The 576716-nt window shown below is 38.6% G+C and overlaps 14 protein-coding genes, 5 non-coding genes and 1 pseudogene across 28 annotated transcripts; 7 read left to right on the top strand and 13 right to left on the bottom strand.

Annotated features, from left to right (window-relative positions):
• Positions 1-37695: 37695 nt before the first annotated feature.
• On the top strand, positions 37696-45639 carry yif1b (Yip1 interacting factor homolog B (S. cerevisiae)). Of its 5 annotated transcripts, XR_005992374.1 has the most exons (9): positions 37698-37860; positions 39554-39656; positions 40296-40428; positions 40590-40694; positions 40887-41023; positions 41339-41494; positions 41598-41691; positions 42516-42688; positions 44383-44515. XR_005992374.1 is itself a non-coding variant. In XM_041796288.1 (8 exons), exons 1-8 carry the CDS (start codon positions 37815-37817, stop codon positions 44536-44538), a joined length of 918 nt encoding a protein of 305 aa, XP_041652222.1. In that variant the 5' UTR covers positions 37696-37814; the 3' UTR covers positions 44539-45639. The 5 variants fall into 5 exon arrangements, 4 of the variants coding, with proteins under 4 accessions (XP_041652222.1, XP_041652215.1, XP_041652207.1 ...); XM_041796288.1 differs by lacking the exon at positions 42516-42688 and having other exon boundaries at positions 37696-37851; positions 40299-40428; positions 44383-45639; XM_041796281.1 differs by lacking the exon at positions 42516-42688 and having other exon boundaries at positions 37696-37851; positions 44383-45639.
• Positions 45640-47936: 2297 nt separating this feature from the next.
• On the bottom strand, positions 47937-62874 carry LOC121525117 (probable E3 ubiquitin-protein ligase HERC6). Its single transcript, XM_041810930.1, has 23 exons — positions 62612-62874; positions 61544-61700; positions 61371-61447; positions 60809-61036; positions 57738-57829; positions 57389-57516; positions 56697-56851; positions 55784-55839; positions 55532-55623; positions 55367-55426; positions 55162-55258; positions 54826-55006; positions 53064-53215; positions 52625-52741; positions 52422-52520; positions 52094-52270; positions 50813-50953; positions 50395-50561; positions 50186-50252; positions 50037-50107; positions 49663-49846; positions 48992-49094; positions 47937-48896 (listed from the first exon to the last, which is right to left on the bottom strand). The coding sequence occupies exons 1-23, from the start codon at positions 62829-62831 to the stop codon at positions 48664-48666; spliced, it is 3054 nt and encodes a 1017-aa protein (XP_041666864.1). The 5' UTR covers positions 62832-62874; the 3' UTR covers positions 47937-48663.
• A 1907-nt stretch (positions 62875-64781) lies between these two features.
• LOC121516650 (NACHT and WD repeat domain-containing protein 2-like) lies at positions 64782-81410 on the bottom strand. The gene is made up of 10 exons (XM_041798036.1): positions 81350-81410; positions 81119-81207; positions 78747-78854; positions 75858-76055; positions 75382-75514; positions 75162-75301; positions 74045-74395; positions 73685-73786; positions 71017-71791; positions 64782-67989 (listed from the first exon to the last, which is right to left on the bottom strand). Exons 1-10 carry the CDS (start codon positions 81408-81410, stop codon positions 64886-64888), a joined length of 5061 nt encoding a protein of 1686 aa, XP_041653970.1. The 3' UTR covers positions 64782-64885.
• A 322-nt stretch (positions 81411-81732) lies between these two features.
• LOC121521537 (F-BAR and double SH3 domains protein 2-like) lies at positions 81733-188521 on the bottom strand. 2 transcript variants are annotated; one of them, XM_041805616.1, is made up of 21 exons: positions 188242-188521; positions 179050-179147; positions 160418-160463; positions 136904-136983; positions 136250-136394; positions 135975-136108; positions 134594-134648; positions 134243-134371; positions 127651-127773; positions 124351-124446; positions 113567-113683; positions 113380-113484; positions 101727-101816; positions 101407-101469; positions 94360-94494; positions 93990-94073; positions 93637-93814; positions 92742-92962; positions 89402-89594; positions 89185-89279; positions 81733-88628 (listed from the first exon to the last, which is right to left on the bottom strand). In XM_041805616.1, the coding sequence occupies exons 1-21, from the start codon at positions 188260-188262 to the stop codon at positions 88536-88538; spliced, it is 2301 nt and encodes a 766-aa protein (XP_041661550.1). In that variant the 5' UTR covers positions 188263-188521; the 3' UTR covers positions 81733-88535. The 2 variants fall into 2 exon arrangements, with proteins under 2 accessions (XP_041661550.1, XP_041661557.1); XM_041805623.1 differs by lacking the exon at positions 101407-101469.
• Positions 163165-163237, top strand: trnam-cau. The gene has a single exon. It is a non-coding gene; the product is annotated as a tRNA-Met (tRNA).
• trnat-agu lies at positions 163930-164003 on the bottom strand. The gene has a single exon. It is a non-coding gene; the product is annotated as a tRNA-Thr (tRNA).
• On the bottom strand, positions 165170-165243 carry trnat-agu. The gene has a single exon. It is a non-coding gene; the product is annotated as a tRNA-Thr (tRNA).
• Positions 188522-191640: 3119 nt separating the features above from the next.
• On the top strand, positions 191641-200841 carry p2ry2.1 (purinergic receptor P2Y2, tandem duplicate 1). 2 transcript variants are annotated; one of them, XM_041813153.1, is made up of 5 exons: positions 191641-191836; positions 197585-197938; positions 199789-199957; positions 200218-200563; positions 200647-200841. In XM_041813153.1, exons 2-5 carry the CDS (start codon positions 197602-197604, stop codon positions 200839-200841), a joined length of 1047 nt encoding a protein of 348 aa, XP_041669087.1. In that variant the 5' UTR covers positions 191641-191836; positions 197585-197601. The 2 variants fall into 2 exon arrangements, with proteins under 2 accessions (XP_041669087.1, XP_041669095.1); XM_041813161.1 differs by lacking the exon at positions 191641-191836 and adding an exon at positions 194691-194779.
• Positions 200842-206062: 5221 nt separating this feature from the next.
• relt (RELT TNF receptor) lies at positions 206063-239545 on the bottom strand. Its single transcript, XM_041813141.1, has 11 exons — positions 239410-239545; positions 219494-219568; positions 219249-219341; positions 218175-218359; positions 217816-217868; positions 216536-216790; positions 211246-211326; positions 210607-210685; positions 208188-208571; positions 206626-206751; positions 206063-206182 (listed from the first exon to the last, which is right to left on the bottom strand). The coding sequence occupies exons 2-11, from the start codon at positions 219533-219535 to the stop codon at positions 206179-206181; spliced, it is 1302 nt and encodes a 433-aa protein (XP_041669075.1). The 5' UTR covers positions 219536-219568; positions 239410-239545; the 3' UTR covers positions 206063-206178.
• Positions 227137-228863, bottom strand: LOC121516643 (annotated as a pseudogene).
• Positions 239546-247858: 8313 nt separating the features above from the next.
• LOC121523586 (rho guanine nucleotide exchange factor 17-like) lies at positions 247859-344675 on the bottom strand. The gene is made up of 24 exons (XM_041808524.1): positions 339036-344675; positions 272332-272409; positions 265745-265927; positions 262711-262827; positions 260617-260709; positions 260334-260510; positions 259955-260005; positions 259696-259805; positions 259413-259498; positions 259137-259255; positions 258818-259025; positions 258641-258714; positions 258413-258496; positions 258120-258223; positions 254884-255002; positions 254421-254540; positions 254071-254338; positions 253889-253975; positions 253645-253712; positions 253334-253482; positions 253062-253236; positions 252770-252865; positions 252157-252339; positions 247859-252047 (listed from the first exon to the last, which is right to left on the bottom strand). Exons 1-24 carry the CDS (start codon positions 344205-344207, stop codon positions 251839-251841), a joined length of 8130 nt encoding a protein of 2709 aa, XP_041664458.1. The 5' UTR covers positions 344208-344675; the 3' UTR covers positions 247859-251838.
• trnam-cau lies at positions 263915-263987 on the bottom strand. The gene has a single exon. It is a non-coding gene; the product is annotated as a tRNA-Met (tRNA).
• Positions 344676-346017: 1342 nt separating the features above from the next.
• LOC121515266 (P2Y purinoceptor 3) lies at positions 346018-365125 on the bottom strand. 2 transcript variants are annotated; one of them, XM_041795957.1, is made up of 3 exons: positions 355383-355505; positions 350194-350630; positions 346018-349244 (listed from the first exon to the last, which is right to left on the bottom strand). In XM_041795957.1, exons 2-3 carry the CDS (start codon positions 350619-350621, stop codon positions 348572-348574), a joined length of 1101 nt encoding a protein of 366 aa, XP_041651891.1. In that variant the 5' UTR covers positions 350622-350630; positions 355383-355505; the 3' UTR covers positions 346018-348571. The 2 variants fall into 2 exon arrangements, with proteins under 2 accessions (XP_041651891.1, XP_041651882.1); XM_041795948.1 differs by lacking the exon at positions 355383-355505 and adding an exon at positions 364867-365125 and having other exon boundaries at positions 346019-349244.
• On the bottom strand, positions 355775-355847 carry trnaa-agc. The gene has a single exon. It is a non-coding gene; the product is annotated as a tRNA-Ala (tRNA).
• Positions 365126-379457: 14332 nt separating the features above from the next.
• Positions 379458-418377, bottom strand: fam168a (family with sequence similarity 168 member A). Of its 2 annotated transcripts, XM_041805178.1 has the most exons (8): positions 418226-418377; positions 396483-396590; positions 395722-395813; positions 391369-391449; positions 385932-386077; positions 385051-385237; positions 384685-384811; positions 379458-384436 (listed from the first exon to the last, which is right to left on the bottom strand). In XM_041805178.1, the coding sequence occupies exons 2-7, from the start codon at positions 396542-396544 to the stop codon at positions 384699-384701; spliced, it is 681 nt and encodes a 226-aa protein (XP_041661112.1). In that variant the 5' UTR covers positions 396545-396590; positions 418226-418377; the 3' UTR covers positions 379458-384436; positions 384685-384698. The 2 variants fall into 2 exon arrangements, with proteins under 2 accessions (XP_041661112.1, XP_041661123.1); XM_041805189.1 differs by lacking the exon at positions 396483-396590.
• Positions 418378-420244: 1867 nt separating this feature from the next.
• On the top strand, positions 420245-425835 carry kbtbd3 (kelch repeat and BTB (POZ) domain containing 3). Its single transcript, XM_041809049.1, has 10 exons — positions 420245-420361; positions 420573-420858; positions 421045-421210; positions 421378-421560; positions 421850-422023; positions 422118-422408; positions 422532-422774; positions 422858-423148; positions 423253-423402; positions 424976-425835. The coding sequence occupies exons 2-10, from the start codon at positions 420584-420586 to the stop codon at positions 425108-425110; spliced, it is 1908 nt and encodes a 635-aa protein (XP_041664983.1). The 5' UTR covers positions 420245-420361; positions 420573-420583; the 3' UTR covers positions 425111-425835.
• A 130-nt stretch (positions 425836-425965) lies between these two features.
• Positions 425966-427399, bottom strand: LOC121523954 (sarcolipin). The gene is made up of 2 exons (XM_041809063.1): positions 427210-427399; positions 425966-426710 (listed from the first exon to the last, which is right to left on the bottom strand). Exon 2 carries the CDS (start codon positions 426577-426579, stop codon positions 426484-426486), a length of 96 nt encoding a protein of 31 aa, XP_041664997.1. The 5' UTR covers positions 426580-426710; positions 427210-427399; the 3' UTR covers positions 425966-426483.
• A 10001-nt stretch (positions 427400-437400) lies between these two features.
• On the top strand, positions 437401-456281 carry alkbh8 (alkB homolog 8, tRNA methyltransferase). Its single transcript, XM_041796326.1, has 12 exons — positions 437401-437549; positions 439695-439828; positions 439918-440018; positions 440184-440315; positions 440497-440592; positions 442451-442555; positions 443192-443262; positions 448487-448593; positions 448944-449104; positions 451171-451451; positions 454139-454288; positions 455535-456281. Exons 1-12 carry the CDS (start codon positions 437412-437414, stop codon positions 456174-456176), a joined length of 2118 nt encoding a protein of 705 aa, XP_041652260.1. The 5' UTR covers positions 437401-437411; the 3' UTR covers positions 456177-456281.
• Positions 456282-459572: 3291 nt separating this feature from the next.
• On the top strand, positions 459573-491104 carry cwf19l2 (CWF19 like cell cycle control factor 2). 2 transcript variants are annotated; one of them, XM_041811958.1, is made up of 19 exons: positions 459573-459695; positions 460623-460733; positions 461726-461851; positions 463201-463320; positions 464854-464973; positions 465336-465429; positions 469189-469304; positions 471361-471877; positions 472008-472245; positions 474068-474182; positions 476296-476397; positions 480829-480957; positions 481297-481434; positions 486482-486694; positions 489103-489219; positions 489349-489504; positions 489639-489719; positions 489957-490058; positions 490189-491104. In XM_041811958.1, exons 1-19 carry the CDS (start codon positions 459603-459605, stop codon positions 490327-490329), a joined length of 2829 nt encoding a protein of 942 aa, XP_041667892.1. In that variant the 5' UTR covers positions 459573-459602; the 3' UTR covers positions 490330-491104. The 2 variants fall into 2 exon arrangements, with proteins under 2 accessions (XP_041667892.1, XP_041667884.1); XM_041811950.1 differs by lacking the exons at positions 489957-490058; positions 490189-491104 and having other exon boundaries at positions 459588-459695; positions 489349-489508.
• A 15861-nt stretch (positions 491105-506965) lies between these two features.
• Positions 506966-565157, top strand: gucy1a2 (guanylate cyclase 1, soluble, alpha 2). Its single transcript, XM_041813172.1, has 9 exons — positions 506966-507576; positions 520093-520154; positions 521278-521402; positions 526607-527517; positions 543073-543285; positions 543735-544007; positions 547913-548056; positions 558025-558179; positions 559534-565157. Exons 1-9 carry the CDS (start codon positions 507265-507267, stop codon positions 559751-559753), a joined length of 2415 nt encoding a protein of 804 aa, XP_041669106.1. The 5' UTR covers positions 506966-507264; the 3' UTR covers positions 559754-565157.
• Positions 565158-576716: the final 11559 nt, after the last annotated feature.

Below are 576716 nucleotides of genomic sequence, written 5' to 3'. Positions count from 1 at the left end.
GTCAGTCATGCCAGTGTTTTCAGCATAATCCTTAAAGATCTGTCAAATATCAGATCCAAATATGAAGGTTGGGAATGATAAATCCTCTTGTGTGACACCCTATGGCCCTGATTTGACAAGACTGGCATGTCAGAATTGTTCTTGCATCTTCTCTTCAGTTTGACATCCTGACATAAAGTCACCATCATGTGTCCCGGTACGGGCCAGTAGGATAGCTTCTGCTCCTTAAACAGCAATGAAATAAATCATATCTTTGTATTTTCATTTACCAGAGTGATGTGATGCAATTCCTCAAATCTGATCTTTTTTCTTTCCAGGAGATCTTCTGTTAACATAAAGCAAAGCTATTGTGGCAAGCTAACTGGGCTACTTTTATTCACTTTAACCCATTTGTACCTCAAGATCTATTTGAGGGAGAGCCAGGCCGTATTGCCCTTTTTGTAAAACTTTACATAAGAAAAAGTTCACATTTGGTTTATTTTGTTGTTTTTTTTTTCATTCCAAAGTACCAGACAGCTAGCATCACACACAATACACACAACACTTCTGTTTTAGTCATGAATGACATTTCTTCCAAACTCACACACAGTCACAAAGACAGCAGATTAAGAACTGATGACAGCATACGATGACTGATGTGAATCACACTTGAAGTGTTGCCGGTCATGACTGTGGAACATGATGTTATGTGGTCTGACATGGTGCCATGGTAAGAGGAAAAAAGTGTAGTCTGATCTGGCTATTAGCCTTATTATTGTGAAAACAGATTCATTGTTTAACAGATGTTTAAAGAAACAGCAGAGTTTATTGTGAAACTGCTGTTTCAAGTGACATCACCAGCGCAGTGTCAATGCCTGTCACAGAGCTATTTTGTGGGGCTCTCAATCATGTTTTATATTTATGATTTAAGGTCTTGGAAACTACAACGGAGCAGTAAAACACTTGTGTCGCCACCACACACATGGGGATTTTTCAGACAAATATTTGTTTGCAATGATCCTCCACTCACTCTTGATAGAGTATATCAGCGTTGGATGCAAATCTTGCCTTAAATTGGGCTTAAAACTGTGTAGTGTGAGGCCAGCCATCGTCAAAAGACAAACAGCAGAGGACAGGTTCAACATGCTTCTTCTATAAAACAAAGTATTCAACACTGTTATACATTTAGAAATGCAGGAGCGCATGTACAAAATGACTCATTGGAGTCAAATGATTGTGTTTAATGTAACAGCGTTAACACTTCTAAGGAGTTTCAGTTTGGTTTCAGTTACCACATTAAGGATAATAATTAGGATGAAAGATCCTCTCAAGAAACAGCTGTAATGCTTACTATTGAATTTATACTCTCTTAAACCAAGAACACTTCCTGTTTAGATAAAAATCTGCTTTTATTTCAAAATAACAAAAAATTCTGGTGGATTCAAAAGTATCATCATCTTTTAAAAGTAAGTAAGGTAAACAAAAGGGAAAAGTAAAAGAGTGAAATGAAATAAACTTAATATACTCACAGGAAATTGAGAAAAAAAAACATAAATATGAATCTGGTTCACAATCAGATAGACTTTTAGCAAGAGGGCTACAGAAACAACAAGCTGATAACACAATATACAAAATAAGGGATCCTATCTCTAAAACCACACAATATAGGCAGAAAGAAGTACAAGACTTTCAAAAACTACTACAAGCTCTTATGCACAGAACCACAATTAGAAGATGAACGTCAAAAAAAAAAACTCTTTTATAATACCCTTAAACTTCCAACACTCTCAGAGGAGCAGAATAAATTATTAACAGACAAGGTGACAGACAGAGAACTAAACAGCACCATCTGAAGGCTTAAAGCAAACAAATCCCCTGGACCTGACGGTCTACCATCAGAGTGGTACAAAGCTTTAAGATGTGAGTTAATGCCAGTCCTGCTTAGAGCTCGTAACATCACTCTAGAAAAAGGTATAAAACCCTTGTCATGGAATGAGGCAGTGATCTTGATCATTCCGAAAGAAGGCAAAGACCTTTTAGAATGTGGATTATATCACCCAATTTCAGTGTTCAACACTAATTAAAAATTGTTTGTGGCAATTATTGCCAGAAGACTAGAAACTATTCTACCGGTACTCATACATAATGACCAAACAGGGTTTATTTAAAAAAAACAAACTCATGATAATATAAGACAGTCCCATAATAAATCATACACTACAAAACAACACTGAAGTTTTCCTCGTAAGCCTAGACACTGACAAAGCCTTTGATTCAGTGAGGTGGCCTTTCCTATATAATGTACTTAAAAAAATTTGATATGAATGACAAGTTTGTTACAATCATCCGTACATTGTATGGTGAGCCTCCAGTTCATGCAATGCTGGCTTATAAAAAGCTAGGAAGAGTTTTAGATACTGTGCAAAATCCCTTGATTAAAACCCAGTTTAAAATTTGGAGAATAATTAGAGAAGAGTATAAACTAGATGACAAAATACAAATAATTCAGTGATGTGCTTATGATCTGGGTTTTAAATGAAATGGATCATGGATTTAAGTCATGGATTACAAAAGGAAAAACTGCATTCCTATCTTTGACAGAAAAGGTCAATTTAGAGACTTTAAGTATTTAAAGAGAAAAACACGGTCTTGAAAAAGCTGATTTTTATAGATATCTTCACGTTAGGTCTGGCGATATATCGAGTATACTCGATGTATCCTGGCTTTTGCCACCCACAATGTATAAAATGACTATATCACAAATATCCGAGTAGAAAATTATGTTTAAGTTTTGAGCCATCAGCGTGCATTTCTCGCTGCCATTTCGCTTCTCCAATTGTCCCTGAATGCATCTTTCACAGCAGAGAGCTCACTCTCTCTCCTGCGCCCATCCAAAAAACTCCTCTGCACATGCGCATCAGTGGCGAGAAGCAAGGAAAGAGGAGGGTAAACAGAGCAGCGTGGCTAGTCAGCGGGGAGTTAGCTGACTTTTGAGAGAGCAAGAAACAACCCTGGATCTGTAGCGTTGAGCAGTCGTTCAACTTTGAAAAGGAGAAGGTCGAACTCACGCGTTATTCGTTAAAATACGCCACAAGATGTCTTCGAGACAACGGCGGCAGTAACACAACACGTCGCTAAAGACATGAGCCCAGTGTTGTTGAAAAGACACTTAACCCAGAATACGAGATTTGCCTGGGCGCGAGCATTTTGCTGAAAACTCCCTACCAGAGTCATACATTTTGGAGAGAAGATGGCCCAGCAGTGGAAAAATGTGATCCACATCTCCACAACTATGGAGAGTTATCTCAGCCTTACAGTTCAAAACACCGACAATGAGTAGTTAAAATGTTCCGGCCTCCAGATAAGCTTTTCCCCCCATGATCACACAGGAGAGTTTCTTGAATTAGGTCTAAAGACGCTATCATGTTGTGAACTTGCCAGAAACTGGTCCAGCGTTCATCAGCACAGATGACGGATTAATATGATCAAAGCTATGAGCCTGAATGGGGGACTAGACTGCAGGGTTTTGGCCATTTACTGCAAGCATGATTGGTGAGTTCTGTGTAGGTTTGCTTCACCCTTAATGAGGAAAATAATCATTTTATAGTCAGCAATAGTAAACATAGTAGAGAAAACATTTCAGGACTTTCCACACACTGTCAAAGTCCGAGTATTTCATGAGAGGCCATTTCAAAATATCGCAATATATATCGTGTATCGGGATATAGCAAAAATATATCAGGATCTCAATTTTAGGCAATATCGCCCAGCCCTGCTTCAGGTAAGAAATTATTTTGATCATAATATAAGAAATGAATCAGACTTTTAGGAACCAATACTAAAGTTATTTATTGGGGCTTACCAAAAATGTTCAAACAAGGGAATTATTTCTAAACACTACAAGATCCTTATAAAAAGAAATTACACACAACAGAATATGTCAAACAGAAATGGGAGAGGGAAGGCAGTCTTGATCTTTATCTTTCTTTAGATTGAATCACAATATGGCCTGCTTCAATCTACACATCGCAGAAGATGCAATATTTCTTTAAATGAAATGTGGCAAAATACCAGTTTAACAAATTAATTTTTCTTGCAGTGACAGAGATTTTTTGCATATTATGCAAACATTCAAGTGTCAATGTTTTTGTAATGGTTGACAAAAATCCTCCTTTTCATGTTTTATGATTTTTTTTCTTAATCAAAATGAGTGACATAAAAATGATAATGCCCTTAAACAAAGAAAATGACATCACATTTGTAATATGAACAAAAATAGTTAGCTGTGATCAGCTGGTAGCCAGCTTCATCTCCCCCACCCCAGCTGCCTCCCTTATACCTTAAAGCTTGTTGCACCCCCATATTCAGATTCATGCTACTATGAATTAATTGATTCTGAAATAATTTAATTGTTTTCAATACACTTTGTCTTATTTATGGAATTATTTATGCTTGAATTCATCAAAAACACAAAAGATTACCTAAGAATAATCATGTATTAAACTGCAATCGCAAAAATGGCGAAAAAAATTGCAATTCGATTATTTTGCAAATCGTACAACTCTATAGTGTATAAATCTAAAAAAATATGGATTATGTAAGCTCAATGCAAAAATCAAATAGAAAAAAATGTATTTTCACCTGTAAAGATTTTAGCACCTTAAAAGCGCAGAAAGAGAAGACAGAGATGTTATAGCGAATTTGACTGAGGCAGAGGCCAGATTTCTGAGTTTTACTGAGTTTGTTTTTCTTCAAGTGTTGCTCTGGGATGCTGCAAGCAGCAGGTTGGATCCAAAGTGCTTCTCTTGTGTCCTCACCGACCGTGTCTCATTCCAAGACTACAGATGTGACTTCATGGTAAATTGTTGCAGAGAAAAAAAAAGCGGAGGGAGTTAAAAGAGAGGCACTTTCATTTTTGTTGTCACTGGATGCTACAAGAGAAAGCCATTATAACACATCTAGTGCCAAAGCATCGTTAGCTTAAAAGGGCGGTGGAGTTATTTAACCTAAACCACTTTCCTACAGACTCGAGAAAGAGTCTAATTGAAAAAACATCATCTTTGGGTTCATTCAACTTTACTGAGCTATTTTGAGACAGGCTGACCAAGGAATTACTGGGGCTATGACATGAGGATATCTGACACCACTGATAAGATTCGGAGCGTAGGTCACTGGCACTCTTGTGTGGGCAAAATCAAAATATTTAACTATTGCAGTTTGCTTTTCAACATGAGTCTGGTTCTGCTCAAAGTTTCTTTCTGTGAAAGGAGGTTTTTCTTGCTACTGTTGCCAAATATTAATCATTGTGTATTAATGTTGGGTTTGATTAATACAACAAAGAGTAGAGTTGAAACTCCACATGGCAACTTCAAGGACCAGGGTTATAAAGGTTATGCATTTGTCCTGAGTAGACTACAAAGTATTTTGCTTTGAGTAACACCACTCATGCAAAACCATGTTGTCTCATTTTGTAGCCCACAACTATATAGCGTATACAGTGCCTATAACATGTATTCACCCCCTTAGATGAATCATCAAATCAATCATGGTTAATATAATTCGGCTTTATTGACAAAAACAAAATACAAAAAACCCTCTTTGAAAGGGAACGGGAAAACAGATTTCAAAATTTTATGCAAAATAAGTGACTGCATAAATATTCATCCCCTTTAAAGTGACCTAATCACTAGAGGTCAGCCAATTGGTGCTAGTAGCCTCACAATTAGTGAATGGAGATCACATTAGTGCAGTGAATGTGTCTCCTCATTCACTGTTGTAGTATGTAGTACACCTGTGTCTTGTAGGTCAGGTCACTAGTTAATCAGTATTCCTGGCTACCATTATGCCATTAAGACAAAAGAACACTTCAAGCAACTCAATGAAAGGGTTATTGGAAAGAATAAGTCAGATGGTGGATACAATGACAAAAATTCCAAAGCGAAAGGACTAGGCACATGTGTAAATCTGCCTAGATTAGGTCATCCTCACAGACTAAGTGACCATACAAGAGGGAGACAAGTGAGAGAGCCTACCAAGACATATGACTACTCTGAAGGAGCTACAGTTTCCGTAGTTGATGTGGGGGAGACTTTACATACATTAACTGTGCCTAAAAGGCATGTGGGAGACTCCAATTTTGATCTGATGAGATCAAATTGGTGCTTTTTGGCCATCTGACAAGATGCTATGTTTGGCAGAAATTAAACATTGCACATCACCACAAATGCACCATCCCCACTGTGAAGCACAGTGGTGGCAGCATCATGCTGTGGGGATGCTTCTCTTCAGCCAGCCCTAAAAGCCTTGTAAAGGCAGAGGGTAAAAAAAATGCTGCAATACATAGGAAATTCCTAGAGAACAATCTTATGCAGTCTGCAACAGAACTACAGTGTCAGAGAATATTTATTTTCTAGCAAGACAATGGCCTGCAGCATACAGCAAATGCTACACAGAAATTATTTAAAGAAAATAAGGCTGAGTCCCTCATGTTACCTAAAAAATGCAACTCAATTGACATTACTCTGCAGAAATCTGTTTTCACTTTAACATGAAGAGGTTTTTTTGTGAACAAAAAAAGTCAAAAAAGCCGAATTATATTGCATATGATTGATTTATAAAATCAATAAAAGGGAAATAATTCAAGGAGTGGATACTTTTTATAGGCTCTGTATGTGTGATTGTCTGTGCATGTGTTCACTCTTATTCGAAAGGGGAAAAGAGTCTAAAATACTGCAAGAGCTGATATATGGAGGCATAATTTATGAGAAAATGTTAAGAGCCTTCATATCAGCCTTTTATTACGGTATGTATAATTAATTCATACTACCTTCCAGGATGTCTCATGGGTGAATGAAATGTCAGGGGTACATTTTGCTGGTTATGTGTGGGTAAACGATTTTATTATTCCAAACATGTAAGACTATGAAATCACAGAAACAATACCAGCTTTAAAAATGGGACTTTAAATGTATTCACCTTCTAATTAAAAAGTCTGTGCCTTGAAGCTGTGTCTCACTCTGAGAGAGAAAAACACAGCACAGAGAGGTGAATTAGAAAGACAACATGTCCTTACACCTGCTGCCTGGAGGTAAAATCATACATCATTAAAAGTCAAAAAGCTTTACTCCTACTATTAAGTTAGGCAGCTAGTTGCTACATCTAAAAGCTGCACAAAGTTGGACTTTTCGGTTTATAAATGCAGTCTGGCAGGAGTGAGAACTAAGTCCATAAAAATAAATGATGCAAGTGGTCACAAAACAAGCTCAACAAACCAAATCTAATGGTCAGAACTGAGTATGTGGATATTTTGTATGTTTCACTGTCAGGTAACGGGGGCAGTAATCCCATTCTGTTACAGCAAAGTCTGACATTTGTGTCTAATGCAAACAAACATTAGCTATACAATTTAATTCCTGAGGCTCAGACACTGTGGTGTGCATACAGCACGCCGTCTGTGTGGATTTGGATGAGACAAAGAGGCAGGAGGAACAGCCCATATTTAACATCATGTAGAATCACTACAGCTATTGTGACCCTTGTGATACCTGTGAATAAGCTCATTTATGCTTCACACACTTGTAACAAACATTCCTGCATGGTGTGAATGTTTCATAATAAGGACTCAGCTGGACTCAACACAGAGAACCGGCTGCTAGAAACTAATGAGATTAGATCCTTTGCAAGTTTCAAAGATACTTTACAGAAGATATATATGAGTGATGGGGGTCAGGAATGCTCCCAGACATACAAATACACACATGGATACACACACATGCTTACAATCACCACACTAAGTATCAAGTTGTGTTGAAAAGCAGCAATCTGTTCATTCAGACTAAAGTTATGTAAGGTACTGACCCCTTTATGGATGCTTCTGTATAATGCTCTCTGTTATTTTTCTTAAGGTTTGTTGAGACTTGATTAAAATTGCTTAACATGATTATAGAGAATTTCAATCCCTTTGGGATCTTTAACATTGAAGCATGAGGTTGTGTAACATGGAAATCACATTTCAGTGGAGCAAAATTCCTGTAAGTCAAGACATAAAAAAGCTGTCCATAACAACTGGAATATCAAACCTGTTTTAAACTGGAATTTTCACTGTATTTTTTTCCATTTGAGTTGTTTAAATAACCAGGAAAACATGAGAAAAGATCACAATAATAAAAACTAATGCATGAAGTAAGGTGACACCTCACATCGGCGCTATTTTAACAAGATCCCAGACAGAGTTTCTGAAAACTGACACCCGCTGCAACAGCCCACATACAGGTGGTCAGTTCAGGACTGACATGGTCAAACTGATTTTTAAAAAGGAGAGCAAAAGCAGCACAGGCAAAGAAGCATAAATACAAACTACAGAGGTGGGTTCAAATGAGAGAAAAGTAAAGGGGAAATCTGATTAGTTTGGGGGAAAATTAAGATTTTTGCTTTCAAAATACAAGAAAAGTATGTACTAATGGTAATGGTAAACGTCAACATCATTGTAGTATTAATTCATAAATACATGTAAGCATTTTAAAGACAAGAAAGAATATATAGAGAGAATATCAGTTAAATTTGAGATATACTTTACTATAACTATAAATAGACTGTAACTTTTCTATAACTTTTTGCAACCACCTTTCCACGTTCAGGAATGTGTGGCCAAACATTGTGCAACTAACTTACAGTGAATCTAGGATAGTAACATAATGTTGTAAAATGTTGTATGCAATGCAAATGGTACCATTTTGCTTTTTTTTTTTTTCAAATAAAAGAAAGCTTGAAAAAGCGACATATCTCTCTCTATTTGAATCCCTTGCATCAAGAGCCGTATGGAAAAGCAACACAAACAAAGTTTAAGTAATTCAAACTTTCCAAATGAGATAATTCAATCAATGAAAGCAGAGCTGCTTTTAAAATGCCCATTAAATGCAGCTATGTCATTTTCATAACAGTTGTTCTTCTACCTATTTTCTTTATTTCTTCTTCTTTGATGGCTAGAAAAAGCTTCACCTAGCAGAAAGAGTGAGGCTTTAGTGAGTAAAATATGATATAAAAAGCATGGTTAAAAAAATATGTAGCAAGAAAAGAAAACCCAAGTAAAACTGAGAGTTGTACCTACTGCCAGCTGTATATGAAGAAGGAGATCAGCTGTGTTGGTCCTCTCTGTCTCGGTCTACGCTCTGAGAGCATCCACAGGGGAGAGAGGAGCAGTGCTGCCTGAGAGTGAGAGTCCATGTGGGAGAGAGATGCAGAGTGAGGGTGGGAGTGCTCCCTCAGAGAGAGAGAGAGAGAGAGAGAGATCCCTCCCAGTGAGCGAGAGTGAGCTGAGCGCACACTGTGAAAGTCTGTGTGTAAGACAGATTTAGACATCCTGCTGTGAGCACAAGTACATGTGTGTGCTAAGAGAAAGTGTGTGTGATACAGACAGAGGAAGACAGAACACACCATGGGCGTGTGTCTGTGCAGAAAAGGGGGATTTTCCAGGAGCTGCTATCATCTTTGAAAACTTGATGTTTTTAGCCTCACATAGACAGACTACAGTTCCCAAGTTGAGTATCACGCAAGACCCTCAGGAAAAAATGTTGTCAAAAATGCTAGAAACAAGTACGATACTGTTAAAGTAAAGGAAACACTTATGAGTTGGGCTGGGGTTGTTTTTGAGGAAGTGTGATTGTAGAACTCTAATGAGCAAGGGATGAACATCAATCCCACTGACCTTGATCCTAGAGTCGTGTTGGTTATTTGTATAAAGTTAGAAAAAACTGCCTTATAGCATTTTTTAGAGTTTGAAATCACAAGCAAGGGATAAAACTAAAGTTCAATGACCTTAAGTCATATGACAAAAAAATCGTAATAGTTCATCCTTAAATTTGGTTAATATTTGTGCAAAGTTTCTAGGAAATCCCTCAAGGCACTCTTCAGAAATTCTGATCACAAGAATGTCTGAAAAACAAAATGCCAGCCATCAAAAATGCCAGCTTTACAAAAAAAAAAGAGTCCATCAAGAAACTTGCAAGCTGTCAAGACCAGAGTGGGCAGAACAAAACCTGAAGATGACTTTTGAGGGTCACATGAGAGTAAAATCTAGATTGTTTTTACTGATTTGATGAAAAGATACAAAATATGACAGAAAACCTAAATCAGATTTGCATAAACAGCTCTATGAGCCTGCTGGGCTCCTTTGCATCTGAGAGTCTTTCAATGTTCAGGTAAACAGAGTCAAAAGAGAGGCTTCATATGTGTATTTGTGTTTTTCACATATATGCCTACATGTACATATGGCCTACACCTGCGCATCTGCATGTTTGTTGGGATCCTATGTGTACATGTTGGTGTGTTTGAGTGAGTGACTGTGTGCTTGTACATTTATTAATAGCATGAACCTGTATGGGTGACTGCACATGCACAGGTTAGACAGCTCTGCTTGTGTGCTGCTCTGCTTGTGATATTGCAGAGAACATCTGTCCCAGTATATCATTCTTAGACTATTTTATATCAAACCTGGAAATGATTTCCAGTACTCTCTATAAAAGACATGGAGCATTTTAGCTCAGCTATTTTTAGAGCATAAGAAACTGGGTTTGTTCTTGAAATCAGTGTGGGGGGAAAGCATCCTTTTTTATTTTGTTCTCTGTATGCAGTTACAAAATTAAAGGGTTTCTGCTGCTACTACTTACTGTTCAGATATATTTGACTCTTTTAATGGCAAATATGCATTTGGGGAAAAAAAGCTAAATGGAGAATAAAGAAAGGGGAAAAAGAGCAACATTGAAAATAACAAAATATTTTGTCCCCATTGAACAGAAGTCCTAAATAGTTCTTTTCTCAAGATGTTGACTTTTTATCTCATCATCTTAAGATGACATAATTTTTTGATGTTGATAAATGTATTTCTCAAGATCTCAGTTTAAAAAAATTTGAGGAAAAAAGGGTGAATATCTCAAAAACACAACCAAAAATGGCCCATCATAGAAAACTGAAGTAAAATTAAATGTATGGTTGCATGTCCTCTTTGGGCTTCCATACTTCTCCTGTGCATGCTCTAGTAAAAAAATTAAACAGATTGCCACCACCACCACTTACTGTATCTATAGTATAAGCTCATTCACAACAAGTATAAATTAAAAAAAGAAAGAATGAACATAGAAAATGATTAGTGAAAATGACTTATTCTCTTGTTCTTGAACAGTCATTTTGCCCTTCAATTCTGATATGAGGCCCCCGATGCCGCCCCCCTTTAACCCCTAAGTTCGACCACGTCAATTTATTCCAGCGCAGGAATTTTATGAAGTTTTGTCATAAATTCACAAAGTAAGCAGTGGCAGAAGGTGATGTTTGACAAGAGAGATTTCAGAATAATGAATGGCAGATGTGATGAGTTTCTGTGCTGCAAATATCAGGAGAGAAAGTGAGAGAGAGCAAGGCGGTACTGCGCACACTTAATTGATCACTGATGGCTCCAATCAAAAATAGATATCTTTAGGGCTTCTTTACTAATGTGTGACGACCAGGTAAAGTTTAAGTTTAGTCAACGTTGTATACCTGGATCATATTTATCATGCAAACACCAAACTGATGTGCAGAGTGAGAAAGACAAGAAAAAAACGCTCAAAGTGAGGCCCCTCTGGTGATGAGGCCCTGCGAACTATGCGTGGTCTCTGTACAGGCAGGGATGGGCCTGCTTTTACACACTTCTGGTATGCCTCTCACCTTTCCATGTTTCGACTTGTCTCTGCATTAAAAATCAGATGGAGACTCAGCCACCTGCCTGTCCTCTCTTTATGACATAACATCCAAACTTTCACCCATTCTGTGTCCCCATTTCTACAGAGCAAAAACTGGAGTGTTGATATATTTAAAAATTTTAAAGTTAATTCTGTTAAGCTCTAGCCTCTTTTATTAGGCTACTGCTCAAAATTACCGACCTATCTTTAAATAAGTGTAATTCTGTAACTACAAGAACTATTTGAATGATCTAGGTACAATAATGAAGAGGGCACTTGTGAAATATGTTCAGAAGTGTAAATATGTGTATACAGTATATGTTACTGGGTCAGAGTGAATAAACTTAGCACACACATTATAAATGAAAATTTTCAGTGTCGCCTAATTTTTTTTTGGCAATTTAAGCATAAATACAGTGCTTGACAAATTTATTAGACCACCTGTCATATTTGTCTCAGAGACCATCCAGCATCATGAAGTGCTTTAGTGCGGACTCTTTCATTTTCAGTGAGCTCTCCACGTTTTACCATTTGAGCCGGCTCACTGGGCTTCTCTGAGAAGTCAGAAATAAATCAAGCATAGCATTCAACCACTAAAACTCATATTTCTGTTCAGGAATGCAAGTAAATAACTATAATTTGGCACAATAATCAAGAAATAATAACATGCTTTACTATTTTTTCAGGTTTTTTTTTTTTTTTTTTGTAAATCAGTACATTTGAAAATTCATGGATAACAATAATAATTATATTTTAGCATTAAAAATATCATTTCAGTTAAAGAGCTTCTACATATTGGTGTATTAACCATTGCAGAAACATAAAAAATGATTTTGGTAATTACTACTGCTGTTAATTTAGGGCAGCTGTGGCATAACCTTACTTTGGGTGGTGGTCTAATAAATTTGTTAAGCACTGTATATCCCATAGAAATAATGCAGTTTAAGTCCGAAAATCTCCAGTAGGCCAAAGCACCACATTTTGACATTACCGGTTTCAACTTTTATGCCACTAGAAGGTTATCAGGATAAATTAGGAGAGATTTTAGTAAAAAAAAAAATATCCAGGTTAAATCCCCTTTTGTGCCATTTGGGCCCAATTTGGCCCAATTTGGCACTACCTACACCATTTGAAAATTCTCAGAAATCAAACTTTTTTTTGTACTCAAATGCCAGTATAGGTGGTCACTGCATCATGGAATTCTTTTTTTTTTTTTTTTTTTTTTTTTGCCCCCAAGTCAATCAGACCTCCATGTATTTCCCTTTCAAAGAAAGGGATACAAAGAGACCAAAGTTTGACACCAAGAGGAGCAGATTTATTTTCAATGGCACAAAAAACAACAAAAAATAAAGTGTAGAAAACTAAATGAAACTGTTGAAACAAATGGAAACTGCAAAAACACGAATCTTCAGCAGAGGCTGGGCTTTCAAATGAGACGATATTTGTGTCTGTAGTACCAGGCACCATCCAGTAGGGGGTGGAAGTGTCTGGCTACATGGTGCTACAGCTACTTTGATATGTGGTCTCTGATTTTAATCCTTTTTGAGTTGTTTGGGCTGTAGGTAAAAATGGTTTATTTGGGCTTGTAGCTAAGCTTCTTTTGTTTAATTTGATGTGTAACATGACTATTTTTGTGTGAAAGTAGAGTGCACAGAGAGCAAGGTTTTTCGGATCAATCAAGCTAGCAGAATCAAATTTGGTCCCACTAGGGCTTACGAGGACCAAAGTGTCATTGTAACGCCACTTTGAGTTAAAAGGTCTTCAGTGTTGGAGATATTTCACAGTGTTGATCTATTAGTGTACATCTAATTCTGTAGAAAGTCAATGATCTAAGCTCTTCCCACTGTGATTTAAAAACTGGGAGGATATGTGGGTGGTGTTTAACCATCATGCCCTTGGATAATGGCAGATAATTTAGATGTGGTGTTTAACTGGTGTGTTTAGATGTTGCCTGTTGTATAGTGATAACTGTTAGAATTCCTTTGCTCATGTTTCTGATGGATTGTTATTGTTGTTGATATTAGATTGTACCATGAGTAAAGTTGTCCACTGAGTTAGTGACTTCCTGCCTGTCAAGGTTAACGACTTACAAGAAGAGCATTACCTGGTTTTCAGTTTGTTCCTCTGCTTTGTTCATGCTAAAGGTTACCCCACATTGTCTCATGAGGAAGTTAGTTAAGTATGAGAACTCCATTGCAATGTGTTTGTATTAAATGCTGCAAATGCCGTAATTAGCATTTAAATCAACATAAAGTAAGACATTTTTGTTAGTAAAACTTAACACTATAATAAAGTTAAAAATGAAAACTTTCCCAAGTGTAATTTTAACTCTGAACCCGTGAGAATTATATAAACTGTCTTCTTCTTCTCATCTCTATCCATATTTACCCCCTTTGTTTTCACCTCTTCCCTTCTGCTTACCTTCATCATCTCTTTTCCCCTTTAGCTGTGACTGACCGCCCACAGGCGGGACATCCTGCTCTAGCGTGCGGTGCAAGAATCGAGGGATTAGGAGCCAACATACGACTTTTGTTTTCAATAAGTGTGCATATGAGTGTGCTTCCTGTGTCCATCTGTGAGCGTGTCCTGTGGGACTTAAAGAAGAACATGTATGTGTCGATGCATTGGTATTAATATGTTTATCTAGGTCTGTATGTGCAGGTGCATGCACTGTGTGTTAGCATGCAGTCTTTGTGTTGGGGTGTGCTTGCGTGTGCACCAGTTTATATGACTGTGTTCAGAAGAATAACACTCAAGTTATATAATGCTTACACTGAAATCACTTCACAAACTGTTTTTGGTATCACGGACACACATACACACAACAAACAAAAGTGACTGTGCACACATTTGCAGCAGGAGCACATGTTCATCAATCACTAGAGTGCAAAGCCACACGCACACACTGGAGGAGGCTGTGGGTTATTTAAACCCAGGGGAACTCTAGCGGAATAAGGAGATTTGGGCTGAAGTAAATTAGAGCTCTTCCATAATTAGCTCAGGAAGAGAAGGGGGCAAAAAAGACAGTCAAAACTCACTTTTCATTAATGAGGCATTTGTTCGCAAGCTATTTATTTCACAAGCTATTAGTGTATTCATGACGCTAACTTGCTTCTAGACATGGGGAGCATTTTAGCTCTGTGCACATTGTCTAAAATACACATCTTTACCCAGGGGAGGAAGATTATATTTGCACTGAATACAAAAGTCTACAATAAACATTTCCATGACTGGATAGTTGAGATTCCATCTGTGACCGATTTAACAGAAAAACAAGGATGTAATAAAAAGAGAGAGTGATAGAGAGGGAGGACAGAAGTGAAAGAAATTAAAGGGTGAATAAACAGCCTCACAGCAGCCAGCTGTTCCTTTTCTTTCTCAAACATCTGTCAGAGAAGGAGAGGGACAAAAAGGGATGAAGAAAGAGTCAAAAAGGGAAGGAAACTAAAGGAGGAGAAGAAGGTAAACAAAGAAGAGGGCAAAGAAAGGTTGAAAGCATAATGGTAGCACAAGACACAAAAAGATTCAATGATTCAAAAGGTACCATTTCTATTACAACGTAACCTGACACGCCACATGTCCATAGCTTTGTATTTATTTCACATCCATCTGGCCACCAGCCCATGCATGGTGTATGGGAAGGGCAGAACTTTTAAAAAAAATGTCAGTGGATGATTGGATGAAAATTCTGTGAGTCATAATAATTATAGACCAATCAGAGCAACAGAACATAAAACACTGTAGGCATGCACAGCCCTGAGGAATACAGTACACAACAGGAGCTTGACTGGCAGCCATAATCTTTGTTCACTATCAGTGGAGCCACGTGGGCTAGAAAAGCTTCCAGTGTGGTCTTTTGCTCGTCTTTTAATTTATCCAGTTCAGAATATTCTATCACTATAGCAACCGATTTCATCACCTCACCATCTGCTATTGTTTATCTGCTCACATTAAAGTAAACCCAACTCACAGCTTCCAACTTGTTCTACACAAATGACAGAAGGTTGATTGGTCTGTTTATTCTCTGACTGAGAACAAATATTTCAGCTTGAAGTTTTGCAAGATGAAGCTACCGGATGACAGAGATGGAATCAGCTTTGCAATGTTACAAAAATATGTTGAGTTTAACAGTGTCACCACATAATGGTGTTTGTGTAGCATGTCCACATCAGTAACATGTGTCCTCACTTTGCCACATTGGAATCAAGGCTACAGCTATGACAGGTGTTCTGGGACAGCATGAAGCATTCAAATGCTCTGAAATAAAGGTTCAAATCAGCATGTTAAAATGTCCCTAAAAAAGTCTTTTTCATGCTAACATATGCTGAATCACAAGTAACACTATGTACATGAGGGAGCCTTCAGTTTCTGAGATACTAATTACTGCACACAATGTTGACCATGGTAAAGGCATTATTTTTGAAGACAATGGTAACACATTGTTTTAGTGGGCCATAACTACGTAGTAATTTTATAGCACTATTTGTAATTATCTTGTAATTTCTTAAGAATAAGGAGGTAATTACCTAGTAATAAGTCATCATTTTACCAAGTAACAACTTTGTAATATTTAGGAAGTGTTTACCTAGCAATAATTTTGTTTTATTATGTATTAATTATCAGCAGCTCATAGTAATATTGTGGCAATTCTTCCCAACCCTAACCCTCCAAGCCTAACCCTAACCCTATAAATACTGTGACAATTCTCTGGTAATGAGGTGGTATTTCCCCAAGTAATTTTCAAGAAATAAGATGATAATTATCAACTTGAGTTGCTTAATAATTCCCACGTACTCTCTTCATTTTGGCTGACTAAATCAAAGTGAGTCCTTTCTGAATAATTTTCAAGTAGTTTTTAGGGATAGGCTTAGGGGGTGAGGGTAAGGGTCATGGTTAGTATCAGTGGTGTTGTGGTACGGGGATATACAGAGCACACTTATTCTGTTTTTTTGTCTCAGAATAGTAGCCTCTCTTTAAAATCAAGGGTATACCCACTTCTAAAGAGTATATAAAATACTGTAAGCGTATCCACTTTTGCACACACCACTGCACAACTGGTTAGGGGTTAGGGTTATGGTAAAATACCACCTAATTGCCAGAAAATTGCCACCATATCACAAGGAATTACTTGATATTTGATATTATATTGATAATACTAGGTTAATACTTCCAAGTACTTGTTAAAGGAGACTTATTACTAGGTAATTACAACCTTATTATTGAGAAATTACTAGATAATTAACACTTCTTGCTATAAAAGCACAAGGCAAATAGAGTCCACTACAATAAAGTGTCACCAAGACATCATTATTAAATAACTAATGGATCTCAAAAGATATTCAGACGAACAAAAGAGCTGACTGTCCATTGAGGCTCACACTTGCCAAAAACAGGTGCAAAATCTCATTAAAGTGCACAGTAAATGTCTTTCTCTTATGGGAATGTCCCTGATGTCTATAGTCAGTGGATTGTTAAGCACAATGTTATTTTGGATTAAATAAAAAGAAATACTCTGCACCCCATATGCATGGGAAAGTGGTTTTGACTTGAAATAATGGATAACAAGCAGGCATAATGAAAAAGAAGAAGCAGTCTAAAATAATTCCCTTAATTACCAAGTTATTGAACCGTGTGATGAGGAGAAATCCACCAGAATATGTCCACGGGGGACCAGAGCTGATTGAATTCAAGGCAACAATAGAGGAAGCAAAAATAATCAAGTGAAACAAAGAGAGAAAAACAAAGGTGGGGTGAGTTAGAGAAGGCCGAGGTGTCTGCTCTGAAGGTTTTTGGTGAGCAAGAGGAAGAGCTCGCTAAAGAGAAAGTAAGAGACAGAGAGGGAGGTAGGGAGGGAGAAAGGATTGTTCTCACGGTTGGTTAAATCTATGCGTAGTTTTGCTGGAGGCTTCAGAGGCTGACAGACGAGAAAAGAACAGCACTCACTGACATCATTAAGTGACCTTTCATAACACCCTTCATGCTTCAAACACACATGTATTTACATGCACATGTTCAAGGTACAAACACAGTATAATTACACTGCTATTTGCAAAAATGCCTGTTTTTTAAGTTTTTCTTATAATGACTCCCAAAAAAACATGACAGCAAAGCTCATCAGCATAAGCAGAAAGCATAAGTTTCATCAAAAGCCAGTAAAACACAGAACTGTTGAGGTAGTTTTAAATTTCAAGGACTCCTTATCTTTGGCATATCATCCCCACTTCTTCACATCTTTCCTCCCTACTAACTAGAGAAAAAAGACAAAATTGCTGAGCAACCATTCTTTAAAAGTACACCATGTTTTCTATAGAGTCAGATGCACATTCATATGAACACATGCTTCGCAGCCACTTTAAAAACTTGAATTATTAAAATGAGCCGTCTCTGAGGTCTGTGATGTAATGTAAGCTGAGCACAGTTCTAGTGATCATTACTCTGTTTTTAATGTCATGAGGCCTGCATACAATGCATTAAAAGTTTTATAATAAAGACTGTATAACTCCATCTTTGCCTGTGTGTGTCTCAGCCTCAAAGCTTTCTTTACCACTGTTGGTATGAATAATGTGTGTATCCTCTGGCTTCATCCGTTACTTTGTCAACTGCATCTTTAAAGTTTCTGAAATTGGGCTGTTTGCATGATGTTTTTCTGGAGGCAGGAAGTGACCATGTTTGGACATGTGGGTGGGGATTGAGGACTGTCAGGAGTTTCCAACTGATGAGAATTGCAGCATGACTTCCCACTCTCTATGATCATGCCTAGGTTATAATAGTTTGGGGTTTTTCATTAGTTTTTATTTTCATTTCGTTTTTACCTTTTTGTTTTACGTATCAGTTTAGTTTTAATAAGTTTTTCTTGCCGGTTTGTTAGTGTAGTTTAGTTTTTATTTTGCAAAAATGCTAAATATTGTTAGTTATAATTGCCAATGTTAGTTATAGTTTTTTTTTTGTTTTTTTTTTTGCAATATTGGAAACCTGTCAGGGGTGACACCCAAAAGGGCTCATTACTTTGCATTTCCTTTATTAAATTTTGATGTTTGTATACAACTTAAGACCAAAAATTACCATTGTAAGAATTCTTCTCCTATCAAATCAGGAGATTTTACCCTCTCCAGGCTTGGGCATACATGTCAGTCATTATGCTGCTATCTGAAACTATGGAGATTTTATTTGTAATTTTATTTTATTTTAGTTAGTTTTCTAAGTGCAGAATTTAGTTTTAGTTTTTTATTTTTTCTGAGAGCTTAGTTTTTATTTAGTTTCAGTTAACTCAAATGATTTTTACATTTTAGTTTTGGTTATTTAGTTATTTTTAGTTAACTATAATAACCTTGGACCATGCCCCCACTGGGATGGGATAAAAAGCCCTGAGACTGAGTGACAGTAGACTGGAAACAGTGATAGCAACACAACTAAATGCCATTGAATTGCATTTTTTGCTTCAAATTAAAAAAAAAAAAACATGATTTATAATATGTTTTTTTTAATTCCTAAATAATGTGTTAAAGCAGAGTTCTGTTGCTTTGAGATGAAACTAGAGAGGAATTAAGTTTTCAAATGTGGTACTGGAGTGTTCCTGCTGACTCTAACTCAGTGACTGCTCTATGACAGTGGTTCTCAAACTAGGGTCTGGGGACCCCTGGGGGTCCACAAGCTACAGCTTGGGGGTCAGCAAAATTAAGATTAATAAAGTAATGCCATGTCATTAAAAAGCAAATAAATACATATAGGGACCACAGTGCCATAAAACAACCATAATAAACCAATGACTCCCACATAAGTCAGCTTTGGGCAAATAGAAACTCAGATATGATTGTGAGATATCACGTTAATCTATCACTCTTAACACATCAGTCACTTTGCTCAGGATGCATTTGGTGTGCAGGTAGCAACCGTGGACAAATATTTAAGCACATCCACTTCATCAAATGATGCTAGGCCCAAACCAGCTGAACTGAGAAAATATGATGCCAGCTATCTGGAGTTTGGTTTTATTGAGAATAGCAAACAAAGACCAAAATGTGTTGTGTGTCTTCATGTGTAGCCATGAAGCCTGCCAAGCTAAAGCGTCATCTGATAACAAAGCACGCAGAGTTTAAGGACAAAACAAAAGATTTTTGCTGACGAAAGGGTGAGGAATACATCTGCCAGAAAACACGAATGGTGAACCTGACCACAACCTCAGAGGAGCACAGAGGGCTTCTTATTTGGCTGCTCAAAGGATCGCAAAAAGTGAGAAGCCACACTCAATTGGACAAGAGCTTGTATTTAGGAGTTTAAAATGCATCATCTAGTATGTTAGTATGCATCTAGTATATGTTTAATCAGCATGGGGATTATGTGTGGGTCCTTGGAAAATTTCTGTCCTGTAAGGGGTCCCTAGCCCCGAAAAGTTTGAGAACCCCTGCTCTATGAGAAAGCAGGGACAGACAAGGATTTGCACATGCTGACACCAGACATGCCTCAGTATATATTGATTTATGAATTGGTTACATCATCTTTCTTTATTTTCTGAAACTTACCATGAATGAAAGCCCAGACTTTGTTCTGTAGGTGTTAACAAAAGGCCAGCTTTAATGAATGCACTTTGTGAAGTTCTCCTCTCAGTGCATGCGACAGTAATGGGGCTAATACGTCTGTTCAGCAAAGCACAGAGTTATTGAAATGGAGCTTAACAGAGCATGAACATGAAGCGTACAGTATGCTGAGAATGGGTGTGTGATGCTTTGTGTCTGTGTGCAGTCTCTGCACGCAGATCGGTTGTGTGAGTGTTTGCTCCCTAAGTTGCTTTTGTGCTTGGTTGCAGGTTTACTTGCCTTTTCACTAAACATTGAATTTCATTATATATTAATATGTTGCCTTTATACAAAATCGTTGACTAAAGTTATTTATGTAACTACTTCCCAGAAGTAGTTTTTGATGCTGTTACACAAGAGGGACTGAAGCAAACTTTGTTCTTAGAGCTTGTGTAGAAAAAACTATTTAAGTTTAGCAGTTTGAAATGTTGGCATGCCAGACTTTAGCAACAGATGGTTAATCTGTGATGGTAGAGGTGTTCAAGTTAGTCGTCGTTATTCTTCTCCAGTATAATGAAGAATGTTAACGTTTCGAGGCAGTCTTGGTGCCTCTTAATTTTCACACATTTTTTAATCACAAAATGTATTTTTATCTTGAATCATGTGTCTTTTATATCCTGTTGGATGTATGTTGTTGCACCAGTTTTATGTCAAAGATTAAAAAAAAAACTGCAGTTCCTTGAGTAGCCACTTGAGGCCGTCCCTAAAACACTCAATCCCTATTATGTCCCATATTGAAAGGTCCAACTTCATCACAAACATAAATGGCTGCTTTTAGCTGGCTGCAAAGTATTACCAGCACGACTGTCACTGAATTTATACCTCTTGAATTAGTTTGTGTTGTTGGTAACAATGTTTTTTCATACATACATTTAATGCATTTGTAAGCTCTTTTATTGTGTTTAATAAATCACGAATATTAGGGCTGGCTGGAAGGGTTAAAATCTGTAATAGTTGGCTTAATCATTGTTTTTAAAACAGTAATTTACAGTGCTGTCTCCTCATTTTCAGTCACCTTTTCTCTGAGTTGCTTGAGGTGTTCTTTTGTCTTTATGCTGTGATGGAAAGCCACTGTTGAAGAACGCTCATGTTAAATCTCGACTGGAGCTTGACAAAAGTCATGTGGGAGACTCCTTGGTCAAGTGGGAGAAAGTTCTTTGGTCTGATGAGACTTTTTTAGTGGGGATGCAAGTTGGCCCTGGAAGGCTTGTAAAGGTAGACGGTAAAATAAATGTGGCAAAATATAGGAACTGAACACTATGGGAGTTGAACTAACAGACATTTTTGCTGTGCACCATTGAAACAGAATATTGAGTGGTTGATCTGTTTCGTTGGTATGAACAGAAAAACCAACAGGCTAAAATGTTCTCTATGGTTTTCTCTCAAAAATTAGTAAAACTGGAAAAGTTTGTTTATTCCCTCTTCTTAAAATGTTAAAAACAAACAATGAAATCCTTATCATCTGTTGTGTTATCACTTCCCCCTATGACAAGATAAAATGCCATACATCTTCACTTCTCCAACAGTGTCAAACAAAAGAAGAGCACCCCCTTATTGCACTTGTTTAGCTGCTCTTTTTTTTTAATTATGTTTTTATTTATTCATGTTTCCTTTTCCCCACATGTTATACAATACATTCAGTTTTAAGTAACAACTATTTTTCAGGGCTGTTTCCACATTGTCATGCATTAACAGTAATGCTGTGTGAGAAGAAGATTATCCTGATCCTTAAATTAATACGAAAACATAAAAATGACAACAGAGATTACACAACACCGCCCGTATCACAGAAAAATCCTGCTGCATTTCAAATGTAAAACTTCAGCTACGTGACAAGGTAGAGAAGAAATAAGCTTCCACTCACACAATACACTTTTATGTAATCATTTAAGTGAATACAGATAAAACAGCACAACTGCAGTGCAGACCTAAACAGTCACCATAAAGTAAATACAAATCAAAACTTTTCATGTAATAAAAATGTCACTTTCATTCAAGTCACAAATACAGTTTCTTCTGAATGAACAGGAAACAGACTGAAAACCAGCCTATCAAAATAGCTGTACAGCTTTAAATGCACAGCTATAAATATAATATAAATGTTAATGCTGTATGCAGTTTTTCTCCAAACCTTTACATCAGGAACAGTCTAATCTCAGAGGTAAAGACTGTTGGAAACTGTTTCATTTATATAAGTAAGATCATGTCTACCCATAGATGTCTGATGTGTGCTTACATGTCTAATCTGTCATGCCATCCCCTCCTGAATGAATAAACCATCACATGGCTTCTACTATGCGTGCAGTGAGTGACTCATCTGCCTGTACGCTGGATTACTCACCAGGGGTTATCTCAACTTTTATTAAATAATAAAGGGACAGAAATGGCAAAGACCCCTCCACAGCTTTGAAAAAGTGACGCAGACCACCTGGGCTATGGCTTCAAGAGCTACAGCACTTGATCACTTCACAAAATGTGCACCCTCCCTACCTTACTGCTTTGTTTTTGGCATAAACTAAGTAGTCTTTAAAACTGATAAAGGTCCCTACATGGTCGATTTACATACCTGAATGAGGCAGGGTTTGCATTTTGGGTCTGATTCCCCCCTTTCAACCAAAGTCAGAAAAGTCAGGCCCATTTATCTAATGTCTCTGGAGAAATATTTTTGCACATCTTGCTGTGGTGTGAGGAGTGTTAAGAGTGGTTTCGTCCTCCTTGATCTTCTCAGAAGATCTCAATATCTAGTGGTGTGCTGTGTTGGTCACTTCATAGCACATCACACACTAAGACTTACACTGGTCATTATTTGTCAGTGTTTGAGGTCTAGCATTTTCAAAATCAGTTTAGATTTTTAAATATTTTAGTGACTATCAGGCTTAATGCTTTTTTCTTTAACATAGTGATGGATTGTCAGGATTGATCACATTAATCGATATAAGCTAATCCACAATTACTGCATCATTTTTTTTTACTGATTACTTAAACCATTTACTGTCCATTTTAGCACATTTTGGTTAAACCAAGTAAGCCTCTCCCTGTAGCTACACTGATATAAAATACATCCACCACTGCTCCTTAATGTTTCATTTCACTTAAAAAAAAAAAATATTCGGGAGCACAGATGGTTGAGTGGTTTATGGCGTTACCCATGTACGTGGGCAGCTAGGGTTCGGATCCGGCCTGTGGCCCGCTCCCCACTCTCTCTCCTGTTTCCGAGTCTATCCACTGTCCTTCCTCTATCAAAGAAAGGTATGAAAAGGCCCAAAAATAAGTCTTTAAAAAAAAATTGTTCCAAATTCCTTTTTCTGTGGTTAAGCAGATCTTCATCAAGCAGGAAGTCAATTTCCCTTAAGGCTGGCTCAGACTACATGATTTTTTGGTCGTTCACGCGACTCCACCATGCCAAACTAAGTGCTCCATGTGATTGTAACAGTCTTTTGCTCATAACAGGATAAAACAAAAAACAATTATGGATTGGATTATGGGTAGCAAATATGGATGTATCAAGAGGAGGACAATATGGACTGGCTATCCATCGGATAGCACTTCAGGTATGTATGTGAAAATATAAAGAAAATCAAACAAAATGTACACATTAGTTCCCCAGGAGGAGAAAAAGTAGAGATTCTTGTAAATAATGATGCAAAAATAAGGCGCAAATGCTCTCCTGTTGGTAAGTGTCAGGATTCACGTCACTGATGTCAGGTCAAGGTGTCAAACTTGATGATGATGTAGGAAAATTTCTGACATGCTAGTCTCAGGGCATTTCGGATGTATTGTTGATTATGTCACATTACAAGAGAGTTCAAAAATTTTGACAATGAGCTGCAACGTTTCAGTCAGGCCAAAATCTAGCCAAATTCATGTAGTCTGAGCCAGCCTTTAGTTTAAGTCAGCAGAAGAATGCAATATGACACAAGAACAGTTTTAAATGCAAAACAGCCGAACTTTAAAATGTGATTTAAAAAAGGGTGTGATTAACTGCAGTTAACCAGAGAAATCCAGAGATTAATTGCAATTACATTTTTGATATAATGACAGCCCTACTTAAAATTAATAAATATGACAGATGAGGAAATCTGTTGATGCCACATGCCTGGTGGCATCATCCCAACATGCTTTAGTCAAGAAATCAACTCAAATTCACAATTATCATTTATATAATCCTTTCATCAGTCCACCTTGGGTTCAAGTCTTGCAGATCTATTAAACCTGACCTCTCAAATAGTGACATTTGATGCATGATGTGATGGACCATGGTGCACGTCCAGATCTTGTCTTGTTTGTTCTTACACTTACAGCACGGTTTGTCATCAAGAATTCCCATCTTAAGGGTCAAATTGGTGACCAGTGGTATCTGGGAAATATGTCAAAGAAGTTGAGCTATTCTCCAGCTTCTCTGGTGTTTTACCTCACATTTAATATAGCCACTCATTTTCCTCAGTGTCAGGCGCAAGGCCCTTCTGCTGCTGTTTTTATTTATTCAGATTGTTGCAACAGTCGTGCTCCATAGTTTTCTATCATTCCTTTATAAAGTGAACCTCAATAAGCATTGGCACAGTTGATCAAAAACGTATCTTTTTTAACTTTAATCCATCTAATTTAGATAGCAGATAATCAGTTCCATTAATAAAGTTGACAATAAATGGTTTTTAAAGAAAAAATGTCAGATTTTTTATCTTTGAGAGGCCATTTGATTGAGAAAATTTTAAAAAACATTTATGTCTGTTTTGATCAGCTTTCAATCACAATTAGAGCAGGGCCAGTTCTCTAAATACAGGAGGTGGTCTTCTCTGGCTCATTTTAAGGGATCTATCTTACAATGTGCAGGGTTTTGATCCTTCTCCGTTTTTATGTGAAGAAATTAACTGTGGATAAACCAAATTCATGTTCTGTGATATCTCAGCTACAGCAATGCATGTCGGTGGCATGTGTGCACCACATAGTGGCAAGAAGTTGTATTAGCTGTCCCAGGCTTTCTTCCTCCCCTCTACATGGCCAACATTACACGACTCAAGTGAATCCAACTGATGGAAATGATATAAACAGATACCAAATCTAACAAAAGTTTTAAGATTTCAACTAGCATTTTTCGTCCTAGATTTAACACAAATAATTTTTGTTTTATCATATCACTTGTCTAACTAGACAAAAAAAGTTTCTTAAATCTCTTTTTTCTTTAATGGGCATGGTGTGATTTATCAGCTCTGTGCTGCGAGTAAAAGAGAAGCCCTCCTGAAGAGCCTGATAAACTCTGCAGCAGATGGTAATCTGACCTAACTTTCCATCACACACACTTTGATAGACACAACTTAATTAGTACCAATCCAACATTCAGGCCCAGGAACAGAAAAGGTGGGTTGGAATACAGGGAGAGGACCTCCAGTCAGCGAACCAAGGTCAGCTGCTGGTCCTCGCTTGCTCAAAGACACTACAGCAGAGGTTAAAAAAGAGAAATTATTTGGAATAAGACAATGATTGACATAACACATAAAAATGCAAAATTTCAAAATAACGACCCTATTAACTGGCTCTGTAAGGCTTCATGAAACAAAGCTTGATCATCAAGTTACCACAGGGAATTTCTAATGAACCAGAGGGAAAAAACCAAAACATATTCCTGTAGAATTTCTTGAGTAAACTTGGGGGATTTCATGATTTGTTTTGTTTTGTTTTTTAAGCCAAAGCGGTTTGTGGTTGACTGCAGCGGGCCCACAGACAGTTAGTGCGGTGTGATTAAAGACCACACATCAAGCCCACCTGATTAACTATCAGAGAACAGATGGCTATCAGATGAGGCTTTCCATCAAACTCATTCAGTTGGACAGAGTTCACGTCTGGAGCACGCACAGTGATAACGTTCAGCAATTTAAAGGGGAATACCAGTCAATCAAGAAACTACAAAACAGGACACTCAATCATCTCATTGTGAAGGAGTTTGAAATTTGACCCCATACATACAAGTAGCAATTCTGACTGATAGCTTTGGGATAACTCCATTTTTACCATAACCTCAAGTACTTTGCACGGCGGGAAAGCTGATTTAGTACTTTTGAGCAGATGGTTCTCAAAGGAGACTTTCTCATCAGAAGTGCACATGAGACAGGATATACTGAGAGAAACAGGTGACTGCACAACAAGACTGCCACATGTGCATGCTTGATGATAACTCTCTCTTGCTTATTTGTATGTTGGCTTCACTCCTCATACACACTATTGACATAAGTTAGAGATAGCTAAAGTCGCACAGATAAAACAGCACTGTGGCAAATGTCCTGGGGTCTCATTTATAAAAGTTGCATACGCACAAAATGAGACCTGAAGTTGGTGGAGGCAAAGTTGCGATTTATGAAAAACAGACTTGACGGTGAAATGAGTGCACCTGGTCCATGCCTATGAAAGTTTTGGAGGCAGAGGGAAAGTGGCGACACATACAATGAGGTGTTTAATGAAATCCAGTTTGCATGTTAATAAATTGGAAACAGTCCAAATATAAAACTAAAGTACACCATCTACATCACCATTAGCAGACATTTTTATTTTTATGTATGCCTAAAGAGCCACATTTTACTTCCAAATGTGAAATTTTGTTAATAATTATCTTTTAAAAACCTGCCATATGCTTCATCATTTTTATAGCTTACAGATGAAGTAGCAACTTAAGAAACTGGGTTGGAGATGAGAAACATCCTCAGTTGTTGGCAGCATGTGCATAGATATAACAGTTCACAGAGGTTATCTAAAGCTAAATTGTCATGATGATGGCAAAAAGGTACAGATACTGCATTTTAATGAGTCATGTACCTCCTGTTTTGCATTCTATATGGACTGTGTATGGCAAATACCTGCTGAAATGCGAATGGACAATTCTCTGTGTACAAGCTCTATAATAAAACTTCTTCAGATACCAAAACTATGGCTTGACTTAAGTAATCTGCATTTTGTAGTGCATTGTGTATCGGCCGGTTCTAAGTGACAATCCAATACTACTGTAAACTTTCTGGACTGACTGTTCTGTGGAAAACTGGCATGTTATTTTAGCCTGACAGTGAACTCAGAACATGGCTCAACAAATAGAATAGCAATGTAGAACCTCTCTGTGACACTCTGACTTATTTTTCCTGCTGATTATTCTGAGTTTTACTGTGCTGTTACTGTGCAATATAATGAACAGCCTGGCGCTGGTTGTAAGCCCTTCACAAAGCATTTTGGGAACTGCAATATGGCTGTTAGCATTTGAGCTAGCAGCAAGAATTAGGGAAAAAAATTGATACAAAGTTATTCAAAATCTGATTTACCAGTATGGATTTAATCTTTAAAGTCCCCAAGATGTCACCCGAGTTCCAGGCTCGCTAGAAAAGCTTCTGTAAGGGCTACGATGGCATGGATGGCACAAACGTTTGTTTCAAGAGGGGAATTAATACGAGGCTATGATTTATGATTGAAAAGTTATTTAACTTTTAATAATCTGTATCACTTCTTATCGTATATGACAACACCTGACCTGGATCTGTGCAGTGGTATTGGAATTAGAACTACACTAATTTTAATGAAGAATCTGTAAATAAATGTTTTCATCCAAGAAAACAAAACATTGTTTTTCTGTTTTTATGTGGCAATGACGCATTTCACACTGATGCAAAGGAACCATTTCTAAGTTTATGTGCTAAGATAAAGATTAGCCATTAAATTTTATCAAGAGTTAAAATGGAGCAAATTGATACATAATGAACAGTATTTCAGAAATAGTGTAGGAGATTTGTGTCCTTTATGATATGTAAATGAGACAGAAAATTCCCTGAAAAGCCTGCATATATCTTCTACATCAGGCCTTTTCAATTAGTGGCCCGGGGCTACATGCGGCCCAGAACTAACCCCCAAGTAGCCCAGCCTGTGGTCATGCCAGAGATGCAGAGGGCAACCCATTTCGTAAGTTTTCATAAATTCCATAGTATTTCAGACCATGAATGCAACGCTTCACATAGCCAAACAACAGTCTACCTACAATGCACTGTGTTGTTTTAAACATGTCCTTTTCAACTGTAGCTGCAGCTGTGAAAACTTTGTTTTTTATGCACTTTAAGATATGTCTGGGTAAGATGTGACAAAAATTAATTACAGAATTCTATTTTATTTTTTTATTCTATTTATTTTATTTGTTTTTAATAGAAAAGAACATTTCTACTACCTCAGGTAATGTCCAAATACTGCTCTGTTGTTGTGTTTTCATGCACCTATCATGTGCTTTTGTCATGTTGCCAAACTTAAAAGGGAGACTATGAATTAAAAGTGCATATTTTTCATCAAATTTATCTGTATTGGTTTGAAATTTGACATTACCAGCTGCTAACCGGGCATCAAACATGTTTGGCCCAGCTACATTTCTTGATTTTAAAATTTGGCCTAATTAAATGTGTAATTGAATAGCCCTGCTCTACATGCTAGTGTCACTTTGGTGTATGTTGTGTGAAAATGCAAATGGAATTTCATTTATTTAATTTTGGAAATGTAATAATCTTACTGTTCTAATCAAAAAAACACCGCTGTTATGAACCATTGTCCTCAAAAGATCATGCACCATTATTGTCATATTTAAAGGAGAAAACATCAGAACTTTTCCTTTTGCAAAGTGAGCAGTGAAGTAGCAGTTATTCCTCCAGTGAAAGTAGGCTTTTCATTGTGCGTGCACTTGAAAGCTACAGTTCAGTAATTGCTTTTAAAACATAGCCATAGGCTGCAAAGCCCACAAAGGGACCTGGATTGCAACATAAAGCTCTGCCTTTGGGCCAGTTAAAGCTCAACATCATAGGGCACAGGAGGCAGAGAAAACAAACGGGCAGAAAATGAAACAAGACTGCGTCACCACGACACAAAGACAGTGTAAGAGACTGATGCTGTGACCGACAAGGAAACAGACACAAAAGCACAATTATTAAAGCAGAAAGACATTTTAGACAATTGTATTTTCTTTTTCTTTTTTTTTTTTTATGAAAAATGCTTCATAAGCCTAAGACCTGAAATAAGCAGAGCAAATAAAGTAAAAATGAAAGCCTCTTTCCGAACCCACCATACAAAGTTTTAAATTATGCCTACTGGGGGATTTAAAGTTCAAACGTTTCACATATAGTTAAGATTTTTTGACACTTTGACTGCAGTTTTAACATATTCAACAACAAAATGTAAATAAATAAATTAATTAAATGGGTAAGTCTTTGGTACTTATTAAAGCTCCTGTGAGGGCTTTTTAGGAATAAAGAAACTGACTGAAATTTAAACTGATCGTTCCATATCACCTTCAAGAAAGAAAACTTGACTATTTGCAACAAGATTTATTGATTCTATAAGTTATTAACGATTACAAACACTGCAGGTAGGGAGGTGTCAAACAGATTGACAAAGCTTTGTCCACATTGTTTTCATGGTAAAGCTTTACAGTGACCAATCTATTTGGCTGTTGAAAGGTAAAAGTGTAAAATTTTGTGTAGAAAACACTGCTTAAACATGTAAAAACCAAGATGGAAAAATTGATGGTACTGCTTAGTCCAAATGGACTGACAAATTAATGCAAAAGGAGCTTTAAGTTAATTTTTTTTTAAATAGTTCTCAACCTTTAACAAAAAAAGTGCCTGTTAGAAGTATTCAACCCCTTGGAGGTTTTACTCTTCTATAGATTTTATAAATCAGCCATGGTCAATATAATTGGCTTTCTTTTTTTTTTTTTTACAAAGGAATGACAAAAGAATGACAAACATGTCAAAGTGAAAACAGTTTTCTACAAATGTCACTTAAATAAAAGTATGTAATGTAAAATATCCAATATTCATATTCATGCTTAAATATTCACCCCCTTCAAGTCAGTATTTAGATGCCCTTTAGCTGCAATCACAGCACTGAGTCTGTGTGGATAGGTCTCAGTTAGGCTTGATCATCTGGACACCATAATTATACTCCATTCTTCTTTGCAAAACTGCTCAAGCTCTTTCAGGTTGCACAGGGATTGGTTGTATAGCCTTTTTAAAATCCAGCCACAAATTCTCTGTTAGAGTGGGGTCCGGGCTTTGACTCAGAGCATTCCCCTTGTTGTCTTTAAACCATTCTGTGTCATTGTCCTGCTGGAAAGTAACTCTTTTACAAAGCTGTAGTTCTCTTGGAGACTGTAAAAGACTGTCGTTCGGGATTTTCCTAAATATTATAGCATCCATTTTACCCTCTACCTTTACTAGTCTCCCAGGTCTGGCTGCCAGGAGGCTTCCCCACAGTATTACGCTGCCACCACTGTGTTTCACAGTGAGGATTGTGTGTTTGTGATGATGTGCAGTGTTTGCCGACTGCCAAACATAGCATCTTGTCTGATGGAACTAAGGTACAATTTTGGTCTCATAGGACCAAAATTTGCTTTCTATTAAATTTTTTACATGCAGGTCATTTTCAACAAATTCTTGAGGAGGTCTGAGAAAATCAACACCTCAACTTCCCCCAAAATGGACAGGGATAGGGCTATAAAACCATAAAGAGAAAAAATTCAAGACAATAGCACACATTCAGATTTAACCTGAAAATAAAGTCGTTTTAAATGTTTTAACTGAAGTCTCCAAAAACACAGTCTACACATAATTTAGTTGTTTTTATAAAAACAGTCCTTGCCTGCACTTTTTTTCTTTTGGAGAGGCAGCCTCAAAGTTGTGAGTCATCCTTATTTGTGTGCACTGTCTGAACCTGTAAACCTTGAACACTTCAAACATTCCCATGACTCAGTATGGGCAGCTTTGTTTCAGTCTCAAGAAGTTTTCTTTGCATCCAGAGTCTGCACAGTGTCTTCTCCTTTAACAACTTCATCCAACGCAGAGAGATGTCTCTGACATGACAACACTAAGAAGACGCAAACACAGCTGCAAACTTTAAGGTTGTTTATCTCTGCCTGTCTCTCTATGTCTTATCCTACATCTCCCGCTCTCCCCTCACATCTATGATGAAACCCAGCAGACGGCCATTCAGCATGAACCTGCATCTGCTCGTTGCTTTAGAAAAAACAACTTTTAATTGAAGTCATTGCACTAAATGCATATAGAGTATAAAGCACAAGAATAGCAACAAATAATCTGCCTCTCCCAGAGTTTGTTTAAATTGTTGTGTACAATTAAAAATGTAATCTTTACTGGCCCAGACTGGCAGAGTCATGCAGTGCAAAGTTAAAATAAATAAATAACACAAAAAAAACAAATGGGCATGTATAAATGCTTCTATGTATTCTTACCTGTGCTGCCATCAGTGATAACTCCATAATTCCTGGGTCACTGGTTGCCAGTTTGAGTGTTTAAAAGAAGTCACGTTTCTGTGGGAGAGTTACGCTGATGGCAAAGCCTGAGATAAAGAAAAGAGCACAACAAGGGTCTTTAAAACTGCAGAGCTGTGCTTCCTAGGATAAGAGCGGCTGTAGATGTGCTACATAATGACACAATGAACGCTTTTCATGCTTCATGGAAGAGGTTATTCACTCGGCCAATCTCTCTCTCCCTCTCTCTCTCTCTCTGTACTGTATATATGTACATGTTAGGGTGGGGGGCAAGCCAAGCTAAACCTTACACTTGAGGCATGCCAAGCTAAACCTTGCAGAATAATTCATGCTGGTTTTTGCGTTTGAGTTGTTTTGACGTTGCTATCCTGTATATCTTTCTGCCTCCACTCTCTGCATCATGTACCCAATAATCCCTAAGGTACATGGTTAAATAATTCACCTGCATCAAAACATTTACATAAAAACTTTCTTTTTATATGGTTGTTGCTCCTTTCTTATCTCTTGCATTCACCTCTGGTTTATAAAGGTTTCATACATTGATGCACAATGAAGGACTTTATTATGATCAATAATTAATTTTCAAATGTTTTATAGATCAGATACAATGCATTATAACAATTACCTGGTTTGCAAGGATTTAAAAGTTTCTTTATCTGGTGTTTATTCCCTTTGAGAAAACGACGAGTGTTGTTTTGACTTTTCAGCTTGCTCTTTCATAAAGAAGACCTTTGATAGAGACAATTCCTTTCCCCTTTATACCTCCTGGAGAAGGGCAGTATTTATCCAGTACAAGTAAATTTATCACATATCTTTTAAAAACACATCTTCATTTGTATGCCTGATAGAATACTGAAACACCAATAATGTGTTTTTAGATCATTTAATCATTAATATTCCAGTTTATGCCATCAGAAGTGAAAGATTGATGGATAAACAGCTTCAGAAGGTTTGAATGCCCCGGCCTTTACCTTAAACTTCCTGTTTCAACAACGTCCAGGAGAGACTATCCAACACGTGCAAAGTTATCCCCGAATTTAAATGATTATCTCACCTCCCCTCTATGTGACAGCAGGTTTTACTCTCAAATGTGGCTAGTGGGGACAGCTACACTTTTGAATTCTGACTTAGTTGCACAACACGCAAACCTGTTCTATTTGAGCATAATTGGGTTAAGCCTTCTTAAATAAACAGAAATAAATATCGTGTAAACCCCTTCTATTACTTAAAAATGAAGTGCAGGTAAGAAAAAGGTGTCTTGGGGCCATTGCCTAAAATATGGAGAATGTAGGATGTCTAGTATGGTATTAGTACAAAGATAAATTTATTTATACTTACTAAATCTTTAAAATATAACACACATCAAATATAGCTTAGATTTGCTTAATACATTTTTAATGCTTTTCCATTGTCACAACCTTTTAAATGCCTTTCAGAGGTAGCAAAAGTACATGATCATTGTAGTCTAGTAAAAGTACAGTTACTCTGGTTAAAATGTACTTCGGTAGAAGTACTGGTCTATAAACCTACTTAAGTAAAAATTTTAAAAATCCAATTTAAAGTTTACTTTAAGTACTGAGTAACTACTTGGGAGTTGTACAGTAAAATTATATTTTACTGTACAAACTATCTCCCAAACAGCTGATCTCTGCTGGGGTTCTTTTGCTCATGATTCTGCTGGATTATTGTTTTTATGTGAGACACATTTGCACCACGAGTGACATTATCCACTGAGTTAGAGTTCACACCTGTGTACATTTTTCTAAAGAGCACAGTGAGTATTCTTCATCAGTATGAACTGCCTTGCTACGAGGTCAATGTGCTGCATTTGTTCTTGTCAGATATATGTCATGTATTTTCACTGCAAGTCTGTCATATTGGAAAATATTTTGAACATTGTGTGACTTTACCTGAAAAATCTGACCGGAGATCTATTCTTTTGTTGTTCTTGCCAATAAGGAAAGATCATAGTGCATCCACCTTAACAACAAATTTCTTTTATTTAAGAAATTCAAGATAAAATTGGCTTAAACACAAACAGGTGAATGTCAACTTCTCCATGGTGTTAAAGCAGTAGGAAGCCTGCCAAGAGGAGAGCCCAGACATCACATGAAAGCTGTAAAATGAAAAGGAAGGATCTAATTAAAGAGCTATGGGGAACACCAACTGCATTACCAAAGACTAAATGTGTTAAAACCACCCTTCTTCATGATGATGAGCCTTTCCAAGAAGACAGAACTTTATTCACTCGTGACTGTCAGATGATCTAAAAATGGCTAATTTAGTGATGGATGTGTGCCTTTTTGGCAATATCAGATGCATTATTTCAGTCAGAAACCACCAACAGCTATTCATCTGTTTTTAAGTTTGATGTTCATTTGCTGACTTCTTCAAATAGTTTGCGTGAAACTCAGGTGACTGTATGCAGTGTCAAGATGAGTTGCCACCTATTCAACAAAACATCTTCCTGCTACTTTGGAGGCGATGGGTAAAACACTAAAAGTCTGTAATTACACACATTAAGTCAGCTCACTTGATTTATGAGGCAGTCATCAGATGACTTTCAAAGCTTTGGGAACTTCCGTTCTTTAATACAGGCATTAATTATCTTTGTTATCAGTCCAGAAAATGAATTTGTATGCCATGACTGGGAGGATAGGTTGAGACATATCAGTGGATGATAGATCTAGGATCAAACACTGCTAGCCTTTAAATCCATCTTAACCTAAATGCATTGAACCACTAGTGGGTAACACAGATGGGGATTTTTTATAATGCAACTGCTTAAGCAGATATTATAAACTCTTCAAAATCAAAGCTACAGTATTTTATATCATTTCATAGAAAAAATAATCAAGGTTATCTTGTCGGTAACTATGCATCACAGTGCCTCTGTAAGGAGGCTGTTTGGGTTTGCTTGGCAGCATGCAAGCACAAACTCATATCACCCTGCTTCCTGCCACTGCCACAGATTTATGACTGAAACTTATCAATGATTTCTAATATGTCATAAACTTCAATTACTATTGCCTTCATCCCTCAGTGCATTACTATCAGTTTAAAAAAATCTTCTATTTTAGATGTACCTGTTACCTCCTTTGTTTTTTCCAGGCTAAATGGGCTGGGCGATGCTGCTGTCATCAGAGACTGGGTTGTATAATTGGATGGCTAGTTGTATCTCTAGGAATTTTGTGCATTAACCAGAACCAGCCTGACCAGCTACTGTTGTTTTGTAACTCTGCAGAATAGAAGTTTCAAGAGGGGCCTTTATGTGTGTGTGGGTGTGTGTGTGGGTGGGGGTGTGGGTGTGGGTGTGTGTGTGTGTGTTTTTGTGTATCACTTCACAATCAGGGATCCTGAGAGGTCTATAAAGTGCATTTTCCTGTTGGGAAAAACAAATGGCCCTTGAGGATTCGGGGTAAAAAAAAATCCCACAAATACACCACATTAAGACTCACACTAAAGGGCATGTTGCTCAGTTACAGCCTGGCAGAAATGCATGAGCAGGTCTCTGTGCGAAATGAGCTTGTCTGAGATGTTGAATGTAATTTATAAAGACATATTCACCCTAAGCCACTTCTGGAGCTCTAATGTGACAGCACACCAAGCTGTTAACTGTAGACCTCTATTGTACTCTGTGGCCTTTGGAACAATTACTGTCGCATGAGGAAACCCCTTAAAATAGTCCTTGTTCTTCTGTGTGTGCATGTGTGTGCATTACAAGGGGGAGAAAATGACTGTACATTAATGTACCCTACATGTACATATGCATGAGCATCTACACATGCGCATGTAAGGCAGGATGCTTTCATGCAGCATGTGGCTCTTTTATGAACAGCACAGGACATTTCAGGAGAGATGGTCATTTTCCCCGAGGACCTCTGAGTCCAGCTGTCAGCAGAGAGACAGTCATTTTGAACAAAAGGAGGAGGAAAAGGACAAATACGAACTGATAGAGAGGTAATTAGAAGACAAATCTTTTCCCTTTCATATTCTTAATAATTGCCACTCAGTAGTTTGAAGGTCAAAAAGTGCTGTCTGTAGTCTGGAGATTTCTTGTGACTTTGATTACTGGGAGTCCTTACACATCCACTACCCTTCAGACTAAAGCTGAACTTTGGCGTATAGATTATAAAACACTTTGGAGTCATTTTATCTACAAAGACACTTTCTTAAAAGCCCCAAAGGTTACATTCATATAAAGAAACACAAATACAAAGGACTTCACATTTTTCAAAAGCTTATCTTTGTATGAACAGATTTCTATGAAGTAATGTCAATAAAACTTAAGGTCAGGTAAGTGACCATATAAATACCCCTCCTCCCCTTGAAGTGGCTGACCTCATTTAACAGAGGTCCAGTCATTTGGTAGTAGTCTCACAGTTAGTGAAATGGGGATCAGCTGAGTTTAGTGAATGTGTCTAGAGTGATTGTAGTATAAATACACCAGTGTTTGGAAGGTCTAGTCAGGTAATCGGTGTCTGTTGCTTCCATTACATCATGAAGAAAAAGAACACTCTAAGCAACTCAGAGAAAAGGGTTAATAAAAAAGTTATGGTCAGGGCATGGATACAAACAATCCCAAGGCACTGAACATCCCCAGAGCTCAGTTAAATCCATCATAAAGAAATGGAAGGAATATGGCACCTGTGTAAATCTGCCTAGATCAGGCTGTCCTTACAAAGTGAGTGACTGTGCAAGAAGGAGACTAAAGAGACATCCAAGACACCTATGACTACTCTGTAGGAGTTACAAGCTTCAGCAGCTGATCTGGGAGAGACTCTGCATACAGCTGTTGCCCAAGTTCTTCACCAGTCAAATCTTTATGGGAGAGTAGCACGTTAAAGACGTCATATTAAATCTTGCCTAAAGTTCACCAAAAGGCATATGGGAGACTTCATGGACAAGTGGAAGAAGATTCTTTGGTCTGATGAGACCAAAACGGTGCTTTATGGCTATCTGACAGGACGCTGTGTTTTGTGGACACCAAACGCTGCACATCACCACAAACACAGTATCCCCACTGTGAAGCACAGTGGGGGCAGCATTATGCTGTGAGGATGCTTCCTGGGAGCCAGACCTGGAAGGCTTGTAAAAGTAGAGGTTAAAATTAATGCAGGAAAATATAGGAAAATCCTGGAGGACAAACTTATTCAGTCTGCCAGAGAATTATGGCTTGGGAGAAGATTTATCTTCCAACAGGACAATGACCTGAAGCATACATCTAAAGCTGGACAGAAATTGTTTAAAGACAAGATGAATGTTCGAGTGGCCGAGTCAAAACCCAGACTTCAAAACCCAAGACCTTGTAGCTGGACTTGAAAAAGGGCTGTTCCCACCCAACTTTGTGCAATCTGACAGAGCTTGAGCAGTTTTGCAAAGAAGAATGGAGTAAAATTGCAGTGCCTGGATTTGTAAGCCTGATTGAGACCTATCCACACAGACTCAGTGCTGATTTCAGCCAAGTTGCAACTACTGAATTGAAGACAGTGAATATTTATGCAGCCACTTATTTTACATTACAATTAATATTCAATTGGCATTACTTTGAGAAAAAATTGTTTTCACTTTGATATTAAGAAGTTCTTGTAAATGTTTTTTTTTTTTTTTTTCAAAAAAGCTTAGTTATATTGACTGTGATTGATTTATAAAATCAACAAAAGTGTTAAACACCCAAGGGGTCGAATACTTTTTCTAGGCATTGTACATCAAAACTTGATAAATGCAGCTGCCAAATTTAACTGAACACGAGCCACATTACTTCAGAACAGACCAATATCATAGTTAAATGAACACAAGCAATTAAATTTCTCCTTTGTTGCCATTTAATGATAATAAATTTAGAATAAGAATCAATTTAGTGCCACAAAAGAAAAGAAATGTTTTTCAGACTTTCATTTAAAATGTGAAAATATTTCCTTTCATGGTCACAGTATGATCAGACCACAGAAAATTATTTACATGCTCTGCTGGGACGTAAAAAGTCCAAGAACAAGAAAATCAAGATTGGTGTAGAAGAAAGCAAGAAAGGGGAAAAAGCACAGTAGGCCAATAACATTTTTATACAGTAGATGGCGGTATTCTCCCTCAACATTGTTGCAACGCCGTATTAGAAACCAAAGAAGGAGAACTGATTTACTTCCGAGTAATTTTATGAATGACTCCAACTTCCCCGTGGGGCTTGCTAACTCACCAGAAGAAACCACACCACAGTACAGTTAGTTTCTAACGGCTACTGGTACCTTGAAGTTAGTCGAAATGGATTACACTGCTACTCAGAGTGGGTTCAGACAGCGTAAGTTACGTACGTGATTTTGTCGATCAAGTCAGCCATTAATCACGCCGGCTGCATGTGTACAGTTTGTTCTTGCTAGCTTTCAGAGTTAAAGTGTCCACTGAGCTCACTGATGTTGCCCTATGGAAGCCGCTATTTTTAGCCGACTAAAACAACCGTTACACAACTTAACGAAACACGGGCAAACAAACCTTACACTAAGCTGGCTAAACCGGCGTCAAAATCCGCCCGTATGGGATATTTGCTGAATAATTTTAATGTGTAGTCGTTTCTAAGAAGCTATTACCAACGCCAGCTAATAATAGGTGCTAACTAGCTAATATGTCCGGCTAACGGTAGCCCCGTTGTACACACCCCTCTCTGTGGTGATTTCTGTGATAAACCTGCAAAATGTTACGATATTTCCAGGCTGTTGAACCATAAAAGTTATGCTGTGTTTTACCGTTACGTATATTTAACTTTTGTACGCTGGCGTCAGCTTAAATTTGGCATGTTGGATGACGATGTTACTTTGTTTACAAGCGTCAATCAGGATCAGACGTTGGAACTGAGCTTTGGGAAGTAGGCTTTATTTTAGTGTTTCATGACATATACCATTTGGTAAGACATGCTTAAATATTGTGGGTTCCTGGTTAAATGAAGTGTAAGCAGAGAAGCCAAAGACCAAGACCTCAAGTAAATGACAGACGTATGAAAATATCAATAATCGTATAATAATATCAATAATAGTTATCCGTCGGAGATAGCAGATATTCTCGTTTAATCTCGATCAGTTTCCCACCACCAGACTTGATACCTCTCTGACATGGGCCCACAACATTATTTCTAAAATATTACAGGGCATCGTTTGGCGCTCTGTTTCCCAGATTTTAAGTTTCTGCACCACTACGTGTAAACTGAGGACATTAAAAGTGACATTTATCCTGCTTATTTTTCCATGAGACAAAAAGAGCAGTGTTTAGCCCTTAAGGCTGAGGTCATCTGATCTTAGATAAGTGTGTCATGAAGAAAAGACTCCCTCAGGAAATAGTCAAATTGATCTTCTCCACACAGAGCATGCACAGTTGTGGAAACAATATGTAACTTGTGTGTAAATCAACTCTAATTACCTTTTATTTTAAGTTCTGCTAACAGTAGTTTTAATTTATAGATCACCATTGGAAATGGGGTCATCTAGTCCATAGTCCAGCAAGACTATCATTATACATCTAAAGAGGCCTGTTTTTCATTTTCAGTACTACTATATTTCATTGAGGATCATGTCCTTAGTATGCTATGAAACTCTAAACATTAATTCAGGAATGTCCATGAAAACTGAAACAGAAAAAGTGTCAATAAAGTGTAGCAAAGAAATATAGCTTTGACACATTTGTATGGCAAATCAGAACTAGCATTTAAAATAAATCAAAACAACTTTGACAATCATAGGTAAGTTTACAATTCAGCATGTGTTAGTGATTGACTGGTCGTTAATGACTACAAATCTGAGTATCTATCTAACAAATAAGCTTTGTAAAGTAGTTTTCTTCCTCTCCATGTATTCTGTTGCATGCTGGTTTCTCAAATCCCCTGTAACCATGGCTGCCTTGCGTTTGCTTGCATTACTAATCTTTGCCTTTTTAATAGTTTCAAATTGTGCTGAATCTGAAAAGACCAACTTACTGTCGTAACTCTTCTATTTACCACTTCCTCTTTCTCCCAGAGCCTAATATGCGTCTGAGGAACAGCTCTGCAGATGGCTCAGAAGGCAGCCAGCTGTTTGAGGATACAAGCAGTGCTGCACCTGGGTCGCAGCCAGGATACAGGTGGGATATATGCTATACATTTTTACTGTGGCCAGTCAATGTGAGGCACAGGTTACCTCCATGCAAATCAATAGTATTGTTGGATTTTATAGTCTGGCACATCTGCTAGAATAGATCATGACTTTGTTTTGAAGTTTGACTCTTTGAGGGGAAAAAAGCATTGAACTATTATTTTGGCATTCAAGGAGCTTTATGGTTATTCTGCAGCTTACAACATGAGGAGAACAAAATTAGCTCCTGGTTTAGAAATATAAAGAAAAAAATAGAAAAGAATAAAAAAAAAACTTACAGATGAAATAAAACACAATAAATAGAATTTAAAAAATGAACTGTTTAAAGCACTACATATAAAATTACCCAACCTGTACAAGCACAAATATACAAGAAAAAACAATGTCCTGGCTGTTGCAATGTAAACCAGGGGTATGTGTGAGAGTTAGAACAATGCACAGTTTGTAATATTGCACAAACGGTGCAAATTTCACTTTCACTCATACTACTGCAACAGTCAGGACATTGTTTTTCTTTTTATATTTTCACTTATATCAGTAAAAACTGTAATGATCAGCCCATATTTTCTGTAGTACCTATGACTAAATGTTTTTGATTCGATAGCTCATTTGTTATGTTGTGTTTTAGCAGGAACCAGCAGTCTGGACCTCAATCAGCGGGATTTTCTGGCCAGTCCATTCTTTCAGACCCCATGTCTAATCTAGCCATGGCATATGGCAGCTCACTGGCATCCCATGGTAGAGAAATGGTGGATAAAAATGTAAGAATTATTTTAGATATTTCTGTTGAAAGCATGTGAAAGGTTTCCCTCAAACAGTCTGGGGTCTAGTGCATAGAGTCACATTAAATTCTTTCCTTTATTGAAAGATAACCTGCTCCAGCAACAAATAATCTTTATGTCTGTGTGCTTGTTTGTTACAGCTGGACAGGTTTATCCCAATCTCAAAGCTCAAATACTACTTTGCTGTGGATACAGTGTACGTGGGGAAGAAGTTAGGCCTTTTAGTTTTCCCATATATGCACGAGGTAAGTCTTGCTTTCAGCTGTTAAATGTCGTCTTTTTTGCACCAGACTCTGACAAAACCCAAGTTTTTCTGAGCTTTTCTGAAAACATATACTACACTATGCAGTAAAAAATGTATATGTAACCAATGAAATGCAACATGCTTAAAGCCTAAAGTTTTATGTAGAAGTTGTGTGATCATGTTTGTGTTGTAGAACTGGGAGGTGAGCTACCAGCAGGACACCCCTGTGGCGCCACGATTTGATGTGAACGCTCCCGACCTCTACATTCCCTCCATGGGATTCATCACATATGTCCTGGTGGCTGGACTTGCCCTTGGCACACAGAACAAGTAAACATATATCTTTTTTTATATAAATGCAGGTTTTGAATAGACTTCATGCTAATTTAATATCATATTAGATTTGGTAGACAGCTGAATAGTGGGTATTTAGGTTTCTGTCTTCAACTCTATATGATGTGATTAGACTTTAAGCTTTTTAACTGTTCAACTGTGATACTCTTTTGCCAAAGCTATAAGATTACTGCATAAATCTGTTTACTTGACAGCTAAATGGTACCATACTTAAACTTTTAAATACATTATGCTGATAGAAATATAATCACAGTAAATAAAAACAGACCTTAATGCTTTTGCACCTTGCAGATTTTCCCCAGAGTTGCTGGGAGTTCAGGCCAGCTCAGCATTGGTGTGGCTCATAATGGAGGTCCTTGCAGTCCTCCTGTCACTTTATCTTGTGACTGTGAACACTGACCTTACCACCATAGACCTGCTCGCCTTCTCTGGCTACAAATATGTCGGGTACTGACAGCTTGTATCAATGTCAACAAGTCTCCAAATCACTCATTTCTGCTGTTTTAGCTGTTTTATTTATTTATGTTTTGTGTTTGTGTTTTTTCTTTAGGATGATCATAGGCGTGGTTGCAGGCCTCCTGTTTGGGAGGCTAGCATATTATCTCTCTCTGCTGTGGTGTTGTGCCGCCATTTTTGTTTTTATGGTAAGTGGGAGAATTTTGTTCATTGATTTTAACATAAAGGTTTCCTGGATTATACATTCAGTGACCAATGGTGTGGCTAACTATCAGCATAAACTACACTCACTTTGCTCACTACCACGAGTCAGTTTCCTATTCCTTTAGTTTGCCAGCAAAAATTTGCAAGATGCCAAATATCACATCCAAAAATGTACAATATTACAAGCCATATAAATGGGCATAATATTTACCTCTCTGTGCAAGAAGAATGCTGTTATCTAGGCATCCTGGGCATCCACTTTCCAAACCTCTCTGCAGTATGGGCTCAAATTTCTGGCCCTTGCATATGAACACATTTAAAATTCAGTGCAGGCTCATATACCAATACTTGATTTATTCATAAAAACCTTACACTTACTTTTATGGCAGCTTTTCATCCTTGTTTGTTTTATTTCTTCCCTGTCAGGTGACTCCTACTGTACTTTTGTTCTGGGTTCAGTATTTTCGTTCCTACCTTAGTGCAATAGAATCAGCAGATGGCAGTGGCAAGCTATGTCTGTACCTCCAGCTCTCTTAGCACAAAAACTGGTAGATTATTTCTTTGTGGTAACAATGCCTCTGGTTAATGAGTCTTATACTGTTGGAAATCCTTTTTATGCAGGAACACTCATTTGTGGGATGAGCAGCAGAGCTGAGTATGTGGGTTGCACCCAAGAAAGATTTGCCAAATCTTCTCTGCCAATGCCAAACAGCCTTTTCTGCTATTGCTATTAACTCTTGTTTTGAGCTTCTGGATACCCCCAGGTGTTTTCACTCAAGTGCCTGACTGACACCTGATTGTGTGATAGGGCTACTTCAAATGGATGCTCTGCACAACCAACTTGCAGCATTATTTGGAGTGAGTGAGCCCTAGTATGATCTCAAAACTGAAGGCCAAATTCTGTATGATGGGGGATGTCGGAGGCAGGCTGCAAAGTGGGACCAAGAAGAGGACACACCAAGAAGACAGTTTCCTCATTCTGTAAGCACTTAAGAACTATAAGCTGTCTTCTACAGATTTGCAGTCAAGATTTGCAGGATGATATGGCTGACAGCTGTCTGCCCGGACAATCCGGAACAGACTGCAAGCAGCCAATCTCTGGTCTCATAGGGCTGCCAGGAGGCCTGCCATGACTGCCCTTCTCTGTCAGGCTTATATGTGCTGGTGTCAGTAGCACTGAAACTTGATAACGTGGAGTAATGTTATGTTCAGTGATGAGTCTAGACATTATGCCGATTGCTGCACCGGTAGAGTAACATCTTATGGAGACAGTGTGATGGTGTGGGGTGGCACCCCCTCACTTGAAAAACAAGGCTTGTCATCCTTGGTGGCAATCTCAATGCAGTGGGATAATGATGGAATGGCCCGCAAGCAGTCCTGACCTCAAAACTATTTAACACTTGTTGGATCAGCTTGGGTGTGCTGTTCATGCCAAAGTAATTAACACAACCTCACTGGCTGACTGGTGACAAATGCTGGTTGAATAATGGGATGTCATCCCACAGCAGTGTGTTACCAGGCTGGTGACCAGTATGAGGAGGAGGTACCAGGCTGTTGTGGCTTTGTATGGTTCTTCCACACGCTACTGAGGCTCCTGATACAGTACAATACAATAACTTTAATATGTCTTGTTTCTTCAAACTTCAGTCATCAAAACCACCAAACAAGGGTCAATGGCAGAATAAGTTGTTTGACATTGGCAAAAAAGATTTGGTAAATTTTTCACGGGTGCAACCCCTGTACTCAGCTTTGCTGCTCATCCCACAGATGCATGCTCCATACAAATGTGGCACAATTTAAAAGGGTAATAAACAGGCTTTCCAACAGTATAAGATTTATTGACTAGAGACATTGTTACAACAAAGAAATAATCTACCAAACACAAATTTCCTTACTTTTTGTGCTAAGTTGATATATAGGTGCATCTCATTAATTGCAGTATCATCAAGAAGTTGATTTATTTCTGTAATTCAATTCAAAAAGTGAAACGCATGTTCTATACAGATATATTACACACCGACTGATATATTTCAAGTGTTTATTTCTTTTAATTTTGAGGATTATGGCTTATAGCTAATAAAAACCCAAAATTCAGTACCTCAGAAAAGTAGAATATTACAATCATTAGAAAAATAATTTGTAACACAGAAATGTTGGACTGCTGAAAAGAATAAACATGTACGGCACTTGATACGTGGTTGGGGCTCCTTTTGCATGAATTACTGCTGCAATGCGGCGTGGCTATTAGTCTGTGACACTGCTCAAGTGTTATGCAAGCCCAGGTTGCTCTGATAGTGGGCCTCACAGCTCTTCTGCATTGTTGAGTGTGGTGTCTTGCATCGTTGTCTTCACTAAACCCCATAGAACCTGTATGGATTAGTTCAAAATCATCCATAAGCCATAATCTTCAAAATTAAAAGAAATAGACACCTGTAATATATTGATCTGTGTGTAATGAATCTATGTAATATCAATTTCCCTTTTTGAGTTGAACTACTGAAATAAATAAACTTTTTGATGATATTCTAGTTTACCGAGATGCACCTGTATGTGCTGTAAAGCAAACTGAATCGCATCTTGCTCCCATACATCTCACTTCTACACAGAAAATAATTGGCTAATAATAGTTTGTGTAATGGTCTATAAAATAAAACCCTGTTTTGCTTCTTCCTTAGATCCGCACCCTGCGTCTGAAGCTGTTATCTGAGGCAGCGGCTGAGGGGCGGCTGGTGAGAGGAACCAGAAACCAGCTGAGGATGTACCTCACCATGTCTATAGCTGCAGCACAGCCTGTCTTCATGTACTGGCTCACCTACCACCTCATCAGATAAAACCTGGGACTAACACTTCTCTTGTCTAAGATGAACTTGACTGTCTAAACACTTTCTCACCCACCAAAAAATGCTCAAAGAAAACACACATTAACACATATCAGAGTTGAACTTGGATCCAACACGATGGCCGCAGTTGTCTGGATGACACCATCCTCTTTCCAGATATAAACACAGAAGTTTACATCCAGAAAGACTCCTTTAGTGTGTGAATGGTGCAAATCATCACATGCTTCAAGACATAAAGAGAAAAAATGAGGCAATGCTGCCTTTTCTCTCACAGCACAGTCCCATGTTTAGTATTGCCTTTATTTTTTTGTCTTTTTTTATGTGAAGTCTTCAAAAGTTTGTAGCAACAGCAAGTGGCTTTAAGGTTTTGTTTTCTACACCGTGTAATTATTTGTTAATTATGTTTTATAGGAATATTTAAGTATTTTTCTGTACAGCAAAAGTATTATTGATGTTACTCCTGTCTGGTATCAGGTGAGCAATGTTTCTGAGCCTCAAGAAAGCACACAAACTTCACACAGGCTGTCCATTTTAGGGAAAGAAAGGAAACATTTTCAGGTTGAACAATCACTGGACCTGAAATAAGGTATGTGTAAGTGTGGGTGCATTACCACCTCAGTTTTTATCTGTTAAACTTTTTCTATGTGCTTTGGAACATGTATGAACTCTGCTGCCTGACGACCTTGAATAGAAACTGTAAAAGTCATGGTAAGACAAACAGCTCTCTTGACTATTGATTTAGATATCCTTAAAAAAAAGCGAATTATTTAGTGCTTTTCATATTTAAAGCAAGAAGAGATGAGACGGTCAGGTTTGTGGAAATTTTTAGTCTTGACATACTTGAAATGTTTTAATGCTTTTTGTGCTTTGACGTGTCTGTAAATCACCAGTTATTACTATGAAACAAGCGACTCCTCTCTTTGAAAATGTAGCCAATGTAAACACAAAGCAGGGTAAGATTCACAAATGCTTAAATAATTCAGGAGAATTTAAAAATTCAGGAGCTTTGCAATTTCCTTAAATGAAATATATTATTAACAAGAATTACTGAAATGTGCAGTTAATTGACATGCCAATAAAAACTTGTCTGAATGTTGTGACAAAGTGTTCATGAAGCTTCGCCCAGTTCACGCAGCTAGACTGGTCCATTTTCATTCAGCATTTACCATCATCACTCATTCATCTGTCCCACTCCCTACGTTGTCCTGCCTTTGTTTATTAATGAGGATTACTCATTATAGTTCTAAACCAATCCTGTTCTTCCACTGCCACTCTTGACCAATATTGGCATGCTGTCAAATTTTAAAATCCTCTCCTCTGCAGTAAATCTGTGATTCAGCGTGATCGCTGAGAAGTTATGCAACCCCCCTATTAAAATTTCAGTTTTTCCCAAGTGTGTCCCAAGTGCTGTTGAACAGGGCAAGGAATTTTTAACTCTGCTTTTCCAAACATCCTAGTTTTATTTTGGATGCTTGCATTGTTTTACTCACAGAAACAAAATTATTTCACAAAAAAACAAAAATACCAGCGTCAAAATTATTAGCTCCTTTTAGAACTGACCTTTTTGATGAACCATAGCAAAAACCACCGTTGTGCAACCATGTGCTTAACTTTTTAAATCTCAAAGCTCGTTAAATAAAGTTATAACTGAGTGTTTTCAACCAATTTACACACAGCATAAAAACTTCAGTAAGGGTTTGAGCCATCACTTTGAAAAGGCAACATGGCTAAAACAAAAGAGATCAGACGCGAGTTATCACAGCTTTCCCATGAGTGAAGAACTGGAGTGAGAAGTATCATCAAGAGAGCCACACAGTACAGAACAAGCATGACAGAGATAGTAGGACGATTTCAAAGACTGTAAGAAAACTAGTGAGAGATTTGTCTAAAAACCCCAAACTGCCAAGCACTAGTGAAGGACTTCGCCAAGTAGGAATTGTAGTTCCATAGAAGACCATCACTAGAGGAGTGTAGCAGAAAAAATCCCACCTCTGCAGAAAAGACATCTTCAAGCCAGACTGAATTATGCTAAGGACAACCTGGAGAAGGATTATGAATACTGGAAGCATGTCCTTTGGTCAGACTATTGCTCTTTGGCCACAGAGATGTTGCTTACATTCGGAGAAAGAAGGGAGAGGTGTATAACCCAAAGAACACCGTCCCCACAGTGAAACACAGTAGTGGGAGTATCATGCTGTGGGAATGCCTTTAAAATCTGGAACTGGGAATCTCGTAAAGGTGGAAGGAATCATGACGAAAGAGGGATATGTGAAGATTTTCAAAGACAAACTTCAGTCAGCAGCAAAACTGGGTCTGGGTTGTCACTTTACTTCCAACATGACAACGACCCAAAACATACATCACTCCTGGTGAAGAACCACCTCCAGATGACCCAAGTGAACGTTACTGACTGGTCTGCTCTAAGTCCTGACATAAATCCCATTGAACGTCTCTGAGGAGAACTAAAGACCAAGGTCCATGCCAGAAGACCAGCAAATCTAAAAGAGCTTGAGAGATTAACCAAAGAAGAATGGGCTGGGATTCCTCAGGGAATGAATCTGAGACTTGTTGAAAACTACAACAGACTGCAGGCTGTTACCCAGCAAAAAGGAGACACAAATGACTATTAATATAAGGGGGGTGCAAAATAAAACAATGTAAACATCCAAAATAAAGCTAGAATATTAGGAAAAGCTGTGTTAAAATTCCAGCACTTGGGATGTACTTTGGAAAAAAATTGATATTTTCATAGAGCGGCTAATATAGGGGCTTTCATCCTCATCTGTACATCTTTCCATCACCAGTGTCCAGACTGCATTGGGAGTATCTTATCCTGTTGTCATCCTCACTACCCCTTTGAGGAAAACATCACGATGGAGTCTAACTGCTTAAGACATTTCACATTTCTCTTTCTCAAACTTTTAAAATAATTGTTTTTTTCACTCATGTTAAAGTCCATCTTAATTGAAATGGTAGTCTTGGAGTTGCAACATCTTATTCAAAATGACTAAGCACACAACCTTTGAAATAACACTGAACTCATTCAATGAGGTGTAAAAAGTAAACCGATAATGTTGCTGCTTCTATGAATTTTGTTCAATCTGCTGAAAAATCCTTAAATTCCTCTGTTAATTTTTGATCAATGAAACCAGCTCAGTTAAATTTACAGGACAGAAAAACACTCGTTATAGAACATTTGCAAAAAAAAAAAAAAAAGAGGAATCATTGAGCGCAAATTGCACTTTTTATCTTTCCTTCTACAAAAGCAACAATAGTTCTTCATTGTTATAAAGACTGCTGGGAGCTAAAAAATAAAGGATACTATAAATGATCATTTTAAAAGGTGGCCTGTAGTTAAGAAAGATCTCATTCAATAAAGAACCAACTTCAAATGAACAGAACTTTTATTTAGAAGGTTAAGGTACAAACAGTGCAAGGTATTTTATTTTCTAACATGTATTATTTTCCTTGTGGAACTATCAACATGTCTGCTTATATTTTAGGCTTGTTTAATACCAATAGAGAGAAGTCTTTATACCAAGTATGTCAAGATACAAATATAGGGAAAAACATATTTTTCTCTGCTTCAGAAACAACTGAAGCAGGGAAATAGTAGTGACTTTGACTGATGAAGGTAAGTTATGGTCCTTTATGCAACCCGCTTTATGTTTGTAACTGCATCCTGGCTCTTTCTGTGATGTGGCTTGAGCTTCTTTTTTTGCCTTTTTTCCCTTCTAAATCTTTCATATCTCCGTATTTTTGTAAGGGACAAACAAAAGTCATGAGAAGATATTAACATAACTATCAATAGATTAACATAACTTTGTTGCTTCATCAACCGTACAATAAACAGACTGTTATGAAAGATGTGATTTTAGCCTGTAATGTCCAAGAGATTATACAAGTTGAACTGACTTTATTGACATAGACACAAGATTACTACAGAACAGCCCACTGCAGCTGATCTACATCTCTAAAGTCTCTTTGTAATGTAATAAGTGAACTAAGATTTTTATAAAGCATTAGAAATAAAAATGTTTCCTTCAGCAGGCTGTAGAAAAAAAAGCCAAGAACTAACTGAAAAGGTGCAATCTTTACCAAGAACACTTCTTAACTTTACTCTGCATCGTTTTCTTTGCTGAAGCCTCTGTTGTGGTTGATAGCCTGAAGGAGGCGCGAGTGCATTGTCTCCTCCACAGGGTACCTCTGGTAGATGGGCAGCAGAAGCAGAGTGTGGCAGGTGAGAGACTCCGGACAATGGGTCTCATTGGAATCAGGAAGAACAGCAACTTTCATCCTGATGCTCTCCATGCCCAGGAAGGGGACACGGTCTGTGCCTGTCAGAAACACTGGAGGCAGAAATAGAGAGTCAGCACTGAAGGATCTGATCTTAAAACTATAATGATAATGATGATGATGTTACACTGTCAGGTTGAATAGTTACAGAGGAATTTCTTCTTCTCCTCAGCTGTCAGTTTCTCAAACACCTCCCAGAAGATAATGATATTTGAATGCTCAGGGTGGTAGTCTCCTTCATACACGGTGTTCTGTTTGGAAACAAATTTCGGCAGAAACTGAATAAAGGTTTTAAAGCATTTACAAAGTTAAGCCTGAGAAATACTCAGCCATGGGCAGTGACTAGGTTAACCTATCTACAGCAGTAAAGTTCAAATTTGATGTACTTCAATTAAACTGCAGTAAATTTATTCTTTATTTCAGTGATTCTCAACAGGACTCAGGACTCATCACTACCTCCTGAATTAGAAATCCCGACCCAAATTCCTTGCCATTTTTTACCACTTGAATTATTCAACAAAGAATATTGAGGTTTGAATCAGATGAGGCAAAACATGACTTAACTTTTAAGAATTATTTTGTAAAAGAGAAAAAAGCCAAATTATATTGACCGTGATTGATTTATAAAAACAATAAAAGGGTAAAACGTCCTGGGGGTTAAATACTTCTTATAGGCACTGTATACTGCTGTGATTTATGTTCCAGATTTCATATCATTTACATAGTGTAATTAGAGCATCTAGAGTGTGTTAAGGTCAATCTTAACATCTACATTTTTCAACTCCTTTGAAGAATTAAAAGTGCTAGTTTTCAACATACCTGCTTGAATACATCCCAGTCATAGTTTTCGTGGCCCACCATCACAGCCTGCAGCTCCTCTGGCTGGAAGAAGTCCATCACATCGTACTCACACACCTTGAGGAACCCACGTCTGAACTCTTCAAATATTACCTCCACTGACTTGTTGAAGGCATAGTCAACAAAGGTGTTCACAAACTCTTTTCTGGTCAGAAAAAAATAAATAACTTATACAATCAGATTTAACAAAGCGCTAACATTTTCATGAGATCCCCTGTAATGTAAATTTTGATAGCAGTACATTCTCTGTTTAAACAAATCATAAGTTAATAGCCATAAGTAAATCCTCCTTACATACTGAAATGTATTAAGACAGCAATTCTGTACAGACATACTTGTTTGATGCTGTGACACATTTTCCAGGTTCTTTTGGATCAAGCTCAACTTGCTCACCATCCCAAGGCACCTGTAAGGAAAGATGTTCATGGACTGGAGTGGAAAGTAAAATAAAACTCGCAGCCAGTGTGTGACATTTTAAACCTACAGTGAAAGTGCTTCCCAGCTTGTCCACCTCATCAGGAGTGTAGTCCTCCAGTATGCACCGCAAAGACCTGAACACACAAACAAAAACAGCTGTCCAATATGGCTTCAATCTTGGCAGTTTTGCAGCTTAACAACTCAAAATTGAAATCAGAACTGAATATATAACTACATAACAAATAATACAACTCTGTATTGTTCTAAGAATCTTACTCTCCCATCACGGGGTCAAACTCCTTCATGTCATCCAGCGAGGGCTTGAGGCCACGCAGCTTCTTAAAGAGCACCAGGGGGAAAGGCAGATGGATGATATTGTGGTTGTAGAGAGCCATTCCACACAAAACACCAAAGAGGAAGTACCTCCTCTTCTCCATTTTAGGCTGTTTGATGACAAAAAGAAGAAGTTTTCATAAATCGACTTTTCACATAATGAAAAAAAAAACAAAAGAGCACAATCTCGGCCTCCTCTTTAAATAATATAGAAAAAAATATAGCTGCTGATATCTGTTCATGTCACATTATTTGCAGATGACTGCTGTGTCAACAGGGTCAATATCTACAATGTTAAACTGATGCATCTGTGTATCCCTAAATTTAACTTGTGCTTTCCTCTTTGATGAACAGGTCTTACCTTAGAGGGGAACCAGAGCAGAGTCTTGCTCTCGTTGTACATGAACATTTCAGACTCTGGAGCAATCAGCTCATCAAACACGTTCAGGAAGAGGTCGTTTTTGTTGACATTCATCAGCTTCCTGTCATCCTTGAACTGCACCTAAGAAGGATAAAACATGTTTTTAAAACCATGCTAAATGTAACTTGAATGAAAATGGTTGTGTCAAATTTTCATGCAGATCTGAACTGATACTTATACTGTCTCCAAAAAATGTCTTTTTATTACAACCTTTGACAACTAATCCTCTCATCTGAAGTTTCTATAATGAACAGGGCAAATTTGAAACTAAATTAACAACTATTAAAACAATAGTAGTTGTTTTCCATTTGGGGCTTTATTTAAAATGTTAAGGGCTCACTGTTGGCCTCCTTGAGTGTAAAGCTCCCTAGGTAACCACTTAAACCTGATGGTACACTTGTACACTTTACCAATATATGACATATACTGATTATATGTATGGCAGATATTTCAGCTGTAAATGTTAGTAGGAGTTTTCACATCTGCTGAAACCTAACATCATCTGATATGAAAGCAGATGACCGCTAAAATCAGCTGAAACCAATATCATGCTGATAATACTGTGAATCTCTAATGTTTGAAGATTAAGAGGTAATGGAAATAAAAGTGTCACAAAACACTACAAATTCATGTAAGAAAACAAGAACAGTAAAGACACCAGACTCTCTTTGAATGTAATGCAATGTTAAGTACAAGAGAGACTTCTTTTTAATGGGGCCGAGCAGTAAGGCCGTGCCCCACGTGTGCTGGCGGCTCCTTTGCCATGTCTCTCCTCAAATCTCTCATCCCTATTACCAACTCAGTGTGTCATCTCCTCTCTAAATAAAAGCATACAAAGCCAAAAATATATCTTTAAAAAAGTCTTTTCAAATGGTGCTCTCATGTGATAAGCAAAGTCACATTTTTGATAAATGTATATTTAATATAAAATTTTCTTTTTTTTTTCCTTTTTGGGGAATTTTACTTAAATCTGATAAAAATCATGATGACACATGTGAAGAGGGGAAGTATGGGGCACTGTGATGATTCTCTATCTGTACTGTATCTTTACTAGGAGAATTTATGACCACTTTTGATCTTTTAAGTCCACCAACTTAACAGTAACAAGAAAGTGCAAGTTTAGTTTCTTTCTTACTACTACTTTGTCTTAATTAGAATAAAGGACAAGTACCTACAAAACCTCACTCCAAACCTTTGAAGAACTATTAATTGATTGTTTACCAGAAGCTCCCTCTGGAAGGCAGAGTGGTCAGCTGCAGCGAGGTGTCTGAAGGTGTCCTCCAGCAGGTGAGCACGTCTCAGAGTCAGCTGGAAGACTGGGGCTGAGGTTTCTAGGGGAACTTTACGCATCTGTTCAGGCATCCTCAAAGCCGCTTCATGCAGTAGTTGTTGTCCTTTCTGTAATTTCAAACCAAACTTATGAAAAAAATCTCTTAAATGCAGAAAGCTCTCAGAATTATTTCAACATTACATTAGTAAACTAGTATCATTTAATTGAAATTTTTAGTTAAGTGGTTAAAAAAATGCTTTTATTAAGAACACACTGTACCTTTAACATGGTGGCAGAGATGTTAAAGACTGCAACTTTGTGAGCCAGAGTGAACACGAATGGATAATGGCAGAAAATGGCTGGAATGTTTTCATCATGCTGTAATGAAAAATAATAAAGGTTTGCTTAGCCATTAGTAGAAAACAGGATCAAATCTAATGCTTTTCCACACAAGTATTATTCATTTACTGCAGTCTTTTTACCTCTATCATAGCATACTGGGCCCAAAGAGCGACATCATAAACTGGGTCTACATTACTGACTTCTTCTATGTAAAAGGTGCTCAGGGGAACTCTGTAGGACTTTCCAGCTTTGTTTGCCTACAAAAACAAGACATGCATGAAACAAAGTATTGCATTCATACATACAATGCATACATGAAAGCAAACCCTTAAAAGTCTACACTGAAGAGAATATTCTCTTAGTAATGTATGAAAATTGCAATGCAATCATTGAAGAACGGTAGCGATGCGGTTTGAAACATAATCTAAGCTTGCTTGCTTTGTTCTCATCGTGGTGATAAAATAAACTACTGGTTAATTTCTTTAAACAATCCAGGCATAAAAACACCCTTATTTTCATTATATGTTTAACTAAATTCATATGTCAGAATAACAGACACTATTGAAAGACAGCACTGACTCTGTAGAGCAGCTTGAGGGCCTCCAGCAGGAATCTGACTCCTGGGTTGTAAGTTTGGAAGAGGCCGTTCCTAAGCAGGAAGGCCACAGCATTTCTGAACACCAGGATCTGTCTGGTTAGTAAATCAGGAGTCAGAGAAGACCACAAGCCCTCTGCAAAACAACACAACACATACAGTCTATTTAATAGTAGAACACCATGTTAAGTTATCACGCTTTATAGTTATTCAGAAAAAAAAAGTACTCAACTACTCAATTCAATATATAGTGTGAATTATATTTTAAGGATGTTTTGTAATAACATGTAAGAAAAACTTCAGAAATTCTAAATCTTTTCTCCTGACAGAGCAAGGTTAATAACTAGTACACTATATTGCCAAAAGTATTTGCTTAGCTGCCTTGACTTGCATATTAACTTAAGTGACATCCCATCCCATCCCATGAATTTCCCTTCGGCAATGAATAAAGTTATTATTGTATTATTGTGTTGTATTATATTCTTAATCCATAGGGTTTAATATGACATTGGTCAACTCTTTGCACCTATAACAGCTTCAACTCTTCTGGGAAGGCTTTCCACAAGGTTTAGGAGTGTGTTTATTGGAATTTTTGACCATTCTTCCAGAAGCGCATTTGTGAGGTCACACAGTGATGTTGGACGAGAAAGCCTGGCTCTCAGTCTACGCTCTAATTCATCCCAAAGATGTTCGATCGGGTTGTGGTCAGGACACTGTGCAGGCCAGTCAAGTTCATCCACACTAAACTCTCTCATCCATGTCTTTATGGACCTTGCTTTGTGCACTGGAGCACAGTCAAGTTGGAACAGGAAGGGGCCATCCCCAAACTGTTCCCACAAAGTTGGGAGCATGGAATTGTCCAAAATCTTTTGGTATGCTGAAGCATTCAGAGTGCCTTTCACTGAAACTAAGGGGCCAAGCCCAGTTCCTGAAAAACAACCCCACACCATAATACCCCCGCCATCAAACTTTACACTTCGCACAATGCAGTCAGACAAGTACCATTCTCCTGGCAACCACCGTAAACCCTGACTCGTCCATCAGATTGCCAGATGGAGAAGCGCGGTTCGTCACTCCAGAGAATGCGTCTCCACTGCTCTAGGGTCCAGTGGTGGCATGCTTTACACCACTGCATCTGACACTTTGCATTGCACTTGGTGATGTATGGCCTGGATGCAGCTACTCGGCCATGGAAACCCATTCCATGAAGCTCTCTACACACTGTTCTTCAGCTAATCTGAAGGCCACATGAAGTTTGGAGGTCTGTAGCGATTGACTCTGCAGAAAGTTGGCGACCTCAGCGCATTATGCACCTAAGCATCCGCTGACCCCACTCCATCATTTTACGTGGCCTACCACTTCGTGGCTGAGTTGCTGCTGTTCCCAGTCGATTTCACTTTGTTATAATACCACTGACAGTTGACTGTGGAATATTTAGGAGTGACGAAATTTCACCACTAGACATGTTGCACAGGTGGCATCCTATCACAGTACCACGCTGGAATTCACTGAGCTCCTGAGAGCGACCCATTCTTTCACAAATGTTTGTAGTAACAGTCTGCATGCCTAGGTGCTTGATTTTATACACCTGTGGCCATGGCAGTGATTGGAACACCTGATTTCAATTATTTGGATGGGTGAGTGAATACTTTTGTCAATATAGTGTATGTAACGTGACATTTCCAAATACTTTATAGTAAGATCTTTATACATCTACCTAGTGCAAAAAAATGAAGTTGTACTTACTTAAAGTTTCACGATTCTTCTCACTTAGATCGGCGATGACAATAGCCAAAGGCACGACCGTATTAATGACTTGAGAGTCCTCCAGGAGAAGAGGACACAGCAGCAGAAGCAAGATGACCTCCAGTGACTTCATGTCATTTCTTGAAGCCACAAGTAAGTCAGCCAGGACCTTTAGATTTACCTGAAATTGAAGATACAAACCGCGTTATACAGCTTTAAATTGTTTGTTGAAGGATAGATCAGGAGCTGCTGTCCTTCCTTAAAAGAACTTTATCTCATGTCAATGAACATTTGATCTCAATGATGCATGGACATAAATGCATCTTTGTTCCTAACTGTTTGTTTGATCCATGGCACTGCCAGCAGCTGGTCAAAAACTCTGCTGGCTTCTTCAAGGTCCACGGTTAGAGCACCTGCCTTTCTTGCAGACCCACTGACAAAACGCAAAGCAAAAAAAACAAAGTTTCAAGCTTTCTTTCAAAATCTTAACTTAAGAACTGATACATCACAAACAGCTGCAACTGATGGAAAGTGAACTCACTTTTTCTTTGTGAAACTTGCAACAAGACTGGAACCGGTGAAAAACATTGCACATATTTCTCTGTTCAGCCAAGAAGGAAATTCAGAGGGGTACTGAAGTTAGTGCATGACATGAGACTAATGTTTCATATTTGCAGTTTAACAAACGATATGTAGTGATAAAGACCTCTTAGCCTCTGCGTTTTGGGGTCTCTCTGACAACAGTTTTTGCAGTTTTGCCTCATCAAGCCGTCCTATTATCTTTCCTCTGTCCAAGATCTGAATGAAATACAAAAATAATATTGTACAAGCATCATCTCATCATTTATCTGAACATTTTTTATACAAATAAATCAAAGAGAATTAGGTTTCACACAGCTGTACTTTCTCTGGCTATCTTTTAAATAAAAACAATTACTTTACAAATCCTTGAACATACCTGAGTGGGTGACAGGAAAGCAAAATTTGCATCCCAACCAGTTGATATTTTCAGGTCTGCAGGTTAAGATTAAAATAAGTGTCAACATGTAAATAATTAATCAGCGTTGTTTAATACAAGAAAGATTGACAGTGATTTTTTTGGATGTAATATTTTACTGACAGCTGGGGAAAATTTCTGAGAAACCCCCCAAGATAAAAAAAACCATGTTTTTATAACATGATCTTATAATCTTTGGCTGCCATGTCACCACAGAGAGAATGAGAATCTCAATTTTACCACAATTCTGTTTCATTTTCATTTTAATGCTAATTTTCAAGTAACTGAACAAAAAACAATCATACTTCTATGTTAGTTTTTAAATGCACAAATACAGGGTTTAATAGTAAAGTATATACTTTCTTCACCAGAGAACGTAGCTATATACAACTAGAATGAAAGTCTCTTGATTTCTCAGCTTTAGCAGATAGTTGATACATTTCTTCCCAATTTAAGACCGTTCTATCACACACCCCTAGATCAAACGCAGGTCAAGTACAAACCCCTGATAAAATACCTTATGATGCATACATACTGTAAAACCTCATATAAAAGACAACCCAATTAAAGGGAAAGTTATAAATTGTGTACCTATTTTAAGAGGGGTTCTTTGATGTATTGGTTAGGAGTTAGTATGTGCTTCAGGAGTTGAGTGACCAACTTGGTCATTATTAAGAAACCTGTTGGGAGTACCAACAAAAAAGAAAGGCTATACATTGCCTCAGACATTTTGCCTTTCTGTTTGTTTGTTTGTTTGTTTGTTTAAGACAAACTGACCTAAAAGGAATGTCAGTGTGAGTATGTTATACTGAGGAAATTATAACAAACTGAAGTATTAACCGAGTTTAATTTAAGTTTTATAGAACCTGAATACCTTTGGGTTTTTCTGCTTCACTGTCATTGGTCCATGGAAGTTGTATGTGAGTGGGGATCAGTCTGTCCCCTGTGCCTCCATCCCCAATCTGACCTTTAGCCCCATTGCCAAAAGCCCACAGCTGGCCAGAGGAGCCCAGCACCAGAGTGTGGCGTCTGGAAGATAGGAAAAAAGTTTCTGATTTATTTACAGACTTCTTACAAAGTAACATTATTTTTTTTATGATTAATGGAAGACTTCAAACACTTGAACATAATATTACAAGTCTCCACTTAGTGATGTTTAAAATTAGATATTACTCTAAAATGGATTGTATATTCATAGGGTTTTTTACTGTTTACAATGTACTGGAATCAGTGTATTACTTGATATCTACAGTACAGAGAATTGACTGCTTTTTTTAATTTATTTGTTTATTTTATTTTTTTTCTCTCTCTCTCTCAGTTGTATCCCTGGCATTGTTTGTCGTGTTTTCTTGTCCTGCTTGTATGAAACCACTTTATGCACACAGAGCCTGATTCTCACTCTACAGGGGTTAGTCTGGGAGAGGGCAGGGTCCTCTCGGTAATCAAGACCCATCTGTGCCAGGGAGACCACTTCATAAAATCAGGGAAGGATTGAAAGTTCTGAATCACAACTGTACCATGTTTCCTGCACTAAAACAGTTCCCTTTTTATACAGTCCTTCTTTACCTGCCACATGAAACCTGTGAGGCAGCTTCTTCCAGACCTTCTACCAATTTGGGTGCTGTTACATTGTCAGTGGAGTTGTGACCGAGCTGACCATGGCGTCCTTCTCCAAAAGTGAAAACTTTGCCATCCTAGAACATCACAGAATCAGAAAACTCCTTAAACTACAGAAGAGGGTTCGGGTCACTGAAAAAACCATAACGTTTTTGCAATGCTATCACCCCTCCTCCAATTCTATAAAGAAATGCACCAAATTTTCTAGTGGTCCTAATCCTCATCCATATTAATTAGTAATCTTTTAATATGAAAAAGTCATAATCAGTAATCACAGTGGACACACAAAATAAGGTACCTTTGTTAAAACAGCAGAGTGAGCCTCTCCACCACTTATGAAAGAGACATCCAGAGGTCTTAATGCAGGTACCACACAGATGTTAAATCGTCCTGGCAAAGATGATAGAAAATAAAATTATTTAGACAAACTGTTTAGAGTGAGTTTTGAACTCTTCTCTTGTCTAAAACTGTATTAATTTTCCTTTCCCTTATGTCCTTGATATTTAGTCCATACATGTTTTAGACCTTGTTGTATGTACAGTTGCTTCTTCTTTTACATGTTGGTGTATGTTTGAGCTGTGTAAAGTGTAAAAGTGTGAAAGTGCCCAAGACTAATTTCCCCTCAGGGACAATAATGTATATCTTATCAAGACATTACTGAATGTATCACTGTATGTTATCACACACATTAAGTGCATACCTGTCATTTACAAGAGAAAGAGTGCATGTTATTTTGGTGACATCAGTACAGACTGTAATTTAAACTTAGGATTTCTAGCACAGGCTGTATTCAAAACCACCTACTACACTAGCAGTATGCACTAATTGGGCCAATGTTTGCTTAGACTGTCCAAGGCAAGAAACCAGCTCAGCCCGGCACAGAATACCAAAACAAAAGACCTGATGGCAGTCAAACTACACACGTGGACAAAATTGTTGGTACCCCTCTGTTAATGAAAGAAAAACCCACAATGGTCACAGAAATAACTTGACTCTGACAAAAGTAATAATAAATAAAAATTCAATGAAAATTAACCAATGAAAATCAGACATTGCTTTTGAACTGTGGTTCAACAGAATTATTTTTAAAAACAAATTCATGAAACAGGCCTGGACAAAAATGATGGTACCCCTAGAAAAAATTGAAAATAATGTGACTATAGGGACATGTTCAACCAAGGTGTGTCCTCTAATTAGCATCACAGGTGTCTACAAACTTGTAATCAGTCAGTCGGCCTATTTAAAGGGTGACAAGTAGTCACTGTGCTGTTTGGTGACATGGTGTGTACCACACTAAACATGGACCAGAGGAAGCGGAGAGAGTTGTCTCAGGAGATTAGAAAGAAAGTTATAGACAAGCATGTTAAAGGTAAAGGCTATAAGACCATCTCCAAGCAGCTTGATGTTCCTGTGACAACAGTTGCACATATTATTCAGAAATTTAAGATCCACGGGACTGTAGCCAGCCGTCCTGGACGTGGCCGCAGGAGGAAAATTGATGACAAATCAAAGAGATGGATAATACGGATGGTAACAAAAGAGCCCAGGACAACCTCTAAAGACATTAAAGGTTAACTCCAAAGTCAAGGTACATCAGTGTCAGATCGCACCATCCGTCGTTGTTTGAGCCAAAGTGGACTTCATGGGGGTCGACCAAGGAGGACACCACTGTTGAAAACAAATCATAAAAAAGCACGACTGGAATTTGCCAAACTGCATGTTGACAAGCCACAAAGCTTCTGGGAGAATGTCCTATGGACAGACGAGACAAAACTGGAACTTTCTGGCAAGGCACATCAGCTCTATGTTCACAGATGCAAAAATGAAGCCTACCAAGGAAAGAACACTGTCCCTACTGTGAAACATGGAGGAGTCTCTGTTATGTTCTGGGGCTGCTTTGCTGCATCTGGCACAGGGTGTCTTGAATCTGTGCAGGGTACAATGAAATCTCAAGACTATCAAGGTATTCTAGAGAGAAATGTGCTGCCCAGTGTCAGAAAGCTTGGTCTCAGTCGCAGGTCATGGGTCTTGCAACAGGATAATGATCCAAAACACACAGCTAAAAACATCCAAGAATGGCTAGGAGCAAAACATTGGACTATTCTAAAGTGGCCTTCTATGAGCCCTGATCTAAATCCTATTGAACATCTGTGGAAGGAGCTGAAACATGCCGTCTGGAGAAGGCACCCTTCAAACCTGAGACAAGTGGAGCAGTTAGCTCATGAGGAGTGGGCCAAAATACCTGCTGAGAGGTGCAGAAGTCTCACTGAAAGATACAGAAATCGTTTGATTGCAGTGATTGCCTCAAAAGGTTGTGCAACAAAATATTAAGTTAAGGGTACCATCATTTTTGTCCAGACCTGTTTCATGAGTTTGGTTTTTAAAATAATTCTGTTGAACCACAATTCAAAAGTAATGTCTGATTTTCATTGGTTAATTTTCACTGAATTTTTATTTATTATTACTTTTGTCAGATTCAAGTAATTTCTGTGACCATTGTGGGTTTTTCTTTCATTAACAGAGGGGTACCAACAATTTTATCCACGTGTGTACATACTGCTGTTGAACATAAGCAGTATTCAGTACATACTGCAAACAACATTCAACACAGAAATAGTTCTGTTACTTGAATAAAACTGATGGATGAAAACCAAAAACTGGGAATGCTTACGGTTAATCTGATATTAGGTTATAATTTTTATATGACTTATTTCCCCAAATAAATCATAAAAAACAGTTATGAAACACATTAAGGTAATAGTATAAAGGTAATGCTGCAATATCAAACAATGGGAGATAGATATAAATGAAAAGAGAGTAAGTCAACCATGGGAAAATATGTGTGAAACTATCTTCAGTATTTCTTGTTCCATGTATTAGCATGAAATGGGTTCACTTTTTTAATACTTCTAAATTATAAAGTGTAGATCTGAGATTTGAAATGTTGAAAGGACTGTGGGTGTGATGAGGCAGATCATCTCCATATTTCCTGGAGATCCCCAAAGACACAACTGTTTTGGAAAAATATCTGGTCAGTAATGCAGCAGATTTTTGGAAAGCTGTTTCCTTGACATTTACATCACTTTAACTGGGTGATCTACCAGAGGAAATAGCAGGATGTGATGTATACCCACTGAAAGTATTAACAGGAGGAGCAAATATGGTGAAAAGAGCATGTTTAAATGTCTGGCATTGTTTCAGCTGCTTTCTCACTGTTGATGCTTTCTTGCTCAAAAATAGACAAAAATTAAAGTATAAAAAGGGCAAAACTGTGACTTCTGTTACATAAGTGCATCAGCCACACCTTTATGAATAATCTACCACCATCTAACTGTGAACAAGTGAGTTTGTGACTGATCTTTTTTTCACCTTTCTCATCCACCCTGTTTAGTCCCAGCTGGCCATATTTGTTGGCCCCACAGCAGTACACCAGGCCGGGCAGTGTGAGGAAGAAGGAATGGGTCGCTCCAGCTGAAATCTGGGTCACTGCCACACCGGTCAGGGCTGTCACCAAGACAGGTGTGTACTGAAGGGACACAGCTTTCCCCAGGCCCAGCTGACCATGTGTGTTATGACCCCAAGTGAAGACATCTCCCCCTGAGAAACAGTGGAAAAAATAATTACTACAAACAGAGAAGCTTTACACTGTGAGAGGATGATTTAATAAACAGGAGAACATATCTTGTTTTCTCTAGTTTCACCATATCTGTTCAAAATCAATGCATTTCTCCTCATTCAACACATATTGCTGTAAAACACAGGTAAAATTGTTGTAGTATTAAATAGGCAGGTTTAAGGAAAAATAGAAATTATCTGACAACTTTAAACCAGATCTGACCAGATTGGTGAAGATCAAATACCACAAACTGCTTAAATAGGGCTGACACTTATTAAACTCACAAAGATGTTACTAGAAATGTCCCTGTTTTACCTTTAGTCAGTGCCAGAGAGTGGACGTTTCCACAGGTGACTTGAACAATAGGTACTGGCATTGGTATGGGCACACGGCTGTATGATAAGATCATAATGAGTGAAAAAACATGTAAAAACTGATTATTTCCTGTGAATGTGTATATTTACATATTTAGTACACTGAAATCATACCTTGGTCTATGGCTGTTGCTCTGATGACGTGGTAACATGCCAAGTTGTCCGTCTTCTTTCGACCCCCAGGAAAACACATGTCCAGACACACACAGAGCTAGACAGTGATCCCTACCACATGCAATGGACACCACTTCACCCAGCCCCTCCACACGTCCTTATCCAGGAACACAAACAGACACACATATAGGTGACATCAACTGGCATGTAAAGAGAAGTAAACAAAATATTTTTAGAGCTTTAAATAATATTTATGTCTTATATTGACACTTTTTACAGCTTCATCACCTGAAACACTGGTTGCACCACCTGACATTTGAAGATTTGAGATACCAAAATATGTAATAAACTGTATTACTCAAATGATTTGGGAAAAGTATTTAAACAAAGTAGATTTCATGTCATTGACCCATATCCAAACATAACAGCCTAAATCCAATGTAATTCTTACCATCTCGAATTGTGTTAGCATAGTTAGGGCAATCAAGTGTTTGTACCGATCTTATGTGCTAAGGCTCAACAGGCTCTGTATCCAGCAGCAAATTCAAATCATCTTATATCAATTACTAATCAAAACATTGGACTCTTGAATATCCCACGTTTCCCTTTGGTACTTGAACTCAGCACAAGTGCAGTTTAGCTAACTTTCGTTGTCTGAGAAGAGGAGAGGGAAACGAAACTGAAACTTTGGGCACTTAATCATCCTGCGAAATGTTTGCGGTGATATTTTTAGACTGCAATGATGCACACAAACGACTTGTCTTGTCAGTTTATTAAAAACATAAAAAAAATGCTAATCCTCTAACAAAATTTCTCCACAGGACTCGTGAAAAAGAAGTCCAAACGCCAGTCTGATGACGTGTTTAACGCCCATAAAGACAAAAAAAAAAGACGTAGCCCGATCTTTTTCTTAATTTACGTCTCTTCTAAGTCCGTTTTTAATTCAGAGAATCTGTCTCTAAAGTTACCAATTTAGACCACAAAGAAATGTGGATTTTTTGATAATTTGACAATTGTTCTACCCTGTTTTTGAAAAATCAGCGCCATTTTTGTAATTTTTAACATTACCTGGCGTCTTCGCGTCTTTGCATTTCTTTCGTCCAAGTCTTCCCTGAGAGTTAAGGCCACATGACAAAACGCTTCCATCCTTGGAGAGGAATAAAGTGTGCTGCTCCCCGCAGCAGATTTCGGTGATGACCCCCGAAACAGTCCAAGAAATCGGACTTAAGGCCTTTTGAGCCCCGAACTGTCCACTGGAGCTGTCCCCCCAGCAGCACAGCCGCACCATGATGATATCTCCTCGACAGACCTGGACTGATGCGTTAATGAGCCCTGAGAGCTGGGCACTTATACCTGCTAATGCTGCCTTCACGTGTTGTAGGAAATATTAGTATCTACCGCAATTACACCACATATTGCAGAATTAATTCTAAATATTTAGTGTAAGACATTTATACTCTTAATATATTGAATGCAAAAAACTCGTCTTGCAAAATTTCTAAAATTATTCGTAGATTATGATGGCAGATAAAGATAATACTAGTAGACACAACTTTTTGAATACACACTTGTTCTTTTCTGTCATTATTGTGTGATTTTAAATATTGTGGTTCCTGTCTTTCCAATATTCAACACAGTAACAGAGAATACATATTTTTTTATTAAAAATATTTAAAATGTATATTTGTGGTATAAAAAAGTGCTTGCAACGCCTTCTTCACAGTTTGCAACAGGATCAGTCAGATTAGAAATTTAGTTTGTTTAGGTTACTCTAAGATGATATATACATATAACAATAATAATAATAATAACAACAACTTTATTTATAAAGCACTTTTAAAAACAGTTGTTTACAAAGTGCTTTACACACAGCAAGAGCAAAAGCTCAGGGAAAAATAAACATCAACAATCAGAGCAGAATAGGAGCTCTGTAAAATCAAACAAGAAGGGAAGAACACAATTTGAACACGGAGGAAAAATAAAAATGAAAATGACACAAGTAGATCTTGAATGGCAGTTACAGCAGAAGATTATATATATGGTCTGCTGCAATTTACAAGTCCAAGAAGTTGCAATATTTCTTTACCTTGAAATGTATGTGTCAAAATACCAATTTAAAACTTTTTTGCAGCAGACATTTTATGCACATTATGCAAACATTCAAGTGTCATTTCTTTTAAAGATAGTCAACAAAAATCCTCCTTTTCTATTTCTTTTATCTATGTTTTTCTCAATCAAAACAAGTGACATAAAAATGATAATCCCCTACAATAAACAATCGATAACAAATTTGCAATATGAGCAAATATAATTGGAATAATACATGTTCTCATTGTTCTGCCCTAGTTTATTCTATCTAATATTAAGTTTAGGATTAGTTCATGGTAGTCATGCCCCCAGGCACAATCAGCTGATACCAATTTTTGCCTCCCAGCTCCCACAGCCAATCACACCATCACTGTGGTCCATCTAAAAAAAAAAAGACATTTCTCTCTAATTCCTGCTTGAATCAATGCTGATACAGCACACTGCTGCTGTGAAGCTTCACCTCCCCCACCCCAGCCTCCTCCTTTATAGCATAAAGCTTATTGCACCCTTATATTCAGACTCATGCTACTATGGATTAATTACCTCTGAAATTATTTCATTGTTTTCAGTATACATTGTCATAAATGTGATATCCATACCGGGGTTTCTAGCTTTGCACATCCTGGAAAGTCAAGTCATGCTGCTTGCCAACTCAGGGGGCTTCTTGTGAGCAGAGCCTTCTCCGCCAAATAAAACTGCATATCCTTTTTGTGAATTAAATTGTTTTGATGTATGATGAGTGTTCTTGATTGTAGATAAATATTGGGGGAAAACTGCAATTAGATTGTTTTTGCAAATTGTTTAGCACTAACGATAGATAGATAGATAGATAGATAGATAGATAGATAGATAGATAGATAGATAGATAGATAGAAGGCAAATATTTAAAACTTTACATTTCTTTTTATCACAGAAACAGGGATATGAATAAGGTATTTATTTTACATTAATTTTTTAAGAGGATTTTTCATGTAACAGGTGGAGCACATAAACATAGTGGAAGTCTATTGGTTTTGTTTGTACAAAAAAGAAACTCAAATAGGTGCTGGTTGCTTTTGCCTCCAAGGAGGTGTAACTTCATAAAAAAAAAACTGAAACTGAAAGCTGCAGTTTCAAAGCAGGGTTATGGTCTGGGGGGGGGGGTCTGTTTTAAGTTTCACATGGTAATTCTATTTATGTAGAGATATTTACATTTTACATTTATGTGCTGTCACAGTGAATATCTGCACAGCCTAACAACACTGTATAACAACCCTATGGCCATTTGACATTAGGGGCTGCTAAGTGTAACCAGCTGAGTGGTTCTCTGTCGAAGGGGCACTGCTTCATCTGATCATTTTCTTTGAACCTGAACTCCTCGCCATTCATCTTGATATCAGCAATATAGTAAGCACCCACTGACCCATCCTCAAAACCCACAAACACAAACGGTTGCTTACACATGGCCAAAGTGGTTGGATTCTTACAAAAACGCACACTTCCTATTCTTTCCCCGTCTATTAGTCGAACAACCGTGAGGACAGGTCTCACATGCAGAGAACAGACACAGTCTTTCTCCTGAATGCTGGGGCGGGAAATGTAGGCAACATAGCACCCAGCTTTATCCAAACAGGCTCTGGTGACTGGATGGTCAGCCCTGAATGAACACAGTCTGACCTGGGATAGATCCAGGAGGTTTATAGTGTTGTTTTCAGTGGACAGTAGGGCATAGCTCCCATTAGAGGACATGTGGAAGTCTTGTGGCTGACAGCGGAACGTATGAGGCAGCTGGAAGTGCATGCATACCGTCTCCTCTGCTACTTTCCATGTGAACACTGCACCTGAGGTGGCCATTACCACCACAAAGTCTGGGTGCTCTGAAAGAGTTGAGAAAGCAACAATATGCTCCGAGCTCACCACACAAGAAAACCGCTTACTTATCGAGCCTGTCCACAAACTTGCTGCCAACAAGTCTCCACGACAAAGGCCAATAAGGAAGGTGCTCTCAGGCGACACCTGTGCATCAGATAGAAACTGGTTTATGCTGCACACAATGCTTCCTTGTGACAGCTTCCAAACACGAGACAAATATCGATCTGAAATACTCACACCAAACTGGCTATTTGGAGTGATCAGGATGTGTGTTGCTCTGCTGCCGTTGATACGCAGGATGTTCTGACCAGTTTCTATCTGCCAAATGTAAATTTCACCTCCTGAGAGTGTCACAAAGTGGACGCCATCAGGAGAAAGGCACAGTTTTTCCACAGGACCATCATGATGGAAGTAAGCATGAGGAAGTCCTGATTTTAACCTCCACTTCCACACCGTCTCTGACCCATCAGAGGTGTAGAACCACTCTCCTGTTCCTTCAACTACCACTTCTTGGACTTTGAGACCCATTTTTGGAGCAGTGCCTGCAGCTTCTATCATCTCAGAGTCCCACACTCTGAGGCTGCCGTCATTAACGATACAAAAAACATCTTGGGCTGTCTTGAGAAGAGTGTAAGGCTCTTGTTTTGTTTCTAAGGAGAGAACACACTGCCCTGAGCTGACCCTCCACACCAAGATAAGGGGACAGTCCTCTAACAGAGCCAGGAAAAGGTGGCTGCCCAGGGAGAGCAATGCCTGAGTGAAGGTCCTTCCCTGTGGAGCCAAGAACTGGTCCCACAGCTCCCAGTTACAAGTTTCCAACAGTGTAACCTGGTGAGAGTGGCACACCAGCAAAGTGTCATGTTTGTCTGAATAATCTGTGTTGAGGATGTTGGAAGATTCACCCCCAGTAGAGACTTCTTTGACACATCTTGGTGATTTAGACTGGGCAGCCAGTTCCCACAGGGTTACATTCCCCATCTTGTTAACACATGCCATTTGTAACTTCTCTTCACAAAGAATTATTGAGGCGACTGCACTGTTGTCAGCATTGGAACATGTGCTAATGAGGTTGCCCTTACTGGTGTCAAATATGGACACTGTGCCGTCCTCCTGCCCACAGTAAATGTGAAGGCCATCTGAGCAGCAAACCAAACAAGTCACCAAGCTCTGACACTGAACATGAATCAATGTCTCACTGAAGATGTCAAACACACTTAAAAAACTCTCCTTTTCCCACCACATGAGCACTTTGTTCTGACTTGCAACAAACCCCTTCAGTTTGTTCATATTTTCTTGACCTGACTCAAAATTGCCTTTGACCTGTAGGAACATTTGTGCACCTGATACATCCCACAAGAAAAGCTTGTTGCACTGTGAGGAAAGCAGAACCAACTGACCACTACTCTTCACTCCTGAAAATTTAAGATTCTCCTGCTCAGAATTCAGGGACAGTTTCACAGCATCACACCCAAAGCCTGTCCAAACCCAAGCCATGCCGTCCTCCATCACCTCCACTACAACTCCACACACTGTCCCTGCTGCCTCAGTTACAGAAACGTCTTTGGTTTTGGCACTTTGCTTTGAACTCTGGACAGAAGGAACCGAGGAGGGAGCTGGGCAAAGCACTACTCCTAATCCACTTCCTCTTTTCTTCCTCTCATCTCTAATCTCCCTGACATAACCTTTGAGTACAGGAAAGACCTCAAGATAAGGAAGGACGCTTGTCTTGATCAGTGTGGGCAGCTGCATCGGCGAGCTCTGCAGTAGGCAGGAACCAGACTTCAATATGTTTGCTAGGATTGCTTTAACCCTTGAGAAACACAAGTGGACTGACTCTTCTTCACGCTCCAGCATGGCCGCCAGATCTTTCAAGAGTCCTGCTTGCACCATAGCCTGGTGAAACCCAAAAGACATCAGCAACCCATGCTCCAAATCCTCCCATTGGTTGCTTTCTTTCAAGTGATGAGGCAGTTCTAAGACTTTCCTCAAGTTCACTCGACCAAGCTTGTTGGACAAAGTGGGGAAGATGAACGGCTGCTTCTCTACAGCAGTTTCCCCTTGGATGGCGTTATTGATAGTTTCAAATTTCTGCTTTCCACTGAAGTAGTCTGCCATCACTGAGTGAATTTTTCTCTTCAGTGCAGAAGTATCAAAATATTTCCTCGCTGCTATGAGTTTGAAATGTCTGCTAACCCAGCACAAAACTTCTGACCCTTGGACTGTCCTTCTTATAAGAAATGCCCTCAAATCCAAGAGAAGTCTCTCCACATCAATTTGCTTGAGTGAGGAAGGGTTTGAATAATGCTGGCTAAACTTAGATTGAACCATGTCATCAGTGAACAGCAGATCAGCAAGCTCAGCCTCAGTGAGTCCAGTACTAGAGAGGGTGAGGTAGGAGATGGCGCGGGCCACAATAGGGCGGCCATGTTTCTGCTCCAGATGATCCAGTAGTGCAGAAATAGAAGAATGGACGCCATCAGGGAGAGATGACTCCGTCACATCTGAATCTGATAATGACAGAACAAGAGGGAACAGAGAGACAGAAACATCACGTGATTATTTAAGAAACTCGTCATGTGATATCACAGGTCAACTGCACCTATGGTGCATTCATGAAAGTATTCAGACCCCTTATAATCTACACTCAGTACCCCATCATGACAAAGTTTAAAGAGAAATTTAGAAATGTTTGCACATCTATGAAAAAAGAGCTAAAATATCACATTTACATGAGTATTCAGACAGTGGCCTACATGATTTTAATTGGAGGAAGTTTGGCATGATCAGGACTCTTCCAAGAGCTGGTCACTGGCCCAAACTGAGAGAGAGTAGTAAGAGAGGTGTCCAACCGAAGGTCACTGTGGCTGAGCTACAGAGATCCTGAGTTGAGATGGGACAAAGTTCCAGGAGTACAACCATCACTGCAGCCCTCCTGATCTGAGCTTTTATGGCAGAGTGGGTAGAGGCCTCATGTCAGTGCAAAACAATTAAAAGCCCACTTGGAGTTTGCAAAAAAAAAAATCTGGAGTTCAGTTAGAGTGACCATTAGGTTCTTGGTCACCTCTCTTACTAAGGCCTTTCTCCCCTGACTGCACAGTTTGGCTGACCAGCCCTTGGAAGAGTCCTGGTTGTGCCAAACTTTTACAGTTGAGAATTATGGAGACCACTGTGCTCTTGTGAACCTTCAGTGCAGCTGAAATGAAATGAGATAACTTTTTCTCAGCTGTAACACCAGGCTCAGTGTTAATTTTGGCAGTTATTTTTAATTTTAGTATTAGTCTTTAGATGAAGTGTCTTTTAGTTTTAGTCAAATTTTAGCAATTTCTACCCTTTTTAGTTTTAGTCTAGTTTAGTCCATAAAAAGTCCTCACATTTTAGTATTTACTTCTAGTCCAAGCATTTATTTTCTTGCCTAAATCTGGTACCAAGTCAATGTAGTGTGTTCTACACACCCTGCTAAACCTGGGGTCCCTGCTTTCTACAGCTGAGAGGCAGAATAGATACAGATGCATTGTTTCTTGACAGATAAACCCACAGTGGAGAAATATCACAGATTTTGAATGTCTGACAAAACCTACATTACATTTTAGTCTAGTTTCAGTCATCTTGATAAAAACAAAATTTAATTATTTTCAGTTTTAGTCATCACAGATCTATTTTTGTTAGTCTTAGTCTAGTGTTAGTCATGGATAAAAAAGGCTGTCAACAAACATATTTAGTCATAGTTTTAGTCAATGAAATTAACACTAATCAGGCTGCAACATAACAACAGGCTGCCTTTGTATGGGACTGTTTTTAATCATGTTGGTACCATTCTTTTTATTCATTCTGATTTGTACTCTCAACATCATTGAAAGCTATTGCGGGTCATGCCTTTAATAATTCTTGAAGATTTAGATCAACCAAAACCGCAGATCTAGGTATATGGGTATTTAACAACACTGTTAAACAGTTTGGACCCAAGTTTCGACCTTTGACTTCAAAGTGTTTAACAGTGTTGGCTGAAACCTGGCAAGTGTAAATCTTTTATGCAAACTGACACTGTAAATCTTCTGTAGTGAAAAACAGCAATTCACTTAAGATCATTACTCTTAAAATAATGTCAAATGAAGGAATGAATGTCTTTCTTTTTCAATGAATCAAAGGAAAAACACAAACCAGGGCTGGAGTTCTAATCTGGCATGTGGGGCATTTTCCTGGGCTGATGCACTTTGGGGCGAGATCATCTCATTTTGTTTTTGTTATAATTGCCTAGTTTTATGTACTTCTACATACCAGTGGATATTGCATCCGTCATGTCTAGCAACATGACAGTCAGTAAAAACAGAGTAAATAAACATCATTGAATTTGTCTTTGCATTTACTTTTCAGCTTTGTAATTGTATGGGGTATTAATTTGGTAGTTAAAACTGTAAATAAGTCTTGCTCAACTAGGGGTAAAGAGCCAGCTCACACCAGAAATACAATCCTGTGCCAAACCAACAAAAAAATTAACATTTGGGCTTTCGGTTTAAGTATTATAAACATTGTGATTTTATTCAACATGGTTTACTGGCATTAGCGTCTTTGAAACATTTTGCAAAATATTGGGTTTTTAATTGATCTTGGATTTTGAAAATACACAAAAACAGAAACTAAAACTAAAGAAATAATAAAACAGAGTACATGGCTTTTCATGTGCCCTCTGAGAATAATCTGCTGATTTCTGCTGAGAATAATTCATTTTTCACAGACAAATTTCCTAAAGCTTTTAGTTTCTAATGTATTAGACAGTATAGTGATGTGTGTCATGCTTTCATTTGCAGCTAATGGAAGGGACAGGAGTTCTATCAGGCTGAAGTTTTGAAATGTCAAAAAATAGATGTAATTATTCTATTTTGAACAAATACTTGTTGGCCTGGACAGCCAATCAAAACAAGAATTCTATTCTCCATTTATCATCATGCAATGTTTTTTAAATGCAAGATAAAAACACACTTATTTAGTCTGGCTTTTATGTACTACTTTATAATTTTTGTGACTATACAGATTATCACAATCATTGTTTCCGTTTTATTCTATTTTTTATAGAGATCTTGATTTTAGGGTTTTTAGGATTTTATTTAACTTTAGTTATGATCATCAATGTTTTATTTTCCAGTTTTATAGGCTTTGGATTATTTGGGATGTTAAATCTTTTATCACTGTTTTATTTCAACCTTTACTGTTTTATGCAAATTTTAATGTTTCTTATTTCATAAATTCTTCCCTTTTCTGATTTGTCTTTTTTCTCTGTCTCTTTTCTTGTCTTTCATCTTTTTAATTGTTTTAGTAAACTACTTGTGTGTGCATTAGTCTCTAAACCTTTTTACCATTATACCTTTTTGTCAATCACTTTTGCACAGTCCTGGAAAGCACTTTGAGCTGCCATTAAATTTGTTTGAAAGGTGCTATATAAATAAAGTTTGATTGATTGATTGATTGAATGTCCAAAACCAGCTGTTTGCTTTTTGACAAACTGAATCCCAGTCAACATCATCAGACCATCATCGTACCGGAGAGCCAGAGTGAGGTGTGTTTGTGCAGGAGTCGAGCATAGAGAGGCAGATAACAAGTAGTCAGCGCCTGGTTCACCAGCACCTGTTGTCCTGATGTCACCCTCCTCCCTGAACTTCTCAGCAGTGATGCCAACATCCTCGAACACTGCTTCCTGTCCACCTGTCCAAGCTGCACACAGACATAAACTGACTCCCTCTCACCGCCTTCTAGCGTAGATAAAGATGGACATCTTTGTGCACTGAATGCCTGCAGGACTTGTGCACGGTTGGAGGAGACTGACAGGATGAGTTTGACTCCAGGAGGAAGAAGTAAGGGGAGACTTTTAATGATTTCAAGTCCAAAGTTTTTTTCCAAACGATCCAGGCCAGCAAGGATCAAAATTAGAGGCTGTTTAGTTGAGGGAAGGAGGGAGAGGATGGATGCGAAATGTTGCTGAAGATCAGACAGACAAATATCAGGTTTCCTGATGACACAAAGATCTGGGAAAGGTGTGTTGCTGAAGTCTTGGTTAGAAACATGCTCCTTGTTAGTTTGTTTATGATCAGGATTCATAGTAGTTGTTGGGGAGTTAGAGTTTTGGTCACTGAGGTTCGTTTTAGCACTTGCATCTTCTAGGTTGTTGATGTTCTGCTGTGAGGAAGATCTGCTTTTATAGCGAGCAACAATCTGATAACACAGCCGTGACAGCAGGTGCTCTGGAGATGTGTTGATTGAAAAATTGCAAAAATGAGTAATCACCACAGGATCACAGTCTGGTAACCAGGACTTTATCTGTGAAGAGAGACAAACACTAGTTAACGCCATATCAAGACCATGTTATGTAGATTTCTGTGGAACTATGTTATACACATTTGTGATGGTTCAATATTCAGAGAGAAATACAGTTTGCGTTTTGCATGCAGGCTTTGATTTCATCATTCCTCACAGATTTATGCAGAACTTGAGGGGTGATTATATGGTATCTTAAACCCCCAGTGGGAGCATACAAGTGGATGTACTGGTGGTGATGGGATTTTACGTACAGCGCTAGCACAAGACAGAACGCAATGACAGAGCAGAAGGAGAGACTGAAAATGCTGCAGCTTGGGTCACCAAATTGTGAGGATGTGTGTGGTAGGAGATTACAAAATGCCGTATGTAAGGTATGACTCTGTGAAGTTTGAGTAGTCTGCCTGAGGTAGCTTACAAGCTTGCATAAGGAATGTATGGAAGATTAATTTTGGTCAAAGTCACATAAAGTTTGTGTTTGTGACTATTTTCATGACATTTATTCAACTTTTATACAATGAAATGGCTTATACTGAAAAAACACAAGTTTCCCAGAACCCAACAGTACTTTTTTCTTTGCTAAAATACAAGTCAAAGTCAGAGTAATCAGAAATATGCACATTATCTAAGAGGCTAAAACTACTGAATTATGGGCAGGTCAACATCAACCCTGGTACACAGTCAAGCTTGGAACAGCCTTGAGAACCTGGTCTTTAAGAATATGTGTGCTGCAGTAATGCCACTTGAATTTTAATAAGTAATGGGACTGTAAAGACAAAAGAAAAAAACCTAAAAGGAATTAAGAATTTCATGTGTGGTACACAGTGAACAATAATGACTTTTTGCACACTTGTTCTCCCATCTCTTGTGGATCAAAACAGTGGAAAAAACATGCTGTGACAAAAAGTCTTTAAAATGTTCACATCATTACAAAAAAGTCTTTGTGCTCCTTTGTGTTAGCTTTATTTGAACCATTATTCGAAGCAGTTCCTGTCTGCAGAGACACGGAGGGCCACATTACAGACTCACTGTCTCTCTATCTCTCCATTATCTTAAGCCCTCTCCACCAGGATATACACACACAGTTTGACAAAGTATGATGACAGAACTGTCTGTTATTTGTTGTCACAGCCCAGTCACGGTGCATTGTGGGATACAAAACAGACAGTGTGGCAGATAGCGTTAGCTGCTAGCAGCAGCAATAATCAAAAAATTAATTAAAGATTTGATTAAAAAAAAGACCTTTAATACCAGAGTTACTGGCGTGAGTTTGATCTTTAAATGGCCCGGAAAGTCACCCAAGCCCTAGGCTTGCTAGAAAAGTCTGCGTAAGGGCTACTAAGGCATGAATAGCATCATGAGAACACTTTCCAAAGGGGGGAAAAGTAAGTGGCTACAATTTATGGTTTGAAAGTGATTTAACTTTCTGTAACCTGTTTCTCTTTCTGTCAAATATGACGTCATTTTCAGAAGGTCATGGTCTTGTGAGAAAAAAACATACATGAAGCTGCTTGTTACTTTGAGAATTTACTTTTAATTTAATTAACTTTAAAGGGCCTTATGTTTTATTTGTTTCTTTGCACACAAGATATACAGTTTGTTGTGACATTGTAACATCTCTCACAGGGAAAGATTAAAGTGAAGAATATGCTGGTGAGGTAGGAAACCAGATGGGCTTACAATTAAACCTAGAGCATAAATTATGATGAGACTTTGTAACATAGACTAGTATCAATAAGACACTGTGATTGAAAAAAAACATTCAGCTATCATGAAAAGAAGTAGTTGAGATTGTACTTGTAATCTAGACACAATGTTTACAGTTGCACTGGAATAATATGTCATAGGCTATATTAAGACCCCGTCTTAGTTTCAAAATGACTTCAGTTAATTTACCTTTAGAGCACAGTGTGCCAGCAGAACTGTCTTTCCTGTGCATGGACCTCCCATAACTACTAGAGGACACTGCTGTTCGCTCTGCTCCACATATGCTCTGATCTGCAACAGATGAAAACAATCCTGAGGTAAAAGTGGGAAAGACATTATTGGAATGAAGTTTTGTCAAGGTGTCACAGCACTGGAAAGTGGATCGAAAAACATTTATAATGTAATTTGAATCATAAAATACAGAACTGTGATATCAGTAAGTCCCTGCCACACAACGAACCTTGAACTCAGTTATTCATTGTCACACGGTCAAACTGAAGCTATCATATCTGCACAAAAAGCTATCATATCTAAACCCTCCATCCTGACCTGCTCCTCCTCCGTCCGGATGATGTCATAGAATCCTGACAGGATGTCACACAGCTCCTCCTGCTTGGACTGCTCTCTGGCCAAAGCATCGCCGAGCTGAGAGTGTTCGCTGATTTCTGATACATTCACGCTGTCGATCAACTCCAACAGGTTAGAGTACACGTGCTGGCACAAAGACTCAGCGTAGCCCTGCCTCCTCGCTGTCGTGAAACCATGGCGACGGTCATACTCAGTAGCAGTGGTGTAGACCGGTAGGCGAAAGGGAGTAATGAGACTGGGCAGGAAGTTGTCACAAAGCTCTGACAGTAATTCTTCATCAGAGGGAGTTGTTTCTTGCTTGAATGTGGCAGTCTGAAAATACAGGATGTGATAAAAGGAAAATAAAAATGAAGTTAGAGCCAAATATAGTGATGTTTTAGAATGCATGTTGGCCACAGTTAAATAATAATAATAATAATAATATCTTGAATTTATATAGCGCCTTTCAAGAAACCCAAGGACGCTTCACAGGAACACATATACATGGACAAACTATGTGAGGGGTAGGATGAGTGTAAGGGGTGGTTTAGTGAAGACTGTAGGCTGTGGTGAACAGGTGGTGCTTGAGATGTTTTTTGAAAATGTCCAGAGATGGAGCGCTACGAATGTCTGCAGAAAGAGTGTTCCAGAGGGTGGGAGCTGCAGCACTGAAGGCTCTGTCTCCATAGGTTCGGAGTTTGGTTTTGGGCATGGAAAGTAGGCGGGTGTCTGAAGATCAAAGGTTGCGGGACGGTGTGTATGGATGGAGGAGATCAGAAAGGTACTGGGGAGCCAGAGCATGGAGAGATTTGTATGTGAGGAGGAGGACTTTGTAGTTGATATGGGACTTGATAGGGAGCCAGTGGAGGTGGATGAGGGTCGGAGTGATGTGTTGCCAGGGTCTAGTGCGGGTGAGAACTCTAGCTGCAGAGTTCTGGACGTACTGAAGCCTGTCCAGGGTTTTGCTGGGAACTCCAGACAGGACTCCATTACAGTAGTCCAGGCGGGAGGTTATGAAAGCATGAATGAGTGTCATTTATCCTTACACTGTACTATTATGAACTATTAGAAGACCTTGATCACTATCAAGGTCTCTTACCCCCAACTCTGTCTGATTTTTGGACCTCCTCAGCCCCTGTCGTTCTGCATTAATGACCTTATTGATGTATACCAGGCAGCGTCCGATGATGTCACTGTGAGGACGGTTGCCCAGTGCAAATCGCAGATCTGCGTCAAAGGCTGGAGAGAAACAATAAAGGGCACATCAAACTTACTTTGACATCACAAACAGAAAACGCACAAACAGACATAATTCTCACCTGACCGGTAGTAGCTCTGGGCTCTCTCAGGAGTCATAAGACCTTTGTGGACACATTGACTGACAGCAGTCTGAAACACCTTCATCAGCTCTTCTTCTTTAGCCTTCACATCGATCTCCTCCTCGTCTTTCAACTCAAATTAAAAGTTTGTAGATGTTAAGATAATCTATTGTGTAGATAAAGACAAATCTAAAAAAACACAATATTTATATCATAAAAGTATGATGAAACAAAGGATGATTAAATATTACAAATGTAACTTATACCTAAATTCTTACAGGGTTTTAACAGTGAGAAAAAAAATGAAGAAACGTTTTCTAGTTTGGACATTTTTTCATTATATTTTGCACACAGCCAATGCCTGTTTTAGTGACAATTCTTATAGATTCTTAAAGAATATCCAAATTCTATTATTTTGAATGTAAAAAGCTAATTAAGAGATTAAGACTGTGTTTTCTGAGGTGAACAGTGATCACCTGGGAGCAGCAGGTGACGTTGTGTGCTGTTCTCAGGCAGTAGGAGGGAGGGATGCTGTTCTCATCCCTCTGGTACTCCCTCTCCAGCTCCTGGGTGCTGACCCCCGCCTGCTGGCTCTCCTGCAGCACCAGCTGGTACTCTGACACCTCCACCTGGGTGGGCAGACTAGCTGAGCCATATTGATGTCCTATTAAAGCCTGCATCACCACCATGTGGACACAAAAGAAACAGCAACATATTGGTGAACACATTTTTTCAAGTATTGGTTATTCTACATTTATTCACATTAGGGTTTGCATTACTGCTGTCATTTATTTAAAAAAATAATCTAACTAATTATAGGCTTTGTATTTATTAATTGCATATGTTGATAATTTAAGAAAGATTGCATCTTTGGTAGATTTTTAAACAGTGTCAAAAAATCAGACAGGTCATGTTTCTGAATGGTATCAGAAGTTTCTTCCAGTTTAAAACAGGAAAAGAGAACACCAATGGCACACTGTCCACTTACTAGTCAATCTAGGATGGTGTTATGCTGTAAAATATGGATTTTTTTTTTCCCAAAAATTTTTGATAGGAATTAAAAGGACAGAGAATTTTTATGTTCCAATCAAAGTCACAAAGTGCGTTGTGTTGTTGCCCCAATCTGCGGTTAACAACATACATTTTTAATAGCTTTTTTCACCCCTGTTATTAATCAGCTGAAATTAATCACAAATTTTGACGACACTAGTGTACATTCTTACCATAATCATGAGTGGAAAATTATTTTCTTCTTAATTGTAAATGATTATATTTTAGTATAACTACAACATGTGTGACTTTGCTTTATTTTATATGTCATTTTCAATTCACTATCAAGCTTTTTTATAATAATGATGAGGGTGAAATGTGTGCAGTATAAGGAAGACATTATGGTAGAGTAATTTAAACAGCAGAAAAATTTAGTCTTATAATTTCTTATTGTCCTACATCTCTTGTCTTAATAGGACAACAACTGTGAGGTTTTAAACACATGCTCAAGAAAACAGTATCAGCTTCTCTCTCTGGTAGGTCTTGTTGTAACTGATTATGTTCTGTATTCTCTGTGTTATGACTGATAAAATAGCAAAACTAATTTGAGTGTGAGACGATATTAAGATTTCTGCAGGAGTCGATTTGTTAAATGAAAGAGGACCAAGTTGGGCTGACATATTATTTTGTAATAGCCTACGTCCAGGCCTATGAGAAAAATCTTACATTTTTGTTCATTGAACTTTAGAAAACTTGTTACTATCCAGTTATTCATATGTGCAATGCACTGGTGAATTTGCTGGGCCCTTGAAAAACCCAGCGAATGGGCCCTCCCTGGTCGAAATCATTCAATAGTGCCAGTTTTTAAACACCTTTTCACCATGTTTTCAACCCATTTTTGCCACTATGAACCCTTTAAATTTCATTTGTTGCCATCTTTAACACCACCAGAAATTTTTTGAAGTTGACTTCTATGTGATAAAAGTTGAGTCGAGTCCAACTAGTCATTGATGAAATCATGAATTTCATCTTCAGCTTTCAATATTCTTCATGAATAGTTTAAAATATCCAACAATATATTTTGCCAATTATAATCCATATACTCCTGACAACAGGTACCTTATAAAAAATTTTTGGTGCAAATGCAAACAAGAAAAGGTTAATATGGTAATTAACATAGAATTTACAAAAAAAAACAAAAAAACTTGTTGCACTGTCACTAGATTTCAGGAGTGGTACAGTATATGCCTTGACTACCATCTTCTTGCTGTCCTTTTTTTTGTTGTTGTTGTTGTTTTTTTGGGGTGTTAATTCAGTCTATTCAACCCATTTAGACCTTAGGTCACCTATAAAACGCCCTCCAAAAACCTAAGTATTGCTCAGATCACTAAGCACAGATATTTAAAGTTTTGGGACTAGCTCAGTAGGTCAGCCTTGAGTGTAGTTAAAATTGATGGGATGTTCCCTGGCAACCTACCTGTATTTGAACTTATTGATCATGAGTTTGGTTTGATCCAAATTTAAGACCAAGTTAAGTTTCTGCAGACAAGACTGAAAAGAACTTAAAGCAGATTAAAAACTCAAAGGCCTGCAAAATTCATTAACAAAAAACTAATGGTGTCATCTGCTTAAAATAATATGAAGCATTTGACAAGTTATCACATAGATTGTTGACATACATGGAGAATGAATGAGATCATAATCCTGGGATGAGTGACAAGTGGACTTTAAGCAAAATGGGTCATCACACAGCAGTAAAGTTGACTCTGTTGTTGTTGCTTTGGTAGGGGTGTTTATGAGTATGGTAAAAACTAAAATATGGTTGTCACAACTTTACAATGGACCATGATTTAGCTAACCTTCATGGGCCCCTCATTTGGCAGGGCCCCAGAAGGCTGTCCCCTTTATCTGCCCTTATGAGCAGCCTTGGTAGAGGTTGTTTAATTGATATGTGCCTTTACTGCCAAAGTAGAGATATCTTTGTAATTAATACTGAAGTTTGTAAAATGAAAACAGTAAGGGTGGAAAAGCAGTTCCCTGTGGAATTCTGTGTGTAAATGTTACAGAAAATGATTTATAATTTCCTTTTCATGCAGAATGATCTCTTCCTGAAGTAAAACTAAAACCAACCAAAACAAAAGCTGAAATTCCCTCTCAGTTTTTAAGACATTTAAATAAAATAGGTTCAACAGAAGACCACACAAGAAGTTTACTTGTAGTAATTCTTTAAGTGTTTAAGTCCAATTGTCTACCCACAAAACAGTTCAAATACAAAAGCATTTAACAGTTTCATCTCTTAAACCACACCTGAAACCAGAAACCTAAGACTTAACACACATTGGTCATAGCATACTGAATCCTGGTGATTTATTTACCAGTAAAAAGGGTCCTGCAGAGCTCTCCCTGCATTCTTCAATCAGCTGTCGTCTGATGTTTTCATCTGGCCAACGACTCGGATCACTGGACTCAAACGGGTCGATCACCTGAAAACACAAACATCACCAGTCAGAACATTTATGGTTGAAATCATCTCATGGAGAGATGGTTGATTATTGTTCAACTAAAAGCACAAACTGAGGTGCCTGCTGGTGGCTCTCTGAAATGTGATATTCTTCCTTCTTTTTTAATTACGCTCGCTGCTGAAAAGAGATTATGGCACAACGCGAGGGCTGAACTGCCACACAAACACACTAACACACTGCCCACAGCGTCACGTTACAGCTGCTCATCCTTTTTATAGTCAAATTTAATTAAGTCAAGTTGAGGAGAATTGACTGCATGTTGGCAAGAATAGCCTGAGGGAGGTACTGTAGTGTGAAATATAAAAGACACAAACACATCTGGAAGCTACAGAACAGTATTGTTTTTGTATTCCACTGTTGGAAGTGAGCAAATTTAATCAGATTGAATAAGTGCTTAGATCAGTCAGTTATTCTGAAAGTCAATGTGCTAATCACAGATGACAACAAAAATGTTTTTGTGTTTTATAAACTGGATTTAGGATCTGTAATTGACTTTCAGTCAGACAAAACAGCAAATTTTAATCAGGACTCTTACCTTTGCAAGGATCTGTTACCACCATATTTACCATTTTTGATCAAATTACATGAATCAGTATTTGTAACACTTAAATATATCGATAATGATCCTATATTTTTGAATACAGTAAATAAAGTAATGGTATTAAATTTTAGTTACATAAATATATCAGTAATACGTTGGTAAGACAGATTTCATTGGTAATCAACCCTTTATAGGGCACTCCTTCAAATACTTGGGAATTCAAAATTCAACCCCTAGAATATTATTGGTTAACATCTCAAGACTTTTTTATAACTTTTGTCTCACACACACACACACACACACACACACACACACACACATATATATTTCGTTATTTTGGTGAAAATCAAGCTCAACGAAGTAACCATAGATGATTCCTTACCTGTTCATGATTTAAGAAATAAATCATGAAGTGCAAGCATATTAAGATGCTAGTAATAAAAAAAAAAACATACAGAGTCTAATGAGTATTACCTTTCACATTAAAGAGTTATTTAAATACAAAATATTCATTTCACAAGACATGGTTTTAGACATGACCAGCTTCTAAATATTGTAGAAATGGAGGTATCATCAGTTTTATCTTATAAGTCCAACAAGACACCAATGATAATCACAGATATTGAATAACTAAGTGAATTTAAGCCGTGATGGGACTCACAATAAAAATAAGAAATGAGTTACACCACAGTAAAACTGTTACACTGTTTTAAAATGGACTAACATCGCAGATATATAAAAGATATCACAAATATTTAATGTCTAAATAATTTAAGCAGAAATAAGACTGATAAAAACTACATATCCTCAATAAAATGCTATGAAGTTATAAAACTGACCAAAAATCATACCTATTTTACCACCTTGAAAATTCCTTTGAATTAGTAAAACTTACAACGGGATCACTCTTTAGTTTTTTATCTAATAAAGTACTTTTATTCTACATTATTATGAGTTCTTTGTCAATAAAATACCCTTGGTTTGGATTGCTAGATGAGTTGGCTATATGTCTTAGACAACATTTTACATACCTTAGTGAGTGTTAGTCCATGTATGGTTCCTCTATTTTTCCACACTAAAATGTAAGTGATCAGTAGAAGTCCTGTGCAAACAAAACCTATCATGACACTTAGCGTTACTATTCACCTTTATAATGTGATTTTTGACAACTTATCATGGTTAGTTATGATGTTAGGGCCATCTGTGTGGGACCAAAAGAGATGTAAAACAGCATTTTTCAAGTTCTGGAGGAAACAGGTAATTTGAGATGCTCTGGGCAGTTGCTGATTGGTTGGATGGTGTGGTGTCACTCTCTGTATTGACTGATCTCCACTGGTCAGCTATCACAGAGAGTTGGGGGGAGGCCACAAAGGAAGTCAACCAAAGTGACCATATATGGCTCTAAATCTCAACATTAGGAAACAAATAGTGTTGAGGGTGGTATGAAGGAGATTGGTAGGAAGATGCTTTTGAAAGTCAAGCAGATGTGAGCTGCATCATTGCATTTAAGAGTGTTCAAGTGCCACGCATACAATGAATGCCTGCATGACTGCCCAACCAACTTACGCATTTGATGTTAGAGGAAGCTTAACATGAAGGTGTGTCTGATATGAAACAAACCACACACAAATATTCAAGAATCATTATCTTTCATTTATACAGAATTTAGGAAAAGTGTAATCACCCTGAGGTCCAGTCCCAGTGTAAGTCTGCAGTGCTCTCGAAGTTTGGGAAACACGTTCTCTCTCAGAGCTCTACGCTCCACCACGCTATCTACACATAACAAACACAACAAGCACAGCTCTGTTCACAAATAACATAAAACGTGCAACTAAAGAACATGGTATACATAATTTGCATTATCAAATGTCAAGATATTAATCTGATAGTTCAGTTAGATGTATTATAAACTTACCTTCTGGGTTGGAGCACAGATAGAGTTTCACACAGGATGAGCTGCAGGTAGATCGATCCATTTCTTTCAACCAAACTGTGATTTAAAGCAACAGCTTCAGGGGAAAAAGTTGTATTTACATGTAGAAGACCCAAACAGTAAGTGAACATTTTCTGCCTCTTCTCTGCACCGTCTCCCTTCCCCTGCTCCACTCAGGAAACTCCAGTGTTTACAGAGTGTGTTATCATGATCACGCCCACCTTTAGTGACTGAGCTTCTGTTCAACATATGCATGCAAATATGAAGGACACACAATTGAATACAGGCTGGGACACACATAAGTACACATAAAAGGAGAATAAAAGCAAAGGCAGAATAACACAAAACAACTTGTCAATATTTTTTTATTAATTAACATTTGTACACAATAAATACAAACTTTGTTTTTTTGTACAGCCAGTAATAATATGCTGAAAGACTTTTGCACCTTTTCTCAATATTGTCAACATGGCAACAGTCTATGAAGAGAGAGAGAGAAGGCAAGTTGTTCCACCACATTGTTAAATGTAGCAGCAGGGCAGCTGCTACAAATCAAAGAAAGAAAAGCAAAATGCATAAAAGAGGCCAATACCAAATAATTTAATGGTACGACGGGCCAAGGGGACTACTTAAAAGTGAGAATATTCATGTTCAAAGTGGCAACAGGCCAAAAGATGTCATAAATCAGACATCTGAAGAATTGTTTATGTATTTGTGGGTGAAAGTTCTGAGTGATGCTGCTCTAAACCATAAACTCTGAAACAAGATTGTAAAACCACTAGATATAAGATCCCAGAGAGTTGAAGCTGCCACTCAGATAAACTCAATGACGCTTTTACAAGTTGATAACAAAAAGGGCAGAGATTTGGATCAGAACATGATGCTCATTCTAACATGATTGTTTTAGAATTTTACTTTACTTCACAAATAGGAAACCGAAGAATTAAAACCTAGATCCGAATTTTAAAGGATAGTCTGGTTGCAGACCATTTATCTCTGACAGCAACTCTCCCAGACCGTTCATATGAGACAACACATGTCTCAGAGCAGAAATGCATGCTAAAACCTTTAAATAACAAAAGATTAAACTTCTGTTTAGAGTTATGGGAAGGGTTAAGGTAACAGTTAGAATACCATAAGTTAAAATCAAAAACCTAACCTACAAAACCCAACAAGCATAGCTTATGTAGCTCCATAAGCTACCAAAGCTACAAAAAAGAGCTACATAGCTAAGCTATGTAGATCACATTGCTAAAGCTAACCTTTAAAAAACAGCAATGTAAGCTATGTATCAACATTATCTGTGGAGCTAAGTTAGCTCTAGCTACCTTTGCTAAAGCTAACTTAGCTATAGGAAATGGAGTATGTGGCAAACGTCGCTAAAGCTAAGCTTACAAAGTCGCTATGTATGCTATGTAGGTTTATTATCTACATAGCTATGTTAGCTTAATCTATATTTGCTAAAGTTGGCATTGCTAAAACTCACATTGCTAAAGCCCACGTTGCTAAAGCTATCTTAACTATAGATAATGAACCTACATAGCTACAGAGATAACGCAACTAAGTAACGAATGAAACTAAGGCTAAGCTCAGAAAGTAGCTATGTAAGCTGCATAGGTGTGCTATCTATATAGCTACATTAGCTTTAACTATTGTTTGCTTAAGCTTATGTTGCTAAAGCTATCTTTGCCACACTGGCTTATTTGGAAATGTTGATTATGTAGCTAGCATAACAACGTTAGCTTTAGCTATAGCTAACATAATTTAAGTGATCCACTGTTCATGTTACTACTTCTAAAACAGGTCTATACATAATTTGGTCTGGCTTAGACCTCTGGCCTTTTTTTCTCTGTTTGATCTATGAAATGTTTCTTAATTTGTAATGTTTCCAATGTGGTTATTTCATGAGTATAACTGCAAAACTTTGTTTATGAATAAAGCTGATTTTTTTTTTTTTTTTTTTTTTTTTAATCCTAAATTGGAGATATACAGTACCGGCAAACTACAGGACTATTTTATTGGATTTACGGTGTCTCAGATGAACGGTCTGTGAGAGTGGCAGTCAGAAATGTGCGGTCTGCACCCAGACCCCTCTTGAATTTTAAAGCAGTGGTTCTCAGCTGATTTTGCCTGACAACCTATCAACACTTCCTTAATGAGAAGCCTGAATTTTCAACGAATGAGATATATTTAATGGAGAAGAGTGGACCTTAGGTTAAACAGAACGCAAGACTCAACAAAAAGGCAGGACAAAACAAGGCCAATTACCACAGAAGTCCTAAGCAGACATGCATGCATACATTTTTTCCCTTGATAACAAGATTTTCTTTTCTAGAGATCTCAAGAAGAAAACACACAATCACAGGATAAAACAGCTTTGTTATTCTAAGATCTCAAAAAATTAGACTAGATCTCACTATCACTGCAAAACAATGTAAAATCAAATACATAGATGCATGTCCACTTAAGGCTTCTTAATATCAGAGTCTTTTCCACTAAACCTTTTTACAGGCATGCATTTGTGACCCACTTCTGGGCTTTGAACAACCAGTTGAGAACCACTGTGTTGAAGGGTTTCATTTCACTAAAACTATAACCCATCTCCTCAAAACACACCAGTACAATGACATATGTACCTCATCAATCCTTAGGCTCTTTTGCAGTTTTTAAGTTAGTGTGTAAGACGAAAACAATTTAAAGTTTTTTCCAGAGTTATACAGTTTAGACTTCATGTTTATGCTTTTCAGATTTTGTATTTGTTCCCACAAATGAGACTTCTATCATTAAGGAGCTCAGATTTTCTTGTATGCTGCATTTTCAGACTGTCTTCTGAGTTTATTTTGAAAGGTTTTTAGAGTAAACATTGAGAAATCTAGTTTAAGAAATATGTTGAAAGGAAATGGGGGCACACTTTTACAGCTTTAGTATCAAATACTAATCTATTTGAACCACCTAAACATAAAACTGCTTTCTCTCCAAGTCTTCATACAAAACATCCCTTACTATCAGCAAGGTGTCTTTTTTGTTCTTCTGTTTAAGTTAAAAAAACACCAAATTACACTGTCTTATTTCTCCGTCTCTTTGAAAGAGATAATAATAAAGAAAGTAATCAGTCACACAGAAATAAAAAGGATCCACCACAGAATCAAAATGAAAAGAATAACCCTGATTTCTCTGAAGTCAGATTGTTTTCTGTTCATTCTGATGCTATGTAAAGGTAGTGCTACTTTCCAGGGGAGGTACAAATAAATAAAAGTGCTACGCTGCCCTTTAGGCAAAGGAGTTTCAAAGGCTTTAAGGGTTTTTAAGGAGGGAGATTTAATTACTTTCAGTAAATAACACAAAAAGAATTGTACTTAGCTTCATTTGAATGTCATCTGCTAGTCCATAACATGTGACACATACCTCTCTTGTTTTGTTTCAACCACCATAAATCGAAGATGAAATGTAAGACATGAGGGTAACAAAAGGATCGTAAAAATTGGAGATTTGAAGTTTTTAGATGTTTCTCTCCTGTGTTGAAAACTCACATTGTTGGTTTTTAATATGGCAGAAAAGCAGTAACGTGATGGAGGTGCTTGGCAAACGAAACTAGAACACCTGCAGAAAGGATATACGTATGTTGTAGGTGAAGATAATCAGTGAGAGGAGATATACAGTTCACTCTGAGATTAATAAAACCTCTGTGTTGATATCATCTCAAATAAGTCTTTTCTTTGTCACCATGTAGTGAATACAAACACTTTCAGTGCCTTTAAAAGCACCAGCAGCCTCCTCTTCAATCAGAGATACAAGCATACAGAGGGTCACAGAATGAGAGAAGTTATAGCGATGTATGTGAAATATAATGTAGCTGTATGTGTGTATGATAGCCACCGATTCACACTGCCAACAGACAGAACAGACATCAGAGGAAAGAGGGAGACAAAGAAAAGAAGGATGGGAAGAGATACAGAGGAAAAAAGAGCAGAAGGGAGGATCCAGCCTCCATCTTCTCCCTTATTTGTTCATTCTCTCCCTTCCTCTCCTCTTTCATCTCTCCTTCATACTGTATTTACAATGCCCTTTCAGAATAAGATGAGGATAAAACTTCCACTACATATCAGACAGGGTTTTCCATTCAGCAGAGTTAAGTCTATATGAAACGCTGTGCATAACATTCCTATGACAACAGTAATGTACTGTACTAATACACATTTAATACGTATGATAATAAGAACTATATATGGTGAGGGTAGGGCTGGCCAGGGGTCTCTGCGTTCACACACAACCCAGTGTCTCTGTCCATTTAATAACCCCAGCTGCACTCTAAACATGACATGTTTGGCAAGTTTTGTCTTTTTCACTCTTAGTAAGCTTACTTTTATAGAGATCTGGCACTTAAACTAGAGCAAAGGTAGGTCAATGATAAAAGTTTTTAACCTTTCACAAGCCAATTGAATTTTCTTTCTTATGGGGCTGAAAAATACTTTGTCTCTCATCACTTTCCTGATGGTGCAACTTTTCGTGTTTCTTTCTTTAAGACCAAAGGCCTGTTAACTAGCTAGCCCTCTTACAAACATTACTGTTGCATAGAACTTAATGACTAAAAAAATGTATTCTGCAGCTTTGAAAACTGCATGATATTGCAGTTGTATTGTATAAACTCTTGTAACAGTAGCTTAAGCGTTTTAACCAGGAAGCTACTTGTTAAGCCAGTGCTTTCCAAAGTGTGGGCCAGTGCCCAGCGGTGGGCCCTAGAGTTACTGTCGGTGGGCCACAAAAGGTCATTTGGAATAACCGAAAATCATAGAAATTAAGAAAAAAAAAATCATGTTTAAGCCATAGGAATCCACGATAACACCGGCGTAACATCGTGTGCTATTTTGTTACATGATAGCAAGCGAAGAAAGCCACATTTTACATTGAAATTACTTTGAGTGGAAAGTGTGATTTCAAAATCTCTTTCAGTTTTTGTCTGATTTCAATAGGTTAATCAAAACAGGAAATATTATTGAATTTGATATAAAATTAATTTCATACATGGGCCACAGTGTCCCATACCATACAGGACTGGCACTGGTCAACCACAATTTCAGCGTTTTGTAATTTTTTTTGAAGGAGAAAAAAAAACAAACTTAAATTTACTTTCTGCAAATGAATTATACTGTAAAAAAATGCAGTCAGTGTAATTTGATTTTCCTTGTAATTATGTTGAAAAAATATTTTACAGTGGGACAGTTAAACACTGAAAAACTGTTATTTACATAATCTTATTTGTATGCATGTAGCTTGATTCTGGCTCACTTGTACATCTTTTCATGCTTAATTTGCAATGTTGGGGATCTTGGAATACAAAGATGCCATATTTTTCTCTGAACAATTAAGTAAAAAAATTATTTCAAACTCGGGCACGATAAGCGGTCAAAAAAACCTATTGATGCACATGTATTCTGTATAAAATACTAATTTTTAACTTGAAATGTAATTTTATTACTTTAATGTATTTTCTAAATGTCTAACTCTTGATATGACAATTTCATCATGTCAGATATTTTTTTTAAAAAACAATTTAAATGTGTGTGTTTTTGGAGGTCCTATATCTAATACAGTAAGCTAAAGCAAAAAGTAGTATTTATTTCACAAAGTTGTGGTTGTGTTGAAAAAATTATATCAAACATGAGAATGGTAAACATTTTCTGAGTGGTGTATATTGTCAAAAGAAAAGTATTTACATAATGGCAATAAAATAGCCAGTGGACTTCTAAGGGTTAAATGATCCTAAAATACTTGATCGCATGTTGCGATTTTAAGACTCATAAGTAACAAAACACAGCCAGAAGTTTTCACTCGTCACCTTTTTTATCATTATTTTGTCTGATGAATGCAGCCAGTGTCACAGTTTAACTGGCACTGGATTAACTGGTGACTACTGTGTTGCTCACTTTCAAAGTTTAAGAATTTATCAGTGTCTTCAGAGACATTACTGCAACTTGGAAAGATTATGCTGGGAACAGAGGGCATTTACAGGGATAAATACCTTTTAGGGACTTTGCAGGCATCTGGTTAAAACAAAAATAAATGGCAGTAACTTATTAATTGTACCTTGTGACCAGAAATGCTTTTTTAGTAATGTTGATGTATCTGACAGGAAAGCATTTTCATTGATATTCCTTGTTAAATTATGATAAATTAAAGGTAAACACTTGAGTCTCATGTTATGGTTGTATATTGGTTTTTAGCTCACTTTGTGAACTCACCAGCTAAAATTGTTCCGCTGCTGTTACAAGGGTTAAAACATTGGTGACATTTGAACAGATAAGCGATGCAATGCCACAGAAGTATGTAGTTCAGAATCCTTATAAATAAAAATGACTAGCACAGGTTTTATAGCCTGATGAACACATTTTACCTTTCCTTTAACTAGCTGAAAAAGCTGTTTTCTGTGTTTCATGATCATAACTTTTGGTTAAATAAGCTAACTATAAAAAACAAGTAAAATCATTCCTGCAAACTGATCTGCTTTGTAATTCTCAAATGTTAGCATACAAATGAAAAAATGGTCACCAAAAGGGAATTAATGTGCAGCTAAATAAGATAATTGATACCCCTTTAAAGTATAACAACTCCTTCAAAAATCCATGTTAGATTTCTTGAATGTCTAAACTTCATTTAGTCAGTTTAAGGTCTCCATAATTTGGCTCATGATTAACATTTGCTAATAAAATTATATTAGAGTAAGCTTAATATGATGAAAGAAACCTTGCCAAACACATCATTAATTTTCCTTCACAACCCCTCACAATAACATTCTTCCTCCTCTTGAGTGTGCTCGGGCTTGCTGCCCGATGAGGTGAAATTTTAAGGCAAGAATGGAAGGACAGGAGAGGGCAGGAAGGGATGCGGGGGCAGCTACTGCTGCACTTCATTAGGAAGCTAATACGGAGATTATTTAATCGGATACTCTTTTTATCCCGTGTCCCTGCTCTCTTCCTCAACTTGAGGTTGAGAGAAGATGTGTAGAGGCTGAGGGCGAAAGACGTGCTTCAGTTCAGTTCACTTCACATCACTTTATTTTGGCTGACTTCAGTTCAGAGCAGTTCAGTTCCCCAGCCTGTAGGATACGTGTGTCTGTCTTCTGTTAGGATTTTTTCATATCTCTATAACCGCTTGCTAGCTCGGCTGTCTGTCACACCAGTGTGATCTCCACCTCTTCTGTTTTGTCGCTCTTGTCCTGCTGTCGGCGGGAGTGTTGTTTAGGGGGAGGAGGAGCAGCTCGCACCTGCAGTGGTGGAGAAATAAATAAATCAATGAAAGTTCAAGCAGAAAAAAAGGGAAGTGAGGAAGACTGTTCTGCAGACAAAACAGGGATGGCCTACTTTTTCCTCTTGTGATAAAAACAGCCTAAATCATTCCTGCTGTGGGACGGAAATGTTACCACTGAATGCAGACATTTATTCACCACTTTTGGAGACTGTTATAAAATAAACAAACTGATATGACATTATAATTGGGGTCCTCAAGTAAAATGTAGCTTATGTGTAGTTTCTAAATATATAGGTAATTATGTAACATTGTAACACTGAGCTGCTACTTATTATATTTCTCTTATTTATGAAGCTGTTCGGTCCTTTAGATGGAAGACATACAGCCAGTGACTCATTGTGAAGAGAAAAGCAACAAAATGTTTTGAAGTTTAATCAAACGGCATGCTTTCATCAAAGAAACCTGTAAGCAAAATCAGTGATTCAGACTTTGTTATCATTAACTTTGGATTGCAGCATAAAGAACAATAAAGTCATGGCCACAAAACACGTCCTAACAACTTTTAAACTCACAGGTCGTAGTTTGCTGGGGCCTCCTTCAGGAGTGAATCTTAGAGGCTGAGTCTGAGCAAATCCAGGAGATACTGGACTCCTGCCAGAGCTTTGATCTACAGAGAAAAAGGGAGGAGGAAGAGGTTTCTAAACTCACAGTCAAAAGCCACACTGACTCAATTAAACACAAAACCTGTGTGTGTGTGTGTGTGTGTGTGTGTCTGTGTCTGTGTCTTACTGTGGGTGGATAGCGATCCCTTGTGTGAAGAGGCAGGAGGCGGGGGCTTGTGTTCCCCATTGAGTGCAGTTGAGGGTGAGCGTGGGAGAGGAGGCGGAGTGGAGGTCTCGGGGCTGGTGAAAGGGCTGATGGGAGGTTGGTCATAGAGCGGAAGAGGTGGCAGAGAAGATGGCAGCTTCAGAGATGGTGAAATCTAGAGAGTGGGACAAATGCAGAGAAAAATCAGGAAACCCACAATTATGATGTCAAAAGTGTAAAGCAAGCTTATATGCTGATGAAAAGATCCTTCAGCTTACATTAATGCTTTTCTGACCAACTAGGAAGCAACTAATAAGCTCTCATCATCTTTCTAAATTCATATGGGAAATGTTTGCAGAAAGAATTGCCTTTTAAAGCTCCAGTAGACAAAAAACAACACTATTATTCATGTGGAGCAGTGTATCTACACCTGATGATTTTAGTCCAGTATTTGGTCTCTTTTCGCTTTGTCTCTGGTCTTTACTGACTTTCTGAATTTTTCTGAGTATGACTCAAGTTGAAATATAGATATAACATATAAATATAGAATTTATACTGTATGTGTCACATCCACATAACTTCCCATTACGTCTCTGACATACTTCAACAATCATGCCACTTAAAGTAAGCTAATTTGATTGACTACCAGTAACAAAGACTGAAAGGTACACTTTTACCCAGAAAGGTTTCTTCCACAGAGATCAGTAAATCATCCTTGCGATGTTTAGTTGGTCCACACAAGTGGGACTTCTCTAGCTGATAAGGGTAACTCCACACATGGTGCAAAAGTATCTAATTATCAAAGGCATTCTGGTAAAATTCTTTAAATTAGGTGATGATTGTCAGATAATACAAGTAAAAAATGCTTAACCCTTATAACCCTAATGATCAGGTACTACTTAAAAACGATTTTTTTTCCATCAACTCAGAAATATATAGCTGAAATAGCTTTTTTGGATTTTAAAGTTAACACAATTCATCAGCCTTTTATTGCTTGGTCTTACAGTGTACAATGCCTGAAGGGCTCTCCCAAGTATATTGGCTGTCTACCTTTTTTATCTACTTAGAATCTACTTTACTTTAACTAGCTGCTGATCTCTCCTCACATAGGCTCTTTCGTGAGTATTGCCTAATTTTTTCAAATAACAAATATAAAATGAGCAACTTCCTCTGGCTCTCTCTTCTGTCAATATTTTGAATGCGCAGTCCCCCATGTTAAAAAAGGACTTTTGTATTAATGTAATTGCACAGCTACAGTGGACAAAGGTTCACCATCATTTTTGTGGTGAATGTTTCAGCTAGGAGTGGGTGAAAATATTGATTAATCGATGGATCGCAATATGTCCCCCTTCAATTCAATATCGATCCAGCAAATCCTCTGAATCGATTCACTTCCTGGCCAGTGGGGGTCACTGTGCATGTGATTCGCATTGTATGGACGGAGGCCGCGCTCGACCAAACAACAACCAACCATAACCATGTTATGTGAGGTTTATCACAGTTTCCAAGAGGAAAGAAATATTATTAAAGTTTACATGCTCTTTACTTTTTCATTGTTTATACAGAACTGGCATATTTTTTACTTTTGTACTCCTTATTCACAATTAAGTTATTATTGTGCAAATTTTTGTTTTCAGATGTTTTATTGCTAAAAAATGCGAGGTGGCCTACCATATATGTTCACATGGGCATGAAAATAATTATTAAACAGGTCAACAGGTCATTTGTGTATTTCTACTTCTTACTGAATCAACATCAAGGCATTTAAATCAATATCAAATCGATATTGAATTGAATTGCAACCTAAAGAATGGAAATCAAATTGAATCGTGAGGTTCTTAGCAATACCCAGCCCTAGTTTGAGCTGAAATGTATTTTAGCTGATACAGTAGATAAACTTGGCACAGAAAGTAAGGAGGTTTGTACTTGATTGATTATTTCTTTGTTGTAACATTATTTCTTGGCAATAAATCTTATACTGTTGGAAAACCTGTATTTTCTACCTTTTAAATCGTGTAAAGAAAATGCATTTGCGGGATGAGCAGCAGAGCTGAGTATGTGGGTAAAACCCATGAAAAACTCACCAAATCTTCTCAGCCAATGCTAAATAGCTTATTTTGCTGTTGACTCTTGCCTTGTGTTTTAAGCCTCTGGTACCCCTGGGTTCTGACAATCAGGTGCCTGACTGGCACCTGTTCTATTCAGCAATGAGATTCTGCCAACAGCAGTTGGATTATAGGGTCAAAGTGTGGAAAAGATGTGGAGAATGCCATTCTGATTGCTGCACCAATAGAGTAACATCTTGTGATGGTGTGGAGCAGCATCTCCTTCACTGAAAATGAGGGTTGTCATCATTGGAGGCAATGGAGTGACTATTCCATATCTCCACAGCCTGGGACCAAACTGGAGTGGAGAGGATGGAATGGCCTGCCAGCAGGCCTGACCTCAACCCCACCATACTGGCTGATCTGCAACAAAAGCTGGTTGAAGAGTGAAGATGCCATCCCACAGCAGTGTGTGACCAGGCTGGTGACCAGCATGAGTGGTGGGTGCCAGGCTTTTGTGGCTACATATTTTCAGTTTTATTTAAATATGCTTAATTAAATGAAAAAAAAAACATCCAAGACAACATAAGAAAAAATACATTCACTCTGTTGTCAATGATGATAAGAACTGTATTTATTTTCATAACAACACTTTAATCTCATTCCCTAAAAAAAAAAAAGAACGAATCATACATAAATCTTCCAAGAGCACCTCAAAAACAAATGTTGGTCTACTGGTTAAGGTGTGACCTGCCTTAGAAGAAAATTAGCAGCACCCAAAGAAAAACAGATTTCTTACCAAACTTCCCTAAATGGGCCTTTCTGCCATTAAGAGTTGTTGTGGTGTGTGTTATGTCTACAGGCATGTGGGAAGGGAGGGTCTGTATCCTTCCTGTTGCTGAACCTCTAATAGGGCAGCACTCTGTGCCAAAGATAAGACCTCTTTCTGCAATTGCAGTGTGGAGTTTTATCAGAGTGCTACAAGAACACAGCAAATCTGATCTGCTGTTTGTGAACTCTGCCCTGCTGATGGATCTACTGCACAACAGCCAAGAAAGGAGGTGGGAGTGGCACAGTAGACCAAAGCAACAGTCCATCCAGTATTTCTGTCCTAAGGAAAGACAGCTAAGTTTTCCAGTTCAAAAAAAGTGATGCTCTGAGCATCTGTGTCTCACTTTAGTAAGTTTTAAATCTGCTTTTTAGTCCTTCCTCCAAACTTATATGTGCCTTACATCATGTTTCATACCTATGACAAGTACCTTTCTGCACACACATACCTGTATGTCACCTGTCCCTCCACCACTGGTCTCCCCGTTCTCTGTGAGATCTTCTACCAGCACGGAGGGGAACACACCCACTCGTCCATTGAGCTCCCCCTCCCAGAAGCCATCGTCTGTCTGGGTGTCGCGATTCAGAAGGCGTATCACCGCTCCCTCTGCAAAGGAGAGCTCTTCATCCGCCTGGCCCTCGTAATCATAAAGTGCACGGACATACATGGCTGCAGAGCGAAGGAGGACAAAGAGAGAAAGCATTAAGAGATGCACAGAGGGAATAATTACTCTCAGGGAAATGTAGTTCCTGTCGGCCTGGCCCTCATTGTCATAAAGAGAATGATGTACTGTACACTTCTGGAAAGAGGGAGATATGGAGAAGACAGAAAGACAGCTATAATATTAATTGGGTGGCAGAGTTTCCTAGCGTGCCTAGTCAGAGAGTTCAGGTGGAGCAGAAACATCATTACTAAAACAGGTAGAGAGAGTAGAAGAAGAAAATAAAGACTGGCAGGTTAGGAAGGGTGAATAAATATAAACTACTGTAAAGATGACAATATAATCCTCCAGTAGTGTTGCAGAAATTACGGACTGGGGAATTAATTTAGATTCTGCTCACGCTACAGACCAGACGCCTGTATTTTGCCCTGAAGTTTGCATAGCAGAAAACCCACCGTTACTTAACAACATCCATCTATGCAAAATAAACACTGAGCAACACCAGTGGAGCAGCAAAGAGAAAAATCTTTTAATCAGAGCAACATAATAATCTCATCAAAGAGGGAAAAAACTCATTAACATGGTACATCTCGAAAGAGCTCGTTTTAACTTAATTTTCTACTATGTGGTTTAATTATTTCAAAGAATAATTTACCACTCGCCTGGTTTGTGGCTAACTCACCGTTAGTGTCTCCATTGACGCAATTGGAGTGCAGCTCCGGCTCTGTGGAATTGGATGAGGTGTGCGATCGAGCATCAAGTGTGGCCAGAGACTGGAGCATGCTCAGCAGACTGTTGGAAGTTGGGAACTGCAGGTATTTCTCTGGGACATAGCCCACTTGACCGGTCTTGTTGCGAGCCTGGAGAAGCATGATAAACATGCATTTACACAAAACAGAATTATTTCAAAAAGGCACACATGACAGGAAAAACATAAAGGTAAAGGATCAAAGATGGAAATTATTACATAATTCTTCTGGTACTTTAACTTTATGGATTATTAGTACACAAACGTGTGTAGGGGTTTACATTCACCTTGACCCAGTCCTCCATATCTCCATCTTCAATGACCTCCAACATCTCCTTCTCATCAATAGTTAACTCGTCTGGCTGAGAGGCCTATGGATGAAGAGAAACACCAGAATAGTAAGGGAGCAGGAAAAGAGAGAAGAAAAGAGATGAAGGGCCTCCTAAAAAATATATCTATCTATTTATTTGAATATATAAATACATAAACCTAAGTATGTTGTATTTGTTTGGTCTGATTTGGTTCTTTCTGTGGCAAAACCTTCAAACAGTAAGACAAAAAATATCACAACAGATTTACTTTAATTGTCTCATTCATTTGATACGTGCTGGTAGCTGCAGAGGCTGTCTGTGTGTAAATGTTTATGCGTGTTAATACCTTGTATGAGTACAGGACTTTGCAGGTGAGTGGGTAGTTTCGAAGGGTCCCTGAAGGACTAGAACTGCTATCGTCAAAAACCTCCATGTTCTCTTCACACTCCTCGCCTTCCTCACGCTCCAAGTCCACTGTGCCCTAAAAAACACAAAAATAAAACCATAAAGCAACGAAATAGTCACCCACTTTTCATTTCTTAAGCACAAAAATTAAGTGAGTACTCAAGTACTTTAGATGAGGAAACAAACAAATGTCCAAAAGGAAAAATGTCCTACAGATATGTACATTAAGTATTAAAAATATACCTTATGTCTACCTTGAAGTTTCCCAACACCAGTACATTCTCATGTGGTCTTCTTTTTTTCATGCACAACTAGACAGCATGTAATATGTCTATGTCTCTGCCTGTGCTGATAATCTTGCAGTTCATGACGTCTACCTTTAGCCCTCTTGCTGTGCCCCTATACACAACCTCTCTTTCCACCGCAGTCTGTGCTTCTTATCCAACATCTTAATGTTCCCTCTTTAGCTAGTCATAATTCACTGCATAGAAAACCTTACCGTTTCTTACTACCTCAGTGTCTCTGTCCTGCTCAGTGTGGGTGCTACAGTCGTTGAAGACAGGTGTTAAAGGACTAGTGTTCATACGATCCAGCCCCTCCCTCAATTGTTTCATGAGTATTTCACTGGCTTATATGAAGGTCATGTGACCAAGCTGGTTGAGAGATCCATCACACAGAGCAAGCTGATCTGGCCATAACAATAGTGTGTGTGTGAGTGCCGTGCGTGTTTATCCATTCCTCGGTCATTGTGTTTAGTCATCAGATTTCTGTTGACACAGTAAACTCTACACCAGCGCAGAACAAAACAGCTGTGTGTGTTTAGTGTATGGGATTAAATAACAAGCCCATTTCTTACCCATAAGCATCTATTCACATGGGAAAAAAGAAAAATAACCTCCAGGTGTGGCCCAAAGGTGTTATAGAGAGTAAAACATTCTTATTAAAGCTCTGCTCTGTAGGCTGATACTAAAGATCCTGCAACGTCATTACGCACACAAGTCTATGTTCATGAATCTTATGAATATATAAAATAAATTATGTTTATGCTACAGTAATATGCTTGCAGAGATGATGACAAAAGCTAATGTTAAGCAGGGGTAGTTCTAGTATGTTCACATCTTGGTCTAGCGTAACAGCATGCTAACATTTCTTAATTGGTATAAAATACAGTCTGGAAATACATCTCAACAAGTTATGTGTCCAGTGATAACACTTCCTGACAATTAAAACAGAAATTCTGTAGACTACAACCACCAGTGGGTTAACATGCATTTGTCCACACACTACTGTTTTCACAAAAAGATAACCAGACTGATGTAGCATGGCAGCTAACTGCAGCTAACACTAGCGGACTGACATTAATGAATGATCCGCTCAGCAGCTCACTGAGCATTTAGTAACCTGTAACAAAATTGGATGTTTATAATGTTAACTCATAAGCTAATTAGAGAGAACGACCGGTCAGCAAACTCCCTTTTAATCCTTTTCAGCAGGCTAAAAACCTTGGAGATATATTTGATTCAGAGCTGAGTTTTGAGCCTCATATTCAGGATATCACAAAAAAACATTTTTTTAATTAAATAACACCTCTTTTCATCCCAATGCAGAGACAGCAATTCATGCTTTTGATTCCGGTAGATTTGATTACTGTGTTAGAGGGATGGGTGGGGTGGGGTTAATGTCATGGGACCTTTTTGTTTGTTTGTAAAGCACTTTGTGCTATATTGCTTTGCATGAAAAGGGCTATGTATCTAAATTTTGAGGGCTTGATTGAATTAGTTTCATATTAAACTGTCTTACAGTGAGACAGCTGTATGAAACTGAATGCACACAGATACGACAACATGACATCACTGACTACCTTCTTTTATTTAGGATGGGACAGTTTATCAATTTATTAGTTGGTTCAGCAGGAAAGGTTGTTGAACCTCATAGAATTTTAACTGGTAACCCCTAGTCTTCAGCCAAGTCCATAGAGATTTTAGAGCGAAGTCAGGGAACAGCAAATTTTCCTGACACCATCTAACATGAATATCTGTGAGAAATTTGGCAGTGGTCAACCCCAATGTGGCTTGGGCAGAGGGCTGTCAAAATGATTCTGGTCCTGCTCGACATTTCTGCCCCTTAAAGAAAGGTTGTTCTTGCCACTGTAACAAAGATAAATACTGCCAGTGCTAAGCTCATGGTGATAAATGCTGGTTTTTATTGTATAAAGCCTCATCAGAGTGGTCTAGCCCTGCTCTCTCTGTAAGATGTCCTGAGATAACTTCAGTTACGAATTGCACTATACAGACAAATATGGATTGATTAATTGGCATGTCAGTGTTGTTGTTTTTTCCTCATCCAGAAAGTAGTGTATATGCTATGCATATTACTGTTTTATGCTATTGTGCAACATTTTTGGGGTAAGTTTAAGTTACAAAACCTAAAATATAAAGGATTACAGTGTTGGTCTGTCAGCAGAAGGTGTATCTAGATTTTGTGTTCATTAATTCTCACTAGATTTTCACAGTTTCCTCATTCTACCCTTGCAGTGACAGAATAAAAGTTGTAAACACAGAGTGATAAGACGCAGCAACAGAGGTAAATAAATGTCTTTGATATAGCATACCATGAGTTTTGAGGTTTGCTTTACTACGTCTCTCTGAACGGCTTCACTTCATTGATTTAAAGGAACGCTTCACTGCTTCCGGGCCAATTCCATTTTACCCATGAAGTAAAATAACCAGCATGTATTTCAGTAATAACCCAATAAAATATCAGCAAGAATACATCTAGAGTGTACAGACTGTGCAGACCAACGGCCAATTTTATTGGTCCTGGAGGTAATAACTGTGAAAGTGATATTGTAATGAAGGCAGTGGCTGCCTGACGGACTCCAGGGTTCTTGGCTTACAGTATTTCAAAGTCGTTATAATAAAGTTGAGAGGATTGAAGAAAGGGTCGAGGGAGCTGCCTGCTCCCTGTTCTCATTGTGTTTCTGTCCTCGCCTCAACAGATTATTATTCACAACCTGTCCTTCTATTCTTTCCTTTTTCTGTCTCTGACCATCAGTTGCTTCTTCCCCTCCTGCTAATCAACAAACTGCTGCTAAAAAATCCCTCCCACAACTCCTCTTTTCACTCCCTTCACTTTATTTTATTATAAGTCTTCTTTCTTTTTGTTGTCAGCATCTTAAGGCTTCGCTGGAGTCCAAATAAAATCCAAGGTTGTTGAGCTGCCGTCCCAAGCCTGATTACTCAATGTGCATCCTGGTTTGTCTAGTTTCCTGCTTATTTATCTTATAAATAAGGCATGAGAATAATAAAATAAAACTGTCAAAAAATTCCCAGAAGGTACTCCAATCAAGACCAAAAATCTTCTGAAATTTCCAATTTCTTGCAGGTATTAAACATCTGGAGAATTAAATGAGTTGAATGTTGAAAGGAATGTTCTGGAATCAAATACAATTACATTTATTTATTTCATTCTGTTGCCTGGTTTTGCTGCATCCTGTGTACCTACTATATGTCCTCTAGAGTTTTTCACAATATGCTACAGTATATCACCTCTGCATCCAATTTTACTTCGCCATTATCACATTATCTACTCCTACTTAGCATCCCCTCCACATCACACCACCTCTTCATTTTCTAAGCTGAGTCTCTCTCAATCTTTTCACTCTCATCCTTCAATATTCTCTCTTCACTCCCTCATCCCTCTGCACAGTTCTTTCAACACCTTTTCTGTGTTTATCTCTCTCAAGATGTCTTTCCCCTCAGTCTCCTGACTTTATGTCTCACCCTTTCTTTCTGGTGTTAGCAAACACACACACACATTTAGACTGTTGTTTAGTCAATATAAAGCTCATGTGCATTGGATGTTGTGATAGCTAATTCTTTTATTCTTTGGCAGCTATTTCTCCTCATTTCCTGATTTCTTTTTTGTTAAGCTAAGTTAACCTTCCCCAAGCTCTATTTACATCAAGACTAGACAGTCATTTATCAATCCTCTCTACTAAATCAAGGAAGTAGGCACATTTCTCTCCAAAAATGTCAGACTACATATTTTGTTATACACTGGGTTGTACAGGAAAAAATATGTTTTACTACAAGGGATGGGAATCAAAGGTAACTTAAGTTATGATCTGATATGAGATATAATATAATATCAAAGATTGACCAGACCAATTAAAAAATAGAGTCCTTTGCTGACACCGATGTAGAAAATTACAATTTAGCCAATGGCTGACACCAATGCCAAAGGTTTTTGTTAGCTTTTCTATTACCTTTTCTGGAAACAAAAAAAAAAAAAACACTCCCACAATGCTAACACCCTCTCATATTTGACCATGAAAATAGATCAGTTTGTGAAATCAGTCACATCTTCTGCCCAGTGATTCATCACTTCATCACATCAGCCATTAGGTGTGCTAAGTAGGGATACAATAAATCAATGACATCGACAAAATTTGATGACATATTTTGACAATGGATTTAATTGTTGATGATGCATTGAATGCTTTTTTCAATGCTGAACATGTTCATTGTACTGTTTCCCACTGCACAGATTGCAATCTTTGCTCAGAGTTGCATGCAAATCAGCGACTGTGACGCAACACTGTAACATAACATATCATTACAGACATCGTTGTGTCCCAAAATATATAAACTCATGAGTATTCACGCTCATCGTTGCTAATATAAATGTAAAACTTCTGCTGCAGAGTCCTGACGAAAGTCAGAAGCAAAGGGGAGATCGGTCTACTGCAGCACCAAAGTTAACTTCAGGGTTAACACCACTGTTTTAAATTGTTAGCAGCTTGCAAGAAGAAGACACGGGAGCCCAGCTTGAGTCTTGAGAAGTTTGAACATTTATGTTGCTCTCACAGCTGAAGCTGAACATTTAACCAGCTCATCCTTTCAGCTATCGATCACTTTCCTCCTCTCTCCCTCCCTCGCATGTGTTTATGTATTACTCAGCCAAAAAATAGCTGAGATATTTTGGTTTCTATATATAGATGCTAGTGTAGTTCATCCAACAGGCCACTGGTAAATATACAATGCCTACAAAAAATTAATTCACCCCCTTGGATGTTTTGCCCTTTTATTGATTTTATAAATCAATTATGGTCAATATTTGGCTATTTTTACCAACAAATTTGAAAAAAACTTCTTTAATGTCAAAGTGAAAACAGATTTCAACAAAGTAATGTAAATTTACCAAAATTGTAGAAGGTAAAATGAGTGACTACATAAAAATTCACCCCCTTCAAGTCAGTATGTTTCTTTGGGTGTAACCACATCTGTGAGTTGCAAATCTGGACACTACAAATTTACTCAATTTTTCTTTGCAAAACTGCTCGAGCTCTGCTAGGTTGTATGGGTGTTGGGCCTTAACAGCCCCTTTCAAGTCCAGAGACAAATTCTCTATTGGACTGAGGTCTGGACTTTGACTCAGCCACTCCAGAACATTTGTTATCACTAAACCACTTCTGTGTAGCTTTCGCTGTATGCTTTGGGTCATTGTCTTGCTGGAAAATAAACTTCTCTCAAGCCATAGCTCTCTGGCAGACTAAATAAGATTATCCTCCAGGATTTTTCCCTTTCCCTTTACAAGCCTTCCAGGGCTGGCTGCTGAGAAGCACCCCCACAGTATGATGCTGCCATCATTGTGCCTCAGAGTGGGGATGGTGTGTTTGTGGAGATGTGCAGTGTGTGGAACTGTAGTTGAGTGTTTTCTTCAACATTGGCTTTCTCTTTGTTCTCTCCCATAAAACTTTGACTGGTGAAAACCCTGTGCTACAGTTGTTGTAGGCAGAGTTTCTCCCAAGCTTGAAACTTCTTCAGAGTAGCTAGAGTGGCCTCTCGCACTAGTCTTCTTGCACGGTCACTCAGTTTGTGAGCATGGCCTGATATCGGCAGATTTATACACATGTAATTGTGTAATGGTAGCCAGGAATACTGATTAACCAGTGACTGGACCTTCCAGGCACAGGTATCTTTATACTACAATCATGTCTTAAGATCTACCATTGTGAGTCATGAAGAAGTGAATTGGCAGGAAGTTTACAGGACTGTATTTTTTCTATTTAAACACCAATACTTGATACATCTGATTCAATAACTGTATTAGATGAGTCAGGACAATAATATATTGCAACACCAATAATGTGTGCCATTACTTTTTGACTATTCTGCGGTCTATCTCTACCCCACCCATGAGCACTGTTATTGATAAAATGGGCTATTAGGTTTTATGTCTGTTCTCATTTTACTCTTTGCCTTTAAAGTTAAGGGTCATGAAATAAAAAACAGAAATTTCATAGAGTATATCAGTATTCCAGCGGGAAAGTAGGGCATTTTAAAATGCTTTAACCGGCGCGACACATGATTAGGCAGCAGGGCTGAGGTCAATTATCTCTCAATTTACATCACTCAGAAAGTGATTTTTCAGGAGAAGTGTGTTCGAGCTGGGTGGTTTTCACTTCTAATGATATCATAAGAAGGAAAAGTCTGTGATTATGAGTCAGTGCCTATGAGTTTGAATTATATTCTTCAATCTAGAGCAGTGTTGTAAAGGGCAAGAAGAAAAGCAATTATGAAGACACATGAGTGCATTGTAAACACATGACTAAGACACTGTGAAACAATTCACTGGTCTGGTGGTTTTCATCTCAAGTAGTAAAAAAGACCACCATGCATGCAAAACTAATCAGTTACCACTGTTGGGCAGTGAAAAGGAACTGCTTTGCCTCTTATTTCAAGTTAAAGATTTGCTTTTCCAGCCAAGCCATAACTGTTGCAACGTTCTGCACGAATTTAGGCAATTATGTTTCAGTATAGTTGTAGTTTCATTACAGATTATGTAATTTATGTGGAATTTTTCCATCTTTACTCCAAAGTTTTCAACTTTCTTTTATGAATGTTCTGTTTTTGTTCCAACAGAACAAGATCATATGGCTTGGCAAGAAAGCAGCAAGCACGCACAGTGAGGGGATGTGTCTCACCGACAGTGAGGGATCGTGGGATGTGTAGCTGGCCCAACGTTCATTCTCCAACTCCTCCATCACCTATAGCATGCACAGAGAGAGTGGCTGGGGTTTATACACATGTTGCAAACAGACACAGTATCACAAATACAGCACAACACAAGCTGGAATTCATGCGTGAAATTAATCTAATGCACACACACTTACAGGGCAGCATGTTTGAATGCACTCACAAACATTTACCAATCACACAAAGGGTGAGGCTTACACACACACACAAAATACAGAGGCAGCATAGTTGCGCATCTTCTCCAACACTCAGCAGTGTTGAAACACACCTGGTTCATAGCACTCTTCAGCCACGTGTCCACAGCAACCCCCACCTGCCGCAGAAGGTCCAGGCGAGCCTCGGCTTTTAGTTTTATTGTCTTTGGGAAGAGAGAGAGGAGGTTACAAGGTTAAGATACACATATGTAATTCATTGTTACATAGATCAGCTTTCAAAGAGCTGTTGGATGAGTTTTAAACAGTCTTGATTAGGGACACTGAGGCAAACCCTTGCCTGACAGAGTCACTATTGCAGAGAATGTAGTTTGAATTTAAATTGGAGCTGAAAGCACAAAAATGTCTCTTGTGGATTAGGGATACCAGAAAGCCCTTTACTCCAAAAAGATGAAAGCAGGTATTAACCAGCCTTACTACTAAGGTAACAGTGGTTGCATTAATTTGGTCTTGAGGCTGCAAAAGTTTCAGACTTGGTACTTTAGATTAAGGAAGAACTGACAAATTCTTCTCCAGTGATGGCCTCTTATATAAGATTTAATGGAGGGTATAAACATTTTTTATGTGTGATTCTGAACAAAACAAACTAAAGGATCGTATAAAATGTTAGCTAACAGCAAATATCACCATAAACAGTAAAACTGGGACTGTATGAGTAAGTATGAGAAAATATGCAATATTGGATTGAGTTGTTCATTACCGCAAAAAAAACAATGAGGTGAACTTTAGATACTCATGTTTAAGGGTATATATTAGCTTTTTCTCTAGGTTGCTAAGTCTACTTCCTATTCCTTATGTTGAACACACTGCCTGTGTTTGCAAAGTGTACTTCCTAAATACAAAACATTTGCATTTGCTGTGATAAACTCAGACTACTGAGATGTGTTTACTACTTATATTATAACAGTGAAATGGTGGTTTGATGTACAGTCCTTGTAAGCAACCTAATGGGAAACTTCTCTGTTACCTGAGAGGTTTTTGAAGTAAAGAAGGTAAAAAAAAAAAAAAAACTTTAGTCATCACACAGCTCCTTCAGTGCACATCCTGTTGATTTACACTGTCAGATGCACATTATATCCAACTTTAAATGTAAGTTTTAAAAAAAAAGCTGTTTCAATGATCACTTTTTGGCCTTTCAGCTGTTTTACAGCACAGCCCCTTTAGTCCAGATTCGTGGTTGATGCGTAATCTGCCTGACTGAATATTTGGGCTGATTTTCAGCCTCTGGTCTATTATCTGTATTAGCATTTTATTGAACGATTGACAATAAAATTAGTCAATTAAACAGTGTGCTACTATGGCCCTACTATGAGGTTTGTCTTCCACTCTGGGTCCATTTTCACAGTTCACAGTCTCAGTCTAAATCAATCAAAAAGAGCTCCATCTCCACTAGATTTAAGTGATGAACACAATAATGCATAGTTATAACCCAGTGGTATGATATGTTGTTCTCAAATTTAATTCTACTTTTGTGACATCCAGTCAGTGATTCCCATAGTGTGTCTACTGGCCCCTGAGGAGGGGGTAATGACTGGGTGCTCGGCAAGGCTAAACAAAAAATGTTTTGCACTTCTGGCAAAGCATTTTCTGTGAGATGACCTCCAGGTAAATATAAGGTTCACAATGACTCTACAGCAGACATCAAAACTATTAAAACAAAGAGAAGAAAATATGATGAGTCATATCTTGCCCTTTACCTCACCTGTACAACGATGGGTATTACAAAGAGAGCCACACTCTATTCTTTTATTCTTCCTACATGAGATAGTTTTTCAGAGTATACTTCTATGTATTTATTAGAGATGTAATGGTATTGTTAATACTGCAGTATCGTAGTGACAGCAGCACCTCGGTGGACATGTGATGGTTTCAAACAGTAGGACTTCAGGGCAAAAAATTGAAAACATTTCAGCTGCCTAAAAGGGGCCACGTGAAAAAAAAGTTTGGGATTCACTGCACTGAGCATATTTTTTTGGGTACTATTTTTACAACATGGAATTGCTACTTCTGCTAAAAAATATGGGGCACTTGTACTACCGGTTAATACATTCATGTGCAGAAAATTTAATAGTTTTCAGAGATAAATACTCACTTTTATTGCAGTGTTAATTCATCTTTGAAATCATTGATAAAGTAGCCTTCAGTTTTTCAATGACTTTGAATGACAAATACTCAGTATCAGCCCCGAATAACCGTTACAAGTCAGCCCCTTTCTTGAACTGTAAATGATTAAAACTCGACTTTCTCTAAAGTGCTGTGAATACTTGACATGCTGTGTTCTTCCCTAATGAGACCCTGGGATGATCAGGCTATATAACCACCAATGAGGGGAACCCTCGAGATTAACATTCAGTCTGTTTTGCCTCTTCAATTTTTGTTCATCTTAGATCCTTTCTCCTTTTGATGCTGTCTTTTACTGTTTTCATCAATTTCCTCTCTCATTAGCCTCTTCTTCTTTGTTCAGAGATGCTGACAATGCAGACTGATAGATTACAGCTCCATCCTGAAAACACAGACACACACTGTCAAGACAAACTTCCCAGATCTGATCAATAAAGTCTCCTTAAGTGCCTCCATTTTTATTCCTTTAAGGTGGAGGCTAAAAACAAATGTTGCTGTTTGAGCGTAAATTACACACAGTCACCCGTAGCTGCAGTACACACATTGGTTGAAGTAATTGAATAAGCAGCCAGTTGTGTGAAAACTGATTTTAAGTGTAGGGACTGAAGAACCTTAGACAGAGAGGCCGTCGGTCTGGCAGCTGTAATCAATAAAACTCACAGAAAGGCGAAAGTAAAGACAGACAGGTTGGGAGAAGCTGCAGGAAGAAAACCCTTGGACTTTCTTTTTTAAACTAAAACTCTTCTACAAGAGGACAAAACGTTGAGAAAATCAGGCACCATCGGGATTGTTTAACTCACAAGATAACAACAGTTGACCTTGAGGAGAAAAGTAAGGACATATAGAGTCAGTGAGGTCCATTTGAAATGACAAATGACAAAATTTACATACTGTGTAATGTACTACAATGCCAAACATTTACAATCATCATGTAGCTGTTTGTTTACCACTGTGGTTTTCACAGTTCATTCAAAATGCTCCAGCTGGACCAAAAGAAAAGACGCACAAGCACACAGAGCAAGTACTCTCTGTTTTAATGACCCAAACTATACTCCATATTTCCCCAAGATAAAAAATTTGCCAACGCAAAACAATTTTGTCTAAATTATGAGGCAATACCTTCATTAAGTCTCCCATTTTTCTTTATCAGTTCTGTTAGCTGGAAAGAGTCCTAGAACACAGTCTTATCTTTATGTTGCATCTCCTGTCTGCAGGATTTTGATGCTTTGTGTTAATGAGGCCAGTTTGTCTGAGGGAAGATCTGTCAACTGCTCATTAGTATGGAGACCACCTTCAGTGTTACCTCTCTCTCGTCCTCTGAGAACTTCTTAGAAAGAGGACAGCAGCAAAGAGGAGGCTGACAATCATCTCATAATAATATGGAGATGATGTGTAGATGGAATTTTTGCTGTCAAAGTGTGCTGAAGATATTGTATATAAAAGACAAGAGGGTTTTAAATATAAATAGTAAGATATAATGGACATTTGTTGCTTGTGTGAAAATCTGTTTTATTTCTAAGTAATTCTGGCCAGTTGATTATTTAATTTATTTTAATAAAACCTGTAAAAATATTTAAGAAATTCAGAGCAAATGCCATGTAAAATATGACCACCTCTTCATAAAAACTGCTCCATTAGCAAGTGCTAAAACTAATTACACAAAGAAAGAGGAGAAACTAATTATTTAGGTTGTTTGAATGTTTTTTATTCTTACAGGTAATTCAATGTGGAATTCAGATTCCCCTGCCTTTATCTTCAAAGCCTGTTGCTTCATGGATATCAAAGCTCCGATAGAGTGCACTATGCTAGCCTAAGGCATGCTGTCATTATATCTTATTTATAAGAATATGTCATGCATTGAGTTTTTTGTTAAAAGATTTCAAATTCAGTAAATCAAGCTTTATTTGTAGTTCAATAACACAGTCTGCTATCAAACACTTCAGAGGAGGCATTTATAGAAAATACCAAAACCCATTTAATTGTTCTTTAGTCTTTATAGATTCAGTTTAAACAGACAAGATCCCTTCAGAGATTTTACTGTTGAACATTTTAAAACAAACCCAAGGGCATAAAAATTGTGAAGCTATAGTCTAGGTGACTTTTTGTGTGGTTTTTTTCTTAGAACAAAGCAACACATTGGTAGATGGGACATCAGCTGAATTTTAGGATTGTGCTAATGATTAGGACTGTTTTCAACTTTTTTATGAGACATGAAATACCACCTTACTCTCCCCTATAACAGCATGTACAAATCCCAATTCCAAAAAAGGTGGGACATTGTGTAAAATATGAATAAAAATAGAATACAGTGATTTACAAACCATTTGACCTATATTCTATTGAATACAGTACAAAAACAATATATTTAGTGTTAAAAATGACAAATTTTAAAAAATATGCACAAATTCTGAAATTAATGAATGCAACATGTATAAAGTTGGGACAGGGGCAAGAAAAGACTGGAAAAGGAGTTGAAGAGTCAACAGTCATAATTAAGAAAACTATAATAATTATGACATTATATTACAACTAAGAGTGAAGAGTGTTTTTTTAAAACCTATTTGATTTATTCTTTATTCTTGTGTTGTTACTTTACGTTATTGTCCTGAGTTTTGGTTCTGTAAAGTTCATAATTGTATATATAATACATATGCTTGTGCAAAAAAGAAAATGAGACTTAACTGTAAAAAACAAATGTATTTGATATTGAATTGCTTGATAAAAAACACACCTGAAATGCCCAGTCATTCACAATCAATGATGTCGTGGGGTTTTTCCACTTTGTAAAACTGTGCAGGCAAATAGTCCATCAGTTTATGAAAAGCCTTTCTCAACATGCACTTGCAAGGAATTTTTAGATTCCATCATTGGCAGTCCAGAGAAAGTTGAGAAATCATTGAATGTAAAGAGTAAAGCCAAAAGCCAACAATAAATGCCCAGGACATTTGATCCCCCAGTGTGATGCATCAAAATCCAACATCCCTCTGTGGTGGATATCACAACCTGGGCTCAAGAAGACCTTATAAAACCACTGTCTGTTCACACAGTACATCACCGCATCTACAAATGTTAGTTTAAACTCATCCATGCAAAGTGGAAGAAAATACTGTATCAACAACATCCAAAAGAATTGCGCTGAGCACCCTACTGGGCTTGAGCTCATCATAATGAGCTTACCTAAAGTGGAAATGTGTACTTTTCTTTACTGTCCAATGTACACAGGTATGCTTGCAATGAAGGCAGTTCAAATATAAAAATATAGCTCAGTGGAAGGCAAATTTAAGACAAACAACTTTACATTTTACATGAATTATTCCTCAAATACATAAGAAGAGTGTAACTGTCTGATTTTGTGTTAAATACCAAAAAAACTTAACTGTGAAAAAGATCTGAATTAAACCATGAATTCATGGCTCCAACTATATTTTCAGTTCAGCATAAATCAAAAGGTCAGACTAGAACTACAAACTATGCTACTAAAACACCAGCTCCTCTTTTTGACCCACCTCCCTCACCATCTTGTGAAGACGCTGCCGTCTGGCCTTGTGCGTCTGCTTTGCCCTCTCCCACCAACCAGATTTTGCAGTGTTCCCTATACTCCATGAGCTTGCAACCTTTCATCTGCATCTGTAAGTTGATGTGAGTTCTTCTGTTTTGTAATCTGTTCTTTGTTGCTTTCCAAAGCTGGGAAAACTTCTTTTACCATCCTTTCCACCAACACTCCTCCCACCAGACAAAAGCATTTCCTTGAAGGGTCCACATCCTTCAGGGAGTCAATTACTAAGCTGCGCTCATTGAAAGCTTTGCAGCTTTAGAAGCCATACTTCGCTGCTCTAAACGCATCTTCTGAAATGTCGCCAAAACCTGCTCGGCTGAATAAAACCTTCAAAAAACTGTTTTACACTGGCACTGTTGCTGAATTTGCAACCTGTGCTGCTACTGTTGACCGCTATCTTGGAAGGGTGTGCATTGGTCTGACAAGTCCACATGTACATTTTCTTCATTTAGAAATAATGGCCACCAAGTCCTCTGTGGTAAAGAGGAAAGACTTGTCTCCCACTGAAAACGTATGGCACATTATGAAACACAAAACAACTATGGAAACCTTGAACTGTTGAGCAGCATAAGAGGTGCGTCAAGCAAGAAGAGGAAAAATCAAATTGCAAAAACTCAACAATAAGTGTCTTCAGTCCCCAGATGATTACAGAGTGTTGCTGAAGAAAAGATGATGTAGCAAAGTGGCAGACATGCTCCTGACCCAACTTTTCTGGAACACATGGCAGTCATCAAAATTCAGAAAGTGTGGATGTTTCCAAAAACTATGAAGTTTGTCAGTTTAAAAAATATGACTTACTTTGACTTTGTTCAGAATTTAATTGATTAAAAAAGGATTTCAAAATCACTGTGTTGTTTTTATTCACATTTTACAGAACATTCCAACTTTTTTGGAACGAGGTTTGTTGACAATCCAGTCCAAACTACTCCTGTGAAACACCTCACTGTTGTAAGATGTATAGTTAGTTGTTGTGTATCTTATGGGGAAGTCTATAAGCTCTTTGCCAATGACTGAGGGCATTGAGCCCATAAAATATCCAGGAGGGGAACTGTGGGAAAAGACATGAAACCTGCTGACTTCACTCTTCCTCCGTGTAAAATGAGAGGCTGGGGTGAATTTAAACCTCGCCTCAAATACATCTGTCACCTGAATCTTTCACACAGATTTGCGTGCAGTTAACCCTGGACGCAATTTTGGCACCGACAGCCCATCCACTTTAAATATCGATTCTGAGGCATAGTTGGTGCTCACAGCATTGAAGCTCAAAGATGTTGTCACAAGCAAATTAGGCAGTTTATGAGAAATCAGTGAATGAGGAGAGGCTCACAATGTTATCAATCTATCTTACTGGCTGTCAGTAACCCTTTGTGCTTCACCTCATTTATCAACATTTATATAAATATTGTCATTTAACCCACAAACTGAGTGTTCTTTCTTACTTTAAATCCTTCATTTGGAATTATCTTCCTTATTCTTGCTAACAAGGTGTTAAAGAGGCCAAAGCAAGCAGATGATTGGATACATTTGGGATTTAAAAAAATAAATAAATAAAGAGAATGTCACTATCACTATCCAGATAATGCTGCAGTCAAACATGGATAATGTCTTTTGTCCTCCTTTCACCCGCTTTCTAATTCTATGATAAGAGCTCTGTGATGAAGCCATTTGTTACAAATGAGCTCATAAAATATTCATCATCTTACTCAAAGGAAATGTTGGCCTGGAAGAGCAAAGGGCAGACAGACTGAAACAGACAGGAGGGGGACAGAGAGAGGGAGTAGGTGTGGAAGAAAACGGTGGTAAGGTCACATGTTTTACACTCTGCAATAACAAGATGTATTTTTGGACAAAGTGAGATCACAAACTGCTTAAAGTGTTGCTGAAATGTTCTTCCAGTGTAAAGTAGACTCACTGAAATAGCATCAAAACTACAGGTGTAAGCAGTTCACACATATTCACCCAAATAGTTGCAAAAACACCTGAGTTAAGGACAAAGAGACAATTTAGCAATCAGGGTAACACCAGAAAGGAAATGTCTTGTGAACAAACCTGACAGCAGAGGGTGCTAGATATGAAAGAGAATGAGAGAGATAAAGGGAGGGAGAGAGTACTGGGAGGAGAATGAGTTCAGCAAAGTTCTGGACAGGAATGAAAGCAAAAAGAAGTGATGAAAGTAAAAGTAGTCATAGGAAAGTGACTTTTGAGAGAGAAAAAGAAAAAAATAATCCGAGAGTAATGATGGATGATAAAGTAAATGTTTCAGTCTGTGATTGGTTGACTTTTCAGTTTGTAAGGATCAATATAAACATGCTATATATATCTCTTTGAGGAGGACAGGTTGGGAGGTGCAGACAGGAAAAATGAGATGATGAAGAGAAGATAATAAAGGGGAGGATGAGGAGGGAGGAAAGAGCTTGACATCGACAGGCTGATTCACAGTGCCCTTTCAAGGGAATATTTGTGTCTCTTCGACATTTCACCTACTATGAAGATCGCAGTTTTAAGGGGGGACAAGGTGATCCCTCCTCTGTGCTGACTTCAGAGTTTCCAACAGAGCCAGCAGAGGAGCGTAGCACTGCATGTGTGTGTGCATGTCTGATTGTGTGAGTCTGTGTGGAGCTCCCACTGGGTTGTACTCTCTCACGCTGCAGCAATGCCATAACGCGATGTGAATCAAGCAAATATCCAACAATAGTGGAGCGTTGTCATGGAAATTCAAAACACTCTAAAAAATGGGTGTACTTCTTTCTTCACTTGCAGTCAAAAGTGAGGAACTGTGACCGATACTTCTGAGGAGAATTCTTTCAACGGCTGAATCCTTAAAAGTCCACAGGATATTTTTTCCATTTTCTTACACAGAAAACATGTAAATTACAGGGACTTAATTTTTACAGAATGAATGATTAGCAAACAGTAAGAATATACAAAGGTTTTTTTTCTCTAATTAAAAGAAATGGCATAAAATGCTGAAATTATGAAAATGTTACTAGTGCCAGTCCTGTACAATAGGGAATCCTGTCCACTATGTGTAAAATGTATTTTTATATCAAATTCAAATGATTATATTTCCTCTTCTTATTGACTACTGACATCAAACAAAAGCTGAAAGAGAGCTTAAAAATCACGCTTTTCACATAAAGTGACTGCAATGTAAGAAGTGACATCACGCCTGCATGGTCGGGGTCTCCTAAGGTTTGAGCATAGGCGGAACAAGGGGGTTGCTTAGTCCCACATATTTTCTCAAAAGCCCTGAATCTTTTAGGTTTGTAAAAAGTTTGTTGCTGCTGAGTGTCACGATCATTAAATGCAAAAAAAAAATCACTTGTAATAAACGAGCAGACCTTGCTGATCACAACTTAGAAATATTATTCTTGTAGTGAAGTTAAAAAAGAATCAGACATTTTTTTATCTAATTTAAGAGGTTATATACACACAGCACTATAAATAATACTTAAAGCATACTGAATACACTAAAACTGTCTGCATTTTCATAAAAAAATATGTCTGGAACCCTTAATTTAGCTTTAATGTCCTTTTTCTCAGAGTATTGCAGCACATACATAGATACATACATACATACAAACAGATGCAAATGCCTGTATTTGTTGCTGAACACCCATTTTAGGAAGCGACAAGAGAAAACTATTGATGTTTAAAATGCTTATAGAATGACGATGATATTTGGAGAATAACAGTATTCAAAAACTTATGCTGCTAAAAAGGATACTTTTTTAAAGATGACACTATGTTATTTATGCCCAAATAATGTATTGATTTGCAGGCATATTCAATATAAATTTGTATCTAAAATCGCTTGAAAATATTGTGTTTTAATTGTCTTCAAAGCAAAACATTTCTTGGGAAACGTGTACCTGGAGTTTGGACCCTCCTATGTCTGGGCTTATCCCCGGATGTCTCACACTTCTAACTCCGTCTTTGGTTTTCAGCTATAACAAATGCAGCGCAGCTTCCCACAGTAAGGGGTAAGGGAGACATAGAGATTTGAAATAAACAAATAACCTGACTGATCTGACATCTCCTGTGTTCTAAAAGGTGTATCGATCCAGGTTTGTTAATTGCACCCTGCTGCCTCAGCAGACATGAGCAGACTGCATGCCAATGCTGCTGTTGGCCTTTTAAATATTTACCAAATAATTAGTCACCTAGCCCAAACATTGCTGGGAAGAGGAAACATGGGACGGGTTCAGAATTTGATGTTGTTGCTGATGCAGAGAGCGTTTGCTTAGCTAATGCTGAAGTGATTTTACAGCAGGAAAATACTTGAAGTAAAACTAAATATTTGCTGTTCACGACAAATGTACTTTTTCCTAGTTAATATGTTTCTGTTTGCAGCAACGAGTCACTCAACAGACTGCTCAGGTGGATAAATAATTATTTAGAAAATTTAAAGAAACTGATATGATTTAGTTTTTTTTTTAATAATCTAAATATTTTGGCAGAATAACATACTTAATGGTTGCGTTTTCAATCTAAGTAGGGAGACTTCACATTATCACAAATCATACAGAAAAAAATCCTCACTTCTACCAACAAAACCAAACCTTTATGAAAGACCTTCTGTTCAGAGTAGTTTCATTATTTAAGGGCACATTCTTAATAGAGCCAGTTTCCCAATACATAAGCACAACTGTTTTCCCGTTCCAGTCCCCCACTGGCCTGCACTCACACTGCTGTGAGTCCAAACAGGCCTGAGCACAGATGCACAATCACATTGTATGTTACATGCAGTTGTTAAGACGTGTGGCCAGAGTCAGTATGATGGAGAAATACACAGACGACATGATGGCAACTATACTCACTTTAGTAGCTTATTTTCAGTCATTTTGGACAGATACAGCCTTTTGACCCTCTGCCACTGTTTAAAATGATTGTTCAGAGGAACAGTCAATGTATGAAATGTATGTGCAAGTGCATAAGCAATCGCACAGTGCTGAAGCCCAACCTCCTCCGTCTGTGCCAGGGCTGAAGGGTTGATGAAGTGTACCGTGGTTTAGGGCCGTACGGAGCACTCCCAGTAGTCAAACAAACTGGACTTTGGAGGTCAAGCGTGCTTGGGCACAGAGTGGATTTCCTAGTGTGAGCGCACCCTAAATGTGCTGCAGGCTTGTTTGTTTATCACAGCCATAAGAAACTGGCAGGAAAAACATTTTCTCACAATTTGAGATTTCTGTTTTAGCTGATTCATCATATATCTGGACTGTAAGAGCATGCATTTGGACTCAGAATAAGCATTCAGACCAAATCTACAGTTCCTGGTGTTAACGGCAGATTTACAGCTTGGTATGAGAGATGTTTATCGCCTCATAGCTCGTTCCTTTCTTTTTTGTGGTAAAAACTATCTAATATTTTTACTAAATGAATCTATTTCTATTACATCAAGCCAAAGACTTGAGAATAAATCAACGTTGTTTTGGGCATGGTTGTGGCAAGTGGGTGCATTGCTGGATTGATGACCTGAAGTTTGTGTCATAGGATTGGACGTAATGTTGATACACTGATGAGATTTACCACTGGGAGTCAGTGCATTGTGTTGTATTTCAAAGCTGACATGATGCTTTTTAAGTTCTTGTTCCAGTTTAAATGATCTGCTCTACGTGGTCTGATGTCTTCTGACACTGGCCTCCAGTTAAAAACAGACTAAACACGTATCTCAAGCTTAGTGGAGTGGCACACTGATAAATGCACCAGAGACTAACTAAAACCCCCGCTGTGAAACTGCAAAGACTGACAAGAAAGAGAGTGTCTTTCTCCAGAGTGTGCTTCATATGTTGATTCCTGTACAGTGAAATTTGAGGGTAAACTGCTTCAAGATTTATCCTAAGTTTCTTTGTGATATTACTTCCAATATGTCTTCATTGTTAGACTTTGAAATTGCTTTTCAAAAACTGATGTGTGATGTCGTTAAGACTATGCTCACGTTTCATACGGTATATGCATTAAACCCTAAAGAGACATAACCTTCTTGTTATCGTCTGTTAAAAGCTTTGTGATAAAAATTGTTGTCAACCAACCTCAGCTTTCCGCATGCTTTCTTTTGTGTCTTCTATCTTCAGCTCTAGATCCAGTCTGCCCTGCTCTGTGGGGGGCAACCCATGGCTCTCACACTCTTCCAAACACTAAAATTAAAACACAGACACGCTTGATTAGAAAGAGTGTAAGGAGGTTGCCGTCAGTGACAAATATGTGTGTCCATCTTACTCTCTTGTAATGTATGATATTCTTGTGTTCTCGTGCTACTCTGGTCGCCCATTTTCTGGCCTCCTTGTTCAGGCTGTGCTCCTCTGTCGTCCCCGTCTCTGACTCCAGCTGACGACTCTAACAAACACAAAAACATACATACCAGACAGGCATGGAAAAACACACACAAACAAACACCACACAAACATCCAAAGGAGAAAATATTAGAGCGCTGTCAACAAAAATACAAGGTGTGTGATGTGCAAAAGGTGTTAATGAAGCTAGAGAAAGTGTGAGGAAGAGATTGTTTCTTTCTCACATAATTAATACAGCATGTGTCACAAAGCTCTATTGTTATCTTCTTGGAGAGAATCAGCTGCTATTAAAACCACATGTGAAAGAGCATGAGTGTGCAAATCAATGTGCAAGTGTGCTTCTTTGTTTAGTGATGGAGAAGGAGGTGCAGGGAACCTTTCTTATGTTTTATATTTAAGTTATGAAGTTATTACAAGCATGGGCAGTTTTGGTATTTAATCCACATTTTAGTTCAAGCTCCTACGTCACTAATCCATCAATAAAAAATAATAGCAGAGCATTTTGTAAACAAATTTAAAGACTCATAGAATCAAACGTTGTACAGTGTTGCTTGTCCACATTGGAGAAGACTGTATTTCTTTTATTTGTAGACTTTGTTACATTGCACTGGGCAGATTTCTGGGATAAAGGTGAAATCACAGACACCTGTGCAAGAGTAAGAAACACATGTTTGAATGACAAATTGATGGCAATAATAGCTTGATGGTCACTTTAACCAATGCTGAACAGTCCTAATGAAGCAAATGTAAGCTAAGAATTTAAGTGTCAAATTTAAAAGACTTTTCTTACCTTTGATAAGTTTTAAACTTTTTTTTCAACCAAAATGACAAAATGTCTCATGGTAACATACTTCCCAACAGCTAACTGCAGCTGAAAAAGATAACTAGTAGTGGCCATAGATGAGCATTTACAAGCGAAAGAGCTGAATCTTTACAATCAAATTCAACAAACATTAAAAAGAACTAATAGAAGTGTACAATGAAAATCGGACATCACATTTAAAACTTTGTAAGACCTTTTCCAAGACCCTCTCGATATATATTTTTAGACCCAGTTACATTGGCGACAAAGTTATGTGTATGTTTTGTGCTGACTGTAAGATAAAAATTTGCAAAAGTAGTCTAACATAAACAGACTGCACTAGTTTTACTTTAGACAAAGCTTCATTGCAAAGCTGGTTTGGATTTGCTATATCCTGAAGAATGCTAACAATCATCGGCCCCAGCCTCAGCTCAACCACCTACTCCTCCGACCACTTCTCAGAACACCTAAATTTACCTGTCATTTACATGCACATATCATTTGATCACTTAGTTAAGTTGCTAGCAGGGGTGGAAAGTAATCAATTACATTTACTCAAAGCACTCTAGTTGAGTAGTTCTTTGTTCCAGGGTATTTGTAATTTATTTTTAGTACGTTTGAAATCTCATTTTCTTTGACTTTGGTAAGTTCTAACCAGAGTAACTGTACATTTACCTGAGTGCTAAACTCTTGTACTTTTCTCACTTCTGTAGACCACATAGTAGCACATAGTAAGAGAATGATTTCATGTCACATCCCCAAAACAGCAAAAACTGGTGTTGATACCTCAGGTTAAACACTTCGGAGCTGATAACTAACTCAATGTGTAATTTTGTCTCTGTTCTGAGTGAAATGGTATTCAGTGTTGCAGTTATTTGACAGTGTTGATCCACCAGTGTTAGTTCAACTCTGGGGGTCAACTAATCAAAGCTCGGCCCACTGCAGTTTTGACTCTGGGGGATGTGTGGGCCGAGGTCCTCATCATGCCATTAGGCTGGGTGTTTTGTTGTAATTAGATGTTGCCTGGTATAAAGTGATCCCTGCTGGGATACTTTTACTCATCTTTCTGGTGGATTTTTTTTTTTTTCAATTCAAGACACATTTGCATAACGAGTGAAGTTATCCACCGACTTAGAAGTCCAGTCTGTGACTTTTACAGTGAAGCTTCAAGGGTGCACTAAAAGCTCAACGGGTCAGAATGCAGACAAGCATGCAAACTGAAGTCGGATCTGGTGGAGTACAATCAGGATCTCACTTGTGATTAAAAGTTAATGAGAAACGAAAGCAGAAACACAATTTAGGACCTTATGATTTTGTATTGAATACTTTTTAAACACTTTTAAATACTTCATTTTTGCTAAATTGATATATCAACTTTAAAACTTTCTAAGGCCCTGAATATACCCTGTAATACCGTCAAACTCTAGTTCAGTTGACTCTTCCTAAGGCTTTACACTGAACTGTTTTCTATGACACCAATTAAATCTTTATGATCGTACTTCCAATGTGTTTTAATTACCACTTGATAAGTGTGAACAAACGTCCCTGTCTCACTTTTATTGACAGTTTAAATGTTTATTTCTGTAAATTCGCTGATTTGTGTCTTCATTTTATGATACTTGTTTTTTAAGAATATCTTAAGCCTGTTTTACACTTAAATGTACTGCTTTGTTGAGAGTTATGACACTGGAATCAAAGGAAAAGCTGAATATCTGCTCCTTTGTAAAAATAACAGGCGTTTTGAGGCATTGGTTAATTCTTTAATTCATTAGTTGGACACTTTTTTAAAGTTAGCAGTATTCAAATTATGGCATTAATTCACTTTCACTGAAAGGCTTTAGTTTCCATATCATCATATAATAATAAAAGTGTGTTTCCCATGCTAACTTACACACTATTTTTAATTGTACGTTTCCATTCACATCATATCTATTAATTATGTGCTGCTTCAGTAACAGGAAGGTATAAATCTGGCTAAGTATAGGTGTGAAATGAAGAGTATTACATGGGAGATTTAAAGCTTAATTATGCTCAGGCGAGGGAGTTAAAGCAGGGAGGCAGAAAACGAGATTTGAACGGTGGCTCTAAACAGACATGTAGGGGAGGCTGCAAAGCTAATTTGAGCCAAGATAATTATTGGTATAAAAGAGTAAACACAGTAAATACGAGTTTATTACATGTGCTCTACAAGCATGAGCATATCAGGGGAAACATTAGGGCATGCATGACATACTTTATTCCTTATATTGCTCATAAAGTAGATTTAAGATTCCCTCTAAATGCTGGTTGGTCTAGAAAAGTCAGTTCAAAAGTTGTTTTTGTCAGTGTGCAGTACAGCTGCTAAGCTGGATAAGCGGACATTTAAAGGACAGTAAGTGATGGTGCTATAAAGGTCTAAATAATTCAATTTTATATTATCAATTATCATGATGTATTGAGGCCCTGAAGTGTATATGACCTCTGTTAAACTGATCCAAATGTGGTAATGTGCAAATGTTTAATATTTTTTAATGAAATCAGGGTCACAGTGACGGACCATAAGAAACTACTTTAAATGTAATGACAGGAGAAATTATGGTCGGTCAGACTGCCAGCTAAGAGAAATGTGAAGTCGAGCACAGTGATCAAGATTTACTTCGATAACAGCCTCTACTGTCATAATAACAGTCATTTTAAGCACTGCAGACACAAGTGTGTTATTCTGAAACCACAGGGATGACGAGGTGTGAATGAACACAGTAAAGATGTCTGCCTGAGTGAAAATACAGATACGCTGGTAGGACAGTGCAAGTTTGAACAACTTTTACACATTTCACTGTTTATGCATATATTATATTATCATTAATTCTTATCATTGTCTGAGCTACAGTAAGGAGCTAATACTGTCTGTTCCTGTTAGGACTGTCATTATTTCACACATGCAATAGGCTGCCATTGTGTGCTAAAAAAGGATCCCTCTGCACAGCTTGCAGAGACAAACTGCTGTCTTGTTTAATACAATTTATCACACTGAACAGCACCTGTATCACACTAAAGTCAAGGCAGCAATATTTTTATGTGAGCTTTATTAATGGAGTCTTTGAAAGCAGCAGGAGTCTGGTGGGGTGTTTGCACAACCTGCAGAAGAACAGACACTTTCTCACTGCAGAAATAAAACTTATGAAACTAGTTTTAGCTTTTGACTACATCCAATTTAACATTCAATTCATCTGCATTAGTTTTATGTGTTACAGCTCGCAAATGCAATCAACTTAAACCATAAACTTGCATAAGATTTCGACCTAATTTACCCACACAATATTACAACTTCATAGGGTTGATTTTCAGATTGATATTGATGTGGTGGCCGGAAAAGGCTCACCCACAATCTAACAAAGAAAATATACACATAAAACAACACTTATCTTTTAAAAAAAAGCATGTAAAACAGTAATTTTGTCCATAACAAATGTTAAAATTAAAAAAACACAAACAAAACATTTGACTCATCCCTCTAAAGAGGGTTGATGATATCGTAGTGATATTTCAACAGATGAGGTAAGATCATCTGATGAGTCATTTAGTGCTCAGGCAACATTTCTCACCAACACATTACAGTGTGACAGCAACAACAGTGCTTCTAAGCCACTGACAATACAACCGTATCCAGTAATCCATTTACTGCAGCTTTCTGTTTTTGTCATTGGAACAACCTGACAATGTAGGTACAGTGCTTAACAAATTTATTAGACCACCACCCAAAGTAAGGTTTATGCCACAGCTGCCCTAAATTAACAGCACTGGTAAAAATTGGTAAAACCAAAACCATTTTTTTATGTTTCTGCAATGGTTAATACACCAATATGTAGAAGCTCTTTAACCCAAATGATATTTTTAATGCTGAAATATAATTATTATTGTTATCCATGAATTTTCAAATTTACTGATTACAAAAAAAACGGAAAAAATATTAATTCTTGATTAATATGTCAAATTATAGTTATTTACTTGCATTCCTGAACAGAAAAATTTGTTTTAGTGGTTGAACATTATGCTTGATTCATTTCTGACTTCTCAGAGAAGCCCAGTGAGCCAGTTCAAATTTTGATTTAAAAAGGTGAATTCAGTTTGAAATTCCTCATTCCTGTTCAAAATGGTAAAACGTGGAGAGCTCACTGAAAATGAAAGAGTCCGCATTAAAGCACTTCATGATGCCGGATGGTCTCTGAGACTGGTGGTCTAATAAATTTGTTAAGCACTGTATATATAAGAGCTCTCAATTTATCGTTACCATAACACAGACAATTTGTAATTTTACTATCTAATTGGAGGGTTTCCAGTTAATATTCAAAAGAGCACACACAGTGGGCAACAGAAGACCACTGATTTAAGTCATGATAACAAAATTACATCAAAGGAATCTGAAAACAGAGCATTTTTGTTTGAAAAGTCCTGGTTAGCTTATATGGCACAAACATTTCAGTAAGAAATAGTACTAATGTTGCTAAATCCAGCAAAGTAATGTTAGCATTTAAGATAACAGTAAAGTTTGCTTGGAATTCTTGTTTGCTTGATCTGAATTCTGTGATTTAAGGGGAAAAAAACCTCCTCATGTTCACCCTCTCATAGGCTTTCAACCATTTTGGTTCGTTTTCTACCCCCTGCATGAGTGCAATTTTATCAACAGTGTCCCACCATAAACCACTACATGTAGCTATGGCTTCAATGGCAAAAAAAATACTTACGAACTTAGTTACAAATTATTGATTGCTTTAAAGGGGCTCTATGTAAGATTTTTGCTTTAAAACTTCCCACTTTTAAGTATATAATGGTGCACACTTTATCCCAATGAGAAGAATGAGGCTCTTTATGTCTTCCTTGTTTACCTGTATAAGCCTGTGGAGTCGTTTCTCTGTGAAGAACTTGGGCCGAATTTTCTGTGAAATCTCAACGGAAGTAACGTCGGGTACTACGCAACGCGCGCACCCCGTTGCTCTGTTTATACCTGACAATGGCGTGTTGAATGGAGAAGGCTGCTTCCACGAGTAAACGACCGGCTAGCTCAGCCCAAACAACCACACAAACTCCTCAAACATAAAAAACTAAGACAGTTTTATCTGCTGAAGCCTGTCAAGCTAAAAGAGAGTGTAACTGACGCAGGGGGAAATGGAGGATAAATATCGATGGATCATTTGAGAAATAGAGGGAGCTACGCTCAGCGCTTGGGATAAATACTGATTCAGAGATGGCCGTCTTTCTGTGGAAAAGGTAAAGCATCACTCTGGACCATGAAATACAATGTAGTGTTTTATGTTGTATAAACCATACACTACATCACGTTAGCTTGCTTACAAAGATGCTATCCAAACAACGAGAATGTCACGTTACTCATTTAGTGTTTTCCGGATAATATTTAATCTTTTTCTTGCTTCCTGGCACTGGACTTAACTTACTGAGTTTATGTTTTGATACTTAGCTTGTAAAATATCTTCAACACATAATGTCAGCTATCTGATATCCGTGGTCGAGGCACCATTATCAGAGCTAAGCAACGTTAGCCCTGTTGCTTCTGCTCTAAAACGCATCCCATTCAATACACATCACACATTACACACGTAAAAAGACAATTAAATTGGTCAGTGCTGCACTAAGTCGCTAAGTTGTTCATTCATATAAATGGTCAAGAAAATATCGTCCTCTTTTAATAGCCTTTGTGCCGTGTCTGCACTAGAGTTTCAAATATGATTTATTCATTTCCATTTTTAGTTGGTGGAACTTTTCAGTGTTACTTCACTTACCTCCCCTGTATACACGATGCCGGTAAATCACCTTCGTCTACCTTTGACGGTAGATCAAAGCAACTGAGATCAAAGCATTAAGTGGAGGCGCAGGGATGGAGGTAATCTAAGCTAAAAGTTCTAATATATTCAGTATTGGCACAAAATGCCCCCCAAAAAACTGACGGATCAAATGGCCAGTTTCACCAGCGGACGCAGGAGGAAACTTTAAACTTTTGCGTGAGAAATCGGTAATTCACTGAAACTGACAGCGAGTCCAGGTATCAGCGCGTTCATTCATCATTCATTCATCTGCCTCGGCCAGCCAAGAGGCTAAAGAATGCCGCCAGGTCTCCCCCGTGCTTCGGAGAAATAGGCATCTGTTTGCCAGCTTGATACATACAGCAACAACACTTCAGTGACAGACTTTTCCGACCCCGACTCTGAGGAACGGCTGCCGAGTGAGCGGAGCGGGTCTTGTTCTCCGTCCCAGAGTGATGGAGGTAAGTTAACGTTAGGAACCCACTGATTATTCAGCCAGATTGATCAAATGAAACCATCACTCGTGTTCATTCATGTAATTTCAGAAGTAGACTTGAGAGAAGAGCAAGCCCCATGCAGTTCTACAACACCGTCTGCTGGCAGAAAGAGAGGTAAGAACGAAAAAAATTCTACATTATAGATTATATATAATATATATAACATATCAAATATTATATTACTTCTATAATTTACAGGCAGTGCCAGGGGACACGCAAGTGGGAGAGGACGTGGGCGCATCTAGGGTCCCGTGGCGGCTGTCCAGTTGCATTGTGCCGTATTTTGTATTTATTTTTATTTTATTTACTTTACAATAAAATAACATTTGTAAAACAATTTTCAGATGTCTTTTATGTCATTGAAGGCAAAATTATAACATTTGAATCACTGTTTTGCTTGACAGACTCTCTTTCACAAAAATGCATTTTTCTCAGCTTTCTAGAAAACAAGTGGTCTTTTTGGTGAAACTAGCCTCTATTCAACTTCAGATAAGTCAAGAATAGAACAAGGTGCAAAAAAACTTTTTTCCATGATGAAATAGAGAGTTTCTTCTTTCATTTGAGCTATTCTGTGCTTTCAGAGTCATAGTACAAAATATTCTGTGGGTCTTGAAAGATCACTCCAAATGGCCAAAAACGCTGGCACAAGCCACTTTCCATTTTATAAAAGGGCTGGCACTCAATGAGTTAACATACACCCTCATCTGTGCGTCGTGTCCAACACTTTCAAAGCTCATATTGGAAAAAAAAAAACACAAAATGATAAAATAAGCTATTTCTCTAAATTACTGTAAAAAACAAACGTGTTATTAGCAGAAATATTTCTTATTAGTGTTTTAAATGTGGATGTACTTAAAGAGGATGAGAAATAGTTTGATTTTACTGATGCAGCTCTTTATATCTCAGTCTGTTGTAAATAGTTTTAAATTACTTTCAAAGTAATTTTTGAAATAATTTATTATTATTTTTACTATAAATGTAGCAATGAGTGCACAGTGCATAGTGTTTAAATGTACTGTTTGAGTCAGAGAGTTAGACAAGACAAACTGTGTGTAAGCATTGATAGCCTTTTCAGTACAAGAGGAGTTAGTTTAAACATTTCTGAATAGACCTGAATGCTTCATAATTATGACTTTCAGCCGTATAAAGGACATATTTTCCACTCATATTTTTTTTTTCCAAAATTTAAAAAAAAAAAAAAAAAAAAAAAAGTGCAAAATCTCATCTCGTCGCGTGGGCCCAAATCTTGTCTTGTGAGATAAGCGTCTCGTCACACCTCTACGAAACACTCTAGATATATTTGAGTGAGGTTGCTGTAAACATGCGAAAACACAGATCTATGTGTGGCAGAATTTTGGATTTACACTGTTAGATAGTTTTTCACCTCTTTTGTATCTAGAGTTAATTTGGGCAGGGCAAATATAGATTCCTGTGACGTCACGGGTTGCTTTGGGTCTTACTCTTATTTTCAACATCAGCAGTGGTCATGATATCATTGCTGTAGCACTGTGTGTGCAACAATCAACAATATTTCATAATGATAAACTGTGAGACAAAAGGTTTATAACACTCTCTCTCTGTGGTTATGGACCTGAACATCACTTGAAAATATTGACAAAGTTGTCCAGTATTAGCCTTTTTGAATGTTTTTGAGCACTACCTGCATATGATACACAGTACTAGTTTGACATGCTGTCAATGCTTAACTACTTTCTTTTAAAGGAGAGTGATGGTGCTATGCTTATTACAAGGAAAAATAGTCAGGATGTAAATTTATGTCCATTTGGCTTAATGTGTGAAGATTGCCAACAGTCAACCAGGGTTCAATCATGGAGGAAATTTTGTTCACATTTGCAATTATTACACTTTTTGTTATCATGAGCATGATGTAATAAATTATTTAGCTTCTTCTTTTAAATCTTTAATACCATTTTGAGCGGAATGCACATTAAAATAAAGCCTATTCTAATAAATGTATACGTAAATGACTGTAAGGATGTATAACTCCCTGAAAATCATTTACTACTCATAATTATTCAGCATTGTATGTTATAAACTCATTCCAGCCTGATTTTTCAGGATGTTTATGATATTGATCATACACCAATATATTTGCGTGCACATAAACAAACATAATAACTGTAGGGTAAACTGGAAGTACAGCTCAAACGAGAGTAAAATGCTCTGTGGTTTCCATACATAAACAGTGATTGACAGATTAAAAGTGTCATGCAAAACATAAAACATGGTACCAGTTATTAGAGGCTGAGCTGCATTATCAAAAGTTTTATCAAAGCTTTGTTAGACAAAGTGGTTTCTTATAGAACATGCAGAAGTCACAGTCACCAGGACAGACTTGAAAATAAAAATGGAGATGAATGAGGATGATCCATGGAGATGGGAATACTAACAATAGTTAAGACTACCTGTGCCAGGGTCATTCTCATGGCACTGACGGGCGACGGCTCAATGTCCACCAACTGCTGCACCGAGCTCAGAGTCTGGCATATAAATGCAGGCAAGCAACCACGCACCCACACACCCAAGAGTAACAGTGCAGGCACACAGACACACAAATACAAGCAGGGGTTAATGGAAAAAGCTTAGGGGAAAGTGTTAGCAGAGGTTAAACAGGATTAGGAAGACATGGGGAAGGAAAAGCACATTGTTGTTAAGTTTAAATACCAGTTTATATGTAAAGAAAGGGAAAGGATACAAGGAAGAATATTTGTCAGAGCACAGTGAGAGAGAGTTTGAGAGTAAAAGTACAAGAAGACAGGAAGAAACACAAGAGCACAAATGACTCAGACACAGGAGAAAAGGATAGATTAAGAGGAGGAAGGACCAATGTCCACTGGGGGAACTCTCTTTAAAGCCAGCAATACTTAACAAGACCCCAGAGGAGTGAGACAGCATGACTCCCTCTGCTCTCAATGATTTATGACAATCAGAAATATCTTTATCATTCAGTTGTGGCTTGATTTAAATGTAAAAAATAAGTAAAGCTTACATAAATGATAAAAAGTCACTTGGTCTACAAAGAAAAGTTCTGAGTAGACATATAGCAGTTGGCTTTGAAATGACTATTATCAAACACAGTGTCGATTCATGCTTCTATCATGCTGTCACCACACACTAGTAAAGAGGACAACTCCATCCTGAATTGTTAACATAAAGAAGCCTCTAAAGGCTGGAAACAAAAGAGCCAGAGATCTCTCAGGAGAATAAGAATGATCAGAGCTTTGGCTCTCTGATTTCCATCTTGGCAAGCCTCTCACCCCCTTATGAAACCACGGGATTCTCCCAAAAATCCCAATATTAAAAAGCAAATGAATTCTGCTCCTAGATTCAACAGATTGAGATGAATTGACTTGAGCACCAGATGTTAAATACAATATTTGGAGGGACAGAAAAATGGTGAGGGAGAAAAGCAATGTATGCATGAGTGTGTATGTTTGTGTGTGTGTCTGAAAGAGACAGGGGAGATGGAGTGATGGTCCTGCAGTATGAATAGGTTCAAATACAAACAGCACAAGCTTTAAAACAAACTATTCAAAACCCAACAGCCCAGAGCTGCATTTAGAGTGTCATAAAAACAGAAGATTTTTCTCACCGTGTCACATTCGCTAGGCTGGAACTGAAAGTCTTGTGCTTTGTGAAATATGGGATTCTCCTGCATGAACAACTGCTGGTTGAACTCCTGTATTATCTGCAAGCAAGACGAAGGGAAAGAGTTAATCAAGGACATTTGTGTGCATGCTTCCTGCTGTGAAAGCTTGTCACTATTGGACCACAGACTGTGGTTACAACAATGGAGCAAATTACAAGCCAAATCCAGCCAGATCTTAGACTGACAGTGGGTGAGTACTTTATATTTATACAGCGTTGAAGGTTTGAATGGGAACTCTGAGCAAACATACATCTTTATTTCTGGTCAGGTGGCCTCATGAGTGTTACAATAAGTAATATTATTCAGTCATACATTTAATCATTTAATTGAAAAATGTATATGCAGTTTTACTTGGCAGTGAAGGCTCTGCTAAAAAGATGCACCCTAGGATAGTCAAGCAGTATGCTTTGACTTTCCAGGGAGCGCATGGCTAGAATCCCACATACGGATACATGAATACACATGAGTTTATGAATACAATAAAATTAATCCATGGTAGCATGAATCTGAAAATAAGGGTGCAACGAGGTTTATACTATGAAGGAGGAGGCTGGGGTGGGGGAGGTTAAAGTTTGCCGGCAGCAGCCTGTTGCATCAGCATTAATGCAAGCAGGGATTAGTGAGAAGTACGTCATATTTCAATTGACTGCTGAGTTGGGAGAAAAAGATAACTGGAATCAGCTGGCCATCAGTTGATCATGTCTGGGCATGTGAATACCGTGTCCTGCATGAACTAACACTAAGCTTCATCAAGTAATTTGCTGGGTTTTTTGTTTTGTTTTGTTTTTTTTGCAGATCTTGATTTAATCACCTTCTATACCCAGAGTTGTAAAGCACAAAAGAAAGAAATAGGCTTAAATTACACTGTTGTGCCAGGAATAGCAGTATGGCATATCATGGTCTTGCCCATTACACTGACTAGCCTATTCCTTAGGTTTTTAGATTTTCAGAAAATATAAACTCATAACAAAAAAAGAGTTTTAACACAAAAATGAGATAAGCCAATTAATAATAATGGCAAAATCATTTTTATAACTACCTAGATTCAAATGAGTTAATGGAAATAATGAGTTGAGATCTCAAGAAAATAACTGAAATAAGCTCATATCACAGGGAAACCTGCATAAAACAATGAACAAGTAAAAACCTAAAAAAAATTAACCTGAAATGGCTTGTTATAAGGGATGTAAAAATAACTCAGTAAAGAAAAAAACAATAAAAGCAATAAAAATATGGACAATTTTTATTAATTTAACAGAACATTTATGGTATTACTCGTTTTGACCAACAGAGGATGCTATATGTATTATTTGATTTAAGATTTATAAAAAATGTTTATATTTATCAACACTTAAAAATGAGAAAGTTATGTACATATTTATAGAGAAAAGTATTAGAAAAGTGTTTTTAAGATTTTCTGCAGTCAGACAGCTTAATTAAAAGACTTATTCAGAAAATAATTGTAATCTGATTTCTTTATTGAAATTTTACAAAATCAATTTAAAAACTTGCATTAAAATCATATTATATTTTAAACTTTTTTACTGACTATGTTGCATGTCCTGATCTGCCTGTTTATGTGATGGCACCTGGACACTGATCAGTCACAATCAGTGTTTGTAAAAAGGCTCTGTGCCAAACTTTCTGCTCTTTTTGTTTTGTGTATTATCTCAGATTTTGTGATGTATTATATGATTTTCTTAACCTGACACGCCAGATGGATTTGTTTCACACATCCGTCTGGAAAACCTCTGGTAGACAGCATTTGGGAAAGGGCAGAGCCTTTGAAAAAAATTCAGAGGGTGATTGGATGAACGTTCTGTCTGTCACAACTTTACGGGCCAATGAGAGCAACAAAACATGTGACGTCGTAGCTGCTACCGAGGTGCACGTGCGCTGCTGAGGAATAAACTTCATAGAGAACTGCATAACGTGAACCATGGCAACTGTAGACATGTCAGTACTTGACTTTAGTCATTTTTGAGGGAAAAAAAAAATTCAATGCTGTTTTTTGTTCTTCTTTGAACGTAGAAATTTCGTCAAGTTCTGACAAAACTGATGCTTTAGCAGCATCAACACTAATCTCTTCCACCATATCTGCACCTGCCTCTTGTTGCTGCTTGCTTATGTCACGACTCTGCCTGCTGGAAAGCACTGCCCCTCGACGCTGATTGGTCCTGTCACTTTCTAACCAGGCTCTATTGGATTCCCCAGTGAGAAACATGGAAATGGGTGGATCTATCTGCTTTGCAAGGTTATGATTTTCTTGCAATATAGTGATTATCAATGAATTGCTGAATTGTGATAATATCAGTATAGTGGACCGTGTATTGCGTATGTATCGTATCACCACATATCGCAACATATCATATCATATCGTATCACATCTTATCATATTGTATTGTATTTCGTATCATAATGTAAGGTACCCTGTGACTCCCATCCCTTGTCCTGAGTTGATTTAATTGTTAAATCTTAGCTCATTATCACAGGAACATGGAGTAGATAACATATATGGATGCAGTTCTGCTTGGGGCTTGAGTATATTGAGACATTTCAAATGTCATTTTAAGAATATCCATGTCAAGGCAAAGAACTTGGGAATTTGGTTTGGAGTGAAGCTGAATAGAACGAGAATAATCCTGTAGACCTCCAGCAGGTGAGGTCATACTGAGTTGGTTTGGATTCAGACTTTCTGTTCGCTGGCCAGCACTCATTGTGAGAATGAATCTAATTGTGTTGTTATCTTTTGGTCCCATATTCATCACACTCCCTCTGAGTATTGTTCTCAGAATAGACTCAAAATCTGACAAGATTGACAGGAGTTTTTATTTCTTATTGACTATGAGTCATCTTTCTATCATATATACAGTTTTTCAGCTTCTTCCTTTGGTTTCCTTTGAAATGTCTCATTAGAGTTCCTGCATACCTTTCTGTAAATCATTGTCATTAAAATGCTGAATGTGAACACGGCTCCAACACTAGAATCCTAAGTGCATTTCCCATTGTGTGTCTTGGAAGAAAATGTTAGCTTCTTTAAAAAATGAACTCAAAATGTCTAGGTTTCTTCTTCATTTCATTGGGAGAAAATACATATTGTTGTGATGAAACACATATTTGATCATGTTAGGATGTCAAGAAGATTGATGCATATTCCCAACAGAGTCTGTTTTGAAAACTTCCTCTAGAACTAACATGAAACTAAAAGTACAGAGGCTCTGCGTCTCTGTACATCTGACTTACCCTGGTAGATTTATCCAACAGGAACTGGTAGGTGTTATGTGTGGCTTGGTAGGCCTCTAGTTCTGTCCGACACAGCGCTACCAGGTAGTCTTTCACATGCTCATAGATCCTGCCATCCAGAGCCTGGAGGACAGAGAGAGAGAGGACCAGGGGTGACAGAGTAGAATGGATTAATTCAATGTAATTCCATAATCCTTCATAATAAAGCCAAGAGAACAGGGGGTTCAGGGAGAGACAGCAAAGAACACAGAGAGTGGGACAAAGACTTGGTGATCAAGACCAGGTACAGCAAAAGCTTTTGCAAGGTACACTGACTTTTCACCGTCACGTCACAGTGCACAGTAACACCTTTTTTCTCATCATCAAACTCCCAGAAATCATTCACGTCTAACTTTTCTATTGCTGAAGTCTGACCTTAATGTCTGTGACCTTCCCCTCTTTGTTGTTTTTTAGCTTAGAGTACAAATTCACCTTCAGGCATGAAGAGGTTTGAAAGTCTGGCTAGTTTGTTTAACTTTGTTGAAGGCAAGCTTTAATGCTGAGAAATGTGTATTTAGTTCAAGTTTCAACACTTTCCTTCCTTGAGGCATTTGATGAGTGATTCCTTATTCAAGTGTAGTTATAGAGTTCGCATTATTAGAAAAAAAGCATCAAACCATTTGATAATCAGAGTGAAAATACAAGTCCCAATAACTAAAATCTTACCGAGTGTATCTCTCTAATTTCTGATTGAATATCAAATACACTGCCCACAGGTCTAAGTAAGCATCTGGAGCATCATATTTCAAGATATAAACAGTAAAACAAAAGCCCTGAATCATTTGGAAAAAGGCAAAAATAGCCATACTTGCTAAGTGTGTACAAAAGTTTGTGCTTGATAATTCAATATTTTAGATACCACATTTTGAGTGATTGACTCTCCACTATCTCAGTGACTGATAGCAGGGGTTGACTGATTATTGCTCTGGCTGATTATGAAGGCTGATCTTTTGCATTTTCACTGCATGGTATGTCTGGCTCTGTTTTTTCACTCTCCAAAGTCCCACCAAATGTCCTGCATACAACAACAATCTGATTGACTAGATGTCACAAGTACCAGCCAATCAACACTTAAGCTTGGGTGCCACTGACACAGTGAGCATATGGCATCACTTCCCATTCTCCTGCTGCTACTACGTTGCAGTTTCTCATCCTGATAGAGCTAGGGCTTAATTGTTTATTTTCCTTCATTTGGTTGAGTACGCAATTTTACTTTGCCACATCAAGGACATTTTGTACATCACAATAAATGCATGTCGTTTAACAGCCTCATGAACAACTAATAATCTATAATGGTATTGGCCCTGAAAATCCAATATCAGTCTTAGAGCTGTTTTTCAGTAGCTACAGCATCAATGTTGACATTGTTGGTTCTCAATCAACCCCATCTTAACATTATATTTAAATGAATGATAGGACAGTGACTCTCTAATTGATTCTGGTTTTAAATTCCATTGATGCAATGCTCTGAAGGAAAAGATAGTCTAACTGTGTGTGGTTTTCCTTAGCAGAACTATGCAGATTCTAGCTACACCTCTACTGGTTCTGTCTGCATTATTTCAAGAGTTAATAAAGCCAGAGGTGAGGGGGGCTAAGCCATGTAGAAATCCATAGACTACTCAGACATATTTGAATTTAATTAGGTGTACCCAAGTGAACAGACTACATTTCTTATGGATATGGCAATGAGGAAAACTGAATAGTTTATTTTCTACAATTTTTAATGCTTGTCTATGTAAGGATTCCAGAGTTTTTAGGACTGTAAAGTATTTATTTGACCAGCACATCAGACAACAGGTGATTTGAGGGATAAACATGGAGTGCAAGTGCAAAAAGTGTCTTTTAAATTAAATTTTGCTTGCTGTGCTGGCAGATAATTCAACAAGCAGTTCAGGCCTTACTTTATGTTGTTCACATCTTGAAGTAAGGTGTTTGTGTGATCTTGTCAGATGATGTTAAGAGCAATAATATGGCAAGAAATTTGACAAATACAATTGCAAAGATTTGAGTTCCTGCAGAAATGCATTTGTCTGTTTGGTCAAATCTTTCCATGTAACCAGAAAAGAACTTGCACTGTGAGAGTAATCTAGAAAAGAGTTGAGCCATGTTGGTATATATTGTATGAACCAACGACAACATCATGACATGTCCACCCACACCGGTATTTTCCTTCATGATTCCTCATTAATCCTCAAGACCGTCATTGATTAACAGCTCCCTCCCTCTCCTGTAAGATGTGATGGACTAGTTAGGGCGATATGACTTAGTCTGTGTATTCTTAATGATCCCTACAGTAATGTGACAGTACACAATTTCAAGCACATCAGCCTCCAGACTTTCCTAGTCAGCTAGAGTGATTGAAAACACCTATATAGGTGATATATGAGAGTTAAATTCCAATAACAATTCATTTTAAAGTGGTTTCTTTCTTTTTTAGTGACCTTTTATTCTTTTTTTAAGATTACTTGGGGAATTTTTGACTACATTTTTATAGGATAGCTGAAAAGAGACAGACAACAATGGGAGACAAAATAGGGAAAGACATGCACCAAACGGCACCAAGACCAGAAAGGTCTACAGCCTCTACGTAAGGGTGCCAGCTCTACCAACCAAGCTAAACCAGCACAGTGAAGTGGTTTCTATAGAAGCATACATGCAGGCAGGGATTTGCCAGGAATTGCTAACAGTCCAGAGAGATAAATTCTTCCTTCAAATATGGTTTTAATCAGGTTGCCTTATGCAGTTAAACAATGTACACAGACATTAAACTGATTACAGAAAGAAAGGAAGAAAAAGAAAATCAGACAGAAAGACTGGGGCATTTATGACTATATCTGAGAGTTAGGGCTGTGTATAGAGTCAAAAATTGGGGAGAGAGAAAGAGTGAGGACAGACAAACAGGAAAGGAGCCACAGGCTAGATTTGAACCCAGGCTGCCCGCTTCAAGGACAACAGCCTCTGTACACATGCTCCCAGGAAGACGGTTAGATGAAAAGAAATGCAGAGCACAAATGAAGTGGCAGAAGGTCAGAGGAAGGACAAAAGCCAAGCAGATGTTTCATTTGACAGCTCTTATCATTAGACTTTCCGATGGGCCGATATAAAGACATTTTAATGAAGTATGCAGTCCAAATGAACAGTATTTCTATTGGGAGCTGGAGTAGTGCTGCCAAGCTGTGTGCCACACTGCCAAACAGACAGATCAGACAGAGAGGAATGAGAGAGAGAGGGAGGGGGAGAAAGGGAGAGAGAAGGGCTAATGGAAAGGAAGAGGAGTAGGAGGTAAGAGATGAAGAGAGAGTATTTGAAAAGGTATAAAACTTAACGTACTGGTGCGAGAGAGCAGGAAAACCAGACAGAGAAAAAATGTGTGTGTTAGTGTGCCTGTGTATGAGCGAGTCTGTGAAGTGTTCTTTAGATGGTGTTCTAACAGCTGCAGGGGAAGGTGAAGGGGTTCAGATTCCGATTCAACAAAACACAGAGAGACCACAGACACACAAACCCACACACAAACTCTGAAATACTCAGATGCTTATACTCTCCTTTCGCCAAAGTACTTTATAAAACCTGTGCTCTCTCTGAGCTGGTCAGTGGATGTTTCAGACTAATCCTACAACCTCCAGCCAACACATACACTCACCTTTTAAACATCCTATCCTAACACATAAGAACAGGTTTTTTTGATATGTACATAAACTTCCAAAACAGAGCATTTGTACACAAAACACAGAGAAAAACAATGGGTGTCTGGTGAGGAAATTATGTCATCTAGGGTGTGTTGTTGGCTGACTTCTCTCTTAATGTTCCCTCATCATTCTACTCATTTCCTCCTCCCCCTTTCTTCTCTTCCTCCCCTCCTTCTTTCATCCATTTAGGGTAGTGTTGTAATGGAGTGAGTCAGCCTCCAGAAAAAGCCCCATACTCATATCATTGCTCAGTATGTTTTGGGTAGAATGACTGCACCAGGCTGAACAGTAAGCACCGCGCAGCAGACCAGACAGGGCAGCAGAGGTGTTAAAGTGTGTGTGGGTGTGTGTCTGGTTTAAAGACAGCCTTAGCTATGAGAGCATCCAGAGCCAACAGCAGAGGGAGATGTGGAGCAGTGTTTTTATCTGGTGCCCTTTCACTATGACTGTCGCATTGACAAGGACAGTAGCTCTCAGTGTAGAGTAAATGTTATTCCTGCAGCAACAGTGAGCATGTTTACGAAGTAGGGCTCAGATTCAAAAAAGACAAATCTCATTATTTCTAATGCCTAGAGAAGCGGTTCATAATGTGTGAGGACACTTTTCCCAGCCAGTTTATCACCAAAGTCTTTATGGTTTGGTTAATCAACATTTATTTTTGTAAAAACAGCAGACTCAAAAGTACGGTTTCTTTTATAGGATGTGGAAAGTTGTTGTTGGATATCAAGAAAGTATTTTCAAAAATTATAACAAGCCCAGAAAACCTATTTCTGTGGGTTTACACAACACTCCAATCTTTTCTGGCTTGTATTGTCCTGATTTGTCTGTGCACATTGTCGTTTATTTATGTCTCTCTCTTGATATTGCTTCCTGCATTTCTCCAAACATCTCTGCAGAGGGAAAGATTTCTCACACAAAAGTGAATAGAAGTGCCTTTTTTGTGATGCAGATTTTTCTCCTCCTTCAGGAGCTCCCCTTATCTGTGACTTTCAGGTGAAGACCTGTAAACACAGTATATAAAGAAAATGCAAGGAAAGAGAGAGAGGATGAGCAGATTGCCTCCCTCTAGCCATGTCCCCTTATTTCTCTTTGTGTGTTTGCATTCATGTATTTGTGTATGTTTCCCTGCAGTCCTGTCCTTCTGTCGCAGGGTACTGAAGATCTATTATTCAGATTGGCCCTGTACCATAGATGCTCGCATAAATTCCTGAGGCAGTGTGAGAGAGAAACTAAAATAGGGAGACAGAGGAAAGAGAGGGAAAGAAATTGCACAAATCAAATGGACACAGAAAAAACAATACTGAGCTTTACTTAATCTTCAATAATATCATTTTCTTCTTATCTTCTGTCATGGTCTAGACAGAGAAAATACGGTGATAAAGTGTGTTTACTATGAAGTCAGAGTCATGTCTGGGACTAATGACTGTCTGAACAAACAAAACATCTAACGTGATGTTTGTGTGCAAGTATGTGTGAGTTTGTGTAAAGGTGACAGGTTTTTACAGTAAGGATGACATCAGCATCACTCAGCAGCCTGACCCCACAGTATCTGAGGTGTGTCAGTCTGGGAACAGAGTCATCCTGTGTGTTTGCCATAACTGGATTATCACCACAACTGCTTTTGCTAGGTGATGCTGATGTTTCATGGAAGAATGGGCCATGTTCATATTCCATATATCAAATAACACTCAGTTTAGCTACTAAAGAACTTGATAAACTATTTCATATAGCACTTAAATAGGCAGCTCTTAACAGGATTTTCCACAGGGTCTAACGATATTAAACAAATTGTGCTTAAGATTAATGTATTTCTATGTGTTTCCTACCATTAAGGAAGTAACTAGTCTGAATTTAAATCTAATTAACTAGGAAATCAGTTCCGAGGTGCATTCCTACCTTTCACCACAATGGTATTGTGACGTGCTTTCTCTAATTTCTTCTGTTTTGATTCATGTGCATGTGCCAGAAAAATCATAAACTACAGCACAATGCACACAAACAGCTGCTGAATGCATGCTGAAATAAATCTGATGGTTAACAAAAATTTGGCTTCCGTGTTAAAAATCAGTGCTTCCTGTATTACAAAATGTATTTAAACATGATTACACACAGACATGAGGCCACATCTAAGATGACTCATAAAAGAGCAATTATTAGAATCATGATCCCACAACCACACAGGAAAGCAAACACTGGCTCAGTGATGCACAGCTGTGTCTTGGAGAAAGGTGTCAGATGTGATTATGAAGCACAAAGAGGATCTGATTCATCACACACAGAAAAATAAAATTATTCTATATTTATCCTATAACAGGACTGGAATGACTGACTGTGTCAAAATTGACTTAGTCAGTCCTTTCAACATTTCAGAAATCCTAATTTCATGCCTACCAGTCATTTGGTTAGAATAGACATCAGGGTTGCTCATTTTAAAGCATTTCCCCTCACATGAGCCTTCTTTACACCATAAATCCACAAAACTCCAAGGCTCTCTTTGAAGACTAAAAACTGTAAAATTTTCTGTTTTTCATGTATGATATATCCCCTTAAACTAGTTCAGTAAAGGGCGTTGAGTTTGCACATTTATGAAGTGTTTTTCCCCCAAAATGAGCTTTAATTCAAAGAACCTCCCCATTTTGAATTGTCGAACCAGAAACTGTGTCCCCATTCCGGGGGATTCCTTGGGGTGTTTTCAGAGCAAGAGATTCCCACTAAAAGTAATTATTTTCACTAAAAGGAAAACGTCCTTATAGCATTATACACAGCTTTTTAGCTGCCAGGACTCTTACTGCAAAAGTACAGTTTTGTTAAATGTCCACATTCACATTATTTACTTCAGTTTTTTCTCATCATCCTGATGTAAATACCTGTATGCAGTGCAGCAGATCTGTGTGGTAGTACCGGTCATGGTGAGCATTGGCAGCAGCTAGTGTAAGTAAGTAGTCGTTCCTGGCCTGTGTTGCCTTTGAATTACAGTCACTTCTTTTTGCTTTCAACTGAAAGAAACACACAGATAATAATGCATTACTACATCAAAATAACTTAGCATTAAGCATTCAGCTTAAAGTGAAGAATGGAAGCCTCTTTTAAGGTTTCATTAGAGAAAAGAAGAGGAAATATTTTTTGTGTATCATGGGTTGAAAGAGTCTGCTTCAAAGCTTTCTTTCGAGAGGAAGTGAAGATGTTGTGTTAGTGATTTTGTGACTGAGCCCTCTTACCTTCACACTTGCTTTCTGTAAACTAATTCTTGATTGAAAAAGTCCCAATTTAGACCTGGAAAAAACACACAAAGATGCAAGTCTTCATGAATAATGTATCCTTGTCTAATTTTAAGTTTAATTGCTACAGACAGACACAAAGTATGAGTACTGCTGGCCTTTTATGTCACACAGTCTGGTTTCAATCAAACATTAATTAACATCAAGGTAAGGTGTGAAGGAGAAAAAGATGGAGGCATTTCTATGGCAATCATAACTCTGATCTCTAGCCTCAGACCTCATATATCGACCCTGAACAGGCTGGAGCTTCACAGCAATAAATCGCAGCCTGATCCAGCCATCATGATTTATATCAATGGTGACATCAAAAAGACCCGCCATATAAAATGATGGAGTGAGCCTGTGCGTGTGCATGTGTTTGTGTCGTCTGCTTTTCTGTGCTACTGCGCTGACGTGTGTGAAAACACGCTGTGTTTTTGATTAACTCTCACACATTCTGAAGCAAAATACATTTAGAACGTAAGATGAAGTTGGTCGCTTGCCTACGTGTGAGTACTTGTGCTCTGTTCCTACTTAAGCCCTGCTTTATGCACCAAGCATTTCTCCCAGTATTAAGTGTGTATTGAGTCTGCTTTCACACCAGATTCTCTCTGTGTGTTCCCTGTGCCCAACAATGACTAATGTCTTGACATTCTTCTCCATACGCACACACTTACACTCTCTCATAATGGCACAGCAGCAATGCGGTAATTCCTGTGTCTGTATCTTTCTACAGAATGACAGAGAACAGAAAAGAGCCGACTGGCCAATCGATGCAGCCGAGAATTCATTGAAGCGAAAATGTCACCATGGCTGCTGCTAGCCAAGGCAGGGAGGAAAATAACCCTTATCAGGCCTGGATCTAACTTCTCTTATTAATTGGGGAGCTGCAAAGCTGAAACTTGTATCTGACAAGGCTGTCTTTCAATGAAGGAAAATCACCAAATATTTCAATTTGGCCACCTTTATGATCAGATTTAGGTTATTGCTTGGAATTACACCAACAGAAATGCATCCAAAAATGTTACAACTGTTCTGTATTTATGCTTTTGAGGCGTTAAAGTCACCTTAATATCTTGATTACCTTTGTCAGACAAGCAGAAACACAACTATAAATACTGTACGTGACCGTTTTTATCCATCACTCTTAATGACTGTATCTCTCCCTCTCTGCCTCACACACAGACTCTCTCTGTGAGGTTAGCCAACTTTGTACTCTTGATGTTATTCTTTCTGACAATCCAGGCCGTCTGTTTAGTCAATGTTTTTATTTTTACACACAATTCTACGAACCCGCACACACACACTCAGACACATATTCACAGTACTGGAGTCAACTCACTTGGCCTCTATGTCAGCCTTCTCTCGTACGGCGTGGGCGACCTGCTCGCAGTCATAGTATTTTTTCTTGGCTTTGGCCAATTCTTTCACCGACTCCTGCAGCTCAGCTTGAATGCCACTCAACTGATCTATGGTCTGTGGTAGAGAAAAAGGAAAACCGGCAGGCTATTAGAGACGGAGTGGAACAACGTTAGATGGACGTCAGAGGGAGACATAGAGAACAAAGACTGCCTCAGGAAACTATGAGTAACTACCACTGTTTGCACATTCTCTCACCTTTTTCAGCTGCTGCTCCTTGTAGAGTCTAACAGTCTTAGATGGCTCTGATACTTGACTTTTGTAGTTGTCGCACACGTTGAGCCTGGACTGGCTCACCTGCACTGTACCTTCTAAGTAGGATCTCCACACTGCATACACATTCCTATTTGAAAGAGATAAAGTACAAAAATGTAAGAACATTGCTGTGAAAATTGCAGTCTGATGAGTAGTTGTTTAAAAAAACAAGTTCTCCCACAGCTTGGCCAACTTTTTAAACTCCCCACAACACTGTGTGTTTGCTACTGTGAGACTGAGAGACTGTCTATGCACCTGGAAGGGGAACATGATTGTGTAATGAAAAGTTGTAGTACTAGCTAGAACAAACAAATGCAAAACAAATGCCTGTGTGACTTGCAGACTTAACTGTTAAATCCAGCTGGAGTTTTATATTTCAGAGCTTCTGTTACAGTAAATAATGAGTCATGGATGTGCTCTAGACCATACTGTGTTTTTTCTATAATCCAGCCAATCAAAGATTTTTTTTATGAGTGCTGGAACAAGCTATTTAGGAGGGCTGCAATATTTAAAAATGTATTTTAGCAGTGCTTTACAGGACAAAGGGACCATGGTTCTATAACTCATATGCATACTCACAAACACACAAACACATACCTGTAGTCTGTTCTCTGGTCATCAGGGTTGATTCCAGGCCAGTCTCTCTTAAGGTACTGACTTGCTAACTTCTGCAGAGCCTGAAAGAACAAGAGGAAATGTGGGACAGACCCTTAGTAACACTATTTTAATAGACTCTTTATACTATGACTATGTGGGAAAATTCATAATCAAATAAGCAGAAATCATGTAGTTGAATACTGTCTTTATCAGTTTACCATACAGCACATTATAGCACTCACATCACAAACCCCAATATAATAAATCAAGTTTTTATAACATTAAAATTAGAGGTGAGTGGATTAGAAAAATCAGTGCAAATGCTGACACAGATTTGCTGCTAAAGCGCCAGTTTTATCAGAACTTGATGACATTTCTTCAATAAAAAAAGAACAAAGAACAGCATTGAGTGGTTTTCTTTTCAAAAACGAATAAAGTCATGCACTGGCATGTCTACAGTTGCCATGGTTCGCATTATGCTGTTCTCCATGGAGTTTATTCCTCGGTAGCAATAGCAGCTACGTCACATGTTTTGTTGATCTGATTGGCCCATAACGATGTGACAGACAGAACATTCATCCAATCACCCTCCGATGTTTTTTTTCAAAGCCTCTGCCTGTTCCCAAACGCTGTGTATGAGAGGTTTTCCTGGCGTGTCATGTTATGAGATCAGCTGATCTCACGCAAGCCCTCATCAGCTGACAGCCAACTGATTGGTTCCAAGCACATTATTGGCTAATTGTGCTCATGCTGTCATATTTGGACCGATCTAGCCTGGCTATGCTTTGCTGCTCCCTCTACAAGCTGCTTTTTGCAACCCTCCTCCACCCTTGCTCCTCCTTTATTCTGCATCTGACTTGATCAATGACATTCTATTGTCACTAATGCCTGCTTGATGCTTTCCACATAGGCTTGTGAAAGGGCAGGGGATCCCAGAACAGCCACACTGCCAAATATAAATAACAGTAATGAGAGCAAACTGATAACTGCTAATAAAGACAAATTTATAACAGCAAATCATGTGTTTCTTGACAGAGGTCCTGACGGAAATAGGTGGGGAAATATTGGCAGATGCTGATGTTCAACCGATGCATCCATTCATCCCATCATTAAGAGTGAACGTAGTTGAAAGAAGCATAGCTACTCTAGTTCAATAGACCTTTAACATGGACTTTTCCCCACAAAGTATTTTGATATGCAAGAATGCATAATGACTGAGATGCAGTGAATATAGAAAGACCAGAATAGGAGACACAACTTAGCAATAACTTAGTATATTTCACTTTACACAGTTTTGGAGGGAGGATGTAAATTTTACAAATCAGATACTTAATCAGCAGTTCCCCATGTCACTCCTCTGTCTTTATTGCACAGCTGTATTAAATACTTGATTCTGAAAGGCCAAGAATGCACAGCAATAGTCTGCTAGCTCCGAGAGATCGATGCTGTTAAGATGAGCAAACCAATTACTACGAAAAAAAGATGGTTGCTTGGCATGTGGCTCTTATCACTGACTCTGGAGGACTAACTGTAATCATATCAATCTGCTGGAAGAAGTGCAGGTAATGTAATGTCAGTCTGTTTACAGTGGGAAAAGGAGAAAGGAGAGGACAACCACAGTGAATAGAGGTTTGAATATGGAAAAACTGTATGCTGTAATAAAGACATATCGACAAAACTAAAGATGGCTCATGGGGTAAACAAATAACAGAATATACTTTAGGATATGGTGGTAAAAAGTGAAGGGAAACCTAAATGTCAACAAACTCATAAGTGGGATGAGAAAATTAATCAGGTGTTGCTGTTATTCATACAGAGAAAAGTTTGATTCAAACTGATATTCAAAAGTGCATTAGCTTGTTTAAGGAAATGTTCAGTTTGATATGGATTATAAACTTTTGCTTAGCAAAAGAAATAAAACCCTTCTAGATCAATGAAATAATCTCAAGATCAATATTCTGTTTCATAATAATGATTACCAATCCTCTCACTTGACATTACCCTGTTCCTAAATAGCCCTAATGAGGCTGATTTTGAATTCATTAGCTAAATGCTGGCAAAAAAGTACAGTCAAACTCTGTTTTTCTTCTGTTAAAAAAAAAAAAAAAAAAAAATCCACTATAAAATGGATCGGCTCTGCGTCAGCATCAGTGAATCCCCAGTCAGCTCCTGTGAGTACGAGCAGAAAACCCCAGGGCTTGCAAGAAAGTGTAACCTACATCTTCTGGACTGGGTCACTGTGTCAGTAGCAACAACTCGCAGACTCACTGCCCCCTGTGTTCCTCTGGATAAGTGTCTCTGTGTGTAAATCCTCATTAATAACACCTACAACAACCTAATTAGGACAAAGAGAGCACGGGGACGAACTTTACAAGCCACATTTTTCTATTTATCTCTTTCATCACTCTCCTATGAAATCTGCATGTAAATCTGGTCTCTCTAATCTGCTTTCAACACTCTGCTTCACCTACTCAAGATGGTTGCTTGTTATCAAATTTCCACTTCTCTCTTTCCATCTTGGTATAGATATTTTATTGAATCACCTTCTATCTCTCTCATCATGCCCTTTTTAACCTTTCACAGATGTTGGCTGAAGCCTTTGGGAGATGCCCACCACTTCTTTCCCTTTCCCTGCACCTGAAATTCAGCTCCCAGCATCTGACACACATCATTATGTGTCCTTTGGGAGACGGTGGCCAAGTGACCCCTGGAACCCACCAGCTAAATCCTCTAGAGAAAGTCATGAGCCAGGCTTTTATATCAAGGACAGACATCAAAGCTTAAAATAAAAACAACCGCCCTGTTACCTTTACACTGCTCCTGTTTTGAGGTAAATTGGCAGCCAGTGGAGGTACATATTTTGTGGCAAAGTTTAAAACAGAGCCTACATGAAGGCAAGGTAACCTATTTTGAACCAACTGTGTTGGTTACTGAAGGAAATGATTAGCTGGATGCCAGTCTCTTGACGTAAGCTACAGATTGAGGTGTAAGAGCTAGATAAATACCAGATAAAGTCATTTCATGGACACAAAGAAAAAGCCATGGCACAAAAACTGCCCTGTCCAGAGCATGAGGAAACACGTCTGATTCTCTCTCCCTCTCTCTCTGGGGAAGGGTGGAGTGGGTGTGGATGGTTTTGATGAAAGACTAAGAGACTGTGTTTGTTAGAAAAAAATAAAGAGAGTGTATGTGTGAAGGAGGGCTGGAGAAAAACATAACGTTTAAAAAACAACGACAGAAACGCCTGGGATTTAATTGCCTTCCTGCTGGATAAACAGCAGCTTTGTTGTGTTGGTGTGTAATGTATGTGTGTGTGTTTTCGGGTGGGGGTGAAGTGAGGACAGTGACTGACAGCTGAGACAACCACTGACTGTGAGCTGGCAGGTTGACAGGAGGAATGATTTGACAGCTTGACTTCAACCCCCCACCGTTCCCTATCAGTTTAACTGTAGTGTAGAGTTCATCCACACTGTCCCATATGATTACTCACATCTGGGAAAAAAACCTGTAAAATCATGCTGAATGAGTGAACCTAATGCAAAGAAAAACCTGAAAGCCTATTCTAACACATTTAAGAACAGATATTTAGAATATAATCCAAATGAATAATCCCACATTAGTGTCCCCAGTGGACAATATCAGTATGTACTCTAAACATTTGATGTTTGCCAGTGATGTCAGAAATCAGACACAGAAAATTAAATTCAAAAGGACAATGCAAAATTGTTATGGTATCCTGAGGTATTATATAGTATTGTACAATAAGGTAGCACATATTGTATTGTACTGTGTTGTACTGTATTGAACTTATCATACAACACAGTTAGGGCTGCAACGATTCGTCAACATAATCGTTTGTGTTGACTATAAAAATTTGTCAACACGGGAATTCAAGTGTCGACGAGTCGTATTATTGTTTTTTTATATTGGTAAAATCTAGTACCAACCAGTAAGGACTCATCTGTACTTGCAGTTCACTACAGGAAGTGGTGGGGGCAGTATCGCTCCCACTGTTTACATTAGTCACAGAAACTGAGAAGAAGAAGTTAAACATGGCGGAAAGCACGGAGAACACACCAAAAAGCTGACCCAAAGCTTCCAAAGTTTGGGAACATTTTATAGAAAACAAATTGGCGAAAAAAGTCAACTGCAAACTGTGTCAAGTCAAACTCTCATACCATGGCAGCACTACGGCAATGCACAAACACCTGAAACGTAACACTGTAGCTGCCGCGTCTTCAAATACCGCGAGTGGGCAAGTTTGCAAGTTGCATGAATATCTTTTAGATCTTTTTCATTTAGTAACTGAGCCCTCTGTGCTTCAGTCACGAGGATAATTCCAGTGGCCTACTTATAACGTTGGTGCCGTACGTTAATCAGTCAGAAAACCATCTTTGATATTTGCTAGGGTAAAATTTTTTTCAGTAACGCTATTTAGTGTGCAATTTACTTCAGTTATCAGTTCAATACTTTTATATTAGAGGAAAAACAAATCTTGACGATGTTGCAACTTGAAATGTCATGTCAATTTGCTAAACCATTAAGTTTTCACAGGTGTGTATGCATAAGAAGGCGAGGTAAAACGGGGATCCAAAATAGTATGCCAAATAGCCACGACTAGTCGACTAATCGTAAAAATAACCGTTAGATTAGTCAACATAAAAAATAATCATTTGTTGCAGCCCTAAACACAGTATGGAATCATATCATGTCGTATCATACTCTAAGGTATCTTATCATACTAGTATAAAGTGTAAGGTTGTGATGTGTTATGTCATAACATATTGTATCCTGTATCGTACCGTAAGGTATCCTGTCATACTGTATTACATAATGCTGTATCAATCATTATGTAAAGTATCATGCTGTATTGTATCTTATTGTATCATACTAAATCCTATTGTACTGTACCATATCATATTGTGTTGTGTTGTAGTTGAGTTTCAACTACAGGCCTTCTCCTTTCCTGGCACCTTCTTGCATAATCAATTGCTTACATCACCCATGCTGCTGGAGACTTGACCTGTACTTATCTCTCAATGCCTTCAGACTCTGATTTGAGGTTCAAATCTTATGTTCAATCATTTTATTTTATATATCTAAGGGTGTTATCGATATGAGCTGAATATCTTTTCATCACTGTGTGTAAGCTTCTGCACAAGCAGCCACACTTCACATGTGACTCAATGGAGAGCACTTAAGCTGCAGCTACTAAAGATCAGACTGACTCACACACAATAAAGAGGATAGTCTGGGGTGCTACATGCAACAGGAGCGCTGCCTCAGACCCAGAATATTGTAAAAGCCCCGTTTATCCATCTAATTAACTCATCTTTAGTTCTATTCATTTAACCACCAGAGATTAAACTTGGACTTGCACAGTGAATTATCGCTGCCTTAAAACAACCATGGCTGGACCTGACAGCTTTTCTCTGCTGAAGGCACAAGCAAAATTAAAAGAGTATATCGGGCAGCATTTTGGATTTAAAAACTAGAGGAAGACAGAGGAAAGACAGACAAAAGAAAGGCCATGTAACAGTTTATGAATGTAACATAGTGTGGAATCAAAGTTTTAATGCAGATCTTCCTGTTGGAAGGTTCCTTGTTCTATTTCCAATTTTTTTTTCTCTAACAATCTCTTTAATATTCAAGCAAAACATGTGTATTAACAAAAAAAATACCTACATAAATTAAATTGAATTGAATTGTGAATCAAATTGAATTGGAACCTGTTGAATATGAATCAAAGTGGTGACACCTAGCCCTAATCTTATGAGGGATATTATAAGTATTATTCTAGGGGGGGTCACGTTCATTTGATGATGATGTTTGATGTCAGTTGGATGGCATCCCAAAATATTTGGTTGATTTTAAGTTAATGTTACCAAATAATTCCATGAGGTAAGGTTCATGTAAAAACAAAAATAAGAGATTCTCTTATTCATTTTATATCATGTGATATCATTTAGTGTCGTATTATACTGTAAACTGGCAGATACATTACCAAAAAATGCCAGTCCAAACTGAAACAAAGAGAAAAGGGTTACCCATGCAAGTTTTAGTTAGTGCAGCAGCATTTTTAACAGGTATGGTGCAATTCCCTTCCCAGATCATCTGTTTTAATGCAGTTCAACACTGAGTCAAGCTGAGTATGTGTCTACATATTGATTTTGATCAAATTTTCACACTTTTGCACAGAAAAGTTATCATAAGCTTCAACTCTTGAAGTGAAATAGTATGAGTATTTAATAGAAGGGAATTATTCACAGCCTGAAAGGACAAAAGGAAAAATAACAGTCACCAACAGCTCCACACGTCAGTATATACTGTTGGGATATTGGGGACTGGGAAGAAATGTGAATAGCTCTTTTATTTGTATCTCCACCAGACATAACATAAAGTACCTGGATATATGCCATCTCTATGGTACTTCATAGAAGCTAGGCTAAACAAGACTGAGTCCGTTTCTGAGATTTAAAGAACATTAGTCCACTGTGACTCGAGACCCATCTAAACCTGAGAAGCACACCCATTGATTTATATTTCCCAGCATCATTGAGGTGCTGACTTTAAGGATTTCTGTTCCTTGTTCTTTTCTCTTTGCCCTCTTTCCCTCTCACTACATACATCATCTTCTATTCCACCTGTTTTCCACCTTCTCCCTCATTTTTTATCCCACATTCCTCCAATCTTTCTCTCTCTGCCTGCTTCTCTCTCCATCCTCTCTCCAGAGCCTCCTTCTTTTTCTTCTCTACAGCATATCTCATCCCTCTATCCTCCTTTCTATGCTGTCATCACCTGACAACCACCTGAACTGCGCGTTGCTATGGCAACCCCTCTGCCCTTTGTATGTGGTCTGGGAGGGGTGGAAGTGCTCCTTTCAATATTACACACACATACAGTAAAAAAAGTGACACAGTCAAACTTACATCCTGTTTTTGGGATTGAGGGTAACAAACAGGGTACCAAAACAGCAGGATATCCTGAGGAGACCAGTGTGAGTGTACATGTGTGCTTCTGTGTGCGTGGTGTTTGTTTTTGTGAGTAAGGGAATGACAGACCATTAAAAACTCAAAAGGAAGAGGAAGGGCGAGATTGGCTGACTGTTGCTGAAAACTGCGTTAATATTTTAATCAAGGTACTTTTAAACCAAATAATAAAAGTCTGTAAAAAAATAAGTTGCGTTAACTAGCAGAATCCAAAAAAGCTGTTTCAGCTTTTATCTGAGTTGATACAACACATTTTCAGTAAACAGTACTGGAGTATTTTTCATCCTTTTACTCTAAACATTTGACAATCATCCCTTAATCTGCAGAATTTTCCAGAATGTCTTTGGACATTGTGCTTTTGGACTAAAATATCAAACAGTTAACAGTGGGGTTAGTTTTGGGGTCATGGTTCAGTATGGGATCAGTTCATTGATTAAAAAAGAACATAAAGTCACACATTTATCATTCTAGTTTTCCCTTATTTATCATAATAATTTTTAACCAATATTAGTGCAGTTTATAGTTTATTGGTTGTCACGTAAAAGTCAATGTGTGTAGCCTAGTTGAGTAATTTTGTTTTGATTTATATTCCCTTTTGTCTATCATTAAATAATAATATTTTAAATGCTCTAGCGTTTCTTGTCCTTAGGTCTCTTTCTATGTAGTTGGGTCCCTGTGTTGCCTAGATTGGTCCAGGTTAACTAGGACTAAATGATTTGCAAAAACAATCTAGTTGCAATTTTTTTCTCTAAAATTGCATTTGCAATTTAATATTATTATTAGGTTCCTCATCTTGTGTATCTTTTAAGGAACACTCTCATCATACTTTTAAGCATTTTATTGCAAATACTTGGCAGAGAAGGCTCTGCTCTAAAGATGCTCCCTTGTTAGTCAAGAGCATGCTTTGACTTTCACGTGAGCACATAGCTAGAAACCCCTAAGGATGGATATACTATTGGCAATGGATACTGAAAAAAAAAAATCAGAAGCAATTAATCCGTAGTAGCATGAATCTAAATATGAGGGTGCAACAAGCTCTAAGCTATAAAGGAGGTGGCTAGGGTGGAGGAGGTAAAGCTTTGCCAGCAGCAGCATGGTGCATCAGCATTAATGCTAGAAGTGATTAGTAGGAAGTACGTCACATTCAAATACATTGCTGTGTTAAGAGAAAGAGCTGTGATTGGCTTGGTATCAGCTGGCTATCAGCTGTTTGTGGCTTGGGGTATGACTTCAATGAACTAACGCTAAGCTTCATCAATATTAGATAGAATGAACTATAGGGCGGAACGATTTAAAAATAGATGTAATTGCAATTATTTTTACTCCTATTGCAAGTTTGTTATAAATTGCTTTATTGAAGGGGATTATCATTTTCATGTCACTTGTTCTGATTAAGAAAAACACAAAACATACAAAGTTGGATTTTTTTAAACCATTAAAAAAAATCCCACTTGAATGTTTGCACAATGTGCATAAAATCTCTGCTACTGCAAAAAATGAATGTATGAAACTGGTATTTTGACACATTTCAAGTTAAAGAAATATTGCGACTTGTATATTGCAGAAGGCCATATTGCGATTTAATCTAATTTGTTACAATGTTACAATGTCATTAAGCTGACACTTTTATCCAAAGCATACATTCGAGAGTAAGACCAACACAAGTAAGATCTAGACGAGAAGAAACAACATCAGTAAGTGCCACAAAGTGCTTCAGGTCCAATTGGATGCAGGTGCTGCCATGCAGTGTTTAAGGCAAAGCACCTAAAGTATACGATTTTTTTTTCTTTTTTTATAAACACCAACAATGAAACAAGCAAAATGTGAGATCTCTCATCACCATCCATTTGACTTCACAACAACTAATTACCAAGTACCAAGTGCTGGGTCACTCACAAAGAGCTGGGCAAAAAAATCCCAGAAGTAGAGCAGGACAGTGCAAGCCAACTGTAGTTGGGAGACTCATTCAACCACTGGGGACAACAGTGGAGAATAATCTGGCCAACCCTCAATGTACTACTGGGGACAACAGTGGAGAATAGTCTAGCTAAGGGCATAGTGTTCTCTAAAGAGCTGGGTCTTTAGCTTTCTCTTGAAAGTAGAGAGGGACTCTGCGGATCAAATGGAGTTGGGTAATTCATTCCACCACTTAGGGACAACAGAGGAGAAGAGTCGAGCTAGTGACTTAGGAGCCTGATGCGCTGGAAGTACCAGGCGCCTTTTGCTGGCTGAGCGTAGTGGGCAAGAAGGAGTGTCGACCTGGATGAGGGACTCCAGGTAAACAGGAGCTGTTTTGGTTACTGCTTTGTAAGCAAAACTTTGTAAGATTCAATGATTTTAATTAAATGCAAGCCGCAACTTGAAGCCAGTGTAGAGAGATTAAAAGAGGCGTGACATGAGCTCTCTTGGGTTGGTTAAGACCAGATGTGCTGCTGCGTTCTGGATCATCTGCAGAGGTTTAACTGTGCATGCAGGGAGGCCTGCCAGTAATGAGTTGCAGTAGTCGATGTGTGATATTACAAGAGCCTGTACCAGGAGCTGTGCTGTATGTTCTGTCAAGTAGGGTTTGATCCTCTTGATGTTATAGAGGGCAAATCGGCAGGACCGAGCAATTGAGGCCACATGAACCTTGAAGGTCAGCTGGTCATCAATCATGACACCAAGATTTCGGGCTGACTTAGTGGCCATGAGATTATTTGATCCAAGCTGGATACTCATCCGTGGTTCGACAGTTGGACTGACTGGGATGATTATAAGCTCAGTCTTGGGCAGGTTGAGCTGAAGGTGATGTTCCCTCATCCATTTAGAAATATCAGCAAGGTAGCATGAGATCCGAGCGGAGACAGTTGTGTCATCCGGTGGAAAGGACAGGAATAGCTGTGTATCATCTGCATAGCAGTGATAAGAAAAGTCATGGAAGCGGATGATTGCACCAAGTGAGGTGGTGTATATTGAGAAAAGTAGGGGACCAAGCACAGACCCTTGAGGCACCCCTGTTGATAAGCCATGGTTGGACACTCCTCCCCTCCATGATACTCTAAAAGGTCTTCCTGTGAGGTAGGACTTAAACCACTTGAGGGTAGATCCTGAGATACCCAGTGAAGAGAGTGTGGAGAGGAGGATTTGGTGGTTTACCATGTCAAAGGCAGCAGACAGATCCAGCAGTAAGAGAACTGAGGAATGACCAGCTGCTCTAGCCAAGCGCAGCGATTCCGTTACTGACAAAAGTGCAGTTTCAGTAGAGTGGCCCCGCCTAAAGCCAGACTGATTCTGATCAAGTAGATCATTGTTCTGCAAGTATTCTGAGAGCTGGTTGAAGACTGTGCACTCCAGTATTTTTGATAGGAATGGGAGAAGAGAGACCAGCCTGTAATTTTCCACCAGGGCTGGGTTGAGAGTGGGTTTTTTGAGCAGTGGTGTGACCCACGCTTGCTTGAATGCAGCAGAGAAAACACCTGTGGACAGAGAGGAGTTGATGATACAAGTTACAGCAAGCCTGATAGTGGGCTCAATCGCCCGAAAGAGATGTGATGTATCGGATCAAGCGGACAGTTTGTTTTTGTTTGATAAAACGCCTTCTTAGCAGATTTTAGAGCAGAGGTAAAAGAGGAGAGTTTTTGCTGATAAGCAGTCAAGTCAGTGGATTGTTTGGATTTACACCATTTTCTCTCTGCCACCCTGAGCCCTGCCCTCTGTGCTCTGATGACCTCAGTGAGCCAGGGACGAGGTGGAGTATTTTGAGTAGGCTTAGACACCAGATGGCAGAGTTTGTCCAGAGAGGAGGTCAGTGAGGAGCAGAATGTGTCTGTAGCCTCGTTAACAGTGAGTGTGAAGGACTCATTACACGAGGCTAAAGCAGCTGAGACCTCGTCAGACAGCTGTGTTGGGTCAAGTTACCAAAGCTTTCTGCAGTATGATGTTAACTTAGGAGTAGATTGTTGAAATTCAGGTAAGTCAAGCGAGAACTGGATGAAATAGCGGTCAGAGTGGTGAAGTGGTGTCACACTGGGATTAACTGCCCAGCCCTATTTACACCCTCTGTTACCTCAGATGTATGGAAGCATATAGTGCTCAAAATTAAAATGAAAAGTCTAATTTGAAAATTCAAAGGCAATAACAGAAATGCTGTTCCATTTTCAAAATAACTGTGCATTTTTTGACTAATAAATAGAGTGAAATTAAAGTTTTTCAATTTTCATTTTAATTTTCATCTTCAAGCATGCAATTTTCCTAACATAATTTAGTTGAAAAAGAAAAGGGACGTTTTCTTTTAATTTTCAGAAAAGGATCCGCTAAATAGCTCTCATAACTCAAAACTCAAAACTGACAAGAATGTTCAGTTATCAATTAATTTTCATATTCAATTTGAAAAATGTTTGACAATATTACAATGAAATAGAAAAAGGCATAAGATATTTGAATTTTCTGAAAATGCTCTGTTATTTAGCTCTCATTATTTAAATGAAAAGTCTAATTTGGAAATTTAAAGGCAAAAGCAGAAATGCTTTTTCATTTTCAAAATGTGTGTGCATTTTTTGGCTCATAAGTAAAATTAATATTCAATTATTCAATTTACATTTTAATTTTCATCTTCACTTTGCTCAATGTTCAACATTATGTAAATGAAAAAGAAAAGACATTTACTTTTCAATTTTCTAAGAATGCGCTGCATAATTGCACTCATTATTCGAATGGTATTGGCTGTTTATCAAATTAAAAGGCAATACCAGAACTGTGTTTTAAATTTCAAAATGTGTATGCATTTTGTGACTCATAAATAAAATGACAATGCAATCTCGTCCCTTGTGTTTACATTTCATTTGTCATTTCGCACATTCCTTATCATCGTCCAAAGGACGAGTCCAAACGATTTCGCTTTTGCTTTCCCCACTGGCACTGCTCTAAAGCTCTCGTAAATCCAAACAACTTGAAAAAGAAAAAGAAAAGGGGAAGGTGCACGAGAGTGACGTCACCCCCCCCGCCTTGCTCGGCGGTTCCATCCCCCCACTAGTGAGGTCATATGAATACCTATGAGACCATAGGAATAAAAACGTTATAGAACCACATGGGAACCGTAATCGGAGGGCTATGACTTCAGTTATATTTTACAAATTAAATACATTTTACCCATGTCTATTATCTATTTTAGAAATACAGTAAAAAGGGGAATTTAGGTCCAGGGTTCATGCTAGACTCTCGTAGCTGACCGACCTCCAGAATTCCACTAATAATGCATTTACAACTAGAGTTATGAGAGCTATTTAGTAGATTCTTCTCTAAAAATTAAAAGCATGCTTGAAGATGAAAATTAAAATGAAAAGTGAAAAACTTTAATTTTATTTATGAGTCAAAAAAATGCACACATATTTTGAAATAAAAAAGCATTTCTGTTATAGCCTTTGAATTTTCAAATTAGACTTTTCATTTTAATTTTGGGCACTATATGCTTCCATACAGATGTTGTTAAAGGAGTTTATCCAAACTTGACAATTTTATTTGTCAAAGAAAGAGCAAAGCCCTGTCCTACCCAAACACTCTGTATGGGAAGTTTTCTCGATGAATGCGAAATATACCATGCAATGGCTATATCAAACAGTCTATCTAGCGTGTCAGGTTAGACATGGATGCCTTTCACTCTAAGTATGTCCACACAGGCAGCTCTAAAATGACCAAACAACAGCAACTGGTTAAGCTTATAGTGAGGTCATGCAAGGTGTAGCATGTAACTGAAAAAAGCAGAGAATGTTTTAAAAGATCTTAATTTCTTTGAAGGTCAGTCACTTTCTATGCTTCATTCATTCACAACTCAGGGTTTCCATCCATTCATTGCTCCTTCAGCTACACAAAATCTCTAAAGACAGTCACCTTGTTACTTCAGCCTCCTGTATACTCTCCCCCACTCACTTACTTTCTCCTTTAACTTGCTCGCTCACTCTCTGTCTGATTTCTTCCAGCCTCGATGTGTCTGCCTCACTTTCTCAACTTCCTCCTCAATCAATATACTTGATTTTCTCTCCCATCTTTTCCTGTCTGCACTTCTCTGCTTCTCTGCAGCTCTCTGCTTCTTCAGCCTGTGTGTGGTGTGTGTTGTCCTAGGACGTCTTTCACATCCACTTCTGCAGAGTAAGCGAAGGTAAAGCTGGGAGATTAGGAAGAGAAATGAAAGAGAAAAACAGAGAGCAAGACGATAAAAGCTATTAAAGTTATTGCATATATAAAGTGCAAACAATAAGAAGTGATGTGTAGTAGAAATACTGCAAGTGAGGTATGTGTGTTTATCTTTGACAGAGAACAGGGAAATAAAAGAGAAATCACTATCCCTCTCTTGTTCTCAGACATCTTTTTCCTTCTATTAACCTTGTCAAAATCAATGTAGATCAAACAGTAGAGACAAATGCATAATTAATAACTCAGCTATACTGGATGTGAGCACAGGCTAATGCTATGCAAGATTAGGCCACAGCAAGACAAGAAAAAATGGAAGGTAAAGGAGAGAGGAGGAGGAAAATGTCATTAGAACTGGGGAAATAGAGTAAGATTTGATCATTTCATATATGATTGATTTACAACCCCAGCTGCAAAAAAGCTTGGGAACTGTGTAAAATGTAAATAGAAACAGAATGCGATTGTTTGCTAATCTCATAAACCCATTTTTTATCCACATTAGAACATGTAGCATCCCCTCTTTAAACAAAAGCCTGAAAACCTCTGTGTAGCGAGGAGACCAGTTGCTGGACTTTTGAGACAAATATTGTCCCATTCTTGTCTGATGTAGAGTTCTTGCTGCTTAACAGCCCTGGGTTTTCTTTGCTGTTTGATGGATGTGGTATGTGGTTTAGCATTGTCTTGATAAAATCTGCAGGCGTCTGGATGGGAGCATCTAAAACCTGTATATACTTTTCAGCATTGATAGTGCCTTTCCAGATGTGTAAGCTGGCCATGCCATAGGCTCTAATGCAACCGCATACCATCAGAGATGTGGGTTTTTTGAACTGTGTGCTAATAACAAGCTTGATGGTCCCTCTTCTCCTTGGTCTGCAGGACACGGCATCCATGATTCCCAAAAACGATTTCAAATTTTTGATTTTTTTGATGACATAACAGTTTTCCATTTTGCCTAATCCACTGTAAATGAGCTTTGGTCCAAAGACAACAGCAACTTTTCTAGATCATGCTCACATATAGCTTCCTCTTTGCATGATACTGCTCTAACTTGCATTTGTGGATGGTATGGCAAACTGTGTTGAAAGACATTTCTGGAAGTGTTCCTGCGCCCATGCAGTTACTTCCAGCATAGAATTATGCCTGTTTAAGGCCCTGTCCACACGGAGACAAATTCAGACGTATACGCAAAAGTTTTTTGTCATATCAGTGTTTCATCCACACAGAAATGGCATTCTGGGTGACAGTAAACGATACTTTTTGAAAACGAGTCCCAGAGCGCACAAATCCGTTAACGACTACCGTTTCGTCTCCGTGTGGATGGCCAACCTCATCTTTCTTGAAATGATTATGTCACACATATCGTAGCCCTCTTAAGATGCCTGCACAGGTTTGGCCCAAACAACAATGGCTAATTACAGGGTTGTGTTTGTGCTGCAGAAGCTACTGAGCTTGTTATGGCTTTTACAGCAAAATCTGATGCTCCTTTACCACCACCGTGAAACACGTACACCATATGTTCTTAAACGCGGAGAACAACCAGAAGGTCAACTAGAAGAAAGTTTGTGTCAGTCACCTGAGGCCTGAAGATCATGAGCATCCAATATCAGCCTTTGGCCTTGTCCCTTGCACACAAGGGACTTCTCCAGATTCTTTGAATCTTTTACTGACACTGGACATTCAAAGTCTTGAAATTTTACATGTGGGGAACATTTTTCTGAAGCTGTTCCAAAATTTTCTGACACACTTTTTTGCAGATTACTGAGCCTCAGCACATCTTTACTTCTGAGAGACTCTACCTCTCTAAAATGCTCCTTTTAGACCCGGTCATGTTACTGATCTGTTACCAATTAACCACATTAGTTGCAAAATGCTACTCCAGCTGTTTTTCATTGGTACCACTTTCTTTTCCAGCCTTTTGTTGCCCCGTCCCTACTTTTTTTCAAATGTGTTGCTGCCATCAAATTCAGAATGAGCTACTATATTTCACATAATAGTAAAGTGTCTCCCTTTCAACATCTGATATGTTGTTTATGTTCTCTTGTATATAAAATGTGAGTTCTGATTTTATTTACATTTTACTTTTTTTGGAATTGAAGTTATAACCTCTACCTAAAGACTCATATCTTACAAAGAGTGCAGTAAGGCTGCAGGGAAAGAAGCTGACACATGGAGTCAGCCATAGGCTGGCCTTTTTGGGCAGTACAGTGAAGTGTGACCCCAGCCTCAAACTATTCCAGTAATGTTGATCGTGGGAGGAGAATACAGGACAAATAGCAAACACTCACACGCCTTAACACACGCACATACACACATAAAGCATGGAACTTTTGATTGACATGTGGGAATTGCTGCTGACTTCTTGAGAGAACTGGTGCGGTAAAGGAAAAGAAGGTTACACAACAAAATCTTTACTTGTGTTCTTTTTTCTGGCACTTGTTCTTCCTTGCCCTGTCTATCCAGCTCCTTCTCTGTTTGGATAAATGCTTGTGTCTTTTTTTTCTTTCCCTGTTCTGTCTTTTACAGCCTGCAACCTCCCTCTGTCTCCCTCTCTTCCCCTCACTTTCTCTTCTTCTTCTGTCTGTCTCTGTTGGGCCCCCTGATTGGCTGGATTTCTATCTGTTACACCAGGAGGGAGCCAATGAGTAATCACCAGTGTTCGACTACCTGGGTGTCTTGCAGACAGAGAAACGAGAGGCAAGGGCAGACATGCCATGCTGAAATGCCATTGTTATAACCCTAAGAAGAGCATGAAATTATGTTTTTATCTGATGCTTTCATCAGATCAATTTCTTACATTGTGCATCTGCAAAAGAAAATGCAGAGCTCACACATTTACCATGCACACGTACATGATGCACACACCTACAATTAGGAGGGAATCCATTGTCCTACTGAGTACTGGGGGGGCGGGGGGTTGTTGCTAGGCAACCTCTATTTCTAAGGTGAACAAGACAGTGCTGTGGGAGAATAGGGAGAGACAGAAAGGGGAGGTAGAGTGAAGGAGAGAGGGGAGATAATGAGTGTCTGAAACCAGAGGGGTTGACCACGGGATGTTCACCCTTAATCATTCAAACCACATGGAAATGAAGACACACATGGTCAAACACACACTCACAGAATCAATTACACCCTTATCTTCCTTAACTTGATCATATCAGTAAATGTAAATATGTATGATGAGGATATTAAGGCCTGCAGATGGAGCAGCATAAAGTAAAAATTTGTCTGTTGAGCACTGAGTGGGTCATGCATGTAAGTGTTTTTTTTATATTACGCTAAAGCTTACAGTTTTGCTGTTTTCTTAGAGTGGATATGTGTATGTGTGTGTCTATGTGAAGCCAAGCAGTATCAACATGGCACAGAAAATCGAACAGAAAAGTCTTCCTGTGCAGTCTTTCACACTGTTGGCAGAGAGCACTGCTTGCTTTCTGCTCAGACACCCCTCAACTTAAATGCTTAGTAAGAGAGGTATGCTGACACAGCCTTCTTCTGGGAAATGTATTTTGGGTCTGTGTATTCTGACAACTCTGCAGAACACTGCAAAGTGGATGTCTAATAGGCGAAAGAAAAAAACTCATGGTAAGGAGGAAGCCACTGTTGCACACCATGTTTAAAAAAATAAACACAAATTTCTACCCTCAAGCTTGAATTTGAATTATGTAGATGATCAGAGAGCTCATTAGTTTACATCATTTTCTGCTTCAAGGTTCATAGACCATGTCTCGGCAACAAAAACGAGTTCCTTTCACTAATTTAGGACGTAAAACCTCAAAAATCTTCTAGCTAGATTAGGCAGCTGAAATTAGTTTAAACAGGCAATTCAAACAATGTTTATGACATTTAAGACCTGCAACAGCCATAAACGGGTATGCAAATGATGAAGTCTCTGTAAAGTGAAAAAAAAAAAAAAATCTGTATTTTAAGTTTGTTGTAAGACAGGCCACTGTATCAAGAACCACCAGGCCAAATTTCAGTCATGAAAAGCATTTCTAAGTTTATAATATTAAGCTTCAAAATCATAAAAAGGCAGTAAAATATGCTCCAGGATTGTGTGGGTGTGTCATTTGAATGAGCTGAAGGCACACCCACTAACAAGAAATACAATCCTCCCAAACGAAAAAATAATAATAATAAAGAAAAGCTTCTAGTCAGAGCACAGCTGCCTGTCTTAGTGCCGGAGCAGAGAGATGGAAATTCGGATAAAATTTACTGTTTTCTGGCACAAATCCCTCCATTATGATACTTTTCATGACCCGAGGTCCACTGTGGCTGGTAGATTTTAGAAATTTACCTCACAGTGAACAAAAACGCAGTATGTAGCTGACTGTTAACGTTCATTGAAGGCTGTAATATCAGCTAACAACAGATGAACTGCTTGGTAATTTTATATCGTTGTAGCATTAGGAGGCAAATCCAAAATTCAGTCGCACACAGATCTCTAGGTTTTCACATTTTTCCATCAACATTATTCCGACAAATTTGTTGTGATAAGACACACATTTGCATTTCACTTCACAAGGACTTTAAAGGTGAAATACCAGAGTATGGCACCAGGGATACAATAACTGCATCACAAGAATCATCAAAGATCACAGCACCTATAACATCCAACCTCTTCCTCTTCCTCTTTCTGCAATATGAGCCACTGAATACAATGTATTAGTTGAAATAAAATCTATGAATTTACTTCATTAAAAATAAACACAGCATTTTGCTAACAATGCGATTTAATTCATATTTTTGACAACCACAGTCTTAAGCCTTTGCTTGGGTCCATCTGGAATTTCACCCTCTGTAAGAAAAGGAGGGACAGAGCTCCTGTGCAGCAACACAGAGAGCAGACCTCCTGAGTGGAAACAGAGCTGAGCCTGAAATCTAGCATCCTATAGAAACCTTCACAAACTTTGAGGGTAAATTGGGGCTTAAAGGTGTGTAGAATTGCTAGTGGAGAAAATAAGAAGCAGTCGAGGCTGTGAAATGGCTACATTGTCTTTTTTGTAGGTTGATATAGGGCTAATTTATAAGCAAAACCCATCTGCTGCCTCAACCTTACAAGATTCATGAATACTGTGAAGCATTTCATAAATCTGAAAACAGGAAGAGAAAGCACCTAAAAAAGAGCAAAAGAAACACTAAAACATCTGTGAATATCCAAACAGGAATAAGGAAACTGAAACCATATGTGGCCTGCAGCACATGTGAGAGATTTAAGTTATTTGAGGAATGAATTAAAAATAAATCATGCCACTTTTGCATGCAAAATATCTAGAGTGGCTGCACATTCAATGAGAAGTTTTATTTAAAATAACTTTATAGTAAAGTTTTAAACATTAGGTGACCTTTTCATAACTCTAAGGCAGTATAGCTACATTGCTACAGTTAATTAATTTGAATAATGTATCATAGAGACTGCAATGAATTCAAGCACCAAGATAATGAGTCCATCTGGTACTGATGAGTTTGTCTCACTAAAGGATTTATCCCACCTCATGCATTATTATAACAGAACTATAGTAGAAAATTTAGCTCATCTTAAACTGGTACTGGAGGATGTTAGCTGCAAAGATAAGTGTCCTCTGCTTGAGTATATTTCAAGGACTTTTACTTGTGCTTCACCAAAATTTAGCAAGAGGCCCCATAAGAGGCTTGAGTGATCAATCATTTAAGCCTTTCACTCAAATAGTCCAACATTTTACTTCTTACATGCTCTTGTCTGGTGCTTATTTGCACTTAAACAGTTTAGGATCAATTGCTGACAACTGTGCTGAACCTTTTCCACAGCAGTAACTGCTGAAGAGTCAACTAGTGTCACATGTAGTAGACCAGTGTTTCCCTGCCATTTTTCCTTGAAGCCCCCCTACACGCTCCTCAGAAAAGCGGAGCCCCCCTAGGACCCAAGAGAGAAGAAAAAGTGACACATTGTTGCCAAAAATCAACATAGACTTTAACTGTTCCATTGATAAAACCCTAAAAAAGGTCCATGCATACTTTTCTTAACAAAAGAACTTTGTATGAACTACTTTATAACTGCTTTATCATGGTTTTAGTCAATATTTGCAAACCTAATTTTGGCAGCCTCAGAGCAGACAAAGTCCTGCGCCCCCCCTAAGATCTCTGGCGCCCCCCCAGGGGGTCCTGGAACACAGGTTGGGAACCAAGGTAGCAGACCTTAAATTTTCAAGATTGATGTACTGATATGTCATATTTATTAAAAATTTCCTCAGATGCAACAGTGTGATTTGAATTGCAATGTATTAATCTGTGTATGCAAACAGGGGTCAGGTGCATGGTGTATTATTACTGCAAAAGTCAAGGGCTAGTTTCACGCTATGAAATAATAATGTATAATTATGTAACATTACGACACATGAAGCAAATACTCAGAACTATTTCTCGAGTAAACACCTGAGCGGAGTGACACAGTGCAGCAGCCATGTCTGGAGTGTAGTTCTGGCTTTGCCTTAGCTTTAAAACATCTCCGTCTCCGTTCCATGATTATTTCATAGCGTGGTGAATGTACAGGTCACAACTTGTCCACGAGAGCGTTTTAAAGTTGTTGGATTGTGTATTTGATAAGTTTGATGAGGGAAAGCCGAAATACCATCTGCTTACATTGAGTTGGCACAGCAGGTCCAAACTCGGCAGCGTCGATCTAAAAATAGCTTGCACCGACAACTGAAGGTAACGAACCTATTACTAAGACTATAGGAATTATGGCATTGGGCGAATTTGCCAAAATGTTGAAGCATCACTTTAAACTAATACTGCACAAAAAATGATATGTTTTCATGTTTTTATTGAACAAAACATGTAAACATTCACAGTGCAGGGTGGAAAAAGTATGTGAACCCCCAGGCTAATAACTGTTAGACCCTACTTTGGCAGCAGTAACCTCAACCAAACGTTTCCTGTAGTTGCAGATCAGACCTACACAATGGTCAGGAGGAATTTTGGACCATTCCTCTTTACAAAACTGTTTCAGTTCAGCAATATTCTTGGGATGTCTGGTGTGAATCGCTCTCTTGAGGTCATCCCACAGCATCTCAATCGGGTTGAGGTCAGGAGTCTGACTGGGCCACTCCAGAAGGCGTATTTTCTTCTGTTGAAGCCATTCTGTTGTTGATTTACTTCTATGCTTTGGGTCGTTGTCCTGTTGCATCACCCATCCTCTGTTGAGCATCAGTTGGTAGACAGATGGTCTCAAGTTTTCCTGCAAAATGTCTTGATAAACTTGGGAATTAATTTTTCCGTCAATGACAGCAATCCCTCCAGGCCCTGAGGCAGCAAAGCAGCCCCAAACCATGATGGCCCCTCCACCATATTTCACAGTTGGGATGAGGTTTTGATGTTGGTGTGCTGTGCCTTTTTTTCTCCACATATAGCATTGTGTGTTCCTCCCAAACAACTCAATTTGGGTTTCCCCTGTCCACAGAATATTTTACCAGTAGTGCTGTGGAACATGCAGGTGCTCTTTTGCAAACTTCAAACGTGCAGCAATGTGTTTTTTGACAGCAGTGGCTCCCTTCGTGGTGTCCTCCCGTCAACTCCATTCTTGTTTAATGTTTTACTTATTCTAGATTTGTCAACACAAATGTTAGCATGTGCCAGAGATTTCTGTAAGTCTTTAGCTGACACTCTAGGATTCTTCTTCACCTCACTGAGCATTCTGCGCTGTGCTCTTACAGTCATCTTTACAGGACGGCCACACCTAGGGAGAGTAGCAAAAGTGCTGAACTTTCTCCATTTGTAGACAGTCTGTCTTACCATGGACACATGAACATCAAGGCTTTTAGAGATATTTTTGTAACTCTTTCCAGCTTCATGCAAGTCAACAATTCTTGATCGTAGGTCTTCTGAGAGCTCTTTTGTGCCAGACATGGTTCACATCAGGCAATGCTTCTTGAGAATAGCATTCAATACTGGTGTGTGTTTTTATAGGGCAGGGCAGCTTTAACCAACACATCCAATCTCATCACATTGATTGGACTCCAGGTTGGCTGACTCCTGGCTCCAATTAGCTTTTGGAGAAGTCATTAGCCTAGGGGTTCACATACTTTTTCCACCCTGCACTGTGAATGTTTACATGTTTTGTTCAATAAAAACATGAAAACATATCATTTTTTGTGTGGTATTAGTTTAAGCAGACTGTGTTTGTCTATTGTTGTGACTTAGATGAAGATCAGAACACACTTTATGACCAATTTATGCAGAAATCCAAGAAATCCCAAAGGGTTCACATATTTTTTCTTGCAACTGTATATTGTGATGTTCGTCGGTTGCTAAATTAGCCCCACATCATTAACAGTAGCTCTTTAATCATTTTCAGTTCCAATTGATATGTGTATTCATGATACAAAGAGAGCATTTCAAGAATCACATGATATGTATGTCCCTTGTTAAAGCTTTATATCAGCTGAATGTCCTCTTCCATCCTGGTAAACACTTTAAATTTCACGCTAGATCAGCTATTCTGGTAACCACTGGAAACAAGACATGTCATGGGTTTCTTCCAATCAGAGACAAGCACCAGGGTCCTACCCTTTCCGGTTTCCTGAAATTTATTTCATGCTCCATGAAATGTATTTGTGTTTTGTGAAATGTATTTTTGTTCTGTGAAATGTATTTTTGTTCTGTGAAATTTATTTCTGTTCTGTGAAAAGTTTTTGTGTTTTGTGAAATTTATTTGTGTTCTGTGAAATATATTTTGCGCTTTTGAAATCTTTATTCCTATTGGCCTTCAGGGCCACCGTAATATTCAGACCCTAACAGAGCAAAAACCCAGCCATGAGGTCAAAGGATGCTGTCTCTGAACTCAAAGATAGGATTTTTGCAAGGCACACATCTGGAGACTACAAAAAATTCTGCTGCACAGAAGGTTCCCAAGAGCACAGTGACCTCCATAATTCACATATGGAAGAAGTTTGGCACAACAGGATTCCTCCAAAAGAGGGTTGTTCAGCAAAACGAAACAATCGGGGTAATAAGGGCCTTAGTAAGATTGGTGACCAAGAATCTGATGGTCACTCTGACCGAGCTCCAGAGATCCTGTGTGGAGCTGGGACAACATTCCAGAGGGACAACCATCATTGCAGCCATCCACCGATCTGGGCTAATGGCAGAGTGGCTAGACAGAAACATCTAGTCACATAAAAGCCCGTTTGAAGTTTGCAAAACATTCCATGTGAAAGCCACACAAAAATGTTTATGATTGGGCCAACCTAAGTAAGACTTGATCTAAATCTGCCGTGTGCTCAGATGCATCTTACAGAGGAAATAAATCCTGTTCAAGAAGAGCTGACTGGTTCCTTTGCTATTATTTTCTATTTTTTTAATTTTCCTCCACAGAATTTTTACCTATCAAAGCATTTGTGTTTGCTAGCACAGCCTATAGTTTAATATAAATAGATTTCAGCAGAGACACATTCTATACACAATAGTTGATCATTCAGATCACACATAATGCTCTTACAGTCAATCTGAAACTGGAAGTTTATTCCTTCTACTTCTCTATAGGAGATATGAATGTAAAAAAGGCACTGCTGGGATTCAAACCTAGGATCTCCTGTCTACTAGACAGGCACTTTAACCAACTAAGCCACAGCACCATGCAAAACCTTAACAAAGGTTTATAGTCAGCATCTCAAAAAAACAGGAGGAGGACATCATTTCTTTGAGTCAGCTGCTGTACAATGATCACATATGAGTACAGAACAAGTGTAAAGAGTAATGTGATGGTTAACTGAGTTTCACTGCATTAGTACTGCACAACCTAAAGACCTTAAGACATGTACTGATATTTTGTGTTGTTTGTTGTTGAAAATAGAATTAAAATAGGCTCTACAACCTTTGTTCTCAACTGGTGGGTGAGGCCATTTTCAGTGGGTCACAGATGTGTGGTAGGGAAAAATATGTGGCAAAAGTCTTTGATGTGCTTTTATTTTGAAGGATTACTCTCAATTTTTTGTTTCATCTCATCTTGAGTTCCATCTCAAATCGAAACGGCCCCACTTCTCATTATTAGTTGGTTATGATTAAAAAGTTTGAGAAATTTGGGTGGCGATTTGTGGAGAGAAAGGTGGTAGACCTGAATCTAGACCTGAATCTAGATCAGATGGAAACACTGCTCGACAACACGCTACAGAAACTGCTGGACTATGATTTATGGCCATGGCAGATATAAGGTTAAGAGACAATGGTGTGCACACTCGAACAGCAGTTAGCTTAAAAAAAGTGGCGCTCCAACACCAACTGTGCTCAATTTAGAATACCTAAGGAGTAATGAGGACGATGGTTTTACTTTGGCTGAATCAGTTCTGTACTCACACACACGCATATCCAGTAGGAGTCTGGGCAGTCTTACCTGTGCATAGTCCCTTTCCAGCTGTCCTTTCTTCAGACTGTAGCTCCTACACACACAGAATGAGACAGGTTAGATTAATTCTATGAACATTTTACAGTGTGTAGAAATATATGGACCTAATGTTTACCACTGAAACTTTGTGTTTTTTAAGAAAAAGCACAAGTGTAACATTTTTGATCTACTCGAACCACTCTCTGCACAACAGAAATATAATCTTTAGGTCTCTTTGTTTTTGACAGTTCTTTTATTTAGAAAATGCCCCCAACAAATGTGCAAACCCCTTTAAACTTTCCCCATTCTGGGAATGGAGACAGTGGAAGCTCTTATCAGAGCACAGGAATGTGCAGAATGAAAAACACAACATTAGGTATACGATCAGACAGACAGATAATTATACTGGCACTGTTTACAGAATGAACAAAGCCGCATAGGATGACCTCATGAGGAGGTAAAGCATCTTATTCTTATGTCTTAAAATTAGCCTTCTGTGTTAAAGTACACTCAGTATTGAAAACAATGTGAAGGGTAGACTGGCCATTGACATTTACAAAGACATTTCCTCAAAATGACTTTTTCTGAAGCAACCACAGTCTAGTTTTTTTTCATATGAAAAAAATATATATTATGCTCGAATCCCTCATTCCACTTGGTGACTTTTTAAAATATTTTATAGATGTCCTTGTTTATTTCAGATGCAGTTTGTATCCCCTCCCAGTGTTCGATCTTCATATAAAAATTTATTACACAAAGATTCAAAGAGATACTGAGTATTATTAATTTCTTTGGTGCTGAATTGCCTCAAGCCTGCTTTTCAGTCACATAAAATTTCACTTGTACAAGTTCAGTTGTAATGGGACAAAAGCAATGTACTGCTGTGTTTCAATGTGAGCACAGATGTTTGATTTAGACCACAGGTGACTGTTAAAAGGTGAAAAGGCAGTATGATATGTCACCTTTAAACCTAATAACTCCTGTTTACTGAACACACAGATGAACCCACTAATCCAAAGCGCCATGTCATTGACCCTGTATTATCTATTTGCTCAAAGCTGACACCAAATTCCCAAACAAGCTTTACATTTGCAAAGACCTGAGCCAAAGCTTCCCCCCCCCCCCCACACACACACACACACACACAAATCCCTGGATGTTTCTCTCTTAAAACTATTCTACATAAAATGGTAATGTAACTGGATGATTCAGCAGTAACATGTACCATCATCCTAGTTCTCATTAGCATAGAGCATAGAGAGATTATGCAGAAATTATGCTCTCTAGGCTTACAAAAGTGTTGTCTCAGACTGCACCAGCTTGATTTTCAGTCAAATTAGACTGTACGTGAAGGAAGCATGTTATTTTTTTCATGAACATGAAGAGATTGCCCTGGAGCTACATGAAAGCTATGCTTTCAAAATATCTAAATCAACAGCACTTTGAAAATGGCCAGAGGGCAGCTGTGGTAAATTCTCTAAGACCTGTTAATCTAATAAAATACTCAATGCTTCCATGTTGTCATAGAGGGTTGGACTATGGGTAAGGAGTGGTTTTGTCATGGCATAAGGAGAATTTAGAATTATCACTTCTTTATATACAGCTGTGAGCAAACATGTTTTGCAACTGATAACAATAATTCAAGCTTTGCATGCCCGATCCTCATCATGGGTCTGCACCCCCCTGATTAGATCCCATTTTCACCCATCTTTGTTTGATCATTTTTACTAAAACCCTGCTCAGAACCCCCTTAACAAGCCTTTAACAAGTGATTTGCATGACAGCTATTGAGTGAGACCAAAACATCTGCATGTGAGTCCAATGCTAATGAGCAATCAATCTTAAAGGCTACTCCACCCTTTGACCCAATTCATATGTAAATGTAAGAAAACAACCATCTAAAGTGAAAACCAGAACGATAATAGTGTGTAGGCTTTTTCTGTGTTCCCATTCAAAACAGTTCAAAACGTTCATCTTAAAAGCCCAAATCTCAGTCCTGCTCACCCTAGTTACACAGAAATTAACTTGTGCCGTATGATATGATGTAAAACAAAATTACCATATTATTCAGATACAGTGGCTCTGCCTTAATTGATACATTGAAAGACAATCATATCTGACACATAATAACCCCAAAGTGGATAATGAATGTATTTATTCACTGGACTTTACTATCAGTTTCAAGCCTTATCACACTAAACTTTTAATTCATTTCTACAGCCATTTACCAGCTGTCTTCTTCTCTTTTCCTCACTGTCAACCTCTCCTTGGCAAATTTACCTTGTTCATTCTGCCCTCACATGCATGCCATGGCAGGGAAATCTATTTAGAGACTCAACATTTTCAATTCTATTATCAATATTTGGCACCAGTGACTTTATAACCATATTACAAGCAAAGGCAGCGCTTCTTGTTGAATGTTTTCCAATGCATAATTCTGTGTTAAACCTGCAGTGTTCCTCTGCATTCTAAACAGGGGCTGCTTTTCATATCTGGGTCTAACAGCTGAAAGGAGACATGATACATTTTTAATAACTAAACCAGTCTTTTGAATTCTGCACAAATATAAAGCTGCAAAACTGTCAATGATCTACTGCAAGAGACCTGCCATGTTTTTAGTGCTTAACTCCACCCTTGTGCATGTCAGCTGAAACCCTACAAGCAGCCTCTGCTGATAGCTCAGATGAGTCCACCCACCCCCACCCTTCAGCACTCAGTCTGCAGACTAGATCACACATGCTCAGGCAGTAATGCAGGCCTCGTTGGCGCAGTAGGCAGCGCGTCAGTCTCATAATCTGAAGGTCGTGAGTTCGAGCCTCACACGGGGCATGCTGTTTTAACAGTGATACAGGAGTGAGAAGACATGGTGTAAATTAATTCTAACTATATCCTTCATGACAAAGCTAAATGGTGTGCACTGGTGTCTGAAAAACAGTAAATACACCAGAGTTCAAATGCTTATTGCAGTTACATTACATAAAGAAATTATTAAATACAGTCTTAACACTTCAGTTATCTACACATCAAAATAAGCAGATCAAAGTCACATTGTCACATACGAAACTTTAGAAGTAAGTACATCGCACAAGAGGTACTAAGAATAAGCCAAAACACTCTCTCTGTTTGTAGGTGGACAGATAAGCTAGCTCAATTCAAAACTAAACATGATCAATAATGACAACTGTTATATTTTTCATATTAGCACTGGTGTACAGCATTACAAAACACTAAACAATAAAGTCTGTTAATCATACTCTATCTATATAAAAGCATTTTAATCTGCTGCAGCATCTCTAACTCACAAAATGCCATGTTTCAACCATAATCAAAATTCACGAACAACCAATTTTCACTTTCCAAAGTGAAAAGATATAAATACATCTAAACCACTCAAAACATAAGCATGCCAGGTGTTGCAGGAAATGCAATACTGGGGCAAGCTATATCTTCTCTCTGCAAGCATTTCTTAATCTTAATTTGAATAACTTTTCAAAACAGAAGACAACCTATACTCAGAGAAAAGGCACTGCTGGGATTCGAACCCAGGATCTCCTGTTTACTAGACAGGCGCTTTAACCAACTAAGCCACAGCGCCACAACTCCACATGAATAGATGACATATTAAATCGAAAATTAGCCTGCAACTTCACATGCAATTTATTTGTGATAGGATTTGCTTCTGGTTTTCTTCACTTTCAGACAGATTTCCATTTGCCTAAAAACCAGCTGATAAATAACTATGAGCTTATTGGCTGTACATGGGGCAACTGTGGCCTCCCACATTCAGAAGGTTGTGGGTTTGATCCCCTGCCTCTTTAGTCCAGTGTCAATATGTCCTTAGGCAAGACACTTACTCCCATTTGCACCTACATGCAAATACGTACATGGTTTTTACAACTATTTGTTTCTCATTAAAAGAAATTAGAAACTAATCTACAACGATTCCAAGTCAAGTCACTAAAAAACGCACCAACTGTTTATTCACTGATTTACTCCACTTTTGGATCGATTTCCATTGGCCTGGACACAATATTCAACATGCAATTACTGGTTGTTAAAAGGAGAGGAGCAATGCTGAGGTTTTTTGTGAGTCGTGTATTAATAATGTCAAGTATAAACTAAACGCATGCATCCAGTACCTACAATGCTATCTAACTGGGGGTCATGGGGGGCTGAAGCTAATCCCGCTGTCACTGGGTGGGAAGAGTGGTAGCCCCTGGACTGGTCGCCAGTCAGTTACAGTGCTGACACAGAGAGACAAACAACCGTGCATGCTAACATTCACACCTACAGTCAATTTAGAGTTTTCAATCAACCTCATGAGCATTTCTGTGGACTGTGGGAAGAAGCCAGAGTACCCAGACAGAACCTACACATGCATAGGAAGAAGACGCAAACTCTGCAAAGAAAAGCCCCTGCTGACCAGGACTGGAACCTTCTTGCTGTATGGCAAGAGCACTAACCCCTGTGCCAAGCAGCCTTAACATAAATAAAATAAGGGCAAATTACGAGCACATTCATGGCTATACAACTATTTGTTTCTCGTAAGTAGAACTAAGTAACATATAATGATTTCAAGTCAAGTCTCCATTAGCGCAGGTGTTCAGGAAAGATTTATTTTTGGCTGACTTTTATTTAGTGTAGAATTTGGATAATGACCCGTATAACTCTGATGTACAGTTTAAAGTTGATGACACTGTTTTATATGTCAACAGCTCTTATACCAACCTGTTGTAATTAGATACAGAACAACCCTAGAAAAGGCACTGCTGGGATTTGAACCCAGGATCTCCTGTTTACTAGACAGGCGCTTTAACCAACTAAGCCACAGCGCCACACTAATCAACTCAATCAGGTAAAATATAAAATTCAAAATCTGGAATATCAGTCCAGTAATTGAGTCTGCACATATGTTTTACTTGTCGAAGGGTTTGCTACATATTCAAACAGATTTCCATTAAACTTTTCAACTATGGAGATGCTCTCTGGCATCTCCAGGTATGTCTCTGATATCTGGTGTTTGACTACATCATTATTTTTTTTCACCAGGAGGTAAGTATGTTTATCTCCACCAAATACAGTAGGTGGTGAAAGGTCCCCTTTAAGCATAGCTCATACAAATATAGTGTCTTGTCTGGTGCCCAAAAAGCACCATTTTGGTTCTCATTAGACCAAAGAATTTTCCTCCACTTGACCATGGAGTCTCCCACATGCTTTTGGTGATATCTAATCAGATTTAATTTGAGTTTTTATCAACAATGGCTTTCTCTTTGCACTCTCTCATTAAGCTTTGACTGATGAAGACCTCAGGCAGCAGTTATTGTATGCAGTCTCTCCCATATCAGCCGCTGAAGCTTGTAACTCCTTCATAGCAGTCATTCTGTAGGTGTCTTGGTTGTCTCTCTCTTTGCAATTACTTTGTGGACATGCATTTTCATTTACTGTAATAAATACACACACTAAGTGTACACTTAGCAGGGTCCGATACTGACGGTTGACTGGGGCAACTTCAAAAAGCCGACGGGCAAGCATGACTCTGAACTTTTCTATTCATTAATTTTATTATTTTCCTCTCTTATTTCTGTTACTACGGAGCCCCCGAGAAGCCAGATGCAGTGCGTCGCTGCCTCCATTGGCTGAGCGTGTCTGCTGACGAGCAGACAGCTGCTCAGAGAGGGCAAGGAGCCTCTTAAGGCTCAGTTGTGATATGATCTAACTCAGTGATACTCAACTTGCGACTCTCGAGCTGCACGTGGCTCTTTAGTGACCAGCTGCAGCTCTTTTAAGGCTTATTTAGAAAAAAAACCTTACCTAAAAACCTTTATGAAGGTTAACACTGTCATCAGTAAAGATTCATGGTAGGTCACATCAATAAATATGTTACCCACACAAAGAAGACAAGCTTTAACTTCCAAATTTAAACGTTTAGCATAAAATTTTACCGTCGGATGCGCTTAACGGAGGAGCGTGTGTAAGAGAAGAGAGCAGAGGAAGTCGCGTCTCTTCAGTAAGCTCATTCATTGAGGTGTGCTGTCTTGTTTTCAAACTGAAGCTTCCCATTTCCTCATTTTAACTTTTTCTCCAGCCACTTCCTGCCAATGTTCTCTCACACCCATATCTTATGACAATTATGCCGATGCGCGTCATCAACAAGCATAACACACACGGATCACGGATCACACGTGGAGATAACATAATATCTAGAGAAAGTTGTCCAAATGTGGGTGTTTTATTTGATCTTTAACGCACTAATGATCACAAATATTGTCAAAAGAGCAAAAATATAAAACCAAAGCTCCAAATTGAGGCAGGGTGAAACGATGTGTCTGGTAGAGCTGCAGGTGTGAGGCAGGGCTGGTTTCAGTCATTTGGAGGCCCAGGGCAAAGACCATTATGAGGCCCCTCCCCCTTTAACTAAGGAATTAATAATAAGTGGAAAAAATTACAAAGTATCTCTTTTTTGTTAATAAAGCCACAGAACTCCAGTAAATGCCCCAATGTGAGATATAGGCTAAATACCAAAATAGCCAAACATAATTCATCATTTTCTTTGAAAAGCATCTCAGAGCTCAAACTCAGCACATTCTAATGTCTTAAAAAAAATTTTAGGCAGTGTTGGGCCAAAGACTGGTATCTCCAAAATGACCAATAATCAGGGAATTTAAAAAAAGTATCTTTTGACATATTTCATTAATTTAAAATTGGTTAAAACCAAAGGTGACCAATAGCACTGATTTATAAAAACAAATTAAAATCATGAAAAATTGAGATACAAGGTTTTAGCCTGATATCAGTGATAAATAAAATTAAAAAATAAAACAAAAATGAGTGACATATTGTTTCAACTGACACTATACATACATTTGTATCCCATTAACCTCATAATTATCCAACAATTATGATTGTTCACCGTTTTATTTCATTTTAGCTACAGATTAACTGATCTATTATCTACTTTACATTCCCAGTTTGGATTGTGGCTCTTGCTACAGTATTTTTTAGACAATGTGGCTCTTTGGTAAAATAATGTTGAGTACCACTTAGGGGGGCGCGGTATATGAGGTAGATGGTATAAATGATATAAATTTGGCCTACGGAAGAGATGTGGACTCTACCGACCAATCACAATAGCACTAGTTGATGACATCATCATATCTGCCTCAGTGTGACAATGGCTTAAAGCACAGAGACCACAGAGCAGGAGGAGCTGGTTATAAAAACAGTGCTACGTAGAGGTGGGTGATAAACCAGTATTAATACCGTCCTACAGCTGGTGAAGAGAGTGAGTTGTGACACACAGCTCAGGCTGAGTCTAGTCAATAGCACATTTAGCTCTAGCATTATGTGTAGCCAGGTTACTAACCGATTGTCAAGGACTCTTGTCATTGTAACTAGGCACAGTTAGCAGGCAAAAACCCATGTTTTATCCTCTCAAAGTCTGACGGCTGTACCGCAGCAAAGTCAGTGTGCCATCTCTGTCAGCCTCCCTGGGGCTGTAACACAAGTTAAGTGCTGCTTTGGCTGGTCTCAGAGCCCAGCGCTGCAGCTCTTCCTCTTACAACGGCATAAACAACCATTTAAAAGTCTATTTTAACTTATGACTTTCTTTTCCAGGTCCACAGTGAGTCAAAGATCTAGGCTGCGATGTTAAATGAGGTCAGAAAAGCTGCTGTAAACGAGCCGTATTCTCCACTATGGCAGCCAAAGCTAAGCTAACTCAATGCTAAACACAATACTTCCATCAAGCTCTTCAAAATAAAAGTCCGCGGCTGTTATTTTTCTGAAACACTTTTATTGTGAACACCTTCACTAGGAAACGCGTTCAAGTCATTAGCAGCTTAACACACTTCATCAGGTGAGAGATGAAATGCGAAACTTGGAGTGCAGTTAGACAGAAGTAAACCTAGAGAGACTTAAAAAAAAAAAAAAACATGTTTTCTGTGTTCCTATACTTAGGGCGCTTTCACATTAGGCCCAGGTGTTTCGAATCGCGCCACAGCGCGATTCCTCCCCCTCCCCGGCTTGCTTTCACACTAGCAACATCGAACCGTGCCCGGGTGCACTTGCATATTTACTCAGTCTGAAACCGCAGGTGGCGGTATGCATGTAGCTGGTTTACAACCCCGCAAAGGAGGAGAAAGAAGAAGAAGCTACCATGGCAACCACTGGGATCATGACCTGAGCAAAGATTATTTTTGTTTTGACCCGGCAAAAAGTCCATCCTGCAGTCATGGATGATTAAAATCACTTTTAAGATGCCAGCAACTTCGCTCTTCATACCTGCACATCTACGTGCAGCTCAGAGGTTTAAATGGGCTCGCGCTGTGCAGATACAGCGGTTTTTGAGGTGACCAGAGACTTTTATTGCCTTTGCACCTCCTCTCACTGACTCCAACTTGTGTTCATCTGTAAGGTGAGTCACAACAGACCGTTTATTGGCTGGATTCTGATGATTTCTGCCCTTTATTCAAGAAAAATGTAAACAAACTGCCGCACTGTGGAAAGAAGTTTAGTTTTTATGATGATGTCATAAAGCTGATATGACACTCTGTCCACTATCCGAGTGCAGTTGCATTTACATCTCATTTGAACCGTGCCAGAGTCCACTTGAATCACGCCCGAGACCACCTCCCCAAGTGGGCCCGGGCCCGGTGCCCGGGTGCGGTTAGTTTGCATTCACACTACCCAAATGAACTGGACTTTGGGCTCAAGTGCACTTGGACATGGGACCGAGCCCCTAGTGTGAAAGCCACCTTAGAGATAGATTGAGTATGCCATCAAAGGCTTGTTTTAAGGGGGTTAATAACACTTGAATTTGGATTCAAAAGCATTACCTTTTTATTTTTTTAATTTTGTAATACCGTGATATAATACCCTTATCGTCAAAGCCAAGAAAAATACAGTGATATGATTTTTTAGGCCATATCGCCTAGGCCTAGTACCATTGGTCTAACTGTTACAGTTACAGGGCAGAACTGTGAAATAGCACTTTAAAGGGGCACTATGTAGTTTTGGGGAAGACATTTTTAATCAAACAAGAAAAATCTTAATCGGTTGATTTTCACACATTGGCAAAATTTCTTCAGTTTCATGATAAATAAACCAAATAGAAACAGAAGAAAGCATCATTTGTATTCAGTGCATATGTAGCAGACCCCGCCATCTCTCTAGTGTCGGTGTTTTACTGACCTCATTTTCCTCTGAGAATAGTTGGTTTCATCAGTTACAAAAAAATATATTTCTGAGTTTGTATTATTACCTTACTAGTATTGTAAATATTGTAAACATTGCACTGATCAGTACAAAGTTAAATATAATTTTCAGTGGGCTAACACAGCTTATAAATAGTTTTTTTTAAAAAGAAGTGTTGTGTATTGCTTTCCACAGTCAACAGGCAATGGATTTCAGTTCTAAGTATGCTGTGAGCAAAATGTATGTACTTGACAGCCAGAAAAAGTACCTCTAGACAGGGCAAGTAGGAATTTAGATGGGGCAAGCAGATTTGGGAAGCACTTGCCCCGAAGGGCAAGTAGGCAAAAACCTTAATGTCGGATCCTGGCTTAGTACAAAAAAATACAAGTCAACACTGGTACACAGATTATTAAAAACTGGAAAACAGCCCTCCTCACTGGGATCTTTGAACATGTCTAGGCTTTACACACTACCATGGATACAATGCGTCAGAGACTTTCTCTGTAAATATGGACAGGCAATTAGCTGCTTGAAATATCCCACACTATATAAGCATCTTGGTATGGTTATGCGTAAGACATTAAAAAACCACAAACTGTCTTATAAAGGCAGAAAGTCTTATATTTTATAGTAACAGACATTCATTTCTTGTCCTCTCTTTCTCCACCAGCCTCTCTCTCTCCGTTCTCTACCACTCTCTCCATCACCTCTTCCTACCAATTCATATGCCCGACATGTGTGTTTGTATGGCGAATGACTCAAAAAGCAGCGTCAGCATGTGTGCAAACAGAAGAACTGGAGTCAGAAAATGCCCTGATGAGTGTGTGTCTGACAGGAAATACTTAAGTGCTTCAGAGTGCGAACACTAAGTGTATGGGCTGCATGTGTGTGTGGAGGGAGAGACAGAGAATGAATGATCAAGCATGGGATAAGAGTTGAGATCAATGGTTTACAGGACACAGGCTGAGATCAGTGCAACAGGATAAGCAACATGAGCCACAGACAGAGACAGAGGCACAGGAGGGTGGTCTTGTTTTCACACTGTGTGATCTCAACAAGACATAAAGAGAAGATTCTCCTAGATTTATCCAAACCTAGACTAAGAAGGACCAAGCATATTAACCAACTTGATTCAGCACAGAAGGTATAGATGAGTGACAAAGGGACTGTAGGCTAGCTGGCAGGGAAGAAAAAATCTTCATATAAACTCATTTATTTGTAAAAGTGTCAGAGATTGGTGGATAAAACAGCTTAGTAACCTGTATGGCCAAAAGAAGCAAAAAATATATAGTTTGATTTTTTTGTTACTGATGTAAAAAAAACACACTTTTAAAAACTCCTGTTCAAATTCTCTTTGCAGTCCTTAGAATCTGGTTGTTTAGGGTCAGTGATGCTTTGTCAAAGCCAAAAGTAAATGATACCACCAAAATATTAATAGCAACGTGAAAAACACCGGTACTGAACCTGAACAAGTTAACATGAAAGTGTTTCAGTTTAATGTTAAGAGTGTGATCTTAATATCATTGCAAACTACTGTTGTGAACAGTCAAATAAATGTTTCTGCTTAGAAATCTTATTAGTCCTAAAATGGAGAGCAGATTTTGGATGAAGGTTTGCTTATGTGACCTTGACAATTTCAGAATGATTGAAGAAAAGCACTTGAATCTGTCTCTGAATAACAGGCCTTCTCTGACTGACTGCTTATTGTTCTATCATGGTTAATTACTCAGAAATTACATTTATTGGCCTTGCTCTGACAGGCACTTTTTAAACATGGTTAGAAGTCTATTAAAGGCTATCTTGGTTTTCTCTTTTCATATAAAATCAAATCTCAGGTGTAAATTATTTGACAAAAGGCTTATTTGTACATCTGATATGAATATGGACACACTCTATTCATTTTTAAAGGGGACATATTATGCAAAAATCACTTTTCCAGGCTTTTCTAATAAAAATATGTGCCCCTGGCCTGTACACAATCCCCTCAAATACCAGAAAAATCCATTCCCTCTCTCCCTCTCTTTCTCCACCTTTCAGAAAATGTGTGCTGAAACAAGCCGTTCTCAGACTTTACCCTCATGATTAGAGCTGGGCAATTTATCCCAAAATAATTGAAAACAACATTTAGAGCCTCTAACCAACGTAAACCTGCCATGTCAATTATTTCAATTTTTCCCTCTTTTCTTGGTAACATTTGACTTTTTATGAAGACATTTTCATTTCAGCTGATGTGTGTTCTGATTTCAAACACTTTAATAAATAACCAAAAATTGTTAATCATAGCCTGTTCCTTTCAGTTGTTTGTTCTAAAATTATACAAATATTTACAGAACAAACAGAGTCAGAGGTTGGGGGTGGAATAATAGTTCATTAATCATAATCCTGGTAAAAAGTTAAATTAATTGTGATTTTGATTTTTGCCATAATCACCCAGCCCTACTCATGATGTCATATGGGGAGTAAGCACCCGCTCCCAGGTTTGGTTGGCCCTCCCTGCTTGGAACAAAGTTCTGCCCTCCTCTCCTGATCTTCCTCTCAGCTGCCAGCTGAGATCCTGGATAGCTCAGTGGGTTATCCTGCTGTCTCTGATCTGGGAGATTGATGGTTCAAATTCCAGCCAGCCAGGTCCTTAACTTTGGATAAAAGTGTCTGTAACATTGTAACATTAGGAGTGCCACATCCATTTCCTGAGAGGGGTGTGGTCAGGGGCGGAGTCAGACAGCTATTTTCCATTAAAAGCCACACACACAGAAACGGCTTATTCTAAGCAGGGCTGAAAGAGAGGTTTTTAGACGCGTAAAAATCCTTTATGGGAGTGTTTTTTTTTCAGCAACAAACTTCACAGGCATGTTTTGGGGACCTCTTAAAACAAATGGTAAAACGTGGAGAAAATGAAAGAGTCCGCATTAAAGCACTTCATGATGCTGGATGGTCTTTGAGACAAAAATGACAGGTGGTCTAATAAATTTGCTAAGCACTGTATATATGTGACTAACTTAAGTTACATCACTTAAAGACTTAAAAGTCATACTTACATAATTTAGCATTGAGTAATGCTTTATACTGACATCAAACAAATATTTCCTGGTTAAAGATGTGCTTGAGATGCTTTTCCATCCATCTATCCATCCAACCATCCTGCCACACTTTCATAATTCATCACTGACTTCAACCCATGTCATAACATGAAGCTAAAGAAGTAGGCTACATCATCACAAACTGACACTGACTGGGCTGATAAATAAAGACTTTGGAGTGGAAACACAAATATATTTTTATCTAGTGAGCGTAATAAGATGTTAATTTAGTAATGGTCATATACTTTAATCAGCTGTCTGGAATGATCAGTGAACACTAAATGGTGTAACAATTTTCATAAAAGCAAGGATCAGGATTGTGTTATTACATTGTATTGGATTATAAGGATCTTTATACAGTCATATTACAGAGTTTTGGAGGACCAAATACTGTTAACAGATTGCTTTTTGAGATATATAGACTAAGTGGCCAACTTGATTCTTTTGTTTTAAAATGTTATATCTGATTAACATAGACTTCCTTGACCATCTTTGGTTTATATACTGCAGTATAAAGGAGGTGCTTCATAAAAGCAATTTATGCACATTGTCTCTGAGCTTCCTGCTGTGATTTTTTTTCCTCTTAAAATAGAAAACAAAAAGGTTTAGTAGGTCAGAGTCAGAGATCATCTTTGTCTAATTTGAGAAAGAAGAAAAAAGCTGTCATCCTCTCTGTTGTCCTAATCCCTGAGGTCCTCTATCACCTGTGGCCCTCTTGTGACAACAGAGGTTGTCTTTGCTGTCATTTCCCCACGAACGTGCACTGCCTAATTATATTAGGCGGGTGTGAATCAGCATTGCATTAATTTGGGTCTTTTTCCCTAATGGATCCTTGATTTTCTGTACCGCCTCTGCCTAAATTATGGAAGCTGCACTGAGAAGCATTAATGAGGACTCTGATAGCATTTTGAGTTCAAACTGAGGATGCTAATCTAGCTACTCAGCATGGAGACCCATTACGTTTTAATGATATCTGCAGATAATTCCTAGGATTTGCTCAATAAATTTGAGTGAAACACAGATTTCATTTATCCCATGCAAATATGCAGCACAAAGCACAGTCGAATCGGGAGGGGTAGAGGGGGATTAAATTTCCTACTTGCATCAGGGCTTCAGATTTTAGTCCAGTCTAGTGCAGGCTTCAACCACAAAAACTGGCACACTGTGTCATTGTCTTTTTATGACTGTTTCCTGCCAAAAAATAGTGGGTTTTTTTACATTACCCTTCATAGAGTACTCCATCTAGACTCAGTGAGACAGTAGTGGTGAATATGAAAATCAGGTATTCAGGTATGAGGTGAAAAGTACAAATGCAGCCTACACAGCAGGTCTACAAAGTCATACTGTTAATCTTCCCACCAATTTGACAGTATGGCATGCCCTATGTTTGCAATAAAGCCATAACCATAGCAAGGTGTATAGTTTAATTGTGATCTAATTAAGTTTAACTTACTGATCTATCTCTGCAGATCAAAACAACATACACACTGTAACCAGATGATGAAAATATCACATGAAGCTCTGTCTAAGGTTAATGTATGGATCTACTCTGCAAGGCATGGTGGGTATATGAAATATCAAAGTTTATGTGTCTGTTTTTACATTTGTTGATGTGCATGTGTGTATGTGTGTAGTTGAGGCAGACATAAGGGTATGGGGGATTTAGCTGGATTGAGGACACCAAGCAACTCCCTGAATCCACCAACTCGTCAACGTTTTCTCCTCTCTCTTTCTCTTATCCTCTCTCCTAAGACTAGTCCTGCTAAAATGTAGTCACAGAGGATTAAAACATTGCCCTTTCTTTTTTCAGTCTGTTTCTTTCTTTTTCTTTTCTCGCTCTTTCCTTTCTTTGGTCTTTGTTTTTCCCCTTTTAGCATTTAAACTTCATTTGAAATTAAATGCTACAGTAGCTAGTGTTTATGTATTTGTGTTTGAGAGTGTGAGTCGATTAAAGCCAGCCTGTGGATTAATTAGGGTAAATAACCTCAAAGCAGATTGTAGGATTGAAGAGTTAAAATCTAGTGTAGGCTTTATGCTCCAAAATGTGTGTCTGTCTGCTGTGTGTGTGTTTCATTATATGGCCACACAGATAAGTGTAGGGTCAAACTATTCAAAAGATGATTTTTGAAGCTCACTGATTTAACATGACATCAGTTGCTTTACTAAACACAGGCCAAGTCAACAACATAGCAGAGATAAACAAGGTCAAAGTCAGAGTCAGAGTCAGTCCAGATCCCTTAAAAAGGGATTTTTTTTTCAAGGACAAAATAACTTGAATAGTATTGTGCTGTCCAAGTAGCTAGCTTCCTGCTTCCGCTAACCAAACTGACTACAGGCACAGGTCAATAATTGCTCATTCCTGTGGAAATCTCACATGCATCATCAATAATGCAGAGTGAGCAGTTAGAGATGCATCTTTTCTAGACAGAAAGCTCTACTGATTCTGCATAACTTTTACCAATAGCAAAAACGTGCTCCTAAAATCAAAACATACTTGATTTAAAATTACAAAGAGCATTGAAAAGTTGCAAATCTTTACATTGAAAACATAAGAACCATGGATTGAGAGAACTGCAGCTATATTCTGTTAACAGAAGAAACTGCCTCTTGTTTAAACTCTGTATTTTTGTTCAATCAACATTTCAAACAAAAGTAAAAATAAAAAGCTATCAGCAGCAACCAGTCCCTCCTTATTTTCCAAATAAGACACACATCCTCACTGGCGAATCCATCTTGCAAAGCTCCCATCTGAACCGTTTGAGCCCGTTTAGAAAGTTACAGGACCAATCAGCTACGAGGGGCAGTACTTTCAGGTGCAGCAGAGTTGTGACGTACACAAGCAGCAGCAAGAGCTGGTGCAGTTATGGAGGAAAAGATTAGCGTGGATGCTGCTAAAGCGCCAGTTTTATCAGAACTTGACGACATTTCTTCGTTAAAAGAACAAAGAACAGCAGTGAGTTGTTTTCTTTTCAAAAACGACAAAAGTCGAGTACTTACATGTCTATAGTCGCCATGTTTCGCGCTATTCCTCAGTAGCTGCACACGCCTTGAATATTACCACCAGCATGAGAAAATGAAGTTCACACCTTTAGGGCAGAGTAAGGGGTGGGTTGGTATGGGGTTGCCACAAGTCCAAGGTCATGCTGTGGATGTCCCAAGGGCCCAGAAACCACCATCAACCTTCAGGTGTATCATCAGAGGTAAAAGGACTGGACAAAAGAGATGCCACTGAGCTCAACTTTGGCAGCGGAGTAACATACATACAGGGTTTTCACACATTAGGCCCAATGATAAATCCTTAGTGCCCTATATGTCGATTTTGGCTTCTCTTGTTTGATGTCAGAGGGCTGAAGAGATGGAAGACGAGATTCTTCAAAGTGGGAGTGGAGACCCAAGGAGGGCAGATAGCAGACAAGAAAAAAACAAGTGTGCAAATGTTGCAAAAGAAATGTTGATTAGCAGCACAAATAGTGCAACCAACATGATAACGGTGCACTCTGGTGTCTGAGCGCCAAAACTAGTGATGTACGATAAGTATATTTTTGAATCGATACCGATAACCGACAATTTCCTACTCCTGATGGCCGATAACCGATAATAACCGATATATTTTTTCAATTGTTAATTTAACAAAAGAAGTTTATTTGATGTGTTTATGCACATATGGAGGCAAGAAGGGGTTAATATGTAGTGAGCAAAGATATTTATAACTAATTTTAACTAATATCACTCGTGTTTTTCAAAAAACAAACTATTCTGACTTTATAACTGTTTTTATAGTTAACTTTTTGTAGTTCAACATTTGCGTGCCAAGTACAACATACACAAACAACTGACATGGGTTTCCCCCATAAAACCAAATGATAACAGGCTGTTATGCTTAACAAATGGAGGTATTTGGGGGTTTGTTTTTTCTTTTTTGCTGCTTAAGCCAGAATTAAAGTGAGCTGACGTTTTACAAAAAGATTAAAAATATGCACTGATGTAAGTCATATCAGAGATAGGTTAAGAATGTAAAGTCCACCATGGTCTGTGGCTAAACTTCTGTTCCTAACGCCGATCAGACTGAAAGAAACCACGTCAAACAGAGCAGGCAGGTATACGTCTATGAAAGTAGCGAGGATCAGGAGACTATCAGACTGATTTTGTTATTATAACATTGCGCCTTTTGGCTCTGGCAATCTTTCTGCAGTTTTTAATGCCTGCTTACGATCAGCGCTCTGCCTGGTATTAGCCATTGACTCGGTCCTAATGCCCACGGCTGAGGCTAGTGGCTGCTGCCACTTCGTTTTAACGTCATTAGGATGATGACTCTTAAGTCACTTACAAGATCCATTGAGGACTTCTTCTACTCTTTCCGACCTTTGCAGGGCAAATTCTACACACAGTCGTGTTATCTTCCCCGTAAATACTGAATAACGCCACCGTGTTGTTAGCATTTTAGCATAGGGGCTGCTTCCTCTTCTTCTCTAGCGCTTAACAGCGGGACCTGTATTGTGGCACCACCTGCTGTTTTGGAATGTGTGGTCTCGTGAGAAAGAAAACAAACGCCAGAACTACCATTCTTGTTATCAGCCTGATAATTATAGGCCCAATAGTTATCGTGCACCCCTAGCCAAAACCCAAGACACCAAAACAACAACGTGCTCTGAAAAGTGGATATGAAACCTCACTCACCTACATATGTGTAGGAGCCAGATTACAACAAATAGTGGTGTATTAAGGATGAGAGATGAACACATATGAGCCAGCTCCTTAAAAATCTCATGACAACAGTAACACAAGTCAAAGTCAGATTGTGGTGAATGGTCATCTTACTTCTACTGCAAATTTCAGATTACCATAAGACTTCAGATTTTTTGTCAGTCTTGCAAAAGCATCCACAACATCCTCAGTCCATTGCTCAAGGACACTTTGACAAAATAGGCGCTTGTTGCTGTGGGAACTTGGGTCCAAGTCCCTTTATTGAAAAGCAGTTTACCTAACCATTGCAAAACCCTCCTGCTCCTGATTTTACCACCATAAGAACATGTCATCAGAAATAATTACAACACGCTGTAGGTTAGCTAAAAGCCCTGCAGGACACATCTTTAAACCATAAGGATGACAAAGCCAATTTCAAGTTCTTTACCCAGTGGCATGTAGCGCCATCCCTCACTGACTGGAAGAACTAACACAATTTTGGGTTGCATATGCCAAACAGGCTCTCCTTCTCCCCCACAAGTGAGACCAGAGCCTTGTTCAGTCTCAAAAACCCAGCAGCAACAAGGAAATCTATTCTCAAACAGCTGGAGCTGCCCCCATGAGTGGAAGGGAGAGAAAAAGGGAGAGATGTCTCAGAAATAGGGGAAGTGTGAAAATCAGAACCACAGAGTAAGACAGGAGCAGGGGCAGAGAAACTGAGAGAATAAGAGAGAGAGTTTGCTGTCATAAATAATCAATGCTCAGTCAACAAGGAGACTGAAAGCGTGTGAAGGAACCAGGGTTTCCTCCCATTGCCAAATCCAAAGGGGGAAACTGCCAGACTCACACAAGTCATGAGTAAACAGAGCTGAGCCAAAATGAAAAAAAAGAGAGATACGGAGACAGACAAGAAGAATTGTCGGAGCAAAAGAGACAGAAAAGATTGAATCGAGGGAGAAGGGAAAAATGGCAGGAAGACCTAGAGAAATAAAACTAAAAGAGAAGAATGAGAGGATAAATGAAACAGAGTCAGAGAGCAAGAGGACGGCAGCAGGAAATTCCATCGTCATTTTCTCAACCCTTTGTCCTTCTCAAAAACTGAAATATGACAATACTCCTCCTCCTCATTTCTCCCTCATGCCACTCCGTTCTCATTAATTTGTTCCTTTTATGCCTGGCTGTGTCAGTTAGAACCATACCTATTTCATCAGGATCATCAGGATCATTTCATCAGGATGATATTACAGGGCTGATGCTGGCCAAACATGCTTTATCAGTATCACACTGTATTTTTGTCCCAAGATGCACCTAGACTTAGACTTTGTTAGTATAATGCACAAAGCATGGTCACAAAAAGTAATTTCTTGAGAAGGGCAGCCTTCTGAGTACTTCTGTTAAATTGTGTCGGTGCAAACATGGAACAAAACCTATATAGAAGGACTCTAGTTTTATTCAGGCCCCTGAACACCCTCTGTCAGTTCTCATATTGATAAGCTGTGAATTCATCCCCTCTAAACCCTGTTCCAGTTTGTAAAGTCCCTTATCTTTCGCTCTCTAGTGTCCGTGTGTGCATAGCATGCAAACTAGAGTCAACAATGATGTATAGATTTTGAATACTCAGAAAGATGATGCATTCTCCATTTACCAGCAATAGACAAGAACAGAATTGTGCTGTGCACATGTTCTCACCTCATATCTTCGAGCAGGTCACATTCAGTCTGGTGTTTAAAGTGCAGTCTTGTCATCTGCTCTGCGTGTGTGTTTTTCAGCTCCTGTGTCACTTTGACCTGTAGAAAACAAACATCAGAAAGGTTGTCAAATCTTTAGATATTTTCTCAGTACCATGAGCTTTAAACAACACAATATCATTTATTTCAATGTTTGATAGAAACCGAAAAAACTATGAAAAGAAAAATAAATGTGCTGTCATTAAATCAACCCAAAGCTGCTGCTTGCAGAGAGAGAGCGAGAGAGAGCACAGTGAATGATCAAGAACAGAGAGTGGGAGCAGCAGTAGTTACAAACAAAGCAGTGATACAGCAAAATAAACAGTAATTTTCTGGTTGTTTCATAGCAGTTACACACTAAAGAACTTAGGAACCTGTTCCATCTCCACACAACATACATGCAGGCAAAGATCTGGTTTGACTGTGACAAAAGGTACACTTCTACCCACTGTGTGTGTCTCTGCTCTGCATCCTGCCACTGCCTCTCTGCTAAATGCTTAATCACCAATAAGAAAATATGTTTTCTTAAGTCCCTTTAGCAACTCATGAAATTCCAAACATAAATGTTAGTGTCTGTCACAGACAGATGGAGAGCAGGGATCAGGGACAGCAACGTTACCTTTTATTATGTTCCAACCTGTAGACTGTGAGCTTCACATCACCACCCAAACCACATAAACCAAGCTGCATCCTCAATTAAAAAAAAAACAAAAAAAAAAAAAAAACAGACAGTTAGCAGTAGGGGTGGGAATCACTAGTTGCCCCACGATACAATATTATCACAATACTTGGGTCACGATTCGATGTTATTGCAATTTAAACATTTTGCAACACAGTGAGTAATGCGATACCCTAGATTGCGATATATTGTGATCTGTACTATTTTTTCAACTGTTTAGCTGATTTAGCATTAGTACTGCCCTCATGTTTTTCGTATTCCCACAGTACTTTATTTTTATGTAGCCCTTTTTGCAAACCTTATGTGTCAGGTCCATCTCATTTATGCCCTGCTTGCATTCCAAATGTCCTTCCCCTGGTGCTGCAATGTTTGTTGTACTAACTTTTCCTGCTCTATGACCATCACTGCTGCCAACATCACAGGAAAATTGTCCAAACAATTGATTTATTTTTTCCATTATCATAGACTTCAGTTCATATTAGCGATTCATTTGAAAAAATTGATACTTGGAGGACAATATGATATATCACCAGACAAAATATCATGATGTGTATGTCATATTGATTTTTTTCTCCCACCCCTAGTAAGCAGACTCACTGCATACATCATGACTGAATTCTATTCATTCTACTCAGTCCAATAAAGTGGGGAAAAACAGAGAAATGCACACCATCTCTCTGAGATCTTAGACACCGCTAATTTACTTGTTTTCTTCTCCTATCCTGTGTCTCATTTTTTGTGGTGTCTGAAAAATCAAACAAAAAAAGAGTCCAGTGAACTATGAAAACCTCTGCATACTTTAAAGTCATATACACATTGAAGATGTTTAAAGGTTTCCCTCTCTGCAGTTGTATCACCTACCCTTCATTAGGTTCAGCGTTGCATGAAATAACAAAGACCAGTTCAGCAGGACGGTGACCAGAATTAACTTTCATAAAAAGGATTCTGTCACTGGGAAGTTCAAAAAGTAAAACCTTGTACATTATGAGAAGTCATAGTTAAAGAGTAACCTAGTAGCCAGAGTAGCCAGAGTTTCAGCTGAGGTGCATCTACTCTGAAATAAAAAAAATGCCTTATGAACATCATGGAAATGGCTGGGGGGAGGGGAGGGGGGGTAGACACACTCACTCCCTCCTCCCAGCTGTCCCTCATCAGCCACAACAACATTCATTCCATGTTGCACTTCAGATTTGATTTTAAGCCATAATGGTAACATACTACATTGCCCACAATCCTAAAGTGTCACAGCAATGTCCCTGACTAGCTGAACCTGCCTTCATAAGGGAAACTCTTGCTGTTGATCCAGTACTGCCGCTAGAAGCAAATATTATGTTTGCTTTTTCAACACAGGCAGAGTAATTTGGGTCACAAAGGTAAGTGATCAGGCTGGTGTTTGCATGATAAATATGATCAGGATAATGTACACGGCACGGACAAACAAACTTGAACTGGACACCACACATCAATAAGCCCTCAAGATGTCTTTCTTTGGAGGTCGGTGCTCTATGTTATCAGTCATGCAATGTAAGGGGGCTCATACACATAACCATAAATAAATACTACAACTATACAACCAAGTTCTGAAACATATTTTAAAGAGCTGATTTTGTATGCCTACGGATTTAGCAGGACTTGAGATGTTGCCGTGATCTCAGGTGTGCCTTGGCCAAAAACAAGGTTGAAAACCACTGCTCTAGTGCTGCAGCAATGTCTCTGATTGGCTGTTTGCAAATTTTGGCTATGGGCTGCTGTGCCCAAGGTTAGCGGTTGGGGTAAAAGTAGAAGATTACTGTGGAGTTCTGTGGGGACAACAGATGGCACCACATACATCACAGGGCACCAGATTGGCCACGATAAATGTTTCAAAATAACTGTGTTGCAGGAGAAAGTTTTGACCTGTAGAGGGCAGTTGCTATGCACACTTTTAATACAAATGTTGAATTAAAAACTCTGTGCTAACATGTCAACATTTGGACCCTAACTGATTAATAGTACTAATAAATCCCCATGGGCATAATTTTTCATCAAAAAATGGTCTGAGGGTTTAGTTACTATTTAAATGTAATGAAGACATAAAATAAACAATCCAAAAGGTAGTTGTATTTCTTTCTAGATTATAAGAAATAGATAAGGATGCCATCGTCTATTGGCAACAGGTGACAACTATTGCCCACAGTACCCTTTACGGTTGTTACAGTGACTTGACAAATGCTCTGTTTACACAACAGAGAAATAATGCAATACTTTTGCTGATGAACTGACATTTTACCCTGCTTCTATTCAAACTAACACTTGTGAATTGATTAGCAAAAATGTTGCATGTTAATTATCTTTGATTCACTAACCCACTCGTTTCTGCTCTTTGGACAACAGCATGAGTTTGATTCACTACACTAACATTCACTGAATGTTCAGCAAACTATGCAGGAAAGTGTACTTTGAAAGTACACTGTTAAGATGAATTCCAGATAAGACTGAATAATATGCCTTCATTCTTTTTATATCATTCCTATCCTGACATAAGCCTTCTATTCTAAATGTAACTTTTTTTTTGGCATTTTTGCCTCTAAAGGTAATGTTGTAAATGCACACACTAAAAGTCAACGATCCTGCCCACTGAGTGGACAGTGTAAACCAAATGAACGCACACACTCCTTACATACACTCCTTTAAGATATATCCATCCATAAAACAATCAGTGTCAGGGTATTGTTAAGTCTTTTGAATAGGCTGGGGGATGCTCTTTGCAGTCAGAGGTGACCAGAGACAGCCTATAAAGCATCTAGAAGCATGCAGACTTCACAAGCATTAGGGAAAAGATCCTGAATGAATCATCTCACAGAATAATCAATATGTGTGGGCGGGGGCTATCTGCAAACATTCACATAGACTTATGAAAAAACCTCACAAAGCTAGAGAGTTCACCTTTACCATGCACACACTCACACAACACTGCCAGAGTCACTGTGATGGTCTTTGTGTATTGTCGGGTGAATTCCATCGGCTATTCACCAGAGCAACAGTAGGCAAATTCATGACTGTTCCAGACAAAACAATCAACAACACAACACACAAACACACACTCACTGGCACAGACATACCAACACACACTGGAGAGCTCCTTTCTTTCATGTGCTGTGTCTTTGAAGATAAGAAGGGAGTGGTTCATTACATTATCAGGGCAAAGCGACTTCACTTGATTTCACCTTCTATCACTCATCGGAAACCTCAGGGAGGAAGAAAGCGGAGGGGAAGGGCAGAGGATGACTGGGAGATGGTGAGACAAAATGCATGAAAATTAAAGAGGAAAAAAATGAATCAAGGAGAAGGAGATGGCGAGACTGAGGAAAAGAGGCAGCCAATGAGAAGACGGTGAAGGCTAAACTGATGTTAATTATGAGGCAAGGTCAAAGAGGTATTCAGAATTTTAAAGGTCGTGTAAAAGGAGAAGAGTTCAGCTGTTCTTCCACTGAGAGAGGGAAAGGCAAACATTCATATGGCTCTGGAGGCATCCCCACTTGTATGATCAGCTAAAAAAAAAAAAAAAAACAGGCAATTTGGGGCGGGTAATACGTCCTAATGGGGTACATAGGGCTTCCTGTTAAGTCATCATCATCAGATGGGAAGACCCTAAGCCAAAACACAATTTGTCAGTAAAATCTCTGCACTCTTTTAGCTGTGTCAATGTTTACAGAGTAATGATGTTGTCACAGCATAGCAGGCTCTCCACTTAACAAACTGAATCTCAAAATGACCCTTCAGTGTACATCATTTTACAACACTTTCATTCATCAGCAGACACAGACAGTCAGGAGGGCTGTAAGATGAGCCACCACAGGTTTGTTTCTGGGAACTCTGCTTGATTTTTTAGGTCAGAATCCATTTGACTTTGGCAAGCCCAGTTATTTAAGCAGTATTTCCCAAAAAATAGACCCTAAGTTATCTATAACAAAGCTCAACACCAATATGTCATAACTCCAACACACAAATAAGTGGACTTAAAATATTTTTATGTCCAGCAAACGGACTGCTACAATAGTTAACTCTGATAAACTTGAGTCCCTACTGTAAAACATGGGACTTATATTGGCTGACACATGATTTATTTTGTGATACTGAATATAAAAAAGGGAGAAACTTTGTGTGGAGCTGGCTAATTTTATTAAATAAATAAAATTCTGGATCGGTAAGTGCCCTTATTAAGTCTAGATCATATGTGCCTCCGAAAAAAGGATTTACAACAAAACCACCCCTGGTGTTTTTGTCCTTTAACAATGAAAACATAACCAGCTAAAACGACTTTATATCTGGCTGATTCATAGGTTAAATGTCCTGTCAGACATCACATATATTCAGTTTGTAGATGCTGCTTCAAAACTTGGAAAATAAACATTGTAAGACTCTAAAGATATCGGCACATCAGAAATATTAACCCCCTGTGATTTGTGCTTCTGTGTTGCGTCGATGGCACAGGGTCTCGACGTGGACCCCTACGCCGTAGCCTGATGTGCACCTCCAAAAAATCCTAACTAAGCGTCGCGGCGATGCAGACCGCAAGGGCTGTGATTGGTCCACTCAAAACGTCAAACAGGTCCCTCAGTGGGCGAACCAGGCAAATCCACCCTTTCTCAGCCTCGACTTGTTTAGTGGTTGTACAGACCACCTCAGCAAACTTCTTCCCTGTCGCCTGCACTTCAACATTTGCAACAAAAGAATTAGTTTGTCGATATTGATGAGCTCCAACTCCAAACACACCCACTCCACCTCTGTCGCCATTGTTTACTGTGACCCAAAGATAAACAAGGATTCGGATGTGACCCCTCTGAAACCAAACACACACACACAGCCACACCCCCAAGCGGCATGGCAGTAAATTGAAGCAACGCGTTCCCTTGACGCAGAACTGCGAATGGTCAACCACGGCGTCAGGTACGCCGTCAACCTGACACAGAAGCATTAATCAGGCTTCAGATCCTCAGATGGAGTGCTTCCTAGTCGTTCAAAAGTCAAGGTTTAAAACCAAATGTGATCAGGCCTTTTCCATCAGGGTTCCTCGACTTTGGAACAACCTGCCTGAGAAGATTGGCGAGCCCAGTTGTTTAAGAGGTCTTTCATACAAAAAAACAGACCCTGATTTAAAAAAAAAAAAAAAAAAAAAAAAAAGAGTCAAGTTTTTGCTGACAGAAGTTAAATGCCAATGGCGTGCCAGTAGCCGGGTGGTTAAGGCGTGCGCCATGTACACAGGCGACCTGGGTTTGAATCCAGCCCGTGGCACTATTTCCTGCATGTCTCTCCCCGCTCTCTTCCCTGTTTCCAACTCTATCCACTGTCCTATCCAATAAAGGCCAAAAATAAATCTTAAAAAAAAAAAAAAAAAGAAGTTAAATGCCAATATGCATAACTCCAGCGTACAAACCAGTGTACTTTAAATATCTTAATGTCAAGAAAACAGACAGCTACCATAGCTAACTCTGATAATCAAACATTGGTCCCTGAGGTAAAACATGGCACTTATGGTGTATGATACATGAAGATAAAAAAAGGGAAAACTCTGTGTGCGACAGACTAATTTTATTCACTACATGAAATTCTTGATTTTTAACTTCCACAATTAGGTCTAAATCAAAAGGAACAATCAGATTTACCTCCAAAATTAAAGAATTTACAACATCACTCCTGGTGTTTTTGTCCTTTATCAATGAAAACATAACCACTTAAAACTACTTGGTGTCTGGCTGATTCATCGCTTAAATGAACTGTCAGACATCACATATATTCAGTGATATCAGTAGAATTATTAACCTCCTAAGAGCCAGCCCGCAGCCTTAAGGCCCGAACATACTCGAGCATACTGTGAGCGGAGCAGACTCTGCACGGAGTGTCCGCAGTCATCAGCGCTTCCATAGTTGAGCGCACTGCAGCATAGTAGTTTCCTGTGAAATTTCTTCACAGGAACAATCCTTGCACGTTGCTTACACTTCTTTGTCATGGCGTTCTACACTGACGAAGCCTGCTGGCTTTGCAAAGCAATAAAATTAAAAGACTGTGGTATGTGCGGCCATTAAATGCCACAAGAGATGAGGAAGGGGAGTATGCCATGTTGGTGAAGGACATGCGAAGCAGTGACATGGAAAAACATTTTCAATACTTCCGAATGACACGTAAAAAGTTTGATGATCTAGTTGGGCACCTAGCCCCACTCCTTCTCCACTCTGGGGATCACCACTCACCCGTCAACGCTGCACAGAGAAACAAAATGCAGGTCGGTGTCACATTTAATGCGGGTTGATGTGAAAATACATGCCGAGCAGTGTTTTGTGTGACACCAGTACGCGAAGCAGAGTCTGCGCGGTCGTAAAATTTGAGCTCTGCGCGCATAGGCCTTGCAGACGTCCACTTTGAGTCCGCGCGGACCTCTGCGGAGTCCAATCCACGTACGTTCCACCCAAGTATGTTTGGGCCTTTAGATCCTGGTCATTCCAAAGTTGAGGCTTAAAACCAAAGGTGATCGAGCATTTTCCACCAGGGTGCTTCGACTTTGGAACGACCTACCTGAGAAGATAAGGCGTCAAGAATTACTGACATCTTTTAAATCATTTTTTTATCTCATTTTTTTTTATTGTTTTAATGGTTCCCTTTAATATCAATGTGATAACTGCATTCTGATGATGTCTGTGAAGTTTTGGTTGCATAATTATCTTAAGATGTCTGGGCTCTAATGATGTCCTGTGATGTCTAAGATTGCATGCAGTCTCATGACGTCTGGTTCTGTAAGTCTTATGTAGCTGTTGGATTATTATCTTGCTCACTTTTTGTTTAGATTCTTGAACTCTTTGGATTCTGATGATGTTATTGGTGTCATCATTCCGTTAGCTTTGTCTTTTGTTGGGTTTTATTTTTTCTTCTGTTTGCTTCAACAGCACTTTATAAACCCTTGTATTCAAAAGTGCTATACAAATAAATTCATTACTATTATTACATGGATGGATTCGTGAAGGAATGGATGGAGATTCCTTGACTGATATATGGATGGATTCATGGGTTGATATAGGGATGTATGGATAGCAAGCTAGCTGTACGGATGGACTTATTAGCAGAAACATTTCATTTAAGCCACTTTAGAACCAATATATGGGAGGCAAACAAACTCAATCCGTAAGCAGATGTGCTGAGACTGAGACAAAACACTTAAGGGGCTCTATGTGTCGCACTGGGAGTGAAATTATTAGTATCTCACAGCCAAATACTGATACAGTCTGGCTGTGGTGCTTTGGGCTGAGTACCCCGAGTGTGCCAGCCTCATTGGCAGGCAGTATCACATCAGTATTCTACAAATTCTCTCTTATTCCTGGAAGTATTTCACAGCAAATTTGATGGGAACGAGACCGACAGCTGACAAATGAGGTCCAGTAAGAGGAATACAGCTGTAGCAGTGCACTTGATCCCACACAGAGGTTGAAGACAACCATCAAGGTTGTTTCTACAGCCTCAGTGATGAAAGTGTCTGTTCGAGTGTGAGCATATGAGTCTCTCGGACATGATTTGACATGTTAAGGGCCAGTCTCTGTGTAGAAACCAGAAGCATAAATGGCACAGGGGGAATAAGTAGTAATTAAGAGAAAACTGTTCAGAGGTTCACAGCCAGTTAATTGGCTCTCATGCATCTATTTCAGGACACATACACGCTAGTTGACAACAAGAGAAAGGCAGCATCACACATGCTCACATAAACACTCTATCACCAACAGTGGGTAGCAAGATACAGGGAAAATTAGTCTTAGCCCATACAGAATCAATAAGTCAGTATCAAACACGATCACAGTGCCAGCATGTCTCCTCAGTCTTGCGTGTTGGCATATGTGTGTGGGTTGTTGTGGCTTTGTCAGCTGAGTGTCTGATGAAAAGATGTGACCCTGGTCAAAGTTAAGGGCTTCCCAGTAGACAAGAACACCACACCGTAGAAAAAACAACAGCTTTTGTTATGCTGTCACATACTCACCAAATAATTAACTAGCAAAAATATCCCAGATGCTACTCCACGCGACGTTTTAGAAAGATAGCCCTTTAAGGTTAGTGGCACAAGTTAACGGGCTTATGTGACCGTGTTTTTATTTTTCTGTTAAAGTTACTGTTACTAAATACAAGAGCACAAGCACTCTATAACGGAGTTGCTAAGTCAAATTAATCTTTGGTGCACTGTGTAAAATGTGCCATGTTAGCCCCCCTTGCTAACGTTATTTGACGTTTGACAGATGCATATTAATGTCACTAGGTTACCGATTAACCTAGCTAGCAAACGTTGCTAATGTTAGCTAGCAAAGGTCTTTTCTAGCCCTTCAATGTCTTAAGCCTGCATAAATAGACCCTCTCTGTGAGGTGAGTAAAACACAACATCCACAGCTAGGTTACTACTCTGTTATCTGTCTGTCATTGTCTCCTGTAGCTAAAACATAACGGACTCTGGAAATCACTCACCTTCCTCGGCGGCGGCTGCATTTTGGAGTATTGACATGAATGGTATTCCCTTGTGAGATGTATTGTAATTCCAAGAGGAAATCCAAATCAGTGTGGGACTAATATCTGTTCCCTCAAACAAAATCCTCCCCTCCAAACGACAGGGAGGGAAGACGGGTTTAGATTTGTACTCCGGCGGCCATGATTGATGATAAATGGCTGGTTTATACAGCACAAAAACTGAAGCAGCGAGGAGAGACTCAACACACTTGTGTTGGTTGCTGCCACTACTAGAGGGCTGGTGTACTGTACTGTTGTGAAGCAGGAGGACAGACAGGCAGAGAGGAAAATGCACAGAGAAGGGATGTGGGAGATTTGAACGGGGAACCCATACAAAAACCCAGCTCAATGGCGCCGTTTTGTGGTGCAGTATGGCATAGCATATGGTTTGTGATGAAAAACACTACCAGCAGAGAGACGTCCCTTTTTGTTCTGCCTCCTCGTAAGCGTCGACAGATACCTTGGTTAACGTTTGAACAAAGGTGTTCTCCAACTCTAGGAGGGGACAAGGAAGATGTTTCCCAAAAATATGGCCATTGTTTTTCTTGGAGCATCAGGGCTTTTTCAAACAGCTGATGAGGAAAAAGCCTGACACCGACGGGATGAGGCTGCGTCCCGCAGACCTGCATAGCAACAAGAATCCGCAGTCGATCGAAGAAAAATCGATCACAGCTAAGGATAAAGACAACCGTATTAAAGGGAAGACACACATTATATATATATTATTATAATTATAATGATAATAATAATTATTATTATTATTATTAACTTTTCATTGATTTTATGAATCAATCATTATTACTATTTGGCTTTGTTGACAAAAACATGAAAAAATTAAAATGAAAACCGTCTTTAATGTCAAGGTGAAAACAGACTTCTACAAAGCAATGTCAGCCAAAAATATGTGATGTAAAATGAGTGCATAAATATTTGCCACCTTTAGAGTGACTGACCTAGTTCAACCAATGTCCAGCCAGTTGGTGATAAATGGGGATCACCTGAGTGCAGTGAATGTGTCTCAAGCGACGTTAGTTTAAAGACACCTCTGTCTGGAAGGTCCAGTCACCGGTTGATAGAAATTCCTGTCTACAATTACACCATGAAGACAAAAGAACACTCCAAGAAACTCAAAGAAAAGGTTATTGAAAAAAATGTCAGGATAGATACACAAAAATTTCAGAGGCAATGAACATCCCCAGGAGTGCAGTTAAATCCATCAAGCAATAAGGGGAATATGGTTGATGTTTGACTCTGTCTAGATCAGGCCATCCTCACAAACTGAGTGACCATGTAAGAAGACTAATGAGAGAGGCCACCAAGACACCTATGATTACTCCGAAGGAGTAACAAGTTTTAGCAGATGAGTTGGGAGAGACTCTGCATACAACTGCCATTATCAGTCAAAGCTTAGTGGAAGAGTGGCAAAAAGAAAGCCACTGTTGAAAAAAAAACTCATATTAGATCTCGACTAGTGTTTCCCCAAAGGCATGTGGGAGACTCAATGGTCAAATGGAGGAAGTCTTTTGGACTGATGAAACCAAAATTGGCTTGGAGTGGCAGAGTCAAAGCCCAGACCTCAATCCAAGACAGAATATGTGGCTGGACTTGAAAAGAGCGGTTCTCTGGCAATCCCTGTGCAACCTGACAGAGTTTGAGCAGTTTCGCAAAGAAGAATGGAGTAAAATTGCAGTGGCCAGATGTGAAAGCCTGATTGAGACCTATCCACACAGACTCAGTGCTGTGATTGCAGCCAAAGTTGACCTGAAGGGGGTGAATATTTATGCAGTTACTTATTTTACATTACATATTTTTATTTGATTGACATGACTTTGTAGGAGGTTTTTTTTTTTTTGTAATTTTTTTTTGTCATTAAGTCCAATTATTTTAACCATGACTGATTTATGCAATAATTTAAAGGGTAAAACATCCAAGGTGGTGAATAGTTTTTATAGGAACTGTATATCTATATAGAAAAGACAACCACATATCAGATGGTGGACAAGATACAGTGGGGTCACTGGGTTCATTGGATTTAGGTGTTGAGTGAAAAATTTAAGGAATAAATAACAGCGGAGCTGACTGTAACCCTTGTCAATAGTTGGCACCAGCAGCTGCTGGACTTATGAAATGCAGCCAACCTATATTTTCTGTATTAAATTAAAATGTGTTATAAATATTTCATCATAATATTCACATAAAGGTTTTCCAAAATAAGGATGTCTGCTTCTTTTGAGTTTCCATAAAACAACATGGATTAGGTTGTTTTCTACATCTATTGCTTAGCGTGTCAGAGAGGAGGAATGCAATTTTTAAATCACTGTAATTGCCTAACAGCAAAATTCAACAGCTTTTTAGTGCAGTTCCTGTCCATTGGAAATCATCCATCTCCATATTAGATGTGTTCGAGTTGCTTCGCATAGACTGACGACTACTTTGACAACATTACTACTTTGTCATGAAGATTTTAAAAACAGGGCAGTTTAATCTGTACTGTACGTATACAGTATGTAGATGTATGTATATTATGTATGAATATGAGACAATATTAACACAATTCTCACATGATTTAATTTTAGAAAATGTATATGTGATATGTACTGATATGTAACATACTGATAATATTTTGGGTTTAGAGCAGCCTCACCTGTGACCCCAAACAGCATAAGCAGTCTGGATGGATGGAAGGATAATTAATGATGTTTTGACAATGATGTATTGTTTTTAGATACCGATTAAATACATTTGTTAAAATTTGCATGTTGAATATCTTAGTAGTAATATGAAAAATCATTAATACAGCAAAAATACTAATACAAAAACATTGAACAGGACTTTCACTCAGCCACACAACTTTAGCTTACTTAAGTATCTGAACAGTTCGTCACCACTTATATATCTCCCCTCACCATCTGATTATGTATCCACATTTTCATTCTTCATGTAAAATAGAAACTTAGATTTGCCAGACCTCCCAAGGTCAGGATGTACTTGTTATCATGAAGAAAATCATTTAGTATTGTTGTCCTTTGGCTCTTACTGCTGGCATCAAAATGCCAAATTTAAGCAGAATTTTTTATGGTCCACAGGTTTCAAAGCAGCATTAAAAGGTGAAAAACAATTATACAAGTCTGTGGAAGCATTACTTTTGATCAAACAGAGACAAAAACAACAACAACAAAAAAAAAACTTGAAGGACCAGTGTAAGACTTCAGGCCTCCTACGTGCCATGGCCAAGGTTAAGGCTAAGGGCCATTTAATCATTAATACACTGAGTTTCTGGGGCAGGTAAGACATTAAGAACTCTTATTCACCTTTTCTCTCACTCAAACTAACACACACATATTCAGATACATGCACGCAAACATTAGCTCACATTTTGAGAAACCAAACACTTCTCCTAACCCATGCATAGATCCTGATGCCATCGGAGTAGGCGAAAATGGATGACAGTCGTCGGATCATACTAGATTTGTTAGGATCATGCCAGGATGCTTTTGGGTTTTGATTCTTCTTTTGATTTGAATTAGGAGTATCTTCACCCTTTGGCTATATCAAGGTAAGATAGTTATTAAGATAAAGATTGTTTCTTTTCTTCAAAACATAACCTTGTTGTGTACTTCTTTGCTGCTTTTCATAGAAGTATATGTCTGACTTTACCTGGGTGCTTTTTTGTGTTATATTATTTGTTCTGTGTATTTGTGTATTTTGTCTTGTTTGAATAGAAAATAACTTTTCAAGTTGTTTGAAAAATTGCTGTATTAATATGTTATACTAATCATTATTATTGGTTAACAATGAAAGCAGTGAAAGGTTTTGACCACAAGAACAAGAAACAGAGAAGATTGTTTAGAGCCCCAATAAGCATTACAGGGCCTGAGGGGTCACGACTTATAAGGAATGTCATCTTAAACTTTACATTTCATCACTCAAACTTTACACTTCATTTGTACACTATAGGAGATGCTTAATATGTTTTTCCTGTACAGCCCAGCTTGAAAAAAGCTAAGCTCACAGAGTGGCAATGTAACTGCGTAGCTAAGTTAGCTTTAGCTATGTTTACTAAAGCTCACATTGGTAAAGCTAACTTATTTATATAGCGCCTTTCAAGAAACCCAAGGACACTTTACAAGAACACATAAGACATGGACAAACTATGTAAGGGATAGGATGAGTGTGGGGGCTGGTTTAATGAAGACTGTAGGCTGTGGTGAACAGGTGGTGCTTGAGATGTTTTTTGAAAATGTCCAGAGATGACATAGCTATGTAGCTGATGAGGCAGGTAGCTACCATAGCTAATGCTTAGCTAAAGCTAAGCATGCAAAGCACCTCTGTAAGCTACACAGGCAGATTATGTATGTAGCTATGTTTGCTAAAGCTCACGTTGGTAAAGCTAACTTAGCAATAGATAACATAGCTGTGTAGCTAATGAGGTAGGTAGCTACCATAGCTAATGCTTAGCTAAAGCTAAGCATTCAAAGAACCCTATGTAAGCTACATGGGCAGATAATCTACAAAGCTATGTATGCTAAAGTTCACATTGCTAAAGCTAACTTAGCTACATTGGCTTATGTAGTAATGTGAATCCAACAACAAACAAACAACAAACAACTTTATTGGTCCCCCGGGGGGGAAATTGCCTTTCAGTTACATCTCGTCCAAGAAACATAAAAAAGAGACATTGACACATAACAGGGGGAGGACAGGAGCGGGAGAACTGCGGGTCAGCCACACGAGCGGCGCCCCTTTTTTCTTAGCTGAAAAAGAGAACAAGAGGAAGGAAGAGGGGAAAAAAAGCAACCCCCAAACTAGGCTCCTGTAGGGGGGGCACGGTGTGCAATTTGGAAAAAACACCTCAGCACATCAGCAACATAGTAAGACATTACAACAAAACTCAAGAACTTGCACATGTGGGAGGGTGGGAGGGTGTTGGGGAGCGGAGGTGTCGCAGCACAGACACTGGGGGGGGGGGGGGCGCGCGCCCAGCCACAACCCTTCCATGCTACACTGCGGCAAAGGGGGGGAGCCAACGAAGGCGTTGAGTTTGAGGGGGTGTGCGTGTTATATGTGTCTTGTGTGTGTGTATGTGTGAGCCCGTGTACTTCATCTCCACTCAGTCCCACCCATTGTCTCTGCCGTCTGATAACAGGTGACGAAGACACGGCCGTTGGCGTGGAGACGACCTCGGAGAGTTCTGATCCAGAAACAAAGTTCACAGGAGTAGGGGTTGGTGGGGGGGAGGGTGGGGCCGTAGCATCTTGTCCGCATAACAACCAGGAGAGTGGAGAGACATCTGGCCTTGGGAAGGCTGGTTATCAAAGGGAGCCAATGAAGATAACAATTGTTTTGGGTCAGGCCGACACTGTGATTTTCCGTCTGCCTTTGAGTCTTTCTGAGTCTCCCAGTGGCTTTACCTCTAATATATCCGAATTCGGTGGCCCATTTCAGCTGAGGAGCTGACAACTTCTCCAAGTTGGCATCCATCTTGCGAAGGAGTTCAAAAATCGCATCCTGTTTGCGATTGAGCTCGCATGTCGCTTGAGTCTGAGTGTTGACAGCCCTGCACATTCCCTCAGTCATGACGGGCAGCTTGAATCATGTAGCTAGCATAGCTATGGTAGCTTGTGCTAAAGCTATTGAAGCTAGAGCAAGCCACCATTTGTGCATCTACTTCTTAAACTGACCTATACATAATTTAATCCTGGATTAGACCTCTGACCTTTTTCTCTACATTTTTTAAGAACTGTTGTTTAGTCTGTAATGTTTGCAATGTGGTTATTTCATGACTGTAACTGCCAGATGTTGTTTATGAATAGAGTAGAGATTAAAAAAAAAATCTAAAACTCAAGATACCTTTTAAGTATACGTTCTGGAAAATTGAGGCAGTTCCATTCTGATATAGAAGCCATCTCAGATGAGAGTGGCCATAAGAAATGTATGATCTTTAGCCGGACCCCTCTTAGGCTTGTCCTCCTGAGATTATTTTGTTTACCAAACTTACCCACAAATTATTGCAATGTAACAAGTGAAAGCAGGATGTTGTGGCAGCATGTACCTGACACCTACTCCACAGCAGCATTTTCAGGCATGAATGATATTACAGTAATAATAAATCTTGTTGTTGTTTTTGCTTTTGCTGGTCACAGAAAGATATCAAGTTTTTCAATTTGTTTCACAATCACCTGAAAAATCCCCGCCGGAGCTTTAAAAAAATAAATATTTAAACAGTCTAAGATGACGCCAGTTTTGTCTTGCTCGCTGTCCGTTTGAGTGAAAGACCAACAAACCAACAGCCTCAGGTCCAACTGCTGACGCTCTGCTGTGCACAGGCTACAACTTGTTAGGCAGCCGCACACCTCCGCAGGTTTTTTTTACTCCCTGAAGTATCTTTGGTACGCATACAGCCTGAAAAACAAAATCAGACTCATATTGTAACTGCTTGTGAGAATGAGGATATGTAACGCAGGATGGTCAACGCAGAACAGGCTTCAGCATTAAAACGGTGTGTATATCTCATCTCTGATACAGTTTAGCATCGCTACATCTTAGAATCTTTGTTTACAAGTCATGCTGCATGTCTCCTTGAGTTGGTATAGTATGTACAGAGCAGGTCAAAAGAATTTGAGGGAACCAGAATAGTTCCCACCTGTTATCTGTTAAACACAACCTGCAGTTGTTTTGAAGAGAAAAGAAGGTGGGCCTTAAGGATCCAGACAGTGGGAAAAATAATGTTGAAAGAAAATAGTGTCAGAAAGAAGAGCAAAGAGATCACTGTAGGTTAACTCAATCAAGAAACAAGTAAGTGTGCATGCACTGTCTGATTTGCCTGTCAGTTTGATGGATTCACGTGGCATTGGCATTTACATGACATATTTGAACATGAGTTTGTCAGATGAAAAGAAGGACTTTTACCAGAGGAGGAAAGTGGAGACGAAGGTTAAGTGAAACAACGGTGCAAGATGCATGACAGAGAGTTAAGTACCAAGGAACAGTTTCATGATAAGGTCTGGTTTGAGTTAAAAGGGTATTCCACTGTCTTTCCCTCACAGTCATGAGGTTTTGGTAAACTTTGAATTGAAATATGTGCAAGTGAACACTGGTTTGGAACACAACTACAGAGCAAGTGTTGTTAAATGTTGAAAACAAAAGTCTGAATTTCTGCAGCTGACATGTTTCAGAAGCATGGGCGGCATAAGCAGTGATACAGTCATGTAATACAGTTGCAAGGAAAAGTATGTGAACCCTTTGGGATTTCCTGGATTTCTGCATAAATTGGTCATAAAATGTGTTCTGATCTTCATCTAAGTCACAACAATAGACAAACAGTCTGCTTAAACTAATACCACACAAAAATGATATGTTTTCATGTTTTTATTGAACAAAACATGTAAACATTCACAGTGCAGGGTGGAAAAAGTATGTGAACCCCGAGGCTAATGACTTCTCCAAGAGCTAATTGGAGCCAGGAGTCAGCCAACCTGGAGTCCAATCAATGTGATGAGATTGGATGTGTTGGTTAAAGCTGCCCTGCCCTATAAAAAACACACACCAGTTTTGAATTTGCTGCTCTCAAGAAGCATTGCCTGATGTGAACCATGCCTGGCACAAAAGAGCTCTCAGAAGACCTACAATCAAGAATTGTTGACTTTCATGAAGCTGGAAAGGGTTACAAAAGTATCTCTAAAAGCCTTGATGTTCATGTGTCCACGGTAAGACAGACTGTCTACAAATGGAGAAAGTTCAGCACTTTTGCTACTCTCCCTAGGCGTGGTTGTCCTGTCAAGATGACTGCAAGAGCACAGCGCAGAATGCTCAATGAGGTGAAGAAGAATCCTAGAGTGTCAGCTAAAGACTTACAGAAATCTCTGGCACATGCTAACATTTGTGTTGACAAATCTACAATACGTAAAACATTAAACAAGAATGGAGTTCATGGGAGGACACCATGGAGGAAGCCACTGCTGTCAAAAACTCCATTGCTGCATGTTTGAAGTATGCAAAAGAGCACCTGGATGTTCCACAGCACTACTGGCAAAATATTCTGTGGACAGATGAAACCAAAATTGAGTTGTTTGGAAGGAACAAACAACACTATATGTGGAGGAAAAAAGGCACAGCACACCAACATCAAAACCTCATCCCAACCGTGAAATATGGTGGAGGGGCCATCATGGTTTGGGGCTGCTTTGCTGCCTCAGGGCCTTGAGGGATTGCTGTCATTGACAGAAAAATGAATTCCCAAGTTTATCAAGACATTTTGCAGGAAAACTTGAGACCATCTGTCCACCAACTGAAGCTCAACAGAGGATGGGTGATGCAACAGGACAACAACCCAAAGCATAGAAGTAAATCAACAACAGAATGGCTTCAACAGAAGAAAATGCGCCTTCTAGAGTGGCCCAGTCAGAGTCCTGACCTCAACCCGATTGAAATGCTGTGGCATGACCTCAAGAGAGCGATTCACACCAGACATCCCAAGAATATTGCTGAACTGAAACAGTTTTGTAAAGAGGAATGGTCTTGACTTTTGTGCAGGTCTGATCTACAACTACAGGAAACGTTTGGTTGAGGTTATTGCTGCCAAAGGAGGGTCAACCAGTCTTTAAACCCAAAGGTTCACATACTTTTTCCACCCTGCACTGTGAATGTTTACCTGGTTTGTTCCATAAAAACATGAAAACATATCATTTTTTGTGCAGTATTAGTTTAAGCAGACTGTTTGTCTATTGTTGTGACTTAGATGAAGATCAGAACACATTTTATGACCAATTTATGGAGAAATCCAGGAAATCCCAAAGGGTTCACATACTTTTTCTTGAAACTGTATGTATATGGAACCAACTACCTTTTTCTACAAGCATATGTCTCTAAATTAAATATTTAGAAATGCATGTGCTGTAATATAGCTGCTGCCAATAAAGGATCCTCATTTTTCTCTTTATCCCATGTTTCTACTGTTATTTTCTCAACCAAGTGCCCAGAATGATGGGCAATTAAAGAAAATGGGTTTCAAATTGACGTATTTAGTGACATGCACACTTTAACACTGAAAGACTCAAGCTATAAACTGTATTGGGAATTTGATTGTTAAATGGGTTGGTCATTATGTTGGAAAGCTATGACTTACAGTGTACTGTGCTGCTGAGACACACCAAATTGAATGACTGCAGACACTAAAATGTGATCATGTTGGAACCACTTCCTCCTATAGCTGTTACCATCTCCTATATCTTATTACTATCTGCTATTATGATTTATTAAATACTTTTGGTGATCACAATTTTTCCCCCATGTGTCTTTTCATCAGGTGTTCTTACAGCCAAGATGGCCACCTTTGACAGCAACTCGACCAACCTGAACAACTACAGCGCCTTCTACTGCAAATTCAATGAGGATTTTAAGTATATTCTCCTTCCTGTCAGCTACGCCCTGGTGTTTGTGATCGGCCTGGCATTGAATGCCACAGCACTGTTTGTGATTGTATTCCGCACTAAACGATGGAAGCCCTCTACAATTTACATGTTCAACCTTACCATGTGTGACACGCTCTACATCTTCACCCTGCCCTTCCTCGTCTATTATTATGCTGATGAGAACGACTGGCCTTTCAGTGAACCACTGTGCAAGCTCATACGCTTCCTGTTTTACGCCAACTTATATGGTACTGTTCCAGCACGGCACAGGCTCATCCAACTGCAAAAAAACCTTGATATCTTACAGTCATGGCAGTATCACACACAACAACAAATAAAGTAGGCCTGTGGTAAAACATACTGTACAATCCAAAAATATATGATACACAAATTTAAGATGATAAAACAAAACAATCTGCACACTATAATATGATGCATAGGACTACCAGTGAGAACACACTACGAAACCAAGATATTTTACCCTAAGCTACAATGCTGTTTGCTACTATATTACCCAATGTGGTTAAAGAAACTAAACTATAGTTCTAAGTTGTTTTAAACTACAATGAGACATGACATGACATCCCATACCCTACTGCACGATAGGGCTACCATTAATGATAAATGCTACACTATAGCCAAGCTGAAGTAGCCTAGGATGCAATATGCTTAAATATGATACAAAGAACTGAACAAGTTAAGGCTCCTTTATGCTAAAATTAGAATGCTATGGAACAATATAATATGCTACAGTTGGCCTGTAGGCCACACTACACATGTGGTACACTACAGTCCGACATGATACACAAAACTAGGTTATGCTACACTATGCTACAACGAGGCACACTCAACAACATCTACTGGGCTACAATAAAGAATGTGCTAGTAAATGATGATACTCTGATCAATATGAGACAATACCATATCATAGCATATATGTAATTCTATACCATACCAAGCTTTAGAGCTGATAGGCTATACTAGGACTTGCTACACTGTACCACAATAAACTATGTAGGGGAAGCATTCATTAAATATTAGACTTTACTGAGTTGTTATGAAAAATGCTCCATCAGAAAATCTAATTTACTGATATGGTAGTACATGATATGATACAATAAGAAACAAAACAATCCGAAATAATATATGATACAATATAAAACTATACTATATGATACAATATGATACAATACAGAACACTATGACACAATATAATGATGTGATGTGTGATATAGAACAGTAAACACTACGATACACCCAAAACCATCATAATAATCCAAAAGCCTCATAACATATCAAAAACCCCGGCATTATTTCATGCAAACTAAGAAATCATTAAAACACAGACATCACATACGTTATACCATAGGTATGATGAGAACCACAGGAACCCTTCTGAACAAAAGACGTAAGTAAAAATTGCTCATGCATGCAAGAAACTTTCTTTGTAGAATTTGACATTTACAATAAATACATTTTTACATACAGTTACTTTCTTGCTTTGAGTAATTGTACCTCCATACCTGGGACAGACAGGGCCAGGGGCAATGGATTTACAGATTTTTCGTACGAATGCCCTGAGCATTCTTGAGAAAGCAATATTGCGAGAATGCTTTGAGAAATTTTCTTCAAACTTTGCACCAATGTAAGGTAAAGTTCAAGGTGAAAAACCACATCAGTTCCATTCCTCTACACTTACCCGTGTACTTTTACCTAGCCACCATCATGCAGTAGTTCTGGTTATACTAAGTAGTAGTGATGAAGTACATTTCTAAAAATAGACCCTGCATGAGTCTTACACTATGAAACACAAACATGTCAAGATAAAAAGAAAAAAATCACTCTAAGTGTAGTTTTCCTGTAGGGAAATTGTGTTGCTTCGTACTTTTTTAATGTAAAAAGAATGTATCTGACTCTAAGGCAACAAAATGACATATTTAATTTAAGATTTACTACAATACCATTAAATATAATAAATAAATAAATACATACCAATCATTATGAAACAAGTGGATGGATAATAAGTGCTATTCCATCATATAAGCAGGTCTAAACAGTGTGTAAAAGTTATGTTACTAAATATCTTTCACTCTGTCAGGTTCCATTCTGTTCCTGTGCTGTATCAGTCTACATCGCTTCATTGGCATCTGTTATCCTGTACGTTCAATGAACTGGGTGAGTGCACGTCGGGCCAGACTGGTATCAGTGGCAGTGTGGGCTATTGTTTTGTTCTGCCAGGCACCTGTTCTCTACTTCTCCAGAACCAGGTGAGGAAACTTGCTTTCTTTTCCTTAAATTCACCCTTTGCTTATTTTATTGTCCTTGTGTTTAACTGTTGACTATTGATTTTTGTGACACACCAGTTTCATCAGTTACCTTATCTTAGTGGGTCTAAACAGGGCACAATTATGTGAACAAACAACCCTCTTTCTAACCAATTATACTTGATCCTTTTCTTTCATCACTCCTATCTCCCTCTCTGTGGGTCCATGCCATAAACAATGATAAGCTATTTCTCCTTCATCAGGGACCAGGCTACTGAGCGGATCTGCTACGACACCACAAGCCCAGAGCTCTTTGATGACTTCCTGGTGTACAGCTCTATTGTGTCTGTTCTCATGTTTGCCCTGCCCTTCATGGTGGTGATGGTGTGCTATGGCCTCATGGTGCGGAAGCTTCTGGAGCCTGGCTGGGGCTCTGAAGGAGGACCTGATGGTGAGAGGGGGGGACTGTCAGCTCAGCGCTCCAAGCAGAAGTCAGTTAAGATGATTATCATTGTGCTGGCAGCGTTCATGCTGTGCTTCCTCCCCTTTCACCTCACCAGGAGTCTTTACTACTCCTTTAGATACCTGAGGCAGATCAATCCAGCACAGGTGAGGATGAACATTCATTTCATTGCAGATGTGTTTCAGTGATTTTTTCATTTCAGTGTGTAACATTTCGATGTGCTCCCCAGATCAGCTGTACTTTGCTAGAGGCCTCCAGTGTGGCCTACAAAGTGACCCGGCCTTTAGCCAGCGCCAACAGCTGTCTAGACCCTATTCTTTACTTCCTGGCTGGGCAGGACGCTCGTAGCAACCTCACGAAGAAAACCAAGGCATCTACATCAAAAGCAATTAATGTGAGCCAACGCTTGACAACACAATTATGATCCACAACCCAACATTTACTCTCACATGCCTTTGGGCAGACAATTCACAAGTCCAGGACTTTCAGGATTGGAGCGCCTTGTAGAGAAGTAAATGTGAATTCAAATCAGGGGAACACCTCCTTTGTTACACACTTTTAAAAACAAGACTTTAACAATAACATTCACACTTTATCATTCACATTGCTATTGTTAACCGTTAGAAATAAAATGTAACATTCAAATAGATATGTGACTTGCAGATGATGACTGACGCTAAACAATAAAAATATATACATAATACAGTTTATTACAAACTTAAAGCTCCTGTAAAGAACTTTTTTCATGAATTAATATTATTTTGATGCCCCCTGTGGACAAAGCAATACCTCCTTTATATTTGCAGAAGTTGTCTTTTATGTACATACAATATCTATGTTTCTTTTCTTTTCTTTTCTTTTTTTGTGCTTTCATTTATTGAAAAATATCACCCATCCAGAATTTCAAGAGGAGTCTGGCTGCAGACCATACATCTCTGATGGACACTGTCCCAGAACGTTCATCTGAGACTCTGCATATCTTAGAAAGGAAGTGCTATTGTTTCCAAATTTAGGCGTTTTTTGTTTTAATTTCAACTTTATTCATGAAAAAAAGTTTGGCAGTTACATTCATTAAACCATATTGCAAACACTGCAAAATAAACGGCATTCTAAGTTTACGTAGGATTTAATTATGTATAGACCTGTTTTAGAAGTAGTTACACAAACAGTGGCTTGCTTTAGCTTTGCTAGCTTTAGCTCAAGCTAACATAGCTAGCTATGTTATTAATGTTACTACAAAGCCAATGTTGCTAAATTGGCTTAAACAATATGAGCTTAAGCCAACTTGGCTACACAGATAACGTAAATACATTGCTTACGTAGCTACTTTGTGAGTTAGCTTTAGCTATCTTAGCTAAGTAGCTACATTATCGAAATATCTTATGCAGCTAATGGAGCTAAATAAACTAGCTGGCTGTGTTATAATATTTTCATGGAGGAAGAACTTTTTCCAGTAATCAGTTTATTTACTTGACTTAATTTTTTGCGATCAGGTTTATCAGGTCAGGGTTTTTTTTTTTTTACTTTTAACACCTGGAATCCTAAACACATTTTTAAACCAATCTGAAATTTGCCGTTCAGAGACATACGACATCTCAGATTAGTGGTCTGTGAGACTGTTTTTGGATTCCAGGAAATTTCAGCTGTTAATCACTTTATTTGACAGCTACCCCATAGCAGCCGTTCCATGCATCAAAAATAACTACAGTAAATAGGAGTTGTCAGTCTTGATGCTTGTGTTCTTATTTATATTTTTGGCTTGTGTAAAGGCGTCAGTAATAATTTCAATCAGTTTAATATCCAGATAAAATCTCCTCACAGGAGCTTTCAGATAAGACGAGGCATCCATTTTGACAAATTTTCTAAACTCAGAGGACAATACTGGAACTGAGGTCTGAATGCTTGTGTTGGAACAAGTGCGATTTACTTATTGAATAATTTGTGTGTGCGTGTGTTTGGTGTGTGTATAACCAACCTAAAATAACTACTCACTATTAAGCGTTGATGAAACATACATAAAGCATCAGTAAATACTAAGCTACTCATTTATAAAGGGTTATTAAGTAATAAATAAATCATTTATCATCACAGCTGGAGATGCTTTTATTGGTGCATTAGTAAACAGTTAGGGTAAAGGTTGTGATTGCTGTACTAATGCATCATTAAAGCATTTATAACTGTGTTTATAAATGACATAAATTAACTAATAATGCTTTATAGATTATGACTTAGGCTTTGCTAATGCTGTAATAATGCTTTATCTATGCATCACAAAGCATTTATTGCTCAGTTTACAAATGACATAACTTTATATAATAAAGAAAACTTTGTTGATTATGAGTTAATTATGTATGTAGGCTTTAAAGATGCATTAGAAATGCTATTAGGGTGTAGTTATTATAAAGTGTTGCTATGTATGTGTGTCTTAGTGTCAACCAATGTGAAGGACCAAAAAATATACTATAATAAATGTGTTTAAATTTTGACAATTTTTTTTGTGGTGGTACACTTTGATCATTTGTCTCTCTCCTACCACAAGGCTCTAGGTTAACTAGAATGATATTAAGTATTGTATACTTTTTAAATGGCTCCATTCAATGACCTTTTCACAGAAAGTATCTTGACTGCATGAACTATGGAGTCTCTGAGAAGCTGATTATGGTTAAACCCCTTAATGCAGTTATCATGTCAGCTGACTGGTAACAAGTTACAAATGTCTGTCTGTGGGAACAGTAATATTTCTGGCAGTGCAGCTGACCAACTTGGTCACTTCATGAATCTTCTGAACCACATTTGATTTATGCCATCAGTGATCTTTTAATTCTATGAGCACAAAGCAGCCACTAGAGGGCAGTACTGCATAATAAACGAGACAGGCTTCAAAATCATTTCTGTTTTACAGCATACCACAAGCTCTCACATATGCCAATAACTAACACAATTGGTCCCTAATATGGGGTTCAGGCCCCCCTGAGGAGGGATGGACTAAATAATTCAAGAGAGGTACTTAGCTATGTTTGCTCTGTTGTAAAAACTAGATTTACTACCCTCATCAGATAATTTACTAAGTATGCCAGTTCATAGATACATAGTTAAGGCAGTCTGCTGAAGTTTAAACTAAGCATCAGAATAAGGAAAAGGGTAATTTAAGTGAGTTTGAAGGGGCCAGTGCTGGTGGTCTGCCAGGCTTTCTTGTTTTCGGACCCTAGTATTCAAATGTGGCAGCAGAGATCAAGACCTGTCAGACTAGGCAATGTTTTTCTAATCTTCCATTATCTAATTGTAGTGTGTCAGTGGGAGTTGTCAACTCAGTTTCCTGTTCAGACTGACAGGAATGGCACCTGGTTTGGTCTTGTGCTGCCATCTGCTTCAAGGAGCGACGTGTCGTGTGATGTAGCAGTGGTTATTTGAGTGATTGTTGCCTTTCTATCAGCTTGAGCCAGGCTGTTCATTCTCCTCTAACCTCTGCCACCAACAAGGCATTTTGGCCCAGAGAACTGCTGCTCACTGAATATTTTCTCCTTTTCAGACCATTCTCTGTAAACCCTAGAGATGCTTGTGCATGAAAATCCCAGTAGATCAGCAGTTTGTGTAATACTCAGATCAGCCCATCTGGTACCAACAACCATGGCTCATTCAAAGTCCCTTAAATCACCTTTCTTTACCATGCTGATGCTCCGTTTAAGCTTCAGCACAGCATCTTTACCATGTTTGCATGCCTAAATCCATTTGTTGCCTCCATGTCTTTTGCTGATTAGATATTTGTGTTGAGGGGCAGTTCAACAGGTATGCCTAATAAAGTGATCAGGTAGTTTATGCAAAGGCCTTTTGACAGGAGCAAGTGTACAGGCTTATTCTGTTAGAACTTCATTAAATAAAACAGTTGAAACCGGTGTTTATTTTAAACTCTTCTTTTGTGTGGTACCTGTGGGGTCTCAGCTTTCCTTTGGTACAAGAAAGGGTGGGAAGCACTGACTTACACCCTTACCTCAATCAGCATTAACACACTGAAAGACAAATAGCTTTAAATCCTAATCCATGCACAACAAACCAGACAGCGTTTAAAATACATCTCTTTATTTTCAGAGTAAAAATACAGAAAAACATCATATTATAAATGCAATCTACAAACTTGATGAGATGAATGTTCTTTTTTCATGATTCCTTCTGGCCAGCAACACTTCAGCATTAAAACATTTAATAATACTTCTACAAAAAATGAAAACTAAGAATAGTAATGAAAACAGATTCAATGAAAACATGTAACTTCTGCAACCAATAAAATATTGAGTCCTCCTGACAATTTGTCAAGTTGCTTGTAACAACAGAATAAAAAAATGATAATGAGTTGCTCAAAAACCTCTAGGCTTACTGTACACTCTTTTAAACCCACAAGGATGTAAACTAAAGGCGACTGAGCTGCAGTACTCTGAGGAAACTCAACCACTAATCCTCTGCAGCCACTGGTTGGTTTATTTAATTAAACCATAAAATATAAATATGCGTGTGCTGATGTGGGAGTGGTTTCTTACAGTTACATGATTACATAACTGGAGTCTGGCTTTTTAAAATGCACGTGTGTAGGATCTTCATACCAGATCAGAAATTTAACTTTGATTCACATAAAAAAGGTGAGATGTAGCAATCAAATGGTGAAATCCATTCTGTTGTATTTAAACATCATGTGTAAGTTCAGTGTTTTTGATTGACAGATTAAAAGTGTCATTGGTGCATTGCCTTTCACTTCTTAATGCTAAGACTATAAAAGCCAGGTATGATCTCTTCCACTACCCACCCATATTTACATATGTACACTTATTAACAGTTTTATTCTACGAAAGTGTACCCCATTGTCTCATTCACTCAAGGACTCAAACAAATGACAGCTGCAGTCTCTCCTGCAATTGTACTATTTTTACAAAATGCTGTGAAACAGCAATCAGACTTGGTCCCAGTCTGATCAAATCTAAGAGGTCTAAGAGTAATTACTGCCTGTAGGTGCAAAGAATGAATGTTCATCAATAGTTTCTATAGGCTCTTTCTCACAAGACTAAATTCCCCATTTTCAAGGTCTCTTTAGTGCCACTGTTTTTTTATTATGATCTTTTTTAGTCTTATTTAAAATCATAAAGTTGCCTTTGTTCATTAAGAAGGTTAGATAACCTTTATTTTGCTGATAAATAATGTTTTTTTTGTAAATATACAAACTGCAATGAGTGTGGGTGTATCACTGCTGTGTTTTTCTGTCAGTTGTGTCTTTTATAGTGTTTTTTCCTCTTCACTGTGCACAAGCAAGACCATGCATGTTCTATAATTGGCATAGATGAATCCTACATGTGTGCTTTGTGCCTGCTGGCTGTATGTATGTCATAACCCTGTGTTTACAAATGACACAGGAGCACCAATACAGCAGTTGAGTGCATATTTTCCCCATCTTCCTTTCTTTTGTATCTCTCTGCTCACCTCCTTCTGTGTAATGTGTAATTTGACAATATTGTTATTTTCTTTGGATCTGAAGCAGCTGTGGTTTTGTTAAACTCCCATAATGTTTTTTTTTTTAAGTTCATTGGTTTTCTGTAATAATAAATACAGTTGTCTCCCTCTTTTCACTTTAACAGAGACCGCTTTCTTCCAGCAGGAGGTGGCTCTTGTAGTTTAGTATCAGCCGTCCAGAAACACTCTCCATGCTGGTTTTGAGACATCAGCAAATGATGAGGTCATCTTCAGCGAGGTAGAGATATCTTACGCCATCTCTGTCTGTTCATCTGGAAGAAAAAGTTTAAGATATGTAAGAAAGTGAACTGATTAATTTTCTGAAGCTTTACAAAAACACAGAAAGTGAATGATTTCTCCTTAGGCTAGATCTGATGCATGAGTGACTGCCTATAAGGGATGTTTAAATGGAACCAAACAGAAAGTTACAACAATAGACACAGCCACGTGATTACAGCTGATTCAGTGTCCTCAAATGTGCATGAGTAGATAATAAGAAACAGAAGAAACTCATATCCCAAATTATTTTAAAGACACTCCTCTGATAAACTTATCAAACTGTGAATAATTTCCTTCCATAGAAACACAGTGTAACATAAAATTGATAAAAGGAAACTGAGTAATTGGTTGTTATAGTCAAATTCAGCCTCAGTGTGGGAGAAACTGAAAAAAGAGCCAGAGGAGGAAGTGCGTGACTCAGCGGGTCATGTCGTACCTCCTGATGGCAGAAAATGTGGAGGTGAAGGATTTCCCTCCAAACAGGGAGTGTCGTTGCTCCTGGGAGGATCTCTTGGTTTCAACAGGGGCTGGCTTGTACTCCGGGATCTGAGCCACTTGAAATCTACGGGTTGAGGAAGAGATATTAACATATATTGTAATGTGATCTGATATGATAGCACACACTTTTCTGAAGAGTGTGTGGCTCTTTGCAAGCTTATGTTAAGAATATCATTTAAGACTGGATTTTTAACTGTTTTAGTTTCTTTTTCAGTGGGATATTTAAAGAGTAGCTAAACCCCTTGACCACTTTTGAAAGCTGAAAACCCATGTACAGTGCTTAACAAATTTATTAGACCACCCTAACCCCAACCAAAGTAAGGTTTATGCCACAGCTGCCCTAAATTAACAGCATTGGTAATTACCAAAATCATTTTTATGTTTCTGCAATGGTTAATACACCAATATGTAGAAGCTCCTTAACCCAAATGATATTTTTAATGCTAAAATATAATTATTATTGTTATCCATGAATTTTCAAATTTACTGATTTACAAGAAACAGAAAAAATAGTAAAGCACATTATTATCTCTTGATTAATATGTCAAATGATAGTTATTTACTTGCATTCCTGAGCAGAAAAATTAGCTTTAGTGCTTGAATGTTATGCTTGAATAATTTCTGACTTCTCAGAGAAGCCCAGTGAGCCAGCTCAAATTTGGGTGAATTCAGTTTGAAATCCCTCATTCCTGTTCAAAATGGTAAAACCTGGAGAGCTCACTGAAAATGAAAGAGTCCGCATTAAAGCACTTCATGATGCTGGATGGTCTTTGAGGCAAATATGGCAGGTGGTCTAATAAATTTGTTAAGCACTGTGTATGTATAAATAAAATACAGAGTATTAAAATTCTACGTTTTTGTGTAGCAATTTTTTATGATTGCCCTCTAGAGGTTGAAACCTGGCTACTACAACCAGGGGAGGGAAGTAACTAATTCCGTTTATTCAGACCACTTAATTTAGTAGTTTTTGAGTTCAATTTGAAATCAGTACTTTTATTTCTACTTCAGTAAGTTTTAACCAGAGTAACTCTACATTTACCAGAGGACAATACTCCGGTACTTTTTGTACAGTCTTGAACATTTCTGAGTTTATTTTAACTCCTTAAGAGTAGTTTTAACTTCATTCTTCAGTGTTGGAGTTATTTGACGGTGTCAGTCTACCAGTGTTAGTTTAAAAGAGTCAATTGATCTAAGATCCACTCACTGCAATTTAAAATCTGTGGGTTGTGTGTGCGGGGTTTCCCATCATGCACTTGGGCAGAGTATTTAGATTTGATTTATGTAGGTTTAGTTGTGTTTGGATGTTGAAACAAATTTAACCGCTGTTAACAGTAGCTGTTGTCACTTAATAATCTGGACTCTATAAAATAAATGAAGGAAAATAAATCTGTGAGGTGTCTGATTACAGAAGCTCTCAGAAAAGAATGTTGTAAACAAAAAAAGAGTGAAATGTGAAGAGGAATAAATCAAATTGGTTGTAAATAAATGTATAAATCTCACCTCCCCACGTTCATCACAGTCAGCTCTCCCTCCTTCTTCTCCTTCACTTCACTCTTTTCCACGTTGTCCTGAACGGTATTTGGCACAGCAGCTTGTGTGTGGTGGGTGTCCAAGAACACCCCACCCAGCAGCGGTCTCTTCTGCTGGTCGGTTGAGGTGTCCAGGGAGGGCAGGATGAGGGTCTGAGGGGGCTTCAGAGGATCTTTGAGGGAATCCAGGGGAGGTATGAGAACTGGGGGCCATTTTCTTTGGGCGCAGCGGGTGCAGCGGTAGCCGTGTTTGGGGGCCAGGCCAGAGAGGCCAGAGATGGTGTGTAGGTGGGACTGATGGGGGCAGAGTCTGGGGAGGGAGCGGAAAGTGGCGAGAGGGGACAGCATTGGGAACCTGGGAGGAAGAGGAGAAGTGTGGAGAACTTATTAGATGCACTTTGAAAAGATAAAACATTTGTTCAAACATAGCTGTCACATCAAAAAGTAAAATAAATAAATGTTGATGGGGAAGGCTCAAAATTTTAAACTTTTTTTAAACTTAAGTTTTATTTTATTTAGAATACAGTAAAAAATCTCAGCTCATCAACATTTCTCATGATTTTGGTGGCATTGTTACTACTATTGATAAAAAGCAAGCTCATTTAGGTAGCCCTAAAGTGTGATACAGCACTGTCTATTCTGTTTTCCTTCTGACTCTCACTCTTATTATTGAGCTGTTTACTAGCTTGTGGCTCTTATTTGTCTGTTTTTTCTTCTTCAGTTTTTTTGTGAAGATAAAAAAAGAGCATTTCAAAAGGGATGAATGAAGCTGTCCCCATATTATACTAGCTTATGGTGACCTCAAGTAACCCTAGAACCCCCCAACACACATACACAGGATCTAAGAGCTTTCCAGATTTTTCTGTGTATATTGTGCCTCTGTTTTGTTAATTGTTCTCAGATCTAAGGTTTGTGTGTTACAGCAGTGCACTGATTAGCAGGGGTCCCTGACTCTTATTTTATTGGAAACATTGTGAACACAGGATCCAATTATGATCATTCAGCTTATGAGAAAAGATGTATTTGTATTTTACATGGAGAATTAAGGTAATGAATGTTTCTTTGGCCCTTTTTCTGCTGATGATAACAAGCTGAGGAAAGTCTAATGACAGCAGAGCTGACTGTGGTAAACAGAAGCATGTTCAGTAGTTGGAATTGTTAGATTTCCGCTACTAGAGCAACTTTAAAGGCCGCAGCGTAAACCAAAGTTAGAACCACAATTAGCTTGGTCGTGTAAATCTTGTGACCTCAAGCTGTGAGACAGCCAATGAGCTTAGTGACAGGCTGGGGTTTCAGCCTCATGAGACAGAGACAGTGGTTTCAGCTGTGTGAGATCTTTACTTCAGACATGCGGGACTGAGTCACTGCCAAGAATCAGCCCACTGAGGAAATGTGGCACAATATTCATGGTCTGGTGTCTGCAACTATAATTCATCCACACATTTGACTTTTCTCTTCATTAACTTGCCTTTTTAAGTACAAAAAGTTGCAGATGGTGCAAAACAATAAGAATAGGCACTACTGGATTGAAAATGATGTGAAAAAGCATGTATGATGCAGAGAGGAAATAACCCTGAACACATCAAATCAAAATGGGAGACAGAACTTGATCTGGAAATATCACAGGAGGTTTGATGTACAGTGTGGAGCACACAACACTCATCCACGAAACTGAGAGAATTTGGATGAAAGAATTTGGTACATTTTTTTTCATAATACCACACATTAATAGGTTATAGTCTTTATTTAATTAATGATTAGTATTGGTCTTATATAAAAGGCCTTAACAGAGAGTATGGTCTAGACCTGCCCTCTTTGAAAGGCGTCTCGAGATAACTAGGGTTATGAATTGGCACTATATGTACAAAATGGAAAAGATAACTTTTCACTAAGACTAAAAGGAATGTGAATAAATTTAGAACATCCCACACTGAATTATGTGAATAATAGAGAATATTTATGCAACAATTTGTGGAGGAAATTTATTAAAATCATATAAGGTTGACTTGAAAACAAAGACTGGATAAGGTCATGTCTTAGTCTAAAACTCTGACTTTTTACGGCCACAAATTTCAAATGTGCAATTCAAGACTATTTTAGACTCAAGCACAGGAACCCTGTGTGTGGATTCACTGAAGATGTGTCAGCAATCTTTTTTGTAGCATGCGTTTGGGATATAATCCTTTCCCCACCCAAAATGCAATCTAACTATGAAATGTAGTTTCTAATAGCATAAATAGTTCAATTTACTCTCAAAATCAGGAAATAAATACACTTATGTCATTTTAAAGTTAAAAATAAATCTTGAAACGTGTATGGAAAGTATGTGATTATATGTGTCCGTGTAATCGTGTGTCAGTGTGTGCTTATAAATGGGTGTGGTTACATACTTGATTGACGAGCCTTTGCTCATGGCCATTTCTTTGCTCTCATACTCCAGCAGCAGTTCCTCCAGTGCAGCAGCATTTTCTGGAACACACACATACACATGTTAACACACAACAGGACAACATTCATCTGTTAACAGTCAAACTGTAAATCAAAATAACCAGACTCTTTACGTCTGCAGGAGAGTGGTGTTAGATCAGACTGAAGTTCATTCTAAACACTGTGTAAATTTAAACAAAACTGAATAAAATCTGATTATTTGAGTCTTGTATCTCCAGTCCAAGAGCTCAGGGTACAATGATATCTATGTGTGCATTTGTCATTAGTAAATGGAAAGGAAAATAAAAATCCATGTCTGGGTGAAAATAAATATTAATCTCTCCTTGAAGGAAAACTTTTTATCCTTCTTCCAGAATACTTCTTGTCTCTTTTTCTCACTTTGCTGTGTTTGCAGCGGTTCACTGGGGCTCAATTATCCTCCTCTAACAATACATGGATATACCATGGAGGGGGCGGTCTGGGTTTGAAGCAGTATAGATGACGTAATGTGACGACATTCTGTTCACCTCTAAAACCACAAGACATGAAATCGCTGTCTGACCACCAGCTTCTGAGTGATATTATCTCTGCTTGGCACATACCTTTCTTCTCAGTAATGAGGCGAACCAGCACACTGATGGTGTCTTCATTTAAGTCGTCAGAAATGTAGGGACAACTGTTACCTATAGCAAGAGCAAAAGCAGAGACAGAGAAAATTAGATTAACTACTAAATTAACAGACACATGTTCTTAAACTGTATATGAAATTTCAGGCCATAGATCCTATACACCTCTGTAGGACAGTGGTTCCCAATGTGGGGGTTGAGACCCACTTGGGGGTTGCAAGACACTGAGAGGGTGTCGCCAGATGTCTTCCAAAAAACAAAGAATATTTTCTAATGATTTCAGATTGTATATTTTACCCATTTTTTAAAAATACACATATAAATTAAATAAATATAAAATAAAAACATGGTAATTTGGTGAGGTCTATGCTGAAATCGAAGAAATGTTTAAAAAAATCCTTAAAATGTAAATCTGTACATGGCTATGTTTGAATGTGCATGGTTGTGTTCAACTATGTGTTCAATCACCTTCAGGTACAGTAAGGTCCCCGATTTCTGGCACCTTAATTTTAGGGGTCGTGGGCTTAAAAGCTTAAGAAACCCCTGCTCTAGGAGAGGGTAATTTTGCTCCATCTAATTATACAAAAACCATCTAGGTCATGTTGTATGCACATCACACTGTAAATAAGTAAGTAATATTATTATTATTATATTTTTTTAAGATTTATTTTTGGGCTTTTTAGTGCCCTAATTTGACAAAGGAGGACAGTGGATAGAGTCGAAAATGGGATGAGAGTGGAGAGAGACATGCGGCAAAGGGCCACAGGCCGGATTAAAATGTGTCTGAATACCATCTACAGGTCACATGACTACAATTGAGCCTAACAGAAAATCTTTAATCTGCAAAAGTTTCTGAAGATAATGCAAGAAGTGGATAACTTTTCAGCAAACTACATCTAAAATAAATGAAATAAATTAACCTTTTTTATCAGATAAATATCAAACACTTTTATTCACATATCAACTTACTTTTATTTTGTATAATTTAAGACTTTTTATTGCATCTAAATTTAAGTTTAAGTCTACCAACATGTGGCTTTAAATTTCCACTACAGCAGCTTCACTCTCAGCTGCCGTTAAGAGACAAAGTGAGCACAGTTCACACAGTGCATGTCATTGCAGGGATATCGTGCCCCAGTGCATGATGGGACTGATAAGGATGGATGTGGATGACTGAACAGCAAAGAATAGATGTGCCTCCATGGCAACCCCCCTTAACCATCCCATAATAGCAGAGCACAGTGAGGCAGCTGAGAGGAGAGCAACGAGGGCGCCGGGGGTCCAGAATAGCTCACTCAGCGATCACGCTCCATTCAGCGCTGATAGAGCACACAGGGCTCTCAGACCACCAATACTATGTGTATCTGTGTGTTTCAGAGCAAAATGTAACTATAGATGGATTTGTGTGTATTTGTGTGAGTGTGTTAGGCTGTTGTTAAGCCACAACAATAGCTCTGTCTCCAAACTGGCTGTTGCTATGAGAGGATAACGGCATCCATTTCACCGTGTGCCACTCATCTGCTTCTATTTATTCCTTAGACAAAGTCAGACACAAGTGTTTCAGTGTCAGTCACATGAAGTTAGCAGTCTATGGCTTTGTTTAAAGAGTCAGAATAGTTTGACTTCTGATCTTATGCATTAAAAATAAGCTGATGTTTGACACTAAATTTAAATGCAGCCATCCTTGGGGATAATACAGCTAAAATAGAAAATTACAGCAATTTAACTCTGCCTTTTACCTATTCACAACAGATGTTACTCCATCTAATGACTTTCCTTTTGTTATGGGCTGTGCGTTTGCCCTTTCTAAGTCAAACTTTGTCTTTGTCTGCAGCTGCAGAGTCTGATTTTAGCTCTGCCAGACTAAGCATGGCCTTGCTGTAATTCATCCCCATGGGTGTTCCCCCTGAATAGAGATGATCAGAAAAAGTGCTGGAGTAAGAAGTGTACCTCTAACCTCTGCATGGTCAGGACTAGAGAAGACAGGCAGACAGGAGACTGCAACAATGAGAGTTACATAAGAAAGAAAGAGGGAGTTTTCCCATGCAGCACATTAAACCTCCTAATTTTCTTACGTCATGTTCCACCCATTAGTTCCTTTATTACCCGCTGTCTTTCGTCTTTACAAACCTTGTTTGGCACCTTTTCATGCTGCCCTGTCTTGTTACTTGTCTGTCTCACTCACACAGACTTATCACTGCACCACTGCAGCATCTGCCCCCAAGGCTGTGCAGGAGGAGAGAAAGACAGGGGCAGAGGGTGGGGTGTCCTTAATTCATCCCAGTTGTTGTTGCTGGAAACACTGCTGTTATCTAACTTTTTACCTGTAGCCTATTTACAGTGATTATGCTACTTTAATTTGATTACTTTGTATGTAAGTATGGTTTTTGTGCATGAACATTATTAAAAGTACTCACACAATGTTTTAAAATCATACATTTGACAAAATCAATTTAAAGTTATATAATCCACATCATTTGGAACTTAAATATTGTTAGAATTGACTTAAGATATGAGGAAAAGTAGGGGGTGTAGAGACAGGAGCCAGAGAGAAGAGCCCTAAACCTTGAGTTGAGGATCTGACTGAATTATTGATCCTGCTGGGAAAGGAGAGAGGGATGGATAGTGTCATGTTCTGACGAGGATGTAGAGGAGATGCAAGAGAGAAGAGGAAGTAAAATGAATGGACAACTCAAAGACAGATAAAGAGAGGTGAAGGTAGGTGGTGGTCTGAGGAGTTTCCCTTTGGGTGCAGGGGCATCTTAAATTTCACAACACAACAACTGAGAGAGTGATTGTTGCTTCGACCTCACATGATGCCATTTGTGTGTTTGCAAATGCCTTAATAAGGTCATTTCTTCTTACTGCAGTGCATTTAGTCTTTAAGCTGCTGTTGGAACAGATGTGTGGCTGATGCTCACAATGAAATCTGCAGAGTCTCTGGGCAGATCTGCTGTCCCTGGATCACCTTTGCTAAATCCATGGCACATGCTTTGTAGCATGTGCTCTTAAGACTTAGTGACAGCGCTCATCTTATGCACAAAGAGGTAAAAAAACAACACAATTTAAACAAATGGTTCTGGATGAGAAGTAAGGCACAAAAAGCTAAAAAACAATAACAACCAACCTACTTTGGAGGTCCTCAGCTGGTTCACTATCACAGGAAACTCAAATATGAGAGTGTGGTACTTAATAAATGACAGAGAAGCAAATTTGAACAACCAAAAAGACTGGATATAGGTTGTTTTTTTCAATATATTCATGTATATTACTGAATTGCCCATCTATCAGTGTCTCGTATGTAGAATAATTCCATGTTTTTATCTGTGAACTGCCTAATTCAACCTTTAAAAGCCAACATCAGACACTCTAAGTTCTCTAAAGTGACAGGTGTTTTGTCAGTGTAAGCAGTTCATTAACGTGCTAAGAGAAACTGATATCTGCTGAGGGGGCAGCTGTGCTCTGACGTGGCATGACGCTGAAAAAAACAAACAAAACATATGGCACAGCTCCTCTGAGCCTGGAAGGGCAGTCAGGTGAGTGAAAGAAAAGCCAGATTAGCCTTTAAATCTGTTAATGCGTACACACTTAATGATAGTAGCTGCACATGTACACATAGAGTAAAAGGAGGGCAAGTAAACAACTCGGTATCATGTATCTTATTGCTTTGATTAAACCAGGAAATTCAGCAAAATTGCAAATGATTGTGTTTATATGCACACAAAACAGTAAATAGCTTAAAGCAGCATTAGGGAACTATTTAGAAAACTCATTTGCATTCTTGCCATGAGTTGACCATGACATTCAATACTACTTTCATATTTGTTTGTTACATTTTTAGTTACAACCAACAAAGGAGTAGCACTGCTTCCTTAACGGTTAGCCTGGGGTAACAGCTTATAGCAGTTCCCCTTATTTCACCTCTGGCGCATTATATTGACAACTCAACATTTTAAATGTTAACTGGAGAGCCTTTAAGATAAGCAATGAAAAGTAGTAGGCTAGTTGTATCCATTGTGAAATCTAAGCTAAGTTACTGGCTGTAGCTGCTGTTGAATGATAAGATATAAAAACTGGAATCAACCACTAAATGTTGTTCTTTTTTGTAAAGAAAAATAACTGTATGTCTCAATAATTCCCAGACACAATAAAGCTTTAAACAATGTTCAACTAGCATGAGGCAACAAGTGGACACAGTGGCACATTTGCAATATTTACTTGAATGAAATCAGCTTTTGTTAAACTTTTAACTTTGCAAACTTAGTTTAACAAAATGCCACATTTTATGTGGAAATGTACCAGGAAGTTTCTCTTCAATATTTTGGGTCCTGCCACACAGTTTGAGAAGTTTCTGCTCTGCAATAGACAGCATATTACATGTGATGTGAGGGTTTTTAGCTGCTACAAAGGCCTGAGAACCAGACAGGTACTCCAAAAAATTGTGGGTGTACTTAGTGGGCTGTACAGAAAGCCCACATGGTGTGCAAAATCATCTAAGGGGAAATGTTACCTTAGTATAACAGATTTCTAGAATTAAAGAGAAAGAAAACAATTCTAATGAGGGGCCTTGTAGATAATATGACTATATTAGATTACACAGTGGAAGAATGAGGAGCACTCATGTTACTCTGAGACTGAACAAACCTCAGGGAACGGGTGTGGTGACTTAACACTTGTTATATGGCTATCCTGACCGCTTTTATTCCTTTAGTCCAGTTTTACAGATATTTATAACACTTCATCTCAAAACAATAACTGTTTCTTTCTCTTTTTCTAACCTCCTCTATCTATTTTTATTCTTCTTTCCGTGTTTACACAGCTCAGTTTCTCTCTTGCGTCAGCAGGGCAAGCAAGTTGATGGGAATGCTTTTTTCCCTTTTCCAATAGGAAAACTACAAGAATAACAGTGCATGCTTACAAAAACACAGCATGCATGTCATGCTATGACCCCTGCCAGGTCAGAGTTGAAAGAGATGAAAGCCTCCCATGCAGTCACACCAGAGACATGTATGGTCTCTAGCTGCATACAAAGACACTATCCTTTTGACTTCGCATGGTTTTACCACGTCAACCACATTGTGTGCATGCGGTGTGCTAATTTGGCTTTTTTATGAGCTAACGTGACAATAAACTGAACCAAAAAAGGCTCATTTCTGTGATCATCCTCCCTTTTACTTTGATTTTTCATGTCTTATCCTCCCTTTTCTTTTCTTTCCTCTATTACTGTACTGATTTTTTGCAGTCTCTTTCATTCCACCCTTCTTACCTTCTTTCTGTGGTGTTGGAGTCTCTTCATCACCGCCCTCCTTGTCAGCAGAGCAGCGGTATCCCTTCTTTTTCAGTATATTGCAGATGAGGATACCCAACAGGCCCATCACACAGAAGATTGGCACCAAAGCAAACACAGCATATTCTGCTGACTTCTCCTCAGCGCTGCGCACCACTGTGCCATTGACAGGCCCTCCTGCACTGCTTGACGGACCTTTACCCACTGTGCGGATTGTTCTGACATGCAGAGATGCTGAGAGAAAGGAAAAAAGGGAAACAGGACTGTAAATATTGATTGTAAACTAAAAAACAGACAGTCAGCATAGGGGATTAAACATATCTTCAGAAATGCTTTAAAGAGGCGGCTTACCTCCCAAGCAATATTGAGGTTCCCTTGAGCAAGGAGCACTAATTTATGTGCTCACTCTGACATCTCTCTATGCATTTGTCTGTTATTATGGCATAAGTGTGGGAAACGTTAAAAAAATTGAATCCCCCCTCAAGGGTCAATAAAGTAAGTCAGGTTCTACAACTGCTTCAGTTTAGATCCTACACTTTGACACAGGTATATCAGTTTAAAGTGTGACAAAGATTTTTTTTTTTTTAATTAATCTAGAATTCTGTTTTTAACAGGAAAAATTTGAATTCTGGCTAAAGCCAGAGCCTCCTTGTGTTATACAATGGTGGGAAAGGGTGAAAATTGCCTTAACATGGAAAAAAAAACATAACAAGACTGCAACTCTAAACAGATAGGTTTTGTGAAAAGTTTGTCCCAGTGGAAAAAGCAATGCCAGAAGTCATGACACCTCGTTTTTCACTAAAACAATTCATTTATAACTATTTATTTGTTTGAAGGTGTCGTTCCAGTCCGATGTGCTGAGGAGGGAGTTGAGCCAGGAGGCAAAGCTTTGATTTACTGGCTGATCTACCTCCCAACCCTGACCAATGGTCATGAGCTTTGGGTAATGACCAAAGGAATGAGATCCCTCCTGAGGGTGGCTTGAATGATAGGGCAAGGCATCAGACATCAGGAGGGAACATGGAGTATAGCCCATGCTTCTTTGCATCAAAGGGAGCCAGGTGAGGCATCTGATCAGGCGCCTTCTGGCTGCCTCCCTCTGGAGGTCTTCCAGGCACGTCTAACTGGAAGAGGACCTCAGGGTAAACTCAGGAGGGATTATATATCCTTGCTTAGCCCCGGATAAATGCAAGAAAATTAATGGATACAATATACCTTTTTGTGAGTTTAAAGTTCAACATAAATGGGATCATGCTTACTTTTCACACAGGGGCTTTGGGTGGAAACTTCCCCTGTGGAGGTGGTTTGAAACCTTCAAATGGAAAAAGAAACAAGTATAGTTAATTGATGTAGAGAGGAAAAAAGAAGAATGAATCAGTAGTTTTAGCCTGTGGCATATTATGGTTGGTGTGTGCTGTTGCCTCCCTATTGTGGTAAAAGATGTCGTGTGTGAGCGTGTCTTGTTTTTTCCATACGGGGAAAATGACAGTTCCTAGTTTGGCACAAATAAAACTTTACGAGCTCACATGTTTAGGCAAAGCACTTTTTATGTCAAGCCTAGGATTTTCAATGAGAAAGACAGTCAGACAGGTAGGAGAGAAAGACAGGCTTTTCTCACCCAGGCAAACAGTCTCCACAGACAGCATCAGAGGTCGCAGTGCCGGGGTTGGAAACTTTACGACCAAGGATCTTACAGGAGGTGTGTGGCTGACAAACTTCAGAGTCAAGTGCGTCTGAAAAGCTTTCAGGCGGGCATGATCGGCACTTTACTTCCTCTGCCGGACTTTGGATCTGCTCACAAGCCTGAAAAGAAAGAAAATGCTGCCAAACTTACAAAAGAGACAAAAATAACAAACTGAAGCATTCATGTAGAGCTGTCAGAGTAAAAGATGCCAAAGTAGCTAGCAAAGAAGAGGCAACTTTAAATTACATGTCTCAAGCCTGTAATTAAAACAATAACACATTCTTTGTTTTTAAAATAAAAATATATAAAGCCTTTCTCACAAAGCTAAATAGAAATGAAAGGTAGTTTTGTTGTAACGTTAACAGCTTCTGAGCTGTAACAACTTCATAAATACAACCTGCAATGAGAGTGAAACATGACACACCTTGACAAAAATCCCCCTTTGGTTTAGATAAAGCTGTGTCACATGTTTTCCCATCTCTAAATGATGATATATGGGTGCCAACAGCTTGATTAATGTTGACAGTGGTGATTAAACATAAATTATAAGGTTACAGACAAGCTGAATTCAGCTCTACATGTTGGGCCAGGGGCTTTGTATGCAGTGAAACAGTGGGAATTAACTTTTTCCCATGGTTAATCACTAAAAAAATGTATTCAAAGCAATTATGTGGTTAGTGTGAGTGAATTCAAACAGTTTCCAGTTGTTTTTCCCTTAATTTAAGGGATTTGTGCATTTATTTATTGAGATTGAAAGAGGAGCCTTTCACCCTGAAATGGCAGTTGAACTTTAGGAATACTTAAATTCCTCATTTATACCTTATAAGGAGAAATTCATATATCTGGAACAAGTGCATTCAATCGGATTAAAAGGAAAGGAATTTTGAAGGGTTATAGGATGCAAATCTAGAGTGTCCAAAGTGACATAAGTCTTAAATAGTGATTAAATAGAAGTCTCCAAAAGATGTTAAGTGCTGATTAATCATTTTATTCAAGTATTAGTCTCACCTTTGTAGGCCCTTGGCCAGCAGGGCATTGCAGACACACACATCCTTCTCCCCACCGACACCGCACGGCTGCAGTCCCACCACAGCCAAACACCTGGAAGATACACACTCACATAAATACGGGTAGACATAAGCCATTGACTCAAGACTCAGGATGTTAAGTAAAACTGATTTTACACTCTTAATAAATCATGATACAAGTTAGCGTCTTTTGTGATGAAGATGCACAAACATGAACATATTTACCGTGAGAAGGACAAGAGCTGAGCAGCAAAGGTGGTTCTTCATCTTCTTCAATGTATTCTTCTATGTACATATGATCTAAAGGAGAGGAGACAGACACGGGGCAGGGAAAAGGTTAATGAAATTCAAAACATATTGAATAGAACTGCAACTGTAAACACCATTTGCAATCACTGACTGGAGATGTCTCATCCTTTTATATTCAGATGTGGATGACCTATAACATCACCTATGCATCATAGAAAAACACCTGAGTCATGTTTCAACTTACAAAAAGCATGCTTATTCTGAAAGGTAGGAAGGTAAGGAGCAGTTGTTCAGAGCTGTAAATAGCATTTTGCATGACTCAGTTTCTTTTCGAGGACACAGGTAAACGAAGCAGGGCTTTTCTGTGGCTATTTTTGGGCCTCCAGTAGTCACAGTAATTCATGCTGCAACATATTCATTTCATGGTACGGACTTCAGCTGAATCATTTACGTACATCATGATAGGGAGGTCATCCCTTGAGTGAATGCAATCTAAGCTGTGCTACATAAAGAGGAAAAATTAAGAGTTCCATGTGCAGGGCAGGATACTGGATATGTGTTAAAGCTCAACTTAACACATGTTGAGTCGACACTTGTGGGACAAATGTTTAGATCCATGTACCATAAGTTGTTATATGATGCTACAGTAAAATAATGATGTTAGTTCTATAGTTAGTAAAAAGCAGTTCGAAAATGCAACAAGAGTGAATCTGAAATAGTATCGGAGCTCATAGACATACATGTAAGTGTCACATAATATGCAGACAACATGTGTCAGGCGAAGCATTTACCACTGTCCTTCACTGGTGCTCTATATAACTTTATAGATGAAATTGGAGTGGAGGTCACATGTATTAGGACCTTCTCAGGTCTGTTTATAGAAGCCAACAAGTGGATTTAGGTTAAATTCCTGTGTCTGCAAAGGGGTCAGTGAGTTCTGAATCTCAACTCCAAATCAATCAAAAATAAATGAATGAAACAAGACAGACATGCCAGAATCCTTTAAAAGTATCATGTTATATCTTGAAATTATTTACTACAATCACTACTTCCATTGTGCACCCTGCAACAGCCTAATAATGAAGCATCTGCCAAAATAAAACAAGGACGTCTGCTTTACACTGATGCAGCACACTGCTGTCATCTGGAGCCACAATAACAGGGTTTTAACTAATCAACAGGGCCATGATCTGATCCAAGAGTAAGCATGCAGCAGGTTGTTTACGGTGGAGATTTTACTTTCAAAATTATAGACGTGACAGAGTCAAATATTATCACACCATGATTTCACCTTTCCCACTTCAGTCCTGTGAATATGATGATAACAGAAAGCTGACAGTACCGAGTAGGGTTTCTTTTTCTGAGTTTCTTTCCTGCAGAAGAGAATGAAACTGATTGACTGATTGGTGATGAACAGGCTTGTAAAAATGTGAATGACCCAAATAAACACAAGAGGAATTTAGAGGATGTCAAACAAAAACAGAGGGAAAAAAGTAAAAGAGCAGATTTACAGAGGAGCAAAGGAAAAGATCTGAAAATGAGAAAATGCAACACCAGAGAAAAAAGTAAAACTGGAGAGAGTAAAATGAGAAGAGGGGAAATGCAGAAAGAAGGAGCCACATTCTTACCCCAGACTTGCAGTTGACTGACACAGTTGCCGTGGCAACTCAGCGAGGATGCTGTGTGTGCCGCTATAATGCTGAGTCAGGATCAAGTATGCCCTAACTTTGTGTTAGCTGTCTAAAACAACAACAAACTTGTTAAATTCTTTCTGGAGCTGTTTGGAAAGGTGCCTCAAAAATAACAATGTGGCTTTAAAAGAAGAAAATCAAAATCTGTAATTCTGTGAAGATCTAACTGAGATAGATTAACACTAGGCTGTAGTTGTACAGATCAGAAAAAATGACACAAACACTAAAGTCTGTGTGGCTGAATGAGGATTTGAGTGTACCTGCTTGTGTTTTATACTGTCACTCTGACCACAGACACACCCCGGACATCCTTAGGACATGCCCCTTGACACACACTGGTGTGTGTTTGTGTGAGTAGTATATGTGTGGGAGGGGTGAGGCCATTTTTATCCACCTCTTCACCTTTGAACACGCAGTGAAATATAATGTTTAAACATTAGTTATCAAGCACAACAACACACTTCAATTTAGACTAATTCATTCTCTTTCTATGTGTGCACCATGCATGAACACATACATATTTACTCACAAACATGTTACCTATAAATCCTATTCTGTGGTGAAATGCATGCGTGAAAGGATCGGTGCATGCAGGTGCACAATCACATACAGCAAACACGTGTATTCACACATCAGATGTGCCAAAACATCCAGCCATGCTAAACTCTGCCTAGACAAACACAAAATAAAAAAATGTAACATGCCAATGACAGAATGACAGACTGCTGAAGCATAATTTCAGGGCGGAAGTAAAAGATAAAGCGCTGACAGAAAAACCACCAGTAAGAAAAAACAACACAGGGCTGGAGGGCAAGGGGCCAAAAGAGATGAAGAGGAGGAGAGAAGGAAAGGAGGGAGGGAGGGATGGATGGAAAGACGGGAAAGCAGCAGGGAGTGAGATGGCTGAAACTTCATCCTGATAGCAGAATGGTATATATAGAAGCATTTGTTAAAATGCCATTGAAACCAGAGCAAGAGGCTAATTACAAGTCACACACGCGCACTTAGTTATACACTTAAACACACACACGTGCAAGCAGACGGAGCAAAAAAAGAAACATACGATCAATAAAACGACAATGATAGAGCAAGCAGAAACAAAAATGGGACCATGAATTAAATTGCTATTTTTTGGAAAGTGTCAAATAACAAATTGTACCGGGGTTAAAGGATTTGAAGAATGTTGGTTTTTCCTGAAGCCAGCCTGCCTTGACCTCCAGAAGTGCAGTCACTGAAGCAACTACTGAAACCCAGACAGCAGAACACTAATTCACTGAGTGATAATTAGAGCGTGTAACCTGTTTGAAAAGGTCTTTGTATTGATAATAGGCACAAAAGCATCTGCTTACCTGCACGAGGCATATTCAGCGACACACACAGTTAAAGGTGCTTAAAATACAGAATATCCAAACTATCCAACTCCATGACCAATTCAACCAAAAATCCATCATTCACAGCCAGGCAATCAAAGCCAGCACTGTCTGCGTGTGACGCTTTCAAAGACAGTTTGTCTGAGGCTTCCCCCGCAAACCCACTACAAAAGTGGAGCCACACGTGGAACATCCACTGGACCTACAGGCGCATGACCGACCCATGCTTGGACTCATTCACCTACTTCAGTTTGTCAGACAAGTGTACCATGTGCTGCTCCGACCTACAGCAGTGCAGCAACCTCAGTCATCTTTTAAAGTCTGGTGAGAGGTTAAAATTTCTTTGCCTGTAGTATTTGTCTGGATATTAAACCACAGCCAGCAGACTGTTAGCTTAGCATTCCATTGGGGCTCGAAAGTGTTAACATATTGCACCAGTGTAAAATGCGTTTTAACGACACTTCACACCACAAAAACAAAAACATGTGAAAAACGTGTTTTCAAATAGTCAGACAATAAATGGCAGTGACTTTTGACTGATCATTTATCTTAAAATTTGTCAGATAAACCCACATTTTTTATTTCGACTTTATTTCCCCCCCAACACGGTATGCCATGAGGTTTGATGTTGGACTCACCAAGAAGTTGGAGAAGCAAAACCATCCTGATTAAATCTCTGAACAAGCACTAAACTTTGTGTTCTGAGTAATGTTAATTAATGCCAAACTTAAAATTAATGCTTGAGTCCCTGTAAAGTAAAATCTGAACTTTGTCTTAACACACTAGTTATACTGGAATATGAATGCTGTAAACATGTGAAAACAATGACATCTACATGTGACTGAATTTTTTATTTAGACTGTTAGTAAGTTGTTCACCGCTTTCCAGGCTTGGTTTAATTGGGGCAGGGCAAAAATCTGAGCCCATGACATCATCAGTCTTGATTGGGATTTACCCCGCCCCCCAATGCTAAAACTATATATAATCACCGAGCAGTTCATCTCAATACAGTCTGTTGTTAGCTGATGTTACTGCCTTCATTGAAAGTTAGCAGCAAGTTACATGCTGTTTTTATTGTGAAGTTAATTTTCCAAATCTATCAGCCACAGTGGCCTTCAGGAAAGTATCCTAACAGAGAGATTTGTGCCAGAAAACACTAAATCTAATCCCCTACTTCAGATGCCCTGTTCTGGTACAGAGCCAGGCAGCTGCTCTTAGAGCAGAAGTACTTCTTAAATTTGAGAGGATCGTATTTCTTGTGAGTGGGCGTGGCTTCAGGTCATTCAACCGACATGCCCACACCCTCCTAGATCAGATTTTTCTGCCTAAATCTTTGCAGCAGAGGTGTTATGCTCTACACATAACGCAGACATTCAAGTAACCAAGTCGAATATTCAAATAGAGAATAATACGAAGGTTACATGACCTTGAGAATTAAATTGCCATAATTTGTCCACATGTACAGTGCTTAAAAAATGTATTAGACCACCACCCAAAGTAAGGTTTATGCCACAGCTGCCCTAAATTAACAGCATTGGTAATTACCAAAATCATTTTTTATGTTTCTGCAATGGTTAATACACCAATATGTAGAAGCTCTTTCACCGAAATGATATCTTTAATACTAAAATATAATTATTATTGTTATCCGTGAAATTTTCAAACTTACTGATTTACAAAAAAACTGAAAAAAATAGTAAAGCACATTATTATTTCTTGATTAATATGTCAAATTATAGTTATTTACTTGCATTCCTGAGCAGAAAAATTAGCTTTAGTGCTTGAATGTTATGCTTGAATAATTTCTGACTTCTCAGAGAAGCCCAGTGAGCCAGCTCAAATTTGGGTGAATTCAGTTTGAAATCCCTCATTCCTGTTCAAAATGGTAAAACGTGGAGAGCTCACTGAAAATGAAAGAGTCTGCATCAAAGCATTTCATGATGCTGGATGGTCTTTGAGACAAATATCTAATCTAAAAATCTAATAAATTTGTTAAGCACTGTATATTTTTTGTCTAATGTCCTAAACTGGTCATACTCCTGCTCTTTTACCCCCTCTACACCCCAGTGTTCTTCAATCTTGAACTGTCAATCCTGTTTCTGCATCATATTTCTAGCATTTTCACTTCTCAATGACCCTGCTGTATTCAAGCATGTTGTCCATGTGCCTCTGTTTTGGAACAAGAAAAAAGACGCATGTGTGGGCAGAAAGAATAGAGAGTAAGCAAAAATACAGATGGATAGATGACTAGAGCGGAGGAAGAGGAGGGTTTCACAGGATATTAACACTTCTCAGAATATCCCAGCGTATGCAGCAAAGAGGTCAAAGACAGCAACACCCGTGATGCCTTAGTCATTTCATGTGAATGGACAAAAACAACTAGACTGTATGTAGAATTAGAAACAGCTAAAAGAACAGGGAGAGGAGCGTGATGACTTTTCCCAATGTTTAAAACAGTAATTATAAAAAACATTGGAGCTGTTATTTGAAACACCATTATGACAAGTCATGACAACATTACATGACATATCATAACTCTTGTTTAGGCCAGGGGCCCTAAAAATAGAGGTAATAAAGAAGTAATAGCAAGTCATGACAAAAACAGGAACATTATTCTGTTTGGTCGTGGTTTGGGGCAAAGACCGAAATCGCAGTTAATGTGTTTGAGGAGCTTTTTCTGGCCCCTTGATGTCATGCAACAGCTGAGCTGAGAAATCCCACTGGATGAAGCTGTGAAGGAAGGAAGGAACCACAAAAGAGGAAACATAAGAATGAGTGGAACTCCTGGCCTTTGAGTTTGAGGTGACTGGGCAGCAGGAGATGCTGGTCATGTTGCCATGTTATTGGTTTTTTTTAACAATGAGATGTGTTTGTCCAATACACAGGCTTCTGGTCAGACATGAGACTGTGTTTGATTTCAATGCCACAATGTGTTTAAGGCACAAAAATACACTGTCATGGTTACAGGTCTTCTAGTACACATCTGAGAATAGATTTTATCATACAACACAAAATATTTAGTCACTTGTTGCATTTTTAATATTGAATATCTGCCGATACCGAGTCCTGATCCGATATTCACAATTACTTAAAGTTTCAATTGTATTTGTTTACAAAAATAACTGAAGTAAACAGAATAACTACTAGATGTCTCAAACATATTCCATTTAACTAACTACAGCCAACACTGTTGTAAAAAACAAAATCACATTTCTTCTCAAAATGGTGTTAGCTCTGTTTCACTTTAATAATCTGTCAATAAATAAAGTTACATATTAACTTGATTGCATTATTCACAACAAAAACTGAAGTTAAAACAGTTTACCTTTAATGGGATCAAAAACATATGAATCATTCAGATTCAAAACAACAATTCCTATTCAAATATAGCAACTGACTAAAATGTGACTAAAACTAAAATACATTTCATTTAAAGACTCAAATTAAAAAATGCTGCCAAAATTAACAAAGTATAGATGGGCAGAGATTCACCAATCTGTCAAAACTGTATCTTAAAATTGTGGAACAATTTCAGAAAAATGTTCCACAATGTTGAATTGTGAAGACTTTGAATATCCCACCATCTACAGCACATAATATCAAAGGACTTAAAGAATCTGGAGAAATCTCTGTGAGAAAGGGACAAGGCTGATTAGGCCCTCATGGGCCACTGCATTAAACACAGGTATGATTCTCTACTGGAGTTCACTGCATGGGCTCAGGAAAACTTCCATAAATCATTGTCTGTAAACACAGTTGACCGTGCCATCCACAAATGACACTTAAAGCTGTATCATGCACAGAAAAAGTCATAGATCAACCTGATCTAGAAATGCCACCGCTCTCTCTGGGTCAAAGCTCATTTAAAATGGACTGTGGCTATATGGAAAACTGTTCTGTGGTCAGGTTATTCAAAATTTGAAATCCTTTTTAGAATAAATCAGATACACAAGTTTTACTTTCAATCCAAAGCACATTATCATTCTGAGTCCTTTTCAGTAGCACTACTGATATCTGTTTTTTAAAAGAAAAGATTGAAGACAACCATTTTTTAGCAAAAGTATACCAGAGAAAGAATCTCTGTTGTTAAACCCAAAGTATAGTTTCACATTTGCATCGATACAGGGTGTTTTGTAAGGACAGTCAAGATTCGCTGTTTCTTATAGTCTCGAGCAGTATTACTACTCACACAGGATTACCTGTTGACCTCTGATAATTCAAAAATTACCCAGTGATGTCAGTGATTGGTGTGGTGCGGTGCATTCACACTGGGATAAACAAAGTCACTGTAAACAAATTGGCTGGCATTTCTAAAGGGAAGCATGAAGCTGCTGCATGGCATGATTTTCTATTTCTAAATGCCATTCAAAAATTCAATGTAGTGCCCATCGTGTTTTGCAGCTGACACTTCTTCATACATCCAACACACAATACTGTTAAACAGAGTTTCCAAAAGGTGTGTGCCAAAGTGTTTTTTTTCTCTTTCTTAATTTTAAAAAAAAATTTAGTCCTTGATCAATAAATGGGTGAGCAATCTCCCTGGGTCTCTGATTATGCATCAAGGTTGCGGAATGTCTAGCTGATTAAAACACGTGTGAGCCACGGGCAGTGCATCTGTGTCGGCGTCTATTAACTGGATTGTGAAGAGTTTTGGTTCTACACTGCCCTGAAGAGCTTTGAAACCCTGTAGTGGGACCCTGATGGAGCCTGTGATAAACTGAAGAAGGCGTCCTCTCTCGCTGTGGGCCTCCACCACCTGCCAGAACCACCGCACCACCTTGCTCTCACTTGTGCAGTACCTCAGGCAGGTGTTCATCTTCCAGTCTGCCAGATCGATCTTCCCCAGACCACAGATGATGAGCTCGAGTTCTCTGTGGTCCAAATTTTCAAGATGCTGAGGGATTAATTCGTTGAAACCCTTTTGTAGGGCCTAAAACTGGGCTTCAACCCCTTGTTCAACCTCCAGTTCCCATAAAGTCTGACATATTCTTCCTTGTTCTCTTCTGTGACGGGGATGTTGCTGCCGTTAGGTTTGAGTTCATGCTGCAAGACCTTCCCAAAGGTGTTGTGATCCACACAAAATGTGTGATCAAGAACAGAATGTCATTCTCTAGTATCCAGATGAGACTCCTGTGCAGCTCAGGGTCGGTGGTCTTGAGGTCATTGAGCTGAATGGGTTTGCTGAGCAGCTGGTTTTAAAATGGCTGCATGAAGCTTCCGTTGTTGTAGTAACCATGAAAAACTGCCAGGCCTATCACCCGGCCCAGGAAGCTGAAATACGACAGGTAGTCAGGGTTAATGGAGGAGTTCGGGTATAATTGTTGTTAGCAGACTACTGGAACAGCCCGTTACATGGGTTCAACATTCCTGACACAGCAGGTACAGCCATTCCCTGGCCACAGCACCATAGTCAACACCCTCCTCTCCCTTGAAATTCACGTTCAAATCCTTCTTCAGGTTTCTGGTCTCATCCTCGTTATTTGTTGATATAAGTCCTGGAAGAGCTCCTCTCGAGACACTGCGAGGTACAGCGTCCTGTCCTTGACTGCTGCAGGGACAGCTCATGTCAGAGCAGATTCAGCTTATGTGCCATGTCTCTCTTATACTGTATATCTCCTTCTCCTCCATTCCCCACCTCCCGGCATGCCACATCCATATGGGCGGCTTGGGCAGATTCCCTCGCTTGGGATTGTTGACCTCCCTCCAGCAGGTCAGGTGGTTGGTGCGTATTAAGTCTGTTCTGGGGGTCGTCTCTGTGCCCTTGTGAGTCCTGTTCTCTGACTGGTGGGTCTTCACTGGGCCCATTGTTTTCCAACAGTCCTCTGCGGTTCACCATAAGGGCTCTGCTGCCAATGTGGTCTTGCGTTTGTAACATCACTACAATCTGCCCCCGCACCACACCCCTGTCTAAAGGGTTCAGAGATCGATACAAAGATCGAGACACTCGTATCCAGTGTCTTTTAGCCTGCTGATGTCATTGGACAGAAGTCGTACGGAGCCCAGGAAGGCTGCCCCTGGTCGTTTATGGATCTTCTTGTTGTTCCATACACTGATGGTGATAGATTCTGTTTCTCTAATGCAAAGTTCATTGTGGTGATTCCATTTGGGGTTCAGTGTGCTCTTGATTGTGTCTGTCCAGTAGCATTCACCTGAAGCTTCCACTACAACCTTGGCAAATGGATCTGGCCGACTAAAAAAGTCTCTTTTTGCGAGGTTCCTAGCACATAATACTGTCAGATGTATTGTGATGCTAGACCTGTTCCTTTGAATCTCGGGATTCAGCATCACATCGGGAAAATGGGGAAAGTCTCCCAAAATCATAGTTTCAATATAGATACAAAGAACTTAAAGTTTAAAAAAAAAAATGTGGTTTTTTTTTGTTTAAAATGTCTTATTTCTTTGCAAATTCCAGCACATGCTCAATATCCCAACAATGAGTGTCCTGGTTGAGTGTTTGTGAACAGCCTCAAATTTAACTGTTATAGATACTATGCATTGGATGTTGACTTGATGTTGCTTTGATGATGCACTGACTTTAATGTTGAGTTCTTAAATGTTAGCCCTACCATTATAATGTGGACAAACATTCCACAGAGGACAACACTTTGCTAGGCCCCGCCCCCCTTTTTACTGTCATTGTGTAGTAATGTAAACATTCCACACAGCACAACACTTTGCTAGGCCCCGCCCCCCTTTTACTGTTGTTGTGTAGTAATGTAAACAAACATTCCACACAGCACAACACTTTGCTAGGCCCGCCCCCATTTGTTGCTTCACTTGCTTCCCTTATTTCAATATCTCAGTGATGAGAACAAAAATGATCTTATTTGCTCAAATTAACTTTGAAAGACTATTCTTAAATCCTGGAGTTTAAGCCAAGCCACATCAGATCCCTGTCTTTTTAATTACTTAGTTTATTAAGACACATACAAAATCCGACCACTGGGTTCTGGAAATGTTTCACCAATTCTAAAAAAGATGGCAGTAGGATTATTATGTTGCTCTTACCAAGCAAAAATTACAAGGAAATTCATTTAAGTAAACCATAAGCAAGGTTTTTAGAGATTTTTATCAGCTTTGGCATTGACCCCAGTTATGCTTGTGTTTATGCATATTGCTGTAAATGTCACTAAATACTCTGGTGAGATTCACAAATGGCTGATGAAACATTTCATAAGCAACACAAGGCATAGATTTTCCTTCCCATCGTTAGCTAAAAAGGCTTTTAAAAAGAATTCAACCACCAAGTTCTCATGCTGATAATGGCTACCTATTACAGCCACTAGGTCACATCACGTGTTCATCCTTGGGGAAGACCTGGCTGTGTTGCACATGCAATTATGTTACGGCCCATGGAGTGAAATACAATAGGAAAGGACTAGGACAGCAAAAAAAGGTTTAAGGTAATTATACTCCATTGTCCTTCAGACATTTCAAGGACTGAGAGATAATATGCACGTGTACAACAACGACGTGATTGGGACAACCATACCCTCTGTTTGACTAAATGGAGGTGCCCATTATCGCCAAAGAAAGGCTGATTTTCACTAACACTTTCTACGTTAGTGCTCAGGTAATGTCTCATTACAAGAAGTGAGTCTGATAGGTGGGCAGGTATGGCCTCTTTACTAAAGTCTGAGGAAGTATTCTTCTCACTGTCTCTTTAGGCCCCTCATTCTCTTTGTCCTTGAGTTGATGCCATACGTCATGGTTTCCAGTGGAACTAAACACCTGAAGAAATCCAACAGGCCTCTCTTGTGTCTGCACTGCACCGGCTGTCAGATATCACAGAGTTAAAAGGAGAAAGGTTGAATTCACGAGGGAGAGATGTTGACAGGAAGAACTTATTCAAGATGTTGCCAGGGAAATACTAGTGCAGCGACTGAAGATCCCACAGTACAGCAGGGTACAGCCAGCTTTCTTGAACCCAGGGGTGCCAGTGAAAAAGGTGGTGATATGACAGAAAAGTGACAAAGGTAAAACTCTTAAGTTATCCCAAAATCTCAGTGAAGAATATTTTTAAGTTTATTTTCAATAGTTAAAACATGCATAACTGCCTATTATAAAAAAAAAAACAACCTTCATCACTGAAAGTGTTTTCAACAAGGACACTTTTCCATAGTTACTCAGACCAAACCAAAGCCAACCACAAACCAACTCCGTCTACCAAAAAATCCAACAAATCTTTCATAGTTTAAGGGTTTTAGGTAAGAGACCGTGGTGCAATCTGAGTTGTGGAACTGTGTGAGAGTAGGTGTTTTTAGTGTGCTATTTTCCCTTACATCACTAGCATCATTAACTGTGGATGCAAATCTACTTCTCATGTTCCAGCAACACTTTAACCCCTTAAAGCCTGTTGTATCATATTTGATACTTTCATGATACCTCTATCTAATCAATAAATTGATTTAAAGAAAACTTCTGAATACAATCTGATAAATGATAAAAAATGCCATCAAGTGGATCATCAGTTACCAAAAATATCTAATGTATCAAATGAGATACAAAAAATATATGTTTAATTTGATGGAAATTTGAATTCTTTTTTATTTCAGTGGAAAGTGAAATAAACATTTCAGTTCCAAAAAATGAGAGATTTCTGGCTATAATTTGTGTTTTCAGGCTTTAACGGGTTAAATTCTAATTTACAACCAACACACACACTTCCTCTACATAAAGTCAGACCACACACATACTATAATCATAAAATTCTTGTTTCATTCACACAAACATTAGTATGAAGTGTGAAAACAACTCTTCCAACGTGGTAATCTCTATTTGACGAACAAATACAGAGGATAGAGTTAATTACTGTGTTAGTCTGTGGAATAATCTACTCAACTACTTACAACACTGAACACAAGAAAGGAAAACATGTTTTCTTTTCTTATTCAAACTGATTTTATCAATGCAAAAGTGCTTTTATTCTAATTCTGATTCAGTTGAACTGCTGAGAAACATTTAATGTGAGGCTAAAACTGCAGTTCCTCTTTGAGTCTTAGCTAAATGAAGTGTTGTGTATTTCAGTATTGCAGTTTCAGAGAGTACTAGGCAGTAGTGAAAAAACACTGATTAGCTAGTGTTAGACAACTGCTAGCATTTAACCACCTCTTGCCTTATCCTGACATGCTGATAGACTATTTCACATTACCATGGCATAGGACAGGCCTATTCAATCAGAGGCCTGGGAGCCACATGCAGCCCAGAACCAACCCCTAAGTAGCCTAGCCTGTGGTCCTGCCAGAGAAGCAGAGGGCAACCTGTTTTGCAAGTTTTCATATATTCCCACAGTATTTCAGACCTTGAATGCAACACTCTGCGTAGCCTAACAACAGTCTATCTCCAATGCACTATGTGTTTTGAAGCATGGCAAGCGATGCTGACAGAAGTAGCCCCAAAATACCGAGTATAAAACATGCCCTTTTCAACTGTAGCTACAATATGCCTGAGTAAAATGTGACCAAAATTATTATTAACAGAACTTCATTTTATTTTATCATTCTATTTATTTCATTTTTATTCAGTTGAAAAAAAAAAAACATTTCTACTACATCATGTTCTGTTCAAATACAGCTCTGTTGCCATTTTTTATGCACTTTTTGATGTGCTTTTGTCATGTTGCCAAATATAAAAAGGAGATTATGAATAAAAAGTGCATATTTTTCATCAAATTGATCTGTATTGGTTCAAATTTGACATCACCAGCTGCTTACTGGGTGCCGAACATGTCCGGCATGGCTACATTTCTTGATTTTAAAAATTTGGCCCAGTTAAATTTGTAATTGAATAGCCTCGGCATAGGATATATATTTCACATTTATGTAGGAAACAGCCCATAGACAGTGTTTGGGGAGGGCAGAAACTTGAAAAAAAAAAATCCTGAGAGGGTGACTCAATGAATACTTTGTTACATTTATTACAGGCTAATCAGAGCCACAAGTATATTACATAGAGGGCATGCTTAGCCCAAGGGAATAAACTATATTATAATTAAGTGGCTCTATATATATGGAGCCAGATGGTAAATCGAACTCTTGCCGATGCTAATAGGGAGAAAAGCGAAAACATCTTTTTCACAGAGAAGAGCAGTCAGTGTGGTTATTTGCTCTACTTTTAATAAAGGAATGTCATCAGGTTCTAACAAAACCAATAATGTATTCACTGGCCACCACTGACTAGAGGCTTGCAGCTGTACTTGTTCTCCTCAAATGTCACTGATTGGTTCGATCATTCTAGCTTGACCAGATGACTGTCTTATATATCCATTGAATGGGATACATTTCACATTAATCTTAGAAACCAGCAATACAAAGTGGTTGGGAGACCAGAACATTTCAGAAAATTCTCTGAAGCTGATTGGACAAATGTTCTGTCTGTCACATTCAATACAGGCCAATCAGAGCAACGAGACATAATGAGGTAGCAGGCATGAACAGCTCCTGTGAGTGACATTACCTCGGCAAGCAGTGGAGTTAGGTGGATAAAACTCATGCCAAGGCAGGTCAGAACATGGGAGAAGTGCAGAAACATCTTCTTCACCAGGGAAGGCTTACAGTGTAGTTCTTTGCTGTGCTTTTAACAAAGAACCACTCACGCCAAGGGTCTCATGTGTAGCTCTTAGCCTTAACCTATCCTTAATCTGAAAACGACACCAGAACCCCTTTAAGCTGTCATTTTTATACTAGTGTTACACTTGATTTCCTGACAGCTAGGCTAGTTTGTTCCATCACTAATGTGCAGCTGCTAACTGACTCCAAGCTTTAGTTTCATATCAAACAAACAGACATATGAGTGGTTGCATTTCCTTTTTTCCCACATGTAATGACCAAATACAAGTGCTACTTAAATGGACGCCTGGGTCAGTGAGTCCAAAGAGAGATGGTCCCGTTTGGGAGAAGTGGAGGTCAGAGCAAGTGAACGCTGGGAACAAGCAGACCTCTGGGAATGTTAAACAACTCCATATGTGCATTCAATCTAGGCCTACTGTAAAAAATCTGACATATGTGAGAGCAGTACAAGATAAGCAAGAAACCAGGATTTTGCAACTCCGTGTTCGCTGCCAACATGCAAAGCCGACCACAAACACGCACACTCACATCCACATATACTTAGGGATCTAAATATGCTGTGTTTGAGTGGTATTAAATAACTCTATAAAAGTGCTGCTACAGACAAGAGCTTCAATTTCCAGCTTTGTTGGCAACATTGTCATTACTCAGCGGTTGTTTTGTAACGGGGCATGTCTGTAGCACTCCTCACATGAGGGACAGTGTGGATCCTCTCCAAAACATGGCACACACACAGTAACACACACACAGCTGCGCTCTTGACTTATCCAACAGAAATCACAAAGAAATCGACCCAGACATGCTGCTGTGGGATTTAGTTTGGCAACTTAAAGCAAGCGATTGGTTACTGGCGAGTTGAGCGAGCAGATTGCAGGTTTCTTTGCCGATATGCTTTCCTCCCTCATGTGGTGGTAGCAAAAGTCTGCATTTTTTCTTTCTTTTTTTTAAATTTTTATTTTTAAGACTTTGTCATTAAACAGTCAACAGAGGGGAGCGACCGGGCAGATGTAGGAGACACGAGGTCATGAACTTAGACCAGCAGAGAGCTTGTCTGTCTGCTTTGTCCTCAGTGAAGCAAATGATAAGAAATGTGTGAGAAACACCTCAGCACAGGTATAATCAGGGTAAGAATAACAGAGGTTATTTAAGTCTAGGATGTAAATAATGTTATGAACTTCTTAATGTATAGGAATTTTAAGTATTAAGTATTCAGAAAACAATTTTATAGGTTGTATTATCATATTTCCTTTTTAAACACAGTAAAACAAATCACTGTAAGATAAGTTAGTTTGATCAATGAAACCACTTTCATAGCTCAGTATTTTATTAGTGATCATTTACTGGTATGTTAATTCTCTAGTGTGACATATGGGCAACTGGGCATATCCTATAGCAAGCCATAATATGGGCATTTTCTATAAACATAGAAAATTCATGGAAAATTTTCTAGGTATACACAGTAAAACAGGTGTGATTTTTGGTCAGTTTTTAATATTAATACAAGCTCTATTTCTTCCTAAAGTCATTTAGACATTTAATGTTTCAGATGTTTTTAACATTTTCAGCTTGAATTAGTGAGAAAATAAGTGGTATAAACAAACAGTGAAATATACAGGGCTCCACACTGCCCCTAAATGGTCGCATTTTGCCCCTAAAATTTGAGACAGTGCGAGTCTATTTTTCATCTACTCTCGCATGTGCGACCAGTAAATTTGCCGATATTTTTTATTATTAAATATTTTTGGTTGCTGACAAACTTCTGCTCCACACTTCAGCCCAGTTGTTGGCGATAATGCACAAATGAGCTGGTTTGCCAACCGACATTAACTTCAAAAGAAGAAGAAAGAAGACGAACACCAAAGAAGAAGGCAGGCCAATGTGTGTGAGAGCAGGGGGGGGGTCAAATGACCACTGTGTTTGGCTAATGTGTAAAAAGAGGCGAGTCTTGGGGTTATCGCACGAATCTACAGGCTTCACATAACTCTTGTACACAATGAACAATGGTGACCCTCTAAAACTAGTGTGCCAAAGGAGACAAATCCTGATAATGAGTCCGACTCGTTTTGTGAGGAAACGGTGATGGCGAAAAATGGCAGGAACTTCTGTTTCCGGGATGAGTGGCTGCTTGAGTTCACCTGGCTGAGGTATTTCAGGGAGACGAATTCAATGAACTGCAAATTCTGCTGTCGATACCCACAAAATGCGGGGAACACGAAATTTGTTGATAATACTGGCACTACACAATTAAAACACAATACTTTGAGGAAACACAATGCCAGTCTGAAACATAAAATATGCCGTGACCTGTGTAATTAAAGTGCAACTCCATAGTAATTCAGTGAAAATGAGAGGAAATGTGAATATTTACTTTGCAAGTTGATTTGCACTGTGTGCCCCTAAATTTTCTGCTTGCGCCCCTAAAATTTTAAGTGAGGGGCCACTGTGCTCCTAGCAAGAATAGTTAGTCTGGAGCCCTGATATATGTGATTTTAGTCAGTTTTACAACATTGTAACAGTTTTATTATACTTAAATCGCATAAATCAGTTCTTATTTTTATTATTTTCAGAATCTAATGGCAGCATTACCATGGAAGGGCAGAATCTTCAAAAATAATCTTGGAGGATGACGGGACTTATGTTCTCTCTGTTCGTTCATTATGGGCCATTCAGAGCAACTTAACATATGATGCAGTAGGCCTCATACATGCATGCGCAGCCCCAATGTGTAAACTACATAACCTGAGCTCAAAAAGCAGCCACTACAGTTGTCCACTCTCAGTGGAGCCATGGAGACTCAAACTCATGCTGAAGCTGGTCAGGAGAAGAGCAAAAACATCTTTCTTGCCAAGAAAAGCTATCAACGCAGTACTTTGTTCTTCTTAAAGTGAAGAAATTTGGTCCTGTTCTGTTAAATTGCCGCTAAAGTTACATCCGAGCTAATGACTTCACAGGCAGCAGCCATTGTTTACTGCCTTGCATTACAACTAAAGCACACCTGTAGCTACCACCTCATTCTCCTCAAATGATGCTGATTGGTCTGTACATTCTCAGACCAGGCAAAATTTTATCAGATAAGAGTTTTGCCTAATGAATCTGCCTGATAACAGATATGGAATCTGGCTGATCAACTGGCTTTGCAGAGTTAATTTAAACCATCCCTTATAATTAAAATGGTATGATAATTTGCAGATTAATTAGTAGTGAAAATAGTTTCTATTTGAAGCCCTGCACACTTAAATAAGGTGCAAAACAATGCTGAATATAAAACTTCAAGTGTACTAAATTACTCGAGGCCACAATAACTCCATTGTTTTAAAAGCGTAGGTCTCTGGATAATTTATTACATGTGCGTAGTTTTTATTTCCAAAGCACCTTTTCTGGTAAAACACAATTCACCTGAAAACAATAGAAAGGGTTAAATATGACACCATGGCATGCTTGACCTTTGTAATCTACAGCTACAAAAGAGCTGAGAATTCCAGGATGTGACTGTTTCCAACGTCCTGAGACTCGACAAAATGAACTTAGGCTGAACCCATCTCCTATTAATGAGGAGAATGTATGGTATACCTCTTTATGATGTTTTTACTCCCTTAGAAAACAGACTAAATCATCAGTGTGTATGTGCAAACTGCTAAATGTAAGTAGGAGTCAGTAAGAGAGCATGTGTGCCAACATCCTCCACATTTTTGCCCAGCCAGGTTCCCCCTCTAATTATCTGATGCACCATCAGTGCTGCGCGCTGAGCGCTAGTCTGCTTAGATGTAGATCTGTGGTCACTGCAGTGGGAATTTCTTTGGCACAGACACTGAGCAGGAAGGCTGGCCGACACGAGAATGGAAGACCATCTGGAGATCTTCCCAACCACTCTGGTTGAACGGATGGAGAGACAGATGATTGGATTGCTGGCCTTATTAAAGCCTGGCGTTGTCTTTAACTTCTGCATATGGTCAAACAGTTTTGTCAGTTTTTTATGTTACACTAATAATCCTTGAATGTAAGTTTGTTATCAGCTTGGAGCTGGGCCATTCACACCTGGATGATCCTGTCATTGGATTTGACTATGCACATTTCTCTTTAAGTCCATCTCATTTACCTCTCTCCTTCTCTGCTAATGGATACATGCAGGGTACAGTAAATGTTGGGTGGAGAAGAGTTTATAATGGGGGTTAAATTCGGCGCAAAATAAATCCACAGCTCAAGACACAACCATCTATTAAGGCATTTGTGTGTGTGTAGGTGTGCAATGCATGTGTGGTATAATTACAGACATCAGTCTGAGTGCTGTTAACATGATTTGAGCAAACAATGTGACAAAATGTGCCTCTTGGCCAAAATAGTTACATCATCAACATTTTACTTGACAATCTAAAAACACAGTGACAATTTAGAACACATAAAACCCATTTTGTCTTGTTACATTACTATTACACTGTATATTTGAATGTTTTGATCAAGGAAGACTACACATATGTATTATATAACACAAACAGATGTTTTCAAGAGCATTTTGTAGCTGGCTAAACCAGTTTACAGCCCTGTTGGGCAAGTGTTGAATGCACATACACAAACTCCATAATGCAAGGTAGACTTCTGAGTTTATTATAAGGCCTCTAACACCTTATTTCCTCCTAAATATGAGTAAAGGAAATTGACTTTTGTAGGTATCGTCAGGTCTGTGTAGTTTTTTAACTAGAGATATCAACAAGCTGTTAGAGGGTTGAAAATGAAGTAAAATCTGCAAGAATGAACAGTTATTTTGACTCATCTTTCCGTGACAGCTATTAAAATGCAAGAGTCCCCAGCAGTTTTTAGACTTTTGGATCAAATCTTGTCTCTGCTCTGCTTCACCTCACCTCTTATGTGATTTTAATTTGATCAAATGTTCTTTGACTTAAAGAGACACTCAAATCGCCCCACCTTACCGATCACACATACCTGTACTAACACTCATGCTCCTATTCCCACAAGAAGGTGTGAAAGTTCCTGATGGGAAGCAGGAATTGGCAGGACTGCAGCTTTGTCTTCTCGTAAATCTAGAAAGATTTTGTATGCTATGTCGATTCCTTTAATTACCTGTTTCATGCCAGGATGGTATAAACTCTTCAATTCTGTGAAGTCCTTCATCTTTGTAATATTAGGAATAAGTCAATGAAGCTGTAACATGGCCCTCTTCTGGTGGAAGTGTGTGTGCATATGCATGTGTGTAAAAACGTGTCCGAGAGAAAGCCTCGTTTTGATGAAAGCGTGCAGGAATTTGGCCACAGACAATAGAAGCCATCTGCCAAAAACGACAGTCTCATCTTGGCTCTCCTGTGAGTGACTGTGTCTGGGGGATGCCAACCCTCACTCCACAGAGTGGGGGCTTCTTCTGCAGCAGTACATCCTGCCAACACCACAGCACAGTGGTGTGATTTTGTAGTTACTTCATATTCTTACTTTTTATCCAGCTATATATTACATTTAAAACTGGGCATACATTAATTTTCTTCTCTTGATGTAATACAGCATGCTTTGGCAGTCAGGGATGGTTTTTATCATCCTTATTTTAAATTTTCATAAACTGAACTGATAAGGTTAGTCTGTTTAATAGATGGTGTCTACACATTATTGAAATAAAGCAGAGCCAGCACTTCATTAAAACGCGAGTAGGAGGATCACACTACCCATGAGGTCATCACGTATACCCATGACATTCCGTCAGGCACGCGCTCTCACACAGTCAGTTAGCATCTCAGTGGTTCCCCCAGTTATTTTAAAATGATTACATTAATCTAGTACCTCGTACCAACATGCCTATGACAGGAGTAAAAGCATAAGCCCATAAAATACGAAAAACAAAGGCAAGGACACCGCACAAAAACGTTTTGGTTAACTTTGAGACGCTTCATGAACATTACAGAGAAAAGCAAACCCTAAAACAACAGATAGAGCTAAGAAACAAATTATCAACCTGGTCCATTTGTTTAGTTAGAATCCCTGCAGACTTGGGACAGAAACCCCAAATGAAGCACTCCGGGGTCCCGTTCCCCCTGAAATTCTACTTATCTATATGAGCTGTACCATTTTCCTCGAGGCAGACAAATGTCGATTTACATATGAAGATGTCATTTTACCGCCGTGCGTAAAAGTGGTCACGACGGTCGGACAGGCTTTGTGGCGAGAAAACTCCTGCACGAGCCGGCAGACTGCCGAGACTAAACTACCGGCTACAGCAGCCACTCACACTCTTACTACGGGGTGAAAAAAGTTCTTCGGCTTACCGGTTTGGTGAATAAATGGGGTTGAAATCAGTGTTCAGAGACGAGTATCATCAGTAGAGGACAGAGCTGGTAGGTGAGATGAAAAAACGTCTGAGTAAGAAAGAAAACCACAAAGCCGGTTGAAGCGAGGTCCCACTTTCTGACTCTGGCTCCTCTTGGCGAGTGAAAAAAAAAGACATAAACACTGAGCTGGCTCTGTGAGCTCACTCTGCGTCAGAGCTGCAAGCTGAAACTCCTGTCAGCGTATGTGCGCGCGAGTGTGCGCGTGCGAGTACGTAAACCCCCTCTGTCGGCCGGTTTCTCGGCAGACTTCTACTCAGCCTCGTGATGCATACATGACTGACGTTATAAGAGTCACTGCATTAAGAATGAAACTGGACTAAACAAAATGAGATAGAATGGGCTACAATGAAATAAAACAAAACAAAATGACCCAGTATAATACAAAACAATGTTTTGGAACATAATATAATAGGATATAATTATAATAGCTTATCAAAATGATAAACTTACTATTTTGAACTTAAAGCTCCAGTGAAAAGCTTATTTTCTATGTGTTTATTTTGGCAGTCTGCTTGAAAAAGCAGGACCTCTTATTGCTTCGCTGATTTTGTCCAGTACATATGCAAGTATTATTTCTAAAGCTACATTTAAAGGTACAGTGTGTAAAAATGGGACTATCAACATCTAACAGTCAGTTCTGGAGTGTGATGCTCATTACTCTGGTGATAACTGTGGAAACCAGTGAAGTTTAAAAATCAATACATGCTTAACTGTTATTTGGTTCCTTCTATGGTGCCATAGAAAAAGGCAAAATGCAAAAATCCAAGATGGCAGCTTCCTTGGAGGGGACCCTCCCTATGTATGAATAAAAGGCTTATTCTGAGTTAATTTAAAACATAAATTTAAAAAATGTGTTATCAGATGTCAACACTAATTTAGATCAATCTACTTATAAATGTCATGTTTCATTTTAACCAAGCTTGTTTTGCTAAATGCTAATAGGCTAAATATTACACACTGCACCTTCAAAGCAAACATTTTTTACTTTCATTTAATGGCAAAAATTTTACTCATCCAGAATTTCCTCCATGGAAGAGATAAAACAAATCTAAGGGACGTTTTTTGAGCATAATTTAATATTGGTTTTTAAATCACTGTGTAGCTAGTAGCTTACTCAGAATTTGAGTACTAATACTCAATATTTGCCCGCCAGTGTGCAACTGTGTCTTACTGGTAGAGCAAAAAGTGTTACTCATCTTCCTGGTAAGGCCAAAAAAGTCTACCAGTTCTACTAATAGATTTAAAAATGTCCACTTGTACTACTAGTACACTTTTTGCTTTACTAGAAAAGCCTAGTCCTGTATTAGTTGGCCAAATATGAGTACAAGTAGTGCTATACAATGGTTGATATCACCGATATGAAATATATGCTCAAATGCCTTTCCATATAAGTCTGTTCCTGCACCATGCTGATGCTTGCATGATCTGACACCTAGGCAACCTACCCCATAGCATGAGTTTCAGCCATTGGAAATAAAAATATAGATAATGTCTCTTTATGCTGATGATCTTTTTTCTTTTTTAGCTCATACTGAGGTATCAAAAGTAACTTCAGTTTGTTTAATACCCATTTAACAAATCCTCATGGGAGCTTTAAATCAAAGTTTTGCCCAATAATTTATTCAGTGATTCCTGTAGTTTGTATTTGAAGTGTTCACCTTATCCAACATGTTTCAAAGTTTTGAAAGTATTTCAAAAAATGTTGACACTTTTCTATCATCCAGTTAAGGATTTTTTTAACCTCAGAAGTTTTAAGTTCATTATATTAAAACAAAATTTCATAATAGTGTTTCATTGTCAGTCGTGCTGCTTCTGTACTCCCAGTTTATTATGTGTCAAACTGCAGGCCTTTTCCAAGGAGCTATTTTGTCCCTTCACACTAGGAAAAGCACAGGTGTTACTAATAACATTAACAATGGCTCTGTTCTATTCCAGTGCTCCATTAAGCCAGACATGGTGACAGTGAAACTGAGGCATTCAAGGGACCTAAAAGAGACATTGAAGCAGCCAAAAGTAATGCAGACATCACTGGTTGAGTTTTCACAGAATAAGGCAGAATAAGAATGTTTGAGGGGCAGGTAATTAAAGAGGCACCTGCTGTATGTGGTGGGGCACTGGCGCTCTAAAGTTGTCATACTTTTTTAGTGAAATACTTAGAAACTCTGGTTAGGATTAAAGGTTGTTATTATGTGATTAAACCTACTACATCACTGTAAGTAACAGATGAAGAATTATTACAATTATTATTAGCATTTATTTCACAAAGACAGACAAGGGAGGATATCTGAAAATAAATGTAATACCAAGGAACTTATGGTACTTTACAGCCTCTTAGAGGGCATTTTGCCAGATACAAGTCACCAAAGAAGGCCCTTTGACAAATTTGTCCACTCAGAGGGCACCAAAGAGGGCACTTATCAGATTTTATCTACCATTTAGGCTTTCAAAATATTTTGTAGTCATATTGAGCATATTCAAAGAAAATCAAATGTGTCTAATTTCATATCTACACACTGATTTTGTGGTTTTGACACTTAGAATTTTTTACAGCTATGAATGATGATATCTGTTTAACACACACAGTATTGTAAATCTAATGAAAGTGAACGAAGGATATTTCCACTAGCCCACGCTTTTCTGTCGGCCTGAAGCAGTGAGTCAGTGTGAGTCAATGGCTGGCAATATCAGCCACACATTCATGTCAGACACAGATGAATCTCTGTGCAGCTCCACTCATTCATCGCACAGATCTTCACTGTCTGAGGCTTCATCTGAATACTCAGTGCACTGGTTTAAGTGTGCTGTGTGTGTGTGTGTTAACATTTGTTAGTACATGTCCTGAATAGCCTGCATTCATACAGTATAAGGCTATCATATCACAATACTCTTCATTGTAGGTCAGTGGGTTAAAGTCAGATGAATAGTGGAGTGACACAGAGGCAAGTGGGTAAAAACCACAGTGGGGATTTTGTTTCTGTCTTCAGGACTGCTGTCAAGTGAAGATGCATCTGAAGGCACAAAGGGCTTCTATTTCACTCCGATATTCTCATATGGTTTCTATTTATTGTTACATTGAAGACCTGCTTTGAAAAATCATCTGGGTCAGAAATGACAGGCAACAAGTTAATTCAAGCTTTAAATGTTTGTATGCCTGGTATTAGAATACAAATTATAAGTACATTTAGAAAAAGGAAAAGACAAAACATTTTCTTAAGCACTCTAAGTTGATAATAAAACGTCTTCCATCAACATAGTATGTTAAACTTTCCTTCAGAATAGTAGCCTACCTTACTCAAGCTGTCGTTGAGGATCTCCTACTTTTGCCATTAATAATTTATTTTTACGGGGGTTATTTAAATGTCAACTATATAAATTTGTGTCTTGTGATGCCAGGGTTAATCCTCTTTTAAGTGCTGGCAGAAAAGGATTGCACTTACGTGTTTCTATATGATTGTTTTAACCTGACAAGACCTCAACAGTAGCCCAGGCTTTTATCTACCACTCTGTGAGATGACTCTGCCTTTTTCTGGGCAAGGGATCAATAAAAGATGGGCCTTCCTTTATTTTCAATCGACAGATAGGAAAGATTATTTAAGTGTAAACCCACACTAGAAAGACTATTCAACTGTGTACAAACCGGAAACAACCATTAAACAACCATTTGAACCTGCTTAGTAAAACAACCTGTCTATGTCAAGCTGCTGCACAGTGAGGGAGAAAAGAAAGAGACCCCCGTTCATTTTGTACTAGTGAACTGTGCCCACTAATGGGCTTTTAATTGTTACCTGCATCTACTCGTATTTATCAAGAACTCCATATTAGTTCACCTTAAATTCATTCAAGTAAAATTCCCTGAAAGTGTTCCCAGAGGCCAAGGTGACTGCATCCATTTGTTTGCTTGTTTTTGCACAAATAATTACAACCTTTTTAACACACATTATGATAGAGGTCTTTCTGTCAAAATAGCAACAAATAAAGGATACTGTTTGATGACACATAAAGGAGCATGAGATCACGTCATTACTATGGGCTCATATAAACCTTCCTGACTTCCTTCCCCACTCTCCCACACATCTTCTGGTGTTTCCTGTTTCTCATGAGGAAAGGCAACCATGACACAGTTTTAACTTGAATAGAATCACAGATTTCTCTTGGTTAGAAGATTGTTGGAGGGTAATGGAAAAAAATGTCGGTCAACTGCACTTTAGATCGTAATGAATGTCACTATAAGGAATAATTAATGTTAATGAAAACTCTAAGTATATTTACTTTTCTTCCAAATATTAATACGTTTAAGCTAAACATATACCCTCAAACTGTCTTTATGATATTCTTTTAATTATTTACCTTTTTTTTTGATGACACAGTCAAGTTTATTTATTTATTTAATCTTTATTTAGACTTGAAAATCATTGTGATCGAGCCCTCATTTACTATGATGTCTTTTTTTATCTGGTTACTGTACTTTATATGTTTATCATTATTGTTTATCATGCATTTTTCACAGTCAAATAAAGAAAATCACACATCAAAATATGTGTTCATTGTTGACAGGGCAAACTATGCCAGAAAAACAAACATTTTAGCCATTACTGTGCTACGTCAGCTCTTTAACCTTTAGATATTTGAGTTGGTTGAAATGATCCGAAACGAGGATGCAGTTGGACCCACCCACAGAATCGGCGGGGCCCCTGAAAAACTCAGAGAATGGGCCCTCATCTGTTGTGATTTACTGATGATATCAACGCATGTGTACTGGATAAGTAGCATTGGTGCTAGCGTCCTGGCTAACAGTTACCTTATTTAGAACAAGGACAAAAAGTTATGGAGACAGGGCCTTTTCTATCTGTGCCCCAAACTCTGGAACTCTCTCCCCCGCTACATCCTATTCTCTGCAACTACTGAGATTTTTAAGAGCCATCTGAAAACTGATTTTTACTCATTGGCCTTTAATTGTCCCTAACTGAATTACTCTCTGGCTTTTCTCTGAAAGTTGTTTATTATTGTGACTATTACTGTTGTTGTCATAACAATTACTACTATGAGTAGTTATTACTTTTTATCACTTTTAAATTTTACTCATTGTCTTCAATGTTTCCTTTCATTCTTTTAATGTTGTCTGCTGTGAAGCACTTTGGAACAACTGTGTTGTGTGTAAAGTGCTATATAAATAAAGATGATTTGATTTTGGAGAAGAGAGTGTGTCTAGCTATTATTGGGTTCTGATGTTCAAATGACTAATTGTGGTTGGCAGAAAGTAACATCAGTCAAAGGCCTTAGAACACATCAGGAGCAAATGAAGTGTTTGGTAAAAGGAGTGCAGGGTCGCCGCATCGATCAGTACCTCCTGAGAAGTCAGTCGAGTCGGCTGAAGTCCAGCGGCAGGTAGAAAACCACAGCTGGCAGGATTTCAGCAACTCTGGCACTGCAGAAGAGGGGGATAGACTGTGTAAAGTTCAATAAACATTCAGAGTTCTCAGTTTATGAACTTTATTAACTTTAATTAGAAAGTCGGGTCAGGAACATACAGATCTAAAAACACCGCTGCTTCCTGCAACACTGCTACTGCGGATGCTTACATCGCAGTCAGACTGTACTACAATCTCTGATCACTATGCTGCTTCAACTAGTCCCATTTATTGCTGGACATTACAGCCTGGGCGGAAGAGATGTGGACGACACTGAGGACAGCCTGCCAGTCAGAGGGAGAACCTTTGAGCATAAAGCTAAAGTGAAATGGTCTAAGGCAAGTGAGAGGAAAGAGTGGGAGACAGTTAATAGGGACCTTGCAATGTTGTTAGAAGGGATCAAGGGAACGGTGGTGAACGAGCTAGAGAAGATAGGAGATATGATATATGCATATGGTGTAGAAAGGTTTGGAGTGCATTACAGAAACAGGGTTGAGAGGGTGCAGCCAGCTAACTCTAGAAGACAGAAAGAGATAGGTAAGTTAGTAAAGGATAAGAGACAGTTAAGGAAACAGTGGAGGAAGGCTACAGAAGAGGAGAGAGAGGGAATGAATGTTTTACAGGAGGAGCTAAGAAAAAGGCTGGTGACACTTAGAAGGGCAGAACAACTACGGAGGAATAGGAAGCAGAAGCAGCGGGCAAGGACAGTATTTTATCCTTTTAAGTTTACTAAAGGGATGTTCATTCAGGAAAAGGGAGGGCTGCTTAGAGCACCAAAGCAAGAGGTAGAGGAGCATTTAAAAAGAGTGCATTTAGCTCCAGGACAGAACAGGGAGTTGGGCCTCCCACCCGACATGCCACCACTAGGGGAGATAGAGTTTAGTATGGATGTTAAACCACCAAGATGGAAGGAAGTGCAGGATATAGTAAGGCGTGCAAAGGCTTTTTCGGCCCCAGGGCCAAACGGAGTCCCCTACAGGGTTTACAAAAACAAGCCTGATGTCCTTAGGTTTGTGTGGCGGTTATTAAGGTCAGTCTGGGAGAAACAGTCTATCCCAAAGGCCTGGTGTAGAGCAGTGGGAATCCTGATGCCTAAAGAGAAGGAATCCTCTGATCTGAGCCAGTTTCGTACCATCTCACTCCTGAATGTGGAGGAGAAGATTTTCTTCAGTATCATAGCAAAGAGGTTATCCAGTTATTTACAAGTAAATAGACTAATAGACACAACAGTGTAGAAATCAGGGATCCCAGGTTTTGCAGGGTGTATAGAGCACACAAGTATGATCTGGCATCAGATCCAGGCAGCTAAGGCAGAGAATAGGGAGTTAAATGTAATATTTTTAGATCTAGCACATGCATTTGGGTCAGTACCTCATAGTCTTATCTGGAGGGCATTTGGGTTCTTTAGAGTGCCAGAGATGGTGGTAAACTTAGTGAAGATGTATGACAGAGATGTTAGGATGTGTATTAGTACTGCGAACTTTACGACAGGCTGGCAGAGACTAGAGGTAGGTATTATGGCAGGTTGCACAATTTTCCCTCTAGCCTTCACAATGGCGATGGAAGTCATTGTCAGAGCTTCCAAGTGGGTGGTAGGAGGGGAGAGATGGCAGGATGAGATGCGCTTCCCACCAATCAGGGCTTACATGGATGACATGACACTGGTGACCACGACAGTGCCATGCATGAGAAGGCTACTGGAGAGGCTAAATAAGAGTCTCAAGTGGGCTAGCATAAAGATCAAGCCTAGTAAGTCCAGAGCATCTCAGTATCCAGAAGGAAGATAGTTGACAGGAAGTCAGGAAGAGATACTGTTGATCAGGGAGAAGCCAGTAAATAGCTTAGGGAGATGGTATAATGAAGACTTTAATGACAGTGAACAGGTGGTGCAGTTTAGAAAAGATGTAGTGGAGGGGTTAGAGAGGACTGATAAATCAGGAGGGAGGTTGAAGTTATGGTGTTTGCAGTTTGGACTATTTCCTAGACTGATGTGGCCCATGTCAGTTTATTAGATACCAATATTGAAGGTAGAGAAGCTGGAAAGAGTAATTAGCTCATATGTAAGGAAGTAGTTGGGTGTTCCTTGGTGCCTTAGCAGTGTGGCACTCTATGGCAAAGGGGTACTCCAACTCCTGATCACTAGCTTGACAGAAGAGTTCAAGTGCTCAAAGGTTAGAGCAGAGTTGCTGTTAGCAGGGAGCAAAGATAGAATAATTAGCAGTGTAGTTCCAAATCCAACTAGGGGAAGGAAATGGAACCCAAGACAGGCAGTAGAGGAGGCAGAGGCAGCTCTTAGGCATGCTGAGTTTGTAGGCAATGTCCAGATAGGCCGGGGAGGCCTGGGGCTTGGCTCAAGTAGACCGGCGTGGAACAAAGCAGGTCCTAAAGGTAGGAGACTGGTAGTGGAACAGGTACGTAGACAGGAGGAAGTAGTAAGGTGTACTAAGGCTGTGGCTCAGGCTAAGCAGGGACAGTGGATGAACTGGGAGAGTGTAGAGAAGAGCAAGCTGAGTTGGAGAGACCTATGGAGTATGGAGGACAGGCGGATCAAATTACTTTTATTGTTTGTTTTTTTTTTACTTTTAAAATGAACTTTTAAAATGCATTTTTTTGAAACCTTATGTCATTGAGCAGCATACAGCTTTCAAATTTTATCTTCAGAAATAACTTTTTGTTCATTATTTATAAGCTTTTGTTTAAAAACAATGTATTAATTTAAACATAATCCAGATTAGTTAGTTGACAAGTTCTCTGTAGATGCAATAATCAATTTAAGTTTCAGCTCTACATGCAGGAGCATTTAAAGAACATATATTAGCTAGTAGTATTGTGGTTATTTTTTTGTATGTTCTTAGGGTAAACGTTTAGTACAAGAAAACATCAAAATATATAAACATAAACACTCACAGATTCCAGAGTAGTAACATGATGTATAGATACTTTTCTGTAAGCTGAAGAAGGAAGAGACATAAACTGGCACCAGTGATCTGATTTAATTACAAAGAAGAACCCACAGTGACAAAACAATAACACCTACATACAGGACGTCATTCGGACAGACTGTAACCATGACAACTGCAAGATGATGACCAGGTGGTCAGCGGAAACCTGTGATGCTTCCTCTCCTGTAGACATTCGTAACAAGGAAAACTAACGGCTTGGAGTTAAAACAGCTAGCCTTGGTGACAACAGAGGCAATCTTGCTTTTTAGGACCTAAACAGTTAAACATTGCTGACCGTGCATGCCAGAGAGGAAAAGTGGGCAAAAATACAAACAAAAAAATAAAACAAAAACCTTACACAAATATATAAAAATATGCCATTAGATTCATATCAACAATTGAGGCCCATGGGTGCACTATTTACAGAAAAAGGCAATATACCAATATCTACAACAATAAAGACTTCTTTCACATACGGGCATGAGGCATACTTACACTTGGTGAGTGTTACAGTGATGACAGGCTTCTATGATAGTGAAGAGTAAATTTTCCTTTTTTAAAATTTTACACAAAATAATTAATTCTTCTTGTTACAGGTGAAAAAAGCGTTAAGTTTTACTTCATATTTTAGGCTTGCTTGCATGTGTGCGTTTGTTAGCGGTTCACTGGGTTCCCAACCTTGAATGCAAATGCTGGCATATGATTATTCAGTTAATAATTATTAGACTGCCAAGGAAAATAGATTAAGGAAAATAGACTTTTAGATTTTTGAGGAAAATATCAATCTCATATGAAATCTTTTAAAGTACATTAGTAGTTTGGGAAAATCCTCATCAGCTGTCAAACAAATCTGGTGAGTTTCAATGTGATAATATTTTAACCAGAGAATACAGAGATTAAAAGAAAACACACTTTAAGATATGTAGTTGGGGATTCAACAAAGAGATATTTCCTTTGTTTCTCAAGTCACAGTTTAAAATAAGTTGTTCCAAAACCCCATGCACCAGAATATCATGTTGAATTTTTCTGTTTGGTAGCAATATACTAGCTTCATACCACAGAGAGTAATCCACCAAGCCAGCGTTGATACAAAGCCTTTTCTTTCTTTATGGCAACTTTGGCACTGAAAACATGAATAATAACTATGATATGACTCAAAGAAAACAAAGTGAAAAGTATTTGCTACTTGATACGGGGAAAGCTGAACATTTTGGTATTCACTCTTTAGCTGTTAGTGAGATAAAAGTCTCTCTTTTGGCCAATTTTATCACAATCAACAGCAGGATAGCTTAGCTCACCATTAAGACTTGAAATGGCAGTGATCAGATAGCTGCACATTTCATTAAGACTCAGAATTGGAATGGGTGAGTGTATAGTTTCAGTTCAGGCAGGCCACAGAGTTAAGCCCTTCGATTGAGATCAGCTGATCTCACACAGACCCTCATCAACTGACAGACAACTGATTTGCTCTAAGCCTGCTTTTGGCTAATTGTACTCATGATACCTTATTTAAACTGCTCTTCTCTGGCTATGCTTTACTGACCCTCTGCAAGCTGCTTTTTGCAACCCTCCTCCACCCCAGCTCCTCCTCTATACTATATCTGATTTAATCAATGTCATTCTTTTGTCACTGATTTCTGCTCTGCTCTGGGTTTATTGCTGCTTCTCTCCCTGCCTCAGGCTTTCCTGCTAATAAAGAGAAAAAATATAACTGTAAATCATGAAAGTGTACCTGACTGAAATGGTCTTCTGTCATTTTTAGAGCATTCAAACAATGACTTTAAGTTTGGTCAAAACCAGGCTAGCCGTTTCCTGCTCAGCTATAGCATGTGGAGTTCAATCTTTTCACTTAAATCTTTACTAAATGCTGAAAAAGTGCATTTCCCAAAATGTTTTGCAAGTCCCAGAAAACATCATAAAATCTTGAAACTTTCTTCTGCTGTAGTTCAAACATGCGAACAGGTCCCTTTGGAGGATGCACACATACATACAAGGCAAAGATCTCACAGGCTAGTCAGCAACTAGCAAAGCTTCTTAACTGTTAGCTGCTCTGACAGTGGGAGAGTTAACCTGATGAGGATGTGTTTGTAAAGTGGGAAATCTGAGTTGAAGGGCCCAGATGGCTGGCAAAGTGCAAGATGGTTTTCTAAGCTTGAGGGGATCAAAGACAATCACTGCTTAACCCCCAAAGCCTGAGGCTAAAGTGTGTGTGCAAGGGCAAATCAGAGTCACCCTTTTACTTCCCCAGACATCTGCTGCAGAGCGAGCGAGAGCTGACTTTTCATTGTGTGTACGGGTGTGTATGTGTCCATTTAATTGGTTTACTCTAAGCCCTCTGAAGGCACGTGCAGGCGTTTGGCATTTGTCCTTCTGACCTACTCTGTATCTTCTACACTCTATGGCTGCACATACAAACAACTAGCATCTTAAACTCCATAGTCAATACTGAAATCAGTGTCTGTGTGGGTTTGTACAATCATGATAGGGCAATATGTCCTCAAAACTAAATTGCCACTCTGTGCAATGAGCTGAAAAATGTTGACACTCAGGCCTGAAAAAGTAACCGTGTTTTCTGTCTCTCTTTAACATAAATATCAAACTGAAATATCAAATTTAGAATGTGGATCGGTTCACAGTCTGGTTATTTTGGCCACAAACAGCCAATAGAGGAATACATTTATTGAGTCATATATCCCTATGTCAAAATGTTTGTTTTATGCCACGCCATGACTGGACTGAACTGTACAACCCTTTGTGTACGTCTCTCTGTCCAAATATGCCCATTTATCTCTTCAATTAATCCCGCCAGGGCGTCCCTGTTCTTCAGCTCAAAAACAAAAAAGAAGTGAGAGCTACATCTTCTATAAATTAAGTGCTGTAAAAGAAGGCGCTAAAAATCAAAAACCATAAATACTGTACACACAAGAGTCTGCTACCACACATCCTGGACTCATTTTTAAAGAGTCTGAAGTCCTCTCCTGATTTCCACTTGACAAAACAAAATTCATGGCAAAAGAAGCTTTTCAAATTTCTTCAACACAAACAAAGCTTTGGCATAGTCATGTTAAGGAGGAATGTCTCCAATGTGTTATTTTTTCTACTCAACTCCAGTGGTGGGCATCATCTCTGTTCATCTTTCACTGGCAGCAAAAATTAAATAATAAAGTCAGATACAATGTGATTATCTGTGTAAAAATAAAGTCTTTAGGTTCAATGAGTGAATGCTGTGCATTAGTGTGTATTTTAATAGTCCTGTTAGATAACCCCTGCAACATATTGCACTTAAATGAGGCTCTTATTAACTCTCCATCTACAGGAGTGAAGATGATTGTAGCAGTGTCACATTAATAGATATTATTTTAACCCAAGCAGGAAGATCTGATCTCAGATCTGCTGTTAAGGATGAAACAAAACAAACAAACAAAAAAAAAACAGATACCAACTGAAATTTTCAGCAAAGATTGAAGTCTGCCTTTAGAAATTCAGATTATCCATCACACTGCAGGCTGTAATGGTACAATAATCTTTGTTTCCATTCAGACGTGCTCTTACAGTATGTTTGTTCATGACTTCAACCTCTGAGCATCAAGAGGCATTATGTCTGCAGGCTTTGCTAAAGTGGTGATGGAATTAAAGGTTGTCCAAGTTCATCTCCCTTGCATGGACATTCTGCAGAGTCTGATTCCTCTTCTATCTCTTTCTTCACATGTTCTCAGTCTGAGCACATGCATTTGTTCAAGTTTCCCTTCAGACTTTTCCTTCAGCAAGACTTGAGAACAAAGACACTCCAGACCACACAAGCAGAAATAGACATGCACAGACACCACTCTGTGAGGAAAAAATGCACATCATCTGCATCAAAAACACAAGAAAAATATAGCTGATTAAGTCCAGGAAGGAGCTGACAGCCATATTTTTGCACATAGAGACTGCTGGACTGAGCAGAAGACCAAAAGAACAACACCAAAAAGTGAAGAGTCCCTGGGCAGGTTGGTCAAAGTGCAGGGTCAATAGCCTCACACCCGCCAAAGTAAAAGATGGTTGGTGCTGTCGTCTCTTCCCACTGTTTCGCTGCTGCTAGTAAGTCTAAAGTCCTCATAGCCATCACCACCGGAGATTACTAGATGGTTGGTTTTTGGAGGGATGTGTGCTGATGTTCGCCGACGAGTGGAGTCACGCCTTTCAAGGTTACCATCAACTGTGGAGCTGCTCTGTGATTGGTTCCCTGAAAGGCATTGAATCAAGATTGACATTACGATTGGGAACTCTTGAGAGAAAATATAAATAAATAATTTAAACTTTTCAACTTTTATTAAGTTTAGAAAAATAACTACCTGTGGAGTCAACAGCAGTAGAGGGGAGGTTCATGTCAAACCCTTCTGGTAGTTCAATTGATGTCAGGAAGCGGACGTGGCCCGTGTGTCCATGGGCTGAGCCCATAGGCAACAAGGGAGTTTTCAGTGTCCCAGCTCCAGTACCTGAGCTCACTGCTGGGATCGCCAGCGTAAGAACAACCCCTACAGAAGAAAACCTGCTTTAAACATGCTTTAACATTCACAATGCATCAGACAACAATAAAGAGAAAACTCAAAAATGCACAAAATGTTTCTTTTCTTTTTGGAATTAAAGCTTTATTTCATTGCTTAAAGAAACTAATAATTAGCTTCAACCTATCCTTACCCATTTATTAGAATTAAAGTTAAAGGAAGATTGCTGTGATTCCTTCTAAGTAGGTTTTTTGCAAATACAATTTAAAAAACACCCAAAAATTGGCACTTATTATAACCTCAATCATGTTTCTCTGTTTCTAAATATCCTATACTGAAGACAGCCCTTCACAGACAAAAAGCACACTGAAGTGGCAAAGCCTACATTTTTATTCATCCACCTGCTATTATAATGTAGATGGTAAATCAGTTGGACTGAAGGTTAAACAGTGTGTTTTACCTGCACTGGTGCCGATCCAAAGCATATCCTTACAGGCCAGCAGTGCTGTGATTCTCAGACAGGCGGCCTTGTGCTGTCTGATAATCGCATCAGCACCTGATTTGAGAGACAGAAAGAAAAGGATGGAGGTTAAAGGAAGAACAGTTGCAAGGAACAGGATAACTGGAACAATTAGCATTGTATAAGTAGGTTTAATTGAATCAATTAGAAATGAGAGTGAAGGATGAAAGGAGCAAAGAGCTCCATAAAAACTCAAGTCCTGCATGCACTCATATTCCCTTTGTGCATTTACCTGCAAGCATCTTATGCACAGCAGGCGCTACGTCCACCTCTGTCAAACTCTCCAAAGTCTGAGCATGGTACAGTTTGACCTGCGCACTTCCCTGCAAAGCCAGCCACACACCCTGACCATACGCCACCAAGCAGGTCACGCAGCGACTGCTGTCTGTGCCCACCTGGAACGAGTACTGGAGAGGGAAGAGAAGAAAGAACAAAACACACTGACTGATCTGTTTATTACTTCATTTCTTAACTGAACAAATACCTACCCAAATATGTACTCACCTCTTGAACCAGTGTTGTCGTGTTGATAATAAGGACTTTATTCTGTGAGCCACACCACAGTTTTCCTCCCACAGGAACCATTTTGGTGACAGGGCTGCTGGGTGTGCCCAGAACTAGTGTCTGCGAGGACTGAGGGTCCCAGAAACTACCTGTAGATTAAAATGAAGGGAGACTGCTTAAGAAAGATGTGGAAAACAGGCATAGTAATAATGCTATAAGGAATCCAAATAGATGCAGGGGATCTTTGTGCACCAATGCACTGTCTTTTCTTTTTTTTTTTTTTTTTTTTTTTTACATAATTGAAGCTTTACCTGCTTCTCTCTGATAGACAATCACCTCCCCATTGGCCAAGGATACAAACACTTTGTTGTCCAGGTACCTGTATGGAGCAGAAATTAAAGGCCATGACATTGAAATGAAGACATCACAAACGTAGTGACATCAAACAGATGTAATTTTTCCTCCTTACTTCCAACAACTTCATTTTTCATTAAAAACAATATATAATCCAGTAATGATTTCTATGTCAAAATATTGATGAAGAAAGTGACTAACAGTATACAGAGGATGGAGGCTGAGTGTTGCATCTTCATGCTGTTTTTACGGTTCCTGATGTTGTCTGAGGACTGGTACACATGGATGCTAAAGGAAAACAAAGTATAGTTAAAAATGATTTTAGACTTTCACAAGATTTTCATATTTAAGGTAATTACATAAAATGTTTGCATTAAACAAACCATCCATCCTCAGTTCCCAGCCACACTGAGCTCTGATATGCCTCAGGATCTATACTAAGCAGGTCTTCCAAGCTCGCCCTGGTGAATGAGCCTCTGGAGGAGCGGCGCATGGCCCGGCCATCCATGGGGCTCTCAGCATGCGGGCGACCTCCTCCTCCAACCCCCAACATCCCTGGTGTGCCATAGGAGCTGGCCACAGGGAACTCCTGCTCCTCTTCACTACTGGTGGTCTCTGTAACCATATCCTTGGAGCTTGGGCCCTCATCATCTTAAAGGTGGGGTAAAATAAAATAAAAAAAATAAGAATACAGTGTGTAAATGTGTGTGAGGGTAGGTGTGTTTGTACTTACTGCCATAGCTGGATGAGATGGTGGAGTGGCTGGCCTGACTCTGCAGGGTGGAGGAGGGGCTGGGTGAGTCCTCATCATCAGTGTCATCACTGTCAAAAGGAACAAGCTCCGCCCCTGGTACTGGGAACCAATAGAGCCGTTCATCAGTTTACATTAGTATGTAATAGGAGCACATAATACAAATGTTAAATCCTAGAAAACCTTATTAAAAGAAATCAAAACAAATTATAACTCAGGGAAACAGTCACAGCATCATTTACACAATCAATGTCACATGTCAGTGACAATGGACAAGCAGAAGCATGGGTCACCAATGAAAAACAAAAAAAAAAAAGAAGCACTATAAATCTACAAATACATCACAAGAAAATGCATTTAATGGCGTAAGACATGCATGAGACTTAAAGTGAGCACCAGATAGGATAGACTTTGCAGCAGGTTTTAAAAAACTTTATGGACTAACCTGCAGGTTGCTCTGCTAGCTCCAGAGAGGAATGAGAGATTGATATGTGGAGCTGCTGCTGCGGGGTGTGATCAGGTGCCGTGGAGGCAGGAACAATAGTGGGCTCTGATCCTCGCTCCCTGAGGTTAAAAGAACGAGTTATAGTCACAGAATATTGAGGAAGACAGAAACACATATTAAATAACATTGATGCAATATAAAAGAAATTTTAACGGAAGTTATCCTTTTATGTTTTATCTCTATGCGCTGTTATTGCTCCATCAGTACTTTGTTATCCAGAATTAAATAATTGGACTAGCTCACCAAATCACTGCACTTTAACCTCATAGATAACTTACAAAAGAGATTTTAACCTCTCAACATGATGTTTTTTAATTGTCATACAGAAATTCTACTAAAAGTAGCAGGCAATCTGCAGAGCTATACTTATTTTTAGACTGTCATGTTTGAAACTTCCCATTTGTATTGGTTTATAAAATGTATTGTTTTTTCGGGTTATGAAGCTATTGTCCCTTTATTCTGTAAACCACTGTGACACTTCATCCTGCTAAGTGTTACACATGTTATGAAATATGTTCACACAAAGGCACAACTAGGGATAAGAGTAGGAAATTAGCAATTGCTTTAGACTTTCTGTGCAGCACATCAGCTTCATGCTCTGTACTGAAACTATGTTAAACTGCATTGTGCCTTTTATTAAAACAAAACAAATTCCATTCATTCCATATTACTTGTTCTCTTAGATTTCTATTTCTCTTATTTCCTTTGCTTTTGTAATTTACTTGTTGTCAGTGTAAGTACAGGCTGCCTCTAAGTGAACTCTCAGGTAAGTATCAATCCAGGATAACCTAATTAAAGGTGCATTGAATGACCTTAAAATAAAATGGGCTTATTTGGTTACTTGATGTCAGAGAGTCATTGCTAATGTAACTGTGCCACCTGTGCTTTTTTGTTTCAACAGAGTGCCAAAGTAGACTGCTTAACAGCCTCCACTCTTCTTGGAAGGCTTTCCACAAGACTTTTGAGTCTTTCTGGGGAATTTGTGCCCATATATTCTGGAGAGCATTTGTGTGGTCGGGCACTGGTGTTGGTCGAGAAGACATGGCTCGCAATCTCTGTTCCGGTTCAACCCAAATTGCGCGATGGAGTTGAGGTCAGGGCTCTGTGTGGGCCAGTCAAGTTCTTTCACACCAAACTTATCAAACCATGTCTTTATAGTCTTTGCTTTGTGAGTTGGAGCACAGTCATGTTGGAATAGAAATAGGCCTTCCCCAAACTGTTGCCACAAAGTTGGAAGCATAGCATTGTCCAAGATGTCTTGGTATACTGAAGAATTAAGACTATCCTTCACTGGAGATAAGGGGACCCTGAAAAACAGCCCAAACCATTATCCCTCCTCCACCAAACTTGACAGGTAGCACAATTCAGTCAGACAGGTAATGTATTCCGGCATCCGCCAAACTCAGACTCACTCATCTGACTGCTAAACAGAAGCAGGATTTGTCACTCCACAGAACATGTTTCCACTGCTGCACAGTCCAGTGTCAGTATGCTGTACACCACTCCATCTGACACTTAGCATTGGACTTACTGATGCGAGACTTGCATGCAGCTGCTCAACTTGGATTCATGAAGCTCCCGCTGCAGAGTTTTTTTTATATGCTTACATCAATGCCAGCAGATGTTCTGAACTCTTCAGCTATGGAATCAGCAGAGTGTTGGCAACTTCTACGCAACATGCACATTAGCAGTGATTTTACATCATCTTTTGCAGAGTTGCTGTTGTTCCTAAATGCTTCCATTTTCTAATGATATCACTTACAGTTGACTTTGGAATATCCAGAGGGGATGATAATTGACAAACCGTCTTATTGCAAAGGTGGCATCCATCACAGTACCACATTTGAAGTCACTGAGCTCTTCAGAACGACCCATTTTGTATCACAAATGTTAATAAACTGAGAATATATTGTGCTTGAGTCTGTCTGTCCCGTATTTTATGGCCTCCCCAAAATTCACAAATCACTACAAAATACATCTCTTAGACCAATTGTATCAAGCACTGGCTGTCTAACTGAACCCCTATCTCAATACCTTGACTTTTTCCTCAAGAAATCTGTGCTGAATCTTCCCTCCTACACAGGAGACACCACAGATGTTTTGAACAATTTGGGCTCACTTAAAAGCGACAAAGACTTTATTTTAGTCACCTGTGATGCCCAAAGCCTTTACACAGGCATCCCACACGAGGTAGGCATGGAAGCACTTAAATATTATTTAGACACACACTCTAATGCTCTTCCGCCAAATGTTTTCTTGCTCACCTGAACAGAACTTGTCCTGTCTAGGACCTACTTTCAATATGCAGGTTCCTATTTTTTACAGAAACTAGGGGTGAGCATGGGTAGGTCTTTCACATCATCGTATGCCTGCTTAACCATGGGGTTCTGGGAGGACAAATTCATTCACAATGCGAACAATAATTTGTTTCTCCCTAAGATTTCACTCTGGAAAAGATACATAGATGATATTCTGTTTCCCTGGACTGGTACCACTCATAAACTCAGTGATTTTTTGGTCTATACCAACTCCACCACACAGTACCTCCATTTCATCGTTAAACATTCTAATGAAATAATAAACTTCTGGACTTAACCATCTATAAAACAACAAAGGGAGGTTGGAGACCACAATTTACCTCAAACCATTAAGCAGAAATACACTCCTCAGAGCCGACAGCCATCACGCTTAAAAACTCATCAATAACATCCCAACAGGACAGTTTTTACATCTGAAAAGAAAATGCAGTACTCACAATGAGTTTGAACATAAAGCAGTGGAGCTAAGCAGCCTATCAGCGGACCCCACCTCCTCGAAAAATCCCAGTGCTCCTCCATAAATAATAATAAAACACACCATTATGAAACACTGGAATATTTTACAGAGTGATCAGGCCCTAAAACAGATCTGTGAACAAGCCCCCCTCATCTCCTTCAGAAGAGCCTGCTCCCTCAGAGACAGACTGGTCCACACAACACCACCACCCCCTCAGAAAACCACCCGGCTGCCTACTCCTCCCTCCGGTTTCTACAGGTGTGGTCACTGCGCTCACTGCTCAAATTCTCCTGACCCCCCCGACCTCCACCCGTGGAGGGGCTGGAGCGCAAGAGACTCTCTCTTCCTTGTCGCTTGTGTGTGCAAATGTGTTGGGATGTATCTTGTTTGTGTATACTGACCTTCCCTTTAGTCCTGGTACAGCAGCAATACATATGATCCTGGCTGAGCAGACAGCGATACATGCCTCTACTGTGGGCTCATCTTTGATGTTCAACAGACACACCTGAAGAGAACAAAACCATTGCACACTTGTCAGTCAAACTGTTTGCATAATGTAAACATGTATTTTTTTTTTATCAGAATTAAGAGTAAAGATCAGTTTTAAAACTCTGTTATTCAGTAAATTGATATTCAGTGGTTTCACTGGTTATTAGACTCTAGAAACCTTAACAGTATTACAAGTATTTCTTACCTGTCCCACATATCCGTCGCTGTTACACACCCACACTTCACACCCACTGTCAGGACAGCTGTGACTGGGAGATGCACAAGAAAACTGGAGACAAACAACGACATGAGTGAAAATTAATTTTGTACATTTATAAAGATATCTAACATAGATGTGCAATGTAAAAGGCAAACTATCTTTTAATTCCAGATATACAGAGGCTATAGATTAGGAAATCTCTGCTGCTCTCACCTGCATCCCGCTGCGTGTTTTCATGATAGGAATGGCCTTCAGAAACTCTGGATCCCACTGATCTTTATTCATCGCTACAAAAAAAGACACAATGACAGTTAAACATTCAAACAGAGCAGCTCTTAGACTTAATGATTTACTGACCACATTTACTGTGGTATAAACCTTTTTACTGACCTAGCTTCTTCTTTGCTTCTTCAAATGCCTGTTCAAAGTGGGATCTTGTGTCTGGTGAGGTGAACTCAAAAACAAAGCTGCTCTCAGCGGAGGCCGTGGTAAACTCGAGCTTCGTGGGCAGGCAGGTCATGCTGAAGGCCAGAGACTGTTTCTCTGACAGCTCCCTGTGGACCGATGCCATCAGATCCTTGATCACCTCATCCAGGGACTGAGAGAAGAACAAAAAAATCATAAGAAAAAGATCATATGGATGACATTTGGATGTTTTACTCCATCATGAAAGAGAGGGCAGTGCCAAAGAACAAAAAACAGTCAGTACCTGGTGTGGGAAGCTGAGGGTCTCAGACAGTTTGCTGATCTGACATAAAGTGCTCAGATCCTCATCCAGTCGACTGATTGTCTTCTGGATGCTCTCCTTGTTGGTTGCCTGAGTGGAGCCTGATGCAAAGATGTTCAATTAATAAAACTGCATGTCATTGTAATCTAAACCACACTTACACTGAAACGTTAAATATTCAGTCATCTCCTTAGTCATGCTATGAAATCAACAATAAAAATGATGGGCGGTGTGTTTCCTGTCTTCACGTAGCCTTACTTTTCACCACCTCCACATCCTCCAGAGGAAGCTTCCACAGGAACTTGTATTTACTGGATGTGTCTATCACGCTTGCAGCGGAATATCTGAGGGGGAGACAGAAATGTAAAAAGAAAATAATGGAGAAAAATTAAAACATTTTGAAATACCATTTCAGTCAAATGTTATATGTCTGTCGTTAGGCACCAGGGGGCAGTATGGTGACAAAACTGAAATAAAAGGTATGTTTACACTGTATTTTCCCTCCTCTACTTGTGTGGGTGTTTGTGCGTGTGTTACGTACAGGCTCATAGAGCTGCGTCTTAACGAGCCAGACTTCCTCTTCAAAGTGGTGCAGATGATCAGATCACTGAAGAGGAAGAGAGAACGGTCTTTTTTCCCTCCGACTGTTTTCTACAGAGAGAAAGGAGCAGCAACTCTACTCAGATTTTGGGATATCAATATTACAATTTATGATATACCTTCAAGTTTGTTTGAATCATTTCTAATTTTCATCTATTTAGAAAATTTTGTTTAGCATGTATTTTTCAAGTGTATCTTACCGCCTCCATGACCATTTCCTGTCTCAAGAACTTCCTGTGGGGGTTGAGGATCTAACACAAACATAAACAGACAGAGAGAGGTAGTCATCAGTTAAAACCATACAAAAAAACTGTGTACTGTTGTCCTCTTGTTCCTCCTGCTCTTTTAGGTTTCACAAATCACAAAGCCACACAAAAATCTCAACTTAGACTCCTGTACAAACTTTATCAAGTAAAAAATTGCAGTTTTCAAGACTTTCTTATACTTTACGACAAATGATCACTTAGCCATGTAAGTGATCTAAAAACATTTCACAGAGACAAAACTAAAGAAACCACTGAAGAGGCAAACATAACTGACAGTGTAACAGAGATTTATGTACATAAAAAATCCTCTCACATGTTCAACACCCTCTATGTGCGCCTCAATCTCCTGGATGACTCTGGCCTCTCTCTCTGCCTCCTCGGCCGAACGACGGCCCTTATTGATCTTCTCTGCCAGCCGCTTAATGTCCCTCTGGGCGTCCAGTAGGTACCGGTGATCTGGGTGATCCTCTGAGGTGTGCTTCAGTAGGTCCTAGAGAAAAAACAAATATGTATTTACCTCTGTAACATGAGCATCTTCACTAACACTAGGCTAACTTTATAGAGAAAGTGCTGAACTACGTTGAGGGATACTTCACCTTAACCAGCAGCTCATATCGAGGAATCCTCTGGACTGGTTTGATCATTAGGTCACCCAGAGCCTGTTTCTCCTTGTTTTCTCGCATGTTTTGCTGTTGAAATGAGAAAGCTGTTACTAGCAAAGTTAACTGTAAGGTGAGGACTTTGTTGCATTTCCTCTTGTAACCACAAGATGGCAGAGTGGTTCCATAATAAAATCCCTGCATGCAGCATGTAGCTCTGTGGTTAAAAACTGGGGGCAGAGTGAGGACATGATTCCTTTTTGTGTCAGTCCTCTCCATAAATGTACTTCTGCTGACACAGAACATCAAAAATTAACAGGGAGGAGAACAAAGCATGTCAAGAAGAGCATGCTAGTTTTTTCTCCTAAGTTTTAGAGAGTGTATTACAGCGTTTTAACGTTGTCTAAGTTGCATCTTTTTGAAATAAACAATGATAAATGCAACTGTTAATTCACACGTCCACCATTATCTAAGACTATTAAACAGCATTTTAACGTCCTCCAAGTTGCATCTTTGTGAGATAAAGAAAGATATAGTGTGTATATCAATGTTCTTATTTCATACATTGGCTGATATATCGGATATTTTTTTTAGCCCACAATATTGGCATCGGGCCTGAAAATCCCATATCAGTCGGGCTCTAGTACAAATATTCATTCATATAAACTTGTCTTATCATGTAGGAATCCTTTCAAGTTTAAACCAAGCATCAGAGTAGAAAAAAGGTAATTTAAGTGATTTTGAACATGCCTTTGGAGTTAGTGATTGTGCAGATTTTTATTTTTCAGATGTTTCATGTTTACAAAAGAGTCTGAATACACCTGTCAAAATCTGCCACAGAAAACGAGGATCATCAGTCCAGGATAAGTCCTCCAATACTCTATCATCCAAATTTGTTGAGCCAAAGTGAACTGTAGCCCAAGTTTCCAGTTCAGTGGCAACAGGTATGGTCTTCTGCTGCCGTTGTTCTTCTGCTTCAAGGTTCAACATGTTGTGTCTTCAGAGATGCTCGTCTGCATACCTCGGTTGAGTTATTGTTGCCCCTCTATCAACTTGAACCAGGCTGGTTGATCTCCTTTGACCTCTGCTATTAATAAGGCCCAGGGAACTGGTGCTCACTGGATATTTACTCTTTTTCTTACCGTTCTCTGTGAGTGGTTGAGCAGGAAATTCCCAGTAGTTCAGCAGTTTCTGGAACACTCAGACTGGCCTATGTCACACCAAAAACCATGGCACATTCAAAGTCCCTTAAAATCACATTCCTTCCCAATTTTGATGCTCGATGTGATTTCTACGGATTGTCAGATTAATTATATGTCTTATAAAACTGGTTACTGCCAAGTCACTGGCTGATTAGATATTCGGGATAATGAGCAGATCAACAGGTGGACCTAATAAAGTGATCAGTAAGTTTATGTTCTACATGTTAAACTGACTACTATGTTAGTTTAAAATGAAAATCTAAAAAAAAAACTAATTCTAAGTAAGCTTGTGTCATATTTGTACCTGTATTAAAGCATTGTATATTTATTCAACCAACAACTGAGGAATTTCACCTTATGTCTGTTATTGTTTTATGTAAGTGTGAACTTTATTGTCATTTCATCATCTCTAGTCTGATGATTTTAATGCCCTTTTGTCAGTCTCTCCTTTGTTTCTATGGTTTTGTATCCTCTAAATTTTTTCTGTAATTGACTCATTGTAAATGAGGGTGCCCCTCAATGATTTCTTGAGTATAAATAAAGGTTGATTGATTTATTTCTGTTTTTTCATCACAAACATCCATCTAAAACCACCTATTCTACTCTTAAAGCTGAGTGAGAATATTACTGTTTAAAAGACATGCTCAAATTAAGGAGCACATAATTATGTACATGATGCTACAGTAGCAGTGGCAAATAGAATTTACAAAGCATTTTTTAGCCTGTGAATAATCAGGTCAAAGTACTGGCATAAAGTGCTCAGACATGTTTCCATGCTACAAAAAGGTGGCTGAAAACATTTCTCGACTGGTTCCAGGATTTCCAAACAAACACATGAAAGCAGCCACTCAGACAAACAGGACATCCTGTGACTAAGTCCAACACTCACCTCCAGGAACTTGTGAAAGGCTGGCTTGGCCTCCTTGGCAATCCTCACAGCATCTTTGGCATTAAGAAAGTTGTCGATGTACGCTGAATACATATTAGCTAGAGCCTCTTTGGAGAACTGGAGTAAAGAAGGACAAAAGGACATCTAAGTTACTGTTGGTTCACAATTAGATCCAAAGACCTTGAGCTTTTTTTTTTTTTAGCTTGAACAACATATTATATAAAGTAGACTCTCTGAAGTATTGGTGGATGAATTATGATGCTATTAGCGCTTAAACAATCAGTCAATGGGCTGCCTGACAGAAAGAGGCAATGATGTGCTACTTTAGGTGTGACAGGGAATACACAAAAAAAATTTGACACCAAATTCAGTACTTTTTAAGTTATTTAAGACCTGCTTCATACAATTTAGGACATATGTGTTTTGAGCTGATTTAGGTTAAAACTGTGACAACATAGAAAAGAAAATACTATGAGTATTTCTTATTGTAAGCTTTCTTAGAGCATTTTGAGACTAGACTATGAGAAAAAAAGACCTTGGTTTTGTATTGTCAGGTAGCTGACAATGGAAAGTCTAATTTTCACCTAAGCAGCCCAAATGTAACAGTCGCTGAGTAGCTATTTTCAGGTTCTGCTTTTTAGTTAAAACTTATGCCCTCCTCCCAGGATATCCATAATGTTCTTTAATATTTTTAAACAATGATATATCAGTGATCACTTCATTGTTGCAGCTGATAAGCTTTAGCTCACTATAGCTGAGTTGTAATCATGCACATAGTTTCAAATTCATGCTAATGTTGCCAAAATGATTTAAGAGACTTTATTAAAAATAATACTAACATTAAACTCTATCAAAATTAGTGAGCTTTGATTAGAGACACAGATAAGATTACAGACACAACACTACACAGAGGAAAGACAATATAATGCACAGATAGTGAGGAAAGAATTACATAATCTTCCAGATAATCTGTCAGTCTTGAAACCCTTTCCCCTAGCATAGCATTCAAAGAGCAGAAAGAGAACAAAAACAGACAATTTCCAGATTCTGCAGGCATTAGCTATTCATGTGCAATTGTAAATGACTTAAAATGCATTAAAGTGGTTGTCTTGTTTCCTCCAGGGCTACATGCGTCCTCTGGACATTCTCCACAATCCATACAACTGGATTGTGTATTTTCTTCCCCAAGCACAGCAAAAATTTCTGCCCCGTGTGAGGCTCGAACTCACGACCTTCAGATTATGAGACTGACGCGCTGCCTACTGCGCCAACGAGGCCTGCTACACATGCGACTGCTGCAGCTTTAAGAGCCGCAGCAGAGTGAGAACAGGAGGGGGAGGGGACGGAGCGATTTAAGAAAGGGAGGGGTGTGTGAGCAGTGCAGAGAGTCTGCAATAGCTCCAACGTGACAGAGAAAGGCTCTTCCTGTTTCACCTCTATGCTTTCTCCTATTCTAATTTGTGTTTCTGCTGTGTATTAAAGAGCAACACACCCTGCTTGTTTTTCATATGGTGGTATCTTGCATTTACCATACTGTGATTGTGTGTTTGATCTTTCACTGTGGGTGACAACAACAGTATGAAGATGGCAAGAGTGAGTGAGGGGATTTTCCCATCCCAAAGAAAAACAAAACCTAAAGCCTTGTCTACGAAACAACTACATTGTGTGTCTTCCTCTTTAGTGTTTTTCTGATTTTATGTTAAAATGTTAGCCAAAAAAGCCATTAACTCACTCATTTTCAAAGACTAAGCCTTGAAAGTGAGCCAAGCACTAATGTTTCAGAGCTTGGTTTCAAAGTCTACGCTTAGAGGCACCCATGGGTCATGGGAAACTTTTTATTGGGTCATAAAGAGGTCAGCGGCAAAACAAAATAATAATCTAGTGATGCCAACAATCTATAGAACTTGTTTGATTCAAGCACAGAGGAGCTTTAGAAATATTCATTACTAATCAATTAAATACATTAATATTTTTAGCCTTCCTGGAAATTCTGGATATAATTTTGTCCCTATCTCATCATGTAGCACTTAAAATGAGGATAAGATAAGCAATGTTTACTGCATCTCTAAGAGCAGTGTTAAGTGGCATGTATGCTACTGTAGTGAGTGATCTCTTCTTTGTAGCTGCTGAGCATGAAGCATTTTATAAATATGACAAACTTTAGTATTTCCCAAGCCTTTCCGAGCTCAGCAGAAGCCTTAATATGGGCTTAGATACATCATAGTTTTATATGACATAGATACAAGCTGCAATCTCAGCAGTTGCAGAATGAACGCAATGCAGAAGTGCAAAACCTGCAGTTCCTGAAGTGTCTGCACTAAACCTATAAAGGGCCTTTATTTTGATAGAACAACTGAGGAGAGACAAGATTAATGGGAAGAGAGTTAGGGAAGACATGCGCCAACCAGCACCATGATCGGGATTTGATTCTTCAATCAGTATGTTGAGGACTGTAGCCTCTATACAAGGGTGCCTAAGCCAACCTTGACAGTAGAATCAAACATATTCACAGTCTAGCACAGAAAGTGTTTTTGGTGTGAATAGCTTATTTTACTGTAGGCACTGTATAGGTGTCAATTTCGGAACTGGTCTGTTTTGATTCTATTAAGGCGAAGAGTTATGCATACATTCACGTTATAAAGGGCATGACTGATCTAAATGATAGAAGGGCAAATTGCAGCTGTTTGCCTAGAAGTTTAGGCCAGGTTCAGTTGGAAAAAATAAGCTCCAACACGATATCATCCATCGCTTGGCTTTAGAACACCTCTTCATAAAACAATAACTGACATCTCTGATGCTCCATATATTCTATATGGTCTATAGCTATAGCTTTTCAACTTTTTGATCAGAGCAGTAGTTAACAGTAGCAGATCAGAAGGATCTAATGCATTCTCATTTTTAAAGTGATTCCAGCTAAAGACAGGATTTAAACTTAAACTCACCTTAAGAAACCTCAAATATTTTTTTTCAACCGTTCTGATAAAAACAGTTAAAAGGAAAGGGAAAGATATTGTTTATCTTTATCTCTACTCACTGATTGGATGAGAATGTTTCCAACCGTCTGTCTATCATGCCATTGGCCGACGCAGTTAGCCACTTGCTCTAGGAACTGCTCATGGTGCTCCAGGATCTCTGGGATCTGGTAAAACATCTCATCCACCAGCAGAGGGTCCACGATGGAGCTGCCATCTGGCTGTTTGAGAGGACGCATATAGCCCTGGAGGAAACAAGACAACCACTTTAATGCATTTTAAGTCATTTACAATTGCACATGAATAGCTAAGTATGTACCTGTGCTTACACGTATGAATGGCTTTTGTAGCTTAGTTAGCCATCAAAGAATATGAGAAATGCCAGTCACAGTAGACAGGTAGACATGTATGAAAAGGGTATAATGACAACTGAGCCAGCTCCATCAGCTGATTAGGATCATGTCATGTAGTATAAATATCTAGAAACAAGATTGGCTTGATTACAAATAGTTCATTAAACACACTGATACTGGTCTCATAAGTGTGCTAAATTGTGGGCTAGTGTCTGATAGCACAAACTAAAACACAAACCCGACATTCCCCCCGTTACTTTGATCACTGCCATAAGAATTCGATTATTTAACCAGTGTTTTCTACATAACCACATTTCCATTTACTCATTTATGCGTGCTGACAGTTTAGATTGAGGTAACAGCAGGAAGGAGGGGGTGTTTCTGTTTAACAGATGGAGAGGAGGTTTGTCATTAAAGCTGCCTCCACTGTACAGCAGGGCTATACATACAATACTTACAATAATAAGGAAATATTAAGAAGAATCTTTTAATATTTATTTACAAGGAAATTCTCCCAGCACACATATAAAATAAATATAAATTATTTGCAAACAGGAAGCACTAGTTCCTGTTTGAAACCAGTAGTGCCTTAATTAGTGATCAATGATTCATTTTTTGTTTTTCAATTCTATATCAAATTTCTTTAAACAAGCCGACTGGTGTTGGCTAATACTGAGTTATTAGTCATGGCGCTAACGACATGCTAGCAGTTTTAAAAAGTCAGTAATATATCAGGCAAATATTAGCTGTTACTATATTTTGACGGAATAAATAAAACAATAAGTGATCTACATTCTCAAATCTTCATTGAACATGAATATTGATATGTTTTCAAAGGTCATATTTACGTGGAAGCTAGCCTGAAGAAGCTAGTTGAAGTAGCACCTTGCTGCCATCCTGTGGTCCTAAGGGAAAGGCATTTAAACTGGACTCCGTTTTACTACGCATTTGTTCCTCCTTCCTTCTCTGTTTCTATCTACAGCTGCACTCAGTTTGTTCCATGAATATAACAAGTACCTAATTATTGTAAATATTCAACTAACTAAGCTAAGTTGTGAATGGAGGATTTTTTTTTTTTTTTTACTCCTAAACGGGCAAACAGAAAAAGACGATGTGTTTCACACGTCCATCAAAGCTGTATCAAAGCTGTATCAAAGCATCCAAAGCTTCAGTAGGAAACGTTTGAGACAAGGCAGAGAGTATGATTGGATGAACGTTCTGTCTGTCACATCTCTATGGGCCAATCAGTGCAACAGAACACAGGACGTAGCAGCTCAAGCTGAGGAATAACTCGAAACATGGCTAATATAGACATGTAAGTACTTGACTTTTGCCATTTTTGAAAAGAAAACAACTCACTGCTGTTCTTTGTTCTTCTTTTAACGAAGAAATGTCGTTAAGTTCTGTTAAAACTTACGCTTTAGCAGCATCCACGCTAAGCTCTTCTGCCATATTTGCACCGGCCTCTTGCAGCTGCTTGTTTACATCACGACTCTGCCTTGCCTGAAAGTACTGCCCCTGGTCGCTGATTGGTCCTGTCACTTTCTAACCGGAAGCTTTGCAAGATGGACTCGCTAGTGAAAAACAAGGAAATGGGCGTATCCATCTGCTTTGCAAGGTTATTCATTACCCTCATCGCCTATCCGAAATTATCTTTATGGTATTATCTTATCTTATTATTAAATGTTTATTTCATTATTTTAACTAGGGCTGCAATAAACGATTTCAATCATCGATGATTATTTTTCTTGATTCATTGATGAATTGGATGGGGGGGGTTACATATTTATATTCTTAAAATGAAAAGAAAACTTTTTTTTTGTTCTGTTGAATTAATGCATCACCAGATTTATTTGATTTTTATATTTTTCAGATATTGGGGGTAAATTTTAAATTTTCAGGAACCTCAGTCTATTATTGGCTTAAACTTAAGTACATTGTGGGGGGGAGTTTCTTACTTCACTACAATTTATGTTGTGCCCGTTTCTGAGTAAAACAATGGCAAGAAGGATGGTCTAAGTTTTCTGTAAACTAAAGGAACAGTTGCTTGGCTTTCATTACCACATAGTGGTCTGTAACACATGGTGATATATATTGTATAGTTCATCCAAAATTTGCTGTTGACTTGCACTTTATTATGACAATGTACTTTGAGTTAAACAACCTAGTTGGAGAATTCCTTTTGATGTGTTTGCACTACAGATAAAGGAACCATTTTACTTTTTAAAGGTTACTCCTTAGATTGGGCCTACTTAAAATACACTTGAAATATGTTTTTACTTCAGTAACTTTATACCAGTACTGTTCATTGTTTAAAAAAGAGATTAATTGTAGACTTTGTAATTAATTAATCACAATTAATCACATATGTCGATAATTAAAGAAAGATTGCATTAGTGTTAGATTTAATAATAATAGTAAAACAATCAGAAAGGACATTTTTTTCTGAATGGTATCAAAACATTGTATTAGCTTTAGACACATAAGAAATTGAAAACAAAGGCTGATTATCTACTTAGCCTACTAGTCAACCCAGGATGGTGTTAATCTATGGAATATGGATTTTAGCCATAATATTATAAAACTAAGAACACAGAAAATTTATACTTGTTCCCATCAACATTACAAAGCTACTTTAGCTGCTGTGTGATGAGTGGGATTAATCAGCATACATTTTTAAATTGCATTTTTCACCCCTGTGATTATCTAAAATTAATCAAACACTTTGACAGCACAACTTAACACACAAGTTATTTTGATTGATTGATTGAATGATTTCAAAATCTACTCAAAAAAGTGCAAGTACAAAAAAGCTACTCAATTTCAACAATCTGAGTAAGTGTAATGAGTTGCTTTCAAACTCATGGTTTATTGTGCTTATTACAGCTGCACTCACAGAGAAATTCATAATTTCTTGTAAAACAACAGGAAAATCTTCCCAAATTATCTATTGTAGAGACACAACAGATCATAGAGTGCAAAACAGACCAACCAGAATCTTGTTTTAAGCAAAGCCATGTAATGAAATAGTTTTAATTAATACTCCTATTGGCTTTGATATAGATGTCAGAGTGAGTGAAACCACATTGATCCATGTTTGGTAATACTTCTGTTGTTCTTTCCACAAAATTAGTCAGTATTTGATATCTCCACCTCAAAATAACAACTTAAAGGCTAACATGAACAGATTTTCCAGCTTGGCTGCCCATAATTGTTGAAGGATATGACACAAATGTGGCATCAGCTATGTAGGTGTAAATGCCAAACAGATTCAACAGCATTTTAAGTATTATATAAAATTCTGTCTGCATATCATTTCATGACCTTTTTGCCCTTCACTTCTTCACATTCATATATTCCATCTTTTCATTTTTTTACCCTTAGGTCTCAAGATAACCTCAAGCACACACACAAAGAAAGCGCTTTTTAGGTGATTCAGACTCACAAGCTTGACACACACACACACACACCATTACACCCATACACACCCTCAGCAATCCATCGAAGCTGAAAGAAATTAGGAGACTCAATTAGCTGTGCAAAATGGACTCAGACAGATGTGACCCTGGGTTTCCACAAGCTGTTAAGTCAAGACAAGTCATTCAGGCTCTTTGCCTGACTTCATGTCACATTTGATGACTAAACCAATCTGCTGCAGATAAAAGTTGTATTGAAGAGTCAGAACAGCAGCAGGGAGTCAGAACATACTTCCTTCAAATATTTCTTCTAGGAAATATGTTTCATAAGAGCTCAGTCAGTGCCAGGAAATGCTCACTTTATCGTACAGGGAAGCATCATGCTGTTTTCAACTTAATCCAATTTTCATCAACTAATAGCCTCATGGCCTCTTTGATGAGCTATTAAGATCTTTTTTCAGCGAGTGCTTATGAAAGGCCAATTAATCTTCTGAAATGTCTTCATGATCAGAAAGAAATCACTATAATTGTCCAGCTATGCTAATATACTTGAATTAAAGCATAATTACCTGGAGTATTTAAAACTGACTGCTGGTGTTAAAACTCTATTTCTGATGTCAGATCAAGAAGGTGACTCAGAAGACACCAGATGTGTGATCGCAAAGTAGGTCAAGATGAACCACCCACTCTACAAATTGATGATGTCAGTGGTGCTTGATTTTACTCATTGATAGGTCAATTACAGCGTCATATAGAGAGATTTCACAGCTAATGGTAACCTAAATGCCTTCCCATGAATGTGTGCATGGGGTCTATCAGTCTATCATCATTAAGAATTAAAATCCTGTAGGTTGTTGTTAAGCACGTTCAATCTGGTTTAATTTTTTTTTGCCCAATAAAACTTTTATTTTTCCTGAAAATGCTTGTTTTTGCACTATTTTGTTTTCTATTGATCAAAAGGTCAGCCTTATTCCAGAAATAATTATTCTGCCCCTCCTCCAGAGTGTAGAGTACCAGAGCACTGTACAAAAACATAACGCCATCAAAACTAAACATTTTTTATACTCCCAGTTATTTTTGTGTCACAATAAACTCTTGTAGCATTATCTCAGCGCTATACCAATCTTGGAGATCTTTCTGTTAAATATCAACTTTTCCCCATTTTTAACCCTTTTTTTTCATCTTCTCCCCTCCTCGAAAAACCCATCTGGCTCTACAGAGGCTCAATGCTCACCCTTGCTCCAGTGGTGGCTCCAGACTGTTTTGACTGGGTTCAACTGAGATACTTATGCAGGGGAAAATGGTACATGGACTTGATCTTGTATAACACTTTTCTAGTTGTCTGACCACTCAAAGTGCTTAAATACTGCTGTTCACACTTATCCATAACACCACATTCATACATAGATATTGGAGACTGCTGTGTATTCTGTCCCCAACACTGACATGTTTAATCAGAAGATGCCTAAGTGGCGATGATGGCCACTTATCATTTGAGCCAGAAAGTTGGTGTAACTTTCACAGGAAACATCTGATTTCAAATTTCATATGGGTACAATCAAGGACTGTCCCTATATACATTCAAAGGTTCATTTTATTGTTTTGATGTAGCACCCTCTACTGGCAATAGGAAATAACACAACTGGGCCATTTCTCTTATTCCTATCCTTATCCTTATCATATTCCTATGCTTCAAATTGTACATGTATGATCAAGGTCTGCCCCTCTACCCATTACATGTCAATTTCATGGTTTTTGCTGTAGCCCCACCTACTGTAGGACATCAGTTGCAACCCTTACATTATATGCCCCATCCTCTTTGTATTTTACACAAAATCTATCCTGCCCTGATCACCTCTACATATCAGCATCTTTCTTTGTCATAATGCCACCCTCTGTTGACACAAGTGCTACCTCAGATACAAAGTGCAATGTGCTTATTATTTTGAGATGAGAGTCCTGTATTAACTACCACCCATTATTTCAAATTAACATTCACACCACTTGGGCAACTGTGGATCATTAGTGGAGATAAGTGCAGGGTTTGATCCCCAGCTCCTCCCGTCTTATGCTGTCATGTCCTTGGGCTCGACATTTAACGACTTTTTGCTCACACTGCTGCATTAGGGGCATGTGAAAGTGTGGATGCATATGAATGGGACAGTTAATACAGTTGGCAAGGTCTGAGAGATAACTGACTCTACCACTGAGACACAGTGCTATCAGGTCAGGTCTGGTATGTTTTAGTGCTCTTGGCTGAATTCTTGCAGTGACTGGAAACAATGCTGTAAAAGTCAATTAAATATTTCCATCCTACACAAACTTAAACTCCAGTGGGACAGTGCTGCTGTAGAGCAGTCTCAGCTGAACCACGTCTGACATCCTTCAGGGATCTCCAGCCTCACTGCAGTCACCGTGGTAACACTTACTTTCCCTCTGTCGCCATGGGAACAGCCCAGGATTATTCACTGTGTGGCCTCACACACAGACAGACACATCACATATGGGGAGGAGAACAGCCAGGTCAGGGCATGTGCATATACAGTCATAGTAATAACTACACATATGGATGTATGCATGCACAAAGACTGGTCACATACTAACAGGTGAGAGAAGGATATATCTAAGGTAAGGGGTTAGGTTAGCTCAACAGAAAAGTGTAGGATAAAGGAGCGAGCGTGCATGTGTGAGTGGGCAGGTATTGCTGATGACAGCGAGATGTGATGGGGTTAGCAGATTAACCTCACAGGATGAATGACAATAAGTGGATTACATAACTCCTCTGTGTGTCTGTGCGACACTGTGTGTACCAGTCAATTTCTCACTTATTGGACAACAGATGTAGGAATACCTGTAGTGTGCTGTGCCACTGAGTTTTACCTGTATGAGAGTGCGTAGTGACTCCACATATGACTGCTCTGTGTCAAAGAGGGTCATCATCACATGTTTTCTCATATCCTGCAAAGAAAGAAAAAGGAATTAAATCATCACTCCTCCTCTATCAAACACTCATAAATGTTATGTGATTAGTTACATAACAAAAGAGAATGTGCAGACTGCGTACTGAGCTTTTGGTCTGATCTGCAGAAGAAAAATATGTTCTTCAGACTTCTAATGCTCAAGGCCAGGAACAAAGGGAACAGTTTATGAAAAGAAAATGTCATATGCAAGCTTTTAACAGAGGTTTCTGCAGTTGTTTGTTTTTTTGAAATTTTTTAAAAAACTATTAAACAACAGTGCTTCCTGATTGGCTAAGGATATTACATTACAGCCCTGAACCATAACGACAGTCATGATCACTGCTGATCACTGTATGCAACATTTAATCTTCTGAATAGATTCATCTGTTGTTGATCTGACATGTCTTATCTATCGCACCTAAAAAACAAAAGAAACTGAGTCATTCCTGTGGTGTAAGCTCCTGTGAGTTTAAACCACTATAAAACAATTACATGTAGGTATAAGGTCTTCAAAAACGCTGCATTACAAAAAACAGGACTATAAACAGTATATACTGCATACAGGAATATACAAGACCTGTTGTGACATCACAGCCACAGACACACAAAGACGTCAACTTCATCTCTGGTATTCTCACACACACAAACACACAGAGGCACAGACAAGAGGATTGGAGGTCACTGAGACCAGGAAGTCTACAAAAGCAAAACATGACTCAGCTGTTTGCAGTAAAGGTGATTCATGATTTGTAGAAGGGAATGAATGAGCTGAAATGGACACTGACCAAACATGTAAGAAGAAGGAAGCATAGACAAAAATGTGCGCCACGACAGGCCAGGAGGGTCTAACAATGAGCCCCGGCATCCCAGAGCCATCCCTCTCCATACCAGCTCCCATCACACACCAGACATTCTTTATTGTACCTCCTCTACCATGGCTATTAGAGCCCAAACTGCATCTGCTACTTCAACAGACCTTGTTCTATAGTTAGTGACAATGCTGATACTACCTTCCCTAGCTCACCACAACCATTCCTGGTGCCGACATTATATATGAAAAGGAACTTCAGAGAGAACACAGAAAAGACAGAGTTAAGTATGAGGAGAGATCTTAGCAAGAGGACAGGGGAAGCAGAGTTGGTGTGAGTTACCCCGACCAGGGCTGGCGCTCAGACATGGCATAATAGGCTGTTGCTCTGCCTCCCATGACTACCCTATTTTAATGCGGGAGGAAAGCTTTTGGTTAAAAATAGAAAGGAAGATTTTAATGTTTCTTAAAGCTCCAGTACTTCTCAATACATGTGATGTTGAAAACATCACATCTAAAAATGTTGACAACCTAATAACAGGAACAAAAGGATTAAGGGAGACTCTTACATACTCTGAGACCAAACTTACTTAAAATATCAACAGAGCCATGGGTGAAACCCCATGGTACATAGCCTCGCTCTCTCTCTCTCTCTCTCTCTCTAACACACACACACAGAGGCCACAGGGATTTCTCCCCCTCTTCCACTGCACTGCTGTTCCCTATAAATAACTGTAACAATGACTTCCCAGAAAGGCTATGTTTAGTGTTTGGCATTCGAAGAGATCCCAGGGGTGCTGTGGGGTACCACCCGAGGGTGTAGGGTGGTGAGTGACTGGTGCATGAAAGTGAACATGAATAAATAAAGATCCCCTCTAAAAAATTCAAACAGTGAAAAGAAGCTATTTTTATTTACTCCTTTAATTGACTTTGGCATGACACTGGTGACCTGCGTTGAAAAACTTTCTTCACATTGGCTCTGTTGTTCATCCACAGAGGGAGGGATTCAGTTCCTGTCTGCTCTGCCATGAGATATAAACACAACACAATGGAGTGGAGTGAATAAACACAGGGTTTGACATAGCTAAAGAGAGAAGACACAGCACCACAGTAATCATCCATTTATACTCTCCAATTACAATTTCCCCAAATCCAAAAGGGATCACTCATCTGCTCAAAACCACAACTTTGTTCAGTCTACAGATACAGCAAACAGAAGAAAAAGTCTCTGAAGCTGAATCCCTGTTTTGGTGGCGTTCTTCAAGAAGAATACCGTAAAGTAAAGTTCATGGCTTTATCAGGTGTGGTGTACTGTTTTGGTTGAAAGCAGTAGCAGACCTTTCAGGGCAAATTTGACATTTCCAAATCTAAAAGGACTAGCTATAGTCATCCATTTTTGTGAAACTTTAAATAGATTGATATATCATTTATGCAGGGCTGCACCTGATCCAGCTGAGGTGAAATTTAAAGAAAGAGACATTAGAAGGGAGCCCTGCATATTAAAACATCTGGGTTTTATCAGATCAACATTAATGTCTTTTATATGTACAGTGCCTAAAAAAGCATTCATCCCCTTGAATGCTTTATCCTTTTAATTGATTGTTTAAATCAATCAGCCAAAATAATTTGGCTTTTTGACAAAAAAACTCCTAATATGGAAGTGAAAACAAATTTCTACAAAGCAATTTCAATTACATAAAATCATCTTTGCAGAACTGCTCAAGCTCGTTTCAGGTTGCATAGAGATTGGGGGTTAACAGCCCTTTTTAAGTCCTGCCACAAAATCTCTATTGGATTGAGGTCTGGGCTTTGACTCGGCCACTCCAGAACATTCACCTTGGTGCTGTGTAGCTTTCACTGTATGCTTTGGGTTATTGTCTTGCTGGAAAACAAATCTATTCCCAAGCCATAGTTCTCTTGCACACAGAAATGGTTGTCCCCCAGGATTTTTCAATACTCTGCCGCATTCATTTTACTCTCTACCTTTACATGCAATCCAGGGCTGGCTGCCAAGAAGCATCCCCACAGCATAATGCTGCCACCACTGTGCTTCACAGTGGGGATGGATGACCAAACATAGCGCCTTGTCTGTTGGCCAAAAAGCATCATTTTGGTATCATCAGACCAAAGAACCTTCTTCCATTTGACCATGGAGTCTCTCACACGACTTGAGATTTAATCTAAGTTTCTTCAACAGTGGCTTTCTGTTTGACACTCTCCCATAAAACTTTGACTGGTGAAGAACCCAGGCAACAGCTGCTGTATGCAGAGTCTCTGCTTACACATGTAAACAGCCATTATTGTACAATGCATTCTGGATTGTGATGCCAAATGGTTGTCATTCTTCTCACATTTTTTTGAATGTACTCACATATCCATCTACATTAAAGTAACTTCTTCCTTACTGTCCTCTTCACTAAAACTGTACTCCTGTCAAAATTAAAAAGGCTTTCAGGATGACACTCAGTAGGAAGAGGAACAATGCAACTGTTTGACATTGCTTCCCAGAATGCATTGCACAACAATGGCAGCCTAAATGTCAATCTGTCTTTTACATTTTCTCCAACTGTAGAAATCAAAATACAGATACTAATGTTCATCCAATAAAGAGAAAATATCTTAAAATGCAGGGTCCTCTTTAAAGTTCTTTTCAAGTTCCAAGTTTAGACTTATCTAAATTATTAGACTTAATTTTCAAAGTTTGACAATGAAGGATAACTGCAGCCAGTCCTTTAAGATTAGTCAAATTTGCCCAGAAGACTGTGCAACTGGTTTTTGATATAGATATTTATTATTTTACCCTCAAATCAAAAAGGTCTCCATACCTTTTTTTTAAAGATTTATTTTTGTGCCTTTATTAGATAGAGGAGGACAGTGGATAGAATCAGAAACAGGGTCAAGAGTGGGGGAGAGACATGCAGTAAAGGGCCTCAGGCCAGATTTGAACCTGGGCCGCCCGCATGCACAGGGAGCGCCTCCAACCACTAGGCCACCTGCTCCCCCATTTTTTTTATTTTTAATTAATATTTTTTCCTCAGACAGATAACACTCCACACCTGATAGAACCACATCACTAGAACACTATTGTTAACCTCATAAAGTAAAAATTTTAATATTCAGGGTTCTTTTTAGGGAGCCACAAATGCATTAGTTTAACATCTGTTGTTGGCCACACTGATAAACTCTGGCTATCAGCAGATAATGTCAACAACATGAACAGATATGTTGATATTTATCTTTAGTGTTCTATAATGCTGATGTCAAGCACACCTAATGCCAGGTATTCACTGTGCAATTTCAAGCCGACTCTAGCAGTCATGGTGTACAGCTCACACTGTGGTACAGAATCGTTCACAATGCACAACCACTGCGCATGATTAATGTGCTCATACTACACAGTCCAATTGTTGTGCATGGCCTAAGTGCTCACACTGTGTGAGTGATATCAGGATGCAGTGTGACAAAAATCTGCAACGTTTACTTTGAAAAAGTCTGGCATACTGAGGTTGAAGTCCTGTTCTCTCTCTCTTGCTATATTTCAATCACACACATGCAAACAGCATCATCACCCGTGTCAACTGGAGGTCCAAGGGTAGGCATAAATCCATCAGACCAGTCAGGAGCAACTGGTCAGGCCACAGTTGATCATGGTACGCCACCATGTCCCCATGTCCCACCGCGAGACTGAAAGTGTGACTTCAAAGCGAGTCGTGCAACTTCATACATTCATGCTTGAATCAGATGAAATTTGCACATTGTGTACCAAGCTCAACAGCTGACTTAGATAAGATATTTACTACTGGACAGAAGATGTGAAGATGAGAAAATGTTGGCATTGTGGGAGTGTTACACAAAAAGAAGTAAACAAATAAACATCAGCATCAGTATCAGCCACTTAAAAACAGCTCTTTTAAATATTGGTAATGGCCCTAATTTTTACAACCAGCTCATCTGTACTTCATTTTAATGACTGATCCTAACCTAATGTCATTGAGTCTCCACCTTTTTCAGAATTTTATGTTTTTTGTAAACACTTATTCTATATTTAAAGAACAATTGACATTTATGTCCAAATTTACAATTTATACAATGCAAGGACATTATAAAAATGTGAAATAAATGGTGAAATATTCTGACAATGCAAAGACATTTAAATTGCTTACATAAAAAGAAAATGTAGCTGATTCTTTTTTTTTATATAGTTTTCTTTCTCAAGGATGCCGTAGTTATTTTTTCATCAATCGCATTAAGTATATCCAGTAATGTAAGCGTTCCCTTCTTGTCACCAAACTGCAGTGAAAGATGGTTTTCAGCATATACTGCACACACATTCAGACACATTGCACACCATACAAGTAAACAGCTGCCTCTGTGTGAATGTCTCACATAAATTATACCTCATTATCTGTGATCAAATTAGCAAATGCAGACCCACAACTCCCAAATTGGGATCGTTATTGGAATCAACACAAAAATAAACAATGTCTGTAATCAACTCCATCCTCTACGCTACTGCTTCAATCAAACATGTGCACAGAGATGGAGTGGATTTCTCCCTTAGAGAGCTGCTCAGTCGATAACAACTTTGGCTGTGTGACAGTGAGAGGATGGAGAGAATCCTCTGTGTGTATTTGTGGAAGTGTGACAACGATGGAAACAAGAGGGGAACGTCTCCAAACAGAGGAATGTCCCTCTGTTCTGCGCTCACTCACACACATAGATCAGTACATGGTGAAATAATGCTAGGAATGCTAGTTTCATTTTGCAAGCACGGTCGCCATGGTAACCCCAGCTGTGAGGCTGAATAGTCATGGCAAAGGCAGCTCTCAGACCCTCTTAGTCCAGTCTAATTTGAGCCTCAGACCAGTGTGATAAAATTATGGACACACAGTGTAACTGTACAACAGAGACTGTGTCTGCTGTTTCTTTGTTCTGCCCGGCCTCTTCTTACATCTTGAATGTTTTTCAGTGTTTGCAAGCTTGATTGAGATATGATGGTTGAATGATCAGATTATTTGATGTGATGACACTGTTGGCCTTTATAAGCCCCTCAGATTGAGTACTGTTATCTTATATGTTTTTATTTGCAGGTAAACATCTTACACTACTCAAACGAATATGGGTAAACAGCAGTAGGTTCAGCAGAATAGATTTGCATGATCAGAATTAAAATGAGCTCATAACCGAAATCTGAGCTGTATTGTTTTACATTTACCCGCTTTAGCTCTTCAAATTTAAGTTTCACTAGCCTGAATGGTTTTCAGTGACGTGGATATTTACTGTCCATATTTTTTCGTCTTGTCAGGCTTATTTTTAACATCACTTTGCACCCAGATCTCGTTTATTTTGTGTAACACCATTTTGACATTAAAAAATGGGAAAGAAGCCAAAACTTATTTGAATTGGCACTATTTAAATTACGACTAACTAACTTACGGGTCTACATTAATAAAAGTAAAGTAGTTACAAGTGTGAATTTCCTGAAAAATCTTGCGAAGACACTGAAGCGCATAATGCTGAGGCCAGCCAACACGTGTCAAATATTATACCACCAGACAAGGCATTATTGGTTGGCCTAATTGGCCAGATGAGCCGGAGCCAATCCAATTGTCCTACTTACCCACTCTAAGGCTAGGTTCACACTGCAGGTCTTAATGCTTGATTCTGAATTATTGCTCAGATCTGTTTTGTTTTGTTTTGTTTTTTTTGTTTGGCAGTTCACATTACATTGTAAATATAGACTGAATGCCAATTATTGTATGAACAGGCCATAGCCCTGAACTGGCCAACCTATGTCCTTGAACAACAGTGCCGTCATGCACAGCATATTAACATGGAAACAGCCGCAGTTTGAGTTTACCCCCCAAAATAAAGTCCATCTTGTTGTAAATGGACAAGGGATATGACCACAACTTCTACATTGATTGGAGTCTTTAACCTCAGGCTTTCACTTTTCTTTGGCATATAGCCATGTCTTTTCTTGGCCACGTTTGGCCATTTCTTTCTAAAGAATTTGAAGAACACATCTGTTAAGATACAACACCTCAAGTTTTGCTTTTACAGAAGCCTCACTCTAAATACTATGAAGTCTAACACCTGTCCCTCCACTGACTACCTCCTTCACTATTATCTTCCATGTTTTTTATATTAGGCTCTCAGCTCTCACCAGGTAAAAGTCAGACAACTTCTCAAGGTATTATCATCACCTTTCCTTCATTGATCTCGTACACAGTAACTGACACTGCCATTTCTTAACCACACCACAAAAACCATCAGAACAAAAAGAAAAGACAGGAGTTAGTGCTGAAAGTTCCCGTCTTATGTTACTGTCACTAAATTGTCTTAAAAGCGTAGTCAAACTGTTTCTGATTATATAAGCTGATGGAGACAGACTAGACAGACTAAACAGACTTTGGTGCACCACAGTTTTTCCATCAACATGCTCTCTCCTCTTTCTATCCTCCGTTCAACTATCTATAAAAACAAAATCATGATTAACGTCATCATCAAAGAGAGAGGGTTTTCTCACATTAAAGGTTAAGAGGTGTTATGAAAATTAATTTATGGGTAGTTATAGCAGAACATACATAAGATCATATTTCTTGCATTGGCTAATAAGAGCTACAAGCTTTACTCACTTTAGTCGCAGATAAATAAATACATGACTCATGAGCAGTACACACGTAAACAAGGCTGTCTCTATTGTAGGTTAATAGTTTCAGAGAAACATATTCATTATCTTCTTCTACAAAAGTCATGAACAGAAGAACTTTCAAAATAAAATTTGAAATATGATTATTTCATGTATGTAGCTCACAGACTTTATGAATAAAGTTGAATATAAAAAATAAAAAATCTAAAACTGGAAATACGTGGTACCGGCTAATCATGGCAATTCATCTCTGAGATATATGGTGTCTCAGATGAACACTCTGTCACATTGGCTGTCCCATCAATTTCAATCTTTGATATTAACAGGCCCAGCATAAATTATATGGGCACATCAGAAATTGTATCAGCCAAATCCAGCAGTTGTAGAGTTTCAGGACCAGATGGCCTCCAATATTGATCGTTTCATCTAGTGTAGTGAGCCATCATAAAAAAAAAAAAAAAAACAATCCGGGCCACATCCGGGACATTTCATGACCTTCAACCAGTGAGTCTGGAATGTTTTTCTGTCTAAATTCTGTGATTTGTTTAATCACAACAGTGACATTGACCAATCAGAGCACAGAGCACCATAGGCTTAAGAGTCAAAAATTTAAATAAACCTAAGTGGAATAAAAGAACAATGAAGTTGGTGTTCACTGGTGTCAGGCCAAAACCTTGTATCTCCAAAAGCACTACTTCTCAGGGAATGAAAAAAACACTGACTTTTTAATTTATTGAGTACTGGAAAGCCAAAGTCAGCAGCTTTTTGACACTTTTTAGCACTTCTAATTTGTTAAAACCCACTGACAAATGTAAAAGGTGACCAATAGCACTAATTTATGAAAGAAAAAAAAAAGCAGAAAATCATGAAAAATGGAGATAAAAGGTTTTTGCCCAACGGCAGTGTGTTGTGAGGCGGAACTTTGACACATGGTAAAAGTTTGTCAAGCTCTGGAAATAACATCCCTGCCTTCATGATGTGTCACTGAGGAACAAAATGAAAGACAATAAAAAAGAAATGTTTGCCAGAAATAGCTGATGCAGGACTAGGTGAGTAACTGCAGTTAGCATTAGCATCAAGCTAGTGCATCATTTGTTATATCTGTATAGACAAACAAATACAGCAGTCAATTACTTACAGTACGTTTCTTTACAAGTGTTGTCTAGCTCAGCTCCTCCACCTTCTCACATAATGACCTTGGTCCTGAGGATTGTTCAGGTGCCACAGTGTAGTCAACCATGTCTGTCAGGCCACATCACTCATTTATGGCTCAGAGATTGCCTCATTAGAGACAGTGTTGGTCGTAACGGGCAAAAAGATGGTGTAGTCTGACTTCAGTATCATAGAGCTGACAAGGTGATAAAGCAGCCTAATGAGCACAAGCACAGGTGTGACTGTTTACCAATTAGGTGTGATGGTAAAAAGTCCCACACACTCTTATCCTCTGTAAGCTTTGAATAGCTGGGATATAATACAACCTGCACAGAACTCTGGCTTTGATAGTTCGTTACCAATGACAACACAAATACCCAATAATAAAGAAAAATTAAACAATGAAACTCAAAAGCCTCAAGGAAAATGCTGCTTTAGGATGGTATCAGGCTGTCTGCTTCAGTTCCCTGTGAGTGATGCTCAATTGTTCTCCAGAGGACAGCGGTATCACACATGGGCCGGTTAACCTCACACCTCGCTTCACTGCTTCTCTACACTGACGCAGGCTGACAGGTACATGTTGTTGTGGTTTTTATGAGCTGTATTCAACATTCTCAGATGGTGGTCTAAAGAGTGGATACAGCTACAGCAGATTGTGCAGCACTACTGAGACAGATCTACTTTAGTTTGAATCCAAACTTACTGTCCTCAATAGAGGGAACAGAAGAAACAAACCAGAGCTCACGCCAAGTCAGTATGGTTAAGACGAATGTAACTATCACAGGAAGGAAAATTTTTTGGGTGTAGAAGTGCAAAGCACAGTTTAAACAAACACTCAAAACATTGTGAGGCTGCATTCACACTGCAGTCCAAAGTGACCTCTAGTGTTTCTTTTTTGCTCCCATGTGACTCAGATCAGACTTTTATTACAGTATGAAGAACTTCATCAAGTGGAATATGATCTTTTCAAATGAAATCATTACCACTTTCATATGCAGAGCCACGATATTTGTACAGGGGTCGGATATAGACCACTGTTATGACGCAATGTTGACATAGTGATGAGATTTACAATTAAAATTCTGTTCACTAAACCGATTTTCTTCTACCACAGCTTCTTTTCTATCTCATTCTGTGACTTTAAAAAAGAGTGCATGACTATGCCAGTTCTAGCATATGCTGAAACCCATTTACATACACATTATAAAAGGGGCAAATACATGTAGCCTGTTCAAAAAAGCCTCATAATAACCCCTAACCCAATATTTCTTTCAGCTTTTTAATATTTTAAACTTAAAAGTGTTCTGCAAAGATTACCGTGCACGTAACATTTTTAACAATTTGATCATCATGAGAACAAAACACTTGTAATATTAGCCTGTGTATGTTTTAATTCAATGAGTCCTTCTTTCATTCTCCTAGCTTAGATGGAGCCTGTTGTACAGACGGTGAGTGGGTCACTGAGGATTAGCTTGGCCTTGACAAGAAAAAAAGGCTTTACGTAACAGTGTGCTGTGAACTCATTACTACCTGTAAACCTACACAACTGCATCATGCACAGTGGTGAGAGAATTTAAGTATGTATAAATAAAGTTAAAAAACTTTCTCAACAACACAAGTAAGTGCTTTGATTTTTAATATTAAACATAGTGGAAAAGTTAAAATACAGATCCCACCATACTACATACATGGCTCCTATGGCATAATACATAACTCACAATATAATTCATAACATGATATTGAGTTCATGATACAATCTCTCTTTTTAAAAAATCTGTTATTTCCCCAGTTAAATGCAAAATTCCCATCCCTTTACTTTATACAATCATTTCATACACAGCAAAAACTGGGAATATTTATATGTCATTGTTAAAAATGTCAGAGTTGACTTTGACTCCAAGAGTGTAATTTTAAGTCCTTTCTGAGTGAAATGGCCTTCAGTGTTTGAGTTATTTAACAGTGTTGATCCATTGCTGTAGAGAGTAAATTTATCTAAGCTCTGCCAACAGTCATTTCAAATCTAGGGGAAATGTAGGCTGAGTTTTCCCCTCATGCCCTTGGGCAGTGTGTAGATGTGTTGAGATATTGCCTGCTGTGCAGTTGTCACCGTTGGTAATCCTTTGCTCATGTTTCTGGTGGATTGTTGTTGTTTTTTAAATGTATGACACATTTGCACCATGAGTGAAGTTATCCACTGAGTGACTTCCAAAGTTTCCATCTTAGAGAAGTTCTCTCTGTTATATGTTTGTTTTACTCCATCAGGTACTGCATTTCTGTGTATGTGAAAATGAGGAGATAAAAAAAAGACAATTTGCCGTGTGTGAATAATCAACCCTAATTTTACACTCCAAATCAACACACAAAGTTAAAGAAATTACACACTGTTGTGTTGAAAGTACACTTTCATGTGCAAAAAAATAACGCTGTTAGTGTTAAAAATAACTCTAGAAAGATAAAATATTTACACGTTGCAAATTTAACTCAGAGCCTTTGAGAATGACTTAAGCCAGGTGGTTCTCTTCTGTGTGGACATGGATGTGGTGTGCTCTAAAGTATTGGCTTGTTCTTCAGTGTGCCTTTGACAAAAAAAAGTTAAAATCCACTGATTTAAACTGAGGAAAAGTGTTAAAATTTAACCATATGGGAGTTGATTTAACCATGACAATTTTGCTGTTAATTTTGCAGTTTAATCAGAAACAAAAAATGCATCTTTATTCTTTAGAAAAGTGACACTGATTACTTCTGCCTCAACAGATGATGACAAACAATAAAAGCCAGAAGCAGATAGTGCACTCTGCTGCTTGAAATAAAAAGTATTGCTGTATATATTGTTGTCTCATCCACTGAAATTTTCCACTTGTATCTTTTGTTTCATTGTGTTGTCTGGTACTGTTGTATCAATAGCCTTACTGCAAAAATGGAAAGTTTCTTCCAAAACTTTTCCTTGTCTTACTTCTATAGTGAAAAATAGCAGTCTAGCTGCAGCGTTTTGAAGTGTAAGCAATTCAGGGATGTTTGACTGAGACATGAGAATTGCAAACTGCATGAATGATAATCTCCATCTGGCCTGGTGAAACAACAGGCCTCTGTTTGGTGATATTTCCCAGCTAAAAAAGCACAAGCATAAACCAAACAGTTAATATGTTGATCAAGGTAAAAAGACTGGCTAAAGGAAACACATAGGCTGCAGAGAACAGGTTAACCCAATGCAGACTAGGAACAAAGTTTTTGTAATATGACCATCTCAGCACCTTCATAGACGGATACAGGAACCTCTGTGTAATTGTAATGCATTGCAAACAACTTCGGCTAAAAAAGCTCTTTAACTAGATGTGCATGAGAGTGGCAAGAAATAAGTTTAAAGCTGTTAACCAAAACAGCTGAGGTAGTTTAGAAGAATATAACAAAATTACAGAAAAGACGGCTCACAGAAACTGCCCATCACCTATTAACATGGGTACAGAGAGGAACCCCTCATAGGAGAGTATGTGAGAGAAAAACATCCCAACAAGTGTGTATGTGTGAGTAGTACAGTATGTTCCCATGTGTCCTCCTGCAAGCTCTGATGTCTTGATAATAATTCTGGTCACAGGGGGTCCATAAAGTAAGCCACTCCTCACAACTGTAGCCAGACATTAGAGCAGAATAGAGTCTGAGAACAAGCCGCTATGTCTAAAGTAATTTAGCTTTACTGACTCTATTTTTAGTCTTATGTTGAAGATTTCCAGATGTTTGTCGAAAACAGTGTGTGCTGATTTATCTCTACTGAGGTGTTTCTATGGGGCTCATCAGACCACACCAAAGTTAAAAAAAAAAAAAAAATCCAGAATCTCAGTTTTGTAATGCAAGGGTTTTTTTCTATATTTTTTGTAACTCATTTTGTTGCACAAACCTGCACTAAACTGTGTCACTCTGTTCCTTTTAATTTGACAAGGACAAACCAGGTGTTTGTACTTGATGTTTTTATAACCGAATGGAATTTAATTCAGTTTTTCACCATGAAAGTTATTTTGGTACAATTTTCTGTCTAAACTTGTTATTCTGCCAACAAAGGGACTAAAGTTCCAAATCATCCTTTCTAAGGACTGCAGCTGCTTTCAATTTTGTTTCATCAAGTATTTTGTTGTGGTGCTGTTTTTTTCTTCCTGTGACCTTAGCCGCCTACATCCAGACTGGAGCACAGCTGTTACGACTGCAGATGTATTTTACTCTGAGCCTAACACTGCAAACAGTGTCACATAAATAACAAATAGGGCCCTATCAAAGAGTCTTGGTACACAAAGAAGTTGTCTTTCCTATTTTCCTTTTTCACTTGATGCAGTTGTCATTTTACACTCATGTTGTTTAAATAGCAAATGAAACGGTCGGACCCAAAACTAGCACCTTATATCTCAGAGAAAACAACCATGCCTTACACCACTAAATCCTGATTTAAAGACTAAAGTCTATGGCACATGGTGTTTCTGCTGTTGAGAGTACATTTTAGAAAGGTAGGTATACATCGGCTGAGCTTGTTCCACATAAACATCTAAATCTTTAAGTATCTCACAATTCAATTAAGAATTTATTTTCTATTCATTCCAATTCCCAATTCACAACATGTTCCCTATTTCTCATAAACAGATGATAATTTCAGCCTCTATTCCAGTCTGATGTAGATCATTATTATTATTTGACACTAAAAATTTTTAATAAAATGTGCTCAAAACAATGGTGTTTTAGCATATTCATAGTGTTTTGTAATCAAATAGTTACAATAATAGCAAAGAAAAAAGCTATTATTTCGTCTGAAAGTGTCAGCAGTTGTTAGTTACAACACTGTTAAAACACCAAACATGCTCTGTTATGTCAAAGATATGCAAAACTAAGGGGCTCTTTAAGTTTTTGATTTCCATTGTTAACTCAGGTGCACTTGTATAGTCCCTAGCTAACACGGTCACTCGTTAAACCGTAACACCGGTCTTTGACATGAAACAGATGATAGAACCCAGTATTTTTATTGTCCATGCTTGTCAGCAGTTGTTGGCTGTTGCTCTACTTCTTTTAAATCCAGGTGAATGTGTTTGTATGATGGTAATTCATGCATATGAACTGTTCTGTAAGTAGCCAAGTTACTTTAGTTCAAGACAGGAAGCACGTACATCAGGTCAGGCTCATACCTGGGATTGAAGACTCCACAGTGAGTCTTAAAACTTTTCTTTTACGAAAGCATGACTGGCTGAGTACCTCAGGGTTCCACAGAAAGTCCAGGCAGTGCTCAGTATGTCAGACACAGCAATATAAACATTACAGACACTTAGAGCTACCGCTGCTAATGCCAGCAGCGTAGCTAACAAGCCATACACCTCCTGCAGCATCTGTGACTGAGACAACACACAAATGACAGCACTCACAATGGGTCTGTGGTTGAAAATACACTCAGGAAATAATAAAGTACATTTAAAAATATCTATTCTTGGAAATTCGGAATAGATTCAGAATCACAGAAATTAATTTATTCAACACCGGCACCTCTAATAGCTACTACATACTTGCCTGTGAGTCAGCCCAGCCTTCCCCTCATTATGCAAGTATATAAATACCTATTAGGGTTAATATAATCAAAACACTTACCTACAAATGAATTCAACCCCTTCACAACCCTGTGTAGCAATAAAGAAATAAGCTTCTGATATCCTATTCATTGTTTGTAACTAGCTGTAAACATGTTTAAATCTGCAGTCAAAATGTTCATTTTAATAAGGGTGTTATCGGGGATCCACTGGTTTCTGAAGCCAAGAAGACAGTCGATGAACAGCAGTCTTGCCTTTATGAATAGGATTCATTTTTCAACTCTACAGTTTCCCTCTTGGTCACAAACACCTGAGGGGCTTTATCACAACAGTCAAAGTTGATTCTGTTTATTTGTGAGAGAAAAGATTTATTGCATACATAACAGGTAACATTTAACAAGAGGAAGCAAGTAAAAAAAAAAAAGAACAACATTACCAGTATAGTATTGCCTGTCAGTCCTCTGAGAAAATTATCCATAATACAAATAAGCTTTAATTAAATGTTACACAAGGTTTGTAAAGGAAAATGAGTCAGTTTCACTGTCTGCTTTTAATTTCACATGTCTTGCCAAGAGCGATACCTAAAAGAAACTCTTAGTCTCTTATGTAATTTTTGTTTCCCTTTAGTTCTGTTTTTCATGATTAAATATGGAAGTCAGCAGCAGAACAACGTGACAGTATTTGTAAAATAAAACTACAAGCACAAGTCAACGACAGCCCTGAGCTGAAATGATTTCATCAAAAGCGTCAACAGCAGAAACCCAGTCTCTTGTCTCGTTGTTGTCATCACACCTCTCTCCCCTCTCCACCATGACTGTATCCCCTGGCAACAGCCTGGCGAAAGCAGCAACAGGCTGCCTCTAAGCCCGGAGAGAAAGCAACCTCATCACCGTCTCCCTCTGCCTCTAGTCATCCACACAGCTCTACGGAAATGTGAAGATTGATTTTCTCATCTCAGTCATGTTAGAGGTGGCGGTCCTGAACATAAAGAGACTGGATCTTCACTCTGAACAGCCTTATGTAATTCTCTTACAGCACATGCATGAGTGTGTCTCTAGACTGCATAAATGTCACTGCTAAGCCAAGGACTGCTCTGACCCAGTGTATTATCATCAGCGGTTTCTTCTTCTGTCAAACCCACTCTATTGATCTACCTCACATATCCTCCTTCATCATTATCATTATCATCACCTCCTATCTCTTCCACACTTCACAATAATGGACGTTTAGGCGTCACATTAGTCCTGCTCTGTTTCAGTTCTTAACCAATATCACCAAAAGTCTGAACCATACAGATGAAAAACAGTAGGGGATGAGAGAACAGTGCTTTCATCCATTTGTTGAATAATTTCTTTTTATTTGGAATTGTAAATTTTTTTTCCCTAGCAAATTTGAGATCAATTTTGGGGGCTGAAATGTGAACCTTTGCAGTTTTCCATCCTCCTTTAGAACATGAGGTTACATATTTTGGATAGATCAGAATAGTGCATACTTCGTTGTCCAACGTTGTTAAGAAATAAGAAAATACTTTTCAATATTTATGTGCAACAAGGTAAGACAAGTTGACAAGTCTATTAAAAATGTAAACAGCGAAACAATATATATTATGAGAACAGGTGCAACTGAGCAAGGACAGCAGTGACTAACTGGAGAATATATTGGGGCTTTTGGATTGCTGCTTTTCCAGTTTTTGATCAGTTATGGATCTGATTATTGAGGCTTCCATGAGGATGATGCCTTGCTTCAGTTTTGGTGCCCCCTGTGGACAGCCCACTACATTTAATGTGACTGTTTTGGGAGCATATTGCACTGCCTTTACATAAAAAAAAATAATAAATTTTTTAGGGATGTTTGATGTTGGATTTTAGTCGATACTAATACTAATGATTACACACCCTTTTTAATTGTAAAGAACAAGAAGTGTCTCCTGTGTGAAGAGAGGCTGAGTCAAGCAGAGCTGAGAAAGGAGAGGGGAAATAGACAGTCTGGCTGCTGGTTTACATCTGGGGCTTCACAGCTACCTATCCAAAGTATGCAGTATTTTTCTTTGCTCCTTAACTAAATGTTAAATTATTTATATCATCATAATTATTTTCATATGTGTAATGTTAACCAGTATTATGTCCTATGCCCTATGTGTGTACTATAGCACACTATGTGTGTTGTTCTCAGTATCTGGTCTTGCTCCTACTATAAGTAAAGGTGTGCATATGTAAAAATAATATTATTATCTGTCTTCTGTTTTCAGGTTTATAAGCAGACTTTTAATTTTGTTTTTGATTTTGTAAAATACTGTTTATTTTTGCCCTAATATGTAATGATATCATTAATTTCACCAAATAACAGTACAGAGGAATCTTAATACCATTGTGGTTAATGGGACAGCCTTTGGGGCAAAAAGTGTAGTTTTTAAGTAGACCAGAGCAGAAGGAAGTGGGAACTACAGTTACCATCAGCCCTTGCATACCCATCATTGCTTTATTGCTGGCTTGAACTAACAGTGCCAAAAAAATAGGTGGATGTGACGAGTGCTGAGGGAAGAGCTGGTGACAAAGTTTGAGAGATTGTGGAGGCTCCAGCAACTTTTAAATCTGACTGGAAACATTTTGGTTTCCTGGTATAACATAACTTGGCAAATCATCACCCAAAAAAGATTTGCAGGAATGTGAGGAGCAGAGGCCAAAAGACTCTTAAGGAAGCATCCACAATCTCACATCCCCACAACAGTGCAAAGGCTCAACAGATCAGGTGTATCTGTGAATATATCACCAAAGACCTACAGCTATTTCAGTGAAAGAAAGGTTTAAGAAGGTTATCAGATTTATCAGAAATTTAAAACATTTCTTTGTTAAAATAAGAACAAAGAAAAGCATTGAGTTGTTTTCTTTTCAAAAACGACAAAAATCAAGTACTGACATGTCTACAGTTGCCATGATTTGCTTTATGCAGTTCTGTATGGAGTTTACCCCCTGGTAGCAGCTATGTCGTGTGTTTTGTTGCTCTGATTGGCCCGTAAAGATGTGACAGACAGAACGTTCACCCAACCACCCTCTGGGTTTTTTATTCAAAGCCTCTGCCCTTTCCCAAACACTGTGTACAAGTGGATTTTTTAGGTGGTGTGCCAGGTTACTTTAACACTATATTGCACATATTGTAATATTCAAAGTGCAATTGCTATTTAATAAATGCAAACCTCACTTTCTTTCCAAGTCTTCATTTGTTGTGGTTGGGGATTTTTGATATCGCAATAAATATGGTACTGTGGACTTGTTACCAAGGTATTATTGCACTGTGAGGTTTTATACTGTTCAAGACATCCCCACCCTCCCCTGTCTGTTTAAAAACCAAATTTCCCCCAATAGGAGTTTAATAAAAGCTCATCTTCATTCAAAGTGTTCAAGCCTCCTTGAAATTAATGGTCTGGGCAACATCACTGTCTTAGAATTATGAGGTATGTTTTATGAAAAAAAAGACTCATCCTCCAGCTGCCTCTTTCACAAGTATCTCCCAACATTTAAAACCCAACCAGAAAACAGAAAATGATTTAACTAAAATCCATCTTAGCCTTGTTTGCTTCCTTGAAAACCTGTATGTTAGGTTCTGCTGGGATTTTGGAGTGATTAAGTCATGGAAATAAAGCATAACCCCTTTTTACAATCCAGTGTTTCGCTCACTGCTGCCATTTGCTTTTTTTTTAATTAATACTTGCCATAACTTACTTAGAGTTACACCTACCCCACGGCAGTGTTAAAAATAATTGAAAATGACTGTATAGAAATGTTTGGTCTCTCCGCTGATAGTCTTGTCTCCTTTTGTACGACTTAAACAAGGATCATTATTGATTAAAATCTTTTTCATTCAGGAGCTTTAACTTATAATTAGACCAAGCTCTATACTTACAATTGTCATTAAGGTGTTAAATTATGACTCGTGTTCTCATTACAATAAAATACAGCTTAATAATACCTTGTCATCATTTTTATGAATATATGAGTCATGGGAAGCTTCAAGAATCAACAGGCTTTGTGTTAAGGTTAGAAGGCCTAATAATCAAATGCTTGTTTGTTTGCACACATAACTTGAGTTATAAGTCAAAAGACACTTTTAGGGAAAAGAGCGTAGAAAGACATGAAGATCCTCAACAACAGGGACTGTGAGTCAAGACTGCGGACGGACTACAGAGAGAGTTTGTAGCAGTAGGTGTTGGAGCTTATCCTGTGATTCACTCAGATTTAATGCTATTATAGAGAGGCATGACGGACACAGACAGAGAGAGGATGATCTGCAGCAAGAAAGAGACACCTTACAAGGAAGACAGATCGTTTAGAAGAGGGAAAGGGTGCTCAAATAATGGGACAAAAAGAGCAAATGCAGTGAGGTGAGGAGCAACAGACATGATAAAGTAGATTAAAGGATGAAGTTAGGTAGTGTATAGAATGTCAGAGGTGTAGCAAAGCTGTGAAACACCACACAGAAGAAAATGCTCATCTACCTCTCCATTTGGACCCCCGGCACAAACTCCATTCCCATTCAAATTCCCACCGGAGTTCCCATTCTCGTTGTTGTTTCTCATCTGATCCATGGCATCTCTGTCCACCGCGTCTTCACCTCCTGCTCCTCCTCCTGAATCTCTCTCACCTCCACCTCCTTCATCCCCCATATTCTCTCCGTTCTCATTCATTTCCTCCAGGGCGATGCTGAACTGGGCTAGGGTTCGAACCATCTGCAGCATACGGGCCGGTTCTTCTCCCCACTAACGTACACATAGACACACCACAAAACTGGGAAACACCTGCAGGGTTTGTTTACTCACGAAAACTCATGTCTTCATGTCTGCAGAAGGAACGCCAGGAAAGACACACCTGAGGGTCGGGGGAGTCACTACCTTTCCTCAAAATATCACAACCATGCTCCTCCTCTCTGTTTTTCTTCCTTCTCCACTTTAGGCAACAAATGTTTCACAACAATTCAGCCGCTCAGAATGCAGTCTTCAGTGAATTCAGTCTTCAGCATGTGTGAGAGAGTGCGTCTGCTCACGAGAAGCAAAGGAGCGCACTTCAACGTGTATGCCTGGGTGTCTGATCTGCTTCTACTGCATGGATGATGTAAGCAAGGAGTGCATGTCATGGTGTGTGTGGACCACAGGAGAGAGAGAGCACGCGCGAGAGAGAGAGGTATAAAAGTGTGTGTGTATGTCATAGCCCTCCCTCTTGGGTGTGTATAAATGAGATACAGCAGGCAGGCAGACGCTCGCAGCGCTCCGTTCAGCCAGGCTCAACCAATCCCTCCTTAAATAATCGATGAAGGGATGAGAAGGGGACAGGATGACAGAGCTGTGCATCCTTTCTAAGAACATCTCTGCCATTAAAGCCTCTTTCTAACATCTAAAGACAATGTAACACAACTGGTCTCCTCACATGCTTCGTAGCAGCCGCCCTCAGATAACCATGACAACAAGAAACAAGAGTGACACTCTGAAGGACTACACCTGTGTTTTGCATCAACTACAGTTCATGTAAACTAATTAGAATTTTCAAGGATTTAGCAACTTTTTGGGTGCATTTATAGTATCATCTCCAGGCTGAAATAAATTCCCATGGTCCAATCAAACTGCAAAAAACACTGCTGATGATAATGATTTCTTGCTAGCAGTCACAATAAGGTAGGAGAGGCTTCAAAGAGAGTGGCTTTAAGGCAGTGTAGAGCTTCAGCTGAAATATGAGATGCATTATCTGAACTTAAGAATGCCACAGCACTGAAAACACAATCTTCTTTATTTTACAGGTTCAAAAAAGTACAACATTTAGACAATGTTTTGATAATGGAGGCAATGGACACAGGTCAGGTATGGGAGCACAGCTGGTTCAACACAGAGCCGTGTCAATGTTGGTCCTGTACCACTCTGGCCTCTAGATGGCCATTTTCCATGCCTGCCCCAGGCCCCATTTCTCCAGGTATCCTTCTAGCTGCCCCTTTTAAGATGCATGCAGTCATCCCTGGGCGTCTGGACTAGCCCACCAAGTCCTGTGCACCCAGGATGTGGTGAGCTAGATCAGGCATGGGAAGCCAGCCAGTACCTTTATCCATTAGTCAGCATCTAGACCTCACAAGAGGAAAGCAGTAACACAGTCAGCAGATCGATGGATTATGCTGCCAAGGTAGGTGAACTGCTCTTAAACTTCCTTGATCTCACCATTCACAGATACAGATTCAATGGCAGCATCCAAGGCATCCCCAAATGCTTGGATCTTTATTTTGGCCACATAGATGTGCATCACTAGCCTTCTCATTTAGTAGGTTAAGAGCCCCTACAAGGACATCTACAATTTCTGCAAGGATCAGCAGCAAAGTCCAGATCAGTGTTACTGTTACTCTCCCCATTATCTAGTCAACATAGGTACTGAAGTGCATGAGTGCAATGAGTACATAAAGTAACATGCAAAGCTGCCAGTATGCTCCTTTAACTATTTAATTATTTCAAAATGCATGCAATCACATTAACACTTTCCCAGCAAGCACATACCATTTGTAACAAAAAACCAACAACAAAACCAAACAAAAAAGGTATGATATGCCTATGGACTATAATGTTGACTAAAAGGTATCAGAAGAACTGCAGTAATGTGTGTGGGTGTGTGCACAGTAACTGCATGCCGTGCACTGCCTGAGAGTGAGTGCATAAATATAAAATGTAGCTTTAATGAAAAGTTGCATAAGAAGGCGATGGAGGTCATGTGGGTTTGAGCCGAACTGATTTTAAAAGTGAACTGAAAAAAGACGTTAACTTCTGATATAGGGAATAAGGGATGTGATGTGCACTGGGGCTCACAGTTTTATTTTGACTTGTCTAAATGTTTTGCATTAAGGTAGAACGGGTGTGAGGGGGGCTTTGATCCTTCTTAAAAGGCCAAACCAACATCCGGTTCTTTCTCTCCGACAGAGATCACAGAGAAAAAAGGTCACCAAAGGACATTTTTGAAGGCCAAAGTCGTGGCAGGACACTGACCTTTAATACGTTTTGCCACTGAAATAGTAGAGATGGTTTGAAGGTCTGCTGACAGAGATCAGAGATGGAGCACAGAAAATAATTCTCTATACTTTAATTGCGCCATCCTTCATTTCTGCATTTTTGTCTGTATGAATTTACACAGTCATGCAAGCATTTCATGTCCTTCTTTAAATAGTGAGCAGTGAGTCATATTTAGATTGATTGCACATTTAAAACAGGAGCGCACTTTTTAGTGAGCTCACATTAAATACTTCTACTCCTACATCAAGGTGACAAGTCTGCCTCAACATTAAAAAGTCTTCCCTTTAGAGCAGTAAAACACAAATTTGCAGATATGATCCTGTTGTGACATTTGATGCTTAAGAAGAAATGTTTAAAAGCTTTGAAATCTTGACAGAAGCCTAGGGCTGGTATTATCTTCAATGTTTATTTTTGTCCAGAAAACACATTGAAAGACAATTTGAACATTACATTAGTACATGTTTGTGTCTTTCTCATTACTTTAAAAGCTCAGTCTCAAGCCAGTTTTATCTCACAGCAGGCCATTTACGTAACAGTCACAAATTCAATTCAACTAATTTTCTCAAACAGCTCGACACTGCAGTTTTTAGCAAGCACAGGTAAAAATGTAATTTTTTTATTCTATTGGGGACTATTTCTGCTACACATCAATACAAATCTTGTGTATTAGAGCACTGTCAGCGCTAGGAAATAATATGCAAAACTTAATTAGATACAGTACAAGAGCTCACTGTGTTAAAGGAGCATTATTTGATCTATGCATTAATCCTGCTAAACACTATTTTTAACAAATACAACATCACTTACAACTTCTATAAGCTGCATTAGAGCACACAGGTCACCAATCATTAACTGACCAGTTACATCAGAATCAGCAGCATCTAGTTTCCTTAGCAACTCCAGAGTGCTCACATCCTCAGCATTTCCTGTTTAGGTTCTGACTAATGCAGTTGCTAGGTAGTGATGTGAAAAAAAAACCTAACAAGTGAGAGTCTGAGTTGGCTTTCTGCATGTGCGTACATGTGCACATGTAGAAAATGTGGGCAGCATGGGGATGGAGTGTTTCTGCCTGAATGAATTACAGATGAATGGTGGCTGACCCAGATTTCAACACTTTTACCCTCCAAACAAGCTCTTTGTGTGAGGTTGGTACAACCTTTCTGGGTATGAGGAGCAACTTTTCATTGCTTTCAATGTAAAACTGCAAAAACAGGACAAAGCACAATAAATAAAGGCACACCAACCACACATGGATGCTGATGAGTGGGCTGAATTTGCATCTATGGTTCAAGCTTGGATTTTCTAACTGCCCTGAACAGAAATGTGAATGACTTAACTCTTGCTCAGTTGCCTCAAATGTGTGTGTGTTAGCGTTCCTGCCAAACAGCTGATGGGACATTAGCTTATTGTGCTGCATTTCCATCAAGCAGTCTGGTTCAGTTTGGATCACTAGGGCATTCAGTAATTTGCTTTTATACCACCAAAAGTTAGAAAACGTAACAAAGAAGCTGATTTGTGCCATCCTACTTTTTTGGCACCCTTCGGTGGCATTCCAAGCAAACCTGTGTGACAGGTGTAAAAACTGTATGTTTTTGTAAAGATTGTGTATTTTCTAGAAATATGATATGCGGTGTAAATGTATTTTTTTGTATGGATTATTCTCACATCGGCAGAATTCTGTGACGTGACTTGTCAGGTGATTCAGGCCGTGCATGTATGGAGGTGTCTCTCCAGCCTATGTCTGATGCAGGGCTAGGGCCCGAAACATCACATATGTGGTAAAGATCTCCATTAAACAAGCTTTAGAGCAGCTTCTGGTCTTGATCCAGCACCCATCTTCTTAAGCACCCATGAGCCAGCTCCCATTTGAGAATCAATATCTTTTATTCCCTTTTTTTCTTCATGTTAAATATATAAAATCCAGAATGGTACCATATGAAAGTCTGGTCTGTTTTTGAAGCTGAAAGACCAGCTAACCAGGCCTGAGTTCACCTCAAACCTGAGATAGAGTTAAGGGAGCGGATAAACATGAGGAGGCCTGATGATACCTGTCAGCAGCCACACTAATCCACAGGTGTGTGTGCGTGAAAGTGTGTGGGAGAGTGTAACCTGAGCAGAGGTGGACGCATGACTGCCCAAACAGATCAAAACAAAATGTCTCATCACACACCTGTGTATGCATACAGCTTGTACCCTATCAACTCCTCTGCATGTGTGTTTTTGCTTTTATCCATCTGGCATCTATCAAAACAACCCTCAGGTACACACAGACAAACTAAGCAAAAGAAAAAATGTTTTATGAACCAGCATCATGTCATTCTGATTTGTGAGTCAGTAGGATGGAAGATGTTTCCGGGAAAAAGATGACTCCTGTACATACGTTTTAGTGATTTCTACCTCTGTTTTGATCCTCTTCAATAATGAAGAATAAATGTATGAAAACAGCGCATAAGTAGACACGCCATTCCAATTAGGAGGAATACCAATGTCGTGGAGCTGCCACAGCAAAAGCCCTGTCAACTCAGGTTTTCACTCTGCAACCATGGACATTGAGAAGCATCTGGTGTGTCTTACTGCAGCCTGTTGTTGCAACAGCTCAAACAAATAAGAACCCATGCAACCCCCAACAGTCTCAGCTGAAAGAAGCTGGTCTTGACCACTGAGCTGATCTGTTGGTCAAGTAGCTTAACGACACCAAGGTCTCTTACACAGGGGCAACAGTAGGAGGTAAATGGACCTAGAACACTGCCAACATCGTTCAGGAGTACAGATTTACCAAGCAACTTATGATTTGAAGTTTAACTCCATCCATGATTTAACATCTTGAAGACAGTGTTGTAATACTTTTAGAGATTTTTATTAGGTTTTATGGGTAGGTAAACTTGAAGGTCATCAGCAAAGAAAATGGAAAGATTTGTTGCACCCTTAAAAAATGGACCCAGAGGTAAGCACTTACAAGGAGAAGAGAATGGCGCCAATAGTGGAGCCTTGTGGGACCCCACAATATAATGGTGCCAAAGTAGTATTATCAAAATTAACGGTAGTGCTGGGCATTGTTGACCAAAAATCATATTGCTATACTTGTTGAATGGGGACACATGATATTTATGTCACTATTTTCTGACACCTCAGTGATACTTATCGCAACAAAAAAAGTCCTGGACACCAATTGTTGGGCAAATTTTCACATTAAAGCATCTAAAATAGCAGACATATTCCAACACATTATCTCAGCTGTACAGAAACAACAGCAACATTTCTGCTTAACATTTCTGTATATTGAGGTAGTCAACATTTTCTATACTTTAAAATCTGTTTTCAAATGATAAGATCTCAATTTTACTAATGATTGGTGGTATAAAAAGTTCAAAAACTATTCCATCTTAACTGTGATTGATTGGCAAGCAGTCCAAAATGCAACCCCGAACGGGACAAGCAGAGTGGAAAATGGACGGATGGAAAGAGACCACTCCCTTGCTTGCAAAATACATATAGACAACATTTGGAAAAGTGGACAAATGCCCTTAAATTGGGTGTTTGGGAGTTACATTTTTGTCACATTTGCTTCAAACATGCATCATTATATTAATTCGTAATATTAATGTTCCACAAACTAAATCTTATTCTGTATTTAGACTTAACATTCAGATTGATGGCCTTGTAATCAATAAGCTTAACACTCTTAGTGGCTCTGAAAGTAAACCAATGTTTACACTGGCAGCTATTTTAAGTTAAGTCTTAGTATTAACATTTTTTAGTTTTAGTCACATTTCAGTCATTTTTAACCTTTATACACTTCAACCTTTATAAGATTTAGTCAATGGAAACTCAAAAAACACTTAAATCCAGTCTTAGTCAAATGTCTTTACACTTTAGTCTCTACTATAAGTCAAGGCACTTTTTCTTTGAACCAATCTAATGAGCCAAAATGTTAAACTAGTGTAATTGTAATACACTCATATTTAGAAATACTTTAATTGATTCAAAAATACCAAAGAAACACTGGCATACAAATGTACAGTGGGGAAATATGGATTTTGAATGTCCAACAGACCAGCACCAACATTTTTGTCTCCTTGATGAAACAGAACTTACTTTTAACATCAGTCTCTTTATCAGATATCTTTTTTTTTAGCTCATCTCAGTCTCATCTTCCTCATGGATAAAAGGTAGACAACATTTTTTGTCATAGTTTAATTGAACAAAATTAACACTGCTGTAAACAATGTTTTTACTAAGCTTAGGCTATTCTTCAAGGCAACAAGAATATGAATGATTTGAATGATATGGTTTTACCCCAAATATATCTAATTTGAAAACATATCAAAATGCCTTAAAATGCATTACTTCCCAGTCCAAGTTTGAAGGTATACAGTATCTGTGATGTATTGGCACTTCTACACTCACAGTCTCCACAAAGGTGGCAGCACTTATAGTGAGAAATCATCACAGTTAGTCTGTGTTTCTTTCAGCCACAGAGTCTCTGCTCAACTTCTCTACTCGAGAAATCAACTGATTGATTTAAGAGTTATGTAACAGCAAAATAGAGAGTATGTACAACAGGAAAGCACAACAGCTTTATAAGAAAAGGCATTAACACATTGATTACATGTATTCATTGTCTCTAGACTAAAGCAAAAGTTAGTTGGAGTTCGGTGAGCAAACTAAAAAGCCAGTTGTCTCTGAAAGAGCTGCAATTATTGACAATACTGTTTGAGACAGAGAGAGGGGAGGAGAGGAGAACGCACAAGTAATCAGATCTACTAGCTCTACAAATACACCCTTATGGGATGGTGTGGATTTGAGTGAGAGAGAGAGAAAGAGAGAAGGAGAGAGAGATGTATGCTGTGAAAAGAGTCTTTGTCCCTGAGAGGTGAGGCTGAGGCAAGGACACGATCAGTGTTTGGGCTAATGTACACGTGCACAAACATTCACTCACAGAAACTGGAGGCACCTGAGAAGAATTTTCTTCCACCCAGAAAGACACTCTAACACTAATATCTGAAAACACCTGGGATGAAATGGTAATAATGCAGCAACAACAAACAAATTGATGATATGCTGCTGCTGCTGTGAAATACTGCACATTTGGTACTCTGTGCCACAGCATGAACTTTCATGCAGTCCAAGATGGCTTTAACGACGACGCATATCTGATTTTATAGATAGAGGAGGAAAATTAGTGTCATTTCATTTTTTATGTTTCTACAATGGTTAATACACCAATATTTAGAAGCTCTTTGACCGAAATTAGATTTTATATATATATATATATATATATTTTTTTTTTTAAAGATTTATTTTTGGGCTTTTCATGCCTTTATTTGACAGAGGAAGGACAGTGGATAGATTCAGAAACAGGGAAGAGAGCAGGGAGAGACATGCGGTAAAGGGCCACAGGCCGGATTCGAAGCCGGGCCACCCGCGTACATGGGTAGCGCCTTAAACCACTTGACCATCTGCGCTCCCGAAATGATATTTTTAATGCTAAAATATCATTATTATTGTTGTCCATGAATTTTCAAGTTTACTGATTTACAAAAAAACTGAAAAAATAGTAAAGCACATTATTATTTCTTGATTAATATGTCAAATTATAGTTATTTACTTGCATTCCTGAACAGAAAAAATGAGTTTTAGTGGTTGAATGTTATGCTTGATTAATTTCTGACTTCTCAGAGAAGCCCAGTGAGCCGGCTCAAATTTGGGCGAATTCAGTTTGAAATTCCTCATTCCTGTTCAAAATGGTAAAATGTGGAGAGCTGACTGAAAATGAAAGAGTCCGCATTAAAGCACTTCATGATGCTGGATGGTCTTTGAGACAAATATGACAGGTGGTCTAATAAATTTGTTAAGCACCATATATATGTTTTTTTGGGCAGGGTGCAGCCTGCTAAATCATTATCAAGATATGAAAAGACAAGCCAAGTGCTTTTAATTCCACCTTAAAAATATCTTCAGCAGAAATCAATGTTCAATCAGCTGGCATGAAATTAGCACACCAAGAGGAGCCTTAAATCCACTCTACATCCCACAGTATTCACTCCCTCTGCAGCCTGAAACTTGAAATCCCATCCACATCATGTCCAGTCACCTATCCCACAATGCACTGGGACCCAGAGATTGCCATCACCCACAGAGACTAGTCTTAACCCCGGCTCCCCTCCGGAAATACCTCCTCTGTCTCTCCCACCCAGTTTGTCTTTTCTGCCACCCTCTGCCATCTCTCTTCCTTCTGATAATCTCCCACACTGACTTCCTCACAAAATAGGAGGAAGTCACTTGCTATTCTTTTTTAAGGCCTGTGTGGCAGTAAGATGCTTTAACTTAGAGTATCTTTGTTGGTGGCTTGAGACTAGTGGAAAAAAGAGGAGAGGAGAGAAAAGATGAGCAGGGCAGAAGAAAATGTAACGGCAAAGAGCAGTGGAGGAAAGAGTAAACAGCCAATAGTCACTACTGTTATAATACTACATCTTAGCCCAGACTAAACACTACACAGTGGATTAAAACAATCCCTCTCTTTCCCACTTCATTCCTTTCACTTTCTTTCTTTCTCTTTCTTTCTCTCCCTCTCTTGTCCCTCTTTCTCTCTGTTTTTCCCTCTTTATCCTCCTTTCTCTGACATTCCTGGCCCCTCACTGAAGGAAATCATTGTGTGTGCATAGGCTGCTCAGTCAGTAAAGCTACAATAAATGAAGTATCTTATTACAGCTTTAGGCAATCAAAAAATGTGCCAAGCTTTTTAAAAAGGTTGAATGGAGCTGAACCTTTCCAGGAAAATGCTGTAAGAGAATATAGAGCAGCTTTAGCTAGATTTACAATATTGAAAAAACTCCAATGCTTCGAACAGTTACATGAAGCATTTCTGTATCTGTGTACTACAAGCTGACCCCCCCCCCCCCAAGTTTGGACTCAACAATAAGTCAGAACAACACACACAAAAAGAGAGACATAACAGTGCACCCAAACAGGGGCTGATCTTCAGACAGGGTAGAGATGAGGCATTGACTACCCAGAATAAAGTCTGAAAAAGAAAAAAGCTTTAACTTTTGCCAGTATCACAGCTGGGCGTGTTCCTCTTATTACCACACCCAGCTCCAGTTTACCCTACAATTTAAACCACAGCTGCATAGGTAGTTTCAAACAAATTCACCACAAATTGGGTACCTGCCTTTGTTTATTTTTCATGTTGTAATAAAGATGTATCTTATGAAGGCATATGTCTCTTTGCTACCCTTTGGCTCTCTGGGAAAGTAGAGCTTTAATTCATCATTTATTTTTTACCCTATTGACTTTCTGTTGATACAGAAATGCACTTTCAGATGATTTCTGAGATGATGTGATTTGTAAAACAGTTACAAGCAAGGGACAAACATAAGGCCCAATGACCTTGACCTTTGACCTCCAAAACCAAATATTTCATTCTTAAATCAAAGTGGATGTTTGAGCAAAGATTGGATAAAATCCCCCAAAGCATTCTTGAGATAATGTGTAGGCCTACTACAAGCAGGAACTGAACAATAGGTCCAATGACCTTGACTTTTGACCTAAAAAAAATCATCAGAGATGACATTTGTGCTAAGTACAGGCTTTTGAGCTGTGTAAACTTCCAAAAATCTAAAACTGCCTGTCTGATAAACTCTCACTAACACAGCCTCCACTAAATGATCATATCAATCAGAAAGCAATCAGTGACCTTTTCAACCAAACTGACAAGAGACACTGTTAGAGGTGACAGACATCCCTTAAGACCTGTGGTTCCCAACCTTTACTCCTTTGACTTTCTCCCAAATGTATCCAAGGCCCCCCCAGGACCAACACGGAAAAAATATAGTGATACTTTGTGTGCAAAATTTACATAAATTTTTATATTTTGTTGAGTAAATCCAAACAAAGAAGCCTTCAACACAAATTATTTTACCCAAAAAACATTGTATGAATTATCTTTAAGTGTTACATCATGATTTCCCAAGATCTCTGGTGCCCACCTAAGGAGGTCCTGGACCCTGGTTTGGGAACCAAGGCTTTAGACCAGGGGTATCCAAATGTTTTCCATTTGGGGCCACGTACAGAAATATATATGTAGAGTGGGGCCACTTTTATATATCTCACCTCTACATTAAAGTTAGTAAAACAAATCTAATGTTGGTTAAGATATGCTCAGTGATTGGGTATGCTTAAATGGCTAGTTGATGGTTTACAAGCCAAATTTCAGACCTTTTAAAGGATTGTGAGATGCAGAAAACTAGTCAGAGGTGCGGGCAGGGCTGGACTATGAGAGTCCGTGCAGCTGCGCACGGTGGTTAAATTCTTCATCTTAACAAAGGAAAAATCTAAATTAGACAAAGTCTAAAAATCATGCAGCCTGTATCAGACTCTTTTTGAACAGCATGTTTGCAGAGCTGAGGTGGTGAAGCAGTGGCGCTGCTGTGCGCTCTGCTGTGCGTCTTTCTACGATGTTCCTCCCTGCTCTAAAGAGGGTTCAGTGTACTATACTGAACTCATTTATTGCATCCTTGCTATAATTACAGAAAGATCATGGTAAATTAGTGGAAAAAAATGTATTTTAACCACCTAAGAAGGTAAACATTGAAAATTAATATATTTTTTAAAATTTCCATCTTTTTCCCAAATGAGGCCAGATGACACTGGCTGGTGGGCCAGAAGTGGCCTGTGGGCCGCCATTTTAGGATGGCTGCATTACGGTGTTATAAAAGAAGATATCTTAATTATTTTGGTTGCCAATATTTTTACTATTTATAGTGTTGTCTCATTTTAGTCCTGAAAAAACAGCTATAAGTCCTTGTCAAAAAGTCTGTTTACAGTATAAGCATGGTAGCACTGCCTTGTGCTGAAACTAAGAAGAATAATACAGTGTAGCACAATCTTCATGCTCTATTGAGGGCCATATCTAGTGCTATATAAATAATTTTTGGGGGGCCAATCAATAAAGGGCCAAGGGCCACATTTGACCCCCGGGCCATAGTTTGGACACCCCTGCTTTAGACGATCCACCTTTGGGCTAATGTAGTATCATTCAAAGGGAGCAAACTGTGGAAAAGTTTACCACTCCCAGTCACTCCAACTTTTCAAGTTTCAAGTCATCTGAAAGTGTGGCTCATGACGAACCAAAACCGTGAGCCTTCTTAACCATTTTATGACATACATACATCTATTTGTGCATCTTTTGAGCAATATTACATACATAAATACATATATGTATGATACCCCTGGGCAATAATGAATGTACAAACATACTTGTATGTGCAATTTCTGTGTGATAGGGCTATGTGCAATTACATTAGAACATTAACCCTGTTCTTTATGTAAACTGCATGCATAATCTAAACCCTTTAAAACACAATCAAGTCACAGGATTTTATTTTTCAGGACAACCTGGACTAACAAAATAGTATGTGTGCTGCAAAGATGTCATATGAATGAATCAGTAGAGATGTGACCAGAAAGACCAAGTTAAAGAACAAACCAAAATTTGAATCTTTCATGCTAATCACACCCAACTGACAATGAACAAGCTTTTTCACATCTTCATTTAGGTGCTTTAGGCCTCGTCTATCAGGAGAAAAAATAACTCTCTTGAAACCACACAACAGAAACTATCACTATCAACTTTCTCTGTAAAACCAATCCCAATTTTGCATGCATGTGGTATTCAGTGGGTAAAATGTGTGTGATTCCATTTAAAGAGCACAAAAAACCTCCTTCCTCCCAAAGAGGACAGTTTTCTTTTACCTTTACAAACTGGCAGATAAAAATATTGACTCATGTTGATATTTAGCTAGCTCTGATCTGCCTTTACCACCAAGAAAACAACTGAAGAAGAAATTGGAAGATCATGACTGGTGACAGGTCTTCATTGCAAAAAATATAATAAATATTCACATTATCACATTACTGAATGTCCTATGTTTGTAACTGGATAAAGGTCACAAGGTTAGTCAACATGTGACACTGTAGGTGTGAGAACTATCCCCATGCAGCTCCATCTGAATGTTTGAATACAGAAGCTATTAAATAAATAGGCCTATGCAATACAGAGGCTATATTCCTCAACACACTGGGATCGATTCCTGGTCTCAATGCTACATACTTCAACTGTCCTATCAAACAAAGGCAAACAAGCCCCCAAAAATCGTGGAAAAAAGGGTTAGCAATAAGTCACACATCTTGGATTACACAAACTGTAGCTAGAATTTTACACCCCCTCACTCGTTGTCTTCTTTGATATCTTTTCAGTTTCTTATCAATCTGATAACTATCCAGTAGTCCACTGTTGTAAGGTTTTTTTGTTTGTTTGTTTAGTTTATTGTTTGTTCATTCACAGCTCGTGGTCTCACCTTCTCATGATGCACCATTAGCATTATCACTTCATCTAAATGTGGCCTTATGCAGAAGGTTTTTAGACACAGATGAGGTTGTGTTGGTTGAATTAATAATGGTATCTTTTCTAACCCTGCTGTCATTAAACACCAGAAACAGGAAATACTTGGTGATAAGTAGCTTAGTTTTTATGATAGTGAGAAACCAAAAAATCAAAAACATTGGCATTATCAGTCCACTGAAAGCCAAGCAGAGAGAGAAGAGGAAGAAAGAGCATTTCTGCTGAACAGCCTCCTGTGTCTGCAGCTGTTTGAGTCTACAGATTTAATACAGGATCGGCTGCAGGGGTGTCATTTCTTTCACTCAAAGAAGGCTGTAAGGATCACTGACAGCCTAATGAGAGAGCAACTCTTCTGAGAGTCTAGTTTGGACAGGAGGGCAGATGAGTTAGTGACAGAGGGAGAGATGGAAAAGATCAAACTCCTCTATTGGCTAGTCAGTTGCTATGTAACACCGGTTGCTACAGAAACATCTGAATGGAAGAGAAAGCATGAATGAGAAAGAGAGGAAAAAAACGGATTAAATCCTACTCACACAAACATTTCCTCTGGAGTGTCACACTGTTGCATCACAAATCTCCTAGAAACAAAATCTGGCACAGTTATGCAGGTCGTGCTGGAAGAGCGGCTGTGAAAAAACGTTCTGAATATGAAATAGAATTTAAAAACTGGAATAAAGGTTTTTTTCTGGGGATTTGGGTCAGGGAAATTTGTCAGGAAAAGGTAAAGGTCCAAAATTAGGTTATCAAAATAGATTGTGTCTTGTTTCCTTGGGTAGACTATCTTCACTAAAACAATGAACGATGTAGGGAAAGTGGAATTTCTGATATAGCGAGAAATGTAGATAATAAGGACACAACATCTGGAAGCCACAAATTTCTTTATTTGAACACATCTATGTACTAAACTTAGGACATAAAGTAAGTTAATTTGTGTTTGGTAGGTTATTTCTTAGCAATAAATCTTGTACCATGGAAAGCTTGTTTATTTCCCTTTTAAATGGTGACACATTTATAAGGAACAGGCATTTGTGGGATGAGCAGCAGAGCTGAGTATGTGGGTTGCTCCCATGTAAACTTGCAGGGCCCTGTGAAATCCATTTTATTTTTTCTCAAATTCCGGTTTTTCAGTTTTAATTTTTTGGAATTCCGTTTTTTTTATCCCCTTTCCACTAATTTAACACGAAAAAGAGTGTACTGTTTAAGTAACTAAATAAAATCTTCACTAATTAAATAGAAATTACCTTAAATTTTTTGAAAAAGGACCAAAAGTGGCCACGGAGCCGTTATTTGGACAACCCTGACATAAAATAACCAGTGTAACTGTCAGATATTTCCAACATTTTAAGACACATCCATGTGTATAATCACATCCTAACTGATGTTTATAATGTAAATGTTCTCTCAAACAGAGACAGTAACTTAATAAGAAAGTAAAATTAAAGTTAAAGGGTTAAAAGGAATCCTGTTATCTAATCTTTTCTTCACTCTCACAGTCTGTAAGTCCATGCAGTTTGATGCTGCATTGTTCTCCTCCTGACTGTAATGGTTCTCTCCTCATCTTCCTCCATACATTGCTGTCTGTCCGTCTGCCTCATATCAGATAATGCAAACACGTATTGGCTCATTGAGCAACCAAAGGGAACTACAGTATCTACCAGAGGAATTATCAAGCCAATTGTGACTCAAATGTAACATCATTTAGACTACGGGACTTTGAGTCAAACTCGAGTTTGAAGTCCTCAAGAGGTGAGCAGGTCCTCAAGTTGCGACTTCAGCGTGCGAGACACGCAGACACACCTCTTTCTTTCCGTGACTCTCTGGTATGGTGAGGTGAAATAACTCAAAGCAGGGATGAGTTTTCTTGAAGGTGCAACATTATGTCGCACAGTACTGCCCCGTGTTGAGCTACCTGATGTTTGCCGGTGTTTTGTGCAGCTGCTTTGACATGCTTTGTATTGTTTGGGAGGGGGCAGGGTGAGTGTTTGTGAAGTGAGGCACAAGTTGTGCCACACTTTAGTGTTCCCCCAGAACATATTCCCCAGATATAAGTTCCTCTTTCTAAAAAACACAGCATTTCAGTCAAATGCATTCAATTTCCACAATTTCCATAGATTCTGTTTTTGTTGGTCAATTCTACGATTCCGTTAACACGGAAATCACAGGGCCCTAAATGTGGCACCATTTAAAAGGGAAATAAACAGGCTTTCCAACAGTAAAAGATTTATTGCCAAGAAGCATTATTATAAAAAATAAATAATCCACCAAAGACACATTTCCTTACTTTTTGTGCCAAGTTTAGATTAAATGGTTACCTTGCCACATGCCATGTTGTGCTTACTTTGGCTATAGGTATTCTTAATGTGTGGTAAATGGACCCCACCCTCCCTTTACAGCACAGTATATGTGTGGCCCCTCCCACAGCAACAGCTCTCACTTTGATTTAAGTGAGGAGCAGAAGGGAGTACAGCACATACTCCACTTAAAAATCAGGAAGATAACAGAAAGACAGCCACTGGCTAACAAAAAACGTTAAACCACTCTAGTTTTGAGGATTCAGACCTCATAAGATGCAGAATGTCAAATTTACTTCATCATTTGAAATTCCTGTGTAACTAGGATCTCAATGTTAATCAAAAATAAAAGTTAATATGATTTCTCCCATAACCAAGCAGTCTGGTATTGCAGTTTAAACCAAAAGAAGCCAGCATGCACACTAACAGTATCCTTCAGATTGAACCAGCCAAGTAAATTCAGCCATCAGTACCTTCAATACTGTGCAAGGATTAACTACTCTCTTTATTTCTGTTATTTTAAATGTAAAAACAACTAATTTCACATGCTTGACAAACAGAGAAGCTTACATAAGGCTGTATGCTGAAAGAGTGATGTCACACATTAAAGCTTCATCCATGTGAACAGAGGAAGGCCTGACGGAGGACCACCCTCCAATGAATTACACTCCCAGAGGGACACAACTAAAAAAGGGAAACATTTTCTTTATCTACACTACAGACACACATTCAAACACACACATACACTGCTATACCGGATACTCCCAGGAAAGTGGGTTCGATTTTAAAGCTCACACAAAACAGTCACATTCCTCTACATAGCACATACACAAACATGTACAGAAACCACCGGGGGGGCTTTCTGTCATCTTTACTGGACACATTAACCACAGCTAAGTCCAAATATTCACTAAAATCGTCACTGTGAACCTTCGGACTTGTCATAAATGCTCTGTCCAAGCAGTTCCATCTGATTTGAGCCAACTAATAACGTTTGTAACTTTTGTTCTAGCTGGGGAATACATTACCAAGGTTAAGCAAACACAGGAGATCAATAAAACAAACAAAATAGGACTTTAAGGAGGGAGTAAATGGTAAAACCACCGCTTTTTCAACCATTCTGCACATATTGATGGTTTCCTGCATGAAGCACATATTGCCAAATATTGCAGAAAGTGGTTTACAACCAGTGGGTCAAGCCAAACCACTGGGAACACATTATGATGAAATGCCAGATGAGGTCGCTTGCAGGACTAAAAACAGAATATGTCTGCAGAAAGTTGGCTATGGAAATGAAGTGTCAAGCACAAAACAAGTTTTATTTTACATGACATCACTGGTAGTGGAAGTGGCTCTTTGTTTGCTAACACACAAGATTAAAACCAACTTATATCCTAATGGCCTCACACTCCTGTCAGCCATGTGTTTGTTCTGAGCTAATATCAGCGGTCTGTTTGCGCAGGAGGCTGCTGAGCAGCACGGTGTTTAGTTAATGTGTACTCATGAATGAAGCCAGGGAGGAAAGAAAATCTTTAAATTCTACAGAGAGAACTTTCCAACAACTGGGTGTGTGCCGTCTACCGAGGGAAAGACAGACACATTCAGACAAAATATGAGAGAACAAGGAGAGGATCGAAAGAGGGAAGTAAAACAGGATGAAAGCATGAATAAAGAGAGAGGAAGGGCTGCCAGTGAACTTAAGGATAGCTGCAGAAATAGAAGAAAAAGGAGAGAAGAAAAAAGAACGACCCCCTGTTTCAACTCTGCCCGAATCCCTCTCACTCTCTCCTTATATGGCAGTGTTACGTGTGTGTGATACAGGCTCAGTCCCAGTGAGCTCTAAGAGTGAGCGATTAGATCAGCCAGAGCAGACGGACTAAACTGAAACTAAAGGGACCTTGTCTTAGTTCACTGACACCCAGTTTGACTACTTTCTAGAAAACTCCTCACTCCATCATGCACTTTAAAATCTCTGCAGCCTTTAAAGCACAAAAAAGGATTTCACGTTGACATTCATGTAATTTGCCATACAGAAACTGTTCATCAAGGAGTTTTTCTAGCAAAAAAGTTAGAAAAATCTTACATTTTTGCTGGTTTTGAGCTTGGGAAATAACTAATCAATCAAATGTTAAATAAAGCTCAAACTTTAACCCTATAGATGCACTGAAAAGGCCTGTTTATGGCTATGGCTCCTCAGAGGGGACAAAAATAACCCCCTGGGAGCTCTGCCTCAGGATGGAAGGAATCATAAGAAGGCAGAATTTTCTCATTCTTTCTTTTCCTGTTTTTTATAAAATCTCTTCCCCTCCCTAATCATTGCATCGCTTTGCTTCCCAGAATGTGCTGGCCTGAGCCCAAATGACTGGAACGCAGGAATCCAGGTAGCATGTCTGCATGAACACACATACACACACACAAACTAACACATTTAATACATCCATCTGCACATGCTGTGTAAAAATGTAGTAGACATGTAAGTATACAGCACATGTTTTAATGAAGAAATAAAGCTTGCATGAAATGTGTAACCTGGCCTTATGTCCAAGAGTGAGCCTTCCATATCCCCAGGGAGGGCATTTATATTTATCTTTTTGAGATCACTTAGGCTTCCATCATGATTGATGATTGTTATAACCTTCCTTTTAAACAAAGCTTTAAAAGAGATATGACCACGGACTGATCAAATCATAGTTGAAGCCAAATGATGGCACTCACCTCGTTGGAAACGTTTATTTTAGCTCCAACTAAAAAACTACGAAAAATATCTGTCATTGGGTCAAGCACATTTTCTACTAGTTTGCCCTTTTTTGGTATTTCTTTAGTATCTTAAAATGAGTTGTATTTATTATTAATTATTAGTAAAAAAAAAAAAAACTTTTCGAAAATGAATCAACAGTCAGTAATGATTTAGTCGGTGTATAGATACTCCTGGTCAATTAAAGACAAGCCAAAGTTGCTCAGTCAACTGTTACTGAGTTAAAGTAAGGGAGAACAAAAAAAAAGTATTCTACCTTTTTTAAAGAAAAATCTCAAATATTATTGCATGAGTGCAGTCACAATGCATGGTTGTAGATAAGAAAGAAAGAAATCATTCTTCATTTCGAAATTTCAAACATGGGATTGAGACTCAATATATGGCAGTAGGTGTTGAGGTGGAAATTTTCATCCTTCTCTGCTGTAGCCATCATCACAGAAAAATGAACAGCCTCATCTGAGTCATTCTACATTCAACCATGAAGATACACAAAATACCGGTAGCAAACCACTGATACCACATGTAGAACTGCACAAATACTGTTTATTGGCTCTCAGACTCAAGTTAAGGCAATGAGTAACCTATAGAGTTCCTCAAGGTTCAGTATTGGGACCTCAGTTTTATATACTTTATTTGAATGACATTCATACAGTAATAGATACATTAGAATGATTGCAGATGACACAAATTTATATTCTTCTGCAGGAAACATTGAGGAATTGTTGTAAATGGTAGAAATACAATTCATCAAGTTAAATAAAGACTTTGCTTTGAATAAGTCATGACTAAATGAAAGTCATACAGAATAAAACTATACTATAAACACTATCGCATGGAATGGCTGTTCTCATTTCTCTACTGTATCCGTCCCTAACAAATAAACTATACATTCATAAATACAGAAGCTGTTTGGTGGTAAAACGTCTGATATAAAACTGAATAGACAATGTTGAAACTGAACATTTTTGAGAGTAATAAAAGGTGATAAACTTAATGGGTAGCCTCGTAGAGAACATGTAAAATGGAAACTTCCAGGGCTGTTGCTATCATTTATAAAACCAGTGATTTACTGAATAAGAACTGCCTTCATAAACTGTACTCTTCCCTTTGATGCTTTATATTACATACTGTACTGAAATTTTGGGAAATGCATATAAAACAAATTAAGATCCAATAATCAAACTGTAGAAAAGAGTTGTTGGAATTGTTAAGTTGGACACTGTGAATCTATCAGTTTTTTACGGGATGATCCGTGCCAAAAATCCTGGACACTGAAAAATACTCCCTGTTGGGATTCAAAAACACTTTGAAATATAAAAAATCATAGGTGACAATGTGAACTGAAACTAAATGCCAATTTGTAGTTTTTCTTTGTATTATTGATTTCCAGGGTTATTTCATAGATGGTACAGGCTAGGCAAAAATAAGCCACTGGCTTCAGCCTATTCATTTTTTGACTACTTATCATTGATGTAAAATTATAGTGTGACACTTTTTTGTTAACATGTGTGCAAATGAAATAAAAAAAACATTCATTCATTTATTCTTTTAGATAAAAGAAATAAAAAATATTTACCTACTGAAGAGTAAAGTAGCAGTAATTAGATTATAGAGAGAGATTTAGAGGAGCCAAAGGTACCATATTTGTCTTTAAACATGGAATAACAGTCATAATTTTCCCCCAAAAATAGTTGTCAGGTAAGTACAGATACTCTATAACTGTACTTAAGTACAGTACTCAAGTAAATAAACTTTATTACTGTCCACCACTTAAATTCACTGACATACATATTGTTAGCCTCATAGCATCATTGCATAAGTTATTTTTGGCCAAATAGTGATATCTGCCTACCTCTTCGCCCCTAATGCTGCTGATTCATTCTGCCTTATTGCCTATATCCTCAGCCAATCAGAGTGCTTGTTACAATCCATATTCACGATATGCCTAAGTCATCTATTAATTATTATCTATTAAGTCACTTATATTTGCTATTTATCCTTGTTGTGGCTTCTCTTTTTTAAGACACTTGTTCACACATCTGGTAGAACTTCCTGTTCAAGTATAAAAAAAAATCCTTTGTGTTTGCCAAAACATGTTTTTTTTTTCTTTTTTTCTGAAAACCTTAAGGGGACATATTATGCAAAAATCACTTTTTCAGGCTTTTCTAACAAAAATATGTGCCCATGGCCTGTCCATTATCCCCTCAAATACCAGAAAAATCCATTTCCTTTCCACAGTCTCTTTTTCCACATGTCAGGAAATGTGTGCTGAAACGAGTCATTCTCAGATTTTCCCCACATGACCTCATGTGGGGAGTAAGCTCCTACCCCCAGGTTTGGTTGGCCCTCCCCGCTTGGAAGTTCCACCCTCCTCTACTGATCTTCCTCTCAGCTGCCAGCTGAGATGCTGGATAGCTCAGTGGGTTACCCTGCTGACTTTGGTCTAGAAATTAATGGTTCAAATTAGGGCTGCAGTAATAGATTCTTTTTGTAGTCGAGTACTCTATCAATTCTTCTGACAATTAATCGAGTACTCTAATAAGAAATATTGCATTTTTTAATCAGTCACTTTGGCTTTTTCAAGAGAAGTAGTACTGGACAGATGAGAAAAGAAGCTGGGTCCCTTAAATGAACTGCTTCTATATTAAAAATTGGTATTATTCTTTAAAGAAAATATATTTTACAAAGTGCAATGAAGTTCTGATGACAGTTTACATTTCTTAACGTTACAAGGAAAGGAAGTTAAATAATGACATTAGATTATGCCATATTTGGGGTTTTAGAGATCCTCTCCCAGGAAATTTTGGGTGCTAACACTTTATTTCTTCTATTGTAGTTTGTTTTTATTTTCTAATTTGTCATTAAGGTAAAGGGAAATGATCATTTTAACATCCTCTACTTTATGCATGTGGGTAATATTTCACATTCTAGCAAGAATAGAGCTCCATCATTCACACAGTGGTCTGATGATGTCTGAGAGGTGAATTTTTAGATTACAGGAATATGGTCTATTTTTCAAAGTGTGTTCACTTTTAATTTTTGCACATTTTTGTTTGTGAATTCATCCACCATAAAAAAATACCTTTTACAATCATCCACTGATATGGAGAACACATTTAAAGGGATAAAGCTGCTTCTGTGACCTGTTGAATCCTGACTATATGATGATGAACTTTGACCTATTTAGTCTAAGTCAATGTCTGTGGCAATGGCGTGTTTCTATTTAATTGGTGTCAATTTTTTATCAATATAAGTCTTATAAAATTATTTGGGATGCTGACACTTTTTGAAAAATACGCTGCAATCAAGACGTCAGTGTGCTGAATTTTAAATAATTTATAATTAAATGTATGACGTGCACTCGCGGAGGAAAGAGAGAGCGAGAGAGAGAGAAAGCCCCAAAACAGGACTTGCGCCTGACGGTGTTCTGTGAAACCGTTGGGCCAATAAACCAGAAGTTTATGAAATTCCCTAAAGTCTGCAGATACAAACTGAGCGCTGTCTCACTCCAGCGAGTCATGCAGGCATATCTGCCAGCCACAGAAAGTGGCTGCGTAAAAACACAGGACGCATGCCTGTAAGCGTCACTGCATAAACTTCTCTTCCTTCATGATTTTCACGCATTGTATCATGCATGTTACGGTACGGGAATATATGGATACATGACTGATTAAGCGAAGCCTCGGGGCAGATACTTTGCCTCGAGGAATTTTTAGATTCGAATCACCCGAATAATTTGAGGAATAGTTTCAGCCCTATTTCAAATCCCAGTCAGGCCCTTAACTTTGGATAAAAGTGTCTATTACATTGTAACATCAGGAGTGCCACATCCATCAATCCATTGATTTCCTGAGAGGGGTTTGGTCAGGGGTGGAGTCAGACAGCAAATTAACATTTAAAGCCACAGACACGGAAACGGCTCATTCTGAGAAGTGCTGAAACAGAGGGGTTTTTAGACATGAAAAAATTCTGTACTAGAGTGTTTTTTTTTTTAGCAACAGACTTCACAAGCATGTTTTGGGGACCTCTGAGAACAATATCAACTTGTCTTAAAAGGCTAAAATATGTCCCCTTTAAAATATGACTTAGGCAATTATGCTATGAGGCTAACGATTTATTGTTTTTTCCATAACTGGAGCTGAGGCAAGCTGAATAATTACCCCAGGTGAAATACACATCTGGCTTTTCATCCAGCTATCATCTAAACCATAAAAATGGCATTAAAAAAAGCCACCAATTTAAGATCGGTAACAGGACTGAGATAAGCTCAAGCCAACCCTAAACAGCCCAGTCAGTCAGATTAGAAATGTCCCCCTTTATGCCTGATTATGACAAAACTTATAGCCTCAATGTAATTAATACAAATAGGTTATAAAAACCAAAAACTGACCCTTATAGATTTTACCAATTAAAAAAGAGCTATAGACACCAAAATAGTGTTTCCCCATAACATTTCATTATTTTAACAGCTGAAAACAGAAAATCTGCACATTTTGTACATCTTTAAAAGAAGAATTGAACAGCAAAGGTTATTATTAGTCAAGGGTTGATAAAACAATATTCGAGGAGGCACCAAACTTCTGTGACATTAATTTTCCCTTCAGTCTGTAAAAATCTCAACCCCTCCCTTCTCTCATGCCATCTTCCTCCCTCTTCCCCTTATCTTGTCTTTTTCTTGCTCTCCCTCTTATCCTGCCATTCCTATCTCTCATGGAAAGACGAGAACGAGAGAGGGACAGAGGGGGAGAAGACAAGTTTGTTTTTCCGGAGAGGACAACATTCCCAGGGCCCGAACCATTCCTCTCACTATTAATAGAGCACACACACATGCATCCAACTCAAACACAAGCTTCTGGATCTCTATAGTTACTGTGGAAAACACAAGCAAAGTCCTGGATGTTAGTGTTGTGGTCCTAAATACAAAAAATACCTCAAACTGCTTTAGTAACCACAAAGCCTGATATGAGAAGATGACAATGACATGAGTGAAACAAGATCCACACTTACAGTCAGATCACCCTCCTCCTCCTCCTCCTCCTCCTCCTCCTCCTCCTCTGTGATTAACAAACTTTCCTTCCAGCATTGCAGCCTGTCATTAGGCAGATAAGATGCTGTCATGTAACTAGCTGTTACACTCTGCTGGGTTGATGCTCATGGTGTTTAGCTGCCACAGAGGTGAGACAGTGGTGAGGAGTGAGAGGACTAAAAGTCGACCTGGAGTCAGCCCTGAAGGCTGCTGCACTGTCGAGATGTTTTGAGAGCTCAGCAGCACCTCAGATGTTTTTCATGGTGTCCTGGGAGTTTACATGACAAGAGTTTAAATAACCAGAGTATAACAATATACAAAAAACAACTGCAAATTACATCCTCCATTATCTACACAGCTTATTCCATTCAGGGCTGTGGGGAGGAGGAGGGATCAACCTCAGGACTACTATACGAAGACAAAAATGAGCATGTCTGTTAGAGATGCAAGATGTTGGACTCTATCAATATCTGACGTTATATTTACAAATCTATGTTAGCTATCATGGATATGTTTATATAGTTCAGACCTAAAACTTCAGTCCTTAAAAGACACTTTCAAGTTTAAGGATGAACAAAGAAATTTAAGTCCTAAGAGCACACTTTTACATTTAAGAAAAGGGGAGACGATGGCCCAGTGGTTATATTTTGCCCCATTAATGAAAGCCAGGCTCCCAAGTGGGCGGCCAGGTTAAAGGATTCAGGATTCAGGATTCAGACCAGAATTCAAACCAGGACCCTTCACCTGTGAGCTGACTGCACTACCTGTTGCAACGCTGTGAGGCCCAAATGCCATGAGAGTATAAGGTACAGTTCCTAAGGATACTAAGGATAAAAAAAACAATATATTACCATCCTATACAAGACAATACCATCCGATCCTAATGCAATACAATGCAATATGGTATATATAGTAAATGATCTGATGCAGCACAATAGGACAACACAGTTAGATCCAATACAAAAAATATTATACAAATACTATGAAAGAGGCTATGATATGACATCATACAATTTAATAACACTGATTTGATTTGATTCAATATGATACGGAACAAATCAATAAAATAAACTATAAAATGCAAAAAAAAGAAAAGTACCATACAATACAATATAAATAGTTTGATAAGATAAAATAAAACAGTAAAAAACAAGAAGAATGTTGGGACATATTACAAAAGCATACAATCTATAGATATAATATGATACAATATAATTCTATACGATACAATATGACAGTGGTTTACAACCGGTCTAGCCTCAGGCCCATCAATATCTTTGATGACAAATCATGACCCAAATTTCCAAAGATTTTCAGCGATGTACAGTGCTTTACAAATTTATTGGACCACCACCCAAGGTAAGTTTTATGCCACAACTGCACTAAATTAACAGCACTGGTAATTACCAAAATCATTTTTTATGCTTCTGCAATGGTTAATACACCAATATGTAGAAGCTCTTTAACCCAAATGATATTTTCAATGCTAAAATATCTTTATTACTGTTATAAATTAATTTTCAAATTTACTGATTTACAAAAAAAAAAAAAAAAAAAAGAAAAAAATAGTAAAGCACATTAATATTTCTTGATTAATATGTCAAATTATATCCTCATTTCTGCTCAAAATGGTAAAACGTGGAGAGCTGACTGAAAATGAAAGAGTCCACGTTAAAGCACTTCATGATGCTGGATGTTCTTTGAGACAAATATGACAGGTGGTCCAATACATTTGTTAAGCACTGTATGTTTGGTAAATGAAAATGTTGCACTAAAGATCTTGGATGGAACAGAATTTATGAGAGGAACAAGAGACAGGACAAAACTGGCATGTTTCACACACCCCTTTTCCCCATAGTAATGTTTAAATTTTAACCAAGTCTCCAGTGATCCTGAGAAATTACTTCATTAACATGGTAAAAGCAGCTCTTTTATTTCACCTGGAGCGTTTCATTCTGTCTTAAATGTGTTTATAAATTCATTTCTGTGAGTCATTTTCCAGCACTTTATCTGCAAATACCTATGCACTTTCAAAAGTACTGTTTGTTCTAACTTATTGTCGTAATCTGGTACTGAAATGCATTATTTATTATGACGTGTGCTGCTGACCTCTTGCCCAGGTCACCCTTGTAAAAGAGATCTTGATCTCAACTGGTTTTATCTGGTTAAATAAAGGTTAAATTAAAAAACCGCCATTTTTTTCTAGACACACATTGGCGACCCACTCATAAACTTCTCTGTGACACACTTTTGGGTCCCGACCCACCAGTTGAGAACCACTGCAATATGAGATGAAACAAGACGAGACAAAATGAAGCTAGGTGTAGACAGATTTATCGACCTGGCTGATAATCAGTCTGAACCCATCAAGTCTGGCATTTAAGCTGATTACTTGGTATCAGCATTTCATTTTAACAATAATTGATAAATCCATTAGATTAAAGGTGCCCTACTTTGACTCAACTGAAAGCTGCGTTTTCCCTGTGGGAAGTCTCACCTAATGTCCGTCCCACAACATGATATGATTGGCTAGATCTCACATAACTACTGGCCAATCAAAACTGAAGCCTGGATGTTACTGAAACAGGAAGTAGAAAGCATCACTTAGTGTTTTTCTGCTGCTACTGCGTTGTTACTCCTGTTGACAGAATTAGTGCTAAATTGTTTATTTTCCTTAGTTTTCATCATGCAATTTTTCTTTTGTCACATTAAGCACATTTTGTTAGTCATAACATATGCACATCAGTTCCAGATATTGGAATATCAGTCTCATGAACTACTACTACTAATAATAAAAACCAATACGGGTCGACCTTTCTATGAGGTGGTGAGAGATGAGAAGATACGATGGTTGGACAGATGCATCAGTCTAACATCAGTATTTAGCACACCTAACAGTGAATTCAGAAAGGAGATTCAATATAGGGCAGAAGATGTAACTTGGGGGAGTGCAGATGGTCGAGTGGTTCAAATCTGGACCTGGTTCAAATCTGGTCTGTGGCCCTTTACTGCATGTCTCTCCCCACTCTCTTCCCTGTTTCTGAGTCTATCCACTGTCCTTCTCTACCTAATATAGGCACAAAAAGCCCTAAAAATAAATCTTCAAAAAAAAAAAGAAAAGAAAGTTTGATGAACATTAAAAACTACAGGCATTAAGCAGCACATAAACCTTGATGTGCTGATCTTTATTCACTGTCTCATATGAAAACTCTGCTTACACCAACAAAAGGTCAGGGGAAAAGATTTCTATGCAGTCAGAACAATAAAAAGCTTTGTATTAACATAATGAAGTGTACAACCAGTTTGAGCTCTTTGTTTGTGGTCAAATGAACTGAATGTAATTACACAGAGTACTGTACAGCGAGTACAGTAACAGCATCATCAGCTTTAATCTGAAATGATGAACAAGATAACTATTAAACAGAAACCAAACAAATCAATGACAACAGGCCTTTAATACGCACAAAGGGTGGATTATAAGATGCACATTTAGCCTTCAGCTTCATTGTAGTTAACCAACTCATAACTGATAGTTTGTGTCAGGAGGACAAAAACTGCATAAATCTACTTCAAGTACCACACAAAACATGAACACAGGGTGACCTTTGTGTTTATTTGGTGACTGAATGCACCACCTTAACACAGACAACAATGCATGCTATATTAAAGATTAATGATAAGAGAGAGAACATAAAGTCCTTAAAGTAAAAGCTTGAGGACCATTCTCTTACTCATAATAAATAAGCTGTTAATTAATCTTGTTACAAATTCTGGGATATTGTTGATCAGCAGTTATAGCAGATTTCTAGAAGCATTGCTTACTGATTCAGCAATATGAAATTTCTAATATAAGAACATTGTACTACATGCTAGATAGCTTAAGGGCATTAAAATTAGTGAGACATAGACTGGAGGGGTTTCCTTCCACATATTGAGGCACTGATACCATGAATCAACAAGTGTAGAATGCAAAAGTGAGAATGCTATGCAGTCTTTTATTAGCATCATTGCTTACATTCTGTCTTGGAAGTCCCAAATGTAGAGACACGGGATCCATTTCTTTGTTTTGATGAAGTATATTCCCTATTTCTTAAAGTATTTCTGACCAGTACTTCTGCAGATTATGACATAACTATGAACAGTGAGTTATAGTACCAATTTCTGTTTCACATTTAATGCACAGAGAGAAAAAGCGACCATTTAAAAGAATGTCTGCTGCAAAGAGTTAAACTTGCTAAAGTGGAAAACAGTTCTCTCATGAGATCGTCTTTTGGTTTAATACCACCTACATGGTGATGGGTCCAATCCCCAGCTCCTACATGCACATGTTTGGGCAAGACACTTAACCCCAATTTGCTTCAGTGTGTGTGAATGTGTATGGATGGGATTGGTTAATTCTGATGGTCACAATCCATAGAAACCTTCGCCATCAATGCATGAACATGGAGTGAGTGGGTGTGAATGTGTAGGTGTGACCTGCAATGTGAAGACAGCTGGAAAAGTTCTACAATCTCATGTACCATTACCATTTACCATACTGTTTAAATATTCAAAACATATCATGGAATTCCATAAAATGGAATCATGAGGAAGAACCCCCAGGTGACCTCTTATTACTTATGCCTTTAGTTGTAGTGCTGCATGATTTGGTAATGTGCTATTGGGATTCTCTGAGAACTCAACTGTGATTTGCAATAAGGATATAATACAAAAATGGTACCATGAGTTTACTTGCTTGGTTATCTAGGAAAATGCAGAGAATAAGGATGGTTTTAATAAAGTGTGTAGTTCTCAGTAAAAACAAATATTAGATTTCATTAAAAATACCAAACTTTACACTTTTATGTTTCTGATTTAAAAATTACTTTCATTCAGGAACACTGCTGTCATACATTTAACCAATTTATTGCAAAATGGATATTAAGTTTTACTTGGTGGTAAAGATGTTCCCTTGTTTAGTCAAGCAGCAAGCTTTGACTTTCAAGGGAGCACAGAACTAGAAACCCCCATATGGATGGATACATTTATGACAATCCATACTGAATACAAAAAAGAAGTTCAAAAGCAATGAATCCATAGTAGTTTAAATCTGAATATGAGGGTGCAACCAGCTTAATGCCATAAAGGAGGTGGCTGGGGTGGAGGAGGTTAAGCTTTGCCAGCAGCAGCAGTGTGGTGCATCAGTATTAATGCAAGCAGGGATAAGTGAGAAGAATGTCAGAAAGAGCTATGATTGGCTGTTGGATCTGGGAGCAGTAATTGGGATCAGCTGGCCATTAGTGGATCCTGGCTGGGCGAATGGCTTCCATGTCCTACAAAGTGTAATACTGGCACTATTGTTAACTTAAAGGCCTTTACATAAGCATTTTTGTAAACCTTTCAAGTACTTAATACACAAATAATTTCAGCCTTTGATGCAATTCTGTAATTGTACAACCTGACATCACGATTGTGATTATATTAATTTTGCAGCACTATGAATTTTATTCATAAACCAGAGGAGCAAGCTTTCGGACCCCCCTAGCTGGCAACTTCCTGGTAAAGTCCTGGAAAACCCCACTAGTGTCTCTCCTCCTCTATCCCTTCTTCTGCAGAGCTTGAGATTTTTAATAAACTCTTATTGCATGGTATACAAACATTAAGTGAGTGGCAGAGCAAAAGCAGAAAGTCAAATGATTGATCTTGTAGGGTGTTGTTCCAGGGAAAACACCAGATGTTACAAAAATCCTTCCTGATCTCACTGGGATATTGTGTTGCAGGAATGGAACAGATGCAAAGTCAAAGTGACTCTGATCTTTGATCATTTAGGAATACAGTTCAATCATCTGATACTTCTTGGCATTTGTATGAAAGTCAAAGAGATATTAGATAATTCTAAGATATGAAGAATGACATTTTTGAGAGATCACAGTGACCATAACCTTTAAGCATTCAAAATCAGCTGAGTGTGATCCTTGTTTCTAAGTTTATATTTTCATATACGGTATAAATTTGTTGCTTTTATTAGAACGATCAAGATAGCATAAAATCAATTTTCATTAGTTACACACATCTTCCAGGCCATGTCCTTACACTGTTTTGATGCAGATTCACATTATGTATGACTAAATGCATGTTAATGAAATCTTCTTTTAATCAGGAGGTGTTTATATTTATGTCTGCCATGCTTTGTCAGGCAAACATACACACACAGAGTCCAGAGAGTCTTTTATGGCTGAAGGGCTGTTCACTTTGCCAATAAGATCCAGATGTGAGCTCAGTAGGAGAGGGGATAAAAATAGAGCTGGTGAGGTGAGGGAGACAGAAAGAATAAGACAGACACAGGGTCAGTAAGAAAGCAAAAAGAGAGAATATAGAAACCATGATCTCAACGGGGAACGTTTCAGAGAAGACATGCTAAAGGTGAAAAGTCAAAGGCAGGAACACTGGTTTTATAATCCCAACATTATTTTCCAGCCTCATCGCTCAAAAAGAAACACAAGCCCTCCTGATGTCACCACATTCTTACTGCAACATACACACAAGCCGATCCCACACCAGCGGTTGCCATGGACGATGAAAAATACACATAGTGCAGCCATCGTCTACCCCAGTCAGAAGAAACGCAACGTTTCACAGCTCCAACAATGTCCAACCTAAATACAGCATGGCTTTAAACGTTCTCTGTCCTCTTTTCTGTCTTTTGGCTTTCACAAACACATTAAGGGAGATGCAGGACAGAGTGAGCATATGTGTGTCGGTCAAAAATGCCTCCCCCAAACCCACTTCCTGCCCTGCCCTCTCAATGAAGACAATTATGGTTCCTAAGAGAAGGATCACACACAAGAAAAAGCTCCTTAAAAGGCAGGATCCACGTTGTTTTCACCTCTGCACACATTTTTCACATTAAAAGTCAATAATATGTGATTTTTAAATATAAAAGATATTTTAAGTCTGTAGGAGTATGGAGCTCCCACAATGACGTCAGGCTGATTATACGTTAAAGTACAGAGACATAATAATGGAGCCTTTTCTTTCACTTTAACCTACATGGTAGCATGACTTCTTAAACTCTTGGTACTATAAAGGTCAATTAAAGTTATTGAGATGTTTCATTGAGCTGCACTATGGAAATCAAGTAAGTAGGACTGTTCATTCTGTAAGGAAGTAGAGAGCCAATCAGAGCTGTGTCTGCCCATTTAAGCATAAGGATATCATTTTCATCATCTCCAACAAGCTAACTGTAGCTTTGTAACAAGTTTTCAGTGGCTCATCAAAAGGTTCACATTTTTTTTTCCAAAAAAAATAATGCCCAAAATGAATGCACCTTGAAAGCCTATTCTCAATTCAAATCCAATCAAACGCACAGATATTTCACCTTCTCAAATACACATAGGATAGGTCTTACAGCTAATGCTACTGCCATGTTGTTGGAAGTCTGAATTAGGGGTCAACTGATATTGTTTTTCAGGGCTTATACTAATTATTCGCAGTTCATGAGACCGATAACAGACATTTGGATCTGATGTGCATTTTTTTATGGTATACAAAATGAACAAAAAGTAGCAAAAGTAAAATAAGGAAAAAAAGAAATGAAGGAAAATTACCTATTTAGCCCTATCTTCATAAGCATAAGAAATGACAGCGAAACACAGCAGAAACAGGAAAACAGAAGGACATGCCTTAAGATGCCTTGTGTAAGTGGCCCCAGGTAAGCAGTGATTGGCTGGCATCTAGCCAGTCAGATGTGGTATACTGGACTTTTGCTGACACAAAGGAGAGTGCTTAATGGATCTCAGAAAACCCTCACTGTGCTGAGAAGTGATAAATATCGCATACTTCATCAACAGCTGTATACAAGGACTTAAGCAAGGCCTTGCAGAAGTTTCAGTCTATTTCAGACATGAAGTCATACTGAATAATAAGGAGGAAATAAAGAGCAGTTATCAGATTATGGACTCTGGAGTTTAAAATGTTAACATGGGATTAAGGAAGTAAAAATCAGAAAAAGAACAGTTGAATTCATATTGAAGAAGGAGAGGATAAATCTGTCATCCATGTGAAAAGAACTTCACACAAAACAGGTTATGAAAGTCAGAACAAAGGGAAGTGCAAACAAATTACTCGCTTCACATCTCAATGATTCAAGGTCGGATTGGAAGCTATTCTTAGCAGCTACATATCCTCTTATCTGGAGAGTTTTATCTACTCAGCCTTCATTCACAACCTTGTAGCTTTCCAGTGAGCCTGCGGCTTCACTGAATAATGAACATCCGCAAGATAACAAGATACCTACATGTGGCAACACAGTTACAACAGAGACATGTTATTGTTCACCTGTGGCTGTTTGGATATCATATTTTAACACATGCCTGATTTACAGTACCATAAATGGGACAAAAATCCTACTGCTTTGATCAAACTAGGGGTCAAATACCAAATATTTCTCCTGCTCTGAGTTTTTCTAAAAATGTGCCCCACCTTTGTTCAAAACAAAGTCAACCTGACAGAAAAGAACATCATTTCTCCTCCTTTCTCAATAACATTTTAGAGGTGCACAGTCAAAATGCCAACTGTGTGAATAAAATGTTTGAAGGGGAAAAAAGTCAAGGCCTGGTTGAAAATAAGAAGCCTATTGAGGAGTGAAGAAGGACGACATTGTTTCAGGAAAAACAGACCTGATTACCCACAATCCTGCTGGCTGTCACTGGGTGATGGGAGCTTTTTGTGAGCCCTTCAAACATACCTATGGAGGCCTACGCACATAAACACACACATAGCGGCAATCTCCAGATAAATGGCAGCCATCATCATTAACCGTCATCAGTGCCACGGTGATTACTGCTGTTATATTTGGAGACATTTCCACTCTGATGGTTGGATGTGAGCGAGACAGCCAAGGGACAGCAGGTCAGCACGCACAAAACTACACAAATTGAGGAGGATGAATACCTGGGAAATGTTATGAAGTTTTCTCTATTCTCCAACCAGGATCAGTTTCAAAAGAAAGAGTCTCTGGCTACTGGAAGTGTTTTTATACTCTTGGGTTTGGTTCAAGTATTTCAAATTAACAGCAGTAATCAGACTAAAATTAAGTCCTGACACACTTGATACCTCATTACTGCCAACAATGACTGTTAAACTTTCAGGGTTGATTAACTTTGGAGCTCTTTTTAGACAGCATACGATATTAGGGGCATCCAAATCCAAAATAAATCAGCCAGAACAATCACTTTATATCAGTGGGTTCGTGAAACCTTGTCTACTAATGAACAGGTTGCACATGTTGACTCTGTCAGCTAACACTATTAGTCTACTTCGCTTTTACATCTACTGGTATGATAACTCATAAATAATTTACATACCTGTTTCCAATGAAGAGATAAACTCCTAGGTCACTGCCAGTAGACAGCAATCTTAGCTTAGCATAAAAATTAAGGAAAGGGGGAAAAGCTAGATTCAACCCTAGGGATGAGCGCATTGAATCTACTAAATGGTTAAATATCACTCTTGCTAGTCAGCACAAGGATAACAGGTCTGTTAAGCAAATAATCAATATTTTTATACGTTGATACTCGATGCTGGTCAAATTTTCTGCATTAGCTGCAACACAGCTGCCTGCCACTTGATGGGCAGTAGTTATAAACTGGCTGAAGCTCCAGTTAAGTAAACTGACATGCCAGATAGACTGTTGCATATATACAGTACATTGCAGTGTATATACCTCAAATTTATCCCATAAACCTCCCATACAAAGTGTTTCGGAGGGAAGGCTTTTTAAAATGTTCTCAGAGGCTGACTGAACAAGATTTTGTCGGTCACATTCAACACAGGCCAATCAGAGTGACAAGACAAAATGAGGTAGTAAGCATGCACAGCTCCATTAAGTAACTTGAGCTCAGCAGGCTATGATTGGTGGAGCTTGTTGTTGTATAAAACTCATCCCAAGGCCTGTCAGAAGAGGAGCAAAAACAACCTCTCCACTAAGAAAAGCTCTCAGTGTGGCCCTTTGCACCTCAAATATTGCCCAGATCTGATAAGAACTGTCGTTAAAGCTTCATCCAAGCTAATAGCTCCACCAGCATAAGCCATTACTACCGGTCTTGCCAATCCATCTGCTTTGCAATGTTACCAGTTAAATTTTGAATTTCCAAGTATTTCAATGAGTGCCCCATAAAGGGTTAAGTGGACCTGCTCGCCCTGTTCTACTATGGATATAAACAAGCGAAGCAAATGGATAGCATCTCTTAGGAGCAATGTGGTTTGGCAATATTTTGGTCTAGAACATTAAGATTAAATGCATGCTTTGTCAGATTGAACTGGCACATTAACTAGAATGTGCAACCATATTCAGTGCATCAATTTGCATATCAACCTTCAAAAAGTCGTTCCCAACATGCATAATCAGGCCCAAGGTTTTACAATGAGCTGTGACGATGCAGCTAGGTCAAAATTGGGCTGACTTTGTGTAGACTGAGCCAGTCTTTAGTCCACAGACTTGACTTTACATCACGAGTTTTCTAGCCAATACCATGATTTCTTTTTAAAGCTCAAAATGTTGTTCAGGCACCTGAACCAAACAGTTCTTTTCAGCGCTTTATAACCAACGGATTCACACATTTTATTTTCAAATTCTACAACAAAATTCCATTTATGTTTTTTCTGTTTCTGGTTTTAGCTAACCTTGGAAAACTTGCAGAAGCATCTGGCCCATCTGAAGCAATCTAATAATTGAGATTACAACCAATAACAGTCTTTTTAATGATCTGATAATATCTGAAGCAGGTGCAGAGATAATAGTTCTGTGTTTTGATCAGCTTGTTAAAAACTTGCCAGCAGAAGCTCTGGATTATTTCAGCTCTGTCTGCTAGACAGCCACAACATGGACACAAAGAGTGACAAAACTGGAGGTAATAGTCAAACAGAAGCCATAATACTTTTCATCCCTTCAAAGAAATGAGAATTAAAGTTGTTGAAACATAGAGTCACAGATACAGATACACACTACACCCCTATGTCTCTGTCTCCTTCTGTCTTTCTCTCAGTCACACTCTAACACACATGGGTCCAAGTTTTCCCGACTGAGGTAAGGTCAACATACTTTCAGACTGACTCATAGTTTTGTGAAAACTCATTTTGGGACTTAATGTTTTAGTAAAGTACAAAGGTTGGAAGCAGCTGAAGAGATGAAGCATGTCAACATTCACCTGTGAAGGGGGTAAGGGAAGAAGACTAAATCATGCTTTAGGACTTTCTGGAAGTCAAAAACAAAAGCTAATAATAGTATGTGAATTAATCACCAACAGTTAAAATGTAGCATGTTAAACATTACCTTTTAAAGCTAACTTGTTATATATTTTGTATGTTTTAGTTCTTCCAACTTTACTTGTTGCAAACATGCACATTGTTAGTGTCAAATTATCTTTCACTAGTCCTCTTCATAAAGCCTTATATTATTCAAATTTCTCACTCATTTCTAGTGATCATATTCCAGAACTTTTCCAGCCGGTATGACATGGACACAGCACGCTGCTATTCATAGTTTTAACCACAGTGTCCAATTCATTAACAAACCCCTGACAATGACCAGCTCACATTTGAAACCAGCAAACCCAGGTAGGGTTAAATGACAAACAAAAATGACTGAGATGTTTTAATTTTAAAGTCTGCTGAAGCTTTTGAAAATGACATATCATACCCTTTTCCATCTTTTGACACAGTCCACTGTAGTCTAAATGACACTGTGCAGTGTTTTGGTCAAAATATGATCAAGCCCAACTGGCTAGACTAAAGAGGAGAAAATGCTGAAAGAACAGTCAAAGTCATCACAGGGTCATCGTGTCAATGGGTATGACATGAGCCTGATATGCTGTGTAGAGCATGCCGCAGCTAGCTCTGCCAGCCTTTGTGTCTCTTTGCAGATTATTATAGTGGTTACTCATAATTTCAGGTGAGAAGTTACATGTGCCTACATACACCTGTATTACGAGCTTCTGTCACATAGCACTGTACCTAAAACATGCTAACCCCTAAGCCATGTTTATGTCCAGCAAAGGGCCAGGGAATGCTATAACAGGCAGGAAGCGACATTAGCTGAAGCTACAGTGGCTAACAGTGGTAGGAGTCTTCATTCCAGTTTTAAAAGAGCTTTTCATCTGGGATTTCAGGCTCCTGTTTATAAAAAAATGATAGGTAATAAGTTTAGCTGACTTAACCGCATGCATCCCTATGTAAAAATACTAGAAAAAGGGTTTTTTATGACACGGCCCTTTTAAAGCTTTGAATGCAAAAAAAAATTAGCATGTCAACTTTAGCAAAACAACCAAACATGCTTGCCAATTTTAACGTATCATAAAAACCTAGGTCACTGGCAAGCAGCATGTCCTATTTTTACATTAAGAACATATTATCGCTTACATTCTTTGAAATTTGGGTGAATACACTTGTAAGGTTAGTGTGTCATCCAGCCTTTTATTTCTATTTTATTTCAGACTGTGTGTTTTATGGTTACAATTTGTACAATTGTAGCAAACTTTTTGATTAACTAATTTGATCTATTATCCTTAAAAACAGTTCACATTCTAAGGATCAGTCAAATGCCAAATATCAGCCTAAATAATTAGTCAGGCCAATAGTGGGTGGAACCATAATCCTGGACATAATTTAACTTTGATATTATTGATGATAATGTTTAAAGAATTTTCCAGAAAAGCACAAGATTTTCCAGGACATTGGGATTGGTCCTGGGACTGGGACATTTTCTTTGTGTTTTCCAAGACTGGAAAGTTGGTTGATTGTTATCTATGTTGTCCAGATGAGTGGCAACTCTGATTGATATAAATCACTGGTACATTCGACATTTCATAAAACTCAACATTTATTGTCTTATTCTTTGTGTATCTCACCTAAAACCCATAATAAGCAAGAGGCAAGTCTTTAAAAATGGCTTCTTTGACCAGCTAGTCATAGCAGTAAGAACCTTTATTACTTGGAAATCTGAATACTCATGGGTCTAAATTCCATCAGTAAAATTAAATCTAAACCAAATGGGTAAGAAAAAAAGGTCATGTTTTACAGTGATGTCATTCACGTGCTGAGGATGATGTAACGGGGGAATGTGATAATGAAACCCTCATGACTGGGATGAAGTTACTGATGAAGCATGGGAATAAACATTACAGAACATGTCTAACTTCTGATTCAGCTGCCAACAACACACCCACAAACACACTTTTACACACAGGCATAGTGTACATACTCTCTGTGAAATGAATATTTGAAGTCATGATGAATTCCTTGTTGGTTAATACTGCACAATTTAACTGAATTAGGAAAATATGGAGAAAAAACATAACTGTGTCACATTCATATACTTTGGGTCCATTATAATCTGCTTCCCTACAAACACACAGAGACCACAAACTCCACCTGCCTGTGACGATGCTTTGGCCTTAGCTTCTCCTTGTTCTCTTTTCCACTCATTGTCCTCTCCCTGTGCCTTAATCCGAGATCCCAGCAGCCACTCCGGAACAACACTGCGACTCTTCCAGCTCCTCCCATTACCATTTTGACGAGCGTTTCTCAACTGGCAGCTAGAGCATGACCCAAACCGGCGAACAGATGCCATAAGACAAAAGATGAAAACGAAGAAAAAGAGTGGCAAAGAAGTGTTTCTGCTGTCATGTTTCCCAAGATGACAAAAGACAAGTGAGAGAACGAGCCGGGACTGTCCAGTCAACCCACAGATTGACCAAGGCCTTGACTATGTACAAGTGTGTGAGTGTTTGTGTGTGTGCCCGACCACGCCGCAAATTATGTATGCTACACGTTGGAAGGGTGACACAGTTGTGCCATTGTGTGATTGACTGGCAGAGACGAATGTAGTGACAATCAGTCTAAGATAAGGGAGAGATATGTGCATAAAAAGCACGCATGCATGCATGATAATACAGACCACTCTCTCTCTCTGCTCTTAGCGCGTGCCTGTCTGTGGCATCTGACATTTATGATTAAATAAACTCTTTAGTTCTCAAAAACCTTCAGCTTGACTCCTCATCTTGAGCTATTCATATCCTTAAGGCGGATTTCAATTAATTCCCTCACTTGTCAAAAAAAGGAAACGAGTTACTTGGTAGGCAGATAAATTGCTGAGTAACTGTTTTGATTCCCATGAGTCATTAAAGTTTGAAAACTGAAATTAACAGTGCCTAAACTTGATATGCTACACTGATGGATCTCGATTTGTATGCCAGATCCTGCTATGTCTAAAATCGCTCTGTAATTCACACACAAGATCACCAAGAACCTCAGTGATAAACACACAGACCTGTCAGTGGAGTACAGAACACCACAGGTTAGCATATGAGCTAGCAGGCTAGTCTGCTAGTAGGAAGAAGATTTGATAGTCGATAAACGTAGTGTTAGCAAATCTGTCGCTGTCACCCCAACTTGTATTGTTTCCAGCTTTAAGTATCCGTAAGTATTAAGAATTGTAATCCTAAATTTGGTATCAGTGTTAAAGTTAAGATGTTGCTAGGCTGACAACACTAATTCACTATAGCAAATATCAAAAAGGTTTACTATTAACTGAACTAGTTAAAAAAGAATTGTAAAATTTTCAACCAAAACTTAAAGAAAAGAGTAGCAGTGACAGTAAAGCTGTTGGTTGTAATTTCTCGCCTTTATTAGCTTGCACAAAGACAGTAGTTTAGTGTCCACAGGACTATTAAGGTTAAATACTGACAGAAAAGAAATGCAGATGTACCAGCAGGACTTTTTATTATTTATTGACTTCTTCATTTTTTTGTGACCTTAGAGAAACTTGTGTTATCACAGAGCATTTTCTTTACTGTTTTATGAAGAGATTAAAAGGCACCAGGTGAAGTTTAAAAACTGAGGTAATTCAAGGTATTGATCTGCAGCCAACAGTGCAGCTGAGCACATGTGAACCATCAACAAACAGAAAAGTGCACACTGTGTATTTGGGCATACACTCAACATAATCTTTAACATATGGCCGTGTGTTCAGAGTACTACAGGAGCCTGCAGTGCAGTATCAATTTTCTATTATTCAATTGAAACTTTATTTAATTCAATTATATCATAAATATTGGTAAAAGTAATAGCAAATCTGTAAAAAATCTTTTGGGATAAAAAAGTCTCATCTTGAAATGAAAGCCAAAGAGAGGGGAGGATTTTCAACAATGGTTTAAAATGTAGCTCTTCTGTGAAGGGGTAAACCGTTACACTGTTCTAGCTGTTTATTACAAACTAAAAAAAAAAACACTTTAGTATGAAGAAATCTGCCTGCATGTGCACACGAAAAAGCTGAAAAAGCAGCTCTTCTAGAAAGTGCTGTTTCAGAGGAGGCTTTCCTTACATAAGCAAACTGCTCTGTAATTACACTGGGTGGATCCACACAGACAGAGAGGACAGAGTTGGAACGAAACAGTCTGAAGAGAAGCAAATGGGACAAGAAACCAGGATAACAAAGAGCCTAAGAGCAAAAAGAACAACCAGAATAGCTTCTATTCAAAAGATTAAACTGGCATCATTTTCCCATTGGCAAGTTGCAGTAAATTTAAAAAAGAATCGAGTCGCTATCCTTAAAAGGGAACGTTAAAGATTTTCAAAGCATATTGAAACTGTCATCAAGCGAGGGCAAGGACATCCAGAGCCGTTTTCCCACAGTTTCTTTCCCACTGTGAGAAACCAGATGGAGTCTCATGTTGTGATTTGTTGTAGTGACACACATGTCAGTTATGATTTTGGAAATGCTTACAAGCCCCTTCAAAGAAACCTTGAGTTAACCAAAATGATCCTCCTTTTCAGTATTACTTCCAAGCTTAATTGATCTATTTATTTCAATAAAAGTCAAGCATAGATTTCAGCACTTCCTAAAGTAATACTGAAAATATCTTATAGCAATTATATACATATGCATATCTGTTTTCATTTCAGATAAGAAGACTAGACCTCCTTTGGTATACTGATGTAATGAAACTTAAGACATAGGATCCTTACCATATTCAAACAAAAACAAAGGCTTTTTTCCCACAGAATAGTATGGCTTGGCTCAGCTCATCCTGAACAGATCATTTTAGTTTTCCATTGGCAAACATGCCTTGTAATTGGTCTTTTACTGGCATCAGTTAAATCCTAATTCCAAACTTAATTGAGGTATAAAGAGGGCATTAAAACATTCTGCTGATTGGTCAGAGATAATCATGTCTGACATTTTGCACAAACACCCTACTTCAAAAAGCAGAAACAAACCAGAGAACCAGAAAAAAACGACTGAGGTCGATTTATGCTAGGCAGACATTACTCTGTAGTTAAAGTCCTGTTGAAGATGTAAGCCAAGTGTCCCCCCAACTTTAAGGGGTCGGTGTCCACAACAGAAAATAAGATGGACAAGTTGCGCTTTAACAGGAAGTGTAAATGAGTACAAAACTGGAATCCAACTTAATATGTTTGATCTCTTTTTTATATGATAAATACATTTGAAATTAATAAAATAATAAGTGTTCAGTGAGGAAACCCATAAACCCAACTATGCCCTTTTAATTCACCCCCACAAAGCAGAATGATGGGCTGCAGGAACCAGGACATGACCAGGGTTGTCAAGTGGGAATCTCAATGTATTGTCCAACTGATCCATGGCTAAGTTCAGCTGGAGAAACAATTGGCATGTTGCCCAGGCTAACAGTTGGTGGGCTTTATCTTCAACCTTTGGCTTTGGATATTTTTTATTCGACTTTATTCAGAAACAAAATCTTACCTTAACCCTGACCCTAACACAACTGTAAGAATAATCTGATTTTATTTTATTTTATTTTTTTTAGATTTATTTTTGGGCCTTTTCATGCCTTTATTTGATAGAGGAAGGACAGTGGATAGACTTGGAAACAGGGAAGAGAGTGGGGAGAGACATGGGGCAAAGGGCCACAGGCCGGATTCGAACCCGGGCCACCGGCGTACATGGAGTTCTAGGTTCTGGAGTGATGATCACACAACCTATGTTATCTCTCTGTTAATATGATTAAATCAATAACTAGCAAAGCACTCGGAGCATGCAGACCTCCACCATTAGCCCTATCTCCCAATAGTAAAGAATTCTAAAAAAAATTCCTGGATCCAGATGGTGACCCAGATCAGTCCCAAAATCTAATCAGTTCTTCCTTATGCCATTTCTGACATTTCCTGAAAATTTCATCAAAATCCGTGACTCTATGAGTTATGTTGCTAACAAATGAACAAACAAACTAACAAACTAACAAACCCTGCGGATCACAACTATATTAATATGACAAGAAATACAACATTTTGGCTTTTAGTGGTCGTTATTTCCTAGATTTGCAGCAAGTGCAGCAGCAGATGACTTCAGAAAACCCCCCAACGAATACATTTTTTTTTCTATATATATATAAGATTTTGTACCAGTTAAACATTTTCAATTTGGGGATTATTTAGTTTCAAAGTGTTGGTGGGTTTTGCGCTGGCCTAAGCAAACCAGCCCTTTTCCTTCATTTCCCATGAAGCTGAAGAGCTGCAGTCTCAAACTATATATTCCCAACATTAAGATGTGAGCAGAATAAGAGAGGCTTCTACAAAAACGTAAAGATGGTGACAAGATGGAGAGAGAAAATAGAAATGTAGCATGATCAAAGGCTTATGATTTCAAATCACTGCAGAAATGTAGATGAAAACCCTAAATATGCGCTCAGTCGTCTTTGATTAACTATCAAAATTACTTCAATATCTCTAAAATTAGCCCCTTAAATACCCAAAAGAAACGACTGATACAAACTCTGACACAAGGGAACATAAAAACATTTTTGTTGCGCTGATCCCAAAAGCAATACTCCAAATCAGTGTGTGTTTGTCAGTGTGTTAAAGAGAGAAAGAGAGAGGGAGGCCCAACTTGTTGCATGTGTGTATGTGATTAGAGGATACGATGCCTTGAGGTACAAGACGTTTTCTCTCCAGAGCGCTTTGCTCTCCTGGGACCCTAACCACATAGGAACTGAAACCATAGCAAACAAAAGGGCACCAGTTTAGTCCCAAAGTTTTGTGTTTGTTTCTTTGAATGAAAAACCCTTATTTTAAACTGCTAAATCTACATGGATGTCATCATACTTTCTATGCTAGATCCCACCAGCTTTCCAGAAAAACCGTCATCCGTAAAGGCCTAGATGCAGTTTTCTATCTATAGTGGAAAAATAAACTCAGTAAGTCTGAAGTTGATGTCTGTTTTCAGTGTCACTGAAGCCACAGGCATCTCCACTGTGGCCTTTTCATGATTCTGATTCATCCCACCTCTTCTTTCACATCCACTGAATCATAGAGACCTTCAACTACTCTCATCCCTCCATCACCTTTACCTTCTCTCAACATCACTTATCATTCATGCAGAGCTAAATCTTAGCTGACCTTTGCCAGTTGAAAAGGAACCCTCAACACCTACATCATGTCCTTTATAAGCATGGATGCTATGTGTCCTTTAACTTCACTTTTAAGTCTGCTTTCAAACCATCAGGTGAAGTTATTGAGTGAGCTCCTTCCTCTTCTTTCATCACTGAAAAAGGTTTAATGGTGCACTTCCACCTAGTTTTTCCATTAAAGAACAAAATCAGCCCAAGAAATATTAAAATTCATCCTGTACAACGAGAGCTTCTTTTTAATTATTGTTCTTGACTGCACAGTCTACTGTTTTGTGCACAATTTCAAGAAATTCTTATTCAAGGTCAGTTTACCCAAGCTTTGTCACAGCATCACATACAGACAGAGAATGATGTGGATTTAATGGTAATTATTGCTGGTGCCAGGCTAAAACCTTTTAACTCCATTTTTAATCAATATTTTAATATTTTCCCATTAATCAGTCCTATTGGTCTCTCTTTACATCTGTCAGTGGGTTTTAACAATTCTTAAAGGGATAAAAAGTGACAAAAGGATGCTGTCTATGAATATTCAGTGTAAATTATTTGAAAAATACAGTCAGTCTCTGACAAGTGGTGATTTTGGAGTAACAAGGTTTGGTCTGACACCAGCATAATGGTGAAGTTAAAGATCCCATAAGAAATTTTTATCTGTTTACAGTATGAGATGTCTACTAATGCCTCTAAACATTTTACAAAAGCAAAATTCCATTTCCATTCAATGAAAATCATCAGGGAAAACGTATTGTTATGTATAGTTATTTATTATATTACTGTCACTGCTGCCACAAAGTAAAAGTTAGCAAAAGCAGCCTTGTTTCTGCAATTTCAAAGACAGAAAAAAATTATGTTAAAGCTTTTCAACAGTTAAGAGCCTGTTGGATGAGATTTTTCATGAGTAAACACTATGTGTGTACAGTACATGTACAGGATAAGATCAGCAAAGAGATAAGAGGTCCCACTTTGTGCACAGGGGGTGCAAAGTTCACAGCAAAATTTAGGAACCTGTCAGAAATGTTAAGATTAAACATCGTGGTGCTGGTTCTAGTAATCACGCATAAAAACAAACCAAAAAAACCCTCACTGCTACACTGTAATTATGCTAATATCCCCAATCATTTGGAGACCAAAAAGGGAAAAATAAAATCATTCTGTACAAAAAAGTCTTCAAAATATCCATTAACAAAAAAAAAAGTCTTGCCCTTTTTTATAATGGCTGATTATGAGCCATTTTTCAAAACCGTTTCTGTCTGCAGTAACACAGAAGGACATATCACAGGCTCTCCATCTCTCTTTTTCTCCATTATGAGATACTCAGGTCGTCTCTTCAGAGTTCTACGTGTAAAGACATGCACTGTTTGGCAAAGCATGTAAAACGGCAGAACAGCCTGCTACTAGTTGTCACAACCCATAGACATCCATTGTGGGAAAACAATATGGTGGTTAATTCTAAGCTAGCAGCAGATATGATCAGCGATATGGATTTAATCTTTAAATGCCTGAAGCTTGTAGAATTTTCAGTGTTTAAGTGTGCAGCTCGTGTCAGTTCATATCTGTAGCTGGCTAGGTGATGAAAGAGAAGACAGAGTTTTTTTGTGGAATATTTGGAAGAAATGGCAAGTTCAACATCATGACCAAATGCAAGTTTAAGAACCCACCGTGTATTGTTTGCATTGAAACTGTATTACTGTACTCCTCTGCACCGGTTTATTGTAGAGATGCCCCAATTGTAAAAATCAAAGCAAATACAGATGTCTGAAAAACCATTTTAGCTGCTCGCTGATACCACTGCCAATGTTGTTTCCATTCACTGAGTATAATAATCCCACTACATCATCATTTGCTCTCATTTCTGACAACAGACGAGTTTGTCCAACAGGTAACATCTTCTGCCAAATGAGAAAGGCATCCATCCATTTTCTACACCACTTATCCAGTTCTGGGTTGCAGTGGCCTGGAGCCGATCCCAGCTGTCATTGGGTGAGAGGCAAGGTACACCCTGGACTGACTGCCAGTCAATCACACGGCTGTCATATAGAGACCACCGGTCACGCTCACACCTATGGTCAATTTATAGTATGTTTTTGGTCTTTGGGAGGAAGAAAAAGAGAACCCATGCATTCATAGGGAGAACATGCAAACTCCACATAGAAAGGCCCTGACTGGGATTAGAATCAGGAACCTTCTTTCTGTGAGGTAACAGCGCTAACCCCTGCACCAACGGGGTGACAATCTCTTCTCTAAATCAGCTGGTTGGTGGCTTAATGCCAGCATTGAATTGGTAGGACACATCAGATAATCATCTGCAACAGAAATACCTACATTGTTTAATGATGGCTAGTATTTGTCAAAAAGGCTGATATAGCCCGATACGAGTGTTAAACAGATGCATCTTTGCATCCTTGTCCTTGTCGGATTTTAAGCAAAATTAAAAGTTGTAAGGTTTTTGTGTCTGTTATATCTGTCATCAGGCTGAAGAGTTACAAATAACAGGCCTTAAATTAGGCTGTATAATTACAGTACAGTCAACACATTCAAAAGCAGACATGCATGTGGCTATGTGACATCCTACCAATATGACTGGCGTGTACAGCTTGGGCCAAACCAGCTAATGTTTTTAGTATGAACGCATCTCTACCTTTACTGTTCTCCTACAGCTAAACTATGTCTGCAGAGGAGCGGGCAGTGAAAGAAAAAGTCCGGGCAGGGGGAAAGTATTTGATTCTATGTGGGTGGCCTGATAAAACAAAGTCAGTCATAAATCTAAAACTATAAACACTGTGCTTTTAGACCTAATCCATGCAGAACAGAGTCCAAACCAAACTTTCTGTCTGCTTTACATCTCTTCGTTTTTCTCTTCCACTCTATCCCTCTACTATTAGTACTGTGGAGCTGGAAACTTCTTCCACCTGTACTGGCCTCATCAACAGTGTATGAGGTAATCAGCGGATAAAGGTGTTACAAGGCCCTATTTTGGCTTATTTTGTTACTTTATGCAGGTATGGGTGCTATTTTGGATCAGCTGGTACAACAGTCCACTCCCATCTCTCTTCAGCTTTCCTATCAAACAAGGGCAAAAAAGTCCCCAAAAATATCTTATAATACTCATAGAGTCAATTTTTCAAGAAGAACAGCATCTTTTTTAACAACATATAAATTGTATGAACTTAAAGTAATGGACATAACCACCATACAGAAAACCTATGTGTTCAAGTTACCTTTTTGAGGCTCAAGTTCAGTAACCTTCTGAGGCCTGAAAAACAGCATGGCTACCATGGGGTGATGGCATACACATCCTTCCAGGAAAAGCCAACAGAGAGTTTTGGGAGTCAGCCTTATGCAGACTTTATGCAGAGAAACTACAGTTATAGATTGTTAGCAATCACTTAATCCATAATGTCCATTAAGAATGAAAGGAAACAGAGGAAAGTTTGCACTTAACAGCTCTAAATGGACCCCGACACTAATTATCATCAGAAAATGTCCATATACATTGAGTATGATCCCTACACTTAACAATACAGTGATATTTACCACAGGTTAACTGATTTACCTGGCATGGAGGTAATCATTATCACAAATTACTCAGTCCTGCAGACCTCATCATCTAACACCATGTATCCAGATGAAGGGAAACAAGAGATCAGAAGAGTCTTGTGCTGAACTAATAGGCTAGCAATGCCCCTTTACCCCCAGATTAATAATGTGCTGTTCACGAAGAAGCCAGTGCTGGGAAATGGCTCTGTGAACCACTGTGGCTTGCTACCGTTCCAGTGCCAGTTTCTTTTCCTCCATCCTATGGAATGAGATTTGTGTCAAAAACTCAAGAAACGCAAACAAAGGTTCAGGCAGCGCAAACGCAAAACTGAGAAGCAAGAGCAAAAGTCTGATCACTGAGAGAGAAAAACAGGAACTGTAAACAAAAAGATGTTCAAAATTCAAAGACTAATAATTTGGTTGCTATTTCAAATTATTTCTCTTGATGTGAAGATTGTTTTGCTTGGATCACATTTTTTGTTCTCTTAATGCTAATTTTTGTTTGATGCTAAAAAAGTTTCCATACATCCTTGATCATTATTTAATCCATATTTAAAACTGTTGCTAAATGGGATAGCAGGATAGAAAACTTCATTTTTGTCCCACATACAGCGTTATATTAATAAATGTGTCTTCACATTAGAATATAGAAAAATCTTCATAAAAGACATCTTACTAAAGGTTTTTATATGAGTGGATTGATGTTTATTACTTGATCTTCCCTTCTGTATCTCCTAGTTTGATGCCTTTAACCTTCCACATGTTAAATTAAACTTTGAAATTAGGCTTTGACTCAATAAAAACTTAACATTATTTTTACTCACAGCACATCAGGACAGATGTGAGTATCCATGATCATTTTACATGCAACCGTAACTCCATCACAGTCTCATTCTTCAGGTCTCTCTTGTTCTATTTTGATCTTTGTACATTTTTTAGCTTGTGTTTCCTTCCAATCCCTTTCTTTTTTTGTCTTTCCTTCTCTCTCCACCTGACTTTTTGCTCAGCAGCCTGCCTCACACAGAGACAAACGGTATGACTTCACTTAACTGCAATGTTCCACAGAGACAGCGAGCAAGACAGCAAAGAGGATAAAGACAAAGATAACACAAGGAAGAATGCTTGAGAATTAGAAATAAAATTTTGAAAAGGGTTGCAACTGACTGATGGACTTTTTAAGCCTGCAGACTTTGAACTAGAAAATGATAAAAATCGGGAGAAGATGAAGGACAAAAGGGCACAAACAGATTTGAGGGGAAGAGTTAATCTGTAACATTTACTGGGATTAAATTAAAGAAAGACATGATGTCAGATAGTTGGCGCTCTGCTGCAGATTAAATGAGCCACACTCCTTTCTCCAGAAAAGGAAAAGACTTGTTCTTTTCCTCTCTCACCTTCTTACTTTCTTCTTCTTCTTCTTCTAAAAAAAAAAAAAAAGAGTTGTCTTGCTCCACTTTCACTTGGCACAGTTGTTCAATTAAGTCCAAATCTTACACACACACTTCACTACACCAAAGCTGCAGGAAAGTCTCTCTATACAGCAGCGTGCTGGCAGAAACTAAAGGCTCGTAACACTGAAACAAGCCATTGATATATTCAGGGCAAACAACACACACTCATACACAGTCAAACAGCAGAAAAGAGAAGAAACCAGCTTTTACAAACACATGCAGGCACTCGACACAATAGAGAGCACATGCACACAGAAGCTATCATCAAACACTTCAGTAGCCACAACAACTTCCTTTTCTCTAAAGCAGTTTCCTGCTTGGTGAGGTCACTGGCCAGCTTCTGCTACTGATGCAAAAACAACAAAGAGGAACAATGAGCAAGGAAGTCAAATAAAAGGCAATTAATGTAGGCCAGGGCAGTTTAAGTAAATGACAATGGGCTTTAAAGTCATGAGTGTCAAATTTAACAGATCAAAACAAGAGGGTAAACATAATGGGTGGACACAACATGTTGAATTTGGCAATATTTGCCATAAAAGTACATCACCATGCATGATGTGTCTCTGTCCGGAGCTCAGACAAGATGGCTTACCTGGCTTGTTTTCACTTTCTCCACACCTATTCAGAGTCACACCCATGACAGAATAATAGCAGTGACTTCGGCACAGACATCCAGGAGAGACATACTGTGTGTGTTTCTGTGTGCACGGCTGAAAATTAATTAAATTGCCCACAGACAGGAAGACTGTGAATGCCTAGAAACTCACACAAACAGACACATTAAGTTCCCTCTGCTCTGTATGATTACACAGTCAGACCTTATGAGTGGCTACTGCTAACAAACCAAACAGGGCAGGGATTATGTGCCCATCTGTATTCATGTTTGCAACAACTCTTGGCTACATTTAACCATGTGATGTCAAAGCATTGTTTTTTTATGGTTATCCAAATATAGATTCTTGGCCACAGCCCAATCAGCTAACCTTTGTACTGGTATTATATAACACACCAGAATGAGGTTTCCAGTGTTTAGACACTAGTGAGTAAATGCAGCATCACAGACCCAATCTATGTTTAGGTGGAATGTTTATAATATCCCCTCTCTATGACTGTAATCATAGCACAGGGGCAATCAATATTGACTGAAACAAATCCATGCACACACAGTCAGTGAGCCTACTTCTGTCCCTTGTCTGAGACTTGTTTAATCAAACTAATAACATCCTCTGATGTTTGTTTTACACTGCTCAGCCTTTAACGGCTTTTTGCATTTGAGTACTGCTCCCAAATGCACTCTGACAGTAACCATAATAGTTCTGATTCACCATGTTTCCGAAAAGTTCAGGCACATGCATGCTAATTTGGTTGATTTTGGATAACTGCAAGAATAAAACAACTGTTCGAAATGACAATCAGCTGCTTTAAAGAGGTTTTGGCAAACCCCTTTCTATTCCACCACTATAACAAAAATCCTCATGGCAAATAAAAGACACCATGAAATAAGAGAAGTGACATTGCCCTAAAAAACAGGAATGAAATGTTGACTCACCACTCTGGGTTTTGTCCTCTGTGATGCAGCAGTGGATGCAGAGTCCCCCGTGCTATTCTTCTGTGGTCCAGCTTTTGTTATTCCACTGCTGCTAGACTCACTGGTCCCTTCTGAAGCTGACACCAATCCTTCACCTCCTTCCCTTGCCGCTGGAGGAGGCCCTTGGCCCTCAGTGTCCCTGTCAGCAGTGTTCAGATCAAGAATATATTTCTGTGTCACATCCTCCAATGATGGGGTCTTGTGTCCCGAAGGCTTTGGACCCTCTGTAGTGGATCCAGCAGCTTTCCTTAGTACTTGAAGTTGTGGGGGTGGGGAGATGGGTATAAATGTGGTGGGTTCACTGGCATGGCGGACATGCTTGGGTCTGGTTTTGGGTTTGGATTGAAGAGGAGGAAGAGGAGGGGTGAGATCGTTTGGGTCGCTGTGATCCTCTTGCTCCTCTGAACCCATCTCTTGGGGCTCAAATGGGTCCTCATGAGGGAAAAACTGAGCCAGCCTGTTCGGACGCTTTCTGACAGGCCGTCGGACCATTCTTGGGGACAGAACCTCAGCTAGCTTGAGGTCAAAGTTAAACTTGTGTATCTCACACTCTTCTTCCCCCTGGTCTATCACATCATCATCTTCATCATCAAGGTTTTCAGACTGAAGGCACTCGGACTGGGAGTGAACTTTGACTTTGTTACTGCTGTTATGGGGATGTGGCTGTGTTGGCAGCACTGGTTGAGGTTTCACTTCAGACTCCCACAGCTCCTCTCTCTGCTCACTCAGGATTGGCTCGCTGATAGATGGTGGGATCTGGCCAGGCTGATCCAATTCACTTATTGGCTGAGTGCTACCAGTCTGACCTTTGAACTGGGGGTCATTCTGAGAAAGTAAGGGGGCATCGCTTCGGCGACTCGGGTCACTGAATGATTTCTTCTTTGGGGCTTTACCATTGCCATGGTCATCTGTCATGAGTCTGTCCATTGCACCTGGCTCAGCTACGATGCTCCTGATCACCCCGCTGTAGTCGCCAACTCCATCATCACGGAGTCCGCCATCACTGTAAACAGACAAGTCGCTAGCAACACTGCCTTTATATTCTGATAAGGCAGCTACAACAGAGGCCTCTGGAACGCCTCCTCCTTTGACAGATAGGGATCCTAACAGGTTGCTGTCTACAGAGGAAAAGCCGTTTCCATCTTCTGCCAACGAACAGCGACGCTGAGGCATGGGGTCACTGAGGGAGCGGTAAACAGTTGACTCCCCGTTTCCACCAGCTGCTGTAGTTGACTCTGCATTACTGCCATTACTGGAATCAGAGCCTGTGTTGTTGTTACCAGATGGAGAGAACTTGCGCCTTCGACGGATAGCACTCGGGGTTGTGGGGGAGTCAAGTCCTCCTATGATGCCTGCTGACCTCTGCAACACCGTGCTGTTGGTGTTGACCTCCTCACTTGTGTTGTTTATATTGTTGAAAGCAGCAGTACTTGAGAGCTCCATATTGTCACTGTCACTCTCAACCAGTAGGGTAGGAATAGGCAAACAGGAAGGTGCACTTACTTCATTTGGACGGTTTGTACAATTTGTGCCATTCTCTGCCATCTCTTCTTTCTCCTGTTTAAACCCTTCTGCCTCATGGAGAGCTGACTGCTTCCATATGGTGACTGGTTGCCCTAGCACATCCCTAGCAACCTGTGACCCCATATTAACTCCTGCTGACCCCAAGAAGGACCTCTCAGCGGGGTCAGTGGGGCCTGTTTCTGGCTCTGTCACAATCCCTTCATCTGTTAAACTAGACTCATGGCCTGAGAGTTCATCCACAGAACGGTCATAGAACATGCTTTCCTCTGAATCACCCTTCGGTAAGGCTTTCTCCATCTCTCTGTTCTGTCTTGTCGCCTTCTCCCGGTACTCTGTGCCCCTACTGTTTAGCTTCTCCAACTGCATACTTTGTCCATCCCTCTCGCTCCTCTCCCTCTCTCTCTCCGTCTCATTTTTATCCCTGTCTTTCGTGTTTCTTAACTCAGCCCCTTGATCTGTCCTTGCCTCATCCTTTACGTTAACTCCTGATTTCTGTTTCTCTTCATTTGCCTTCTTTCCCTGAAAAAAATCATCCTTCAAATATCTGTCAGCTTTCCTTACATCATCATCATCATCTTCCCTGGAACTCATCTGGCAGATATCTCGAATGACCTGCCTGGCTTCCAGCACATATCTCTCCTGAAATGGAGGAATAATTCCTTCTTCATCATCAAATCCAAAGTCTCTCATCCTTTGTCCTCGCCCAACCCGAAAATCACCTCCATCACTTTCTACTTCCCGATCAGACACAGATCCCCTCCCTCCTTCCCTATCTCCATCACAGTCAAGCTGCCGCTCAGAGGAGCTCCTCTTTGTGGTGCCACCAGTAGAGAAACCCCTCCTGGATGCTGCTGGTTTGTCTGCATAAGTGAAAGATTTTGCACGCCGCAGGGTAGCAGTGAGGTCTTTCAGGGATGGGCGGTTCCCAGAAGGTTGAAGGGTACCACCATGAGTCCTTGACCCCATCCTGTACACTGATGACCCCTCCACAACCCCTTGATTTGTTTTGCGCACCTTAAGTTCTGATAGGTCAGATTTCAGAAAATTTAAGAGTGACATTGTTTCTGAGGTGATGTCTGGGTTGGACATGGATATTCTGTTATTTAATTTATCATCCACCATATCACCACCTGTTGTCCTCCTAATGTTCTCCCCATCTCTAACCCCTTCAGAGACCCCACTTTCTCTAGCAATCACACCAGGTAATGGGGTGACTGGCACAATCTTAGGTCGCACTCGCACAGGTGTACGGGAAAAGTTATCCCCATGGCCAAAGCTGGGGGAGCGATACATGGTAAAATTCCCATGGTATGTTTTACTCAGCATGGATGATGAAGGAGTACCAAACACATTTGGTGAACGATTAGCCTGGTCCTCCTCCTTTAGTGTCTCAGTGCTGGAGTACCGGCTGCTACATCGTGATCCACCTGGACTGGAAGCAAATGGGAGTATGTTGACCTTTGACACTCGTGATACACCAGGAAGTGTCTTGGACGTTGGCGATGACGACATATGTTCCCATTGCTGCACCCTGGCTCTATTGCTGTGACTGCTGGGCAGTCTTGCAGAGTGGCTCCGAGATACTTTTCCCGCAATTTCTCCCGCAGTGTACTGTTGGTGGCGCTGTTCTATGTGCTCCATCGTCAAGGCTGTGTCACTGTCACTGTCTTCTGATTCGCCATCATGATCGCCATAATCATCACGGCCTGTTGTGAGAGTGCCACTGACCCTCTTCTTCTTTCTCAGTGAGCGGCGGCGCACTGATTCACGACTGTGGGGGCCTAAACAACCAGGGCTGTCCTCTTCACTACCTGAAGATCTACCAATGCTCTTTGCACCCAACCAGCCATTTTTACTGCGGGATAGATAGCTGCCTCCTCGCTCTGTGGTGCCCCTTTCTCCTGGTCTACAGGTGATGGATGAAGACAGGCCAGAAGGACCACTCCAACCGCCTCTTCCACCTACTCTTCCTCTTCTGGTGTGCTCTTCCTCTTCGTCCCCGGAGCTGAACCTCCAGCGGGAGCTGAGAGGAGAGACAACTCTTGTTGGGGCTTCTAGCTCAGTGAAGGGAGCTACAGAAGAGGAGGAGGTAATGGCTTTATCTTGAGCTGGAGCAGAGGAGAGGGGGGAGGAGGAGGAGGTGGGGGCTGGCGCTCTAGAAGAGCTATGTGAGGAATGTAAACTATCCCTGGGCAGCCCGACCCCCTGTCTATCCCTTCTCTCCCTCGCTGTCGGCTGCTGGAGAAAGGAGGAGCAGGAGGAGGTGTCTAAGCTCTGGGATTGACTCCAAGATGAAGTAGCAGGAGGATGAAGGTCAGGGCCGGGGTCAGATGTCAACACTGTTGTCCTGTGGGTCTCATGGGCAGCCTCTGCTTCAGTGCTGGGACTATGAGATCTGTGTGGAGATGGTTTAATCCTTTGGTGGTGGCAACTGTGACTGCTTCTTTTTAAAGTATTTTGGCTAGAAACAGTGTCCTTTTTAGATCCTTGTGTTTCTATTTCTGCCTCTTCATCATTAGATAAAAGCTGTGAAGCACTTTTGGAATAACAGTCCATACCTTGCCAAAATTTAGCTGCCCTTTTTTCTTTGCTTTGAGCTCCCACTAAACTGGTACTTGCTTCATTAGCAGAGCTGCAAGGTGAGAGTTTGTCACTTTTATCAGCGAGAGACGCACCCTCACTGGGGCTGAGCTCTTGTAGAGAGCCTCTGCCTGCTGCTTTTAAATTCACACAAGTGTCAGTCTTGCTCTGCTGCTTAGAAGGGTTTTGTCTCTCATCAAAAATTTGCCTAATTTTGGTGACACTGGGCCATTTGTCAGAGTGCAGTGGACTAAAAGCATTATGGTGTGTAGAATAACTTCTGTGAGATTTACAGGGTGGAGGAACCTCTCTAAGAGTGAGCTCCTCTTCCTCATCTGTAGTCACAGTCTTTCTTGGATGTGAGGGACAAGCATTTATCTTTGAATAATCTCTCTTACCAGGGTTGCTGCTGCTGCTGTCTGTTGAAAAACGTGCTAAAATCCGCTTCTCCCTTTTATTCTCTGAGTCCGAGTCTGACAAAGTATCTGTGCCAGAGTGAAACTTTTGCCCTTTGTTTTCAGTAAGAAAAGCTTTAGTCGTTATAGAGTCACATCCACCACCGCTGTCCTCGTGAAAAGATAACCGAGACGGAGACAGGTCACTCCTGGAGCTCCTGTCCCGGGGAAGAGTGCTGCTTCCCCGCGTCACTGCTGCGTCGTCTCCCGGCGAAGCTCTGTGCGTCCCAGAGGAGCCGCTGCTGTTGAATTTCTCAGTGAGCTGGCGGATGGATGGAGAAATAGAGGAAAGAGGAGTGGAGCAGCCTCGCTTTGAATCTGCGGTTGGGAGGCTGGCTGTGGCGGTAGTGGTGGTGGTGGCAGTGATTTTGGAAACTTTTCTTGACACACTGACATTACGCGTCGCCAAGGATTGTTCTGCTTTGCTGGGCTCCGGGGGAAGGGCGACGCCAGCTGCCTCCAAATCCTCTGATTTGTGTTGTTGGTCTTCACTCCTGTTGGCGCTCCAGGAGTGCAACTTTTTAAAAGAAACACTGCGATACACGGCCGCATTCTTCTTCTCTCTTTCAGCCATTGTTCATGTCTTTCTTTGTTTGATTTCACAAACACTTTTGACTCCACGCGTATTACAAATCCAAACACCTTTTGGACCTGTGGTCCACTTTCCACGGCACGCTAACGACATTAACGATAATCGGTCTCTTTAAACTTGATTGCTGGCAAAGCATCAAACTGCAAAGGTTCATTAAGTGATGAATAAAAAGTCTGGTGCAGCTGCTGTTCCAAAACTTACATGTTGCCGACTCCAGGAAATCGCATCCGTGCTTGGAGGAAAAGCGAAACAACTTTTTTGAGGGGGCAAAAAACTTTCCCCAACCTGTTCACAAACACAACTTTTCCATTGTTATCCTCCTACTTTGTCCAAAAGTCTGCCCTTTCTCAGGTTAGCACGCCTGCCTGGGCCCGGCCACCATTCCCTGCTAATTCCCAAACTGTTTGTGAATTCCTTATTTTGGCATGATTTGCTTTTCCGTGACTTATGTTGTTTTTTGCATGTTAATGTCTGAGATAGGGCAGAGGAGGTGGGCGGGACTAGGGTATAGGGGCTGTCATGGCCCCCTCGGGAGTTGAGAGGAAAAGCTTTCTCTTTTTTGATAGCAGGAGGCAGATACAGTGGACAAACTGGGTGTAATTATAGCCCTTTCCCTTGCGAAAAAGATGGTTGCAGTGTAAGGGGTTTAAAACAGAAAAAAAGGCCTTCATTAAGAGATGAGTTGTGGACTTAACGCATTTTTAAAATTTGAACATAAATATCTCTCATGACACCACACATTTTCACAACTTTACAGAATACACTCAAAATATGTCTTTCCAGATGAAGTGTTCTTGGGTAAAGGCTGATATATGAAACTTTGATTTGATATCAGTGGCTCCATTTAACATTAGCTCTATTTCCCACACTGTTATGAAGGTGTGATGGTGAATAGGGGGTGTCAGCATTCAGAGGGGGGGAAACAATGAAAAAAGTTTCACTCATACACAATAACCTCTCTGTGGTGCTTCCCATGTGGCTGTCTGGTTAACAAGTCCTTTTGTTCCAGACAGGAGTCCGGTGTTACAGAGGACAAGCTGACTGCAGCGCCCTCTATAGTCTGACCTGTGTAACCTCAGGTCATTGCTGGCCAAAATCGACATCCTATATCAAGGATAAATCCCTATAAAAACCAGTTTGTATGCAATTCGAACTGAAAAACTTTAAAGCATACATACTGCATTTTGTATGCAGCTTTAAGTAGATTTCATAACAGTATTGAAGCTGTTTAGGTATTTTAAATTCTCCCAGTTAATCCCATGATAATCTGTGCCAGTCAGACACTGCAAATATAGCAGGATCATCTGTGTTTAGATATTAATATGGCCTACTGCAACTTTCAAATCACAGAAGCTGCAATATGTAAAACATTTTCTGAAGTAGAGATGTTGAGCTCCAAACATCCTGCAAAAAATCAGGTGTCAATTTTTTTTTTCTAGAATAGCTTGCAAAATCCCTACTTTCCCTGTTTTTGCACATCTGTCTTATTAAAAATGAGAGATATTAAATCATTATTCCCTTCAATACAATTCATACTAAGTCTGCAATTAGTCAAAAAGATTGAACTTAGATATTTTCTTCACAATAGTTCAGCCTTAGTTTAATCTACCAAATATTGTGCTTAAAGAATGATTTGTTTATTAAGAATTACATAATAAAATAATCACATATTAAATCACAATTACAATATTGGGGGAAAAACTTGCAACTAGATTATTTTCCCAAATTGTTTAGCCCTAAAAAGCATTAAACAAATGACAGCATTGTGCAGTTTTCAAAGCCCATTATCTCATAAAAAGTCTCTTTGCTGGTTTTGTGGTTTTCCCCCTTAACAAACAGTTGTAGGTGTATTTCAAAGAAAACGTGATAATAAATATCCAGTAGAAAATGAATCAAAGGAGGCTTTTGTTACTCTTTTAATGACTGTTTCTACCTAGTCCTACCTAATTCACAAGAAACTCACAAAGACAGCATTGTGAGACATACTAAAATACATGAAAGACCAAAATTAGGCTTCTATTTAATCTACATAAGTATATCTATATAACAAAAATAAACTGTAGATGCTATCCTTTTTTAATTGTGTACAAAAATAAGACCTTTTCTGAATAATACTGACACAAGTTGACACAGTGCATTGACATCTTTCTATATAGACCATACATACACATATAACATACTTCAGATCTACATCACAGACATTTGATCATACAGTAATTCAGGCATTACACACAGAATATGCATGCTGAACAGATACACATTCATTAAGGAGTTCCAATCAGTACATGACCCCATAATATGGTAAAAACGTTCCTTGCATGAAACTTAGATGTTCACACTAAACTGATATCTTCAAACATGGGGGCAGACTATATTTACAAGATTAAACTACCTCTGAGTGTGAAGATATCGAAGCTGTCCAACAGGCTGTCTCATACAAAAGGCCCAAAGCAATTTGAAGTTAAATTTGATACAAAAAAACATCAATATAAAAAGTTTCTTTTCTAAGCTAGAGACTGACCTAGCTAACCTGTTCACATCTGTTTTAATAAGGACTCATTTATATGCATCTCATTAAGGGCATCATCCCAAACAAAACAAGAAACAGTATGACTTTAAAACTGTGTCAGACTGGTTGACAGCAACAACCTTAAAGAATACAATCTCTGCAGGTTTTTACAATAACTGTGGTTATAAATACGTCATCATTGTTGCAATCGGCTTCAAAAACAAAATGCAAAAGAAAAAAACCCAGAAAAAAACAAATATTAAAACAAATAAGGCCTTATGGCTTTAAGGTTCATTTCATAATTAACACGGACAACCAAATCAAACACTGGGTAACTCAGTTACCCTGTAAGGTTACATAACAAACACCAAAAGCAGTAAGTGATAATTATTTCCTTCATTTTATGTAATGCAAAAATATGTTTAATCCAGGAACACCACCAAAACAGAATTAAAAGCAGAGCTCATTTTCTTCAATTTCTAGTTATCCTATTGTTTATTCTCTTCTATCAGCATTAGAGATCTTTGTTAATAGAAATCCTAAACTTATGGAAAGGTTTCAAACACTATCAGGAAGGGGTTAACCACAGAGTGTCGTTTTTATTTAGACCGAGCCCAGAAGTCTGTTTACTTTGTTGTTTTAACTTCCTTTTAAGTATAGTAACATTTATAATTTGTTGTTGGCACAGGCTTTAAATATGGCTTTATTTGGTTCACTAGAGTTTTTTAACAATGTGTAGATACAGACACATAGTGAGAGGGTCTAAACTGAGTTTGATCGCTGCTCGATAGTTGAGGTTTGTTGACATCAGTCCAATTCTGATTGTAAAAGATTGAAGATCTAATCCTCACTGCATAATATGTTTACAGTCACATCATTCAATGCAAAGATGAAAGCAAGAGTCTCAGTGCAGAGGGGATCTCACACCACCTAGTGGTGAATAAATACAACAACAAGCTTTCAACCTATTAAAAGTTGAAACTGTCTTTAAAGGGGAGAAATGGCAAAAGAAGAACCTTCATGTGAAAAGTGTTGAGGACACAAAATCTACTCTACTGCAACACTCCTTTAAAAAATCATTTTCTGCACGTCTCACATGCAGTCAGAAACATTTTAGATGTCTTACAGTATTTTACATGCTATATCCCACAGTGCACACAGCCATATCTGCTGCTTTTTCTCCATGTCACACAAATCACCTTTAAAATCAAATCTTTTGTTCTGTGTTTAGATAGAGATATTTTAGTTTATCCTGCAGTTCACAGTGTTAAACAAATAATATTTACAATAATAGAAAAAAGTTTTTCCTGAACTACACTGTGCACATTGAAGAGTAACATTTCACAAATCACAGGGAATCTACAGATGAATGCCCCGGTGTTCTGATGGTGTAATCACCGTTTACAGTGTGTGGCGTAAATGAACAGTAGCAGTCTGCCTTTATAGTGATGAAATAACGGACTAAACAAGCAGTGTTGTAAATGTCTCTCTTCCTCACACGGACTTCCATATATAATTGATAACCAATTCAAGATTATACACATCCTAGTTTGCTCACTTCATTTACAAAACAAGATTAACACCTTTGTCTTCTTTCAGAAGGCCTTATGATACATCAGTGCCTCCCCACCTCTTTGAGATGCACTCAGAAAGGTTCAGTTCTTTGTCACAGTGTACAGTAGTTGAAAAAAGTTTAAAGCACTTCAGCTTACATGAATACATGCACAAGGAAACCTGCTGCTAAACTCTTCATACATTGCATATATTACTTTGCAGTATGCTCGTGTAGCATCAAGTCTTTATGGTTTACTCTGGAAGAATTTAAAGCACTGCTGGCTCACACACTGGTGCCCTTCTCCCTCAGGGTGGTGATTTTGACCATAAACCTCTTGGTGCTCCTGCGGTAGCGTGGCTGAGTGAAGTAAAACAGAATGGGGTCCAGGAAACTGTTCATGCTGGCAAACGGCCTGGTGCTCTTATAGATGATAGAAAACAGATTTCTGGTCTCACAGGGTGCACCAGGCAGTGTGCGGATCACCAGATACAGGGTTTTTGTCAGATGAAATGGCAGGAAGCTTATACAGAACACCGCCATCACTACGATGATCATTCTCACTGCCTTGTCCCGCTTCTCGCCTGTGGCCAAGGTAACACCCTGGTAGGACACGGGGCGGCAGAGGATGTGGGCCATGCGACAATAGCACACCAACACCACCATGAAAGGCAACAGGAAGCCAAGGCAAGTCAGAGCCATGCCGTAAGGGTAATAATCCACTGATTTCTTGGGGGTGCTTAGGTCATAACACACAGTGCGGTTTCTCTGGATCCCAGTGGCAGCAAAGTGAAAAGTTGGGGCACACAGGATGGCGACTACAAGCCACACCCCTCCACAGATGCACCATGCCAGCCTGGATCCACCTTGTTTAATCCACATGGCAAGAGGATGGCAGATACCCAAGTAGCGGTGCACACTGATGCAGGTGAGGAAGAGGATGCTGCTGTGCAGGTTACTAAAGATTACAGGGAAGAGAGCATAATTTAACATCATTACAATGTGTGTAATACACTTATTTTTTGCAGATACAGTGCCTAACAAATTTTTTAGACCACCCTAACCCTAGGCAAAGTAAGGTTTATGCCACATCTGCCCTAAACTAATTACCAAACTAAACTAATTACCAAAATCATTTTTTATGTTTCTGCAATGGTCAATACACCAACATGTAGAAGCTCTTTAACCAAAATGATATTTTTAATGCTAAAATATCATTATTATTGTTATCCATGAATTTTCAAATTTACTGATTTACAAAAAACTGAAAAAATAGTAAAGCACATGAATATTTCTTGATTAATATGTCAAATTATAATTATTTACTTGCATTCCTGAGCAGAAAAATTAGTTTTAGCAGTTGAATGATATGCTTGATTCATTTCTGACTCCTCAGAGAATCCCAGTGAGCTGGCTCAAATTTGGGTGAATTCAGTTTGAAATTCCTCATTCCTGTTCAAAACGGTAAAACGTGGACAGCTGACTGAAAATGAAAGAGTCTGCATTAAAGCACTTCATGATACTGGATGGTCTTTAGCACTGAATACCAGGGACATGTAGATGAATATATTTTGTAAATTCTACCACAAAGACATACTTTTTTTACATTGTTTTTATACATCACAACACATAACAATAAGATTTGCCTTAGGGAATGAACAGATCCTTTAACTTTGAATCACCACTCATTAGCAGATGGGGGAAGAAGTCACCCATTTTTGAACAGACTGAGTGTAATATTATCTTTAATTGAAAGTATCTGGTGGTAAATTTACATAGCATAGCCTCAGTATGACTTAGAATAGATAATCAGAAAGAGTGTGCTGTTAATTGTATAATTTATCTTTTCATGCCTTAAAAAAATAGCTGCATGAAACAGTAAGAAAACCCACAGTAAGGTGTCTCACCTGTAGAACTGAAATCGCACCAGTTTACAGGTAAACTCTCCAAAGGGCCAGTAGTCATGGCTGCCGTAGTTGTAGATGAGCAGGGGTAAGGACATCACATACAACAGGTCGGCTATGGCCAAGTTGAGCATGTAGATGTTGTTTTTGGACAAATGTGGTCGAGTCCTCCATATTTTCAGGATGACGGCAGCATTTAGAGGAAGGCCTAGCAATAACACAAAGCTGTACACAGCAGGGAGTAAAATACGTTTGAAGTCTTCTTTATAAGTGCAGCGGACGCCGTCCGACCTGCTGATGTTGCTGACTCTTGCGATGAAGCTTTCTGCTGCGTATGGCTCTGTGGTGTGTTCGCTGCTGGAGTAAAAGTCCAAAGAGAAGGTTTCAGAGATGAGTGTTTCTGTTGGGAAGGAGTCCACAGAATGTGGCATCTTCACACCCTAGAGAGGACAGAAAAAATTGATCAACTTTATCAGGAATAGACCAGTATGCAAAAAAATAAAATTGATGTTGAAATTCAATTATAAATTGACCCTACACATTATTGTAATAATAAAGTAAAGCTTCTGAGGCACTTCAAGTGTGTGACCTGAAGCAGTCTACTTGGTTGTCTTTCATCTGTGTTTATGAAAACATTTATTTTTGTCTTTGACTTTTCCTTTTTGCTGTTGTTTGTAAATGTATGTATAGTCTGCAAAAACTGATTCGCCCTTTGGGATAAGTTGTCTTAATCTGAATCTAATTATATGCAAAAGCAGTGTACCATTTAAAATTACAATTGGGATGCATGATATAAGATTTGCCAATATCCATCTAATGTTAGCTGATATAATACTGATATATGCACATCAGTTTGACTGGTTATCATTTATTGTGAACACCAAGTCTCTCCTGTTCTAGTGTTTACATGTAACAACTTATTGTGACAGTCTATTTGCTTTTGAAACAGAAATAAAACAAGTCAAAAACATTTGATTAGACAATCAATGATACATGTACTTGTTTTCAAATACAGATATTCAGGCTGAAAAAACATGGTTCTGTCTTGCTTAAAACTCCATAAAGGTATATATTTATACGGCCAATATTTAAAGCTCGTAGAAAGTTATGAAAGTTACTGTTGATATTTTGTGTTCATATCTGCCAATGCTGAAAATGAACATTTTAAGCAAATATCTGCAGATGCCAATATAATAACTATAAAATCATGCATCCCTTAAAATGTGACCCCTTTTATAGAGCTTATACTTTTAAATTAGAGGGTTTTTTCCTAATAATGCTAACATGCATTGTGGATTGATGGCTGCACATATTCACAGAGCACTTTTATCTGCCAGCAACAATTATTAACTTTTAAGCTATATTTGCAGACTCTGATACTTTGCCCATCATATTGTAGATCCCTGATTATCACTCAAGACACATCTCCAAATTGTAAAACTTCAAGCATTAAAATTTACAATTAAAGGCATAAATTTTTTATCCAACAGGGGCATCAAGGTACAGTACACATTCAAAATAAATACTTTTCCAGTCTAAATGCTGTGACTGGCAGTAGGAGAACTTTCTCCACCAGAGGGCACAAACGATCAGTTTATGCTTGATTTGGTAACTATGGTTCACACAAGAGTTAAAAGTGACTAAAATCTGATTTTTTCCAGTGTAAACAGTACAAGTCATAATGAATCTGATCTTCCCATATCGGATTTCATATGTGACACTAAATCAAACATAATATCTGATCTTTTGAAATTCAACTGCAGTGTGAACAGCTAAATAAACAAAAAAATCAGATCTGAGTAAAAGATGATTGAACAGTATGAACGTAGCCTATGTTGTTGAGTCTTTTACTGTTCAAACACATGTCTGGATGCATTGAGAGCATACTGCAGCTTAAAGACGGGGCAGCAGTAGAAACACATTTTTAGTGTTAACAACTACAAAAAGTAACAGAAAAAATCCTCGTGATCCCTTAGAGAGCTAAATTATTGTACATCTGCAATAAAATGTAACACGTCTACATTGTGACTGCTGCAGGTCGTGCCATTTGGGATTGCTTTATTTGCTGTAGGACAGACTGAACAGTTTTTTTGACAGCAGTTGTGGGTTATCTAAAAGGTCACAAGGTAATTCAGGGTAATAGCTGATTTCTTTTCTCTGCACACATTTTTGCATGTGAGAAAATTTCCTGTTATTGTTACAGTTTCTTGTGATTTACAGCATGATCATTACTCTACCAGCCTCTTTAACAATTCAGGTTAAACAACAGAAAGCACTGTTTACACACCGTAGACTTATTTGAGTGTTTTGAAATGTTGTTAAAAGACAATGCTTCTTTCAAAGTGACATCCAACAAAAATACAGGGATAACTGGTTTATTTTAGCCTGCATGTAAAACAGTAATTGCACTGATAAAGTTAGAAAAAAAACATGCTACAATTTTTGGCCAATGCCTCATGACAGGTATTTACATTAAAACTACACATGTTGTTATAAGGTATTCACTTTATATTTATGTACTGGTCAAAGAAAAACTGCATCAAAATAAATAAGAGTCAATCCCTGGTTGAGATTAAAGTCAGGCTCGTCAGCTGCAGCTGTAAATAGAAAACCAGTGTTCACTGTCTGATCTCCCACCCAAACCTAACAGTGACTGGGACGGGCTTGGATCAATCAACAGTCCTGCTCCCACTAACATCATCATTCATATTTACTTCTTTGATCGTAGCATGTGGGCGAGTTAGTGATTGGCTTAGGCGTCCTTTTTACCCGAAAGACTGTGACTCACTGCATTTCATAGCTAAAATGAAAAGTTACTACGAGCAGTCCTTCATATTTAGTCTTTCTTTTTTATCTGCATTTTTACAGGTTTGTGGCTTGTACTCTGTGTGGGTGCACGGACACTTGTGTTTTGTAAGCTGTGATTTTTTAAATACCTCTGAGAGTAGTGAAGTGAGGAGGAAGGAGTGAGAGCCGAGTGCCAACCGACTATAAAAAAATTCACTACACTGAATCAGGGAGGGATGACAAAGGTTTTGCGTGGTACGCTGCAGTCTGCTTTATTTGCTGATTACACACTGACAACATAAGTCAGAGGATTGATTTGTTAAAGGAAGGTGCTAAGACCAAATCTCCTGCTTTCTGTTAAACCTGGTGATGTCATGACAGCTTCTCAATCACTAAGCTCTCTGAAAACACTGCACATTAGAAAGTGACGTCTGGTTCACGCCATAAATCTCACTGTCAAACAATGCATTACATTTTATGACGGTAAAGACAAGAGTGGGCGCCCTTCGTGTTCAGTCCTGAGTTTAGAGAGCTACTCATGCCCAATAGAAAGGAATGAAAGGTGAGAATGCCATATTTATGTCTGATTTTGATATTTCATTGCATCCTGCAACTTTTCTTCATGCAGCCCAAAGCCAATTTTGTGTTTGATGGTATTCATGATAGCAGCATTGATATGCATCAAAAATATTGAAGGGCAATCAGCTGTATGAAACTGGAGCTATTATTTGACTTTATTAAACATCTTAATGGATGCTGGCAGATCCTTCTAGTCTAGGAACACAGTGTAGAGTTTCATTTAATACAGGGGGAAGAAAGAAAAACAAAAACATACACATCCTGGATCTAACACACCCTGGCAAGCAAGTCATTAGTCTACAAATCAAAAGCAAGAATAACAGCAGAGATCTGCCAGATGAAACAAGTGCAGCTCCAATTTCCACATTAAATATCTGAGCTCTAATTAGGAGCAGCACCGTGGAGCAGACACTCATATATCACCAGAGGGGATTGTTCATAAAAAATATATGAACTCCACAGTGCATGTTTCTTTTTTAAATTAAATGCGGGGAAAGGAAGGAAGTCTCCAGTTCTATTTCATCATTTGTGATTATGTTATACACAGATTTTTCATATATTTTAACTAACTGAATATCAAGGAGTGGATGTTTAAGACTGCTGTCTCCCTCTGTTAAATACTGAGTGACTTTGACTTAAATATATTTGCTGTTTAAGACACATAGACTCAAATATTTACCAGACACAAAGTAATAAACAGACAAAATACAAATAGCACTGTAGGGGCGCTGATGGCTGAGCGGTTAGATTGAAACCCGTGGTGTGGTGCCAACAGAAGTGGATATACTCTTAATTTTATCCCTCACATTTTTTTGTCTAGTTCACCTAAAAAGGGCGTTTAGTATTTGCATATTGTCACAGAACTTCTGCTGCAGGATCAATATAAGATTAACAAAGAAAGAGCAGATTTATAGATGGAGACATCTACTGTACATAATGATGCATTTTGAGTGAACTTATCTGCATTCCTCAGCATTATTGGGGTAACACATTACAAAGCAATGCACTTGTGTTCTCAGATTACTTTTTGTAGTGTCTGCCATCCTACGAGAGGAAATTCAGAAGTGGGAATACTCTTGGAGATTGAAGAGTAAGTGGATATACTCCACCCGCATACCCTTCACTACATCAATGGTTATACAGAGGCTGAAGTCCTTAAAGCTGCCAGGTTAAAATCTGATTTGTGGCTTATCAACTGTCCTTCTCCTCTCTCTCTCTCTCTGGTTTCCTTCTCTATCCACTGTCAACCTAAATAAAGGCAAAATTAACCTTTAAAACACTGAATTTTTATACCAAACAAAGATGCCTTTCATGTATCTGCTAGTTTACAGAGCAACACGTGTCAAAGTGTGTTCATGAAATCTGAGCAGAGTGAAATCAGTGCCTGTTTGTCATTGTCACTTTCAAGGTTATATGTTTGCTCACAGCTACTCCAGAATGTGTTATTGGTTTATAATACAGATAAAGTTTCCTTTTCCTTTTGTTCATGTTTACAGCAAATCAATGAGCACAAAGTTGTTCAACTGTCCCCTAAAATAATGATTATGTTCTACTTGTGTTTAGAATTACTACTGGTATGATACAGTGCTCCAGTAGTCAAACAAAGAAGCATTAAAATAAATGGCCTTCTTTTAAAAGGTGAAGTTAAAGAGTGCATTTAAGCCTATTATAAGAAAAGATTCTTAAAAAGAGTAAATCACAGCTGTTTGTGTAATAGGAATACAACATCTGTTTACTAAATAATGACACTAAAAGCAAAAACAAACTAAAGCCTTGACTGGAAATTGGCATGGCTGTGTCATGATGGGTGTGAAGGAGTCATTTACTTTAAGTCAGTGACTCAGCGGAGTTGTATCTGCCCACATAGCTGCAGCTTTTCTGGCAGATTTCATGAAACTTGTCCAAACATCAACTCTTGCGACTAGCTCTGTGGAAAAACTCTGAACCAGCTGTTCCAGGTGAAACACCTTGAGGGGAAAGTCATGAAAAGAAGTGCTGTCATTAATACACATGAGGTGGTGACCGGTTAGTGTTGTCAGTTAAAACTTCTTAATGCTTTCAAGAGTGTCAGGATGCGCAAAGATTATAGTTAAGAGCCAGAAATACAAGAACTCGTTCAGTAATGTGATCATAAAAAGCTCTGCTCTTTCACACTATCTTCACTGGTACATCTCATCCACAGTAAACCACTCTAGTATCTGCAGTCAAAAAAGCTTGCTGGAGAATGCGGGCATCGATCCCGCTACCTCTCGCATGCTAAGCGAGCGCTCTACCATTTGAGCTAATTCCCCCATGCAGTGTTGAATGAATGGCCTCTCGTCTTGAAGCACACCCCCCTGACGCGGCCTTCAGCAGCAGTGTTACAAGACGCTCCTCCTCCTCCCTCACTCTGCGCTCTGTTGATCTCACTCTCTCTCACATGGACACACTTTAAAGGAGAACCACGCTGTAGCACACTCTGCCCTAAGGCCTGCCAAAAGAAGGAGCTGAAGGTGACACAAGATTATATATAAACCCTGCCTGCAAGAGTGGGTCTGAAACTCAGTGCATGTATATGAGCTAACAACTGATTAAACCCAATAGGGCTGTAAATCAAACCTCACATGTAGAGTTTTAATGATTATCAAACATGTGCATTATAGAATGACTTCAGGACTTTGAGCTGGGGTTTATGTAATTTACATCAACTCATGTCTTCTCAGGATCTCAAGTAGGAGATAAATTTCACATTGAAGTATTTTTAAAAATGCAGTACGTGCACTTTATGTGTTTTCCCTGCAGAGTGTGTGACTGATGGTAGATCCTTCTCTTCATAGCTGAATAGAGATTCTCTAAATTTGAAATAGGACTGTGTCAGTCTCTCTTTTGGATACAAAAATATAAAAAAAACAGGTTTCATTTTCTCTAGGTGTTGCTACAATTTTAGATTTAGATCTGAAGTTACTCAAATCTGATTCATTTCTGTGACTCTGACCTTTTTCTTATCAGCAGGCCTTTCTGAACATAGAAAAACTAATGGCCAGAATTTTTTTCTTTTGGTATTAAGTGTTAACCCCTTATCAATTTTATCCTGCTACACAACTAAATCAAACTGTCTTTAATATTTGATTTCCAGTGTTATGAATACTCTTTTGAGAGATCACAGTAACAGTGAATGAGATGGACAAAGAATACTGGGCCTCTTACAGCTGTTGCTTTAGCAAAGAACTAAGTTTTGAAAAATGCATGTTTGTAAAGACCTTAATACCCAAAACTACAAAAATTCAATTAGTAAAGAGAGATACAATTCTAAAACACGAAAAAAGCAAGTGTTTCACCTTTCTACATCATTTAACTGACTGGATCATACATTTCAGGACCATAATTGTCATCAAGCAAAGTAATTTTTTCAGTTTTACATTAAAACATCTAACTGTGTATAAAACATCAAACAGGCGGGTTCTCTGAATTTATATCTGCATTTCACCAACGAAATCAGACACACCACATTCTTGACTTGGCTTCTGTTTCAGCCTGTTCACGTTCTGTGATATTGAACTTTATTCTAATCTCGAGGAGCAGGTTGCAGGTGACTGACAGATAAAGGTAAGAAAAGATTAAGTGTCTACAGCATACATAAATACTCTTTGTCTCAGTCATAACAGAGCAGCTGATGTTAATGAAGAGAGAAAGGAGATGTTAAGTCCAGTAGAGAGAGCAGTGACCAATTAAACTCTAATTGCTTTCCTATCTCTAATCTCGTCTCTCTCTGGCCACACTAATCAATGATTCATGCCCGCTGCTGCTGCTGCTGCTGCTGCTGCTCAGCCTCTGGCCCTCTGCTCAAACACACACACACAAGCTGTCACATGTAAGCACTCAACTTTGGCTGCAAATAAATTGAAAAATGGCCTTCAAAATCACTGGCAAGAAACAACAAAATCAGGCTAGGGCTGAAGACACGTGTTTAAACTGCTGCAGCAAAGCTACTGTGAAAAGGCAGCACAGTTAAAAATGGATACAAATATGAACTATTTAAATCTATGAGACTCACTAGTATATTGCAATACACTGATTCAACCAGCAGTGGTTGCAATGTTTGGGCCCCTCTTGTTTGGCGTCAATAGATGAAGAAGAGACGTGACGAAGGTGGCACGCATAGAGTCATGGTTGAGAATGTTGATTCAAGCATGAGTGTAGATGTAAAATAGTGTGAATCAAAGCATATTTATCCTTGACTTGATTTTAGTCTTCTGTGTAAAACTCTGAAAATCATATCAATCATCATAACACAAGAGACATTTTATAGATTTATTTTTGAGCTTTTATGCCTTTTTAATGACAGGACAGTGAATAATAGCGAGTGAAATGGTCAGTAAAGTAGCCACAGCTATTTTGAACACAGAATGCTCACTCCAAGGACAACAACCCCTCTACATGGGACACAACCATTAGGTCAGTGCCCTCACACAAGACATTTAAAATCAATCAGCTGCTTCAGAAAGAGATAGATGATGATGAGGAGAGCTGCTGTTTAGCGCATGCAAATTACCTGCCATATGCACAGATGGAGAATAAAACAATCAGTTCATTCATTATTATAAATACAGGGCCAAACACAACACTCCTATCATCACAGAGGAGGACTACACTTTAGTTCTATTTTTTGCAAATAATAATTGGTCTATCAACGGACAATCGCTAGGCAAAAGAGCAAAGAAATGCTTCCTTTTAGGCAGAAACCTAAAGCAAATGAGACTCATGGGTGGACAGCCGTCTGCTGTGTGATCTTCCCGGCCAAGAAGTGGGATGGATGAAGAGACAGAGGGAGTGAGAAACTGATAATCAGAAGTCAGGACAAACTGGTGCCAGTTTAGCTCAGGCCATCACACTTGTCAGGGATCGATTCCCAGTCCTGATGCTGTTTAGTGCATGTCTTCTTTCACTCTCTATCCCCTTATGTGTACTGTCTCTCTTTGGCTGTCCAGTCCAAATAAAGGCAAAAAGGCCAAAAAATAAAATCTAAAAAGTCGATATAAACAATTTATAATGGCCAATTCTTTCACACTAAGCAAGCACTAAACAAATCTGAACTATTCCCCTCTTTCTTAGTTTCCTCTAAACTGTTTCCTCTGCACTGATTGTTTGAATTCCATCGAAGTCCAGATGCCTCAAGTACAAATATGGACATTTTGAAAAGCTTTCCAAAAGACTTTCTGCATTAATGTATTAAAAACATCTTCTCAGAACAAAACTAAAACATTTAGCTAATCACTTCTATTGTGGTGAAAAAGGTTACCATGGGGCTTGTAAAAGTGACATAAACCTCACAAAAGGCTGCAGGTGACAGCACACTGCACTCTGGAAGTAATACATATCTTTGTAAGATAAAGTAGGCAATAACATGTTGATGCCTGTCACTGTGAAGACATAGATTTAGACTGAGGATTTCATCAGGCGTGCAAAGACTGATGGTCGCTCTTGTGATAGCGTTTCCACACACAAGGGAAGTAAACGCAACTCTGCTGAAACACAGAAACAAGCCAGTAGGTCAATGGGCAATAAAACCTAAATGCTGATAAACCACAGGTTTCGTTTTGCGCAATAATTAAAACCACGTTGCTTTTGGTTTCATTTCATGGCTTGTATTCAGGTCACCTGATTCTGGTAAGGATTGTACAGAGAACCAGGGCATTTGGTTAGGTTTCTACTCAAACAGTTATTGGTCCTGAGAAGTCTTGTGAGTCAACACAAAGACTGATGGTAGGTATAGCATCAGCCTAGAGCCATGGTTCTCAAATGTGGTTCTGGACCTTGAATGTGGGTAGTGGAACACAGACGTGTTGGGAATAAAAAGGATGGGGCTATGTACCATTAAGGGTAAAAAAAGAGAATATGTAAAGTCTGATTTTATGCTGGCAGTTTAGCAAAGCATGACATAAAAATGAAAATACATGAAATATGAGTTCTCTCTAGGACAAATAGGACCAAGGTGAGATGTGAGACCACCGTGAAGACAAACAGTGATGTTTTATATGATTTAATGTCTAACTGCATCATTCTTCATTAGATAAACTTGAGTGGTTGAATTAAAAAAGGGGCATGATCTGCCATCCCAAAGCTGGGGGTTGGGTCCTGATGCATGACCAGTTGAGAACCACTGGCCTAGAGGCTTATGGGTAAAAGCTCGAGAACCAACTTCCATGTTCATTGCCAAACCTTATTGTAAAAGCATTAATTGCCCCTAAAAGTCCTTCAAGACTCCAGAAAAGTTTCAGACCAATAAGAGCTCGTCAAAAAGTAGGGCTGTTCCTATGCAGTTAAATTAAACATTAATAAAATCTAATTTTAAACTCAGGCTAGTCAACTCGTCTTAAGTTAAGAAAACACCCAGAAAAAGTAAAAACTGAGCTGCTTGAGGCATTAGGCTGGCCACACACAATACGATTTTAAGCCTGATTTCAGGCAAGATTTGCCTCCCGATGAATGTTGGGTGTATCCCAAGTGGAGGCTCGTTGTTATTATTTGTCTGAAAAATCCCCAAGTGTGTGGTGTCAACACAATCAATTTACTGCCTTGTCCTAAGGCCTTGTCCACGCAGAGACGAAAATGATATGTTTCCATTTCGTTTAGAAAAAGTTTTCTGTAAATACAGGATCATTTCAGGTAAGCATGGAACCACTGAGAACAACTAGAAAAGCTGTAGTGCACATGCCAAGCCTGTACGCGACACTGTATTGCTATGCACCAAAAGAGAGAAGAAGATCACAGAAAACTGATACAAACTTTCTTCTAGTTGCTCTTCCGGTTGTTCTCCATGTTGGATTTAAGAACATCTGGTGTATGCTGTTTGCAGTGGTGGTAAAGGAGCATCAGATTTTGCTGTAAAAGCCATAATAAGCTCAATAGCTTCTGCAGCACAAACACAACCCTGTAATCCGCCATTGTTGTTTTGGTTCGATATGCGCATGCGGGGTAAGTGGCCTACGCTATGTGTGACATAATCATTTCAAGAAAGATGCGGTTGGCTGTCCACACAGAGACAACATGGTAAGCATTTACAGATTTGTTCACTCTGGGACCCGGTTTCAAAAGTAGCGTTTACAGCGTCCCAAAACGCCATTTCCGTGTGAATGAAATGCCGATATGACAAAAACTTTCACGTATACTCCTGAATTCATCTCCATATGGATGGGGCCTAAATCATGTCATACCCTCCAAGGCCTAGAATTGTAAATATCATGTTTGATATTTACAATCTTAGGTTTTTATACAAATGACGGAATGCCCACATCAACCAAAGAGAGCGAGCAAAATGGGTAGCATCGCCAGCCAGATTTAACGTTCTTTCACCCAACACAAACAACTTCACCTCCATTCCAGGCAGGATTTCATCCTGATTCTGTTGCTTGTTTTATGAATTTTGCTGCAACTGTAACACAGTCAGCATGTGTATGGTCTCCAGGGTCTGGCTGAGTGTACGCTCAGAGGATGATAAGATGAAAATCGATTGAAATTGTCCTTATGTCGGTGGTCTCCCATGCTTTTAAAACCATTTTAGATTTGAAAATCGTCTAGTGTGGCCAGTCTCCGGTGCTATACAACGCTAAACTGGTTTGCTGTAGTGATGAGAAGTATGGCTCTTTTGAGTGATCTGGATCATCTAACTCAGCACAGCAAGAAGACCCTGCTCTTTCAGCTACCCAACACTTCTTCATCTGGTATCATTTGCTTCATTAAATCAGGCAAATATTTGACTTATGACTGATTCATGTGCATATATTTTACTTAAAATATATTAATCTCTCTTAAATGAAAATCTCAATTATTTTCAGAATATACCATCTCCCTAAAATATTTAGGCCAGATGAAATCTGTGGATTGGCTTGGCTGTGCAACAACCATGGTTGAAAACATTAATGCTATACTAATACCATATCTGTATTCTGTCTATAAAACAACAACCAAAAGAAAACAAAAAAAAAGAAGGGAAAACAACTCACAAATGGGGCCAAGCCTCCGTCGTTCACACAGAAGAACTGAACCAGCTTGTTTACAAACAGCACATCACTAGTTTACAGAGTGTGGTTAGCAGCATTTGACCTTGCAAAGCAGATGGACTGGCCAGACGCCATGTCTGTCATCAGGAAAATCCATCTCGAAAAGCACCAATCCACATCCACAGCTCTGACCAATCAACGTTGCGTAAGAGGAACAAGGTGCTATAGCTACATTCGGGGTTATACTGTGAGCTTATAGCAATGGCTGTTGCCACTGTAGCGATTAGTTTGGTTGTGGCTATGCAGTTTTATCAGAACTGGACCACATTTCTCTGTTAAATAAAGAGCAACAAACAAAAGAGAAGATGTTTTTGCAAATATCCTGATGTCTTCAGCATGAATATCAGCCCCTGATAAGCTCTGCTCTGTTCATGTACTACAGCAGCGCTAGCCTGAAGAGCTCAGGTTTCAACCTCATTTTGTCTTATTGCTCTGATGTCCTATTGACTGTGACAGACATTTGTCTACTGTTTGTCACTAGAATATTAAGGGATGAAGTATTTCCTGCTTTCTTCATTGTTCTTGAATATGTTTTTGCTCATAAACGGTAATTGATATTTGCTTCTACTTATGTTGATAGAAAAACATGTTTTTGCTGTAAAAGGCTAATCAAAGGCTCAAAAGAGCCGTAAGCAGCAGTTAAACTGAGTCTTGTGGTGGCTGTTGTCATAGGTTTGCGGTGAGACGGTAAAGTGAATGCAGATTCAGTAAAATGTAAAGACAAATATCTTTGCTGCCTGAATGAACCATGCATCTCTGGCAGTTTTGGACAACTGTAGCTAGAATCTGGTGGCTATGGTTCCTCAGATTTATCCCAGGACTATTTCATCAAATTGCAAGTACCAAGAAGCCATTTGGGTGGCATGTTTGGTATGGCTGAAACTCTGTTTTTGATTATTTGCCCAGTGAGATAAATCTGGGCACTTAGCTTTTTCCTGAGATTAAATCTGACCCTGATTCTCTCCCTCTCTACTCCTCCATAATTTCTCTGCCCAAGAGCCTCTAAACCAGCTTGTCTATTTCCAGTCAGACAGACAAAAAACAGTCACAGAAGTCTGACCGTGGCCTGGCTGAAAGGAATCTTCTCTAAAAATACAGCAGCCATGCCAAAGTCCCACAGCAAGGCTTTAACACATGACAGGTCCTTCTCATGATATCTGGTTATTGCTTCTGTTGTTGTTTTCTTGGGAGTAATGAACACTGGCCTTTCCGCCAGAAATATTACAAAGAAGACATTGGATGTGAAATGAGCCTGTTTGTTTTGAAATGTCCTGGTGTCATTGACAGCGGAGATGAGCAATGTTAAGTGTAAAACGAAGCACAAACACTATTTGCATACATGAAGAGCTGGAACAAATTAATGAACTAAATGGCAACAGTTTGAAAAACAGTACATTTTTAAGTTTAATAAGTCTTTTTTCACTATATTCACCTTCCTGTTATTTCTCCACAGACATCAGGAAATAAGAACAGGAGGGTGTACACAAAATGCTGTTATCAAGTTTTACTGCTGTGTTCCAGTTTAAGTGTATAATAAAAAAAAATCCAGAGTATCTAACAAAAGTTTGAATGTCAGTGCTTTCTTCAGGCTGCTACCTCTGCCTAATTTCATATGACCTATGACCCTCATTAGTCAGACATCTGTTTTTATGAGGAGCACCATCTTCCAAGGGCAGCATTGAATAAATTTATCTTTATAACTGGGATTACAGCCTTACTATCACAACTTGGTTCAAATGTTTTTGTGTGAATAATATGTTGACATACAAACATATTGTTTTAGCGTTTCAGAAAAAAATTATGATAATAAACAGATGGAAAGTTAGAAACTTGTTATGACAGCATATAACAGTGTCAGTCATTGAGGCAGAGAGAGACAGAGATGTATTAACTATACAGTCAGGATTTGGTGAGGAAGTAATTAAATAGGCATTTTAAAAACTGTTTTCTAGACCTAAGGATGGATTTGGAAAAGGCATGGACATGAAAAAAGCAAAAATAAATGTTTTTAACTGCAACACCAATTATAGCCAAGAGCATTACAAATGTATGTAGATATTCTCTGTCTTTAATGGGCCTCATCAGACTTCTTAGATGATGTCCCTTTCAAGAAAATTAGAAGTCAGTATCCGTACCAAAACAAATCCTTTTTATACACATTGGTTACATCAAAATACACAAGAAAAAAATTAAGTATTTTGATCTTTTTTGTATACTGCCAGTATAAGCCCTGTGGACACAAATGCTGCGTAGCATACATTTCAAAGTTGCATGACTGATACCCATATCCAGGTTCAAGAATATACTGTCCAGCCTGGTGTTTGACCTGTTATTCATCATAATACTGCTAAACAAAGATCTTCTCAGTATTAGATCGCTATTTTTTGACTGGATATTTATTAGAAAACTCAGAAAGTGCTTGTGCACATGGAAAATACAAACATGTTTATAATCTGTGATGTCACCAAGTAATGCATTTTATTAGACTGTAAAACCAGTTCATGGGAATAGTAGCATTTTCCCAGGATGACTTTATGGCCTTCTTTTTGAGGTTTCTGACTTTAGCTTAAACTTCTGGCCTAAACACATTGTGCTGTTTTGCTATAAATAAATAACTGAATAAATAAATACAAAAAGGCTGTAAACTTCCCACAGATGGGGACACAATTCATAACACCTGGTTTGTGCACAGTAAATCCGTGATACCCTGAGGAAGGACTCTGCAGCTTCAGAGGACATCAGCATCTGGTTTTGTGTAAATTCTGATTTCTAGAGAGACCAAGTTCATTCGGGTTTATGTGAGAAAAAATCACAAGGGAGACGGCCGGAAACCCAAGTGCCACCAAATGATGTGACCACAGCAGCATAGCTCCAATTAAAAGGGATAACTTCCGTCACACTGCACGCAGGACAGAAATCTTCCTGCACCTTAAACCAAAAATTGGCAGGTTTTGGGGTTTAAAGATTTTAACAGTACGAAAATAGATGGAAAAAATATCCACATCCTGCTGTAGGTTGCTGAAAGCTATTTCATTAACTGTCTTTTTTGTCAAAATTTCAAGCATTCCTCAGTTGTAGTTTTACTAAAACATACCACTGAAGCTGTCCTGACATGTAGAGGTGTTATAAGGCCGGTGAAGCAACACAGTCTATGCCTGAATGACAAATGTGCACTCATTAGTTTCTTAAAAACACACACACAAGATAGTCCATATTATTCAAGTATTATTTTAGAAAATGGGGTGTAAAACTGTACATGAATTCAACTTACCTTCAACGAAAGAAAACAGCGAAGTGCAACATCAACAAGTTGACGACTTAGTCATGGCAAAGGACTCCTCTTGCTTCTTTCTTCTTTTTGTCCGCGAAGGAAGCGATTTAGAGAGAAAGTAGCAAATAAACAACAATATCCAAACTCTGAGAGTACACACCGCGCAGTAGTCTCGGTAAACCTCGCTGTTTCTGTGACCCGGTTCAGACCAAAACGCTGCAAAGCACCTCTCACACACTGCTGCACTGACTGAACTACAGCGTGCGCTTCACTAGGGACGCGCACGCGCAATGAGTCTCGCAACACAAAACTAGGGCACGGACAGGGATTGGTATCTATTAGATGACTACAAGAAGCAGTTTTCGCTGTTAGGCAGGTACTTGGAACTGTCAGTACTTTGTCGGTGTTTTTTTCCACTAATAAACTTGGATCATTTGGGAGACTTGTCTTTGAGCGTGCTGTAAGCTAGCAGGTGCATTTTAGCATAACTTCAAGATAGTTCCGGTTTCTAGTTTCACCCCCTTTATCAAGGCGCGTAGCCTCCTAATCCCAAAGTTAAACTGGCTTAACACGAACTTCAAAAATGTATCAAAACCTTGTCATGGTTTTGGTTGAACTTAAAAAAAAAATTAACAGGGATACCTACGATATAAATATTATTGAGCTTATTAAGTCCACTCACCCTTTTAATGTATGCAGTGGCTGATAAACACACGGGGGCCATACACATCTATTGCTCTCCCCCTTTATAATTCTTATTTCCCAAAGGAAGAGCTTCTTGTGACTTATGCGTATGTTTTGCAGTTCACATTATAAGTAGCGTCTGAAAAAACATCACTCAGGCAGATTTTTTTCACTGAATCTTATCAGGTTGGGATTTTATGAGACTTTTAATGTACTCTTGTTTGACTCGTCAACATTGCCGTTTCCTGCTCAGCGTCCGGTTATTTATCAGAATATATGGCTGTATTTGATAAGATGGAAAGCAGGGACACAAACTTGTGAAACTGCAGTTATAGTCTGACAATAGTTTTTTGTGCCTGTTAGAATAATAAACATTTCACTTTAGTGCTAATTATGTCTTTAGGTTGGACAGTGGCTACAGATGAAGCAATCAAGCTGCATCTTTATTTACTGATATGTGTCTATTTCAAGTACCCTTATCAGTTTAATGACTGGAAAACAGTGACTTGTTTTGTGGCCATATGCTATTCTTATGACACGATAACCAGGTGAAGATTGTGTTTGGGATCTTATCTTGAATTCAAGAGGTCTGAAGGATACCACAAGTGTATCATATCTCTGTCATTAAGTGAGAAATTGTTTCACATTACTTCCCCTTATTTTTGTCGTCAGGGTTGTGGGAATTGAGTTATTACCAAATGTGTCAACTTTCTGTGTGTGTCACGTGAAAATGAATTTGTAGGTCTGGTTATTCACAATAAATCAATCTTTTTTGGTCTAGTTATCCATTACAAACGTTTACATATCAGAAGCTAAGATAACTGGTTATTCTTTAACATATCTTCATTATTTACAGATTAATTTAATATATATCACTTATACATTGCGGATAAGTAACTTAAGAATACTTCTTGTAGCTGCTGAATAAGGGACAGAAAATTATTAGTTTGTATAGCCTAATACTAGCTAAGGCTACACGTTTTCTTTTTTAGATCAAAGCATATGTGAATAAAGTTTTAGAGGTTTTTTTCTGACTTGAAAAATAATTGACTATTTGCAGCTTGAGTCACATACTGTCACACTGCAGTTATCTCATGAAAGCATAAAACTATTGTTGCCAGCAACTCAGCAGATCAATGGTTATCTTAAAGACTCAGTGTTTGTGTGTGAAGGAATTTGAAGAAACCAAATCTAAGGCGTATCACAAACAAATAAGGAAACCTTAATTTGTCTGCATTCAAAAAAGGATAAGATAATAAATGAGACAGTTTATGAGGATGTATTCAAGCAAACTCAAGTATTCACAAGTATAAGCTGCTGGGAAAAAAGGAGTAAATGATGTGTATCTGTGAGCTGCTTTTGCTTCTAACAGTGGGGTTCATTAGCCTCGACCACACAAGATGACAAAGTTGTTGTTGCAGAATTGAAATAACATGCTCACAACAAACTTGATGACTTAATACAAATGACCCCCAAAATCTAAGGGCCACGTGTGAGCTGATGCAAACATTGACATCAGGGAGTGAGGACCGAGGGATAAATCTGTCTTTAAACCGCTCAGAGAGAATATTAATTTATGAAAGAGAGTCAAGGCCACTTAGGAGATTAAAAGTCTTAGCAGTCATCCAGCAGACCTCTTTATTCTGAGTGAGCTCATTTGTCATGTTGAAATAAAGGCATGTGCAGACAGGGAAGTGGAGTTCATTTCCCCTCTTCACAAACATGTTGCCCAAAGCTTAATCAGAACGTTTCGTAACAAAATGGGGTATCATAAGAGCCTGTCTGGCATCTTTTTGGCCTACACCCTTCTTTGTACAGCTTCTGCGATAGTACAGAAGCATCTGAAAAATGAAAATGATGCCGTCAAACCCATTTCTGTTTAAGAAGCGTTTAGTCATATAATGTGTGCTCAGGTACTGCTTCCTTTGAGCTGTAGAGTGGAAATGCTGTGGAAATTTATTGCCACAGTTCAAAGCAAAACCAGCCAACTATCATTGCACGGCAGTATGTCACATCAATCAATCAATCAATAAATCAAACTTTGTTTATGTAGCACTTTTCATACAAATGTAGCACAAAGTGCTTTACACACAGACGGATAAATTAAACATCTTACTATTTGTATTTGTCTATATTCTACCCTTTAAATAAAATTAAACCACTGCCTGGCAGCTGTTTGCTTCGCTGAGGTACACAGTTCCTGGACAGTGAAAGTGCAGTGGTGAAGTGAGGTGAAGGGCCAGATGGTTTTTGAGTTTGACATTGCTTTAAATATATTCAGTTAATCCTGGAGTCAGACTAGATATTTATGCAAAGCTTGCAGAAAATCCCTCAGTGTCCTGGAGATATCATGTGAATTAGAAAGGGATGAACATGAGGACCACTGAGCTTGACATCTGACAACCAAAATCTAATCAGATCATCCTTGAGTCAGAGTGGACATTTGTGCCATGTTTGAAGAAAACAATCCTCAAAGCTCGCTTATTGTCTGAGTTAATGCCTTTACAAGAATAGCCTGGACTGCCAGACAGCCTAAAAAAACATGCAGGTCAATTAGAAAGTACTTCACGTTTCTCAATTTTGATATGCTGCAGCCTGGTGCTACAGCCCTGCACTGATCTTAGCTTATGTCAGAGAGGCTGAACGGGAGCTTCTCCTCAGTGTAAAACACATGAAAGCCTGCTTGGCTTTCACGTGGATTTTTTTCAGTGATGGTTGTACTTCTGGAACTTGGTTCCATCTCCACACAGGATCTCTGGAGCTCAGTCAGAGTGACCATTGGGTTCTTGGTCACCTCTCTTACTAAGGCCCTTCTTCCCCTATTGCTCAGTTTGGCTGGGCGACCAGCTCTTGGAGGAGTCCTGGTTGTGCCAAGCTTCTTCCATTTGAGATTGATGGAGGCCACTGTGCTCTTAAGAACCTTCAGTGCGACAGATTTTTTTTTCCTCAGATCTTCCTCAGATCCGTGCCTTGCAACAGTCCTGTCTCTGATCTCTGCAGAAAGTCCCTTTGACCTCATGGCTTGGTTTTTGCTTTGATATGCCATTTAAGTTGTGAGGCCTTCTGTAGAGGTATGTGACTTTCCAAATTGTGACCATTTAAGCCGAATTAATGCTCTCTTTGTCCTTCTGCCAATAAGACAACAGTGCAAAATTCTGACAAAATCATAACTAATCAGTTTGAGTCATCATTTAACCCTTACTTAAGCGTTAACAATGTGTGCGGGCCAGTGAACTGAACCATGTGGGCAGGTGCTGCACAGAAGCTTAAAATTGCTAGTAATAACTTGAAATAAATATTTACCAGACTTTTCAGTCAAATAGGTGATGTTATGCAGAATAGACAAATACAGTTGGCTGGATTTTTTTTTTTCTGTATCGATTTTTCGTGAAAGTGAGCCGTCCCTGTTTAATAATAACTCTTAACTTCATTTAAGTTTTCACTTCAAAACTCCTCACGTGTCTATTGCTTTTCTTCACACCCTCAATAAGTGCCCTCAGGATTCCTTTCACCGAGAGATGGAATGTTTTTACAGCCCAGTTAAAATCTGGTTTTTCCAGGTTCTCTCCATGGCTGTCACTTCAACTTCAAATACCAGAGAACAAATGCTTGATGCTAGAACTTAATGTGTGATGATGCATTTCTGTAACCATGCTTAAAATATCCATGTTTGGGAGAGCAGTCTGCAACAGGATGTTGTGATTTCCCCCATAAATCCTCAAAAGGATGTATATGTGTTCGTTCCAGTCATCTGAATATACAAATGATGGTAAGTGTTGTGCTGTGACTGCTGTACACACCCTTAAATGGCTTCTGTATCCTGGGAGATACAGACAGCTGGCAGGCTGTCGGGGGAGAGGCATTAAGTACCTGCACTTCATACTATGGGAAAAACTTAAGGGGGGATGGGTCAAGTACAAGGTCATGGGACTTCATTGACCCATTTATATCAAATTCCAAAATGGCAGCCTACATGGACAAAGACATAGGCCATGAGGTAAGTCCAGATATTTTTCATGTTTATTATATTTCGGCAGGACTTGCTTTAATAAAATATTGTTCTTTAAGGAGAATTTTATGTATTGTTGTTTAAAAATAATGAATTACATTTACACAGCTTTGATAATCAGGCATTGAATGTCTGTATCCTGGGGGATACATTGTCCGGATAGGGGTATAAAATATGAATACTCACTCTCAGATATACTTGTGTTTTGAGGACTATACTCTCTATATATAGTTAGTATATAGTTGTGAAATACTGATACTCTTTGTTTCACTATTAAATGTGTATTACTGATTAATTCACCAGAAGTTTACACATTTTCGGGGAATTTCTGTGGGCATGTTTTAAGTTGCAAATAAAGGAGTGGCGATATCTGTAGTTTTGCCACCTGATGATTCATCCAATTCAGATGAGGAAACTAGCACAGAAGATGAAGAAGGTGAATTGTGTACACAGGGCCAGTGTGAGGATGGTTACAGCAGCAGCAGTGACCATTTAAGTGGTAGCTCCACTGATAAGGCAGAGGAGGGAAAAAACCAGAGAAAGCGAGGAAGGATGTTCAGGTATTGATTAGAGCAGTATTATAAATTGTTATGTGAAAGATCCAGTGATGTTGCAGGAGTTGAAGGGGTGTATATTTTTTTATTTATTTTTTTCCTTTTAAATAGGTGGAGAAATAAAGAATTTGAGCACCAGTCTACTGCTACACAGTTGCTTCACTGCACCAGATGAGCTCTCCACTCTACTAAAGTACTTTTTCAAATTCTTTGATGAGGACATCTTTGAGGTCATTGCTCACCAGACAAACCTGTATTCATGTCAGCTCACTGGAAGCAGCATCAACACCAATGCCTCTGAAATCAATGCATTCATTGGAATGAAGCTGATCATGGGTGTAGTGAAAATGCCTGCTGTGGAGAGCTACTGGGCAACAGATACACGCTATGAAAAAATAACAGATGTCATGCCTCTCAGGAGATCCAGCATGCTCCATTTTCATGATCTCTGACACCAGTGAAGATTGCCTGCTGAAACTAAGCCTATACTTGACCATATGAGGAGAAGGTGTATGGATATTGAGAGTGAGAACCAATTCTCAACTGATGAAATGATGGGTCCTTACAAAGGCAAGAAAGCTGGTAGTCTTCAGCAGTATCTACCCAGCAAACCCAAGAAATGGGGGTTCAAGATCTTTGTGCGAGCTGGTGTGTCTGGCTTTGTGTACGACTTCATGGTTTACGCAGGGAAGTCTACATTTGATGGTGCTCTTCAAACTCCAGGCAAAAAGTTTGAAGTTGCGTGGAAATGTTGTTCTGCAGCTGTGAAGAACAATCAGAAATCCCTCCGACTGCGTTGTCTACTTTGATAACTTTTTCACATCGTTGAGTCTGATAACTCGTCTGAAAGAGTCCATGGGCCTCAGAAGTTTGGGTACCATCTGAAAGAACCGCTTGAAGGGTTGTAAGCTGGAAGAAGATTGAGACCTCCTCTGAAGAGGAAGAGGCAGTTTTGACTTTTGTGTAGACAACGATGCAAACCTTGGTGAGCTCCTGTGCTTCTGTCAACCCTCTTGGCCAAGTGAGACGCTACTCGAAAGAGGAAAAGAAGAAGATAAGTGTGCCATGCCTGAAGATTATGGCTGAGTACAACACTCACATGGGAGGTGTGAATTTGGCTGATATGATGACTTCCCTGTATCGCACTCCAGCAAAGTCCCACCAATGGTACCTGGCCATATTTTGGCAGATGGTTGACATTGCTATCAATGATGCCTGGCTTCTCCACTGTCGTGATACATCCCCACTTGGTAAGAAACACCAGTGTCTGAAGGACTTTAGGTTGGATGTTGCCAAAGGAGTCATCTAACCTGAAAAGCAGAAAAGGGGACGTCCCTCCAAAGAAAATGAAAACAACACACCACCAAAAGTAATCAAACAGCCGAAAGTCCCTTGGCCTATGGATGATATGAGATTTGACAGGATTGACAACTTCCATTGCCGATAGGATGTTGCTAGTGTAAAAGCTCCAGAGGGGAGATGTTACAGTTACAACAGGAGTAAGATGTTTTGTGTAAATATATTAGGTAGTTTGTGTATACATGTTAGTTAGCTTGTTGTTTATAGACTTGTTGCAGACTTGTTTCTAGCGCTCGATACATACTGTATGTGAATCATCATCATCATTGTTCAGGTTTTTCCAACTTTTTTCAAAAAGTTGTGTGCAAGATTTGAAAGAGAGTAGCTAATTAATTGTCTGATATTTTTTAAAAGCTAAAAAATGAAATTTTTAAAAATTGGAACATTTTAAATTCATATCCTAAATAGACAATGTATCTCTGGGGATACAGAGTGTAAAAATGAAAATAAAAATCATATTTTGAAAAAAATCATGGAAGTGTGTTATTATAGCCTAGATACATTAGAAAATAGCAATTAATTAATTTTCCAAAATATGTATATGTGCTTGCCCATTGTCAGTACTCAAATTTTAATGTGATCCACAGAGTCCAAAGACCCAGCTCTTCTGGGAACACTATGCACTTAGCTGGACACTTCTCCTCTGTAGAATAAGTTTCCCAAATGTAGTTGGCTCATGCTGCCCTACTCTACTGTTGACTTGTTGCTTCTATACAAAATGTGCATTGCCTCTAGCACTGCATGGCAGCACTTGTGTCTGATCTGAATTGAAGCACTATGTGGCACTTACTGATGTTGTTTCCTCCTGTCTAGCTTGTGTTGTAATTGCTCTCAAATATGTGTAGCTTTGGACAAAGGCATCTGCTATATGAAATTTGGAAAATTGTAGCACTATAATTCTTACAGGAAAACAAGATAATGCAGGTTCAATGATGGACTAAAAATGATCTTAAATGTGGATTTCCATTTCTACCATGAGGAACTTTTACTTTGGACTGATGCCTCTCTGAATAACCCTTTAAAGCCAATTATATCATATTTGATATGCACTTTTTTGATACCTCTATCTAATCAAAATACTTTATAATTTGTATACAATCATATAAATGATAAAAATGCCCTCCAGTGGATTATCAGTTTCAAACAATTCCTAATGTATCAAATGTGGTACAAAGAATGTATATGTGAAATTGTATGGCCTTGTTTCTTTTTCTGGATTTCAGTTAAATAAACATCTCATTTCCACATTTCCAAAAAAAAAAAAAAAAAAAAAAAAAAAAAAAATATATATATATATATATATATATATATATATATAATTTTCTGGCTATTATTTGAGGTATCAGACTTTAAAGGGATAATGTGATGTGGCTGATCTCTGTATTGATTTTGTTTTGTCCATGGGTACAAAGAGATTCAAACAATGCCTTCTTGGTTTCTTTTAACAATCCAATAAATCACTCATCAAGAATCTTTGCCTTGTAAAATGAAAAACAACAGCTGTTTCTGCAGCATTTTGTCTATCACTCCATCTGACATCTCTCGTCAACGTAATCAGTCATGTCATTGTCTTGTTGTCTTTTGTCAGTCATGAAGAAGAATCAATTTTGATTTAATCCATATAGTAACTAGCTAAAAGCACCAGGAGTTTAATATCAAGTATGACTGAGAAGAGAAGTAAACCTTTGCAGATGGACCTATTATGTTTCTTAACAGTGCACCATTACTATAAAAAGAGGGGTTTTTATGCACACATTTATTGTGACTAAAGAGAGAGCAGTCTTTTGTAATAACACAATAATTCTTGCCCAATGACAGAATTTTCTGCCAATACAGCTCTGAAGAAATGCCAGCTGACGCACATCTGTGGTTAAAGTGTAAACACTTGTTCAAAGAAAAAGCTCAACAGATGGAGAACAACATGCTGAAACCAATTTGCAGATCCAAACATTAGGGTATCTTTCCTGTTTTGGAGTATGGACTGTAGAGGGGTTTCAGTCTCTTGATGAGGCCATGTGTTGCTGTATGATCCCAGCAGAGAGGATGATACATGATTAGTTACTCACTGATGAGCCCTACGGCCACAGAGGTCATTATCATCAGCGTTCATTAGTTTAACTACATTCTGACATGTCTGGACTCTGCTGTTGTACACTCTCATAATCAACCAGTTTCTCTAATCCTGTCCAGTATTTTGACTTTTAAGTCAGAAAATATAATTGATACAAGTAGTATAAATTAAAGCTCCAATGAGGAGTCTATATCTGGTGATCAAAAAGACCAGGATTAATCCTGGGGCTCTAGTTTACCTACAAAAGTAAAAGGGACCATGAGCAGGAAGAGTGACTTTTTCTAAAGTCATTTTTAAATGAGTAATTTTGTAAATTGACAAAAACAGTTTGATGCTTTCTGGATTCCTTCATGACCATGTGTGAAAACGAAGCAGGAGACTGAAATACAGTAGATTAAAAAGAGGAAGCAATTTGTTGTCATTCATGTTGGAACATGTTTTGTGATAGGCTTTTCATCCTCAGATGATGAAAGAGTTTTAACCAAGAGCTCTGTGGCTTTGGGCTGGAGTAAAGTGCTCAGCGTTGGGCTCCTATAATGGCTTTAAACCAGTGATCGCTCTGAGAAATGAAGTGCCGTAATTAGGTGGTACAATATATTTCCAGCATTAGATTTTTTTTTAAATTCAACTTCATTCATAAACAAAGTCTGGCAGTTCCATTCATAAATTAATCATAATGCAAATATTACTATATATATATATATACTAGCTATGTAATTAACTTTACTTCAAAAGCTAGTGTAGCTAAATTTGTATTAGCAAATTAGCTTTTTCTGTTAGCTACGTAGCTCCATTAGAAACATAGCTCTGTTATCTATTACTAAGTTAGCTGTAACTGTCAGCTTTAGCAAACATAGCCAAAGCTGACTTAGCTACACAGAAAATGTAGATATGTAGCCTACATAGCTGCTTTTTAAGCTTAGCTTTAGCTACATTAGCTAGGTTAGCTACATAGCTCTTTAATCTATAGCTAAGTTAGCTTTAGTAAAGGGAACTTTAGCAAACATAGCTTCAGCTAAGCTATATAGATAATGTAGATACATAGTTAACATAACTGCTTTGTGAGCTTAGCTTTTACTACATTTGCTAAGTTAGCTACATAGCTACATTATCTACGTAGCCTAAGCAGCTAATAGAGTGAGCTACACTTGCTGCATCAGAATGTTTTTATGGCACACAAGCTTTTTTTTTACTTGGCTTTACTGAATGTTTTGTAATTAGGTTTTGCAGGTCAGGTTTTGAACTTTTGGTATCCTGTTACTTTCACCCTTAACCTAAAAAGAAATGTAATCTTATTAAATTTCAAATGTTTCAGCAGGTATTTCTGTTCTGAGATATATGGCATCAGAGATGAACAGTCTGCAGCCAACCTGAATTGCTTAAAGGGGACATATTATGCAAAAATCACTTTTTCAGGCTTTTCTAACAAAAATATGTGCCCCTGGCCTGTCCACAATCCCCTCAAGTACCAGAAAAATCCATTCCGTTCCCCCCTCTCTTTCTCCACCTTTCCAAACTGTGTGCTGAAAAAAGCCATTCTCAGATTTTGCCCTAGTGACCACACATGGGGAGTAAGCACCTGACCCCAGGATGGGCTGGCCCTCCCCACCTGGAGGAAAGTTCCACTCTCCTCTACTGATCCTCTCAGCTGCTGGCTGAGAGGTTGGCTAGCTCAGTGGGTTACCCTGCTGACTACAGTCTGGAAGATTGATGGTTCAAATCCCAGACAGGTCCTAAACTTTGGATTAAAGTGTCTGTAACATCAGGAATGCCACATCCATTTCCTGAAAGGGGTGTGGTCAGAGGCGGGGTCAAACGGGTCATTAACATTTAAAGCCACAGACACAGAAACTCGTTCTGAGAAGGGCTGAAACAGAGGGGCTTTCAGACATTCAAAAATTAATTACTGGAGTGCTTTTTTTCAGCAACAAACTTCACAGGCATGTCTCGGGGACCTCTGAGACCAATATAAACTTGTCTTAAAAGGGTAAAATATGGCACCTTTAAATGGAACCCTACCTAGAAGATTTTCTATTATCAGTGTCTGTGTGTAAGCGCTGGCTTCATTGCTAACATTAGGCAAATCGCCTTTCTCTAACCAGCATTTGGAGCTTGTAAAAAACAAGTTCATAAACTAATCGACTACTTTCTTTCTTTTTGGCTTCCCAACATTAGTGCCTGTCTTGGTATGGCTAACACTGCTACATTACTGGACTAGCAGGAGCAAAGGGCATGCCTGTTATGTTGCTATTAAAAAACAGGAAAATAAATAAAGGCTAACATCACTTTGAGAAGAGGAGCAGTTTTCATTTAGAAACAAACCATAAGGTCATTTTTTATTAGTTGCTGTAATAAGTTATGATGAATATTTTGGTTATGCATTAAATTTGGTTAGCACTGCTTAAATTTAGGATGGACCATTCTTGCTCCTCCATGGACCACAGAAGTCTTGTTTCATGTTTTTTAATTGTGGTAAGTAGTCATAGACTTAATTTTGGTGCAGTCCTTTAATGAAAAGTATGATAAAAACTCTTCAGTGGATGGGTTGTGGACCACATTGTGGCTTTAACAAGAGTTCTGGTAACTAAAGTGTGGGTTTTTGTGTGACTTGAAAAGTAGAGTGCAAAGAGGAGGTGTGATAAGAATGGCATCAGGGACATTTGTTGATTTGGATAAAAAGAAAGGTCAAATACACACTACTTACCTGCTTGCTGTGGACAAAACAATATAGTGTAGGGTTTTATCTGTTTGTCTTTCAAATAAAAAAATATAAATTGAACTTCGGTAACAGACCAGGTATTATGATGATGTGTTTACTTTCAAATTTTATTGACAGATTTGCTGCCAGTTTGTCACTGTGAAAACACACTTAATATTCTGTTTGCATTGTTCCAGCTATTAGCTCGGCATCACCCCTGTTATCATAGAGATTAAAGTTGTGAGGCAGTGTGTAAATGTGTATGGCGGGGCATTGTGCATAAAAGAGGTGTGTCAGACTTTGTTCAACAGTGCGTGCAGCTGGATGGGTGGAAGCTGGTATTTCACAACTTAGAAGGATGTCTGGAGTTGGATTCAAAGAGAAGTGAAAAAGTGTTGTGTGCTGTTCGTTTCTTTCAGCCACACAGGAAACAACCATTTTTGGTTCCTCTTTTTGACTGGATACAAGTCAAGTTTGTGGCCTTAAATCAACCTTTTTTCGAAACAGGGCAAACTGAGGCAAAGACTACAAACATCGAGGAATGTATAATTAAAGGAAATATCCATAAATTCTCAACACAATAGAAAAATATCAGGATTTAGTACAAGTATTGTAACAGTCATACCTGGCTACAGCATTCATTTCATTGTTAAATTTTGAAGCTATTCTCCAAAACCCTGTCAGTCCAATTTCCTCTTAACTTTTCCTATAATAATTTTTGATTATAAATGTAAGTGAATCACATCTTCTCTTCTTACATTTTTTATGATCTAAGATTAAGAACCATAAATACAGAAAAGTGTCTGAGTTACGGTGCCACGTAGAGTTTCCTTATACCAAAATTACTGTTTACATTCAGTGATCCCCTTGAAGCCTCCTCAAACATGTTTCTATAATTAAACTGTTCATATATATACAGTGCTTAACAAATTTATTAGACCACCCTAACCCTAAGCAAAGTAAGGTTTATGCCACAGCTGCCCTAAATTAACAGCATTGGTGATTACCAAAATCATTTTTATGTTTCTGCAATGGTTAATACACCAATATGTAGAAGCTCTTTAACCCAAATGATATTTTCAGTGCTTTTAATGAATTATTATTTTAATGAATTTTCTAATTTACTGATTTACAAAAAAACTGAAAAAAATAGTAAAGCACATGAATATTTCTTGATTAATATGTCAAATTATAGTTATTTACCTGCATTCCTGAACAGAAAAATGAGTTTTAGTGGTTGAATGTTATGCTTGATTCATTTCTGACTTCTCAGAGAAGCCCAGTGAGCCAGCTCAAATTTGGGTGAATTCAGTTTGAAATTCCTCATTCCTGTTCAAAATGGTAAAACGTGGAGAGCTCACTGGAATGAGAGTCCGCATTAAAGCACTTCATGATGCTGGATGGTCTTTGAGATAAATATGACAGGTGGTCTAATAAATTTGTTAAGCACTGTACATTTGTACACTGCTCAAAAAATAAAGGTAACACTTAAATAACACATCCTAGATCTAAATGAATGAAATATTCCAGATGAAAATCTTTATTCATTACATACTGGAATGTGTGAGAACAAAATAACATAAGAACCATCAATGGAAACCAAAATCATTAACCCATAGGGGACTGGATTCAGAATCATACTCAAAATTAAAGTGGAAAAATCAGATCACAAGCTTATCCAACTTCTGTGAAATTCTTCAAGACAACTCAAAGTGAGGCTCAGTAGTGTGTAGGGCCTCCCTACAACATCTGGTCATGCTCCTGATGAGACAATGGATGGTCTGATGAGGGATCTCCTCCCAGACCTGGATCAGAGCATCAGTCAGGACCCGGACAGTCTGTGGTGCGATGTGGTGGCGGTGGATGGAACACCTGGAGACATGATGTCCCAGAGGTGCTTGATTGGATTTAGGTCTGGGGAACAGGCAGGCCAGCCTGTAGCATCAATGCCTTCATCATACAGGAACTGCTGACACTCTCCAGCCACATGAGATTGAACATTGTCATGCATCAGAACCCAGGGCCCACTGCATCAGCAAATGGTCTGAGGATCTCATCCAGGTACCTAATGGCAGTCAGGATACCTCTGGTTGGCACATGGAGGTCTGTGGGGCCCTCTTAGGATATGCCTCTCCAGACCATCACTGACCCACCGCCAAACAGGTTATGCTGGAGGATGCTGCAGGCAGCAGAACATTCTCCGTGGTGTCTTCACACTCCCACATGTCTGTCACATGTGCTAAGTGGGAACCTGCTCTCCCCTGTTTAGAATACAGGGTGCCAATGGCGAATTTGCCAATTCTGGCGTTCTCTGGCAAATGCCAATCAGGCTCTATGGTGCTGGGCTATGAGCACAGGCCCCACTTGTGGACATCAGGCCCTCTTACCACCCTCATGGAGTCTGTTTGTGACAGTTTAAGCAGAAACATGCACATTAGTGGCCTACAAAAATCAGCCAGAAAGGATGAGAGGGAAATGGTCTGTGGCCACCACCTGCAAAACCATTCCTTTTTAGGGGTTGTCTTGCTAATTGCCTCTCCTTTCCACCTGCTGCCTGTCTCATTTGCACAACAGCAGGTGAACAGTTTCACAATCAGTGCTGCTTCCTAACTGGACAGGTTGATATCCTTACATTGTGATGATCATGTGTTTCCTTTGGGTTTTTAGCAGTATATATGGTCAATTTTTACTTTAAATATATATGCTGCCTTTCTCTAAAGTGCCTGTCTTATGTAAATAAGACTTAAATAAAAAAATGTTGATACTGTCTCTCTAATCCTACAAAAATTCCCAAAGAGGACATGTATCCATTTATTTAATTATACCCTATTTTCATGATATGACAAGTATTGATGGTATAACTCCAGAAGCAGTCAACCTCACTACCCCTTTAAATACAGAAACACATTCTTATTCTTTTTTTAACAAACATACATTTTCATTCACTAGAAGTGAAGCTTTGTTAACAAACATGCAGAATTGCATTAGTCGCACATCTTTTAACAGGAGTCCGGAGTTCTGTGTAACTGGGTGAGGCTTGATCTTTTGATCCTCACTTCTCTGCTCATTTGCTGAGAAATCATTCATCACTTTTCCTTTCTTGTTTCAAAGTTTATTTAAGGACACCCTACAAGGAAAATAAAATGAATGAAAAAAGGTGACACAGACAGATTTCCTTTTATAGGAAAATTTTAATAGTTATTCAATGTTCTACATTTTACAGTAAATATACAATTACAAACTTGGCTTAGTTATAGTACTAAGATCACTAACTGATCTTTAAAAAAAACCCTCAACAACAAAAAAAAAAAAAAAGAAACATAAAAAAACCCAAAAATTAAAAACAGATTTACACTTCATATCACAAGCCTGACGCTGGTCCATCACTCTGGACCAAATAGCTAACATACAATTCACTTCTCTCAACGCTGAACAGACGTTGGGCTTCTGTTTCAAACACAACCTTACGGTAACAGATATACCATAGCATGTGCAAACTGGGTACCAAACTAAAACTTCCAAAAGATGGGGTTGTTCCTAATACTCGATCCACAGGGGGGAAAGGGATACGAGTATGCTTTTTTGGAAGACAAGGAATTTCCACTTTTTGCATCACATTTAGTGTCAAATTAAGCTAAGAGATATCTGACAACTTGAAATTAAAAAGCTGCAGCAGAACATCAAAGACATTTAAGAGCCTACTATTCACTGTGATAGTAGTGTTTTAATTCATACTCATGAAAAAAGTAAGACTTAGCAACTGCAAGGCAAAAAAGGAAGAGAAAGGGAAGATGTAGAAGTGAGGGGAAGTGTTATGAATGTATCTTGTCAATATTTCACGATTGAAATGAGGTTTAAATATAGAGTAAAAGAAACAGCTGTTTAATGCACCTTTAAAAAACACCCTTCACTGTCACAAAGGGCAGAATGAATGATGATTAAAAAAAAAAAAAAAAACAGATGACAGACCCATGATTAAGACAACTTTGCATTTACCCCTCTACACATACTTGAGTGTTCCCACTGTTAATTTTAAGTGCACATTGAAATAAAAGAGAGGAATGTGAAATCAGGAAGCAGTTTCACCACCATGTCTTACCTCAGACTCTCCCCAAAACCCAAGAGGTTCTGTCTCTCTGCTGAGCCCCATTTCAATGTTTTTTTAAGAGCACTAGTCCCTGGCCCAGAAGAGAAAATTCAATAAAAATGGACCAAATCCTTGTTAGAATACAACGAACACTATATATATATATTTGTTTTTTTTACTGTGCTGTCCTTTAGATGGACATTCAATCTGGAAAAAATGTTTCTCAAGAGTTTTTCAGTGCTCAAAATTAGAACCCAATTGTGAGTCTTGAATGCAAAGGGCATTGCTAAATTACTAATTTATCACCCTGGTTCAAACTGAATCACAGTTAAGTCAGACTTTGTCACTAGCGACATCTAGTGTTTAAGAGGGAACTGTTTTAAATTACAGATTTTAATTATGACTGACAGACTGTAGGATAATTTTCGGAGTGGTGAGGGTTGCAAAAGTTTGAATGAAAGCACCAGAAAGGGCAAAACCATGAAAAAGTGAGAGCAGGGGGTCAAAAACAGGGCAAGAGAGGATATGTGACACCTTGCATCCTTAGAAGTGTTTGAACTAAATGTTTAATGGTGATGGGGATGCAAAATGGCCTCTGAGGGGATTGTAGGGAGAAGGATAAACACAGAGGATACAGTAAGAAAGATAAAAAGTGAGACAGGCAATATGCATTAACAACAAAGTGAGAAATAGGACAGCAATAGGAAAACACAGAATCACAGGAAGCTAGACGTAACAAGGACTCAGATTTCACCAGTTACTTAGGGAAAGAAACTAATATTTACTGAACAGCTTTGGGTGAAATATGGCACAGAATAAAACGACGTGGAGGCTGAGGGTTTTCAGGACATCATTCGATACATCTTTGCACCTTCAGAAAAGAAATGGACCACAAAGATGGCTGCCAAAATAGCCTGGGAACCTTTTCAGTAAAAAAAAACAAAACAAAACAGATCCATTTCAGTTCTGTCATTAATTCTCTTCTTCCTTGATATCTGTAAATTTAGGCAACATTTTACTCTAAGTGGGAATATGGTGAGGAGAATTTTCACAAGTCTTGTTTTTATCAACATCCCTTGGTGTTAAATTCCCCTTCAATGAGACAAACATAGAGGACAGAGGTGCAGAGGACAAGGTAAAAGAAAATATTAAAAAGCACGAACAGTAGCTGCCACACTGATGCAACCATGCTTAGCTAGAAATACATTACTGTACCACTTGCTGTATAAATATACTGCATTTTTTAAACTTAGAGATCCAATGCTATAGTGTAATACACCTGAATATTATGCATACTCATTATGCTTATTTGACCAGAGGGAAAGAAGGAAAAAAATAACATGAGATTAAATTGAGAAATACTGACAAAAGTAGTGGTTGGTTAAATAAATCCTAATGAAGAGTGACAGAACTGCTGTTGGAAGAAAACCATTTCTGTATTTTTCAGTTTCTTTTGAATTTTGAAGTTACGTCTATTAAAATACAAGGTCAGGTTTAAAAATAAGCTCAAAACTGATGGTTTTCATCCAACAGAATAATGTCACATTTTATTGAGAATTTACCTACTATTGTACAAACATCTGGACTAAGAATACCTCAAACACTCGACCTTATTGTTTATTCTTAATTACAATATAAATTGCTTCTTCCTCTCACCTGCACTACAAAGCCTAGGTACCTGTTACTTAGCATTAAATTATAGTCATCAAGTTTTTTTTGTCTTATGTTGTGCAATATTTCCTCACAAAGTTATTCAATACCCAAATCCATGATATGTTCTACTCTTCTTAGCAGTAAGTATAATAATTATTGAGTGGAGGCTGCATACAGAGCCAGTAATCCATACTTAGCGATTACAACAATATGCATTCTTTTAAAAATCAATTCAAAACGCTGATAAAATAATTACTGTCGGAGGCATTCCCTCTTATTTTATTGCATTATCAAACCACTTCATCTACATACCTGCGCGGTAAATGCTTTTTGTTATACTGATCTGTCATCTACAGATTCATTATGTAGTTTTTTCTTTTTTTTTGTAACTCCTGAAAATTACCACAGGCCTCACCTACTGTAAATATGAAACCCTGCCACCATGACTCACTGTGTTGTAGTGTTAAGATCATCATTCTGTGGCTGTGAAGCCGGTTGCATGTTCATAAAAGCCTTTTTTTAACATGTATAAGCATAAAAAGGCAACAGAAAATGGCTGTGTATGGTCCATGTCTCATTGGCTCTAATGTTATCTTCTTTTAAAGACAGTTCATATTGAATCAAGACTAATGCATTCTTTTTTAAATAGGGATAATGTTGACAGGCTGAAGGTAAAGCAGATATGTGTAATTTTGTGACTTTTGCCAAAAAAAAAAAAGCAGTGGACAAAATTGGGGAAGTAGTTTTTGTAATAATGACTTAAACTGTAAAAAACTTCCTTTTAGCTACTGGACTTCTCCGTCTGCACAAACTGGCTTAAAACAAAGTGACAGAGTGGCACAATAACCTCAGCTCTGCACTTCTGGGAATATTTATGAAAATGTTTTCAGATTTATATCGAGAGCTATCATTTTAGCTTTACAATTTAAATGGAGAAGTCCAAAAACCGTGCAGTTTGGACTCAAATTCTGGCTCTACCATGGCATGGATACGTTGTAAAAGTTTCACAGCCTCTGATTGGACTCTATCTAAATGTGATGCACAACAACCATGATGATGGTTTGCTCTACTCAATTCTTAGCACTATGGAATGGACAAGTGGATTGAATCCTATTCATCTATCATTTATCATATTGACTGGTCCATTATTAACGATTTACTAAAGAGTGTGGGTTTCGATCCACTGAGTGTTTGGTTAAAAGAAAGAAGAGGTAAGGAGGAGGAGGAGACGATGTAATCACATCAGTGAGAAATCAATGTACAATACATATAGTGCGAAATAAAGCAGTGTGTTTGTGCAGAGCTGTCACAAACTCAAATGTCTTGTACCTTGAAAAATTACTTAAGATGTGATCTCCTCATCCTCCTCTTTACTTGTCTGTTCTCCTTGTCTCCTCCTCATGCAATCCCTTTTAACTCCTTTCTGCTGTCTGCCATGCAAACCCTTACAATTCCATGTTGTGTGTCTTGATCAGTAACGGCATAGCTGTTTTTAGTACAGTAAGTGCCACTAAGTGATGTTTAGCCACACCACAGGAGCCCCTGCGTGTGTGTGCGCTTTCATGTGTTAGAAATAGTGTGAACAACCACCAGATTATAAATACTTGCAAATTTTCTTAATTTATTGACCTGTTCTAAGGTTAAGATTACAATAGTGTCACAACATACTAGCCTGCATAGTATGTAGCATGAAGTAGGCGGTGTTTCCTTAGTGTGTAGTAGCTACGATGCTAATGTGGGACACACAGTAGGATGGGTAATGGTCAGTAAGTGCTCTGCTCAGAGCGACGTAGCACTCATAGGGAGATGCAACAGGTTTGATTGACCGACTGCTGCCTGATGGACAGCTACGCGCTGGAAGACGACTGAGATTAAACTGGAAATGAAACAAAGCAGTTCAAAGAAAGGATGACGCAAAGGAAGAAAAAGTAAATCCTTGTTAAGTTAAAACCCTGTGCTGATATCTAGTCATTAGAAAATTTGGCAGCATAAGTCAATAAGTCTTTGTAGTAACTGCTGAAGATGAGAATGAGAAGTAAGTGCCCAAATATTTTCCAGCCAACTGAGCAGCAGCAGCAGGAAGGACCACACACACCAGCACAACACAGAAACAGGAGGCGACTGACACCCGTGATTGGTCAAGAGTCCTTCTGGAGTTCCGATGACAGACACAGCAAAATAAAGTGAGGAAATAAAATGTAAAAAAAAAAAGAAAAAAGAAAAAAAAAAGTACAAAATAAGATCATGACTGGTTGGCAAATTAACAGAGTAAAAATAAAAAATAAAAGCAGCTTTAAAAAAAAGTTAAAGAATGTCGCATAATAACAATAACAATAATAGTAAAGTGGCTGTTGCACTTTAGTTTTGTTCTTGCAGACAGGTGCCGAGTTCCCGTGGTAACCAGTGGGAGCCCATGTAAGATTTGAGCAGTTGCATACGATGGTGGACTCCAGATCTGGTGGGAAAGAAGAGCAGAGGTACACATTGGCGATTGATTTAAGACCAACCATGGGGCCTCCGAGGAAAAGAAATGTGGCGGCACAGTTTGTTCAAGTCCAAGAGACGGCGGAAGAACAAAAAAAGAGAATGAAAAGGGGGGAGGGGTGGGGAGGGGAGGAAGAAACAGATGGAGAAGAGAAAATTAGAGTGGTGAAGAGAGTCTCAAAGAGAAAGCAAACGAACAGCAGGGGGGTTCACACTCACATGATGGGTGGGCTCTACCAGTGAGGCGGTACGTAGCTGTACCCAGGTGTCCCTTGGGGCCTGTAGGTTGGCACAGTAACTGGGTGTCCTCCAATCTGGGGGTGCTGGGGCGTTGTCAACAGGGTCCCTGCAGGAAGTAAACAACATTAATGAGCTGTAGTTGCTTATGAATCCATCTGCTCAACAGACATCAGGAGAGCCCCTTTTAAGCTTTAGCTGGCTAATGTATAGACCTGAGCCTGCAATGCACATTACCCCCTACTAAACATGTAAACAAAAAAACCCAACATCCAGTGAAGCACAATCTCAGAATACAGCCCAGAGAAAACCACTGGATCATTTTGGACTCATTGTTTCTGATCTTACCTGCACTCATGGCCATGGTTGTCCCGGCTACCATCCCCATGGCAGCCATACCATTGTTGCGGGGAGCTGGTACGGGGACAGGGGCCGGGTAGAGGGCTGTGGAGGGGATGCTGTTAGGCTGCACCACTGTGGTGTGATGGATCACGTGTGGCTGAGCCGCATACACGGGCTGGGTGTAGTACGCTCCCTGTAAGAATGGACACAGTTAATGTTCACTTTGATTAAAGGAATGCTACATGCTAAGTGCAGAAACTAGAGAAGTTGAAAGACAAGCCAGATCAATACTGCTTACTGATAGCCCCTTGCTTGTATAACCCCCTCTCTTTCAAATTTGAATTTAATCATTTAAAATATGAATATAACCAAGTTACAACAGGACAATATAATTGTCTAAAATTGAGTCTGGGGAATGGTCACATTAAAAAAAAAAAAAAAATTCAATTGATTTAATATAGAAAGAATTTGACACTTAATATCCCATTCAATCCATTTATAATACTTGACAAATCTGATTAAAATGATTAACAAGGTAAAAAAAACAAACATTTTATTTCTAGCATGTTGTGAAGAACATGGTGCATGCCTTTCACTGCTAAATATAACATGTACATCAAAGGGGACTGAGTTTCTCTTAAACTTTTCTATTATGAGCTGAGAGTTGAAATTTTAAACTTGTGCAAAGACAAAAGATATTTTTTGTTGCATTATTAAATCTGCTTGAACATTCTGCATAAATTGACCATTGGGTGTAACCAACTAGAATATAAGACAATACAAGAACATTTTATTGACATGTTTAAGTGCAATGGCACTCCTGGATTAAAACTTGCAAATTGTGATAAACATTTCTTAGCAGCAGGCTGCAGATTATGTCTATTTACCTGTGCGTATAGGTTCTGCTGAGGGTAGGCACTGCGGATAGGGTACATGGCTGTCGGGTATGGAGTAGGGGTTGGGGTGTATGGTGGGGGTGCTCCATTGGACTGAGTAGGGGGCACTTTGTATGGGGTGCCTGCTGAGGTATATCCTAAAAAAAATCAAAAGAAATACAACAGGGGAAGAAAGAAGAATTAAGAGAAAAAATCATTGCATTTGAAAAATCAACAAAGCAATTGGTCCATTGATGAGATTTGTATTTTTTTTTTTTTACATCTGCTGATTTATGATTGATGTCTGAGCCCCTAGAGAGGCAGTAGCACATGCTGTAAATACAAAACTGCCCCATTACATCAGAAGAACTCATTAGGAGCTTGTAAGAAAATTGATATGTTCACACTTATAGCTCACACCAGCATTAACTTAAAGTTAAGATCCAGTGTGTTAATCACCATGTTGCCACCATTTAAAAACAGAACTAAATTCAAATGTTTTACTCATAATGACAAATTTGATTAAGCTGATTGGTGAGCAAATCAATTAAATAGTTCAACGCATCTTTTAAGAGTTATTATCCACTTTTGAAAATAAATATGTCATGAGTTGAAGATCTGATGATTCCTTCTCATAAATCCTGAAATTTGATACTTTCATCCTTCTAAAGAAAGTTCAAGCTACTTTTACTGATTTAAAAGATAGATAATTATTTACTTTGGTGTTTTGAACTGTTGCTACACAAAATAAGACACCTGCCCTTTTTTCCTGATGTAATAAAGAGCATTGGGTTATTTTTCATAACTGAAGAGAATAATTACAGAAACAACCAACGAAAACAGTCATATCAGATGCAGACCTTTCCAGTGTTTCTTTTTTTATTTTTTTTTGCATTGCCTACAAAATCCACCAGATGGGGGACTGGTGCCATCCTTATTTGGGCTCTGCTCTCACAACAATACGGCCAAAGGCTGTGTGCCTTTAAGGCAATTCTTTAAAGCCTGTACATAAAATCATTTTTATCGTTTAATTTCAACTACTTTATTGAGAAATGCAGCAGTGCATTGTCAGTGTAAATGGAAAGCATTGGCCTTTTTAAAAAAAAAAATGTATACAGTTTAATAGTCTATTTACCTCATTAACAAAGAAATAACCTTTACAGTATTTTAGTGAAATGATGGTTCACCTGACACTACACCACCAAGCCTAAAAAAGCCCTAGGTTTACTGTAGGACAGCGAAGGCATCTGGTTGAGAGAAATGCATGAGTGCTTGCCACTCAGTGGGGTGCAGTACCGCTGAACAGCCACTTGGAGGAGCCTGAAGGTCAAACATGCTACAAGCTAGTTGCTGCAGCTGAGCTTATGAAAGCGCTTCTCTCACACAAGGACAAGGGAACAAAGAGATGCTGGATCCACTGTGTGCGTCTTAAACTGCATGTGTGCATGCTCTCACACATGTTCTTCACTCCAGCATGGATGCAAGGAATTAGAGGACAATGGTGTCTGACAATTACACAATGGCCCTGCTGATAGAAAACATCTTGTCTATTATGTGATCTTGAGAAATAATGACATTGACCGTAGACACATTTTTCATCAGACCACAGCTGCCTAGTGCAGAGGTCGACTTCAAATCTCAGGACTTCAATTTCACCATACATTACGCACCAGAGAACGCAAAGAAAGAAATGTGCAGACAGACATCAACACGGCAGAGTTTAACAACAGCCTCAGTAATTAGGTTCAGGTCTTTTGTTGGAACAAGGCTGGGTGGGCTTTGCCAAAGCATACCTGAGATTTTGTTTGACTTCCAAAAGACAAAACCCAAACTGGGGGAGGGGCTTCACACGCACCACAGATAAAATCCACAAACCCACCCTGCCTTGGTAAGATACTTAAAATTCAGGAGCATGGGAAACAATACAAGTAACCATTGTTGCTGAAACAATAGCTAGTATAAATTATGCTCTTGTTGAGTTAATAATTGACTAAATTCTTCCAAAGTTAGCATCTTTAATGAAATTATGAGACATGAACTCATGTTATAATGAATTATGTAAAAGGACCATTTTCTTCTTCATGGTTTTGTTTCCAGTCAGCCAATCCTTGAAGTCTGGAGACACCTACAATGTCAGTCATCCTTTAAGTCTTAAACTGCAATGAATGACTTACAGATCCTACTGAAATAACACATTACTGACTGTTTACTGCAACAAATTTTAACTCCTCAGTTTTATTACCAAGAACTTGCACTTGTAATTTAGCCTTTTTAGCCTTTCTTCAGTTAAAAAATCCCATTCTTTCTTATATATTCTCTCTTTACCGATTACTTCTGACCATGTCTCACACTGATATACCATGAAGAGTTTGACAGAGAAAAGCAACTTTCTTTGTACCTGCTTTGTATTTGATTATTTTGAATCAATAAAAACTTGCTTTATGCTTATCAACAAATAAATCTGGATATTAAACATGAGTCATTTGGACAACTGAATACACCTCAAATTCATTTAAAACAGTAAAATTTTAGTATTTATTGACTGAATTTCCTGTTAAAAGAAAATAAGCTGAAGAGAGATCAAACTGGACTGACAAAGGGTTCAAGACCCCACCTACTAAAGTATCTATATCTATACAGACACACCATATCTGGGAGACAGTGGGACAACTGTTCTCTCCATCTGCTGCGGGGAGCAGACTGTGAACCCCAGCAGAGTCTATATCTGCTGCTTTAAGGCCTCTGGCAGCTGTTGCTGGCTGGCTTCCCATTCCTTCACCATCAATGTCTTCACAAAAATGTGCCTTCCTAGCTTAAACCTAAACATTTACTTACTTTTATTTCAAACCACTGATATCTCAATTGCCTTTCAACATCAAAACTTATTTAGCACAATATTTAATTGTGAGCAGGGGTTAACATATTGCTCAAAATTGTTCAGGACAAATTAAAGGTTACTGCACAATTTTAAACTCAAAGACCTTTTAAGACTACTTTAAGACCCAAACAAAAAGGAATGTATACAACTTCATGTGTGGCCATTTTCATTTAATTCAACAACAATGTCCCAAATTTAGCTATCTACCTTTATTATAGACTGTTAAAACATTGTTGTCTGCCTCTGCCAACCATTTCCTGTATTTTTGATCTACAGCAGGTACTAAACTTCCTTAAAATTCCTTAAAAGTTCCTCATAAATAAAGTTTATTTTTTACACCTATTACATTTTAAACAAAGAATGCAAAAAGAAATTCATATATATATATTATTGCTGTCAATTGATTAAAAAATGAATCAAGTTAATCACATCACTATGCTGTGATTATTACAGCATTTCATTAGTTTTAGTAATTTTTAGATTTTCTATTATCAAGTGTTTATTTTCATTATTTTAACTTTATGTACAGCACTTTGAAAGTGCTTTTAACTAAAAAATGTATTATTATTATTATTATTATTATTATTATTATTATTATTATTATTAACATTTAAAATACTACCATTTACTTGCATTTTTGTTTAAATTAGTTCAATTATGGTGTTTAAATGAAGAAGTATTAAACAAACTAGAGTTTCAAACCTATTTGTTGTTTGTAAATCAGAGTGTCTTAATTCACTGAGCAATATTTATAAACTACAAACGAGCCCAGAAGACAAACACATCAGGTACAAAATAACTTCTGCTGTTAAGTGAATGATCAGGTGTGCTGTTACCCCGAGGTAGCTGAAGTTGCTGACTGATGTCTAGTGGTGTCTTGTTGGTGTAATAAATGTAGCTCGGACTGCGCCGGTGTAGCTTGACGTTATGGCTTGATCCCGTGTTGTTGTTAGCGTCTTTGCTAACATTAGCAAAGATGTGCTTTGCCCGGGGGTGGTACTTCAGACTCCTTGTACTTCAGTGTAAAGACAGTTCATCACCGCAGTATGTACACACAACTTTTGTTTCATCCAGACTTCCATTAGGCAGCTTTTTAAATCGAAATTTGCCGTGAAGCAGACCTGGGTCTGTCTTCTTACTAATCACTGCTGGCTGGATTTGACCCGCCTTAACCTTAACCTTTTCACCCCATGAATGTAAACATCCACGTTGGAGGACTACAGGAGGAAGTTGTGGTCAAACTTACTCATATGATTAAATTGCGTTAAATGTTTTTTAAACACGTTAAAGAGGGGGTAGCGAACTGATGAGGTCATCGCAATAGGATCTCCTGACTGGTTCGTCCGTGCTGCCAGCAAAGCGGAACAGACCGCCCCCACAAGGCCTTTTAGCCAATTAGTAACACAGTAATTAAACACTTACCAAACAGATACGTCCTGCTCTATCCTTCGCTGCTGCTGGTTTTCTTCCCCCCTCTCTCGCCAAACTATCAGGATCAGACTCCGGGTCTAACATGTACGGACGTATATCAAAATTCACCATATTTTACTCAGTCGGACCGGTTCATTCAAAGTTTACAAGTACTAGCATTGCAAGATAGCCACACTGGAGGGGGCGGGCACAAAACATTGAGTCCTGCCGCCGGCCAGCCTCCGGAAAATCGGCCAATCGGAGGAAAGCATGTCCGTGGAGCGGGGGGTGTTAAAGAGACAACAGCGAAAAGGAAGCGTTTCAGACGGAGGTTAAAATAAGGGTTATTTAAGCTTTTTTATTAGCAAGACTGTAAAATCAATGTAAATCACTCATATTTATGCTCTATCAGTACTTTAACTGTTTTAAAATTTACTGAAGAAATACTGATATAACCTGATTGCTCTCTGGCCAATCTCTCCTTATGTTTTTACAAATTATATGCACAGTGGAGAAATATCATGATTTTTTTAATGTCCAACAGTCCAGCACTAATATATTACTCATGGAAAAAAAGGTGGTCGACTAAAATCTTAAATCATAGTTTTGTGATGACATTAACACCGGTGAAAAAGGGGCCATACATTGTTTGCAGTGATCAAGCTTTACTCTTGTTTTTGTTGTCATGAAGTGTAAAAAATGTGCTGTAGGTTTTAAGGTGTTCATTTGATAGGAGGCAAAAATTTGTTCTATCCATTTTCAGGGCTGGAGACGTTTCGTTTTACTGTACAAGACTTTCCTTTTGTTTAAATTTTATTTCTTTTTTTTCTAGTGCAAACAAAGAAAACAAAAGGAAACGACTCAGTAAAGAGCAGACTGAAAGAAGCATATCTTTTCAGTCTTGTTGCAAATAAAAGGTAATTATGTTGAATCATCTGCATAAATCAGTCTGTCAGTGTTACTTCTGTGAACTAAAATTCAAATGATCCTCTATACTCTCAGCCATCTTTGTGCCGTATTTATCTGATTCTCTTTCCTGGAAAACAACAAAAATTCTACTAATTAACTTCTAAAAAATTGGGACTGCCGTTTTCCCACGATAATACCTTTTGATAGATAGAACAGTCATCAAATGGTCTGTCTGTGTGTGTTGGGGCTCACCTGGTGGATACCCAGGACTTCCTGTTTGATAGAGGTTGGGTGTGTAGGTGGGAGCCGTGGCGGGATATCCTCCTGGATAGCCTGCAGGACATCACAGAAAAAAAGAGAGAGGAAAAAAAAATCTAAAACCAGAGCTTAACACACAGAGATGACCAAAGACATATACACACACACAAATACACACAGGTAGGGCAGGATTTGGTTTGGAGCAGGACGTGCACAGATGGTGCTCATTAAAAAGTGTCTGCGCTGATCACACAGTCGGCTGAATGCGTCTTACATACAGACAAGACACACCTGCCAATATGCCGTGGGAGGAGATAAATCCAGAAACATTAGCTACCCATGCAGACGTGTGGAGAGGGGACACGCACACACCACAGATACTCCTGTGCGTCATCAATTATACACACAAACAAACCAGGTACGTTTTTGACCTGAGAAAAAGCTTTCAATGATGGAAGCTGCGAGTTTGACAGAGTGAGGCAGAGACGGAGGAAGAGAGGAGAAGCAGGAGTAAGTGCGAGAAGTGCCGCTCTCTGCTGCTATTATTAACAGTCAATCTCACACTCTGTTCTGTAGCTTTGGCTGCTGCTGTATGTGAGCCACAGACAGAGGGTACACAGGATATAGATGCCGCAGATTCAGGGAGTTGTGATGGTTTTCGGATTATTTGATTGGTTTTCATTTAAAATAATGAAGGGAAATTTGATTGGTTGTTAAAAGCTTACTATGTATTATGGGTTTTTACATTATTCATTTTCAACAATGGCATTCATTGAGTTTTTAGGGGTAACTTCAACAAAACAAAAACAACAGCAGTGGCTGAATAAGAAACATATCAGCAAACAGAGAATTTGTTCAAATGTTTCAATGTTTGATTAATATTCAGGGTGATTTAACACATCAGAAGCATCAGATGTTGAGATTTCAGCCCTTTTGTCTTTGCTGCTCTACTCTGTTTAAAAACTTGAATATTGAATTCACTTTGTATTTTATGACCTGCCATTGAGCAAAACTTGCAAATTAAATTTGCTACCCAAGGCATTTATTTTTCTGATAATACGATATAACCAAAGATTAATCAACTATCCTATTCACTGTAATAGATTATTTGAAAACACAGTGTTATTATTTCAGACCTCAGAGTAAAACAGCTGACTCTTAAACATGGAGTCTGGTTAATCTGAAGTGGTTCCACATCTGGTAGCTTAGCTCGACAGCTGCAGCTGAAACTGAGCATTTAACAATACAAGGGCACATAAGACTGAGTGATGATTATGACTTCTGTTCATACAGCAACAAACCTTCATATTATCACAAACTATCAAAAGTCCAAACTAAACTATACTGATTGATTGACCATCAGTCCACATCCCATACTCAAATACTCACCAGTTTATTTCAGTTGCATTTACATCACAGACAATTAAACTTTGTCCTTTTTAAAACATATTATTACCAAGTTTACCTAAGTGGTATTTAACACCTGGGCAGTGTTTGGCACATGAACTCAGGATGACTGTTACAGTTTTAAGAAAGGAGCAACAAATTCCACACTTTGTATCTTTCATCTTCTTTTTTTTTAACACAGGCATCAACAGGCCAAGAAAACTTCCTGAATAACATCCAACTTGTTATAAGATTCAGCCCAGTTCATACTAAACATTATGTAACAACACTGTGAAACAACAGTGTTTCTGATGAACTGAAGGGTACTCTGACAAAATAATATATTGTTAATAAAATATCTAACCAATTTACTTTCTTGCCTCAAGTTAAAGATGTTTTACAGTAAAATACATACTGAAAACTCTTGAAAAGGTCCTAATGAAAATAAAAGGCTTTATTTTACAGAAGTGAATATGACTTACAAAGTCTGATTCCATTTTCTTCTTTTTTAGTTCTCAGTTTTCAAAAACAATTGTATACAAACAATCTCAGTGCAAATTGAAAAGTTAAAAGCATTAACACCTCTTTTGCCACTTTCACTTGTTCTCTGATGTAATGAGAGAAAGAAGCTTCAGCTAGCTCTGTTAACATTTTAAATCTGAACTAATGTTGTGACAGGTGACATCTTGTCTCATTTATTTTCTCTGTCATCGGATCAAATGTGAGTTGGTACGATTGAATTACTGCAATTAATGGTCATCATGGTATTGAAACATATGAGACACGCTGGTTTTAAACTGCCTATTGGAACAATGAACACAAAACCGTCTGTCAGTTCTCTATTAAAAGCTTTTTTATCTGTCTTCTTTTGTTATTTAAAAGGACAAGGCCTATCCTCTCCTCTAACTCTCGTCATTTCTCCTGCTGTGTTTCTGAAACATTCAATTTTGGGGTTAATTCATTGGTCTGTGACCTTCCTGGCAGCTGAAATAGTTCCTGTAAAAACAAGAGAAGCCATTCAAGAGAGACTACTGTAAAAAATAAAAAAAACCCACACAAAATACGCGCTGTTTATATCAAAAGCACTCATCAAAATAAACCTGAGTCTGGACAGGACAGGACAGGAGCTGGGTTTGGATTTGGGCTGCAGTCTGCCATTTAGGAATGCTGGCACTGAGACATTAAGCTGTTAAAAATAATGTTCAAAACTAAAAGACAAATTATATATAAATATATTTGAATATACATAAAACAAATGGCAATTTCAAACAGTGTTAGCTGACTAATCTTTGATCTAATTTGATTAAATCCACATACAAATTACTATCAGCAATGTTTAACTATAAATCTTTTTTGTTATGTTATGCATGGGGACACACTTTTTATATACAAGAGCTTGTGGTCCTTTCTTTGCAAAATGTTTTGAACTTACAAAAAGGAGAAGAAGAAAAAAAAACATCCATGGTTAATTTGGTCATCTAATGAGGTTATCTTAAATGTTTTAAAATCAAGGAACAAACACAGACTCTTTGTGATAAATCAAACCAACATTGAAACTTTAAACAGCAAGCTTCACCAGCATATTCAATACACTGCATGGAATCTATTCTTATGTACATGGAAACAGTGACGTATATATGTGAGCGTTTCCATTCTTGAAGTGATGAGTAGCTGGTAAAGTAACCTGTTCTTCACTTGCTGCTCTGAAAGCCAGTGCTTATGTTGAAAACAATTACATCTTAAGGTCATGGTCAAAGTTCGTGCTGCAGCTCTGCTAAGAGAATTGCCTATGCTTGCTCTGTGGGAGGCTGATGATCTCACTCTGAAGCAGGGGACGTTTTTATATAACCATAAAACATTGCCTGACTGTCATCCCCTACCTTTTTTGCCCTTATTAAACACCTTCTTTGCTACACCAACACATTCAGGAAAAAATACACTACTTCACATTTTGTCTCCAGATGACCTTTTCATTGTAAGTACAGTCCTAATTCAAGCGCATCAACGGTTTTTAATGGAGCACCTCAGATTTGTGTAACTTTTTTCTTTAGTGTCAACTCAATGTTAGATCCATATGAGGCTCTTTGTTAGGTTAATTATGAAAGCGCTTCACTCAAATGTTCACTACAGACGATTCTATAAAAGTACAGACTCTAAGAACACCTGGACTCATACATTTTGTATTTTTTGTGCTGAAATTACAAGAGAAGAGTTTGCATTTAGATGTATTTTATGATCAGAAGATGTGATTGTTGTACTTTGTGATGAAGTAGCGACAACACTTAATTCCTTAAGGGAGGCTGTTGTGACACTTGTACAGCGTAACACTGCCATCAGTGGAATGGTAACAGGGTGATCATCCATCAATGTGTATTGATCCATCGATTGGTTGATTAATTATCCAATCAAATTGATGGAAAGTCAAAATTTTGATCTACACCATCACCTTCAAGCTATGCTTTTATTTTGGAATTCCCCCTGCACGCCTGTTAACAGTTTTTGCCCACCAGCAGCATCCTCAACAAGCTAGAGGTAGTTGCTTAAAGTTTGCAGTCGAGTTTAAGAACAAAGTCCCTCCTCTGAGCTCTACGGCAGATTTGTGATATCGGATGATAATGTATTGTTCTCCAAATTATCAACATCGTATCGTAATGAACCAGGTGGTTTACACCCCTAGCGTTCACGAGACAAAGCCAAGATTGGGTAGGTTATGAAAAAAAGGAGCTTGCTGCTTGAAATATCCTTTGATTAAAGCTAAACCCTGTCATCTTTGAACCTTTATGTATTCCTATTTCAGAAAAAAATTTCTAAGATGAGAAATGGTTCAGACACTAATGGCTCAGCACTATTAATCTACTAATTCAAACCCTCTTTTGAATGAAAAAACATATGGGAGCGTGTATGTAAGTGAAAAACAACAAAGTACTGACAGAGAATGGTAAGTGTGAGTGTTAGTTTTACCTGTAAAGGCCATGTTTTTGGGGTTCCCATAGGGGGTGCCAGGCTGAACGGGGCTGTAGACTGGATTCATAGCTGAAGATAACCTGTTCTTGCTGAAAACAAGACACAGACAGTATGACAGAGAGGGATTGGGGGGAGGGAGAAAAAAGACAGGGGGAGAGAGAGTAGTAAGCATGTAAACTGGAAAGAAAGTGGTTTAGATTATCAAGCACACACAAACACACAACACAAAATAATCTCAAACTCAGGTTTCCTTAAGCGACATCCAGCTGAGGCATTTAGACATCATGCAACATGAAAAGATGAATCCTTATACTCAAGTAGGCTCAACATAAGCAGGTACTTAAAACAGGCTGAGATAGTGACAGGAAAGCACAAGGACGCATGGATCCACTAAACGCTGTGTGGTTAAGTTTCCTGTTGTATGGTATTACACTTGTCTTATCACATGTTGCCATATTTTATCTGCTGCACTGGTAAAATAAAGCAGGCTCTACCTGTCTGGTCTCCAAAACGGGATTGAGCACTTTAAATCTAAAGTGCTGGAGGTGGTTGCAGTAAAGGGGCCCACTAACGTGGCAATTGAAACTATATCTCCCATACTGCGCCTCACTTCAACAGTCTCATTATGTAAACAAAAAAGACCCAGAGTGCCCCTCTTTAACTTCAACTTACCTGTCCATTGAGAATATGGGCATGTGAAATTGTGTATTTTGTGTATTGTGTGTATGTGTGAGTGTGTGTGCATGCGTGCCCCGTACCTCTTGTGCGTGTCTGGTTGATACATGAAACTGAATTTGTCTGTGGGATGCCCGCTCGCCATTCTTGCTGTATGCAAATGAGGAAGAAGTGGAAGTGGATATGCAAATCTGAAATTAAAACAGCGAGAGGTCATGATTACAATGAACACAGGAAAAGGGAGAAAAAAATAAAAAGAGAAATTGAGAAATCAACAGCAAAAAAGCAAGCACCAGTGCAACAGCAAATGGTTAGTGACAGCAGCAGGGGGGGCTGTGATTTAGACGGCGTGTTTGGAGTGAGTGTTTGTGGGAAATGCTGGGTCCTTGGCCAATGATATCTGTGCTAAAAACGGTACACTGGAGAGAAAACTTAAAGCACCTGTGAGGCGCTTTTAGCTGGTTATGAAACAGACTAATAATCATGATGATGTCTCTTTTTGACCTACAAGAGAAAACAAAAACATCACTATGAAGACTGATTTTTTTCTATACAACTTTTTGTTGTAGCTCAATGTCATAGCTGCAGGGTAGGTGTGGGAAAAAAGTAATTAACATCATTGTGCAGCAAGAGCTTTTGTTTTTGATTTATATGGTAACTATTTAAGATAGTTGGGATGGCACATGATTTTTTAAAATATTCAAATAGTCAAAAATGTATTTATATAGCATCTTTCACACACCCATGGAAACGTTCTAGGGAGATTTCCCACAAGAATTCTAGTTTTTTTTTCCAAAGTTTTTTAAACAGTGCCTCATTCAAATGTAGAATTCCTGGCAGAGGGTGGCAGTATTGGTTACAGGTCGATACAGATTGTAGAGATGCAAAGGATCTAACCCCTAATCTCTTAACTTAGGAAACAACACATTCTACTTAAACATTTTTAAGTAAATGATCAATTATTATTGTATTTTACTTGACATTCATGAGTAAAACTGATTGTTTTTTAAGTTAAAATGAAAGACTGTTAATGGAAATTTCTATTATGCATTAGCATCAAGTAGGCCTGGGTGATATGGCCTAAAAATCATATCACGGTATCTTTCTTGCCTTTGATGATAACAGTATTATATCATGGTATTAAAAAATTAAAAAGAGAAAATCCTTTTTAATCAAAATTCAAGTGTTATTAACCCCCTTCTCCCCTTAAAACAAGCCTTTGATGGCACATTCAATTTATCTCCAAGTATAGGAACACAGAAAACATGTTTTATTTTTTTAAGTCTCTCTCTAGGTTTACTTCTGTCTAACTGCACTCCAAGTTTCGCATGTCATCTCTAACCTGATGAGGTGTGTTAAGCTGCTAATGACTTGAACATGTTTCCTAGGGAAGGCGTTCACAATAAAAGCGTTTCAGAAAAATAACAGCCGCGGACTTTTATTTTGAAGAGCTTGACAGAAGTATTGTGTTTAGCATTGAGCTAGCTTAGCTTTGGCTGCCGTACCGAAGAATACGGCTCGTTTACAGCAGCTTTTCTGACCTCATTTAACATCACAACCTGGATCTTTGACTCACTGTGGACTTAGAAAAGAAAGTCATGAGTTAAGATAGATTTTTAAACGGTTGTTTATGCCGTTGTAAGAGGAAAAGCTGCAGCGCTGGGCTATGAGACCAGCCAAAGCAGCACTTAGCTTGTGTTACAGCCCCAGGGAGGCTGACAGAGACAGCACACTGACTTAGTTGCGCTACAGCCGTCAGACTTTGAGAGGAAAAAACACGTGAGGCAGATAGGATGGCGTCAGTAACAAGCGTTATCGCGACTGGACGGTAGAGTCCAAATCTCTACCGTAGGCCAAATTTATATCATTTATACCCTCTACCGCCTATGCCACGCACCCCTTGCATCAAGCTAACCTTTTCTTTATATGTCCATCCCTACCTGATATGCAATATAATTTACAGTTTAAAAAAAAAGCAGGATCAGATTTGCTATCAGAAAACATAACTTATAAACGTGTAAGACAAAATCAGAAAAAAGATAACATATTCTGCTTTGCCTACAGGGTGCACCAAAATCAAAACAAGCAATAAGTTCCCCACAGGAGCTTCAAGTAAATATTTTGAAAAATCTTAAATTCCATTTTGTGTGTAATATCTTTGAAACAATTATTTGTGTGCAAAAGAAGTCACTCCTCTCCCGTTAAGCTGGTCTGAGCTTATATTTTATTATTCCCTGTGAATATCGAGCCTATATGATATTTTTCAAATAGAAAAAAGCACAGTTGTATGAATATTGGTATCTGATGTGCAAAACACAACATTAAATACAAGCAGCAAAGCAAACATTTAAACAGCCAAATGAAAAGCACAAAAACCCAGTGAGTGGGCAGGTGACAGAGAGCAAAACAACAGGACAGAAGACAAAATATAGGCTGTCTTGCACCAAGCCACGAGAAAGCATGATCCACGTAAGCCAGAACCACAAGAGCACTGCACAAACACAGAGCGGAACAGCCGAGCAACCAATAAATAGAGAAGAAGAGTGTGAGAGCTGTGTGCTGTTTGAGATTTTGTGCATCTTGTGTTGATTTTCACATCTGTTTCTGAAAGAGACGGGGCCTGCCTGGTGTGTGACTGCAGCTATCAGGCTATATCTGTCTGCTTTTCATGCGTGACTGTGTCGTATGCCATGTATAGGACAGGCTGCGTGAAATATGTTATGGCAAGCTCTCTGTACACAGCGCATCGCCCACCCAATTGCCATGTACAGAACTGTCAACAGCCATTTGTCCAATCCTGCGTCCTGTAGATACATAAATTTGTGAATTAGATTGCATTTCCAACCCAAATCCAACAGATCCATCCTGGGCCCATGCTTTAGGGCCAATTAACAGAATCCTTTAGAGGGTTACAGCTTCACTGTCAACATTTCTGGGCATACGCTGCACTGCTATGATGCCAGACGGCTCTAAGTGACACTTCAAATTAGGCGAGGAAGCATTTCAAAGCTGCGTCCAGGAACGCTGACGTCAAAATGCTTCCAGATTCTTGACACTGCATGGGAGCAATCACAAGTGCATGTTCTTTAGAGATGTTTTTGCACATCATTTGTTGAAACACATAAATGACGGCTGAAAAAAGAGGAACAAAACCATGAACATCTTCTGTCCTTTAGACATCAAGAGAGCTGATGTGTTTACACTAGTTCATTTTTCATATATCATAAAAATGCCATGGGGAAAATTCATTGTCGTATTGCTCAACACATCTCACAGTACTTTCATATTGATCTATTGTATCTCCTTTGTTTTATTTCCCACCTCTCGGTCTACTCTGCCTCTCACCTTTCATTCTTCTGCTACACTGCTTCATGTAGTTCATCATATAAATTATATTACTCCAGGCCGTTTCTACACATGCAAATGGCTGATCATAACAAGAACATAGCAAAGTCAACAGATTAGTGCTACTGCCATGATAAAACAAAGAAAAACATGGAGGACAATAATAAAGCTAAAGGCTAACAGTTTAATGCCAAACAAGCAGCTCAGTCATACAACTGCTGTACTTTGGGCCTTGATGCTAGCATGAGCATGATATAATGTAGATACAAAGCAGGTACAGTACTGACACTTAATACTACTGCCACTCTGGATTATCAAAATAAGGATCAGCACATGATGTGTTTATTGTTACAATAAGATATTAAGATGCACCACTTGATAAAATCAGGGCCGATAGAAACACTGCTACTACTACTGGAGCCTCCTGTACCCCCCCTTCCAGCTGGTCAATGAGAAACAACTCCTCGTCCAAAGAGCCAGGGTACATCTTTCTCCTGTAAAGCCCCATGCATTTCAATATTCTTCTTAGCACTTACAAACTTAGCACAAAATCATCCACCGTTTCCAAAACAGCAGTCTCATCCAAGTATGAGGTAGAAGTTGATCAAAACCTAATGAGCTACATTATTCAGTAAGTCTTTCTACACCTTTCTCGTGATCAACAAATGAATTTCACGTTAAAAATCATTGTAACCTGCTGTTTATTCACATGAGCTACATTGTAATGTGGACGTAGATGAATCAATGGGGGAGAAACAGCCATTAACACATGGACAGGTGGCTAGTCTAACCCCGAGGCCTTATGCTGCAAAGACAACATATCCCCAATTACAGCTGTTCCTCAACAGAGAACAGAAAGACGAGTGCATTCATCTGTGTCAGACTGGGAAACAGACAATTTGTGAACATGGGTCTGTGCCAGTGTGCATGTGTTTGTGTGTCTGTGCAATCAAAGATGGGGACACTGACTGGGTAAGAACAAGAGGGGCACCGCAGTGTGTCTAATGAAGGTGTGTATCGTACAGAGGATGAATGAACTGTGTGTGATGTGCATGTCTTTCCTTTTTATCAGAGTGTGGTAATAATGAGGCATTTAAGGATCTCTTCCCCAAATAAAACCCTGTCTAGTCAGAATGCCGACTACAGTACAGAATGCTATCCAGGATTGTGAAGAGTTGTGAACGTTCTCCAGAGGACACTGACCGTGACAAAGAAAGGAAAACTATAATCAAAAGTAGGACGGAACACGAAGAACAAGTCTTGACGTTCCGTATGTAAAGCTTAAAGAAAAACAAATAAATCAAAGAACTAAAACTGACACAACACATTGTTGTTTGCCTGAAAATGTCTAACACAAATCCACAAATTGCTTTCAGAAAAGTCACCACCAACAGTAATTTCTGATGCTGGGCTCTCAGAGCCAAGTGTGTGTGCTCAGATTAAAGATTAAGCACTTAATTATTTTTTTCTTCACAAATTTTTCACAGAAAACAAAAGAATCTGTCTTGTTATTTAAGCTTTTTATACAGTTTATAATAGTTTTCTCTCTGTGTATGGATGCAAACAATTATCTACATTTGGGATGTTTAATTCATTTTTTCATTCATAGATTCATCTAGAGCTCCAGCTTATGATAATTTGCATTAAATGTGCTGACGATGCTCCTAATCAAAGAGTTTGTTTAGAAGGAAACAGCGATATTTACATTTTAGCTTTATCTTGGGTCTTTTTTATGCCTTTACTTACATGGCAGGGCAGTTTGAATTCTGGGGGGAGAGAGAGTGGGGATTAACATACAGGAGAGGAGCCAGGGGCAGAAGAACAGCCTCTTCTGGGGTGGGCCACATGGGGTATGCAGACATTACCACAAGTCTAAAGGTCAAGGGTCATTTGAAACCCAATCTGATGTTTGATTTCCTATTGCACAAGAGAGAGAAAAGCTGCAAACACTCACATTTGGAAAGCTGGACATTGAGAATGTGTGGGCTTTATTTGCAGGAGAGGTCATGATGATAATGGAATTCCACAGAACTTCCATTAAACCCAACTTCAGATTTCATAAGTTTATCAATGTCTTACATTGTGAAAAATGACAATCACAAGCTATTGAAACTTAGACAAGAATACCCAGACTAGTCTTTATAAAGTTATTCTATTGTAAATGTTACGTAACTAATTTTATCACAGAGATAAAATAAGAAAGTCTTTGTCAAAATATCAGATTACATAAGATCTAATAAGCCAATTAGTTACAACACTCCATCTTGCATGAAGTCATTTAAAAATGTACGTTGTGAAGTACAGGACATTTTATAGAGTTAATGTTAGAGTACTTGCATGTGCATCAAATGTAATAAAATAAGGTAGGAAGTTTAACCATTATAATCTATAGACTACAGAAAGCTTTAACTGTGAAGAAGGTACAGGTTCATCATGAAGCCTCTCTGTCAATTACCACACAATCATTTTGTAACTGACTGCTGGGGTCTTTCGATAAAATAGATTTATTTCTTTGTTCTTTTCTCTCCTCCATGCAAACTCCCCTGACCTCACAGGCAGTTTGGGTAACTGCAGCGTCACACCCCTCCATGAATCAAAAGAGTAGCTACTGGGGGTGTAATGGTATGGAAAAATTTTGGTTTGGTATGTACCTCTATTGTGAAGTCACGGTTCAGTACGTTTTCAGTACAGTAATTAAAGTGAATAAATGACAGAATTTTTATTAAATTTTATTAAAATTAATAGGCTGAATGAATTACATTTAAATTAATAATGCTGCAATCTCCTTCCAAAAGGTCTTCAAGGAATAAAAATATTAATAAATAAATAAATACTTTTTTCAATTACTAGGTTATTTTAATTGATATATTGACATATTTATACCCATTCTTTAGCCAACTTGAACACATCATCATACAACCCGAAGATTACTTTTTAACCAATAGGACCTACTACAAAGTTTGGGAGAACTTTTCACAGCCCATCTTGGCAGATGAAGAGGTTAAAGCTGTGTGAAATCTGAGGTCAACTTTACCTACGATGCAGCTGCAGACACGATGGAGTCCCCTCTCCCCCTCCTCAGAGGCTTACAGTTGAAGAATTCATTTGATTCACAAAACCAGAGCCCCATTGTTATACTAAAAAGATCTTAAATCATGGGAAATTCAGAACTGGCTGGTGAGTCTGTTTTGTTGTTCCTCCTTGTTACATTGACATTCTTGTTTGAGTTGAGCCTTTTTCAAATGCTTTGATTGATCCGCTGGATGACGTGTTGTCAGCGACACAGCTGCTGAATGTCAGCGCTACTGTTGTCATCTTTGTCCACTGTTGTATTTTACTGGGAAACAAAGTGTTCCTAAACAGCACACTTATATCTGGGAATATTCAGGCTGTTGCTGTTGTTTGCTGTGGTTGTGTGGTTGCCAGGACAGTGTGACAGTGAGATGCGCTCTGGTTGTTAATCTGTATATGAGCTTCGTTCCACATGTATCCGTTCAGTACATATCTGTACCATACCGAGAGGCCCGTACTGAATGGGTATGGTACAGAGGTAAGGTACAGACACCTGTACCTTCACTTGGTGGGAGGGCTGTAAAGGCATGCATGTGAAGTCACATGCAGCATGAGTCTGCTGGTCCAGCCGCTGAGTTGTAGAAAGGATGAGTGACAGAAATCAGTCGGGAATAAGCAGTAAACAGCTTTATTTCAGCTGAAAGAGCTGTTTTTTTTTTTTATTAATTACATTTTTCTCCTGTTAACCACCGTCAGTATAGATCCTCAGCTGATGGAAAACATGTACAGAAACATTTTGAGTCGTAACGGTTTGTTAATATGCAAATTTATTTAGTCTTTAACAGTCAATATGGCATAATATAAAAGTTTAGAGCTATGCCATGAGAATTTATCAAATTAAAAATAAACAATGGGGTTAAGGGTGTTCAAATCAAGTAAGAAATCCTCGGTGCATTGATCTTGTTTTAAAATAGATTGCAGCCCAAAGTTTTACACATTCAACAACCACAGAGTGATGTTTTAACAAGTTACCTAAGTAAGACATAGATGAATGACTAGTTACAATAAAGGAAATGACATAAACGTGACACAAACTGTTTCTACCTTATCTTCCTGCAGCTCTAACACCTTTGGCAGGTTGTGATAGTCATACCAGTGACCATGTCACCACACGTTTGAAGCTATAAATGACTCCTATCATCAACTTGGAATTGATCCTTGGTCTAGTTTTCCTCCAACTATGACAGTTTATTGATGAAAGCTGGTTACTGGAACATCTGTTTTTCCGAAAACTGTTTCTGCTGCACAAAAGCCTCAAGACCGTGTGAACGATGTTTGAAATCCTGATTTGGCCAGTTTGTTCTTTCTTTAAATAGACTACAACTACTACAACAACAACAACACTCAATCAATCCTTTCACCTTTATTCTTGAGAAGAACCAGGTTTTATATTTGACCAGGTTTTTGCATTTGACTGAACTTATCAACATGCAAACAAGACCATACAAACATCAAAGCATACCACAACAAGGAAGGAAGTTTTAAAAAAGCAAATAACGATTTAAAATAAAAGAATATATTTAGCACGTTTTTCTTATTTGGGTCTTTAAATTTTTTTTTCAGATGTTTAATATCCCACTATCTAGCCCTCTTATGGCACATTTGACATACAAAGTGGAGGTAAAAGGAGAAAGGAAACAGCTGGATAGAGCAACTTGTTTCTCCATAAACTTTAAATTAAACTTGTCGTTAGCAGGCTGTATATCAATGTGGACCAGGACAGAGTGCAGCTACTAGCATTCATAAGATCTGCCTTGCCTAACTGTCTGCCTGGAGAGTCATTTCAATGTATCTGTGATGGCAGTAGCATTACCTGTTGCCTTCCTGTCTCCTTCTCTTACCAGGCTACGTAAGGCAACAACAACAAAAAAAACAAAATAAAAAAAAACAAGCACTGCCTACTGACAGATAAGAGAAGAGAAGAGCACAAACATCATGTGGTGTTGGTGAGGAGGATGTTTTTGCTCCTCTACCTGCCTTAAAACTCAGCATCAGCGAGTGTTTTGACTGGCCAGAAGTGTGCTCATCAGGACGAAACTTTGCAAAAAATCGACCATGGTTCAAAAAAATATCCGCTGCACTTTCACTTGGCAAAATTACGCTGCTGGTTTGGAAACTTGCATTGAATTGCTACAGGTTGGAAAAATATATATTCCGTGTGAATTAATCACACGAAAAAAATCTCACCTGGTGTGCAAGGGCCTTAACACTGCATGTCCTGCAACGTGAGGACTGTGCCTACTGACATCGCTATAGGGGTTCAAAAACAATACATCATTCGGCCCAAGTTGAATTTTATCTAACTGCTTCAATTTCTGACATAAGAATTGTGGCAATAAGTAAAGTAAAACTGTGATGTCGTGATAAGATATGTGATACATTTTAAAATGGATGGAGATCTTGTTTTGTGTGCTGTTAATATGAACAGTGTGGCTCATGGCTAGACAAGACAAACCACATGTAAGCAGTGATTTTCAGTTAGAAATGGACCTGCTATTCTTTGCATTCAGTTGAATAAAAGACACATTTACAACTCCCATATTTTGTTATTAAAGTTAAGAATAGTCTAAAATTTGATCTCGTCTTGTTCTCATAATAATAATACTAATAACACTAATAATGCAATTCATTTATAAATATCTTTCTAAGCACTCAAGGCCACCTCACAAGAAAAGGTTAAAACAAGACGAATAAATAAGTCCACAAAATATACACAAGTTACAGTAAGCAATAAGATTTAAAAAAATGAATGAAACCGTGTAGGTTGGCTGAAAGAAATCAGTCAAACTGAATATGCCAGTTTGAAAAGGTGGGTTTTGATTCAGGATCTGAAAATGGAGAGAGAGTGTTAATATTACGGATGTCTGATGGGAGGGAGTTCCAAAGTCAGGAGGCAGAGCGAATAAAGGCTCTAGAGCCCATGGTGGTCAAGCGGCCAGGTGGGACAGTGAGGTGGAGAGAGGAAGAGGAACTGAGAGGTGTTAAGGAGGTCAGAAAGGTATGGAGGGGCGAGGTTATGGATGGCTTTGAAGGTTGGGAGCAGAATCTTAAAATCAATGCGGTAGCTGACCGGCAGCCAACGTAGCTGCTGAAGAATTGGAGTGGTATGATTGCTGGATGGGGTTCTGGAAATGATGCGGGTGGCAGAATTGTGGACTATCTGAAGTTGGGGGGGGGTCTCAAGTTTAAGTAGACTATTACTTCTTTTTGAACAATATGTTTCAGTTTTCCATGTTTTATGAAATAAAAAGAACCATATCAAAAATAATACAGTGACAAGGAGAAAGCAAAATTAATATGTATATATTTTTAAAAAGAATAATGGTTGAAATGCTGTCAGTATATAGGTTTTATACTGCTTAGGACTTATAAAAAACATATCAATATTGTGTGACTTAAACAGGAATACTCAGTTATAGTATGAGGCCAACCCTATGAAGTTCAGTCTCATTTTTCCAATGCCCTTTAAAAATGTTCTCTGAAATAATTAGTTCACAAAATCAAAAACATTGCTTTATCATTTCAGCAACCTTAAACTGGGTCATTAGACCATGTTTGGGGATTGCCCTCTGTCTCTAACACACACAAACACAGGACTCATTGACACTATGAAGGGAAGCTTCCTGGCTTAACCAGAGTTATTTTTCAGGACTTTGTTAAGCTTTAACTCTATTACTGGGACTTCATTTCGACTAAACTCATAAGCTGTAGCCTCAAGGCCTAGCTACAAACACAAAGCGTGCTAGCCTGCATGCTAACACTGCTGGCCTCTGTCTGTGTCTCTTTAAATGTTTTGTGTGAGCTCAGTATGATAGCAGCTGGGTATTGCTTTGATTCAGATCTTCAGAGTTTACGCCCTCATATTTAATTGTGCAAGCTAATATAAATATGTGCGTGTTTCAAAACAATAATGTTGGTTCCACTCCATAAAGAGAGATTCCTGCCGCCTGAGGGGACCAGAAGAGGTAATAATGAGGGAGGAGGAGGCAGAGCGGCAGAGGGAAGGATTGTGAAAGAATAAACCTCAAACACACACACAAAGAGAGCTACCATTCCTAGAGAACATGTACAATACAACACAACCCCCACACCGGCTCCATCCTCCCACATAATACCTCACCAGGCATCTACTCTTTAAGCAACAAATCAAAAACGGTGGGCGTTATCACACTCGAGCGGAGAAGAGAATAGAAGTGAACAGCTTTCTTTTTTTAATCCTCAAGAAGGCAGCATTTCACTCAGGTCATATGAAAAGAAAACAGAGAAAGGGAAAGCAGAAGACAAAGGATGCTGAGAGTAATGTGGTGCGTCAATAATATTTTTTTCTGCAGAGCAAACTAGTCAATGATTCTATAAGTGAGAATTAATCAGTAATTGGTTATTGACTAACTTATTGACATGTAAAATCAACCCTTCATTTCATCATTCCAACCTCTCTCACTGTTTTTCCCTGTTTTTTTTCTTTTTCGATGAAAGAGTCAAGCTGACAAAAAAAGGTTTATAGAAGCCTTACACACAGAATAAATCTAGAAAACAGCATTATGTCAAACAAAACGGGCTTAAAAGGACACAGAGACAGGTATACAATCAGAACCAGCGGTCATATTCAACTCAAAGACCAAATTCATCTCTCTACCTCTTTCATGGGCAGTGTGATGGAATCAGACCCCCCCCAAACACAATCAGACCTGCCCTGCAGCAGTGAACTCCGAGCAGCCCTGGGCTATTTTAGATCTAGGACAGAACCATACACTTTGGGACAGCATCTTCCCCTCTCTCTATGCCGGTCTTTTGTTTTTTTTTTTAACTCTTTTCTCCAACAAAATCATTTCATCAGTCATAGATCTCAAGGGCCTGCAACACTTGTTTATGTGACAATATTGTGCCAGCTGCTTACAATGGAAACATTTTAGTCAACCAACCTCTATGGAGTAAAATCAAACACTTAGAGCATTAACAACTAATGTAGACTTGTACTCTCTCTGCGTCGTTTCTTTGCAAATAACCTCCATTAAGCTTACAGTTTATAGTATGAGAAGTTGGATGAAGGATTACGTGTTCAAACTGGCATATTGTACGATGCAAAAATAAGAAGTGATCTCTCTGGTACTTAGTACCCATTTAATAACCACCATCTGAATATCTTCAGTTGAAATGTTGTCATACATCTTGCTGCAATACAGCTTTGTTTCTTAATGTGATTATCTTATGACACAAAGCCTAACAGTATACATTTTGCTGTTTACAGAAGTACACAAAATTGCCATCTCTGGGGTTAAAAGGAACTAAGGTTGTGAGAATTATCCTTATACAGTAAGGACCTAGCTGCTGTTGAACTACTCAGCCCACAGAAGCCTTTGTTTTTAAATAGCACGTGTTGATTGCATAAAAACACAGACATCAGAAGGGTAACTTTTTAAAAACCACAATGTTTATACCAGGGCTACACAAAACATATCTTTTTTTAAACAGATATACACTGTATATTGCACTTTGAAAAAAATTAAAAGAATGCACAATATTTTCGGCCTGATATCGGTATCAGCAGATATTAGGGTAAAAGGTGAATTTTCATATTGGCAGATATACAAATTTCTGCGCATATTTACAACCGATATTCTGGCTATAAAAATCAGTCTATATCCGTTGTAAATATTGGCCATACAAACTTTTAAGTTAGTGCAGTTTAGGCTGGACCAACATACCTACTGTATGTCAGCTGAAGTCTTTATTTCTTCATCATTTCCTACACTTTAAAGTATGTTTTACCCCTTAGAGCTCACAGCTATTTTTTTTCACCATCATGTCTTGTCTGGACTTTTTGTCTTAAAAAGCTTATAAAACATCAACCCTGTGGTGCACAGTCAAGATCTATACATTCTTTTTTCAGGACAACCTGGGCTTTTAGAGTATATCGCTACAGCAATGTCACTTGAATTTAAAAAAAGTTATAGGAGTCTAAAGACAAAACAAAAAAAAACAAATCGGAATTTGAAACTAAGATTCTTATTGATAACACAGTAAACCATAGTGACTAAGCCTTTTGTTTGCACATACTTGTTCTCCAATCTCTTAGGGACAAAACAGTGAAAAAATAAACATTCTGTGACTCAATGTTTTCAAAATATCTACATATACAAAGAAAAAGTACTTGCACCTTTTTGCAGTTAGATTCATTCGTGCCATTCCTCAAAGCAGTGGAGACACAACTGGTGGACTGTCCCTCCCATAATGCATTGCATGTCAACAAACATGGTGCTGCTACTGAAGAAAGCCAAAGTACATGATTGAAAATTGATTAAAAACGGATAAAAAGACGCTTACTATCGGATGTAGCGCTGTGGATTTAATCTCCAAAGACCCCAAAAAGTCACAGAGGTTCCAGGCTTACTACAATGGCGTACTTTAGGGCTACAGAGACATCAATAGTATCAAACGAACGGCAAAACGGTCAGCTCTCAGAGGAAAAAAGTGTCTAAGACTTACGGTTTAAAAGTTATCAACGTTTTTATAAACTGTGTCACTTATGGTTGTATACGAAAACACTGTCCTCAGAGACCCCAGATAGTCAGCCAAGTTACGAGCTCACTAGAAAATGTTCTGTAAGAGCTATGAATGCATGGAAGACATGATTAGAAAGGCAGAATGGAGAGCTTTCAAAGGAAAAAACAGGTGTCTATGACTTATGGTTCAAAAGTTACCAAGCAATTTAAAAAGGGGCATGCCTGCGGTACGGATCTGTACCACGTTAAGGGTTAAGGACTGAAATTTGTTAATCAGTTCATCCGAACTTCAAATTGTGCATTTAAAGGGCTGAAGTCTCAGGTCTGACCTACATTTAAATATTGATATCAGCTCAAATTAATTTGCAAATATTGGCATACCGGATTAACTTTGCTAAGCAGATAGATGTGCCAGACTCCATAATGCACAATGTTTGTGCCGAACCGAACATTGTTTGGACCAATCAGCATCTTTGAGGAGAATGAGGCAGTAGCAATGGGCGGGGTTTAGTTGTACTTGATGCTGTTTGCAATGGCTGCCTCCTGTGCGGTTTTAGCATGAGTTTGAGAGAGTTACAGGGGACAGGGTTAGTTGTTGTGTGAGTGGTTCTATAGAATGGGTGCTAGTGATTAGCTTGGACTTGGCCTCAGTGGCAGTTTTGTCAAAACTGCACATTTATTTATTTAAAACAAGTGCAGAGAGCAACACTAAAAGCTTTTTATGACGGAAAGGATGTTTTTGCTCTCTTTCCAGTCTGCTTCAGCCAGGTTTGCGCTTGTTATGGGTGGGGTTTATGGGTGTACCCAATGGCTGATACTGCGGTAGCTGTTAGCTTGGATGTAGCTGTGGGACAGTGGCAGTTCAATCGGAACTGGACCACGTTTCTTATTAAAACCAGAGCAAAGAGCCACACCATAAGCTTGTCCTGGCAGAGAAGATGTTTCCTTGGCAACAATTTTATTCACAGAGAACTCTGCCCTTAACAATCGTTGTCAGCAGTATTCTGTCAACTCAAGAGAAGCAACGTCATATTGTCTTGAGCTTTGATTGGCCGGTAATGAATGCGACAGACAGAATGCTCCCCCAATCACCTTCCAAGAATTTTCTGATAAGTCCTGCCCTTCCCAGACGTTTTAACTGGGGGTTTTCCCTAATGAAAGTGAAATATATTCATGAAATGGAGACATGAATAAGTCTATCTGGGGTGTCAGGTTAATATATCTGCAAAGATCTAATATCGTCCCTAAAAAAGACATGCATAAATAAATACAGTGAGTTTATGCAGGCCAAGATTGGATTTATTCACATTTGAATCATACAATCATAATCTAATAATTTCATATCTACAGATATTTTCACCGTATGCCCACATAATGACAAAACTGTCATGTGCAATTTTCAACATTCTTCTCTTGAATAAAAACTTCAACTTAAATTGGAACCAATCTTAGCTTAAAGTTACTGACAATTTCATCTGACTGAATCAAATGGTGTCAGAGCATGCAGCAATCTGTTCTCTGGTCAACAGATGTACAACTGAATGCAGAATTAAAAAGTATTACTTGTTTCCGCTGAACACTTTTTTTTCCAATTTAATCCCATACTGAGACTTTTGTGTTTTGCCCCACAGTGTTTCCCCTACTATTCTTTTAGGGGGGCGGCCCACCCCTCGATCTTTAGTTGGAAAACGGGGTAATACATGCTGCAGGATCCTGTTTTCCTTCAGTATCTTCCAGGTAGAAAGACTGAGATTCTTAAAGTCTTGATAAGGCCTTCACCCAGTTTCTTAAATGAGAATATGGAGTTAATTTAAACGCCCAACTACAAAACAGGGCCATTTAGAAACAATCCAACTGAAACCAGGATACTCAAGTCAATGTTGACACACTTACTGAGCTGCTTAGCAAGGCTGAGAATTCCCTCAGTCATGTGCTTTAATTGAGTTTCATTCATATGTAAAGTTCTGTGCATTTTTAAGAACTACTCTTGGAAAAAAAGGAAAGTAGTGTACAACAAAAACATGAAAATCTTGCAGAAAACTTGCCTCAACAAGGCCCTTATCACAAGTGGTTAAAAATATAGTTCATTCAAATGTTTAGCAGCACTAGGCTCATAAACTAATCTGTTTTAGGAATTAAATGCAAAAAAGTGAACGTTAATGCTTAGAAAGTGCTAACACAAACACTAGGAAAGGAGAAGTGACAGCTTTATGAGAATGGACTTGGCAGTTAAACCCATAAAAATCAATACCTCCAGGCAGTATTAACTACAGATGCACATTAATGCCTGTGGTGAAGGTGGGACCTGACAAATACCATAGAGAGTAACAAGACTTTTATATTCAATTTTAAAATCTAAACTGTATTATTTTATCGTCTGTTTGCAGAGGATGCCCATTATTACTCAGCAGAGGCTTAAAGGAGCTGCTGATCAATGCCAGTCAGTCTGTTGCCTCAGACTGACTGTTAATATTCAAGCTTTATAAACATCCAAATCCATCCAGTGTTTGTTTTAACTTAAACAGTAAAATCTTGCATGCCCATTGAACTATCCACAGAACATAACACACAGAACCCAAACCATGTTGAGCAAAATGCCAGTTTTAGTCATTGCATTTCAACATTGCAGCAAGGTTTCACTTAAGTTGCTTGCTCAGTAAATTTCAATAGCCTGAAGCTGCATGTAGAGAGAGGGTAACATGGGTAAGTGGCTACTGCAGAGTACTCTTGTATAGTTTTTACCACATAGCATTACTTTTTCACATTTTTTCTAACTCTGTTTTAAGGGGGCACCTGAAAACAAGGGGTAGGGATAAACATTACATATGGGACTGGGCCTAAGCCTGTGGGAGCTGACCAATCAAGGCAGTCTCAGTTACTGAAAAAAATGACACAAGTATTGGATGCATATAATACGTAAACATACATACAGCACATGCATGAAATAAATGCTAAAAGCATTCTGTCCTTCTAACTCTCCTTGGCAAAATTTACACTTCTTATTTCAACAATAAGCCAGCGAATGTTCCTTTGTTTGCTGCAAAGTCATGTCACTCCACACAATTTGTCCACGTTTTTCCTGCTGTTGACATCTCCTACATTATTGTATTGTTTTGTGGTACAATGGTTGCCATTAACACCACTCTGAATACATCAGTGGGTATTATACGCCTGTTGACATTTTCAATAATAATTCATTAGCTTTGACTTGTTCGGTATCATCCCTGAGGGATAAGGCATGTTCAATTTGAATGCTTCAACTGGCCGACAGAGTCAAAAAATACTATTGATCATGACTCTAGGTATCAAACAACAGCCTGCAGCACATACACATGTGGACATGTGTTGTTATGCACTGACTTACAGACCTTCTCCATATCGACTGACAGCTGAATGCATTACAACTCTGCCTCCAGGGATCAGTTCAACCTTTTTTCCTAGTCCTTTATTCCCAACTTTCTCACCTGCCACTCCATATTTGCTCACAGGGGCATATGCACAAACACACACATATACAAATTAAAGATCAATCAGCAGTTGATGTTTCAACCACACAATACTGATCTGCTCAAGTGGTTGATCTTAAAAATTATGAGCTTATATCGACAGTCGCGTAAGCTGTTGGGCAAGTCTGTCTGGAAATACAACAAGACTATTTAATATCAACTTTTTGGCCTCCTGTGTTGTAAAACATTTTTCTCCTTTGTAATGGAGTTCTGTTCTGTTACACAGAGATGGACATAAAAGCCAAGAACAAAAAAAATAGACATGAGCAAGTTCAGGTAGTGCTTAAAACCAAGACAGGTAACAAGAAAAATAGGAGTTTTACAGTGTGTTGAAAGACACAATTATAAACAAAAAAAAGTTGAAGGTTTGTGCAAAATGAAAACAAAAACAACTTAAATCAAATTTATACCAGTTTCCTAAGTCTGAGAAAAAAAAGTTTAATGCCTCCAGCTTTTTTAATGTTTTGACATGTAGCTAGGAGAGCAATCAGTGTCTGATGTGTTAAAAATAAAAGATGCAGTTAGATTACTGTTGATGCCTCCAGGGATACATCCTTCTTCCCCCAAGAAATACCTGACAAACAAATCTGTTGAAAATGAAGGAATAACAACAGAAACAGTTCTTACAAATACATTGGTTACAAGAAATTGAATAGTCAAAGTTACTGTACTGGTAATTCTGACTTGCTGACTGAATCATGTGACCCTTATTTTTACTTTTGGACATGAAAGAAAACAATCAGCCTTAAAGTTGGTGTCAGCTGCCAGAAGCCTGCGACTAATACAGTGTGCTTAATTATAGCTTATTGGTTGGGCAAATATAAACGAAAGGGAGCACTGACATTTGTATGGACTGTAGCCATGATTTCAATGTATATTTTGGAAAAAAATAATGAAGCTGTACAATGCCAACTTCTTGTGTTAATTTTCTTACATTGCATGCTAACCCACAAGCTGAGCTGTAGCATGTTAAAAAATGCTAATACCATATTCACAAGTTTATGGGTCAACAACTAATCAGGTGTTAAGTTATAGTTAAATTAAGTTTTATTTCTGTTGATGCAATAGCGGTGAGGCATCTGTGGTAAAAGTGTCAACTAAATCGTTACAGGTGTGCTTTTCCAGTCAGCAAAATGCAACTCATAAAACAAAGACATGAGGCTGTATTCACAGACTTATGAAGGCAGAGGAGGTTCTGCTGGTTGTAAATGTTTTACCTAATGTCCACACAGGTAAAACAAGGGTCTTTAGAGTATCCTTTTTATAAAGCCGCTGTAGAGAACATATTCTTTCCTAATATTAAAGCATATAGATTTTTGATTTGGGCATCAGCTTGGGTGTTGTAAAATTGTGATATTCCACTATTTTTTAAGTTCTTATATGAAAAAAAAAATCATGGATAAATTAGTTGTAACAATGAGCAGTACTTGAGAGAAGGCTGTGCTTTCAGTCATAATATTTAAAGTCATTTCTCCTTCTTATATAGCCTGTAGTACACAGAGAAGCCAGGTTATGTGAATAGATTATAGTGGTTGACGAAATAGATCATTAAGTAGACAAAAACAAATTAAGCACTCCCAATGCTAAAATCATAGGGCCCAACGTAAGGAAAGGTAATGCAGAAAGAAAGACCTCAGCTGATACAGATCCGTCGGTCCAGTCTAAAACTCTACAAACATATTTGTTCATATGGCCGATAAGTACAGCTGGTACAGGCAGATTTTATAGCCAAAATATTGGTTGTAAATATCAGCAGAAATTTTCAAGTCTGTCGATACTAATATTTCACTTTTAAGCTAATATCTGCAGATGCCGATAATGTTGTACATAAAGTCCTGCATCAATGAACGCATAAAAAGTCATAAAAATAAATCTGAACAGTTAAAAAACTCAATATTCTTAGCTGTGAATCCTTTTCAAATCTATAAATAGCATCTTCCATACTTGTGTCATGAGCACTAAAGTTTTGATAATGGTAAACAGCTCAAGGGGCACAACACATGCAAGTAAGAAATTCAAATTTTAAACTTTAATAGAGATGGAGATGGTGATGTAAGAAATGCTTCTTCTTTTCTGACTACTGGAAAGGTTTTTTAAGGTTTGCTTAGACTCAGCCCAAGTGAATGCTGGGTATGCATGGTGCTTGTCTCTTGTACACTCCTTAAGCAGAGATGTCAAACAAAAACTTATTTCTCCTGACTGTGCACCACAATGTTTAATGCTTTCTGCTTCAACTGGCCGTTTAATTTATCAAGCAAAAGTCAAAATGTTCAGCAGTTTCTGTTCATTTAATCGTAAATTCAAACTTTTTAACCAGTTTACATCAGTAGAGTGAAAAACTGGATATGAAAGTCAAATAAAACATGTAACAGAGCCTTAGTTTGAGTCATAACCTACAAAAATAAATATTCTTTATTTTGAAATTTGGGGTTAGCTACCTTGTTCAATATAAATCAATTTCAAGCTAGTCTGGCTGTATTTTTCTCTTTCATATAAAGAAGTCTCTACTAAAACAAAACATGGTCATCAAGTTGAAGGAGTGTACTTGACACCAGAGAAAGCTGAATAAAGATCCTGCCATCTGTGGCCCTCCATTCACGCATCTCTGATGAGAACATCATTAAGTGGTTCAAATCACACGGGAATGAGGTGCTGCAAAGACAAGAGTCTGTTACAAAACCACTGACTCTCCTAACATTAATTGACTTCAGCTTTCTATCGTTTGACAGCTTTACGGGTGCAATGGACAGCCCACCATTCACACACGACATTGCGCTCAATGTATGCCCAAATCCACATGGCCCCTTGTTTCCTCCTGCATGGCAGAGGAGGGTCAATGTAATCCCAAAATGAAATTAAACTTTCAAATACTTCAAACAACTTAACATAAACAAAGCTCAGTTACACATAATTTCATTGCTAAATACATCTAGTAATTATCCTTTGCCATTAATGCACTGTAATTTATGACTTGATTTCTAGGAGATGACCTTGTGTTTAATTTGCTTTCACTGGGATTTCTGCCAGATGCTTCTTGGTTTCACCAGAAGCCTAAAGAAATAAGTCATCACATCCTTTTCAGTTAGCAAAACAATGAATACAGCATTTGCAACAAGTTGGTATCATGACAAACATAAAACTAGTTATCTAATAGAACATGATTTAAATATATATTTCTGAATGCCATCCATGGTACTGTGTGTTTATTCCATTCTCTGCAGGATTGTACCTGGGTTGCTGAACTTTTACTAATGAAGGCCAAACACAGTCTCTCTGAAATCCTTTGAAACAGATAGGGCTTTTTGATTTAAATGGGATTAATACTCAGTGACTAAAGGTAGCCCCTAATTAAAAAGATAGATGACCATGAAGAGGATTCATTCCACTGATAAGTGAAGCCATGAAACAAAAAGAACAAAAAAATCACCTCAGGTATTTTGTTATCTTGTCTCTCATGCACTTCATTCAGGGTCATCCACTACAATTGTACAAGGGCCAGCTTTTGCCTTGGGGGCCAGACTTTCAAATAAACTAAGCTTAATAAACATGTTGTGGTTATTAACATAATATGATTCCAATTTGTTATTTTCTTTCAGATACTTGTCAGTTTTAAACTTTAGTTGTAAAATCAGTCCAGATGGCTTAAACTACAACCAAGTCGCAAGGTGGCGGTGGAGATATTTGGCCATATTACTTGTGCTGTTTGGTGTTCATCATTGGGTTGCTGTCATGGTTGGTGAAAACCAAGTGCACAAAACAGGCCTTGTTGATTATCTTTCAAGGTAATCAACCTTCTCTAAACCTCTGACGCATAAAGTTGATGCAAAAAATTGCAGGTTTTATTGAGAACGGACTAATGACTATGTGTTTATCATGCATCATCTTTCCTTATTAATGGCTGACAGGTGGATTTCTGCAAAATAGGTAAAATGTTAAGTCATTAGTGATAAAAGTATTTCAATCAGAATTGTTTTGGGGGTTCTAATTACAGCTGCCAGAACTTAGAGACAAAAGACACGCTATATACCAAAATATATCTTCACCCCACATTTTTCTGGTGCACCTGGGCCCCCAGTTGATGCACTGCACTATGTAATAACCCATACAGTTTAAAACTCTTACTGCTGGTGAAAACAGAGTCATCCAGTTTAGTGTTGTCTACAGTAAAACGGTGAGCTGACGAAATATAAAATTGATAAAAGGACAATAAATCCAAGAAGGGTTTTTTTATGCTTATGACTAAATACAAAGCCTTCATTGTTAATTTTAATAAAGTAAAGAAGACGAAACAATAACTATATGAAAAACTTGAGAATAAGTCTGTATTTAAAGAGATCATCTTTGCTATTCTTATCTCTACAATAATCACTTCATATCTCTTTAGTTACCTGTCTAATACATCTTATTAACACAGTTGAACACTGTTATTGATGCGGCTAAGACTGGACTTTATGCTTCTCATCAGTCGGGTTAAGGTGAATAGATGTGAATAGAGGTGAACAATTCAAATGTTTAAAAATCAAAATTTGCCTCTGGGCTACAATTCACGTTTCAGTTATCACTGACAATTTACAAACACCACAGAGCAATGCAAAATTCAGTGAAAATAACTCAGTTCCACGCTGAAACGCAATTGTTGTGCCCTTAATGGTGGCTGTAGCCTTGTGAGAAAGCATTTGCATTTACCACCACAACAGTAGTAAATATGTAGTTATAACTATCAGAGTATGGCAAGCACTGGCATTGCAATACATTCCTGAGGTAGCAAGCTACGCCAAAACAGACATGGTTGGACAAAAATGGTCACACTCAAACAAGCTTAAGACACCATTTTGAAAATCCACCGATTTCTAGATAACAACTCCGCGATGCCATCTTGCCAATTATCGCCAGATTAGCCACCGCTAGCATGGCCGTTCAACCATTCCGTTGCAGCCCACGCAGGAATCTATGCGGGTCACACCGAATACTAACGTTAGCTTAGCTTTCCTGCTAGCCTAAAAAGATAACCGCTAAAGTGCCGTAGCATCCCTGCATCCTCGGTACACGCTGCTCAAATTGCTAATTAGCGAGCTAGCTTAACAAAGATTAGCAAATGACAATGAAAAACGCCGACGGCAGGTCAGGCGTGAACGCACCGGAAAAAGACACGCTAATTTTGCCTCCTAATCGCAGTGCACAAACGTTTAAACCCGAGCCAGCATGACCAGTAGCACCAGTTTGAGTCCGCTATTTGAGCTAGCTCTGTTAGCCTAGCCCGCTAGTTCCCCACTGTAGCCAGCCACCACGGAGGACAATTGAAGGGATACGGAGGGAAAAAAAAGACAGAATAAAACAAACAACTAAGCAAGTCGACACATGGACATTCTTCCTCCATAAGAAACAGCAGACGGGACTTACCAAAGTCACTCCGTTGAACAATAAAAGATTCCCGATGTGCGTACGTGCTTTCTCCCGTGTGTCTGCTCTGCCTCTGGTCGGTGCGGACTGACTCTGCTACACCAACGTTTTTTCGGGCCAGTGGCGCAGGGAAGACAGCTTTCACCCGAAGAGACGGCCACCGTGTGGGGGATGGGGATGCACTGCCGGGAGGGAGAGAGGAAGGGAGGGATGCAGGGATGCAAGGAGAGAGGAGGGGGGCATTGATAACACAACAGTAGGGAGGCTTTGATAATAACTACACAATAATTTAACTATTAGTGTGAATAAACATGATTAGGACTTGTCAATCGAAAAAGACCTAGTAGATGGCGGCAGGGTCTCGTTTTTTTTTTGGTATTTTTGATTTGATATTTTATGGTCCTACTTTTTCAACCAATAAATGACATATTTCCTTTGTAGTTAGTAATTTTTTCCACGAATTAGTCGTGTAGATAAAGGAATATAGCAACCATTGTTAGTTCAGGCTGTTATTCACATGGCTGTGTCTTTGTCCCAATTATTAACATTTATTTGGCTGAGTCCTGACTGCTTACATCCGAGTAAAAAGGTGTTGTAACCTGAGGAAACACATGCTTGTTATGAAAGCATGTCTACGAAGCCTACTAAATCTTTGTCATCAACATCTCAAGGCAGGAAAGTGTGTTATTTGGTCAGCAGCTCAGTGGTAGTGAAGCGGTACTGCAGCAGTGTTGGAAGTTCACGTTCAATAATTCACATTCAGAGGCTTTGCCTCTTACTCACAACCACAGTTTTCCCTCACATGAAGGTAGCGCCACCCTGTGGAGATCAAGTACCTGGAACAAACTAAAATTTGTTGGGTTTGCAGTCAACAACAGCACTGTGTATAACGGATATTTTGAGCTGTATTTGAGTTGTTATCCAAGTTCTCCTGCTATGTTCAGTCATACCAACTGAACTGTCTTTGCTGAGCAGGTCTACTTACATTTTTCAGTTGAGTCCTGTGGATTGGTGAATCAAATGTAATCATTTTAAAATGCATTCAGTAAAATTTAAAAGAAGTTTAAAAACAGTTTCCATTCCACGGTGTATTCAACTAGACTAGCAAAAAAATCTTCATCTTCCATTGTATAGGCTTAAGCATCACTCACATCCCTTCTCAGTCACATATTAGGAAGTTAAGTCGTGAGAGGAATTAGGCGCTGCTAATCTGATTTTTTCCTCTATGTTGATTTTGTCCAAAAAAGATGCAGAAACTCTACGATGACAAAAGTATTAATAGGAACAACCATTTTCAGGCCATAAGAAGTCAACATCGAATGAAAGAGGTCAATTATTTATTGGTTCTTGATATCTTAACTTGTTTTTTCTTTTCTTTTCTTTTCTTTTCTTTTTTATTACTTTGAACTAAATTCCTGCACTTAATTAGATACGTCTGGTGTCTATTTATGGTAATGTTTCATTAGCCTACCTCATGTCCTCTGGCTGTTGTTTTTATATCATCTTTTTATAGGCCTCCACAATAGGCCTATGTAATGTATGAAACAAACAAACAAACAAACAAAAAAATATATAAAAACATGCATGCAAATTTCAGAGATAGGTCACCCATTAAGCCGTACAAGCAGCCTCAAAAACACATTTTTCCAACAATATCATTTTATCATTCAATATCATATTTTTCAACAAATTAACCCTGTATTTTAGAATTCACCTGACTACTAATACAATCATCTACTTTTATGCTAGTAACTCCAGGCTGTCAGTCAACCAATAGCAGAGAACTACACTTCCCAGCAGCCATTGCGCCTGTGTCTGAAACAAACAAAGAATCTCGAATATGAAGGCGTAGCAATTATTTCTTAAACGACATAAACATCCTAATATCACAACCAAAACAGTGCATTCTTGTAAGAGATAACATAACGATTATTATGACGCATTAAAAATTTAGATGTCACAGTCCTCGCGTGAATTCACGTTTCCGGAAGTGAAAGAATCATGAGAAAAAAGCGCTGTCCGAGGTGCTGACTCTGTCAGTGAAGTTACTCTGCTTCAAGCTACCTACTTGTGCATTACACATGTACTTCTGTTGCTTCTGTATGCTAGTTCTTTAACAACAAAGACTCATCCAGGGTAAGTCCGAAATATGGTTGTTTTTTGGTGAATAGGGATATTATGATAACAGGAGTATGCTAGACAAACTTCGCTCTGGAGGGCTGTAAAAGATGCTGAATTGATTCAGGAATTTGTATTCTTATCTCAATTTACCCATCTCGTTGTCCTTCTCATATACAAATTCACACTGTACTCTCTAAAATGTGTTTTAAATCTCTCATATTATCAGGCTTTCTGAAGATGGATGAACTTCAAGAGTCACACCCTAGCACTAACACCAACAGCCCCAGCAGCCGCAGCAGCCCACCCAGTAAAGCTGACAGTGCTCCACAATGCAATGGGGTCTCAGAGAGACGGACTCTACTGCGGATGTCTGAGTCACACGGACTCCAGCTGCTAGGCGTGCTCAGATCATTTAGGGAACAAGGCTTAATGTTTGACTTTATCATTAAAGTCCAAGAACAAAGTTTTCCCTGTCATCGTTGTGTCCTTGCTGCATGCAGTGATTTTTTCAGGTATCTATCTATCTATCTATCTATCTATCTATCTATCTATCTATCTGTCTATCTGTCTGTCTATCTTTGTATCTACCTATGTCTGTCGTCTGTCTGTCTGCCTGTCTGTCTATTCCTATCACTATCTACTATCTTGTAATGATTTTTGTATTTATCTGTTAATGTGTGTAATTGCTGTGCGTTCAGGGCCATGTTTGAGGTGGATATGCGAGAGCGTGATGATGGCTCAGTTACTCTGGGAGACCAGTGTGCTGTAGTAGTGAGTTTATTCCTAGACTTTGCCTACTCTGGAGAGGTACTTATCACTGAAGGAAACGTAGACATGCTGTTTCAACTCGCATCTTTTCTACAGGTAAACAACCATTTATTCTTGTGATTTTTCTGGGACATACATTACTTGATGCATATTATTTTGCTAGATTTGTACCGAATCAAAACCTTCTCACTTGGGTTCTGGAGCAGTTAAACATCAACATGATTTTTTCATGTTTTATTTTCCTTGTTGGTTTGTGTTCTCAGGTGCCAATCTTGTTCAAGGCTTGCAGTGACTTCCTGATAGGAACCATGGATCTGAGCAACTGTCTATCTCTCTTCTCTCTGGCTGAGGCCTACGGCTCAGCCTCCCTCCTCCAAAGTGCCTCTGAGTTTGTGGTTCAGAACTTCTCCAGCCTCTCCAAAATGCAGGACTTTTTGGAAATGCAGGTGATGCAAGGCAGACAAGAGACAAATAAGGGAGATTTTTGTATTAAAGAAGGTGAAAGTGAAGTTTGTATAATGATGAAGGCAGATCATGATTTAAAAAATAATCACTGAACCTTGGTTATATAATAGATTAATATAAGAGTAGATTCACAGTGATTTGCTTTCCATTAAATATTAACTTGACAGCCCCAAGCTACATTGTAACCAGCACACTGTAATTTATTATCCCACTATTGGTGAGTTACAAGATTTACCTAATTAGTATGTACCTTGAATTTGCCTTTTCCAGGTGAATGTGCTGGAAGCATGTCTTAGGTCAGATGCTTTAAATGTGCCTAGTGAGGAAGTAGTGGTGATGGCACTTCTTCAGTGGGTACGACATGATCTCCCAGGAAGACAAAAGCTGCTCCCTGGGTTGTTATCTTTGACCAGACTCCACCATCTATCTGCACCTGCCTTAAAGGTTCAATACACATACTACATACACCAAATTTAGATTTTTGTGTGCCTTTTGTAGTCTCCTGATGAATAAATCCTTCTTCTGTCTTCTCTGCCAGACACTCCATGACTCAGACCCTCTACTCTGTGACCACCAGTCCTGTCTGGCCCTGCTCTCAGAGGCTCAGAGCAAACATGATCAATACAGTGGCCTGCTCACTGATGCCAGACCAGCCACCACCCAGAGTTACATCTACATTCACAAGACGGAGGAGAACGGAGAGATCCGCCACACCTTCTGCTACTGTCTGGAAACAGACCAATGGAAAGAGCTGGGGGCCGGGCATGGAGGGGGGCCAGCCATGATACCAGACCCACCAGGATCCTGTCTTACCAGCTATGCTGAAAAGGTAAAACAATTTTGACTTGAGGTGTAGTGCTACTTTTTGGACAGTGATTCTCAATCTTTTTATTGTGACCACTTCCTTTTTATGGCTTTAAAGTTTGTGTCTTTGCCCTTTTTTGGTTCTAAGATGTTTGTGACAGGTGGCTGCAGAGGAAACTGCTGCCGGGCAATACGTCTCCATGTGGCCGAACTATTCCATGATGCGACAGACGAGGTCTGGTGCTTCTGTCCCGTGACCCTCACCTGCACACCTGCACCTGCCATGCTGAAGCCAAGAACTACACACACAGCTGTAACCTGCCTGGGCCGAGTGTATGTCATTGGAGGACGGACCAAAGGATCCAGAGGGGGAGCACCTAGTCTGCTGGAGGTAAGAGCTTCTCCTTTTTTTATGGAACTTAGGCAACTTAGCGATATCTTTGATCTGTAGTCACCCTTTTCCCTGTTTTCTAGGTGGAGTATTTTAACCCTCTGACACAGACCTGGACCTCAGTCAGCCCGCTACCCACTGGTATCTTCTACCCTGAGGCCAGTGCTTGTGGCAGTGTCATCTACACTCTGGGATCAGAGGTGGAGATCACAGACTCTTTTAACCCTTCACTGGACTGTTTTTTCTCCTATGACACCCAGGAGGACCAGTGGAGCCGCCTGGTGGCAGAGTTTGGCCAGTTCTTCCATGCTACGCTCGTCAAATCTGTGTCAATAAATAACACACTGCATCTCTGTGACCTGTCTACTTATAAGGTAATGAATAAATGACTTTTGAGTCATTTCAATGCAATTTGGAAGAAAAAGTCTTATTTAAATGGAAGAAAATAGAGCTCAGAAAGTGCCTTTTCCCCACCCAGGTGTACAGTTTCTGCCCAGAGACCTGTGTGTGGAAGGGTGAAGGCTCGTTTGAGTGTGCTGGCTTTAATGCTGGAGCAGTGGGAATGAGAGACAGAATCTACATCCTGGGTGGAGACTATTCCCCCGATGAAATCACTGATGAAGTTCAGGTGAGGCAAACTTTTTATCCACAGGAATATCCTCTCTGGCTTTGACATTTGTCCAAAAGGATATGGTTCAAAGTAAGGTTAGGACAAAATAACAACACAGTGATTGTTATCATGACTTTTGTGTTAACAAATAGCTGATTCCAAATATGGATATTTTGATTTAGAAAAAATACAGCATTATAAACACACTCCTCTCAGAGGCATTTACGATAAAAATGAGCATTATATTGTGATGAATCATTAAATGATTGTCCTGCCATTTATCAATAATGACAGAGTTGTTATATCATGAAATTATCGTTATTAAATCACCATTGTAGAAAATCTCCCCTCCTTTCCTAAGTCTCCTCTACCTGTCTCTGTGCTCCTGCAATGGTGGAGCCTCAGAGATAATAAGGGCAGCCAGCTCACCTGCTGCAAACATCTTCTGGAGAACAGTGGAGCTGGCTGCAACCTGGGCATATGTCAACATTGCTTGGAACTTTAACTGTGTACCTGCTTTATAAACCAGTTAAGTGCCAGTCAAAGCAGTACTTCTAATTAATACATTGGACTGGAACACAACCCTTCTCTGATGTGCTCTTTGTCCTAACTGACAAACCATTGAGTTGGTATATAGTATCTAAACCAGCAAACACCTCCTCTTGCTCCATACAAGTAAATATTCTACAACCATTACTATCATTATTCAAATCCGCATGAAACCCATTTCAGGAGTGCCAATGTCATGTTTTCATCATTTGGGTCATAGAGGACTATTTTTTTCTTCCCTTTCCAAACTGGCAGATCACTGTACCATCTCTTGTTGGCCTTGATTAGTCACTACAGCAAAGAAAGCAATAGAAGAAGAAACTGGTAAATCATGATTGACTGTTAGGCTAACAGGGAGTTGTTGTGTTTTGCATCTGGTGTAAAAATGGAGGATTTAGAGCAAAACTGCTTCATTTTTCATTGTGAAACACATAATAGTCATATTATCATGGATTTAGCTATTTGGATTTGTATGAATGGTCCCCCTTTATTGATTTGTAGTATCAAAGCTCTGAACAAACACCACACTTTGCACCTGGATTAAAAATGTTCTGGAAGGGATATAAATGCCAGGAGCTGTCTGTAGACGAGCAAAAAGGCAAGCTTCGGGTCACAATTCCCTCATAGAGGTCCATCGAATGGTTCCTGAGATATTGTAAACAATGAATGCAATGCTGATTGGGATCGTCTACGATGCAGCAGGTTTTAGAGGGTGAAATAAAATTGTCAAACAATGTTGATGTTTCCCACAGTGGTAGCTGACTGTTTCTTTCTCCATCAGATTTCAAATTTTAAAGTAAACAGCAGTCTACATGCAAACATGGCCCATCTGAGATTGATGGGAAAAGTCAGTAATGAAAAAGAAATTTAAATAAATAAATAAGCTGTTTTTAATGACAACTTTAGTTGTGGTTAGCATGCTGCCCAACTCCAAAACCTTACATAGGTAGTTAATTTCAGGTTCCATATATTAACCAGGATTATAGGCATTTCCCTTTTATTATCTTAGAGTTTTATTACTTCTGTCTGTGTTTTATTGCAGGTGTACCACAGCGGCAGGAGTCAGTGGGAGGAAGTGGCTCCAATGCCTCGAGCGCTGACTGAGTTTCACTGTCAGCTCATCAGCTTCAACAGATACAGAGACCCATGGAGTGACACAGTGGACACACACACATAAGCACGTGTTAGTGTGCTTATTTTACATATAACTCACCTCAAATGTATGCCCGAGTCTCCAATGTGCATGATGGACAGCTGACTGAGCAAACATCTCTAGAGAGAATGACAGTCATCAACTAACATAGCATCTCTCACAACTCATCATAACACAAGTGCAGGCAAGCCAAAACAGATTATTTATTTTTTTATTTGAGAAGCTGAACATTAACATTGTATATGTGTCAATCAGAAAGTTGTCCCTCCTATGGAGGCAGCATATTTCCAAGAGTAATATTTTTACTAACTAAATTTTTCTGCTTTGTGAGAATCCACTTAGAGAAGTCAAAGGATCTGTAAATGTATCCGCCTTGAAGAGCATTTTGTCATTTAGTGTAGTTTTCTTCAATCTATGTCGAGAAAATCACACATGTGACACAAACATAGTCTAGAATAGCATTATTCAGTCATGTTTTCCTATTTGTGGTTATTTGATATAACTTAAGTGGGACTTTTCCATGTTGAGTTATCCTCATTTTCCTGCCTTAGTTCTGACAGACATTCTTATATAAATTGGAGTGTTAAAATCCTGTACAAATGGCTTTACATTGCAAATACCTGGATGAATTTTGCTTTGAAGTACTTGTCTTCGGCCTGCTTCAAACTTTTGTGTATCCATGCATCCTGATTCTGCTTCCTTAGTAACTTAATTGCACTGCTTGTGTGATGGAAATGCACAACTTTTTCTGTCTGTCAAAGATCACTCGGTAGCCTAAAAGAGTATTATTATATCCTGCAGAGATCTGGGGAAAAAAAACACATGTGAATGAATGCAACATAATGTTTTTTTTTGTGAAACAGAAAAAAGAACTCAATGCATGGATGAGTGTTTAATGGCTGAAGTGAACATAAACAAAGATGCAAAGCTTGTGTTGATGTGTTCTTTACATTTAATGAATCTGAAACATTACTTAAAGTATATCAAGAGACATAACAGCAAAGTTTAATGGCACATAAATGACACAGGGACATGGGTTACTGTATAAATGACTGATATGGATACATTCTCTTATTGCACTGGAAAATACAGGTCTCAAACCCATGTTAACTTCTTAAAATCATCTTCTACACTCACCTCTGACTTTCCAAAATTTAAGCCACCATCAAAACATATTTGAATAGGAACTGCAAATATTACATGGCATCTCCTCATCTAGTTAGGAAAAAACATAGTTTTGATGACCTTTCTTTGCTTGAGTATAAGAGCGATTCATGGCCATTTACTAAAAGAATGGAAAGATGTAAACGGTGTGTTTGAAAAAGAATTAATCAGCAACAAAGTCCTATAAAAACTGCACTAAGTTCCATCCATCTCCTTCTTCGTCACTCCATGGTTCAGTCTTGGTACGTTTTCACCAGCAGCCACATCAGCATCACTGTGATTAAGACGACCATGAAGTTGAGGAACAGCTCCTGTGTTGAGCGGTCCATGGTGGGCTCTCAGATGAAGGCTGAAAAAGGACTGAGGAGTTGGGGATGACAGGAAAAAAGAAAACAAGGAGGACTGTTGCTATTTTTGTCTCAGTAAAGATGTTGCTCCTTGTTGAATTAATGTCCTCAACCTGAAAGATACAAGAGACAATGAAAGAGAATAGTTTAGAATATACATATGGCAATAGTGCTGGTCAAAAATAAAAGCGTGCAAGCGTATGCATGTTGTGTTTGTGCACGTATGTTCCTTCTGTTATCACAGTTTGGAGGGATCAGTCACCTCCCATGCAGCTTGTTGCATCTGTTCAGTGTTACCATCACACAGCCAAGAGAAGGGCTAGATATCACTGTTTACACACAGGGGGCATGCAGAGTTATACATAGACACACACAGCCTCAAGTGGAAAACAGTTTGATGCATAAAACTGCACTTATCAACAATACTTTTAAGCAAAATAGGTAAAATAGTGACACTAGAATTCATTTGTCTTTATTTTACTTTTTATTTTTTTAAGACAGAAGAATTTTTTTTTAAAGACAGCAGCAAAACAAAGTTTAAGTTGGCAGTTTGATTAGGCTAGGAGCCTCTATCAATAAGACTGTTGAGAAAAATGACACAAAGTAAGTTACCTTTTCTCTCTTTGCAGTAATCTCACTATTAACAGGAAGACAACAAAGACTAATTTCTTATTTCCCCAGTCTTTCTTTGTCCTGTTCTGGATTATTCTGTCCTGTGGATCTTCCTCTTCACAGCATCAACCAGCAGCTGATCTTCTTGCCTCTTGCTTTCTGCGGTAGCTGGAACCAGCTGCCTCTCCTAAAGTAGCCATCCTCAGTGGACCGCCCATGGTTCACATACACACAGACTGATGTCACACACCAACTAACCAACCAACAGAGAGTGTTATTTTCCACAGTGTGGTCCACAGCAGTGCTACCCATCCATAACCATACAGAGTGTCCCTCCACATACAACAGAGGAGGGACTCAGGGTTATTTATAAAACATTATTGCAGATAGTAGGTGGATTACAGTTGTTCCAAACAAATACTCCCATCTTCTGCTGGATATAGGAGACTGTAACTGTATCAGCGAGTATCTGGGTAGGATCCACGCACAGGGGATAAAGCTGAGGGACCTCTCCAAAATGACACATCAGAGGCATGTGGGTTTAAATCTGATTCATCATGCTGTATGTGTGTCCTGCCACACTGAGCAGAGGAGCAAGAAGGAAGGTTACTTCTTCTTATTGGTATTTACTGAGAACATATGATAATGCATGGAGTTTCACTGTCCTTTCTTTGCTGTTTGACTGCCACTGCATTAACAACTACAACTACCTCCAGGACGAATACGATCGCCGGACAGTGGTCATACATAGATCAAGAGGGTGGACTGGGGTGGTTTATGTGGTAGTATGATTGGTAGAAATCTTCTTTACCAGAAATGAACATGAGGCCCAACAACCTTGAACTTTGATCTCCATCATCTCATCGAGTTCATCTGTGAGTAAGAGTGGACATTTCTGCAAAGTTTTGAGAGAATCCTTATTATTGTTCTTGAGACATCACATGCACAAGCAAGGGATAAACATGAGGCCTGTTAATCTTGACCTTTGACCTGCTAAATCAAATCAGTTCATCCACGAGTCAGAGTTGGTATTTGAGCAGAGTTTGAAAAAATTCATCAAAACCAATGTGAGATTTTACATTCACAAGCAAAGGATAAGCCTGAGTACAAATTACATTGACCTTTTACCTCTAAAAACTTATCAAGTCACTCTTGAGTCAGAGTGTACATTTTTGAAAAGTTTAAAAAGAGTCCTTGAGTGTTTTGAGATTCACATTCACAAGCAAAGAATGAACACGAGTCCCACTGTTCTTGACATTTAACCTCCAAAATCTGTTAATCTTTTAGTTAGTGTTCATTTTGCTGAGTTTGTAGAGAATCCTTCAAAGCGTTCTTGAGGGGTCAAATCAGAAGCTAGGGATGAACATGAGGCCCACTAACTGTGACCTTTGACGTTTACAATCTTATCAGATAATACTTGAATTTTACCGGACTTTCTTGCAAAGTCTAAAGAAGATTTTTTGAAACATTTTGGGGGCATTAGGTTCACAAGAAAGACCCAGACAGACATACATGTACATAATGACAACATGAATGCCATCAGCCTCGGTTCTAGCCTGTATGGAGGCATAAAACAAAGCGTCATGTATTGTTGAATGTAGATGCTGGAAACGCTTTTCAAGTTACTTTATCTAAACAGATGGTTTTAAAGAAACTGACTTAAGCAAGTGAGAGAGCAAATCACCATCAAGTATTTGGGTTTGTTTGGACATTAAAGGAACATTACTGGAAAACAATCAAGTTTTAAAGGGTTTTAAAAATTGAGACACACCTTTTTTAGGCAGTAAAGATGCTACATCTACTTTGCTATTCCAAAGTGTAGATTTCAAGAATCAAGATGGTTGCCAGTATAAATATAGTAATTTTTTTAATGTCAAGTCCACTATCATTTGTAGATTAGTTTGATGCAATGTATGAAATGTTTGAGATGACTTCAAAAGTCAAGAGTGGTGCATTGAATAAATACTGAGAAGGACTAATTTTAGGGAAAGCAGCAGCTGAAACTAAGCTGTTAGTTAGTTATTTATAACAAATAAACCTTTGTGTTTTCCACTTTTTATTTTATCTATCTGTGTTTAATGTTTGAGCCAGAAATGTGTGTACTGTCTAGCAAATGGCCAAAAAGTGTGTCATACACTATACATGGACTGTTGAAAAGAACAGGGTGTTTTAGTATTCTTGTTGCGCCAGCTAACAAAAAAGGTTCCATGACCAAACTGAGTATGTGAAATTTAGGCAAATGAACTTTTATCTGATTGCATTTTTGGTATTTTCTCGTCTTTCAACATACCAAGATTAAAAGTTTGATGCTACTGTCATGCCTGCACCATAGAATAGAATTATATTCATGTTTCTGTTAAAATTTTGATTTGCAGTAATTGTTATCCTGCGAGTTATTTTTTTGTTTCTGCCAATTCAGAACTAAAATAAATTAAAACCACCATGGAGCTGAGAGTTCGCTGGCTTGTATGGCCAGGGATGTCAGGTTTTCATATAAGCAATAGGTTCAAATACAATCAAGGGTGGAAACTAACTCATTACATTTACTCATATTACTGTCATTGAGTAGTTGTTTTGCAATATTTGTACTTTTGAGTACATTTTGAAATCAGTTGTTTAACTTTTACTTAAGTTTTAACCAGAATAAATGTACTTTTACTTGAGTACAATATTCTTGTTCTTTTCCACCTCTGTTAGCTACACAGTAGCATATAACAAGAGAATAACTCCACATAACTAAGTTAAAGGGTGTTGTTCTACCAGTGTTGGTTCAACTCTTTAAAGAGTCACCTAATCTAAGTTCTGTACACTGCAATATCAAATATATTCTAAGGTGTGTGTGGGAGTGGCATTCTCCATCAGAGTATTTTGATGTGTTTAGGATTTTTTTAGATGAATTTATATGTGTTTAGTTGTGTTTGGATGTTGCCTGTTGGATTTTTTAACTCACGTTTTGGTGGATTGTTGTTATGTGAGGCACATTTGCACCATGGGGGAAGTTATCCACTGAGTTAGTTTGACTTTAGGTTTTCCCAAAGGACATTTAGTATTCCTCATCAGTATGCATTGCCTTGCAGCCAGAGGAGAACGACCTTGCCACATATTTTAACAATTTCTGCAGCTCTGTATGGCAAAATATTTACACACATGTATTTTAACTTTATGGCCCAATAAAGTTACACTTCTTTGTGGCCCACTAAAGACACTTTCAAAGTGTTGAAATGAACACTGCCAATGTTGCTGTTTGTTCTACTTTATTACATAGGTGTGACTTTACCTGAACAACATGGCTCTTAAAGTAAACTTTAAATCAAATACATTTTATTTTTACTTGAGAAGATTTATAGACCTGTACTTTTTTCTACTTATGTAAATTTAAACTGTAGTAACTGTCCTCTCACTTGAGTACAACAGTTGTGTATCTTTTCCACCTCTGGATACAAAACAGGGCAAAGTGTAACTTTAAATTTACTTTACAGATATAATATTGGCATCCATCCTGTTATCTAACTTAGATAACTGCCAGTTGTACTTAAGTAGATAGATACTGGTATGTATGTACCCCCTGTATTTGGAGTTTTTTCATGTCTACGCTATGTTTGTGCTAAGAAAGGATTTTGACAGCTCACCGCAGAAAACCTCTCAGCTCATCTAACACTTGACAGCTGCTTACAACAGTGTTATCTCTAAACTAATGTTAAACCCCCTTGACACACACACCTACTCCTGGGCACACAAAAAGGTCAGCATAGGACAAAGTGTGTATGAGCCCAGCTCTCTTGAACCTTTCCATCACAGGATTCCAAGGTCATTCCTGGAGCATTTAACAGATCAAAACTGGCTGCCATTTTATCACCCCGCTGCTCTGCCAGCAGTGGACTGAGAGCTATTTGACCCAGGCATTCCCATTGTCATGGAGATCCACTGCAGGGGCTATTGTACAAAGCCAGGCAGAGTGTGCGGGCATCCCTGTGTGGGGTGGACTGCGTCCCACTCTGACAGCTGTGTGTGTATGTTTAAGAGAAAAGTTCTGGCAGGGTTACCCTCTAAATTGGTGGAGGGACAGAGGGATGTCAACAAGGTCTCAGCAACACCATTCCACACATTCTGGGACACTGTAGGCCCTATCTGTGTGTGTGGTTAAATTTGTGTATGTGCATTTATAGGTATATCCACATAGATGTTAACGAGGAAAGTTAACTTGGTGATAGTTTTATACCTCCATGCTGTGAGTATAAATGAGGACATATATCATTAATAACAGCTCTCTTCACATCTTTACACCTACATTATGTGAGAAATTAACATTTGCATAAAAAATGAGTATGTCTCAAATAGTTCTGTCCTTTCTTTTTAAATTAGTTCTTGTGATAATTATTTATTATATATGGATGATTCTATAGTGCTTACATTTTTATCATACAGCTCTTGATTACCTATCTTTTAAGTTTAATCTACACTTGAAGAAGTTTCTTTGAGCATACATTTTTAGGTGCTATTGGTTTAACAGGAGAAACAATAGTTAACACAAATTTTTTGTCAAATCTAAAACATGAAAAATAAAATTGTGATGACTATAGAATGTTTTTCCTTTTCCAGACCAATATGTCTTTATTCTAAGTAACAATAAAATGTTTCATTATTGCTCACTGTCTCTTTTGGTCTAATATCATCGAATTTGTATCCCTTTATATGTTTGATGACAAGTTAACCTTTAGAAAACTATTGTATGACCTCTTGTGAGTTTTCCATTTGCACCCTTTTCTGATACAGAAATATTTGGAAATAGCTTGATTTTTTTTTGTATCACATGCTTCTTTAGTTTTAATTAATTTATTTTGATGTTATTTATTTCCCTGTTCAGATTTTGTGTTGTACTTCAACCTCTTTTTACTTTCCAGTGAGAGGCAAGTCCACTCTCGAGTAACCATGATCTTTGCAGTTTCCCCCAGGAGGCTCCGTGGACAGACACTTTCTTCAACCTCATTAGTAATCCTAACCATAATCATTCTCCTCCTCAGTGCATTACCTAAACCAACAACACAACCTGATCCAACTCTCATTCCTTTCTTAAACTGATTCTGCCACTTATTCTCATAACTCCTGTAGCTCTGAGACAAACCATGTGCACTTCTGTAACAGCCAAACATATCTGACCCTGATTTTGATTTGTGTAAGTTTGAGTTTCTTTGGCGTTTCCTGTCTCCCTTGCCTTTCTGTAAGTATTCTGTGTGCTTTATATGTTTCCTGTTTGTACTTTAGCTATTGTGTTCTTTTATCCTTGTGTCTGTGTAACCCTATTTAGTTCTAGTGCTTTCTGTCATCTTAACCTTCTAAGGCCTGATACTATTTCTCTAGTTTGTGTGTTATTTTATAATCCTTTTCTCTTTGCAATGTGTTTCCTTGTTGTTCTCTTGTTAAGTGTCCCTAGTTTCCTGTTGTTTTTTTTTTTGTTTTGTTTTGTTTTTTTTTTTTATCCTTGTCTCCTGTATTTCATGTCTAGTTTAACTTCCCGGTGTTTCCCTCCACTGATTGTGCCATTAATCTCACTCGTGCTTGATTGTGTGAGTCTCAACAGCGTCCAGTCATCCCTGTGTGGATTTAGTGTATCTAGTCTCGATGATCCTGCCCTTCTATGCCAGATCATAGTATGCCTCAGCATCTGATGCTCCAAGTGTTCCTGTGTTTTTCCCTTTTGTTGGTTTCAGTAAGTTTAATTTCGTGGATTTTTCCCTCATGGGTTCTTCATTGATTTTCATTGTGCTTGGACTTTTGTCGGATTTGTGTTTTTGCCTTTGAACTTTTTTCTCTCTTTGGACATTTTGAAGCACTTCCCTTTTGATCTTTTGGTTTATAAATTGTTGAGCTTGTGTTTCTGCAACTGGGTCCTGCTTTTGTTTCCACTATTTTCATGACAGGATGGGTACTACTGGTTCAGCTTTAGAGTAATTCTCCTCCTGCCAATCAGTAAAGATATTCTTTATTACAGATGAGACTGGCATTGCTAGTTCTTTCCTGGACCCAGTTATGTTTTCCTTTGACAAAGCCATATAATATGCATTAAAGGAATTTCCTGTGACTGTTGTACAGACAATATCAAATTATAAATTTGATTTACACCCCAAAATGTCTACAAAATTCTGAGCAAAAAACATCATTAAAGAATGTATGACAGAAAATGGCCTAAACTTTAAGGACACCTTATTTCATTAAATAATGTGAGTGCAAGAAATAATTCACAAGCATACAGTCATGATCATAAACAAATATATCTATGCTGATCTTGAGCGTTAAATATTTCAAAAGGAATCATTCCGGGGCAAAAAGGGGGTTTTAATATGCAATGACATAACAAATGCCACCAAAGTGCCTAGAGTCAAGAGTTTATAACCTCATCACAGATCTTCTCAGTAAGTGGAAAGACTCATCCCCAGTCTGTTGAAAGCTAACAGAATACACCAAAAAAGCAACTCTAAAGGTTTGGAATCCGTACCAAAACTTAGAGCAATTGATTAATTAATCATAAACAGATGGTCTAGTCTGCATAATCTAGAGGTTTTATTATGAGACAATTCAGTCTTGCAGCTCCTCATAGCAGGTGCCAGAAATATTAATCTAAATATATTTATCTCTATTATACAGTTGAATTAAATCAGTTGTTTCTCTAAGCCTCTTAAAACCACAGCACTGGACAATAGTTTCCTATGTCTGTCTTCACTTTTTTTTTTCATTCTCGTTTTCCTTTGACAACAGGCGCATGGATCTGCTTATACAGTGTCTCCAGAGAGTGGTAAGATCAGAATCACTATTTTAAAAAGCAGTATCTGGTATCTATATCCCTCCATCTTCATCATGCAGCCAATTAGAAGACATACATGCCAGCAACGGGAGGTGGCCTCTGGATCCTGGCCCTGCATTTCAAAGGGTGATGGCGTGCCTCAGGGTACACAAGTGGTCCCACTTTGGTTCTCGCTGTTACAGAGCTTTTTCTGTGTTTGGCTGACTTGTGAAGTGAGGCTGCCCTTGAGCAAATGGAAGGGAAATATCTTCCTACTGCTGTTCATAACCTCAGAGACTTGTTGGAATAATGACAAACCTTCCTCTACATTCTCTGTTCATGAGACGAGGTACAAAGTTTGTCCAGGATCAGATTTTACCATAAGCTCCAGATTGTGATGCAACTGTCAGATTGGTGAAGCCAAAAGTGATATTTCCATTTGAAACATAAAACTCTTAACAGATTTCCTTTGCAGTTGTACTAAACATGACACCAGTTTATGACTCCTCACAGTAGTGCCCATGACATGATTCAGGGTAAGGTGAACTGAATTGACCAAAATAGAAGTTGATTACAGAATAATGATGGTCAGAATTTAAAATGAAGCATAGTACGAGGTGAAACTGACTTTGCATACCAGTGAATAAATATACTCATATTAATCCTGCATTTTATATTTCAGGGGGCTTTTTGTTCTTGTTAGTTGATGAGATGCCAGATGCCAAGACATGCCATTGTACGATTACTTTGCAATATGCATTGCATTTCTAGATTTTATCTTTACCTTGGGACATATTGCATATCCCAAACTGTATCGTAGCATATTGTATCATGTATCATTTTGTGTTGTTTCATCATATCATATTGCAAAATATCATACTGTATCACAGATTTCCCTGTAATTCCCACTCCCACTGCTGTCTCCAAGATTAGTATTAAACTGTCTTGTCATTTCATTATTGTGGGCCATTATTATCCTCGGCAATGTATCGTATTGCAGATCCTCAGTTGGTATCAGATACTATCGAGTTGGATTCTAATGCATTGGATCGAAAGTTTCCCTACCATTCCCACCCCTACTCATATCGCATTGCATCGCAAAGCACCATATCATACCATACCATATTGCATCGTATCATTTTGTTTTGTATGGCATTGCATCACATGTATCAGATCAGATCCCATTGAATGGTAGATTTCCCTGCCATTTCCACCCCTTGTATCATGTCGCACCGCCCCCAGCTTTTTTCTCCAAGGCAAAAAATGAGCTGTATGGTGATATTAGCATTATCATGGGCATCATTAGCCGTCATCAGTGTATAAATAACTTTGAACTTCAGGTTCCAAGAAGAAAACCTTGTGGATCACAGAAGACTGTAAGACTTTTTCAACCTCCAAAAACCCCCTACTTGAACCTAAGGGGGTCAAACTGATACAGGATATTGAATTACAATGAAACTAGCCTTAGGTCAATCATTTAAAGACAGAAAATAAATGATAGCTCACTTCACCTCTCCCTTTAAAAACCTATCTTGCCCCTTTTTAATTAATTTTAGCACTCTGTGCGGCTGTCATAAAGTAGGAGGGATGACTATGTAATAAATAAAAAGTCTAATCTCATACTAATCCTGACTGGTTAACCAATAAATGAACTACCAACAGATAAACTGCCAAGTTCATAAAGCACTAAAGATTTTATTACACTGTTTTGAAAAACAAGACGAAGCTTAGTGTTGCATTCATGTCACAGAGGGCAGCCATGGTCCCCTTTCTGACCAGCTGTTGTTTTGAACACCAAACTGAGCGTGCTGTTAAGACGACCAAGGGTTCCTACTGGCCTGGCAGCTCAGCCTGGCACCATAATTACCAAGATGGCTATGGACAGGTGAGGGGCTTCATTACACAACACCCCTGTATTAATACACAAACACGCACAAGTGTTTCGTGCTTCTTAACACATACAAAAACGTCTGCATGCATGCTGGAACACACACTCAATCCCACAGAGGAGTTATTAATCTGGATTTAGAGAAGTTTATGTGCTGGATCTGAACTCTCTAGGGGATAGCAGAGAGAGAACAAAAACCAAGTCATGCAATGCACCAAAGATAAAACAAAGAACAATCCATCACTCATAGTTTCTATGTGTTTGTATATTATTGTGTTGTATCTCATTAGAAAAGGCCCAAATGTATTATGTTACACTTTAAGGCCTGTGTCAAGACTAAAGCCAATGGGCCAACTGTGTTTATATTTTTACAGTCTCAGGTTTACAGGATCATCCTCGGTTGCCAAAATTTGAGTGCAGTCTGATGATGGATGAATGAAATGGATGAAAAGTGGAATGGCCTTCAGTCCCCACCAGGATAGACAGCCCATATACTTACATTTTATCCCTTAGTATGAAGACAGCAAGGCCTATGGAATGATCCCTGGAGCATTTTTGGCTGTCTTTTGTTGGAAGATTAAGAAGGCATGCAGTGGCTTTGCCAGTGGGGTTTAGATTCTATATGATGGAGCCACAGAGTGAAACACTGGACAACCACTTACTTGAAGAACAGCAATCCTATCATTAGGGTGATACTATGGATATGTAACACAGCAAAATAATGGGTTCCTGCATGGAAATTGAACATGAAAAATAAAATGAACTTTCATCAACAAACATGAAGAATTAAAGACTTAAACACTGCTGGGTAACAAATTTAGAATTTAAGAATTCTGTCAGAAGGACCAAAGATGCTTTCATTTTAACTGGGGAAAATGATTTCCAAAGATGGTCTCAATAAAAATATTTTGGGGGCCACTTTCTTTAAACTCATTAAACCATGGGCATACTTGTCTGCCAAACAGTGTAATGATTTATGTCCTTATATCTACCTTTATTTCAAGGGCAAATGTTTGAGTCTTTTATATCCATACTTACACAAAAAAGGATCAGTTTCACACTGTAAATATTGAATCTTAAGAAGTTATTCTCAGTAATGCATATTTAGTTACCTATTTAATATCATGCCATGTGGACAGCCCTGGCCTACATGTTGTTTACTTTTACAATTCTAAGACTGCATTATAATTTCCATTGCTCTCATCTGTTTTATGTTTATCTATGACAAAATAAAAAATAAAGTATAAATACAAAAAAAGAGTTACAATTGTGATCATTATTTCCCGTTGATCCAACCAGCACACGCTTCAATGCACACGTCTTTATCCAAGAAACCCGTAAATTCTCTTTTAACAAAAACACTACATAGTCCCCATAGTCACTGCGGTTACCAAAATGCTTTTATCATTAAAAAAACAATCAATTAATGAACTCAGAAGAAACTCAACCAAACACTTGAAGGCAGTATGACGGTCTTCAGGAACCATCGTTATGCTGTAAATCTCGTTGCTGCCGGACAGAGAAAAATGACGCACCATGGATAGAATTAAGGACAACAACGTGAAGGGAATACGGAGGAGTAAAGAAGAAAAGAAGATTCTTCGAAAACAGTTAAAAGCCAGTCACACTCTCTTAAAGCATGAAGGAATTAATACCACATCTCAGCCCACCAAGGTACCGTACTAGACTTATATTAACAGGAAGTGACAACTGTTAGGCAGGAGCTAGCTAACATTTCTAACTCTTACATTAACTTTTTCGGTGCTAAATAACAGGAAAACAATTCAGAATTGTTTTTTCAATAAAGTTTATTGCGTGTGTTTTTCTTATTATTAATATATAATGTTTTTGCAAAGTTGCCCGCTTGTCTGGTAAGCTATTGTCTATATACTAGCTGTAACTACACATTTCAGTCATTTAAAATTGAAATAATGGCACATATATCATCGTAGGTACCTAAGTATTATTATGTCATAGTTGTGGTCAGCTTTAAAAAGTTTAACTGATGTGTGTCAGAACACAGTAAAATCAGTGGTCGTGCGTTTTAACAAATAGTGAAGTAGTGTTTAAAAACGAAATTCAAATGAAAGTCAAGTATTTTAAAAACTAATATCTTGTTGTTTGTTGTGATGAGAATGTACAGGTACATCTCAAAAAATGAGAATATCATGAAAAAGTTCAATATTTTTGTCACTCATTTCAGAAAGTGAAACCCATATATAATTTTAAACAGAAATGTAAGGCTTCTGAAAAGTATGTTCATTTCTATGCACTCTCTCTTGTCAATACTTGGTTGGGCCTCCTTTTGCATGAATTACTGCATCAATGCGGCGTGGCATGGAGGCGATCAGCCTGTGGCACTGCTCAGGTGTAACGGAAGCACAGGTTGCTTTGATAGCCCTTCAGGTCATCTGCATTGTTGGGTCTGGTGTCTCTCCTCTTCCTCTTGACAATATCCCATAGATTCTCTATGGGGTTTAGCTCAGGCCAGTTTGCTGGCCAATCAAGCACAGTAACACCATGGTCACTGAACCAGCTTTTGGTACCTTTGGCAGTGTGGGCAGGTGCCAAGTCCTGCTGGAAAATGAAATCAGCATCTCCATAAAGCTTGTCAGCAGAAGGAAGCATGAAGGGCTCTAAAATGTCCTGGTAGATGGCTGCGTTGACTGTGGACTTCAGAAAACACAGTGGACCAACACCAGCAGATGCCATGGCAGCCCAAATCATCACTGACTGTGGAAACTTCACACTGGACTTTAAGCAACATGGATTCTTTGCATCTCCACTCTTCCTCCAGACTCTGGGACCTTGATTTCCAAATGACATGCAAAATTTTCTTTCATCTGAAAAGAGGACTTTGAACCACTGAGCAACAGTCCAGTTCTTTTTCTCCACAGCCCGGGTAAGACGCCTCTGACGTTGTCTCTGTTTCAGGAGTGGATTGACATGAGGAATGCCACATTTGTAGCCCATGTCAGGGATTCGTCTGTGCGTAGTGGCTCTTGATGCGCTGACTCCAACCTCAGTCCACTCCTTCACAAGGAGTGGACTGAATGGATTTTGCTTGACGATCATCATCTCCAGGCTGCGGTTATCCCTCATGCTGGTGCACCTTTTCCTACCACACTTTTTCCTTCTACTCAACTTTCTATGAATATGCTTGGATACAGCACTCTGTGAACAACCAGCTTCTTTAGCAATGACCTTTTGTGGCTTACCCTCCTTGTGGAGGGTGTGAGTGACAGTCTTCTGGACATCTATCAAGTCTGCAGTCCTCCCCATGATTGTGGAGCCTACTGACCCAGACTGAGAGACCATCTAAAGGCTCAGGAAACCTTTGCAGGTGTTTTGATTTAATTAGCTGATTAAGGTGTGACACCATGACTTTCCAATATTGAACTTTTTCATAATATTCTAATTTTCTGAGACACTGAATTTTGGGTTTTCATTATTTGTAAGCCATAATCATCAACATTTCAAGAAATAAAGGCTTGAAATACTTCACTCTGTGTGTATCAAGTCATTATAATATATGGGTTTCACTTTATGAAATGAGTGACAAAAAATGTTGAACTTTTTCATGATATTCTAATTTTCTGAGATGTACCTGTACTAAGTCAAGTGCTGTTGGATAGACGAAATGTTACAGTGATGTTGCTACAACATATTTGAAAGACCCTAAGTTTGGGTCTTCATTGCAACATTAGCATCAAGATTTGGCAACACGATTGAGGGCAAACTATAGTCAGCCCCACTGGAAGTTATCCATCTAACCTGGTCTGTATTTAACTCACCTTTCTCCCTCTGTGCTTTCTGCAGAGTTTGGTTGTTGCTAACGGCGGCCTGGGAAATGGTGTTTGTCGTGAGCAGCTGCTGTCAACACTGAAAGAAATGGGTGAGCTGGAGATGCTGATCATGCCCCCTCAGAAGCCCTATGCTTTTGTCACATACAGGTACAGATGCTACATGAAATCTGATTTAATACACTAAGAATGTATTCTTCAAATTTGAAGTACGTTGACCATTGTCATATTATTGCTAGGTCCGAAGAGGGAGCTCAGAAAGCCCACCTCCATCTCAATGGTCAAAGTCTGCAATGTGGAGAAAACAGTGCGACTCTCTACCTCAGTTATGTTGACTCAGGTAATGAGGAAGTTTATTTTATTAAGTTTTAGAATAAGTGGTGGAATTTAATGCAGCTGTTTGATATCTTTATATTCTGTCTTTCTTCATAGTCTGTAATCTACATCTTATATTCGTATATATTCATATCATATATATACTGTATAGCTATGTTTTTTTATGCAGTATCCTGTGAGGGAGAGGAATCTGTTCCATTACCAGAGGGATTAACCTTAGTAGAAGATTTTGTGTCAGTAGATGAAGAGACTCTGTTGCTTGCTGCCATTGACTGGTCATCTACAAATGATGATAACACAGGTGAGAGGTTGTTCTTTGTGTTTTATCTCTTTGTGTTTAGTCTGGCCTATAAAAGGTCACCCAGTAACCTGGTCATAATAAACTTAGCTTTTGTTCATTAAAATTGAATAGAGAAATTAATAGAGCAATTGAGTGTCTTGTGTTTATACAATTTGCTAACCTTAATTTAATTTCTTTTCAGCTCAAAAAGCCCTGAAACACAGAAAAGTCAAACACTTTGGGTTTGAATTTCGCTATGACAACAATAACGTTGATAAGGACAAGCCCTTACCTACAGGTAAGTTTGTTTCTATGTTTTTAATCGACAGTACAGTACTGTGCAGAACTGTTAGGCGTATTTGGGCCAAGAATGTAGGCTGAAGTAAGGCCTAGATGTGGCACATGAGCTGCCTTAGGGCACCATCAGTCAGGAAGGAGGATTGACACAACCCCAGGAAATACTGGGGACCTCCCAAGGGCCTGAAACAACTGATAGTCTACGGGTGTATTACCAGGGGTGAAAAGACCCGGACAAAAGAGATGCCGTTGACTTTGATGTTGGCTGCTGAGTGACACATGTGTTGCCATATGTCTAGCTTGACTTTGGCTGACCTCCCTTGAAGTCCCTTCCCTATCCAGCCCAGGGCCATCATGCCCCATGATGAATCTTTAGCACCCTACATGCCTAAAACTCACACACATGACTGTGTATATTTATTATTTTTTTCCTAATGAGGTTTTATGGGTCATATTTAAATAAATTTAGCCATTATTCCTCTCACTTACAATTACATTTATGCTGCTGTAGGCTTTTCTATGCTAACCTCAGCAGTGTCTTTTAAAATAAATAAACTTAAAACAAAAAGTAAGGCAATATGTGTTTGATACATTATTTCTTGTAACAATGCTTCTTGGCAATAAATTTTATACCGTTGGAAAGCCTGTTAATTACTGTTTTAAATGCTGCCACATTTGTAAAGATCATGCATTTGTGGGATGAGCAGCAGAGCTGAGTATATGGGTTGCGCCCATGAAAAATGTGCCAGATCTTCTCTGCCAATGCCAAACAGCCTTTTCTGCCATTGACTCTTGTTTGGTGGATTGGAGCCTCAGTAGTGTGTGGAAGAACCATACACAGCCACAGCCTGGCACCTCCTCCTCATGCTGGTCACCAGCCTGGTCACACGCTGCTGTGGGATGGCATCCCATTCTTTAACCAGCATTTGTCGCAAGTCAGCCAACGTGGTTGTGTTGGTCACTCTGGCACGAACAGCACACCCAAGCTGATCCCACAAGTGTTCAATGGTGTTGAGGTCAGGACTGCTGCCAGGCCATTCCATCTCTACTAGGGTTCACTCCAAACAATGCCGCAGCTTAGTTTTGCTGAACACCAGCTTGAAGTTGCCCAACCGACGGTCCCTATCCAGATCAGTCAAGCGTAGCATGCCGATAACCTTGCAAAGCAGATGGATACGCCGGTGTCCTTGTTTTTCATTGGCGAATCCATCTTGCATAGCTCCCATCTGAACCATTTGGGCCCGGTTAGAAAGTTTATCAGAACTTGACAACATTTCTTTGTTAAAAGAAGAACAAAGAACAGCAATGAGTTGTTTTCTTTTCAAAAATTCAAAAGTCACCTGATTGGCAGCAACTGGGGTACCAGAAGCTCAAAACAAGAGTCAGTAGCAACAGCAAAATAAGCTTTTTTGGCATTGGCAGAGAAGATCTGGCACATTTTTCATGAGCGCAACCCACATACTCAGCTCTGCTGCTCATCCCACAAATGCATGAGCCTTACAAATGTGGCAACATTTAAAAGGATAATAAACAGGCTTTCTAACGGTATACAATTTGTTACCAAGAAGCATTGTTACAACAAAGAAATAATGTACCAAACACAAATTTCCTTACTTTTGTTTTAAGTTTAAATAAAAGTTGCCAACAAAGTCTTAATGCCTTGCACAGCCTGCTCTCAAGCAGATTATAAACATCTATTGAGTTACTAAAAGTGATAAACTATTTACTCAAACCATTGACAGGTTTTTGTTTCACCTTTCACCCAACTTTTAACATCAGCATAAAAGTAAGGACAATGGCTCTTAGAAAACAAAGTAACAAAAAGCATATAAATGTTGTGTGTATTTATGTGTATCCAGGTATTCCTCAGGAATGTCTGCCTGTCTTGGAGCGATGCGTTAGCAACAGACACATCAACACCAAGCCAGACCAGCTGACCGTCAACCAGTATGAGTCTGGACAGGGTGAGCCTTTTTTTTTTTAAGCTGTGGAAACATGACAGGCCATGTGGATTCCCCTGGGAGAATGTCAGTACTTTATCACTGCCATAGCAAAGCTAAGAGATAGAAGGATTACACATTTTCTTGTAAAGCCTTCTAGACACCAGTGGCCACCACAAAAAGAGGAAAACAGATGAGTATGGCAGAGGCTGCAGGCACACTGTTAATGGAGAGAAAATAAATACATATTTCTTTAAAAAGTCAACATTTTATCCTTAAGACTAAGTTACAATGTCATGTTTGACTTAACATTTCAGCTTTTTTTTCGACATAAATGTCCTCTAATATTGATATAACTCTTACCACAAGGTGGCAGCAGAACCTTTCCAACATGAATTCAAGGAGGCTTTGGTTGCTGTGTTTTTAGTTCTATATAGGGGCTGGCAGATGTTTGAGGGGTTACATGAGGATTTCACCGTAATTTTTACACCTGTTTTTAAAGCACATAAATTCAGATTAACAATGAGTGTCAGAATGATTTAGTTTCACACATCTCAAAAGGTTCAATGTTGTCACGCCATACAGAAAAGCTAAAACTACATTTCCACATTACAACTGGTCTTACATATATTTATTCTTTAAATGAAATGTTTATTTTAGGTATTCCTCCTCACGTGGACACCCACTCTGCCTTTGAGGACACAATCCTGTCACTGAGCCTGGGAGCACAGGTAAGAAGTCAGTCCATATCTACTCAGCTATAAAATTAATCTCTAAGCTCTTGTAGCCAATATTGACCTGAGGAACTCTAATTGAAGTCAAATTTTGAAGCAAAAGTTACTCCTTGAAAGGATTAAGTGGTCCTATTGAAGAAAGTTTTTATACTTCCTCATTTAAAAGCTGTGCATAGTAAAAAGATTCCTGTAAATGAGAGTGTGTCATCAGATGTTGTCTTTTTGCTTGCGTGCCCTCCTGTGTCAGAGTTTGATCAATCAAATGAGTTGTCACCTCACTGACCACCAGAGTGATTCATGTGTCTCTGGGGGGCAGAGATGAGTGTGTGCAGCAGTGTGTTTTGATCTGATGTCCTTGTGATCTGACTGAGAACATTTTGTCACTTTCTCTCCAAACCTTGTTCTTTTTTTTCTGTCTCTGATATGCTTTTATGCATCATCAGTCTCTTTTAATACAACTTACAATATATAGTGAATGACTCTGTAGGAGGTGTCCCTGCTTTAATGAATTGAAGAGAGTCAGATGTCCTTTAAAACAGTGGGTGTTACTGTGTCCTTGACTGTTTACGTTGTGACTACAGGCTGTGACTTAGGTGCTGTGATACTGGTTTAGTCTCTGCAGGGTGACTGCTATTGATGAGCACCAATCTGTCCCGACTTGTCTGAAACTCAGGGGATCTATTAGCAATCAGCTGTCATCTGTCACGGCATCTGTCACACACATGCAGACAGACAGACAGCACATGTGATTGCAAGGAGCAAGAAGTGTACAGCAGAAGAAATATCAGGAATAGTATCGAGAAAAGAGAGATTTGTCAATCACAAGTACAAGATTTGAACATCATAATTAATTTAAATCCAAATAAAATCAAGCAGATACAAAAAATAGAAGAGAAGACAAGGGGGCACCAATAAAATGTAAATTTATCAAATAAACTTTGGTCATTGCATTTTGTATTTTTTTTATAAGGGACCAGAAAGTGATTTACTGAAGGCTATGATTAGGCATTGACTTCTACGAGGCCTTCTACAAAGAGGTGTGTGCCTTTCCAAATCATGCCCAATCAGTTTAATTTACCAAAGCTGGACTCCAGTGAAGGTGTAGAAACATCTCAGCAAAGATCCAGAGATGTGAGCAGCATGACCTTAAAGAGGGGGTATTATATTTTTCTGATTTTTAAAACATTAATATAAAGTCACAATGTTGGGTGTCCATACTCCACGTATGCAAATTTTCAAACCGCAAGATAAACGTATGTGGCAGAAAACGGTTCGTTGAAAATCTTTCCAAGATTCTCCCGAGATGAGATTTCAATGGAGCAAACAGGGAGCAAACTGATGAGGTCATCGCAATATTATCTGCTGACTGGTTCGTGGTTCGTCCGTGCTGTCGGCAAAGCGGAACAGACCGCCCCCACAAGGCCTCTTAGCCATTTAGCCATTGAAACACAGTAATTAAACACTTACCAAACAGATACGTCCTGCTCTATCCTTCGCTGCTGCTGGTTTTCTTCCCCGCTCTCTCCAAACTATCAGTGTACGACTCCGGGTCTAACACATACAGACGTATATCAAAATTCCCCATATTTTACTCAGTCGGACCGGTTCATTCAAAGTTTTCAACTACTAGCATAACAACATTAGCCACATTAGAGGGGGCGGGCACAAAACATTGATTCCTGCCGCAGCCTCCGGAAAATCGGCCAATTTGAGGAAAGCAGGTCCGTGGAGCGGGGGGTGTTAAAGAGACAGCAGCGAAAACGAAGCGTTTCAGACAGAGGTTAAAATAAGGGTTTTTCAGGACGCCAGTGTGAGAAACATGAGGAGTTTTTTGAGTTGTAAACCATGTGAAACTACTACGTGGGTATCAGAAAGATGGTGTAAAGCCTTGAAAAAAGGCATAATACCCCCACTTTACTTTCAAGTGTTTATGCAAACGGTCTGAAGGATTATGTCAATGGCATATTTATGTTTTTTCTATTTTTAAAATTCTGTTTTCACTTTGTCATGGGGTACTGAAACATAACAAAATTGAAAAAGATGAAGGGGGATTGATTAATTACTGAATGCACTGTAAGTCTAAGCTGGTGGAAACAAGATAGACAGCTAGGTGTCAAATGACAGGCTGGAGTCAAAAAATCCCTCCAAGATTTCTGGCTCCCTCTTAAACATACAATACCTTGAAGTCATGAAGACTCAGAAAATTAGTGTAAGTCCCTGATTTCGCATTGGACAAGCAGGACAGAATAAAAGACACCATGTCTCCATCGTTAGATTTTAGAGGAACATATAATTGAGCATCATCAGTGTAGTAGTGGTAATGAACATTACGATTACTTTTTAACCGGCCATGTGGGAATAAATAGAAAATACAAGGGGGTTAAAATGTAACCCTGGAGAACCCTGCAGACGGTGGATTAAACCCTTATAGAAAGATTCTGAAGTGAAGTAATATATACAGTAACTGTTTCTGAGAATAAAATACAACATATTTCAAAGATGGTTTGGAAATTTGGTATTAGACATAAATCATAGACTAGATGATGGCTCTTATTATTGTGAATCTAGTTTTTTTAACCACTTCATCAAGTTATGATTAAAACTAATTCCTGAATAATAGCATTTCACCTTTAAATCACACCCTGTTTGATTTAATCAGGATTTTCTTAATTTCAGGGCCAAAAAAAGAAGAAGGAACTAAGTCGGCACACGTCACTGACTTAATAAATTAAACTTATGTAGACTGGTTGTTCATAGTTAAACATTTAAAGCAGCTGTATGCTTTATGGGTTTACTGAGGCTGTTTGGTGTTTGAGTGAGGAAATAAAAAGAGCTGTGTATAGGTGTGTGTGTCAGGGAATGATGAACAGTCTTGCTGTAGAGCGTAGCTACCAGCATCACCATCAATTTAGTCACATTCCACCGGTTTCATTGATTGGCTAATACTCCACAGATCGGTACTGCTCAGTTCTCCCTGTCATGCGTATGTGCGTGTGTTACATATATGTGTATATGAGCGATTTCTATCCATGGTTTCAGGCAAATATATGATCATTTGCAGGAGCTGCATGTACATCACTTTCTCACAATAATACACAAACATTTATCCGTCTGCCTGCCTCACACACATACATTCAATCACATACACACTCCTCTGCTCCCCAAAATCCAATTTTCCTGCTGTCAGAACTCGGGGAGATGCAGTTTAGAAATTGTGCGGATGTAATTTCCCAGCAGAGCTTATGCTGTTACGCGCTGTAAGGGAACATTGGGATCAAACACTGATGCTGTGGATATTCTTCTGCTGGTTGTTAGCGAGGGGCAAGGAGGAAATTTGTGTTTTGTGTGAGGAGTGTGTAGTGATATCACATACAAACTGCTGCATAAAATAAACAGAGGTTTTATTTTCCAAGAGGTTTTTTCAGATACTTCTATTTGGAAATTGCAGGTGAGTAAAATTTGGTACTCTGTGAGTTAAAAAAAAATTGCTGCTAGACAGTTAGCTATGCCACTATTTGTTGAGTGACTGAGCACAGGCAAATATTCTCTATATTGACCTGACTTAAGATCTACCTGCTTTACTGGTAGAAATAGAAAAAATCACTTTTCATATTAAAGTTTTTTTGAGGGGTTTGCAGGAAACGACCTAAAATAAATATTAATGCCTCTTTATAGCAATTAAATCAAAGTCAGGGTAAAGACAGATGTTTTCAACAGATGATTTAAAACACACTGCTTAGTGACCTTTCCTTTATTTTAAATTTTTCAAGAGTGACACATTTTTCCGTTTAAAAGGCAGCAGAATGACATTTAAAGATAAACTTAAACGATGTGTATGTATGAGATAAACTCTGCAAATAGATAAGAGCTTTGCTTTGTCCAAAGAGGGCACCAAAATAACACCACCTGGAAGTTCTTTAATCACACATTTATATAAAACTTTTTAAATCTCTTGTATTATTACTCAGCTGGACAGCAACATGACTTTTAGATAAATAACTTTGAACTGACACCAGGAACTTTTGGTTTGTGTTGAATTATGACCCTTCCCCCTCCCGTGGATAGAGCAGGAGATTGTTAACTTTCTGATTTGATTGTTCCACACATCTGTAAGAAGTGTTTTTTTCAACATAAAGCAGTGTAATGCATCTCTTATTGAGTGTGTTTACATGGACTTGAGTATGAGTAGGATGAGCCTTATCCTGGTTTTGATCATATTTGGGATGCTGTGTTTACATGCACAGTGGTTATTGTGAATGAGAAATACTAGTATCCTGGTTTTTGATCACTGCATCATATCTAAGCAGGCATGAAACTTTGTTTGTGAATTTTGGATTTTAGAAAAGGATTTTATTTGCATTAAGAATGTGTGCTTTAGTTCAGGTAACAAAAAAACTACAGGAAAAAGGTGAGGATGGTAAGGAGTGAGAGGGAGCTATCAAATGAATAGGCTTACATGACTTAGTGTTTTAAATTGTTATGGCTATGAGGTGCTTGTATTTGTTATTAATCACTAAGAACGTTGTGCAGAGACCCCAAAGAAAGAGCTAAGCAATCATTTAAGTAACTTTTTCACTAAATAACTGTCTTGAAAACAACTGCAGAATAAAAGTGTTGTGTGAAAATGCGGGTTGTTCAAAGTGGGCCTTGAAAAGATTAAACTTTTACTTTGAGAGTACACTGGATAAGTTATTGTATCAGGCCTTGAACATGCTCACAGATTTAGCAGGATGTTTACTAAGTGCTGTCTATTCATCTATGGCTCACAGAGCTCTGAGCTCTCAGTAACTTGTAGCATGAGCCGTTACTCTCTGTCTCCAAAGAACTGTGTTCATCAGTATTAATGGCCGAAAGTTTTAACTGTTCGAAACCAGGATACTTGAGTCCACGTAAACACAGCCAGTGAGAATCTTTGCTGTTAAAACTGTTTAGGCAACATGCAGTTAATCACTTTTCCTGACAAGTACCCTGTGGCAGAAATCTAAAGCATTAATAACAAGTTGTTATAATGGTCTTGTTTGCTTTTGTAGATCATATAGAAGCATCTGTATTAATTTCAGTCAGTTTCAACCCCTTCTAAAGCTTCCGCACATGGTCTTTAAATTAGGTAGTGTCTTTTTGGAGACTCAGACTAAGCAAGCAAACATTTTCCTCTGTGCTCATATGATAGGGCTAAATTTTTCCACTTTCAATCCATACACCTCTTTTGTTTATTGTACAGACAGTAATGGAATTCCGTCATCCTGATGGCCGTCTTGTTCCCATTGTGCTGCCACCACGGAGCCTCCTGGTGATGAAGGGAGAGAGCAGATACCTCTGGACTCATGGGTGAGCTGGACTAAGTCAATTGGAGTCAATTTATCTTGACATGAGCTTTAAGTCAATCAACAGAGGGAGGACAGTTCTTTTCTTCAGCTGTGCCACTGAGAGGGGAGCATAGAATTATTGAATTTCTCTGGTCGTTCTCTGGGCTTCCTGCTGTAGTTTAGAAAGTAGAGAATGTCTGTGTTTTTTTTCTACACATTTGACTCCCTTCACACATGAAGATGAAATAGATAACAGGCTTAGGGTTTTGTCATATTTGTATCTTCTATTCTTCACAACATATGTTGACTGTATAGATTATTTACAGCCTGTAGTTTGTACATGACAGTCATTCATCTCTTATCATCTGTCAGGATTACTCCTCGGAAATACGACATGGTGCCAGCCTTTGACCCACAATTCCCTCCTCTAACAACGACTGAAATTGGGACCCACAGCAATCTCACTTTGAGCAAGAGAGGCACCCGCACTTCTTTCACTTTCCGCAAAATCAGACATGAACCATGTGACTGTGGTAAGAATCTTCCAAATGACCAAAGTGTAAGCAACACAAAGTGTACATAATAAAATAAAGACTTTTACCACTATTAAATGTTTCAAAATAACTTTTGGAGCCATGGTTCTCGCATGAATATTTCTCCACCTACCATACTGTGTATGTTATGAACAGCCCCCTTCCTCCTTGTTGAGAGGAATTTAAAAAAAGCAGAAGTACAACTATATACAGTGCTTAACAAATTTATTAGACCACCTGTCATATTTGTCTCAAAGACCATCCAGCATCATGAAGTGCTTTAATGCGGACTCTTTCATTTTCAGTGAGCTCTCCACATTTTACCATTTTGAACAGGAATGAGGGATTTCAAACTGAATTCACCCAAATTTGAGCCGGCTCACTGGGCTTCTCTGAGAAGTCAGAAATTAATCAAGCATAACATTCAACCACTAAAACTCATTTTTCTGTTCAGGAATGCAAGTAAATAACTATAATTTGACATATTAATCAAGAAATAATAATGTGCTTTACTATTTTTTTCATTTTATTTTTTGTAAATCAGTACATTTGAAAATTCATGGATAACAATAACAATGATATTTTATCATTAAAAATATCATTTGGGTTAAAGAGGTTCTACATATTGGTGTATTAACCATTGCAGAAACATAAAAAACGATTTTGGTAATTACCAATGCTGTTAATTTAGGGCAGCTGTGGCCTTACTTTGTGTGGTGGTCTAATAAATTTGTTAAGCACTGTATATTAAAAAAACAATCTAATATATATGTAGGTCCACTCAAATTTAAGACTATTATCCAAACTGATGGCTCCCAATGTTTTCTTCTCTGCATCTCTCCCAGTTACATCTCAAAAGCCTCCCCTGGACCCACTCAGAAATACTGAACACCAATTTGATTGTTATCATTGATAAAATCCTAAAGATATAGGCCTCCACATACTTCTTATTACCAAAAGATCTATGTAAAATCTATCTTTTCCGTGTCTAATCCTGATTTTTAAAGATATTTGCAGATCTTATTTCAACAACCTCAGAGCTAACAGAGCCTTGCAGCCCTCCAGGGGTTCCTCGGGGGTGTCTCTAAATGATGAAAGCAAGTTGTACTCATTCATTAGCAATGTGGCAGTTTTTGATTTAACTCTGTAGCTCTGTTTTTTTTTTACTATTAAAGTAATGTTAACCCATTTACATTTAAAAGAACTATCCTAATTATGCAAATTTTAGATATATTTGTGAAAAAATATATTGCAATACTATTTAAAACCATTGGTTTAAAAAAGTATTGCAAAAATACTGTTGACTTCCCTGATTCAACAACAGTAGCTGAAAAAGAGGAGAGCTTATATAAGGAAAGCATTTTTTGAAATTTTACCGGCAGAGAATTTAAATCAAATAATCATGTTTTTCAAATAAATTGCTCTCAATCTAATTTTGTTTGTAAAAGTTAGAAATGAAATAAAATCTTGATGAAATAGAATTGCGACACATTTCTTTGCCAGTTAAGTACATTGTCACTTTCCTTTCACACTGCATTCACAGTAGACTTTTGCATCCATAATCTTTTTTTTCCCCTCTCATCCTCAGTGACTGTCACCTCCATGGTTTTATTCTTTTGTGGAGTCCCTCAGAGCTCTGTACTTGGGCCTGTCTTTTTTACCTTTAAGTGCTTCTCTCATTTTATACATTTGACATCTTGTACAACTCTCACACAGATACAACGATTTACTTGCGTTTGGGTAAAAAAAAACAAAAAAACTTTTAAGTTAGTTTGTTGTCCCTTATGGGAAATTAGGTATGAGAACACATTCCGTATATTGGCACACAGCAGAGAAAGAAGAACGATCACAAGACACAAAAACACATAGCATTCACTTCCAGCAATGAATTTCAAATAAATGAAGACAATCAGGTGTTATTCACATTCTCTTGGTTTAGTGCTGTGATGGCTGAGGGTAATAGACTGTTTTTAAGCTGTGTCTGTTGTTTAAACCACCATTGGTCTTTTTAGGGACATCGAAACACTCTTCATAAACATTAATCCCCTTCCCTCTGGCCTTTCCAGCCTTCCCCTCTGCCTGTGACAGCCAGGGAGGTCCAACGGTGCCCTTTGTACCGACACCCCCTTCCCCCTCACTCCCTTGTTCCCATGCAGACGCAGCCCTGCTGGAGGAGAAGTATGTTCATCGGGTGTATGATGCCATCGCGTCCCACTTCAGCAGCACTCGCCACTCCCCCTGGCCTCGTGTTTGTGATTTCCTGACATCTCTACCTGCTGGCAGCATGCTCGCTGATGTGGGCTGTGGAAATGGAAAATATCTGGGTGTCAACCCAGATCTGATTGTTGTGAGTAGATACCATATTGTCTGGAATTCTGAGATGCTTTATTTATCCCACAAGGGACTTTTCCTCTTCGTTTCTCTTGATTCACCTTCTTAGATTATCATCAGGCAAAATGCCACACTATTAAATAGGCCACAGAAAATTGTCAAAGCAAATAAGCCTCGGCAGAAACAGAAACAAACCATTTATTAGTCATATGCCTCACATTTACTAATGGGACCTCCGATAGATTCAGAAGGATTCGATGTAAAAGGCTCGTTTTATGCCAGTACGTCAGTGTTGGAGATGACTCATCCACTAATTCTAACAACTGTCCATCCATACTTTAATGCAAACATTTAACAGTTGAAGACTGTTTAAGACATTTAAAACTGTTTTGGGAAATACACTGTATTTGATATCACTCTGTCTGTGCATTAAGCATATTGCTGATGCCTGACAGTTAGCCTAGCTTAGCATAACAACTTACAATGGGAAAACTCTTGGCCTCTTTCTTCATAGAAAACTCTACACTATTGTTTTTGAAGTTCTTCTTTATTTTTAGTCCAATGTAAAAAAAAAAAAAAAAACATAACAAAAAACAGAACAAAACAAATAACTTGTTTGAATGCTGCTATTGCCTTCTTTATAGGCAGGTAGGTGTCTTGTGTGAGCGAGTCAGGCTAGCTATCTTTTTCTAATTTTTTTTCCTACAAAACTTAGATACAATTCTTCTGTTCAAAACCAAACTTGTACAAATCAGTTTCATTTTCAGTTTTATCATCTGCTCCTCTGGCAGTTGGAAAATACAGTAAACTACTCTAAGGCAAAAAAATTAAAAAAATATCCCCTCCCCCGAAATATATGTAAATTAAGGTATTTTTAACTGTTAGTTGCTGTGTACTCCACAGTGGAAGAGATAGTTATTCCACCTAGGTGCAGGCAAATAAAAGACACTGCAAAGATCTTTAGTGTTTCCTAAGCACTCTCATATGAATGTGCAGTTTAAGCTTAAAAACTACAACAAAGTCTCATTTGCTTATTTACCTGTTGGGTGAGTGTAGCAAGTCATATTTTAGTGCTACTGCAAGTCATATTGTTCACAAAAATAGATTCATATAATAATATAATCAGTCTGATGGTATAGATTTGATTTCCCTATGCAAAGATTAAATAGTTCATAGAGAAATAGCTCCTTTGACTTACATTTTAAAGATTAAAAAAATTTTAAAGAAGGCAGGTTCCTACAGATGCGTGCCTTAGCATGGTCAGATGAAGGAATAGTAATGATAATAATGATGATAATGACAATAACAATAACTGTATCTGTATAGCCCCTTTAAAACAGTCATAACTGTAGCATAGAACCAGAACAAGAAAGACAAAACACTGACAACAAAACCATGTAAAATTTAGCCAACATCACAATAACCAGTAGACACAGTCCAAAAACCAGAAAGACATAAAAAGGACATGTGACAATGCTGGACTGACTGCAGATTGTAGCTTTTAGAGATGGCAATTTGCCATGTGAAGATGGGTGGTGACCGGTGTTTGGAAGATGACCTGCTGACTGTTTTCTTCTGAAGGAGCCTGTTCTGGAGCTCCCAAAGAGAATATTCACAAAGGCTTACACATGATGTCCTGATCTTGCTGTCTTTATCAATATAAACATGAAAATATATCTTCTTGCATCTATTTGTGTACTCTCGGGAACCTAACTTTCACAGTCAGCAGCTGTTTTTAAAGTTGTCTCAAATGCAAACATCCTTTTTTCAGTTAGAATTAGCAACACTCAGCACTGAGGATATCGTTCCTGCTGGGAGAATTAGTTTGGCTTATTTTGCTCTCATTCTTAGCATTAGCTCAGTTTTCATGGCAGTATCCTAAATTTTTGTTTATGTATGCACTCTGGGATATTCATGTTTGGGATTTTGAAGGTGCGTGTAAGCAGCTTATCTTGACTCTGACCGTAACTGTGATAAATCTTTGCTGAGAGAACACTGTGATCATGTAGGTCATACGTCAGCTCTCAACCTCAATCTGCTGTTTTTCTCTCTTCAATTTGTATTCCTCCCTTTGCGCTTTCTTTTTTTGTTGTCTCTTCCCCTTTTCCTTCTAATTCTCTCCCTTATTACAGATTAACCCTGTTTAACCACATAGCTTTAATTGAAATCATAAGCCTTGACCTTGGTTGTATGCTAGTCAGTAACAGATTGTGCACATGTGTCATTTTTTTTCTTCTCACTCTGTTATTGCCTCTGTCTCTTTTGGGAAAGGGTCTTGCAGATCTTGATTTAATTATTAATAATGTGTTAAAATCATTATTGCCTTTCTTTTGAGGTCATTCCAGCTTCCCTCCTCTACTTTCTTCTACATACCTAATTTTTCTGAACTTTTCTAATGAAGCTGTTTCCTTCTCTTCCCCCCGTTTCATTTTCTGATATTTTCTTTTTATTCTTCTCCCCTTTTGCCGCTGTATTTTTGCCCTTTCTTGTTGACTAAGGAACAATTTTGCTTCGTACTGTTGTGTTTTTGTAGCAGTATTAAACAAGAGAATAAGAAATAAGTGCATCACTTGACAAAAAAATGAGACTTTCACCCATGATGTTGTTAGGACAATTAGAGATTTTCATGTTCTACATGACCACCTTCCCTCTGTGACTGATTTGTGCTCTTGTGTGTTTGTGTGTTTGTTTTCTTCCTGTCAGGTTGGTTGTGACCGTAGCAGTGCTCTTGTCCAAATCTGTGCAGAGAGAGGTTTCCAGGCATTTGTATCAGATGCACTCCGTGTTCCTCTTCGAACATCCTCATGTGATGCTTGTATCTCTATTGCTGTCATACACCACTTTTCCACACAGGTAAGCATGTTGTACTGTACTGTCCTGTACATTTACAGTTACTACAACCATGTGATATAATAATGCTAAAAATGCAGTAAATTAATACTAACTGAACTATCAACCACACTAAGTTTTGAAGTTTGTATTTTTGACTTCCAGTGCTTGTGAAAATGGCCATGTAAGTCTTTTGGGTCCAAGCAATTTTAAATATGTAGTTGCTGTCTGATGTATGTTTGGTTAAAATCATTGACAAAATTAAAATAAAGAAGAATGAACAATATCATTGAACTTATTGTGCCCAAATTTTCTATTCTTTCTAACTTCCTTTGATTAAGAAGTACTGATTACTCTAATTCCTTTTGGATAATTATTTGTGTAAACAATGTTGAAATGTAAACGTATGGCACTACCTTAATATTTTTGTCATAAAAAACATTTTAAGTATATCTTTAAGACTTAAGGTTACAATATGTAGATTTTTTTCAGTGATATGTCTACATTAAACAAAATACTGATCCCATGTTCTACAGTAATGTGCAGAACTGTAGGCATGTTTGAGCCAAAAACTAAGTCTGATGTGATGTAGATGTGGCTAATAAGCTGCCTGTGGGCACCATCAGGTGGGAAGGAGGATTGACACCACATGGGTCATCCTTGGATGCCTTTGCGTATCACCAGGGGTATGGGAAAATAATCTGAAGAAAAAAAAAAAAAAGGTCCACATCTTAGGGCGAGGTAAAGGATGATGAGCAAGCATGGCCTAGGGTACCATCCTGGTGAGTAGTAGGGTTTTCACAAGTCCCTGGTCATGCTGTGGATGTCCCAAGGGCCTGAAAACCTCTGGTGGTCCCAGGGCGTATTACCAGGGGTGAAAAGGCCTGGATTAAAGAAATGGCATGAGCGTCACCTTGGCTGCAGTGCAGAGCAACCAAAAGTGTGTCCACGGTTGTGGCACATCAGGTGATGAATCCTGCGCATCCTACATGTCTAAAACACATAATTGTATATAGTTTTAAACACAGAAAAAAGAAAATACAAAAGAAATGAAAATAGGAAAAGATACTCATGATCTTAGAAACATTAAAGTTTCTTTCCTTTTAAGTCTCTTATAAATTAGATTCAAACATTAAATTGGAGAGCAGTTTATTTATCACAACCAGAGATAAAGTAAGCAAAAAACACAGTATTTTATTGCACAGGGTTATTCAGGAGTGCATGAAATATGGCTAAAGAATGAGTTGTATCTGTTTTTTTTTCTTTGCAGGACCGTCGACTGGCAGCTTTGAGGGAGCTAGTTAGACTTTTAAAGCCTGGAGGTCGAGCACTCATCTACGTCTGGGCTTTTGAACAGGAGTACAAAAAGCAGAGGTCCAAGTACCTCAAAGACAAGACCAAAGAGCATCCTGAGGACAGCAGCCCTGCCAAAAACACATCAGAAAACAGCCAGAAGCATCATGGAAAATCAAACCAACATTTAGAGGGCAACTACAGGGCTGTTGATCACACACAGGATGTTGATAACATGAGTGGTGGCAAACTTAGTGTGCACACTAACCGCACAGCCTTTGACACACAAGACCTGTTGGTTCCCTGGCATCTGAAAGAAGGGAAAAGACGAGGAGAGGATGAATCAGGAGAGGGAGGGAAGAGGGACAATAAGAAGGACAAGTCCAAAAAGAGTCCCACAACCAACACAGACTCTAAACCCCTTCTGAGGAACGACACAACTCAGACCTCGCCTGCAAATCCAAAGTCTGAGAGCAGCCCAGCACCTGTTTTTCACCGCTATTATCACGTGTTCCAGCAGGGGGAGCTCGAGCAGCTGTGCAGTCAAGTGGCTGGAATCAAATTTCAGAGCAGCTACCATGATCAGGGAAACTGGTGTGTTATATTAGAGAAAGATTAACTGAAAAACTCATGATTCTAATGATACAACTCTTATCAAAAAACTGTTAAATGGTTAATCTAAGAGGGAGAAAAGCAAGGACACACGCCTTAAATAAATGCTAAGATTAACATTTCTTGGTCTGCTTTTTTTGTTATTTCTTGGCAATGTATGGAAGTGACAATGAGTCAAATATTAGAAATGAATATCTTTTACTTCTGTTGTTTTTGTATGTGTATTGAACAGAAAACTGTCAAGTATGATAACTGGGCCTTAACAGATTGTATGCTCTAAATCCTATCACTTGGTTAGTCATTTTAACCCATAGGGTTAGGGTTTAATGATCCAATTTTTCATCTAAACTGTATACAGTATAATGATGTGATGCTAAATTTGGATCCAGTCTTTTAGAAATGCTTCTTATGTGTTGTTGCTGGTCTAATTAAGTGTCAGATTAACTCATGACCACTATTCACTTTCTTTTAGTGTGGATGTGGTGTATTGTGAGATCAAAAGACATGACTTTATCACCTTTTCTTCTCACACATGGACACTCACACATGTTACAACTGCATTTTATACTGAAATGGAAAGGTTTACCAGACCGCCATAAAACAGAACGAATAGTAGGATAATGGGGTAATAATGCCAGAGGAGTGTTGTGCTGTTGTTTGATTTGGAGGTCAGTAATTGGTCAGTGGCACATAGTAAATTACTCCTATGGCTTTTCAGTCCTCTGGGACCCACACAGACTCGCACCATTGTGCTGAGGTGAGAGATGGCTTGGTGGTTTTTATTGACAGAAGCTTATTGATCAAAGTGACACAGCCTGCTCTGTGTATGTGTGTTTGTGTGTGAGAGATCCCTATATGCACAAGGGTGTGTGTTCGTGTGTATCAGTGTTATTGTTTGTGTATTGTTGTTAAATCTCTCAGCAGAGTCTGTCATTTGACATTTGGAGGAATAATTAAAATTTAAAGGTGTGCCTCCCTGAGGTAAAGGCCATTGATCTACGGGACATTTCAAATGTTCAGCTCGCAGGAGTTGAGAGACATTTATACTGAAATAATGTGAAACAGTTGCTTCCCTGACAGATTAGAGAGAGCTTCCAAAAGAAATACATCCCTGAAAGGGTGGTAGTGACATAAATAAGTGTGGGTTTAATCTGAGTGAACATTTAAATGTCACCATTTTTAATATTGTTTTGGTCTGGAAAATTTACTTATCAGTTTGGCTTGGTCTACTTTAAAGAAAATCTTAAAACATACTATGATCTTCCAGCCTGTAGCTAGGGAAGACTGAAGGAGGTCCAGAGTTTAAATCTTTTAATTCAAAAAAGTGTCCCCTTTTAAATGAATCTTATTCTAAATTTATTCTAGATTAATAAAAAAAAAAAAATCAGAATCAGAACCAAACAGAAGCCATTGCCATAATATATGCATTTCTTTTAGTATTCTTTCTTCTTGGTTGTGGTAAGAAGAAACATACCTTTGAGATAAACAGGTGCAGGGCAAAAGCTGTTGCAAACATAGATTTTATATACATTTATTAGCAAGGCTGCCCATAAGGGGGGATAAAGGGGCCCAGCCAAACTGGGGGCCCTTGGAGGTTAGCAAAATCATGGTCCATTGTCAATTTAACCTGCAATAACTATATTTTATTTCTAACCTTAATAATCAATAATCAAAGCAACAAGAAAACAACAACAAGAGCAACAAGAGTTTTATTTATTTATTTTGTACTGCAATATAGCCTCCTTATTAATGCAAACCCCTTAAAACAGAATGACCTGTTTAATGGTAATGTTTACAATACCGATGGGCACATTGGACTAAATGGAAGGGAAAGTAATATCAACCTCATAGCAAGGCCATATTATTCACAATCAGTATGCCAGACAATAAAGAGAAGAAACTGAGACAGCTTTAACAGAAAAGAACTGAATAATTGTGAAAAGTGGCAAAAATGGGTTGAATTGGGATAAAGAGGCAAAGTTGGATAAAAAAAGTGGCCAAACAATGGCAAAAATGGGTAAAAAGTATTTTTTAAAAAGTAAAAGCTTAAAACGGGCAGAATTGAATTGAAAGACGAAGAAATTGATTAAATGTGGATTATATGTGGCATAAATGGGCCATAACACAGCAAAAATTGGTTAAAAAAGTGGCCATTGCCATTTAAGGTAAAGACAAGAAAATGAGTAAATGTAAATCTACCACTGTCAGGACTGAAATTAACACAAACCTTTCAAATAAAACCAGATTACACTTCTGGATTAAGCGTTTTAGGTATACATCTTTTTATAATGAGTTAGACAGTCGAAGGCTTTGTTTGGCATCTGAGGTGGAACCGTTACATGTGAAATAGTCTACAACTAACGACGACACTTCATCTTTTTCTTTGTTGGTGTTTATCTGGCATTCGCTTCCCTCTTCTTCTTCCATTACCAGTACTTAGCTTTTGTCTGAGATATGCGGCATCTCACATAAGTGGTCTGCTGGAGGGTTGTCTGAGTTTGACGGTCTGCAGCCAGACCCATTTCACCTGTCAAGATATCTGTCCATCAAATGAGACGCACCAATCAGTGCGCAGTGAGGTTTTTCCTAAATATAATCTAAATGATTGTGGTTCAAAAAAATTCACCTCCTGTACAGTGAGAGGACATGAAGACATTAGCTAGTGAGACACTTTTCAGTTTTTGAACCAGGCTGTAAAACAGTTTATTTCTAGTGTAAAAAACTGCTTTTTAACATGTATTGTGTACAGGACTTTTGGTGTTCCTGCAGCCAGCCTCAAGTGGACACTCTCTGTATTGCAATGTTTTGCACTTCAGCACTGGCTTCTTTTTTTTTTTAGGACCGGAGGTTGCTGCTTGGTTTAAAGTGGAAAAATGAAGTAGCAGAAAAGTGGTTATGTTTGGCAAAAAAGTTCTATGAAAGGCGCAAAACTTGGCAAAAATGGAAAAGGGCAGCAAAGTGGCAGTGTAGAGGAAAGCAATGGCAAAATGCAACAGAAATTGGTTAAAAGTGGCAAAAATGGGTACAACAAAAGTGTTAAAATGACTGTATAGGTGGAATGTATAAATTATTTCAGCATTACAACCCAAAAATTAGCTTGACACACTTTTCACTTCTAAAATGATGTAACTGTTAGCTAGGATGCTAGCACCAATGGTTCAAATCCAGCACAGATGTGGTCATCACAAATAAATCACAACTGTAGAGGGCCCATTTAACTCATGGCTTTATGGGCTCAACTGAATAAACATTTGCCTAATCCAAGTAGTGTTATCCATTTATGGCACATACATCTTGTGTTTCAAATGACAGTAAACCAGTCCATGTAGCAAACACTAACTTTCGTGTCTACTGACTACAAGATCCAGAAATCAACGGTTGTCGTAAACGCCAAAGCTTTACGACATCCAACAAAAACAATGACGACAGTGTCATGGCGGCTTACGGAGTGAGTTTTGAGAGCTCGGGCAGCATCGATGAAAGAAAGGAAAATAAGCGACAGGCACGGAAAGAAGCTATAGAAAAGGTATGTAGTTTAAAACTGGTATTTAACAGCCACGTCTATGACCCAAGGTCACCTTCAGTGATTTCTTTCTTTCTTAGATCATACATGCTGTATCCGTTTGAAAGCTACAAAGCTAAGGAGGCTAACAGCTAACGTCACTCTAACGTTAGGATGTCGTTTGAGCCCAACCTGTTATTTATGTCCAGTTTGCCTTTTCCATTATGTCAGTTGTATTTATTTTTCCTCCCTTTCTCTTTGAAAGTTAACATCATCCGTGTGTCTTGACAATAATGCATGGGACGATAATAACTGTCTGTGTAGTCGGATACCATCAAACAGCAGAGAGGATGGTACAAGACTGACACTGCAGGGGCAGATATGAGACCTTGGATAAAGAGCTTTTATGTCCTGGTCGCAGATATACTCTGTACCCAGAGTGAAGAATAGGACAGGCTCGCTGTTGTAATCCAGTATGCACACAGGTTTTTAATTGTGCGTTATCTTTATGCTTCGCAGCTGTGTTTGCTCTGCCACCAGACTCACACAAACAGTGAACAGATGAGGCAGACCAATGATGCTTCCTGAGGGATGCAAAGACATTATCTGACTGGCTCACCTGTGCTTTTACGAGCCAGAGTAAATAGTGTAGCTGGCTCCTCTTTATTGCTTCTATATTTTAAAAACTATTTGGCTCGTGTAATTACTTATTCTAGTCCTGTCATTTGCCACATGATTTTGTATCTAAACATGTAAGGCTTTTCAATAGATTAAATTACTTTAAAAGTCTGTGTAGTTGGTTTCATAAATTTCTCAGCAGATTTTATTTGTACACTCTTACATTAACATGAGCTGTTAAGTCTGCTGCACTTGACAAGCACTCATTAGAAACCTCATAATGAAAAGCTAAATTTATCTCTGTTTCTTTATTTGTCTCTCTTGTTTTATCAGGCCAAAAAGCAGTATGAGAAGGAAGAGAGGAGAAAAGAGCTGAAGAGGCAGAGAGGGGAGGACACTTGGATGCTGCCAGAGGTCAACAAGCGGCTGCAGGAGATAGGAGACGTACGTAACAAAGATGTGTCTCTGAAAAATTTGCATATAAAAATAATTATTATGAAGTGTCAAAGTATTAAACATAAAACAGAAAGCAAGGAAATTTGTGTTTGGTACATTATTTCTTTGTTGTAACAATGCTTCTTGGCAAATAATTTTATGGAAATTTCCTGGACAATTTCCAAACAATGCTGCATCTCGGTTTTGCGGAACACCAGCTTGAAGTTGCCCAACCGACGAGCCCTATCTAGATCAGTCAAACTTGGCATGCCGATTCTTGAAGCAGACATCTACTGACCTCTGTAGCTGGGCCCATGCTCACAGGTGCTGCCAATCTGGCACCAGATTGGCAGCACCTGGGGGTACCAGAAGCTCAAAACAAGAGTCAATAGCAACAGCAAAATCAGCTGTTTGGCACTGGCAGAGAAAATTTGGCACATTTTTCATGGGCGCAACCCACATACTCAGCTCTGCTGCTCATCCCACAAATGCATGATCCTTACAAATGTAGCATCATTTAAAAGGGCAATAAACAGGCTTTCCAACTGTATAAGATTTATTGCCAAGAAGCACTGTTACAACAAAGAAATAATGTACCAAACACAAATTGCCTTACTTTTTGATTTAAGTTTATATCAAAAGAGTCACTGATTTCTCATCTGAATTGTGTCATTTTGATGGACATACTCTAATATATGTCTAGAATAAGCTGCAACCCAAAACAGTGGTGAATGTGCTGCAGATTTTCATCACTATAAGGTAGTGCACTTTGGTTTTTGTTGGTTATGGCAGCATTAGGTAATTTAATCACTTAACTACTCCTTAAATTAGTATTCAGTGTTCTGGATGCTAATAAATGTAATTTCAAAACCCTCCTGAGTTTTATGGAGACACCTGAACCCATTTCAGTATTAGGGCTGGCAAATGTATTGCATCTTAAATCAACGAATAATACAGTTATTAAAGAAAAACTGGACTGATGATGTTTTTGCCCCATACAGGATGGTTCTGTAAAGAGCAAGAAGAAAAAAGAAAAGAAATCTAAAAAGAAAAAGGAGAAGAAGAAGAAGGCCAAGACGGAGAAGAAGACAGCAGAAGCAGGAGATGGCTCTAGTGACAGCTCAGAGGTAAGTTATGCAGTCAGTCTCCACTGCAGGATTCCTTTAAGCAGGTTCCAATAGCACTGGCACCAGCTTGGTCGAAAAGGGGCCTTAAACATTCTGCTAGGCCAGTGGTTCCCAACTTTTTTCTTGCCCCTTCTTGTATCTAAGAAAAACTGAGCTGCCTCAAGTGGGGCTTTTCCATTACATGGCGTGGCTTAACTCTACTTGGTTTGACTTGGCATGGCAGTCCAGCGCTGCAGGGGATTTGCTTTTCCACCACAACACAGCTACCCATTTGAGGGCGTGTCTAGAACTGATGACACGGCGATTTGAGCCTTCCTCAATCTCATCCACAGTCTGATCTCTGCACAGTCTGATCTGATTGACTTCACATTGTTGTAAAGAAAAATTAAGCTTCTGCAAACTGACATGGCTGTGTGCTGCTCTTTTTCCATTCTCTCTCCCTCTGTCTCTCTCTTTCCCTTGCTCTATTTATCTCTCTCTTTCCGCAAACAATAAACTAATAATAATTTACACTTATCATCGAAAAGAGAGAAGGTGAAGATCAGTCTTTTGATGACTGATTAGCAGTTAGCAGAAATTGAGCACAATCATATCTTGGATTGGGCACTGCATGCTTTACTGGTGCCAGTTAATAAATTAAGAAGGTACAGAAAAAGTTGTAAACTGTGCCTGGTATGTCCTGACTTCACTCTTTAGTGTGAGAACACCAGCCATGCGCAACTATCGGACCGTAGTATGAGCACATAAAACTTGAATTTTGGTTGTGTGCCATAAACATTTCAGTTGCACAGTGAATGATGACATTAGACCACCACTGTTACAGAGTTATGGTCAGTCAGAGCAGAGGCAGTGATAACATGTATCTCCCCGTGTGCTAAAAATTTATCGCAAACTCCAGCAAATCATACCCTGCAAACCGCTTTAACGTCAGTGCGGGGCTGGCTCCTGGCTACTGCTCTAGAGCAGGACTGTTCAAGCACAGCTTGGCATGGCCAAACAGGAGATGGAAAAGCAAATCAGCATGGCTTGGTTTGGCTTGGCGTGGCCAAAAGTCATAGTGGAAAAGCCCCAAAGGACCTAGATTTAAAGTGGTACATTGCTGTCAAATGTTAGCATTAGTTTCAACCTTTTTTCATTTATTGAATTCCCAACAGAATGGACATATATACAATAGTTCTACCAAAGACCCTTCCAGGTATTATCCCCTAACCCCAGGTTGGATCTAGTGTGATACACATAGTGGTTATTTAAAGACAACTATAGACTTGTAGGAAAAGCAGTTTTCAAAATTTAGTGATAGCCATGAATTCTTTCATAATTCCATTTTCTGCTATCTGTGTCTTTGTCAGGACTCTGGTGATGAGTGGGTTGAAGCTCAGCCACAGACACAAGTTGCTAAAGCCTGGCAGCTTCCTGATGACTCCAAGCCTTCAGAGAGCAACCAAAGCCCATCTCAAAATGTCCAACAGGTAACTTCCTCAGCCTGCAATGTAGATACTAAGTCTAAATGTCTGGCGCCCCTCTTTTATTGAAGATGTTTCTTTCTACAAAAAATGAACTTTAAGCCAAAAACTGGTTGGTTAAGCTTTACAGTAGCATTTTGAACAGTCTCCTCTGTCCACCACATAGTAGAATTTTGCACTGAAATTTCCATACTAATTTAAAAATGGTCACACCTGAGTTATACAGTTATACAGTATTTGAAACCGTTTTCAAAGCCAGAGAAACTTGAAATTTTATAGTTGTACAGAGACTTGTCTTTCTTTGGCAACTGCCATGACAGAGACACCGTGACAGACACGGAATGTTTATTGTTGCCCTGGAAATTCTGGATGTTCCACGACACTGCTACATAAGGAAATATGACCTGCTACTGGAAACTGCTGTTCTGTTGCTGTATTTCATTTATGATTTGTTTGTGCTGCTTACTTGCTGTATACCTGGACCACTATTATTCTCTGGCAATGACTGCAAGTGCAGCTGTTAAGGCTCCGTGATGGGGAATCAAGGACTATTTTCTGTGAAAAAATGCATTTCGTAAAGTATATACTGAAAGTTAAATTAACATTTTGGCATCATTGATGGTTTTTGATAATGAAGAAGAAAATCTGTTAAAAGTGACCTTCTGGGATAACCCTGTGAGCTACTTGGAAATAGTATTTTTTTCCCTCAATACCAGCAATAAATGGTGCCAGTGACTGAACGTGTCTGAATCAATACTTGTAAGAGGAAAAATTGAGTTAAAAATCAGTGGGTGAATAAAGGTTGCATCTGTATCTTAAATGATACAGAGAAAAATCTTAAAATATGTCAAAAGAACGTAAGATAAGTAAATGAAACAGGTGTAACTTCTTTATTTAAGAGACTCAGACAAAACTTATACAGCATCCGAGACAAACAATGAAGTTGATGTGCCAGTCAGTGTGACGTCTGTGGAGGAACTCGTGCAGAGCAAAGACATTAGTCAGGACAGCAAAACAAGTAAAAAAGATGTTCATGCTCTGCTGAAAAAAAACGAGTGCACATAAAATCACAAAGTTTACATAACATATTTTGTGCCTTTCATTTTGAGCGCTGGGGTGGTTGTGTACTGAAATGAAGCACTGAAAGCTGTGTTGTAACTTGGTCCAGTAGGTATCAGACATATTGATACTGGTACCGTGTTGTTACTGGATTTCCCTCCTTATGCCTTCTTGCAAACAATCTGTCCCCCAATTCTAAATGAGAAATAAGCTGCCGAGCAGGGCAGTGCTCAGCTCTTTTTACTTTTGTTATTGATTTGACTGAGAGCACCCTGGCAGCAGAATTTACAGACTGTGCATTTGAGGCAATACTGAAGTGAATGTTTTTTTCCAAATGGAGGTGAAAAAGAAGCCATTCATGTGTAGAAAGTAAACATGTATCAAGAGCTTTGATTACACGTTTAGCATGCAAACACGTTTGCCACCACTGCTTTAGAGCCAGAGATATTTATTAATGTTGTTTCCTTCCTTTTTCAATAGAGAGATGAATGGATGACATTTGACTTCTTGGCAATGAAAACCACCTCTACGTCAGAGAGGAGGGCTGAGAAAGAACGTCTGAAAGAAGAGGAGAGGGCAAAGGCTCAGGCCATTGAACAGGTGAGCATGTTTACGGGGTGCTTTAAATTTATGGCATCCTCATACAGTGCCATCATGCATGCTTTACTTGAATCCTGATGCAACATAACATGCAGGTTTGTATTAGAGGGAGGCAGAGGAATCAGGTTTGTTATTGCTTGGATTGCACACTATACAGTTGCATTCTTTCTCCTCATTTTCCCAGCTGTGTGGTTACCAAGGTAACAGGGGTCTTTCCTTCTCGGACAGTGTGTGTACTTAGTGCTGTCTGCAAGGTGTTTTTTTGTTAGTTTTGAGCTTTTGTGCCCCTGTTGTGCTGTTGACAGTTTACAAAAATGACTCAGGTGTTTGTGTGTATTTTTGCGTATTTGTGTTTCCCTCAGGCTGGTTTGCACAAATTAGAGCTGAACCCATACTGGAAAGATGGAGGAACTGGTCTGCCCCCAGAGGAAAAGGCTGGTGCTGCAACAACAAAAGGTAACATCAAAGATCAGTAGACTCTTCATTTAGGCAGGTCCACATGTAAGATATATATATATATACACATATACATATATATACTAGTGCATCTCAAAAAATTAGAATATCATGAAAAAGTTCAATGTTTTTTGTCACTTGTTTCTGAAAGTGAAACCCATATATTATATAGACATATTACACACAGAGTGAAGTATTTCAAGCCTTTATTTCTTGAAATGTTGATGATTATGGCTTACAGATAAGAAAATCCAAAATTCAGTGTCTCAAAAGATTAGAATATTACATAAGATCAATTAAAAAAGGGATATTTTCAACAGAAATGTCAGGCTTCTGAAAAGTATGTTCATTTCTATGCACTCTCTCTTGTCAATACTTGGTTGAGCCTCCTTTTGCATGAATTACTGCATCAATGTGGCGTGGCATGGAGGCGATCAGCCTGTGGCACTGCTCAGGTGTAACGGAAGCCCAGGTTGCTTTGATAGCCCTTCAGGTCATCTGCATTGTTGGGTCTGGTGTCTCTCATCTTCCTCTTGACAATATCCTATAGATTCTCTATGGGGTTCAGGTCAGGCCAGTTTGCTGGCCAATCAAGCACAGTAACACCATGGTCACTGAACCAGCTTTTGGTACCTTTGGCAGTGTGGGCAGGTGCCAAGTCCTGCTGGAAAATGAAATCAGCATCTCCAATAAAGCTTGTAGCAGAAAGAAGCATGAAGTGCTCTGAAATGTCCTGGTAGATGGCTGCGTTGACTGTGGACTTCAGAAAACACAGTGGACCAACATCAGCAGATGCCATGGCAGCTCAAATCATCACTGACTGTGGAAACTTCACACTGATCTTCATGCAACATAGATTCTGTGCCTCTCCACTCTTCCTCCAGACTCTGGGACCTTGATTTCCAAATGATATGCAAAATTTTCTTTCACCTGAAAAGAAGACTTTGAACCACTGAGCAACAGTCCAGTTCTTTTTCTCCACAGCCCGGGTAAGACGCTTCTGACGTCTCTGGTTCAGGAGTGGATTGACACGAGGAATGCGGCATTTGTAGTCCATGTCTAGGATTCGTCTGAGCGTAGTGGCTCTTGATGCGCTGACTCCAGCCTCAGTCCACTCCTTGTGAAGCTCCCCCAAATTCTTGAATGGATTTTGCTTGATGATCATCATCTCCAGGCTGCGGTTATCCCTCATGCTGGTGCACCTTTTCCTACCACACTTTTTCCTTCCACTTAACTTTCTATGAATATGCTTGGATACAGCACTCTGTGAACAACCAGCTTCTTTAGCAATGACCTTTTGTGACTTACCCTCCTTGTGGAGGGTGTGAGTGACAGTCTTCTGGACATCTATCAAGTCTGCAGTCCTCCTCATGATTGTGGAGCCTACTGACCCAGACTGAGAGACCATCTAAAGGCTCAGGAAACCTTTGCAGGTGTTTGCAGTTAATTAGCTGATTAGGGTGTGGCACCATGACTTTCCAGTATTGACCTTTTTCACAATATTCTAATCTTTTGAGACACTGAATTTTGGGTTTTCTTATCTGTAAGCCATAATCATCAACATTTCAAGAAATAAAGGCTTGAAATACTTAACTCTGTGTGTAATATGTCTATATAATATATGGGTTTCACTTGCAGAAACAAGTGACAAAAAACATTGAACTTTTTCATGATATTCTAATTTTTTGAGATGCACTAGTGTGTGTGTGTGTGTATATATATATATATATAGTGCTTAACAAATTTATTAGACCACCTGTCATAAAAACGAGAAAACAAACATTTTAAAAATCTTTCAAAAACGTTCGAAACTAAAAATGTTATTGTTAGTTATTTGGCAAATAACAAACTGAAACAACTAAATAGTCCTATTTCACACATAATAACTCAAAAACTTAATATTTTGTATGTTATGTATATTTTGTTTGGCCTTGATAACAGCTTGCATTCTTGCTGGCATTGTTTTTATGTACTTTTCCACAGTCTCTTTTTTTATTGAGTTCCAAATAGTTTCTAGCTGTTCCCACAGACTTGCTTTAGATGAAACTTTTGTGCCATCAATGTTGGAATCTACTAAATCCCAAATTTGTTCAATAGGATTCAAATCCTGACTTTGACTTGGCCAGTCCATCAGTTCCAGTACTCCAGATTCCTTTTTCTTGGTCAAATAGTCTTTGCACAGCTTTGAAATATGCTTGGGGTCTTTGTCTTGTTGGTATATGAACCAACGACCAATCAGATTCAAATTGAGATTCAGGAACTTTCCATTTAGTGGGGAGTTACTGATCCTGCCACAGAACCTCACCATGCTGTTATACAATACATGTTATACAATAAACAAACTGTACGAACCTCTCATCCTTTCTGCCTAGATTTACCTTGAAACAAGCTCTAGTAGCCCTTTAGCTCTTCATCCATGTATCAGCCCAAAACTTTGTTTCACAAAGGATTTGTTTAATTATTTTCATCACTGGTGGAAGAATTGACACAATGTTGCCCATATTGATTAAGGTGGAGATTTTTATGAGTGCTGAAAAAAATATTTCTAAACACAGAGTTATGTGCGCACACGAATGTCATCACGAAGGTTTGACTGAAGAGTGAGAAATTAGATGGAGTAGAGAAAGACGTACGAGTCAGGGATTTAAGGATGTAGAGAGAGAGAGACTGACAGGCAGAGAGTAAGCTGTGTTAAGCTGACAAGCAAATGCAGGTACATGCACACGTGTCTCTTATCTTTACACAGTAAGTACAGGTTTCTCTGAAGCTGGCATTGCCTTGGGAAAGCTTAATTTTAACAGAAAGGCAAATTTTGCCCACACACACACACATACTCACACAGAGGCATGAATGTTTACCTGCTTTGCCCTTCGTATACTAAAATGGTTTTACATTGGGTACACTTCTTTCTTTGTTCTGGGAAATAGTCTAAGAATCCTTTTTCCCCAGAAGGATGCAACAGTGACAAACAAATCTATAATTAGATGTGTTTATAAAAACTGAATATATAGCTATGTGCATACAATTATGATCAGTCTTTAGCACTGTGATAAACAAATAGGCATACAGACAAAGATTTAGAAGGAACGTTTGGTATTTTGTCTTCAATTCTTATGCTTTGTACAACCACAAGCAGTTGTCAAAAACAAAACAAACCAGAACCTTGATATTGTCTTTGATCTGAAATTTTGGCTGTTACACCTATCATGTTTTTAACTTTCTGGGAAGTTATATGAACTATTGTTTTTTTTTAAATATTAGCCTATTTCTTTCCCACTGACTAAAAGACAGATTAATCCTCTTATCTTTTTAAATCTAGTTTCTTCTGACCTTTATTCCCCCTCTTTAAACATGTTGAACTTTCTTGTTGATCTATTTTTTCTTCTTAGACTTCAGTTGAATTTCTTTCTTTTTTTTTTCCTCTTTAATTTTTCACTTTAGGTTGTGTTTACCAAATTCCACTATCTTCTTAAATAATATTCTGGGTCCAGTTATGTAACATAAATGAATGTATCTGCCTTTCTTTTAAATTTCAGCTGGCTTCATCATTTGCTGTGTCCTCCTTCAACCTTTCACTCATCATCATGCTTTAATCTCTTCTAAGAGTAAACTTTAAGCTCCCTATTTAAGTGGGATCTCATTGCCTTTGCTTTCATTTGTGCAAGTTGATAATCCTCATACTGTGTTGTAAAAGATGCTTGAGTGATAAATTAGAAAATAAAGGTTTTAATGTTTTTTTTTTCTTCCCTGTCTCTGCAGTCTCGGTAGTGAATGATGGAGGTCTGAGCTGGTTGAGGAAGAGCTACCAGAGGATGAAGGAGCAGGCTGAGAGGGAGCAGCGCAGCCTCAACGATATTGTGGCTGAGAGATACGGCGTGAGAACTGATGGCACACAATGGCTGCATTAACACATTTGCATGCATAATTTAGCAGGCGCATACAAGCCACAGAGTCACCACACCACCAGGAAGTGGTGCAATATCCAAATGATTTCAAAATGAGTTTAGAGGATAGTTTGATTCTTTGTTTCTGTTGTGTGACGACACTTAAGCCTGTGTTTATTTGGAGAAGATGCTTCTCCATCTCCCCTTCAAACAAATAAAGCCAAGATACCCTCACAATGGGTGCTGGCATATTAGTGATGCCATTTGGAGCCAAGACATGCAGAAGGATCTGGGTGATGGAGTTGTGGTATTTATGTCCTGCCCCTTCTGTTAACCAAATTGCACCTCAAGCTTAAAAGTTCAAGGGCAAAGATCTCTGTAGTGTAGATCTCTGTAGTGTATCATTCCTCTACTCTGCTAAGTAAGAGTGATGACGACTAATGAAGGAGGCACGTTTGTCAACTGAGGTGTCTGTAATGATGCTTTGGTATCAAATAACTAATTAAAACTAAACTTTAGAACAAATGCACATTCAGACACTAATTAGCATGGTAAATGCTTACTATTATGGCAAAAACTTTGTTTAAATATAAATATGTGACATGATATATTACATATAATTCACATGAAGGTCTGTTCTTATTTTAGTATTGAACCCATACCTGTCTGTTTACATGGAGGAGGCTTGGCATATGACAATATTTTGGCTTCCTTTTCTGGGAGCATTTGTGTTATCCTCCTTTTTATAAAGTCAATAGCTTATTTGTAGGGATGCCCTTAGGTGTACTGTGTAATCCAGTTTAACACAAATTCCAGTTATGCTTAATTAACTTGTTAAAACATAATGAAAATACTTGAAAACAGTTGAGCACATTTTATGTAAGACAGGATCCCAGCATCAGTGGGTAAATAATGTTAATTTGGTTTGCAGAGACATTAACACTACTCGCACTCTATCGTTTTTGCAGGTTCACGTCAACATGCCTGTGCTGAATGTGGATACTGATTGCTTATTTATTTATTAATTTTTTGTGAACAACTTTTTTATTGAACCATTGCGAATGAAACATTTATTGACATCCATACAACTTTTATAAGCACCCCCCCCCCCCCATTGCATTCTTGAGTGTAACTGCAGCTTACATACGAGTCTATCCCAGTTTCCTAAAATCAAAATACACTCTCTGTTCCTACAAGATGTTATTGTTGCTGTATAGTGCATTATAGCAGCAGAGCAGTGGCCATTTACTGCAGCTACTGTACTAGTGACAAGTGGCTGCATTACAGTTCATACAGAGCATTTAACTGAGATTGCAGGCCTAAACTGGTCTAAAATATCAAGAATTAAGTTTAACAACTTGTAATGCAGGTAAAGACTTCAGACTACCGCTGTCTTTTACTGTTTAGCCTGCTAACTGTGTGAATCTCTAGCCCATACACAAACATACTTGTGCACTGTGGGAGAAATTAGTATTTGGATGATATGCTTTTTTATTAATCTATCTCTTTGCTGACACAAACAGACAGCAAAGAGACAAACTCACACAGACTCACAGTGCCAAATGTCCTCTGTTCAGTTACTTTCAGCAGTGTCAGCGTTTGTGCCTTCAGCTGACAAACTGTGACTGTCAGAAGATTGTGAGCACATCTTTATGTGTGTGTGTGCGCGCCTTCTTTGTACTATTTTAGTTTTCAGCTAACCTCAGCATTTATGCATGAGCCTTAAATTTGTGTTTAATCCAGTAAAGCAAGCACATCTTATGTACTGACATTTAAGATTTAAATTAGTGGGGTAACCTTTGTATGAAATGCGTTGGCATTTATTTACCTATAGATATTATCTAAATGATTTGTCAGTGTAAGTATGTTGCATTGATCAGTTGTGTGAAAGTATGGTATTTCAGTATAGTGGTGTATTACTAGATCCTGGCTCCTGTAATTGAGATTAGCTGCTGATTTGAAAGTGAAATTTGACAATCTATTTCAACAACACTGCAAAAACTGAGACCTTCTTGAAGTAATATCATTTTTTTTTCTCCTTTTGTAGTCAATGGAAGAATTTCAAAAAAGGCTTGCTGAGGCTGAAAAAGCTGTGTATGGAGAAAGAGGAGGAGGATGGAGGAAAGGAGAGAATGAGGACAGAGAGAGATGGAAGAGAAAAGAGGAAGTTGGAGCAGAGAGAAATCGGTGGAGAATAAGTGAAAGGGGAAGAGGAGAAGAGAGGGAGAGAGAGCGGGGAGGGTATCAAGGGCGGGAGGAAGAGATCGATGGTCGAGAGGGTGACAGGTTACAAGAAAGGGAAAGGGATCGAGATGCTGACCGAAACAGAGATAGAGACAGATGTAGGGATAGAGACCGAGACCGAGACAGAGATGGGGATAGAGACAGAGTTAGAGATAGAGGGAGGGACAGACATAATGAAAGAAACAGAGAGAGAAATAGAGAAAGCGAAAGACCTGTTGCATCGTCCTCATCCATGCAAAATTGGAGTCCAAGTTCTTCCTCTCTTGGATCACTAAAAAGCCGCTTCCTAAAACCCTCAGAAGATGACGACAATGATGAAGGTAGGTTTATGATTAGGCCTTCTCTAACTGCTGTCAGAGTACATATTAACACAAGTCTGAGAAAAAGAAGCAGAACTTAAAAAAAGAAAAAGTCACTTAACATGCTTTGCAATTTCTTCTTCCTTTTAAGATCGTCATCACCGTCCTCCTTCACGTCGGTCCACAGGGTTCCTAAAACCCAGCTCAGACGATGAAGACTCTTGTCCTCGTAATACAAGCATCCCAGCCTGGAAGAAGAGCAGCAGTGCTGCCCAGGAATCTGCCAGCTCAGAGAAACCACAACAGGAGAAAGAGACAGATTCTGGGAAAACTGCAGCACCACCTCAAGGCTTAAACATGCATGGAGAAAAAGCTGCTTCGACATCAAGGTTTTTTGTTTTTATACCATTGTCTTATTCACTGAATGATGTATGCCAGTTCTGTACTGATTGGATACTCCAGTTTTATGTGTTTTTCAGAGGACATGATGGATGCAGGGATGCCTTCATATCTGTTTCCTAGTCTCCTTTTATGCCTTTCATGTGAAAAACATGAGCACACATAGCCACAAGACTTTAGTTGAGTAGAATTTAGTTGTTTTTCATTTCATTTTTCTTTGAGATTCAGAGGCAGTGTTGAATTTCGTAACCTTGCAAAGCCAGTGGATTGGCCAGACTCCATGTATGTCATCAGGCAGATCAATCTTGCAAAGCTTCACTCTGAAGCCCTGTCTGGTTTGAGAGCGAATCATTTGAGAAGAACAAGCTAGTAGTTATGGTTTACTTCTATTGCAAGCTGGTAAACATTTGCCACCAGTGGAGCAATGAGCTCAGATCTAGTTACTGTGGTGGTTTTATCAGAATGAAACAACATTTGTTTATTAGATGAAGAGAAAAGAAAATGTTGGCACAACAAGAATATTATTACAACACAAGAAGTAATGACACAAACACTGTTATCAGCAACAGCTTAATTTTTATTAAACATCGGTATTGGTATAGGCAATAAATTTCACAGTTGGTGCATCTGATTACATATAATCTCAATGTGCTTTGCGTGACTGGGAAAATATAGAAGGACAAGGATGGAAAATAATTGCTACAGTCATGGTAAATAGAAATCAAATCATTCCAACATTAGTCCAGTGGACATCAGGAACACTGCATAGCAATCTGTCCAAAATGCAGAAATAAAATCATATAAAAACATTGAAAAGGAGTGGCACACATGCAACCAGCCACACATGTGATGACATTTATACCCACAGAGCAGAAAAGTTTGAATCAGAATTGAAGTGCTTCTGTGTCTACACTACATGCATAAAGTACTATTTCATTTAATTTCATAATGTAGACTTAAAAACAACCTTATCGAGACTTTCTAAAAGTAATCCCTTCCATAAAACATAGCTGTCTTCACATACATGCTTTATTAGCACTTATCTTCTCTTGAACATAAATCTAAATATTCCAAGAAAAACTCCCCATATCTCTGAACTCACCCACAGTTCATGTGTTTTATGATGTAACCATAATGCCTGTCTTATGGCAGAAGGGACTGTCTTTTAAAAAGTACATTTCCATGACTGAAACATATTTAAAACTCTGTCCCTGCAAAAACCCTAGATGACAAAATGAAATAAGTCAAACCATTGCATCATGAGATTAAATTCATTCTTACTTTCCTGGTTGTCTCAGTCACAGCACAGTTGTAGGCCAGATGTCAGAGCATCCCTTCTTAGTAAAGCCTTCTTTAGTTGCTCAGGGTTTTGCCTCATTAGGCTAAGCTGTTTGGGTTAAACCAGCACCCAGAACCCCTGCAGCATGAAATGAGCCTCCAGTGTAGCAGCAGAATAAAATGAAACTATGAGGAGTGTAATAGTCTTGAATGATGCTTCCCAGGCTGCGGCTCAGATCCTCCACGGCGAGGCTGTAATGATCTCTGGTGGGGTGCAGAAAGGCTCAAATGAATCATGACAGATAAACATTTTGAAGCTGTAGAAGATAATAACTAAATGGTTAAATTAAGAATGTCATAGATAAGATTCCCATTAGAGTTAATATTAGGGTGAAATAGCAAAGTAGCAATAGCAGAGAAAAGATGCTTTATGATCAGGTGTTTGCCATCATTTACTTCTGACTGGGCATCAAAATACTCACTAGGGTTAAAAATGTTTGTCCCCTTTTCCCTATCTTTATATATTTCTCCAAGGAGTGAGAGTGAAAGTGAAGAAGAAGAAGAAGAAGAGGAGATCCCACTGCTGTCAGAGGAGGAGATGAACAAACTAGGAGCCAAATTGGTGAAGGCAGAGATCATGGGGAACACAGTGAGTATAATTATATCTCAGGAAATTAAAATGCCCTATTTTCTGCAAAATGACACAACCATTTTTGGAAAAGTATTTATTAAGATGCAAAATGATGTCTAATCCTGTTAGGAAAGTTTCCCTGAGATGCCATTAGTCCGGGAATAAGATACTTCTTATCTCTGAGGCTTTTCTTTCATACAAAGTTTAACATGTATTTCTGTCAGAACATAAAATCAACACTATAAATTATTAACTCACATTTTTTTAGGATCCTGCATGTTGTCCAAATATTTTTACTGGCTGTTCTACTTTTTATTTCTGCTGAATAGACTTTCCATACTTTTAAAATCTCCTGATCAGGACTTTATTTCCACGTATCAGAAACTCCAGCATGCTAAACTTGGATGAATAAAAATGTGCTGGACTGACTTTCTTAAAGACCTGCTAGAAACTTAAAACAAAGTAACTCTCTAGCTTTTCAACAACACATAGTGTCAAACTATTAAGGGACTGTAACACCTTGCCCTTAGGTTTAGGTGTCTTGCCTGAAGACACACAAACATGTGACTGAAGGAGCTGGGATCAAATCCTAATATTCCACTCTACCTACCGATCCACAATCTCTCCAAATGTTGGCAGTTTTTTTTGAAAGACACAAAAGGGGATGCAAAATCATCCATGCATTAATCCATCAAACGTCAGCCCAGACATCTCTCTCTCTAGTGACATTTTCCAGCCAGTCCTGGATCTACCCTGGGGTCTGCTTCCAGTTAGGCATGCCCTTAAGACCTACACAGGAAGGTGTTCAGGAAGCATCCTAATAAAATGCCCACCTCAATGACTACCTCAACTGGCTCCTTTTAACACGAAGGAGCAGCGGCTAAGCTTCATTCTTCTTCTCTTCATCTGCTTATCCAAGCTCCTCACCCTATCTCTAAGGCTGAGCCCAGCCACCCTCCCAAGGAATCTCATTTCCCTCATTGAACTCATGATTTATTTCTGGTCATTACCCAGAGTTCATGACCATAGGTAAGGGTTGGGATGAATATCGACCGGTTAATTGAAAGATTTGCCTTTCGGCTCAGCTCCCTCGTCACCATGACGGTATGGTACAATGTCTGCAAAACTGCTGTTGCTACACCAATTCACCTGTCAATTTCACGGTCCATTCTACCTCTGCCTTTTTTTTTTAGTAGAGCTGCAATGTTTTTGGTGTTGGGGGGTATTTTTTCCTCCTTTTTGTTTCTTTTGCTAATCAAATGCGTCAAATGAGTCTAAAGCAAGTATTTATCACAGCTAAGAGTCAATGAGTTTCAATGTTTTTTTTTTCTGTTTAAGGATCTTTTAATTGAACATCTCCAGCTTTAGGTCAATGTTGCAGCCGCCTTTTATCAGCACATGTTCAGGGACTCCTTTCCTTGTGTAGATTTAACAGCACATGAGGGGATCCATTAATTTATAGCATTCATTGATCTGTGCACTTTAACTCCCTCTTTCTGTCTTCATGTGTCAATGTTAAAAGATCCATGGGGATCTCTGATAGTGGAGGTTGAAGAACTGCCTGTTTAACACACACTTACACACTGCACACACTCACACTTGTGATGCTAAGTGTTATCAAGCTATCGGGCTGACCTCCAGCATCTCCCTACACGACAAAGCAATCAAACGGATATTCCCAAAACACTTGGAGTGTTTGTGTGTATGTGTTTGTGTTAAGTGCCTTTAACAGTCATGCACTTTATTTCTTTTGCTTGTGCATAGACGTTTCGATATCTGCCATGGCAGTGTGTCTTAACTTAAGAGGTTGTGTGTGTTTGTGTGTTCAGCCTGCCATGCCTTTGAGCAGTAAAGTGATATATAAACATGCAGCCTACAAAAACTGACTTTGTATAGTTTCTGTTTCTTTAACTGGCAACATCTATACCCTTTCAATTTTCCCAAAAGGCTTTATTCTTACAGGCTTTGTGTTAATTTTTACATTAGAAATCTGCCAAGGACTGTTTCCCATCCTTATATATTCATGTTTACTGGTTTGCAGTGGATGACTGATATATTTGCAAAACTAAATGTTCAGACTTTAAAAAAAAACAAATCTTGTGTTAATGCCGTAAATATGTGTGCTTTTCAGGCAATGGTTGAGAAGCTGAAAGCCCAGCTGGATGCAGCACAGAAAGCTAAAGAGAGCCATGCTGCCCGACAGAAGCTACAAGAAACAAATAAATCAAAGCAGGTGAGGGAATATTACTCTGAAATTTTGCTAAGTTCTTAAAACCAGGAGATATTGCATCTTGGACTGAAGTGGTGGTTGAAATTGTTTTGTATAAAGCACAACAGAGTAAAAATCCCATTCACTTCTTCAATAGTAGATTGCCATAACCATTCAAGGTAGATTTACCATGAGCAACCTGAGAGTAACTGGATGATTTATGCTGTGGAAGTTTGTAAGATATCAATCTCATTTGAAAAAACATGGTTTATTTGTTATCTTGTACATAGTCCTAGACAGTCCTAGAGTTTCACAGCACTATCTCTGACTGGTGGAGCTGCCTGTTGTTACGATGGAAATAGTTACTGTGCACATGAACATCAGCTATTAATGAGAACGATCCATGCGGCTGCCCTTTGAAAGACTACACAAACTATATTGCATTGCAGCTTTGATTTTAACAATCTGAGTACTACAATAAAGATAAATGTAGAAAAAAGGTCTGTGCATGTTTTGAAAGTTTGAAAAGATGTTATTGGCAATATATTAAAAGCATTAAAATGGATGGTGGGATCTGTAGTTCCTTCAGCCTTGAAAAGAATATTTAAAATGTAGGGGTATGATGAGATTTCGTTCCACAAGATCTCATGAGACTAAAGCATCACAGAATTTCTCATCAAGGGGAAAAATGTCACACAAGATTTTTTTTCTTCATATATGCCACGAACAGGCTGCCATGATGTGGCCATATTTAAGTGAAAAGCACCCTGCTTTTTGCTCCTGACACTTTTAAATTGTTTGTGTGGCAAGTAGTAAAGAAACGGAGCCCAGCTGATCCTCTGTCACTTGTTTGAAACAGAGCTGACCCTCCCTCACCACTTGCAGGCTCTTGTTTTAGGCACATGTTACCCACAGACTCAGAAAAAAAAATCATCTGTGAAATAAATTCAAGAAGAAATATAACCCTTTCTGGTTTCTTTCCTAAAAAGGCAGCAATCATTTTCAACATTAAGAAATATGGAGTGATTTATTTTTCCCTCTTGCTTCTTTCAATTTTATAAAAAGCTGTATTTCTCTGTGCTGATGACTTCACAGAGTTATTTTCCTAAGATTTACACTTAGCTCAGACATGCTGATCCGCACATCTCTGAAAACATTCTACAGATTTACACATTTAAACACACAAATCCAGGTACTGACACACCAACTGAAATTGGATATTTATATATTTTCTCTCAAATCACATCCAGAGTAAACACATGCAAAGAGAGAAAGAGAAACTTGCAATAGCCACTAACCTGACACCAGAACAGATGCAAAATCATCCTCTGCCAGATTTAAGAGCTAGCTGCTCCTCTTTTGCTCTAAAGTGGTCTAAATGATCCAAACACACAAGTCAATATCTGTGAACTTCTGACACACACGCAGACAACAGGTTAGAGCAGCACCAAACTTTCTTGAAATTTCGAGGGGGACACATCACATATGACTGCTCTTAAAGAGGAATTTGTTTATGTAAAGCCTCTCAGCAGCTCAGCCTTCACATGTTGCTCTCTACATGGCTCCTGTTTGGCATTTGAGCAAACTAATTGGAAACAAATGTCTGTCCTATCAGAGGTCATTCAGAGTGTGCACCCTGTGTGTTTTATGTGTGCAAGAGAAAAAAAAGTTTAAAACAAAGACAAAATGTATATCAAACATTCTTGAACATCCAGGATGCAGTGGCAGCGACCACACACTGCTTTATGGCCCCTCTTTTATCTTTAAACACACGCTAAACGGAGGATTTCTCTGACACATGTTGACATAAGACAGCTGTATAAAAACATGTAAAGCAGACCATGATTTAATAAAGAACTCATATATCATCGTTTGAAACTGAAGCCAGATATCCTCCCCACTAAGGCTGTCCTTTCCAAATGGGGTGAAATCCTCAGTATGCTTTCTGAGAAAAGTTGTAACTCTTGCATTTTAGTGCACTTAACAGCGGAGAGGTTCTTCAGCCCTCTCAGAGATGGAGTGCTGTTGATTTGCTCTCATTTGAGATCCTTCCCGTCTGTCTCGTTATGGAAGACTTTTGGCTTGTCTTTACTATTCAGTGTTTCTGACTCTTGCTGTCTGCCTCATGTTTTATGTTTTCACTGCGCTCTGAGCCTCTAAAGCCCCAACTCTCTTGACTGAAGCAGGGAAAAATATTCCGTTCTATCATTACGTTCTGACAGTCCAGTTTTACTCTCTTGTGGCTGCCTCCCATCCTCTCTGCTTCTCCTCACTTGTTCTTGTTTCTTTGCCATCCGCCTTGACTTGTCAGGTTGAATGTCAGTCTTCTCTTGGCTGTCAAATCAGGCCATGGCTGCTGTGACATAAATCTAGTATTTCATTCTGAGCGGGATTAATCTGATTGACAATTCTATGTTTTTAAGAGAACACTTCATTAAATGAGGAAATAAAATAAACTGTTTGGTTTCTGTCCTAAAATAAGCCACGCCAACATGCAGCTTCTACAATGTTTTGATTCTGAAAATACTGAAAAATACAGGAGTAATTAGCTGGGACTTAGTTGCGGCAGCTGTTTTGTCTGAACTGGACAACATGTCTTTATTCAAACCACGCTGAAATCTTTCTGTGGCAGAAGGGATGTTTTTGCTTTACACCTGGTCTGTTTCGGTATGGGTTTTTGATCATTATGGTCGGCTTGTCTGGTATATCCAGGCAGAGCCTACTGCCGCGTTAGTTGTTTGCTTAAATGTTGCTGTAGAAACAATAGTTTACTCAGAACTGGACCACTTTTCTTGTTAGAATCAGAGCAGAGCGCCACACTGAAAGCTTGTCTTGGCAGAGATGTTTTGCACTTCTCCTGTTGTGATGTGTCCTTTTCCTGCACAAAAGAGCACAGAATAAAGGGAGGATATTTTCTCCTCATCATTCTGCTAGTAACAGTATCACTGTGGTTGACTCAATGTGTCTGTGTAGGGGCATGTGTTTCTGTTTAGCCAATCAGATGCGATAAAAGACATGCAGAAGGGGAGAGGGGATGATGTTGCTCAGGGCAGGATATCAATTCCGTAAGGACGGTACCAGGATGTGTAACATAGCTTTATATAAAACTTAATTTGAAATGTCATTTTTTCAGTTTTATGGTTTATTTATTGTCCACATGCTTCATATACAGTTTCACTTACTTGGTAAATATTTTGACAAAGCAGTGTTATTTATTTTATTAGCTTTTCCACATGTATGTCAAATATATCCTTGCAATGGAAATGAGTAGATCTGGCATGTCAGGTTAGCTGTTTCCTGCTGACAGGGCTTTATTTTTTTAAGCTTTTGGGATCCTTCAATTCTCAACAGGGACATTCTCATAATTCTCATAAGGGACAGCACAGTTACACACCCCAACAAAAATCACTCTGCCGACATTTTGTTTGCCAGAGGATTTCTTATCATTACCGCACGCTGAATTATAATAATGGAACAAGAAAGGACAACTTGATGTGACAATCACATACTCCTCCAACCGTTGTACAGGCTCTGTGCATGCGATGTCGGACTGATTTAACTCCTATAAAAATGGCAATATAACAGACTTTATTTAGGTTAATCATCATCTATTAACTCCTATGTTAATAATAGTTCTGAAAAAAATAATAATGGACTTATGACTCAAGCCAGACTTCTGATCACTTAGCTAAAGTTTACTGTATGATCTCATAAATACTACAGTGTTCACCAGCTGCTCTCATCATTATTTTTACTCTGCAGGAGGCTGTCATTCTTTTTGTAATAAGGTGAATAGTATATAAAGAGAACACTATTTCCTAGAAATCGCTGTTTAATTGCTCAGCCTTTGTGTGCTGATGATTCTTTACAGCAGCCGCACACAGACCTAAATAATAAAATAAAAAATAGCTCATAATAAAAAATTTTTCTTCAATCTAAAATTAGAGCCCCTGTTTATGAGTTGATGTCTTCAGTTTGTGCAACGTACTCATAGCTTAACACTTTGCATGCTGACCTGTACACATGCTGCAGCCTCTCAGTGCACTGTCAGCACGGAGACTGACGCGCTTTCACTAATCTACAGGGTCGAAGCCAGTTGTAGAGCTCACTGGCAACAAGATTTTTCATAGATTAAATCACCTCCTTGATAGTATATGTGTGCAAAATGGGAAAGGTCTGTCTGTCTGTCTTTGTGCGTGTGCTGGAACTCAGGCTCATCCTCATCATGCCGGTCTGTCAAAATGACAAACAGCCTTCAAAATTCTGTCATCCTTCAAAAACAATCAGCCAATTACGGAGAATATTTAGTTAATGCGACCTCTGGTGTAGCCAAAAATGTAAGCAAATACTTCCCTGTATTTGGGCCCCCTTTATCTTTATTGGTCATTTATGATGTTTTGCTTTCTTTTAAATACACAAATATTGTAAATTCTTATGATTGTTATGTTTCTTTAGGTCAAGAGTCATCCCAGTGAAGACCAGGAAGTCCTGCTGTTCAGAACGGACCAATCAGGTCGTGCCTGGCCAGTCAGTGCTCCATCTGGACCTCAGGAGCCCCATGGAGGACGACGGAAGAAGAAAGCGGTAAAGAGCGAGGCATGATGGGTGGTAGAGAAGTAGAAAAACAAATGCCAGAACAGCAGGGAGTGAAACTTTCTACAAAGGAATTTAAAAGCATTAAAATGGCTGTTAACGCACACATGGTTAACATAAATCTTAAGCCGAATGAAAGGCCACTAAATCCTGCATTTTGCAGAAAATGGCAGTGGCCCAAGCTTCAGCAATATCTATCTTGTTCATATATTTAATTGAGATTTAGGCTAATCTAAAAATACCTTTTACCTTTGTCCTGAATTTTCCTGTTCACCATCTTCTCTCCTTGCCCGCTTTTCTCACAAGCCCTCTCTATTTCTCTCTCCTCAGATTGAGACTCACGTTGATGGGGAGCGTGTGCGCTACTTCCAGGATGATGATAACGTGGGTCTGAAGGAGATGGTGAGGAGGGAGAAGATGAGCTCTGCACAGGATCAGAATTCCCTCTACTCCCGTATGGCTTCAAAGGTAAGAAAACTTGCAGAACCTTGCAACTGCCGGGCCCTGCTGAATAAGTCTTGGGTAAACACTAAATAAATAACAAGTCCATGTATTTGGGCTTAGATCAGATATTCTTTGTCTGGCACCACGAATGCAAGGTGTTTCACCATCCAGCAAACACTGAGAGGGTTCTATGTTGAGATTTCAATTATGAAAATAATCATGAAGTCTGGGACTTTATACAATACAAGTAACTAATGCAATGCACAGAGTTGTACTTATCTGCAGAATTGAAGCTGTTTAAATGTTTTATTCTTTTTTATCTTTCTCTTATTTTAACCTCAAAGCACATGTTAGGGTTTTCTCTAGAGGACTGTTGGTCTAGACCCAGTGTGTTTCATTGTTTTCAGAGAGGCAAAGATGCTACTTTCAAAACAAAACACATTTTATATATCTTATCCTCTAATGATTTGGACAACTGTGGCTCAGTAGGTAGTGTCAGCTATTCTGAAACTTGACCGTCATGGTATTGACCCACAGCCCCTGCCGTCACATGCTCAAGTGTCCTTGGCCAAGGTACTTAACCCCAAACTGCTCCCACTTCTGTGTCACTGGCGTGTGGATGTATATAGATGCATATTAATGGGATCAGTTAATACTGATGGCCTCTCTGTGTAGCAGCCTTCACCATCAATCTGTGAATGTGGATTGAATTGGTAAGCATGACCTGGGGTGTGAAAGCATCTTTAGTGGTCAAATGACTGGAAAAAGCTTGACTTCTATCGTCATCAGCAGCTGCAATTAATCTGCAACATAATACATGTATTTATTCATACTTACCACTAAAAACAACCTCGAAACATTCTGATAAAAAAAGGTGAAGGTTATGACAAAGTGTATGACAGTGGTTCTCAACTGGACCCCAGATGGAAATGTGATGAAACAAAGAGACCATGCAAAATAAAATATGTAGCATAAAAAACCTGGAAAGTAATGTAGAAGATTCCTTAAAGTTCTGGGGGAAATATCCCAGATAAAATCCCCAAAGCCTTGTCTAAAATTTCCCTAATGCTTCCTTTAAAAAAAAAATTACTGGAGAAGACTGCTGAAAGTGTCTGAGGGAAAAGTCCTGAAAGTCTCTTATTCCTTGTGAAAGTTTCTGTAAAAATTAGAGGAAAAGTACCAGTCAAGGTTACCAAAGGTTACTGGGGAGAACACCTAAACAAATCTTCCCAAAGAGTTATCTTAAACCTCCTTAACCCTCCTTTTGGGAAAATTACCTAAAGTTTGCTTAAAGAAAAGAAAAATAAAGAAAAGAAAAATAAAGAAAATCTCCTTTGAGTTTGGATAAATTCACAATAAAACTTCTCGAACAATTCCATGAAAAAAGATGCACAGCCATTTCCATCCCTTTTCAACCCTCAGACAAATTCATGACCCTTTAGACAAAGCAGCCACCTCACTGAAAACACCTCGCATCACACTTTTGGGTCCCGGCCTACTATTTGAGAACTACTGATGTATGAGGTAATGGTAAACTATTATTAGAACAATAATAATGATGATGGCGAAGATAATAGTAGTAATAATAATGCATTTTATTTTTGAGAACCTTTCATGACACTGGAGATCACCTTAAAAATGCAAGAATAAAAAACAGGGTCTATGGAAAAAATATATGATGAAAGGCAACAATGTTCAATAAAAGGCAACAATATACCGTACAAATGTAAAGGCAGAAATGTTTCACAATAAAAGCTAGAGAAGAAGCATGCTTACAATGAATGACACATTTTACAAAGGTAGGTTTTTAGGAGGGATTCAAAAGTACTGACAAAGTTTGTGTCATGTTAGAGAGAGTTCTAGAGACAGGGTACTGTATGGCTGCATGCCCTAGACCCTAAAAAGATAAAGTGGGCAGGAGGGGAGTGAGGAGCATGGAGAAAGAAGATTGGAGAGTATGGGTAGAATATGGAGAGCTTTGAATGTAAGAAGGAGAATCTTGTTGTCAGTTCAATATTTGACAGGCAGCCAGTGAAGCTGTTGAAGGACTGGGGTGATATGTTCAGTGGAGGAGTTCTGATGATGATCTGGGAGACTCTGGACCTGTTTAAGGTTACACAGAAGTGTGTGAGGAAAACCACAGAGGATTGATGATCAACACTGGAGACGCCTCAGGCATTAAGAATGGCGATGCTGTTTGGTATGAGAGGCACAGGCAATAGATATCACATAAGGGGAAATATGAAGACCACGCTGCATTATTGATGTGTAGCTTAAAGAACAGGGTGCCGTTGAGGAAGACAACCCAACTCTTGACTTGAGGGAGGAGAGGGCCTCTGAGGTTGTCAACAGCAATCTTGGTTTTATTGAGATAAAGTTTGAGAGAGTTAGTAACTTTATACCATACGGGATGAAATTATTAGTAGCAACGTCATGGTAGATTATAAAGCTTGCATTGATAATAGGATAAGTATCATGCTAAGTGTGATAGGACTAATAAGGCAGGCAAATTTATATATAGCACATCTGGACAAGGCAACTCAAGAGTGCTTCACACAAGACACCAAAACACAGTGACAAAGGGGAAAAGAAACACACTAGAAATATATATATTTTTAGAACTTTTTAAAACAGTCAGTAAAACCCACAAAGGATAAAAACAAAGCAATCAAAAGACAGAAAGATAGGAGAAAGATACCTAGTGAAAGCAGGGCTGAGACTGCCTTCTAGAAATCCCAATGTCTTCTACTCTGACATAAAAACACCGGACCTTGTTGGTATATATCACAACATGATGTCCATGGTAGATCTATATAATAAATATATATCTGTTGATACTGTTACCAAGATGACATATTGCACTAATAAAATACAATATTAGGTTAGGCTTTTATAATATCATAAACACTGTGGCACTGGCATAAAATCAAAGATAACAAAAAGACTTTATGCATCCACAACAGTGACCTCTGATTTGTATTTAACAAAGTTCGACAATCATCAAACATAACCACTTTTAAGTTAAAGCTTTTAAATTCAACCTTAAGTCTTGGCATTTAACTTTAGACTAAGTGTTTAAATACTTGATATATTATCAAAAACATAACTGTAATTTATTACATCCCTAACACAAACTTGTCACACTTTTACTCCCTAAACTTTGGGTTGGCTGGTTCAGTTTCACATCCTGTTTATTGTTTTTTAGCAAACCCATATTCATTAAGCAGTAGTGATAATGACTCTCTTACCCTATCTTTTATCTCTCCTCTCTCCTCTTTCATTAGCAGAGAGCAACAGAAAACAAATAGGTAGCAGGCTTCTCATTTCTGTCTGACAACAACAGTGGCACCAGATTAAATCAGCTGCATGTGAAAACTTGATTAAAAACAATGTGGGGTACAAGCAGGGCTCCACAGAGGCACGGATAATGTGGCTCCGCTAATACATACTGAAGGCTGCTTTGTTTGATTGATCAAATTTGTCAAAATGATACTCCATCCTCACTGCAGTAATATGAGCGGAGCTGAAGTTAGAGAGCAAACAAGGTGTTATGAATGTTTATGCTACTGTGTAGCTCTGTATCCTAACCCACTCCTTACCACTACCACTTACATGTCTCTCTCAGCATTTCTCTCTCTCTCCTCCTCTGGGTGTTTTAAACAGTTATAGAGCAGCAGACGGATGCTGACAGGTTGTGGTGCATGTGTCAGTCCATCAGCAGTTTCCCAGACTGCACTTTTCCACCAGTCAAGAGAGATTTCCCCTGTTCCTTCTCCTCCTTCTACTCTTTTTCTTTTGTTTGCTCTCATCTCTCTCTGGGTAATATGACAACAAGTTAGTGTGAACTACAACTGACTGGTGTGTGTGTTTTAAAAAAGGAAGTATTTATAAACAAAAGGGATGGAGGAGTTGCCATGGCAATCAAGAAACTGCAGTGGCTCCTTCCATGTTTTTCCTTTCCCTGAGTTTCTTGGCTTTCACTCGTTCACTCTCACTCATTCACTCATATAAGCGCACACACTGTTAGGAGCCCTCATGTATTCCTACCATGTGCATTAGTGCGAAAATACACACACATATACACACATTGTGCACCTACAAAGAGTGACACTAAAAATACATCTACAGTTACCATGGCAGGGCTTCTATTAATACCATTTTAATCCATTGGTCAGAGACGCAGTGCATTAAGTTAGTAGACTTGCATTGTCTGGAGATTTTGTGTAGTGTGTTTTTAATATTACATGAGTCGTGTGCCAGACATATGTTAATCCTTTCTGCTCTGCTGATCTCACAATCTATAATTTAAAGTGCATAAAAATGTGTTCACTTATCTTTAGATGTCTGTATGAACCTCTCTGTGATGGGATTTAAGTGTCTTTATGATTTTTTATGCGTCTCCTTTTGGACATGTCTATCATGAGCTGACACACGCTGAGCAGTCATTTGCACATACACACACGTACATTCCCTCCCACGCTGTCACTAAACTAATCCAATTTTCACTCTTTCTCTGTCTCACTCACACACTCACTCCTACACAGCGAGTCATGCACACACACTTCAGCGGTGCTCGCCTCTCACGCTCTCACATGCACACAGATACCAACCTGTTGCCCGGTTGCCATGGCGACAGGACTCAGACGTAGAAGCACCAGAGTTGATACTCGGCATCCTGCTTCGCACTGTTAGCACACAGCGACTAACTTACATACTGGGAAGTCCAGGCGCATCTCTCACACACACAACACGCTTAGAATGTGGCGTGGAAACGGCACAGACGGTGAAACTTCGTCAGCACCTACATTCACCAATAAGGGAAGCTACAGGCAAGTTTTGAAGCACAGTCAGTATCTCTACAGAAGATGGTGAAGGTTTTAATGCATCCCTATTCTTTAATGAATTAAAGCTATGTTTCAGCAAGTATGTTTTCTAGAATGATAAAACTCCTCCTAAACTCTGCTCACCATCACTCTCTTCTTTCTTCCCTCCCTACATATCCCACTGCTTCTTCTCCTCATCTCCTCTGTTGTCTCCATCGCTGCCATTTCCACTCCACTTGACTCTCCAGATGATGGGGAAGACAGACGGTGACAACTACACGCTGGATGACATGTTTGTGTCGAGTGCGGCGCAGCGGGAGGGCGAGGGGAGGGAGGAGGAGAGAATGAGGAACAGAGCCATCGGGGAGAGCAGGAAGCTGGCTGCCTCCATGGAGAAATGCCAGCACTGCTTCAGCAGCCAAGAGCTCCAGAAGCACCTCATAGTGGCAATAGGGAGCAAGGTAAGGGACTTCAGCCTGGTGCTCAGTCAGTAGTTTTGATTATGTGTTTATTGTCATGTCATTTATAAAGAAAAACTAAAAATTGCTTAGTGGTGGTGGTGGTGGTGGATTTTAAATCTTTATATTTGTAAAAAGAGGTTGTAGGCTAGTTTTTCTGCTTTTGTTTTTATATTTAGTTTTAAACACAAGTGAGAATCTGATGGAACTCCACCAGATGTAACGACAGTCTGCACAAAGGTTAGAATAGTGTTTTTTTTCTGCTGGTTTGTTGGTTTAGTTTAGTTTTTATTTTGCATAAATGCTTTGTTTTAGGTTAGTTTTTATTAGTCTAAGTGTTACTTCTAGTTTTTGGGAATAGGATACCTGTCAGAGGCGAGACCCAAAAGGGCTCTTAACTTTTCATTTTATTTAATCAGTTAGGTTTTTTATACAACTCAAGACCTAAAATTACCTTTGTGTGAAGTCTTTTCAATCAAATCAGGTGATTTTACTCTCTCCAGAAGTGGGTGTACATATTGGTCATTAAGTGCTGTCAAAGATGAAAACTAAGGGGATTTTGTTTCTAATTTTATTTGATCTTAGTTTTGTTAGAAATAAGTTAAGTTTTAGTCAGTTTTCGTTTCTTTGTATAGCTTAGCTTTTTAAAAATTTAGTTTAAGTTAACTACAATGGTTTTTACATTTTAGTTTTAGTTATTTAGTTTGCTTTAGTTAACTATATCAACCCTGGTTTGCATGCTTGTTTAACTTCTACCCTGTTGAGCCTTGATAGCGCTACTGTGTCCATATTAAGCAAGTCAACTATATGTGATTTGATGATGTTTGCATATAAATGATGACAGCAATTTCACATCAGTAAATTTCAGTCTGTCGGGTGCCACAAGGAGCAGTTCTTGGTCCACTGTTGTTTAGCCTGTACATGCTCCCACTTGGTTCAGTCATTCAGAAACGTAATGTCTCCTACCATTCATATGCCGATGGTACACAACTTTATGTCTCACTCTCCCCTGGCAATCTCAATCCCATAAATCACCTGGTCAAATGCATCGATGAAATACACCACTGGATAGTACAGAATTTTCTTCAGCTTAACACAGATAAAACAGAAATCCTGCTAGTTGGTCCACAAAAACAGAGACAAGAATTCGTTTTGATTTCGTCTTCATTTCCTTTTAAGTACAGTGAGCACATCAGAAATCTTGGCCTTATAATTGACTCAAACTTAAACTTTCAACAACATATAACTGCCATCACCAAAACAGCCTTCTACCATTTAAAAAATAATTCCAAACTTCGATCATTCATGTCTCAGTCTGATTCAGAAAAATTGGTCCATGCATTCATAAGCGACAGACCAATATAGAATTGACTTTAAAGTGCTACTTCTTGTTTATAAATCACTTAATGGTATGGCACCCCAGTACATTTCTGACATGCTCACTCACTATTACCCAACCAGGTCACTCAGATCTTCAGGCATGGGCCTTCTAAATGTGCCTAAAGTTAAATGCAAATCAGGTGAAGGTGCATTTAGCCACTATGGTGCTGTTCTGTGGAATAAGCTGCCAATTGACCTAAGGTCGATAGACACTTTAAGTTCTTTTAAGAGTGGTCTGAAAACACTGCTTTTCTCTTATGCCTTTGACTGTTAGACACAGTGTAATATATCAGTAGGTGTGTGTGTGTGTATGTGTGTATGTGGGGGGGGGGGGGGGTGCTGATTGCTTTTTCTGTTTGTTTTTAATCTTTTGTAAAGCACATTGAATTTGCACTTGTATGAAACGTGTGATACAAATAAAGTTGAATAGTCTGTGTTTGGGATAGACATCATCTTTAAAAGAAACATTTTTGGAGGGTGCTGTTTGTCATATTCATCATGGGCCAATCAGAGTGACAAGCCATATGGCCCAGTGGGCTTTTGCAGCCCAGGTAAATAAACTATATAACGTGAGCTCAACAAGCAGCTGCTGTCAATGCTTACTATCATTGGGTTGGAGCCTTTTGGTGAGTCAAACTAATGTCAAAGCCAGTAGAGAGATCTGCCAAGAAAAACATTCTGTGTTGTTCTTTTCTGTTCTTTTGACAAAGAAATGTTGTCCACTTCTGATAAAAGTGCTAGTTAGCATCCAAGCTAGTCGCTTCACTGACAGCCATTGTTTACCTGCTTGCAGTAAAACTAAACCACACCCATAGCTACCACCTTGTTCTCCTCAAATAAGGCTGATTGGTCCGTTAATTCTAAGACTTGCCAAAAACATTTTCATTTGGAGCTTTGCAAGATGGGTCAGTCTGATGATAGACCTGGAATCTTGCCCATCCATTAGCTTTGTTTGGGATATCAGTCAGAAAGATCAAAATGCATTTAAGTGAATGCATTTCTTCAAATGTATTTCTTAATTTTGTCTCCAGGTGTACCTGAGTCTGCCAGCAGGTGTGTCCATGACAGAGGGCCACTGTCTCATCTGTCCTCTGCAGCATCACTGTTCTGCCACCTTATTGGACGAGGATGTCTGGTCAGAAATGCAGGTTAGCCAATCAGTGCTTAAAGTATTGTGGTTCTAGATAACTCGAATGTTTCTGTTTGACAGCAGTGGTGAAGGTTCCCTCACAATCGTTACTTGAAACAGTTACCTCTGTGCTATGTTTTGTTCCCAGCTTTTCCGGCGTACATTGGTGCGCATGTTTGAGTCCCAGGAGCTGGACTGTGTGTTCATGGAAACATACATGAACCCACGCAGAAGACAACACATGGTGCTGGAGTGTATCCCACTACCCCGAGAACTGGGTGACATGGCACCCATATACTTCAAAGTCTGTGTGTTTATGGACTCTTCTAATTAACTTCACTTTGTTAAATTTAACCAAAAAAAAGCTATGGAGGGTTATTTTTATATTTAATGTATCAAAAAAGTGTGATGATCTCAAAAGTTTATCTATGCTTTCAGAAAGCTATCATGGAGTGTGATGAGGAATGGGCCATGAACAAAAAAGTTGTAGACCTCACATCGAAAGACATCCGCCAAGCTGTAAGCTCTTGTGGATCTTTTATCACCCCATTTGTCCTTTACTCCTTTCTGCCTCTTCTGTGATGCTTTTTTTGTTTTGTTTTTTCTTTTCCTTTTCTTGTTCTGTACCCCATTGTATTACTTTTTTTTGGTCTTTTTTTTAACCTTTGTAACTGCCTTTCTTTTATTCCTCCCATTCTAATTTTCTGTCCTGTCATCCTTGTGAACTGCTGTGATCATTTGTTAAATACATTTTAGGTTCCTCGAAGCCTGCCTTACTTTGCTGTAGACTTTGGACTCCAGGGAGGGTTTGCCCATGTAATTGAAAATGAGCAGAAGTTCCCCCATTACTTTGGCAAGGTCAGTGCTACTTCACCTTTCTATATGTCCCTCTCCTTTGAAGCTATGCTGTACATTTATGTCTTACAAATTAATGACATTTTATTTCAAGGCAATATTTCCATATGGTCAATCCCTCTGTCTCTCACAGGAAGTGGTTGGAGGCATGATGGACTTGGAGCCACGGCGGTGGAGAAAGTTTATCAGGGAGAACTTTGATGATCAGAGGAAAAAAGTCTTGAAGTTTGCACAGTGGTGGAAACCGTATGACTGCACCAAGACTGAGGGTTAATGCTCACAGAGGGGTACACTCTCTTTTAATAGAGCCAACACTTACCGCCCAAAAAAACACCACATTGAAACAAACTATAATTTTGAGAAATTTGCATAAAAACATTCAAATTCAGACCTCGACACAAACTTTTATAAGTAGTTGTAATGTGTAAGCTTTTTACTTGAATAAAATCTAAGTAATGAGCTGTGATTCATGTGTTTGGCTATTATAATGTTGCATGTAAGAAGATGTTTCTGATCCCTATTTTCTTGACTAAGATTTCCCTATTATTCCTTAATATTGAATATGTAATTAAAACCTTGAACAGAGAGCTGTGCATGGACAGGTTTTGAAGGGATTGTCATACACAACAAAACAGCTTTTATTCTCCTTGGCCTTCTTCGTAAGTTGTACACACATACAGCTAGATTTGTGGATAGAAGATCAAATATAAAGGCATTTTTAGAAGACCTGAAACTGAAGCTGTGTCAGTTCCATACCCCTTATTTTTCCAGTGTCTCCTATCCATATTGCTCTACCATGCTCTCTGACCCTGGGCTTTAATTTCATACTCGTGAACTCATGATCCTTTGCAGCTGTCAATTCATTTTAAAGGTTTTCGTGTCATCACAGCCACGTGTGCAGGGGGATACACAATACAGGACTGAACATAAGCTATTGAGTCATCTTGCCCCATGATTGCTTTTTCAGCTACAGTGGTGTGAAAAAGTATTTGCCCCCTTTCTTATTTCTGAGATTTTTGTTGATTTATCCCACTTAAATGTTTCGGATCATCAAACCAATTTATATATATTTTACAAAGACAACCTGAGTTAATGGAAAATGCAGTGTTTGAATGATTATCTAATTTTTTTAAGGGGGGAAAAAAAATCCAAACCTATCTGGCCCTGTGTGAAAAAGTAATTGCCCCCTGAACCTAATAACTTGTTGTGCCACCCTTGGCAGCAATAACTGAAATCAAGCTTTTGCGATAACGGTTGATGAGTGTTTCTCATCACTGTGAAGGAATTTTGGCCCACTTTTCTTCACAGAATTGCTTTAACCCAGCCATATTGGAGGGTTTTACAGCATGAACTGCCGTTTAAGATCATACCACAGCATCTCAGTTGGATTTAAGTCCGGACCCTGACTGGGCCACTCCAAAACCTTAATTTTGTTTTTCTTGAGTCATTCAGAGGTGGACTTGCTGGTGCATTTCGGGTCGTTGTCCTGCTGCATAACCCAAGAGCGCTTGAGCTTGAGGGCACATACTGATGGCCAGACGTTGGCCTTCAGGATTTTCTGGTAGACAGCAGATTTCATTTTTCCATCAATCACAGCAAGTGGTCCAGGTCCTGAAGCAGCAAAGCAGCCCCAGACCATCACACTGCCACCACCATGTTTGACTGTTGGCATGATGTTCTTTTTATCAAATGCTGTGTTATTTTTACGCCCGATGTAAAGGGACTCAAACCTTCCAAAAAGTTCAACTTTTGTCTTGTCAGTCCACAGAATATTTCTCCAAAAGTCTTGGGGATCATCAAGATGTTTCTTGGAAAATGTGAGATGAGCCTTTGTGCTCTTTTTGGTCAGCAGTGGTTTTGGCCTTGAAACTCTCCCATGGGTGCCATTTTTGCCCAGTGTCTTTCTTATGGTTGAATCATGAACACTGACCTTAACTGAGGCCAGTGAGGCCCACAGGTCTTTGGATGTTGTTCTAGGTTCTTTTGTGACCTATTGGATGAGTCGTGGTTGCACTCTCAAAGTGATTTTGGTTGGCTGACCACTCCTGGGAAGGTTCACCACTGTTCCTTGTTTTCTCCATTTGTGGATAATGGCTCTGACTGTGGTTTGCTGGAGTCTCAAAGCCTTGGAAATGGCTTTGTAACCTTTTCCAGACTGATGGATTCCAATCACTTTGTTTTTTCATTTGTTCTTGAATTTCTTTGGCTCGTGGCATGATGCGTTTCTTTATGAGATCTTGTAGCCTACTTCATTTTGTCTGACAGTTTCTATTTAAGTGATTTTTTTGATTCAACAAATCTGGCCTGGGTGTGGCCAGTGAAATTGAGCTCAGCTTTCTAAAAACTGTTGTTAATCACAGTTAACTAATGATTTAACAAGGGGGGCAATTACTTTTTCACACAGGGCCAGAGAGGTTTGGACCCCCCCCCCCCCCTTAAAAAATTCAATAAACTTTCAAACACTGCATTTTCCATTTACTTGGGTTGTCTTTGTGGAATATAAAAATTGGTTTAATGATCCGAAACATTTAATAAATCAGCAAAAAACTCAGGAATCAGAAAGGGGGAAAATACTTTTTTACACCACTGTGTATGATAGGCTCTTTGGTTGCTGTTATCACAGCAGAAACCAACCAGGTTTTCAAGTTTAATCTCAGATGCCCTGTGGTGCATAACTGAATTTGTTTGAGTTAAATGATATGTTGATTTGAATTTACTGTCCATTGTACTTTTGTTTCTGGGGGGCATGCTTCCAAGTCAGTATTTTTCTCAACCTATTTCATGAATCAAAATACAGTGCCTATAAAAAGTATTCACCGCCTAAGATGTTTATCCCTTTTATTGATTTTATTAATCAATTGTGGTCCATATAATTTGGATCTTTTATGGCAAAGTCAAAATAGATTTTTACAAAGTCATGTCAGTTAAATAGAAATATGTAATGTAAAATAAGTGACTGCATAAATGTCCACCCCCTCGAAAGTGACAGACCTAATTTAACATAGGTCCAGCCAATTGGTGCTAGTAGTCTCACAATTAGTGAAATGGGGATCACCTGAATGCAGTGAATGTGTCTCAAGTGATTGTAGTATAAAGACACCTGTGTCTGGAAGGTCAAGTCACTGCTTAATCACTATTCCTGACTACCATTACACCGTGAAGACAAAAGAACACTAAGCAACTCAGAGAAAAAGGTTATTAAAAACCATAAGTCAGTGGATGAATACACAAATATTCAATTTGATCCATTCTCAAGAAATGGAGGGAATAAGGCACATGTGTAAATCTGCCTAGATAAGACTAGGAACAGTGTGAGAGAGGCTATAATGACACCAATGACTGCTCTGAAGGCGTAACAAGCTTCAGCAGCTGAGAGACTGCATACAACAACTGTTGCCTGGGTTCTTCACCAGTCAAAGCTTTATGGTAGAGTGGCAGGAAAAAACCCACAGTTAAATCTTGATTAGAGTTCATCAAAAGACGTGGCAGACTCCATGGTCAAATAGAAGAAAGTTCTTTGGTCTGATGAGACTGAAATTGAGTTTTTGGCCATCAGACAAGACACTATCTTTGGCTGAAACCAAACACAGCACATCACCACAAACATACCATCCCCACTGTGGTGGGAGCGTCATGCCGAGGGAATGCTTCTCAGCAGCTGGCCTTGGAAGGCTTGTAAAGGTAGATGGTAAAAAAAATGCAGGAAAGTATGGGAAAATCCTGGAGGACAATCTTATTCAGTCTGAAAGGGAATTATGGCTTTGGAGAAAATTACCTGAAGACCTGAAAAGACCTGAAGCATACAGCAAAACCTGTGCACCTGACAGACCTTGAGCAAAGAACCTATCCACACAGACTCAGTGCTGTGATTGCAGCCAAAGGTGTGTCTACAAAATACTGGCTTGAAGGGGGTGAATGTTTATGCCGTCATTTATTTTATTTAACATATTTTTTATTAATTGGCATTATTTTGTAGCAATCTGTTTTCACATTGCCATTAAAGTTTTCTGTAAGAAAAGCTAAACGATATTGACCATGATTAATTTATAAAATCAATAAAAGGGTAACACATGCAAGGGGATGAATACGTTTTATAGGCACTGTAGATATCGCCTGCAGCAGATCAGGCTAGTAGGTATATACAGTTGAAAGTAGAAGTTTACATACACTGTATAAAAAGGCACATAAGCTTTTTTTTCTCACCGTCTAACATTAAATCAGATTAAACTTTTCCTGTTTTTGGTCAACTAGGATTACCACAATTATTTCTATTTGCTAAATGCCAGAATTAATGAGAGAGGTAATTTTTAGACAATTTTTTATTATTTTCTTGAGAGTCAGAGGTTTACATACATTTCATTAGTATTTGGTAGCATTGCTTTTAAACTGTATGACTTGGGTCAAACGTTTTGGATATGCTTCCACAAGCTTCTCACAATAGTTTGCAGGAATTTTGGCCCATTCCTCCTGGCAGAACTGGTGTAACTGAGCCAAGTTTGTAGGCCGCCTTGCTCGCACATGGCTTTTCAACTCTGCCCATAAATTTTCAACGGGATTGAGATCAGGGCTTTGTGATGGCCACTCCAAAACATTGACTTTGTTATCCTTAAGCCACTTTGTAACCAGTTTGGCAGTATGCTTAGGGTCATTGTCCATTTGGAAAACCCATTTGCACCCAAGCTTTAACTTTCTGGCTGATGTCTTGAGATGTTGCTTCAGTATTTCCACATAATGTTCTTTCCTCATGATGCCATCTATTTTGTGAAGTGCACCAGTCTCTCCTGGAGCAAAACAACCCCACAACATGATGCTGCCACCCCCATGTTTCACAGTTGGGATGGTGTTCTCAGGCTTGCCAGCTTCCCCCTTTTTTCTTCAAATGTAATGATGGTCATTATGGCCAAAAGTTCAATTTTAGTTTCATCAGACCACAGAACATGTCTCCAAAAATTAAGGTCTTTGTCCCTGTTTGACACACTCTTCAGCCAGCATCTTCACAAGGTCTTTTGCTTTTGTTCTTGGGTTGAGATGCACTTTTTGGACCAAAGCACGTTCATCTCTGGGACACAGAACCTGTCTCCTTCCTGAGCGGTATGATGGCTGGACATTCCCATGATGTTTATACTTGCGTATATTTGTTTGAACAGATGAACGTGGCACCTTCAGGCATCTGGAAATTGCACCCAAGCATAAACCAGACTTGTGCAAGTCCACAATTCTCTTCCTGATATCTTGGCTGATTTCTTTTGATTTTCCCATGACGTTACACAATGAAGCAGTGTGTTTCAGGTGTGCCTTAAAATACATCCACAGGTGTGCCTCTAATTAACTCAAATGTTGTCAGTAAACCTATCAGAGGCTTCCAAAGACATGACATCATCATCTGGGCTTTCCCAAATTGTTTAAAGGCATAGTAATCTTAGTGTATGTAAACTTCTGACTTTGAAGAAAGTAATAAAAATTGTCTAAAAAAAATCCTTTTCTCATTATTCTGGCATTTAGCTAATAGAAATAATTTTGGTGATTGACCAAAAACAGGAGAAGTTTAATCTGATTTAATGTTAGACGTGCCTTTTTATATAGTGTATGTAAACTTCTGGTTTCAACTGTATTGATCATAACTCTAATGCCATTGTTGTGTGTTCTTAATCCCTACGGGCATCAATTGTGGTACTAAAAGGACAATCATCTTGCACTATTTTTTAAACATTTGCCCTTGTAGAATCTGCAACTCTCTTAAAACTTAAACCCTTTGGATTTTAATGTAACTGTCATATAGTTAGAGAATTTTATGTGAGCCCCATTGCACATTTGTTTAGAGTGCAAATGGGGACAAGCAATGTATATTGTCAATACTTTCTGTATTTATGGATCAATAACAAAAATAACTATTATTAAACTATTAAAAGTCAAGAAAAATAAACTTATGGAATGCAAAGAAAAAAGTGCTATAGAACAAAAACTGAAATCCCCTGCTAGAGACAGCTTTGTGTTTTGTTGTTACTGTCCTTTAATACAGCAATATATCATCACCTTGGTTAGACTATATTTATTGTAATTGTTACCAAGCTATGCTGACCACTGTTTCTCTATGGCTTGCATCAATGTACTGGAGAAAATTAATCCTTTCTAAGCACATAGGACATCCTGATCGATATACATCAGTAATAACTAGATTTGTCAGACCCCATCAATTGCCACCACTTAAATTTGACGTAAACATTACCACAAAAAAAAAAAGAAAAAAAACATCAACAGTGTGTGTTTGAAGGTCAGATCAGATGATTGTTGTTTCAGGAAACTCCGCTGTATCCCCAATGCTGTTTTTAGTATAACACCACAACATGCAATTTGCTGCTCTTTAACCCTATTTGTTCCTTTAAAACGATCCCTTGGGACAGTACAGTACGTTATTTATACCGTGCAAGTGACAGAGAGGCGCAGGTTCACGGTTAATAGCAGCACAGTGGCGTGGAGTGATGTATGGTTATGGCCAATTAGATTGTTCAGGGGCAGATTTATGACCAAGGCGGCATATCTCTCCCTCTCACTGCCTCTCTCTCTCACACACACACTACAGCTATTCTGCAAACCCCCACACCGTGCTGCTGTTTCATGCACCCATATGATTTCTTATTTCTTATGTTTGCATGTCTTTCACATAATCTATTTCATAACCATTCAGTGATATTAGGAGGCAAAAAGCATAAAGTTCCCTGAAAACAAAGCCATAATAAAAACAATTTCCACAAAATTGGAAACTAAAATGCCTCCTAACACTGACTCACAAGAACATGCACACAGGAGAAGCAATATTTTTAAGCTAAACTGAGCATTACAGCATTTAAATTCTTACACTTTGTGTGTGTGATGTGGCAGTCAGTGTTTGAAAGCACCGCTGTGTTTCATGTTTCAGTTTGTGAGCTTATCTCAGGGGAAAGGAACCTGGTTTTGACTCACTGGTGTGTGTCATGGGGTTGAACTCTCCTTATCTTTTTGCATTCCTCAACTTCTCATTTTAAGACTAAACTCAGTGATTTTGTTTTCTCCATTGAGCACAATTATTTCATATCTGTGAGTGCATATTGTGTGTAAATGTAGGGTTGAACCTGAAATGAAAATCTTTTCTTAAAACAAAGTTATTTCTTTTCTTTTAATGTAAACTCATGCAAAGATTCTCTAACAACTTGTCAGTAAACAGAGTGCAATTAATACAGATTAGCTGTCGCTCCAAAAGCAAACAATACTATCTGTGTTAAGTTTGACAATTTCTGTATAGTCACACTTCAGGGCTAAAATGTCTGTTTTGACCTTTTTTTATTGTTTTAAAGAAAGTATGAATACATTATTTCTTAAAACACAAGAACAAAATCAGCAGAAGTCAAGATGTACAACTACTACAAGTTTTCTTACGGGTAATGTAATTTTCATGTGCTTTTATTTCAAATCTAAAATTTACTACTGATTTCAGTCCAAGTAATTTTTATAAGTTTACAATGGTTTCTTGGAATCATCTATCCATCCATTTTCTTCTGCTTACCCAGGGCCAGGTTGCGGCAATTGCAGGCAATCCATACATCCCTCTCCCCAGAGACACTTTCCAACTCCTTCTGGGGGATCCTAAGGCTTTCCCAAACCAGACAGGATATATAATCCCACCAGCGCCTTCTGGGTCTTCCCGGAGGTCTCCTCCCAGCTCGACAGGCCCGGAGGACCTCTAAAGGGAGATGCCCAGGAGGCATCCTGATCAGATGCCCGAACCACCTCAACTTTCTTCTTTCAAAGCAAAGGAGCAGTGGCTCTCCTCTTAGCTCCCTCTGGACATCTGAGCTCCTTACCCTATCTCTAAAGTGGAGAAATATGATGGATGCTGACTGATGAAAACTAAACTGCATTTTGGTCTAGTTTACATTTCTAATTTAGTTTACGACTCTTTGATGAAAACAAAACTTACTATAAGTCAGACTTTTAGTCATCAAGTATCGTCTTTTTAGCAGGTCTTATGCCCTTTTCGTACGGGATATGAATTACCCAGGGACCTCTGGTAATTTTTAATAATTGCACTGGATATTGGTGTTCTTTCTCCCATATGAAATCAAAAAAGTCTGTAATTTGCATAGTAAAGTTTCCAGAGCAAATTACCTACCATATTTCAGCTCACACAGAGGTCCACAGGTAATACTTATCCTCACAAATTAGCATCTGTGTAATTTAGGAGGGTAATTATGTTTTTCTACGACCCACACAGCTTTTTTTGCTCCTATTAATGATTGAAAAAAATAATAGAGGCTGTGTAAGAGATTGTTAAAGTTCTGACACACAGGCTATTCTCTTCAGTTAAAAGTAACAGGAGAGGTTCATATTTAACATCAGACGTCTCCCTTCTATATTAATAGGAGGGATGCTCAACTTTCTCTTTTCTTCTCTGTCTGATAAGCTGTGGACAGGTGACTTTCATGACATATACTGTATGCATGTACAGTGCTTAACAAATTATTAAGACCACCTGTCATATTTGTCTCAAAGACCATCCAGCGTCATGAAGTGCTTTAATGCGGACTCTTTCATTTTCAGTGAGCTCTCCACGTTTTACCATTTTGAACAGGAATGAGGAATTTCAAACTGAATTCACCTTTTTAAACCCAAATTTGAGCCGGCTCACTGGGCTTCTCTGAGGAGTCAGAAATAAATCAAGCATAACATTCAACCACTAAAACTCATTTTTCTGTTCTGGAATGCAAGTAAATAACTAGAATTTGACATATTAATCAAGAAATGTTAATGTGCTTTACTATTTTTTCAGTTTTTTTATTAATCAGTAAGTTTGAAAATTCATGGATAACAATAATAATGATATTTTAGCATTAAAAATATCATTTGGGTTAAAGAGCTTCTACATATTGGTGTATTAACATTGCAGAAAGATAAAAAATGATTTTGGTAATTACCAATGCTGTTCATTTAGGGCAGCTGTGGCATAAACCTTACTTTGGTTGGGGTTAGGGTGGTCTAATAAATTTGTTAAGCACTGTACAGTTGCAAGATAAAGTATGTGAACCCTTTGGAATTTCCTGGATTTCTGCATAAATTGGTCATAAAATGTGTTTTCATCTTCATCTAAGTCACAACAATAGACAAACACAATCTGCTTAAACTAAAACCGCACAAACATGATATGTTTTCATGTTTTTATTGAACAAACCATGTAAAAATTCACAGTGCAGGGTGGAAAAAGTATGCAAACCTTTGGATTTAATAACTGGTTGACCCTCCTTTGGTAACAATAACCTCAACCAAACGTTTCCTGTAGTTGCAGATCAGACCTGCACAACGGTCAGGAGAAGTTTTGGCCCATTCCTCTTTACAAAACTGTTTCATTTCAGCAATATTCTTGGGATGTCTGGTGTGAATTGCTCTCTTGAGGTCATGCCACAGCATCTCAATCTGACTGGGCCACTCCAGAATGAGTATTTTCTTCTGTTGAAGCCATTCTGTTGTTGATTTACTTCTATGCTTTGAGTTGTTGTCCTGTTGCATCCCCCATCCTCTGTTGAGCTTCAGTTGGTGGATAGATGGTCTTAAGTTTTCCTGCAAAATGTCTTGATAATCTTGGGAATTCATTTTTCCGTCAGTGACAGCAATCCCTACAGGCCCCGAGGCAGCAAAGCAGCCCCCAACCATGATGGCCCCTCCACCATATTTCACAGTTGGGATGAGGTTTTGATGTTGGTGTGCTGTGCCTTTTTTTCTCCACACAGTGTTGTGTGTTCCTTCCAAACAACTCAATTTTGGTTTCATCTGTCCACAGAATATTTTGCCAGTAGTGCTGTGGAACATCCAGGTGCTCTTTTACAAACTTCAAACGTGCAGCAATGGGTTTTTTTTGGATAACAGTGGCTTCCTCTGTGGTGTCCTCCCATGAACTCCATTCTTGTTTGTTTTACTTATTGTAGGTTTGTCAACACAAATGTTAGCATGTGCCAGAGATTTCTGTAAGTCTTTAGCTGACACTCTAGGATTCTTCTTCACCTCATTGGGCATTCTGTGCTGTGCTCTTGCAGTCATCTTTACAGGACAACCACGCCTAGGAAGAGTAGCAACAGTGCTGAACCTTCTCCATTTGTAGACAGTCTGTCTTACTGTGGACACATGAACATCAAGGCTTTTAGAGATACTTTTGTAACCCTTTCCAGCTTCATGCAAGTCAACAATTCTTGATAGTAGGTCTTCTGAGAGCTCTTTTGTGCGAGGCATGGTTCACATCAGGCAATGCCTCTCGAGAACAGCAAACTCAAAACTTGCGTGTTTTTTATAGGGCAGGGCAGCTTTAACCAACACATCCAATTTCATCACATTGATTGGACTCCAGGTTGGCTGACTCCTGGCTCCAATTAGCTCTTGGAGAAGTCATTAGCCTAGGGGTTCACATACTTTTTCCACCCTGCACTGTGAATGTTTATATGGTTTGTTCAATAAAAAAATGAAAACATATCTTTTTTTGTGCGGTATGAGTTTAAGCAGACTGTGTTGTCTATTGTCTTAGATGAAGATCAGAACACATTTTATGACCAATTTATGAAGAAATCCCAAAGGGTTCACATACTTTTTCTTGCAACTGTATATATATATATATGTGTGTGTGTGTGTGTGTGTGTGTGTGTGTAGAGAGAGAGAGAGAGAGAGAGAGAGAGATTGAAAAGCAAGAAGACATTTTTGTTGTCTATTATAAACTCTGCTTAACAGTCTATATAGGCCAAATAAAGCAAATGTCACATATATTTTTGTATGAACTTAAGAAATAAAAATCCACTGTGTATTTTCACTGCTGCAGCCATGCAGCACTCTTATGTTTTTACTGTAGAAATATCTTTAAATTTGAGTACAAGACAGACTTCACTTATCCCATATGAATGGACTGCACCAAACACTGACATCAGGGGGTAATTCACAAATTGTCAGAGCATTTTTGGTCATAGTTTTAGACAGTAAAATTAACGCTGGTATGACCACAATTGTGTGATACTCCTGAAAATCATTCATTGCACCACAGATTCTGAAGCCTCTCTACCCTTTGCTTATTATCAGCAACTGCTAGCTTCATGGAGCTAGCTAATTTCCTGACTAAAAAAGACTAAATAACTAAGCAATATTTATATGCTTTAGTCAACCTTATCACTTACCAGTAGGAAACAAGTCCTGCACCATGGCAAGAACTTCACTAGCACTTCACTAGAATTTCTTTCTTGTTGAAGCGGCTGCCATCTTGAAAGCTTATAAAGTAAAAAAAATATATAATACATGGGTAGGATCACATGATCTGTTCAACTGAGGATGCTGGTGATTTTACCCGAGGTGGCCAACATCAGCTGACTAAGGCAAAAAAAGTGACTTAGGCAATTATTTTTGGAAGCTGACAATAACTGATGTTGATACTGAGATATTTTACCATTTCATTAGAAATATTAGCACATTTGATGGAAGCAGCACACTCAAAAAAGTAGGGACAGGGCCATGTTTACCATTGTGTAGTATCCCCTCTTCTTTTAAGAGAAATATTCCTTTATTAGTCCCACAAGGGGAAATTCCCAACAAATTTTAACAAAGATCTGTAAACATCTGGAAAGTGAGAAGACCAGCTGCTGGAGTTCTGGGAGGGGAATGTTGTCCCATTCTTGTCTGATGTATGATTCTAGCTGCTCAACAGTCCTGGGTCTTCTTTCCTGGATTTTTTGTTTTATGATGCACCAAATGTTTTGTGTTGGTGATAGGTCTGGACTACAGGCAGGACACTTCTACTGCCAAGCCATGCTATTGTAGTGGATGTGGTATGTGGTTCAACATTGTCTTGCTGAAATATGCAAGGCTTTCCCTGAAACAAACGTGTGTATAGGAGCATATGTTGCTCTAAAACCTTTATCTTCTTTGCATCATTGATTTTGATATTACCTTTCAAGATGTATAAGCCACCGTAGGCACTAATACCACCCCATATCATCAGTGATGCAGGCTTTTGAACTGTGTGCTGATAACAAGCTGGATGGTGGTGCCTCTTCTCTTTAATCTGCAGGGCATGGCAGCCGTGGTTTCCAAAAAGAATTTCAACTTTTGACTCACCTGACCATAGAACAGTTTTCCATTTGGGCCTCAGTCCATTTTGAATGAGTTTTGACCAAGAGAGGATGGTGGCATCATCCTGGTCATGTTCACATATGGCTTCTTCTTTACATGATACAGCCTCAATCTGCAGATGGCACAAGTCTAATTTTACATGCGATAAAGTAAAATGCACAAAATTATATGCTATGAAAAACATGATCTAAATCAGAGTTTTTTTAAGTTTCCTGCCTCTCATCAATAGGAAGTAATCTTTGTATATATCACAACAAAGATGCATATGGATAAGTTATTGACAGCTACCATCATTCACCGAATAGTTCCACCAGTCTTATTCCATGCATTATTCCCATGCTAAAGCAATTCAAAACTGATGTCATCCTTTCTAACTGTACTTCTTGAATATGATTACCATGATACGCCAAGAGGTGCCCCATCTTTTCTTTCTAATTCCATGATATCTCACTTACTGAACCACTGCCCCCTCTGCACTCTGCTACAGATGGCTGGCTAGCTTATCTTCTCTGGAACATTATTTACCCCATTGTACTCTTGGCTTTATTAAATGCCCACATTATAACTGACCGATGGAAGACTGATTGCTAAGAGGGAAAGACCAGATAAGGAAAGAGAAAGTGAGACAGAGACTGTGTGTAGTGTGTAAGTGCAGCAGTGTGTGGGGGTGTGTGTTATATAGAGAGGATGAAGGAGCCAAATTCTGTGCAATGTATTAGGGTCATACTGCTTCAGAAAGTCAAATGAATTAGTGGACACCTCCAGGAAATGACACTGTGTCAAGTGCACATGTTTCATAATGCATCATGCTTGTTTCAGTGTCTCTCCACTCATCCCTTTGGGCCCTTAATGAACAGACATGCTCTGCCAATCAAGGTCAAGGTCATCGCTATGATTAGTGCCAGACATGAGCTTCATTCTGTTCTTTGACGAGAGGCAACAAGCGTGTACCATTGCTGCTGCCAGCTCCATTATCTGCCCGTGGAGCCATATTTGTCCTTGTATACCCATGTTGAACACATTTGGCACAGTGCCATGACATTGGCTTATTGGCCATGACTGTAGTTTGATTAGATGTTTCTTGATTATTGTTTCCACTTTGTTAGTCAAGGAACAATCATGGGTTTGCTGTCTGTCAAAATGTCGCTTGTTCAGGAATCTCTTTGTGGCATTAAATGGAGAGGGGCATTCATCTGACACTTTTTGCTTTGCAAGCACAATTGTACCAACTGTATTTCCTTGAATAATGACCATTAACAACAAAGGATACCAGGCTTTTAACTGGATCAGGTTTGTATAAGATGAAGGCAATTATTTCTAATTATCAAATCCTATTTTGTTTACGGAACTGGTCATGCTTAAATGCAAGGTAACATGGGGCACTGGTGGCCTAGTGGCTTAAGGCGTGCCCCATGTACGCGGATGGCCAGGGTTCGAATCTGGCCTGAGGCCCTTCACCGCATGTCTCTCTCCCGCTCTTGTCCCTGCTTTCAACCTTATCCACTGTCAAATAAAGGCACAAAAATGCCCAAAATAAATCTTTAAAAATATACAAGGCATTACCTTATTCATGTGCTGCAGTTTGTCTTTTAAAGGTGCCTGATTGGCACCTGTTTGCCTACAATACAGCAATGGTACTACAGTTCTCCAAGAAAATGTTTCCTCACTCTATTAGCACCTATGAAACATAGACTGTTTTCTACAGATTGCTAGTCAAGGTTTGCAGGATGATACAGCCAATGGCTTACTGCTGAGACAACCCAGAAAAGACAGCATGCAGCCTTTCTCCAGTCGCATAGGGCTGCCAGGAGGCTTGCCATGACAGCACTTCACCATCAGGCGTGTTTGCACTGGAGCAGTGTAACTCAACCCTGCTCGACCAAAGAACCAAATTGTTGAAAAATGTCATCACAAGAGCCACAATCTGGTGAAAAGTGACTAAAATGACCAAAAACGCTGTAAAAAAGTGGGAAAATGGGATAAAAGTGCCATTTAATGGCATAAGGCAGCTGAAATGGGCACAAAATTGCAAAGAAGCAGGTTAAGAGTGGCTACAACTGATGAAAAGGGCAAAAATGGGATAAAAGTGGCAAAAATGGTTTAAAAGTGCCTAAAAGAAGTAGTAAAATGGGCTAAAAGCAGCAGAAATTGATTAAAAGTGGCAAAAAAATGTAAAAAAGGGAAAAAATAAAGGTTGAAAATTAAGTTTGACCATTAAAACCTACTGTATAAGTGCTGGAAACAAACTGGTTAATGTAACTTGTAATGATAAACTTCTGAGGTCGAAGTTTAAAAGAATGGTATTTCAAATTAAGACATAAAAGAGCCACGAATCATCATAAAAGAGCCCCTTGTGGCTCAAGAGCCACATGTTGAGTATCACTGCACTAGAGCTTGAACATGTGGAGGAACATTATGTTCAGCGATGAGTCCAGATTCTGCCTACGGCAGTTGGATCATAGGGTCAAAGTGTGGAAAAGACACCATGGTGATGGCTGCAAGATGACACGCTTGCCCCCACTAAGCAGGGTTTATCAGAGACTACCTCCAGAATTTGGGAGTGAAGAGGATGGAATTGCCTGCCAGCAGTCCTGACCTCAACCCCATCGAACATTTGTGGGATCAGTTTGGGCGTGCTGTTGGTGCAAGAGTGACCACATTGGCTGACTTGCGACAAATGCTGGCTGGAGAATGGGATGCCATCCTACAGCAGTGTGTGACCAGGCTGGTGACCAGCATGAGGAGGAGGTGTCAGGCTGTTGTGGCTGTGTATGTTTTTCCACACACTGTATGACCTCTGCATTCAGTGTTGAAAACAGAAGAGTCTCTCTCTCTCTCTTCATTTCTCTGGACTTGTCAGCTTGCCTATAATGCTGAATCTTTGTGTTACAGAATTGTTGTTCTACTTGATATTCACACACAAAAAACAGGTTAAACCAAATTATTCAACAACAAAAAGAAAACTATTTTACCCTTTGGCAAGAACCAACCAAAAACACAAAACAAACTGGAATGCTGTTTGTCCCTTAAGGGATGCAGTTGCAGAATACTTAAGTAATGTGACTGATCCACGACTGAGGAAATGTGCACTCAACCTCACCATTTAGAGACGATGCAACAGTCAAAGTTCCCTAAAGAAGACAGTCTGTGCACTCACTGCAACCAACAAGAGGATGAAACAGAGCTGAACTTTATAATCACCTGTCCTTTAAACAAAGACACCAGAAACACTTTTACCAGCAAACTAAAAGAATTCACAGATATGAAGAATGAACAGAAACTTCCATATCTGCTGGGTAAAGTTCAGCAGTGTACAAATGTTGCACATTATATAAGCTGTTGTGACCAAAAGGAGCCTCAAACCCCAAACCACAACCATAAACAAGACTGTGCACATTATAGAAAAAAAGATTTATAAATAATTTCTACATTTTTAACCATAAATTCAAAGTTAACCCCTATTATTATTATAAATTCATATACTGTTTGGCAATGCAAACTTATGTTTTCATGCCAGTAAAGCCTGTTGAATTGAATTGTAAAAAGAATAAGAGGAAGTAAAAATGGTTGGTAAATATACTTGGGTGACCCGCTCCAGTATCATCTCTGTGTGGAAAACACTGGATCTATATTTCACACTGTTTTCTAATAAGTTAATGTGTTTGACAATATGCACCAGGTGTGCAGAATATAAAGTCCAATTACTGTCCAAAAAAGTCTAAAAACTATTTCTCCCACACTGTCAGTCAGTTTGCAGAACCTAAACTAGATTGATTTTGAACTGTTGTAGCCTACAATATTTCCCTTTTAGTTTTTAGTTAGTATAAATTAGTCTTTTCTTGTGCCAAAACATTAGGCTTCTATCTATCTATCTATCTATCTATCTATCTATCTATCTAATTTTAATTTCATCATTTTGTTGGCTGGGTTTTGTTGTCCTTCTACAACGCAGAACAGCGTGCTACTGCTTACTTCACAGCGCGAGCTCGGCGGAACGCTCATCACATCTTCAGTGCGTACTGCTGTTGGCTGACCGCGCGCACTCACTCTGCCTGTTCCACGTCTCGCGCATCTCCACTCTGCAGCCTCCACTAGTTTGCTCGTAAACCGCGTGGCGACAAGAAGCGAAAGCACAGCGGTGCAGGAATATCATAGAAAGATGGGCAAATGATGAAAGGACGGTCAGTTGGCTCGCCGACAGAGAGGAGAACCGGTGCCGCAGAGGACAAGCAGCAGCAGGAGGAGGAGGAGAAGGGACGGAGGAGAGAGGGTAGCAGTCACATCTGCTGTGACTTTGGGGATTTCTCTCCGGCAAAGTGGGGTGGAAAAGGGACTCGTCAAAGTATTCCTTTGGATACAGAAATTCCCTGCATGAATGACGAAGAGTGAACATGTGTCGGAAATACCATGGTGAGGCATTATGACGATTTTGGACACCTTTTGTCAGTTATCTCTACTGCAATTTCGTCAGTTAAGGTAACGTCTGCTAGTTGTGGCGCGAGACAGCGTTCCTCCGTATGTAAGCTAGCTGCTAAAACGTGTTTGACAATTGAAACACGGTTGCGTTGTCTATTTCTGCATTTATTTTATTTTGAATTAAGACATCATTCGAGAGCATTTGGCCTCCGTGGGTGCAGTGTGGATTTTTTAGGGGGGGATAAGGAGAACGGGTTTTTAAGAGGGCGATACCCCCACCTCCTCCTCCCCTTACATAAATGTTTGCGTGCCGTTAGTGCTCGCGTTCTCGGTCGACCCCCCTCCCCACCCCCAACCCCCCCTCTTTCCCTCTGAATAGGTTCGCAGAGTCTCACACGCAGACAGACGCATCTCATATGCACAACTAGACCCACACTAACCTGGACACTAGCTCACGCGCACGCACACACATCTCATATGCATACGTAATTATACAGACAGACCTTGCCACCCTCACCCACCTCACCCTTCACCAACCCCTTCACCCCCCACTATCTGATGACTCCCCGGCGTAGAGTTGGACGTGGTACGGAACCTACTGTAGCATCCTCATCTTCAACACTACCACACCATCACCATCCTCCCCCTCTTCCTCACCACCATCATGTCCTCGTCGTCGCGAAAAATCTCCTCCGAGTCGTTCAGCAGCTCGGTGGGCTCGGACTGCGGGCTCGAGAGCCCCGGGGGAGACGGAGGGGACGGCGGTCTGGAGACGGCGGAAGAGAGCCGAGGCTGCCCCTTCTCCTCGTTCCCCTCCTCCCACAGAGCGGTGCTGTGGAACGGCCGCAGCCCCGCCGAGAAACCGGCGTGCCCGGCGGGCGAGGAGCAGCAAGGACCCCACAAGAGGGTCACCAGGAGGAGACGGGTGAACCTGGACTCGCTGGGGGAGAGCCTTAGGCGACTTACATCACCAATGGTAGGCCTCCAGCTCTGTCAGTAGAGCTAAAAATAACATTAAAAAAGTTGACATTCTTTTATTGGCATCTCCTTTATAACTACATCATTTCAGCAGGGACTTAGCTGCTAATATCTTACATTAAAACTGAAAAATGCTAATAACGCCTTTCTAAACGGATGGTTTTATCATTCATGTCTTTAAACGAATTCACTTCTCACAGGTCTATACAATCTGCTTTGAGCAGATAAATGAAAGATGCTATTCAGGTCCTTTTTTGCCCAGAACTGCTAATGTGATGACAGCCAGAGGCATTAGTCTGCACAGCTGTCTCTAAAGTTCAATCCAAAAAAAGCCTATAAGAATTACACAACTTCTTTCGTAGTACAGTTGCCTGAAATCCCAGACAATATCTTTTCTCATAATACAATGTCTGCTGTGCTGTCCATGAAAAACAAGCCTCTTTTCATCCTTCCAATCTGATAGCCTGAATCATCTGGCAGATTATATAATAAATATGTTGTTGTGAGGGAGAGAGTGAGAGAGAGATGCCTTGTCTGTGTACATGTAATGATGTGAGGAGTGTGACGGATGAGCCTGTTTCTGTGTCTGTGTGTCTCAGTTGTATTACAGGCTCTAATGCAATAAAGCAGTTATTAGAACTGGGCACAATTGTGATAGATGGGGCATGATTAGGGCATTTGCTATTGCATTGTCCTTCGTTATGGTACATCAGTTTGGAATTTGATTAGGTCTCCTGTAATTTGGGCTGCATTATGTAGTTAGTCAACAATAACAAACATCAGAAAGACAGACGTCAGAGATGTAAGTCATTCTAATTTGTGTGGGGATGTGAAACTGTACATATTATACTTCCCTATACAATTTATTCTTTTCTGTAAGAGTTGTTTGTGTGTCAAATAGACTGTCTTTAAATTCAAACTTATACCAAAAGTTTAAGATTTGATTCTGCTGTGGGAAATGTATCTCTTTGGTTGATCACATGTAAAGGAGTTGTTGTAAGCTGACTGACAAGGCAGACATGTGTTTTTCAACTAGCTCCTCCATACTACCAAAGATAGAAAAGATGTCACAGAGACAGATTCTGACCTAGTTCAGTCTCAAATATCAGGCTAGTGCAAAGATTTTCACCAAATATTCACACAACATAGTGAAACACAGACAACTGCCAGAATTAAGTAAAGTAACTGTGAAGTAGTTAGCGACTTGAATAGGCAGACATGCAGTTTTCCAGGAGTTAGTAGTTTTTAAAGGAACAAACATAAGGGTGGATTTCCCCCCAAGAATTTTGTATATTTTAGTCAGAGCTACCATTTTTCAATACTTTGTCTCTGTTTTCAATCATTTCCATTTTTAGAGTGCCACCATCTTGATGGACAACTTTTCTTACCAGCTTGAGTAGTTGTGCTTTAAAGTGAAATGGTTACTCATTCTCACAGTTATTTTTTCTTTTGAGTTGAGCTTATGTGGTCAAATGACCACACAAGTGAAGGTTAGACTCGCTTTATAAATAGCTTACCATGTTTGGAACAGCATTGGTGCATAGCTAAACATAAACTTAAGTTTTTATTTTGGATGAGACATGGAAGTAGGATGCTGTAGCATGGTATGAGGTATTTAGAGAGAATGTAGTTTTGTGTTCATTTTTAACTAATTGGTTTTACATGTAGAAATACACACATCATAAAAACATATCATAACAGAGCATGTCAAAGGCCTCCAAAATTAGAAATGGGGATATATGCTGGGTACCATGTCTATAATGTCAATATGTTCATTTAAGATTTTATAATGACTACAATTTTTGATTTTTTTTTTGTGCCATGCTGCCCTCAGCTACAGCTCCTGCATCGTTGCCACTGATGGCCATTTTAATCATGTTAATGATTGGTAGTTAGTATTTTAAAACATTTATTTTCCTTGATAACATTAAATAAACTCAAGATATTTTTGCCTTTTTATCTTCTTGCTTGCTAGCCATAGATTGGCTTTGCTCAAGTGATTGTTGTATTTTCATGTGCATTTGAATGTACAGTGCTTAACAAATTTATTAGGCCACCACCCAAAGTAAGGTTTATGCCACAGCTGCCCTAAATTAACAGCATTGGTAATTACCAAAATCATTGTTTTATGTTTCTGCAATGGTTAATACACCAATATGTAGCAGCTATTTAACCAAAATGATATATTTAATGCTAAAATATAATTATTATTGTTATCCATGAAGTTTCAAATTTACTGATTTACAAAAAAAAAAACTGAAAAAATAGTAAAGCACGTTATTATTTCTTGATTAGTATGTCAAATTCTAGTTATTTACTTGCATTCCAGAACAGAAAAATGAGTTTTAGTGGTTGAATGTTATGCTTGACTCATTTCTGACTCCTCAGAGAAGCCCAGTGAGCCGGCTCAAATTTGGGTGAATTCAGTTTGAAATTCCTCATTCCTGTTCAAAATGGTAAAACGTGGAAAGCCCATTGAAAAAGAAAGAGTCTGCATTAGAGCACTCCATGATGCTGGATGGTCTTTGAGACAAATATGACAGGTGGTCTAATAAATTTGTTAAGCACTGAATAAAATTTATCTATATTTTATAGGTAAATTATAGGTGATTTTCTGAATTTTCTTTTACTCTGAAATACACTATATAATTTCTCTGTAATCCAAACAGAATCAGTGATGGGTGGGGGAAGTGTCCAAATAATAGCTAGACTGTAATCTGGTTGTAACAACTTTCAAACCAACTACTATGGCAGGGCTGTTTTGCCCATTTCCTTCTTTAATATTTTATTAAATATTAAAGAACAGCTCACTTTTTATGTCACAGAAACAGAGCATCTAGGAGATCTCAACTGTTTAACAACACCGTTGCTTTCTTTTTTAATGGTTAGTATAAATATACAGTGCTTAACAAATTTATTAGACCACCTGTCATATTTGTCTCAGAGACCATCCAGCATCATGAAGTGCTCTTTCGTTTTCAGTGAGCTCTCCACGTTTTACCATTTTAAACAGGAATGAGGAATTTCAAACTGAATTCACCTTTTATACCCAAATTTGAGCCAGCTCACTGGGCTTCTCTGAGAAGTCAGAAATGAATCAAACATAACATTCAACCACTAAAACTCATTTTCCTATTCAGAAATGCAAGTAAATAACTAGAATTTGACATATTAATCAAGAAACAATAATGTGCTTTACTATTTTTTCAGTTTTTTTGTAAATCAGTAAATTTGAAAATTCATGGATAACAATAACAATGATATTTTAGCATTTAAAAATATCATTTCGGTTAAAGAGCTGCTACATATTGGTGTATTAACCATTGCAGAAAGATAAAACAATGATTTTGGTAATTACCAATGCTGTTAATTTAGGGCAGCTGTGGCATAAACCTTACTTTGGTTGGTGGTCTAATAAATTTGTTAAGCACTGTATATAAAAAGTGTAATATATAATTCACTGTGGTATTGCATATCTTAAGTGTGTTATAAAGAGAATATTATAAGCCACAGCCATTAGACAAAATTAAAAACGAGGCTATAAAACTGAAGTGATCCTCAGTCATGCACATTGCTCCATCAGCCCTGTCTTGTATGAGTCATTGTTGTCCAATTGTATCATAGCTGGGTTAATGGATGGCTACATAGATAATAACTTTCTGAACTCTGTTCCTTGCTTGCAGTCTCAGAGTATTGCACGTATGTGGGTTCTTCTACTTTTACTTATGTCAGCTTACACAAAATACGAGGAACTGCTGTGTTTTCATCAGACTATGGGAGGTCGTGGGAATAGGTTTCTCCGAATTGCAAATGCTCAGACCCTGTGGTCCAATTCCTGGGAGAAATGGATGATGCAGAGGACTCTACAGTTTAGCAGAGTGCGGGGATGGTCAGCCATTTTCGGCTGCACGGGCAAAACCTTGCAAAATAATGAAATTCAAGAGCACAGCTAATAATGTGGAGTTAGTGTATATTTAAAAGGATCACTGAGAGACAACTTCAGCTCTCAGCCTCAGCTTTTACTGGTGCTATTCTCCAATAGGTCTGTGACAGATACTCAACTGATTGAACACTTAAAAATTAATACTTATGATTAAAATATCTTGCATTTTACATGGTGCAGAGTGACTGTTATTGTTTGTATGTGTGTGCAAGCAACTATGCGTTAGTAAACCTTTTAAATACAATTACAGGCATCAGTTCTGCATCAGCTGAGCCTTTCTTTTATGTAAGGGTCATTATGTTGCTGATCTTTGGTCAAAGGGTCAGTGTCCAAGATCTTTTTCTTTGCCAGACATAAAAGACATGTCCTCTTTCCTGTGTCAGCTTTATCTATGCTGATATTGATTGAAATAATTTCCCCTGTAGGTCGGAGAATACAGCAGCAGTTTAGCAGAGAAACAGTTAATATATTCACCTACAACACACTTTTATTATCTTTTTGCTCACTCTTTCTCCCCCTCTCTCTCTCTAACAAACACACGCACACAACTCACACACACATAGTGGCTGCGTGCAGTGGCAGTGCCTGTTGTTGACTGCAACGGACCGTGACGGAGAGAACAGAGCATGCTCTCTGTGGTCGTCTTCACCCTGACCACACTGACCCAGAAGCTACAACACACACACACCACACACATTTACATTTGTGCAAACAGTAATTTTCTGTCTCCCTCTCTGTCTCTCTCTCTCTCCCACTTTCGTGTAATCACATGGAAGGTGGCCATTAGCTTAGTGACCCATGACGCTGATCAAAAGGCCCTGAGTGTTGACAACAAATATGAAAAGTGTGAGACAAGTGTGTGAGTGTGCTAATGTGAGTACTCTGGTACACCCACATCCTAAATCTGTGGTCACATCTTTTTTACCAGGAGACACTGTTACTGTGGAAAAACAGCGACATTGGTTTAAGCTGAAGAAGCCGTTTGTTTATTGTGCTGTATGTGTGTGTATGTCCTGTTTCCATGGGTGCTGCTTTGTAACAGCAATCTGTTGAAGTTGTTTATGACTGCAGCTATTTTCTTTACGTACATAAGCACTGAAAAATCCTCCAGATACCTAACTCCAACAGAGCATAACATTGAGCCCCGATTTCATTGACAGTTTTGTGTTCCAAAAAAACTATGGAAAAATTATCATGTAGAAATTAAAATTATGTCTTATCAACAACAAGAAAACAATCAACATTTTACTTTAATTGTGATATGAAAATACCCACTCAACCATAACTCAAAACACTGCTTATTAGGCCTGTACAATATCAGAGGAATTCGTGATGGGTGATATCAATTCATATTGCAATAACAATATACATTCTGATGAAAACAAAAGACGAGGAATCAGTTTCTATTAGTGTTGTTGAAAATAATCTTTTCCATGATGCATCGTGATGCAGACATGAACAATTCTGCATTGTTGCAGTCACCTTGTGACAGACGGACGCATTTCAACAATAGACTATTGTAAATGACGCAGCTTTGTCCATCTTTGCTGTAGGACTAGTCACATATGACACTACTCAACCAATCAACTCCTGTGTCAAGCAAGGCTGCTGTAAGAACATGGAAATGCTCAATAGTGTGCAGAGTGCACACAGCTGACAGAAACATGGGCTGTGTCTGAAACCACACACTCATTCCCTTCTCGCTATCTACTCTATAGTGATCAGCACATAGTGGACTCATCTGCAACACACAAAAACATCGTCAACGATGTCGATGGTCTGCAGTCTCTGGTGACCCACTAGCGATTGCATTAGTTAGCTTAGATGTTGTTGTTTTGGGGACAAGTCCAGGTATGCTGGACTGCACCGGTGTAGCTTGACGTCATGGCTTGATCCCGTGTTGTTGTTAGCATCTTTGCTGACATTAGCAACATTAGCTATCATGGCTTGATCCTGTGTTGTTGTTGTTGCTAATGTTTGCTAACATTAGCAAAGATGTGTTTTGCCCGGAGGTGGTACTTCAGACTCGTGCTACGTGTAAAGACAGTTCATCTCTGCCGTATGTACACACAACTTTTGTTTCATCCAGACTTCCATTGGGCAACTTTTTAAATCGAAATTTGCTGTGAAGCAGACCTGGGTCTGTCTCCTCACTCATCACTGCTGGCTGTGTTTGACCCGCCTTTAACCTTTTCAACCCCGGGATGTAAACATCCGTGCAGGAGGACTATGGGAGGAAGTTGTGGTCAAACTTAGATTGAGTTATGATTTTTTTAATGCGTTAAGCTTCCGGATTAATCACGAGCGTTAAGGCGTTTATATTAACAGGCCTAATATAAACCCTTTCTAAAAGCTGTTATTTTTTATGCAAACCTTTTTTTGAACTAAGAGAAGAATATTGATCATTTTAAATGTTTGTACTATTAGTATCATTTAGTAAAATTATAAAACAAAACACTTTTTGTTAATACATTTACATTGACATTAGGAGTTTTTGTTTATGAGACTGCTCGCCTCTGCTGAAGATAAAGGTAGTCATGTGCAATTTATATGAAAAATGATGCATCATGATGAATCGTGATATCAAATCAAATTGAACCATTAGCCTGATAACGGTAATTAAATTAAATTGTGAGACCAGTCAAGACTTAAGGCTCTAGTTTTATGTCTCTATCTGTAGTTCTAAATGTTTTATACTATACCTGCAAGACATGTCCTTCCTGAATACAAAATCATTTTATTCATTTACCAAATTGCCACTACTGCCACTGTAAGCTTCTGGTTTAGCTGCTTTTGCCTGGATCACAAAGGTTTGAAAGCTTGAACATTAACACTAGAACGGCTAAGATGGTCTGACTGGCCTTTTGGAATTTTGTGATGCAAATAAATTTGTTTAAATAAAAAACTACAAGCCCATCAGTACATGACTTTTCCTAGATCTGTGTTTTGTATATATATTGTGTTGCTTATGGTTGTCCAATGAAGCACACCAGATTTCTGAGCATCTATACCATCTACCACCCTCGCTGTCACACAGAGCAGTGCTGAAATCTAGGGTTTGGTATTGTTTGGGTTTTTCGGATAACAGTGCTTGATTCAATAATTTTGAGGGAAAACAATTGTGTTGAAAGTTTGGTAGTGATAAGTGTCGTAAATGATTCTGAGAAATATCCTTAAAAGCAGAAAACGGAATAAGAAAAGGAATTGGATGTAACTTCTTTATGGAAGAGGTATAAACAAAAATCATATGCAGGCGCTGCGCCACAGACGACTCATAAAATAAATGCATCAAGGTCACAGGTAGACAAGACTAGCAGAGCAGAGCCAATTTTCCAGACAACCCCCCCCCCCATAAAAAACAAAACATTGCGTGGCAAGTACTGAAACAAAGCATTGATATCTGTGCTGTATTCTGGTACCATGTCTGTACTGGGTTTCAGTACTCATCCCCACTGAAATCAGGATACATAACGATACATGTTGCACAGAGGGGGATTGGGGGAAGCACAGGGAAGCCATGAGTGCTGAGCCCACGCTGTGAGTGCTTTCTCGTGCTTACCTGACAACATAATGCTGCAGCACATACAGGACTGCTTGTCATGGCAGAGGTACACCATATTGAGGAAAGCTTGTAGGATCTCTCTGTTGCCAAGTTGAACCCCTTTTGTCACTATTAACAATAAGACCTCTCCTGCAAAGGCACTGACCTGTTTGCGGGAAATGCTCTGTTAGGACTGAAAGCTTCTGCCCTGAGTATGTGCCCTAAGTGCCGCGGCGCTCTCCAAGGTCCTGATTCGGAACCTTCTTCTGTCTGTTAGTTTGTTCACGAATCCATTTGTTATTCTGATGTTTTTGCAGTTCTGCAGAAACTTTTGCACTATTTCTGTTTCCTTTAATGTTGTTTTTTTGTTTTCCCAAGTTTTGTAATTAATTTGCTCTGTTCATTCTATCATTTAGCTATGTTTGTGTACAGATACGTTCAAGCAGAAAAAAAACACACAAGAAACACTGTAGACTGATACAAGACATTAATGTGACCAATTCTACTCCATAGCATTACCATAATTTCATGCAACTGCATTAAAATATTAATTACCAGCTTGCTTCTGATGGTAAATAATGAAACTACATCTGACGGTCTAACAGACCGCTGGTGGTGCTTGGAGGGGGTGCTAGAATGCCGGGGGTTCTAGTGGTAAAGCCAGGCCTCCATCTAACAGGAAAAATACATATGCAGAAAGCCATGCTTTCGAGATTATTTTTAGCTTTTTCCCATAGTGAATACAAGAAAGTGAGGTCAAGACATACAGTGAAAGGGCACAGATAGGTGTGGGTGCATAGTGAGTCATATTTTATTGTCATTGTGATATGAACATGTATTTAATAAACACATTACCTCAGATGGCCCCAAATGCTTCAATAATACATACATTATATTATATGAACAATAAATTGCCTAAACATTAAGCATACAAACATTTGATCAAGATGAAACTGTGGATACATTAGCCATACATTCACACCATTTAGCCAGCCAATTCAAGCTGACTGTAGCTGTCAACTACCTTCACATTAACTAGTTTCAATTTAGTTGCTACTGTACAGTTAATTCACACATTGGTTGAGGAGGGAAATAAGAGAAAGACAAACGTGGGCAATGAATGCTATGCTGCTCTATCATGCTTTTAGAATATTGATATAAAAACTTCATAGCAACCTTTATTACATGCTGTAACTGAACAGCTTGTCTGCAGTAACACATACAATTGAATATTAAGTGGTTTAGACAACAGTTATGAATTAATTGTTTTTATGTAATGTCAAAAATATTTCATCATGTGCCAAAGTAACCTAAATGTATTTTATATGTCATCAAATGTGTAAGTTGGGTGGTTGATTTTACTCTTTATAAGTAGCATTTTGTATACTAAAATGTTTAAATCTGAAGATATTCCTCCCTAACCCTTAAGTGTACCACTTCTGCTCGGACAGTTTTTTGTTTATGTACCTGCTTTATTACTTCAGTGAGGCCTGATGTCTCACGCTGGGACTATCTGCCAGGTCTCATCTGGTGTATGAGTTTCTATTTTCTTAAGCAGTGGTGGCATCTCACCAGCTGTGCTAAAGCAATAGCATCCACTGCTCTGTGACCATACAACTCATCAGTTCATGTGGATGTTGATTTGCAAGAGAAGGCTGCATTTAGCAGAGCCAAGAAGGAGTTGGTCCACTGTGCATCTGTTTGTGACAGAGGGATTCATTCCTGAGGCACATAGGAAAAGCAGGTTCACACACAGCAGAGAGAAGCATGACTGAACTTTACAGGGAAAGAAAGCTATGCAGAGCAACAGGGCAATAGGAATGAGGTGAGTATTGGTGAGGTTCTGCTCCCCTCCCAAGGTAAAGAAACAGAGCAAACAAGAGAGACAGAGTGGTTTAAATAAAGACGACAGTAAAACAGAAAGAGATAAAAGGGGATGAAAGTGTCCTAAACCTAGTGTAGCACTAGTCTTGTACCATGAGAAAACAGACGAGTTTCAATAGCTGGAAACCAGAACTAGCATCAAGGCATGTCTCTGTGACTCTGGGAGATTAATGTGTGATGGGTATCGACTTGTGTGAACAGTAAACATGCAAGTGATGGCAACAATGCAGACTAATGATGATATATGTATACAGTGTGTTTGCATTTGTGAGTAGCTGATAACAGTTCTTATGGGTTAGGTCATCTGTAAAAACACTGTAAAATGCAGGCTTTTTGGTGGTAAATGAGTAGCTGAAACAAAGATATGGTGGAAAATGGTCATGAGAAAAACGTTTTCCTTGTTGAACTATACATACAAGAGGGGAGTATATTTTTTTTTATCTGAGAAACAGGTTGAAAATCTGACCCACTGAGTGTTCCCTTTAGCCATCAGGTTTTTATAGCATCCTGTTCTTTCTTATGTAAGGCTTGCAGTGGCTTATAATGGAAATATTTTTGTGTCAACAGGCATTGTTTTAAGCTGCAATATTCTCTGTAATAATGATGATACATATATGAATACTACATTAAAAAACCTTGCTTAACTTTGTAGTAAAAGAACAATACTCGCTTATTAAAAAAAACGTACCAACGTGCTTAGATGAATCCTCTGAAAGCAAACACACCCTCTCTCTCTTTCTCACGTCTCACTGTCTAACCTCTTTGCTTTACAACTCCACAACTCAATAGTCTATCTCTCTCTTTACTCCCTGTCTCATTGCACAAACACGCACACACAAACATACACACAACCACACAAAATCATTCCTGTATCTGTCCGGAGTGGGCAGCGGACTCAGATTGACCTCTCCAGCTGGCACACTGTGTTCTTGCGTTGTCGCTACAGCGTTGCATTCGAGCCACATCACAGATAATCACCTCGGGCCCGCCCTCTACAGCTTAAGCTGTCAGAAACATGAAATACGCCAGCTATGCATACACAAACACAGACGATTCACTGGTGTATTTGTGCTTTTTTTTTAATGTTTCTGACAACTTTGCAGACCTTCAAGTGAAAAATATGTACAGTGCTTAACAAATTTATTAGACCACCTGTCTCAGAGACCATCCAACATCATGAAGTGCTTTAATGCGGACTCTTTCATTATCAGTGAGCTCTCCACGTTTACCATTTTGAACAGGAATGAGGAATTTCAAACTGAATTCACCTTTTTATGTCCAAATTTGAGCCGGCTCACTGGGCTTCTCTGAGGAGTCAGAAATGAATCAAGCATAACATTCAACCACTAAAACTCATTTTTCTGTTCAGGAATGCAAGTAAATAACTAGAATTTGACATATTAATCAAGAAATGTTAATGTGCTTTACTATTTTTTCAGTTTTTTTGTAAATCAGTAAATTTGAAAATTCATGGATAACAATAACAATGATATTTTAGCATTAAAAATATCATTTGGGTTAAAGAGCTTCTTCATATTGGTGTATTAACCATTGCAGAAAGATATAAAATGATTTTGGTAATTACCAATGCTGTTAATTTAGGGCAGCTGTGGCATAAACCTTACTTTGGGTGGTGGTCTATAAATTTGTTAAGCACTGTATTATACAATGAAAAATATATTACTCTTTGTTGGGGCAAACATCAGTGATATTTTCTGTTTAAAAGGCCTATTACATAATAGTGAGTCTCTGTTGCAGTAGAAACTCAGGTGTTACTTTTCCATTTGCAGACGTAGCCCAGGTGTGCACTGAATTACTGCAGTGTTTCCCCTTCAGTTCTATTAGGGGGGGTGCCCTGGTACCCCCCGCCCCCCTTGAGCGACAGTCAATTTTATTTTATTGTATTTTCTATATAGCACCAGATCACAACAAAAGTCATTTAAGTATACCTTTGCTATAGAGCAGGTCTGGTCCCTTTATTAAACAAACTAAATAGCCTTATGTTGCCTCTTGTTTACATGAATGTATGTAATTTCTGAGTCCCTGTTTTCTGCTCGTTCCCTCTGACTCCATGACCAGAGCTGAGCAAACCCACATGCTCACTGACCAGAAAGCCCTGCCCCCTCCTCTCCGTGTCAGAGCTGGGGTCTAATGATTGTTAGGATGCTTTGACTCAGTATCATGAGAGAGAGTTCTCCAATGCAACTGATTTATCCTCTAAAGTTTGTGATGCCCCGCTTGTTTTATGTCCGAGATAGTTAAATGAGCGCTGGATTTTGGCGCGAGATTGCAGCAATTGCGCACAGTTTATTAAATTCTCACAGCAAGTCTGACACTTGTAATGCAGGAAAATCCTGCAATCCCCCGTATATCATGTTACAAACTGACAAACCGGTGGGAAACGTGGTTAATTAGCGACAGTTGGGCTAATGTCCGCACCAACTCCCTCTTGATCTTCTCACCACAGCAGGCAGAAATACACACAGTCCCTCACAGGTGTGTGGGGGCAGGTGAGCTGTGAGTATGGGGGGGGGGGGTTGGTTCCTAGACAGACTATGACAGAGCGTCCCATCCGCGGGTCACCTGACCATCAACCTTTTTAAAGGAGTATTGACAGAAGATCACACTGGCATAGAGACAACAGGAGGAGCCAGAGACATGCAATGTGTGTGGATAATAATACTGAAGGGGATAATAATATAGAAGAGCGAGAAAATGAGTAGATAAAGTCAGTGGAGGACAATCAATCCTCCTAAAGAACATTTGCCAAAATAAATAATCTTACCTATTATAAATATGTTGTATGTTACAATAAACAGTTACCTAAATAATTTTTTGGTTATTTATTTGTAAAATCTATAAGTTGTCAGAGTCATATGCATGTGGGGAGGCCTTTATGCCACTGGAATTTAAGTGATTGGTGATTTAGAATCACACCATAATTCCTTTAAGTGTTTGTGTTGGTGTCCCGCTGCACACCCCCCCGCAAAGCTTTAAACCTACGGGAAACACTGTACTGCAGTATTGATGCTTTAGGTGTAATAAATGCAACCACATACTCATGCTCTAATAAATACATGCATAACAGATCACATACTCAGATGCATATTTTTTGGTCTAATTTTTTCGCCTTCTTCATCTTGCAGACACAGACTGTTCAGGAGGCTCTACAACGAACTCTCCAATACTACAAGCAACAAGAGATCAGGTATAACTGAGTTTTTAACTTGCTCATACTCTTACTGATTCTGGCTCTCCTTCATCCCCAAAACTGACTTGCTGTCTACCTTCTGGTTTCTTTTCTTGCTTCTGTCACTTGTTTTCTCCCCTTTGCCTTTGTTTTTCTTACTTCCTTGTCTGCCCTTGGTATATATATGAGCACACAGGCTCAGACCCAGCCCCAGCTCTTTCAACTCTTGTTCAGATGTCCTTTTTCTGTCAAAACAACAGAAGTGAGGGATGATTCAGCAGGCACAACACGTCCCAACAATGTCAATAAAGCATATACTACATACAAATATAGATGCTGCATTTTTTTAGATCTTCAGATTTTTCTTTTACTGCTGGGATTTTGTTTTTCCCTCCATTACACATTGTCTCCTTGATCTGTGGAGACTGAACTGCTGCATGGTGTATATTCAGCATTACCTGACACACATATTTGACACACATTCGAGTCTTCTGTGGTTTCTGTATGTCTCATTGGGGATCTGATTAAACGACTAAATTAGTATGAGCATTAGCAGAGGTAATACTTTAATCTGTGTGGCATCTGAATAATTATACACTTTTTATATGATCATCCTTGCCAGTTTTTATACATACAAAGTATCTCAATAATGTTAAATCGAAAAAGGGAAAATTTTAGTGAAATCATGCAATAAAGCCTGTGACCAGAGGATTTTTAGTCTGATACCAAGACTGAATAAATAAGTCAGTATGGAGAAGCAAGAAAAATCCTCATTTGCTACCCCTGTATAACCATTGCTTAGTTGACCTTGAGCTTGTTTGCCTGTCTTTCGGTCCAGCACTGGATCTGCTCAGTGTACAACAAATATGAACCTGCAAAGGAATATTAAACTGCCAGGCCACCCTTCGTACACAAAAATATTCACAGTATGCCATCCTCACTTTGTGTCTATCCATGTAAATCGAGTTCACTGCCCTACTGCACTAAAAATACCAGCAGCAGCCTTTTCTTTCTGGTTGCAAAGTCTACCATTTAAAATAACCGTCAGCGCTAAAAAGCTCTGCATTCTCTAAGAGAAATCCTTAAAAAATTTGGAGGTGGAAGCTCAATATAATGTAAATTGTTGTTTGGGTCTTGACAGGTGTCGGGAGGTTGCTAGTGAGGAGAGAAGAAGAGAGAGACGAGAGGAGAAGTGCCCATTCCTTGAAAGTTCTGGCTCAGAGGAAGATGTCTTACAAATCCTGCAATATATGGCAACCATTCTGGGTAAGTATACTGTGAACAGAACAATGTGTGTGTATTTAACTGTGTGTGTGGTGTGGAGGGGTGTGTTTATGGTTCTTTTTTGCCTTTGTTGTTTTGGATCAATTTTACTGTAACATGTTATTTCTTTTACAAGACACAATGCTTGGGGCGCCAGTATGATGTTGTTGTCAAAGCAGGTGGCCTGGGTTTAGGTCCAGCCTGTGTCATTCTCCACTCTCTCCCCCCAGTCTCTGACTATCCATTATCGCAAATGCATACACTGATTCTTTTGTTTCTTCCCATTGCCTGCTCTTCACTGATCACTGTTGTTGAAGTGTGTATGCGTTAACACTCACAGTATTGCACAGTTATCCTCTAGAGTCTGGACCTCTTAAAACAAATTGTAGAAAATTTTAATAAAAAAAGGAAAGACAGTATCATGGCCTAGGTGGTTTGCATAAACTCAGACACAAATACACAGCTATTTACAAATGCTTAAACACACACAAACAGTGTATGACTCACTCTCGAGGCTTACAAAGTCTCTACGGCCTATCATGAAAAACACACAGACACGCTGTCCCTGTGAGTCACGCTGTACAGCTTTGTCCTCCCTCTGTTCTATCTAAGATCTCCTCCTGCTTCTATCTACCGTCTCTTACCTCCTTTTAGTCCTTGTTTTCTGTGCAAAGCCTTTGCTGTTAACTGTTCAACTTGTTTAACTCCTCTGTCCTTTTTCTCATCAGTTTTGCCTTCACTCTGTTTTTCCTTCTTTTGTATTTCCCTGCCAATCATCCTTTCCACTGCCAGTCTTTCTCTACGTTCCTCATGTATGCTAATGAATGAAAGCATGGTGAGCCATGATGGTGAAGCAAACAGAGGTTAACTGATAGCTCTGTGGTTGACCGTAATTGACTGATTTCCACCTGATTGGCCCTGCTGATGAAAAATGATAAGGCCTCAGCATGTAAAAGTGTCATTTAAATGATTGAGTTTCAGTTATATTTACCACTTAGTAGAAATAGTATCTATTAATATAGATAGTGAGCAGATTTGAAACAAGATCAGGACTCTTTACAACCACAAATACTATTTATTGATGCAGCAAGAAGGAGAGAGGCAGTCAGGTAAAAGAAGTCAAGAAATAGCTATGTGATACAGAGAATTATTGTATATTTGATGGATAATTCACAAGTTCTGTAGAAATCAGGGAGAATACGGCTGGAAAAGTGAAGCTATCAGCTTCTTTTTTCTATGATTTTATTTATTAATCATTTAAATTAAACAACAATGGATAAAGAGACTGTCAGTTTGGCCACTTTAATCTTTCTAGGCATGACTTTAATACAGAAACTAAATTCATGTTGTAGTTTCATTGATTTTATTATGGTATTAGATTTTTGCCTGTTTCCAATATGCCGATATTTAAAGATTAATTTTAGCTGATACTGATATCGATACAGATATTTAAATATTTTTTTAAGGCCTTAAACTTTAGTCCTTTGAACACACTTAAAGGTTTGAGGATGAACAAATAAACAAACTTTATTCCTTAAAACACACTTTAAATATTAAAGAATGAGGATAAAGAAAGAAAAAGGCTTCAGCTGACATAGGTCTGTTGGTCCAGCCTAAAACTCTAATTTAATAGTTTATATGGCCAAAATTTACAGTCGCCTTTATGGCTAAAATCTGCCGACACCGATATAGGGCTGATAATATCATGCATCCTTCCTTTTTTAATACATGTCAGTAGGGATGCACCGAAATGAAAATTCTTGGCCGAAACCGAAAATCGAAAATGAGGAAACCAAGGCCGAAACACCGAAACACTGAAATAAATTATTATGCCAATTATTAGTACCATTGCATTTATGGCTATGACTGTGTACTAACCTCACTAAAATCAATTGCAATTGCATAAATTAATATCAATGCTTCAAAGAATAAATAAATTACAAAATTATGTAAATATTTATTAAGCACTTCATTCCAACAATGCACAATATAAAATAAAATTAAATACAAAATAAAATGTGTAACTTGACAGCACTCATGTATACATTAAATCAGTGGTTCGGTCATGAACCCCCTTAGAAGTATTTTTTCAGCCTAGTACCCCCTAAACAGCGCAAAGCTTTTTGGCCAAAGAAAAAGACATTAAACAGTGCTGTGACATCCGTCTGATTTATCAAACTTTGCAACTGATAAATACTTTCAAATTACAAATATTAGATTTAAAAAAAAAAAAATTAAATATTAAAAATGCATGACTAATTCATGGCAAATCTTCTCATCATTAAATGTGGGAATTCAAATTAGTGTAGTGAAAACTGTGAGTGGAAAGGCATAAAACCATTTAAACCTGGAAGTGTGCAAAACACTGCCCAGCTGCAGTGGCCTCTCTGGAACTATTTGAAAATAAAAACATAAAGCTAGAAAGAACTAAAAACCTGTAAATAATTAAAAAATTATAAAAAGACAGCTTAGGGCCCCTTTTTGGGATCATAATAAAGATCTCTTCTCAAACTGAAACCAGGAACTTAGTTATAGATCAGCATTTCTTCACAAAAAAATAAATTATTAACCTTTTTATGAATGGAGAGATTGTGAATACAGTGATTGACAGGCATGTTCCAGTGTGGGTCAAACCATCCTACCATGGGGGAGACTCAGGGGGTTTTAGGGTGATTACATTTAATAACCTACAAAATATACACTCCACTTTATAAACTTAAGTCCTTACACTCCAGATGCAATTTTTTCATGCAAATTATTCACACAAAATATTTACATTAACCTGTAGCTAATCAATGCAAGCTTCCAAACCAGCAACATCATTTTGCAGTGCGACATTGCTGCAGATAATTTTTCAGAGTTTAACTCCAACGAGCGCACATGGTGGTGGTGCCGATTTTTAAGGCAGACAGAGGAACAAAAACGTCCTCCTCTCCAACACCATATCACACACTCATATCTGCCTGTTGTCAGTTCTTGTATTTTTGAGGGAGACAGGCAGCAGGCAGCCCGACATGTCCATGTGAACGTAAATGTGCTACTCGTACAGCTGGAGCTGTTTCTAAACTAACGGGACTTAAGTCTAGTGAGATACTTATCAACACAGTCTCCTCTAACCTCAGACATACAACTTATAAATGCTCCAGATCAACCAGCTCTGTGAAATTACTCCTCTGACCAGTCTGGAACACAAACAGGTGAGCCAATCTGTGTGCTGTGGGTGAGTTAACTCCTCTCACAGAGAGCCTCAGCTGTGCCCTATCTTATTACTATTATTGATCATATTTGACATAGAATGAATGAAAAGTCAGTCTCTCCTCTTACAAACTTGGCTGGCACAGTGAATGAAACAGTGAAACAAAACGGCACTTACCTCCTGGCTGTGCGTAAAAGTGCCGCGCTACGCATGGAGAGAAGGAACAGAGAGGAACAAACCTCCTTTTATCTTCCGGTCCCATAAATATCACTATTTATCAGAGCACAGAGAAAACACACCACAGATGTTCGCAGCACGAATGTGATTTTAGAATGTAATATACTCGCAAAATCGTGTCACTCCTGACGTGCAAAGAAAGGTGCTATTTTTCTTATATAGCCAGCATATATTTTAAAATCTCACATACACCCTGGAGTGCCTTCACGTATGCGTACCCCTATTTGAGAACCACTGATCCAAGCGTGTGCTGGCCACGGTTTTTGCTTGCGTCATCACAACCTCTGCCTTGTTGTTTCGGTGATAAAACTGAAAATGCACTTTTGGGCCATTTTCGGCCGAAAATTTTCGGTGGCCGAATTTTCGGTGCATCCCTACATGTCAGCGTGTTTAAAAAATACTTTTTTCTGAGAGACGGTGATGTAAGTGGGTGCAGTTTTCAAGTTTTATTCTAATAAAAGTTAATTAACAGTCAGTGTTTTTATGAACATATTCATTAAAGACAAGGTATGAAAAAATCTTCTTGCTGTCCATGATATGTTTTTAAAGAAAGAATCATTGATATTGGCAGGTCAGACCACTGCATCTCTAGTAGCAGGTATCAAATACATCCTTCCCCTTATTCATGTATTCAAGTCCTTCTATCTTAGGGGATCCCGAGGTGTTCCCTGGCCAGATGGGGGATGTAATCCCTGCAGCGTTTCCTGGACATGCCCAGGGATTGCTTCCCATTTGGATTCTCCTGAAATCGAGTCACAGAGACATCCAGGAGGCCTCCCTGCCAATAAAAGCATCTGTTCCCAAACCACATCAACTGTCTCCTTTCAGTTCGAGCAACTGTCTGAGCTCCGTCTTTGTGCACATTTGTCAAAGTAAACCCCTTTTGGCCACTTTCATATTTGTATTTTCTCAGTCAGCAACCAAAGCTCAAGTTCCCCGTTCAGAAACAGAGCACAAATCAAGTGATAAATTGAAAGCTTTATTGAAAGGATTTGCCCCCTCTTCACCCCAACAGATATAATAGGTATATTTCCCACGTCACCACTGACGCCAGACCAATCTTGCTGTCTATATCACACTCTTATCTGTCCTCTTTCACCTGTGTGTGTCTTGCTCTAAGTGCTGTGCGTCACGGATAACTGATCTGAGCTTGTGAGTTCAGTTTTCAACAGGCACATTGCACAGCATGTGTCTATGAGTGAAGTGACCTTTAAGCCTTTAGGCACTGCAGTCACTATGCCAGCACACCTGCTGTGCACCAAATACTTTCCTTCAGTTTTGGTTTTAATCCATCTATTAAATGTAACTGGCTTTAGTGAAGAACACGTTTGAAGTTTTACCTCTATTTGTGGTTTATTGTTTGCAGCTTGTGGTGTCATGTTTTGCTAATTAAATGCCAATCTCAAATTCCTGTAATCATTTTATCCAGTTTTTTTAATTATCATTCAGTCATTGGACATGTGACAAGAAGTCTTTATGCTTATTGATGTCTGTTTTAAACCTGGCTTAGGTTTTGATGCTAAATCAATTGGAAGACTAATACTCTTTGGTTTCTATGCATGCTATACAGTATGTTAAAAATATGTAATGGATCAAGCTTGGATATCTTCTTTCAGAAAAAATACTCAAAGACACAAATCAATTGCATTCAAGCAGGCCAGGTGGCTATGGTGTATATAGTCCACTGTCTAGAAGACTGATGACTGGTTCTTATTGCTAAAAAAGTCCAATTATGCTTCATTTTCACTGGTGTTTTGTATCCTTGCTGTCTCAGGAGTACCATTCTGTGAGCTGCGAGAGCATTTTGGAGAAGAGTTCTTTGGCCTTTGCTTTGAAGAAAATGAACGAGTGCTACGGGCTGTAGGCGGCAACCTCCAGGACTTCTTTAATGGATTTGATGCCATTTTGGAACACATTCGCACCTCTACAGGGCGCCGTGCCTCATCTGAGAGTCCATCCTTCCAGTGCAAGGATCCCCAAGAGGAGGAGACTGGGAGGAGAAAATTGGACAAAGTTGGAGGACAAGGAGAAAGAGACTGGAGAGGCAAGGTGCTGCTTCTTCATTGTTTCAACCCAGCCCCTGTTGTTGGATTAGTCATGCCCGGGCTGATTAGAGCTGTTGCCAGGCGGATCTTTCATTCAGAAGTTGAGGTGGAAGAAGTGCCACCTCTTACTCCCTTATTACCTAATGAAGATACAGAACATGCAGATGGTGACTCCACAACCCCAACGCCAACTGCATCCCCCACTGCCTCACCTTCCTCATCACCATCCCCTCCTTCTCCTTTCCCAACCTCTGTTCCTACAGTCTGCTTGTCCTTCCAAATCACAGAGACTTGTCCACCTTCCCTCTCATCCTTCCCAAATGCTGCCTCTTTGAGCACTAAAAGACCCCCCCTCTCACTCTCCACCAACCCCAGTGATCTGCGCATTGGTCTGGCCACATTTTGCCGTGCCTTTCCGTTTCACCTGGTCCTCGGGCCTCGCATGGAGCTACTTCAGCTTGGAGAGGGACTGAGGAGACAGGCTCGCATTGAGCCTCACCGAAGCCTCTCATTCAGGGACTGTTTTGAGATTGTCTCACCCAAGATGGAGCCTTCGTTCCAGGGCATCCTCCTTAGGCTTGCATCCCCGTTTACCATCCGTACCAGGCCTGATACCACACAGTCAGGCACCAAAGAGAAGGTAAGACAACCTCCCAACAGATTCTCCCATTCTGCTGTTTATCACATAACACAGAGAATCATTTCTGTCAGAGTAACAGCTTAGTAAACTGAAATGCAGTTAAAGGTTTTGAATGAGGTTGTCCTCCCTATCAAGAATGAAGAGCCTAATTTGGGAAAGTTTTTTATTGGTCTTGAGAGGTTATCAGCTTTGTTGCCTACTTTTAACCCAGTTAACCAAAATCAGGCTGTTGAAAGCATTTTTAATCTCTGTCTATTCTGAGTTCTTTTCAAACATACATTGCAACACTATCCAGAGCCTGTGATGCTGTTGCATGGAAGGTTTGTGGTTTGAATGAGTTCCAATTTGCCAGAAACAATCAATCAGTCCGAGTTGTATGCTATATCCAGTTCTTTATTGATCAGATGGTCTCCCCAGGCTCCCAGTGTCAGTCCTAAACACCCTGATGCTAAACAGAACTGACAGAGAGGAGATTAAGCAGTCCAGAGTGATCAGTGTGCAGATGTATGGTTTAGTGTGTGGGGGTGTCAGTTAGGATTGTCTTAAATCCGTAGCAGGAAAAATCTTGGCTACAAATTAGTGACACATAATGACAGTTTGATCAGATGTGCAACCATTGGCCCACCAAAAATAATTTGGTTCCAGACATATAGTTTAATTAATTTGAACATATAAAAAAGCCTTTTATGTGAACACATATTGACAATTTAGAATAACTATTTGTGGAGATTTTAACATAGCCGTGGTTTTTCCCTTCTTGTGCTTTTTAATGGTTTAGCCTATGTATAGCTATGGTTCAGTGCTAACACTGGTAGAGATCTGATAAGTTTTGAGAATGACCAAATTACCAATGTTAGCAAAAGTTAATGTGAAAAATAGAATATAATTTGGTTATTGAGGCAAGTCATTGTCTTCCCTTTGGGTTGTCTTTTTTAATCTACTTTTTTAACAGCTGTGCCAATTCATAGATGTACATGACAGATTTTCCTACCAAACAGTGAGATAGCTTCCTCAAATAGGCTCTATTGTTATTCATCATACAGAGCTTAAAGACTTTAATGAACCACACCACAGATCTGCAGCCAAAGGCAGATGGCAGGTTTAAAACGCCTTTCATGTCATGTTTTCCATCCTTGTTGTAACACTGTTAGCACTGGTCTTTGCCCTGGCACTTAGAATCCACAGACAGCATAGCATACTCTCAAACAAGTAAGACTGTATTTGAAAAAAAAAAGAAAGAAAGGATCCGTTATCTTCAGACCAGTTCAGCAGATCATATTTTTGTTATGTGCCTTTTTTCTGTTTTGATTAATTAACCAATTGCAATGCACCAAAAATAGGCTGATAAGGATATTTATGTTTAAAATAACAGTTTAGCTGATGGTCAGTACCAATGCTGATGTTTCCATCACTTTGGTGTAACACTCCAACAATGCCAACATTTTCTCTCATGTTTGACTGTAAAAAGTGATGACAGATTACATCCTCTGCTCAATAATAACCCTCTTTCCTGAATAAGCTGTCAGGTGTGCTGAATGCTAGCATTAAATTGATAGGGTAAAATAGATCTGCTACTGATATCTGTTCATACAACATCATTTACCAGTGGCCACTGTTTGTCAAAAGGGACAATATTGGCCAATACCAATGTTGAACTGATACATCTGTGTGCATCTCTACCTAAAAGTCAATAATATTTTGTGAAAAATAATATATTTATTAATATAGAGTAGGCAAATACATGGATTTTGATTGGAAAAATAGCGTAAATGACTGTAGGACGTATTTTCTCTTCTGCACAACTAATTAAATAATGGACTATTTTTTTGCAGTTCTTTTTGGCATCCCCTGCGATGCTTTGCTTTTCTTATTGCAGGCTTGCATGTGTCAAAACTTTGAATTTACAGCTCAGCTGACCAATTTGAATTAGCTGACACAATGATGTCTTAAAAGTACAGGCGCAATAAATGTACTTAAAGGTACTTAAAACCATTGGTTGAACATTAACACATATTTTAAGTCCCTGTAAAGGGAAATCCAAACTTTGTGTGTAAACATGAAAACACTGAGATCTACATGTGACTGAATTTTGGGTTTACACCGCTTCCCACATTATTATGCAAATGACATTTTTCTCTTATTTTCCTAAATATTTATGCAAATAATAGAATATTTTTCATGTCATCAGCCTTTAGAGCATAATTCAGATGTTTATGAACAAACTTCATAATGATAACCATTTTTTTTTAAATAAAAACCTCAAAATGCACCTTTTTCACATTATTAAGCAGGCCACAGGTTTCAAGCAATATGGGAAAGAAAAAGGATCTCTGCTGCCGAAAAGTGTCCAATAGTGTACTGCCTTGGACAAGGAATGAAAACATTAGATATTTCATGAAAAATTAATCATGATAATCGTACAGTGAAGAAATTTGTGGCTGATTCAGAGGACAGATGGGTTTGTGCAGATAAAGGCATAATGGGGAAGGTTTTTGATGGACAATTTCATCGGATTAAGAGAGCAGATGCTAAAATACCATTACAAAGCAGCAAACAGGTATTTGAAGCTGCTGGTGTCTCTGGAGTCCCACCAACCTCAAGGTGTAGGATCCTCCAGAGGCTTGCAGTCGTGCATTAATCTACTATTCAGCCACCTCTAACCAATGCTCTGAAGCAAAAACGGTTGCTGTGGGCCCAGAAACACATGAAGACTCATTTTCAAAAAGTCTTGTTGACTGATGAGTGCCGTGCAACCCTGGATGATCCAGATGGAGGAGTATTGGATGGTTGGTGGATGACCACCATGTCCCAACAAGGCTGTAACGTCAGCAAGGAGGTGGCGGAGTCCCGTTTTGGGCCAGAGGATAGAGCTGGTAGGCCCCTTTAGGGTCCCTGAAGGTGTGAAAATGACCTCGGCAAAGTATAGAGAGTTTCTGGCTGACCACTTTCTTCCATGGTACAAAAAGAAGAGCAGTGCCTTCTGTAGCAAATTTATCTTCATGCATGACAATGCACCATCTCATACTGCAAAGAATCCCTCTGTGTCATTGACTGCTATGGGCATAAAAGGAGAGAAACTCATGGTGTAGTCCCCAGTCTCCCCTGACCTCAACCCTACTGAGAACCTTTGGAGCATCCTCAAACTAAAAATCTATGAAGGTGGGAGGCAGTTCACATCTAAACAGCAGCTCTAGGAGGATATTCTGACATCCTGCAAAGAAATTCCAGCAGAAACTCTCCAAAAACTCACAAGTTCAATGGATGCAGCGATTGTGAAGGTGATATTAAAGAAGAGGTCCTATGTTAACATGTAATTTTGCCTATGAAGATGTTTTTGATTGAAATAGCTTTTGATTTCAGTAAATATGACCTCCTAATGCTGCAAATTCAACAAATGACCATTTTCAGTTCTTAATGACCTATAAAATCTTTTAAAACTCTGTTGTGCTTAATTATGTGGAACAGTGCATTTTGAGGTTTTTGTTTTGGAAAAATAATGGTTAGTATTATGACGTTTGTTCAAAAACATTTGAATTATGCTCTAACGGCTGGTGACTTGAAAAATAATCTGACTGTCATTTGCATTAATATTTAGGAAAATAAGAGAAAAATGTCATTTGCATAATAATGTGGAAAGCCGTGTAGACCGTTGTTTACCTCTGTTCTGGCTTGGTATTATTTGAGCAGGGAAAACATCTGAGCCCATGACATCACCAGTGTTGATGAAGAATTACCCCGGACCCCTAACATTACAACGATATAAAGTCACAGAGTTGTTCATCTTTGTGTAGTCTGTTAGCTGATGTCACAGCCTTCATTGAAAGATAAAAGGCAGTTACATGCTGTGTTTTTTTTTTTTCATTGTGAGGTAAATTTCCCAAATCTATCAGCCACAGTGGCCTACGGGTCAATAAAAGTATCTTAACAGAGATTTGTACCAGAAAACAGTAAACATAATCCCCAACTTCTGTCTCGCTGCTCTGCTAGAGCTGGCCAGCTGGGCTCTGATCAGAAGCATTTTTTTTTTATTTGTGAGGACTGTATTTCTCATGAGTGGATGTGGCCTCAGCTCATTCAACCGAAACGCCCACACCAACCTAGAGCAGGCTATGATTTTAAAGTTTAATTTTATAAACTTAGAAGTGTTTTTCATGACTAATATTTGGCTGGGAGGTTCTTAACGCAGTGGCCTGTCATAAAAAACCCTAAAATAAATACTCTATGTCACTTTACAGGATCTTTAATAATAACCCAGCCACAAAAGTGCAGTTCACCTTCAGTACATAGTTGTTTGACTTTTTCGTGATGTCCCACAGCTTGTGTGGCTGCAATTTATGCTCTTGGCACTGGCTTGGCAGGGCATCACTTTGCAAAAATAAATAAATAAGTACATTTATAAAAACACTTTATATGCCATGTCCTGGCCTGACAAAGCTGTATGCATCAAATGACTCATATGCGTTGTGTATAGCGTTGGGTTTCTCCACAACATAAAAGAAGAACCAACCATTACTGTAACCCTGGCCATTCGGTTGAATCCTTTACCCACTGACCAAATAGTTGGTAGGGTAAAGGATGACATTTCTAAGGGTTATCTTTCCAGTGTAAGAGAATTTGTATTGTGCTTCCTAGTAGTTAAACCAGTTGGAGAAGCCATCCTAATGGTCCAGGACTGTCTGATGTAAACTGGCTGCTAGCTAACTTTCTGCCCACAAAAGCTCAACATCACTGTGTAAACACAACAACTGTCTTTCTCAGTTTTATGAAAAACCCAGATTGATTCTCTCATATGGACTGCTGAGCCTTTAATTATTTCAGTGTTGCTTTGGCCAAATGAACAAATCTTAGGATTTCTTTCAGCATTAATGTGAAGAGATGACAATGCAACACAAACTAGCATACATACACACATAATAACCAAGTCCTTGTACTCTCAGAAGTAGCAGCAGGATTTCCCTCTTCACAGTTAGACCTCAAGTAGCACTACGGTACACCTCCTCTCTGGCTTTCATCTACTCTCTGTCACTCTTGTATATATTCACTGTAATTCTACCTCCCTCTACGCTGCTTTCCAACTTCTAACTTTTTTTATCACCAAGTAACCCTTTTTTTCCTCTCTGTTATTCCCAACTTCTTCATTTATTTACTCAGACAGTAAATTAGTTTAAAATCATGTGTTTACACCTATAAAAATGGTGTATTTATCTTTTCCCTGTCTTCTGTTTCAGACTCTAAGAGATCAAAGTTAGCCATCTGTTTGGAAGGCTTTCTAATGACGAAAGGAAAATCCAATTTATTATTTAAAGTAAAGTTAAAGTTTCTTATTTAAAAGAACTTATTGTTTCTCCTCAGTCAAAATGCAGCACACAGTAGTTTTATTATTTTTATTATTACTTAAAGCCTTTATTGTAACAATCAAGATGTGTAATGCTGTTTGCTTGAACTTTAGTGTTTAAGTTGAAGTTGTCAAAGTGGGATTGGCATGGCAACAAATATCTGCTGTGTGCGTTGACCCTGTGATCATCTCTCTTCATCTCTCCCATCTATGTAATGAGGGGTCTGTGTAGCCTGTTCTTTAGTGTCACCAGTGGTTAGACCCGGCATAGTCCTCTAGCTCCTAACACCACTGACTAGGCATTCGACAGATTTGAGTAGCAGTTTGTGTTTTCTCTTTATTTTTTCCATATGAATCTTATGCCACCTGGTCAGAGACACCAAAAAAGAGAGAGAAAAAGAAAGATGGCGCTGACATTTTCAGTAGAAAGGGCAGAGAGAGAAGGCGACAGGCCAAGGTAAAGAGGCCACAAAAGAGCACTCCCCTGTGCTGCAAAGTGTGTGTTTGTGTGTGGGCTTGTGTCTGTATTTGAGCGGCTTGTGGTGGATTTGGAGTTAAACTTCTTCCCTTTCTTTGCCCAGAGACATCAGCTCTGCAACTGCAAGTGACTTCCAGAGACCTACTGAAAAGGTCAAATTGCATCTGTGTGGGCCTGCTTAGTGTGAGCACTTTGGTCAGCAAACAGGGTGACTACACTGTCACAGCTCTTCTATGTCAGTTCATTCATTGTTTCCCTCACATATTAGTTTTGAATCAATTTAGACTTAAAAATAATGTAAAATACAGTAATGTAAGCAAAAAGGCTGTTTCATCATGTTATGTGTTGTTTGAACAAACCCACACTTGCTGATTTAACCTCTCCAGCTCCACTGACCTGACGGAGGTTGCTTATTTGTAGGTCACTTTTGTTGGCAGTTGTTTATGAAAGCTGTGAGCAGAGCTGACCTGAGTTCAGCCATCCGCAGACACTCAAGCGTCTGTGCGTTTCATCGGTTGCCAGACGTAAGTTCCTCACTTTTTGAGTTATGTGGAATTTAGACGTTGATTTTTTTTTTTTATTATTTTAAAAATATCACAATGAGACATAAGACAGAAAACCTATGAATCACAACACCTACCTCCACTGTTGTGATACCAGGGTTGTAAGCATTTTAAAGTTCACAAAATCTTTGGGTTGTAGAGTCAGAATTCTGGTTAGGATTAGTCAGTGATCAGTATGTGTGGATGTTTGAACAAAAACGTAGCAGGAGCTTTAGCCCAGACCAGCAGTTGTGAGAAAGGCACGTGTTTACAAATCCTGCTCTTTTCAATGACATTTTCATACCACATCATATTGGTTAAAGAAGATTTAGGATAATGATGCAAGTATAATGTGATTGTGGAGCCCGGGTTTTAAACTCTTTCTTGTTGTTTAACAAGTGTTTCATTATTGTTTTTGAAGGGGCTGCTGAATGAGGTTTGCCTGTCTGTCTATGTGTGCACCTGTGTGCCTGAGTACAAAGAGCCTTGACATTAGCACCACCTTTGATCTGCTGTAGATAAATCACTGTTGTGATGGTTTGTTTGCTCAGGAAAAGGGGCTTTGACAAACCACTGCCCTCTCTATGTCTGTGCAGTCTTGATCAGTTTACAAAACAAGGTGAATGACATGGGTTGACGAAACACCTGCATAAGAAATATGGTAAAGATATTCATATTTAAATATAGCTTAGTTGTTGGTCCAGTGATTTTGACTCGAAACTTTAAGAAAACATGTTAACAATTAGTAAACACAGGATGAATTAATTAGATGAATCTCTCACAATAGCAAGTGAGAGATTTATTTTCCCCTCAAACTAAGTTAGCCTTTATCACTGAAGTGCTTCTTTCAGCAACTTAGAAAATTAAAAAAGAAACCAGCCTGTAATTTATAGTAAAAAATATCTTAGAGTGCACTCACTTTAGGAAATCCATACAATGCCCAACCACATTTGACCCTCAAAGTCCAGTTTGTTTGGCTAGTGTGAGTGCTCAATAACATGGTACATTTCCCTGGCCCTGGCACAGAAGAGGTATACAGTACTTAACCGCTGTGATTGCTCATACATAAGCACAGACATGAGTGGGCAATATGGACACAATGCATACTCTTCCTTGAACAATCAATTTAAAGAATGGCAGAGTGTTAGAGGGCATATCTGACCATAATGACTAAAAATAAACTTGGAGTTGAGTAAACTTACTGCTCATATAGGCCAATATGTACTGCCAATCTAGGCCAGTATTTACAAAAGTATAGATATAAAGAGATAATTCATGCCTGACAAAACTAGTAATCACCTTTATGAGCTAGTATCTGCTGATACGGATATCACGCTGACAATATTGCATCCTTGGTAATTAATTTCTGCATCAAAGAATATTGCTAGCTGGGAGTTGATTGATCTTGGTTGTAATCTAATATGGTTTTTACCCTCAAATATTGCCTTATTTCCCTCTGGATTTCCACTTTCTATTATCTTTTAGTACGGGATACATGATATTAGTGTGACATCAGTATCATCAGACATTAGCTTAAGAAGTTTACTATCGATATCAGTGGATGTGAAAATCTCTGCTCAGCATGTAAGGGATGTGAATTTCTTAGAAAATTACTATTTGAAAGTCACTTAACAGAAAAATCAACGGCTCTAAGTGATGGACTGTGATGTACATATGAAATCATTAGCTTGGTGCTAATAGATTATGAAAATTTTCCTCAACAGGCTAACCAGTTTAACATTGCTTGGTGATATTTACAACTTAAAGGACAATCTATGAAAAAATTATTGTAGACAGATAATTACATTGGTCATTTACATAAAATTTAGCATTTAACTTAGCATCAGCTTTTTGTAGACATACTGTTAGTGAAACAAAACCTACACTGAGGTTAAGATAACATTAGCATGAAATCTTCATTTTTTTTACAATTATTAACTCAATATTTGAAAATTCATTGCTGGTCCCTCACTTCATAAAAGGCAAGCATTATGTTTTAGGAGTTTTAAGCAGAACCTTCTGTATATTGGTATCCATATCTGTATTGTCAAAAATGAGCTAGGAAATATTGTCATATCTGATATCGACAGAAATCCAGTCTTACTAAATGTCATTCAGTTACTTCACAAAGATTTATAAACCTCTGATCCAGGTATATCTAAATTAACCTCACAGCTGAAGCTGCTGACTCTTACTTGAAGCGTAAAGGCAAAACAGGGTTTGTCTTGCTTACATTCTTTGTACGTGTGTGTGTGAAGTGTTAGACATATTTAACTGAGAGAATAGTATGTGAGAGCACTGAACAATAAGAAAGGGTCTTAAAAGATAAAAAAGACATGGCAACATTGTGTGTGTTTGTATGCCCGTGTGAGAGAGATAGAAAAGGTCAAGAGAGGCTGACTCATTGACTCTGCTCACTGCTTGTTCATGCAAATGAGACTGCTGACATGCCAGAGTCTGCTCACAAAGACAATCCATTCGCCATCCACCTCTATCCTTTTCTTATCTTTCTACTTATTCGTTCCTCATGTCCTCCTCTTTCTTTACGCCTCCCCTTCTCTTCCTGCCTTGATTTCCACCTCTGGCCCTCGCTGCCTCCTTTCTCCTCCCATTTCTCCTTTTTATCTACTTTCAGCTCACTGTTGCCCATGGTGATGGCAGGCTGAAGCTATACATCTTGTTAATCCTGATGAGTAGAATGAGAACATCACGGAGTGCACTGCATACAATTGAATTCAGACTGCTGGCACATGTGGACATAAAAATTCAGAATATGGCACACAGATTGACCACAAGGAATCAGATAGGTGAAGGACTGTTTATAGTACAGAGTCACAAAACCTTAAATCCTGGAATGGATGCCTGTGGAGATGTCATTTTGACAAATAGGTGGCTGGTGTTAGTCAGTTTATTTCATTATATGAAAAATGATATCATACGATTGACTTTTCCATCAGTAAACATTAGGGGTGGGAGAAAAAAAATTGATACAGCATAGTATCGCGATATTTTGTTTGTTGATATATCGTATCGTCTTATCCACCAAGCCTCAATTTTTTTAGATTAATTGCTAATATGAACTGAAGTCTCTGATAATGGAAAAATGAATTTAATTGTTTGGACAAGTGTTTGTCCAGTGAGGTCGACAGAGATGATGGTCATAGAGCAGGATAAAGTTAGTACAACAAACATGGCAGCACCAGGGGAAGGACATTAGGAATGCAAGCAGGGCATGAATGAGATGGACATGGCACATGAGGTTTGCAAGAAGTGCTACAAGAAAATAAAATACTCCAGAAATACGACAAATGTGAGGGCAAGACTAATGCTAAATCAGCTAAATAGTTGGCATAGGTCGCAATATATCAAAATATATTGTATTGCAATACTTTACTGCATTGCAAAATGTTAAAAAATGCAATAATATTGTATCATGGAGCCACTAGTGATTTCCACCCATTGTAAATATTAAGGGTGTGACAAAACACTTATGTCACGAGATGAGACGAGAGGAGATTTGGGCCCACGAGACACGAGACGGGATTTTCCACTCGTATTTCTTTAAAAAAAAAAAAAAAATATGAGTGGAAAATATGTCCTCTATGCGGCTGGAAGTCATAATTGCAAAGCATTCAGGTCTGTTTAGAAATGTTTAAACTAACGCCTCTTGTACTGAATAAGCTATCAATGCTTACACACAGTTTATCTTGTCTAACTCTGAGTCAAACTGTACACTTTAATGCTCTACAAATCAAACCTTTCATTTTACTATTCTACCACATCCTTATTTTACTACACTATGCACTCATCGCTACAATTACAATAATAATAAAAGCATTTAGATTATTTTTAAAGTAATTTAAAAACTGTTTACAACAGACTGAGATATAGAGAGCTGCATCAGTAAAATCAAACTCTTATCCTCTGTAAGGACATCATATTTAAAACACTCAAAAGAAATATTTTTGTCAATAACACATTGGTATTTTACAGTAATTTAGGGAAATAGCTTATTTCATCATTTTGTGGTCTTTTTTTTCTCAGATGAGCTTTGATAGTGTTGAACACGATGCACAGATGAGCGTGTGTGTGCGTTGGTGAGCGAGTGTGTGTCTCTGCTTTGCCTGCTGTCAGACAACAACTAGGGTGCGTTTAACTGGAGCTAGAACGTCACTTTTTGGGGCTAACAGTGGACCCTGTGGTTTCAGACTGAGTTTGTTTTGCTAAGTTTACCACTGCAGTATACAAAGATCCGTTGCACTACACGTTAGGCTTCTGACTGATGATACACACAGCCAACAGCTGATGGATCTGTGACGGTGAGACGAGAACGAGACATAAAAAAGCAGCAACTGAATCAAAGTTACAAAGTCACAGATACCGGCACTTTAAACAAGTGTGCGCACATACACAACCTCATGGAGTCTGCACAGGTTTCCAGCAACAGCATTTCATAATTTTGGACTGTTATGATGAACTTATTATGCATTTGCGGATCATGTACGGCACCGAGTAACACAGCGGAGAAGGGGGCGGGGGATGGAGCGGTAATATTAATGGGTCACAGATCAGCTCCGTTTCTTCATTAGCTGTCAAACCAACAATTTTAAATTGTCCAGGACTTCTTTGTGATCTTTTATAACTTCCAGTTAGGTATTGTTTTCTGTCAGGAGAGCTGCTGCTCCTGATGTCTGGGCAATATTGATCTCGCGAGATGATTTTCACCTCGACGAGACATCTCGTGACGTTTTGATCTCATCACACCCCTAGTGAATCTACATAGATATCTTTGGGGGGGATTATTATGCCTTTATCAGTTTGGACAGTGGACAAGTTGGAAGTCGGAAGTTGGAAAGTGAAACAGTGGGGGCAAAGCAGCCATTTGAACCCGTCCCCTCTTGGAGGACAGCAGTCTTTGTACATGGGGTGCACAACCACTCTGCTATTGGTGTCCCCAAGGTCATTTTTACAAGTACTGTACTTTGTCAAATAAATTGTTTATCTTTCTTAACAAGGCTACCAAAAGCATCAACATTGCAAGTGTTACTAGTGCATAACTGCCTTGAAAAAATGTTATTTTTCTTGTGGTGGCCTTGAGCAAGAGCTCAGTCATGTATCAGTCTGCTACAAAAAAGGATCCCTACTACAGACTGACCTCTTCTCACAGTTTGATGTATTTTTATCTGCTTTTATAAAAATACATTTTGTATGCCTTCTGTTCTTTCTGCCTTCATCCAGGCCCCACCTCTCCCTCTCTCTGTTGCTTTCTTTCTTCATCATCATCACCTCAGTATGTTCCTTCTGCCCTTCCTTCCTCCTCCTTCCTTCTCTTACCTCCTCTGCCTCTGTGCTGTGATGACAGAGATGCAGGCTGCAGAGGAGATTGTGCTGAGTTAAACAGAGACACACAATTAGGCCAGCACAAGTGCCTCCAGGGGCCTGGTGTGTGTGCCTATCGATGTTTATTTGTGTGCATCATTGTGCGTGTCTGTGACAGTGGGACAGGGAATGAGAGTGTCTGAGAATCAAAGACAGGCTGAGGATGTAAGGTGGTGTGACACTAAAGTTCTGACAACTTTACAGAGGTAAAAAAGACTGCCGCCAATTAGGATAAAGCATTTAGCAATGACATTTAGCAATGCAAAAAAAGCTATTTCCAAATCAGCTAAACAAATACCACTATCAACAAAAGTTGACTAAGTAAGTGGGAGAAGTCATAGTTCACCCCTGGTGTCCCTCTGGGGAAGCGCAGCATGAGAAACACAAACCAGAAAAAAAGTGATCTTCATTGTTAACCTTTTTAAATGTGTTGGGCAAGATGGATGGATTTCAGTAACAACAAAGAGAGGTGACAGAACTTGGTGTGCTGAGAAAAAAAGAGAAAGTACAACCATCACTATTTATAAGTTTTTTTCTGGATTGGTCCTGATGATGCTCCAAGGCTACAGTGAGTAATCAGCAAAGAATTGCCAGCTAATGACAGCATGAGGCTGTGTAAACTCTGGTATTATATTGACACTATGCACCCTGGTATGGTGTCTATCCATGAGGGTTTTTCTAATGGAGTAAAATGTAATGGTCTTTCAGGAGAGCCTCACTCTCCCACGCTTTGACAACCCCTGGTTTAGGACAACCATTTTTTGATGCCTTACAGTGAAGGTCTGAAGACATTATCATTAGTTTGGGGGATTTTCAAGGTTTGCCATAACTTGGCATTACTTCAACAGGTGTTTGCTAAGGACAAACTCATCCAGAATCTGGCACACAAACCTGTTGTCTGCTATTCCACAAAATTTCCCATTGTTATTCAGCACTCAGTGTACAAAATATCAATAACATTCCCAATATGCTGACTTAAAACCCATCTTATACAATCTAAATCATAGTCAAGGGGCAACTAGACTTGATTGAGTTACAGTCTACACTAATTGCAGTTTGAACTGGAAAGGTTTGTTATTTATTAATGATCTAGCAAACCTTTGTATCGAATTATATGAACAAGAACCAGCTGGACAAAACGATAAGCACATTAGATATGTCTCCACTGCCTCTATGTGATCTCTTAGCTGTATGACTGTCAACATGCTGCATAGGATGCCTTCTCTTGAGGTGTTAAAAAATGTTCCTTGTGTTGCCATTTCACTTGCAACCAGTTCAATATTGCTGAGACAGAGACTTTCAAAACTTTTAAGAGTAATTCTTTAGTTCAGTTAAATCTATTTTTAGCTCATTATATCCTGTCTTCCTCACGAAAAAGGTTGTCGACAAAATTTTTTAGTTTGCTTTATGTCATTGAAATTTACACTGATCTTAGCTCTGACATGATCTGTCTCTGACTAGGTATACCAACACCACAAAAATCACACTTCGCCTTTGTAGTCATACTGTAATCCATTCAAATCCAAACAGAAATCAGAAATCTTCTAATTTGCACCAGTCATAAGGATCATTCAACTTTTATGTACCTGATGCTCGAAAAGCTTTTTTATGAGTGTTGCAACCTTATTTGTGCACCACATATGTTTTCATGAAGATAAGATCAGATATAAATCTGGTATGTTTTGCATGTTGTACTGTAGCTGAAATGCATGCTAAGGAGCTAGAGTTTTTTAATTGCCACAAGCTTTTTATTTATTTAATAAACACTTAAGCATATTAAATATGTGCTACGCAGTATATGAGTGTGTTCATATTGTCGTATGTGTCCCCATGACTCCTCCTTCCACTCTCTCGACACTAGGACTACTGCTGTGTGCTGCAGCACGTGCAGATGTTCAGTGTACAGTGAGCAACTGTAGCTTTAGAGTACTGTAAGATAGGATTTAATGTGTGTGTGTGTTTTGGATCACACCAAGTCGTGTTAGAGGGAACTGTTGTGTCTTGAACTTGGACCCAGTGGGCTGTAGGCTGCACATGTCCATATGTATGCATATGTGTGTTTATATGTATGTATGTCAGTGTTCCTGAGAAACAGACAGTCAAAGGCAGAATGTGTGTCTCTGGATGTGCTGTGTGTGTAGATGTAGACTGTATGTATTATGCAGACCTAGGAGAGCCTTGTGCTATAAATAAAACAGGGCTGCAGTGTGCTCACTGGCGGAATAATCTATCTGACACTATGGAGAAAGAGAGAGAGGGAGATGTAATGCAAGAGACAGAGTGAGGAGCAGAGAGGGAGAGAGAGAGAGGGGGGGAGGCAGGAGCGCAAGACAGATGAGGATGGAGAGAGCCAAAAAAAGAAACTAAAGAAAAGAAAAGACAGGGGCAAGGACTTATCAGGAGAGGGAGAAATCATATTGAGAAAGAAGAAGGGTAGCTTATATAGGGGCCTTAAGCAGAGGTAGTTACCAGTGTAAAAAAGCCAAGACTCAAGAGCAGTAATGCCACCCTGCAACATCAGTGGTAATCAGTGATCCATTCCCTGTGTCAGTCTCTTTTCTCTATAACTGCAAGAGGCAGCAGGTGCTGCATGTAGATTTGTCATCATGTGCAAAATGTCAGGAAAATAATGGAGCAATTCTTAATCATACTTTGCAAATATTGCTGGCTTTAATACTAAGATTGTTTGTGGATTTGCATCAGTTGTAACCTCTATGATATCTAAATTTGTGTTGTTTACTTCATCTTCTCACTTAAGAAGTCAGTCTTAAATGGCATGGTGTTTGCATATGGTCATAGCTCACAATTCGTTGCTTTAATACACTTGTATTGACTGTATGACTCAAACCAGTGACATTCTGATTATGACATGATTTTGCCTTTAATAATTAGGTCACCAGTTTACCCAGCTGATAAACTTGAAAGAAAATGCAGTTTATCAAGAGTCCACTTCCATCTGGCTGCAGAGGCACCACAACCAAATGCCAATTTACAAACTGCTGGAGGTTGTGTAGTTCAAATGTAGCCAACCATTACCATTTATTATGGGACTGCCCAAAACTTAAATCCTATTGACATAAAGTACTTAAGTATTTGGAAACTATATTTCAAATCTCGATTCCATTCAATGTTCATACAATGTATTTTGGTGCCATTGCATTAAATATTTAATCTACAGCAGATAAATATCTGATGTAAATATTATTTATGAATGGTTTGTGGGCACACTCTGTATGGGGGTACTTTTTTTTTTTTTTAATAATTTGTTTGTTTTGGTTTTAAGGACAATACAAGTTATGCATGATTGGGGACATGGCAGATATTACTTCAGCACCATTAAGCTGTTTGTCAGGAGGCTTCAGATTCATCTCTTTGATTTTTTCTGAAGTTAAACTGAGATGTTTTAATAATATCAACTTAATTCATTTTAAATTGATATTTAAATTAATATCTAGCCTCCAGTACTTGATCCCTCTGTGGAAAAATACTATTGCTGTTTGTTATGCAGACAGACATTATAGTAATGTCATCTTTGATGTTGTATCAGTACTGCATGGATAGATACTAGACTAGATAACCTTATTTGGAGTAAAGCAAGTATAAAGTGCACATGACTTCAACATTTAAAAGAGGGAAAACCTATTTTTGATCCTAAACGAAGTGAATCAACCTTGAACAACTCTGTGTTTTATTATCTTATCATGTCATTATTAGATTGTAAGTTTTCTCTTTCTGACTGATGAGATAACCTTAAAACAAAAACAAGTACAAACCTTGCTTTTTGATTATTTTCTTACCCATTTGTTTATTCTCCCTTCCAGGTCATGGAGCTAAAGGGTCAGATGATCCATGTGCCTGAGTCTTGCTCCCTGATGTTTCTGGGCTCACCACGTGTTGATAAGCTAGAGGAGCTGATGGGCCGGGGCCTCCACTTGTCAGATATCCCCATTCATGATGCCACGCGGGACGTTATTCTGGTGGGGGAACAGGCCAAGGCCCAGGATGGCCTGAAGAAAAGAATGGACAAACTCAAGGTACAACATTTGCAACTTACTGTGGGTATCCGGATATTTATCGAACAAGAGAACTGAGAAGACCCAAAACGTTTCTTATTTTGATGAGTTGAATTTTAGTGTTTAGTGTTAGTTTAATGAAGATACTATGAAAATGTGGTTGAGTTTTGACCTAAGCCAACACATCTGCATCTCTGTTAGAAGTTATCTTAGTGACTTGGAGTGGTCCAACAATGCACCACATCAGACATACTTGGTAATAAGAAGCTCACCCACAGACACCAATAAACATATGCAGATATACACGCCCCCAAATAAATCAAATTAATACGTGAATACATTTACATGCACCAGCAGTTTTAATTTGGCGCAGTACTCCCACATCTCGGCTTCATTGTCATTGGTGCATTCATCAGAGCAAAGCACACAGAAAACCCTGATTATCCTCTCCTCCTCCCTCCTCTCTCAAGGCCACATTAGAGCGGACTCACCAGGCCCTGGAAGAGGAAAAGAGAAGAACTGTGGACCTCCTTTATTCTATATTTCCTGGCGATGTGGCGCAGAAACTGTGGCAGGGTCAGCCAGTGCCAGCTCGCAAATTTGATGATGTCACCATGTTGTTCTCAGATATCGTGGGTTTCACTGCTGTGTGTGCTCAGTGCACGCCCATGCAGGTCATCTCCATGCTGAACGAGCTTTACACACGCTTCGACTACCAGTGTGGCATCCTGGATGTTTATAAGGTCAGTAGAAAAGAATTTCTCATGTCTTCTTTATGTGATCGTCATTACCTGCGTGAGACAGTTTTAAAAAGGCAGAAATCACTGGCAGGAATTTGATGTGGTAGGAGAGGCAGAGTGCTGCATAGATTTTACAGTGTTGTCTTATTCATTTATGTGCAAGATGGGATCGTTATTTACAATTTATCATTCTCCAACCCATCTGAAAAGTTAGAGAAAAAATGATGAACTGTTTATATGTTCTACCTACCCTGGAAAATTACATGTGCTTTATAACAGTAGACCCACATACCATATTCTTACTAGATAAATACAGTAACAAAACGTAAATGAGTTTGGCTGCCATAAGTGAAATAAAGGTCTTGTGTCATATGAAAAGAACATTTCAAGGCATATGTAAGATGTAACATTAAATCAGATACTGTAATTAAAGAAAAACTAAATGTACAATTATAATGAAAGACAAAGATTGTATTTTAGTCACACTTTGTTCTCTGAAGTGGTAAATGTTCACCTGACAGAAGATTTTATAAGCAATGATAGCCAAGAAAATAGACTTTACCAAGGCACATTACAGTTCCCATAAAAGTACCCCCCCCCCCCCCGATGTTAACCCTTTTATTGATTCTAGATATCAATCATGGTCAATATAATTTCGTTTTTTTTTTTTTTTTTTCTTTTTTTTTTAAAACCTCTTTATTATCAAATTAAAAACAGAGTAGTAGTATAAAGATACCTGTGTCTGGAAGGTCTGGCACTGGTTAATCAGTATTCCTGGCTACCAATACACCATGAAGACAAAAGAACACTCCATCATGAAGAAATAAAGGAATATGGTACATTTGTAAATCTGCCTAGATCATGCCGTCCTCACAAACTAATAGACTGTGCAAAAAAATGGCTAGTAAGAGAGGCCACCAAGACACCTATGACTTCTCTGAAGGAGTTACAAGCTTTAGCAGCTGATATAGGAGAGACTCTGCAATCAGCAACTGTTGTCTGGGTTCTTTACCAGTCAAAGCCTTATGGGAGAGTGGCATGTTGAAGAAACCATATCAAATCTGGACTAGAGTTTGCCAAAAGGCATGTGGGGGACTCCTGACAGAGCTTGAGCAGTTTTGCAAAGAAGAACTGAGTAAAATTGGAGTGCCCAGATGTGCAAGCCTGATTGAGACCTACCCACACAGACTCAGTGCTATGATTGCTGCCAAAGGCGCATCTACTAAATACTGACTTGAAGGGGGTGAATATTTGTACAGTCACTTATTTTACATTACATATTTTTATTTAATTGACATCACTTTGTAGAGTTCTGTTTTTGATTCAAAATTAAATCAGTCATGTTCTATATTGACCATGACTGGTTTATACAAACAAGAAGGGTAAAACATCCAAGTGGGTGAACACTTTTTATGGGCACTGTGTTTGAGAACCACTGGCTTAGACACACTTGGTGTGCTTTGAGGCAAGTCTACATGTGCCCTGGAAATTTGTAAAGCTGTATGTTAAAATTACAAATAGACAACAACAAAAGATACTGTAATGTGACGTCCGTGTAGGTTATTATTCATTCAGGTCATGGTTATTCAAATCTTGGTCCAATGAGGGGCAACCAGAAAAAAATTAAAGTTTGTGCTCATCTCTGAAACTTGCCAATTCCCCAATTGAGTATACTTAAACTATCTTATTAAACAGGACTTGCATTTGCTCAGGACTCTTGAATGCACTCAGCCCTTGTCTTTTTTGTTAGGATGTTAAGCTTTAGAATTCAGTTTATCTTAATTTTGAGAGTGTCAGTGTAGTGACTGAGCGACCCATGTCCCAAAAAAATGGAAATGTGTTTATTTCTGTAAAAACTCTTGTGAAGAAGTATATATTTAAAAATCCTTAGTCACTGACAGACACCTAATGATCATATAAAAAATAAGAGTAGTTTCTTTTATATTTGACACAGGTAAGATTTAAAAACATCATTATTTCATGTAAGCCATATATTTTTTTCTAATGGAGTTGTTATTTTAACTGGTGGAAATATAATAAACTTGTGGAAAACGTATAAAGCAAGCATAGTTTTCATTTAGATTAAATATGTTTTAGATTAAAAACTTCATTTAATTATTCCAATAAAAGCACAAGTCTTTTTGACAGATGACAGACAGGTTTTAATTTGTAGCTATAAAATAAAAACATTAAATGAATCATTTATGGACCTGTGAGCCCACGCCCCTATAACTTGCATGCATAACGTTTATTTGATTCATACTTTATTCTGATAATTATGTTGTATGAGACAAAACTGCTAAATTGGCCACTTTCATGAATTAAACATATTATGAGACACACAAGTCTTATGAGGCATATAAGATAAAAACATTTATTACTGCAGACAAAGGATGTTTTTTTTACCATATGGGAAGAGGATACATCCCACTTAGGGCGTTTACAAGTGTCAACAGCTGTGCGATATCAGCTCAATCATACACAGGGTGTTTGCTGGATACACTTGTTATTCTGCAATGCCATTTCAGTCTGTGCCTGTGTTGTGGAAAAAGTCACTGATTAATAGGCAGTCTGTGGGAGCTTTACAGAGATGTGTCAATACTGTCCATGTGACTGTGGGGCTCTGGGCCTAGTTACTGTTATTAATACTGTCTGCTGTCTTTCCCTCATACTTACTCTCTATTTTCAGATCAGAATACTTCATGGTTTATTTTTCTATCTTTGTTTCCCATCTTTTTTTTCCACTGTTGCCACAATCTTATTTCTCATCTAATTACCTCAGTCCCTTTGATAACAAGATTTATTTGTCACTTTCCTTTAGCAGCATCATATTCCTCTGTTTTATGGCTTCAAAATGTCATCTATCATATGTCAGTTGAAAGTGAAGAAGAGATTCACAGAGAAAGGAAAGGAGATTGGGAGAATGTGAGAGGGTTTGTGGGTATATTTGTCTGTGTGTGAGTGTGTGCATGGAAGAGAAAGCAGGAACAGGAGGGACATGGTGTGGAGATTGAGGCAGCCATATGTTGCCATTGTCATGGTTACTGTGGAAATCATTTAGCCCATGGCAGGCCAAAACAAGGACAATTTGTCTCCTAGATATCCTTTTTTTCCCTCGTGCTGTCTTTTCTTCAGAAAAACAGTTTTTTTATGAGAAGTATAGCTGCACACCTTGACAGTTTTGGATAAATATGTGCTTACAAAGCCAGCCTTCCCATGTGGCTTTCTTATTGTGTGTGGAAAACAGTGCATGTCTGGTTAAAGCATCAAGACATTGTCTTGCTGAAAAGCCACTTGTAATTATCAGGATTTTACCAGGCGATGACAGCTGAATGAAGCAGACCAGTTCTCTGCTGATCTGTGATATATCAAAGCCTGTTGTTCAGATGCTTTATTGTTGGAATGTGTTTTCTATATAAAAAGATTGTCATCATTCTGAAATAAGCTATGTACTAAATTAAAGATTTAGCTGTCCTTGGTTTCTTTCAAGTCAAACAAAGTAAACCTTCTCATCATGTCTTTACTACTATTTTTTACAGCTGAGCTGACTCCAGAGAAACAGTAACTGAAACATTTAAAGGGATAAGTGCACTAAGGGATTTGTGAGACTGCAAATGTTTGTATTTTTATGCTTTTTTTGTGGCTTGTCAGACTGGGTCAGAAGCAGAGCAATCTGTCATAAGAAGCTTTATCTAGATCCCTTCAAATGTTCACCAACTCTTGTAGTGAAGTATGTAGGCCAAGAGAGAGAAACACAGAGATACTGTTCTTATAAAAAAAAGAATGAAGAAGCACTTTTAATTTCTATTACTGAGTGGAGCTGGGTTATTGGATGGCCACTTAGTTTAACACATTAGAAGAAACTCACACTTATTCATTCCAGTTTCTGCACCTCCTTCATTTCTCAGATTGAGACAATAGGTGATGCCTACTGTGTGGCAGGAGGACTTCACAAGAAGGTTGATAGTCATGCAAAGCCAATTGCGCACATGGCTCTGAAGATGATGGAACTTTCTGAAGAAGTGCTGACACCGGATGGAAGACCGATCAAGGTAATTTTTCATTCACACCCTACAACCCCATAAGCCTCAAGTAAGCTCCCAGTTGCTTGTTCATGTTTGCGTATACATTAAAGAACTACATGTTCCAGTTTATTTTTCAGATAATCACAAATTTGCCCCCTTGAATTTCCCCCTCTCCCCCTCTTCTTTCCCAAGAGCCTGATGGCAAAGGTGTGTCATATTTTGTTGTGTGGATTTTTATAATCCTTAAAGGCTTTCTGTGTATAATGCTACTACTGATTCTCTGTTGTCTTACTTTTACGACATGCTGCAAATCGTTAACAACAGCTGATGTAAATGAGATGATCACAGATCAATTAAAAGATGCTTGTATTGGTGCCGATCTGATACTTGCGATTGGGATCAGTGCACCCCTGGTGTCCCTTTGAAACAACTCACAAACAGCTCAGCTGGACAAGTTTTTTAACACAGTGTGTTACTGTTCCCTATTTACCTTTTCAATCAATAGTTAGTTCCTTTTTCGGTGGTTAAGTTTATGACATATAGCTGATCTCTGCAAAATTTCTCATTTTCTTTTCAAGTAGAAGGTCTATTCTCAAACAGGAAGTTAATTACCTTTAGTTTACAAAAATCCAACACAAACACAGTTTTAAATGCAAAATAGTGGAATTTCAAATAAGGACAGAAAACAGGTGATTAATCATATTTAACACAGAAATTCTAAGATTAAATGCAATTAAACAAGACTAGGTTAAAATCTAGTATATGCCTGATCACATCTCTCTGGGATGCCTGTTGAAATGCCTGACTGAATTGTGTGTTCTGGCAGTTACTTTTTGTTGGAGTGTGTAATTGTGCTGTCCCCAATGTCTGTGGGGTTGAGAATTGAAGGATCCTAATTCCCGCTCTTTTCAGAGATCCGGATCATATGGATCAGTTCAGCAAGAAGAGCCGGCTCTTTCGGCTCCTAAATGGCTCTTCATACAGTACCACTTTGGCTTTGAAATTTAAAAAATTAAGCATTGTTTTTTTTTTTTTTACCTATCATAGATGTAACTGCATGATATTTTTTCCAAAAACTGTTGGACAAAACCCTCTATTCTCAGAAAAGCAAAAATTTGCCAATGCTTGATATAAAAGTGTAGTTTTTAAACAATCAAGCACCAGTTCTATGAGTTTTAATATGTTGAATGCTGTAAGGTTTTTTTTACATAAAAACATGAAACACAGTGTGAATAGTCTTCTGTGATTTTCATTGAAATAGTAATAATTAAATTAATACTACTACTACTACTACTACTACTAATGATAATAATAATAATAATAACAAATGACCATTTTTTGTCAAAACATTTCCCAAATACATCTAACTCTAAAATGAGCATGGGAAAAATAACAACAAAAAAAAAAACCCTGAAAGAATGACTACATTTTACATTATGTTACACAACCAGGTACCGTCCTTATTTTTATGGAAGTTATTGTTTCTGGTTACTTAGCTAAATGTATGTGGCTATATTTTACAGACGCAATGCTAAAGCTATATCTGAGGTTTTTCTAGCAGTGGAGGCAGCCATTAGAGGGCTGTTGGTTCAACTAAACCCCGCCCATAGCGCAACTCTGTATGTATGGCTCAATTTACCACAGTGGAGGCAGCCATTACGGCTTTCGGTACAAGCAAACCCAACTCTGTATGGTATGACTCTGAAAGTAGGATCACTCACTCAGGCTCTCAGTCAGTCAGTCAGACACAAACAGAGCCATGTGTAGGGCTGATCTCAGTGGTCAGCCAAAAATGCAGTTATGCAGTTTTTTGACAGCCCTACTAATTTTACCAATAAAATTTAACATTTTGACAAAAACATTGACTCTATGAGCTTTATTGTAATTTCCATTTTTTAATGTTACATAACTTACTGCATGTAAATATGTTTAGAAACATTTTGATCTAGATAATTTTTATGCTTATTTGTGGTTATTCTTCTGCTGTTTACCTGTTGATAACTAGCTGCTGTAACATTGAAATTGATCTATCCATCCATCCATCCATCTTGACTGGGATTTTGTCTCTCTTCAGCCTTATGTAGTTTACATAGACTTGTGTTTTGTGTGTATATATATATATATATATATATTTCAACTTGTTTAAAATAACACTATAATAGACAGTATTGCAGTAACCTTTCCCTCCTGAGCACAGACAGTAGTTTGATTATGTAATCATAATATCTGACCATGTATGACAAGAAATGTTGTGTATGTGTTTTGCCTGTAGGTAAATGGATCCTGTTTGTGTTGGTATTTGCACATAATTTTATTTCAGAAAGCACAATGAAAGCCATGGTTACTCTGCTGGAGACAGAAATATGTGCAGTTGTAATGGCAATACAGACTGTATTCTGTGCAGTTACCATGGAGATACAAAATGATATGCTTTGTTTTTTGAAATAGATGGATTGAATGTTTAAAGGTGGGAAATAGATGAATATAATTGATGTGGAATGAGAAATACTCAATTTAATTTTAAAAAATGGAGTACCTCCATCTACTTTTATTTATATTAAGACCAACATAATTTTGGTAATGACATGCTTTAAAGTTAAAAAGGGTTTTCTCATTGGCTTCACTGGGATACCAATCTGGATGTCTTTTCCATGTGTTTCCATGAAATGAGGGATGAGAGTCAATAGATATTTGTAGTGTGTCTGTGTTTGACTGTCTGAGCCAGCTGCATGTGTCATTCATCTAAAAGCAACAGAATGAAAATTAGCGCTGCATGTGTGTACCATACATGCATCTCATAAGGATGTCTTTATCATAGAACTGACTACAGATGAGATTTGCTCACTGCTTATTGCTTAAAAGCAGAGGTGCAACCATTTTGATTCTGACTGGAAAAGAGTCAGAAATGTGCTTATTATTCTGGACATTGAAATCAAAAGCAAGATGAAATGAAGGGTTGTTTTGTTAATTAAAGTGAATATTCAAGTTATATCTAACATATCCCTATTTAAATAAAGCTCTGGAGACTTTGATTACTCACAGCTTTCCAATCTACTGTCTTATCAATATGCTTACAATGAGCACAGTTGTACTAAAGGCGGAGGTTACCATGATTTAATAAGTGCACACATGCCAGGGTTCCATCTGTCTGTCAATAGCTCTGGCAGAAATGTACATTTATCTTGTTTTCAAGCCAATTTGTTTGCTACATTTTATGGAATTTGTTATGACAGTAGTATCAGTCCTCTTATGGCCTCCTGTGTTGATGTCTCACAACTTGTTGCTTATCTATGATCTCTTATAGCAGCAGTTGAAGCTTTGCTCATGCTAGCAAACTATGATAACATGGCTGGGTAGCCTCCTGTGACAGAAAATGGGTTGTCTCCCTGCAGAGTAGCCAGCCCAATCTCTGCCGCTTATCCCTGATAGACATAACAGCAGTCATAAAGGGGCAAAAAAGATTGTCCCTTCCACTCTACGATCCCTGTGAGGCAGGTACCAACATAAGATTTTCATCAACTGCTTGGAATCTGTTGTTGGACTGGCAATATAACTGGACTGGATTCATTCTTACCTGTCTAATAGATCCTTTTTAGTCAAAATTGGTGGAATTTCTTCATCAAATGCCCCAGTCAACTGTCTGATTTCCTAGAAGTCCTTTTTAAACCCTGTTTGTTTACTTGGCCAGTTTGTCAGTGGTTATAACAGTCATCATGCTGATGACGCTCAATTATATGTTCCTCTAAAATCTAGGAATAGTGACATGCCTCTCTGTCTGTCCAGCATCAGATTTTTGACGTCTAGTAACTTTATAAGTCTAAATCATTGAAAGATGTTTTTTATTTTATTGTAACTTTCCAGCACTGGAATAGATCTCTTTAGTTCCCGTTTGTATGTATAAGAAGAAGTGAAAAATCTTGGAGTGATCTTTGACTTCAGTTACTCCAGTCTGTATCCAGAAGTGCAATTTTAATTTCACCAGAATGGACATATTTCAAAGATTAGACCATTTGTTACATTTTCAAACTTATAAAACCATTCATGTATTTGTTTCCTCCAGACTTGATTATTCTAGCACGCTGGACTGTACTCTAGAATTAATAAGGGAAGCATTCACAAGCTACGGCTGGGACATAAAGCCATTAAAAGGCTTGTAACCTGATAGTGTAACCTGTCTTGCCTAAAACGCCACAAACCTATTAATACAGCTATTATTTACAGCCAATAAAGGCCAATTACAGTGGATGTATCGATCGAAAAATAGCAGAAATATTCATAACTTCTAGTACTGATGGTTAACTTTTGAAGCTGATCTGTCAGTACTGATATGGTGGTAATACCATGCATCCCTAGACATGTTAATTCTTTAAGTTAAGGGAAGAAGCCTGATTAGTTAGATGAAAACCCTTATGGTATTCTATAGACTAACACAGAATAAATTCATAGATGATATTTTATGCCAAGTCTTTCCTTTCAAGGTGAGCCATCACTGTTTTGGTGCCTTGCTAGCATTAGGATTCAGGTCCTTTTTTCAATGGCTGATAGCAAAGTAGTCTGGTTTTATTTTTGATGTGACACAGATTGCACACAAATGATCAGGCATTAAAACACACAAGCATATCATAGCAATCTGAGAGACATTTTGACAAGTTATTGTGATGTCATGCTGTGTGAAGTTATAAACATGACAGAGCTGGTGTACTGTATTTTTTTTTTTTTTATCATTGAGACCAAATACTACACAGTGCAGATTTTAAAACTCAGTGATAATATTGATAAATAAATATTCAGAAGCACTAACTAAGTGACTAACTCAGAAGAGTTCCATTTTTACAACAATGGTTCTCACTGAAATTTTTTTTTTTTCCAGTCAGAAAATTATAGAATAACACCAGCCTTACCCATGTAACATTGCAACTTACTGAGTTAGGCTAATTGAACCTTGTTTTCTGGCTTTGCAACACTTTTCATACTCAGAACAATTAGCTTTTACTTATTTTACATAAAAAATACAAGGAGTAAAATGTGTATGTGAGAGCAAAAGCTGCTGAATAACAGACAGGACACTGTTCTTTGTAATACTTTGCTCCTAACATTGTCCATTTGTCTCAGAATAGAAAGGCCTTGCCAAGCAGTTTTGGCCTGCTCTCTTGCTCTTCCACTTTATCTCTCTCTCTTTCTGTCTCTCTGTCTCTCTCTCTCTCTCTCTCTCTCTCTCTCTCTATCTCGCTCTCTGTCATCCCTCTTCCCCTCTTCATCCCTCCCTCCCTCCCCCTTCTCTCTTTTTGTAACTCTTTACTCTGCAGCCTCTCTTGAACTCACTCCTTTCATTATCCTCTTCTTACTTGTCTGTCCCCTCAGTTTTTTTACCTTTTCTTTTTTTAAAATATTTTTTGTCTCTATTATGCTCTCCTCTTTCTTATTCCTCCTCACTTATGTTCATATAAAGGAGAGTTATAGAGGTATTCAACACTTCAGCATGATAAATGCTGTTCACTGAGTGCACTCCACTCCAGCCAATGTTGCACTGTTATGCAAACCAGCATGAGAGGTGCGAGAGAAGTGAGAGAAAATGTTCAGTGAGAGAGCAATGGAGTGATCTGGGGATACAGAGAGAAAACAGTGAGGTGTGAAAAACAAACATGTACAGTATAGCAATCTAGCATTTTTATGTTCTCATTTGTAAATCTGATAAGAATTTCAGGCCTTTTTGTGCATGTGCTTGTGTGCATGCAGGGTCTATGATTGTGTGACTTGGTACTGATGTTAGTTCAAGTGTTCAACCTGTATCTGCAAATATAAAACATGCCTAAATTATTATCCCTTTCTAGCAATACACATTCTACTTGCATACTTCTGTGAATGTTTGTTTGATTAAGCTTAATAGCAGATTGATGAATATTCATTTCTCAAGGGGTTTTGTAGTTTCAAATGTAAGTGCAAACTAAAAATGTGTATTTCGGTGTAATATAAATTCATCAAGACAGAATATTTAATTTCTTTTTTAAATAGCAGAGTCCAAAACCCTTGTCAGTATTAAATTAATAGTCCTTGAAATGTAACCATGGCATAAAAAGGACCATTGATGACGTCTTCAAATGATTATGTTTTTCCAGAAACAAAACAACAGCTCATGTTTGAGTTGCAATAACCAGCATAAGTTGGCAGCGGTACAGAACAAATCTCAGCTGACGAGACTTGAAAACTTTCTAATAAACTTCCACAACTACTTGCAAACAAACCTTTATTTGCAGTCAGTATTATCAGTTTCCTTAAACAGGCAAAAAAGAGTTTGTTCAAATAAGCTGAACATCTTAAATAGGAAGTGGCTCCATGCCTGCAGCCATTTGTCAGCACAATGCCAGATCTGAATTAAAATTGGTCAATGAACAAGTATCAGCTTCCTGACCAAGAATACACACACACCAAAAGTTATTTTTAATATAGCTGAAATATGTTGATAGTTTTGCACTCTAATGCCTATATTAGTGTAAAATGACCTCTCTTATGTTGTATATAATTTAGTATAGTTCTTACATCATTTTAAATGTTTGTTTGGTCACCATGGCCATGGAAATGTTGGAGTGTTATATAAAAGACTGCTGCATGATATAGTGAGGACCAGTACTGCATCTCATTCATGTTTTATGCTGTTTACTTGTCATGAACCAAGATTATTCTCTGTTATTGGTTGTGAGCTCAATCACCCATCCTGTGACTCCACTTGGCATTTCCAGGTTAAGTAGAGACCAGGCCCGCTGCTCAGTGCACCAGCCTCTGTGGCTTACATCTTACTCTGAATTGAGAGCAGTAATCCATCCTTTGGGTTTTATGAATTAATTTCTCATAATGAGGGCGAAAAGCTGTAGCAATGCCCAGTCCAGAGTACTTTGCAAACGCTTGCAGCTCAACCCAGGAAGGGCATTTTTAACATCTTTTCTCCCTTGCTGTGTGAAAGTCATCAATGAAACAAAACATTGGGTTGTTAAGTGAATACACCATGTGGAGTTCAGATTCTGATGAACAAAGTCCTCAATTCAAAATCTGAAACAGTGGAGGGGGGCAGAGTTAGGAAGCACTGATGGATACTTGTCATATTTTGTTATTGTTTTGATTGAGACAGAGTGTAGTATTAAAAGTATTAAAAGCATTAAAAAGTCTTTAATGCAAGACTATAAGGCCTTAATCTCTTTATACTTTTAAAAACAGTTTTTACATTCTTACATTGAGGTTGTAGACTAAATTTCCTCTTTTGTTTGATCGGACATTATTCACTCATGTTCTGTCTGTCTGAGCTGTCAGTGCATCCTCAGAGCTCTGCTGTGCCTCAATCAAGTGAACTATATGTGATTGCATGATGTACGCATGTAAATGATTAGTACATTCAAGTTATTTTGTGATGTTGTTGGAGTCACATACTTGTCTGACTTTCAGCATAAAACATTAGTAACTAGTTGATTTTATGGTTAAATGATTTAAGGTGTGATGGAGTCTTAAAATGTATGAAGGGGGTCTTGGAAAAACATCTTTAAAATTATTAAATTTAATACCAGATTTTCTGTATACCCTGTGAGAGCCCTCTGGTGGGTGGAAGTTACAATCTGTGTATTAAGATAAATTTTCATTTAATGATTTTAAGGCAGTGTTTCTCAACTGGTCCAGCTTCTGGACCCACCAGTAGTTTGGACCTTAGACTTAACCAAATGTATGACTTAAAAAAGACAGGACAAAAAAACAAATGTTGCTCAATTTTTCCTTTGACAGAGATCTTGAGAAATTAACACATTTTCATGATAAAAGCGGCTCTGTTATTCAAAGACAAGGAGAGAACAGGTTGAAATATTGATAAAACATAAACATTTACCCATAATCAGTAGATAGATCCAGTAGGTTCATTTTGCCTTCCTCTCTTGATTACTTATCTTGTCTAGAATAGGTACACTCATGGCAGACAAAACTCTGCTATTAATTGTTTGCCATATGTTAGCATATAATACTAAAGTATGCTCAGTTTCCAGTTTATTGCATACACTGAAATGCTGTGGTTGATTAAAATAGCCTTCACTAAAAGCTACATTCTAGTTATGGTAGAGATGTGTGGATTTAACTTTATAGTAAATTTAAAGGCTTGAGATTAGTTAACCTTTACTCTTTTGATCTGTTTTTATCAGCTGAATAAAAGCACTAGCTCTTTGTTATGCAGCTCAACACCACCACGGACAAAATAAAAACTAAATAGTTATCCATTATAGCCATGAAGTCAGAATATTTGAAGTCAGTGTTTCTGATAGAGTAGAAACTGAGTGTTGATGAAACAACACTGACATTATAAAAACGCCCTCCTCTCTCAGTCTCAGATCATCTCCATCTCTGCATCCTTCTGTCAGCTTGGCCAGAGGCTACAATGTGATTGGTTGTCTGCGCTGCTGCGCCATTTGCTCATTGGCTCAGAGAGGGCCATGTGCTGTGAATGCTGACTCACAGCGAAAAAAGAGGAGAGTATGAACATTGCTGCGTCTGTGTTTTGAGACTAAGAAATAGAGAGGATAGTGGGCGCTGGATGCAGATTTGTGTGTGTCTGTTGTAGAGACAGACAGAGGAGTGCATGGCCATCTGTAAGCAGTTTAACAGAAAAATAGGTCACACAAGTGCACCTACCAGATTTTCTCTCTCGCTCTGTCTCTCTTGTTTTCTGTCTCTCTCCTCCTGCACTGTCAAGGTTTTGCCTCCTAAATATAGGTGCATTTTCTCTGTTTTTCTCCCTCTGTCTCTTTTGTCTCTCCTTCTGTCTTACTGTCTGTCTGTGCTCTTTCTACCTTACTACCCCCATCGCTGGTTGTTGCCATGACTACCGTGCAGTATGCTGGTATGCACACTGTGGCGTTGGATACCTGGGTGATAAGATTCTCAAATAGATCATTAGGAATCTACTGGGTTATACTGACTTTTATGTGTGTGTGTGTGTGTGTGTGTAGGCTGTATGTAGGGTGACTTGTTTCCAAGTGGAGGAAATCAATAATTGGTCGAGTGCCTATGAAGTGAGTTGGTCAAATCGGAAAAATAGCCACATAGCTTCCAATCTGCCTTCAGCCATTTATAGATTCATACCTCAGCCGGATTGTTAGATGTGAGCTGTTCTGCTGCCATACATCTGTCACCAAGAAGAGACAATTGTTTTTATTGATTTATCTTCTACACCAAATCTTGCAATTGTAAGATTTCATCTCTAAAAATGGACTTGCACTTGAACTCTGATGAGATGAAAGCTGCATTAAAATGGAAGTATAATTTCTATTGCTGATCTTTTGCCTGTTATATTTGCCAGCAGCTTCTTACCCAAAACATCATGATTGTTAGGAAATTAATTCATTGGTCTCCCCAGACAGAAACGCCTGTGCTCTGTTTCAATATACTATCAACAATTAAAGCAACAAAACCTGTGTTGTAGGTCTCGTCTTGACTAGGTAGACTGTTCCATCACCAAAATATTTTTCATTTGGATGGACATGAGGACATAGTTTATTTGTGACGTGCATGACCTACGAGTTAGTTTAATCCGCAAGGTAATCCAGATTCAGAATGTGTTGCATCAGCAGCAGCCATCCTGACTTTTTGCCAAATAGATTAATAAATAAAAGCCAGAAGTGTGCCTCTTTTTACAACCAGTCATTGTAGTCAACATGCCCCTTATCAATTAAACAGACCTGTTTTGTCCAAGTAAGGACAATCAGTCTCGTACGTCTGTGCAAAAAATGAATATAAACATCATGTTTCCATTTGTTTTTCATTTTCTATTATTTAAAAGTCACATGACCTTTTTTTATCCAACTAAAGTCAAAAGACTTATGCATATAATAAAGATAAAGACTTCAATGAGGTGTCTAAACTATTTACACATTGAAGATCCTTGTGGTTGTGCTGTTTTTTCCTTTGACATTTTTTCTAATCAATCCTCTCCCACCTCTGTGGTTTCCTTCTTCTCTGTCTCTTCACAGCTTCGAATAGGTATCCACACAGGCTCGGTGCTGGCAGGAGTGGTCGGGGTTAAAATGCCTCGGTATTGTCTGTTTGGGAACAATGTGACACTAGCCAGCAAGTTTGAATCAGGGAGCCAGCCAAGATGTATCAACGTCAGTCCCACAACTTACCAGTAAGTAACAACACTAGTCTTACTCTGAAAAAATCCCATACATGATCTTATTTTTAACCCTGTTATTAATGATTAGAACTGCTTTTAAAAGGGATGCACAATATTAATGCATTATCTCTGTATTAGCAGATATTAGCTTATAAAGTTGAATATCGGTATCAGCAGATATAAAAATTTCTGTGGCTATTTACAGAGGTCAGTGACATGACATATATATTTTTGTGTCTGAATGTATATCTTTTAGCGGAAAAAAAAATCTTGGCACATATCAAGTTGTTGTACAAAACCTACTTTGTTTGAATACGTCTATTTGAATGATATAACAAATTTCATATTTTGGCATCTCAAACCCTAAAAAATGTCAAGTTGAGTAAATGAAAACATCATTGACTCTTTCAAAAAATTCAAAAATTTCAATAATTTAATTCAGAATAGAATATGTCTGCACAATTCTATGGTTGAAATCTCTGAAATAAACAAAATTTAATAACGCATCTTTTAAAACCTAATAAGATCAACTAAAACTTTTTTCTTTTTTGGAATTTACAAGTTCTCCAATATCAGAGTGGAGCAACAGTAATCATGGGTATTTTATTTTGAAATGAAGGTAAAAACAGATTGTAGCATAATTTGTCATCCATTGAACTCCAGCTGACTGTCATTGAAAGAGAAATGGTTTATAGATTCTTCTAGAAAAATAATAAAAACACTTCTTTTCAGTGTCAGGTGACAGGTACACTTTTCATGACAGGTGGTACAGCCAGTTTAAAACTGCTAAAAATGTATTTTACAATTAAACTCTTGATTTTATTTTATAAATATATGAGTCCACTTTTTAACAAGAATAAAAGTAACAGCATATGTCTAAGTATTTGCCTGTTCATTTTTAAATTAGTTGCAAAGCCAGTATGTCATGGTGTACAACCACAATCAATGAAGCCTTATATGTGATTGACCCACAGTCATTATATTGGCTGTACATATTGGCAGCATCTATTTCTATATCACATATCAGTAAGATATATATAGTTTACCATCAGGTATGTGGTTGCCTAGAGCGCTACACACTCAAGGAGGCCCATTGTGAGGCCTCATCATGTTGAATAAACCCCTAAAAATACAACTACTACTAGACTATCTACTTCCCTGCTTCTCTGTCAGCTCTGCTTGACTCAGCCATTCTTTGCACAGGAGACACTAAAGTAGGTGTGCATATTTCAGTATCTGCATTGGCAAAAATGAGTTTAAAAGTATCAGCATATTGAATGTCAGCAAAAATTTGATATCATTCATCCCTACTTTCCAGTAAGGCCCTAAGAATGCAATACAGCTTAAACTTTTCTCTGGTCAACAGGTTGCTGAAAGATGACCGTTCTTTCTCATTCGTCCCCCGGTCACGGCTGGAGCTCCCGGAGAATTTTCCCAAAGAGATCCCAGGGACATGTTACTTTCTTGAGGCGGGGACTTCTCACAGCCACGCCTCGCTGACCAGCTCTCGCTCTGCGCCCCCAGCCTCTATGAGGAAAGTCTCCTACAGCATTGGGACCATGTTTCTAAGAGAAACAAGCTTGTAGGGCTGGTTCACAGACTTGGAGACACAGATATTCATCATGCGAGGGGCTACATTTGAACCTGTTTGAATGTGCAGGAAATAAGTCTCACAGATCAACGGATATGCAAATGCATTATGTGAAAACTTGAACTCAGACCTGTGGGATGGCCTTTATGAATGAAACTCAAAGATTATCTCATCATGGGTGAAAAGGTAACAAAATGCCCTTATCTTCATGAGCAAGAGAGATAAGCTTCAAAAGCCTCGAAGAACAGCAGCTATGTTAGTTTCACATGGACCCTTCCCCGAGGACTGATTGGGTCAAATAGAAGACAAACCTAAATATAAAACTTGATGCTCTTGCTGGATTTCTCAGCTTCCTGCCTGGTTTCTGGCTCTCTTCAAGGGTCTTTTCTCCCAGGTGGCTCTCCCAAGAAGTCAAAAAGGCTTGGAAAAATTTGGACACAGACCAATGTTGCACTTGTTAGGGATCAACAGAATTGCGTAAATGGAACGAATCTACTTTCCATTATCAAAGTGGATGCTGAAGTATGAAAATATATGAACTTTCAGAAGACGGCAACATTGCCACAAATGTTTGCTGTGCATCATGGCCTCTTGTACAAGAAAGTCCACTGCTAAATAATGATACAACCCTCCTTCCACCCTCTCTAACTGTTAATAAATCTTGGCATGCTTTGCCAAACTCAATTCTAACATTTGCTGCTTGTTACATCAGCCCACATCAAGACCAGGTCATTAAGGATGAGAGACACAGTGAGTGGCACAAACTAGTATATAGGGTCGAAAGGGGCAGTCACAAGATAATTGCCAAAAATGCTAGTACTAAGCTAATCTTAGAGCCTTTTCTGCTTCTAACCCACGCAAATCTATAGCCGTTTAAGACTGAAACTATACCCAGCTCTGTGCCTTTTTACAGCTTCAATCAGGACAAATACCAGATTGATTGATTTATAATATTTGATCAGAGCAAAACACAAAGAGTGCTTCATTTATCATTTTCCCTTTGTTAAATACATCTTTAATACAATATTCTGTTAAGCTACAGTTGACAGTAATTTTTTAACTAAGATAATGATGTGCCAAAAGTTCTGAGCCACATTTGAACCAGTCATGGTAGAAGCCTTATCTCATTGAGCTACCAGGACATGAGATTAATCTTTCTGTTTGAGACAGTCACGAGTGACTGCTTCCACAAAGAGATCAACTATTAAAAATTCAGTTTTGTCATTCAGATCAACCAAAAATACAAATAAAAAGTACTAATATTGCACTACTTACTAACTTAGACATAGTCACAGAATGCACGTTACACTTGGTTCCCATTTACATACATGACCTTTTAAGGATGCATTGGTTTCAGACGTATGAAATAAAATTGTTCACTCATCCTCACGCAACAGAATTCCCTCCACAGGAGCTTCAGGCCCTCCCAAAACATTGTTACGTTAGGTGACTCAGAAAAATCTCAAAAGTTTTTGTCTAAAAGAGAATAAAACAGAAAAGGAAAGTGTCAGCAAGACTCAAAATATTTCACATTCGGATGTTTAGGCGACACACGGTACTTAGCTGCCATTCTCTGACACACATTGATATAACCTTAAGTATGTGTTCATAAGTATTAATTAAGCATTTGTGAACCTAAAACATTACATAGTTGGTAATATCAGTGACGCCTTGAAGGAAGTATGCAGAGACTCAGAAACATAATGTATTAGTTTTTATGTACTGGTTATGATCCTGGAAAAATTGAAAAAAAAAAAAAAGGTTAGTTTAACTTTAATAGAAATGGTGTTTCTGTTCGAGGTATAAAAGTTTTCTTTAAATCCTACAAAAAAAGATTATGATTGAAATAACTATTCAACATGACAAGAAAATACACAACAGAAAACTCCAGCACAGGTTTGAATATTTCTTTAATGACAAAAATCTCATCAGGAATTAACAAAGTCTCGTTGCCATGTCGTTACATTTGCCAAATCGCACTAGTGGCTGAACCACTAAATAATGAATTAAATGTGCCAATTGATGTCCAAGACACCACCAGCACAGGTCAATAATGCTTCTAAAGTTAATATATGTTAGCTGTTGTGTATTGGCAGGATCAGCTCATTTTAAAACTTAATCAACACCCTGGCTTTGGCAAGATTCACCAGGAACATGCTAGCTATGCTTTACAAAAACCCAGTTTCATTAGCAAAATCAGAGAGGTAATACACCTCTGACATCAACACAAATGATCATCTGGCACAGTTTTCAAAAGAAAATGGGCCTCCTAACTGAGGTTAACACCAGCAGAGCAGAGAAATGTGCCATATTTAAGGGAGGATGGGAAAGTTTGGTTAAAATATTTCTATTTGTCTTTCTGGCTATTTGAGCTGGAGAAGTGCTACAAGTGCCAGAAAACTATGGTCAAGGGTCATTTCTGTCATAAATAATCAAATCCTCTCATCAGATTTCCTCTCAGTGAGAAAGTTTAACACTTGCACATGTTTAAGTCCTGATATTTTTGGTAATGAAAGTATTTTTCCATACATTTCATAGTCTTACCCATATTTTCTGTAAATCAAATAACTAAAACCAGAGAACTGGTATCCACCAGTATACAGAGTATACCCACTTATTTTTTGCCTCTATAGAGTATACCCACTACCAAGTCCCCTCTGATGAACATCATTTGATAGTATGCTTGCTTTGTTCCCCAAAGACAGTGAAGACATGACCCGCCTTATTTTGCCTTTAATTGGCTATAATAAATCTGTCATTGGTTGGGTCACAATATCAGCTTTGGCTAATCAGAGTAAGGTGGATCACACTTTACTGTTCTGTGGGATATTTAACAGCATAAACTGAGCAGGTAGAGCTACCTGCTATCAGCTTGTGTCCCTCATCATGAATTCATAATGATCATCACAACCCAAAGTCAAGCAGTAGAAGCTGAGTGTCAGCGTGCAAGTACAAAAGGCCAGTTTTGCTTTAAGATCCATCAATAACAGGCTGTTTATCCTTTGCTGGGTGGGTTGCTTGAAAAAATGTGGGGCATGAATTAAGAGTATACCCACTTCTGCAAGCACCAGTGCACAATTGACAATAACTATATTTTTAACATAGTTTTGCAGTTTGTTCAGTATATCAAACATTAAAGATGAACATGACAGCAATAAGGAGATAAATACAAACATTTGTCAAACATAGTAGTAGTAGTAGTTTTAATGAAAAATGTTCAGACATTTTTAACATAACAAAAATATTTGTATTAACTCCAAAACTAGATTCAATTGTGTAGGGATGAACCTTGTGATTTTAAGCGTAACTTATTTACACTATTTATGGAATTAAAACAAATCTCAGTAGATAGATATAATTTGGAGCTTACTACACCCCTAGATGACACCAATGACAGATATCGTGAGACATAAATTAAGTTTATTTTTATAAGTGAAATCTGGACAAGTTTACAAAGGGAAGTCAATTCTGATTCAGTATAAATTGTCAAATACACTAGAGAGTGGTTCATCAGGTTTTCCCAGAGCTCAAGGGAAGTCTCCCATGTTTATAAGGCCTGGGAAAGTGGATACCAATACGCCTTATTTTGGCCTTATGATAATTTCAAGTTTAATTTCACATACGTCTTTGACCACATGGGCTATTTTATAGAAACGAGACATTCTCAAAGGGTAATCTAAAGTCTTGCATGTCTATTTTAGTACGATTGCACATACCATTTAGACAAATTGGTCCCTTGCTGTCCCTTGAGCATAGCCTATTACAATGGGTCAAACATAACTCGTAAGACAAGCATTGATTTTTATGATTTTGAATAGGACTTAGTCCATCAGAGATCAAACAAGCCCAAAAGAGTGATTCTTGGAATAAGAAAACGAATGAACACAGATTTCAAAAGCAAATGGGACACAAGACAAAAGCAACTACAAATGTTGCTTGAAAACTGAATTTCCTCTGTGTCCTTGTAAGGTATACCAACCACTCCAAAGTGTATTTGACAGTCATTTTGTTATGCTTAGGCAAAACAGTCTCCCAGACTGCAACCCTGCTGATATCCTCTAATACATATATGCATTAATGTTTACTTGTACCAAATCTGCTGCTGTAGCTTCAATGTAACACAGGTGTCACTTACATTCAACTTCAGCAGTGCCTGAATTCTGCGCCTAGGCTAAATATAGGACATTGCATCAGTGCTACACCCACACAACTTGTGTGTGCTGCTCACATCTCCAAGACTGTAAATTCTTGGCTTTATACTAGACATTTGGTCCGACATTATGAGTCTAGTTGATATTGTGTGGAGGTGTTGCAGGTTCTGGTTCTCTACAGTGCTGTCAGTCATGAACCATTACACTGCAGTTCATATTATAGGTCAGGTACTCACACACAAGCTTACATCATAACTACAGTGGCAATACAACTGAATTGTACTGTATAAAAAGTGTCAAGTATCTGACAGAGATGTGTGTGGGAGGGTCCAATCAAAGAATATAATGAGTTTGCCAATACAAATATTATATCATTATATTGTTAATAAAGGCTTATCATACCTGTAACAAATCAGTACATTTTTAGATCTATTTATTATATTTAAAAGATGTAAATTGTAATACAGTTTTATATATGATTCTTTTGGTAAAAGTCACCAAATTATTTTATGATGCCACATTTTCAATTGCTGTCTTTCAGGTTTCTATTTTCTTTATTTGATTGTTTTAAAGCCGGTCATACTTTCCCAACATGCTTCTGTCCCTGAACACCATCCTATCTTCAATTGATGTTTTTTTCTTATAACAATAACGAAGAAACTGTACTATATATTTTTTCCATCCACAGGTAATTTTGAATGTTTTTAAAGCCATGGATTTATACAAATTTTCTTCACAGCTGAAGGGGGTGACACTTATTATAATCCAAACAAAAAGTCACTTGACCTGTGTTTTTAGCAGTGTCTTACTAAACTGTCTTGTTGCCAAGATCAACTTCTTCCCCCCTCTTATTTACAGTGAAGTGGTCTAAATCAGTAGAAAACTGGCCCCCATTTGTTTAACCTGGTTTAACATCAGAAACAAGCATGGAGGATAATTGCCGTACATGCCCAGGATCCTCCCAGTGGATGTGCATTAATCCACTGTCCCTAATCTGTAATAGCTCACAAGAGAACAGTAGCTTCATTAACTTTAATTGATACTGACATTTGTGAAATTCTATACCTGATCATAACACTGTTTTTCCTCTTAAGGAGGCACGATTAAAATAAATCTGGTCAGCGTTTTGTACTTTGATGCCATGTCATAAACATACAGAACTAATCCTGGACATGAAAGTATTTGGAGTCATACTGTGTGTGTATGTGGAAGAGCCTTGATGACAGCTGTTGGTTTTTGAATGACATAAAGGGCACATCTTCTGTCTTATATTATGTAAATAAAAACACCAAGTATCTTTAATAAGGAAAAAAGTCTGTGGCTCTTACTCCATATGTTTATTTACATTTTTTTGGTAGCACTTACATGAGTGTGTGAGTCTGTGGGGTGTGCATTTAAAAAAAAAAAATCAGAGTTCTTTACATGAGCCTGTTAATATTGGGGATCAAACTGTCTCAATTAGCTGGACTCCATCTGATTTTTAATCAGTATATCAGAATATATATATTGAGCAGTAGTTTTTAAAGGTTTATTTTGCTCACAGCACATCTAATATCAAGTACAAATTGCAAGGCACACCATATCCATATCTGTGCAAAATAGCCCCTGTAAAACATATTGCAGTGTCTTTAGTTGTTGTACAGTGATAGTCATAATCTATAGTCTTACAAATTCCCAGGCACAACTATGCCTGCCTCAGGGTACCAGTGTGCATTGCCACACCATTTGAGAACCATTGTCCTAGAGCATGAGGAGTAGATACTCAGAATCCCCCAATGAACAACAGAAAAACAACACTTTATGGTAGAAGACTTGAGAAGAGCAAGACTTACTGATGAACAGTCATCTGCTGTGACCTCTGTTTTTTGATGACCACTGGAGATAATGAGACTCCTTTGGGCTCCAGTATTGTCTCACTTGAGGCTCTTTAAAATTTTGAGGATGTCTATTTAGGTAATTTTGTTCTGCATCACCAATAACTTGTGTTCTGTAAAAAAAAAAAAAAAAAAAAACTGCTTTACAAATTTGCTTGGGTTTTGAAAGTCCTATTCCTAACTTCTACCGTCTTTTATTACTGAGGAAAGTGTCTACATTTGAACACTATTTACAGGAAACTCTTGACATGAAGACTGGAACTACATCTCTGCTGAAACTCAGATGTAGAACTAACAAAATGCGACCTGGAGGGCATCAACAACAAATTTTAAATCATTATTATTATTTTGTTAGAGAACAGCATCCGTCTTGCAGATCCAGCAATAATGGAGCAATGTTCTCAATCATTCAGGCTTGTATTTCTGGTCGTCTGTTGAATCTCAGTTTTAGCTCAATGTTTGGTCTCCACCTGCTCTTGAGGAACACATTCGCCTTCCGTGCTTGTAAATAGTACTCTGTGTTCACCAGCAGATATCCGACTGTGCTTGCTCTTTGCTGCTCAGCAGGTAATGTGCAGATTGTTTTTTTTTTTTTTTACTTTTCACAGCAAAATTATGCTTTCGGGTTCCATACAAGTAAGCCAAAATGATTAAGATGTGCACTCTAAACAATAAATTAAAACTCAGTATCAAGCCCCATGAACCCAAAGCATAAGCTAAATACCCAGATGCCTACTTGGTATGTCACTGGTATACCAGTATCCATTTGGTTTGCTCTTTTATGAAATATCTCTTTATCTTGCCATGCTTTGATTCAAAGAGTTTCCCTAGGGCTGAGTCTCTAGACAACGGATCTGTACTCTAGTCCACCCACACAGGTGTTTTCACTTGATGCCTGTTTCGAGCTCTTCCCAGGACTGTGTGGGTGTGCACAGACTGCTTGATTGACGTCTCCTCCAGTCTCCTGTTAGCCCAACTGCAGCTGTTAAAGAGAACCCTGTTTACTAAGACATAATGACCTTATTTGACTAAAACTGTCTTTTATACTTTTATATCAAACAAAGAATCACATTAGATTTTTACATTTTAAAGAAATTTAGAAACATGGATTGACATGTAGGCTGTCCTTGTTCAGTGCACCCTGGGTAGTGATGTCATAGGGCAGCATTTTTTAAATATTTCTGATATACTTGCCTTAACCTGCTTTACAGTTGCTTCTTTAGAATTTGGTTTTGTTAAATGACATCAAACTATCTGGTTCTTTTTTATGTAAAATTGTAATTTATCTTATTTAGCAACATAACCACTTTAAACAGGAAATCTAAAATAAAGGTTAAAGACAAGATAACTAATGCGCTAGACACTGGACAGTTTAAGCTAACCAGTCAGGCAGTTAAAAAGTGTTTTTGAGAAGTGTCATAAATACCTGCCTGGATAAAAATGAACAGAGACACTGGTTGTCATGTAACCATGCAACCTTAAACTGTTAACTGTTTAACTGCCCTGAGTTATTTCTAGTCATTCTCGAGTTCTTTTATTGAAATCCTTACAGGCAGCCTTTGTTGATAAACTGGTTAAAGCAAGCAAAATGCAAAAGAACAATTTCAGTCATTTTTATTTACATCCCCTGTATTCTTGTAGCTCCCTGTACAGTTTATCATCTATCCTCCTTATTCTTCTGTCCCTCCAGCCCTCCATCTATCCACCCCTCCTTTATTTCATTCCCCTCACAACCTCTGTATGCAAATATGTCCCCATTACACTAATTGGCTCTGGAAGATTTGAATATCTCACGTGGACCATCATCACATCACAGGTGGGTATACTGGCCGTGGCAGAACAGCTAACATGCTAATGGAAATCACACATACACACTCGCACTGATGGCATGAATGAGTGAACAAAGGTCGTGTAATTTATACTTTGTGTCTGCCATATTAGTCAAATGAATCAGGGCTGAGTTATTGTGTGGCGGTGGGGGTTTTTGTGTGTGTTAGACCTTTCTGCATCAGATTGAATTATGCAATCATTATTCATGTACGCATCTGTAGAGGAGATACTCTCTGATCTCTTTGTGTGTCGTCTTTATTGAGGAACATGAGAGTGGCTGGTATGTTTTTCATTCAGCTTGACCTCTTTGGAGAATTCCTGTTGTCAGAACAAGAACGTAAATGGCACGCAATTGACCAACAGCCTTTTTGTGACAGTTGAAAATATGTGACCTCTTGTGCAGGATCGCAGATTGGCTTTAACCACTGACATGTGAATCTAAACAGATGCCCAGACATTTTGCTCTGAGAAATAAATTAGAGCATTACCATGGTGCGCACAGATATTTCCTGTTGCGTCTTTGGAAAATTCAACAAGAGGGTCCAAGGTTAATTGAAGGAAATTCAGTGTTTTGAAAAATTAAGAACCTACCCATATAGCCTTTTTTCAGGAGATCTTTTACAATCTTTATTTAAAAAAAATTAAACCTATATTATTAGCAGGATTTTAATGTATGTTACAAAATGCACTATGCCTGACTTTGGTTGTTTTGTGGTGCCATTGGTTGTTTGTATTTGATTGAGCTCCCCGCATTTAGCTGCTTTCTATACTTGGTTAAGTTGACTTTTGGCCTTTTGTAGACGTGACTACCATGATATCAACTCACTACAGTGGATGGCAAGTCCAGGTGTTGACTTGAGGGTACTATACATTTTAGTCAATAACCAAATTGGAAATGTATTTAAAAGTTATAGAAGTAAGAGAAAGTTAGATAATAGAATTAATCTACTTATCACAAATGCCAGTGACTGCCAAATGAGGTCAGCCACCTTAAGGCCGCTCCCGCACTGAGTATCCTTTAAAGACCAGTTTGAAACAGATCTCAGAAAGTGATGCTCATAGTTGTCCAAGCAAATCCCTCTTTGTTTAGTTTTTATGGAAATATCAAGATCTGTGCATCAGACTTCACAAGTGTTCCTGAGTATCTGTCTCACTTGCCTATTGTCACCAATAAAGTCACATTTTGAACTCCAACTCTGGCATTTGATAACATTGGTACCTACATGCCCCTGCTACAGGAGACATTAAGGTAGACTGCTGTTTTATGCTTGATGAAATAACTTGCAGGTGCTAACACATACAGCTTTTTTAAGCTTTCCTTGTCCAAACGGTGCACTACAAAGATTACTATGAGGAATCAGTGGACAGTAGTAGTGATGAAGAGCTGGCATCCAGTCAGTTACATGTCCCTTTTTGTTGCCTAGATTGGGCTTGGGGTTGGGCAGACAGTTTCTGCATAGTCTTGTATTGCCTTTTTGGTAGAGTTGTGTTTTTTGTATTTTGTTGTCTTTTCTGTCGCATAGTGTCCCGAACCCAGTTTGAAAATCTTTTCTCATGATTTCTTCTACCTTTACGAGATTCCCAGTTTAGATGCACTGAAGCATCCCCACAACACAATACTCCCACTGCCATGTTTCACTGTGAGGACGGTGGTCTTTGGGTGATACGCCTCTCCCTTCTTTCTCCAAACAGAGGCAACATCTCTATGGCCAAAGAACTCTAGTTTAGTTCAATCGGGAAAGACTTAATACAAGTTTGACAGTCATTTGTTTTACAAATTGAATGAAAGAGAATTGTGCGAAGTCCTTGCAGGCGATTAGACTCCATTGTGACGATATTGTGAATTTGAAGTGGTAGTGAAGCAACGGCAGGAATAGGATACCCCCCCCCCCAATTTTCGACACTGCTGGTGGTGTTGAGAGATGCAGGATCAGATGGAATAGACCTCTGAGAAGCTGCCCAGGAACCCAGGAATGTGGGATAAGATGAGCAGGAGACCTGTAAGGATCTGGACGAGATGCTGAATAAGTGAATGGAGGTGGCTGGGGTGGAGGAGGGTTGCAGCATCTGCACAGAACAACTGACTGACTGTGAAAGAGAGAATGACAGATTTAAAATCTGACAGGTGCATGATGATTGGACAAACGGGGTTGTGGCAGAATCTGATTAGCTGAATACTGAGGAGAGTGAACACCCATAATCAACTGATCGTCAGAGTGGGAAGAGAGAAAGAATGGAAAATGGAGAGATGGAAATGAGTGGTGACTGAAGAATTAGCAGAAACAGTCTTCCTGCTTGACCTTTTGCTGAACTCCATTTTCATCTGACCAAAGGACATGCTTCCAGTATTCACAATCTTTCTCCATAATCCTTAAAGGTGTCTCTCCCTTAGAAATTGAGTTTTTCTGCAACCTCTCGGTCCACTCCTGTGCAGGCCCCTGGTGATGTTCTTCTTTGAGACTACAATTCCTGACTTGGCTTAGTCATCTTAGCAGTTGCTCTGGGGTCTTCAAACACATCTCTAACTAGTTTGTCTTTGAAATTTTTCTCATCCTACCTCTGCCAGGTTTTTTCTGTACTGTGTGTCTCTCACTGAATTTCTTGATTATACTTCTCACTCCAGTTCTTGACACTTTGAAACACTGTGATAACTTCCCATATCATTCTCCTGCTTTGTGAGCATCAACAATTCTTTTTATTGAATTTAAACAGATTTTTTTGTTTTGTTTTGGCAAAGTGACTGCTCAAACCCTTACTGTGTAAACTGGAAGATAATCCTCCGTTTCAACTTGAATTTCAAACTTCAAACAAAATCTTGTAATAATTTGTTCTCATCTGTATACCCCTACTTCTTGCCACTCTAATATTAATCAAATAAAACATCAGCACAAATTAAAAAAGCTAACAATTAAAGAGGCATAACACATTAAAAGGACAAAAGGGGAAACACATACAAGTTTGTCTTCATCAACCTTGATCAGATTATAGGCTATAAACATGTAGATGAAGATATATGCAGAGAGGAGTGACCTTCATCTTCACTATGGTTCTTGTTAGGTAATAAACTGTCAGACACTCTGGCCAAGAGGGCGTGTACATTCACGCCCCTTGTACCACCCTGGCAACCTCCACGTGCTTGACACCATGTGTGTGTCTCTGTATAGCTGAATAGAGGGCGTTGAATCACTTGTTGTCCTCATTTTTATTTGTTCTGTACCTCCCCTCTGTCATCCATCACTTAATACATTTAATCTCTCCCCCTCTCTAATCAGCTTGCACATAAATCTGTCATCATTCTTACATTCTTACATTTGTAGGTCGACGGTTGCTAATCCTCTAAACCATACATCTTTCAGAGCTCCTATTTAAGCACTGCTGCTTTAATGAACACTTTCTTTTCATGATTAAGGTACATTATTGACTGAATTTTGTTTGAGGCCTTTCTAAAAGCTCACATTGTTTACATCATTTTTAATTCTAGTGGCTGGAAGTCATGAAGCAAACTGAACACCAGACTGAACTTTGAAGAATTAATGTCTAAAATAAGGCACAAGAAATTCAGAATATGCCCCTATTTCCATTCCACTCATTTTTCCATTTGCTGGAATGATGTCATAAATAAATGACACTAAGAATAATATTTATATAGATATAAATGCTAAACTTCTAAAACCAAGTCATAGCTAGTTATAACAAAATGTATATAACATATCAAAATGACATTACATAACTGTTCTCTGCAAACAGTGAGAGAATCAAGTGAAAAATATGGCAGACAATCTGAAACCTCACACGACTTTAGCCAAAACAAGCAATAATCCACATTTCCTGCCCTACTCTGATATTTTCCACCAGGGTCATCAGAGTGGGAAAGAGACGCACAGGATTGGAGGATTAGTGTTGATCCATGCAAATTAAAAGATCATGGAGGCAACCTCACAAGGCCGTGTGAGTGGGATGCCCTTTGCATGAAGCCGCATGAGTTTGTGTGTGCGTGCAAGTGAGTGTACGTGTGTTAGGGCTTGTGACCATCCCCACACACTTACATCTCCCTGCTCATGGCTATTTTTTCACTGTGCTGTGTGCATTTGTGGACATTCGGCATCCTTTAATCCTCATTGGATAAACAAAGTGATGCAACAGTCAAAACATAAGCATACATGTTCCTTAAAGTCTCTACTTTCACCAGTTTATGAAATCCTGGTTAATCTCAAGGAAAAGCATATAGGATTATCGGAAAACACACCATCAGAATGAATGTAACAGTAAACACAGTGTCTACTGGCCTACAAAGCCATCATTTCCTACATATTTATCTTTGACCCTGAACTAATGGATCAGCATTATAGCATTTGTAATACTCTTTGTGTTTAAAGAGGCTTTAATTTAAATACGTAAGATAACGTATAATGAAAAGGCACTCCTCTAACATCATTCAGTATGTGTACATGGATGGTGAAGCAGAGCTATGCTTATAGCTTGATTGGGCTACTGTCCCTCCCTGCCCCTACATGCACAGTGGGAGAATCAATGAAGTAATGCAGTGTAGGGGGCCTTCATAACCAGAGTCTCATTCGGGCTTCACTTTGGCCAGAGGCAGACCTGCTAGTGTATGGTAATATCCACAGGCAGATGGCAAGGTGACTCCTGCTATGCTTAGTATATATGCTGTTTGACAAGTCCAAGCCCAGTGTAGACTGTGCAGCATGCACAGAGCAAGTCTATTCTGGTCCAGTCAATTCAACGTTTTCTAACTGCATGTAAACATACTGATAGTGTAGATATATAAATAACAGGTAAACAAACAGGTAAATAGCGTGGAGCATTCTGCAGTATTTCAGAGCAGCTAAAAACAAAGCTGAAATTAACATACTTTAACAGTTATGAAATCCTTGAAATTATCTGATGACACAAAATGAAGTACACACTGATCTAAAGTAGAGTTTACATCATGTTAAGAGTTTTAGTGCTGCCTGGAGTAACGATCTGCTGTAGATCATTGTGGTAGCATATGAGCTCACCAGTGTGGCTGTGTGACTACACTGACCTTTATCAAATTCCTTGTCTGCATACAAGATTTTTTAGTTTGGTCCAAGAGGAGAAGTGGTATGTTCTCGTTTTTCTTGCCGACATCTTATAACTCTGTTAAATATCATATATTATAATCTGTACTCTGAAATATTTTTTTACTGCCCTGTTTTACAAAAGCAGCTTTAGTGTCAAAGTGAAAACAGATTTCTACAAAGTAATATCAATTACATAAAAATATGTAATGTAAAATAAGTGGCTGCATGAATATTCACCCCCTTCAAGTCAGTATTTCATAGATGCACCTTTGAAATCTCAGCACTGAGTCTGTGTGGATAAGGTCTCAAACAGGATTGCACATCTAGACTCTGCAATCTGACTCCGTTCTTCTTCGCAAAACTGTTCAAGCTCTGTCAGGTTTCGCAGGGATTGGACATTAACAGTCTTTATCAAGTCCAGCCACAAATTCTCTATTGGATTGAGGTCTGGCCACTCCAGAACATTCACCCTTTTGTCTCCAAACCATTTCTGTGTAGCTTTCATCTTACTCTCCATCTTTACAAGCCTTCCAGGGCCAGCTGCTGAGAAGCATCCCCACAGCATGATGCTGTCATCCCTGTGCTTCATAGTGTGGATTCTGTGTCTGTTGTGTTGTGTAGTGTTTGTGGTCTGCCAAACATAGTGTCTTGTCTGATGTCCAAAAAGACCCATTTTGGTCTCATTAGATCAAAGGACCTTCTCCTACTTGACCTTCTCCCACATGCCTTGTGGTGAACTTATCAAGATTTAACATGAGTTTTCCTCAACAGTGGCTTTCTATTTGCCACTGTCCCATAAGCTTGTAACTCCTTCAGAGTAGTCATAGGTGTCTCGGTGTCTCTCTCTCTAGTCTCCTTCTTGCCTGATCCAGGCATATTTTCATATGTGCCATATTCCTTCCATTTCTTGATTATCGTGCTTGGTCTGTAATGTTTGCAATGTATTTATTCAGAAATATAACTGCCACACTTGCTTTGTGTATAAAAAGTTTCAGAACTTTGTAACAGCAAATTACAGCGTAGTCTCAGATGAATGGTCTGTGAGAGTGGTTGTCAGAGATGAACGGTCTGCAGCCAGACTGCTTTGAAAACCTTAAGCCACTGTAAGACAGCCATGTCCATAATTCAGATTTGGAACAAACAAAAATGTAACTTTTGGACATGCATATGAAGGCTAGCTATTTTATCAGGTTTCTTGGCTCCATGCTATTCTTTTGCTAATTTAAGTAGCTTTGTATTTAATGGGCAAAAATAAAATTCTTTTTTTTTTTATCATTAAGCTGTTGGCAAAAAGTGTTAGAAGGACATTGTGTCTTCAGTGTATCTAATTGTGTATTTAATTGTGTATATGTGTGTGTGTGTTTGTGTGTGAGACAGGCTTGGATGTTGAAAATGACCAGTAGGATACAGAAACACAGCTGATGAAACAAAGCGTATGTGACTTTTTTTCTGCGTGTGTGTTTGTTGTTATGGGTGTGATTTAAGGATACGCTCTCAGGATCCTCCTACTTCCTGGAACATCATGTAACTTCATTACCAAGCTCTCATTAGAAACTCATTTAGACCAATCAGAATGCTCTGTAATTTAATAATTCCTATAAATAATGAGAAAACTCCATAATTGCTGCAAGCATCCAGCCAATTAGAGGAAGGACGCAGCACCTGCTGTGAGTTAGTTTCCCCTGTGCTTTGTTAGTTCTTCACAGGACATCAGAGGGGCTTTACTCCTCCAGTGGGCTGGTGTGGGTTAGAATTAAAGTGACTAAAGTATGCTCTACTGTCCTTTATTTGTGTCTTTGTGTATCAGAGAAAGTATGCTACAGTTTGGACGTGTGTCGTTTTAGCCCTCAGAGATTGGCTGTAAAAGGAGCCGTGCTTTAGTTCGAGAAAGATGGTCATCTTGACCCAGCAGTAACTCTGACGGGAGTAACTTTAACTTGGCTCTGATCATCATGACTCAGAGAACACGGTTTGTTCTCTAATTTCAAGTCTGTGATCACCTTTATGTGGGAGAATGAGTAAGCGTTTAGCTTCTTTGATTAATATTTTTGGATTTTCAAAAATTCATAGCTTCCAGTGACTTCTAACCTTACAAGTGAAAAGAGGAGGACTACAGAGGCAATTGTGAGTAGCAAAAATGGGATTTGGCATATGCTTGTTTAAGGAGGGATCTTCTCTAAGTGGGTGAATGTGAGAGTGGAGTTTAAGAGATGAGTGGGAATGGAAAAATGGGCAAGAAAGTGAAATTAGTGAAAAAGTTCAAATAACAAAGGCAGGGAGAGAAAAGGAGAAAAGAAAGCACAGTACTAGTGGAATACAAAATACCTTCATTTAATGCACGTGTTGCTGAATCTGAACACTGACACTGCGCATATGTTTGAATGAATAAAAGACATTCACTGAGCTGAAATGATCCCAGGGATTATTACTCATCAGCTTAACACATATCATAAAGCCTTTATGTCTCTAGAGATGACACCAGGGTTAAATAAATATTGAGTGCATATGGCGGGCATTTGCTAAAAGAAGAAGGGGGAATTCCGCTGAATATTTTCTTATGTCAAATTATTATCACCAACTTTGGAAAAGTTTAGGCAATCCGCTGTCTTGCTCCTGGGCACGACAAACCCCCAAAAGCTTCCAGCTTCAAATATGATAATGAGTAGGTGTAAGTCCTAGCCATAAAATTTAAGCTGGTGACGTATTTGTCAAAAGAAGACTGGCTCGACTGATATGTTTTGTCATTGGAGGTTAAACTATCTCTGTGTCGTATAAGAAAATGAGTCTGATGTCACATGGGGGTACAAGTCAAACACTGATGAGATTTACAATAATGCAAAACTGTAGAGTGTGAGCAAGAACATAGCTGATAGTGTTTTAGCAACAGAAAGCTGTAGATGAAGTGCAAGATGTGAGCATGCTCAGTAGCCTCGTAAAGCAGATGGGTCTACCAGACTCCACCTCTGTCATCAGGCAAATCCATTTTGAAAAGCTCCAATCCACAATGTTTGAGCTGAACCAAGCACACTCTGGACCCATCAGTATTTGAGGAGTACAAGGCGCTAGCTATGGGCGGGGTTTTGTTGTATTCTAAGCCGCTTGCAATGGCTGCCTCCAGTGAATGGATTAGCTTGGATGTAGCTGTAGTATCGCGTCACTTTTACTGACTGGACCACGTTTCTATATGTTAAAAAAGTTCAAAGTTCAATGTATGCTTTAATGGCATAAATGGTTGAGATCTTTGTTGCCAAAACAGAGTACAGCACTGATGACTATGCCCAGGTTAATAAACTCCACCGTATACTAAAGTGTGGTTCTTCCTATTACGAAACTGTGTTTTGATTTTTGGGATCTAGCCTTTTGCCAAAATATAATGATTCATTTGTATTTTTCTTCTTTTTTTAAAATTCATGATTCATTTAATTTATGAAATAAAGAATAAAAACAACACCAAAAGCTTTTCATGATAGGAAAGATGTTTTTGCTCTTCTGCTGACCTACATGGGTATGAGTTTGTGAGAGTTAGGGGGAAAGGGTTAGTTGTTGTGTACGTGGATGTATACAATGGCTGCTAGTGGACTGATTAGCTCGGACTTAGCCACAGCGGCAGTTTTGTCAGTACTGGACAACATGCCTGTATTTTAAAAAAGGGCAGAGAGCAACTTTGAAAGCTTTTCATGATGGAAAACATGTTTTTGCTCACACAAATTTGCGACTGTTACAGGTGGGGTCTACTAGTGTATCTAATGGCTGCTGCCGCGGTAGCTATTAGCTGGGATGTAGCTGTAGGAAAGCGGCAGGTTAATCAGAATTGGACCACGCTACTTTTTAAAGAACAAAGAGTCATATTGAAAGCTTGTCTTAGCAGAGAAGAAGGTTTGCCTTGGCATCAATTTTATTCACCGAGAAGCTCAACAATTATCTATCTGCACTCTACAGCAGCTGTAGCCTGTCAGCTCAAGAGAAGCACATGCACACAGTGTCATTTTGTCTTGTTGCTCTGATTGGCCTGTCATAGAGGTGACTGACAGAAAGTT

The sequence above is a fragment of the Cheilinus undulatus genome, linkage group 2, assembly GCF_018320785.1.
Source record: "Cheilinus undulatus linkage group 2, ASM1832078v1, whole genome shotgun sequence".
Taxonomy (NCBI): Eukaryota; Metazoa; Chordata; class Actinopteri; order Labriformes; family Labridae; genus Cheilinus; species Cheilinus undulatus.
This window is presented reverse-complemented; position numbering and strand designations above follow the sequence as displayed.

Bases quoted from the DNA above. Each gene is read 5' to 3' on its own strand.
- LOC121525117 (XM_041810930.1), bottom strand. From the start codon at position 62,831: ATGGTGCGGCTGTGCTGCTGGGGGGACAGCTCCAGTGGACAGTTCGGG. The intron at 50,562-50,812 runs GTAAGACCTGTT...GTCATCAAACAG, and splicing joins TGCTCTGGTTCCCCTCTAAG to CCTAAAATGGAGAAGAGGAG. The intron at 50,108-50,185 runs GTAGGTTTAAAA...CTTTCCTTACAG, and splicing joins AGCTGGGAAGCACTTTCACT to GTGCCTTGGGATGGTGAGCA.
- relt (XM_041813141.1), bottom strand. From the start codon at position 219,535: ATGAAGAACCACCTTTGCTGCTCAGCTCTTGTCCTTCTCACG. The intron at 218,360-219,248 runs GTGAGACTAATA...CTTTCTTTTCAG, and splicing joins CTGGCCAAGGGCCTACAAAG to GCTTGTGAGCAGATCCAAAG. The intron at 211,327-216,535 runs GTAAGAAGGGTG...CTCTTGCTATAG, and splicing joins TCCAACACCACAGAAAGAAG to GTAACAGTTGTCCCTACATT.
- LOC121516650 (XM_041798036.1), bottom strand. From the start codon at position 81,410: ATGGATCGATCTACCTGCAGCTCATCCTGTGTGAAACTCTATCTGTGC. The intron at 78,855-81,118 runs GTGATTACACTT...TTGTGTTTTCAG, and splicing joins CACTGGGACTGGACCTCAGG to GTGATCGACCCGTTTGAGTC. The intron at 73,787-74,044 runs GTCAGGATGGAG...CATCTGTTGCAG, and splicing joins TCCGGACGGAGGAGGAGCAG to ATCAGAGCATATGTGGAGCA.
- cwf19l2 (XM_041811958.1), top strand. From the start codon at position 459,603: ATGGCGGCTTACGGAGTGAGTTTTGAGAGCTCGGGCAGCATCGATGAA. The intron at 459,696-460,622 runs GTATGTAGTTTA...TTGTTTTATCAG, and splicing joins GGAAAGAAGCTATAGAAAAG to GCCAAAAAGCAGTATGAGAA. The intron at 486,695-489,102 runs GTAAGGGACTTC...TTTTGTCTCCAG, and splicing joins TAGTGGCAATAGGGAGCAAG to GTGTACCTGAGTCTGCCAGC.
- alkbh8 (XM_041796326.1), top strand. From the start codon at position 437,412: ATGGATAGAATTAAGGACAACAACGTGAAGGGAATACGGAGGAGTAAA. The intron at 437,550-439,694 runs GTACCGTACTAG...TGCTTTCTGCAG, and splicing joins CCACATCTCAGCCCACCAAG to AGTTTGGTTGTTGCTAACGG. The intron at 439,829-439,917 runs GTACAGATGCTA...TATTATTGCTAG, and splicing joins TATGCTTTTGTCACATACAG to GTCCGAAGAGGGAGCTCAGA.
- LOC121515266 (XM_041795948.1), bottom strand. From the start codon at position 350,621: ATGCCACATTCTGTGGACTCCTTCCCAACAGAAACACTCATCTCTGAA. The intron at 349,245-350,193 runs GTGAGACACCTT...TGTAATCTTTAG, and splicing joins GTGCGATTTCAGTTCTACAG to TAACCTGCACAGCAGCATCC.
- LOC121523954 (XM_041809063.1), bottom strand. From the start codon at position 426,579: ATGGACCGCTCAACACAGGAGCTGTTCCTCAACTTCATGGTCGTCTTA.
- fam168a (XM_041805178.1), bottom strand. From the start codon at position 396,544: ATGGCGAGCGGGCATCCCACAGACAAATTCAGTTTCATGTATCAACCA. The intron at 391,450-395,721 runs GTAAAACTAACA...GATGTCCTGCAG, and splicing joins CAAAAACATGGCCTTTACAG to GCTATCCAGGAGGATATCCC. The intron at 385,238-385,931 runs GTAAATAGACAT...CCATTCTTACAG, and splicing joins AGCAGAACCTATACGCACAG to GGAGCGTACTACACCCAGCC.
- gucy1a2 (XM_041813172.1), top strand. From the start codon at position 507,265: ATGTCCTCGTCGTCGCGAAAAATCTCCTCCGAGTCGTTCAGCAGCTCG. The intron at 520,155-521,277 runs GTATAACTGAGT...GGGTCTTGACAG, and splicing joins TACAAGCAACAAGAGATCAG to GTGTCGGGAGGTTGCTAGTG. The intron at 558,180-559,533 runs GTAAGTAACAAC...TCTGGTCAACAG, and splicing joins GTCAGTCCCACAACTTACCA to GTTGCTGAAAGATGACCGTT.
- LOC121521537 (XM_041805616.1), bottom strand. From the start codon at position 188,262: ATGCAGCCGCCGCCGAGGAAG. The intron at 124,447-127,650 runs GTAAGTCAGATG...TCTTGCTTGCAG, and splicing joins TGTTGGATAAATCTACCAGG to ATAATACAGGAGTTCAACCA. The intron at 94,495-101,406 runs GTGAGACACATC...TGTGTTTTTTAG, and splicing joins CCCACGATCCCTCACTGTCG to GGCACAGTGGACTTGGAGCG.
- kbtbd3 (XM_041809049.1), top strand. From the start codon at position 420,584: ATGGATGAACTTCAAGAGTCACACCCTAGCACTAACACCAACAGCCCC. The intron at 420,859-421,044 runs GTATCTATCTAT...CTGTGCGTTCAG, and splicing joins GCATGCAGTGATTTTTTCAG to GGCCATGTTTGAGGTGGATA. The intron at 421,561-421,849 runs GTGATGCAAGGC...TGCCTTTTCCAG, and splicing joins AGGACTTTTTGGAAATGCAG to GTGAATGTGCTGGAAGCATG.
- yif1b (XM_041796264.1), top strand. From the start codon at position 37,815: ATGGATTACACTGCTACTCAGAGTGGGTTCAGACAGCGTAAGTTAC. The intron at 40,429-40,589 runs GTAAGAATTATT...TGTTTGTTACAG, and splicing joins GAGAAATGGTGGATAAAAAT to CTGGACAGGTTTATCCCAAT. The intron at 41,692-44,382 runs GTAAGTGGGAGA...CTTCTTCCTTAG, and splicing joins CCGCCATTTTTGTTTTTATG to ATCCGCACCCTGCGTCTGAA.
- p2ry2.1 (XM_041813153.1), top strand. From the start codon at position 197,602: ATGGCCACCTTTGACAGCAACTCGACCAACCTGAACAACTACAGCGCC. The intron at 197,939-199,788 runs GTACTGTTCCAG...TCACTCTGTCAG, and splicing joins GTTTTACGCCAACTTATATG to GTTCCATTCTGTTCCTGTGC. The intron at 200,564-200,646 runs GTGAGGATGAAC...TGTGCTCCCCAG, and splicing joins GGCAGATCAATCCAGCACAG to ATCAGCTGTACTTTGCTAGA.
- LOC121523586 (XM_041808524.1), bottom strand. From the start codon at position 344,207: ATGGCTGAAAGAGAGAAGAAGAATGCGGCCGTGTATCGCAGTGTTTCT. The intron at 254,339-254,420 runs GTAAGTACAAAC...CCCACCTTTAAG, and splicing joins CATCTCATCCAGCTATGGCA to ATGATGAGGGCCCAAGCTCC. The intron at 253,713-253,888 runs GTTAGTCACTTT...TGCTCCATACAG, and splicing joins GCCTCCATCCTCTGTATACT to GTACCTGGACAACAAAGTGT.